We start from the raw sequence: 433,665 nt of genomic DNA on the forward strand, positions 1-433,665 counted from the left end.
TCCCCTCTTTCACCTTGTGTCTCCAATTGCAGGAGCTGGGGCTGAAACCCCAGGGTTTGCAACAGTCATGCTGGTGTTGGGTGTAAACCAGGCAGCCACACGCAAACCGGGCCTGCTCTCGCTGTGGTTTCCCGTGCTCGTCTACTGGTGTCCCAACCTGCCTCCACTTGGGGCTGGGCTCTCAGGTGCCACGCTCGGCCCTGGCACAACTGGGGACCTGGGCAAGTGGAGCTGAATGAGAAAGGCAGGCATCCTGGTGCAGTGGGAAGAACACTGGATTCAAAAGTAGGCCATGAGTTTACTAGCTGTATGGCATGCAATAGGTGAATGACCTCTCTGGGGTTCAGCTCCTCATATGCAAAGTGGGCACCAGGACTTTGCAGAGAAAATTCAATGAGATATTTCTAGGCTGGTGCCTGGCTCATCCAAGAACGGATGTTTCCTAAAAGGAGATTAATTGATTCATCTGGTTTGCTGTAAAAGGTTTCCCAGGCCCATCAGCTCCAATGAACAGCTTAGAGCAAGCAAAGAAGCACACTGTCTAGTGACTAAATAATGAACCAATAACGGGCAGGAAAAAAAGTAAAGCTAGCACTTGGCTAAGGAAAAAAAACAGACATGATGACATCTATTTACCTTTTTAGATAAGCATTCCCCACTTCCCAAATCAGCCCTGAAGCCTTTTATTTGTTAATGGCTCAACTCCAAAGCATGTGCCCTGGGAAATCACAATGCACCCGATCATTTTAGCAATAATCCCTGAAAAATTGGCCGTTACTGGAAGTGACCAACAATTTGGTTGTAACGGCCTGAAGCAAGATTATTAACAGCAAATGTGAAGATGATTATTTTAGCAAATTGCCACTGATTGGTAACTTCAGAACACAAAGACCTCATGCCTGGCTGGAGTCTCCGGGAAATCATTTCATGCCCATAATAAGTGTCTGCTGCTTGAGATATAAAATGCCATTTGAGTCAGTTCTCTCACTGTTTGGGGCAGGGAAGGTGCCCAGTTATAGGCAGGGACGGATAGGATTGGTGGGTGGGGTGAAGCAAAGGATGCTAAGAAAGTTACCACCTCCACGCACTGATTTTGGAAGCCCATTTTTCCTAATTGCTGAGCCAAAGAGAAGTTCAATGCATCATAAGGCTCAATGTGTGTATAACATGGTAGCCACTTCCAGTGAAATTATTATATCCATAAATTAGTGAGATATTTTCGGTTTGCAAGAAGATAGAAAGCCCAAGCCAAACTTGTTTAAACAAAAATGGAACATTTGGGCTCATTTAAATGAAAATTCCTGGAATATGTCCAGCTTCAGGCCTGGCTTAACCAAGGGGACCACACGGTGGCTCCCAGATTCGGTACTTCTGCATCAGTTTCCTTCCTTTCCTTCCTTTGTGTCAGCCACACAGAGGGGAAGGTGGGGCAGCAGGGCCAGGCTTGCTCCTCCACAGATTAACATCTCTTTCCCGGGCGACCCAGCAACGGCCCCGCTGTCTGTCTGTAATGTGGATCCTGTCCTCGTCACCAAACCAGTCACAGTGACTGGAGAATGTCACGAGCTAATTGGCCAGAACCACAGGCCCGAGCCATTCCTGGAACTAAAGATGTGCGCTGAGGACAGGGGAGAGGTCAGATCCTCTGAGAGACACTGAGGTGCTCTAACCAAGAGAAAGGGGCCAGAAGGAGGACAGATGTTCCCCACGTTCTCCAACCCAGGACAGAGCACTGATTTATAGTAATTAGCATCCAGTGACTCCCTCACTCCAAACAAACACAAATGGATGAGGCGCTCCTGGCCAAAGCTGATGCAATGTGCTTTATTTATTTAATTGGATTTAATCTTCATTCTGTTTAGTGAATACTGGAAGGAAACAATTAAGCAAAAGGGTGGAACCATCTATCAGACTGAAAGAAGAAGCAAGCTCCTCAGAGCTGAAGCAGATTCTAGAGGAGAGGTGAAGGGCAAAGGGAGCGTGCGAAGGAGGAGAATCACGTGTGTTGCCCCTGGTCACTGAGAACTTTCAGCCTCAGGGTGCAGCCTCTCCATCATCTGTTGAAACTCAGACTTTTGCATCTGCATAGATTCCCTGCCTTCTTAACTTTGCACAAGTCTTCCCTCTGCCTAGGATTCCTTCGTCTACTTTCCTAGGTGCAAAACTTCACCTGATTCTTCAAGACTCTGACTTCTCCTCCTGCAGCGACCTTCCAAGTCCTCTAGGCTTCCAGAACCACAGCACCCTCTGCATATCATCGGAAAAGAGAAGTTAACAGACAACTTTGGTCCCCTCCCTCACATCTGCCGTTAAGAGAAACAGGGACTTGCGGGGTGGCACTGGTGAGTGAATAAAAAGCACTGACTGAGGGCCACCCATAGGATAGGCTCTGGGGGCTGGGGAAGGGGGGCTGAGATCTCTGTGAGTTCATGTTGCAGGGGGCGTTTCTGGAAGAAGATGGAATTGGGTGGAGGACTTGAGAGATGCCCAGGATGTAGACAGACTGACGATAGAAGGGGGAGTGACCTGAGAGCCAGAGGTGGGAGCTGACAGATGTGTGCAGGTAGCACTTCCAAAGGCGGTGAGGGGTGCAGTGGGAAAGTAATGGGGAAGATGGGACACAGCCAGCCAACGGATGAACATTCAAGCTTTGTCCCTATAGGCAATGGGCAGCTGCCGAAGTTAGCAAGTGACCTGGAAAATGGGATTTTAGGCCATTCGCCTGGCTAGGTTGTGCCAGGGTGACAGCACGAAGACAGATGAGTTCAGGTACCATTGTAGTGAACCACAGGTAAGCTGTGAAAGTCACCCTCTATAGTAGAAGCACCTGGGCATTAAGTCATCAGAGTGGCTACTGTGAATTAGGGACATTCCGCCTGCCGGGCACAATTCTATGCTCTTTTCATGTAATAACTCAGTTAATTCTGAAACAGCCTTGTAAGTACGATGATCATTCCCAGTTTTTCTACTGATGTGGAAACTCAAGTCCTGAGTGGTGAAGCCCCTTGTTCAAGGTCACCCAGTTACTATGTGGCAGACTCGGGATTCAAAAGCAGTCTGGCCTTTTGCCTTCACCACAACACTAGCCAGAAGACCCAGATTCAAACCCCAGAGCTTCATCAAACCATTTTTGTGAGTTTGGATCTCAGTCTCCTTATCTGTCCAATGGGGACAACGGAACCCGCCTCATGCCTGAGGCATCTAAGCAACAGAAATGCTGAGCTCAGAGCTAGGGCTCTATGAAGGCTCTGATCAGTGCCGATTCCCCTTCTGTTTCAGTTGGTCACATCATCTTGTAATTAAAATGTATCATTAAGAAAGCAGAGCTCACCTCGCAACCCCCGCGCCCACGAAGTGGGTAGGGAGGAGGGGGTCATGCTGGGGCCCAGCGGTCTTCTCTGCGCTTCCTGTTCACCCCGCAGCCCCCAACTCCAAGCCCAGCCACTTCCCAGATAGGACTGATTTCTCCCTGAACTCAGTTCATTTAAGGTCTCCGCCCCATGGAAGGAACACAGGAATCTGTGGCAGTGAACTCAGCAACATTTGTTACCCAGCCCAAGAATAAACAGAGAAAGCAAGCTCTCCACATCTTCAGAAGTGCATTTACTATACTCGAAACAGATGAATTCTCTCTGTTTGCATTAATCGCATGACTATTTGGTCCAATTATTCTTCCCACTTCAGCAATCATGGTGTGCTTGTTCAAGAAGAAAGAAATAACAACAGCTTATCTTGTTGAGAGCAAAGAACAAACAGTGAAAAATCAGGGTCCGCTCCTAAATGCTACACTTGCTGTCATTGTGCTAAAGAGATGATTCATGGTCTCATAGTAACTCGGGTAAAAAAAAAAAAAATAAAGGAGGGTTCTGAAAAGGATTCAGTTGCAATGGTTAAAAACCTTTTCAAAATCAGTCCCAACGGAGAGAAAACTCTCTATTTTTATCACCCAGCTCAACTCTGCTGGCCCTCACCCCAGCACCACAACTTCTCACATTGACCAATTTACATAGACTTAAATAATTCTTTCAAAGAACACATTTCATTAGAATAGGGTAATGGACAAAGTACTAAATGCTATTTAACTCCCTTTCTAAAGCACCCTTAAGGATGGCTAATGTTTTCAAGGAACAGACAGGTTAGTGCTGAAAGAACCATAGAAAAGAAACTACCAGGCAGCTTAGAGGGGAAGGTGAACAATGGTGGAAATGCTGCCCTTCCCATGTCACCAGGCAATAAGAGACGCCTGTTCCATGGGATGGCGTCACCCCAGTCCTCTGCCTTTTCCCTCTATGAACTTTCTCACAATAAGATTCAGCAACTAATAAGAACCTAAGGGAAAATACTATTTTTTTTTGTTTGTAGACTTGGTCTTGAATCAACATGTACTCCATTTCCTGACCTGTTACTGGAATCCTTAGCCTTGACTTCCTGCATCACCTCTTAGTGAACCCCTGGATAGACAATGGGTATTTGTTTTGGTACCAACTCTTGATCCTCTCCTCAGTTGCGTCTACTACCATCATCTTAAGTAACGTAAAGCTTGGTCCAGTCTGGTTGCTAAGACGGTACCCTGGCATCAGCCAGCAGAGTTTGGCTGTGGCACCATAAACAGGAAACTAAGTTGAGGGCTTCAGTCTCAAGGGATCACCCTTGTCTGATGGGACCATGGCTGGGGAACAATGGCACCGACACATCTGTATCAGGGCAGGAGGGTCTCATCTCTCGCCCTCTTCCAATCAGTCAACCCCAGTCGGTGTGGAATAGCCTTGGCCAGATGTTTCATTTGTCAGCAATAACAGAGTGAGAAATTTGGGCTCCCAATGCATTTGAACCCAGAGAAAATAAGAGGAAGCAGGAGACAGTTGATAAGCTGTTTGGGCAAATCTAGAAGAATCACTAGGCATCTGTAAAGAGAACTGTTTTATCATTAGCAAATGAGCCTCTCTTGCAAGTTCAGAATTTTAATAGATAAAACTATTCTTTATGGCAATGTAGCACTTTACAGATGCAAGAGGTCTCTGTTCAGCAAACACTTCAGTTCAACAAAATAATACACATTTGGGGGGGACTTCCCTGGCAGTCCAGTGGTTAGGACTGTGCGTTTCCACTACAGGGGGCACCCATTTGATCCCTGGTTGGGGAACTAAGAGCCTGCTTGCTGCGTGGCATGGCAGGAAGGAAGAAAGGAAGGAAGGAAGGAAGGAAGGAAGGAAGGAAGAAAGAAAGAAAGAAAGAAAGAAAGAAAAAGAAAGGATTTTTAAATGGCCAAAAAATAATACACATTTTTTTATGTAGCCCAAACTAAATGTTGTAGCTAGAAGCATGATGAATAAACGTTTCTTCCCCCTATTGACATGTAGATTAAAAGTGAATACAGAGGATAAATAGTAAACTTTAAAATAATAAGAAACCCAGCAATAGACATAGATACAAACTATAGATATGCATTTGTTAGAATTAATAATCCAACACTGGCAGATTATTATTAAATAAAGTACATGTTTTACCCAGGTTTCCTTAGTTTTTACCTAATGTCCCTTTCGTGTTCCAGGATCCTATCAGGACACCTCGTTATATTTAATCATGTCTCCTGAGGCTCCTCTTGACTGTGGCAGTTTCGTACACCTTTCTTTTTTTAATGACCTTGACAGTTTTGAGGACTTCTGGTCATGCACTTTATAGAATGTCCCTCAGTTGCGATTTCTCTCTTTTTTTTCATGATTATACTGGGATTATGGGTTTGGGGGAAGACGACCACAGGGAAAGTTCCATTTTCATCATGTGACATCAAAAGTATAAGCTATCAACATGACATCACTGTTGATATTGCCCTGGGTCACCTGCTTCTCTGTTACCCCTCTGTCCACACTGAACTCTGTGGAAGTCACTACAGACAGCCCACGCCAAAGGTCCCCAACTCCCTTTTGTGCCTCTCTCATGACACTCCTTAAGTTTCCTCATCTGTAAGATGGGGATAATAACTAACAGTAGCTTCTTAACAGTATTGGGTAAGTGTGTGCTGCGTGACAGGCGGTGTAGAAGTACCAGCTGCATAGTGTTAAATTAGATATTGAATATAAAGTGTGTAGCTCGGTACTTGACTCAGAGCAGGTCCACGAGAAACAGCTATTTTTCCTGCCTTTTTTGGAGATAATTTTGACATAATTGAACCATGGTAACTTCCCTTTTTTGCCTCGTGAGGGACATTTAATGTGACTGGAATATATAAAAGTATAAGATGGTTCTTCACCTGCACGGGGCTCTCTGATATAGGGTTATTATTATTATTATCATTATTCTAACCCTTGGAGGGGCACCATTCACCCCAAGCAGTAGAACAATGCAGAGCTGAGCCAAAGTCTCTTTTCTGCAGCCCAGATTCAAGCCGTCATTCAGCTCTTCTTCGTGTTTAGCTTGTGCCTCTGAGTGTTACTTGTTCCCATGGCTCCTACACTGGAGAAATTCCCTCAGTGCACCAGACCAGACTGTGAGCTCGAGGGAGGTGACTACAGTGACGCTTGTCACTGTGCCCTGTGTTCAGCAAACAAGTGATGGAAAAATTGAGGTATAACTTGGCTCTAAACCCTAAGGCAGACCACCACTGTCCTAAATGTTTTTAGTTCTCCATGAGTGACATCCAAACAATGCCTTCCTAGACCTTAAATACCAGCAGTGGCTTCATTCAGTCAAGAAAAGATCCCCCCAGACGTCCGCAGTTTGCTCCCATCCACTCCTCTCCCAGCCTTCAGTCTCACTTACACTCAATCTATCCATCAAAGCTGCCAGAGGTATCTCTCTATAACCAAAACCTTAGAGTATTTCTCCCCCGGTATAAATCAGTTGTAGGACAGGTCACCAAATAGCTGCTTCTTTCTGGACTCTGTACCATCATGGCAGGAGTGGGGGGATAGGGGGAGTCTCAGTCTCTGGCAGTTAACTGTTGATTTCTCTAACTCTTCCCCTGGACTGCAAGGGCTCTGAGAAAAGATCTCAAATTTTCAAGGAAAAAAGAGGGAAGGAAGGGTGGGGAGAAGGAGACACACAGAGAGAAATGAGCTGAGACATAGAGATGGAGAGAGAAAGAGAGACATCGAAAGGAGACAGAAGGGTGGAGGGGAAGGACACCTGGACACAGAGAGATGCAGATGGAATGAAAGAGAGATGCAGAAACAGAAAGAGAGGAAAATAATTTTTAAAGAGAAAGAAAAAAAAGGAAGATGAGAAAGAGACAAAGATCGAGATAGAAAGTCACAAAGAAGGGCTTCCCTGGTGGCGCAGTGGTTGAGATTCCGCCTGCCAATGCAGGCGACACGGGTTCGTGTCGCGGTCCGGGAAGATCCCACATGCCGCGGAGCGGCTGGGCCCGTGAGCCATGGCCGCTGAACCTGCGCGTCCAGAGCCTGTGCTCCGCAGCGGGAGAGGCCACAGCAGTGAGAGGCCCGCGTACCGCAAAAAAAAAAAGAAAGTTACAAAGAAACGAGAAGAAAAGAAGAAGTAAAGATGGAGAGAAAAGCGAAGAAAGAGAGGAAGAAGGGGGAGAACAGAGCAGGTCGCTGAGGACTCGAGGGTAAGGAGAGAACAGCAGTGGGGGGAGTAGAAACCCTAGCCCGCTCTAAGTTCTTCCTGCCTCTGCTTCTCCCGCTGCCTCCCGCCAGCGTCCCTCACCCATCCTCCCACCCAGCCATTCAGGCTGAGAGAACACAGTCTTAGGGAGAGCTTCCCCTTCCTTCTTGAGCCTTGGCATGGAGCCTCCGTGAACACGCTGTGGATGGAGGCCAGATCACCCGCTCACAGACGACTTGCATGTGGCAAGCTGGGGCCCACCAAGAGGCTCACAGCTTCCTTGGTGTCAAAGGAGTCCTTCCTGGGACTTCCTGTAGCATGTGCTGTTTTATGTCCCCAGCACACACCCACGGGCTCTAAATCCAGGCGCTGCCTTATTGCCAGCTCGCCCCGCTCAGGACATGCCCCAGGGTTGGTGTGTACACTAGCATTGGGCACAGCCGGGCGGGCGGAGGACTGGAGAAGGCCATGGGAGTTGCTTACTCCACCTTCAAAATATTTACAGAGCTGGTCGAGTGCCAGAGGCTCTAGGAGTGCCTGCATTTGTTTATTTATTTATTTTAATTGTTAGTGGACTTAAGTTGATTTATGGTGTTGTGTTAGTTTCAGGTGTACAATGATTCAGTTACACACACACACACACACACACACACACACACATATATTCTTTTCTAGAGTGTTTCCCATTATAGGTTATCACAGGATATTGAGTATAGTTCCCTGTGCTATATAGTAGGATCTTGCTGTGTATTTTATATATAGTAATGCATATATTTTAATCCCAAACTGCTAATTCATCCTTCTCCTTTCCCCTTTAGTAACCGTAAGTTTGTTTTCTAAGTCTGTGAGCCGACTTCTGTTTTGTAAATAGGTTCACTTGTCTCAGTTTTTTGGATTCCACATATAAGTGATATCATATGGTCTCTGTCTCTCTCTGTCTGACTGACTTAGTACAATAATCTCTAGGTCCATCCATGTTGCTGCAAATGGGAGTGTCTGCATTTAAATGCTCACTGTGGCATTTGTTAGCCGAGCACAGCCTTGCACAACCTAGTTAATCTGCCTGTGCCTTAGTTTCCTCATCTGACAAATGGGGGGTACTTATGGTACAAACTTAACTGAGGTTCCTTAGAGGATGAAATGGAACTGGCCCTTCTTTAACAAGAATTTATTAAGTATCTACTATGGCCTCAGAATACTTCTTTTGGAGCTTTCTCAGGGGAAGATTATAACAAAAATAATAATAAAAACTACACACAATGAATTGTTGAGCACAGTGCCTGGCACATAATGATCCAGGAGAAATGTTAGCTGTGATTAACTGGGGATCTACCATATAGCAGTCACTGACATAGAACTTGAATTCTATTCACCATCACTTTGGATCTTCAGAATATTATAAAGCAGTTAACGTTCCTGCTCTTTTACAAATGAGGAAACTGAACTCAGGAGGTGGAAGTGGGCTCCACGTCACATACTTAGCAAATGGGGGACCCAAGTTCAGACACAGAGCCACTGAACTAAAACCCATGCTTTCGACAATATGTCGCTGTGTCTACACAGCTATACAAGGACCGTTCTGGCTTAGGTGGAGCAAGGGGCAATCTAGTATGCAGCTTTGTTCCACATGCTCAAGCTTCTGCTAGAATCACTGGCTAGAATTTTAGTTCTCTCTTCCCTACGACTCCCAACGCATCCTGTGCAGAGTTGAAAAAAACCTTTCTCTCTCTCTTGTGATCTGGAAAAATCTGGAGCCAAAACCTACCAGAGGGAAAGCAAAGGAGGAAGGAAAACCTGGACCCTAACAACCAGAATTCCCATGCTACGTATTCAACATTCCCTTCATAGACAAGTGAAGAAACTCGGTCTGGTGGATAGTGAGAGAGACTGGGCATCAAGGCGCAGCGACGTATGCCAGGTCCCACCACGGGGATTACCCTGAGCTATGCCGGGGTCAAGCCAATGCGAAGCAGGCAAGCAGCAGGTCAGAAATGGGGGAGGAGGAAGCAGTGGGGAGGGGAAGCAGGAGATGTCGAGTGAACGCACCAGCTGGTTTCTAAGTCAATGGCTAAAATCCCAAATCAGCTAATGTCAGACCTTGGCATAAACAACTCTCTGTAAAGTTGTTATCACTAAATTAGCATTTATTAAAAGCCTGTAATTATTATCCTTACTTGTGGGGTGTGAGAGTGTGTGTGTGTGTGTGTGTGTGTGTGTGTGTGTGTGTGTATGTGTGTCCCTCCCCCTCAGCCCTGTTTACAAGCATCCTCCTAATTTATTTTTGATCAGACTGAACAGGGGACAAACCTCTTTAGCTGATAATGACACTGGCTGGGTGTCAGATGTTCAGGATTTGGAGAAACTGGAAGGATTTGCTTTTGTTTCCCTTTTTGTTTTTTAACTTAACTATTTTGAATCACCGCTACAGTTCAAACCTGACTTTTAAGCTCCACCCCACCCCCCGATTTCTCCTTTCTCTCTACTCTGATTACGTCGTCCCATTGGAAGTTGCTTATCTTCTCAACTGATTCCACTGACACCAAATGTGTTCCTAGACCAGCCTGGAAGTTATTCTCAACAGAAACCAAACTTCCGCCCTCCCTCGTTTTCCTTCTTGGTGGACAGGAGATGGTTTCTAAAAAATGGATAAAACACAAAATAAAATAAATAAAGGAATAGGGTAAAATGAGAAAATAAGGGTAGAGGAATAGTAAGATCGGGGTGATATTAACTTCTAAACAGTTCACTCTATGATCCTGCATGATTTCCAAAAGGGAGATGCAAGTGTGACCAGAGTTATCTAGCTCTCAAGGGAAACCCATATCTTCAGTGACAAAGTTTGCACTGCTCTGAAGATACACCAAACTAGGAAAAGTACAGCAGTTCCTGGTATGGAGACCAGAGAGACATCTCTGCTGTGGGTCTACCCAAAAAGAAACTATGATAGACTCAAAATCTTCTTCAACAGTATCATTTCAGTCAATACAAATTTTCCCATGTGATCATTTCACATCAGCCTCCAAGCTGGGCCTCGGGTGTGATCCCAGGACAATGCTCTAAGAACAGGCCATTTTCTGATGGTTTGGGTAAGGACTGAGCCCCTTCAACCTGGGTCAGGCACTTGCTGGTGCTCAAGAGCATCGCTACCTGCCCCCTACAAATCCACCTGGAACACTTATTTCTTTTTTTTTTCTAATTAATTTTTATTGGAGTACAGTCATTTTACAATGTTAGTTTCTGCTGTACAGCAAAGTGAATCAGCCATACGTATACATATATCCCCTCTTTTTTAGCTTTCGGGCCTCTCACCGCTGCGGCCTCTCCCGCTGTGGAGCACAGGCTCCGGACGCGCAGGCTCAGCAGCCATGGCCCACGGGCTCAGCCGCTCCACAGCACGTGGGATCTTGCCGGACCGGGGCATGAACCCGTGTACCCTGCATCGGCAGGCGGACCCTCAACCACTGCGCCACCAGGGAAACCCCTCATTGCACATTTTCTTCCCTATTTATCGCTACACTAGAAGGTCCAGGAGGGTGGGGACATGGCCCTCTTGCTCATTCACTATCTCCAGGGTCTCCCATGGCCCCCAACACCTACTACAGCAATTACTCAACAATTAGCATATTGAATGAGTGCACGAAGAAACAAACAGAAGAGAGAAACCAATGCAAGGGAACTACGTTGGAGGGGAATCAACCTGTCTTCGCTAATGACTAACTTTCATTCAGCAAACATTTGTATAGTGAAGGATTATGTGTCAAGCACAGGTCTGGGCACTGTTACTGCTTCTGATTTATCCCTCCCATCCCATCCCAATAGAGCCTGACCAGCTCAGCTTCTTTTCCATCCACTGCTCAAACTCCATTCAGCTTCTCCTTTTATCTATGTTTTCCCATGAACTAGAAACATGGGTAAATTTTCACCACCGTGGCCCCAGCCTAGTTTATCAAGAGGTACTTGCCATCACAGAGAAAGTATTTTTTTTTCTTATACATTGGATGTGAAAATATTACATTTAATCCTTTACGTAGGCGATCTCTGGCCAAAAATTGTTGGAAATAACTATCAGCTGGCAATGTAGCTTCCCTCAAAAGCTTTGAGGGTTCCAGAAGGGACTCAGTGCCGAACAGAACTTGGAAGAAGGAACTCAGCCTGCATTTTTACCCTCGCTTCCAAGTTGCCAACATTTTCAATGAGAAATGAGGCCAGTGTCAAACTAGGAAGAGGAGAAGGGGACATTCTGAAACTGAGAAGAGACATATATAAACCAGTAGGCTGAGCACATTATCTAAACATGTTTTATAGCCATATTATGTACTCGATTAAAAAAAAAAAGTTGAATGTAAAACAATTTATAAAGATAAGCCCTTGGTAAGGGGTGTAACTCTGGAGAGGTTTTTCTTTCCCCCTATTAGATACTTTCCTTGATTCTAAGACTAAAAATGCTACAGTCAGCACCAACTAGATTCCACGTTGCAATTAGGGTTATGCATTAAACCAGGCCTCTGAACACGACTACCCAAAAGGAACTCAGAGACTAAATGAAAACCAGACGTGTGGCCGGAGCAGTTCGCACAGCCAGGATCCCAATATATGGTCATGGTATAGATTTAAAATGAAAATTAAAAGCAGTCATTACAGTTAAATTGATGTCATATTCGCCAGCTGTTTATTCAAAAGGAAAAGAAAGGGAGTGATCTGGGAATTGTGCAGGCTGCTTTGAGGACTGTGCCTGTACTTTAAAGAAGATATGTGAGCTATTTGTTTAGCCGTGAGAAGGCTTGACAACGTACCTTCTATTTTTGGCTAATGTCAGCGCTCTTCAAAGCCTAGATTGGGGCTTCTCATCAGAGTCATCCCAGTTGCTTTTAACATCTACATGCAGACGTTCATACCCCACCCTGCAGATTCTGATGAACCAGGATGGAGGTGGGACCCAGGGATCCAGATTTTTACAATCCTCTGCCAGTGTTTCTAAAAGCTGCCCTGGGTTAAAAACAGCTGATGTCCCAATGTTGGTCTCCTGGTAGCCAGCACAGCCTGTGCGCTCGGGTTCCCCTCCCACTAGAATCCCCTTCCCCTGCTTTTCCTGGGCCCGGTCCCTGTTCTCCCAGCTCCCCTCAGCATCTTCCTTGGCCACACCATGGACATCAACTGCTGCTGATGGTAGCATTTCAGCCTTAGAATCAAGGAAAGCATCTAATAGGACAGGGAAAAGAAAAGTCTCTCCAGAGTGCTGCCCCCTTGCCAAAGGGCCTTATCTTCATACACTTTTTACAGTCAACATTTTGGTGAATTGAGTTCACCCCAAAGAAATCCTCACCATCAAGCTCTATCAGTGTCTCTCTACCCCATCCTATTTCTTTCATGGCACTTATCACTACCTGAAATGGCTGTGTCACTCTTCTTGGTCACACTTACATTAGCAATTTAACCCACTCGAATATAAGCGCTGAGAAGGCAAGGACCTTGCCTGCTGCGTCCACTCTGCATCCACAGCGAGACTCCTGCTTTGCTGGCTGCTGGCTCTCAATAGATGAATGCAAGAATGAAGGACCAGGTGGTGTAGCACACCTTGCTTTAGGTGGCCAAAGGGTAAAAGCCCTCTGAGCCAGTGCTCGGATTTGGGGTACTCGGGCAATTCCCAGGTGGGCAAAAAATATCTAAGCTACAAGATCCCATTGTTCACAAATGTAGTCTTCTAATGTTAGGACACGCGGGGAAAGGCGAAGATCACTAAACTTAGAGCCCCGCTCCCAGGAACTGTTTAATTTAATTGATCTAGAGTGGGTCTTGGGCATGGGTTTTGCTGAAAAGCCCCCAAGGAGGTTTTCATTTATAGCCAAGGTGGAGAATCCGTCCTTACTCCTTGTATAAAACACTATGGTGAGGCAGTTTGGGGGAAAAGCAGAAGACAGAGTTTGCTACTCAACCTTCAGACCAACAGAAGGGGCATCATCTGGGAGCTTGGGAGAAATGCTCAGCCCCCGCCCCAGGCCTCTGAATGAAATCTGCACTGCGACAAGGTCCTAGATGATGGGTGTGTGCGTTAACGTTGCAGGAGAGCTGATCTCAGAGGTAAGCAAGCTAATATGCTCTAGTATCAGTCATCCCTTGAGGCCCAGGCATAGGCTGTCTTGAGCTGGGTGTGCCTCAGTTAGTAAAATAATGGAACGCATGTGTATAAACAGCGATTTCTTCTCTCCGGCTAAAGCAAAGTTTGTCTTTGGAGCGATCAGCCTCCCAGCTGCACGTGTGTCCCCTTTCTTGGCAGGGGCCCTGACGCTCCCTGCCCTCTCCCTCGCATCAGTCACTCCTCTGAGCTTTCTTTCATGCTGGAGTGTACATGACTGCTAAAAGCAGAAGGAGTTTCCTTTTGGGGCAGTGAGGACGTTGGCCTCACCACTTAACTGGCTACCAAAACTTGAACAAGTCCCTGAAGTCCTACCTGATCCTCAGGTTCCTGATCCATAAAGAAAGGAACAATAGTCCCTGCACAGCCCATCCTGCAGGGCTGCTGTGAGGATCAAATCAGATCATTTACATAAATGAAGGGAGGTGTAATTATCATCATTGCGTTGGGATGACTCATTCTAAGTCCACAAAAGCCTTGTTTAGGGAGGAGAGCTGCAGGTGTATCTGCAAATTTCAGGACTGCACCGGGAAATGGTCCTTGGAGAATTCCCTGCTGGGAGAAAGCCTTTCTTTTCCAATGAACTTAAGTGAATCCTCGACCTTTTAAAAAGACCCATACAGCCACTATGGAGAACAGTATGGAGGTTCCTTAAAAACCTAAAAATAGAACTACCATATGACCCAGCAATCCCACTACCGGGCATATACCCTGAGAAAACCATAATTCAAAAAGAGTCATGTACCACAATATTCATTGCAGCGCTATTTACAATAGCCAGGACATGGAAGCAACCTAAGTGCCCAGCGACAGATAAATGGATAAAGAAGATGTGGCACATATATACAATGGAATATTACTCAGCCATTAAAAGAAACGAAATTGAGTTATTTGTAGCTAGGTGGATGGACCTAGAGTCTGTCATACAGAGTGAAGTAAGTCAGAAAGAGAAAAACAAATACTGTATGCTAACACATATATAGGGAATCTAAAAGAAAAAGAAAAAATGGTTCTGATGAACCTAGGGGCAGGACAGGAACAAAGACACAGACGTAGAGAATGGACTTGAGGACACGGGGAGGGGGAAGGGTAAGCTGGGACGAAGTGAGAAAGTAGAATTGACATATATACACTACAAAATGTAAAATACATAGCTAGTGGGAAGCAGCTGCATCACATGGGGAGATCCGTTCAGCGTTTTGTGACCACCTAGAGGGGTGGGATAGGGAGGGTAGGAGGGAGATGAAAGAGGGGGGGGATATGGGGATATATGTATACATATAGCTGATTCACTTTGTTATACAGCAGAAACTAACACAACATTGTAAAGCAATTATACTCCAATAAAGATGTTAAAAAAATAAAAACACCCATATGATCCAAATATGTGCTTTTTTTTTTTTTTTGGCCTTAGCTACCAGGGAGCTTAGAGTTAAATTGCGTGGCTCACTGCAATCACTAACTCTTCTCCATTTTTCTCTAGCAAACCATCTAAAATACCTTTTCCAAAGTAGGCTAAGTATAAATCAATGAGAACAGTAATATTAATACCAGTAACCATGAGTTGCAACTCAAAACACATACATAACATTTTCGTCAGCATTCATCTGTTTAGACCAGTGCTGTCCAATAAAACTATAATGTGAGACTCTTGAATAGTTTTAAATGTTCTAGTCACAATAAAAAGGTAAAAAAATAACAAAACCAAAAAGAGGTGGAACTTATGTTAATGTATTTAAGCCAATATAGCCGAAATATTATCACTTCAAATGTAATCAATATAAACCATTATTGATGTATTTTACATTCTTTTTCATAATTAGTCTTCAAAAACTGGTGTATACTTTGTATTTCTGGCTGGGCATGTCTCAAGAGCTCTATAGCCACATGTGGCCAGTGACTGCCATACTGGACAGCAAAGACTCAGGCAGTTATCTTTAGGAGAGAGTTGTAATAACGTCTGACTTTAACGCGCAGGTAGTTTGTGCTTTATAAACATTGTTAATTGCCTTAAGAACACCTTGAGTTAAGGACTCACAACTTTCCTTTACAGATGAGAAAACAATTGTTCAGAGAAGTAGTAAGATAATTTGTCCAAACTTGAAAAGCAGAGCTAGAATCCAAACCCAGTTCCAAACACCAGGACCCATAATTACCATTCCAGAGTGTCTTCTGATATACTGACTTGTGAGTATAATTGAGATCAGGGGAGACCAGTGTGTAGCCCCAGTGGGGTCTAGCTGTCTCTCTGGACTCAGAGCTGTCTCTGGCCATACAATCCAGGGGCTCTCGGTGAACAGGGGAGTAGGCATGACGGTAGGCATCTCTCCACCAAACCACCAACTTCAACCTGTACAGCTCAGATGAGAAGTTTGGAAGAAGCAATTACGATTTTATTGTGCCCACTGTGCTGACGATTAATGCTGAGTGCGGGTGGAAAAGGCACCCTCTCATTTGCTAACACGCACTGTAATTCTACGTGCCTCTCCAGGTACTATAATTTAGGACTTAAAAAAGCCCCATTTCGAGCAAGTAGTGCTGCACTTGTAAAACATTACAGATGTGTTACCATATAAATGAGCTAGCTGTCACATGATAGCGCAATAATAAATCCTCAGATTTGGAGACAAGATATGTCAAAAACAAATCCACGCTGCCACTTAATCTTCTACATAAATTGTTTATTTTTTCTGAGTCCTACAATAATACACGTCAGATGGCTTTGATAGTTTCCAGATTAATGTGTTTTTCCCCTTCAGGTCATCACAAGACTACTCATTTCATTAAATTAACTCTGCTAGTTGCAAGGTGGAAACAGGCTGCAAAACATAACTGTCTGCACCCAATTGGGAGCCGGCAAGATGGAATTAATAAATAAAACTGATTTCCCCCCCTTTCCAGGGGAGGTGGGAAATGCCATCTTGAATCTCATCTTAATTTCCTGAGCTCCCATTGGGAGCCACGAGTCCCACGGTTATGTATGTGCAGGCCAGCGGTGAGATGCTCTCACCCAAAGCCATTTGTTTGATGTCTGATGGATTCCACCCCCTTCCCGTGATGCCTCTGGGGTGGAGCTGGGCCTCACCAGTCCACACCCTAATTAAAAAGAACGGCACCTGCGAAAGCAAAGCCTTCATCATTAAAGCTTCCCGCTGGTCTCCTCCCTCAGGTGAAAGCCACTACCAACCAGGCAAATTCTTTCACACCTGTGTGATTCCCCAGGCACTTCAGGCAAAACGTCCGCCTGACTCCACGCCCTGCCTGAAGCCCAATTTTCAAATCGGAAAACCCTCAAAACCACCCTATCCCTCTGAACCATTGTAAACGGAGCCACACCATTCCTGCGTCCGTCCAGGAAATCCATGTGACAGCATGGAAAAGTGTTACTAAAAGCCTCCAGTTCCCCACCTGGACTGACCGGGATTGGCTAACTTTTTCTGGAGAAGGCCAGATGGCAAACATTTTAGACTTTGCGGGTCATACAAGCCTCCGTCTCAGACCAGTCAGCCCTGCCACTGCGGTGCAAAAGCAACCACAGACAGTGTGTAAACAAGTGAGCATGGCTGAGTCCCAGTAAAGCTTATTTATGGACAACGAAATTTGAATTTCAGGTAATTTTTCACTATGTGTCACTAAATATTTTCATGTGTCACTAAATTTCCTTCTTTTGATTTTCTTCCTATCATTTCAAAATATAAAGCCCATTCTTAGCTTGTGAGCTGCACAAAGACAGCTGTTGGGCCAGATCTGGCCCACAGGCTATCTAGTTTGCTGACTCCTGGTATAGAGGGCGTTGGGTTGAGTGGCCTCAGATGCCTCCTGCAGCACCCAAATCCAAGGATGCTCTGTTGAACCCAGAACTGCTCTTTGTGGCGTAGAGTAGGTGGTTGGTGTCACTTCTCTCTATGTACCTTCTTGCTGAGACACTAACCCTCTGGGAGGCCGATGGGGAATTCCCACAGGAGACAGGGCTCCTGGGTGGAATCCTGAAGGAGCCTCAGAGAGGATTCCAGGACCCCTGAGTGCAATTTCATTCTGCAGGCAGAGAAGAAAGTGTGTGGGGTCAGAGGAGGAGGCTGGCAGATACTGCAAGCAGGGCATTAACCAGAATCGGACTGGCAATAGGTAGCAATGCAACGCAATGAACAGGCTGATTAACTGACTAGCGCCGTCTCCCACTGTTACAACAAAACCTCAGAATCTTTCACAACCCAGTGATCTGGGCAGACACTCTTGACAGCATGATGCAAGCGCACAAAGTGAAGTCCGCCATCAAATACCTTTCCTTTTTTTTTTTTTTTTCCTTTTTCTAGGTAGAGGACCACAGGATCCTCGGCTGAAGGCACCTGGCTAGCTGCGATGCTGGTGTTTCGTCTTCAGGGCAGCTGTGGTTAAGGAAGTCAGGGGTGGTGAATGGGAAACAAGAATGTGAGAAGAGAGATGTTTTTTTTTCCTGTTTTTTTTTCCTCCAGGTCTTCCTCCCAGTGAAGAACCTCTGTGGTCACTTCTCAATCTGAAGAATGTCAGACCCGAACAAGGAAGAAATTGGTCTTTGAAAGTATTTCATCAGTAATCAAGATGGCGACTGACCAGCTGTGCTGGCCCTGGTCCCTCCCCCGCCCAGCCCCCCTCCATAGGAGGGCGAGGACGTTATCCTAGCCCTGTTCTCTGGTGGCAATCTGGAAGCTGCAAACCCGGCCATTGGTTATAAAAACACTCTTCTCCCAGAGGTGGGGTTGCAAATGTCTGCTAGGAGAGGCACTGAGTGGAAACCTGGATCCTCATTCAAATTAACTGTGTGCTGGTCACTGAAGACAAGGCTAAGTGCTGTAACACACAGTAATGATCTCAGCCACTTCACCAGATGTGTTTCTTTATTCCCTTGCATAAAATCCAATGCAGGTGATCCTGTTCAGCTGGCTCTCCTGAGTGGCCCTCCTCCAAATGGCGACTAGGGATCCAAATTCCGCACATCTGGAAACCTGGATGGAATCTTGGACATCAGCCCTTCTCAAGTTTTAGCGTACAAAATCATCTCTCAGAGGGTGACCGACCAGCAGAGGTTCTGATTCAGCAGGTGTGAGGTGGGACCATGAATCTGCACTTTGGACAAGGTCCCAGGTGATGCTGATGCTGCTGGTCCGTGGACCATACTCTGAGCAGAACCTTTCTACACGGACATCTGTATCCAGCTGGAAGGCTACAGAAAAAAGCTCTTTGGGGCTGCATAAGATGTGTCCAGGACAACTTCATCTTCAGCCTCCATATTTACTGAGTCATCAAGCCCTGTTGATTTTACCTTTGAAATAGGTCCTGCGTCTCTCCATTTATTCTTCCATTAGCTTGTGTTCAGTCCTTCTTCTGACTGGAAGGGGGCCAAAAGCATCCTGTTGAAATTCAAACGTCACCTCAAACCTTCAGGACCTTTCTTAGGTCCTGCTACATATGTCTTCATTGACAACGTGATGAAAGGCAGGTTGCTCAGTGCCGTCTGGAACCCTGCACCTCTGGTTCTAATACGCTCACCAGCCTCATCCACATGCCTCTCTCGGCGCCTAATATTTCGTCCACAACACGTTCCCCAAACCTGCAGACCTCTGACGATGCTTGCTACCTTTGCCCTGACTGCTTTCTCTTCCATGGTAAACATACTTGCCCGGTAGAGCCTTAATCATCTTCTAAATCCAAACCCAAAGGAATATAAATGGCTGGTGTACTTTTAAAATAATGCTCAGGGGAAGATCAATTAAAATGTGATACCCATACATCCTGCTGGAAAATGATTAATGTTTTCAGCTGTAAGGTAAGGGGGGGGGGAAGGTTGCTAATATCACATAGACGGCAGGGGTGTGGAAAACTGATATTTCTATCCCCCAGCTGGTGGGAAGATACTTGCATGTGTTCAGCTACTTGGGCTGCGGGCAGAGGGGGACAATTACTGCATAGTTAATGACTCAACGAACGCATATTTCTATATCTCTCCCATCGAACGTTCACGCTTACTAACAAGAAGACCAGAATAGGATGTTCAGTGTAATACTGGTTATAACATGAAAAATCAAAAATTACATAAATACCCATCAACAGGAGAATAGCTCTACCAATTATGAACATACTGTCAATGTTAGTAGATCAGCTGGTTCTCTGAGCACTCACTGGAGAGCCCTCTGGGCATATTGGCGAGAAATAAAATGCAAGTTGAAAGTTGATATGTATAATCTGATACAGTTTATGTAAACATCCACGGACACACACAAACATACAGATACACCGTTACTATGTTTCCCAGAGCAACTGGACTCAAAGATTCACATCTAACTAATAACCGTGGTTACCTGTGGTCTTGAGATGGAGATGGGGGGATCCTAGGGGTCTTTAGCCTTATCTCCAAACTTTCAATTTTTTACAGGTGATATTTAATAATGTATGTTATCTGGAATAACTAAAATTTCATAATTTTTCAAAAAGCTCAAATGTCTCCAAAACTTTCTCTAAGTCTCCCTGGCAGAATCCACTCCCCTGGCATCTGTACGCTTTTGAATTATTTGAATGTTCTGTCTTGTGATTATCTGTTTACATACGTGTCTCCCTCGTGTGTACACGTGCTCACTGAGGGCTGAGGCACTTCCTGCCCACCTCTGTCACTTGGTGTTTAACCACGTACTTCATACGCAGAAGGTGCTCGGCACACGGGAATCAGCCAGAGGGTCTCGCCAGGAACCTCTGGGTGGGTCTGACTGCACCATGAGCCCCTGTGGTTACAGCGCCCTCCACGGAGTCCTCTTGCCCAGCCCGCACAGAGGGCTGGCACGAAGCAGGCCACTCCATTAGTACCTGTAGTGCCAAGGTTGCTATTCAGCCTGTTTGGACTAATGCACTTGTTCAGTTGTTAAAACATTGAAATACTTCTGTGCAAGCTGTCTCCCACCATCCCCATGTGGCTCTCCTATTTTTCTCTACAATTCAGCAAGGAAAGGGTTAAGGCCCGACCCAGCAGGGGCCTCCAGAACCTGGCTCCAGAGCTCTGTGCCAGTGGTGACAGGTCTTACTGGTTGTTACATATTGAGGGTCACACCTCCGCAGTGATAAGAGGCACTTGCCAAGGGCGTATTCTCACGGAATCCCCATTACTTTGTTCCTCTCTACCGAAGGCTGAGGCCCAGATACTTGTCTGGACCGAGGTGCCTGAGGACAGAGCTGGGACTCAATCCCATTTCTGTCCAACCTAGAGCCCCTGTCTTTTTCCCCACGAGCTCTGCTGCCATTGGTAAGAGCCATGTGCTCTGGGGTCCAGCTGGACTGGAACCACAGATGTATTGTGTAAGCATGGAAACTGCAGTCGTGCAAGAAAACACCTGCCAATGGGTCACCTTCGCGTCTCCTGCCCCCCTTGGCCACGTGCCCCCTTCCCCACACCTTTGAGCCCAGCCTGCCCGCCTTGGCTCCAAGAGGCCCTGCACTTTTTGCAGAGTTGGCTCCTTCTTCTTCCAAGAATTCACCACATCCCTGTGTGCGTGGAAGGCTGTTGGTTGAAAGGTTCAGTGTATCAAGTTAAACAAAAACCTCCCTAAGATTGTGCAAGAGCCTTGGAGTACAGACTGAGATGTGCCCACTCCGGACCTGAAAATTCAGGTGTTTCTTCATTCCTGCTGTTCGCTGACACAACATGGGAATGAAAGGAAAATAGGGAAATGTTATTTATCCACAAGACACTTTGATCAAATTCTCCAAAAAGGAAAAAAAAAGTTTATTAATGTAGTTGGCATCCCAGACACGACGAGTGACGTGTGTAATTGAAGCTAAATGTTTCAGGCTCCCGGGTGTGCAGGAAGAGGCGGCTGGGAGGTGACAGGCATTGGTTATGACAATGCATCGCGCTGGGCCTGGAGAAGAGATTTCCACTTTTTGTAGCCGTCCAGACGGGAGGAGACTCCCGTTCCCCTTAATCACAAATCAAGCTGAGTGACATGTGAAATGGTAATAATTTCCCCAAGAATTGCAGCTGCCCCTCTGCTTTGGTGTTCATTCCCAATCAGAGCGCCTTTACCCACGGGAAGCAGCAGCTGAACTTAACGCAAAAACCATCAGCAACAGGGCTGCAATTAATCCAGGAGGGAAATGAATATTTCTCTGTTGAAGAATGTGTTTGGAAAGCATAGCACGTGGGAGACGTGTTTTATTATTTTTTTAATGAAGATATCAGTTCTGAATCCCTATAGAAATGTACTCTTACATTTCTATGCCAAATAACCCTGGATTGGGGGTTGGGGCAGAGTATGTCCCTCTCAGCCTACACCCCCGGCCCCACAATTCGCCTTGGGGCACTATTCTCGATTATAGTGGCTTTTAAAAATAAAATCAATACTTGAGTCTCACCTCAGATTCTTTGACTGGGATGGGGAGAGGAGGTGGGAGTGGATTTTGATATCTATCTTCCTCTGTCCTCCCTCCCTCTTCCTTCCTCCCTCCTTCCCTTCCTTCCTTTCACTGTCTCTCTCTCTGTCTCTCTCTCTCTCACTGCCTCTAAGGCCAACACACCAGAAGTCAGATTCTCATTCCCAGCCTTCCAGCGCAAGAGTTCCACTTGGTAGCAGTGAAGGTAAGAGTCTCCACAGGTGTGTGCAGCATCTTGACCGCCTCTCCCCAGACTTCCTAGCAGGGCCAAGTATCTTAAGTTTTCAATCAGGACCTCAGAAATGTGAGGTTTTCTGGAAGGACAACCTCTCTCCTTTAACTAGTGTTTGACCTCTTACCCTCCTCAGTGATAACTTTGTTCTGTAGCTTTGCAGTCCTGTTTGTTTTGTTTTGCTTTGTTGCCCTCTCCTCCTTTAGATATCAAACTAGAAGCTGTTTGTGGCCATGTAGGCTCTAAACAAGACAGAGAATGACAGGAATACCAGAGAAGGACAAGGGGATGTCACAGCGTCAAAGGGCTGAGAAGAAGGAAGGATATAAATCACATGGAGGCAGAAGGGGGGTTGATAGATGGAGCAGGAAAAAACATGTCTCTGTGCCCACGCAGTGAGGTGTGCAGGATGCCTAGCACCTGTCACTCCAAGTGTGGTCTCAGGACCAGCACCAGCAGGAAGGGGGAACATCTCAGAAATGGAGTCTTGGGCCCCACCCCAAGATTGGAAATCTTCATTTTCAATCCATAATCTGCATTTTAATACAACCCCGGTTATGCACAGGCATGGCAAGTCTGAGAAACACCTCTTTGGTATTCTGTGAGAGGCCAGCAGAACCGCCCTGTGATTGGAGTTAATGGCTGTCCCCCGCTTTCTCTTCCTCTCCATGACAGCTCTTCACGGACACACAACTGGACCGGACTCTGTGAGCCACTCAGCAGCTTCTGACTAGCTATAAATATAAATGGCCAGAGAGGCTGCTTGATTCGTTCAAGCCCGGGATCATCTGGAGACATGTCATTTATGAAAACAGCCACTTCAGAGGAAAACAGAATCTTTGTTCTTCCTCTTAACTGTTTCCTAACATCCAGCATAGCTTTGTCCGTTGGGTTTCTTTTTCTTTTCATCAGGTATTGGTTGAGCTCATGAAGAGACACAGCTATCGTGGTGGACAGGGTGGTTTTTTTCTCAGGAGCCAAAAGCAAGCATCTTAAAGGGGGAACTTGGTTATGCATCACTCATTGATGGCCCTAATTAAAATTCCATGGAAACTCATTGCATGGGGTGGAAGAACTGTAAAAAGGGCCAATATATATTAACGCTTTCTGTAACCCAAGTTGTAAGTTTTCTCGAACCTTCACAGTAACAATGGATGTAGATTCAAATGTCCCCGTTTTACAGATGAGGAAGTGGAGGCTCAGAGAGGCTAAGTGGCCTCACCAAGGTCACACAGAGAGTAAGTGGCAGGCTGGGGTCTGAACCAGGTGAACTACTGTCTTTCTACCAGTGCCCTTTCCGCCACGTCCATCAACCCTCTGTCACTGAAAAAAAAAAAACCCCAAAAACCAGCCTTCTGAATACACAAAAAGACAAGTGTTATTTCAGTGGCAAGAAAAGCACGTAAATGTTAATAAGACCTTTCTCCTCTTTGTTAATAGATTATTAAAGAAGGTTAATATTACTGTGATGGAGGGGGGAAAAAAGCACCCATCAAAATGCCCCCAGAGGCCATGTGTACACAATGCCAAAACATCGGGATGAAAAGAGAGAAGGTTGTTTGGCATCCTCCTGTTTTGCTTAGCTGGTGCCAAGCATGTGGATGGAGTGATGGGTCTGTGGGTGCTGGCTGAGCAGGAAACCATACCCAAGACTGAGTATGTGAAGGGTTTCCTAGCAAAATGGGGTACTGCTGAGTCACTGAAGCAGAACTTTGGGGTCCCATTTACTGGTGGTGTACTGGACACTATAACTTGTGACGATAGCTGAATTGTCTTTTGTGTAGTCCTGCTTATCACAGGAAGGTTATAAAGCTGAGCAGCTGACTGGGGATTTAACGGAAGAAAAACAGAGCAAAGGATTGAAGAGTTCTGCCATGTAGCTGCTGACCGAGCCAAGGGCCGGTGGAGGGGTGTTAGGAGGTGAAGCCGGCTACTGTCTTATGTAAAGAGCATGGAACTTGGGTCAGGAGGCCCCAGTTCACATCCCACCAACCACTTACTTGCTCTAAGTTTTAATATATTACTTTGTAAGTCTGGAGTCAAGAGGTTTTGGTTTATGTTTCCATTTGTTTTGTTTTGCTTTGTTTGGTAGCAGGAGTGACTGACGAAATTACTTCTCTAGGCCTCAGCTTCTACATCTATAAAATGGGAATAACATTACTTACCCCGTTATGCTCTTTCTTGTGAGTACTGAAGAAAAGAAAAGTGACTGGCACTAAATGAGGTGTAAAATACGTGATACAAAATAGATAGCTGTCAGTATTACTGCACCATTTTTAAGTAAAAAACACCAACAATAACAACCCTACTTAACACTAAATTTGAAGAATTTATAACTTAAGGAACATCAACAGTTACATGGAAGGCATTGATACTAACTCTTTAATAAGAGATGCAGAAATGGAAGATCCTGGTCCTTTTTTGCTGTTGTTAACTGATACCCCCTCCCTACTATTTTGTATGTTTCCGTGAAGGCATTTCAAACAGAAGCTAAGCTAACATGCTCCCAATACGTCGCTTTGCTTGAATCTGCCCAAATAAGGAAGCAGTGCCCAGAGTATTTAGGTGGATGGGATCTGTGAACCACAGAGATCGGAACAACTGGAGTGCCTGGGGAGAATGCAGGCTTCCACGTCCTAATGAGTCACCCTCTGAAAGGAGCCTGGAAACCTACATTTTTAAGAAGCCATCCAGATGGTTCCTCAGCATGCTAAAGTTTGGCAAATACTAATCTACATCAGGGTCTCTGAAAAGAGAGTGACCCTATAGGGTATACAAAGAAAATCTTAAAGTTTCTGTCTTCAAAGTTATTTTTATTTCTTCTGTTTTTAAAATCAATTTTTCACATATTTTATACTGGCTATAATACATTAGTACAATACTCTAAATGTATCACTTACTTTAAAAAAATTAGTGTGTACGTATACCATGTCTATGTGTTTACACACACACATATTCAAAACAGTCCGGAGACTCCCAGTCTGGAATACTGAATCCTTGGGGAGGACACGCCTTGGTCTACCTCTCTGGATTTTGTCTTTCTGCACTTTTGGCAGGAGGGCAATAGCAAAGCTCTCAAGAAAAGAGCTCCCGCAAGCACCTGAAATCCAGGTTTTCTGTGTCATCGCTCAAAGGGGAGCCCCATGCTGGAGGTGCCAGGAGTAGGTGGCCCAGTGGAAGGCTGCTATCGATTTCAGTTTTAAAGGCTGATGCACGTTCTGGTCCATATAGAGAACCACATGCCCTCTGTCTCAAGATGGGCTATGTCACATGAGGGCTAGACTTCTCCAACACCTCCTGTTCCGTGTAGATGCATATGTTCAAGCAAGCTAATAAATTCATCAATTCCTTTATTCAATGAATATTTACTGAGTGTCTAATAGATGTGTTATTGTTCCTGGCACTGGGACTCAGCAGTGAGCAAAGCAGAAGAACTCTCACCACTCATGACCTTACTTTCTTACAGGCTTGCCCAAAACGAATGTAAGCTAGTGAGTAAGAATGAGGGTCACCAGTTTAAAGACTACGCAGAGGACTAAAATAAGGTGATCTTCTAGAGAGAAACAGGAGGAGATTACTTCAGTCGTTCTGGTAGAGAAGTCTTCTCTAACAGGGCAAGTTCCCCAAGGTTTAATTCCCATGCATTCCATCTTTGGAAGTTACTAGAAGATACGCTCTACAAAATATGGGGCGAAATCAACAGGCACGCACAGGACTCAGGAAACAGGGACACAGTGTGAGAGGCAGGGAGGGACACCTAGGACAGTGGTGAAAGGAGATCCCAAGACCACAGCTGGGAACCACCAAGCAAGCCACCAGTCCAGGCTGGAGCAGGTCGGAAGGCTCAGAGAGCTTTTTCCAGGAGAGGGTATTGACAGAATATCCTAGTTTGAGAGGATTTACACCAAAGGTGGGCAGGCTTAGGAGAAGAATAATTATGTCAAGAACTATGCAAATAGTAATAATATCAGCACCAACAAGGATGACAAACATTGTCAGCTTCCAAAGAAACAAATCCCTGAATGAAAAAGGCATCATACTAAATATCATACACAACCATTACTATATAAACATCAAACACCTGGCTTAGTAAAGTTACACATAAGCATATTGGGAGGATGCGGTCTGGGAAATACGAATATATGGAGTGGTTCCTGGAAGTTGGGCAGGGTTGTGTGGTTGCAAAGAACGAAAGTTCAATTCTCATCTTACATAGCTGGAAGAAAACAGAAAATAGACAACTCTTAAAACCCAACACGTGAGACCCAGAACTGAACTCCCAAAATGACATGGCCATGGAACCAAGACTCCTCTGTTCTGAACATAGTCATTAAAGCAGTCGTTAGTGGATGAAGGTTGAGGCTTGGTTTTATTTCAGTACCTCTATTTCCCATGCTTGGACTGATGGCTGCTTCTTGACTGAGCTGTGCTAAGAAAAATACAGAAGACCATGGTAGGTCCAACAAGAAGCTTGGAGACACGGTGACGGCCGTATTTTGGCAAAGAAAATGGAATTCCCCATTTCACTTCCCACTATCCACCCTCACCACTCCATAAAAGAGAGAGCAATTCACAGAAGAACACATCGTGACTTAAAAAAAATAAATAAGTGCTCAGATAACACATGTCTTCATGTAGTGCAAACAATAACATTAGCCGGGCCCATCTTTTAATTACATGGTTTGGCCACGCAAATATTTGCAGACATTTTTAGTAAGGCAATGGACTTTCACTGAAATGCGTGATATAAAGAGCTCTCCTACCATTGCTGATCGGAGCTTCTTTCTTATTTATTGCCTTCCCTTCTCTCATGCTCCGGCCTTGCCCCAACAATAAAATCCCACTTAGCACTTGCTTTTTCCAGAAAAAAACATCATTTTTCACCATCTTAGGAGTGAAGAAAAGAGGACATGGAAGGAGACTTCTTCCTTTCTTTTTCTTTTTTAAGAGACTAACATTCTTCTCTTCTCCCAAATATTTAATCATAATTATATTAAGAAACATTTATAAAAAGTTAAGTAATAAAATTAAATAGGTTGGAGAAAAACAGAGAAGCAGACAGCAAGGATTAAGTGTAGTAATATAAAGAATAGATTATATTTAATGAAAATTTCCTCACTGTTCAACATTTTTATTATACTTAATAGTGCTGGGCTTCATTTTCGTCTCCAGTAATTGTGTGTCCATAATGAATGGCCATTCTTATTCCCCCACTGAGCCCTGACAGAAATTAATAAACCTAATTCTGTAGGTTTAAGTTTAATTTTGTTGAAATATATAAAGTAGTTACATATTCACTTGGTAGCCAACAGAAACGCAGCGGCCTTAAGCTTCTCAGCAACTTTATAATGAGTCAATTGTTTTCTGGATCTTTCTCCCCATCTTCTTGTTCCTTCCCATTCTGATTTTAGCCAAGAGACTTGTTTGGGATGCTTCCAGCTCCAGAGGACATGCGTGGCCACGGAGGTGGAACAGTGGTCAGGGTGAACGTTGTAAAAGGTACAATTATGTGATCTAGTCCTTTTCCAAGAACAGCTGTTAATGATTGCTAAGCATTCTCTTGTTGGTTTACAGTTTGATCAAGAAAGTATGTAATAAAAGAATGGGGATGGGCATTAAGCAAGCCACCAGTCCTTAGTAATAAATAATGTGCACAGTCTGCTGGCCAGAGCTCAGAAAGTATGGAATCTTCTTTCAGGACTTCAAGTACCAGAGTGGGGCTTCCATGAGGATTCAGCCTTGGGGAATCAGAAGGAATTCAAAGGAGCCGTATTGCCTTGGCATCACATTTGACAGGTCCACCAATTAGTAATCGACCATAAATGTCTTTTTGGAGAAGTCAGCTACATCTGGGGATCACCCTCCCTCCATCCGTTCCTTCACTCATTCATGCAAATGTTTGCCTTTATATTCTCAGTGTAGGAATAAAATGATCAGCATGACCCAACATGATCCCAAACCTCATGGAGTTTATCATTCAGTTTTTTTTTAAAGGTAATTCACAAATAAACATTAAAGTGTGATTGTAAGAGTTATGTGGGAAAGAAGATACACAACACAAGGGGACATGCATGTGAGGATCAATAAATGCTTTCCTGAGGAAATGACAACAGGGACGAGATCAGAGGGAGAGGAGAGGAACTGGATGGGAAAAGGTGGTGGGGGTGGCATCCCAGTACAGTGGCCCCGCAGAGGAGGCAGCATGACAATCTGAGGACCTGAGGATGGGACGGGGAGGGAGGAAGATGAGATTTCCCAGAAGAGGCCCCACAGGCCACTCTAAAGAACTGGGCCTGGGCTTCCCCGGTGGCACAGTGGTTGGGAGTCCGCCTGCCGATGCAGGGGACACGGGTTCGTGCCCCGGTCCGGGAAGATCCCACATGCCGCGGAGCGGCTGGGCCCGTGAGCCATGGCCGCTGAGCCTGCACGTCCGGAGCCTGTGCTCTGCAACGGGAGAGGCCACAAACAACAGTGAGAGGCCCACGTACCTGGGCTTTATCGCCAGGATGATGAGGACCACTGAAAGGCCCTAAAGGGGCAAGAGACTTGCTCAGAGCCGCTGTTCATAAGCACTGGGTGAAATAAGGCTACAGGAAAGCTTGTTTATATCATCATTTGTTTTAAAAAATGAGGAAATTGACACCAGGAAGCTTAGCCAAAGCCTGAGCACAAGCTAAGCATTCTGACTCCAGGTGTCTTTTCCCTCCACCGTAAGGACCTCCTTTCCTGGAATCCCTATCAGCTGTATTGACCAACCTCAATAATGAGAGTTCAAAGTACCACGCCCGTGAACTTGCTTCTGGAGTCATAGGTCACTGCATAAAGTTCATATCTACAGAATGCTTTCTAGTAATGTCTTCAAAATACTCCACTAATAGACTGAAAGGATGAGGTCGTGAGGACTGTTCTGAACACACCAGCCCATAGCAATCCCATTTCACAGATTAGCTATGTGAAGGTAGATGCCAGAGATTTATAGCCCCATATGCTCCATCTCGTCCTCCTATGCTATTTCCCCCTTGAACTGTGACTTTAGATACAATAATGGAATTGACTGCACAGGGGTCTTGAAGTAGACCCAAAACAGCCACACTGAGAGTCAAGAGACTAAAGATCTAGTCCCAGCTCCTGCCTCCAACTACTGTGGATCCCCAGACAAGACCTTTCCTCTCACTGGGCCTCAGTCTCCAGGCAGTGGGTTCTAAGATCTGACAATTCCAGCTCCTGAGTTGGAGAAGGAGGAATTGGCCCAGGAAGGAGGCCCTAGTCACCGCTTAAGAGTGAGGTGCTGTCCCGCTGACCATACGAACCCCACTGGGCCCTGCTCGACCCACCGAATCATAGCAAGAGGGAGAGACAGAAGGCAGCCTGCAAGAGTCAGATTTCCAGGCTTCAGTTCCAGTTGCTGTGTGACCTTGTGCACCATTAGTTAACTTTGCTGGGCCTAGGTTTCCTCATCTATTAACTGTAAGTCAACAAATCTGCCTGGCCAGGTTGCTGTGGATATTAGCAAAGACGTGCATGTGGCTTAGTCCCTGACTGAAGCGGATGCTCCATAAACATTCTGCACCATTCCCTCTCTTTTCTTACCACCCATCCTTTCAAATGCCCCTTCTTTCCTTCCTCCTGGGCTGCCCTTCCCTTCCTTCCATCCTTTTATCCTGTTTCTCCCTCCTATAGGAAGAACGGCAGTAGCTCTTGACAGGTCACATCCATACCTTCCTTTATTGGGGAATCTGTTATCCTAAGACGTGAACTTCATTTCTTTGGCTAAATGCAAACGGGAGCTTCAGATTATACCGGCTGGAACTGGTATAATTCCAATCACCGGTGCAGCTGAGAGCTTTCTCAGTCCTTAAAACCTCCATGGATCTACCTTGATCTGATTCTATCAATACTTTGAGAACTTGTTCAGGAGCGGGTGTGGGGTGGGCATGAAGAGAACCCCCAATGACATTTCCAAGGAAGAAGGGGCTCTCCAGTCAAGCCTTCTCAAGAACCAGAACCAGAATCTGCTTCCTTCGGGGCCCAACAGGCTGGAGCTGCTATTTGGCTTCCCGGGGTTATAAGTTCAAGTACATTGAGCGTGTGTGTTGGGGAAACGAGCCGTTGATAAGAACGGGAGATGATCCTGAGAGCGTTCCACTGACCCTGCCCTCCCTCGCTTCTCTCTGAACCCTGATCTCTCCACTGGAACCCTGTCACTGCCAAGCTACAGACCCCAGCACCGCTCCCCCTTCTGAACCACACGCTCCCCACATACGCACTGCAATGAAAGACCATCTTCTGATAAGTGGTGCAATTAGCAACCTGGTTATCAGTGGTTATCAGTCCCCCTCCTTCCTATCAACACCAAAAAAGGGGGGGAGCTTAAGAGTCCAGAAATCAGAAGGCAGCCCCTTTTCCTGAGTGGAGGACAGGGTGTGGTAATGAGTGATAGAGTGTGGCATCTACTCTCGCCAAACAGAATTAAAAAAAAAATTTCCAGAAGCTTGTGAAGAAGGAGAAGCCTTAGGAAATGCTTTTGTTTGTTTGTGAGTGTTCAGCTGGACAGTAGCCCTTAACTACTTGCGCAGGGCCAGCCTTAGTTATTGCTTCTATCTATCTCAGGATGGTAAAAGCCAAAAATTTAATAGTAAGCAGGACAGTGTTCCTAAAAATACCAGTGCATATACATGAGATAAAATGTTATAACTGAAGGTACTTAAGCTGATTATCTGTATACAAATGATTCATCCAATTCATCCATCAGTCCATCCACCCTCACATCTAACCTTCCATCCATCCATCCACCCATCCACCCATCCATCCCTCTACCCATCAGTCCATCTTTCCACCAGTCCATCCACCCATCCATCATCCATCCCTCCACCCACCCGTTAGTCCTTCCATCCATTCATCCACCCATCCATCCATGCATCAATACATCCATACATCAACAGGTATCTACTGAGCACTCTAACATTTTAGGCTCTTGGACGGTACCTTGATTTTCCACAGTGAACCAGGTAGACACATTTCCTGCCACCTCAAGTCCTCAGCTGAGGAGAGATAGGTGGGTAATTAAACAATCTACAGAACAACGTGCTAAGTACTGAGACAGGAGGAGTTCAAGGTGCAGGGAGAGAACATCCAGCTGACATGTAACTTGGGTTTGGAGTCACCAGTCACAGCCTCTCTGAGGAAACGCTGCCTGGGTAGAAGGACTGACCCTGTAAGAGAACCACGTGTAGCTGGGCAGACAAAGGAAGCAGCAGGAAGTAAAAAAGGGCTGTACCATTTACTGAGCACCAATTCTTGCCAGACACCAGGTTTGGCACATCACAGATTTTCCCTTGGGTCGTTTTCACAGCAACTGGAGAAAACGGAGGCTCTAAGCAGTTAAGCTGTCCGCCCAAGTGCCTCGAGTGAATGGCAGACTTCATAAATGGCCTGGCTTTCTCCTGCTCCCCTGCCCTTACTCTGTGGTTCCTTCATGAGTTCCCCTCCCCCATGCCTCTCTCTGGGATTGTCAGGGACTTGGAGAACCAGAGGCTTCTGACACATTCTCCCACCAAGATGGCTTGAGGAGGACTCTGGATTCAAACAAACCTGCATGTAAATTCTTCTCCTGTATCTACTAGTAATGTTGACTTCCGGCAATTTCCTAACCTCTCTAAGCCTCAATGTCCTAGTCTGTAAAATGGGGATGATAATAGCATCTACCTCAGAGCTTGATGAGAAATTAAACATGCAAAGTGCTAAGTTCAATGCATGTTGCTGTGTTACTATTTCATACAGAAATAACACAGAAGAGTCTACACAGAAGTAGCCTTGAGTTGCACCAGGGGAGACACATAAGATGCAGAGGAAAGACGTCTTAAAGCATTTGGTGAAGGCCAAACAAAGGGGCCTCTGTGTGTTCCTGTCCTTTAGCCAGAGGGACGCCTGGGGGAAGACCTGGGAGACATCCAGCCTGGTGGTGGTCCAGAGGTGTCACAGGACCCCATGCTGGATCCCACCCACCCTCACTGTGACAAGCAGGTCTCACCATCTGTCCGGGCTTGACGTCCCCTGCCTCAGGCACCTGAGACTCTAGGGCAGCTTCTTGGGGCAACTCTGGGTTCCAAGCCTCTTCCAGCTCCTTGGGCCTCTCAGACCAGGGAAGCGGTGCCTGAGAGCCCCATGCTCCAGAAGGACCCAGACTCAAGAGCCAAAGTCCCTGCGGTGCCGGAAGGGCTCTGCCCTACCCCATCTTGCCACTTCTGAGACCCCCTTTGGAATGTCTTTGGAAGGGGGGTACCGGTGTGGAGGAGGCCACTTCAGGCAGACCAGGAGGGGCCTGAAGAACTGGGACCTCTGCTCAGAGACCCCCCCCCCCGGGGCTTTCCCCACTCTGGGCTTCTTTTTCCACTATTTCACCCATGTTAATGTGCTTCTCAGGTTCCTGCCAACACACTCAGTTTTGTAATGTTGTTTGGTAGCTGAACCACCTTAATGAAATATCCACAGTCCTTTCTCTGTTGGAGCAGTCACCCCGGTTCCCAGAAATTCTCTCTCTTGTTTTCAAATCCCACTCCAAATGGAGGCCTAGGACCCCCAGCTGAGGCCGGCAGAGGGGCTGTGGGAGCACTCCTCCACAGAGGAGGGGACTGGGGGTGGCGCAGGCAGAGGAAGTTTCAGCCTCTTCCTAGGAATACTGGGAGCCCTAGGAGAGTAGGCAGGCACAGAATATCTGAGTGGGGAGCCCCGGCATGAGACCCCCACGCCAGGGAAGGGAGAGAACTCCCCTGGATATCAGCATCCTAGCTAACGCTGCTGGGTAAACGCAGCCCTCACTGGCATCCCGAGCCTGCCGAAGCTGAGGGAAGACTGCCACCTGTTGAGTGCTGGCGATAGCGTGCTCCTTCCAAGGGCTCCGGGCTTAGGGCGGGATGCTTCAGGGGAAATCCAGCCAGTGCCACCCGCCAGCGCCTTCTGCGTTACCCGTTGATAAAGGGACGCTGTAGTCCCCAGCGACCTCCTACTGCTCAGAGGAGGACAGGGACTTGCCAGAGTCATAAAGCCAGTCCAGAGCCCCTGTCCTCTCCCTGCCACCCGTCAGGGACACTTCCCACCCTACCACTCTCTTCTGATGCTGTTTGCATTTTTTTTAAGTTTTTTGGTTTTTTTTTAACTGTAAAGAGCCCAGATTCCTAAGTGTACAGGTTGACAGAACATCACAAAGCGAGCACACCTGTGGAATCAGCGTTTGATCCACGTCCAGAGCAGAGACAGCCCTCCTGGAAGCAGCCCCTTCTCTCCCATTCCCCATTCCTTCCAAGGGCGACCAGTGTCCTGACTTCTAACTCCACAGGTGAGTTTCATCTGTTTTGACCTGCATACAAAGTAAGCCATACATGTGGCAATGCTTCCTCACTCTGTGTTCATTTGCATGATTCATCCCGCCTCTGTGTTAGGAGGAACTGTATTTTTCTAAGGTGGGACAGAGGGTCATATCAGAGAATTGGAGAGACTTTGGAAATCGATGAATTCAGTTTTGTCAATTTTTTAGTGAGAGAAGGAGGCACAGAGATGGGCAGAGGGTTGCCCAAAAGTCACACAACTTGCTCCGAGGTCTCTCCCCTCGAAGATAAGGCTCCCACACTGATAGCTACAGTGAACGCAGGGCTTCAGGACTAAAGCATCGGTCTCCCCTCACAGCCCCCAGAGCCTCGGGGCTCTTTAATCAGGTCCATTCTAACAGCTCCCTGTGTACTGCCATCACCCCACCTAGCTCACCATTATTCACACTGTACTTATTCAACCAACACTCAGATACTTGTTGACTGAATGAACGGATCCAGTACCTCACTGCTCTCATCCAGAAAACGCATCCTGGATATCGCGGAGCCTGATTCTCTCACCAGGTGTGATGAGGACAGATGAGATAGTAATTGAATAAAGGCAAGGAAGATAGTTACAAAAGGAAAACTCACGCAATGGAAAGCCTCCATTGCTTCCCCTCACGTACTCTGGAGCTCAGCTGGCCTGGATGGCCTTTTACCTCTAGCACTTATGCATTGTCCTGGGGAATCTTTCAAACTGTACAAAGAGCAATTTATAACAGGGCTCCTGTGAGTATTAATGAGGCCAGGCAGGGAAAGAGCATGGCGAGCTCTCGGCAATTGGTAGCCATCATCACCACTTCTATGATTATAAACATGGATCCAACCAGCCACCGGCTCAGGGCAGCACACTTCCCACTAAGAACCATCGACCGGTAGATATGGCTCCAGTGGGCGACAGACCTTCAAGAACGGGGGGTTAAACTCCTCATTAAAGAGCTAGAAAAGACAAGAGGCTTCAGGTTAAGTTTCCTTCCTTCTACCCATCTAAACCTCCATACCCTCCAAGACACGTTCCCTTTCCCCACGGCCACCCTGACCTCTCCCCTGAGAACTCCCGTAGCCTTTGGTGGAGACAAAGGCTCAGCTTTACTGTTACCACCTGCGGTTGTGGGGTTTCGTTCTGCTCACTAGCTCACCAAGCCTTATCTTTCAGCTCCACCGTCAGCCCGGAGGAACGGCTCAGTGTCCCGGGAGCTCGGGAAGGCAAGTCACAAACTAGGCAGCTTTGGAGAGGCTGTAACCTGCAGGGTGATTACCTGGGTTCTCCACTGGAATACAAGACGCCACCCCCATGTTTTTCCCTTGATTGGAATAACTACCAAAAAAAAAAAAGAAAAGAAAAAAAATTCCCATGACCCCTCCATCCACAGATAATGACTTTAACCTTTCAGAATATTGCCTTCTAATCTAGCTAAGCACATTCGGTAATAGAGTTGAGATTCTTTCTTGTGGTCAGTTTTACTTCTAGACTTTTTCTCTTGATGCTACACTGTTTGCATTATCCCCAGCTATTTCATATTGTTCTTTAATAACAATATTAATAATCATGGAATCATGGAGACATATTCAAGTGTATTCCTTGTGGAATTCAAGTGTATTCCACAATTCCTCCTCATTCAGATTCTTTCTAATGTTTTGACATAAACAATTCTGCTTTATGAGGATAGACTCCCTGAATCAGGGTCAATTGGTCAAAGAGTTTTTAATTATTTTAATTTACATTTCTTAAAGAAAAAAAAAAAAAACAGCCATGTTCCTATTGCAAACAGGCTTAATCCCAAACTTGACAACAGGAAAAGCGAGCACCTTCTCAAGCTGACTTTTATCCATTCACCTTCCCATTTTTGTCTCTGGCCACACACACACACACACACACACACACACACACACACACGCGCTCCTTCTGCCTCAGCCATGCTGAGATACTTGCAGTTATCTTGACATGCCTGGATATTCATATATTCGCGTCAAGGCTTTTGCACACATCTCTTTGACCAGAGGGATGTGCCTTCCCTTTCCTGAACTTGGCCACATTCTCATCTTTTCAAGGCTCAAATGTCACCTTCTCTCAGTGAAGCTTCCTCTGAGCTTCCAGGCAAAATGAGCCACCCCCATCCCCCTGCCTCCCACTCCTTGATGTTCCCACTGCAACCTGCCTGCTTAATAATAATAATTATATTGATCATAATAGTAATCAAGATGTATTGAGCCCTTATCATGTGCTCAGACAGTATTCTAAGCACTTTTCCTGGATTCTCCCAGCATTCACTGCTTTGTGGCTTAATGATCAGTTGGTATGTACATCTGTTCCCCTCCCCAGCCCACGAGTGATTTCAGGGAGGGGGCTGCTCTGTTTCCATCTTAGTGCTCCCAGCAGCTAGCACAGGGCCTGGCACAGCGAATATTCCAGAAATGAATATCAGAACCCACCCTCTACTGTGACTCAGCCAATGCAGGGCTGTGTTCAAAAAGACTGGAGAGCTGGGAAGAGACTCCCTGGATGCAAATCCCACGGTGCACCCCACCCCACTCCGGGGTAGGGGGATGGATCCGCACCCCTGGAGAAACACCAAGAAAACCATCCAAGAAGTCTTGAAGATCGTCACACTGCAAACAGCCCCTCCCTTTCTCCAGAGCCCTGCTGGTTTTGCAAACATTGTTTCATTTAATCCTCTCATACTGGATCTTGGGAGCCTCCAGAAGACACACCTCTTTCCTTACAGATTTCTGGAAAGGGAAGAAAACAGATGCTCAAGGACAGATACTGTCACTAACAAAAGCAGGAGGCTGACCCTGTGTTCATGTTCATTATCTGCCCCATACTTGATTTTTGGGGCCCCTAATCTCCTGTCACTGACAGAAGTTAGTTCTTCTGGAGGAAAACGAGGCTCAAAATGGTGAAACGATCAACTCAGGTTTGTGCCCAAGAAAAGAGGAGAGTCAGAAGTCAATGTCAGATTTTTAGACTCTGTAGACTTCTTTGGACCTACTCACGCCCTCGCTCCAGACAGGTAACCTTGCAGACAGCAAGTAGCCCACCTGGTTCCCCCTGTAAGGTCAGCCCTTCTTTCAGAATCACACCTGCCTCCCCGCTGGGAGGATTCAGGCCACAGTGTATTGAGGGTCTGTTAGATGCCTGGTGCTACGCCAGTCTCTTGACAGACCTTGTCTCCAGACTTTGGGTCTGGGAGTGTTTGACCAAAGTCCACGCCCTTTCTGCCAACCCACATGTCAAACTGATTTTCTGCAGGATGTGGTTCTGCAGAATGTGTACGTTGTGATGCCAAAAATGTATTCTATGCTCAAAGGAGTTGGTTAAGCAAACCTAAATGCCTTTATTAACTACAAAACCTGTCAAAGCTTTAAACAGACCAGCGCCCATCGTGCATTTCTTTGGGGGGCGGGGGTAGAGTATACAGCCATTAGGTTGCAAAATTATTTGACTGCACATCCTTGTTTTTTGGAAATCATCACGTGGAATGAGAGTATGGAAGAAAACCCTAGGGAAAAGGTTTTCTCACACTCGGACCGTCATTCCTCAGAAGTTAACTCCAGTCGTATTACCTATTTATTCCATTTTCTAGCTCCTCTGGACTGTGGTTTCCATCCTGACAGGAAGTTATTAATTCTCCCTTAAAAGAGCAGTGAAGTGTGGGTCCTTCGTCTTCTAGCTTGGTCCACTTCTGATCACACTGCATGATCCCTTTCCTCCTCCAGCTCCCTGCAGGCCCCCACGTACTTGGAGGGTGAATTCAGACCATCCTACAGATGCCAACTGATACCACTTCCACTCTTAAACCACCTGTCTGAATGTGACACCCGGTGCGATTGTCTTAGATTAAGAGCCACCATCACCAGAACCCCCTTCCTGCTTCCAGTGAAAAGTTTTTTCCTCGTTTGTATGTTGTTTCCTCGTTTCCTCGTTGTATGTTGTTTTTCCATAAAATACACCCTAATGGAAACACCTCAACATCCTAATAGAAACAACACCTCAAATCCTGGTCTAAAACTTTCACTTGATTTACAATCATCAATAATGTCCCAACTGCAAAATGAAGACCAGATCCATTAATACGCTCGGAGGAGTTTGGGTTAAACAAGGAAAGAGAGAGAGAGCAAATTTAATCTAAGCTACTGCTTATTTAAAAATTGATAGAAATGAATTAAATGAATAAAATTTTATTGAACTTTAAAACAAAAATCAATTTTAAAAAATCTCCCTTTCATTGAACCCAAAAAGCAGTGAAATTCCTTTTTTTAAATTAAATTGGAGGGTGGTCATTCCACTCCGTTGGAACTCAACATATAAGCTCTAAATTGAGATTTTTCTCTAGCTTCAAGTACATATTCGCCTATTTAAAGCAAAACCAAAATTTTAATATGCAATATAAATAGTTTCTTTAATAAAAGGAATACAAATTGGAAAAGAAGAAGTAAAACTGTCACTGTTTGCATATGACATGATACTATACATAGAGAATACTAAAGATGCCACCAGAAAACTACTAGAGCTAATCAATGAATTTGGTAAACTTGCAGGATACAAAATTAATGCACAGAAATCTCTTGCATTCCTATACACTAATGATGAAAAATCTGAAAGAGAAATTAAGGAAACACTCCCATTTACCATTGCAACAAAAAGAATAAAATACCTAGGAATAAACCTACCTAGGGAGACAAAAGCCCTGAATGCAGAAAACTATAAGACACTGATTAAAGAAATTAAAGATGATACCAACAGATGGAGAGATATACCATGTTCTTGGATTGGAAGAATCAATATTGTGAAAATGACTGTACTACCCAAAGCAATCTACAGATTCAATGCAATCCCTATCAAATTACCAATGGCATTTTTTACTGAACTAGAACAAAAAATCTTAAAATTTGTATGGAGACACAGAAGACCCCGAATAGCCAAAGCAGTCTTGAGGGAAAAAAACGGAGCTGGAAGAATCAGACTCCCTGACTTCAGACTATACTACAAAGCTACAGTAATCAAGACAATATGGTACTGGCACAAAAACAGAAACAGAGCTCAATGGAACAAGATAGAAAGCCCAGAGGTAAACCCACGTACCTATGGTCAACTAATCTATGACAAAGGAAGCAAAGATATACAATGGAGAAAAGACAGTCTCTTCAATAAGTGGTGCTGGGAAAACTGGACAGCTACATGTAAAAGAAAATTTAGAACACTCCTTAACACCATACACAAAAATAAACTCAAAATGGATTGGAGACCTAAATGTAAGACCGGACACTATAAAACTCTTAGAGGAAAACATAGGCACAACATTCTTTGACATAAATCACAGCAAGATCTTTTTTGATCCACCTCCTAGAGTAATGGAAATAAAAACAAAAATAAACAAATGGGACCTAATGAAACTTAAAAGCTTTTGCACAGCAAAGGAAACCATAAACAAGCCGAAAAGACAACCCTCAGAATGGGAGAAAATATTTGCAAACGAATCAACGGACAAAGGATTAATATCCAAAATATATAAACAGCTCATGCAGCTCAATATTAAAAAACCAAACAACCCAATCCAAAGATGGGCAGAAGACCTAAACAGACATTTCTCCAAAGAAGACATACAGATGGCCAAGAAGCACATGAAAAGCTGCTCAACATCACTCATTATTAGAGAAATGCAAATCAAAACTACAATGAGGGGCTTCCCTGGTGGCACAGTGGTTGGGAGTCCGCCTGCCGATGCAGGGGACACGGGTTCATGCCCCAGTCAGGGAGGATCCCACATGCCGTGGAGCAGCTGGGCCTGTGAGCCATGGCCGCTGAGCCTGTGCATCCGGAGCCTGTGCTCCGCAACGGGAGAGGCCACAACAGTGAGAGGCCCGCGTACTGCAAAACAAAACAAAACAAAACAAAACAAAAAAAAGCTACAATGAGGTATCACCTCACACCAGTTAGAATGGGCTTCATCAGAAAATCTACATACAACAAATGCTGGAGAGGGTGTGGAGAAAAGGGAACCCTCTTGCACTGTTGGTGGGAATGTAAACTGATACAGCTGCTATGGAGAACAGCATGGAGGTTCCTTAAAAAACTAAAAACAGAATTACCATATGATCCAGCAATCCCATTACTGGGCATATACCCAGAGAAAACCACAATTCAAAAAGACACATGCACCCCAATGTTCATTGCAGCACTATTTACAATAGCCAGGTCATGGAAGCAACCTAAATGCCCATCGACAGATGAATGGATAAAGAAGATGTGGTACATATATACAATGGAATATTACTCAGCCATAAAAAGGAACGAAATTGGGCCATCTGTAGAGACGTGGATGGATCTAGAGAGTGTCATACAGAGTGAAGTAAGTCAGAAAGAGAAAAACAAATATCGTATATTAACACATATATGTGGAACCTAGAAAAATGGTACAGATGAACCAGTTTGCAGGGCAGAAATTGAGACACAAATGTAGAGAACAAACATATAGACACCAAGGGGGGAAAGCGGCAGGGGGGTGGGGGGGGTGGGATGAATTGGGCGATTGGGATTGACATGTGTACACTGATATGTATAAAATTGATGACTAATGAAAACCTTCTGTATAAAAAAACAGAAAAAACCTATTTATTAAAAAAATAATAATAAAATTTAAAAAATAAATAAATAGCTTCTTTGCCTTTAATGAAGCTATCAGAATGTTTCATTTCATTATCTGTCTGTCTGGCCAGTGGTGTGTTAGTAAATGTTTAGTGACCAGCCTTGGCTGGGGAGGGGGTAAGTACTGACTTGTAGCTTCTCCCAATTTCCATGATGTAAACACTCCCAGCATGGTTCACAATTTCAAGCTACTAAAGTGATTGATGACAATGAACCTGGAGTTAAAAAGAAACGTGATCAATCCGCTCTGATGAGCTGGTACAAGCTGACTCTGGCATATCACTGAGTCTTACTTTATAAGTCTGAATCTGCAATTATTGTCCATCTAGAATGTGACCAATGAGCAGGCAACAACATGCACCCCGTTCTCAGCTGTGCTTCATCTTCATGGAGATACATGACAGGTGCTTCTTGACAATGGCAGTATGATCACTACGTGACCTAGACAATATACTTAGGTATTGAACATCGTTAGGTTAAAACACAATCTCTGCTTTCTGGTTTATCAGGGATACATTAAAATACGTATTTATTTGGTTTTATGTGGAGTCAATCCATTCACGTTCCCTTTATGTTTTTCTTTGCTTTTTAAGATCAAAAGAGCACTTACAATTGCTACAAGTCAAAGAAAATGTTAAGTTCATTTTCCTTCATTCTACTACCCTCCTCACTTCATAAGTACTAAGTAACTCAAAATACCTCCCAACCTTGTTTTATTCCACAAAAAGTTATTAGAACTTCAGTGAGTCTTCTTCTGTGGATTTTATGCCCCATTTCTAGAAAAAACTCCCCAGAAGTACTGGCAGAACATATAAGATTTTAGCTACGCCAGACCAGGGAATGGAAAAGAAAGGACGAATGTAGGCATTTTAGAGAGAGGAAGGTACTTACAGAATGTTTATAACAGTCACTGTTCTAGGGGCTTGCATATATGATCTCATTTAATCCTCAAAATGCTCTTGGTAGCTGTTATTATTTTTTATTTTTTAATGGACAGATTGAGATGCAATTTCATTACATATCTATAGCCACACAACTAATGAGTGATGGAAGTAGGAATCAAATCCAGTGTTTTTGGACTGCCAAAACCATAATTTTTTATGATGCCATATTGTCCTTTAAAAGTAGTCTAAAGAGTATTTCATCCAAGTTGGTGAGTCTTCCCCTAGAAATTCCATCTCTAGGGCTTCTCTTTTCTCTCATCTGGTGATCTACTTCTCTCCCTTGCCTTCTCTCTAAAGCCAGGAGGAGAGAAAACAGGTGCGCTGTCTCCCTTTATTCATCTCATCCAAAGACTTTTCTGCCTCCGTGTAAGAATTAGGAAACCAAGAGGGGAAGAACTTCCTTTCCCGTCGAGTCAAGACACATTCCAACAGATCTTGCCTCTATGTTGTCTCTCTGGGAAGTTTGGTCTTTACCTAGGGAGCCAGGAACCAAGCCTGAGAAACCTGGTCTCTTCTACCCCTTTCCCTGACACAAGCAAACATCTGTGTGTACAAAACTGCTTTGGCTCAGAGACAAATTTGCCCACAGCTCCTAGGTTTGCCCAGCAGATGGGTATGGCCACACAAAAATCTGAAGGGACCTAGCCTTTGATGATCTTCTACACTATGCTGGGCACTTGACTTCCATAGGGTCACAGTCAGACATTAGAAATTACCCATGTGTTTTAGTCCTAGGATGAAATCATATCTGTGATACCAAATCTCATATAAAACTATAAGGTAAAATAATGAGGCAAAATATGTCCTAGGTCAGGTCATGTCACTCCTCTGCTCAAACCCTATAATGGAAGAGAAAAACCAAAGACCTTACCACGGCCTACAGGGCAGATTTTATTTTCTAAGGTGGCCACAATAATACCTCCTGTCCCATGCGTTCTTCCAGAACCTTCATACCCCCCTGTAAAGAGGTAGAGTCTACGGCCCTCCTCTTGAAGCTGAACAGCATTCACTGACAGCCTGGATCAACAGAGTACGGTGAAAGTGACACTATGTGACTTCTGAGGCTAGGTCATAAAAATGCCATGCACTTCTATCTTGTTCTCTTGGGACACTCACCCTTGGAACCCAGCCACCACTCTATGAGAAAGCCCAAGGCACCCAAGAAGAGGCACACAGCTTTCACCAACACCCAGCACCAACTTATCAGCCATGGCTAGGAATCCTCTTGAAATTCTCCAGCCCCCCCAGTCCACCTGCTCCAGCATAAAGCAGTGATAAACCATCCCGGCTGAGCCCTGCCCAAACAACAGATTTGCAAGCAATTATATACTGTTTTTGGCCACAAAGTTTCGTATAGTTTGTTACAAAGCAATATGTAACTAGAACAGCATGCAAGGCTTCCTGTTAACTCTGAGGTATCCTCTCCAGCCATGCTGTGTTCCCTTGTACACTCTGTACTTTGGCAAACATGAAAAGCACATGACCACAGACTTTAATTTCTTTCAGTGATGTTTTATAGTTTTCTGGATAGAAGTCTTGCACATCTTTCATTAGATTTTTTCCTAAGTATTTAATGTGTGTGATACCATTGCTAATGCATCCTAGTTATCCTCATTTTATTTTCTAATTATTTGTTGCAAGTATGTAGAGATAAAACTGATTTTTGCATAATGACTTTAGATTAAGCAACCTTGCTAAATTCACTTATTAGTTCCTATAGTTTATTTACAAACTCTTTAAGATTTCTATTTTCCAATGATGTTATCTCCTAGTGATAGCTATACATCTTCCTGTCTTATCCTACTATTTAAAATTTCTTTTCCTTCCCTTACTGAACTGGCTGGGGCATGCAGTGTGACATTAAAAAGAAGTGATGATAGTGGGCATGCTTGTTTGGGCCCCAGTCGCAAGAGAAAGCTTTAAATATTTCACCATTAATTATAATACTCAGTATAGGTTTTTTGATAGCTATTCGTTATCAGAAAAACGAAGGCTCCCCCTCAGGTCAACTCAACAAGCTTTTTCTGATCACCCATTATATCCTAGTCACTATCCCAGGAAAGAGAGAATTTAAAAATAAATGAGACTATCCTTGCTCTGAGAAATTCATCATGTAGGGTAGCAGAGGGGAATTGGAAAAGCAACTCACTCTATGCAGAGGAGTTAGTGAAGTTTCTCAAAGCACAAAGTATTATAGGAAGGGCTCAACGTATGAGATAAATGATGTTCTGGTTAATAAGAATGATATACAAGGGCTACTCCCTTAAAAACTCTCTTTTGGTGTTTATCTATACATGTGGATTTCATTTCATAGAGTCAAAGGAGTATCCTGAATCACATCACATTTTGATAAGTCTAATATTCTCAAGTATTCTTAAAGGAGGCTGTAATTGACAGAATAAAGAATTCCATGGTAAATAACTGTAGTGACGATTCTGGAGTTCTATGTACTCGGGTTTTCAAAGAATGTTACATGAGCCAAAATGCTGAGAAAGAAATTATGTTTTCCATCCCACAAACCCATTGTTAGCTCTCTTTCCATTTCTTTACTGGCTGTATTTGCAAATAATACCACAGGAAAAGAAGAAAAGTTGATTTAGAGCAAGTAACACAGTATGTGGTTTAGAAGTATTTACCTTAGGAAATCATAATACATATTAACTGTTCAACAAATACTTGTTGATTTGGCTCACCCTGGCTATGTTTGCAGCGTACCAAAGAAAACAGTCTGGGCAGAATTGTACTACCTTGGGGCAAAGGCTGTTGAAAGGTATACAATTCAAACACAGGTACAGTGCGGTCTTTCAGTTTCAAAGTTTAAAGTTTTTTTTTTTTTTTTTAAAGGGTATCCGAGAGTAAAAACAGGTAACATTTCAGATTTCAAATAGGCTGAAAAGTTATGTACGACGCCAGTGACTTACTGTCTTTAGGAGAAGAACGAGGTGATCACTGTCACGTTCATGTCCAAACATCTAGATTTGTTCTGAAAGCAGAGAATGGAAGTAAGGTGGATCCAGATCTGGAACGACAGAAATTGAGGTCTTTTGGCTTGAGGAAGTCTGGAAGTATAGCTGGTGCCCCATCAACGTCCCTTTGGGATTCATCTTGGCAGTGCCTGCCAGTCAGACCTCCCAGGCCAGCATTTGCTTTCTTTTTAGGGCTTTCCTTGTAAGATGGAGCCCATTCTGTCCCAAGTGCTAAAGAATTAACACCCCCAGGGTAGACCCTCAACAATGACCCCTGGCAGTTAGTATATCCCCCTCAGGTGGGAACTCTAAGCAGCGTTCTACATTGGTTTACAGATCTCCCCTGTAGGAGCGAGTTCATTATTTGCTTACTCTTACTCTGTTGTCTTACTTTCCCATACCTCTACCAATGTTTCCTGGAATCACTTCCAGAATAAACCATTTTATTTGGATTCTTATCTAAGGGTCAGCTTCTGGGGGAAGCCGAACTAACACGGGTGGTATTCTTTCTTTAATAGAAATTTTTTTTTAAAGATTGCTTTCATGTGGACCATTTTTAAAGTCTTTATTGAATTTGTTACAATATTGCTTCTGTTTTATGCTTGGGTCTTTGGCCGAGGGCCATGTGGGAGCCCAGCTCCCTGACCAGGGATTGAACCCAGACCCCCACATTTGGAAGGTGAATTCCCAATCACTGGAGCACCAGAGAAGTCTCATATGGGTCGTATTTGACTTGAACAAAGGACATCAGTATTCATCCCCTGTCTTTTTCTAAGAAGATGGTGGCACTGTCCCCCCCCACACACACAAATTACACCTTCTCTTAAGGAACTCGCATATTCTGTAGGAGGGTCATGGAGGACTTGAAGCAATTATCTGGACAAGTCAAGTCAAAGCCACTGCCAACTGAAATTGTGGCTCATTGGAGCACAAGCATCGTTTTTTGCTTGACTTAATTGCATAATTGCCTTGGTTCTCAGCTGAGTGTGTGTAGACCTCTGTGTGTGTGTGTGTGTGTGTGTGTGTGTGTATGAACAAATTAATGATCTAACATGAGCGGGACCCTTTGGCTTCTGGCCAAGAGGGAGACGTATCAATGTCAAAAGCAGCTATCGAGGGAGACTCTCTCAGGGGGAGAATTTCCGCTTTCAGTTATGACCACCTAAAAACCATGATGAAATTGCTTTTTATGAAATCAAGCCATGGAAACTAAACTTCGAGGAAAAGAGTTAAATTTCAGCCTTGGAGCCCTCTGTCTGCTCTACTGGAGAATTTTCCAGGGCATGTCAAACATAGCTACAAGATTTCATGAAAGTCTTGCTTTTGACGTTTCAGTAAATTCAGTGAACATTTCTGTGTGTGAGCAAGCAGCATGGCTTTTAGAAGAGAACGGTATTTAAATTCCATGTTCATCCCTGCTTTAAAGGAATCATTGTAATAAACGAGACTCTAGTCTTAAGTTTTTGTTCATATGAGAATATTATGCAGAAAGGTTCCCAAACAATTAGCCAGTACAAGTTTTAGGACACTGCCTTAATCCAGGAGCAGAGTGGTTCACCCCTAAGAATGAGATTAGACATATTACCTGAGAGCAAGAGATAAACAAACAGCACCAAAGAGGAAGCCGCCACTCAGTTTTTTGTTTAAATTAATTGCTAGATCTCTTTGACAACTTGAGTAAATTTAATACCTTTATTTTCTGTACTTTCAAGCTTATCTAACTGGACTTAATAGAAAAAATAAATAACACCTTCCCCTTTTCATCGTCATTATTCTGTTTAAATATAACTCAGATCAATCAATATAACATTGATGAATGTGGTTTGACTATAATGATTCCGATATCATTTCTAGTATATCCTCTTCATTGAAAAGCATAGGCAAAGATAGTCTCCCTCATAAGCAGAACCCAATTTCAGCAGATGGTTCACACCAGGAATTTGTTTTGTTTTATTTTGTTTTGACCCAGAACAATGAATGAGCAGCCTCTTCCTATAGGTGGAAAGTTTTTGCTCAAAAAAATGCTTACGGTGCAAAAGCCCCAGCTAAGGGTTTGGCTTGGGGATGACCATGCAGGTGGTCTTACCCCAGAGTGAGGTCAGGTTCAGAAAATGTTCAAGTTGGACGATTCACGTTGAGTTCCTTAAAGTTTCTTAATCACTTCACGTGCTCTCCTGCCCTGGGATTTTGCATCTGCTGCTTCCTGCCTGTAGCACTCTGGAGCCCACCCACGGCCCCCTCTACCCACACACTGCTCTCATTCTCATCCTACTAGGGTTTATATTTCAGGTCTTTGCTTAAATGGAGTTTTCTGGAGGGACACACCGTTTGTGTGCCTTTTGCACTGTTGCTTGCACTCTTGTTGCATCTAAAACCTCACCACCTGGACCCCTTGGTTTGTTGTCTGCCTCTCAGCTCACGGTTTAGCCTCCCTCCTGCCCAGGTGTGTTTGACTAACCACTCCCTCTCCAGGTGGGCCTTGGAAGACTCCTCCCTAATCTACCCCAAGGCCAACTTCTAAGTCCACGGACTGTTGTCCGGGGACCCTGCTCCCCCCCCCCCCCCCCGGCCCCTCAGCTGGACTTGTCTCTCCATTGTTCCTGTCCAAGATGTTCCCAGGGCCCCTTTAAACTCTGAGATTCAGGAAATTCCTATGCTTGCTCTGTATTTATATGCTATGTGGTCATGGATGATTAACTTTCCCTGGCTGGATCTCATTTCATTCATTTACAAACAAACAAACAATAAAAACAAAACAAAAAACAAAGACGCTAAAAGGACGAGCAAACTTTTTCTTAAAGGGCCAAAGTAAGTATTTTAGACTTTGTGGAGCCACGTGGTCTCTGTCACAACTATTCAGCTTCACTATTGAAGCACAGAAGCTGCCATAAATACATACATGGATAGGTGTGTTCGTGTTCCAATAAAACTTTATTTACAAAAACAAGTGGCAAGCTGGAATTGGCCCATGGGCTCTAATTTGCTGAGCCCTGGTCTACATGATTTGTATGATTCCTCCTCTAAAATTTCCTAAAATCGTCCTGCTTCTATTGATGGAATTAAGTAGTCCCTTCTTAGCCCCCTGTGCTTTTCCTCCTCGTCACTACTGCAAGCAAATACAAAAGTAAACATAGGTCTCTCCCAGCAGACTATAAATTCCATGCAGTCAGTGACGAGGTCTGGTTTTCACCGGAATATACCAAAGTTGTCACAAAGTGTATAGCCCAGATAAGCTCTCAATGAAACAAAAAGTGAATGAATATGTTTGAGTCAACCAACTTTCCCTGAGAGAGGAGGACTAGAGATACCGCACACCTAAATGTATGCTCCCCCATTCCTCTCGCCGGTAAATCATGTTTTCCATCATTTTCCCGGCAGTGGGAAGGGATGTGTACTGAAGTAGGCACAGCTGTGTTCCCTACTACCCTAGGCAGGAAGGACTTCAAGGCAGTGTTTCTCAAATTGTCACGAGCACACAGATCACCCGCGACCTCGTTCAGATGCAGGTTCTTACTCAGGGTAAGTCAGGGTGAGACCTGAGATTCTGCATTTCTAACAGGCTTCCCGGTGATGCAGATCCTGCTGGCCTATGGAGCACACTTTGAGTTTTAGGGGTTTAGGGGACTTCTGCCCTGAGCACTTTTCCTCCCTGTTAGCACCTAATGAGAATTTGGGACATACTGCAGATATCCTGCCCTGGCTGGTTTATTTTGATTTTCTTTATAAAACCTGAAAATGTCTATTTAAATTTTTTCTGCCTATGGCACAGAGATTAAAGACACTATGAGCCTAGGAGTAGGAGTTACTTTCTGTGAAGGAAGGATATCAGCCCCTCTCCAGGTATATCTTGTTATTACAGGCAGCGAAGAAGTAAAAGGGAAGGGGAAGGTGGTCAGAGCATGCTCAGGTTTCATCTCTATTCCAGAAGGATCCCTGGACACTGCTGGGGACCAAGGAGGGATGGATGGGCAGGTGGCACAGCACAGCACAGAGGCACGATGCCCTTCTCATGGCCGATGAGCCAGGAAAATGTGCAAAGCCTTGTGCAAGGATTATATTGCGGAGAAATTCTTCTTCTTAACTCCTGCTATTTCCTTCCACGCGGAATGAATCTGGTTAGTGCGTCACTTTCTCCTCTTTCTGCTCTTTACTCACAGTGCCCGAAGAGAGAGGAAGTGACTTACTGGATCGCTAAAGTTGGGAAGAAAACTGTGCCATTTGGCTTAGCTCCTCCCTCTTTCCTCTTGGAGTAAGATTCCTGCTGGAAGTAGGCTGCTCTGCACCCTTATCCTGTAAATCTTCCCTAGTGGGTCCCACAAAAGTCTGTCTCACTCAGAACCACCTATAACCGAGTGAATGTCTGTGAAATTCTTGGTGCAGTCTTTGGACCCATTTGGCTCTCAAACCAGACACTAGTCATCAAGGTGAATTTTTCGTTCATCATCTGCTACTCCTCTGCTTCTTTTTCAATTTGTTCAGAACTCAGGCTCAGGAAAGAAAAATCAAACCTTTATTAAACTTCCTCAAGATACTCAACTGTTATCAGGAGGCGAGAGTAAAACTTTGCCTTGGTCCAGTTTTTCAGTGGCCCATGCTCATAGGCTGGTTCTGCAGCATCAACAGCCTCGTGATGGGACGGCCCTGGTGTGGGTGCCTCTAGGCCAACGCAACCAGCTCGTCCTACACATCCCCAAATATGAGCATGTGGAACAGAGACGTCCCAGTACACGCAGAAGAATCACACTCGCCGAACAGTCTGAATGAGGGCAGGGAGCACAGCAGGAACGGTAGTGCCATGGGGTTGGGCTCTCCTGGTTCTCATCTCGGCTCTGCTACTTACCAGTTCTTGGGAAAGTCACTTCCCCTCTCTGAACCTCAGTTACTTCTTCCATGAAATGTGGATAACGACGCTCACAGGGTAGTTAGAGAAAGCAAAGAGTCTCATACCCATGAAAGCTCTTTGGGTACCATGAACATCTGAATGATTATTATTAGTATTAATCAATGTCAAAGATTCCAAATCCCTGTTTGACGTTCACATAAAGAATTGGGCATCAATGAGAGAATCTGACAGTAGGTGTGCATTCAGGGAATCCCACGGTGTTAGGTGGGCTTCAAGGACTCTGCCAGTTCTAATCCAGACCCTAACTTTATAAATGAAAGACGAGAAGCAATTTGCCCAAGATCACGTGTGCGTTAGTGGCAGATGCTGGAGTACATCCTGACTGGCAGATGAGGGGTCTGTTTGGGGGATTCAACCATTATGTAAGCTCAGTGCTATCTCAAACAATGGCATGGACTTCACACCTCCTCCACTTTACCATGAGTACTAGCTGGAGCTCCTTTTAGTTTCACGTTATAGAAACCCAATTTAAAGTAGCTAAAGTGAAATAAAAGGGAAGGGATTCGTATAACTGAAAATTCCAAGGTATTCATGGCTACAGGTATGGCTAGATCAGGGCTCTGTTTCTCTACCCATCTGTCAGTTCTGTTTTCCTCTGTGTTTGCTTCCTTCCCAGGCAAACTTTCTTGAGCTACCAGGAAAGAGGCTCACATACTCTTTATGGCTCAAGAGCTCAAAGAGACTGTCTTTCCAATAATTCACATTTGCCCTCCTTGTGTTATGGACTCACTGCTGATCCTGTCAGTGTGGCCAAGAGGAGGGAATCCCGTCATTAGCAAGGCCTGAGTCTGGCGTCAACTCCTGGGGTTAAGTAGGGGCATGAAGTAAATTTTAAAGGAACCATATAGACTAGCCAAGATTATTATGGAAGGGGCAGTGTTAGTTCACCAAAGGGAGGGGTGCTGCATAAACACTATCATATGTGCCCATAACACTCCTCATTAAATCCTTAGCCATCTTGATACTTTGCTCATTATATTAGTTTCCTATTGCTGTGTAACAAGTGACCACAAAGTTACACACTTCAACAAAATACACTGAGTAGCTCACAGTTCTGAAGATCAGAGGTCCAGCATGGCATGGCTAGTTCTCTACCCAATATCTGATCTCACAGGCTGGAATCAAAGCATTAGCCAGGCTGAAGTCTCGTTTGAAGGCTCTGGGGAAGAACATGCTTCCAGGCTCATTCAAGTTGTGGGCAAAATTCAGTTCCCTGCAGGCCTCTCCTTGTAGGTCTGACATCTACCTACTGACTACATGCCCCCTGACCTGTTGAAGACGTATCCACCCCACACCCCACCTGTGGTACCCGACATTCTGCTCTCTTCTTCAGGCCTTATTTATGAAAAGGAAAGAACTAGCAGAACTTCCAGGTAACACAGAAACCCGTTTCTACCTTCAGGGCACTGTCCAAACGCCAAGGTGTAATCTGAGTCTTTTCTTCCAAAAACCACCTCCCTGTCTCCAAGGACAAGGAAGGATGTCTCCCCTAACGCAGCATTTCCAGGTCTTCTCTGGGCCTTAGGGGAACTTTTACCTGCTGGGATTTCTCAACACCACCATGACCCTTCCTTCAGTTCTGGCTGATCTTCAGGCCATCCCAGTCTAATCCAACCGTCAACAATGCCTCAGGAAAATGAACCATAAATCAGAAGGAGTTTTCTTTGAGATGCGTCAGATGAGGCAAGAGTGGAAACCCCCTGGATAGGAAACCAGTCTAACCTGTCTGGCCATTAGTGGTGACTTGGGTTTTACACCTCATTGCTCCTGGAAAGAGAAAAACAGTATCTCACTGGAGCCAAGGAGAATCCCCACCCTCACGCCTGCGAGGAGGACACTTTCACAGAGGCTGAGAGAGGAGCTGGATTTGGACAGTCCAGGAGACAGTGCCGCCAGAAGTCAGCAGACGAGGGTGCCCACCAAACTGAAATCAGGCAGAGAAAGACAACCTACAGGGCTGGCGATTTCATCCGGGGGAAATGTCTACAAACCAATTCATAAAGAGGTGGTGGTTTGGAAGACGGTTCTGTGATCAAATATGTTTGGGGGGAAATGGGTCGAAGAAAATTGATATGTTTTCTGACTACAGAATTTTTCAGACTTTTAAATATATAATGGGCATTCAGACTCTCCAGTGATGGGGTAGAGCAGGGGTCAGCAAACTTTTTCTATAAAGGTCCAGATAGGCTTTGTGGGTCAAATGGTCTCTAAAACAACAACTCAACTCTGCTGTTGTAGCAGTAAAGCTGCCGCAAAGCCATGGACAATAGGCAAGTGAATATTGTGGCTGTTCCAATAAAACTTTATTTACAAAAACAAGCAGGGGGGCAGGATTTGCCCTCCAGGCCATAGTGTGACAACCCCTGGGGTAGGATTAATAAAATTTATTGGACCACAGAACCCTTCATTCATTCGTCCTTTCATGTGTTATTTTTATGGGACAAAACTAAAAGTCTTACAGACAGGACACTCTCTGGTTCACGATTATTTCCCTGATATCTACAAGGGAACTTAGGACACAGAAAACTCTCAACCAAAAGTCACTGAATAGGAAACACTGAATTAAATAGCAAAATAAAACAACTGTTCCAGGAGAAAGAGGGCCCCTAAGGGAACACACTGATGACAGCTTAACTATATGAAACAATGTTTCAGAGCAACAAGAAGTGACTGCGTTTTTGGAATAAAAGAAAAGAAAAAGGAGAAGAAGGGGAGACATAGAATGGAAAAAACGATTGTAGTAAAAAGGCAAAGGATAAGAAAAGAAAGAGGTGGAGGATCAAAAGATGCGTTTCCACCCGGAAGAAAATGACTTTCTCTGCCCTGGCTGTGCACAAGAGTGTTGCTGTCCTGAAAGGGAAAACCTTTAATGAGGTGCTGAAAAACCTTCTTTGGCATTAATTAACAAGATCACTAGGGGCCTCCCTGGTGGCGCAGTGGTTAAGAACCTGCCTGCCAATGCAGGGGACACGGGTTCAAGCCCTGGTCCCGGAAGATCCCACATGCCGCGGAGCAACTAAGCCCGTGAGCCACAACTACTGAGCCTGCGCTCTGGAGCCTGTGAGCCACAACTACTGAAGCCCATGCACCTAGAGCCCATGCTCCACAACAGGCGAAGACACTGCGATGAGAAGCCCGCGCACTGCAACTAAGAGTAGTCCCCGCTCGCCGCAACTAGAGAAAGCCTGCGTTCAGCAACAAAGACCCAACGCAGCCAAAAATAAATAAATTAAAAAATAAATAAATTTAAAAAAAAAGATCACTAGGCTGTTGTAATTGCAGGGAAAAAAAAATCATCAAGAGATATTTCCTAACAGAAATGCAGGTCATTACAAAATATTATTTAAAGTCACATTTACATATAAAAAGGATCAAATGGATGTTGTCCCACTTGGCACCCGACTCCCACCCCTCTCTCTTGTGCACAGGAATCAGTACACGGCTCCCCTGTAAGCCAGGGGCTTTGGAATCTTTGCAGAGCATCCTCCCAAAGGGGCTTAATGGATATGGAGCTGTGAGAACTGAAGGAAAGCTTTGCAGGTGAAATCTCAGGGCTGCAACCCCCCATTCCCCACCTGATTAACTACCACTTATGGTACTAAGTGCCCGAATCCCTCACTTAACTGGGGTCTCCATGAAACCAGTGACCTTTTCTGGGTTTTTCCCCCTGCATTGTGTTCTCAACACCCAGCCTACATTAGGATGCTCAGTAGGTACCCATTGAAAGCATTCATCAATTCTTCAGGACTCAGCTAAAGACTTACCGCCGCTGAGAAGCTTTCCTGCATGTCCCAAACTAGAGGAAGGTGCTTTCCTCTAGAGACACTGTGGCATTTCATGCTCCCTTGTGGTGGCACTTAGAGAAATAAACCGACAATGCAAAATGGAAACAAGGGCCAAGCCCCCCGTCCCCATGCCCAATTAGAAACGGAGCTACTAGGGATAGGGCTCTGCTATATTAATATCCATGTCCTTATCTTTAGCCATCTTTACAGACCTAGGTACGGAGTACGTGCTCTCAGCAAGCGCTCCTTGAATGGATACTGATAGCTCCACTATGGCTCAGAAAGTCAGTGGCAGCTGTTATGAATCTGGGGCAAACTTTGGGATGGCTGCCAGTGGGAGCTGAACAAGGATCTGGAAGGATAGGCCACAAAAAGGAGAGGTGGCCCAGGGAACTCACTGTGTCTCTAGGGTAGTAACCAGAGAAAGGGGTTCTTTCAAGCCAGAGTGTCCCAAAGTGTGTCGCAGTTAACAGACATTGCTTTGGTTGTAAATGGACACTACATAAAAAGGGGACCCCAGGTTAACTGTGAAGCCACTATACATGTATAGTGAGGCTAAACAAACAAATGGGTGACAGATGATGAAAGCCAGGCTTCTCACTGTTGGTGTGGGTGGTTATAGAGAAACAACAGAAGGAGGCTAGAATGACCAAGGTGGTAATGGATTAGAGCTAGAGACATTAGCATGAATTCATGTTTAGCTTAATATAGATATGAATAGATATATAAATAGATGCTAGAAACAGATAGATGCTACATAGGTATAGATATAGAGATATCATGTGTATATACAGAGATATGTTAATACACACACATTTATTTCCTAGTTCTATCCCAGTTCTGGGAAGGCCTAGAAGCAATAATATCCCAGTAATAATAAGCACATGCAACGTCCCGATTTTGGTTTCTAAATACTGTTCTCCAATAAAGGAAATCAAGTCTCCTTGAAGAAACGGCTGATTCTAGGATTGGGTCAGGGAATGTGTAAGATGAGCCTGGAGCATCTTCGTGTGTGAGGAATTAAAGAAGTGCTCAAAAGACAAAACTGTGTGAGTATGTCAGAGGAACACAGGAACCAAATGGAAGAGCTCCCAACGACTTCAGCTGGAACAATTTGAACAAGAAAAATTAATAACAAAACACTGTGTTAAAATCCAAAGTCTAACATAAATATCTGTTAAGTTCATACTGACTTAACAAATGATTGGATAAGTAAATAAAGGAGAATATACAAATCTCCCATAGAAAAGAGTTCCAAATAATTTACTGTGTGCTCAAGGAGGTAGAGCATGATCCCTTAAGTTTGGGCTGCACGTAGTGACTTCCTTCTGAAGAGTTCCATATGCGAAGAGAGAGGAAAAGTAACTCTACAGTGGGGAAGCCCGACAAACATACTCAGCCAGGTGACCAAGGTCAACATCAACAGTGATAAGTCACATTGATCCCATACACTTTTGATGTGATGAAAATTGCACTTTACCTCCGGGCTCTTCCTCCCCCAAAATCCATAACGCCAGTCTAATCAGGAGAAAATACATCAGCCAAATGCCAGCTGAAGGTCCTGCTACAAAATATTTACCTGAACAGCACACCTCAAAACTCTCAAGGTCATCAGAAACAAGGAGGGTCTGGGAAACTGTCACAGGCAGGAGGAGCCTAAGGAGACGTGACAACTAAATGTAACGTGAGATCGCAGATGGGAAAAGGATATGAAGCTTAAAATTATGGAAATTAGTTTAAATGGAGAGGAATGAATAATAATGCATCAATATTCATCCACGAATGGTGACAAACGTTCCACACTCTCGTAAGATGTTAATGATAGGGGAAAGTGGGTGGGAGGTACATGGATACTCTGCGTACTATCCCTGTGACTTTTCCATATGTTAAAACTACTCTAAAATTTAAAAAGTTTCATAAGGTAAACAAAGCTACAAAGAAAATAAAAAACAAAACAAAACTAAAGGTCCCCATGAACACCATGGGTAGGACTGCCATTGTTTAAGATAACAAAGGTGCCCTTGGAGTCGTGCAAACAAGCCTCCTCACGCTGCACCTTCCCCAATTCTTTGGCGCAATGCTGGACCCTGGGTATGTCCCCAGCACTATTTCCTGGGTTACTTATCCGCGTATTGATGCTGGTATCTCTTTTATGGCCATCCACTGTTGCCTGATGCTTTCAGGTGTAAGTCTCAAAGCCAACACTTTCTTTTTTTTTTTTTTTTTTTGCGGTTCTCGGGCCTCTCACTGCTGTGGCCTCTCCCGTTGCGGAGCACAGGCTCCGGACGCGCAGGCTCAGCGGCCACGGCCCACGGGCCCAGCCGCTCCGCGGCATGTGGGATCTTCCTGGACCAGGGCACGAACCTGTGTCCCCTGCATCGGCAGGCGGACTCTCAACCACTGCGCCACCAGGGAAGCCCGTAATACGCATTTTTAATAAACCTCTGAGGTTTTCCTGAGTCACACATTCTGCTCAACCCTGAACTAAAGGGCAGGGACTAAGCCTCATTTTCGACTAAGTGTCATTCTTTTGCTTCTCATTCCACATCTAGCACCATGATGCTTCCCAGGTACCATGAGCTTGGCAGACAGTTGACACTCGATAAATATTTGATAAAAGAATGAACGCATGCATGCATGAACTGTCAAGATCAACATTTAATTTTTTTTTTTTTTCTGTTTAAGAACTTTGACAATGGGTGTCATGCCCAGGGATCCATCACTATTAGGGGACCCAAGCTATGGGAAATTAGTTTTAAAAAAAACACATCTACTGACACCCAAGGCCATTCATTCTGCAGAACCTGACTGAGGTCCAACGTGGTGGGAAGGATTTTCTTTCTCAAATGTGAGAGACATTCTTGCTGTTTGTCCTTCTGAAGCTAATACCATTTTTAGTTTTTTTTCTTTCTTTCTGCTTTACAGGCTCAGTTAGATGGGCCTGCCTTCGGAATCAGCAGCTCAATAATTAGTTTGGTTGCATTTGCAGGTAGAAAACTGGAGGCACTCTTTTCCCCCACAGGCAGAAAGGTACATGTGCAATTAACTAATTGCAGGCTGATGCTTATCTGGTATAAATGCTAGAAACACACACAGACACACACACCTTGACACCCAAAACTCCATCTCTGACCTGGGGGGTGTGAGAGAGACACACAGAGAATGATACTCTGAACAGGTGAGGTGTTTGGAGGGAAAGAACCCTCCCCTTTCCACACGGGCCCCTGCAGAGGTCACTCCTTTGGTGCCCCGGGGTGCGGAGGGACACGTGGGGAGGTGGAATGCACCCGTTCCCAGAATTCTTTTAGAAAGGCTGTCAGTGTTTAAGTTAGAATATTGCTGGTTAATTGTTGTCTCTGAAAGAAAAATTCTGAACGGGGGACGGCTCTGCATGGAGTTAGTGTATTTGAATAATTTAGACGCTCACCGTTAATTTGACAGGATTGTTTTTCTCTCGCAGCAGCCTGCTGTTACAAGAATTAAAACTGTCGGGAGTACCCTGGGCTGTGCTGGAGCTTAGTAATGAGGTTTATCAGTCAGTAAATGATTTTATACAGCAAATTAAACTGTAAATTTCATTTGGGTGGTAAATATTTAGAGAATAAAGATATGTGGTTAATGAGAAGGCTGGATGTTTAAAAAAAAAGGGAGAAAGAAGGAAAAAAGGAAATGTCAACCTTTTAAATCTTGAATGTGGAATGTGGTTGGGACTGGATGACAATTTTCTCACTTACAGTTCTCTCCCTCTCCCTCTTTCTCTCTCTCTCTCTGTAAATAACAGAGGATGGTTTCATTGTGTACCTAAGGATGCAACAGAAAATCCTCTTTGACGTGCGCCTACCACTAGAATGATGTAATACATCCCTCACAGGGTCCTTAGGAATACATAAGGAAAAAAAATATGTAAATTGCTCATACAGTATCTGGCACAAGGTTCATCCCTTCTGCTATGATTTATTTTTAAACGCAGATACCCCAGAGCTCTGCTGTCCAGTATGGCAGCCACTCACCACACGTGCTCTTCAAATTTAAACTTAACATTTATTAAAATTAAATAAACTAAACATTTGGTTTCACAGTTGCATTTGCCACATTTTAGGTGCTTAATAGCTACACGTGGCTAATGGCTGTGTATGGGATAGGGCAGACACAGACACACTTCACTCATTGCATGGAGTTCTGAGGGACAGTGCTATTCCAGAATGTGTCTGACAATTTCACGTTTCTTGTGCTGGGGGAACCGCAGATCAGGTGGTACCTGGGATGGCTTAATTGGCATGTGAGTTTTTGTATTACCATCACTATGTATCTGTGTGCATGTATAAAAAAATATCGTAACTCAGTTACCGAATCTGTGGTTTCACACATGTCAATACTTAGGACAAGGTAGTTAAAGTAATGTGAAGTTTAAAAGAAAAAAAAAACCAAGTGTGTCAAGTCGGTTTAGGGAATTTTAAATAAATCAATATTGGTTATAATAATTTGGCAAAAATCTTGAAATAGTATACAAACAAATGACTGATGTTTGAAAAATGCTGACCCCAAGGCTCAGGAAACTTAAGAAGAGGTGAAAGAAGGAAGAAAAATAGCAGAGTCGAGAGGGAGAGAGGTAAGAATGTCCAAGTCAGATTTCTCTAACCTTCCAGTTTTGCTCTAGGTGGAACCAGACCATATTAGTGGGCCACCCACCCACGTCATAAAGAGTCAATACATGCTCCTTAACTCCATAAGCTCAATCTTTGTGGCATTTCTAGGTGTGTCATTCAGTATGAACTCCCCAAACATGTGGGATCTTTGGTACAGGGTTCTGGAAACATTATGCCGCACCATAAAGATCCCGAACATGAGGGTGATTTGCAGGTTTGTAGGTCACAACTCAAGAGTGAAAAACAGGACATTCTGACCTGTACTCCCTGGCTTTCCATGTTGACTGTCCAAAAGCAAGTCACCATCACCTGGGAGGGTCCATCTCCCTCACCCCCACATATGGCTCATTCCTTGAGCCAACTCCCTTCACCTTCCTGTCCTAACCCACCAGCACCATCTCCATTCTCTGATCATAGGACATCCTCCATATTGAAATATGCCCCTCTGTGACCTTGGTAATCTTGTCCCATAATCTGGTCTAAGGAAAACCACAGGAAAGTTGGAAGCACCATTGTATCAGTGTCACTAAAGGAAAAGATACGACAGTCAACTTGGATCTCTGGAAGAGAGTTTAACAAAAAGGTACGGGCAGGGTATAGGCAAACCACAAGGTTTAGGGTCTTGGGGCTATTAGCAGGATGGCACCATGATTATTGACAGACTTGATTGGACAAGGGAGAGGGGGAGGGATATGGTACCTGGAAGACGAGGACTGCCTGACAGGAGCTGAGATCTTAAGTTGAGGGACGCCACCAGCTCATGTTAACCTTCAGGGAAGGAGTCAGAAGAACAAATACCCCAATCACACTCTCCTCCCTCTCTCTCCTCTCTTCCTGGTGCTCCCCATTGGCTAAACCCAACTAAGAGGCAGACAGCAAGGATTCTGTTGATAAATCCTGCTTTCCAGGGCAGGGGGCAGGGTGTAGAAGGGTGGAGAGTGCCTTGGAGGTGCAGAGGGCAGCTCCCAGCACAGTCACCCTGCCTGCTCAGGTTGAGTGAGCCTCATCTTCTCCTGCAGCAATTGTTGGGGAGGTGCCCATCATTAGTGTTGTTGGAAGGCCAGAAGGCCCAGGCTCTGTATTTTCCCTATAGTCTCCTTTCAGGACCTTATCCTCACAGGTAGGTTCCCAGTTCCAAAGCATCACTGATAGTTCAACCTTCTGGAAACACTTTATCAGAACTTTGAGAGGCTGAACCCATGCTTCCTGCCCAGTTCCTTCAGACCTTGGTCACAAGACTTGGGAGATCGCAGGCTTTGGCCATGTATGGTTTAAATTCTTTCCACAGCAAGTAAGAGTAAGCCCTATCTCAGACTCGCTTGAACCGTGTGGTTACCCATTGGGTCACATAACTGGAAGTGCAGAGGTTCTTTGAACACCATGCTCTGGCTCTGGTTCCTCACTCTGCCCCTCTCCCCGTGTGGCTGCAGCATTACTGACCTCTAGTTTCATACAACCATGCCCCAAAGATGAGAGGGGGTCACTTTCAAACAGCTCCGTCCAGAAGAATGCAAGACACACGCTAATGTTTAATTGCCGAGTGTTCACATTTTTGAAAGTGAAAAGAAGCAGATTAAATTTACTAAAATAGATTTTCTTTAACCCAATATATGCAAAAGACTGGCATTTCAACATGAAATCAACAGTAAAAAGTATTAATAAGAGATTCTGCATTATTTTTTCACGATAAGTCTTTGAGATCTGAGGTCAATTTGGACTCACCCCAGGTGGACAGACCATCTTACTATACAGCACGGCTCTAGAAAATTCCCCCAGAAGACTGAGGAAGCCCCCAGAAAACTGCTTCATGTACCCCATTGGCCCAGTGGTGTACTTTGCTCTTCATGGAATGATCACTGGTAGGAGAGGCAATTTCCTTGGATGAACCCAGTTTACCTTTGATATTGCAGACGGAGTAATTTCCCCCTGAGGTGCATGGACTACTTAAAGATGATGGAGGGCTTCCCTGGTGGCGCAGCGGTTGAGAGTCCGCCTGCCAATGCAGGGGACGCGGGTTCGTGCCCCGGTCCGGGAAGATCCCACATGCCGCGGAGCAGCTGGGCCCGTGAGCCATGGCCGCTGAGCCTGCGCGTCCGGAGCCTGTGCTCCGCAACGGGAGAGGCCACAGCGGTGAGAGGCCCGTGAACCCAAAAAAAAAAAAAAAAAAAAAAAGATGGAAACATGAAAATAAATAAAAAATTGAATGCAATGAGCTTGCTGTTGGGAGAGGGTTTACTGGACACGAATCCACAGACAACATCCACAACACCCTGACTCCTCTGTTGGGGAACTTCACTGACCCCTGGCTTGAGAGCCCATTCTAGCCTGGATTTAAACTCCTTTCCTTTGAAAGGAGAGATCTCAAAGAGTTGGGGGGAGGATCTCCCCTCTGTGGATCCAAGAAAGCTGACAATGATGTAACAGACCCTGCCATCCAACTCCACAGAGACTGATTTAACAGGCTTTTGCCTCATGGGGCTGATCGGGCCTTCTGGGGTAGAAAACTGCTTTGTCAAATAAACCTCACCCACTGCTTAAGCAAATTCTGTGCCCTTAGTATCCAAAGGAACAAGAATGCAAACTCAGGTGCTTTCTTTTGGGGATGAGAGAGGCTAAAAAGTGTCAAGGGTCTGAGCATGAGGTCATAATAATGACGGCTACTAGTAACGAAATACAGATCTTGTAGTACTGTATGCATTTATTGAAAAAAGTCTATGTACAATATAAGAGGACGTGCACAGTTCACACCCACGTTATTCAACTGTACACTTAAGGTGTACAACTTGATGAACCTATATATGTACACATTCCGAAATGGTTACCACAATCAAGCTAATATCTATCACCTGACCTCCCAAAGTTACCATTTCCTTTTTGTGACGAGAACACTTGAGACTTATTCTATTAGCAAATTCCAAATATACAACACATGATTATTAAGTACAGTCACCATGCTGTACATGAGGTCCCCAGAACTTATTCATCTTATAACTCAAACTTTGTGCCCTTCGACCAAAACTTCCCAGTTTCCTCTCATCCCCCAGCCCATGGCAACTACCATTCTGCTCTCTGATTGTATGAACTTAACTTTATTCCACATATACGTGAGCTCATACACTATTTGTCTTTCTGTATCTGGCTTATTTCACTTATTTCACTTAGAGGTCCCCCAGTTTCATCCATGTTATTACAAACTGAAGAATTTCCTTCTTTTTTTAAAGGCGGAATAATAGTTCACGTATATAAATTTATTTACAAAAACAGGTGGCAGGGCAGATGTGGCTCGTGGGCCTTTCTTTGCCGACCTCTCTCCTAAACAGACCCCAGATCAGGCCTTCCTCTCTATGAAGCTTTCCTGATAGCTGTGCCATCATTAGTGTCCTTCTGGGCAATTCCACAGCCTTCGCTCATGCATCTACTGGAGAGATTACTTGCTTAACTGTTCTCTGGTGCCACCTGTTGCATTTATCTTTTAGATCAGAAATCAGGAATGTAGGAACTTCGGGTCGGGCAAAGATCTGGCCCTTTAGATGTTCAGTCTCCTCTGAGGTGACTTAATGACTAAAGCTAAAAGGAGACCACTTCTCGTGCTGAACAAACGCTCACCGATGGTTCAGGAAGAAAGGCACACTTCCCCTGGAGGGAACCACATTGGCCACCCACAAACTTAAGCCAGGTTTGGGACAAATGACTCTTAGGGCCCTGGTGCCCAGGCCAGCACCAACCCTTTCTTTAGAAGCAGCATGTGCACCATGAACCATTACTTTGTGGAATGTGACATCTGTCAAACAGCTTTGAATATTTTTTTAAAAAATCTTATTTTGTCTGAGAACATCTGTGTCCATCTGGACACTCTCCTCCCTAGCATCTCACTTTTAAGTTTGATGTAACTATCAGATGTTCTTGCACAGATTCTGGGACAGATCTGGGTATTATTGAACAGACATCAATTATACTGATGGCATGAGGCATGTCAGTCTCAGCAGGGAAAGTGACAGCTTCCTCATCATCAAACCAGTGAGCTTCCTGATTCATTTGCTGGTACTGTCAATAACACTCCATGGCAGAGCTGGATGTGAGCCCATTTCCCCCTCCTCATTCTTCCCTGCTGCTTCTCTTCTCCCCAGAAAGGACTGAATCTCCACTGGCTCTGGTAATTCCCCACATCCTATTACTAAGAGCCTCTAATAGACAAATTCATCCTTAAAGCACGATTCTAGTGCTAGGTAGAACGTTGCCTCTTTTCGTGAGCTTGTGCCAGTTTTTTAAAAATCTGTTTTACTCAGGAAACACCTAACTCAAAATGTCTCCCCTTCTTCGCAGGTCCTGAGGAACTGACTTAGGGATGATGTGGAATTACATAAATATTCCGACCAGGCCTCCTATAGGTAGTTGACTAGAGATCACCTATATTAACTTGCTTTCTAGAAGCCTGTTACGTGTATTTTTCTGTTCCTTCTAAATAGCTTGGGTATAGCTTTCGAAAAAGTTCTGTCTTCTCTGTGTTTGGGTGAGTCCCCTTATATATTTCTTTGGAAAATGGGTTAGATCCACATGATAAATCCCTACAAATCCTACTCTGTGATTTGACAACATTGGAATATCGGTTTGGTTTTGGTTTTGGTTTTCTTTTCTTTTTTTTTTTAAAAAAACAGAGACTATTTAAGTTTCTCAGTGAAGCCTGAAAAGGTATTTGATAGATGGAGGTGAACTAGAACGGGCTCTGTCAGACTTTTCTAAATGGAGTATAACTTTGAAAACCGCCCTGTGACACATTATTGCTTAAGCTTAAGAATGAGTCCTTTGGCTCTTGATAACCCTCCTTGGCCAGTAATTTCTGGTCTATTAATCACCTGTTTGGAAAAAAAAATCATTTTTTTCTAATGACTTCTATTCTTATGAATTTCTGGTTACAAAACCAGAGGTTAGTGATGTCCCCTCCAGGAGTTTTAGGAAGTGTCTTTTCTTTTATGCTCTATACTGGTCATGCCATTGATCTGTCAACCCTAAATTAAATGGTCTGTGTCATAATGATGGTCCCCTCTGTGATTAAACAAAAAGAGAAAAAACAAAAGGCTGGTTTCTGGAAATAATGTCTAGATCATGAGATGTTGGGCTGACACAGATACTGAGTTGTGGCCTATCAGGACCGCCTCTGTGTTAAATGTACAGTCTGACGAAGAGTCTGTTTCTCCAAAAATAAAGTCTCTGAAATTCCATTTTCTTGTCGATAAAATGACAAGGCTCAGTAAGCATCTTCAGACCTCTGCCCAGCCATCCCATAACCCTTCATCTGAAAATATGCCCCCACAATACATTATACATGAAGGAGTCTCTAAAACCACACAGTGGCAGTTGAAGTCCCCAGTCCCGGTTACAGTGGTCATGTCCCTTTGAACCAAACATGGCCACTTGTCCCAGGGAAAATATTGGGTGGCCAGCTGGACCAATCAGATTCTCCCCCTTGGGAATATGGAATCAAGACATAACTATTTTGTAACAACCTATGAGGGAAAAGAATCTGAAAAGAAATAGATATGTTTGTATGTGTAACTGAGTTGCCTTGCTGTACACCTGAAACTAACACAACACTGTAAATCAACTATATTTCAATTTTTAAAAAGCTATGTATATGCACTAATGTACATCCATTCATTAAACATCTGTATATGTATTATGAAAACAAACAAACAAACATAGAAACCCTGAGTCTTAAGTTGTGGCCATGGAGAATATAAATTTTTCCATGTTATGGCCACGTTTGGATCACAGGCAGTGAGGTGAAGAAACCTGGTTTGCAACAAATGAAATGCATGGAGAGAGAGAGAAGGAGGGGAGACACCTGTATAGAATTAGGCACAAAAGCTGATACAACTCCGGGAGGGGGTACTTGCTTCCACGGACAATATTCTGGTCCCAGTTCCCATGCCCAGTGAGGTTTGCTTACACTTCCTCTCCTCGGCTTCTATAAGACCTCTCTGTACCTTTCTTCTAACCCCCTTTTACTTTTGCTTAAGCTGTTCTTTGCCACTGAAGACTGTAAGATGTAAAGATAAAGGGAGACAGACATTGAACTTGCCTGGTACAGTGAATGACTTAGATTTAACCAATACTTTAGTTTCCCTTTCCATGTACAAGGTGACACGTGACATGCATTTGACAGACAGCGTTTGTATTCTGGAAAATGTTATAGTGGCATAAGTTTAAACAGGGTGATATTATCAATAGGTTTCCAGATCAGTGTAGTTTAGACATGGGAAAAAAATCTTCCTTCAAGAATAAGGTCTGATTCAGCTTCTGTCCTTTGAACTTCAGTGTCTCTGTGTGTGTGTACACATTGAAAAAAAAGTTTTCAATCTTTAAGTCTATGTTCATCTAATCATTGGTTCAAACTATAGGGCCTTCCCTCTTGTCAACAATTCATGCAAATAACTTCCTCCATCCCCCTTTTCTCCTTCTCTTCCCTTCCATGGTCCTATAAGAGCCCAGGGGAGGGAATAAGTCATTCTGGCTCTGCTAGGGGCAGATGGTAAGAGTCATTAGAACTGGGTCTTCCAGAATAACTAGGTGATCACATGGGGTGGGTGAAGATGAGGAACTTGAAGAAAATAAGTGCTTCAAAGACATAATTTCATATGTTGAAAGAACACAGCTTGACACTGGGAGAATGTAGGCTAAACTGTGAGATGCCTTGATAGTTACACTAAAGAGTTTGGGTTTTAACACAAAAGCAAAAAGGTCACTTTTGAACTGATCTAATAGGAAATCCTTCTACATGAGTCAAGTGTCTTAACCCAGACTGGTGAGTGGTCTTGTAATAGCCGGATTCTAAAGACAGCCTCCAGTGAACCTCACCTCCAAGTGCGTGTGCCCCGGATGTAGTCGCCTTCCATGCAGAATCTGGGCCTCTCCTGTGCCTCCCTTCCACAGACAGACGTGGAAGTGACTCTATGCTTGGCAGCTTTCACTTTGGGGCTTTTAAAAACTCCAAGCTGCCATGTATGATCAGGATATGAAAGGACTTTGTGAATGGAAATATGGTTAAAACGTGATTTAGTTGGGGCTGTGAAGTGCAACATTTAAATGGCAGTGTTGGGACTTCCCTGGTGGCACAGTGGTTAAGACTCCATGCTCCCAATGCAGGGGGCCCAGGTTTGATACCTGATCAGGGAACTACATCCCACAGGTATGCTGCAACGAAGAGTTCACATACCACAACTAAGGAGCTGGCAAGCCACAACGAAGGAGCCCACCTGCTGCAACTAAGGAGCCCATGAGCCACAACTAAGGAGCCTGCCGGCCACAACTAAGGAGCACATGTGCTGCAACTAAGGAACCGGAGAGCTGCAACTAAGGAGCCCGTGAGCCACATCTAAGGAGCACACCTGCCGCAACTAAGGAGCACGCCTGCCACAAATAAGATCTGGCACAACCAACTAAATAAAATAAATTAATTAATTAAAATAAAAATGGCACCGTTGCTTGAGTCCTGAGATGGGACACATGTGCCGGGACTGGTGCCCTGGGCCCTGCAGAGGGAACTGATGAGGCAAAAATAATTCACTGCCTAGGGAGCTAGGTTGCAAGGGAATCTGAGGATGCAGCTGGTTGAGTGTTAAAGTGCTGAGATTGATTACTGATGTCTGCCATGGGCAAAGAGTGAAAAATTTCTGCTCCTCTGTGATTTGTCATCTCAGAGATGAGACTACGTTCCTTGGGCCTAGTTGACTTGAAAAAGGTCAAACTCCATAGACTGGGGGAGGGGAGAAGAGTTCTGATCAACCAGTTGACTCTCCCTCAGCAGAGCAAAGCGCTAAGTGGGAAGAAGAGGGTGCAGCCATTCTGAAAGAGGAAGTTGCCTTCTGAAAGCAAGGATGTCCCCTCCATTTTAACGTGAGCAGGCCCAGAACCCCCAGCCATAGTCAGGCTCAGGTGCAACAGGTGTGAGAGTCGTTCACGTGCACATTTCCCCCAAACAGCTCTGTCAAGTGCAATATTGAAGGGTTGACACTGAGCCAGCCCGGAAACTCAGAAACTCATCAGCTCCCATGGCTCAGAAAGCTCCCCGGGCTGCCTTGGCCCCTTTGGAGACTCTGAGCTGCAGCAGCTAACAAGCCCTGACACAAAGCAGCCAGCGCGGCCGTTCACAGCAAATGCTCCTTCCTGGGGCTCGCTGGCCTTGCCTGTTCGCTGTTGGTTTCCCAACACCTGAGATAAAAAGGTGTACACACGACTCCAGGTGAAGAACCCAAAGCTTTCTCCATCACATGCGCTAAACACATTGGTCTGAGCGCGTCTGTTATTTGGTATGGGGGTGTTGTTTTGCATTTCCTTCACCAAACCTTCAACAAGGTGTAAAACAAGATGTTTGAAAACAACCAAACCTGAGTGGTGTGGCTGTCTGCCTTCGTTATTTCAGCCCTGAGATTGACAGTGAAAGACAAAATATTTCAATAAAATTAAAGTATTGTCAGCAAAAAAAAAGGTACGATGATGACACACTGAGAACGCAGCACTATGATAAACTAGTAAAAAAAAAAATTGACGAGAAGCAGAACACAGAAGACTGCAATTTAATCTTCTTATTTGAAATATAAATATTGTTACTATCAAGCTTGACAGTATAGAAAATGTGTGCCCTGCAGCCTTGTGACAAAACAAAATTTATATTTAAAACTTCCTGAAATAATACCTTTCATCCAGAGGGTTTTGTCACATCGCGATGGCTCTGAGCCTGCTGCATGGCCCTGCACCTTTAATTATTTTATGCCTAGAAGACACATTTTAAATAGAAGAGGCGGGTTACAAGAGTTTTGACAGCTGAAACTGATTAAAATACTGACAACATGCACTCTGTAGAATTCCCTGAGGTTTTTGTCAAAGACCCATAGGAAAGTTAAAGATAAGAATCCCCCCTCAAAAAAGTATTTTTACCCACCAGCATGAAACATTCAGGGCAAGCTAGTGTCATTTGTTGCCTGGCCCTTGCCAGAGAAACTTTTAATAAAAATTCCCTTTTTCAAATGTTGCAAGGCCATGGACTGAACAACTGGTCAGCCTGATTGAGTTTGCTAATCTGTTTCCAGTTAACAAAGCACAGGGCCTCTTTCCAAGGCCAGCTGTTCCATCTCATTTGCTGAGGAGAAGAAAAGCTAGATGGCTTGCTTATTTATTTATCAGTCTCTTTTACAAGGGTGTTACCAACTGGGCTGGTTTCCTGGATCTAGTCCCTACATTGTTTCTCATTAGGGAGTGTGGCTTTTACAACCCCCAGTGAAAATCTAGTGTCTACCAATCCAGTCACTCCTGTTGCCTGTTGCCTGGGGGAGTGCGCCAGAAGCCACTGCATTAAAGGAGCCATTAGTCTGGAAATGATCTCTGAGAGCAGGAAGTCTCTTGATATCAGAGGCCTGAATTTTAGGGCTGGACCTTCACCAGTTGGTTGAGTCCCATGTGCATTCGTTTCTCTACTGCACTGTTGTAGATGGAGGATCTATTCTGGGCAAGACTCCCAGGTCCTTGCCCTTGAAGAGGGCACCTAACTAAAAACCATGGTCAAGTAATACTATACCTGGCAAAACTGTCCTTCAGAAATGATGGAGGGATAAAAGACATTCCCAGCCAAACAAAAACTAATGGGGTTCATCACCACCAGACCTACCTTACAAGAAATGCTTAAGGGAGTTCTTCAAGTTGGAACAAAAGGACACTAAGTAACAACATGAAAACATATAAAAGTATAAAACTCACTGGTAAAGTTAAATATATAGTCAAATTCAGAATACCCAAATATGGTACTGGTGAAGTGTAACTCACTTTTATTTCCAGTATGAAAGTTAGAAAAGCAATGATACTAAAAATAACTAGAGCTATAATTTGTCAATGGATATACAACATAAAAAGATGTAAACTGTGACATCAATAGAGTAAAATGTGAGAAGTAAAAGTGTAGAGTCTTTGAATGCAATTGAAGTTAACTTGTTATCAGCTTAAAATAGACTGTTACATCAATAAGATATTTTATGTAAGCCTCATAGTAACCACAAAGCGAAAACCTACAGTAGATACCAAACTATAAAGAAACAGGAATTAAAATATACCACTACAGAAAAATAAATCACAGAGGAAGAAAGGAAGTGGGGAAAAAAATCATGAAACAATGAACTAAATGGCCTTACCTATCAATAAGTACTTTAAACATAAATGGACGAAATTCTCTAAACTAAAGTGGCTGAATGCATTACAGAAAGCCAAGATTCAGCAGCACCAAAATACACATTCTTCTCAAGTATGCATGGAACATTCCCCAGGATAGAGAATATGTTGGACCACAAAGCAAGCCTTAACAAATTTAAGAAGACTGAAATCATATCAAGTATCTTTTCTGACTATAATGTATGAAACTAAAAACCAAAAACAAGGAAAATGGAAAAATCCACAAACACATTAAGCAACACTCCCCTGAAAATCATTGGGTCAAAGAAGATATCAAAAGATGATTCAGAAAGTACCTTGAGACAAATGAAAATGAAAACACACGATATAGAAACTTATAGGATGCAGCAAGAACAGTTCTAAGAAAAAAGTTTACAGTAATAAATACTTACATTAAGAGAAAAGGAAGATCTCAAATAAGTAACCTAATGTTACACCTCAAGGAATTGGAAAAATAAGAACAAGCTAAGGCCAAACAGAACAAAAATAATAAAGATTAGAGCAGAAATAAATGAAATAGAGACTAAAAAGGCAGTACAAAAAAATCAATGAAACAAAGAGTTGGGTTTTTGAAAAGATAAACAAAATGGACAAATGTCTAGCTAAACTAACCAAGAAAAAAAGAGCACTCAAATAAACAAAATTCTAAATGAAAGAGGAAACATAACTGACACCACAGAAAAACAAAGGATCATAAGAGACTACTATGAATAATTAATTATACACCAACAAATTGGATAATCTAGAAGTGATATATTTATAGAAAAGATTAACCAACCAAGACTGAATCATGGAGAAGTACAAAATCTAAACAGACCAACAATGACTAAGGAGACTAAAGCAGTAATCAAACCTCCCAACAAAGACAAGCCAGGAACAGATGGCTTCACTGGTGAATTCTATCACACATTTAAAGAATTAATGCCAATCCTTCCCAAATCCTTCCAGAGGGAACACTCCCAAACTCATTTTATGAGGCCAGCATTACCTGATAGCAAACCATCTATAGGTTCAAGGCAATCCACATCAAAATTCCAATGGCATTTTTTACAGAAATAGAAAAAACAATCCTAAAAATTTGTATGGAACCACAAAGACACATTATAGCCAAAGCACTCCTGAGAAAGAACAAAGCTGAAAGCACCACACTTACTTATTTCAAATGATTTTACAAAGCTATAGTAACTAAAACAGCATGGTACTGGCATAAAAACAGACACATAGACCAGTGGAACAGAATCAAGAGCCTAGAAACAAACCCATGCACATATGGTCAATTAACATTTGACAAGGGAGCCAAAACTATATGGCGGGGAAAGAACAGTCTTTTCAATAACTGGTCTTGGGAAAACTGGATATTCACATAAGAAAGAAGGAAACTGTACCCCTATCTTACACCATGCACAAAAAATGACTTGAAATGGATTAAAGGCTAAAATGTAAGAGCCGAAGAAAACACAGGGGAAAACCTCCTTGACACTGGTCTTGACAATGACTTTTTTTATATGACACTAAAAGCACAAGCAATGAAAGCAAAAATAAACTATTGGGACTCCAACAAACTTAGAAGCTTCTGCACAGGAAAAGAAATAATCAACAAAATGAAGAGGCAACCTACGAAATGGGAGAAAACATGCAAGCCATGTATCAGATAAGGAATTAATAGCCAAAATACATAAGGAATTCATATAACTCAATAGCAATAAAACAAATAATCTGATTTTTAAATGGTGAGAAAACCTGAATAGGAATTTTTCCAAAGAAGACATACAAATGGCCAACATTTACACGAAAAGATGCTCAACATTACTAATCTTCAGGGAAATTTAAATCAAAACCACAATGAAATATCACCTCACACCTGTTAGAATGGCTATTATCAAAATGGCAAGAGACAACAAGTGTTGACGAGGATGTGGACAAAAGGAAACTGTTGTGCACTGTTGGTAGGGATGTAAATTAGTACAGCCACTATGGAAAACAATATGCAGATTTCTCGAAAAGTTTAAAATACGACTAGAATATTATTTAGCAATCTCACTTCTGGGAATACATCCAAAGGAAATGAAATCAGTATTTCAACATCTACACCTGTTCATGGCAGCATTATTGACAACAGCCAAGGTATACACGAAAACAACGTAAGCGTCCACTGATGCATGAAAGAATAAAGAAAATGTGATACACACACACACACACACACACACACACACACACACCCCATGGAATATTATTCAGACATAAAAAAGAAGAAAATCCTGCCACTTGTAACAACATAAACAGAACTCGTGGGCATTATGCTAAGTGAAATAAGTCGTATAGGTAAAGACAAATTCTGTATGATGTCACTTATATATGGAATCTAAAAAAGCTGAACTTACAGAAAAAGAAAGTACAATGGTGGTTGCCAGGAGGTGGTGGTGGAGGAAATGAGAAGATGTTGATAAAAGGGTACAAATTTTCAGTTATAAGATGAGTAAGTTGGGGGATCTGACATAAGACATAGTGACTATAGTTAACAACATTGCATTATATACTTGAAAGTTGCTAAGAGAGTAGATCTTAGCTGTTATCACCACACACCAAAAAAAAAAAAAAAAAAACTAGTCATGTAGTTATGTGAGGTGATGGATATGTTAACCAACCTTATTGTGTTTATCATTTTGCAATATACACAGGTAGCAAATCATCATAAGTACAGCTTAAAATTACACAATGTCATATGTCAATTACATCTGAATAAGGCTGGGGAAAAAAAAAAGAATGAATAAGTTTTTGAAAGAAAGGCACAGTGGAAAGGTAACTCTGGGTTGAATGAACCATGTGAGGGAAAAGCTGGAGGCAGGAAAGAAATCACTGATCCAGGAGGAAACCCTCTTTGAGATGAGACCTAGAGGGAAGATGAGGCTAGAAAGGGGTCAGCAAATATTTTCCATAAAGGACCAAAGACTCGAGGGTTTGTGGACCATACAGTCTCTGTCACAACTATGCCATTGCTCTTAAAGTACAAAAGCAGCCACAAACAATATGTAAGCAAAGGGACACTGCTGGGTTCCAATAAAACTTTATTTACAAGATCAGATGGTGGGCCAGATTTGACACACAGGCCATAGTTTGCAATGTCTGATTTGGGGATGGTTGCATTTGAAATGACTTATTAAGTTACTTATTCTATAAGTGTTAGGGAGCCATTGAAGATACGAAGGGAATGGATTTTTTCTTGAACTTTTGAGGGAATATCAAGAAGTGGGATGTTTTCATTATATGCTATTCCTCTCTTTTAGAAGCTGATAAAAATAATTAACAGTGTGCATCAAGTGGATACTTGGTTCCTAGGGCTTTCTTGGCATCATTTCATTTAATACAGCAGCCCCAGAGCAGTATATACTGTTTCCCCTTCGTTTTACTCCCCAAGGACTTGGAGTGGAAAGATCAGTCTCTGATACTTCATCGACAACTAGAGTTGGCTTCTGCATCTCACCCAGTTGCCCAAGGGCTCAGAGGCAACATGCCCCTGTGAACAGTGTACCGCCGTCTTTCAGGGAACACACGCATGCATTCTATTGGGTGTGTATTCTTTAGATTTGTTTTATACCAGAAAGTCTGCATGCCTATGCCAGACGTTTGCCCACTTTCTAATAAAATAGGTGTATTGTGTCTCGTCTGGCTACACACCCCCTTAAACGGAACTACTGAAGGCAAAAATAGTGAATCATGGACCCAAATCTCAACGAGGCAGAAGAGGGGAAGTTCAGAGGGGCACGGCGTTATCAATTAAGAAGGAGGTGGGCAAGATTCGGGGAAAATTTACCTCCAACCTGGGTCAGAAAATCCAGCTCATTGTTACTTTATTGTGCTTTGATTAACACTTAATATCATTCTGAATCACTCCCATTAAGCTAGTCTGTTTCCCCTACATAATGCCTTAAATAGAAATAAATTGCAACATTAGTTAACAGCATTATATCATGTGACTTTTAAAAACCACAGCTTGGGAGAAATAAAGCTTTATTAGGAGTCGAGTTACAAATCTGCATTAGACAAAGCTGCAGATATTTTTGGAAAGTGTTGGCTACTTGAGCTACTAAAAGAAAATTCGTTCCTTTGAATTCTCTTAATGCTGTTGTGGCTTTCACTGATGCCACTGCCAATATTTCACAGCCCTGTCTATGACATAAAGCAAGGGTATTGTTGAACTTGGCCCCTGGGGTTGGGAGGTGGGGAGGTGATGGCGGGGATGGTTTTGGAGCTTGACTGAGTAGAATTTAAAATCGACCACAACATGCAAAGATAAAGACGTTCTCAATCAGAGGCGATCTGAGCTGAATTTGGGGAAATCAGCTATATGTGTTTTGTTACATCCGATCTTTGAAAGTTTCAGTTTTAGAGTCTGGATCACTGAACATTCTCAGTGTAAGGATAGCATGAATCTTATTCATCTACCAGTAAGCAGTTTGTGAAAACAGGAAGAACATGAACTTCAGAGCTGGTTAAACCTTGATTTCTAATTTGTGACCCCGGGTAATTTTCTTGACTTTTCTGAGCAGGGCCACCATATACAGTACTGCAAAATGTGTCCCAACTTAGGGGGCAAGTAAAGACTGAAATCCTATGTGTGTTCCACTAGCCAAGTCATGGGACTGTGTCTTCCAGGGGATTCATTTGCACAAAGTCACTATATAAATTTGTGGAGGCCCTGACTCTCGGCCTGTTTCCCTACCTATAAAATAGAAATAGAATCATGAACTTCACAGGATCACTGTGGGAATTTTCTATATATCACACAAGTAAAGGGTGCAGCAGACTGCAGGACATCCTATACATATTTTGGGCCACATTTGTTGCCTTCTCCAGGATGAGTACCTGCTATATGCAGTTCTTGTCCTGGGTGCTAAGAAAAAGAGTAGGAGAGCGAGGAAGGCATCTCCTTTTGTGGGTTTAAATATGTAGGAAGCTTCTCCCTTTACAGGTCTGCTCATAAAGGTGGTCTTTCTTTGGGTTGTTGTTTTGTTATACAATCAATATAATGAATATCACAGGAATTTGAGGAAACAGGAAAATATCACTTATAATCACATAGCTCATTATCATCATATCTGTCGATATGGCTGTTATATGACAGTGTTTATCAAAGAAAATTCATGTAAATCAGGACACAAGTCACGACATGTGATTATGGAAAGTGTCCTTGTGATCCTACTGCGAAAGACAGTGCTTAAAACTAAGAACAGAGTCTGGCTCTAACTGAAAGGCCAAATTGACTGTTTTAGGTCAATTTCTATTCAATGCATTGGATGATAAACATTCAATCTGATCCCATTATAATCGTTGAACTATTACAACCACCGATGATGAAATAACCATATCAGCTCAACTATTCAAGCTACTAATCTATTTTTTGCCACTTGACAATTGGACTAACTAACGTGATTAAAATATGGTTGAGTTACTGGCAGCACAGAGATACCATCCATGATTGAGCAAAGAGGAAAAACAATCCAGAATGTGGACGGGCAAGACAGGAAGAAAGGTGGACTGTGCCTGAGGCCTGAGCTTAGGCCATGATTTGCTTTATGTTAGCAGAGCCCGTCCATGGGGGCTGACCAATAAAGGAGTCCCCAGGGGTATACCATACAGGTGCCATGGCCAGCTCAGCCTGGAATAACCCCACACCAAAACAAGAGAGATGGTCAGAAATTGGAAAATGGGGCCCAGATTTAAAACCGGAAATGTGGGAAATCAGTGCATTTCATCAGAGATACGAGGTGAAAGATGGTGTGGGGAATATCCAACACATGAGCACTGGGGCCAGCAGATCAAAAAGGAGTGATTTGTTTTGGCTGTGATTCTGCATCTGTGGAGTGTCTGTTCATAATATCTACCCTAAGATTGATTTAGTGATAGTCCATGATTGATGGGGGAGATTTTAGATGGGAAGGTTTAAAAGGCATGAAGTAACTCACGGAAAATGAATAGCATGACGTAAGACGAAAAGAGTTGAAGTGTGAGTGAGTGTGGTGGATGGTAACAGAAGACTATTTTTAAAATAATCTCAGTGAACTTAGATACACGTCTGTGTGTCCTACAACGTCATAACAACAGCACCATCACCTACTTTGTGTCAATCTTTTCCCACATATTTAAATGCTTGAGGTATCTTTGCTTGTTTGATCTCACTTATTTCATCATTAAAGAGTTGAGCTTTTGAAATGATTCCAAACATTAGAAATGATTACTCCTTTAGAAAAAAAGAGATGGACTGATAAGAGAGGTTACCGCTGGGGAGGAGAGTGAGACTGACAGGTTTAGTCAAGGTGGTGTAGGAACTTCACCCGCGTCTTTATTACTATTGTTTTTGCAGTGAGAACGTATTTAGGGAATATGTTTGTAAGTAAAAATAAATACAACGAAAATAATTGCTACACTTATTATTTTTTAGCTTAAGATACAGTAAAATTGGCTTTTATTTTACACCTGTAGTTCTATAAATTCTATATAACACATGCATAGATTCATACAACTACGACCACAATCAAAATACAGAAGAGGCCCATCTCCTCTGCCCCAAATTCCCTCCTGCCTTTGTAGCCACCCCTTCCCACATCCCTAACACCTGGCAACAACTCATCTGTTCTTTGTCACTCACAACAGTTTTGTCTTTTCGAGAATATCATAGGAATGGAATATAATGTAACTTTTTGAGAGTGGCTTTTTTTATTCAGTATAGTGTGTTGAGGTTCATCTAAGTCGTATGTATCAAGAGTCCGTTCCTTTTTATTGCTGAGAGTATCCTATCGGACGGATGCACCACATTCTGCTTACTCATCATTCATTGAAGGAAATTTGGGTTGTTTCCCAATTTTAGCAGTTGTGAGTAGAGCTCCTATAAATATTCATGTGCAAGTTTTTCTCTGAACACAAGTTTTCATTTCTCTAGAGTAAACACCCAGGAGTGGGACTGCTGTATCACAGGACAGGCGTGTATTTAACTTTGGGGAATCTACCAAATTGTTGTCCAGAGAGACTGTACCATTTTATAATCCCACCAACAACCTATGAGAGTTCCTGTTGCTCCACATCCTTGCCATAGATGGTTTGCAGCTGTGGCAGTTTTCCCAGATGAAATCTCAAACTGGCTCCTGTACACAGAGGGGCAAGTAAAGATGGAAGAAACAGGCAGACCACTCCAAATTGGTAGGAGAAATTACTTCCAAGGCTTGTCTTGGATGGCCACAAGACGAGTAGGTCTCCGTGCTCAACAGTCAGAATCTTAGAAGTTTATATAGAGGCCTTAAAGGGGTTCCATCACTATAGTGTCCAGATGGCCTCAACCACAGCTTATTCTCTCAAGGCTATGCCCTTGGAACAGTTTCCACTGTGGGAACAGTGGGCAGAACATATATTCCAAGGACAGGGGAGGAGGTGAGGAGCCTTCATCTCCCTGGATCCAGCTCATGGGTCAGCCCACGTCTTCTCAATGGGCCTGTGGCGACCACCTCCTACAGCCACCACTTGGTATTGTCAGTATTTTTTTCTTGCTATTCTAGTAAACTGTAGTGGTATCTCATTCTGGCATCACTCCTTTTTAATTTGCATTCAATTAATTTCTTTTGATTGGATATCTTTTCATGTGCTAATTTGCCTTCCCTTTGGTGAAATATCTATTCAAGTCTTTTGCCCTTTTTAAAAAAATCAGGTTATTTGCTTTCTTACTATTGAATTTTGAGAGTTCTTTATATGTTCCACATAGAAGTCCTTTGCTGATATGCAATTTGCAAATATTTTTTCCTAGTCTGTAGTTTATGTTTTCATTCTTTTAGCAGTGTCATTCACAGAGCAAACATCTTTAAGTCCAATTTTTTTTTCCTTAATAAATTATGATTTGGGGTTATGTCTAAGAACTCTTTCCCTAACCCCAGGTGACAAATATCTTCTCCTATGTTTTCTTCTAAAAGTATTATAGTTCTGCATTTTATTATTAGATCTATTGTATGCTTTGAGTTAATTTTTGAATAGGATGTGAAGTTTAGGTTGAGGTTTTATATATATATATTATATATATACACACACATACATATATATATATGTATATATACATATACATATATATACACATATATCTCTAACTTTCCAGCACCATTTATTATAAAAAATATTTGGTGCTCCAAATTTCCAGCACCTTTCTTCATTGAACTACCTTTTTTATTTTTTTCAAAAATCAATTTGCCATGTTTGTGTGGGTCTATTTCTGAACGCTCTATTTTTCTCCATTTGGTCTATATGGATCTCCCTTAACTAATACCTCATGTCTAAATTGCTATAGATTTATAGTAAGTCTTAAAATTGGGTAGAGTGATTTCTCCAACTTCACTTTTCTTTTACAAATTTCTTTTGATTATTTCAGCTCCTCTGCCTTTCCATATAGATTTTGGAATAAGTTTGTCTACAAAAAACAAGCAAACAAACAAACAAAACACTGGGATGTTGACTGGAAAGTACATTGAATCTATGGATTAACTGGGGGCAAACTGACATTTTACAGTGTTGAGTCTCCCAATCCGTAATCGAGGGATGTCTCCCCATTGATTTAGGTCTCCTTTTATTTCTTTTATCAGCATTTTGTAGTTTTCAGCATATAGATCCTAAATATGACTTTCAGGTTTATATCTAAGTATTTCACCTGTGGAGCTATTGTAGATGGTAATATTTTTTTGATTTGTTTTTCAAATTTTGGTTTCAGGTCTTCGTTGCTAGTATGTAGAAATACAATTGATTTTAGTGTGTAATTGGGATCCTGTAATTCTCCTAAATTAACATATTAGTGCTAAGAGTTTATATTGTAGTTGCTGTTGGTTGTAAACTAATTGGGAGTTTCTACAAATCCAATCACATCCTCTAAGGAATGGAGTGGGTTTTATTTCTTCCTTTCTAATCTGTATGAATTTTATTTCCTCTGATTGCCTTGTTATACTTGCTAGAACTTCCACCAAAATGTTGAATGGGAGTGCTAAGAGTAGATCTCCGTTCCTTATTCCAATCTTGGGGTGGGGGGGGGGAACGTCAGTCTTTCACCATTGAGTATGATGCTAGATAGCATGCATACATTGAAAACTTCATCAGACTATGTTATATTTTTGCTTTCAACCATCAAGCACATTTAAAAAACTCAAAGGGAGAAGAATCATTTCCTTTTTTCTTTCTTCATTCCTGATGGTTCAAGTATTCCACCTGTTTTCGCCTCCCTCTGTCTAAAGCACTTCCTTTAGCAATTCTTTTAAAGCAGGACTAATGGCAACAAATTCTCTTCGTTTTCTTTCATCTGAGAATGTTAGGGTGACCAACTGTTCTTGTTTGCCTAGTTTTAGGATTAGAAGTGCTGCATCCAGAGAAACCCCTCAGTCCTGGGGAACCAAATTGGGACAGTTGGTTCCCCTAAGTCTCTTTATTTTACCTTTATTCATTGATTGAATATTACCTCTATTTTCATTGATTGTAGAATTCTGGGATAGCAATTCTTTTCTTTCAACCCTTTAAAAGTGTCATTCTATTTCCTCTGTCCTCCATGATTTCTGAGAAGAAAACCATAGTCATTCAAATCGTTAGTCCCTATAAGTAAACAGCTGTTTTCCTCCGGCTGTTTTCAAGATTTTTTTTTTCTGTATCTGTAGGTTTAAATAGTTTGATGATAATGTATCAAGAGGGTATTTCATTTGGTTTATTTTATTTGGGATTCATTAAGATTGATGAATCTGTAAATTTATGTCTTCTCCCAAATTTGGGAAGTTTTCAGCTATTACTTCTTCAAATATTTTTTTCTCTTCACCACACTATTTCTCCTCTCCTCTGGGACTCCTGTAACACAAATGTTGAACCTTTGGTAGTGTCCCAAGGTCCCTGAGGCTCTTTTCACTCTTCTTCTATCCATTGTTCAGGTTGGATAATTTCTATCGATCAGGTTCACCTAGTGACTCTCCTCTTTTAATCTCTATTCTGTTATAAAGTACATTCAGTGAGGTGGGTTTTTTATAATTTAGGTTATTCTATTTATATTTCTAAAATTTCCATTTTTGTATATCTTCCATTTATTTTGTGTTCTATCATTCCTTTCTTTTCAAAAGTGTAGGCACTTACTTCTTGGATCATTTTAATAATAGCTGTTTTAAAGTCTTTATCAGGGTTTCCCTGGTGGTGCAGTAGATAAGAATCTGCCTGCCAATGCAGAGGACATGGGTTCGATCTCTGGTCCGGGAAGATCCCACATGCCATGGAGCAACTGGGCCTGTGCGCCACAACTACTGAGCCTGCGCTCTAGGGCCTATGAGCCACAACTACTGAGGCCACGTGCCACAACTACTGAGGCCTGCGCGCCTGGAGCCCATGCTCTGCAATAAGCGGCACGCGTGCAGCAATGAAGAGTAGCCCCTGCTCGCCACAACTAGAGAAAGCCCGCATGCAGCAACGGAGACCCAACGCAGCCAAAAATAAATAAATAAATAAAAATTAAAAGAAAAAAAAGTCTTTATCAGATAATCCTAATGTCCGTGCATTTTGGCATTGGTATTCTATTGATTATCTTTTCCCAGACAAGTTGATATTTTCCTGGTTCTTTATATGACAGCTAACGTTGGATTGTATACTGGATATTTTGAATATTAGGTTAGGAGATACTGGATCTTATTTAAATCCCATGGAGAATGTTGACACTTAGGGTTTACCAGGCCATCAACCCTGATGGGTGAAGCTGCAAGTTCTCCCCAGACTTTTGCAGGTTGTGGTTTCCATTTCAGTCCCTTTTTCAAAGCCTCTGCAGTGCTGTTTGAATTTATCCTGCATGTGTCCCACCCAGTGGGCTGTCTGGGACACCACCCCAGTGAGTGGGGTCTCTCTCTCTTAGTTCCCATCTCAAACTCTTTGGTATGTTCTTTGGGATCATAAACGCACGTGCTCAGTGTGGGAGTGATTCCAGGAGTTTAAACACAACTCACTGGGTTGATTTTTGCCAAGCTCCTCTCTCTCCATCATCTCCCTGCTACGTTCCACCTTCCCGAGGCTTCCTGTTTTGGTGCCCCTACCAGAAAGCTAGGGCTTTTGTTCCCCTGCTCTTTCCCACAATGGTACCTTCATCCACAGCCAAGTGGTGGGAAGACAGGAGAGGAAAAGAGCAGTGGGGTACTCCTCACCCTTTCAGGACCAAGTAGAGAGGCAGGCTCATCTCCCTCTGCGTTTTAGTAGTTTGAAGAGCCCCAGTTCCATCACTAACACCGCACTGTCACCACCGTGCAATGATTACCTGGGCACTGGGGCTCAAGAGAGTAAAGGTATTTTTCAAAAGAGATGATTTTCCTGCTCTCGCTGAGCTTTGGGTGTCCCTTTTCCTGCTTCTCAAGCCAGGGCTAGAGGGCTCCTTTGGGAGTTCTGTCTGTATGCATGGATGACCACTTTGTGTTTTGTGCTGCCTCGAGTCCAGGCTGTGGGGCAGAGGAGGTAAAAAGCTGGTAAACTCACCAAACTTTCAGTGACTCTTCTTCCCCAATTTGCCTGCTACTGCTACTTTCAGAGACTTCAAATTGTTTCTCCAGGCATAGCTTCCCCATACATTCTACTGAGCTTTTATAGCTTCATTCAGTGGAAGAGACAGGATGGAAGAAGGTGTGTACATCATTTTACCTGGAATTAAAACCCACGGCACCTATGTTTTCAGATTTATCCTTGGAGGTGCATATTACCATGGACGGAACTTGGGTAGTGACGTCAGATTTGAGACAGAATTTTTCTCTGACACTTACTAGCTGTGTAAACCTAAACGTGCTAGTTGGCTTCTCCAAGCCTCACTTCCCGTCCTTGTTAAGTGGAAAGTGAATACATGTCACTGATGTTGTCTAGTTCCAGAAAGTAATGTGCAAAGTGACTGACACAGAGCAGGTACTTAATTTCTATCCATTTATTGCCTCCCCTCCCGCTTCTTCCTCTCCGAAGCTGCTCTCCTGGAGTCATGGTGAGAGAGAACTTCAGAGTGTGAGAAACCTGTTCAATCTGATTTTGCAACTTCTTGTGACCAGAAGTGGTGAGAAGGGGATGGAAAAGAGTTCGTGGCTGCATAAGCTTTAGGCAACTTTAAACGTGAGAACCTATGGTTCTATGCAGACAAGATATGAAGAGTTTTGAAAACAGCATAAAAGCCTCAAGGGAGCAAGGCTGAGACGCTTCTGCTCTGTTTAATACGTCATTAGGAAGATTTATATTCACATACCACCACGGCGATTGACACTTCATTATAAACGCTTTAGGTATGACATCAAGAAATTACAATATACATATTTAAAAGCCCAGCCTTACATTTGCAACACTGGAGATAAAGTGGGATATAGTAGGAACTGATCAATCATTTAGTTGACTTAAAAAAAAAAAAAAGAGGTGGGCTTCCCTGGTGCCGATGCAGGGGACACAGGTTCGTGCCCCGGTCCGGGAAGATCCCACTTGCCACGGAGCGGCTGGGCCCGTGAGCCATGGCCGCTGAGCCTGCGCGTCCGGAGCCTGTGCTCCGCAACGGGAGAGGCCACAGCAGTGAGAGGCCCGCGTACCGCAAAAAAAGAGGCAACCGTTACTTTTCGGAGGTGGTAGAGGAGTGATTTATTTTAGTAAACAAAAATGCTATGAAAAATCTTAAGTTGGAGTGTCCAAATCCTAAACATAGATCCTGCAGGGTTAAGACGGAGCGTTACCCACTGGCAAGACCGCCTGCCTTCGTTAAGGACCATTCACAAAGCAGCACTACGGACTCCTTGCTGTTTTCACTGTTGAGAGCAACATGCAGCGTTTTGCATGGGGTCCTCACTTTGAGATCCACAGGGAGGATGTGCTCTCTAGTTTCAGTAACAGCAAGGGCTGGGCATCTCCTGAGTGACCATCCTATGTACCTTCTATAACCTCTGTGAATCACGTTGGCTGCCAGAACGCTCAGATCCAAACTGGCGGCCCTCCTACACTCAGGAGTCGAGAACGCATCGCATGTATTTATGCACTTTGTGTGCTGCCCTCGGTGCTGGTTTTTGTTTGTTTGCTTGTTTGTCGGAAGATGCATGTCACTCACCCCGTATGAGAAGAAAAGACTTTGGAAAGAACTGCTCCCCTGATCGCTACTTTTGCCGCTCTGCCATTGTTCCTCCTCACGGCTGCCAACGTGATTGTTCTACAAAATCTGTCTGAGGCTGTCATGCTTCTGCTGAGAAAGTCTTCATTATCCCCCTGCTGTTCAAGACACTGGGAGCCAGGAGGTTGGGAGCCAGGAGGGTGTAGCAGCTTGGAGTGTGCAAGCTTCAAATTCCAGATCCACCTCGCATGCCATGGAAAACTGACCCAGCTCTCGGAGTTAATACTGTGAACCCTCTAGCACCTTCTTCCACCCGTCCTTTTAGCTTAGGTCTGCCTGGGATATTTCCTCCATCCCAACATGAGTATTCTTTTGTCCTTGTACAGACGTATGATATTTCCTCCTCCCCAAATTCACACAAACCATTTCTCCCAGCAGAAGTGCCCTCCTCCGCTCCACTTCAAAACGTTCAGGCCAGCCTTCAAGTGATGATTCCCATACTCTCCAACAGTACGAAATTCTCTCCTTCCTCACCTTTTCTGTAATATTTTGTCTGTGTGATTCTTCCATTAACACATTTATCTTATTACTTTGATAAACAGTTGTTCACTACTACTATATATACAAGGTATTGCATAAATCTTTGGGGGCATATTAAAAAATTAAAACGAAACACATTATCTTGCTCCTGATAGAGGTTTACAGTCAAGAAGGAGAAAGACAAAAATGTTTAACATCTGGAGCCCAGGAGAGAATCTGAATGTCATAATGAAAGAGTAAGCGTCACAGGAGCTCAGAATGACTCTTTCCATTCTTCTTACACAGAAGTTGACATTCTTAATTTTCTCCTTAATTGCGTGTTTCTCATTTCCTTTGGGGAAGATGAAAAGAATGGTAAGGATGACGGGGTGTTCGTTGCCCATCACTTTGTGCCAGGCACTGTGCTAAACAGTTTATAGCAGGTTATTCTCAACCTCGGCTGCACATCAGGAATTCCTGGAGAGGCTTTAAACACCCCAGTAGGCACCCACGCCTATGAAAGCAGAATCTCTCAAGTTGGACCCACGCATCTGGATTTTTAAAGTTCTGAGCAATATGCAATGAAAATCGAGAACCACTGCTCTTCACGTGTTTCATCAATGTTTCCCAGATTATCCTGATGACAACTACGACCTGGAATATTTGTTTAAAATAAAAAAAAAAAAAAAACCAACCCAAACAAACAAACACACACCCAAGGTTTTGAACCCCAAAGCCACTGCCTCAGAATTTGCATGAGAGGGTCCTGAGAAGCTGTATTTTTTTTTTTTTTTTTTTTTTTTTGCGGTACTCGGGCCTCTCACTGTTGTGGCCTCTCCCGTTGCGGGGCAACAGGCTCCGGATGCGCAGGCTTAGCGGCCATAGCTCACGGGCGCAGCCGCTCCGCGGCATGTGGGATCCTCCCAGACCGGGGCACGAACCCGTGTCCCCCGCACCGGCAGGCGGACTCTCAACCACTGCGCCACCAGGGAAGCCCAAGAGAAGCTGTATTTTTAACAAGCATCCCATTAGGGAACTTGAAAACAAAAGCTGTATTGTATCACTTTATTTACACAACAGTTCTTTTATTTATGTACTATTAATCTTACAGCTCTATAGGTGAGGACACAGAGGGGCAGAAAAGTTAAGGCACTAGCCCTAGTTACACAGAGCCAGGATTTGAACCCAGGTAGTTTTGCATCAGTGCCTGCATCCCTAACCACCACTGGATTGGGTTGGGACATGCTGAGGTAGAATGAGGACAGATGTCCACGTGGAAACAGCTGACATCTTTTCAAGGGCAGGGCAAGTCTCATTCACACCTGCAGTCCCCTCACCTAGCAGAGTACCTGAGACCTCCGAGGCATTTAATGTTTGATGGACAAACTAAAGAAGTAATTGATGGGAATTCCCTGGTGGCACAGCGGTTAAAAATCCGCCTGCCAGTGCAGGGGACACAGGTTCCAGCCCTGGTCTGGGAAAATCCCACATACCGCGGAGCAACCAAGCCTGTGCACCACAGCTACTGAGCCTGTGTTCTAGAGCCCGTGAGCCACAACTACTGAGCTCGCATGCCACAACTAGTGAAGTCCACGTGCCTAGAGCCTGTGCTCCACAACAAGAGAAGCCACAGCAATGAGAAGCCCGCGCCACAACGGAGAGCAGCCCCCACTCGCCACAACTAGAGGAAGCCTGCGCGCAGCAACGAAGACCCAGTGCAGTCAAAAATAAATAAATAAATTTATAAAAAAACAAAGAAGTAATGGATGTGCTATGACCCAGCCAACCTCTCCTGGATATAATGACCTCAGGTGAAGGTCAAATCACGTAACCTTTAGATGGAAGGACGTGGAATATGGCTTCTCCGTTTGGGCTTCAGAAGCTTCCATCCTTCTGCCGTGTGACTCAAGGCCGGGGTTCAGCTTGCCACAGCCCCAAATCTATAAAATCTAAGAAATGCCATTGATCCACTTCCTTGGGGAACAGTTTGGAAATCTCAAGTTGTGTTCAGACACCAAAGAGCGACACAAGTGCACCAAAGGCGAGCTGTGCTGAGACTCCCCCACGCATGTGCGCTCGTCGCTGAATGGCTCATTAGGAGCGCTGCTGCGAAACCAGCTCACACACCCTATGATTTCCACAAGTTCTAGAGAATATCTTGTAACTGATCACTGAGTTTCAGTCCCCATCTATCTGCACCGTCTGGGGAGGCTTCATGGGAGGAGGTGCAGATGAGCAGCACTTTGAAATGTGCTGGAAAGAGAAGGTCCAGAGCTTTGGACTCAAGTCCTGAGCGGGTTAACCTCGGGGCAGGCACTTCACCTCGCAGATCTCAGCGTGTTCATCTGTAAAACCCAGATACCGATGGCAGCGAACTCTTGGTGTGTGTGAGACTCAAACACGATGTCTGTGAAGCACTTAGCAGTGCCCAGCACATCGTCAAAGTGAAATCACTGGCCACCGTCGTCAGGCACCACCATCATTTCATCCTTGGTACAAAAAGAACCTGGACCATCTGCATTTGCTCGGGGAACTCAATACATTTCCAGTGCTGTCTGAAGAGGACCCTCTCCACCAACCCTAAACTACCACCACCATTACCTACTCCTATACGCACATACCTCAGAACAGGATTTCCCCAGTTCTGTGTATACAGGGTCAGGGCTGTGTTGGGTGGCTATCAGCAATAAAATAACCCAAGAATGAAATACAAGGAAGGGAAGCTATTTCCCCCTCCATGTTTAAGACCCTTTGATGGTACTCCACTGCACTGAATCAGAAGTGCTGCCTCATTTAACCCATCTACCTTTTCTCCCCTTGGCCTGTCAAGGTCCAGGCATATGGGGCTTCCTCATATTTTTAAATTCCATGCTTATTTCCACAACAAGTCTCTGTTTCTACTCCTCTCTCTTCCTGGAAGACTCTATCCACGCATCTCCAAATGACTGACTTTTTCTCCTTGAGGTCTCTCCTGAAATTCTAACTTTTTGGAAAAGTTGGGAGTTCCACCAACCCGAAGTTTTATCACCAGCCCAAAGCTGCATCTCATCCTATGCCTATTCCTGGTTCAACCAAACACTCTATCCTACAGCTATATTCTTCAAAACACTTACTATTATCTTGAGTTTATTTATTTTCTCCTCTCATTAGAATATAACTACCACGAGGGCAGAAGCTACACATGGCTTATGCACCGTGGTACCTCTAGGACATAATGGACTCCCAGCTTATACTTGGTGCTCAATAATATCTGATGAATGAATGAATAAGTGAACACACATGACACACACATGGCACACATGACATATGCTACCCCAATCCATACTTTTTTGAAAATAAATATTTGCCTTCAGATGGACACTGTTAAAGAAAAGGGTAGCCTCAGTTCATTATTCATTTATTACATATTCACTGAGCACCCACCATATTAAAATCTTTACCGGATCCCAAAGCACAGAGGTGACAACACCAGCCCTGCCCTGAGAAACTCCTAGAAGAGGAGGAGGCAGCTGTGAATCAATATTACTGAACCCCTGTCAAGCATCAGGTACTGTCCTAAATGGTTTAGGTGGATTAACTCTGTAAAATACTTCAAATAGCCTATGAGGAGGGCGTTGCTATTACCTTCATTTTACTGAGAACACTGAAGCCCAAACACATTCAATAACTTGATGAAGATCTGACAGTGAGCCAGCAGGACAGCCACACTTAGAATCCAGTAATCCAACTTTAAATTCCTTGCTCTGAAGCTCTCCACACCGTGCTGCTGCCCCATCTGAGGGATGTGCAGCTTCCTGGGAGAGCAAGGATTCCTCGAGGGAACCGATAAAGTCTTCGGAGAGAGTTGATCCCGGATGTGCGGGCTGCCTGCAAAGATGGTTGCCAAGGATCCCTCCCACCCCCTGAGCACATGCGACTGTTGGCATCAAGGGTTGAACTGTGTTTCCCCTTCCCTAGAATCTGGGCTGGCTGGTGCCTTGCTATGGCCAATGCAACGTGTCCAAGAGATGTGTAAGTTCTTGAATCTAGCGCTCAAGAGGCCTGGAATTTTCCACCTTCATTTTCTTGGGATCCAGCTGCCATGTAAAAAAGCTCTGAAGAGGCTCCTGTGTGACTCCCGGATGAATGAGTCACATGACAGCAACGTCAGCTGGCAGGCAGATAAGCCACCAGTTCCAACACTTGCTGAAACTGCAGTACTGTGAGCCAATGCATGGGTGCTGCTTTAAGTCCCTCTATTTTAGGACGGTTTATTGCACAGTAACAGATCACTGAAACTTTGAGAAAGTTTCTGCCTCAGCCAAACCCTGTTCAACAGACACCCTGTGCTTTGAACTAAGTGCAGGGGATGCAAGTGTGGGATGTAACATTTGGTTCCCACATCTCACTGAGGATTGTCTTAGAGGCAGGTGTCGCCTTGGAGGCGAGTGGAGTCTGTGGCGTGTTTTGTTTGTTCAGCCCCTTTCTCTCCTTCCCTCCCACACGCGTGGTGTGTGGAAGGGTTCATGCTGTGGAAAAGGCCACACTGAATCATGGGAACTGAAAAGCATGCATACCAAATTGGTTGTACCCATAGTCGAGGTAACGGCTGGCTTGATCAACAAAGATGACGAAGAGGATTCTAAAGAGAAAGCATATTCTTTCTTTCTCTTGGATTTTGAAACTCTCAGCTCAACTTCTGATCATTCTCCAGAGGAGGAAAAACGGCTGGTGCCCTAGTTACACAATCACTGGGATACTGGTTAACCAATCCAGAATGCACATTAGAGTTTTCAGTGGGAAGCAGAGAACCTACTGCTTACACAGCTTTAAAAATCAGCCTTAATGGCTGCCTCACCTAGCCTTCCCATAAAAGCCAAATGCTTCAGAAATTACGCTAAATTATCCTCATTGGGTAAGCTAATTCAGAATCATAAACCAGAACTTAAAAATCTTCAGTGTGTGGGTCTGTCCAATCCATCTCAAGTTCAGTGTAAACGCCATTATATAGAAGTGCCAATTGGGCAAACCCAGATCTACATTTAATAACTGATACATAATATTATACCCACAGCCCACTCTCTCTGGCCAGTTCCCAGTTAGGGGTGGCCAAGTAAAAGTTCTGATCAGGGAAATGAAAGTGGGAAAGTCTGCAGAATGGGGCTGCTGGGGAAGCACTGATTTTGGTGATAAAAAAGGACCCAGTCTGGGGGTGTGGCCCTTCACCTTTTTTCATTCTGGAAAGTCTAGTGGATGATGGTGAGGAAAGAAGAAAACATCTAGGAATCTGTTGGCACATTCTACTCTGAAAGGCTTACCACCAGACTTCCTATTATGTCGGACAAATGAACCCTTCATCACTTTAAGTCAAGGTGTCTATTTCTTTACCTGAAGGAATTTTTTTAATGATGCATGAGCTTCCTTGAGTACCTAACCCATAAAATGGTGATAGAGATGCCTCTTCTGTAGAGATTTCTGTGAGAAGTGAATGAGGTGACAGCAAGGAAAAAATTAATAGCCAATACGAATGCAAGCTATTGGCATTATCCTCCTAAATAAGATATTGAGAACAATTATCATCTTTATGTTTTATCTCGGTACCCTATTATTCTGATTACCTTTCCAAATACTTAGCACTTGTTTCATCTTAGTTGGAGGAAGGAATGTGGAGGATGGGTTTTGATGAGAGGGAAGAAAAGATGTTATCAATTTATTAGACTCTAATATGACTTCTGATTTTTCCAATCGTTTTGTTAATACTTATATTTCCTTGTTGATATATATATATATAATTTGTGCATATATATAACATGTGTCTAAAACGCATATACATGTTTATATACATATGTACATATTTGTATATTTACATTTACACACACACACACACACACACACACACACAGTGAGGACACAGTGAGCACAGTGTAGCTGAAGTCACCAATAACAACTCCAAAATGTGTGCTTTTTAAGCTTCTTTGGGAGTGTGTTGAAGCCTGTTGTCAAATTCTCATTGTCTGCTTACTTCACTGAAGGTTGGAAAGAATCTGTACTTCTAAATCCTCATAACTGGCCCATTTAAATCGTATGATTTTGCTATCTGAAGCACAGTTTGATGGTATATGGATTGAGTGATGAGCTGACCAAAGAAGACATTTGTTTTATTTTTAACAGCAAATGGGAAAATAAACTTGACTTTAGGGAGACTATTTCATTAGATTTCAGGGTAATGTTATTAGCAGGCAGAAAAGTCCTTTTGGCTTCTAAACACTCTTAATCCAACTCTGGGACTATATTACATTCCTAAGGTATTTTTCATTGTTCTCAATACACTGAAATCATTGACTCCAACTTGTAAAGCCATAAAATATTTGCAGTTATTTTCAAGTAACAATACCAGAAAGACTGCATCATGCTGGGTTAATTCTTGTTTTATTTTATTTGGTTTCATTTTATTTTTCCCAGAAAGTGGAGCCCGAGATAAACCCAAGCTCCAGCTCCAGGAGACGATACATAACGTGCCCTCATATTCATTTAGCATGGTGCGTGGAAGATCTGTGGGAGGCCTTCTGAGAAAATGAGCCGCACGTCCTTCAAGGACCCAGTGAAACGTCCAACAGTGCGGTCGAGAAACCAGCTTCCTCCCTGGGGATCGTCGGCCTCAACCATTTCCAAGGGAAACCAAGAGCCCACTGTCACTTGGACAAGTTCCCTGCCCTTGAATTCAGTTATTTCCCTGGCCAACCAGGAAGTCAATTATTGGTCACATTTTGTATTCCCAGAGCTTAAGGCATTTTGATAATTCTCAAAGGAAAAGTCAAAACAGCTTTGTTTTTTTTCAAAATGCAAAATATTCTTGGTGGAATTGCTGAGACCAAGGGTATTTCAAGTCACAATGTCATAATGCCCTTTGGACCCACTGCTATCATTTTCTTTTCGTTTCCTGTTCCTGGAAGCCTGCTCTCTAGATTGTTTTGATTAAGTCCACTTTGGGGAGTCAGATTCTCAGTGTATCCTCCGCCATATTTTATGATAAATCTCATTCAATTTCCCATGTAGGGTGGCAAGCTTTATTGCTTAACAAACATTGCATCTACTCGGCCATAATTTATATCTGAATGGGTTTATTATAGGTGTTGCATTTCATTCATTGTGCAGCTAATTCCATAACATGCTGCCTGCTTTCTCTATGGCAGTTTGGCCATTATCAGCTTCCAGGACAATTGAATCTTCCCCTTGCAGTTTCACAAAATGGTTTATGAATATGTAATACAAACTGTGTTAACAAGGCAAATATACTTCATTTCCTTTATGGCTATTTCCCGGCTGTGGCTGGGAAGAAGAGGCATAACAATGTATCTCACTTAGAGTATGTTGTGCCCTTAATAGCGAAATGCACACCCCTTAGCGGTTCCCTTTGAAGGCCTGTATTGTCTTTGCGCGAGCTATGCGCTGTTGTGTGGTTCCGTGTGAAATGAGCCCCAGTCGACCTCCCATGGATTCAATTACCTTCTCTACACGATGGCACGCTCTCCTCCTTGCCTCCCTCAAGCTCGCTCTCCTGGTATGGTCCTACGTGGTATTCTGACTGCAAAATAGCTCCATTTGGGCGCCCTGCCGTCATGGTGGGAACAGAATTGCTCATTTTCCACATATGGCTCTTTCCCTCTGTACCTTTCCCGGTGACCTTCACACCCAAGGGCTGTTCTAGACTTAGGGCTTGTCCAGCTGAGCGGGAGATTCTCTGATCAGGCTCCACTCTCAAGACAGCTCACCTGATCAGCAGGTGTTTGTAACTCCAAAGTGACTCCATCTGGATCTAAATATTCGAAAGACCGTTTCAAGTTGGAGACATAAAGGGTGTGAGATGTACACTTTATTGAACACCCATTATGCCAGGGGTTTTCCCCTACAATATCCCCTTTGAAGCAGGTTTTACTCCCACTCACAGATGAGGAAATTGAGGTCCCATGAACTTAAGTGATGGTTTTAATGAAGAGTCAAAGTAAGGCAGAAACTTCCCCAAATCCCTGGGTACCTCCTACATAGATTTCAAATCCAGCCACTTATGTCCACCTCTACTGCCGCCATCTTAGGTTGTCCTGCCATCAAATCCCACCTGGAATATCGGGAAGCTTCTTCCTACCTGCCCTCCCACATCTATTCTTACCTCCCTTCCTAGTCCATGCTCCCCTCTGCAGTTGGGGTGTTTCTTCTACAGCAGCACAGGCCAACAGAACTTTCTGCAATGTTGGAAATGTTCTCTATCTGTTCCGTCTGATGTGGTAGCTACTAGCCACACGCGGCTACTGAGCACTTAAAATGTGGCTAATGTCACCAGGAAGCTGAATTTCTTTAACTATTTAATTTTTATTAATTTAAATTTACATTGCTACACATAGCTAGCGGCTACTGCATTTGACAACACAGATCTAAAGTATACATCTAACCTGATTTCCCTGTGACTTAACACTCTTCAAAATATTTCCATTTCAAATGAACTTATTTACAAAACAGAAATAGAGTCACAGATGTAGAAAACAAATGTACGGTTACCAGGAGGGAAAGCGGTGTGGTCGAGGGAGGGATAAACTGGGAGACTGCGATTGACATATACACACTACTATATATGTAATAGATAACTAATAAGGACCTCCTGCGTAGCACAGGGAACTCTACTCAAGACTCTGTAATGACCTCTATGGGAAAACAATCTAAAAGAGAGTGGATCCATGCATATGTGTAACTGATACACTTTGCTGTACAGCAGGAACTGATGCAACACTGTAAACCAACTCTACTCCAATAAAAATTTTTTTAAAATACTCGCATTTCTCGTAGGTTAAGAACCCAAACCCCTCACCCAGTTTACAGAGGCTGCCTGATCCAGCAGACCATTTCCAGGCTGAGTTTGCATCATTTCCTCCTCATGCTTGGCGAGCTAGGCCCTCTAGCCTCCCTGCACTCCCTAATCTGTGCCATGTCCCCTCCCTGCGTGGGGCCCTCACATAGAGAACACACTCTGCCTGGAATTCCCTCCCAACTTGCACCTTCCCCAAGGCGCCAACATCCTTCTCCTTCAGGAAGGCCCAGGGGAGCCTTCCCCAACCAATAGCTTTTGGGACCTCGACTGGACCTTCTTACATCTCCCTGTTTTCTTCCTTCCTATCACTCCCCACTTTGTACATTGATATATTTAGTCTTCTGATTTCCTGATTAAGTGTTAGTTTTCTCTGGCTGCTTAACAAGGTACCACAAACTTAGCTGCTTAAAACCACACACGTTTATTCACTTATAGTTCTGGAGGTCAGAAATCCAAAATAACTCTCACTGGGATAAAGTCAAGGTGTCAGCAGAGCTGCATTCCTTCTGGAGGCTCCAGGACAGAATCCATTTCTTTGCCTTTTCCAGCTTCTGGAGGCCATCGGCACTCCTTGGCTCATGGCCCCTTCCTGCATCTTCAAAACCACCTGACTCTCCTTCCCACCTCCTCCATATCCAGGACCCTCGTGATTGCATCGGGCCCACCTGGGTAATTCAGGATAATCTCCTCATCTCAGATAGATATGAAGATCCTTCGTATCTATCAACTCCCTTTTGCCACGTAATCCCAGCTTCCAGGGATTCCGACATGGACATCTTTGGGGGCCACTATTCTGCCTGTCACACTCCCCGACTATTTCATAAGCTCTGTGACAGCAAGGACCGCTCATCACTGCCAACGTGCCAAGTATCTGGCACATTGCTGGAGTGTGTGTGTGTGTGTGTGTGTGTGTGTGTGTGTGTATGAATGAATGAATGAACAAATGATGGAATTCCTCCATCAGAAAGAAACCACCCTGCAGGAAAATCCATGAACAGCTTATTAAGCATCCATTTAGCCTAAATATTTTTGGAAACTACAATTGCCCCTCGCGTTACACCAAGTATAAACTACTGATGCCAATGAGCCTTCCTTCTCATCAGGTATTGCCAACATGTCTGTCTTGATTCAGGCCTGCTTTCGTTTCCCATTGCACCAGGCTTCTTCAGCATCCCCCCCGCCCCTCATGACCCACAGTTTTTCATGTTGAACTGATAGTCTCCTTGAATTAGAGAAGAGGTGCCACTTGAACAGAAATCCAGGTAAATCAAGACAAACACGTTGACAACACCCACAGCATGTGGTCTGATTCCAGATCAGCGCTATCAACAACGTGTTTGTTTTTTCCCTAAGGGTTGTGAGTGGGAACAGTACTCTTTAGAAGGGATCCGTGAGCCACACTTGCCACTGTTCAGTTCATGGGTTCATATGCATGTGAACGTACACACACACACACACACACACACACACACACTTCTGTATAATCTATTTTTAAAAGATAGAACAAAAATCTCATGCTGACAGCTGTTGCCTCAATCACTGAATTTCAAAGTATACATTTTTTTCATAAATTGCGCATACTTCCAGAATATTTTTGGAGCTGGACGGGCATTGCTTGAAATCACCTAATCCAATGCCCAAATGTCTCATTTCAGGTGAGGAAACCAAGGCCCAGAGCCAGGAACTGATCTGTCCCAGGCTTGTCAAGGTGCAGATGGCAGAATGGATGCTTGACTCCTAGTTAAGTGCTCTGAGCAATCACACTCTCTAGAAATATTTCTTAGTATTTTGTTCCTTAGGATTCTTATATCCTGACCTTGCTGTGAATTTGGATTTAGAGTCAAACAAATCTACATGAAAATCCTGGCTCTGCCTACATACTGTTTATGTGACACTGGCCAAGTAAATTTCTCTGAGTGCTTTTTCTACATGTGTAAAAGAGAGGGAAAGAGGGAGAGAATAATAGCTTTCTCCCACGGTTGCTGTAGGGATCAACGGAGTCAGTACTTGTGAAACCACTTTTCATGGCTTTTGCCATCACACTGGCTGAGCAGTCCCTGTCCCTCCTCCCTTCTTCCCCCTGTTTTGTGTCTACTTTTATGAAGATGTGTTCTTGTCTCAGCACTTTGTCAATCTATTCAACCAACACTTATCAACGTGACCATGAGTCAGACACTCTCCAGGCCCTAGGGGAGAAGGCACTGCCCAGGACCTCATGGTTCTTGGGGTACAGAGACATGTCCACGGAGGTGATGGGGTGGCTGGCTGGTCAGGGTGACTCGGAGGTACAGGTGACCAGAGAAGGAGTGCCATGCCAGGTTTGGCACAATAAAGACATCTTGGAGAAGGTATGGAGAAAAGGGAACCTTCCTACAGTGTTGATGGAAATGCAAACTGGTGCAGCCACTATGGAGAACAGTGTGGAGGTTCCTTAGAAAACTAAAAACAGAGCTACCATATGATCCAGCAATCCCTCTCCTGGGCATATATCCAGAAAAGATGAAAACCCTAATTCGGAAAAGACATACGCACCCCAATGTTCATAGCAGCACTATTTATAATAGCCAAGACATGGAAGCAACCTCAGTGACCATCGACAGATGAATGGATAAAGAAGATGTGGCAAATATATATATATATATATATATATATATATATATATATATATATACACACAATGGAATATTATTCAGCCATAAAAAAGATGAAATGCTGCCATCTGCAGCAACATGGATGGACCTAGAGATTATCATACTAAGTGAAGTAAGTCAGACAGAGAAAGACAAATATTATACAACATCACTTACATGTGGAATCCAAAAAATAATACAAATAAACTTATTTATAAGATAGAAACAGACTCACAAACATAGAAAGCAAACTTACAGTTACCAAAGGAGAAAGGAGAGGGAAGGCATAAATTAGGAGGTTGGGATTAACAGATACATACAACTATATATAAAAGAGATGTACAGCACAGGGAATTATATTCAATATCTTGTAATAAACTATAATGGAAAAGAATATATATCTATATCTATCTATATCTATATCTGTATCTATATCTATCTACCTATTATCTATATCTGAATCACTTTGCTGTATTACCTGAAACTAATTCCATACTATAAGTTAACTATAGTTCAATTTTTAAAACAAGAAGAAAGGAAGACATCTCAGGGAAAAAGATGTTGAAACCGACACCCATATAATGTTCAGAAGTTAGTGATGAATAACTGACCAGAGTCCCCAGCAGAGGGAAAAGCATGACCGAAAGCCAGGAGGTGAACAGCATGGCACATGGAGGGGCCCACAGAGGTTAGCTGTGGCTGGGTCTCGGGTTATGGGGACGACTGAAAGGTGAGGCTCGAGAGCAAAGCAGGGGTGAGTGAAGCAGGACGGTGAGAGGGCCAGGCACAGGGAAGGAAGGGGTGTCCTCTGAGGCTGATTCATTCAAGGGCTGGGCCTTCAGGATACAGCAGGCAACAGGACAGAGCAGTTCCCTGCTTCCACGGCCTCCCATTCTAGCGGGACAGCAAAGCACGAGGCATGGGCTGGGACCGTGGGTGTGCGGTTCTCCAAGCAGACAGGGGCTCCCAGACAATAAAGGGTGAGGAGGCTCTGTGCCTCAGGACACCCGGAGACATCAGGGATTTTCAGCTGAGTCCAGCCCACTAGGCCACCTTGGGGCTTTACTAGGGTCCTCGAGATTCAGCCTCGCTGGGCCCTGACATCAGTGCTCACGGAGTCAGGAATGTGGGGTTTTCAATAAAAGTGCAGGCAATGGGCCCAGAGGGAGTCCTGGCTCAAATGAGCTTTTATATTTTTATGTGGAATGTAATCACGCTTGGTCATGATCGAGGCTGCCCCGTTACTGCTATTAGAGCGTTTATGGTTCTAAGGGGGATATGCGTCTTTGGCAATACGTGCTTGTAACTGAAAGCAACAGGGTGTGCTGATTCCAGGAGCCACTGCAAAATCCCTCAGAGCGCGGGCTGATGGGCATTGCCTTTGGGAGCGTGGTTGAGAGGACTGGTTACGGCCACAGGAGTGGTCAGAACCGGCAGGGTCCTCTCAAGAGGGACAATTTGTCTTGGTAGTTTTCCCAAGCAGCTGCCCTAGTGTCACGTCATAGAAGGAATACCCATCCGATATGTGTAGGTTCTTTACATGACTGATCTATAACCTTCAGAACTGCATAAGGTGGTTCCCACTCTATACACCCATTTTCCATGTGTGCAAACCAAGTCTCAGAGGTTAGTGGTCTCCCCGGGAGGACACAGTCTAAAAGTGCATGAGTTTCCCAGTGTTCCATAACAAATTACAACAAACTATAGCCTAAAGCAACAGAAACTTAGGCTCTCACAGCTTTGGAGGCCAGAAGTCCCAAATCAAGGTGCTGGCCGGGCTGGTTACTTCGGACGCTCTGAAGGAGAACCGGCCTCATGCATCTCTTCTCGCTGCTGGTGGCCGCTGGCAATGCTCCGCGTTCCGCGGCTTGAACCTGCATCACCCTGATCTCTGCCTCCATCTTCATGTGGCCTCTTCTCTCTGGTTTCCGGGTCCTGTCCTCTACTTACAAGGACACCTGTCCTTGGATAGAGAGCCCACCCTAAATCCAGGGTGATTTCATCTCAAGATCCTTAACTATTTACATCTACAAGGATGCTCTTTCCACATAAGGTCACATTCTGAGGTTCTGGTGGCCATACACTGGGGAGGACACTATTTAACCCAGTGCTGTAAGTAAGGGGAACAGGAGCTGAACCGGGTCTCTTTGAGGGCAAAGCCACTCATACAGAGACGCCTGGCTGTGTGATGCTACATTTGCCCACAGTGCCTCTGGCTTCCCAGCTTTCCACTGGGTTCCCTTGAATGTCCTTTATTTCCTTATTGCAGGCTGGCTCCAAACCACTTCTCACAAGTGTAGACCACACCTCTGCAAAACTCTCCGTAGCCAGGAACACAGAGAACCCCAGAAGGATCACAGAGGACCAAAGACTCGGTAGGGAAACACTATGATGCAGGAAATAAGAGAAACATTCTGCTCTGGAAATGAGACCCCAAACTGAGTCTTGTCTCTGCTGCTCATAAGCTGGTTGACCTTGGGTAAGTTACTTGACCTCTCTGAGCCTCACTTTCCCTACTGTAAGTTGGGCACAAAATCCTTCAGGTTTACTTGATGAAAATGATGAAGTTAATGGGAACAGAGGTTCTAAAAGTTCCTGGCAGAGAGTAGGTGATCAACAACTGCTTGTTGAATCTGAATCTGCTCTCGTCTCCTCAATCACGGTGGAGGAGTGCCAGACCCCTAGAAGGAGAAAGGTTAGTCAAGCCCCGTCAAGTGGAAGGTGGTAAGTGGGGGAACATGCAGATATAACTGCACATGTATGAGGCACAGACATAGACATATACATACATGCGTGTGCCTCAAATTGTAATTAACCGTTGTCTCTGGGAATACCTATACCCTTCTCTATTTATCCATCTGTCTGTCCATCCATCTTTTTTGCTGAGTGCCTATGCTCTGTGCCAGACCCTGCTCCAGTGCTGTACTTACATGTTACTTAATCTTCACACCATACCTGGGAGCTCTCCGTTATTATCACCCTCCTTGTACCCGTGAGTAGACACAACTTACTTCAAGCCCATGTGACCTGAGTGGCAGAGCTGACACTCAAACCAGGTCTGTCTAACCACGGAGCCTCCCTTTCACCCGCAGTAACACTATCCATGACGGTGGCCACAGGGACACCTAGAAGGTGCCTGGGAAACAGAGGGCAGCACGATTAACTCCTCCAAGCTGGGTCTGGAAAGGGTTGATGGAGAGGTAGTATTGGCAACACAGCTCACCATGTGATGAGAACACAGACAGTGGAGCCAGACAAATCCAAGTTCGTGCCCTGGCTCTGCCACTCACTGGCTCTGTGACCTCGAGGAACTGACAGAGCCTTTCTGAGCCCTTGTTTTCCCATCTGTCCAAAGGGGATAACATACCTGCATCTAAAGGCTGACGTGAGAACTCAAAGAATAAATGTACGTAAAAGGTGTAAAGACAGAAAACTGGCAGGACCTAATGAAGCAGAATATGACTCTGTGGGTAGATACCCAACAGAAATGGCATGCACACGTATATGAAGAGACATCTACGAGGACGTCCGCTGCAGCACCCTTCAAGACAACTCCAAATAACCAAAATGTCCACTGACAGTAAAAATGAGAGACTGTGCTACATTTCATAATAGAATAATTTAGAGTAATGACAATGAAGGAGGTACAGCTGCAAGCAACAACATAAATGCACCTCACAAAATATAACGTGGAGCCAAAGAAGCCAGTGCACACTGTATGGTTCCATTGACATAAAGTTCAAAAACAGGCGGGTTAGAATCTGGGTTAGTGGCTACCCTTGGCAGGGGCAGGGGAGGGTGTGTGGAAGTGGGTACAAAGAGGTACCTCGCATGTTGCACACCTTCTCCTTCCTGATCTGGGTGCTGGTCACAATGAGTTCAGTCTGTGAAATCCATCAACCTGTACACTGATGTTCTGTGAACTTCAATACAAGTTTATACTTCAATACAAAGCTGTTTCTGGTTTTGTGTTTTTTTTTTTTAATTATATGGAAGAGCTTCTGGCGTGTAAACATTTTCAGTAAGGGCGAGTTTTCTTTCCTCAGATGATTCAATCATAACCTTTGCAAGAAAAGAAACCTCTACCTACAAATGATGTCTTTAATGGCATCAACTCACTGGGGGACCAATAATTTGGAAAAACGGCCCAGAGGGAAGGTCAGAAATTTGGATGGAGGGGGTGACATGGACGTATTTGTTTCAGTTTCTGTGGGTCCCCTGAGCAGAGGCTCTGATCCATGTCAGTGTGGGCGTCCATTAACGGTTCCATCTATATTTTCCAAGAGCTTTGAGAAATCAAGCTGGGCTCTCTGTCAGATCTTCCAGTGCCCTGTTGGTCTAGCCCCTGCCTACCTCACTAGCTTCCTCCGCACACCGCGTTCTCCCACCCTCTGGTATCCAGCCACGCTGACCTTTGCCTGGCTTCTTCTCCAGCTCTAATTCTCCGCTTAGATGGCAACTCCTCAGCCCACAGGAGCTGCCATCTAAATCGTTCTTTTCCATAAAATTCTGTTGCTCTATGACATTGGGATTCTCTCAGATGTTAATTTCATTAACATTTATTTGGCCATTTCTTTGTTTATTTTCTGCCTTCTCTTCAAATTTATATTCATCCTAATATCTCCAGTATATGCCAGCAGACACTTCTCGCACAGCAGGCTTTCAAAATAGAGAGATTGAATAAACTGAAGCAAAGGCACCTTAGATTTGTTAGTAGAATTAGAATAGATTTTTCTCACGAAAATATTTACCCAGCAAGAGTATTTTCAATCAGATAATTCTACATCACACTGAGCCTCAAAATCCTAAATGCCAGAAGAATTTTTGCAATATGGGGATTTCAAGCTATAGTTCAGGAACCAGAAGATAGATGAATGAATAACAGAGGCCAGATGTCATACTAGAGAGTGGGGGGGACAGTGGCAAACGGAAAAGCCAGCATATAATCAAGCAAAATGCAGCACCCAACAGTCAGCAGCATCCAACTGCTACCATCTTGGAATGCAGATTGTTACCCAATCTCCCAGTTTTCTAAGAGGAGTCCCAAATCCCCATTTTTGAGCGTGAACTCTGCCAACTTTTTAGTATTGGTAATAGATTTAATGTTTCTTAAGAGTGTGTAGCAAACTATTTCTGTGGGCTGCTGCCTGCAGCTGGCATCCTCCGTTCTGACCCCAATCAGCTGTTTTATAAAAGGCGAACAGGGCTGTAGAGAAAGGAGAGGGCTCGTTACAGATCTCATGGTTAGTGCATGGCAAGATATGGCCTGAGCTCAGCGCTCTCAATGTCATTTCCACTCGACCCACGAGGAGAAAGAGCTCAATGCACACATCTGGCTTAATTGAGACAAACCAGCCATCATAAAATTAAATTATGTCTTGGATTAAGCACACTAGATTGGGAAGAGCCTATGTGCCTCTCTTTATTAGCATTAAATGAAAGCCGGTAGCCCAGTCGTGAGGGCCCATCACCACAATCGTAGGAGAGGGGAGTGAGGCCGTTTTAACATTTGATATTAATTTACAGCCAACCTGGAGTCAGAGCTCCACGCCAGGGGCCCCGTCTGAAAATGCTTCTTTGTGAAGCCCTGTGCCCCCTCTGCTTGCAGCAGCTCCTTTTTAATTCTGTCTCAGCAGCTTGGGCCTCACCCTGTTATAGAAAGAGTAATCGTAAATCTGCATGAAGTTTCTGATGATTAGTTTTGCTTGGAATTGGGCCAAAGAGCCAGACTTTTGCCAATTCCATATGTACATGTAAGTTCTCTCAAGAAAGAATGCATTAATCCTTCCCACCGGGCCGGGGATGAGGGGGTTCGGGGCCTCACGGAGGAGGGCGCCTCCCCGGCCTTAGTTATGTGTTTAAAGGGTGGGCCAGGACCACTTAACGGAGACTTTAGTAAGTGGAATCGCTTGATTCTCACTACAGCACCAAGGGGCACAGAAAGTGATTTTTTTTAGACAGATGAGAAAACTGAGACTCACATTTTAAGTAACTTGCCCAAGTGTGTGCAAGTAATAAGATGTCCGCTGGGGTCTGGGCCTGTCCCATCTGATTGCAAAGCGCTTGGTGGAGGGACGTGCAGCTGACATGGCCAGCTCCTTCAGTACCAAATGATGCCGAGAACTGAGCCAATGATCCATGCTGCGGATTATCCAGCTACCTGGCTTACTCTTTCCTTCTTCTTAAAAGTCTGATAGATGCACAACATGACAGCAGTTGACTCAGAGAGGAGAAGGGAAAAAATGAGATGAAAAAGAAAAACCAGCCAATGGTAAAACTGCTTATGACACTATTTAAAACAAAGAAAAATATGACAAGGCAAGAGTTCAAAACTCTGGGTATAAAGAAGATTTTTAAACGCATTTAATTACTCAGGCTCAGTCCTGGCCATGAAGAGTTAGATTTTGACGGGTTGTAATGACTGCAGTAATTCAAAGGTAATACGAGAGCAGTGTGCTGAGGTCTGAGCCGACAGACTGGGCTCCAGGCACTTGGGGTTATACCTCTTTTCCCTTCTCACTAGATGTGTGTCAATCAGCAAGTCACCTCGTGTACATTTCCGTCTTGTATACCCTAAACAAGGATAGCACCGCCTAGTAACAGACCGAATCCACAGTCCAGCCTTAGGCGGGAAAATAGAAGCCGTGCTTAAGTCTACCATCCCCGCTGTGTCTGCACCAAGCACTCCCCTCACTCCCGTTAGCTTGGCTCGCAACCACTTATGTCCAACTTTGGAGACCCCCCAGAGTATGGGGATGGGAGCTGGAATATGAGACTGTGTTGGCAGTATGGATTTTGTTGTCACAAAAGAAAGAGAACTTGGTATTCCCGTGCTGATGCGACAGCCTGGATTTCAGTGCATCTGAATTCCTTCCTGACAGCTGGGGGACCTCCGGAGCAGGCATCTCTTAGGCGTAGTTTTGGGGGAACGTGTGTGCGTGCGTGTATACTTTGGAATCTCGAGCAGGGAAGAGGCAACACCTGTGCCCTTGTCCGAAAGCATCCCATGCACAAGTCCACTGGAGTGACAGTGAAGAGTTTAGAAGCAGGCGGACCTGATTCCGAGTTACACGCGCAGGAGGGAGGCAGAGCCTGTGGAGGCGAACGTAGGTAAAAAGGTAGGTGAAAAAAGCATGTGGAAATTCTCCTCTGATGGCTTCTGTTTCACCACTCAAGGCTGAAATGGGAAATTAATTTGTGACCAGGGAAAGGGTGTGGGTGAAGAGAGGAGAGTGGCTTTAGAGTGTGCAGTGGTTCATCTTGCCAAGCGATGATGTGCCCACTGGAGGAAGGACACAGAAGAAGCTACTGTCAAGCAGGTTTATATTCCACGACAATCAGTATCTGGAGGGTTGTAAGAATCCTTCAGAGGGCACCTTCTTTCAGTTTAGAGCCAGAAAAAGAAGTCCGAAAGAGTTGAAGTGACTCCTCACTTCTATAAGAGAATTAAGGCAGTGGTCTCAACTAGGGGCTATCTTGCAAACCCCCTCACCTCCAGAGGGCATTTGGCAATATCTGGAAACATTTTTGGTTGTCACAGCTGTTGGGGAGGAGCAGGTATGGTTACTGGTATCTGGTGAGTAGGACCAGCGATGCTGCTTAATATCTTACAGGACAGCCCACAACAAAGAATGATCCAGCCCCAAATGTCAAGAGTTAACGAGTAGGAAAATCCTGGATCAAAGCAAGATTCGACTTTTACAAAGCCATGTTACATACGTAGTCATGTTACATACCATATCCTCTCAAAACAGCCTGGGCGTGTGGTCAACAGGAGATCCTTGGATGCCCCCTCTCTCCAGCTGTATGCCCCACACTCCTTAGGTAACTGACTTGTCTGGACCTCAAAGTGTGAACGTACATGTCATATGATTAAAGTTAGCCTCTTGGTTCCCAACTCGTAGAGTCAAACAACCAATCTTTGGAAAATTTGGGTGTCATAATAGCTGGATAGAGGTTTGTGGTTGAATCAGGAAACAACAAAAGTCAGTTTCCAACCAACTTAACCCCTGAAAAAAGGAGCTAATGGAAAAACTGGATATTCAAGGGTGTGTTATGAGGTTAAATGTGTTATGAGGTTAAATGAACTGAGGGCTAAAATAAACTAGCCTGATCACCCAACACAAATGGCAATCGTGGGTTGAATTTGGTTTAGGTATACTGCAGCTGTAGGTAAATATACTGAATGCTAATGGTTTTATAATAGTCATATTAATTTACCCTTCGTAGTGCATGTTTAAGATAAACTCTGTCTTTAGAGTAATTTATGCATTCCATTTTTAGAGAATTCCAGTTGAATGAATATGAACGTAATCATTTTACACAAATGTTCTCTGAGGAGGGAGCAGGAAGTATGAACGGGGCAGAGACTCCCCACTGCTTTATTCATAATGGATCAGCCCATTCAGTCCTTATTAATTTAATGGAGTACAAGTAAGCAGCGTAACAGCTTGAGTTTAGGAGTGTTTCACAAATGGGGCTTTTTGTCTGTAATCGCTTAATCCTGCTGGCTAGGCCTCATAAATTGAATAAAAGAGGGAACTGGGTTTTAATTAAGTCCAAGGAATGAGGCTGTGTCAAAGACACAACCACCACTGACAAACACAGGGGTGAAGTGTGTTTGGTTAATATCCCATGCTAACAGCATCCTGGCCCAGGGAGCTCCTGACCGGAACCTTTTGATGTCAGGCTGGAGGGGAAATCCTTTCCCCTTCATCGGCTTGCTTCTCGAAGGGCAGTGAGAACAGAGCAGATGACTCTGAGCTCTTGCCCGCCCAGACCTCCCCACCAAGCTGGTGTTCAAGAAAAAACGTATGACTGCCCCCTTGTTTCGCATCTGTCCGCATCTGGCTGGGAAAAGAGACTGCTGGCCAGTAGCCCCAGTCCATGGAAAAAGTGAATTCTTTTCCAGAAATCCGTGTGACCTATGGGAAAAAATTGGGCTTTCAAGCTGGACAGATTTGGGTTCAAATATAAAAGCGACAGGCCCTCCTTGAATAGGATGAAGATAATGCTTTGCTGGATTATTATAAAGACTAAGTAAGTATATGTGGTCAGGAACTTTGCAGAATGTACAGTTAGCATCATGATCATCACCTCCTACCTAAAATAAAAACGTCCTTTCATGGAAAGCATGATAATAAACTTAAAAGGATACATTTCCCCCGTGTTTCCCTATAAATAAGCCCCACTTGTCAAAGCTTTTGGGGCATCACTCTGTGCGTCAGCAAAGCTCCACTCGAGGCCCCTTGTGGGGTCTGGGGAATCGGTGGCAGACAGAAGAATGGCCCGCACAGATGTCCATGTGAAGAACCCCAGAGTCAGGGAATGCATGACCTTACGCGGTGGAAAGGACTTTGCCAACATGATCTCAAGGATCTTGAGATGGGAAGATTACCTTGGATGATTCAAACGGCATCACACCGGTCCCCAGAAATGAAAGAAGGAGACAGAGAGTCAGAGCCAGACTGACACAGCATGAGAGAGCTGCCCTTGCTGGCTTTGAAGATGGAGGACAGGCCAGGAGCCAAGGAATGCAGGCGGCCTCTAGAAGCTGGGAACAGCAAGGAAACCGATTCTCCCCTGGAGCCTCCAGAAGGAACACAGCCCAGCTGACATCTTGATTTTAGTGCAGAGACCCGTATCAGACTTCTGACCTCCAGAATTGTCACATAATAAATCTGTGTAGCTTTTAAGCCACCAGGTTTGTGGTGATTTGTTACAGCAGCAAGAAGAAATAGAGTGCCCAAGCCTGACCACGCACATCCCCGGGGAGCATCCATCTTCCGTTTCCTTGAAACGAAGACTCTGTCTGACGAGTTCAGCCTGGCACTCTAGCCAACATACCCTGTATGCTTTCTAGTTCCTGAATTTAGGATTATGAACTCCTCTACGCAAGCACAGAAACGAGTGTCAAGTTCTGCTCAGGGCAGGGTCCAGAACATGTTTAAAAATGTTTGCTGATTGGAGAGATGGGCTAAACTACTAATTTGCTAGAACTCTGTGTTCCTTGAAGAACGCAATCAGTTGAGATAGAAAGAGCTCTGCTCTTAATGAAAACCACAGAAATCACAGCAGCAAAGACGCCTACCACAATGGAGGACGATGAGGACACATCACTGTAACATATCAGACAGCTTACACGGGGCACGCCATTGCCGTAATTTATTTCTAATTCTCACAGTAGCCTCACGTGGTAGGTAATAGGAATGCCTGTCTTACTACTGAGTACAATGAAGTTAGTAATTCGCTGAACCAAGGTTCAAACCCAGTGTCTTTTTTTTTGCGGTACGTGGGCCTCTCACTGTGTGGCCTCTCCCATTGCAGAGCACAGGCTCCGGACGCGCAGGCCCAGAGGCCATGGCTCACGGGCCCAGCCGCTCCACAGCATGTGGGATCCTCCCGGACCGGGGCATGAACCCGTGTCCCCTGCATCAGCAGGCGGACTCTCAACCACTGCGCCACCAGGGAAGCCCGCCCAGTGTCTTTTGATTACAAAGCTCCTGCTCTTTCCATTGCCCACAGAACCTGAGAATAAATCCTGGTTTTGCATACAGTTATTAACTACTTTTTATATGACTGTGACAGTCCCGTTAAAGTTTTAGGGAAAAAAAGAAAAGCAACATTACTTTACTGTCAACTGAAGAGAACGCTCTCACTTTTTTTCAATTCTTCTCTCTTTGCTTCTTTCCTCCAACTAATATTTATTACATGCTCAGCGGTAAAGCCGTCAAAGAGTGAATGGTGAACAGGGCTGGTCTCTGAAAGCAAGGCGCTTATAGAGCAGCAGGGAGCAGAGCTGCAATAAGGGTCCAGGACAGAGTTGCCTGGTAAGAGCCCCTCACCCAGCCTGGGGCTGGGGAGAGGGATGGGCAGGCTCCTGGAAGGAACAACAGACTAAGGCTTAGGGAGGATGCAGCGGAAGATGGCGAGGAGGTGGTGTCGCCCAGGCACTGGAAAATGCCTGAACACAGAGCTGGAGTGAAATAGGAGGGGAGAGTCGGGAGGAGCGGAGGTGGCTCATTCATAAGAGGCCTTGGAGGGTTAACGTGGCTATATGCTTGTTTTACCCAAATCTGCCCCTTTCTCAGTGTGTGACCTGGGGGGAAATACCTCGTTTCTTTCTCTTTAAAATGATGATCCTTATTCTTACCACTCCCACTTGGTAGTTCTGAGTATCAACTAACAGTACTTGTTTTCATTGTTCTGTTTTTTTGTTTTTTTAACATCTTTACTGGAGTATAATTGCTTTACAATGGTGTGTTAGTTTCTGCTTTATAACAAAGTGAATCAGTTACACACATACATATGTTCCCATATCTCTTCCCTCTTGCGTCTCCCTCCCTCCCACCCTCCCTATCCCACCCCTCCAGGTGGCCACAAAGCACAAAGCCTATCTCCCTGAGCTATGGGCTGCCTCCCACCAGCCGTCCATTTGAATGCTCTAGTGCGAAGCTCTAGTCCAGCCCTTCACTTACATTAGCTCATTCCATCTTCACCCTGACCCTATGAAGAAGGCTGTATTATTATTTTACAGATGATGAAAATGAGGCACCCAGGGTGCCGGAGACAGAGGGGGCAGCACTGAGTTTCAAACTCAAGATGTGTCTGGCTCCAGAGTCCAAATACCAATCCCTAAGCTATGTGCCTATCAAGTGAGGCAGCACATACGAAGGGTGTTGGGGGGAGTGATGATAAGGCATTCTCTCCTGAGCACATTGCATTCTGGCCTCTCGAATACCTGATGAGTCTGCTTTTTTTTTTTTTTTTTGCACACCGCCCCCTCCTCCCCTGAGTCCACTTTTAGCGATTAAAAATAGCTAGCTTTTATTAACAATGTGTTAGTTGCCAGCCACAGTATTAGATCTTTTGCATGAATTGCCAAACTTAATCTTCAGATCCTCAGTATGATGATTCTCATTTAATTCATAAGAGAACAAAGGTTCAGAGAGGCCAAGTTATTTTCCTGAGGCCACACAGCTGCGAGGTGCTAGACTTTTGAGAGGAAGCAGGTAGGGGCTTCATGTCACTTGCTGACCCAGGTCATTACATGTTGCATCAGACACAAATGTGCTGAGGAGGTAAGACTTTGGGTGGGCAGGTGTGACGGCTGAGGGAGTTAGAGAACCACCCTTGCCCAGCACAGACCCAGCTGTGCCATACCCAGATGGAATGAAAAAGCCTTCGCTCCCCGTCGTGGCAGCCTGCAAGCAAGGGTAAATGGTGCCTGGGACAAGGCATCATGGGTATACCCCCTCTAGCTGCAGGCCACTGAAGGATGTGCAGTGATGCTGGCTTTCTGGTGTCCCCCTAGACTGGTGCCTGGAAACCGCATGGCCCCCTCAGGCTTTCTCGTGCTGCACCTGCTCTGGCAGCTGGGTGCCTATGCCTTGGCTCAACCCCGGGCACCGGACTGAACAACCTCTTCTACTTTTGTTGGTGTCAGACACCTACTGCGTGTTCCCCACTAGCCCCTGCCAGTCCTTTCAGGGCTGAGGGCTTCACGTGGTTCTCTGGGACTGGGAGAGTGGGGAGTGATTTAGTATATAGGATCAGAATCACTGTGCAACCTAATTCCAGGAGCTGTGCTTGGTGGGTAATTAAATGTGCTCTGTTTACTCTATGCCCTTGGTTGTCTAATTGGAGCTCTTTTATTAAAGTTTGTGTAATGCTTCCTAGTGATTAAAGCAGCATTTGGTAAATGGCTTTACTTTGGGAGGCTGAGACACCCAGAGGCGTTGAGGCACCTGTCTGGGGTGGAGACACCTGAAGCATTATTTACAGATTTATGTATTAAGCAAACAAACCTGACACTCCTTTCGCATTCAACAGTGCAACCTTTTTATCCGTCAACCTGGGAGAGGGACCTCTTTTGTGCCTGAAAGACCAGGATGGGAGGAAGGGATGGTGGGGAGGAAGGAGGTTTTATTGAATGCCTTCTGTGTGCCCCTTGCACTGCTGAGCTTTAAGTTCCTCAAATATAAATAGGGGAGAATAATCCTTGATAGCATTCTTAATAATGAAGATTAATGGTACTAGTACCAGTAACAACTAACACTGAACAATTATCAAACATTCTGCGTGCCGGACACTGTGCTAATTGCTTCATGTGCATCCTCTCATCTAATCCTTACAACGTCCCTGAGGGGTGGGTACCATTTTACAGATAAGGAGGCTGAGGAAGAAAGAGTTTAGGGGAACTGCCCAAGATTGCAGAGCTACTAGGGTCACAGAACCTATTGGGTGGTTTGTCTTCCAGAACCTGTGTGTTACCTGCTTTCCATTACGCAGGCAGGGTTACTTGGGTTAACCCAGTAAAATGCATAGTGTACTCTCTTCCCACGCCAAAGCTGCAGTGTCAACGGAGACTACAAGTTCATTTAATTGGGGAGGGCTGGGAAGCCTTCCTGGAGGAGGTGACCCCTGCAGTGTCATGCTTTTCCTGCCAGCATCTCTATAGGCCCAGCTCTAGGTGGCCATGTAGGTGCCAGATAGAAAAGGTGCATCTGTTTCCTTCAGTGAAGAGAGCAGAAAGAGATCCAGGGAGAAACAGAAAAGTTCCTCCCCAGCTTTGAGGATCTGCAGGCTGATTTCAAAGCACTGGGGCAATCCAAGAGCATACCATTTGAGCCTGTAGCTAGAGGAGAAGAACGGTGGGCCTTGTACCATCTCTTTTAGAGTCAGCTTGAGGTGATAATGGTTTACTCAAAATGGTTTCAGACCGTGATATCCCTGAGTCAGGCCCCCGCACCTGTAAAGGTATTTGGGTTTCCCAGGATAGCTCCTAAGTAGCTACCCTAGAAACCATGGGGAGATAGGTGTGCGTCAAAAATACCAGCAGGGAACCTCTCTCTCTCTCTTTCTGATAACTGTTGAAAAGCAGCTTTCATTGATAACAAATCCCTTTGTCCCTGCCCCCTACAAACAAAAGGAAGGAAGGAAAGAAGGAAGGGAAAAAGAAAGAAAGGAACAAGAAAGGGACAAGAAAACCTGTTGGCTTTTATTCAAAAGCAATCAAAAAAGAAAAAACAAAACAAAAAAACTCGGGCCACCTTCCTTATGTGACTACAGACCTTTAGACAGATTATTGGATCTTGTACCAAATTTAGCAAAAGATTAGAAGAATGAGGACGCCCTGTGAAAACATGCACTGCCTCTTTAATATCTCAGGTTTTCCTTAAACATAAAATTATAGCACCATGCACGGAAGGACGACAGCATTATCCTTTATCACAATACCCAGCCAACTATAACTCGTCTCAAGTGTTATTATAAGAAACAGAATTTACTGCTATGGACTTCTCTTCAATAGCCCTCCTTCCCTGTTTAATGAAATGTCATTATTCCAATACAAACCCTTTCTTTTTGCAGCCTGTTCCCCCCAGCCCGGCCACTATATTTCATTTCCTGCAGTTATGTGATATTATTGCCTTTTTTCCACAGCTATTGATTTAGGTGTGTATGGTTATTACAATGCAAAATAAAACAGCTCCCCCATTCATTCTACCTTGTATCATTGAACATTAACTTAATTTGTTTCAAATCTGCATTTGATTTGGCAAGGAAACCATTTATCTTTATGAAGAAAGCCCTCATAAAATAGAGAGTTTAGGAGATCACTGCTTTAAAAATTTAATAGCCTTGTGTCTTATACACTAGAAAAATGAATTAAACCTTCAAATAGTATATGTCTCAATGTAATCTTTTTGCATTTCATACTATGTTTAATTTATTATATTCTGGAGAAGGAAAAATAGAGGACAGATCGCAGGATGTGGTTTGCTTCTGCAGTGCGTGAATAAAGGTGAGGTCTACCGCGTGACAGCATTGTGATTTGCTGCAAATCCTTGTTCAGCTGGTGCTTAAGTTGATGTTGTTATTTCTGGTGGTGCAAGTATAGGCTTTGTCCAGGATTCCTTGCACTCAGAAGGAACAGGGCACCTCTAAGAGGGTAAGAAACCACACCTGAGCTTAGGCAGGACCAAAAGGTACCCATATCAATGGTCTTTATAAAAAGAGGGCTGAAGCTCCAGTTTTTACTATCCCTCCCTTCACTGTGAATTTCCTTATTTTCTTTGTTGCCACCTCAATCTATGCTCTATGTGGGCAACACATAGCACCAGGTCAACAGAAGATAAAGCTTGGAGGGTAGTAAGCTTGAAGAAATAAACTTCTCAATTTTCAGTTGAGTGAAAATGTGGTTCAATTTATATTTTGGAATGCAGGGTCAGTACACATATTGCTGTATAAGTTTCATTGTTTCCTCCACCTTTACAACCACCATCATCACCAATGTCACCACCACCTCCATCCCCTCCATCACCACCACTGTCACTAGCACTGCAAGTGACATAAAATACTTTCGTATGCCCAATATGCTAAACACTTTACATCCATTCTCTCCTTCAACAATACAACAGTGCCAAAAGGTACTATATTCATCCTTTTTGCCAGAGAACACAGAAAGTTGCAGAATGTGAACTGAATTGCCCACCGTCACAAATGCAGAGAAGCCAAGACTTGAATCTAGGTATTTCTCAATCCAAAACCATGTTGCATTTTTGATTTGCTTTCACCAAATAGTTTCAGCTCACAATAACCTCTCAGTTATTTAGGACTTTTTCTTTTCCAAAGACTCAGTTGCTGAACTATAATCATCTGATATTTGAGCCACAGTCTGTAGAATTAGCCATGCTCACAGAACTGGTGAAGGGGCTCAGAAGCTTGGCTAGAGGATGGGTTTAGGAGAATGCCTGTCTGTCTCTATCAATCATTGAGAACTTCTAAGGCTGTTCTGGAAGCTTGCAGTGCCTCCTCGATTTGTATTGACTTACCTACTCTTACCTTGCCTTCAAGGCTATTTTTTAATTATGAACTACTGTATTGAGTTATAATTTACATACAGTGAAATTCACAGATCTTAAATGTAGAGTTCAGTGAGTTTGTATAAACGTACACACCTGTGTAACCACCACCCTTAACAAGATACAGAACATTCCCATCACCAGGGCTCCTTTTCAGGGTGGTAAAAAGTACTTGCAGAACAGTACTCCTTATTACACCATCGCCAGCGTATCTCTTTCTTCTTTGAAAAAAATATTTACAATAAATGGTCAGCATTTATCTTATGCTTGCTATGCGGCAGGTCTTGTGCTAGGTTCTTTCCCTGGACTCTCATTGAATTTACACATTTCTGTAGGTGGATATGTCATTATGCTCATTTTGAAGATGATAAAACAGGATTAAAGAGGTTAAAAGCAACCTGCCTGAGGTCACACATGAGGGTCAGGAACTGAACCCTAAGTAGTACGTCCCCCTCTGTATATTCCTGTCCCTGAGTACTCTGAGTACCCTGTTCTTCAGAGTTTGTCACCAAATTGTTTCATGTGTCTCTTTCATGATAGGACCCACCTAACCATGAAGGGCCCCCAGCAGCACAGAGCAGAATATTGGTTTTGTAGGGGCTGCGATATGCATTTGTGTTTCTCGATTGACAATGCCTGTCAGCCAAAGACACCCAGGACACAGCTGTAACGCAGTTTACAAGTCTGGTTTATTGGCTTGTTGGAACCAGGGAGAACCCATACCACAGGAAGCTATATGTTACTGCAGTAGAAGGTGCTAGAACGACTTATAAGATTTGGGTTTGTGTTAGGTGATTATGAAGTAGATTCAAGAAAACGGGAATTTGCTCTAGGTTGGGTACTGTGAGGAAGCTGTGGTCGTTCTCTGACTGTGTATCAATAAATCTTACCTGTAGGGAAGGCAGACAAGAGCAAGGCTAGAGCTGTGATTGCTAAGGAAGCTGCAGTCACTCATACTGGCTGGGAAACAAGATGGTTGGTATTCTGTGGTTGGACGGTGTTCACGTTTTGTCTGTGTTCAGGCATGATTTGCAGGGTGATGTTGTTTTTGCCTTACTCCATCATGGGCGCAGAGTGGCATTGTCTGATGCTGGAGTTCCGTAAGATTGTTAACGGGCAATGGAAGAATACTATGGCCTGCTTGTGAGTCCCAGGCCACGTCTCAGAATTACAAAGGTCTGGGCTCTTAATGTCGGGTCAGCTCCCAGCTATTAGCAACTATTTTCCTTTTCTCAACTGATCGTTGTCTCTCAGGAAAATTTCCCTGGAGCTCAAAACCAGTAAGGATGGCTTCAAAGCAAACCTAAGACACAGGCAGAGAGCTAGGCTCACCAATGGGTCATGGACCACCCTGTCTGAACTGACACTGAGACCTCTCCCAGACAACTGTGTCATGGGTGTTGGAGGCAGAAAAGCACGATGGTCAAGAACAGAGGCTCATACACAGGTGGCTGGGAATCATATTTTGTCTTTACCTTGTATTAGCTCTAGGATCTTAGATACGTCTCTTAACTGCTGAGCTACCAATTTCTCATCAGGCGGAAGGAACTGAATAATAACACTCTTCTCATAGGATTATCGTGAGAATCTATGAAATAATATATAGAAAGTGCCCGCCAAGTGACAGACACATAGCAATTCCTCAATAAATAGTAACGAGCATGACCTTTCTCTTCTGCCACTCCCCTCCTCACTCAGAAGGCCATGAGCCACTGGTCTCCTCTCTTTCCTTTAAACGTGCCAAGCATTTCCCGCCTGGCAGTCCTTCTTCTTCCCGGTGTCACTGCCTAGCAGGCCCTGCCCCATATACTCACAGAACTGTGTGGTACGTGTTTACTTCCTCATCCCTGGAACCTGTAAATACATTACTTTACATGACCAAGGGGACTTTGCATGTGTGAATAAGTTAAAGACCTTAAGAAGGAGATTATCCTGGATTATTCAAGAGGGTCCAGTGTAATCACAAGAGTCCTTCAAAGTGGGAAGAAGAGGCAGAAGAGGCAGAGAGATAGGATTGAGATGGACTAGACCCACCATTGCTGGCTTTGAAGATGAAGAAGGGGCCACAAGCCAAGGAATGTAGGCAGCCTCTAGAAGCCAGAAAAGGCAAGGAAATATATTCTCCCCTAGAGATTCCAGAAAGGAATGGCAGTCCTGCGGACACCCTGACTTGGGCTCAGTGAGACCTGTGTAGATCTGTTTCCTACAGAACTGTAAGAGAAATCGATCTGTGTTATTGTAAGCCATCAAGTTTGCAGGAACTTGTTTCAGCACCAACAGGAAACTGGATCCTTTCCACTCAAATCTCAACTCAAATGTCACCACTTGAGAAATCCCTCCTAACTGTGCAATTTAAATTACACACTCCTCCAGTGTATAGGGGGAAGGGGAAGCTGGGACGAAGTGAGAGAGTGGCATGGACATACATACACTACCCAATGTAGAATACCTAGCTAGTGGGAAGCAGCTGCATAGCACAGGGAGATCAGCTCGGTGCTTTGTGACCTAGAGGGGTGGGATAGGGAGGGTGGGAGGGAGGGAGACGCAAGAGGGAGGAGATATGGGGATATATGTATATGTATAGCTGATTCACTTTGTTATACAGCAGAAACTAACACACCATTGTAAAGCAATTATGCGCCAATAAAGATGTTAAAAAATAATAATAAATTACACACTCCTCTCCTGTCCCCCAGTCACTATCAAAATAGCTAGTTTTGATTTTCACTCAGTACCTATCCCTATTTGAAATCACCTTCAAATTTATTTCTTTAGTTGGTTCTCTCTTGCCTCGTGAGAATGTAAACACCACTAACAAGCGAAATATGTTCACTTCTATATAAACAATACCTAAAAGAGTGCCTGGCACTTGGCAGGAGTTCAGCTGGTACTTTTTACCTTTCATATTTTTCAAACTGACCTTCGGGGAACTCGACTTGACATATGGTCTGACATATGCAATAAAATAAGGAATTTAGACTCAATTTACCTAGGATTGTAAAGAGATGCAATATCAGCATATTTAGGGCATGAGCATTACCATTTCTCCATTGTAGGAAAACACAAGTAGTTTGTTTTCATATTCTTTCCTATTGAGCCCACACAGGGCATCAGAATCCTTCTTAACATAAAGTTCAAGGCAGTCATTATGAACCAATTGCAGTTGGAAGACTAGAGGGAATTTATGTGCCATCCTCAGAGAATAATGCCTGGGGGGAAAAAGGGTTCATATTGTAGAAGGAACTAGGGACTTTAAGGCTGGGGGAAACAATGATAATCATGCAATAATAATTGATTGATTAATTGATTGCTACATGCCAGGTACTATTCGAAGCTTTGATAAGCAATATCTTACCCAATCCTCACATCAACCTTATGAAATGGGTTCTATCTTTACCCTGTTTTCAGAGATGGGGAAACTGAGGCATAGAGAAGTACCTTTCCCAAGGTCACACAGCTAATAAGCAGCAGAGCAGATATCTGAAACCCAGAACTTTAATTCTGGACATCTCCCAGTTAGTTATTATATACACTGTCGGCTTGGGATATGGAGTGTGAGATCTCTTCCTTTGAATATTTGAAGGGCTGCCAAGTAGAAGAGGATGAGACCTGTTCTATGCGGCTTCAAGGTCACTGAGACAACCTGTCACATTTGCATAATACACTCCCATAATTCACACACTTTTATCCTCAAAACAACCCCACGTGGTTGCCATGAAGACACAGGAATCTGTGCCTTGGAGAGGAGAATTGCCTTGCCCGACCCACACAGTTCAAAAGCAGCCTAGGCAGACTTCAGCCCCGATTCTCTTTCCTGGGTGTCCTGGGCTTGGTCCATTATGCTCAATTACCTGTAGCATTAATTCAACAAAACTTGACTCTCCTGATGCTATAAATCTTGCACTCTGCTAAGCTCTGAGATTCAGAGATACAACAAACCTGCTTTTAATAAACGTAGAGTCTGGTAGAAGAGATGCAGAACAGCCCCTTGCAATCTGGCATTTGGAAGCCACAGGAATCACAAGGAATGGACAGGAGGACAGAGAAACGGAGGCAGACATTTGTCTAGGGTGAGAAACCTATGGAAGGCAACGCATGACACAGAGGACACATGGGTGGGCAGCCGCCTCAGAGAGATCATTTTCGTTCAGTGTAAGAAAGAACTTCCCACCAAATGCGCCAAAGGTAGAGAACTCATTTAATCTGACATCGTCATAGAAGGATTTCACTGGCTTATTTTTAGGCCACATGGTCGGAAGAACTCTACATATTGGATAAAAGGTTGAATTTGAGGACCCTTTAACCCTCTCCCAGCCCAAAACACGTATGAGATCTTGGCTTCTCCATGAATTATCTGATTATTCACACAATTCAATTCTGTGTCACAGTTTTTGGCAGGTACCCCCCCAACAAGCTTCAGGCCTTGAGGGCTCTATCCCTGGGTTTGAAAATTTCTCAGCCCAAGGGAAGAGAGGCACCTGAACCACCACCACAGTTTCTTGATAAGTGAGTCCTGGGAGATATATGCTCAGTGCTAAGTGTTGCTCTTCTGCTGCTTCCAAAGAATTTTCTGTAAGGCATCCCTCATCTTCAGAAATGATCCTAGAAGGTAGGCTGTTACCGTTTCAACACTGATTTACTCATTCATTCCACGATCATTTATTAAGTGCCAAACCCTCTGCTAGTTGCTGAGAGAAACTTATTCGACCCAACAACATGCCCTCTTAACTCCAAATGTGAGTGAGATAAATCACCATCAACTGAGCCTAAGGGGACATGATTGGTGTCTGCAATCCTTGGACCATTATCAAGGAGGTAAAAAGAACCTGGAACTGTGACTGTTACTTGTTAGGAAAGTCACAGGAACAGGAACTTTCAAACAGGTAATAAAAAGAAGTGGTAATAATAAATAGGGAGGGTTTTATTCCATAAGAAAGATTGTGGTAGACAGAATCATGACACCCCCAAAGATGTCCACATCCTCATTCCAGAATCTGTGAGCATGTTACCTTACGTGGCAAAAGGGGACTTTGCTAATGTGATTAGGTTAAGGATCTGGAGATGGGAGATTATCCTGGATTATCCAGTGGACCCAATGTCATCACGGGATACTTATAAGAGAGACGTAGGAAGTCAGAGCCAGAGAGAGACTGGATGACATTGTACAGCTGGCTTTGAAGATGGAGGAAGAGGCCATGGGCCAGGGAATGCAGGCAACTTCCAGAAGCTGGAAAAGGCAAGGAGTGGATTCTCCCCTAGAATCTCTAGAAGGACCACAACCCTCTGACACCTTGATTTTAGGACTTCTGACCTCCAGGACTGTGAGGTAATAAATTTGTGTTGTTTTAAGCCACAGTGTTTGTGGTAACTTATTCCAGCAGCAAATACAATACTATTTGTTGAGTTGTGCCTGTATCAGATAATTTACATTCATGTATTCAAAAAAAATTACTGAATAAGTATGATGCTCCAGCAATTCTGCCAGCTTCTGAGGGTACAGCAGTAGCCCAAATAATGAGGAACTAATTTATAGTCCAGTGAGGAAAAAATGAGAAAACAGCCCAGTAAGCTTGGTTGGTATTGCTACACCCATTCTAGTGATAAGCAAATGAAGACAAAGAGGCATAAACCAACTTCTCCAAAGTCTTTCGAGTGACAGATGGCCCAGCCGAACTCATCTGTCTCACAAAAAACCAATGCCATTTCTACCACTTTCTCCTTTCCTTAGGGACAGCTCAACGACGCAGACCTAAAACTCTTTCCCACGCATACCCGTCTTATTTCCCTCTGAATCCCCTGAGAAGCTGCACGCGCCCTTTACTCTGGTGGGACAGGGGCCGCTTCTACAGCTGCTCTGAACCACGGCACTTCTCAACTTGCTTTTCTTTTGGGCCACAGACATGTATCTTGTTATAGGCAGCCCCTAATATTTTGATCATTTTGATGCAAATCCATCACCCGTAATAAATTCCCCTGCTTTCCAAATGCAACCGATTTTAGAAGCATGAAAGCAAAAACTAAGTAAGCCCTGACAGTCTTTGCAAGTGTCCGTGACAGGAGAGACCTAAGTGGCTGAAAGCTATTTTCCTCACCGTCAATCTGCCAGATGATTTTCCTTGCACAAACACATACCCGTACGGTCTGGCTAATGCTTGCCTTTTTGGACATATGTGAGCAAATAAATGTAATTACGAGAAAGATGTAATCACAATTGCTTTGCTATTAAAGCTGCTGTACACTCTTGTGGCTTGGTTAACAATATATGCAGAAGGGTTGAATTACTTGCTACTCTCCCAGGAAGAAAAACATGCCAGAAGTATGGCCTCCTTTATATTATAACTGCAAAATACAACATTTAAATGCATAATTTGACTTTCCAAGAATCGCACCAGAAAACCTTTTAACAGAAACAGCAGGGAGAGAAAGCTTTTTAAATCATGATACTCCATGAAGGATTATGAGAATGGAGGTCATCGCATGAGACAGAATTGCAAATACAATGAGGAAAATCTTTCTCCTCTGTGTAAATACATGGGAACAATTTATTCTTCTCTGTTGAGCTATCAGGGGATATTTTCAGCTCCCGGAAAAAGAAAAGGAAAGAAGCCACCATGTCCAAATGGATCACCATGTCCAAATGGATCCAAATGGGGTGACGTGCTTGCTGGTACCTGGTAGGAATGGTCAGCTTCTCACATGCTGAACCAGGCTGCCTGAGAAGATCCCCCTGAAGACTTGCTTCCTCATAGCCTGTTAAGCTACTGGGCACACAGAGGCTGACAAGATTCTCACCTGTATTCAGTCCTTAAAGGAAGAAAAAGAAAGGGCAAGTCTATCTGTCACGATGCCTGAAAGCCAGCATACCAGGCTAGTGGTCCGTTTGACATGAGCAGGCATTGACCGTCTTCATGTTCAGTTCAGCTCCCAGAAACACCCAACTCTACCAGTTGGGTTCTTTGGCCATCACTGGGTGCTGGCCTCTTTGGTGAGACTGTCAGAGGGCAAGAGGTTACTCAACAATACATCCGATTTCTAAGTCAAAACGAAACATCTATAAAACTAACACCTTCATTTGGCATCTCTGTGTGTAGAAGTACACCGCAACATGGGTATGCCTTCTTTAGGACTCACTATGGACAGATAGATAGACAGTCTTTTTTTTTCACTTGACATTTCTTGATCACTTACAATAAGCTGGACAACTATTTCAACACGGAGAATGTAAAGGGTAGTAAGACACACAGAGTTCTGCCCTCAAGCATAACATTATCGCGTTGAGACAGACAAATGAAGGAATAAACAGACTGTATCAATAAAAAGCAGCCAGTGCTATGTGAGAGTAGGTGAAAGAGGGCTACTTCTTTGGTTCTTTGCCTACACAGGGTCTCAGAATCTTGACTCCGATTATAAATTGGGCTCGCCAAGTTCAAATACTTTAATTAACTCCAAAAACTTTTTTGTGTCGTTTTGTTTTTAACAGGACTTTGTAATAAGAGCCAAGCATTTTATGTGAATGACTGATACATAAAATAAAATAAACTATATAGTGTTTCCTTTATGATGAACTTCAGTAATGTATTTCTTCAATGCTATAGTTCAGGGTTTTTCACAGTTTAGCATCGCTGAAAATAAGATGATGCTTCCTCTAGCAGCGGAATTTCAAAGTTGCAATGATAGTATTTTACCTGTCTTAGATATACATAAAATCATGTTGTGTCTTACTCTTAGATGCAAGGAATTATAATTTATATGAATATATTCATATATCAATAGCAGCTATATACAGAGCACTGATTACATAGTGGTGTTGCTGATAAATGCCAATTAGATAGTAGTGTGCTGATAAACGTTTAACAACCAGCTCTCTGATTTGTATCATTTGCCAAATGTTCCTAGTGTAAATCCTCCTACCATGGTCAATTTCAAGCTAACAAGGTCACATCACCGAATGTAAGCTGGGATGAGATGAGCACAATGGGCCTGGAGAGCCTGGACAAGCCGGCCCCAGCACAGCGCTGCACGAATGCAAATCAGCCTCCTTCCCCACCAGCGTGGCTCGGGCGATAACAACCTGTAAAGCCCTATCAGGGTTTTTACTTAATATCACCCTGTCAATATCAAGTTAGATATAATCTAAAGTGTGAATCTGATATTAATTTGCAGTCCCTTCCTATTAGAATCCTAGCCTCTGTTTTTGAGGGGAATATTTCTGTCCTTATCCTGCTTAAATCCTGTTTCTTGTTATCTGGTCTGGTGTCAGCTGCTGACTCTAGTTTTTGTATAATGATATTCCACATTGCATAGTAATCTTCATTAGAAATGGACAAACGTATACAGGCTTTATATGAATTGCAGAGCACAGTTGGTGTTTGTCTGAAAAATGTTTGGAGTTTGAACTTGAAGACTGAATATTTTCCCTCCATGAGCAGAAAAAACAAAAATAATGTCCACTCTCACCACTTGTATTCACTGCTGCACTGGGTGTTCTAGCGAGTGCAATAAGGCAAGTAAAAGAAATAAAAGTGATCCCAGTTGGAAAGAAATAATTAAAACTGTTCTTAATCATATATGACGTGATCTTCTATGTAGAAAATCTGGTCGAATCACCCAAAATGATACTGAAACTAATAAGTGAGTTTAACAAGGTTGCAGTATACAAAATCAATACACAAAAGTCAGTTCTATTTCTATAAATAAATAACTGGAAATATAAAAATTTAAATATCATTTACAATATCATCAAAAACTATGACACTTGAAATACTTAGGCATAAATCTAACGAAAGATGTGAAAGTCCTGTACTCTGAGATCTATAAAACTTTGCTGGAAAAATTAAAGACCTAAATAAATGGAAAGATATACTGTGTTCGTTGGTCAGAAGCTTGAATACGGTTAAGATGTCAATTCTCCTTAATCTCCCAGCAGGCTTTTATGATAGAAATTGATTATATTCTAAAAGTCATATGGAAATGCAAAAGCTAATATAGCCAAAATAACTTTTAAAAAGAATAAAGTTGTACAGCTTAGACTCCCAGATTTCAAGATTTATAATAAAGCTGCAGTGATAAATGTACAGGCAACTGATTTTCTACATGGTGCAAAGGCAATTCAGTAGATGAAGGGTACTCTTTCCAACAGATGGTGCTGGAACCATTGACTATCCATGGAAAAATGGATAACTTTGATCCATACCTTGAGCAATACATAATATCAATTCAAAATGGATCACAGATCTAAAAATAAAACCTAAAACTATGAAACTTCGAGAAGAAAACATAGGAGAAAGCCTTTCTCACATTGGATTAGGCAATGATTTCTCAGATGTGACATCAAAAGCACAATCCATAAAGGAACAAATTGATAAACTGGACTTCATAAAAATTTTACGTCTCTACTCTTCAAAAGACACTGTTAAGAGAGGGAAAGGACAAGCCACACACTGAGAGGAAACTCTTTGGAAGTCATATACGTGGTAAAGAATTTGTATTCAAAATATAGAAAGACCTCCTGAAAGTCAGTAATAGGAAACAAACAACCCAACAAATAAAAAGATTACATAGGTAGCAAGTAAGCACAGGAAAAGTTGTCCAATATCATTAGTCCTTAGGGAAATGAAAATTAAAACTACAGCAAGATACCATTACATACCTATTAGAATGACTAAGACTAAAATGACCCATCATACCAAGTCTCGGAAAGGATGTGAAAGAACTAGAACTCTCATACACTGCTGGTGGCAATGCAAAATGGTACAACTACTTTGGAAAATGATTTGGTAATTTCTTAAAAAGTGAAACATCCACCTATCACAGGATCCAACCATTCCATCCCTAGGTATTTGCCTAAGAGAAATGAAAATATTTGTGCATACAAAGACTTTTACACGAATGTTCATAGAAGCCTCATTTGTAATAGCCCCAAACTGGAAACGCCCCAAATATCCCATGATAGCTGAATGGTTAAACAGAGGTATAGTCATACAATGGGATATTTCTCAGCAAAAGAAGAATGAACTCTTGTTACACACTGCAACCTGGATTAGTCTCAGAATAACTGTGGTGAGTGAAGGAAGCCAAACAAAAAATGAGAACATACTGCATAATTCCATTTATATAAAATTCTAGAAAATACACGCTAATGTATAGTGACAGAAAGCAGATCCATGGTTGCCTAGTGAACGGGAAGGAGTGATTACAAAGCAACACAAGGAAACTTTTAGGGGTAAATGGATATATCCGTTATCTTGTGTAATGGTTTCCCTAGTGTCTACATAAAACAAAACTTATCAAATTATACATTTTTTAAATGTGCAGTTTACTGTATGTCAATTATAGCTCAATAGAGCTTTTTTTTAAAAAAAAAGTATAGATACTGGAATGGTTTTAGTGCCAGAATTCTTAAAATATGCATACCAAGTAGATTAATGATGCGGAATAAAGAAGTAGATGGACTAATTTAACAACCATTTTTAGCACAATATATTTGTTCTGGGCAGTGGATTTTCAGGGCTAAGGTATTAGGTAACCAGTCTGATCACCTTCTTCCCTTTAAAGTTGTTTTGTTTTGTTTTGTTTTTTGGTTAATCTGTATTCATTCACTCACTCACTCATTCAGTAAATAATTATCAAGTACTGACTAGCAGCCAGCACTCTTCTAATACAGCATTTTTTAAAAAATGAAGTCTCCATTTCAAGGAACTTGCAATCGGGTGAAGCAGACAGGCAATTAAAATGCAACACTAACAGATCTCTACCCTTCACTGGAAATTATTTTGTGTACCTACTACGTGCCAGACAATGTACAGTAGAAGTGAGCAAGCAACTAGGTTTCTATGCCCTGGGAATGTGAAGCCCAAGCTAAGAGATGAACATCAAAGGAGAGACTATAATAAACTGTGTGCCAGGTGGCGACACGCTGGGGAAGCAACATACAGAGCGGTCATCCCAGACTCCCAGAGAAAAAGATGCTGAAACTGTGGTTCTCTAGTCATTCCACGCCATCTCAAGTAGCTGATTTATACCTTTATTCCCTAATGTTGTGTTCTAGGATGGGAATCTGGATGGTCCTATGTGATGAACACCACAGTCAGTCCTCCCTGATGCACCCAAAGATAAAATATGTATAATACAGAAAACATCAGGCCCAGGTCCCAACAATATAGGAGATACCCCACCGTGGCCAAGAGATACTTCAACTGTGATTGGGGCATATTCAAGTCATTCCTAAGTAGATGAGATACGTGTTCCCCAAAACTTTCTATTATCGTATCTTTGGAACAGTTCCCCATGTGGCTATTTTTAGCTACATCACTATAGTAAAGTCCAATCAGCTGAGTCATTAAATACTGAGTAATGCCACTGTCTCCCTAATAAGAAAGAATACATTTTTAAAAATATGGCTAGGAAAGAACGCATATACGTCAAAGGTGCTGTAGAGAGGGGGTCATTCCCAGAGGTGTTTAAATTCCAAATCAAATCACCTTTCAGAAGCCAGCAAGAACAGTTATTCAATATCAGATATCAGATTTTCTGTGTCAGAATCACCTCTCTTTGAGGCCTTCCTCGAGAAGAAACATGAAGGTTTTTTTTTTTTTTTTTTTTTGCATGAACAGTGCATCAACAGTGTTCCATGAGATAACATAAAAGGATAGTGCAGCTTTTTTTCTACAGTGCAAAGTGGTCTCACATGAAATTTGCTATCAGTTACATCCTCTGAGACCAAGTGTACACTAGAGTAGTCAAGTAAAGTCAGTGACAGCAGCAAATAAGCATTCTTCTCATCACCTGGCTTTTGAGAGGGGAGCAGTTTTAGTCGGGCCAGAGTAATCACTAGGGTTTCTTCTCTCAGAAATCTTTTATTCCTTTTATTTGTCCTTTCGCTTTATCAGATACCAAACCCATTTTTCCTATATTTAGCACATTGGTCAGTACAAGCCTGCAAAGTAGGCAAGTGTCAAGGAATTATAGATTATTTGAGCTAGAAAGAGTTCAAAAGCCTCTAACCCAACCTTCTCATTTTACAGACAAGGAGACTACAGCCTGGAGAGTTCGGGGCTTCTCCAATACTATCTCATTTCCATTCATCCAATACATATCTGCAATATGGTATGCATTTGTCAGAAAGTCCCCCCAACATGCTGGGTTGTAAGAGTTACACTAATTTTTTAGATGGAAAAAATAATGGGACTACTAAGACTTATAAGTCATCTGAGCTATTAAGTGACATAACTGAACTTCAACTTGGATCTTAAGACTCCGAGTCCAGTGTTCTCTCCAACACATGCTGATTTACAGCTCATAAGCCAGGATTTTAACACTTTCTACCAGCGAAGAAGAAGGACCTGCCAATACAGCCATTTAAATAACTTTGCCATGGCGAACCCTAACACTTCCTCTGCTTACCAGGGGCCTCTGGCTAGGGTCTTGGGCTGTGGGTGTTAACGTTCTTGTTATGCCTTCAACTCTTGGCTGTGAACCTATTTAGATGGGTTCTTACTGAAACTCTTTTCCATTACACACAGAAATGAAATAAATGGAGCACAGAGGACATTCTTGGGGGAAAAGATCAAAGAATTCAGCTGGTTAGAGGTTGTGTCTGGGGAAAAGGATATCGTGTATGAGGTCTCATCAGGTTTGCAAATCCATCAGATCCCCATTGAACCAGTCATCTACTGTACGTACAAGGTCCACAGTGATGTTTCCACAACACATGTCTATTCACAACTCTCCTCTCTTCTCCTTTGCCCTGACAACAAAGCACACGCTCATGAACAGGCTTACGAAACTCCTTGTGACATGAGCCCTGTCTTTCTCCATCTGCATCCTTCCTTAACAACCTGACCCGCTGCTCTGCCTGCTTTGTACATGCACACCTGCTTTCCATTCTTACCCTCTCTGAACTTCTCTCTCATGTATAGATCCTGGCAAGAGCTGTTCCTTTAGCCAGTGAAACTCTTTTCAACCTTCACAACCCAGCTCAGATGGAAATCTCTCTGAGTAGCCTTGCCTGTGCCCTCAACCCTGTAATAAATGCACCTAGGTTGGGCCTCCTATTCTCTCCATCTCACAGCCCTTAACACACTTTAATGCAAGAGCCTGTTTAATTGGGTCCATTTACCACTATGCTGTAAGCTCCCAGCTCACCAGCGTACCCAATGCCAGGCTCAATGTCTTACACAAAATGGATGCACAGTGATTATGTCTAACAAATGAATGAATGAATGAGTATATGAATGGATGAATAATCCTCTGACTTTGTCAATAAGCAGTTATACTAAAGCGGCTTCAATGGAAGGCAACCAAGAATGACTAGAGGTTTAGACCTGTCTTTCCAAGTGATGTTTTTTTTTGGAGAGTTCATGGGGTCAGCCCAAGGCAGCAATCTCTGTCAAAAAGACCACCCAGATGACACAGAGAATGCATGTTTGCCACATATACACGACAGGCTCCAGGAGAATCCAGCTTGCTGTAAAGAATCATCAGCCAACAAAGGAGGCGACTCTAAAAGCAAACATATAACGTCCTCTGTGCTACAGAATTTATTCCTCGTTGATACCTAAATGGAACCTGAGATAGACAGAGGCTTAATGAACAAAGACTCTAAAAGAGGCAGCCTGTCCATGGGTAAAATGAAATCACTCCTGAGTATCTCCAATGGACAGCAGTTATGAGCTCCTGTACACAATTTAAAGGTAATCTTGTAATTTAAAAAGGAAAAAAAAATGCCAATCGAACCTAATGGCAAGTGACATTTTGCCTCAGCTGCGATTAGAATCAAGCAACTTTCTTCTGGTGCTTTAGCAGCAGTGGCTTCCCTGGGTTCACAGAGGGTTAATTCTGTGATCCTCGGGGATGTCTTAATGGCCCTGGTTATCCAAACCTTGATTCAGAGCAGAGGCTGCAGATTATGTTTTCTCTGCACACCCACAGACATATTAGGACCTGAAGTGGAAATGACAGGAGGAGAATATCTCCTTTCTCTTCGGAAATGCCCCAGGAGAGTTTCCCACCACGACCTCCTCAGACCCTGGCTTTACATTAGAGTTATTGTCCTGAGAGGAGATTCAGTTAGAGCCTCCGATTCATTTCTTATAGTGCTCTCTTGTTTATTCTTGGCAGCAACTAACTTGTAAAATTTTATTATGATTTTTTTTCTTGGTTTGTGTCATGGAGGGGATAAAAAAAAGCAATGATTCTATCATCAGTCCTAAATGCAGTTGGATAAATCCACACCAAGGCTGTGTGTCTGCAGGGGAAACAGGGTAACAGGTTGTTCTGTTCCCAGTGGTCATTCTCTGGGTTTAGAGCTGTGTTTCTAACAGCCCAGAAGACTGAAGGAGAGAGGAAAGCGTAAGCTTGCGGGTACCACTGGGATGGTGCTCGAGCTAATGTGGATTTCCGATTTCATCCTCTCACCAGACTGGTATTAGGGTGATCCTTATCAAGCACCATGTGATCAAACCACCCCCACCACCAGCTGGTGATTCACCAAAATTACCACAACTCACCATAATTGCCACATTGAACACTTCCCAGATTCGACTGCCCCTAGCTTCAAGCTATACTCCAGTGACACTAAAATGTACACGTACCCATTGATGGTCCACTGTTTCATGACTGTTAATGCTTGCTTATGCTGTTCTCTCTCTTAGAACATCCTGTATTTTCTCCCTCCATGCTTTTTCCCCTAACTGCTGCTACTTGCTGGTCCAGAATCAACTCCTCAGACATCATCTCCACCAAGCTGGCCCCAAACACCCTACTGAACTTTCATCAACCTATTGAAATAGTCCATTTGATTTTCTTTACCCCCTGTCAGACTACACTCTATCTCACTATTCAGACCAGGCTCTACCCACCTTTATATTTCCAGAGCCTAGCACAGCAACTGGTACGTGGGCGTATCCAGTACAGCTTCACTGGACCCTTCATGTTTTAGACTGGAAGTCGTTACCAGAATGAGAAGTGATCTCATCTTGCAAGTCTTGGTAGCCATTTCTCCAATTTGCCTGCCTAGCACATTATTTAACTCCACTCACAGTATTCCTTGGTATTTCTTTAAAATTTCTCACTTACGTGTCTATTCTCTTTCTGGATCACAAGCTTCTCAAGGGCAGAAAGTACATCTTCTTTGTTAATGGGCCATGCATAGCACCTAAAACAAAATAGGGGCAGAATAAATAAATGAACGAACGAAGTATGCAGAGAAAGAGTGCCACTGATTAAGCATTTAACACATCTTAAGGGTGGCCTCTGGCAACTCCCACCAGAGGGAGTTTTCTTTGGAAGCCATGATCCCACAAGCATTTCTTCCAAAACAGGAACAGATGGGAGAGAAGCCCTTCCCAGTAGGAGTATTATACCCCTGCCCTGCACCTTCTGTAAAGCCCAGAACACCATACTGCCATAACGTGATGACAGATGAAAACTGTAAAATTAAATTCAAGCTCATCTTGCAATTTTGTGTTTAGCCTTCTGTTACCAACCTAGGAGGTGCTTATAAAACAGCTTGAGGATTTACCACTAATACCTTCCTGAAGACAGCATTGTCTTTTGGCAGTCAGGGCTCCACCAAATTGTTGTTTGGGTGTTGGGTGTGTTCAGGGGATAGGGAAGGGGCAGAGAAAAACAATGGGATCACTCTTTCAGCTGTGAGTTCATTTCAGCTGGGTACAATGGTTTTTGAATTTTTATAATGGCCCAAATAAAATGGATGGGAACATCCGCAGCCCCAATCTACATGATTGTATTTTCTTCGTCTGGGGTTTGTTGCAATACACATTTCACTCTCTCCTCTACACTGGACCATGTCCATACCTCTAGCCTGAGGAGCAAGCAGATTCCATTGCCTGTCCCTCCAGCCTCTGGAGATCCCAGGCTTACATTTGATTTCAAGGAAGAAAACCATATTACCAAAGTCAGTATTAGAGCGAACTGTAGTTGACTTAGACAACTCTCTCAAATTTGCTGGAAGTTTCCAGCTAAACCACGATTCTAAGGAACCATTTTAATGGATGGGCTGTGTGACTCAGGTAGGTATCAAATTGGACTCTTGAAGGGTGGGGATGAGCTTCGCTTTACTGTGGCTGGGGAAGAAATGGATGCAACATGATCAGAGACAGGACTCTGGCATCAGTTTCATTTGAACCTATAATTTATACTTTTGCAAGTTGTTTTCTTCAAGTAGACTTTTTATTAAAGTATAACATATAGAGAGCAATATGCAAAAGTATAACTACACAGAGAGATGAATTTACACAAACTGAACACCCCCCATATAACCAGCATCCAGATAAATGAACATTACAAGAAAAACAGAAGCTCTGTCCTTGTTACCCTCTCCGTCACTACCAAACTCCAAGGTAATCATTATCCTGACTTCTATGAATTTTGCTTGCTTTCGAATCATACAGTATGGAACCACACAGTATGATCTCTTTTGTACCTGACTTCTTTTATTCAAGGTAATATCTGTGAGATATATCCATGTTTGTATGTAGCTACCATTCATTCTCAGTACTATAGATTATCCCATTGTGTTAATATACCACAGTCGATTTGTCTATTCCATTGTTCGTGGATGTTGGGCTGCTTCCAGTTTGGGGCTATTAAAAAAGCGTGCCTCTATGAACATGTCTTTTGGTGAACATAGGTGTGCATTTCTGAAAAAGTACATGGGAGTTGACCTGCTGGGTCACAGAGTATCTCATATGCCGCTTTAGATTGATCTAAACTTAAATTCACTTTTCTAATTTCTGGTTGAGGGACCTCAAGCAAGCCATTTAAGATTTCTGAGCCTGTTTCTCTGGCAGTGAATGGGGGATTTTTACGTTGCAAAGTTGTTTTAACGATAAGATCAAGCAGTATAAAGTATCTGGCATAGTTCGGACATTTAAGTGATATTCTTCCTAAAGATATTTAGTATTCAATAAATATTTTATGTGCTCCGCTATCTTTTCAGCCTTTGTTGCAGGTTGGTTGGAATCCCATGATTTTAGCGCTGCCCAGTGGGTATGAGTGGAAATGGGGTGTGCTTCTCACAGGCCCTCAAGCCACCTTCCAGCTCTCTCTTCTGCTGCTGCAGCAGGAAGTGTTTGAGTGGTGGCATCACATGAGGATAGAGTTCCCTAGGGTCCCTGAGCGACAGCATGGAGCAGAAACTCCACCGACCAGCACTGGACATGTAGCACGAGCATGAAACTTTTGCAGTGTTAAGTCACTGCCTCTTCTAGGGTACACTTATCGTCGCATGCCGTGGACAGACAAATCCAGTACTCAACTGATGGGACGTGGCTTCACCCCAATGAAGCCATTAGAATTTCCCTTTGAAGAGTTAGTTATGTGACTCAGACTCAACACAGACAGTACATATGACTTCATTTTTGAGTGGCAAGGAAATCTTTTCTTGCTGGGACTAAAGAGAAAACACTGAAAGTGATCTTTTGCTGGAACATGTTAATTGAAGATTCTCTCTTCTCTGTTGAGAAACCAGATTGCAATTCCAAAACTGTGTCTGATGTACCCCAAACATAGCATCGCCTTCACAAAGAGAAGGCCCTTGGTGATTATTAGCTTAAAAAAATAAAATCCTCTCCCACCAGGTTCAAAGCCAGCCTCATTCTTTTGTTCCTATAAAGACTTTCTTTCTTCGTGTTCCCTGGTGTCTACATGGCCTATGAGCTTTCTCCTAATGATTAAACTCTTAAAAATACTACAAAGAATGCTTAATAAGGCTTTTGTGTTTTCCTGGTTGCTATAGAGACTGTTTAGTGTAGGATTTTAAGTACGTGTAAATATGTATTTTGCACAGTGTTTAAAAACACGTATAATTTACCCAGCCATAACAGCTACTTCAGAGTGTTGCAGTTCAGGGCGATAAGGCATATGTAAAGCATTTTACAGTGTGTTATTTATAGTTATTTACTTAATAGCCTACAACAGTTTCTTCCATTGTGCAAAGGAAATAGGCATTTACCCCATTTTAACAATGAATATCATTTACTCCATTGTAGCAATTGATAGTTTTGAGTCCCAGGCAGGCTAGCGAATATGCAATTGGTATACAATGTTGATGCAGGAACGGAAACCATGTTGACAGAGAGTTACTAGGAAAACAAAGAGTCTCCCTGATGGAGTCTTGAGCTCATTAGGGAAGTTGTTGACTGAGCTACTCTGGCAAGATCGGGGCCCCCTGTAAAGAGGCCACTCTCTGCTTTGAAGTTACCCCCAGGGATGCACCCAAGGGTGAAATAACACCAATAATAACAGCAGCAACAATTAATAGTTACTGAGCAAACCTGACTTGGCCACAGGCACGGTGCTGTTTTGCATTCATGATCTCATTTAATCTTCACAACACGGTGACTCCACGAGATGGGTACTGTTATTACCTTTGTTTGTCAGATAGGGAAACTGAGGCTGGAATGTTACACAATTTGACCAAAATTAGCACAAAACCGGTAGATGGTGGAGCCAGGAGTGGGATCCAGGTGCGTCTCACTCCAAAGCTTGTTCTCTTAAGCGTTGCTCTGCACCGCTCATTTTCTGCCAGGGAGTTCGTGAGCCACAGAGGGGTTAGTTCTTTCTCAGCAATACAGCCCTGACCTGTAGCTCATGTGTGTGTGCACACACACACACACACACACACACACACACACTTTCCAAGCACACAGAGTTTTGGCAATGGTCAACTCTATTAGCCAAAAAATAAGATGTGACACAGCCATTGAGCCACACTGTCCAGGTCCTTTACACATACATGTCAGCCTTTAAACCTCACCACAATGTCAGGTGAGGGACTAATTACCCCTTTGTTCAGATGCGGAAGCTGACTCAGGTCAGGCCTGTCCAACATCACATAGCTTGTTTGCAGCAGCTTCTTTGCAGCACCATGCAGCTTGCTTTTAAGTTACTCAATACCAGACCAGGCATCACTCAAAACACCGTGTCGTTATTTGAAAACGCAGATACATGTAATGCGGTGTTTCTCAACAATGGGACCATTTGTCTCCTAGCGGACATTTGGTAAGTCCTGGAGACGTTCTTGGTTGTCACAGTTGGGGGGAATGCTATTGGCATCTAGTAGGTAGAAGCCAGGGATGGTGCTAGACATCCTACAATGTACACGACAGCCTCTCAAAACAAAGAATCATCTGGCCCCAAATGTCAATGGTGCCAAGGCTGAGAAACCCTGATTTAATGTAAATAAATATAGTCTGAGATGGACTGGGTGATATTATGTTAGTTAAAGTTAAATTGATTAATCAAGTACTATTGGTTGCTCATTTATTAGCTTAGTTGAAAAATGAATTTTAAGATTCAGGATTTTAAAACTTTGAATAGTCAACTTTTCATTCTAAAACAACAACAATGTTGTTTTAGAAAGGTACCTAAAATGGTCTTATACACCAAAATATGTTCAATAAAACCTGTGATCAGGATGGACCTTCCAGCATCTGAGATGATATATAAGGTAAGAGGCTCTGACCTCATCAAGACACAGGGAGAACCAAGAAAGAATGTTTAGTTGCACAGTAAGCGTGATGAAGGAGGAATTATCTGTCTCATTTACTGCAATATTCGTCCTGCTAATTAAAATAGCTAGCACATGGTCAAAGCTCAGTCTCATTCTTCCATTGACTATGGAATACATGTTCCTGGTTTTTCCATAACTGAGTGAGTGACTGGCTCCCAGGAAGAACTGGAAATGGCTCCTGGTGGATCCCCCCACCCCATCTCTCTTTTCTTCCATCTTCTCTTTTTATCCCTAACAATTACATGTTCCTAGATTCAGTCAGTCAGCAAACAAGTATCTACTGTGTGCACCCTCCTACTGGGACCTCCACTGGAGTCTCTGCTGGGCTGGCACTCATTCTAGTCACCATCTTGATTCCTGACTCAGAGAAAAATGTACATCACTTTTGCAAAATACCTTTAAGCTTCATAAGGTCAGGACTTTTCTCTGCCTCAGTCAGCTCAGTGTCCATGGAGGTGTCCTGTCCTAGGATAGTGGCTGGTATATAGGAAATGTTCACTAAATATTTGTTGACTAACTGAATACATTCTATGACACTTAATAGAATACTCATATTCTATGACGATGAAAAAAACTTAGGAAACAGGAATAAAATTCAAGGTGAGCCAGACTGCTTAGAAAATGTAAACATTAGGATGAAACCAATTCTCGACAAGTGTTGGGTGGTATGCACAGGTATGAGCCATACCCACAGCAAGGAGGCTGGAAAGGCATCAGAGAAGTGGGAAGAGTCTAGGGGAGCCCTTGGAGTAGAGACACCCAAGGGCTACTGTGTCGGCTGAATGCCTGGTCCGCTTACTGGCATCACAGGGGCTCTTTTGGGATCCCAACCTTGAGTGTTTTCACTATTTTAGCTACTTATACTTTGTCCCCTACTAGACCCAACCTTCTCTCTTCCATAATGAGCTGTCAAAGGTATGAGCCTGGATTCCCCAGAGTCCTTCCCTTAGGGGATCCTGGACTTTAGGATTCACGCTTGAGATGTAAAGGTAAAAAGAACTCTCCTTTATGGAGCCCTGTGCATGTGCCAGATATTGAGCTAAGTAGTTTATATCTATTATATCACAACCTTAATCTTAATTAAACTCTCACAAGGAGGGTGCAGCTATTCCCATCTTTTAGTTGAGGAAACTGAGAAGTAGATAGTTCACATACTGGCTAATTGCTTTCGGCTTTTAAAAAATGCAGTCTAAAGAAGATGCCAAGTTTCTGGGTGGGAACTCAAAACAAGAGACTGGTGATGATGTTAAATTTCAATGCCAGTCCTTCATGTCATCACTGGCTTGGCTCCAGCTCCAACCATGCAGCTTTGCTGGGATTTTCAAGTCAGGAAGCAGGAAGGTGCTAAAAGATTTGGGGAAAATTAACCAAGCCAGAAGAGCTGTAATAGGAGGAAGTTAACAGTGTCAATCACTGAGTCCAAGAGGATTTAAGGAATTATAGTGTAACATTCAGCTAGAATTAAGATCTAGCCAGTCTGGTCCATGGGCACAATATGGGGACCAGTAGAGTCATCAGTGGAAGTAATGCCTCAAATCAGACAGGTGCTCAAGCATCAGGATTACATTTATCCAAATCTAGGAGAGAGCTGCAGGTCACATGGTCCACCCTGGACATTCAGGCTGTCTCGAATTAGATGAGCGGTCAAGACTGCAGCCCATGGGATGGGTGCAGGTCCAGGCTCCATTCACAGCATCAAACTAGAAAAATATCAGGTAAATCTCCATATACATGCATCTATGGAAAAGGGAGGAACAGGAGGCATTTATCTGACAAATATTCATTGAGATTTTTCTATGTTCCTGGCACTGGAGATGGAGCTGCGGGCAAGAAAGAGGCACTACCTTCACCGGGTTTACAGTCCAGCAAGAGAGACAAGATACAGGTCAGCCTCTGTTCAGCCCTGCTGCAATATTCACCAGTGGAGAAAGTGCTGCTGACCCTCTACAGGCTTCTTACTCAAAATGTGGTCCACAGACAGCAGCCGCAGCATCACCTGGGAGCTTATTAGGAAAACAGAATCTCAAGCCTCACCCTAGACCTCCTCCTGAATCAGAATCTGCATTTGGTAAGATCCCAGGGGACCCATGTGGTCATTAAAGTTTGAGAAGCGGTGGTCTACAAGCCCCGCTTCCAGAGTGGGGTCTTTGGTGAGTCCTCTGGGCACGCAGGGTGTGTCACCTCCTGCCACGACATCCTCAGAGATATGAAGGTTACACCAGAATCAGCAGAGATGAGACAAAGGGGAAGCAAAGTGTATTCTCAAGAGCTCCTGGCAATAATTACTGTTCTCTTAATAATAAATGAATAGGCTGTGGTCCCAGAACACACTGAGAACAAAGCAAAACATGTCAATATAAAATCCAGCAAATAAAACAATCAATTTAAAATAGATTTCTCTAAATGGCTGCCTGCTTGCGCTAAGTGCCCCGCCTCTGGACTCCCATAGCGTCCTGGGCTTATTTCTCCCTCAGCCCTTATTTTTGATCTTGAAATTTTCTGTTTCTGTGTCTGTCTCCCATTCTAGACTGTAAGTTCTTTGAGGGCCCTCTTTCCTGAAAAGATTTTAATAAAGGGTCCTGGCATAAAAAATAAAAGTGTTAGAGGCAGTGGTAAAAGACTGACAAAACAGTTTTCTATGTGAAATACTTTCAACAGAAGAGTAACTCAGACAGTTCTAAATTCCTTCCCAAGTATGAGCTGAAAGGTCCACCCCCACCCCCACGCTTTCGCTGCCCATCCACCCCCATGTAAAGTTCTAGATTCTCAGGGCCTCATGTCAGCAATTAGCATTTGCCAGCCCAGTGGCTGGAGTCTGTTCTCTTCTAAGACTTTCTGAAGTTCACGAAAGACAACAGATGATACCCAGGTATCTCTGCCTTTCCACACTGACTCTGGGCTTACTTCAGCAGATAGGACAGAAGCAGAAACTTCTCGATATAAACTCAATATAAGCAGAAACTTAAAGGGCCATTTCCATTTACTCTCTCTCATCACTGTGTCTTTGGCTTAAGATCAAGCCTGGACTCGCCTGTTGGAAGATGCAGAGTCCAGAACATGGGGAACCCAGTCAAGATCAGCAAAGCTGCCTAACCAACCTGCACCCAACCTCAGAGAAATAGCTAAGCTCTACCAAGCCCAGCTCGATCCACGAGAACCACCTAACCATCTGCAAATTCAGAGCTAGGTAGATGTGCATCATCTTGAATCACTGAGTTTTCCGACGTTTGTTACACGGCAAGAACTAACTGCTGTAAGACAGCAAGTAGAAGCAGCTTCCATTCAGAGAGCATTTAATTCCTTCCACACATAAATCCTCTTTGCATTTGAAATCCTTGCTCATGCTGAGCGGCCTTTAGGTATGGTTCAGGAAAAAAACAAAACAACAACAGCAACAAAAAAAAACTATGGAAGCAGACCCTACCTTCAAGCATAATCACATTTTGGTGACACCTGGAAAGTCATTTAGAAGCTATATCGAGTCAAGAAATGACCCCCAGAGGCTACTAACAGCAGGAACATTTTTAGAGTCAGTCTTGTTTCTTATTGTCAATGGAGGATAACTGTGTAAATTAACGCTTGTGTGGATATGAGGAGCAGAGAACAAATCATTTAAATAATTAAACAATTAAAAGGGGGAGTTAATTAAAGATGTATTTATCAGGACTCTTCTAGTTGTAAAGGATGGAAGCCAAACTCAAAACAAGCCAGAAATAAGGCCCACATTGGCCCACCTGACTGAGAAGTCATTCTCAGAAGGCTGCTGAGATACATCGTTCCCAGGGCTCCAGTGTTGTCTGTTTCCATTTTTGCAATCAGCACACATCTCCTTCAAGCGTCTAGGGGAGACACTACAAGCAGCAGGGCCTCACCTCATCCTTATAGCTTGGAGGCCCTGAGAAAGAGTAGTTTTTCCTAACAGGTCTGGCTCACGATGCCAAAGGAGGCCTCTGACTGGCCTGACTTGGCCCAACCATGGCTGAACCAATCATGATGGGCAGAGAGGTGGTGTGCTCTGATGGGCCAGGCCTGGGCATCGGGCCAGTCAGCAAGGTCAGCCCTTCCTGAACAACATGTACAGGGAGAGGACTGGTTTCCCAAATAGCAGTTCTGGGTGAATTATACAGCTCTGTTCCTGACCAGCTGGGTGACTTTCTAAAAGTGATATGACTTCTCAGAGCATCCGTTTTCTCAGCTATTCAATTCTCAGCAGAGGTTACAGAGTCTACCTTGGATAGTTGCTGGAAGGAATCTGTAAAGCTCTATATGGAAGCAAGTTCTAATTCTACCTCGACTGCTACTACCATCAGCACTGTTGCTGCTACTAGAGTTATTACAATTAATAATAGCACACCATGTGGGGCTCACTTTGGTCAATAATCAAAGAAACTGTGAAAGCCAAGTGTCTCTTTCAATGCCTTTGAACCCAGCTGAGTGGCCTTAAGTCAGAGAAGCTGGCTGTACCCTCCCAAATTCACTTCGAGTCTCTCTTTGTGTGCATGTGTGTAGGTCTGATTTCTGACTTCCTTTACTTCTGCCCCTTTCTCTTTGTCCCTAACTGCCTCTCCCCAGCCCCTGTATTAAGTTGTCTGTCTTTTATCTGTCGTCTCTTGGTTTCCCATGATGCCCCATTTTCCCAGGTCCCCTGCCTAGGTCCCACTCCCCTCCCTCTCTCACCCACACTTCCTAGTGGCCTTGACACTCTCATCATAGACCCTCCCTTGCTTCTACCATGCCAGCAGGACTGTCCTGTGCTTCCTTTTCCCTGTCAGAAACAGCTGTGTCCTGTCTTGACAGCTTAAACAAACATATTTTAAAAGGCAGCTCATGCCAACCTCTGGATGCTCGAGCCAGCACTGCCGGCTGATCCCCTACAAGAGTGAGGGTTCACCCAGCTTGCCAAACCTGAGGCCTCCATGTAGGCACAAAGGCCCCGAAGGGGTCCCCTGGCGGCTGTCATCCAGCCAAAGGTCCCCTCCCCCACCCAGACACCTGAGGAGCAGCAATGCTAAGGTGAGCACCCTGCTATTTGTTAGCAGTGGGCCATCAGGGAGTTTCCAAGCTTGGCTTTGATGAAACTGAAAAGGTTGAATCATTAAATGTTCGGAGAATGCGAAGCTGGCACCCGGCCCTGTGTTTTCTGTAATATCCATTATTCCCGGAGAACACTGCTGCTTGCTGGGCTGGGAGGTACTCAGAAAGAGGGAAGGATCACCTGCTCACCTCTCAGCTGTAGGAGTGCCACCACCAGGGTGAGGGACCACGTGGGTGGTCTGGAGAAAGACTTCAGGGGCAGGGGAAGGGCCACCCAGCCTGGAGGGGGTGCAGTGGGAAGAACAGAGATGAAGAGGGGGCAGGTAACCTGATAATTGCCGTCGACAGCTCCTCCGTAACTGATCAGACAGACATCAAGAAGCACCTGTTATATGGATGGTGCTTGCGCGCGTAAATGACTGGCCCCCGCTCACACCTCTGGGACGAAGGCCTAAATACTAGTTTTGTCGCAGAAAATTTCGTCCCTGTGCACACCCTCAGTTTCTGTGTGCACACCTCCCGACTGTGGTCAGACTTCTCTGAATTCCAGAATTCCACCTCCGACCACGTTTGTGCCATCTCCTCTGTGATGTATCAAAGGGGCTTGGGCTCAACATGCCTAAGATTACACTCAAGTTCCCCCTACCCTGCCACGTACCTGGTTCTGCCCTCTCTCAAGAAATGGTCCCACCCATGTGGTGCACCAACGAGTCCCTGGACAAAGTCCTTACCAGCTCTGTTTCCCTTGCCTCTGCATCTAATCCCTCCCAGGGTCCATCAGTTCACCTCCCAACCGAATCTCCAGCACATCCTGTCACTTCTTCGTAGTGGCCACACCTCTACTCTGACACCACAGCCTCTTGGCTGGGCTCTCACCCAGACAAAGGCAACAGCTGCTCACTGACGTCTCCATGTAGTCAGACGATCCTTTCGAGACGCACATCTGATCAAGGCACCCACTGCTTGCTCAGAACCCTTCAACTACTCTGGGGACAAGGACCCAGAAATTTTCACAAAGTCCTAGTAGGCGTGCTCTGGCCTCCCCTCTCCCCTCTGCTCCGGACACTGACTCTCCCTCCATTCCCCCAAAATACCAGGCTCCTGTTTGCCCATGTTAGCCCTTCCATCTAGAACTTTCCTCCACACTCTCTGCCATTCCATCCTCCTGCTGCAATTTATGTCATGGAGGTAACTGCATAGTTTTGATTCGTCAGTCAAAAGCCTAAAACTGTATACAGAAGAAATTCTCCACCCACCTCTGTCCTCCGTTCACCCAGTTCCCTCCTCATACTCAATCCCCAGCTCCAGATACTTTAAGGGGTTTTTTTTAAGCATACTTGAACACATCCACACATATATCACCTTCTTCCAGGTTTTACACAAAGGGTAGCACAATATATACACAGATCTGTGCCTTGCTTCCTCTTTTCACTAAACAATATACCTTAAAGATCATTCCATTTTGGGCCACAAACTGATGTCTCCTTTTTTATAGCTGCATAGTATTCCATGCTATAGTTGTTCCATAATTTATGTAAATCATTCCCCATTCACAAAGCCATATGCTTTTCTTTTCTTTCTCTTTCTCTTTCTTTCCTTCCTTCCTTCCTTTCTTTCTTTCTTTCCTTCCTTTCCTTCCTTCCTTCCTTCTTTCTCTTTCTTTCTTTCCTTCCTTCCTTCTTTCTTTCCTTCCTTCCTTTCTTTCCTTCCTTCCTTCTTTCTTTCTTTCATTTTTTACTATTTTGAACAAGATTGTAGCAAGTAATAATGTACATACAGCTTTGGGAGCAAGTTTAGCTAAAGGATATAACCCTAGCAAAGGAATAGCTGGGTCTAAATGATTGCATACTTGCAATTTGGATAAATGTTGCTAAATTGCCTTCCATGGGGGTTTTAAATGATACTCTCACTCACAAGAGCCTGTTCTCCACAAGTTAAAACATTGCTTTTTTTTGTTACTCTGGGAGGTGAAATATGGATTCTACTAGATGTTTTTAAATGAAAGACTTAATAATTACCCAGTGCGATGCTTTCACTAATGATATCTAAGCAGCATACTGGGGACATAAGTGAAGTTGCTTGTGTCCAGAGACAACTGGACCCAGGTCACCCAGACCCAGATATCTGGTGGCCTTGGGCATCAGTATCTCAGCAACCTGGACATGGTACTACTTAGGAAACTATGATTTCAAGGATAAAAGAATGTTACTGGTCCACTTTTGTCATTTAAAAATGGGTCATACATCCAACTAACACAAAGACATATTTGGGTGCATGTGAATTAGCTGGAGTAACAAGGGAACATTGGCGGAAAAAAAAGAGGAGACTGGAAAGGACACTTCGGTCTGGATTATAAAGAAAAATGCCTTCCCCAAACTGTGTGCTTATCAGACCGGGTAGCTGATGAGATGGGCTCAGAGGGTCGGAGTGAACGAGACCACAGACTTGGCATTCAACAGTCCTGGCGCAAACCCCACCTCTAGCACTAGATGTGGAGCCTCCCAGAAGTTACTTGAGCTCTCTCCGTGACTCAGTTTCTTCATTTGTCATATAGGGGATAATAATGTCATTGGGTCGTTAGGAGGATTAAGTTAGATAAGCTATGAAGATTGCAGAGTGTTGCGCCTGGCGCCCTAAATGGTATTTATTATTCCCTAATAATGAGGGTCATCATTATTTTATGCCACTAGTGTGTGAGCTACAACTCACTCAACAGTGTCAGGTACACGGGCCATGGGTCAGGCAGAGCTGGGTGTCTTCCTGGGGTCTGGCTTCACTAGCTGCCTATCACGGGTAACCGTCTCAGTTTCCTCACCTATCGACTGGGGATAACACGTAACTCAGATGACCTTTATAAGGACGGGAGCAGATCACGTAAATACTAGAGTGCTTAGCACAGAAGAAACTCCTCAATAAGTAGTAGCATCATTTCCAATCTCAGCATCCAGCAGAGAGAAAGGCCTAAGGGAAATGCTTGCTGGGTTTTGTCTGGTAGGTTTTTTTTTTTGCTGTGAGAAGTTGAGCAGGTTTCTCCTGCAGCTTGGACACAGATGCACCCCACCCCACCCCCACAAGAAGATCTGCAGCGTCTTCCTTTCCATCAGGTCGATGCTGTGGGCCAAATGGAATCTGCAGCTGTGGGCCCCAAGCCCTTCCCATCCAGCTCCAGAAGTCGAAGCTCTAATTCACTCTGAAAGGGCTTCAGCACCACCCCTGTGAGGTCCTTAAATGTTTTATGAGCTCCCTGAAATGCTCAGATAATTAAAAACACTTTCTTAATTTAATAGCTTGGCTTAATGAAACCGGGACTTTATGTTTTATTTGGAAAGGGGTGAACATCCCAGTCACACTTATTAATATTTTTAAGACTATGCCCAATTGTGTCCAGGGATGGAGGGAAATCATTGCTTCCAGGGGGGAAATGGGCTTTTCTGAGCCTGTGACAAGTCTTGGGCTTATTAGAGCTCATTACATCCAGGAAGCCTGAAAACCTAAATTAGCAATCATCGCATATGACGTGGCAGGCTATTATTAAGGAGGCCACTTATTATAGAAACGTGGAATTCTCAATTAAAAAATAGTCCACCCAGGCCCCAAAGGTCCGGTAAGATTACCTGTGCCATCCAGACAGTCATTTCAAAGGCTAAAGCAGAGAGAAGTCTCCTCTGAGAGAAACTTTTTCTGTCAAGTCAAATAAGCATGATCCTCTTAGGAGAAAAATGCCGTAATTCAAACAGGTTGAATGCAAACCCAGATGGTCTGGAGTGACAGGGGGTGGAGGTATCAGTAAGAGCCAGGAGTGCCAAAGGGCAGCGGTCACTTGGTGTCCAGGAAGCGGGGGTTCTTCAGAGGGCTCTGCTTACTTCTTTCCAGGGTGGCCACATGCTACAACGGGATGAGCTTGGACTTCAAGGTCAGATGCAGTGGTGCTCTGGAACTTGCACAGCTCAGGGAAGCACATTGTACACATCTCTTCCCAACTCCACGGTCAATGGCATCATGTTGGTAGCGTGAAATCAGCCGTGGTGGGAGTATTTATACCATGGAGACAGGCAAACACTGCAAAGCGGTGCTTTAACTTTTCTTCAGAGAGCTGGTTGTTAAACATTAACCAGCACCACACAGCCGGCCCAGTGTGACGATGATCATGGGAAATTTATTTAACTTTCCTGAGCCTTAGCTTCCCTATTAAAAGTGGAGATGAAACAACTTTCCGTGTGTGCGACTTCATATTTTTTTCTCTAAGGCACTCATCCTTACCTGACATTACAATAAATCTGTATCTGTTTACGTTGTTGTTATTGCGCTGTTACTATGTCTTTCTCCATAAAGCTCCTTTGTTTATCCAAAAATGTTTATCAAGCACCTACTATGTCCCAGGCACTGTGATGCAGCAGTGAACAAAACAGAAGTCTCTACCCTCATGGAATATACACAGTGGAAACAAACGTGTAAAGGGTGTGTACCCCAGATGGTGTTAAGCGCTAAAGGGAAAGATGAAGTAAGGTGGGGAAGAGGACGTGGTAAGATAAGAAGCAGGCGTTGAAGTTTTCACTAGGGTACCATGAGAGCATCACTGAGAAGGTGACATATGAGAAAAGAATTATAAGAGGCAAGAAGATGAGCCAGGTGGCCACGGGGAGACGAGCGTGCCAGGTGGAAGAAGGGGCAAACAGGTAGGACTGTGCCCGCAGTGTGTGAGAACCACATGGGGGCACTGTGCTTGGAGCAGAGGGATTGAGGGCAAGGACAGCAGAAGATGAGATGAGAAGGGCAACAGAGACCAGATGTCACAGGGCATCATACAACTGACAGAACTTTCTGCAAGGACGGAAATGGTCTATATCAACGTTGCCCATGATGGTAGCCACTAGCCGCGCATGCCTATGGAGCATTTGAAGTGTGCCTAGTCCAACTAAGGGACCTGCACTATCAATTTTTAATTTTATTTAATTGCAAATAATTTTCATTTAAAAAGCCCACATGTGGCAAGTCGCTGGAATCTGCGACAGCTCGGTTACGGGCCACTGTAAGTGATCTTGGCTTTTGCTCTGCGTGAGATGAAGAGCCGTCACGGGAACTGAATGAAGCAGCTCTGCCTGAGCTTGCAGAGGCTCACTCTGGCCACTGGGCTCTGCAGGGAAGGCCAGGGAGGAAGCGACTGCAATCATCCCGCAGGACTGACACGTGGCCCCAGGATGGAAGGGACTGTATCTTGCTCTATTTCCAGCTCCTAGAATGTTTACTAGAACATATTAGGTATTTAATAATTTTGAGGGGGATTGAATTTTAAAAATAAGTTCATGATTGGCTTACTCAAGGAAGTTATTTCTGCTTTGTCTCAATTTTATGGCTTAGCAATGACGTGGGGTCCAGCTTCTCTGTGGGTTTATGTAGATAAGAATTTTGCTGAGAATAAATATCATTCAATACAATCAATGTATCTCAAAGCTTATCCCACAGACCTGAGTTTCATGGAACGTTAATGAGTGCCAAATATTAAAAGATAGACAGATAAAAAGTTCTACGAAGAAAAAAATCAGGGAAATGCTGGTGGATGCAAAATAAAAATGCCTTTACCGCAGTATCAATGCCTTTAATGCACTAATATAAATTGTGTGGCTCCAACAGGGGATAAACACGTGGGATGTATTTTCCAACTGTTTTTGACAATAGATCCCCTCGTCTTGCCTTAGTCGAGCATCTGGCTCAGTGGCTGTTCAACAGAGCACTCCTTAGGAAATATTGTGTTCGATTGCTGAGTAATGGAAAGAGAAGGCTGAATGTAGGCTGCCACCCCCAGTCCTTCCCTAACACTTCACCCTGTTGTATTTTCTCTGTAGGATTTAACACTGTCTCCAACTATTGCCTTCATTTATGTGCTGACTTGCTTACGTGACCGTAACTTATGCTAGGATGAAACCCATGGGAGTTGAGGGGTCTGGCCTGTCCTGTTTCCAGATGGACTTCAGTGCCTAGCACAGTGGAAGGTGCCAATAAAGAGCATTCACTGAGAGACTGAGCTGGAATCTGTGATGACTGAATCCCTAGGATTGTGTGGAACAATCCTTAACCAGGCTCTGTGAATACAAAGGAGAATCTGGCACAGCCCCTGCCTTCGAGTTTCTCACTATGAGTCCAGGATTAAATATACATGCTTGAGAAGCAAACTGGTGAGAAAGGACAGAATCTGACAATTAGTGATCCCGGATAAATGCTATGGGAATTCAGTCCTTGGAGTCACTGGGGCTGGGTGTGTCAGGGGAGTCTTTGGAAGACGTGCAACTTGGGTCAGCCTTCGCAGTGAGGGTCAGAATGCCACAGAGAGGCTGGGGAAGGCATGCCAAGCACAACAAATGGTGTTTGCCAGGCACAGAGCAGGACATGCGAGTGGACAGAGGCCAGTCTCCTTGGGTGGTGAACTGCAAGCTCCAAGTCTCTCCCACCTGTGCTCAGCTCTCTGCACAGGGTAGGTGGTCAAAAGGGGCGACCAAAAGGCCAGCAGTACAAACAGCTAATGTTAGCTGAGGGCATGTGCTAAGCATTTTGCCAGGATCACCTATCTCATTTAACCTTCCCAGCAACCTAAGGGAGGGACGTTATGCCACTTCTATTGATGAGGAAGCTGAGGCTGGATTAGGAGTGAGAGAGTCTTAACCTCTATGCAGTACTGCCTCCTCAAATAACTAGACGTCCTGAGATCCATGGTGCAATAAAGATTACAGTACAGGACATAGATGCTGAAAGCATCCCAAAGTTGGGATCTCAGAGGTAGAAAGACCTATATTTGCTGGACAGGGGCATGGGTGGGCTCAGGGAACTTTTCACAAAGAAGGTAACATTTTAGCAACATTTTGAAGAAAGGATGTCTCCACTTGGCAAAAGAAAGATGGAAGGGTGAGCTTCACAGGCAGGAGGCCCAGCATGGGTAAAGGCGGGGAAGGATGAGACGGCATATGTGTTCGGCATCACAGGCAAAGGCCAATCTCTCCCAAACCACGTTTGAGTGAGTGTTTGAATATTCAAATCAATGTGTAAGAAAAGCAATGACTGCCAGACCTCGCAGGAGTCATAAAAAATTATTTCTTTAGAATGTTCTGGCAACAAAAAGCCAATTAAAGCCCCATTAGTCGGTGACTGAGCATACAAAAACCAAATCCTTCTGAGGCCGTATCTCCTCTCCTCTGGTTCTTTTTCCTCATTGATCGTATTTAATTGGAAAAAGTGGCCATGGGTAAACCGACTGTGGGAGCATGGATCTCACTTAAAATGGGCCCCATAATAATTATTGACTGTACCTTCTATAATAAGCCATATAATTTATCGCTCCAGCATCGCTTCCTGGGCCTCATATCAATACCACTCACGTGCAGTGGTAGTGGGGGAATAAGTGTCAAGCAGTGAGCACAGACTTATTTAACACTTTATCCCTTAAATTCACTCTCTTTGTGGTATATTAGCCACAATCACGGGCCCGTATAGCCCCTAGTCGGGAGAAAAATGGCATAGGATAGAGGAGGGAGGCAAAGCCTTGGTGGCAGGCTGACCTGTCTTTGATTACTGTTTTTGCCATGTATTAACAGTCTATGACTGTTTTCCCACCCCGAAAATATGAGTACTATCTTTTAGTGTTGCTGAATAAATCAAAATCAATAATGTATGTAAAGAGTATGACTCAAGACTTAGTATAGTAAGTGTCTGATATATGCTTGTTTCCTAACTACATTTTCTGTCACTCATGGGACAGGATCACCATTGGTCCCTGTTGAGGGCTTACTCCATGTTCTGCTCTGAGTTGGGGATGGTGGAGGATACACAGGATGGAAAAGATGTGTCTTTGGCTATAGGGGGCTTGGGGTCTGCCTGACGGTACACGTTTTACAGACATGATAGAACTAGAGAGAGAGGACAGTTTTCAATGAAATCTGGCTTCTGAGTGCTGAAGGAATTCAAAGGATGCATGGTGGAAGGCTTGCATAAGGAGGTGAGACTTACAGAATCACTAGGATTTAAGGTGGTGGACAGTTAGGGAAGGAGAACATGATGAGCGAAGATCCCAGTTGAGACGGTCTTCAGACGATTAAGAAAACTTAACTATGAAACCTGTTAATATTCAAGCTTTAGTCCTCAAACTGGTAACAGAGTGGGATCCAGAAAATTCTACGAAGGCACAGGATTTGAAAACAGAAACTTATGATTCCTCAGATATCAAAGTGGGGTTTTGTTGGTGGTTGAAACTCTCCTGATTGTAGATCTATATGCGTGGCTCTCTAAGATGGTACAATTCACCTTTGCATCTTCAAATAAACATTAGTCATTTTAATGAAGCAAAACCTAAGGATGCTCCCTGTCATCATTTCAAAGTGATGCTCCAGGGCTTCCCTGGTGGCGCAGTGGTTGAGAGTCTGCCTGCCGATGCAAGGGACACGGGTTCGTGCCCCGGTCTGGGAAGATCCCACATGCCGCGGAGCGGCTGGGCCTGTGAGCCATGGCCGCTGAGCCTGCGCGTCCGGAGCCTGTGCTCCGCAACGGGAGAAGCCACAACAGTGAGAGGCCCGCGTACCGCAAAAAAAAAAAAAAAAAAAAAAAAAAAAAGTGATGTTCCAGCCCATACTGGGGAAAGGAACGCTGCCCCCAGGTTACTAATCACTTCAATGTTTCTTAATGTCCCCAAAGACCAGTTCATATTTAGAAAAACTATGCCTGAGATTTCATGACAGAGTATACATGAAAACTGCTCAGATCAATCGTTTATCTTCTTTCATGGCTTTGCACGACTTCAAGAAGAATGCATGTTGGGAGAGAGAAGCCATCAAGAGCTCCTGTGGTTTGGGTTTTGCTGAATGTGATGCTTAGTGAGAAACTGCTCTGGGAAGATGAGATGAAAAGACTAATAGATATGGGACACAGGCAGTAAGATACCATTAAGTCACAATCAGTTTATGCAGAATGGCTGCCAAGTCCAAACAAGAACCATGACCTGTTGCTCTACCCTCTGGGGTCTTCGCATAGACCCATGCCAGCTACATCTACGTCCACATTTTTTTTTTTTTTTTTTTAGTTTACTGAGCAGCTGCTATATACAAGTCCGTCTCCTGGGGAAGCAAAGATACAAAGGCAAGGTTCCTGACAAAGGCAAGGTTCCTGATTTAATAAACTAAGAATCTTAGTTTATTAAATCACAACATATATCCTCCATCGATTCACTTGGATAATAGGTTTCAGTATTAAATGATGTGAAAACAGAGTTGAATCCACTGACCCTCCATATCCACTGTGATATCTCAGTACGAGGACAGCTTCTCCCTTTTTTTACTTTCCCACCTGGCCAACTCCCAGTTAGTCAGTCACCCTTCAAGGAGGAGCTCAAGGTTTTTCTTGGCTTGGGTAGATGAGAAAAGTCTTATTTATTCCCTCTTTTATGTCACTGCCTTGCTGAGTACGTATTATACTTCTCTTGTAGCCTAAATCACTCCATAGTAATAAACTGTAAATTGCTTCAGTGATGCTTCTGCCTTCTTTTAAAACTAGACTTGAGCTCCTTGAGTACTAGTCTTTGGATTTTTCATTTCTACACCCGGCATCTAGTTCAGTGCCTGACTTGACACACACTTGTTACCTGAGTATGCTGAATAATGTGGTTGCTATTATATTTATGCTCCTCTGCATGGAAACATGTATTCAGTCCATTCTTCCAACTCAATTCCTACTCTTTATTCAGGTCCAGCTTAAGACTCATTGTTTAGATAATACCCTGACCTAACCCACCCATTCTGGCATTTTCCCAGAATTCCTGGGGAGATATAAGGAAAGACAGCATGTGGACCAAATCATTCCATGTAGGTCTAGGTGTCTGCATGTGTCTGCGGAATCTGTCCTTTGCTGTTGCACGTATATCTATTCTGTCTCTTCAAGGCAATGATCTCATTACTACAAGACCTAATATTGTTGTTATTGTTATTCTTTTACCCAACAAACCCATGTTCTAAACTATAGTTTGTTTGTTTGGGTGGGTTTTTTTGCTTGTTTGTATGTCACACCATATTTGATAAGACTTCCTTTTTCTGCCTAGCACTGATCAGCATGGATAACCAAGATTACTACTCTGGGTTAGTAAAGTCCCAACCCAAACAAAGAAAATTAACATTTCTTTTAGACTGTGACACTATTTCATTAGTAAATGCATGAATTATTTCTGTAGTTGAAATACCAAAAAAAGGATTTAGAAACCCCAATTTTACAGGACTCTAGAAGTATGTAGTTAGAGACGCAAGCACAGCCTAGAAAAAAGATTAGTAATCCTGAGTAACAGCGATTGTTTGCGTAATCATGAGAAACAATAATCATGAGTAGCACAACTGCCTGTCAACAACGTGTCAGGAACTTTCCTTGTCTCAGCTCTGCCACTTACTACGTGACCTTAGGAAAGTCACAGGATCGCTCCATGTCTCAGTTTCCCATATATATAAAATAGGGACAGTATCCCCTTCTTTCAAGGGGGGATTACACAGACTTATAGGATACAATGAGATAATGAAGATCTTTACTAAAGTGCCTGCTGCATTTTTTTGGAACATGGTCCTGCCCAGAAACTGGCAGGTAGCTATTACTATGTTACAGACTCCCTTCAGTCCACTGTCTTTTCAACTTTCTTAGTGCAAAACAGCCCATGGCATTTCAGAGTATGGAGCACCAGATTTTAAGGAAGAAATTTAATAGGACTGCACGGCCAGGAGAGGGAAGAATCAAGGCAGGTGAACTGGTTTACATAAATCTTGTAGAATTTAATTGGAAGCAGTGGTGTTTTCTATGGCTGGGAGGCAAAAGAACAGAGGCAGTTCATTACATTGATGTGTCAGTCGTGATCAGGTGAGATTGAGAACCGGAGAAAGGGCCAACAGACTGATCATCCATTACTTAGACTTAAGTAAATCAGTTAGTTGTTGATGAAGGCTCCTGAGAAATCTACACTGTGCTGTGTTCATAAGCAGGGTTACTGGAGCTGCTAAGGTGAGTTTGGAGTGTTTCTCCCAGTGAAATGTGATATTCCAGATCTCTCTTGGGCTCACACTGAGAGAGAAAAGAGGAAATAAAAAAGCCAACAAATTAATTCTCCACCAACCCAGGTTTGTGGGAGCCTTTGGGGGAAGAAGCCAGAGTCTCCTTGGTTGGTTTATTCCAAGTCTCCTGGCTCCATCGTAAATGGAATTTACAGTTGGTTCTAAGAAGTGATGAAACTCCCCCCGCCATTCCATTGTGATTTTCACCTTCACGATATTGTAGCTTCTCACTGGGCTCCTCCAGCCTTCCCGCCCCCACCCCCCGACCCCATTCATTTTTCTCTCCGGAGGCGATCGGCAGGCACCACGTCACTGTTTTAACATTTGATGTTGGATTGCTTTCAATCATCTCATGGCCTATGAATTGCCTGGGTTAGAAGCTGTGGGCAACATTGGTGAACAGCTTATATTAGGAGCAAAGACATGAGAAAAACCCTTTCTTACGCGCTGTGTGTTGGAACACAAGGCCATGACTTTGTGCAATTCTAAAAGGAGAATATGATATAGTGACATGTCGATATGCACATACCCTTGTTATCCTGACTCTGAATCTCCTGGGGTGACCCATCCCATGGGGAATGAAGATTTCTGCCCCCAGCTTGGCTTGCTATTCAATTTCCAGGCTGTGTCACTTCAAAATTTTAAGAGTTCCTTTAATTTCATTTTGTGGGAACATGCCTCTAGTACATTAAATATCTTTAGAGTCTTATTAAAATCTATTAAAATCTTTAGACATATATACCAATTTTAAAATGTAGCTAACTTCACCCACATCTGTGTCTTTAGCAATCATCAGTTACAAGTTATCCAACAGGTCTGAGAACACAGAAGCCTTTTCTTAAACCATACATCTTCAGAGCAGACGCGTATTATATTTATATAATGAAGCAGTTGTCTGACTAGCTATATAACAACTCAGGTGTTTTTAAATAAGTAGAAAAAATGTAGCACGGAAACTTAATTCTGCTCCTGGAGCAGGTTGATAAATCTAGCCAAACATCTTTATTTTTTTACAGTACATTAAGGGAACATTTTTATTTAGTGGAGTCATAGATCTTCACATTACTGGGAAGTGTGTTCTTACATTGCGTTTTTGTCTTCAGAATTGCCTTAGGAAGACATCCATTCACTGGGAGTCCTATTGATGTTATTCAGGGGGAAGGAAACTGCTCAAACTTGATGTGAATTAATTGGACACTACAGGATGGTATCTTTATGCCCCTCACCACCAAAGGCTTTGTCTGCAGAGGAGTTTTGCTTTTAAAAGGATGGGCAAGAATTTTAAAATTGGATGATGAATACACGGTTTGCCAAACTATTCTCTCAACTTTTGTGTACTTTGAAATTTTCCTTAATAACTAGTTCTTTAAAAGGAACTGGCAACACAAGGGAGAAAGGATATCCATGGGGAAGCTATTAAAATTCATTTCCCATAGGATACATTAGCACTCCCTGTGTCCTAGACTCTGAGCTAAGGACTATAGGGTGGAAATAAGAAACTGTCCTCAAAGAAACTCATCCCCTGGTTAAAGTGATTGATGCCTGCTATGGACTGAATGTTTGCGACCACCCCCCAACCCCCCCAAAAGTTCATATGTTGAAATCTAAATCCCCAATATGACAGTATTTGGAAGTAGAGCCTTTGGGAGGTAATTAGGTCACGAGGGTGGAACCTTCATGATTGGCATTAGTGTCCACATAAGAAAAGTCACAAGAAAGATGCTCTCTCTCTCTCCCCACATCATGTGAAGATACAATGAAAAAACAGCTGTCTGCAACCCAGGAAGAGAGCTCTCAACAGACATCAAATCTGCTGGTACCTTGATCTTGGACTTCCCAGCCTCCAGAACTGTGAGAAATAAATGTCTGTTGTTTAAGCCACCCTGTCTATGGTATTCTGTGATAGCAGCCTGAACTAAGACACTACTTTAACTATAGTTCTGGAGCTGTGATGGGCTAGATGGTGCAACAGTGTAATTGCTCTGGGAGCAAAGTTGAAGGGGCAATTTATTTCAACTATGGGACTCTGGGAAAATTTCCTAGAGAAGGTAATAACTGAATGGATATTAAAAGATGATCATGAATTTAAAATTCCAAGGAAGGTATACACAAAATAGTACAGATATGGATTAAGAAGGATGGAGCTATAGGGAGTATTCCATGTTCCCAGCCTCTCAAAAAGGGGTCTGGAGCAATTTCAGGGCTAGTTATTAGTAGGATTCAGAGGGAAATGAGGCTAGAAAGCTGAGTTAAAGGCACATTATGTCCAGAGCATTAAATCTCAGAATGAGGCATATGTAATTTAACTTGGAGAATTAGAAACTCATTCAAGGGATAGGGTAAAGGGAGTATAATGCTCCCAATTTGGTTTTAAAAGAATAATGTTGTTAGCAATGTGAAGGATTTCAGAGTTTAAACTGAATTTTAGCCAGAAGTTAGCTCATTAGCCAGAGCGCCTTCAGCGATTTCAGAGCAAGGAAGTGAGCCTGCGTGAAGTTGGGTGACGGTGGTTCAGAGATGGTGCGCGGCATACAGGACACAGAGAAAGATTTAGACAAAACTCAGCACACTAATTGGACGGGATGATGTAGAGACCGTTGCTATATCACTAGCTACCAGACTCCCAAATTCTTCCCCCTCTGCCTTTGATGTAAAAGGATTTTCTTGCTCTACCCAATCCCACCTAAAAATTACTGCCTAGCTCAATTAGAGGGTGAAAGAAGGGACAGAAAAGGTCAGAGAGAAAGAGAGAAATAGAAAGAATGAATGTCATGTGGGATGAAGTGAGGGGGATTCCAAAAAGAAGGAACCACTGATGGTCAGAACAGGGACAGCCCATTCAAGGCCACCACTGAGGAACACATACAGAGTTGAAGGGACCAGGGACAGATCTTGTTGCCATAGCAACATAGCCTCTTCTTTCCAGCCGACTCTCGATTTAGGTGCCATAGCTCGTGCAGTCTGAGGGTCACCCAGGTCCAGAAGTTCTTCCTGAACCTCACCTTATGGGCGCATTTCACTGCATATTGGCTACAGTTCAAGGAAGTGGTCAGTCAGGGCTAGGATCTGAGTCAAAGACAGTTGCTAACACCAAAATGTCACTTCAAAGTGAAGCGGGTGCTTTCAGAGTCATTGGTTCTTTATCCTTATTGATATCCCTGAGATTTTCCCAGCATTTCACAGATGATGAAACTGAGATATCTAGCTGGAATTTGAACCAGGCCTGACTCAGGTGCATGGTCATGTGCAGTACTGTGACATTCGTCCGCATGCATAGGCCTTGAATCCCAAGCCTTCATGTCTTTCAATCGTTTATTTATCCCTTTGGTAAACATATGTTGAATGCCAACTAAACGTCAGGCACTGTGCTGGACACTGGTGGGAAGAGTGTATAAATACAGACACAACTTCTGCTCTCATGGAAATTATAGTCTGGTGAGAGAGAGAGATTTCTCAAATAATAAATAATACCAAGAAAGAATGAGACCAGCACTCAGTGGAGAGAAACACTGACCCGTTAGACTTTATAATGACCTAGAGAGATTTACTAAGCACCCACTCTGTGCCAAACCCTCTACCAAACCCTGAAGATACAGAGAGATTACAACGTGTGCCCTCCAAGAACTTGCTGTCTAGCACAAGAAGGAGTCTTGTAAACACAGCCATGGAGCGTGACGGATGCCAACATCGTGAGGCCCCGGCAGAGCAAGTAGCTGTTTGGAGACAGAGATCTAGGATCAGAGAAAGTTTTCAGAAGCTGTACCTCTGAAATCACTTGCAAAGAAAGAGTACAGATTCCTCTGGTGCATGTAGAAATATGCCATCAATACGGTACATAGAGTCAGGGTATAGGATGACGAATCTTGAAAATAAAGTCTCTGAGCTTACAGCTCTATTGCAGCATGTTGGTGGAAGCTTACAGTTATTTATTTTTTTATTGTGGCTTAGGGTTAATTCCCACTGCCACAGACCAGCTGTGTGTTTCTAAACCAGCGTGTATCAATAAATTCTCGAATCAAAAAAAAAAAAAATGTTGTGATTATAAGAAAAAGAATCTCTATTCAGACCAGAAAGGAATATTCAAATTTGAAAACTGAATTTTCATCTTAATGCATGAAGGGGAGAAATTCAGCACCGTGTCTCTCACTGTCTCCTGGTGGCTCACAGGAAGCACTAAGTCTGACTGTATATGACCGAGTTCCTCAGATTTGCAGCCGGGACACCCAGTCACGCTGGGCGGTGAGAGGCAAGTTCAAGAACTCCTCCATGGTTGGAAAGATTTCATTTTAACCAAAGAAGCTAGGGGTCGACGGCCTCTCAAATGAAACAGATAAGGCGAACAGAGGGTTCTTGTCAGAAACAAATGTTATGTCTTTCCCTCCTGAAAAGCTTACAGATATTATCAGTAGGAGTCTAGTTGGGCCTAAAACAAGTCCCTGAGAAGTAATATTAACCAGACGCTTGGCTAGATAGTTTATTTATCTCCCCCTAAATTCAATAAAGAGAGCCATATGTACATAAGGGAAAATAATGCAACTGTTAGTCATTTATCACTAGATAGAAAGCCATTGTTGCCCTTATCTCTTCAATGATGTTCTATTTCCACTCGTAATGAATTACAGGGTTGCCACATCCCTGTGGCAGTGGAGCCAAGCTAGGTGCTACAGCCCAGACCCTGTGTCCTGGAGACCCAGTGGCAGATTCCTGTGGGCAGCCCAAGGCCAAGGACTGGTATTCCGCTTGGGATAAAAGGACATTATTTCTAAGAAACATTTATTCCTACCTTTTAGGTGCTTCTGAGGGAGGTGTGGTTAAGGGCTTATTAGTGAGGCAGCATTTTATTCATTATTTCCAGAGTTCCCATCTTCCTTTTGGCCGTTTACTAAAGGAACATGTTCAGCTTGGCTTCAGAGAAATGGGTAGTTAGCAAAATGTAGAATTTACGAGAGTAGGAGGTTTAGGAACCAAAACGGTGGCTCATTTGTTTGACCATGGTGTTCACTTTATTGGTGATGCTGCTGCTGACAGGAGACAGTGTTTATTGCATGCTTACCACATTCCAGGCATCATTTAAAGCACATTACATAGGCTATTTTATTTAGTTCTTCCCATAGACTTATGTGCGGGTCCTATTTTTAATTTTTATTTTACAAAGGAGGAAACTAAAAGCCTGAGAGAATGAGTACCTTGCCCATTGTCACAGAGCCAGTCAACAGTGAGAGGAGACTTGAATCTAGGGCCTGAATCCATTGCCTTTCCTGCGAGTTGAGTTGGACGAACCTAGGACATACCTTCTGGTTGGCCTACATGATGAGGAAGTGAGGCCAAAACCACTGGCTGGCATCTTGAAGAGCAGAGCAAAGCACATGGACTTCTTAGGGCTACTGGAACCAGTAACAATTTCAAGAGTGAAGGTGACATGACCAGGTGTGAATTTTAGGAATCCCAATCTCTGACAGCACTGCAGGAAATGGACAGGAGTGAAAATACGGAGTCCATGAGGTAGGGAGGCCACTGAGTAGTAGGTAGTAGCTAAAGAAGGCGATGGCCATGAAGACGGTCAGGAGGCATATCCCAAGGGACTAATTAATGGGATGTTCTGATACCGTGCATGAAGTGTCCATGTCACAAGGCCAAGCTCTGGATCCCCTATCTTAGTCACATCTTTCATTAGCCTATTAAGGAAGTGTATCCTGAATGCTGTGTTGAGATATTTGGGTCCTATCTCAATCCATTCTCATGTTTCCAGGAAAGAGGTGCACCACCTTGAAGCATCAGTATCACTGATGGAATAGACACAAATTGGGCTATGTGCTTGGTATCTCTGCTGGGAGCTGTCCTGCCCCATACCCTGGGTCCATCTGGCAACAGGGTGGGCCCCTGGTGGAGAAGAATTAAACCACAGGTGGTGTCAGACCCAAAGAGGGCTAAAGTCTCTTTCCTAGGAATATAGAATAGCTAATAAGAGACCCCAGCTTCAGTCTGCCTGGTCTCCAGAATAAGTAAGCATTTTTAGTCATGTGAACTGGAAAAAAAGACTTCAGCAACAAAGAGGGATGGACTAGATACAGAGGCACAAAGAAATGCAGAGAGTCCTGATGACATGTTTAGATTCAAATCTAATCCCAATGTTGGATCCTTCCCTGCCCTTGAAAATCATGATATAACCCATAGACTTATAATACAAACTTCCCTCTCCCCAGTTCTTCTAGTTGAAGCTGATTTGGGTTGCTTGGAACCAGAAACCCCTAACTAAGAGGACCCCAGTGTCTAACTTTTTCTGTTGGGCCAGTGAGATCTTCATGATCTTCTTTTCCCCAGTTCCTTCCCCAGGGCCTCACCAACTAATCATCTCCCAGAAAATGAAATGGGAGAAATACTAGAAAGCATGTCCTCTGGGGCATATTATGTTCTATAGACAAAGTTAAAGGGACTGCTCAATTATTGAGAAACTACTATACTCAGGTATAGTACTAAATACAAATACGAGGTCTCAATTATATGTTTGACGAGCTTTATGAGGGATAACTAGAAAGCATAAGTGGGTTACTTGTGCTTTGTGGACTAACCTATGAATGCTCAGTCCCTCTCAATAAAAGCTATGACTGTGTTAAGTTCGGACCATCAAAGAAAAAGTGCCCCCCCCCCCACCTCAGGGCCGTGCCATTTTAGCTGTGCCTACTGGACACTGCTGGCTGAACTGACGACCCTCCCCAGACCAGACAAGTAGAATCTAGCACTTCGTGGAGACCCTGAGACTGCCAGGATGCAACACATCTCACCACCACTGGCAGCTTCTTTATTCCCCTGTCTGGAGTGCTGGGAATGTAACTCCTACTCACTGATGAACTAGGAACCCTCTTCCTTATAGCCCTCTGCATGGTGGGAGGTGTTATTAAATTTTGCTTTGATTTTTGGCTAGCCATTGAGTCAGCCAGCAAAATCATCATATGTAGTTACAAACAAGGGATACTCTACAAATGGTTCTTACCACCAACACGGCCAAGGAAGCAGACTGAGAAGGCGCAACTCCTTGTATGATACTAAGCTTTCATCACAGATGTTACTTGTCTTAATGTTTCAACACATAATTTCAAAGAGACCATGTCGCAGACCCCATGAAAATAATAAGGGAAAACAGAGTGTACTTTATCCTGACGCAGAGATGAGGACCTGAGAAATGTTCCTAATTTGGCTGTCACTTGGGCTAAGTAGAGTGATCTCTGTGTTGTTCTGGGTTCCGTGCAGTATGTGTTCCAGCATCTAACTGACACTGGGAACACAGAGAGCGTGGCCTTGAAGAGCTGAGGCATTTCCGTGACTTAGACAGCCCTCTGGGGTCCTAAGCACTTATTTCCTCTACCCCACAATCGGAGCGGGTGCTATTTAACGTCAGAAGAAGGTCACTCCATAGTAACTGTAGCTAACGTCTCTCGAGCACTTACTATATGCTCCACACTGTGCTAGGCACTTTATACAGATCATCTAGTGAGTCACAATGACCTTATGGCTTAATTCAGTATTTTACATAAGAAGAAACTGAAGCGCAGAGAGATTAAATGAAACATGTTCCAAGTTTCTCAGGGGGTGTGCGTGTGACTTCAATCCGAATGGTCTAATTCCAGAACTTATGTGCTAACCACTGCTTCCCACTGTTTGACACCCAGCCTGGAGATGGCAACATCCATGCCTGGATAAAGGAGATGAGGAAAGGGAACAAATACTCGAGTATATATTATGTGCCAGACACAATACTGTGTCTTAGCTACTGTATGGACATTATTTTGCTTAATTATCAAAACAATCCCATTGGGATTGACATATACACACTACTATATACAAAATAGATAACTAATAAGAACCTACTGTATGTATTGCCCAGGGAACTCTACTCAATACTCTGTAATGACCTGTATGGGAATAGAGTCTAAAAAAGAGTGGATATATGTACATGTATAATTGAATCACTTTGCTGTACAGCAGAAACTAACACAACATTGTAAATCAACTATACGCCAATAAAAATTAATTTAAAAAAGCCAATCCTATGAAGCTCTGAAATAACATGGCACAGATATATTTACCTCCATGGTACGCCTCCTAACTCCCCTCTCTGCCCATCTCAAATCAATTTTTGTCTTTGGAGTGAGGTAGGGGTCAAGACATTTTTTCCTCTGTGCTTATCCAGATGTTCCACAAAACCCAACTCAGTGAATATACGTGAATTTATTTTTGCACATTATTTTGTTTCATTGATCCAGCTGTCTGTCCTTGCACCAAAAAGTCTAGAGGAAAATAAAGAGATCCAGCAGCTCATAGGAATAGGACTTTCCACTCTTCAGAGCTAATACTGGCAACATTTTGGTCTATTTTCCTTTGGATATACACACACATTTTAACATAATTCTTATGATACTGTATATATAAATGTTTATCTTGCTCTCTTTTTTTTAACTTAACGTTAAAAAAGAGGCACATTTTCCATGTCATTAAATATCTTTTGAAAACATTATTTTTTTATGGCTGCATATGTTCCATCATTTCTGTTTAACATAATTTATTCAACCATTCTGGCATGCATTTCATTTCCACATTTTTGCTATTTATAAATAATGTTGCAATGAACATATTTGTGCATAAATATTCATACGCATTTCTGACTTTCCCCCAAGAAGAAAAATGACTGTGTCATAGGGCATGAACTTTGCTTAGGCGGTCCATATATTCTGCCAAATTACTTTCCATATCAATTGTATAACTTAAACTCCCTCCGGCACTTTATATAAATGCTTATTTTTCTGCATTCTTGCCAAACCTGAATATTACCGTTTTAAAATCTCTGTTAATTTTATAGCTAAAACGGTTCTTTACTCATATCCTAATTTGCTTTAACTTACTTTCCAGTGAAACTGAATATTTTTACATATTTATTTGAATTTCTTCTTCTGTGTCTTGTCTGGCTTGTATCTTTAGCCAAAGATACTGCTATTAAGAATTTAGTGGGGTTTTATTCCTTAATGTTCCCTATGTACAAGACCTCTTATAAAGTAATTTTTAAAAATTCTTTGTCAGATAAGGAGTTCTGATATTTCTTTGGTAAGTTTTCTACATACATAATTAATGTTCCTCTTGTCAGGGAGCTCATGGTAAACAGGACAGCAGATACTGCTTGCAAATGACTGCAGTGCCCACAAAGAATAATAAAATACTCTAAGGGAATTCAAAGGAACTGCTATGGGTATTCAGATAAGGAAGAGAACATTTCCAGCTAAGAGAAGCAGGGAAAACTGCAAAAGGGATGTTGCTTTGTAGCTATGCCTTAATGTATGAATTATAACCGAAGATCTCAAACTTTAAGTTTCATCAGAATCACCTGAAAGGTTTGTCAAACTCGACACTGCTGGTCTGAGGTGGGGCCTGAAAATTTGCATTTCTAACATGCTCCCAGCTAATTACATGCTTCTGGCCCACACTTGGAGAACCAATGAACTAAGAAAACTTGGGAAGAAAGCATAAAGAGTGAAAGAGAAAAAGAAATTCCAAATGAGAACACAAAAATTTCACAACTCAGCAGTTACAGCCTCACTGGGTCCTAAGATAACAACCCACCCACTCACCCCCAAAAAAAGGCAATCTGGGATTTTCCCCCTTCTTAAGGTATAAGAATCCACAGAGAGAACTGTGGATTCTCATAACTTACCTCAAACTTCTCTTTAAGTATTGTATTTTACCCCAGGTTTATATGCAAGATATATCTAGTGAAAGCACATGGAAAGTAGCCTGTCTCATCCTCAGTAACTTTGGTCCACATTCAAGTTCACTCTATACTAACATTTTTTTGATCCATCCATTTTTCAGTTTTTACTTAAATTTATTTTAAAATTAACTTTATTTTAAAAAGAATTACTGTAAAATATAACTGGTGTTATTTGCCCTAAGTTAAAAGTGACATGTAAAAATAAGATGTGAAAACAAAATCTTGCTATTAAATTTAACTAGATGTCATTGCCAGCTGTAGATTCTGAGCCTGAAGTCTGCTTAGTCTTTGTTAAAAGGGGCTATTAGTAGAAACCAGAAAGGGGTGGAGTTACCTGATGAAATACAGGAATCCCAGTTAAATTTGAATTTCAGATAAACAACAGGTACTTTTTAGTATAAGTATGCCCCATGTACTATTTGAGACATACTTATTCTAAAAATGTCTTTGTTGTTTATCTAAAACTCAAAGTTAACTAGATGTCCTATGTTTTTATTTGCTAAATTTGGCAACCCCACAAAGAGACTGACGATTTATACCCGCATCACATTGACCTTTTCTCCTAGCCACCTGCAGAAATATTGAAAGAAAACTGAAAACTCTCTTATGATGCCTCCTGGTATTATTGAATGTAACAAGTTACCAAAGGTACCAAAAGGGAAAGAGTCTCTCTAGGGATAAGAGTTCCTCACTTTGTAAAACGCTGCCTTGAAAAATGGATGGAAAACAGAATGAGAAGAGATTTTCACACCATCTTCGGCTCTCTGTAGCCAAGACTGGCATCTGTGCTTTTGAAGATATCAATTGATCTAACTTTTGCATACCAGAGGAAAATCTAAATCCCTGTGGGGACCATAAAGGGGGCTTCAGGCAAGAAGAAAATGGGAGATCTGTAGGCAAGTCCTCAAGCAATTAGTTCAACTAATGGGGAAAGTTTACATACAAATGGCTGGGGTTTCAAACCAGCTTTCTTTAAGAAAACTATAAAATCCCTAGATGTCAACTGAGGTTACTAAAAAATTCTAAAGTGTTTCTGCTTGCCTGCAAAATGTACTCCTTTCTGGGTTAAAATTAATTCCTTATAATCTTACTGCCTGCTAATAAATACTTTCTCATAAATGAAATGCAATCTGAGAAATTCATAAGATTAGGTTCTGTTTTGTAACACATATTGTTAGGTCTGAGTGGGGGTCCCTCTCCAATCAAGTACTAAGATTTTCTCTTGGATTTGTATGTGTTTTCCCCCAACAAAATGGGACTGAAGGAAAGCATGGTGCCTACTAAACTGGATGGCAGGAGTGAAGATTACAAGATATATCTAATCTCTAGGTCCTCAGAATGTTGACTCTTCCTAGAGACAATGATCTAAGTTTGGATCTCTTTATCTCCTCTCCTGGATTATCCCACCATTCAACCTCACCTGTAGATCTGGGAAGCCTGGGTGGGTCTTATGAGCAGGAACTGAAAGAGGGAGTCAGATTATCACAGATTATCAGCAACTGTTATAGTTGAAGGCCGAGGGTCATTTAATGGCACAGAATGGCTCCTGATCTAAGCAAGAATTCAGAGTAACCTAATAGTTACATTACTATATAAAACAAACCAAAACATGTAGGAAATGGTTCTTGGTAACAGCAATGTAGTGTGCCAGGTGGTTTACATAAATCGCATAGGTAGATACTACATCATTCCCAATTTACAGATGATAAAACTGAGGTAAGGACAACTTAACTGACTTGCCAGGTCCACTGTCTCCAAATCCTGCACCACTGTAAACAGAAAAGACAGGATAGAAAATGTCTAACCCCAGGCTGTCTCCAAGTCAGACTTCCTGGCCACCCTCTCCTCCTGGTGGAGATGGGATGCTAAGCCTGAAGGCACGGGCTGCTTCCATCAACCACTGGCTCTGTTCTTGTGGCACATTCGCTAAGCAATCTTCTGATTGCAATTTGGCTTCTCCTGCAACCATTCAGGGGCTAGAAACTGGGCCAGCTGAGCCAACAGGACCTTTCCGTCTGCAAGGCAGGATCATTTCATTCTGGGCTTGCAAAGGTGAGGACCAGACCTTTAATCATGATGAGTTTAACAAGATGTTGCCAACAGGGGGCTGGTGGGGCAGGTTCTCCTGCCCCTTGCCAGCCTTGGGAACATGAGGGAGCTCTCGCTTTCCTGTTCTTTTTCCTCCTCTCTCTATGCAGACCAGAAAGCCCAGGGAAGAGATGTGTGAGTAGGAAAGGGCCTTCTTCTGTGCCCGGCACACCAAAGTCCACCTTTGTCCTCACTGTTAATTTCCAGGAAGGCACTCAGTCTGGAACAGGCTTCTAAATGCTCCTCATGCCTTCCTCTCAGACTCTAGAACATGACATCCCTGTGGGTACCAGAGTGGGGCAAAGGCCATGAATATTCTATATCTTCCTGAAATGTTCAACCAGAAGAGGTCAGGAATGGCTCTTTCTTTTTCAAAATTCAAGGCAAAGGTCCAAAATTTTTATCGGTGTGAATTTTTGAAGCAACAGAATCGAGACTGTTTAAACCACTTAGCACTTCATATTTATTATTTATTCCATTACTTTATAAGGAGTTATTCCATTACTTTATAAGAGAATCGGAGATGGATTAAGAATATTGAGCTATACCTTATGTTTATGAAAGGTAGGATTCGCGGTTTAAAATTTTTTTTCGTACTTTCCCTTATATTAAATATTTTCTAAATTGTCTTCAATCACCAAGTACTGCACTTATAATAGTCTAAAGTATTTTAAAACATAAATAAGAATGAAAAGAAGCCCCAGGCAGCTTCTTGCATTACATCTGGGCCACTGCTGACATTCTAGGATCAAACATTGAAACCAATATGTCTACTTAGTCCGGTGGGAGACAAGGCAGCCTTCATTCCAACGGACAGACAGGAAAGGGGAGTTTACTCTTGGTCTGAGAGGACCACGGTGAGATCAGATTGATCCCCAGCAGGCTCCACACTGAGATTACCACTGTGTGGAGGGCAAGGGGGTCAACCCCAAGGTCAGACCAGATGGTGACAAATGAGTGAGTTCCTCTGGGGAGAGAAAGCAATGCAACATGTCCCTTCCCCCAGCCCAGCATCTCAGGAGGGCCAGGACATCCCGACCTTGCATCAATCACCCCCTTTCCCTCTCAGGTTCATGTTTGTGGGAAGCCAGTCAGGAAGAAATCCCTGATTGGGTTTAGGGCTTAATTGTGGGACTAACCTTAGTGACAGGCAGGCTCCAGGCTTTGAGAGATTTTCCTGTAAATAACCATGATAACAAACTCACAGGAACATCCAGCTTTGGGTGGAAACAGTAACAATAGCAACACTTTTTTTTTTCCTGCTTTGTCAGGAATTTTGCTAAGAGGGTTGTCCATGCTAGTTTATTAAATGTTCACGATGCTCTCTTGAGTTAGTAGTTTTTGAGTCGTTCTTTTTTCACTTTTTACAGTATAGCTGATTTACTACTGTTAGCTTCAGGAGTACAGCACACTGAGACCATTTGACAAGAGGGGCAACAAAGTCCTAGGCTGAGCGACTCACCTGGGCCACGGAGCTAGAACTTGACAGAAAAGGAAGCTCATTTAGCCGGGACCCCAAGCTCTCGCTCCTGGTCTCAAGTTTTGTGACCTTGCATATGGTGTCACCACCCTGTGTAGCTGTGAGAACAATGGCTCCGCATTCAAATTGGTCGCACCTTTCTGTTTTAGCTCTTTAATCCCTACCGCTCTTTCCTCCACCCAGTGTGCGATCTTGGGCTGTGGTCTCTTCACTCCTTTCAGTTTTACTGTCCGTGGCAGCACAATCACAACCCTATCCACTGCACAGGATTTTCAAGAGAGAATGAGGAGGCCCAGCGTGAGAGGCAGCTTCACCTTGTGTGGACGAGAGTTTCGGCCACCATGGGGGAGACGGGCCCCACGGGGATCCCAGCTCGGTGGCTTTGGGCAAGTGGCTTAATTCTGCTCCTCAGTGGAGAAGAATATGGACCGCATAGAGCTGTTGTACATTTTTAATGAGTTAATGTACAAAAGGGGGCTTAAAACAGTATCTTGTACGTCCTTCCTGTGCTGTCACGATGACTTTGCTCTAAATAAAATCACCTTAGCGCAATAAATGCCACATATGAGACGCTCAGGAATGGGCAGAGACGTCCCTAAGCCTTTTAACTGGAAGGACATCAGCCCACCATTTCACAGGCTGTGTGCTGATCTGAATTCCAGGACTCGGGAAGCCAGCTGACACGGCCGCTGTTCCAGACCGACATCTCAGGGTCTGGTGGTAATCCCTCCCAGCCTTCAGAGCCTCCCGGGAAGCTCAGCGGCCCTGCAGGCAGAGGCAGCATGACCCAAAGCAGTAGGAAATGCCTGTGTAACTCAGGGGAGGTACAGCCAGGGATTCAACCTGTCAGCCTGAGCTTCTCAAGGTTTTCCCCCACCCCACCCCCAGGACCGGGGGCAGACTCCAAGAATCCTGACACAGAAAAAGCAATTTACTTAGCCAGTCACTTTCTAGATTCACTCAGCAATTATTTCAGCTATTTGTATTTAAATGAGAGCTTTCTCTGCCCTGCCCAGTGTCTTTCTGCTTCATCAGATAGGGAAGCCTTGGCAGCATGTTCCCTCCTGAGAGCTGGACCTTCCTGGGCATGGAGGCTGGGGGAATTGGGGGCAGAGCAGGGAGAGTAGCTTAGAGAAAGCAAAAGCTGCAGGTCCAGAGAATTTCTGAGGCTCTAGGGCGGTGGTTACACAATGTAGCCAGAGTAGCAGAATCACCTGGGTGGCCACTTAGTAAGCACGAGGGTTTGGGGCCCTTCTCCTAGAGTTCCTGATTCAGCAGGTTTGGAGTAGGGGCACTTTGTATGCTGTTAAGTTTGCAACCAGCACTCACTCACCCCCTCCCCCTCCCCCTCCCCTCCCCTCCCCCTCCCCCTCTCCCTCTCCCCCTCTCCCCCTGTCCCTCTCCCTCTCCCTCTCTCCCTCTCACCCTCTTCTCTCTCTCTCTCTCCCTCTCTCTCTCTCTCTCTCTCTCCCCCTCTCTCCCTCTTTCCCTCTCTCCCTCTCTCCCTCTCTCCCTCTCTCCCTCTCTCTGGAAGAAAGCCCTGATTTGTAGCATTTGCTGATTTCCTGGTATAAATATTCACACCACGGCCAATTTCAGCTGCCAATGTGATATCACTTAACACAGAGTTCGAAAAGATGTGCCCCATCAGCTCTTGTGAGCTGGTAAGAACTGGTTCCAAGATACCACTGGGTCAGGGCCAGGAATCTGCACGTTTATTAGGTCCTCCTGGGTGGCTCTGACACTAGGGACACCATAGTAGGCTTTTTAGGAGGATCATAAATAGATAGAAAGGCACTACAGTTCTGAGCCTAGAGCCAAGATTAATTTTTGTGGAGGCAACACTCCAGTGTACAGATATCCTTGTACCACCGTCACCATTTATGTCATATCCATGTACATTCTTTACTATTTGTTACTTATCTTTAATCTACTATTTTCTCATTCCCCTTAATCATATTGTATGAGAAACTTTAATTGCCACATGAAGTGTACAACTACTACTATTTGCTATAAATAAAATGGAACTGTGAAGAAATTATAATAAAAGCCATACTGTTAAGTTCTAGTTAGGTAACATTTCCTATCTAGAGTTCCGATCCCAAGGCCTGCTTTCTCTTTGTTAACAAGTGTTAGAGAAGCATTAAAGTCCTATCCGCACCAAATGGTGACACTCTTCTTCAGATAATTAGACTGAAAAGTAGCTGAAAAGGGAGTAACTTCCTCCTCAGGAGACACAGTTCTATAAAGCAGGGTATTAGCACAACTTAAAAACACTTCCCAAACCAAGGAGCGCTGAGCCTTCTAGAAAATGGGGATAATCAAGGCTTGTGGTGACAACGATAATAGCAGTGATGGTGGGGATGTCGGTAAAGTTCAGCTATCCGTTACTGACCTCGTAACGTACAGCAGATTTTAGGCCAAGCACTCCACTTGCATCATCACCTCGAACTGCAAGTGAGGAAACTGAGGCTTAGAGAACTTAGTTTACTTGGCCTCAGTAACATGCTGATCATGGAGCCATGATTTGATCCTAAGTCAGGCTAACTCCAGAGCCCATATTAAAAATATATGTATCTCTCTATCTATATAGATGTGTATCTCCAGTTTTGCAGTTGGTTTCCTTTTCTTTCCTCGCAGCTTTATGGAAGGATTAAGTCATTATGTATGCAAAGCACCTGACCTGTGCCCAGCCCACAGGAGGCTCACACAGGATGGCGGCATCCACATTGCATTTGACAAGCTTGTGACGTGTTCAAACTCTTCACATTCCCTACACGGAGCCCGGTAACTGATTCTTCCCTTGAAATTATTCCCAGAGCAGAGGCCTCTAGCCCCCAAACAAAGTCAAGGCTCCTCTGTGATATGTCATGTGCTGTATGCTAGGTCTTATGACTCATGCAGTCCTTAATCCCTCTGATACCCCATCTAAGGGCTAAAATAAATGGAGAAACATTAACTCGGCTCCCAGCTGATAAGATGTTGTTTTCCTTCTCACTGACCTCCTCAAGATAACAGTGTTGAACTTTGATAGGCATTTCTTCACAGCCAGCCAGGGGTAGTTCTACAATAGGGGCTAATGATACGCCATTGCCATCAAATTCTGAATCTAGAGAGGAGAGCAGAGCACACTTGAAGACACTTTGTGTTTTCTGCACAACTCGTTCTACAACGGGAAAGCAAGATGGAAAGAGCAGGCCAAGCCCCATAGACCCTCGCCTTCAACTACAAGTCCTGGCTAACAATCTGTCTCTCTCATGTCTCTGATCATAACCCCCTGTGCAGACTTCCCAGAGCCACTGCTGAGGTTGAATGGTGAGACGATCCTGTACCAGGGCCTGAAGTCGTGAAAACTGTTACCAGTGGTGAGACATTCAGCCTCCATGGGTCTGTTTGCATCTCTAAAATGCAAGAGAAAAACATATTTTCCCACTTGTCAAATTAGTGTCATGATGGCACTAATAACAATTGTATTAATAAAAATAATCACACAATTTTTGAAATTAAGTGATCGGCAAACTATCTTTATAATCTCTAAATAATTCTATAAGTGTGGTTACTAATGTTACCAAGGGAGCTGTCATCAAGAGGTTGAAATGAGTCGTAGTTATTCATCCACAGCCGAGACGTTCAAAGCACAGCTTGTGTGCACAGCAATTTCATGACATCTCATTCCCCCCACACAGGTAAGAAATCCAGATGGGTTGAGCTGGCTGGGTCATCTGTTTTCTGGAGTGATACCTGCCAGGCAACCGGAGCTGGAGGGTCACTTTCAAGGTGGTACCTTCACTCACAAGCCTGGAGCCTGGGCTGGGAAGGCTGGCGGTGATACTGGCTGCTGGCTTGGAGTTCATCTGGGGCTGGTCAACACGCCACCTGCACGTGGTCTCTCCTTGGGGCTTACACCTGGGTTCCCAGAGGGAGCATCCCCAGGGCGAGCGTTCTAAGAGGTCTGGGCTGAAGCTGCAAGACTTTACGTCCTGGCCCTGGATGTCCCTGAACATCACTTCTGTCACCTTCTACTGGTTAAGCACGTCACCAAGACCACTCAGATTCAAAGGGAGGGAAGAAGACCCTGCCTCCTCAATGGGAGGAATAGCAAAATTTACAGTCGTCTTTAATCGACCCCACCAAACACACCCAAGTGTGCTTAGGAAAAAGGTCACCAAATCAAAGGAGCAAAGAACATGACCCTGAAGTCCTGTGAACCAGACCCCACGTAAGTTCCAAGCTTCTAGTCAGCCTATAAACACTTAGCTGCTTTAGCAATGGCACGAAAACATAACTGGAAGGTTTATTCAGAAAGTTTCCAGAGGATTAAACCCAAGAGATAGGAAGGCCCCAAGCATCCTGGGTTATTTGGAGGCAGAATTTCACCCCAAACAACCATAGTATTTTCTCTCTTTTGCCCCAAATCACTGGTTGGAGGAAAAACGGATGATTGTGATGCTAACCTGCCCAGCATCTACCCACCCAGCAAGGCACAGAGACGGGCTTTGCAGGAGCCATTAACAGGCAGCTAAACTAGAAGATTCCAACCATGATGTAGGCCATGAATGCAGAACACACTGACATCCTGCTCTGGAATCCTTAAGAGGAACTTAGAACTAAGAATCCACAGGAAAACATCAGAAGACGTTGCCGTGTGGCCAAGCATTACAAAGCTCCCAGACACGTCCTTAAAATGCAGCCTGAGGAAATAAGGACACGTTCAAATCCCCTACCAGGGCTGACCCTGGCAAATCGAAACACCTGGGGTCTCCAGGCCCCTGCAGCATCGCCGGTTAAGAGGCCCACTCGGCAACTTCTGGTTCATGGTCCTCAAATCCTAGAAGCATTTACTCCGAGGGAACAAACACCACTAAAAATACACCAGGCCCAGGGCCTTGCCTCCTCTGAGCAGTGCAGGAGGGTGGAGCACCCTGGGAGCGTCAAGAAGCCCCCGTGTGCCGACTCGGCCCTCAATGATGGGCCGAGGCCTTGGAGCCCAGGAGGTCTGCTCTCACCCACCACCCCGGCAGTGAAAGAAGGGATGCTGGGTCAGCGTATAAGCAGGAGAGAGGGGGAGGGGGCTGAAAAGCCATGCCCTGGAAACATAAAGTCAGATTCGAGGTGACATGTGGGCCACAGGGAAGGCTCCAGTCTTGGCCGAAGCACTGGCACCAAGCTGACAGGTTGAAAGACTGAACGATGTTGACACTTGGCGAGTCTCCTCCTCCCCGCGCCCCCTCCTCCCCGCGACCACACCCCTCTCCAGGCCCGTTCCTCAGACTTGCAGGGCTTTGAAGTGAAACTAACAACATCCACAAAACGCAGACAGCAGTTTGCAGCCCCATCTCGGGATCCAATGGTATCAAACAACAGGACGAGGAAGTCATTTTCTTTCCCTCTTTGCTCATTAGCCTGGATCCGTATGATCCCCAGTGTTTTCTACCACTAATCACTGGAGGAAAAGATGAATCCAATGATTCAATGATCAACCCAGGAAGGTTTCCTCTTACCATCTTATTCTCTCTCCCCCTCCCTCCCCTTCCTTCCTTCAAAAGGCCTCACTATGATCTTGTGACTCGCGCACGTTGATTTATCAAGAGCCCTTCTCAGCATGAACTCAGCTCTGTACCTCAAGTCAGGCCCTTCCAGGCAGCAGCAGTACCTGGGTGCTGGAACAGAAACCATGGTTCTGCCCTGCATCCCCCCCCGGGGCCAAGGCTCTCCCCAGGTATGGGGAGAAGAGAGACTTTCCCAGGAAAGGCAAGAACCTAACAACAGACACAGGAGGGAAAAAAGAAAAAAAACCACAAAAAACCACCTTGAAAAGCCCATGATTTCAAAAAGGAAGTTTATCTCTATGTCAGTTTAGGGCAGTTTTGCTTTACTTAACAAATAGGACAGAAAAGTGCAGGTTCTAAAGTCATGTGGGACTGTGTTTAAATCCTATATTTGCCACTTACAAGAGTGAACCTAAGCCAGTTACTTAACCTGTAAGATGGAGATCACAGTAATTACATTCTGAGGCTGATGAGGGATTAAATGAACTAGCATGTGGACAAGCCCCTAACACAGTGATTGATATACAGGTGGGGCTCCATAAACTTTGGTTTCCATGACTAGTAATTTACACCCAAAGAGGTACCATCATATAATCTATGCCACTCTATCTCTCCAAAAAGATCACGGCCAGGCAGCAAGTTCCCACTTTCTGCTACCCCTGCAACCTCGTTTATTCAATCACTTAACCGTCCCTTCATTTCTTCATCCCCGCCTTCATGTGTCAGTATTTACTGAATGCCTACTCCATGCCAAGTCTCACTAAGAGAGGGCAACAGAGATATCGATAAGAACAAATGCTTGTTTTGTTCTTCTCGGGGAATCTGGATCTTCCGACAACGGGGAGCTGAAACGTGAGTGGGTTTTCCTATGACCTCATTCTTCCTTTATTATCATTGGCAGCATTTGCTACGTTCTAATCATTACCTAACGCAGTTCTATAGTGTTTCACAGCCCATAATCTACTTTCACATTTCAAAAAAGCACAGCAAGCCAGAGATTAAAGGACCAACAAAGGGTGTATCACAAGCTCATCTTGCTTTGTTTCTGACCAGTGACCTGAACTGGGGGCAGGACAATGGGGGCACCGGGGGAGTGTGGAGAGGCATTCTCTCTGCTGAGAGTAGAGCGGAGCTTGGCGTGTTTTCTGAAAAGTGCATCTGGGACTATTTTGAACAGCAGGTTTCATACTCTGCTGCCTTTCTCAGCCAGGCCCATTGATTCAGCCATGCGGGCTGTGCACTGCACAACTCCAGGGGGCTCCATTACATGGATGATGGTGTAACCGACAGCCCTTGACGTTGTACAGTGCACGGCCTGTACAGCTGTACAGAGCAGCCGTGCCACCCCTAATCCCTAGTGGATATGAACACAGTTTGACTGTAAACTGCTGGGCCATATTGCATCTTGCTGAACAGAATTTATGTCAGACGCTGCTTAGTCTGATTTTCTTCCATCAGTTAACCTCTCCATGTTTCAGATTCTTCATCTGTAAAGAGCTAGATAAGTTCAGAGGGCTTCTGGGGGAATTACTGAGACAACGGCTGCCAGCTGCTTCCCCCGGGCCCGGACACGTGCAATGCCCGCTCCCTGAAAGTCTCCGCTAAGCCAAGGCAAGCTGAGAGAAAGAAAAAACCCGCTCTTTGCACTGAAACCTGGCTCCACTCCTTCCGAGCTGCGTAACGCGTGCGTCCTTGGTGTTCCTCTCTGTAAAATGTCCCTAATTAGGCTTCCTCAGGGATTTCTGTGAGGCCTCAATATACGTGTCTTTGGGACACAGGACACTGTGTTAAATCCTAGTTTCTTCTGACTCTTGCCCTCCCTGACAGCAGAAGTCAGGGGTTAGCACAGCTATTTGAGTCATGTTCAAAGCTCAAGGCAGGTTAACCAACATTTATTAAGGCTCTGCTGTCTCTTTTTTTTTTTTGCGGTACACGGACCTCTCACTGTTGTGGCCTCTCCCGTTTCAGAGCACAGGCTCCGGACACGCAGGCTCAGCGTCCATGGCTCACGGGCCCAGCCGCTCCGCAGCATGTGGGATCCTCCTGGACCGGGGCACGAACCCGTGTCCCCTGCATCAGCAGGCGGACTCTCAACCACTGCGCCACCAGGGAAGCCCTCTGCTGTCTTTTAATTTTTGTAATGGGCTCTGTGGATGGGAAGACTTTTATCTGTTAAGACCTGTACTCCCTCAAATCATTCAGTGAAAAACTCAATTTTCTTTTTATTTTTTTCCAATGCATTGTATTTCCAATTAATAAAAATTCATTGCCAGCAAATGATAGAAGTAAAACAATGAAACACAAACTATAAGGTCAAGTTTTTTTTTTTTTTTTTTTACTATTGGATTCCATAAACATAACATGACAGTGTTAAATTGCTATAAAAGTTTCTAAAGGCGAACTCGATTTCTGTGCTTTTCTCACCACGGATGGTAACCAGCACTGGACCACGGACCACACGCTTCATAAATATGATCAAAAGCAGCGGCTGGCAAGTGTGTGTCTGTTGTGTACATCTGTGTGGAAGAGTGGACCTTAGTATTTTTACCTGGGCCTGTGACACACTTTAATTTTTACATCACTTCTCGCTTTCTCTCCCAGGTTCTAAGACCCATGGCAGAGACTATATAGCCATCATCAGCCTGGGGTAAATTTTTATTAAGTAGCCACCAGTAAACACACTGAATGTCTGGGTGTCACGTGGGCATTTGAAAAAATAACTCATCCCCAAATATTGCCCCTCCCACCCCACTTTCTCCTATCAGGGCTTTATCCCTGTAGTTGATCGGTATCAAATCCTGCAAAATGATCAAAGGCCCACTCCCACTTCTATACACTACCAAGCCCCTACACACATTCAAAGCCACGTGTGACTCTGCTATTCCTAGAAGTTCAGGTTGGCCACAAGAAAAGAGCTAGAAGTTAGCGGAGTTCAGAGCAAAGGTTGTCTCATAAAAATGAGACCCTCCACCCCAGTCAGGAGTGTTTCTTTCAAAAAGAAATAACTGTAATCTTCTTCTAAGATGATAAAAAAAAAAAATCTACCTCTTTCTGAAAGGAAGCCAGTCACTGCTTTTAATAAACTCTTTGGCTACAAAGATGAAACAGGCAGACAACAACAACAAAGAAGATAACATTAACATAATTTTATGTAATTGGATAGAGGCGTAATATTTATTTTAATATTACAGAGGAAATATCCCACAATGCAGACCCTGGATTAATTCTTTATATCTTTGGACTGCACTTATCAAATAAAATCGTACTTATGGAAAAAGCAAACACATAAATCTTGCCCCATTGTCAGCTGGCAACTCCCAGCGAGGGCTAATTGTATTATATATCTTCTGCAGCCATGCCTAGTGGTTGCCAGGTCCAAATGCATTATTATTTATAACATGAACAAATGCAATTTTCTTCTTGGAATGTGAGTTTGGAATTCCATGAAGGCCTAAAACGCGCCCCTCTTCTACCCTGGCGGGAAAAGTAAGACCCCAATGAGTATAATCTGTTGTAGAATTCTCTCACGAAGATAAAAATCTGTTTCCCCTGGGAGACATCAAATCAAATCTACAAGGAGAGGCCTCTGAAGGGCCATTATGATGGAGGTGAAGCTCTTCTAATTCTCCTCTTTGAAATGCCCCTTTACCACAAGAGGAAGCTTTGCTATGGATTTGCCAGAATCTGAGCCAGTATTTAGCTCTGCTTTTTATGTGGTCAGGGTCTCTGCATGCTCGGTGCCCCATTATACGCAAGGCCCCGTCTCATCCTTCCTCTGGCTGTCCTCTTCCTCTCTCCTTCTGTCCTTTCTGTAGGGCCAGGCTAACTCCCATCTGGAGGCTGACTGGTGGCCAGCTTGCCCTTCCCTGTCCACTTGTCGACCAGACCTAGGACTTCTGCTCAGCTGCAGGCTGGAGCAAGTGGATTTCTTTCTTGCTCTGTTGACATCCTCCCAGGACTGGTGGATGTGTTACATTGGTCCGGAACATGTTAAAGCCTAACCATGTCAGTAAAGTGGATTTCTGCCTGCTCCCCCCTCACACTTCCCTACACTGAGGTCTGGGAACAAATGTCAGTTACTGTGATTTGGGGTTTCTTTGTCATAATTTTATATAAATATATATATCTCCGTTAGAAAATTCACAGGGAGTCTAGGTAGACAAACAAAGCAGAATGTGGTCAACCCTGACTTCCTGCCAAAAGGACACTTAATAACAATGAAAACAACACAGAGTAACTCCTCTGCTCTGGTTCAACTGAATACACTTTGAAAAGCTCGTATGCACTAAATGCTAGGTTAGGGAGTTTTCACAGACTGTATCCTGTAACCATGACAGCCACTCTGTGATGCATAAACTTCACCCCATCCCTTCCTGAGCATAAGGAAGACAAGACTCAGAAAGTTTGACAGCTACTCACACAACTGGGACTTGCAACCCGGCTTCCCTATTCCATTCCCAAAACACTTTCCCTGATACCACAGTTCCATTTCCTGGGAAGAGAGGACCTGGGTAGGATAGACAGTGAGTCCAGAGCAGGGATTTGTTCCTCCACCATCAAGAACTGGGTGAAAAGAAATCAACACAATCCTGCCCCGAGTTCTATCCACGAAGTAGGAATTCTCCAATGGAGCATTCTGCTGGAGGAGAATCATTTCCAGTCTTTCCTGCATGAACTCAATTAAAATCTCATCACACACAAAAGGAAATCAAAGGCAGAGAAAGAGATGTGTGCCATGCTCCCAGAAGAAAGCCAGCTGGTTGGTTCTCTCCACCAACATGTCTGCCCACACTTCTCTGAGAATGTGTCATTTGTCTTCTCTGATCCCACCAAAATGTCCTTCCTGGCCCCTGAAATTAGGGACTTCTCTAGAAAAATACATTTATAAACATATTGAAAGTTAATAAATATATTGAAATAAACATATTGAAAAGTCTTGAATGCCTGACCAAGGAGGGGTTTGTTGTTTGTTTCCAGCAGGCAATGGAGTTCCAGCCAAAGGTTTGGGAGAAAGTTAAACATGTTTCTGTTGGCTTACAACAGTCTACTTCCTGGACGTGGCCTGGCCCATGAAGCAATGGTACATTCTTTGGGTGAAATTCACAGGCCATGTCTGCAAAGTTGTGGAGGACTCTGGCAGAAAGAACCAAAGGATAACTATTGCTGGCATAAGTATAGTAGGATATAGGACTCCATATCAACTTTAAAGTGATGAAACCTTCAAGGATTACAGGGCTGCAAAATTCAGAGAGCTTCCCAGATAAGCCAGACTGATATCCACAGAACTGAAAAGTACCTTGGACCTTGCTCCCTTCCATTCACAAAAATGCAGCTATCAGTGAATGAGCTCACCACCCAGTGTAACTGTAAACTCCTTGCCACATTAAGCTAAGTCATCACTGAACTCAGCTCTCTCCTTTGAACCCTGGGGAATATTAACGTATTCTCCTGGCCCAAGGAGGCACATACAGAGGTGTCCCTGACCCTGTGAGGAGGATGGGAACTCCCATTCACTGGCCAATGACATTGGCTGGGCTGGTGATATGCAAAGAGAAATGGTCAGAATCCTGTAGAGAGAATCACGATTTGTGGGTTCCAGTGCAAAATCAAAATGGAGGACCTCTTGTTCAAAGATTATCAGGAACTTTTAAGGCATTAAACCAAGTGCAGGGACCTTCTAAGCATGGGGATCTGCACAACTGCCCAGGTCACGGGCCCATGTAGCCGGCCCTGCCAAGAGTCATCAACGATCCATTGTCATGGATTTCTGAAAGTGATCTAAACTGAGGACATACCACAAAAATATATGTTCTTTATGCTCGGCTGGCTTCTGGTGATCCTGCCTGGTTTGGAAGAGCCACTAGGATGACTTTTGTCCCTCTGACCTAAGGAGCAAACTGCAGCAGGTCTCCATAGACCCCACATCTTGGCCCCAGAGGTCTTCCTTTCTGAGATTATAAGGAAAAAAGGAGTGATGAGTATAAGGTAATTAGTACAACAAAAGGAAGGGAGACTATATCGTTGAGGCTTAGAAGGAATTGGCCTAAACTCCTGCATCTAGCAGGGTGAGTGGGCAGTGAGTGAGGCAGACAGAATTTCATCACTGCACTATACCATAGAGATACAGAGAGATGAGCAGGGCAAAGAAAATGATTTTTAAAAAGAGGACAAGACAAGGAATTGAAAACAACTAGGACACCCACAAGCCACACCTAAATTCCACCCACACATGTCTGCAGCACAATTTAACCAGCACAGAGCTATAGCAAGGATCCAATTCTTAGGGAAAAAGAAGTATGAGAGAAGTTCTAAGACTGAGACCCTTAAGCCTATTTTTTCCCTGTGAACTTGGAAAAGACGACCATTTTCCTACTTTAGTGGCAGATACGTGCCAGGACTGAAGAATCAAGTGCTTTAGCCTATCTATATTTTTACTGTGTGTATTTTACATAAGTGCATGGTAGACTTTAGTTAATAAAAATGGTCATTATAATGAGGATCCAGTAACTGTCTCTGAACCTTTAGCACCGAACAGAACCAGAATATATAGATATGGACACATTCAAGATTAATAAAAAATACCCAGAGCACACAAGACACAAACAGAAGTGGATAATATTAAAATATTAGGGGAACAAAAAGATGAGGGATTCAAGCAAGTGGGCCAAAAATTAAGCCAAAGCCCTTCTTTCTTCTTGGGAGGCCAGGTGGCAAAGGCAGTATTTTTCCAGTGGGTTTTCTCAACTATCCCCTGAATTTCGCTTCTAAACTCAGATGTGCTGACATATTACTATCTCATGTCCCAAGAGGGACATTTACCTAAGCTATCACCCATTCAATTTCAAGCAGGTGCTGAATATGATCGCTTCTGCATTTGTTTGAGAATAACATCTCACCCCTTGATTCTTAAAGGGTTTGGGGGTGGAGGCTGTATTGCAGGAACTTTCCCACCCCCCAAAAAAGTATACTTTGACATCTAACCAAATTAACAAACATTAATTGCACATAAAATCCACTTCACCGAACTGCTATGATCCATTTAACCCTATGGACAAATCCACCCGAGAGTTACGGGAGGAGAAGCAGAGTTGGCAATTCTCAAACATTCAGACACTCAGCTCCCTACACCCTAGCTCCTTCGAGGTCAGAGAAAGCTATGTTGCAGAAAAAGAACGTGAGTCCAAATTAGCAATTTGGCAGGATTCTTCAAAAAGAAAAATGTAACCTTAGGACTTTCCCAGTGCTCTCAATTCAGTCTGCCAGGACCTGTGGATGGACTGTAGACTTATTTGTACCCAGGGCAAAGGAGGTCGCTCCCCACAGCGTCCCCTTTCCTTAGCATATATATAAAAGCTGAGGAATTTTTTTTCCATCTTCAATTTTTTTTTTGCGGGGGGAGGGGCACATGCCTCTCTCTGGCTAATTGCTGATTTTCTCTTAGCCCAAGGCTATGACACTTTCTGTCACATCACTTTTCTTGCCAGCAATCCCTCATCACATAAATCATCTCTCCCTACCATCTTCTCCAAGATGTGAGGGAACTGTCGGGATCCATCTCTAATTTGTCTCCCCTTCTAGACTGTCATTCTTGGAAACAGGTGACCTACAACCACAGCTTTGTTTTATCTTCCAGAGGGACAGGCTTTCCATCCCATGAGGGAGTGTATGATCCGTGTCTATTCTATTCACCTTGCTCTTTTCAGGGCTGGACTCCTCATATAGCCATATTAGCTGCTCAACAAAAGCTTAATGCATGAATAATGAGTGGTTAGCTGGCAGGACTTATTATTTATTTCCTCCAAAGATGTCTTCCAAAGCATAGTGGAGTCCAAAGAAATTCTCGATGGCCACCAGACTCATCTTGCACACAGATGTTACCAAAGCATTATGTGCTTGTCTGGATAGTAACGTTCGTTTGTTTTCGTTGTGCACACCCCAAAGTGCTCAAGCAGAATGCAGGTCCACAGAACCCAGGACCTAAGGACCCAGCTTTCAGAAGAGTAGTTGTTGGAGTTCCCTGTCTCACTAACAGCTGCTTCAGAAAAAGCATAGCAGGAAGTGAACAGTTCATCTTGTAAAACATGGAAACAACTGTTAAGTTTTGTCTTACTCCCATTTTTTTCTCCTTTAGAAAGCTTCAAACACTGGGCATGAGGGTTCACATCTCCCACATTTTTTTTTTGTCAATTTATACTTGTATTTCTAATTATTTTGATTTTATATATTTTGAGCGTATTGTTTTGCCCACTGAGTTGTACAACTATTATATTAAATTCAGATAATTCCTTTGTCTATTCAAAATGAGACTGTGGCTATTACTCATTAATGCATTTTATCTTAAATTCTACTTTATCTACCTGACATTAATTTTCACCATTTTCCACTCATTTGTGATGCCTGCTATATACCTGTATAACACACACACACACAAACACATACACACACAGATTGTGGGGAAATGTTAGTGGAAGATGCCTCTCATCTACCTCCAGGATGGGATGTAGGTACACAGCAGACTATCACAAGAGAGTGAAAATTAATTTCAGGTAGACAAGGTAGAATTAAGAATAAAATGTAGTAAAGAGTAACAGCCACAGTCTTGTTTTCTGTAGACGAAGGAATTATCTAAATTTAATATAATAGGCATGCAGTTCTATGGGCAAATAAAAAGAACTCAAAGTATAAAATCAAAATAATTAGAAACGCAAGTAGATATTGACAAAAAACATAGGGGATATGAACCTACCACCAATGGCATTGTCTACAGCCATAAATCCTACTCGGAAACAGACCAAGGACACTAACCAACTTCATATCTAACTAATCCCTCAGCAAATAGCTAACTAACTGAAACAGCATAAACTAACACTCTTGGAAAGATCAGGAAGATGAAAATTTAAATATTCTAAATCCTACTTAAATTAACATGTAAGATTAATGTTAAAGGTATATAATAATTTTGTACCTTATAGAGAAGACTGTTTTAAATGTCTTTAACATATCTACACAAATTGATCAGCTAAATAAAGTTCCAAAAACACAAGTCCTCCAAACACCATGATTTAATCAGAAGTAATAAGATTACAAATGTAGAGCAAGAGATTAAAGCAAAACTTGCCATTATTTTGAGTAAGTACACCTTTAAATAACTCATGGGTCAGAGAAGATCAAAATTAAAATTTGCACCTATACTTGTAGGTAAATAGGGATTGTGTAATATATAAAATACCAATACATGACAAATAAATCCACATGAGATGGGTTAAATGCTATAGTCAGAAGCAGATTCATAGATTAAATGTTTTATACATTTGCACATATATGAGATACGTTTAAATATTAGGTACATGAAAAAAATTTTAACTTTAAATGTTTAAATACATGTATATTATGTTACATATGCCATATGTGTGTGTATATATACATATATATGTTACCTCTTTTCATTTAAACTGAAAAATAAAAGGGAAAATATAAGCAGTGTTTCCACAGTAAATTAAGAAACAGAAAAAGCACACAACTAATCAAAATGCCTAAGAGTTGGTACTTTGGTATGGCAGGGCAGAAAATAAAATGACCTCTGAGAAGTCAAGTAATGGGGAAAAAAAGAAGAAACACGAAAGCACAATGTATGTACAAGAGGCAGGGCAGAGTTTTTGAAAGAGAACACCATATGACATTCAACTAATTAATCTGAAAAATCACGGTGAAATGTTAAAACAGTTTCTAGGAGGCTACCAAAATTGATCCAGTTGCCTAGATCAATAACTATTTATCTGAATAAAATTCTGTTTTAAAGTTTCATACCATCACTTATGTAAAATGGCCTTGGGTCCGGAAGATTTAGTAGGCAAGTAATTTCAAAGATTAACTAATTTTCACAATATGTAATCTTATCCAGAATGTTTAAAAGACAATTCCCAATTTGTTTTAAGTCAGAATGATTCTGTAACTCAGTTGAAATGCTTCAAACCACAAACTGCAATTCTCCCTTATACTGGAATATAAATGTAAAAAGTCTGAACAATATATTATCAAATTGAATCCAGAAATGTATTTCAATAATACCACAAAGAAGAGCTCGATACCATCATAAAAGTATCATTTAATAATACAGTCTATTAATGGATTGACCCTCTTCAATCTGTCAAAGAAGATTTTTTTTTATGTCAAAGAAAGCCAAAAAGATATGTAATAAAATTAAGCATCAAATGCTGTTAGCATTTTATCTAAATACTTTCTAAATACCATAAACAATATCCACCTGCCGTGGGTTGAATAGTGTCCCCCAAAAAGTTCATGTCCACCCAGAACATCAGAATGTGACCTTATCTGCAAAAAGGGTATTTGCAGATGTAACTAAGGTAAGGATGGAGATGAGATCGTACTGGATTAAGGTGGGCCCTATATCGAATGAGAGTGTCCTTATAAGAGACAAAAGTGCACACACGAACACAGAGAAGAAGGTGATGTGAAGACAGAGGCAGAGATTGGAGTGATAATGTCTACAGGATGAGGAACCCCAAGGAATGCTTGCAACCAGCAAAAGCTGGAAAGAGGCATGGGGCACTTTCACTCTCAGAGTCCCCAGAAGGAATCAACCCTGCCAACACTTTGATTTGGAACTTCCAGCCTCTGAAACTGTGACAGAATAAATTTCTGTTGTTTTATGCCACCCAACATGTGGCACTTCGTTAGGGCAGCCCTACGAAACAAATACACCATCTTAACCCACAAGCCAACATCACCCTTACACCGAAAGCATCCTCATTAAATTCAGCAACAAGACAATAATTCCTGAAGGATAATAATAACTGAGTGAAGCCTACTGAAGAGAAGGCCCCTCTCGTGTATACAGCAACCTCTGAATCCATTTAAACAGCTTGTGCAATGCCTGAGCTGATGCTTTGCAAACAGGATAGAGAAGGACAATTACCATTGAGGTGTTTGATGACTGTCCCTGCATTTATTCCTGACTATGTGTCTGCAGATGACAGACATCTGCTTGAATTCTTGAATCCTGCTTTTCCCACTTCTTGTGTAATCCTGCACAAGGCACTTAGCTTTCCTGAGCTGCCTTTCTCTAATCTATAAGGTAGAGATAATATACATACATATTTTGCTACAGCAAAGATGAAGATAAAATAAGAATGGATCAAAAAGATACTTAGCTCAAAACCGGGCACATAGTAGGTGCTCAATAAATGTTGGTTTCTTTCCTTTCTGAAATATTGACGTATCAGGGGTGAGCCTTAGAGATGAGAATTATATTTGGTCAATTATGTTATTCATATTCTCCCAACTGTGGTAAAATTATAGATTTAAAAATCTCCTCATAGATCAATTTCTTTAAGTCAATTGTACTACAGACAGGCAAATCACATACTGAAGCAAGAGGGAAGAAAGAATGTTGTAGGTGGGAGTGTATTTTTTTTTTAATTGGCCCATAAGGAAGAATCACTGAAATGTAATGTTTCGTCCCCACTTTCTATTTATAAAGACTGTGGTGGCCAAATGGTCTAAACCCATACACACCAATGGGGGAAATTGAGCTTTATGTACCAAGAGCAGTTGATTTCACAGGATGTTTAATGCACAGACAGCTTTTAATTTAATATTTTCCCAGAGGCCTTTAAAAGTATTGGGTGCATTTTGAAAAGTCCAATAAATATTTGTCATTTTATATAGGGCCATCATCTTTTGTTTGTTTGTGAGTTATCCCCCCCTCTCAAACACAAATCAAGTGAAATATTTAAGGTCTGAGCCAAGCGCCCAGGAGCTTATTAAAAATGAGTCCAAATGAATTTGCTGGCAAATGCTGGGAGTATGGAAATGAGGCAAAATTTAAGAATCCCCAAGTGGGCTGGAGAAGGAATGCTATGCAGGATGCCCTCTGGGGTATGCTAGGACTAGAAACCTGAGTAGATGAGAATTAGCCCAGAGCGATGTGCAGGGGCAGGGAGGGGCCAGAGAGAAGTGCCTTGAAGGTCAAAGGGCAGGGGGCATGGAAGATCTGGTGTATGAAAACCAGGAGAGAGGGGCTGCTACCCGCCCCAAGCCCACCTCCAACTCACGTACAGCACGTACACTCCAAGTCAGTCATCTGAGAGCCAAAGGACGGCCAGTTAAGACCAACCTCCTAGCACGCTCCCGCCCTATGCTCTCCAACCAAGTCTAACATATTCATTTGTACTTCCCCAATCACCCAGTTCCATCAATTCTATTTATTTATTTATTTATTTATTTTGCAGTACACGGGCCTCTCACTGTTGCGGCCTCTCCCGTTGCGGAGCACAGGCTCCGGACACGCAGGCTCAGCGGCCATGGCTCACGGGTCCAGCCGCTCCGCGGCATGTGGGATCTTCCCGGACCGGGGCACGAACCCTTGTCCCCTGCATCGGCAGGCGGACTCTCAACCACTGCACCACCAGGGAAGCCCAATCCTATTTTTTCTTTTAACATCACTAGAATTACTTCTGTTGCTTATTCCGCAAATACCTATTCATTGAGTATCCGCTGAAACTCTGTAGGGCCTGGGAGAAACCATGAGCTAAAGGTGTCATTGTCACTGCCTCATTTAACTTGGTGCTTAGCCAGGAGGTCTGCTCCCTGTCCCGTCCCTCACGGCCCTGACTCAGAACACGCATGTTCCTCCTGTGAACCATTCCAATCTCCCTGCCTTTAGTCTGCCTTCTTCTCCCTCACCCTCCGCACTCCAGCCTCAGGAGATGTCAATCCCATAGCATTACTCAACTTAGAAATCCATGCTGGCGCCCTATTACCTACAGAGCAAAGGCCCAACTCCTCTGGAAGACGTAGAAGAGGCTGGCAAGGATTTTCATTTCTTCCCTCCAGCTTCATCTGTAGGCTCTGCTCCTACTTGAATTTTATGTTTCAGCAACTCCAAGAGATTGTTACTTTCCCAAGACACTATGTTGGATCACATTCCCTTGCCTTGGTGCTTCCACCCAACATTTTAAATTAGGCTGGACTGCGATATCTCCCCAAATTTCTACCTGCTTTATGGACCCTCTGTCTAGCTGCTCTTACATACTGGACACGCTACAAATGGTGTTCTAATGGACTGCCCCCATCAAAATGGAACCTACATATCACAAAGTCTATGTTTCAGTTCAGCTGAGCATTTACTGAAACCTAAACTGAGGCAGACTCTGTTCACTTTGGGGGCTACAGAGATGCATAAAACCCCAAGGATCTCACCATCTAGTTCAAGGGACATAAGGAAGAAAATAAGGGCAGTTCTGGGTGATTTATTAAATAATACAATATTATATCATAAAATTAAAATTATGTGTTTCACAGGAATGAGTAGTGCTTTTACTTGCTTTTGATTTAGGAGTAAGAGAAGGCTTCACAGAATACCTGCTTCCTGAAAAAGGCATCAATAGATTATGGTAGACAGAATAATGGCCCCCAAAGATGTTCACCCCTTAATCCCTGGAACTTGTGAATATGTTTACCCTGCTTGGCAAAAAGGACTTTGCAGATGCGATTAAGGATACTGAGATGGGGAGATTATTCTGGATTACCCAGGTGGGCCGAATATAATCAAAAGGGTCCTTATAACAAAAAGGCAGAAAGGTCAGAGTCAGACAGAGAAATCTGAAGATGCTACCCTGCTGGCTTTGAAGATGGAGGAAAGGGCCATGAGCCAGGGAATGCAGGTGGCTTCTAGAAACGGAAATAGATTCTCCCCTTGAGCCTCCAGAAGGAATGCAGCCTGAAACACCTTGCTTTTAGCCCAGTGAAACCCATTTGGGGCTCCTGACCTCCAGAAGTGTACGAGAATACATTTGTGTCCTTTTAAGCCACTAAATTTGTGGCAATTTTTTATAGCAACAATAGGAAACTAATATAAAGGCATAGAGGAGCTTAGTGGGAATTCATCAGAGGAGCAACATGTGCAAAGCAAGGATCCTAGGATCCAAGGATCCCACTTTGCAGTGTGAGAAAAGTTCGGCAGAGTCACTAGTGAGCCCTCAAGCCAAAGTGACCAGTCACAGAAATACTGTGCCTGTGGACTGTGCCTGCCACGCTCAGTCACTGGCTGGGAGACGCCCGTGGGAAGAGCGGCCTCGGCACAAACACATGGAGAGGTTCAGAGCACAGCAGGTGCGTTTTGGTCCATCCCTCTCCCTGGAGTTGGGGGGCTGCAGGGCAGATCCTTGGGACCGCCACAGTGACGGTCTGTGCTGCTGCCATTGCACCTCGTGGAGTCCTCTACCACCCCCAGCCCCTCAAGGTGAACCAGCCCGCTCTGGGGGCTCTCAGGCTGCTGTACCTTCCTTCTCTGTCAACACAGCTGGGATGGTGAGGATGGCCACTCCCATTCTATTCAGGGGTAGAAACCCTCTTTTCCATCTCCATCTTGCTTTAGCTTTATTCATACCTGGCAGGTAACTCTGTGTGCTCTCTATATAAGTGAACCATTCAGTTTGAGGAAAAGAATCACCTTTTAGTGCTTAAGAACTAGGAAATTAATCTTTAATTAGATGACAACGTCCTGCTTCGTGGTTCATCTCAGTCTTCCCCAGAACTGTGAAGCTGGAGCTCCAGATGCCTCCTCCCCCGAGAGACCCATCCTGCCTGTGGTGCACAGATAAACCTCCCACGGACGATATCAGGAGGGCTTGGGGTTCAGTCGCTGAACTGGGCACATGTTGCTTTTCGCTGCTTCACATCCATTCCCTCTGCATGCAGTAACTGCACGCTTCCTTCCTGTGGGGAACATGTTCTATGGGGTTTGGGTGAATGGGATTGAGCTGTGACTCCCGTAAGAGAAAGGACTGAGCAAGTACTCCAGCCTGACCATCATTTCACTCCATTCTCCTAGCTGAAGTGATGGGCTCAGGATGGTCCAGAAAGAGAACCCACATCTATCTAATGCTACAGCTCCACATCAAACTAAAATAAGATATGTAAAGAGCATGGCACAAAATAAATGCTTTCCAGTTGTGATTTCTCTCCCTTCTCTTTATTTGTTCTCTTTTTGATACAGTTAGATCTCCTGATGTAAATACCCATCCAACCTGCCTTGGGAATTCACCTATTGCCCTCCAGCTTCGTGTTCCTGGGCCAGAATCACCCTAGATTTGCCCCATTACTTGAACAGAGCAAAATCTGGTCTGCTTGGCTGACACTTCTCAGGCCAATGGTGAGGACATTCAGTCCTTTTCTGGGCCAGACGCTGTCCTGGCCTCCTTCTCCTCTTCCCCAGGGCCCCCAGGAGATCCTAGCAAGCCACTGCCCTTACCTACAATGAAACTGTTTCTACCATAGGATGCTAAATGCAGAATCCACTCAGCACCACGAGCTTCATTAATCCAGGACAAACAGCAAAGGCAGCCTTGGGGCAGAATCTGTCATTCAAACTGTGTTCAGGAAATTCCACCTTTGTGGCCTCTGTGCTACACGGGGAGTAGGTGACCAGCCCCCTCCTACATGGTGATGGAAACCAGAAGGCCTTTGGAGACAACGCTATTACATGTGGAAAAGTAAAAGTTGCTAAAATTAGTCATTAAAGATCCAACTGTCTTCTGCTCTTGAATCTGAGGCATGTATATGTACGGTGGAAATAAAGTTATTAAAAACATTTTTTTTTTTTTTTTTCCGGTACGCGGGCCTCTCACTGCTGTGGCCTCTCCCGTTGCGGAGCACAGGCTCTGGACGCGCAGGCTCAGCAGCCATGGCTCACTGGCCCAGCCGCTCCGCGGCATGTGGGACCTTCCCAGACCGGGTCACGAACCCGTGTCCCGTGCATCGGCAGGCGGACTCTCAACCACTGCGCCACCAGGGAAGCCCTAACGAAAATATTTTTTTCACTGTTTATAAATGTCTTACCACCTGGCTTGGCTCTCCAAGGAGAAATGGGAGGAGGAGGCAATTATGTCCTTATGGGAGGAAAGGGGCCAAGGAAAGTGGCCCTGGGTTATAGACCACAACTGCTATTGACTCCAGTGAGGCCTGGGCTAGAGGCCTTGAGGCATATCCGATGGGCCCACGGCTCTGTCCGTCTGTGATATCAAGAGGATAGCCGACAAGTTTCCTTGGGAACACTCAGTGACAGGAAGGAAATACAGCCTCTAAGTGATCTGTTTTCCAACAGTTATTTTTTTGTAAATGAAATTTCATCATTCCATCAATTTCTGTTAGATGGGATATTGGGCTTGTAAACAGACCTGGATTTGAGTCTTGCTTCTGCCACTTACTAGCTTTGTGATCTTAGGCAATTTTCCTAACCTCTGAGTCCTAGAATCTTCGACTCAGAGCAGGAACCATAAATGAGTAGGGTCGCTGTGAGGATGAGAGGGGATTCTGCGGGTAAAATGCTCAGCGTGACACCTGATCCACTGTGCGAGCTCTGAGAATGTTAGCAGTGCTGGTGGTAAAGGTGGAAACGATGATGACCATACTTAACTCTGCCTGCATAGGAGGAGTTCAACAAAATGTCCCTGGGTAGGCCTTCTGGACAAAGGCCACCTAGACCCGAGAGGAGGCACCAGAAAGCAAATGAGGGTATTGATGGTGGTGTCAGAGCAGGTCATGAGAAAAAAGTCGATTTCCTGGGCAGTGGTGACAAACGGTAATAGGTGACCCTCTGAAGAGTCAGTGGCTCTCTTTAGTTCGATCAGTGGTGAAAGTTCAGCCACTGACACCAAGTCCCGCAAACGCTCCTCTCTCTCGTGACTACAGATGCAGGTGGGAGATCTCTGGAGACGAGGCTCTCAGGAGACCTCGGGTTCTTCCTATTTTGGGTGAGGCCAGAAATAGCCCCGGCAGAGCTGACTCCTAGCAGGATGTCCCCAGCGCTGGCCATGAGTGGCGATTAGGAAGGGAAGGCAGAGGCAAGTAAGACCAATAGGGCAGAAGTTAGGTGAGCTCCTTTAAAGTTCAAATGTTTAATTTTGTCCTGATTTTGTTTGAGGCTAAGGGGTCAAGCCATTTCTTATTTTATCCAAATCAGCTCAGTGGCCTCCAGGTAGAAGACAACGGCACTGCTGTAATATTTCCAAAGCCCTCGACTAAATGTCTTTAGTCTGCCCTGAGACACCTAAAATGCCACTGGAAGTTGGACCCTTACACAGCTTAAAACGACAGCATTACCCAGGGTTCAACAATAAACACGTGGAGCGGGAGATTTCAGTATTGTGTGATGCATATGTCAGCTGGTCTAACCCTTTTCAGTTGTTTTATGGGAAAATTGGGTTTGATTTTTTGTGAAAGTTTCCTTGGGACCCAGGACTCACCCCAAGAGCCATTTTGACAGAAAGGTTCCATCTCAAAAGATTGCTTCAAGGTAGTGTTCACATCGCAGTGGTCTCTGTATCCTGCTCAGGGGTTCTCATGGGTAGTCACAGCCAAACTTTCTCTCTGTAAGTGCTTTCTCATGTTTCACAAAACGAGGGCAAAGACTAGAAAGGCCTCTCAGACTCTCAGAAGGCTTTCCATCTGGGACAAGGGTCCAGTTGAAACTTCTGCGGAGGTGACAATTGCATGGAGATCCGAAGGATGAGAGAGCATTAACTAGGCAAAGGAGGGGTGTGTGTTCCGGTAAAGAGGATATTTAAGAACCCAGGGGGAAGGGTGGAGCCAGACTGTACCGGTTCGCCAGAGCCAGCACGCGCGTCTCTTCCCAACTCCATGTTCAGTAACATCACATATGAAGCTTGAAATTAGCCTTGGTGGGAGTATGTACACCCCAGAAATTGGCAGATGCTACAAATCAGGGCTTTTAAAAAATTTTTTTAAGGATAAGGACCTCATCTTTCTGGTACTCTTGTTGCTAGCAGTCTACCTGGCAGATTACGGAAGCTCACTAAATATGAATTTTCTGGGAAGCACGTTGGAGGTAGTTACAGAACTCAGTCATCTACTTTCCCAACCCACTGTCTAACCTACAGAATGGTTGAGAATCAGCGTGAAGGAACAGAGCAAAAACTGGGGTGAGAGCCCAAACGTCTCCTGATTGGTTCTCAGAGAGGCAGGTTCCCATCAGCCTTGAGCAGCAACTCTTCCACTCACTGAGAACATGGGCAATCAGACATCTGAATCTCACTTTCTTCACACCTTTGACACTCTCAGTTATAACTTTCAGTAGAAAGCATTGCTATGGCTCGTACTGGGTTTTTCTTGTCCCGATGCCATCTAGGGACTCACAAGGACTCAGTAAGTCACTGGTTTGTCTACCTGCATTAGAGGAAGAGGAGGGAATTGACATCCAGCTTCTTCTACAAAAGTGATCATGTATGTGGATATATATTATTAGCTTGGGCTTAATTTTAAAAGTGGGAGTTCTGGAGTCAGTAGTACTTAGATTCAGATCTTGACTCTATCACTGGTTTTAGTTACAGGGACAGATTATTTACCTTCTCCTTACCTACAAGGATTCTGATACCACCTACCTCCTAAACTTGTGATGAAGATTTAATGAGATAATGCAAGTATAACCCTTGACATATAGCCTACTGTGTAAGAAGTTTCCTGTAAACAGTGGTCAAAGGTCTTCAAACAGTAAAATGAGAGACATGCAGGAGAGCTACCACTTATGCGAGTCTGTGGGCCAGCCTGCTTTCTAGATGCTTTGTTATTTATTACCTGCAGTTCTTAAAGAGGCTTACTAGCTACATATCATTATCTTCATTTTCCTAATGATGAACCTGAGGGCAAGTGAGGTTAAGGGGCTTGCTTAAGGCCACAGTTAAGATATAACTGAACCAGAATTTTAATCTAGTTTTCCTGTTTTCAAAACCTATGATGTTCTCTACATTAACGCTGCCTCTACAGGTAAGAAAGTCCAGGGAAAAGCCTCTTTTAAAATTTTTGATTTGTCCAAGACAAAATACTAGTAATGATAATATCCCAACTACAGTTCAAGGCTTTGAATCCTTCTCTGGTGTAGTGTGCAACGACTCTCAATGTCTCACCCAGCGCCACACAAATAGATTTACATCAGCTCCATTCAGGACACTAGTAGGTCAAAATAAACTACGGGTTATATGTTGGCCAATAATGGAATTTGAACACTCCTGTTCATAAGTGAAAACAGAGGACATTAAATACCTTTTAATTACCCAAGGGTATGAATTACAACTTTGGTTTTTTCCCCATTAATCCCACATTTCTAAGCTTCCCAGCACTACTTCTAGCCCACTTACCCCTTGGATCTGTGACTCAGTTTCCATATTTGGAAAGAGTAATCATAATCATAATACTTCAGAATGCCATTGTGAGAATTAAGCAATCTGAAATCACTGGGCATAATTCTGTATACAAAATGAGTGCCCATCCACATTTAGTTTCCTTCCTTCCCCCAGAAGTACAACTTTGTCATACAGCTGCATCCTAATCTTGGCATTGGGGAGGACATGGTATTCTATAGGGTATGCCCTGAACCATGAGTCACCCCAGCCCTTGTTCACACCGAAAGACACTCTCCTAACAGGACTCTCCCTCAGTAATGGGTGGCGGTGACGAGGAAGCAAAGTGCAGTCTGGGACATTTAGCACACATTAGCCACCTTATTGGTGACTGTTTCACATCAGGCTCTACTGTATGCCAATCATTCTCTCACACGTGACTGAGAGTGAGCGCCACACTCATCCATCTTTCGGAAATGAGTCTAGCGGACGAGGCAGGAGGACTAGGTCAGGCATCCCCATTCTGTGACGAGTCTGTGATTTACATCATTGCTTTCAAAAAAAAAAAAAGGATTTGGAGCATGAGGACCGTATTCCAGCCCAGCTCTGCTGGTAACCAGCTGTGGGCCCTGGAGTGAGTCACTACGCAGGCCATATTTATGAACAAAGGAGGGTGACATGATTGGAAAGACCTGGACTTGGATTCCAGGAGCTGCACTCCCCAGCTGTGTGGCCTTGACCTCACTGGCTGGCTTTACAATCCACTGCCACTCTGAATGTTACAGCCCACAGTAGAGCTATGTGTACTTGACTGTTTATGATGGTGTTTTGTTTGGTTGGTTTGCCAAGAACAATCATTTGGTCTGACCCTCTGTGTTACCTTCCTATTGCTGCTTCAACAGATTACTACAAACTTAACACAACTCAAGCTTAGTGGCTTAAAACCCAATGCCTTATAGCTCTTGATGTCCGAAGTCCAAACTGGGTCTGTCTTATTGGACTAAAACTGCAGAATTCTTCCGGGAGGTTCTAAGGGAGAATCCGTGTCCTTGCCTTTTCCAGCGTCTACAGGCTGCCTGCATGCCTTGGCTCTGGCCTCTGGCTCCATCTTCGAAATTCATCACTCCGGCCTTTGCTCTGTCCTCATATCTCTGTCTCTGGCTTTTGTATTACACTGGACCCTTTTAATGACATTCGGCCTATCCACATAACCTAAAATAATCTCCCCATCTCAAGATCCTTACCTTAATCATATCTGCAAAGTCCCTTTTGCCATGTAAGGTAACACATTCACAGCTCCTAAAATTATAATGGGGACATCTAAAATTTGGGGCGGGGGGCGTATGGGGGGAGATTTACTCTGCCTACCACATCGCTTTACAGTCAGATTAAAGTTACATGACAGTCATCTAGGAGAAACAGTTAAACCTCCATTGGTAAACTACTTTGATAATAACAAGGAAATGGAAGGGAAAAGAAGTTGGGATCAAAGAAAATTATTGTTTAGCTGAACTAACTTAAGTAAATTGAACCAATCTGTGCTCAGTTTCCATCTGCGAAGTGAGGATTGTAATACTACTACCAATCACATAGATTTATTTAAATGAGGTAATATGCATAAAGTTTTTAGTACAGTGTCCAGCACACTGTGGAGATACTGGGAATTCTAACCCTGACGTCCTACCTCCTTCACAATTACTACGCCATTTACGCAAGAATTAAAGAGCTGGCTGTTGAGTGCGCAAGGCTAAGTGTCATGGTGGCTTCCTGACACAGTACGACACCTCCAATTACCTCTCAGAGCAGACCTTACAGACTTCTCCTGCCACACTTCGTCATACTCGTTTAGATGTTAAAAGTAGTAAGTAATGTGGAAGGCAATTTAGAGTCCACAGGCATTTTCTCCCTTCATCTTCACCACAGCTCTCTACCCAGAGGTGTTAATTCTCTGTACCCAGAGGAGAAGACTAAGGGTCAGAGTGGTTAAGAGCAAAGTCACAGAGCTGAGAAGTGGAAAGCCAGGCTCTAGTCCCACTTTTCCAACTCCAACCTCATGCCTTTCTGCCATGCCATGCTGTCTACTTTCTCGTGTTTTGCTACTTTCATGTATTATGGCTGGGAAAACAAGGCTAAAAGAATCCAACAAAGATTAACAGGTGACTCAACTTCAAAACAGCTGGGAATCACATAAATGAAATGACTGACCATTATTTTCATCGCTGACATTTTCTTCTGAGTATGTTCCTTGGGCTCAAAATACTGGAATTAGAGTAACCTGGGTTTGAATCCTGGTTCTGACATGTAGAACTCACTGATATTCTGCAAGTCATCTAACTTCTGAGTCTCAGTGCCAGCTCCTCCTCCAGGAGAGCCTGCATTACTGTCATTTGGGCATAAATGTAAAAGTGAAAGCAACTGTTGCATGACAGATTAGTGGGGTCAGATTATACTAATGGAAATGTTCCAAGGAAGGTTTGATTGGATTAATCCTAGAACCCTTGCAGTTAAGTGGAAACGATGATACAGGCTGATAGGTGAGCCGGCTTGCCTTCCATCCGTCTCACCCATATATTTTCTAGAGGCACTTATTTGGGGAGATAAATATTAAGGTTTCAAGAAATCAAGCTCAGTTTCTCTGTGGCCGTCTCACTTAAGCTGAATACGAAAAGAGTTACAATTTGGAAGGTACATCATAAATCCAGTGACAGCTATTCTGGAACTGACTGGAGACACTTTCAAACCTAATTAAAGTGGTTTCCCTTTTTGAATTTGCTCCAGGTATGCATTTATTGCCTGGGCTAGAAACTAATTTGTAGCAAGATTTGGGATCCAGGCCCTTACACTGGGAGGTTTGTTATATGTGATTAAGCTAAACCATTTAGCTTAATACCAGAGAAGTAATTTGAAATAAAAGAAATTGCACTCCATATTCAAGAAGTAAAATACTCTTCAAGTATAAACAGAACTACATTGCATAAAAATACATTTTCTGAAACCAAGTACCTATTTCAGGTGCTCTCTGAACACAGACTTGGAAATATTTGCCTCAGAGTCATTTCTTCAACTGTAAGTCCAATTCCTTCATACATAAACTCAGGGCCTTTTTCCCCACTGCCTTTTTCCCTTTCTCCTTCATTCTAGTCTCATGCTGACCTCCTTCTATTGCAGTGTCATTATAAGAGATGAATAAGATGTTTTAAATTACTTAGCACAGTACTTGGTGCATAGAAGGCAGCCATCAAATCACAGCCTACCTCAACATCATCACCACCACCACCATCAACACCACCACCACCATCATCACCACCACCATCAGGATCACTGCCATCATCACCACCACCACCATCAACACCACCACCACCATCATCACCACCACCATCAACACCACCATCAGGATCACTGCCATCATCACCACCACCACCATCACCACCACCACCACCACTATCACCACCACCATCAATACCATCATTTGTCTAGAGATCCTTTCTTCTGGAGAGTGAGGGAGTGCAGAAGATTACAACTGGAAACCAGACTCACTAATTGAGGGATCTAATCTTTCCCTAACAATAGCTTTCACTAAGTTCCCCAAACCACAGTGTTATGTGGATCTGGCAAACTCCGTATTACGAAGGAATAACAGAGGCAGAGATCCATGAACACTATTGTTTATAATCAAACATCTACTTAGCTCTCGTTCAGCTTGTACATCTCAGTTCAATCATTGCCTCCTAAGGGAAACCTTCCCCGAGCCCCTGCACAAAGTCAGAGCTCCAGGAAAGCCTGCATTATAGTCACATAGCATCATGCACAACTACCCCTCTGTAATTCCCCCCATAACTGCATTTTTACTTTTATTTGCATTAACATTTGATTACTGTTGGTCTCTGCCAAAATATCATAAGCTTCTTATGTGATTTTCTAACTTTTATACCCTAGGCTCTAGCACACATAGGTACTCAGTAATTAATTGTTGAATGCATAAGTAAAAGAATAGATGAATGAATCAGAAAGACCAACAATAACAAGTCTTGGTGAGGATATGAAAGAACTGGAATCCTTATACACTGTTGGTGGAATTATAAAATGGTGCAGCCACTGTGAAAAACACTCTGGCAGTTCTTTGAAATGTTAAACATATAGTCACCATAAGACCCGCCAATTCCACTCCTAGACATACATCCAAGAGAATTGAGAATTTATGTCCACACAAAAAACCTTTACGTGACTGCACATAGTATCATTATAGCCACAAACTGGAAAACAACCCAAATGTCTGTCAACTCACGAATGAATAAATAAAATGTGTTACGTTACCATGGAATATTATTTGACAATGGACACAAATGAGGAACTGGTGTATGCTGCAACACGATCAATCTTGAAAACCTTATACAAAGTGAAATAAGCCAGTCACAAAAAGCCATATGTCATGAATCCACTGGTTCAAAATATCCAGAACAGAAAAATCCATAAAGACAGAGGGGGCCGTATATTGGCAGGTTCTGGCGACGTTTGTGATGGTTATGACTCAGGGCGGGGGGTGAAGGTTCTATTAGTGTCTGGTGGGTAAAGGTCAGGTAAAGGTAATGCTCCTAAACATCCTGCAACGTACAGGACAGCCCCACCACAACAAAGAATTATCCAGGCCCAAATGTCCGTGGTGCTGAGATTGAGAATCACTGTCCAAGAAGGACCCATCCTTAGTTTTTCCTCCAGTCCAGTCTAAGCCAAGCACTATTCCCCATGTGGGAGGAGAATAAGCCTTCCCATCTCCTTTCTACCATCTCCCTTCTGCATTTATTAGCCAAGTAACTTGGACCATCAAGGATTGGGCTGCCCACGCCAGCTCCTTCCTAGTGTCTGAGAACGTCGTATCTAGCTATCCTCTTTATCTGGTGTGGCTGATCGGGCTTTTTCTGGAATTATAGTTATAATATCCCACCCTCTGGCTCAGAAACAAGACTAGAGATTCAGGAAGGAGAAGCAAGGAGCTTTCCTGGCGCCCCCTGGCCTGATCTCGGCTAATTGTGGGAATCCTGCATTTCATGGGGCATGGATTTCCATCTAAGCCCTTCCCCATTTTCCATTTAGTCTCTGCCCTTGTTCATACAGCAACCTTGACTCAGGAGACGAGAGAACAAGAGGGTGAATGGCAGGATTTAGGCGCCATCCTGACTCAGAAATCCAAAATGCTAGCGTCGCACTGAAGTGTGTCTTCCCAGCAAACCAAACACTGTGAAAGTGGGGACTGGGTGTCCGAGAAAATGGGGCAGAGATATTTCATTTGCAGTGAAAATTCCAGCTCATTCCAAACCCACTGGCTGTGATATATTTTCAAGAGGAACAGATGGGTGCCTGTGAGCATGGGAGTTTCAGACGTTCAGGAGATGTTTTAGCCAAGTTTCCTTGGGGAGTCCATCTGGTCCAGGCTAAGACAACTTACCCCATGAGGAGGCTAGATGAGGTCTGAAAAATGCCCGCAGCTCTGAGGAGGTGGGCTTGTGGAAGGGGCAGCGTTCTCACTGGAAACGTCTATTCAGGTCTTGATAGTGACTTCTGGGCCACCTCTGAGAAAGAAGAAAAAAGCAGCAGCTCAGTCTGAGGAGGCAACACCATGAATCCAACCCATCCTTTATGAAAGCCCTTTATAGGAGGGCTGTGGAACAATCTACATGTGGCTCAGCCCGGCTCCTGCCGAATGGGAAGGTTGATAGTTATAGGTTCTATGAGTTCAGGGTGAAAGACCAATGCGTCCAAGAGCAATTCTCAGTGGGCATTCAATTCCCACCATCTGTTTGGTATTCTTTTTCACAGCATGGCTTTCCACATTGCAAGCCATTAAGCCTCCAAAACTCCCAAATTCCTTAGCCCTGAAAAACTTCAGCTGATCATGTAATGTGATCACTCTCTGAAATGCAAGGCCCTCTAGGGTGGTAAACATTTACAGGTTAAAAACAATAGTAGACCATCATTCCGAGCACAGAGAAGATCAAAGAGGTGACATGACAGCAGTGAGGTCTAAAATGGCAGACCTCAAACCTATGGTCTTAAGGACCCATTCACACACTTACAATCTATTGAAGTCTCCAAACAGCTTTTGTTTATGTGAGTTATATCTATCGATATTTACATTTTAGAAATTCAAACTGATGAATTTTTTAGATATTTATCTATTCATTTAAAATAATAATACTAAATCCATTACATGTCAACAGAAATAACAGTTTTGTTTAAAAATAACCACAGTTTTCAAGACAAAAAAATTTAGTCAGAAGAGTGGCATCGTTTAACACTTTTTTGCAAATCCCTTTAAAGTCTGGCTTAATAGAAGACACCTAGATTCTCACATCTCCTTCTGCATTCAATCCATTGTCATTTAATTTTTGGTTAAAGTATATGAAGCAAACCCGGACTCACACAGACATGTAATTAGAATAGAGAAAAGTATTTTAATAGTCTTTTCAGATAATTGTGGATAGTCTTGTTTGATACTACACCAAAACTCAACAAGGGGTATTTCTTAAATGTTAGCTGCAATGTAGAATATGAAACTTCATCAATAATTCATTTTGTAGTCTGTCCAATTAAAATCCATTGGTCCATCTTGCACTTTGGTCCCTGAACTCATTCATGATGATTCATTTGAAATATATGGATTCTCTGAGTTATGCAGATTTTAAATATTTTCACATTTCGTTTGTATCACATTAAAAAAACACATTTATTAATACCATCAATCTCATCACAAAAGTATCCAAGTATTGGGACGCTGTCAAGCTCACAGTTACAGATACAAGCTGTCCAAAATTCTAATTTTCACTTGAAAGCTTGCATTTTAGCGGTGGCAACAAATACTGTCAGTTGTTTTCCTTGAAGTGACAGGCCCACCTTTTTTGTTTTCAAGAAAACGTCTGCCAAATACCCCAGTCTGAATAATTATCTGAGTATCAGCTGCTCTTCCAAGTGAAAACGGTGTTTCAGGAAGAGAAGTGGCTAGTTGAGCTCACAACTCAAGCACTCACTCAAGTGCTTTTCCTGGAGGCCGCCGTTGTGCTTTGCCGGGCAGCAGAAGTGCTTTCTGTGCGCTTCGCGCTGCATCCCACAAAATATTAAAAGATGTGTATTCAGGGGTTGAGATTTAATTAAATTAATCATTTGTATTCCTTTACCAAGGATGTTCTTAAGGAAAAAATGCTGTGTTTACTTATTTGCTTGTTTTCTGTGTTCCGAGAGCATGGTAGTAAAGAGTACGATGACAACTTGTACAGTTGGATGCTTCTGCTTTGACTCCTGCTAAGGCACCAGCACTGTCATCCCCCATGGCTTTTGTGCCATCAGGGCAACTGTCAACACAGTGATAAAGGCAAATAATGGCTTAATATTAGGAAAATGGTTTTGACCTTGAAGACCCCCTGAAAGACTCTTGGGGACCCACTAGGGTCCACAGATCACGCTTAGAGGACCATGGATCTAGGAGATAGTGGAGCCCTAGGAAACTTAACTGACCACAGCCTGAAGTACCATTAAACAGTTTCCCCTGGGCAGGGGTGATCAGATGCTCTTTCGAAACATCTCCCATCAGCCACAATGTGGAGATACTTTGAAGGGAAGGCTGACGGAGTAAATGCAGGAAAACCAATTGGGAGACCACTGTGCTCATCCGGATGAGAAATGATGAGGGTCTCAAGAAGGGCAGGGGGAGTGGGGTGGAGGGAAAGCTTTGGAGAGCTGTGCGAGGGTGGCTGTGTGAGAGGAATCCTGCAGCTAGATCTCAACTCCATCACCAGGCACGTCATTAGAGCCATAAATTACAAATTAATCTTAACAGAAAAGTAAAGGAGGAAAGTGTTGTGCATGAATTCTTCCTCTGCACTCTGTGTGTGTATTTGATGACTCTGGGTTTCCTCTGCAAAAGTCAATGAAACAATTAAGTCTCAGCCCATTTTTCCTCATCCTGATCTCGAACAGTGTTAAAAAGGCTTGCACCACACTTTCACACCCGGGCCTGTTAATAATTCATGCGCTTGCCTCCTTTAGTTCTTTTGTCTTTGCTGCTTAAACCCGGTGGAAATGTGGAAGTTTGCCTTTGATTTCTCAATGCTACATCCTTACAAACACTCAAACAGCCGCTTCTCTAACACCAAAGTTTTGGGGCCAGTGAAATCCTCTCTGCCTTTCACCAAAACCCCAACCAAAGACAAAATTTGATCTCTGCTCATTGTGTCAGCTCGCTTTGTGATGAATCCTCAGTCTCACCTGGACAGCTCAGCCCAGAGTCGCTGTGGCTAAACTGGAGAAGGGGATTCTGTTGCTCCTCAGAGCATGGTCTGTGGTACTAGCAGCATCAGCTTCACCCTGGAAAAGGGTTTCTCAGTCCTCGGCAATATTGACATTCGGGGCCAGAAATTTCTTAGTTGTGGGAGCTGCCCTGTGCATTGTGGGATGTTTACCAATATTCCTGACTTGCACCCGCTGGCTGCTAACGGCACCTCCCTCCATCCCAAGTTCTGACAACCAAAAATGTCTCCAGACATTGCCAAAGGTCCCCTGGAGGCATAATCACCCCAGCTGAGAACCACTGCCCAGGGCCCTGTTAGAAATGTAAACATTCCAGGGCTTCCCTGGTGGTGCAGTGGTTGAGAGTCCGCCTGCCGATGCAGGGGACACGGGTTTGTGCCCCGGTCCAGGAAGATCCCACATGCCGCGGATTGGCTGGGCCTGTGAGCTATGGCCGCTGAGCCTGCGCGTCTGGAGCCTATGCTCCACAACGGGAGGGGCCACAACAGTAAGAGGCCCACGTACCGCAAAAAAAAAAAAAAAAGAAATGTAAACATTCCAGTCCCATCCCAGAGCTAATAAATCAGAAGCTACATTTTCCAAGACTCTAGGTGATTCACAGGCATGTGAAAGTGTGAGAAGTGCTGGGCTAGAGCACTGGTTCCCAAACTTGGCTGCACGTTTCTATCACCTAGGAATTTCTAAGAAAATTTAAGTGTCTGGGGCCCACCCCCAGGGATCCTGATTGAGCTGGTGTGGGTACAATCTGGGCACTGGGATTTTTAAGGTCTAGCCAAGCGAGTCTGATGTAGCACAGTTTAAAACAACCGTTTCTTACATGGTTTAGCCCCACTCCTCACATTTTGCAGATGAGGAAACTGAGGCACAGAAGGGTCCAGGAACCTCCCCATCAGATAATCAGTAGAGCCAATATTCAAACCATAAACCTCCAAACAGTTAAGGAGCCCTGGTAATGCTCTACTCGTCCTTTCTAGCTCCTCTGACAATTGTGATTATTTTTGTACTTCTCTGTTTAATTTCTCTCTTCCTGACCAGATGGTAAGGTCTCTGAGGGCGGCAAGGGTCATGCCTGTCTGGCTCACCGTGCCTGGCGTCTCCCTGGTGCTGAGAAGTTATGTTCGAGTGAGTGCCTGGATGAGCAAAATGAGCAGATAACAGAATAAAGAGCCAAGTCTGCGTCTATTTGGTGCCCAAGCCCTCTCCTCCAAGTCAGGAAAACATGACAGGCGCCCTGTCTGTGGCTGCGTGAGCGAGACGTTCCTCCCGCCTGCCCGCTGGCTGGCCTTTCAGGCTCCATGTCTGCCGGCTGAGGCCAGAGGGGGCTGCGGGCCAGGTCTGGGCAGCTACCAAAGCATCAGCATCTCCAGGGGAGACTTGACCACATGGTAACTGAACGCGGCACTTGATCTCCAATCCTCCCACCTCTGTATGGGGCCAGGCCCACTGTGTCCTTTTGTAGGTAAAGATGCCAGGGTTCTGAGTAGCAGTGACTTGCTCTTAAGTGTGGGGGAACTAGAACTCAGAGGGGCCCTGGGATTCCCTCCTACCAAGAACCCCATGCAGAAGGGACTCTCTCTGGGTGCCGTAGGACCAGGGAGGCACCTTGGACGTCAGGCCCAGCTACTTTTTCCAGCCTCGTTTCTCACTTTTCTCCTCCTTCCTCACCCCCTGTAACCCTCTACAACTCTCCACACACTCCAGCCACACTGACCCCCGTCACTCCCTCGAACGTGCCAAGCTGTCTCGCACTCTCAGCCTCTCCATGTGCTAGTCTAGTGGCCCGCAGTGCTCCCCTGTGGCTCATTCTTCTCCATTCTTCAGGTTGCCGTGCACATGTTAACTCCTACAGGAAGCATTCCCAGACCGCTTCTCACCAGGGAGACGCCTCTGTGTACTGTTCCTCTAACATACTCTGGTTTCTACCGTTGGGCTCAACACTGCCTGATTGTAATTCCTTCTTTAAGTGTCATCCCTTCTACGTGATAAACTTCGGGAGGGCTGTGACCATGTTCACACGCTTCACCTCACTTTCCAACACCTAGCATAATTCCTGACACAGAGTATGTGCTGAATAAACATGTATTCAAGAATAAATAAACCAAACACTGTTCATAACATCTCAGCCAAGACTTGGGGTCTCCATGCTCCCTCTCAGCCAGCCCCAAACTAGAATTAAAATAAAGGGGTCGATGGAAGGAGGGAAGAAATTTGGTTTTGTCTGCGTATCTGGAAAGTCACATTGCTTGTCAAGTGATCATAAAAAGAATCAACTGTCCGTTTCCTGCCTCCTATAGACCTCCTACCTCATCAGGCCTCCCGGATACAACCTGAACTGTCAAAGACAAAGGAGATGCTACACGGCCGCAGGCAAGCTTCTGGACCACGTGAGAGAAGCAGGTCCATCCCGGGGCAGGGAGTCAACGGCCTGGATCAGCCACACTAAAGATGGGCACACGGCCACCGTCAAAGATTCATGGGTGTTTAGAAGAAACGCCTCACCCAAGACTGGCACTTTAACCAAAGATTAAGGTCTTTGCAGAACATGTGAATGAAAACAGTTGTATGATTAAAATTTGGCAAACCGGGATGTGCACTCTCGTGAGACAACTCTCGTGGGACAACTCCGGGATACACAACTCTGGCATACACAGCATGTGTGGCTGTGAACTTCTTCTGGAAGCTCAGCACCCAGGACAAGGAGATCTGCGGATCTCTGCCTCTCTCAACTCGCCATGGCTACCTCAGCTTTCGGAAATGCAGCTTGAGTCTGAGAAATCTTTGGGAAAATAGCCTCAGTCCTCTCAGACCTTCCTGGAGGAAAACTGTGCTACTTAGAGATACTGCCAGTAGCCTAACTGGGAGCTGTGAGCAAAGGATGGGAGCTCCCGGCAGAGGGACAGTCCAGACAGTGGTGTGAGGCCCCCACGCATAGACAGGTATGGGTGGGAAAACTGATCTACCACGCACAGAATAAAAGCAAAGAGTCAAAGCATTAGACCACATTGAAGGGGACTTTAAAAAGTAATGATGATGGTGATGATGATGATAATGGGTCAAATATACATAGAGCCTTAGGTTGAATGCAGTCTTCTATTATTTGAGAAAATACAAACGATGTCATTAGTCCAGGGTCTGCCTGGGCAAGTGCTCAGTAACTGTCGGCCACGTGTAATCTCACCTGATTCTCACCAAGCCCAGTGATAGACTGTCGTTACCACCGTGCAACAAAAGAGAGGAAAAAACAGAGCCCGTGTTAGTAAATACACTCATGAGTCGGCCACAGCGCCACGCCAGACAGGGTCGGAATCGGGGCGCCCTGGAGGGTCCAAATCCAAGCCCAAGGTCCTCTTCCGTTTACCAGACCAGGCTCGTGAGCTCTCTACCACGAGGGAGGGAGAAAAGACACGGGGCACGGCAGCATGACACGGTGCGAGAAGCACATTAGAAAGATTTCTCTGGCCGGAGGGCAGAGTGGAGATAAGGAAACTGAGGCAGGATGAAAGGGCATTTCCCAGTTGGGGGAGATGAAGGTCCTAGAGAAAGGTGGTGACAGTGAGACAGGAAAGGAACAGGTCGATTTGAGAACTTTGGGGGTCATTCGATGGCATGTGGTGGCAGGATACAGAGAGAAAGCAAAAACGGGAGGACTAACATGGCCATCGACACGGAGACAGTTCCGCATGCTGTTGGGATGAAGATGGCTTCTTGGAATCCCACGAGAAGAAGTGTAGACCACCAAGGGCCATGTCCTTCTCCTCCTCCCCCTCCGCCTCTTCCGTTTTGAAATAAGTTATTGAAGTGAAATTCACATAACATAAAGTTAGCCATTGTAAAGCGCACAGTTCCGTGGCACTGAGTATACGCGTGATGCTGTCCAACCACCACCTCTATCTAGTTCCAAAATGTCTCCATCACTCCAAAGTAAAACCCCGAGCCAATTAAGCACTCCCTCCCCACTCCCCACTCCCTCCAGCTGCTGGGGACCACTCTTCTGCTTTCTGTCTCTATGGGTTTGCCTGTTCTGGACATTTCACAGAATACATGCAATCAAACGATCTGTGGTCTCTTGTGACTGGTTTCTTTCACGTACCATAATGTTTCTGAGGTCCACCCACACTGCAGCACGATTCGTGCAATTTCCCCTCACGGTTCTTTCCCCCTCTTATCATCCCTGAGAACATTCTTGGACCCCAAAACTGCCCGGCACTAGCTGAGCCGTTCCTTTACAGCACTGCTTACGGCAATAATAGCCAAGTTCTTCCAAGTGGAGGGAAAAAATGAGGGTTAATGTAGAGATGAGCACTCACATCCAGTATCTCAACGCCAAATGTGGCCCCTGAACTCTGACACTGTGAACGGGAAGAGGGGGTTCCCTGCGGGGAGCAGATCTGAGGGTACATGTTGCTATCCTCTCTTTGATTCTTGTCACCTCCCAGCATCATGGACAATGAAAGGGTGAGCAGCTAGATCTCATCGCACCCTGAATTTGTCCTGACGCAGAACTGTTAAGACCACGCGTTTCAAAGGCAGAGGTTGTTTTGAAAAAGCCAACAATAAGCTCTTGCTCTTTGACTTGCTCTGTGAACCCCACGGGGTTTTAGATTTTTTTTTTTTTTTTCAATTTTTGGGTTTAGATCTTTTTAAAGCCAGCACTGCACAAAGCAGAAGCGGATGAGTGAATTCCCTGATTGGAGCTCTGTGCATTGCCAGCAATGAGCCTTAGAGGGGCTGATTTGACAATATCCGTGTGGAGCCCATCAGCTTGTGGTCAAGTGTGGACTAGAACTGCTGGGGCTGTTTCCATCCGGGGCAGAGTTGAGTGTGTGGGGAAGCAGAGCAGAGGTGGAAAGTCAGGCAGCTGAAAATCTGTGCTCTCCACTCCATGACCCTGCCCTCGTTCAATCTTCATCACCTCTCCTCTGGGCTATTGCTTCAAAGGTTTCTGCACTCCCAGTGTCCTGCTTTCCACACCATCCATTCCACCCAAAGGGGGACTAACCACTTTGCTGTCATCTTTAAAATCCTTCAGTAGCTCTCTAACTTCTACAGCAAGGGTTTAACCTGGGTCTAGGCATCGCCAGGCTCTCAACTGCTCTCTAAAGCAGGGACTGGCAAAACTTTTTCTGTAAAGGGCCAAAAGGTATATTTGAGGCTTTGCAAGTTCATCACATTGCGTATGAGAAGCACGCATCTCTGAGCTTTGGCAAGAAAGCAGCCATAGGCGATATGTAGATGAATGGTTGTGTCTATGTTCCAATAAAACTTTATTTACAAAAAACATGCCACTGGCCAGATTTGACCTATGGGCTGTAGTTCTGCCACTCTTGCTCAAAACCCTGAATCTATATGCAAAATGATGTGCAACTGTGCATTTCTGTGGAGAGCGGGTCCATCGCTTTCAGCAGACAGTGAAAGGGTTCGATGGCCCCCCAAATGCTAATGCTCCAGCATGGCCTTGCTCCAGCCTTCAGAACCTTCACTGGCCACACTGGAAGGCTTTCAGCTACTGACACACCAGGCTCTCCCCTCCCCCCCACCTCCATCTTCACACACGCTCAGCTCAGACTGCCTGTGCCTGGCCAGCGCATCTCCTCATTCAATAAATCCCCCAATATCCACACCTGCAAGTCACTGGGATGGTTTCTGCCCTCGTGAAATGTACTGCCTAGAAGATAGATACAAGGAAACTGGAGAGAGAAGGAAATTACACATCTGTAACAACTGCGCTCAATTGTTACAACTGTAACATGTGCTACAACAGTTTGAAGTAGGGGAGAGGTGCTGTGACAGGCAGATGACCAACCTTCCCCCAGTGGGTTCCCAGGGTCTGGAACTTTCAGTGCTAAAACCAGGAGGTCCTGGGTAAAAAGGATGAGTTTATAGGGTCATCCTATATGAGGGGGGACCAGGGGGCTCTAAATTAGAGGGCTCAGGAGGGCCTCCCCAAGGATGTGGCATTTCAGGGAGAGATCTACACTGGGCCACCCCAGCCCTCCTTTTCTTCTAGTGGCCTCGCAGCTCACAGGCACTCTGCTCCGTCCTCTTCATGCTCCTTCTTTCTCCCAGCTCGCTATACCTTTTGATCTGCTCAGCTCCTCTCTCATCAGATCAACGTCTTTCTTCTCCAAAGGACAGAATAGGACTTCATTTCACATTAATATTTTTGTCCTGCCATATTTAAATTCTACTTTTGAAGAGTTTTCTTTCATTTTTGAGGGTTTTACTTGATTTTCTTCTCATATGGACTAATATACGACAGGAAAACTAGAAAGAATGTGAAAATATAAAGCAGCAGGGAGAAAATAAAACAAAACTCAGCTCCATTCCACAATCACTAGTATAACCCTACTAGATTCTCCAGTCATGTTTTTCTGTATTGCTTGAGATCACATACATATTGTGAATCTTGTTGCAGTAAACTTCTTTGGGCATAAATCTTCTTATTCTTTGTAATTAAAGCATTGTAGCGGTAAATTTTTAAAAAATGCAACTCTGTAAATTACATAAAAATATCCACCACTTAGGAAGTACTATTCTAATCCCTGGTGAGATAGTAGATCTGGGGGATGTGGTGCAGAAAGGAAAAGAGATGATGGATACTTAGACAGGAGTAATGACCAAGCCTTTTCATAATGCCATTGCTTACTGGGTTTAGGTGAGGACTAGAATTACACATTCTAGAAGTCCTTCAGTAATTTTATTTGCCAAGCTCCAAACTGAGTAAAATGATTTGGCAAGGGACTACTTTATCTACTGATTGAACCCCATGGGACTGACATTTTTGTAGCACAAACGCCATCAAGTACCGGCAATTTCATACGGTTCAACCTATTTATGCCCAGTGCTGCTAAGTTTTAAAAATTAGTTTATTTTGAATATCCATGTAATGAATTGGCTTTCCTGAAAGAAAGCCCATATGTTGGTATCATATGTCTGAGTTCCAATCTGGGTTCTACTACTTCTGAGATAGTGAGAGTGAGCTATTGGTCTCTCTCAGCCTCAGTTTCCCCTACTGTAAAACACGGATGACAGCAACCATGTCGTCAAGCTACTGAGAGCACTGTGTGAGAACATGCAGGCAAAGCACCCCCTCCTGTGCAGGATATAAGAAGGGATGTTTCATCAGAGGAGCTCACTTGACAGAACCCTGCTGAGAACTCCAGTCATGGGACTACACACTTAGGATAACTGATCACAGCTCTCGCCACCTCCTCGCCCTGTCCAGGAGCATGGGAAATCCCAAAAGGTCTAAACCAACCACCTCCTTTGACAGGTGAGGCAACCTGAGACCCAAAACTTGACGTGGCTACCCCAGTGTCAAGCTAACTGGTGCCTCTGTTAGCAGGTGAGCCACGCTTTGCCCTTATGTTGACATATGGCTCCCAAGTCGTACAGGCACTAATGCCAGGCTTAAGGCTTGGGTTTCAAGTCACGTAATACAGTGGCTATGAATTTATCAGAGGAGGAAAGAGGATGGTTCTTCTAGAGCAAGAGGAGTTACCACTATTGGACTTCATAAAGCCAAATGTTCAGGCCGGTGAAAGAGATCTGAGATCCAGGTATTCATTGTTATTTTTTTTTAATATTTATTTATTTGGTTGCATCAGGTCTTAGTTGCAGCATGCAAGATCTTCACTGCGGCATACAGAATCTTTTGTTGTGGCGCACAGGCTCTTTGTTGCAACACGCGGGCTTCTCTCTAATTGTGGTGCGTGGGCTTCTCTCTAGTTGTGGCGTGCGGGCTCCAGAGCGTGTGGGCTCAGTAGTTGTGGTGCATGGTCTTAGTTGCCCCTTGGCACGTGGGATCTTAGTTCCCCGACCAGGGATCGAATCCACGTCCCTTGCATTGGAAGGTGGATTCTTAACCACTGGACCACCAGGGAAGTCCCTATTTTTTTTTTAAAGTGAAGTTTTGCTTTATAGCAGAAAAGTCATTAAGGATGCTCTCTGGGCATCTCAGTACACGTGCAAAGATATGTTCCACCAAGTTGCATTAAAAATGGATACTGAAAGTTAAAATGCTCTATACCAGCATTTACCAGTTACCTCTAAATGGGTGAATCCTTCTCCCCTGATATAATAGATGGGTTTCTGCTGCCTTAGCCTTTCAGGAAAATAAGCACCCAAGAAACCCCTGTGCAGATTTTATTGTGAATCAGGTGTGTAAAAATCAGATGGTGCTCTCCTGCCGCATCCTAAAAACCTGCTGATTTATGGAAGCTGGGAGTGATTGCGTTGCAAGGTTGAAATCAGTACTTTCCCTTTCTTCTGTTCCCCATAACACTTTGCAGAACTCAGAGAATGGTCCTGGTGCTAAAAATGGGGAAATAAATAGCTCTGAGAGGGTGTTTGAGAAAAACTAGCCATTTTCTCAACTGTGAAGATAATAGAAGAGCTGAGTATAGGAAAGGCAGAAAATAAGAGAACAAATAATAGTAAAATTTAGGTCTCAGCCCTGCCTATCTGTTTTAAGTTATGTGGTCTTAGGCAAGTAAAGTAAGCATGCTAGGACTAAGGCAAGACTGCTATATACTTGCTAATATCCACTGTCTGTTTCTCTCCCTCAGCAAATGTCACTCTACCAAAAGCCTATTTTCCCAGCCTCCCTTGAAGCTAGGTGTAGACAGATGCCGATGAATTATAAGCAGATGTGTGGTACCATATTTCCAAAACTGACCTTTAAGAAGAAAAGGTATGGCCTTCTACTTCTATGGATACTTTCTTGTGGACTGGAATGCATCTATAATGGCTGGAGCTTCTGTAGCTATTTTGGACCATGAGGCAGCAGGCTAAAATTAGCAGAGCAGCAAGGCAGAAGGAGCCTGTGTCCCTTGGTAATTTCAAGAAGCTGCCATACCAGCCTTGCATTGCCTAGCTCTGATTATTCTTTTACTTGTGAGAATAAACTTTTTGTGTTTAAACCACTGTGGAGAGATTTTTTGTGATGTGAAGCCAAATTGAATCATAATGATACAAGTACCAATATCAGAGGTTTGCTGTGAGACTTACAAAACCAATGCGAATGCAAAGTGCCTGGAAAGAATGAAAGATTATCCCTCTCTCTCATTTTCTTTTTCACACACACACACACACACACACACACACACACACACACCCCTACTTCAAGGTGAAAGTGTTCATCAAAAGTTCATTGGAAGCATATGAGTAAAATACAGAATTTTGTCTTACTCTGAACAAAGACTCAAGGAATGAAGATTATTATTACACAAGGGAGGATTTGGACCTTGTCAAGCTAAATATTCATTTTTAATCAGGTTGAGTCCTAAATTTTGATCTTTAAACTACTAGAAGAGCAACCAGTCCACTAGAATAATGTACAGAACTCCTCATATGACTTCTACACCTACTTGAATGTCTAAAAACCAGGCTAAAACAAAACTCGTGATTTATTTTTTGAGCCAGTTTCTCTCATGGTGATCTTCACCCCTGGAAATGGCACCCCCCTCTGTCAGTCTGACCCACCACCCGGGAGCTATCCTTATTCCCTCTATCTCCCTCCTGTGATCTGATTCGTCACCAAGTCCTGCTGAATTACCTCCAAAGCTTTTCCCAAACCCACTCGCTGCTCCCTCCATACCCTCCCCTGCCTGATGCCAGACACCAGTGTTTCTTCCCCAACAGGCACCGCACCTCCTTGGCTGGGGCTCTTGGCTGTGGTCTTGCCCTCTAAAAGAAGCCAGAATGATCTTTCTAAAGAAGAATATCAGGTCATGTTATGAGTCTCATAAAAACCATCTAATGCTTTCCCAACACAGTCTTCACTCTGTCTACCGGCCAACGTCTCCTTCCGCCTCTCTTCCCCTTGGTTCCTCAGCTCATGCCATGTGGCTTTATTTCTGATCTTTAAATGCACTGAGGTCACTCCTGCCCTGGAACTTTTGTATCTGCACTCTCCCTTCTCTGAAAAGCTCTTTTCCCACATCTTTGCATGGTGACATCCCGGACACTCAGATTTCAGCTGATTGTGACCTCTGAGGATGCCTTTCTTGACCACCCTCTCTGAAAACCCCCTTCCCCCAGCCTCTTTATGTTTTAGCATCATAACGCATGTTCATACCTGATGCTCAAGGGTTTATTTGTTTGAAACCCCCGCTGCACCAAAGCTCCACAGTACTAGGTACCTTGTATGTTGTGTTCACGGCTGTATTGTCTGTGCTCAACACATAGTAGGTGCTCATAAGTGAGTTAATAGGTCCTGTCAATCGAAATATTAAAATCCATTGGGTTGATCTGACTCAGCTACTGAAGTCAATATTGTTAATATAAAATTTAAAGTGAATCCAAACAGAATTGCTCACATGAATCCAACAAGTATTCTAGACATTAATGGACTCCCTGACACCTCCACGACTCCATACTACATCCCATCACCCCAGCCAAAGGCCTTCCCTGGGGCTCAACAGCCATTTCTTTAGCTAAACCAGCTAAGAAGGGACTAAATTGCTTATAATCGTAGGTGGGGGGGTTTAGAGAGTAATAAACATCCCTCTGTTTACATTCACACCTCTTCCTTCTCTTTCTATGGGCAAATGATAAGGACTGCTATGAGATTACGGAACCACTTTCACCGTCTACAGTTGATGGGAAAAGCTTTTCTCTAATTAAGCAAATCCTAGAGATGCAAGTCAGCTGAGGGAAGAGTTTCATTCCTAACTATAGGCAGCCAGAAGGGAGATAAGCATTTTCTTCCCATTTTTTTGATCTCTGCCCATGAACGTGCCAAGGGCAGTCAACCACCACATCTGCAGGGTATCCCACCCACACGCACACACCCCAGGTATCGGGCCTTTTAAGCGTAGCAAATAGAACAAGAGCGGAGAAAAAGCTTGACGCAAAGCTTGGCAAGATAGAATGATCAAAATGTGTTAATACTTTCATTGAACAGGAAACATGTGAGTTAAATAGCAATTAAGTTCATAAACTGATTCTGATTTTCTTCACTTTATTCAAAGATCTCAGACTCATTTTCTTATTGGTAACTTACTGCTTATTAATGATTTTAAAGTGTTTTTGATAAAGCAAAGAGAGCAGTGTGGTTTAATAATAGCATTGGAATAGCATTCATGCAGGAGCCAGAGAGATCTGGGTTCAAAACTCAACTTAATCCTTGCAACCTACTCACAGCTGTAGGTAAACTCCAAACTCCCTTATCTTCTATTTTCTCATCAAGGGATGAGAAACAACCCCAACTTAACAGGTCGCTCAAAGTATTAAAATTAGATGTTAGAAGGTATACAGCACTTTGTCCGATGGGTGGCCTTAAGTTCACAGCAAATATTACTTCCTTGCCTTTTATCCTCATCCTTATTATTGTTAAGCTCCGTACCAGTCTTTATCAGCAATGGTGATCGGCTAGTCTCCCATCCTTATTATTGTTAAGCCCCGTACCAGTCTTTATCAGCAATGGTGATCGGCTAGTCTAACAATTTTTTCAGCAACTTGAGTTGTCCTCCTTAAAATATAACGTCTTAACACAGCCCATGAGAGCCTGGAGGGTCTGATCAAGCCCACCTTTCCTCCCTTGATTCTCCCGTCAAATCCCTGTCTCTCCCTTGTGCTCAACACTCCAAACTCAACACCTTCCTTGTGCTCCTTGAACACTTCAGTGTTGCCCTGGTCTTTGCATGTCGGTTCCTTCTCATCCTCCAGGCCTCAGGTCACCAGCTCATAAACGGACACTTCATGACCGCTCTATATAAATCTTCTCCCATCAATCACTCTCTCCCATGACCCTGCTTATTTCCAGCGGGACACTTAGGTACAACCCGAAGCAACTATCCTTTCCATGTCTGTCTGCTTGTTTAACATGTGTCTGCTCACCAGGGTCTATGCTCCTCCAGGCAGGGTTCTTACCTGGTTCTCAGCCGCTTGCTCTGAACAGGCTTCCGACCAGGGTTTAACAAACAAGCAAGTGAATGCACTTGCTGGCATAATGATTGTTTTGAATTGGTTTCCCCCCAAAGGACAACAAGACGAGGATTTGGGTGCAGGTGGTTTGCTTCGAAGGTAATTTCAGGAAAAACCAGCAAGGAAGTGGGACACTGGGATAGGGAAGGGACAGAAACTGGCGAAGTGTGGATTTTCGCACTCCTTACCACAGAGGGCAACTGGGGCTCTCTCTGGGGAGCGCTGGGAGCAGAGCAGAAAAGCCACGTGGCTGTCCGTACTTCCCACCCCCATCCCGGGAGAGCTATGCTCTCTCTCTCCACCAACTCACATAAGTTATTGACTGAGGACTAACAATCCTAAACCTTTCCAGCTTGCTTCAAAACAGACAGAGTGGGCTCCAGAGGCCAGAGAAAGCACTCAAAAAATTGCAGGGGTTGGCAGTTGGAAATCAGGCAGGGTATGCCTCAAAGTGCTAAGTTCCAAGGACGTATGTGACATTGACCTTAATATTTGAAACAAAACTCAGGGCACACAGGCCAGCATGGAAGATCAAGGCTGCTCCCTCAAATCTATGAACCATGCCCCAGACACTCACATGCCCCTCAGATGATACACAGAGGGGGGGCGGTATACACACGGTACACCTACAGCAGCTAACTTTTCTACTCTCTTCCCAAGTGACATTTTGAACAAAGCATGACCATGGAAAATAAAGCCGACTGAGAAGCAAGGCAATGCACTGTTAGATACCACTCCTCGAATATCTATGCCAACGTACTGGGACACGCCAGCAGTAGACTGGGGAATGGCTCTGATTCACCAGCGTGATTCTGAAATAACCAATATCACATTAACAAGGTTTAGGCTGCAACTTACTCTGTACAAAGTGCTATTAAAAGTCAGTGATGAGTGAAAATAGCCTTCACAATTTCATGTCAACATTCAAACCCTAGATTGAGTTTCTCCTCTCCAGTTTCATTCAACTAATTATCTTCCCTGGATTAAATGATATTTTTTAATTCAATCACGTCCCATAGCCATATGTTTATTTTATTTGGATGAAGGAGAAAGGTATCTTAATTTCTCATAATAAGAGCTTTCGTGAAAGCTGGAAATTCAGTGACATGCCAGTAATCAAAACTGAATTCTATACAAGAGGAAAATTATATTGCCTTCCAAATTAATTTGCAAATGGTCACAATACTAATAAAACGCAGGCAAGATTCTGAGTTCCCTTTTGCAAAAGCCCAGCTCCTCAATAAAAGGAAGAAAACTCACCAAGGAACTCGGTACCACGTATAGGTCAGGCACCAGAAAGCCTGAGTTTAGCCTCACAAGTGTCGTGCAAGTTGTAGAGACTGAAGCACGACAAATTTGGGGGAAAGCTGCCTCTGATTCTTGTGTTTGGTTTCATTGTGCTCTGTGGCTGATCCTGGAAGACGCCAGATCCAGCCCCAGAAACTGGAATAAAGAAAGGACCTCCTTGAAGACACAGCTCTGTAGTGTTGCAAGCCCTCTAATCCCTACTTAGGAAGCCTTGAGCCTGATCCCACCCCCAGTAAGTTAAACTTTTTTAATACCTGCAGCGCAGATTTTCCTTTGAAATCTACTTCTGTGGATGGCTGGGTCTCGTACCACACAGAGAAGCTTGAAGGCGAGGACTTGGTGGGGTGGGGCGGTGTGTGTATATTAGCTTCCTATGGCTGCTGTAACAAATGACCACAAACGGGGTATCTTAAAGCCACTCAAGTTTATCCTCTCGCAGTTCAGGAGGTCAGAGGAGAATACACTTCCCTGTTCTTTTTCAGCTTCTAGAGATCACCTGCATTCCTTGGCTCGAGGTCCTGCATCACTCCAACCTCTGCTTCCGTCCTCCTGTCCCTTTCATTTTCTTTGATCTTCTTGCCTCCCTCTGGTCCCTAAACCCATCTGGATAATCCAGAACCATCTTCTCATTTCAAGATTCCTAATAATGTCTGCAAAGTCCCTTGTGCCCTGGAAGGTATTCACAGTTCTCGGAATTAGGATGAGGACGTCTTTGGGGGCCATTACTCTGTCCACCCCAGTGATAATCACCATTGCGTCTCAAGCGCCTAGCCTAGAAAAGCCACATCCGGGCAACGTGGAATTACAGTGAAATGGCAATAAAATAAGGGAACTGAGTACATGTGCTTTGAGTGTGAATCCTGGCTCTACTGAGTTAGCCTGACCAGCTTCTTGAACCTTTCTTCACCTGTTTCTTCACCTGTATAACACTTCACAGTACCCACCTTGAGTAGTTAAATTAGATAATACCTATTGAGAGTTTTGCCAGTGCTTGCTACACCCAGAGTTCAATAAGATCTCGCTGAGACACCCAAGAAACCAGGGGTCTGCAAATGTGTTCTGTAAGGGGCCACGCAGTAAGTATTTTCAGCTTTGAAGGCCATATGGTATCTGTTGCAACTATGCAACTGTGCAGTTATAGCACAAAAGCAGTCGTAGACAATACATAAATGAACGAGTGAGGCTATGTTCAAATAAAACTTTATTTATGGACATTCAAATTTTAATTTCATGTAGTTTTCATGTCATGAAATATTACTTTGACTTTTTTCCCAACCATTTAAAAATGTAAAAAAGCATTCTTAGCTTGTAGCCATTCAAAAACAGGTAGCAGGCTGGATTTGGCCCCTGGGTCATGGGTTGCTGAACTCTGAACTCTATGATCTTCAAAATTCCTTCTCTCTAAGAGTCTACGATTCTGTTAACCAGAAAATCGTGTTGGGGGAAGAGCAGAAACGGCCAAACCCATGTTCAAATCCAAATTTCACTTCTTTGATAGCTGGGTTACCTACAGCAGCTGATATAACCTTTCTGAGTAGTATCTATTTTCTCATCATCAATGATAAAGATATCTACTATGGAAATTACAAAGGTTAAAATAAGCAAATAACACAATATAGTGTCCAGCTTGGCCTCTGTCACAGAGTAGGTGCTCAGCAAATGTTAGTTCTCATCCATCTTCATTCACTTGGAGGAAGGATGTCTCTTCATTGGAAGACTTTGGCTCTGAACTGGTCTTTTAAAGAGGCAACTTCCAATAATAAGGTGGAAATGCCGCAAAGGTGTTCTCCACTTTTAATAGCGTGTCAGGCCCAGTGATCTACCCAAACTCATGATGAATAAGAAAGAGCAGTGATTCTAGGTGACTTTGCTCACTGCACTTGCTTGGCCAAGACTGGGTTTGACAGAGGAACAATGTGCCTGCTGCCAAATCCTTTGGAATGCTTCCCTTCCTACTGGAGGTTGAGGCTTGGAGAGGAGTCCTTGGGTTAAGTCCGAGGTTAATCGTGGTCGAATTGAAGGTTAGGAATTTCTCAACTCACTGAGAGTAAAAGAAGGTCAATCTGTTGTACTTTGTGCATCCTATTCAATCTCCCCACCCCCAAACCCCTGGCCCCCACTCACCCCAAACCACCAAACCCTCTCCCTGAACATCCACAGCAGCGAACGGAAGCTCGCGGTGATAAAACACCAGCTAAGCGCTTACATCATTTTACAATCAAACATCTCCAAATCTGTTTATCTGATCAGCCCCAAATTCTGTCAGAGCGTTGACATGTGCATTTCTAAATAATTTCAGGATGTCAACCTGAATAGACCCGCAGAATCGGAAAGTTAATTATCTTTGACAACTTTGCCAGCTAATTTCCTATTTATATGTACCAAACTGGGGGCCTGTTTCATCCCCTCTTGTCACAAAGGATTTATCAATCAAATCAAGGCCTAAAATTGTCTGCCAAGGCATTCGGGCTTCCCAAAGGGGTGTTTATCTGTTTGAAATCTCGCCGACTATCCAATGACAGCAAAGTTGACATGAAACAGAAGCAGAGCTGCTTCCTTTCTGGGGGAGGCCCCGGCAGCAGAGGACCCTGCTGGTCGGTTCCCCCCAGCTCAGCACCCCACCCTCTCTCCTTCCTCTTGTCTTCATCTGGCTGCGCTTGTCAGGCCCCAATTTCCAAAGCGGCACCAGCTTCACCTCTGGATTTCAGCTGACAGGCCCCGCCAAACGCCGGGGCCCTGCCTGTCCGAGCCGATCGGCTAACCCTCACTCAGGAAGGTGGGCCCCAGGAAACCCAACGGGCCGGCGCTGACAGGCGGCTTGATGGTGGCGATAGGGCTCCTACGGTTGCTACTCCCCTCTGACAGGCAGGCATGTTTAACTTTAATGGCCATTTCCGCTGCCGAGTTCCCTGGACCCAGGCTGCTGCTCTGCCAAGATCGCAGCAGGCTGTCACCTAGCTGGCCGTGGGGCGAGCCCCGGTTGGGGAGGCCTGCCTGCAATTCTGTTATTGGTTCCTCATGTGCAACTTGGCCTACCGAGGAAGCAGCTGCAATACGACGGGATAACAAGGCTCGCCCGGACATACCCAGCTCCTGCCTACCCACCAGAGGAAGTGTCAGAGGAAGGTGCTCCAGTCACTCGTTCATCTATTCAACACATATTCGTGTTGATCACCGTGTACATGGGGCCCTGTCTTTCAGAAACTTCCAGTTTAACGGATGACATTCTTTTATTTCTATTGTTTAACAAAGCTATGTCAAGTACCTTCTATGTGCAAGGTGCTGTTCTAAGCATTAAGGAGATAACAGTAAAAATAATAAAATAGGAAGATTAAAAAAAAGGCCTAATCTCATGGAGCTTACATTCTGTTGCAACAAACTATGGGTGATAGGCAGAACACAGCCCCACACCTGTTTTCTAAATAAAGTTTTATTGGCACTCAGCCACACCCATTTACTTGCATATTATCTCTGGCTGCTTTTGTGCTACAACAGTGGAGCTGAGTGGTTTTACCAGAGACCATAGGTCCCACAAAATCTACTTACTGTCTGGCACTTTACAGAAAACATTTGCTGACAAATAGAGATAATTTCAACACAAGATAAGCGGAAACAGATACAGAGAGTCCAGAGGGACCCTATATGACTGTTGGCCCATAGGGTCTGTTTTATTCACTGTTGCTGCTACAGTGTCTGAAACAGGGCTTGGTAGAGAGTAGTAGGTACTTACTAAAAAGTTCTCACTGGCTGGATGAAGGAAAGAATGGATGTTCTGATGGGAAGGGAACTGGGCAGAAGGGAAGGTTCTAGAAGGTTTGATGAAGGAGGTAATAAGTAAGCTGGATCTTGAAGAATAAAAAGTACTCACCAGAAGAAGAAGAAGGAAAAAGGTTTTCTTGGAGATGGAAATTCACTTGTAATAGCTGCTATACAGAGGCATGGGACAGGAAATTGCATTGAAGGAACAAAGAGCTGGTGGAACACAGGACCCGAATGGGGGTCAAAGGAAAGTGCATCAGGAAATCAGGGAGGAGTGACACCATGTGAAGACTTGTATTTTGTAATCTCATTGTAGACAGGCAGTGTGTCCTCCAGCCCCAGGCTAGTGGGACCCCTGTCCCAGCCCCACACTTTGGAGTTCCTTCCTTGAAACTGACCTTGGTCTTCATTTCTCCCTTTTGGAGCACTCTTGGGCCCTTCACTCCATATGTGGAGTCAATGCCCCCAAAAGCTCCAGGATTCGTAACTGTGAGGTTCAGAGGTCCCAGTTCTAGAAACATGACCTGGCAGGTCATGCTAGATGAGAAAGGGATGCTCCCTGCACAAACGGACTGCTCTCCTTTCTCCGCCCATGGACCCCTTGCCTGGCTTCTCCTGTGCTCTGTGGGCAGCAGGGTGCCACCAACATCGAAAGAGACCACATGCTAGGCATGCAGTGATTATGTCTTCAGGAGTTCGAAAGGAGTCACCATTGGAGGATGGGTTGGTTGTTCTAGGTCGATACAGAAGAAATCCAAACGGTAGATTTAGCATGTCCAGAAAATGAATCATCACGCCCGTTTTCCTGCACACTCTTGGTAGGGCTGTATTGTGGTCACCATCAATGAAGCACACCCTTTGAATCACTGGAAAGCAGTATTCACAGGCAGAGTGAAGGATGACGCTGTGTCATGAGCAATGTTGGAACCAGAGCTAAATCAATGGTATTGGGAGCTGCAGAGGCAAGAATATCTGTGCTGTTTCGATGTAAACTAGCTCCGAAAAGCCACGGCATTATGAATAATAACAGTGTTGCTACTTTTTGTAGCACGTGATGGAAGATGTGAAGCTAGCTAGGAATGGCTCACTGACAATAAAAAGCACAAAGAAGTGGTCCCCAGACATGAAGTAATGGCGCTTGGACTCTCTGCATGTGCAGAGTGGACAACAAAAAAATTCATGTTCTCTGCCCACTGTCCTACAACTTCATCAGTAAACCAGCATACCTCATATGGTGAATAAATTTTATAATCAAATTATTTATAGACAAGGGCCCCACAAAAAATTGTCCCACATACCCCCCAAGGAGTCCTGAAGACACAATATGTGCATTTCCATATCAGAGAAGTATCAGGTTAAAAAAAAAAAGCCAACAATTAAAGAGCCAATAAATGACTTGAATGAATCCTTCTCTTTACTGGTTTCCCCCAGAGAACATCTTGCTCAGACCAGAAACTTGTCTTGAATCCCCTTCTCTTTCCTCCTAATTCTCACCTCCCAGTTTCTCCAGGGCTTTTCAAGTAATAAACCTGCTCCCAACCTTCCCTCGCCTCCCGAGCCTGCTCAGTTCTTACTTTCTCTCCTTCGAGCCACTTATTATGGTTCTGAGTAGGTGTTTGACTTTCTCACTAAGTTCCTCACAATCCAGACTCTGTCGTCTTCTGCATTCGACTCACTACCTGATTCTGCCTCTCGAACATCTAGAAACGGCCCTGGCGGAGACCGACTCACTGCTTATGACCACCTCCTCTTTGATGAACTTTGGAGGAGGGGCGCCTCTGAACACTCTCATGTCACTAATGTTATGTTTGTCATAACGTGCTTGTCAGACGAAGCTTCTGGATTTTCCCCAAAAGGCAGAAGGATGGAATAGGAATCAAAATACATATCAGGGTGCCGGCCAGAACACTGCCTTGCCGCTGACATAAAGTTCTGAGTAGCTGGATAAAAATTGTGTGAGAGGCAGTGTCAAGGAGATCTTGAAATTATACAAGAGGTGGAGTTTCCACCATCAGGGAGTATATGTGGCAGAAATGATGATACAAGATTCGGAGCATTAATTCTGTAATTTGTTATCAATTTCATTTTGATCCTTTTCTGAGCTTCTGTTTGTAAAAATTACTCTATGGAGTTAATATGGGTAAAGGCTCTTGCCACAGGGGCTTCAAATGCTGTATGGAGTGAAGCAGGCAAAGCCATTCCTCATGTCCCCTCTCTATAGCCAGCTTCATATCAACTCTTAACTGTGTGTGTGTGTGTGTGCGTGTGCGTGTGCGTGTGTGTGTGGTCTTGATAGTAATCCTGCAAAGCACGTGCAAGTCTTCAAAAAATAAGGAAATGAGATTTCTTGTGTGTTTAGATTTTTTAATTAATAGACCTTATTTTTTAGAGCACGTTTAGGTTTGTAGAAAAATTAGGCAGAAAGTACAGTGGGTTCCCGCACACTCTCCCTTCTTCCTCTCCTCCACCTGGTTTGTTCTATTATTAGTACCTTGCATCAGTGCGGTATATTTGTTACAACTGATAAGCAAATATTAATACACTTTTATTAATTCGTGTCCACAGTTTATATTAGGGTTCGTGCTTTGTGTTGTAAAGTTCTATGGGTTGTGAGATGCTTTGATTTAGATTGGTTTCTTCCTACATCTTTTAGCACCTGAGGACTCAAAATTTTCTTTAAAGTACTAAAGCAACCACACGTATAAACAATAACTGAACTCCTGTTTTAATTACCTAAGGATATATGATTGCATGTGAACACTTCCAATCAATTCAGTCCAATCACACGCACATTATGAGGCGCTTACAGTGTATCGGGTACTGGTGGCATGCTGAGGAAAGAGCAGTGCAAAAGAGAGAGACAGTCCTTTCCCTCGTAAAACTTAAGAGTTTAGTATAAGAGATGAATATTCGGTAAGTAAATATAAGTAGGTGCCCCTTCCAGAGAGCACATACAAAAGCTGCAAGAATCTACCCAAAGGAAGAAGAATGATGGCTCTGACGTCATACACATCACAGAAGCAAAGAACCCCGATGCTCTGGTTCACTTTGGGGCCAGCTCGCAAGTCAGTGCATGATCTCAGACAGCTTCGTCTAAGCCGGAGGCTGGCTCAGGTCCTCACTTCTACTTTCCTGGGTTCCAGGTATCCCCAGCACCCCCAGGCCGCGAGGACCCATGCAGGTCCTACAGGGCTCAGGCCTGGAGCTCCCAGAGCCACCTCCTGTCACATCCCCCTCCCCGTGGGAGAGAGGAATTCGCTTCCTCGCCACACTGACATCCTTTGTCTGGCAATGCTGAGCTGGCCGTTTCGTGCTCAGGGTTTATTTGCAACACAAATTTCCTGGGCTGCAAGGGCTGAAGGAACCCGCACACTCGGAGACTGTTAGTCTTGCATGTGGGTTTCCGGGGGCTGCTATAACAAATCCCCACAAACTGGGGGCTTAAAACAACAAAACTGTATTCTCTGAGCCTACAGAGAATGCTAGAAGTCTGATATCAAGGTATCAGCAGGGCCACGTTCCCTGCGAGGCCTCTAGGGGAGAATCTGCCCCAGGCCTCTCTCCCCAGCATCTGGTGGCTGCCAGCCATCCCTGACATTCCTTGGCCTGTAGACACATCACTCCAATCTCTGCCGCTGTCATCACATGGTCCTCCCCCTGGATGACTTCATGTCTTTATGTCCCAGTGTCCTCTTCTCATAAGGACACCAGTCATTGGATTTAGGGCCTCAACTTGATTACATCTACAAAGACCCTATTTCCAAATAAGGCCACATCCACGGGTACTGGGGCTTAGGACTTGCACGTATCTTTGGGAGGGATAGGATCCAACCCACAACACCTTGAATTCCCAAAGTTGGTTGATTCACAACTGATCTCCACCAGAGTGAAACTAAGTGGAAGCAAAGCTGAGGCCAGAAGGAGAAACAGACGCTGTTTCCTGATAGTCTTGGCCTATGCCATTGATTGGGCCTAAGAGCATGGGCAATGCCAAGTGTGACATACATGTGTAGGTGATTTAAAAAAGGAAAAGACAGAAAGTGGGGCTGTTCTGGGAGCTGAAAAATCCAAGCATAACTTCCAGTGGTCCTAGAAATATCGCTTTCCTCATCCCAGGTGAGACCCAGATGTCAGATGAGGCTTCCTGCCTTCAGAGATTTAGTTAAACGTCACCCATCATGTGTTCACTCCTACCCTGTTCTAGGCACTGGATGTAGAGCACTGGCGGAAAGCACCCTAGCACAGGAGCTCATATTCTAGTAAAAGGAGACCAGCAGTAAATAAGCAAATAAGAGGAAAGTAGAGGAGGACATCACTGCAGTGGGTGTGAAGGGGAGGGAGTCAGTGGGGACAGAGGGTGAGGCCACTCTTGGAAGTTCAGCTCCAGACGGAGACATGGGAAACAGTGAGTGCAGGAGGGGGAGGGCAAAGCAAGAGAAGGTCTCCTGACTTGGCCTGTTTCTCATTTGTCCCTTTGGGGGCTAGAATTGACTCACACGTGGCTGGGTACGGAGATAAAGATTTGGTGAGAGAGGTTAAAAATGCAGGAAAGAGAGGGCATTCCTGATGGCTGAAGGCCCGGGGGCTGCGGATGGCTAGTGAGAAGAAAGGCCGCAACTGGAGGCAAATCCCTTGCTGTTGCCAGGTCTGCTCCCAGTGGGAGCCACACACGGGAACTGAAAGTTTAGACCTGATCTCACCTGGGGACTTGAGTTCCAGCTTGTTTCTGCTGACTTCCTCTGTGACTCGGCTTCCTCATTGACAAAACACCCTGGGAGGGTCCCAATCACCCACACTCCTCTCCACAAACACCCACAAAGTGTCCAGGTGGTTTCTGAGTGAGAGCCTCTGTAGCAATTCCAAACAGTCTCGTGACACTAGGGTTTCCCACTTCAGCACAGTAACATCTGGGCCCTAATTCTTTGTGGTGGAGGCCGTCCTGGGCATTGTAGGGTGGTCAGCAGCACCCCTGGCCTCCACCCACCAAGTGCCAGAAGCGCACTCCTCTCCAGATGTGACGACCAACAACGTGTCCAGGCATTGCCAAATGTCACCTAGGGGACAGAGTCGCCCCTGGATAAGAGCTGCCACTAGATCACAGGTCAGAGCAGAGGATAAACGGCTCTTCCAAGCAAGGTCACCTTCTCCTGAGCCCACTCTGCCTGGCCGTCCCTCCTCAGGACAGGAGCCCAGACCTAAGGTCTGACCATAACTCCACATTGGTCCAGCCCAGTTCATGTCCTTTAAACCTCCCACCCCCATTGCCTTCCAGGGTTGACCTGACTGCCTTCAAACAAAAAAATAAACAAACAAACAAGCCTGAATGGTGCTCTAAAAAATAAGTGACTATTTGCTTTTCTTTACAAAATCATCATTCCTGTCTGTAATATACACAGTGAATTTCTTTCTTCTTCTGAGTCACCAAAAACAAGTTAATCGAGTACAGAATATTTGCAGTTATTTTCTCTGAATAATTTTCACGTTATTATTCTATTTTTTAAACATTCTTTATTTTAAAAAAAGATTATTTTTAAGACAGGGGTGTGGAAGATGGGGGAAGGAGACCAAATAATATTAAACAATTAATTTATTAGAAATTTTACTAATTATTATTGTCATCACCGTCATCACCATTTTTATTTTCTGGCCTCATCCAGAAAGTCACAATTCTCAAAAGCACAACTGCATCTAATGAGACATAACCAGATACGAATGTCTTCCTAGTATTTCATTTTTTGCTGTCAATCCAGTTCAAACTCCAAGATACCACTGAATGAAGGATTCTCAACACTGAAGAGCGAATCAAGATTTCCATTAAAAAAAGAAAAGCTGCATGTTCCCAGGCTTTTATCCATTTGTATACCTCTAAGAAGCAGCTGCAACTTTGCATACAAGTGATTTCTTTTTACATAAATAAAATGTTTTTGCCATTTTTAATCACTGAAGCATTAAAAAAAAAATAAAGTGGAAGCAGTTGAAAGAATGATCTTTAAAAAATAACTTTGTTGGCTTACTGAATGATTAGTTCTTGGTTTTTTGAAAAGTTTGTCGTATATCCTATTCCCAATTCAATTTACACTCACCCCCAGAGACCTTTATGCCTTTTAATTGCTACTCTGATTTTTTTTTCCAGTTTTATTGAGAAATACTGCTATTCTGATTTTTGGATGCAAAGATTTCTTTCTCCCAAAGATGTACCGCTGCCTGAGATAAGTGATTTGGAGGGATTTTGAAAGTATGTTTAAACATGGCATTAAGAAATCTAAACATGAAGACTATGCACATTAAAGGCAAACGTGTCAGCAGGAGCCTGCCTTGTAAAGACACTTGTCAGTCTACAGATGAGCCAGATGTTGTAAAACACGGGAAGAAGCATCGTCCTATGACTCACAGCCAAGTTGGGCTCAGTAACCCATAGGGACTGTTGAGTTGGTTTAAGACTGTCCAGCAAAGAAATCCTGTAGGTGGGTGTCCTCATGCTCCCCAGGCTAGCATAATTTCTTCCCCCACCCACTTCGCTTCACTCTCTCCTCTTTAGTCAAAAGTGGGGTTGGTCAGGACTCCGCTTACCAAGTTAAAAAGCCTTGGTTGGATAAGCTTAGAACATTTAACTATTGACAAAATCCAATCTATACACTCACAAAAATTTTACCCTTCATAGTTGTTCCAGGTGTTCACATTTTTAATTGGCAAGAAGACACAAGGAACAGGCATCCCAAACTCAGTAGGTTAAAGCAATTTGTTCCACACATTTAATGTGTTTCTCGTGGTTCTGTAGGCTGACCGGTAGGTCTTCTGATCTGGGCCCGCTCGCCTGGGCTGGATGACCTAGAGTGGCCTCACTCCCACGTCTAGCAGCTCAATGCCACTTGGGGAGACAGCACAGGGATGGCCTGGCCACGTCTCATCATCCCGCAGACTAGCCTGGGCTCTCTTGCCTGGTGGTAGCTGCAGGGTTCCAGAGAAGCTCAAAAGAGCAAGCCACCTTGCACAAGCATTTCCCGGGCCTCTGCTCGCTTTATATTTACTATTGTCCCATTGACCAAAGCAGGTCTCAAGTCCAGGCCAGAGACAATATAGGAGGTCATTACTAAAGGGTGTGCTAGAAGGAGGGGAATCATGTATGGTCATTTTTAATTTATCACATTTGTTCATTAAATTAAAATATCATTGATCCTCATTATTCATAGATTCCATACTTGTGAATTCACCTCATGCTCACTAAACGTATTTATAATGCCCAAATCAACACTTAACAGTACTCTTGTGGCCATTTCACAGACATGCACAGAACAGCGAAAAACGGAGTCTCCTGACACGCTCGTTCCCCATGGAGGTTGACCCTGGGAAGCCAGACTCTGCCCTTTTGTTTCAGAACAAGTGTTCTTCTTGCAGTCCACTTACTGCCACTTTTCCACGTTTGTGATTTTTGGTGTGTTGGTGATTTCTCTGCCCAAAATGGCCCCAAAGTGTAGTGCTGTCTAGTTTCCTGAGCACAAGAAGGTTGTAATGTGCCTTATGCAGAAAACACTTGTGTTAGATAAGCTTCATTCAGGCAAGAGTCATACTGCTGTTATCCGTGAGGTCTATGTTAACGAATCAACAATATATATTAAATGAGGTGTCTTTAAACAGAAACACACATAAAACAAGGTTACATATCAGGTGATGAAAATGTTGTGACCAAACGCTCACAGGAACCTAACCCTGTACCTACCCTGGGAGCTAATTCAGTGATCTCCGTAATGTTCTAGAACAAAACTGCCATGAGTAGTGAGAACCAACTGTGTTGAATGAGCACCTTCTTCGAGCCAAGCACTATGCCTAGAGCTGGGGATTTGGGGAGCTCCCTGCTTTCCAGGAGCTCAAAGTCTAGTCATGCATTAATGAATGACACTAATAAATACACAGGTTGAGGTGAATCGGGGAAGATGCCGTGTGGACATGAAGTGTGGGCCAAGACCTAAAGGATGAATAGGAGGACTATTTCTGGCCCCCAGGAAAGAGATTCTGACATGTAGATCTGAGTGCAGAGGGTCTACGGGGGGTGCTCTCAGGAACAACGCCTGTAAGGGAGTGAGGGAGGCTGCGTGAGACAGAGGGAAAAGCAGCAACAGAGGGCTTGGCCAAGCCCACAGAGAGCTCTGGAGCCTGGAAGTCTTATCAGAAATGTCCCCAGTTGAGGCCAGAGGTGTAGACTTTGTGCCCCCACATCAACCAGTCAGAACTCTGGGCAAGGCTGCTTGCTTTAGTTGAGGACAATACCTGGGGGAAGACTCAGCTGTTGGCCAACAACAGTCCTGGCAGTTGAGGGAATGAATGCCTAAATGGAAATGGTGAGCAGTGCCGCTGCCCAATCCCAGCATCCCTAAAAGGAGCTAGAGACAAAGGAGAAAGGGAGCTATACCAAACAGTGGGAACAGCATGTGCAAAAGCCCTGTGGTAGGAGAGAGCACAGAACGTGTGAACAACATAGAGAAGGCCCATGCAGGGCTGGGGTGTGGAGAGCAGGTGTGAGTGTGGAACGAGATGAAGCTGGAGAGTGGGTAGGATGAGGTCACATGCAGCCATGTGGGCCACGGTAGAGTTTCAGTCCTCATTCTAAGAGTAATGTGAAGCCACAGAGATTTTTAAGCAAAGAAAGCAATCTGCTTCAGTGACGAGAACAGAATTGAGCAGAGTGGGGAAAGGCAAGGTTGAGTAGATGTGGGAAGACCAGCTCGTATATATGAAGGTGGTGGCCCAGGAGATGATAAGAATTGAATGGAGTCAACAGACATTTTGGAGGCGAAGTCAGCAAGACCCAACACTGGTGTAGATGAGGGTAACAAGGGGTAAACGGCACCAGGGATACTGCTCTGTACCCGGTTTGCCTGAATAAATGAATGGAAGTGCCTGGACCAGGATGGAGGACTCCAAAGGAGTTAGAACAGACCACAGTGTACTCAAAACAGTCAGTGTGGTACTTAGCTGATGCTCACATCTCCATGTCTGGAACTCCAGGTGGAGATGAAGATGGCAAAGAGATGGTAATGGAGGCCTCTGTGGGGATGAGATTATCCAGGGAGCATAGAAGAGGAGAAGGTCTAAAACCAAGTCCCATTCAAAGGCCAGGTGGGAGGAAACAGAGGCAATAAAGGACCCCAAAGAGCAGCTAGAAAAGTGAAAGGAAATAGGAGAAAACAAGGTCACAGATGCAGCAAGAGGACATTATTTCAAGGAGAGAGTGGTCCAAGGTCAAGCGCTGCGGAGGGTCCAGTAGGATGAAGACTAAAAATTTTCCACTGGATTAATGACAGATAACAGAGCTGAGGTCTCCAATGTGAGAAACAAATAATTAAGCAAAACGTTTTTTTTCTTCTGTTTGGGGAAAGATAACCCCGGGTTACCACTTTGCTAAATAACTCATTCCCTCTCTTTTGTGTTTGGCTCATAGAAGGAGAAGCTACAGGAATTCTCGGCACTTAGAGAAATGATTGTGTATGCTTTAAAGCCAAGTAAACACTGCCTTTGATTAGCTTGGGAACAGCCAGGTCTCTCTTGCTAGAAAGAAGATCAAAAGCTTGGAGAGAAATCAAATAGATAAAAATTAAGCAAAAGTGACATACTCTCTCAAACCTAAATTGTATAAATCGTAACATCAAATCCTGGTGAGTTTTCAGTAAGCCCTATACTCATTCATTCCATGTAAACTGGCACAGCCGTGTTGTAAAGTGTGATAACATGGAAAAAGATGCATGAAAACAGTCCTTAAGGTAACTGTTCTGCTTCTATGAATTCTACCCAAGGATACAATTCAAGGGAAACATAAGAAAATAAAATAATATGCATGCAGATATATAATGCAGATTTTCTCTAAAAGTTAATCTTTGAAAACAACATAAATGCTCAATTTTGGGGGACAATTTTGATAAATATTTGTTAAATAACAGGATGGGATACTAAAGAATCATTAAAATGACTTTGCAGCACCCCAGAGGAAAATGTTGAGGTGCAAATAAAACACAGAAGAGTACGGTTAGTACTATCTTATCTGTGTAAATTACATAGGAATACAGAGATAAACAAAAATGAAATCATGATGAGTTAAAGAGTGGGGTCATAGATTTCCCATTTTTAAAGGCATTAATATTTTTGTGTTGCCCATTCATATAAAATATGCAGGAGTAATACTTGGGAAGAAGCACCAAAAGAAGAAAAACACCTTCTGAAAGGGGTTTCGATGTAAGATGGACCAGAAACAAGACAACTGTGCTCAGAATAAGACTGCCTTGACTCCACACAAGTATTCAAGATGAATTAAAAGGAAAAGTCTTACTTGATTGGTAACTTCAGCACTCAGTAAAAGAAGGTAAAACAAACTCTCCAATTCGCCTAAGTGTTTGGCATCTTTGAAATATTGTTCCATCTTTCCCATCACCTCTGCAAAAGGAACCATTTAGGGTTCGTAGAGAATCCTACATAATTAAGCAGACAGAGCCTACTTCTCAGGTTATTATCCCTGGAAGGATCTGAAGGTCCAGCTCATGAGATCAATAAGGAAGGTTACAACTTGTGTGTTGAGACCAAGTACTAGATCTGGAAGAATTTAACAGCATCCTGAGCACTTTGCCAAGAGACACATGGGCCCAGACCAGTACCTAAGGGGTTTCTCTGTCCTCTGCCTCCTTGGTCCCTGCTGCAGAAGTAAGAGCTGGTTCACAGGTGCCTCCCTGGCAAGGAGAGTCTGGCTCTCATATCCCTGAAGTGGTGAAAAGAGCTGGCATTCACAGGAGTGGAGACTGAGTGCTTCGATTCCCAGAAGCCACACGGCACTCGTCCACTAAAATTAAAACGTCTCCTTTCCTTCTTAACTCACTGAATCACAGGGCTCATTCTAGCTGCTGGAGCTGTCTTCTTGAGAACAGGTGATCATTATGTCCTGGCATGGACACTCCATCTTAGCTCTGGGTGTCTCGGAAAGGATTTCGGCTTTTCTAGCTCAGGGAAGTTCAGGGGAGGAAAGATCCTGCTGTTGGTCTTGAAATAGGAGGAGGAAAGACATACCACGGAGTTATAACCAGGGGCCACATCTTTCGATTGCTGATCACTGCTCCCAGGCACAGCAAATATTCATTATATTTAAGCTGATGCTCGCAATGGACAAATCCATAGGGGGAAAGAAAGAAAACTTGCACCAGATAACATTCATTCCCTGTCTCTTGCAGAGAGATGAACTGGAGTTGCTCGTGCTGATGCAAAAGCCAAGTCCTCTCAGAGAATTATGACTTTTGAAGACCAAGCATGTAGTTCAAAGAGCCAGAGTCCTCTGGGGGGACTGGAGTATAAACCAATATCATTTTCAGAGCTTCTTTAAATTGTCTTCTTCCCAAACCTTTAAGCCACACCCCTTCCCCAACCAAGAACCTATTTCCCAACAGTGGGCAGCAACGTCAGCATCTTAAATCATGGCCACAGACTAGCCAAGAGAAGTAGAATCCATGTGCCAAAGTGTAGGTCTTGTTAAATAAATTCTTCCTTGACAGCAGAGAAAGGCCTGGCTCAGAAAATGGCTCCTTAAACACTTTAATTTAATTCAACAAGGATTTATTGTGCACCTGATATCAAGAGCCAAACTCCAGGAGCTGAAACGTAGAGAGAAAGAGAGAGAGAGAGAAGTGTATTCTCCTACATTTGGCTGGGGAAGGGGTGGCAGATTCTGAACCCTCCAAAAGCAAGTTAGCATCATCCAGGGATTCCTCTAGGTAGCCTGACTCTCCACCTATTCCTGAAACTTGTCCCTTTCCTCACTGGGGCACAGATGTCTGTCTTCCATCACTGGCACCTCTTTCAGATGAGTTTGTCCTTCCTTATTATGTCTCCAGTATCATCCTGCCCAGAACCCTGCCCACTCTTTCTTCCAATGCCCTTGCCTCATTCCCTCTAAGGTTTGGCATTTGTCTTCCCTGCAGAGTCTCCTGATTCTCTAACACTCCACTCCTTTTCCATTTCGAATATCTGCCCTACACCAGACAGTTCACATCAGCCCTGCCTCTCAACACCCTCAAGATGAGGCACACACTATAGGCCGTGCAGGGCTGTGGGCCTGTGGAGGTTGCTCCAGGCAGGAAAGGCCTGGCTCGTACACTCTGGGAGCTTACAGTCTATCCAGACAGAGACACACCACAAATGAGAACACTAGGCAAGAAGAGTTAAGTGAAGGCCAAGCATAATGCTGGTCAAGGGAGTAAGTTCTACCACCACACGGCTTGGACTTGATTGTTGGCTCCATTATCAGGTGCATGACCTTGAGGACATCACTCATCCCTCTGACCTCCAGGTGCCTCATCTGTCAACTAGGACATTAACTGTAACCGTGTCAGAGGATTTCTGTAAAAATGCAATGAGATAATCCACCTAAAGGGTTTACCATAGTGCCTGGTATCCAGTCATATCACAAAAACAGTGTTAGCTATTTTTATGAAACTCAGAATAGAATTTCCTTGCCCAAGCCATGTTCAAATATTCATACAATATCAGAAGACATGTAGTATTTAGCGCAGCTCCCTGCTTCTACAGCCCCCTCTGCAATCTGATACACAAAATCCCTTGGTATCACTCCTTCTTAAGGCCTGTGATAGGGGATGCTAGTAACACAAAAGTCACCCTACATGAGTTTGCTAGAAGTTCTGCTTCCAGTCCTAGCTGAGTAAAGTAACTCCTATGAAAACAGAGTCTTCCTGTAGATAACTGCAAACTCTGGACAAAATATTTAAAACTACAGGCAGGCTTTGGAGAGTGACCCAGTACAGACAGCTTCTGGAGGGGCATCAACACTTGGAAGAAGGCGTTGCACAGAGTCTGCATCACAAGACACAGGCTGAAAGGAAATAATACCAGATGCTCATGAAGAAATGAAGATAGGCATATACTTATAGCCATCTTGTTCACTGTTTTCTGCTTGCTTTTGTAGCTATTCTCTGTTCCTTTCTTCTTTTAGTCTCTTCCCATGTGGTTTGATGATTTTCTTTAGTGTTGAGTTCCTTTCTCTTTATTCACTGTGTATCTATTGTAGGGTTTTGGTTTGTGATCATCATGAGGTTTATATATATCAACCTATATAGACAGCAGATTGTTTCAAGCTCACAGTCACTTAAGTTCAAGCGCATTCTAAAAGCGCTACATTTTTACTACACCCCATTTTCCATCTTTTTACTTTGTGTATCCCTTAACTACTTATATAGCTGCAGTTGATTTTACATCATTTGTCTTTTAATTCTCATACTAGCTTTTTAAGCGGCTGATGCACACTGCCTTTACTATATATTTGCGTTTACCTGTGAGAGTTCTTCTTTAATGTATTTTCTTATTTCTAGTTATGGCCTTTTCTTCTGTGCTTAAAGAAAAGCCTTTAATATTTCTTGTAAGGCCAGTTTAGTGGTGATAAACTCAGTTTTTGCTTGTCTGGGAAATGCTTTCTCACTCCTTCACTCTGAATGATAACCTTGCCAAATACAGTATTCTTGGTTGTAATTTTTTTCCTTTCAGCACTTTAGATATATCATGCCACTCCCCTCTGGCCTGCAAAGTTTCTGCTGAAAAATCAGCTGATTGCCTTATAGGGGTTCTCTTGCATATGACTAGTTGCTTTTTTCTTGCTGCCTTCAAAATCCTCTCTTTAAGTTTTGCCATTTTAATTATGCTATGTCTTGGTGTGGATATCTTTGAGATCATCTTGTTTGGGACTCTCTGTGCTTCCTGGAGCTGGATATCCATCTTCTTCCCCAAGTTATGGAAGTTTTCAGCCATTATTTCTTGAAGTAAGTTTTCTACCACTTACATTTAAGTCTTTAATCTGTTTGAGTTTATTTTTGCATATGGTGTAAAAAAGTAAGACCTGAAACTATAAAAGTCCTAGAAGAAAACATAAGCAGTATGCTCTTTGACATTGGTCTTAGCAATTTTTTTTATCTGTCTCATCAGGCAAGGACAGCAAAACCAAAAATAAACAAATTGGGAATACATCAAAATAAAAAGCTTTTGCACAGTGAAGGAAACCATCAACAAAATGAAAAGGCAACCCACTGAATGGGAAAAGATATTTGCAAACAACATATCTGATAAGACGTTAATATCCAAAATATAAAAAGAACTCACACATCTCAATATCAAAAAACAAAACAAAACAACCCAACTAAAAACTGGGCAGAGGACTTGAATAGACATTTTCCTAAAGAAGATATACAGATGGCCAACAGGCACATGAAAAGATGCTTAACATCACTAATTATCAGGGAAATGCAAATCAAAACCGCAACAAGACACCACCTCACATTTGTCAGAATGGCCATTATCAAAAAAGATAAGAAATAACAAGTGTTGCCCAGGATGTGGAGAAAAGGAAACCCTCAGGCACTGTTAGTAGGAATCTAAATTGGTGCAGCCACTATACAAAACAGTACAGAGATTCTTCAAAAAAATAAAAAATAGAACTACCATACAATCCAGCAATTTCACTTCTGGGTATATATCTGAAGAAAATGAAAACACTTATTCAAAAAGACATAGGCATCTCTATATTCACTGTAGCATTATTTACAATAGCCAAGATATGGAAGCAACCTAAGCGTCCATCGACAGATGAAAGGATAAAGAAGATGTGGTACATGTATATGATGGACTACTACTCAGTCATAGAAAAGAATGAGATCGTGCCATTTGCAACAATATAGATGGGCCTAGAGGGTATTACACTAAGTGAAATAAGTCAGATGGCAAAAGACAAATACTGTATGATTTCACTTATATGAAAAACAAAACAAATGAACAAGAACAACAAAAACAGAAACAGACCCATAGATACAGAGAACAAACTGGTGATCACCAGAGGAAAGGTGGGGTGAGGAGTGTGTGAAATGAGTGAAGGAGATTATGCAGTACAAACTTCCAGTCATACAATAAGTCCCAGGGATGTAATGCACAGCTTAGGGAATATAGTCACTAATAGTGGAATTACTTGGTATGGTGACAGATGGTAACTAGACTTACCATGGTGATCAGTTTATAAATTTATATAAAGTTTGAATCACCAGGTTATACACCTAAAACAAATATATATTCAACTACATTTCAATTAAAGAAAAAAAGAAGGGCTTCATATGTGGTGAATACCTGGCAATCTATAAAAGGCATTTCCCCCCTTAGTTTCTTTATAAGACACATGGATTGGCTAAAGCAGGGGTCAGCAAATTTTCCTGTAAAGGGCCAGAAGATAGTAAATATTTTAGGCTTTGCAGGCATATGGTCTCTGTCACAACTACTCGTAATCACAGACAATATGTAAATATGTGAGCATGGCTGTGTTTCAATAAAACTTTATGTACAAAAGCAGGTGATGGGTCAATTTTTGACCTGCAGGCCAGAGTTTGCTGACCTCTGCTTTAAAGCAAATATTATAAAATTGTATTCTGAGGTGAAGTTCACAACATACATAGATATAATACTTATGTATAACTGTAACATAGAGGATCAGGTGGGAGTAAATGGACCCATACAGTTGGGGGTTTTCCACATTCTACTAGAAGTGATGCAATATTGACCCAGGGGGCTTCCCTGGTGGCGCAGTGGTTGAGAATCCACCTGCCAATGCAGGGGAGATGGGTTCAAGCTGTGGTCCGGGAAGATCCCACATGCCATGGAGCAACTAAGCCCGTGCACCACGACTACTGAAGCCCGTGTGCCTAGAGCCCATGCTCCGCAACAAGAGAAGCCACCGCAAGGAGAGGCCCACACACCGCAACAAAGAGTAGCCCCTGCTCACCACAACTAGAGAAAGCCTGCATGCAACAACAAAGACCCAATGCAGCCAAAAATAAATAAATACATTTATTTAAAAAAAATATTGACCCTAGGTAGACTGTGCATAGTTCAGGATATATATTCAAGTAACTATAAAAACCAGTAGGTTCACTTAAAAAGGCAACCGATAAATTAATATGGAATTTTAATATGTATTCTAATTTAATATATATTCAAACACCAAAAAGAAAGTAGGAAAGGCAGGAACAGAAGAACAAAAGTAAAATACAGGAGGGGACAAATGGAAAACAAATAGTAAACCAGACCTAAATCCAATCACATCAATAATGACATTCAATAGTAACAGAATAAACACTCAATTCAAAAGGCAGAAATTGTCAGAATGGGTAAAAAAAAGCAAGACCCAACTATGTGTTGTCTATAAGAGATGTGTCTTAAATATGAAGACACAGATAGGCTGAAAGTAAATAGATGCAAAAAAGTACCCCAGACAATCAGAAAGTTCTCACAGCTACGGTGATATCAGACAAAGTTGACCTGGAAACAAACAATATTTCCAGAGATAGAGAGAGGAGAAGACAGCCAGTCCCTGTGGGTGGGAGGAGAGTCGCTGCTGTGTGTGAAATGCCTGGATTGTACCCGCCACAGGAAGCGGTTCTTTGCTTCCTAGCTTCAGCCTCTTCAAGTGGGAAGAGAGTGAAATAAACAGGGATGACTTGAGAGTCACGGAATATAAAGGCTCCTAAATTCCCAGATTCTACAAAGCCTGAAGGACAGCCTCGCTGGGTGCGTCTGTTGATGACTGCAGTTGATGGGGTGATGTGTGAAAGGGTGATCCCCTGGGTGGTACCTCTAAAACTTCCTGAAGGGCTGCCTGAGCACCCCAAAGATCTTGCTCTTCATTATCATCAACACACATCTGTCGGATGCTTTCAGAGGTCAGGCACTGTGCTAAATAAATGCCCCATGTGTAGGATCCCATTTGTGCCTCCCTTTAACCTTATATGAGGTCCAAACTGCTGATGGGAAACTGAGTCAGAGAGAGCTTAGACAGCCTGTCCAAGATCATAGACTTGACGTGCAAAGCCTGCACTGGCAAAGACACTGGTCAGGCTCTAGAGCCCATGCGCTGAACACCACTACATATTCTCTCCCCTCCCACGGGGGCTGGATTTCAGAGCCCTGACCAGCTCATCCTGCAACCTCTCACCCTGCATGGCTGGGAGTGTCCATTTTCAGGAAGAGCGAGAGAGAAACACAGGGACCATGGAAAGGACTGCCCCCTTATCAGAGAGCATGAAGTTCCTTCTCCTTACCACAGTATTTGTAATTTGTGTGTGTGTGTGTGTGTGATTTTAGCCTTTGAACAAAGGTAAATGAGAGAAAGTTGGAATCCGAAACAACACCCTTCAGAAGTGGGCCACCGTAAGGTACGCAGCCAAGCCAGCTCCTTGGCAACACGCCGTCATCACCTTGCACAGATCAGTACAGAGCCGACACGTGTTCCTCCAATCTGTTCCCATCTCTGTGTTTTTAAATAAACGCTTGAAGTCAGGCCTTTTGCGCCCTTCCTGGCCCCAACGCTTCCCATTCATGGGCTCACAGGTGTTCGGCGGCATGTATTCACTTTCATTCGTCTGGCCTTTGCTGGCAGCTGTGCTGGTAAATATCGCTACACCAGTTCCCATCAGGACTGTTTACCAGGTACAAGGCACGGAGTAGAGGGCTCTACGTGGACTGCCTCATTTATTTTTCCCACCACTGCATAAGTTAAGGGGTATTCCTCTCATTTTACAGATTTGGAAACTGTAGCTCAGAGCAGCTAAATAACTTGCCCAAAACCACAGAGTTACTGAAAAGGCAGAGTTGGAACTTAGAAACTTTATCTGTCCAAATTCAAAGCCCACAATCCCAACCCTCTGCAAACAGAGGAAGACCTCAGAATATGTGACTGTCCCCTCTCCTTTGGTAATACCAGGACCTCAGAGACACACCTAATCCCCTCAGCACAGGAATCCAACTGGTTAAACACCTCTGATTTTTCTCTGGAAAGAGATAATCCTGATACCAAGGCTCTTCAATTACTCTGTGCAATTAAGTCCTGAGTGCTTGTTTGAACAATTAACCGAAATAATTATAAATGTATCTCTGTTACTACAATTGCATATTAACAAAGGCTCAGAGCCAATTAATCATTACTCCATCAATATCTAATTTGCATAAACCTATTCTCTTTAAAGACTCCATGTTTGGGGTGACAGGGCTCCCTCATCGATTATGGAAATATCCCCATCAAACTTCCCTGAGGCCGTCAAAAGGAATAAAAGGGGTTGTCTGCTGTGGGCTGCTCAGCACCCCTGCCCAGCCTTTCCAGGGACAGGCAAGGAGGGAGAACAAAAGGGAAGAGACACAATGACCGCATGGGTTTCCACTGGGAACAGGGACTGACAGGCTCAGGTTCCAGGGTGATGGGCAGAGAGAGGCATCTGGTGGAGGTCGGGGGGGAAACCAGCATCTCAACCTCCTTTGGAGTCATCCAAACTCATTCATTCATTCATTCATTCATTCATTCATTCATCCATCCATCCATCCATCCATTCAATAAATACGTCAACAAATATTTACTCCCTGCTGTGTAATAGGTATCGGGGATTCAGTAGAGACTGAGACTCTCTGGCCCTCACTGAGGCAGCTAGACAATTAATCAGATGTCATAGGGTGGGTTTTCTAGAAACAAAGGGATAGAGTTCGATGTAAGATGTTTACTAGGGCTCAACACCTGTAAAAGAAGAGGCAGCTGGGCTGTGATGCAGGGTCACAGGCCTCAGCTCACTTGGCCTGTCACTCTGCGGCAGGAATCACCTGTCGGAGTTGCCCTGAACCAGGGTGAAATGTCAGGGTCTTTACATCCCTGCTCAGTCACTAGACAGGGGCGGCCCTGGCGACACGGCTCTCCGCAGCTGAGGCAACCCTGAAGGAGCCTCATGTGCAGTCTACCTGCCACTGGGCATCTACACATCCTTCCTTGAAGGGAATGGGCCGTGCATCTCCATGCCCACCGCACTGGAAAATTGCTACAAAGGATAATACGACACTGAGGAAGGGGAAGAAAGGGAGCCATGGTAACGCAGAGAAGGTGCCCCTAATGCTGAAAACTTAGCCAGACCTTAATCATGCTAAGAGGATAGGGAAATTGTGTTTCAAGCAGAAGAAAGTACTGAAGCTTAGGGGGCAAAGGGTTCTTTAGGGGAAAAAAAACAAAAACAAGATTGGGCTGCAGACACACATATAGGTGATTATTCAGTATGGCTCTGAGGATCATTTCCAGTCCCTCTCCTCCATTGTGATTAGGTTTCTGCTCAAACTGGCTCCTCCATTTCTCTGGAAGAAGGTGAGGTGGCATCACCATGGAGACAGACATGTGGCAGGGCCCTGATGTGTTCAGCAACCTCTCTTCTCGACATGCTGCAAGTCATGCTGCTTGGGGTGTTTACATCTAATTGTAAATGGGCAACACGTAAAAAATCCCATTTAAAAACATATAGGCACATATGCCTATATACTTATATATTTGTCTGTTTATATAAGGATAGAAAAAGCTACAGAATCCACACATCAAAGTGTTCACATCAGTGCCCTCACGTGTAGAGACTGGAGAAAGCTGGGGAGCAATTATTTACGTTTTAATATTTTTTTACTTGTTAAAACAAACAATTTTGTAAATGCTTTTATAAACTAAGAACTTACATGTTGCACATTTTCAAAAATAAAAATGTGTTTATGATCATTTAATTTGTTTATGATCATTTTAATTTGCTATGCATCAATGACCATGTCTTCAGAAATCTGGGGCCTAACATTTCATTCAACAAGTAGTCTCTTAGTTCTCCCGGGTGCCCTGGGTGTTACGAAGAGATGGGTGAGACAAATTCCCAATCTCAAAGGGTGAAGCAGTCTTACTGCAGGGACAGACTATTACAGGATAAAAAGCAAATTATTGTTACTAGTTAGAAAATAGAGTTAAAAAAGGAACTATGGATAAGAGAAGTGACTAATGAATAAAAAGCAGGTGACTTCAGAAATTTACAAATCAACATTTTTCCCTCTTATCAGCTGGACAAATAAATGGCAGTGTGTGCTGGCGTTGTTAGCGGTGGGGAGTGAAGGGGAGGAGGAAAAGGGAAGGAAGTCACCCAGTGTGTCCAGGTAAATGCTACAAGGTGGCCGCATGGGGACAGCAGCCTCCAAACCTTGGAAGAGAGCTGCGCCCATAGCAAAGGCCTCATCTTAAACAGTCTGGACACCTCAAACACAAGGATAAAAATAGAAGCTCCAGAAGGATTTAGCGAAAATAAAATGAAAGGTGAGAGCCCCAGAGGCAACCCTGAATTTGCTTGAGAGGCAAAGTGAAGGGCAATCTGATGGGCCCCAAGGTCAAGGGCAGGAAGCTTTATTGGAGGTGAGAGCTTAGGAAAGGGGCAGCTTGGCCTGGCCCCAGGGTGGACAGGAGGATATGAGAACCAGATGACAATAGAGATTATAATAAGGTGCAGGTTGCACTCAGTGCTCACAGATGCTTCAAGAAACTCTGAGTCTTGCAAAACAACAAACCTCCTTGAGTCAGGAAAGGGAGAGGGAATGTTTTGCACAAAATACCCTCCCAGATCTGTCACCAACAAAGACCCTCACATGATTCCTCATACTCGTGGTCCTACAGCAGGTACCCAAGGACAGTCTGCAAAAAGCCTAGCCGCACACAAAAAATTCTAGATAAGCATTAAGGCAGTCCTGCTGTATGCACGGCCTCAGTACTATTCCACTCAGTTATTACACTACGCCATTCCAGGCATCTGGGCAGAAAGACACACAAGAATTCCTGTTGTTGAAAAACTCATGATCTAGCTGGCAGACGCCATAACTGAAACCAGTGATCCTTAAACCTGCTTGTTCATGTGAAATAGCTGGGGATTGATTCCAGGACCCCACCCCCAGATCCCCAGACCTAGTGAATCTGAATCTCTGCGGGGAGGAGCCTGTGAATCATGTGAAAGAGAAAATTCTCCAGGTAGTGCTATTGACTGGCTGGGATTAGGGGAAAAGGCAGTTTTTTTCCCCAAAGATAACATCTCCCCAAAGATAACATCTCCCCAGTTAACATTTTTCTAGCAGCAGAACATCTTTGTTTTTTAATACTTGAACTTCATGGAAGACAACTATTTTCTCAATATCATGTGCTTCTGCCAATGTTTATCAAGGGAAACACATTTACACCCCCAGTACTCAGTGCAATATATATATATTTTAAAACAATGTACAAAAAAAGAATTGAGTGACCTTGCAAATAAAATCCAGTAGAGCGTCAGAATGACATGTAGATATTTTAAAGAGCTAGCAAAAGGGAAACCTGCGTCAGATGAGGCTGATGCTAAGAAGTGTACTGCAGCCTCACTGCAGACAAGGCAGCTGATTGATAACATCCAGATTATTTGGTGGTTGGTGTTCAGAACCAAAGTTTTAAACGCTTTACATTCTAACTGATAGTTTGTTACATATACAGGTGTTTTACTGAGTCTTAGTTATGATTTAAGAAACTTAAAGTTTTGAGGTTGATGTGTAATGCCATGTAACTTTTCTTTTTTAAAATAATAGGATACAGGCCCCTGGTTAACGTTTTCGAGCAGTGTCCAAGGTTTGGGTGTGGATTATTGATGTTACGTGGGGTATGATTATAATTCAAATCCAGTGTGAGGCTTGCAGCCGTTAGGAGACACACTTGGTCCAGGAAGTGGGCACGTGGGAAGCCATCACAAAGCATGGGACAGTGGCAATAGGCCTCTGCAGACATGGACGTGTTGTGAGGCTGAAAGGAATACGAAATTTCAGGAGTGGTTTTGGTAAAGCCAGTGAGTTGAGAGACAAATTCACCCAACACACCGGAGTCGACTGAGAATTAAGCCGAGCCGCTCAAAGCCTCGTTTTCAGCCAGCAGCATTGAATTCATATTATAGAACCATTAAGGAGAATTAGATGATACACACACATGAGGAAAGATGCTTCTGATGTGTTTTTTTGACTGTCATCTTTCTTATACTTTTTGAGTAAGTAAAAAAGCAAAGCGCTGGGTAAAGAGTATAATATCCTATTAAAAATATGCAGACATATATGCTTATAATTTATATATGTTTATATAAGAGTATGAAAAGCTACCAAAGACCATACATTGAATATTACCACCTGTTTCCTAGTGAGGAGAGACTGGAGGAGTGTTGGAAGTCATTATTAACATTTTCTTTTTTTTTTTTCTTTAACTTGTTCAAATAAGCATTTTTATAAACGCTTTTATAACTTAGAAAATAAAGTTTTACAATTACACAAGTATACAAAAACTCTCCCTCAGAATTCCAGTGCAACCCGTACATCATCAGTGTGCACAGCGAGCTGAGGAACCCCCAGCACAGAGCACACTGGCCTTGGAACCAAGAGCTCTGCCTTCCAAAATCTGGTTCTGCCCGATTCCTAGCTGCTTCCCCTTCTGGGAGCTGAGGCCGCTGCGCTGAACCTGCATCTCAAACTCGTCCCTTATCACCATTTAGGACTTCATTTTTTAGTTGTTTTTTGTCTTTATTATTCCTGGGTCTGGAGTGATGGTCATCAAACTAAGCTCATGTATTCACTTAGGGCCTCTGTTCTCATTAAAAGTAGAATTTCTATTAGGTCTTTTAGGATATCAAAATTGACCCCGAGTCCCCCTTCTTGGGGTCCGCAAAACAGGAGGATATCTAGGGTCCTTTTCAGCTGACTGTACACCCGCTCTCGAGGTTGTGATTTTTCTTAGAACTTTCCATGAGAAGTGTGACCACTGGCAACAGGGCAGACAGACCACTGCCAGGCTGCATGCTCTGTGTTCATTGGGCATGACCAATATGACAAAGGCCCATAGAGGTGCTTAGCTGTCCCCGAAGCGTCAGTGTCGGGGGGCGGGGGCTGGGAGAAGCTTTGAGAGCAAGCAGCATTCTCGGCTCAAAAGAGCGAACTATGCTGATTCAAAAAAAAAAAAAAAATTTTTTTCAGAAACGCCTGTGGGTAAATTTGAGCTGCCCACAGCTCCCCAGGGGCATCCTGAACTTGCTGTCGAGCCATTTCTGTGGATTTCAGTCAAATTCTAATTTTAGTGTTCATTAAACACGGGTAATTCCCCAGCCAGTCCGTGCCTCACCTGGTACAGAGTGTGTTGGCAATATAGGTCACCGAGGCTTTGAAAACACTCCCACATCAAAGAGAAACCCTTGCATTATGAGTATTAACTTTATAAATAATGATGAACTTGAAAAGTCTTCCAGAGCCCAGTGGCGGGTGTGAAGAAAGCTGGTGTCCTCCTTGCGAACATTTGCATGAGCGTGGCTTGTTAGTAGGGGTGACTTCACAAGGTTTTCTGTTCTGGGAAGGGGTATGGGATGGAGATGTGTCTGCATCTATCACTCCATTTAGACTGATATTTATCAGTCTAAAAAATAAAGCAGGGACACAACTGATAAAGCAGAGGCACAACTGGAGTGTGCCATGTGGGAAAACATACACACATCCATCATGGGTATGGCATGTCTGAAAAACAGACTGCTTAACATTTTATGTCTTCCCTTTGACATAAGGTAAAGGCCAAATTCCTTATCATAGCTATATCAGTTAATATCTTTAAGCTGAAAGTAACAACAACAAAGAGTTGCTTAGATCCTAAGGGTATTTAATACTTTACAAAACATCCCAAAGGAGTTGGCTCTAATCCTCAGGCTCATAGCCCCATGATCACAAGGTGGCTGCTGCAGTGCCAAACATCACTTGCTCACACAAGAGCATCTATTTGATTGACAAGTCTTATCCCTATGATCAACTGTCACATTAGGCATCACTCAGAAATGTTTTCTCCCTGTTCGTACCTTTGCATATGCTGTTCCCTACGCCTGGCCAGTCTCACCCTTTTTCCTCTGTGCAAGTAACCACCATCCATCCCAGAACCCAGTACAGGCGTCAGCCTCGAGTAGGCTACCTGTCTCTCCCACTTTGTCTGCTACTATCAAAGCATATCTCCATCCTGACGCAATTGCTCATTTATCTGTTATCCCCCAGGAGACTGTGAGCTCAATGAGGCAGGAACTGAGGCTGGTTTGTTTCTGGTTTCTGTGTGCTGTGCACAGGGCCTGGCTTGTCTACATCTGTTGACTGAATGAACAAGCAGCAGAAGGGAATTGCTCAAGTGCCATCCTGAACTCAGAAAATCAAATCGCTCTCTGTTACAGGGCACAGAGTCAATGCAAGGGATGTGCCTTTACCAAGAGAGTCTGATCCTGCAGACCTTGTTCCAGTTACCTTGTCGAGAGGGTTAGAGAATGACCCCAAGGGACTAATACGTCCCTTAAGCTCTACGGGAAAATGATGGGACTTCAAAGGAGCTGATAAAAGATCATGGATATTTTTGCCCCAAACTCTGGGACTATAGTGGGTATAGGTGGCAGTCAGGGCGGATACAGCAGGAAGTTTAAGCTTTTTCTCCATTGGCATCCCCTTGTCAGTTTCCAAGAAAGGGCCTGGTTGTGCTGCTGGGAAAGGACATGCCCGTGGGTGACGGCAGGCCCAGGGGTGGCTGGCTCAGGGCCCGGTGGCTCCTGGCAAGTGAGGAGAAGCGGGGGGCACTTCCCTGGCCGCTCCTCACTCCTGGCCTCATGATGCTGCCAAGGCCAAGACCAGGCAAGCAGACGGAATCCAGCTCTCCTAGGTGCATGGGGCTAGTATAGGAGGGGCCAGAAGACCCGGTGTATGAGAATGTGGCTTCTGACCCAGAGCAGAGGTGGGCAAGCTGGAAGACACCAAGGAATGACCGAATCTCTCATTCCCAAGGGGGCAGCATTACAACTAAACCAAACTGTCCAGGTTTGAATCCTAGCTCCACCACTTACTAGCCATGGGACCTTGAGAAATTCATCAACCTCTCTGTGCCTCAGTTTTTTCACCTCTCAAACTGAGATAACAGTAGTCCCTGCCATGTAGGATTATTATGAAGATCAAATGAATTAACACCTTTGAGTGCTTAAAAGAATGCCTAGCACATAGTACATGCTATATAAATAAAATATAAATAATGAAATAACATTGGGGGGAGATTAAGCACAGGTCACCTGGTTCATCTAGCCTTGGGGTGTTAGGCTCTGTCCATACAGCACAAGCTCAAGGAGAGAGTTGGAAGCCACTACAAGTTAACTTGATTACTTAAACCAGGTAAGGGATGCTGAAAGAAATACCAAGCATGCCGAGTTAGTATCTAATCTCTGTTACCTTTTCTCAATATTGAAAACAGTCTGTTCCATAATACAGTTCAAAACAAACTAGTCCAGATTTTTTATGGGAGCTGGATATCCACGTGTTTGCTATGTGAATTTTATGGCCATAGGCAGGGTAGAAGGAGATCTGAAGTCTGGTGTAGAAGAGTCATAGGATGAAGTCTAAGAGCTCAACCAAACCTGAGACCCCGCACTGGGGAGGCTGCAGGTATGGCGTCCAGAGCTCACCTGGGAAACCTGCAAACACTCAGGGTTGAACTCTGGAGAAAAGACGCATCTCCGAGATAAGATGTGTGGAAAAGGGGAAAGAACGTGGACTTCCCGCAACATAGAAAATTAAACCATTGCTGTCTTGGTCTTTTGATCAGTGTCTGCTACTGATACAGAAACCACATTGTACCATGGAGCTTCTTCCAAGTATTCAAGGGCATATCACTCCAATATTCTCAAGCCCCTTGCATCCTACCAGTCCTGGAGTTAATATTCTTTATGGGCTGCTGGTTTCCTTTGATTGTTTTTTATTGATGCTCGGCACTTAGGAATCAGCAGTCTGAGGGCACCTCTGGAGCCAAAAGGACTGCTGGTGGATGCTGACCTGCCATCCCTGCTGGGAGGACCCAGATCCCAACCCAGAGCACTGAGGCAAGCCCACAGGTGCCTTGTTGGAAGGCACGAGGCCAGCCCATATTGCACATGGGGAGCGTTGGCGGGGGAGAGGCATCCACCCAGCCCCATGTTATCATCCCCACACGTATGTATGTATGTAATGCGGCTCCAGCTGCCACCTGTGCTCCCTTTGAGCCACCATGCACTCCCCGTAATTCCCGTGGCTTTGCCCATGCTGTTCCAGCTTCCCGGGGTAGTCTTTTTCTATCCACCCCTGGGTAGCACTAGAGTCATTCCTCTGACTGCTCCAGCTGCACCCTGACCTCTCTGAACCCCCGCTCTCCACTCCCGGAGCGCCCTAAGCCTGCCTCTAGTTTAAGCCAGGGTCAAAGGCTTCTAGCCGGCCATGCTGCTGCTCCAACTCCGAGATCTTTGCTGGCAGGAGCCTGCCCGCATCTCTGCCCCGTCCTTCCTCGCACCGGTCCTTCCTCGCACCGGTCCTTCCTCGCACCGGTCCTTGCATGAAAAATGAATAAACAATTTCTAAATGCCTACGGCACACACAGAGGTGTGAAAGCCTGTTACCATTACAAAGTATCAGTTTCCTGTGGCCGATGTAAAAAATTACTACAAACAATGACTTAAAACAGCATAAATGTAGCATCTTACGATTCTGGAGGTGAAAGTCCGCAAAGGCTCTGACGGCGCTGAAACCAAGGTGGCAGCTGAGCTGGGCTCCTTTTGGAGATTCCGGGGCGCGGGGAGTGTTTTCTCAACTTTTCAGGTTCTAGAGGCCGCCTGAATTCCTTGGCTCAGGCCCTTCCAACCATTTCACAGGCAGCAGCACAGCTTCTTTCCCTTTCTCTCTTTCTCACGCTCGCTCTCCCCACTCTCTGTCCCCTCCCCCTCACTCAATGCCCCACACCTGCCGCCTCCTCACACCTCCTTCTCTGGCTCAGCCTCGCCATCATGGCGCCATACTCATAGGATTCCGCTCAGCCCACGCACGGAATCCAGCACAATCTCTGCATGTAAGATACCTTTTCAATCTGCAAAGTCCCTTTTGCCATATAAAATAACAACCAAACATTCAGGGGATTAGGATGTGTACATCTTTGGGGGCCATTATCTGTCTACCACACTAAGGGAGCATTAGGCTATGGAAAAGCACTGGAACAGAAGCCAGAGGGACCCGGCTGCCAGTTCTGACTCTGTTACTTCCTCCTTGTGACCTTGGATAAATCGCCTAACCTCTTTGAGCATAATTCTTCATCTGTGGAACCTCACAGGACTACTCTGGGACAGAAGAGGACTTACATTTAAGAAGAAAGCACTTTAAACAACAAAACACAAAGCAAGTGCAAAATCTGGTTGTTTCAGTTTTTTGTTGGTATGTTTTGGCAACTGGGCAGCTCTTTAAAATGGCCTCAAGGAGCACGTGCGCACACGCACACATACACACACACACACAACACGCATTATTTAGAACATCACTCACAAAAAATACTACATCACAAAATTAAGAGATATGGTCAAAGCTGCACTCAAAGGGAAAGTCCCAGCTGAATTATTTTTTAATAAAAAATTACATGTTTAAGCACTTATTAGAAACCAGGCACTACCATATTTGACCCTCAAAGCTACTATGAGTAGGATAACACGTACTTTACACATGAGGAGGTGGAAGTCTTAGAGATGTGAGACACAGCCAAGAAGTAGCCATAGTGAATTTAATTTAAATACAGCCTTCAAAGTGCAAACCTCTGTATTTACTATCACATCCTGGTCCTCAGAGTTTTTTCAGGGCAGCATCTAGTTTTGTTGACTTTCTTTTCTTCTGATGTAGCCAAAAGTACCACTCTTCCCCTAGTCCCCCAAAGGCCTTATGAACTGGCCTCATTTACAGGGGCCAACACCTGAATCTTTTTGAGTAATCTCCTCAGGCTGCAGGAACCCAATCTGCCCAGGGCGTGGTGAGCTGGTGGTCCCTGGGAAATTAACAAGCCCCTACAGATAGCAGCTAAGCACTGACAGGTGTGGAGTATAAATACCCAGATTCCTCACACTTTAGATGGGCTAATTTGGAGCACATGTTTTATGCCATTTCCAAGCGCTTCTGTTTGGGATTCAGTTTTAGTTACTCACTACGTCGGCTATTTAATATCTCGTTGCTTACTAGTGTCTTCTCTTCGCTGTACAGTCATTGGATCGTTGCTCAGGATCTGCTTCCGGAGTGGGGAACTCAAATAAGACATGTAGATAAGACAATATAGAGAGATATAATGATTTCTGACATTTGTAAAGAAAAACAAAACAACCCCACGATGGAATTAAAAAGAAAATAACATTAAAAGCCATGAAGACTAAAATTTGCATTGGAAAAAAAATGTGGAGAACAAGCTTGGTGTGCTTTTCACAGAACAGCAAGTAAAAGACCGAATAGAAGTTGAGAGGGAAGGTAATAGGTAAGAAAAACAAATGGCAAAGCTCCAAGAGATGGAGAATTCATGTCGCAGGAAACCAAAACAAAGGAAACAAAAGTAAAATGCAAAGCTACAATAAGTGAAAAGACAGCTAAAATCAACATAGAAGAACCAACACCAAGACAAAACCTGTTGTACTTTTGTTTGTTTTGTCTTTTAAATTTAAGGATAGAAGACTATCAGGATTTGGGGAGAAAAACCATGTGGCTTTCAAACAGTATATGCCAGAAGAAACCTGAATAATGTCAATCCTAAGAGTGTTTTGAAGGAGGAAAAAATGGGCGACCTGAGAATATTATACCCAGCCAAATAGGGGCATCTGAAGATAATTAAATAATATCCTTAGATAAGTGATGATCCATAAATCATTTGGGGGAGAAAGTTACTAAAATATTAGGCAAATGTAAAATGACAAATTCCACATTTTTCATTCAGCCTTGATTAAAATCAAATTTAAACTAGGTCACAGAGAACCTTGAGAGATGATAAAATTTTGATTATTGATAAAAAAACTGTGAGAATATGATGTACTGTTTTAGAGTACATTATACCCTAAAATATAGATAAAGGTAAAGCTGGAGAGAAATCAGATGCCTTAAATGGTACCAAGAATGTAAATATTAGCCAGTGTGGGGTAAAAGTCCTTTTTTGTTAGAAGTATGTTTTTACCATAAAAAAAGTGAACTCTGGTGAGTTGATCTGAAGCTCTGATGTACAATTCTACTTTAACTTTAGTTGTTTGTTGCTATATAGTGTTAAACTTGAGACAGTGAATGTTTTACGATGGGGAATTTTTATTTACTCTTTGTGTGTTTGTTGTAGGGCACAGAATTTTAGTTTACTCATCAAACAGAACAATCATGACTGTTCTGTTATAACCGAAGTTATTATAATTATCTTCTTAAAAATAAATTTATTTTATTTTATTTATTTTTGGCTGCGTTGGGTCTTCGTTGCTGCACGCGGGCTTTCTCTAGTTGCAGCGAGCGGGGGCTACTCTTGGTTACAGTGTGCGGGCTTCTCACTGCGGTGGCTTTTCTTGTTGGGAGCTCGGGCTCTAGGCGCATAGGCTTCAGTAGTTGTGGCTCACGGGCTTAGTTGCTTCGTGGCATGTGGGATCTTCCCGGACCAGGGCTCGAACCCATGTCCCCTGCATTGGCAGGCGGATTCTTAACCACTGCGCCACCAGGGAAGGCCCTGTTATAATTATCTTAACCAATATAAAAGCAGTCCATATTATCATGTAGTTATGAAACAAACCAACAGAAAATAACTTTTTCCTACCTTGTACAAATTATGGTACAAGTAAGAATAAATGGTGACTGTAATAGAAACATTTTAAGACAGCACTGCATCTTGACTCATCAGTATGCAGAACAACAGAACAAGAGATAAATCAAAATGAAGAACTCAAATGTTAGCATGTTGTATACAACGATTGGTGGTGAACATTGAAAACCTCCATATTGTTATAAGATACAAATAAAACAAAATTAAATAACCGAGCGCTTCCCTGGTGGCGCAGTGGTTGAGAGTCCGCCTGCCGATGCAGGGGACACAGGTTCGTGCCCCGGTCCGGGAGGATCCCACATGCTGCGGAGCAGCTGGGCCCGTGAGCCATGGCCGCTGAGCCTGTGCGTCCGGAGCCTGTGCTCCTCCACAACGGGAGAGGCCACAACAGTGAGAGGCCCGCGTACAGCCAAAAAAAAAAAAAAAAAATTAAATAACCATTGAAAAACTTAATACATATAAAATAATCATGTGCAGAATAAAAGAAATTCCAGATTCTGCACCACCTCACTTTCTTAAAAAGAAATATATCTGTTACTACATAACAACTACCCAACATGTAGTGGTTCAAAATGACCACTGTGTATTATGACTGACAACTCCAGGGGATGGCTGGATGGTTCTTTGGATCTGTGTTGTCTGAGCCGATCTTGACCTGACTTGCTCATGCATCTGTGATTAGCTAGCAGGGTCTGGTGGTCGAGGAAAATCTCATTTACCAGTCCGAGAGTTGGTCTGTTGTCTGCTAACGCAATAGGGTGATACAGCCACATGTCTTCCATCACCCAGCAGGCTAGCCCAGGCTTGTTCACGTGACAGTGTCAGAATTCCAAGACAGATAGCAGGAGCATGCAAAAACTCACATCGTGAGGTTTTGTCACTTCCATCCCATTCTGTTGGCCAAAGCCAGCCTTTGAGGTAGCATGGACTCAAAATTCCATCTCTGGAGGAGTTGTAAAGTCAGACTGCAAAGGGCACAGACACCAGGAAGGGTGGAGAATTGGGGACTTTTTGACTGATTTGTGCAACCAATCTACCATAGTTGGGGAGAGAATAATGGGAGAAGGTAAAATGGTACCATCTTCGTGATATTAATATAAAAATTATATTATTGATATGGAATTATAATAACTACATAGTCTAAATTAAGAAAGGTACACTATAAAATACTGCAATTTCATATGGTAAAATGACATTACATAAAGACCATAAGTAAATAAGAAAAAGATCAATACTCATTTAAAACCTGGACAAGTGACATGATGAGGACATTCATAAAAGAAGAAATGTAATTGCTTAAACTGAAAAATGTCTAACCTTATTAGTAACTGAATAATTGCAATTAAAAATATATATGCACATAAATACATATATAAGTATAAAAATATACACATATACATGTATCTGCACACTTTACTTTTTACAAAATTGTCTAAATTTATGAGTGTATTCTAAACACATTGAAAGGATACAATTTTACCTTCCAAATTTGCAGAGAGACTCTTAAAATGAGAATTCCTGTTCTAGGAGTAAAGTTACCCTTATATACCACCAGTGGGGATGTAAATTGGAGTAACTTTTCTAGAGACCAATTTGTCCATGGGTATCAGAAACTTCAGAAATTGGTATGCTGTCTGACATAGCCTACTACAAAATAAATAGGACATCCACAACAATGTGGCTAGTTTTGTTCCTCGGAGTGTATGTAAGAGTAAATCGTTGCAAAGAACCTGAAAGACCAACCAAAGGAAATGAATTAAATAAATTTTGGTATATCCGTATAATAGAATACTTTTCAATCATTAAAATTATGCTGAGGATGAAGTGACCATGAGAAAGATTCATGATATAAAAATTGAAAGAATACTATATGCCATGTGACCTTTTTTGGGTAAATATGTGGTTATACATACACCAACCAAGAAAGCGTAAATACCATAGGGTATAAATGAAACCATGTTTATTTTCTCATTTTTCTAAAATGATTTTGTATTGATGTTATGAAAAATTAAGTTATTTAATTAATAGTCAAACAGCATATTGGTGAAACATTTGCAGCAATATGGTAAATGAGGGCTCAACATCTTCTGTGTATAAAAACTTCGAAAGAAATATTTGGAAAATAACATGAACTCATAAAACAGGATAAACAACTAATTAAGAAACAATCAACTTTAATGGTGAGAGAATATATACGAATTTCATCAATAGCTAAGATACGATTTTTTAAAATTCTGATCTTTTTCTGGTGGAATTATAAATGGGTACAATTCTTACAGAAAGCAATTTCCTATGAATCAAGAACCTTTAAAAGTAAGTCACAGAGCTGTAAAAATATTAGAGGAAAGTATCAGGGAATTTGTTAATGATCTCAGAATGGAAAAAGTCTCCCTAAACATTTAAGCCAAAAAACACAGATGCCAAAACAGAAATACTGACATGCGTGTCTACACAAAAGTTGAAATCATTATATGACAAGAGACCTCATAGCTCAGTTAAAAGATAATCAAGAGATTGGGAAACAGGGTGAGGCTTCCAGCTATGGCTGAATAAGGAGACTGGCAAATCAGTTCCCCAAAATCAACTCTAAAGCTGGAAAAAATGGACAAAAACTACCATTTCAATATCCTGGAAATCACCAAAGTCAAACAACAATCTGAGAAGTGTTTATGCTTGTGAAACTGCTGGACTTTAAGTAAGAACAGTGGGACTCTGCCGCATTCTGGCCTGGGATTCCAACCACCACTCAACACCACCATCACCACCGTCATCACCACCATCACCAGCTAGGTTGGCAGAGGTTCTACCAGGGTGGATAATTGTGAGGAGTGGCAGCTTCACACACCTACCAGGGCAACATCCAAGCCCAGAGTATTATCCTCAGAGGTGATGATCTAGGAGGCAGGGAGGGCCAACGGCTCTGGTTGTCTGAGGTTGTGGTCTTGGTGTGAGGCACCATAGTTCTGGCTGATGCTGCACTTGCGCATGCACACACACACACAGCAAGGACTGGAAAGGACACAAATGTGATATATCCCTCCAATGGAATACTATTCAACAATATAAGAAATGAATTCCTGACACATGCTACAGTATAGATGAACCTAAAAACCATGGTGCCAAGTAAAAGAAGTCAGATGGAAAAAGCTACATGTTGCATGATTCCATTGCTATGAAACATCTAGAAAAGGGAAATTTATTGACACAGAAAGCAGATTGGTGGTCGCCTACGGCTGGAGGATGGGAGCATGGATTAACTGAAAATGGGCACAGGGAAATTTCTGGGCTGGTGGAAAAGGTCTTAAAGTAGATTGTGGTAATGGTTGCACAACTCTATAAATTTACACAAAATCCTTGAATCGTACCCTTACAATGACTGAATTTGTAGCATGTAAATTACATCTCAACACAGCTGTTTAAAAAAAGAGATGGGGGCTTCCCTTGTGGCGCAGTGGTTGAGAGTCCGCCTGCCGATGCAGGGGACACGGGTTCGTGCCCCAGTCCAGGAAGATCCCACATGCCGCGGAGCGGCTGGGCCCGTGAGCCACGGCCGCTGAGCCTGTGCGTCCGGAGCCTGTGTTCTGCAACGGGAAAGGCCACAACAGTGAGAGGCCCGTGTACCGAAAAAAAAAAAAGAGATGGGGAAGTAATATTTGCAACATATCTGACAAAAAGATTAATATCTAAACGTACAGGTCAACAACTCAAAAGAAGACTGAACTAAGCAGATAAACAGGCAGTTCACAAAAGAACTTCGGAAAGCCACACAGGAAAATGTGTTCAATTCACTGAGAAATCAGGGAGATGCAAGTTAAAACAATGAGATTTTGTGACCTCTTTTCATCCTCTCAACAGCCCTATAAGAGAGCATGGTTGTTCCCATTTTACAGATAGAAACAGAAGCTCAGAGAGTTGCTATAACTTGTCCAAATTCGTCCCTTCAGTTAGAGAGTGAAGATGGGCTATTGTTGACTTTTACAGCCCTGACTCCCTAATCTCAGTTACTGTTATTCTCAATCCAACATATACATGGACAGTTAAAATACTGAGACGATACAGATTGCGATGGGCTAGGCGAGGCTTACTCAGTTCAGTAATGTACTCTGTTGGGCATTTGTATTATTCCTATTAACACCTAATGGTCCATCAGGGCCCGTTATGGATTTTTTGTTTTTCTCTTCGCGGGCAGATATTGAGATTTCGTTACTGCCAGTTTATCACCAGAGCCCCAAGTCTAGCTAGTGTCACCGTGGTTTGTGGTAGAAGCTGAAGTTAGTGAATGCCTTGTTAGGAGAAGTTTTTGCAGATTTCCCCCAACCCACAGCTTCAGCTCCAGACATCAAGGACCACTGACGTCATGGGAGCCAGTGTGAAGGGACCGGCACAGGCTATTCAAGCACCACTTGGGAGCCACCAGTCCTCCGTTATTGCCCCAGCCACGTAATTCACTCACCCGGAGCCACTGAGCAGGTCACTTCATCTCTCTTGTGCTTCAGTCTCCCCTTTTGTAAAGTCATCCCTCCAATCTTATTGAACTTGGGGAGAATCGAAGGAGAGGCTGCGTGTGAACCGGCTTAGGAAAATGCAACACAGAACAGGCCTCACTAGAGACAGAGCTTACCTTAATCTTAACCCACGTGGAAAAAACAAAAACCCTAGGCTTGGGCTTTACAAGTTTTAGTAAACCACATTAATCTGAGCTTCAAAAAACAGACCTGACCCCAAAGGCCACCTAGAGCAAAAACACTGTATTCAAAATAAAAGGCAGGGCGCTCCTTCTCAGGGTTTTGCTCCCAGGATGTTAGGCAGCCCCAGAACTCCCCACAGCAGGCTGAAGGGCGCGGCAGGGAAGGGAGAGCTGGAATATTGAGGACGCAGGAGAAGCAATCAACTTACTGCCTTCCCAGACCGCAGGCAGCTGCAGGTGAGAATGAAGCCCGAGATGTGATCCTGCATCAGATGATCATATGAGCACCAGCTACCTCGGCATTAAAAAGCTCCCCCAGGCAATTCTGATGTGTCCTAAAGTGTGAGGACCCCTGCCTTCGTACAGAGGAACTCAAATGTGTGTTATCAGAGTCCCCTGGAAAGCTACTAAAGAACAGAGGCCAGGGTTCTTGAAATACGACAGCACCTGGGTCTTTGTATGTTTGCCAGGGTCTCCAAGTGGCTTTGATATAACCAACGTTTGCATATCAGTGAATTAGGTGGGTCGAGCATCCAACCAAGGTGCCCCTATGAGCTAAGTGGTGGCAGGTATGTTACCTGTGTGGTGCCTGGCACGCAGGGGTATTAAGTGAATGATGACTGTACCTTATTTACCTCAGACAAGATGCAAGAGAAGAGGGTTCTGGGCACTTTGGGATTTCAAGAGAGGCCCACAGAGACTCCCTCTATGCATCAGGTTTGGTAAACCAAGATTAGTTCCCCCTATCTTGCCCCAGCCACGTGGAACAACCATAAGTATCAACAGCAAATACCTACAATTTAACAGTGTGCCTTATGAGACCAGTTATGTTGGGGCTGGAGGAAAGAGAAAGAGAGAGGCTATCTACTAGGAAATTCTCCCTGCGAAACTTTCTTCCAGTGCCTGTCTCAAGGAATTTGTAATGATATCTTCAAAAGCCAGGAATAAACCAAAACAGGGTTTAGATTAGCAGAGAACAAAGTTTCCTATCACTCTACGGGTGTCCCCAACACAGTATGCACTAATTATTCAAGAATAAAATGGGGTGGGGGTGACACAAAAATCATTCATTCATTCACTGGTTCATTCATTCGTTTACTGAGGGCATTATGATCAAGGGTCTGGATTCTGGGATCAGGCCGCCTGGTTCTGCCATTTCTAGCGACGTGTTTGCATTGCTTAAGCTCTTTGTGTCTCATTTTTCTCTTCCCTAGAGAGATAATAACAGTATCCACCTCCTGGGGAATTTGGAAGGATTCGGGGAATTTGGAAGGATTCAGCGAATTATGTAAGTATCAGGAAACTTCTGGGCTCATAGTAAGGACACACCTAAGGCTGGTTATCATTATAATTCATTTAATCTCTCATGAGGAATGGCCCTGTGCTGCAGGCTGGGAATATAGCCATGAAAATCCAAGCCCTGCCCCGAGGGGGCTTCCAGACAGGTAAAGGAGATGCGCAGGTCAATCAATTATGTGGCCCAGTATGCTTGGGCTCCAGAACAATGATGGTGAAAAATGAGGAAGGGAAAGCAGAGGCTGGCATTTAAGCCAAATTGTTCCAAGGAGTTATTTGGTGGGAGAAGTGGGGGAGCCTCAGAAGCTCTCCTGGATGGTTAAACAGAGTTCCCAAACCTGAGCTAGCCAAAGAATATGCAGGTATGTTTTCAAAATGCAGATTCCCTGGACCCATCCCTGGAGATTCAGAGTCCCTTCATTTGTGAAGGGTCCCAGGGTTGTACATTTGTAATCTCCTTAGGAGACTGCAATAATCAGCTTAATAACCACTGGCCTTGGAGTAAAAAATGAGTAAGAGAAGGGCAGGAAGGACTCCTGGGTGAAGAGAGGAGAGGGCAGAGATTGGGGGTCACAAGGTGGCCTGGTCGGACCTTCAGCTTGCATCCTAGATGCCCTCACCCCCAATCTAAGTCAGAGCCCCTGACCCCTGCTATTAGTCTCTGCCACTTCTCTCTATACATTTCCTTCAAAGATCTTCCCCCAGTTTGCAACTGAATTATCATTTGGGTGTGTTGGCTTGTATGTCACCTCATGGGCTAGATGTTAAGCTCCATGATCATAGGGGTCTCATCTGTTTCTTCATCACTGGGTGGCCATCACTTAGAACACTGCTTGGCACATAGGAGGAGAGCTCGATAAATTCGTTGCATAAAGAATTAATTGGGTCACTGCACCTACTTGGGTGTGGACTGTTCAGACACATCTAAATTGGTTTCGAGTCACAGACCTCTGCTCCCAAATCATTGTCGAGCTCAGGCCTCAAATTTTTTGCCTCCCTAAAGGTTTTTTCCACCATCTTTCATTTCTCTGATGCTGGTGTCCATTAGGCTAAATCCTCTGTGTGTCTGGACATGCCTTACATGCTTGATCTCAGACAAGCCCACTGGGCTACTTCTAATATGGCACTTGGGGTATAGTTGAAATCTAAATTCCATTGGTGAATTCTCCAGTTACATTTGAGGCAAGCCCCAAAAAAGAGCACAGAGCCCTCTTGTCAACAAATTCCATTCTCCAGATCATGAAAAATGTGGACTGTATATGAGAAACTCAGAAAAAAAAGTAAAAAAACATAAATTGATATAGGGCCTCAAAATATTCAATTCAAACCCCAATGAGATCCATATTTCCTCTGGACTATAAATGATCCCAAGAGTGTACTGAATATTGCCATGAATTCAGAGCCTTGGCAGATAACTGAAGCATCAGAATATGGAATTTTAAAGGAATTCTGGACCAGGAATTGTGGGCCCAGATGTTAGTGTCACTTGCCTTAAATAGAAAGTGTGGGTAAAAATAATTTCAGTGCAAACAGCAGTGTTACTAAACTCTAACTAAGTAACACCACTCACCAATGTCAAAAATCAGTTCTCGCATTCATCCATTCAACAAAAATTCTAACGAGCATCTTCCACTTGCCAGGCACTGTTCTAAGTCTTGGGCACATGGCAGTGAACCAAACTGACAAAAATTCCTGCAAGTATGAAGCTTATCTTCTCCTGAGGGAGAAAAACAATAAACAAATAAGTAACCCTACAATACAATAGGTTATGAAAAGAAAATAAAGCAGAGCGGGAAGAGAGAGAACACCAGAGATGGGGAGCCATTTGAAATAGGGTGGACAGAGCTAGCCTCAGGAAAAGGCGGCGCTTGATTAAAGATCAGAGAACGTGAGGGATTCGGTCACATGGATTAAACGGGGGAAGAGACTCCAGAACAGAAGGAACAAAGTGTGCTAAGTTTCTGAGGTGGGAATGTGTTTGGTGTGTTAACACACAGCAAAGAGGTCAACCCCACGGAGGAAGCAGAGCGAGTGAGACAGGGCGAGAAAAGCAGAGCTGAGCAAGAGAATGACGGGGAGCGCGGAAGCAGAGGCTAGCAGAATGCACAGAGCCTCAGAGTCTTGGGTCAAGACTGGCTAATGATCTCTGTGAAACAGAAAAGTTAACAAGATTTCGAGACGCTAAAGACAAAGCCCAAACTGAAACTTTCACCTCATCATCAGAGAGATCGTTTGGCGATGGTCAGTGAATGAGCAGGGTACCAAACGCCTTTGGATATAACTTAATGCCACCTGAAGTTATCTGGTGCATCAGCAAAGGTTAGTCCTGCACACTTTGGAAATACGGCACAACGCTATTCCTGCTTCCCACTTCTTCCCCTGAATTCAAAAACGGGCACTGGTTCACTTGAGAATATACTTCTTTCACCAGAGATGAGAGAAATTGACATTTCCAGATATTAAATGGGTTCCCTGTTATTTTTAGGACTTGGACAGCTGAAGCCACTGAACTCAAAAGTGCTCCTTTGATCAAAGAGTCCTAAAAGGATTCCCCAGCCCTGAGAGCTGTGTCTCTAATAGGATTATGCCTGAATTAAAAGACAGAACCATTTATAACTTAGGGCACTCTCCGGCTTTGAAGTTTGCCTCAACAGATGATCCATTTTTATATAAACCAGAGCTGGAGAATGACAAGGAAACCTGCAACTATTCCCAAATGGAGAGCTTTGTACAAGATAATCAGGAGAGAAGAAACATTTGAATGAACACTCTGGATCTGCCTTTGAGCAAGTGATGGCATGAAAGAGAAAATGTTTTTTCTCTCCTGAAGCATTTGACAAGACTGAGGTCATTTTTTTATTCATAAGCAAAGATAGTCCAACATCTTCAAGCCGTGTGATTGTGTGTGTGAGTGTGCACACAGGCACGCGTGTGTCCGTGCATGAGCATACACGTTTCTATGAGCTCAGTACAAACTGCCTTATGGTTTATGTTAAGTCAACATGAGTCAGGTACCTCCAAGGTGTCAGGTAGAGAGAGGTTAATACAACTTGGCTTCCCCACCCCCCCACCCCAATTGCCTGGAAAGAGAAGAAGAGGAAGCAGAAAGAGCAGGAGGAGGGGGGCAGGGGGGGAGGAGGGGGGAAAAGGAGGGACCAGAGAAGGAGGAGAAAGAGAAGAGGAAGAGGGATGGAAGGAGGAGGGAGGAGGAGGGGGGCAGAGGAGGAAGGGGGACATAATCCTCTAGCCCTCGACTTTGTGCTTGGCCATGTAACTTGCTTTGGCCAATGAAACGGTAGCAGGTGTGACGAGAGGCCTGACAAGGGCTCGAAAGATTGGGCTCACACTCCCAGCCCCTGCCATGACCGTGATAAGCACAGCCTGCTGTTCCCAGAAGGATGGGGGCCACATGGAGCAGAGCTGCCCCAGCTGACTCCCTGCAACCCACAGTCACGTGGGCGAGTCCAGCCTAGAGGAGCAGAGCTACCCAACCAAGTGCAGATGAGTTCATGTGACACACAGATGCTTGAGAAATAAAAAACGATTGTTGCTGGTAGGCTTTTATACAGCCATGGTTAGACAACGCAAGCATCGTGTCCATTTTACAGATGTGGAAAAGGCTTGAAGAGGCAAACGATTTGTTCAAGGTCATATAGCTGTTAAGTGGTAAGATCAACCACCAAATCTGTCTGGACTTTAAACCCATTCTCTTAACTATTTTGAAATGTATTAGGTGTTGAATCAATTCTTAAATGTTAAGTCATTCTCCCTAGAGCTTCAGCCACTTCGTTTATATTAGAGAACAACATTCTGGTGACAAACTACAAAATTGCAGGGAAAAAAAGCAGACATTTTGGACCAAGAAAAAATAAATAAAACACTGTCACATAGCTCAAGTCCCTTCTGACACAGTCCTATGAGTCTGACAGAGGAACTGCAGAAAAGGTTTAAACTTTAATTTAAATGGAAGGGTTTCTTTGGCCGAGGAACAGCTCATCTCTCTTTAATTTATCAGGAGCCCCAGTAATAAAATAAGAGCAAAAATCTTCCAAAGTGTAAAATGCACCAACTCTCAGAAGGTTTCCAAATTGTATATTAGTTTGCATTGAATTTCTTTTCCTGATTAGATTGCCTTCCAGCTGCACCAGAGCTGGGGGGATGTGATGCCAGAACTGCCGCACGAGTGTGAAGAAATCAATCAGTCCAAAGGGAAAGCCCTCCGCTCCCTCCCTCCAGAGCTGCCAGAGCTCTCTGTGAAGAGATGCTGGGGCAGAACTCCAGCAATGAAGTAAAGTGGATGCTTTTATAAAGTGGTTGAGCTTAAACTTCCTCAAGGAGGTCAGAAAAGCAAGAAACTCAGCTGACTGGTACACCTGCTATATGTTATGTGTGTTTACCTGCTTGAATTATCTTATTTAATTCTCAGAATAATTCTGTGAAGATATACACTGTCCCATTTTTACAAATTAGAAAACAGAGGCTTGGAGCACTTTAAGAAAACCTAAGCATAAGTCGCTCAACTAGTAAGTAGAAGAATCAATATTTGAGAACTTTTGCAACCTTATATCTCATGTGGTGTTTCAATAAAACATATTAATTCCCTAGTGGAGAAAAAAACATAATTTATGAGTCAAAAAAAGTTTCTGTTGAAGTTTTGGGTTTGGTGAATAGGAGACTGTATCATATGGGATGCTTTTAGCGATGTGTAAGAAAAATTGATTAAAAGTGGCCTAAATAATGAGAAGTGTTTTTCTCACCTAACAGACTCCAAAGGTGTGGCAGCTCTGGGATTGGTTAATTCAGGGACAGGGACTGAACATAGCATAGGTACCACTGCTTTTGTACCCCCCCCAGACTTTACCTCCATCAACCACGATATTCTTTACATGATGCCAACTGATCCTCAGAATCTTTCTTAACTCAGGACTCCAAGGAGCTATTAACAATCAACTGGAGTTGTAAGTCACGTGAAAAATGAAACCTATTCTTTTCTGATTCCAATTCTTTCTTGCCCAGTGAATAAATAATTGTGAAGCACCTGACACATCCCCAACTCTCCTGACAACCAAGTAGTGGGAAATATCAGGGAAACAGAGAAAATGGTCCTTGCCTTCAATAGCCTGAAATCTTGCTAGAGAGACAAAAAATATAGATCTATGAAACAATGAAGGAAGTTATTTTAAAGCTGCCTTAGTGCAGATAATAAAGAACACACTGTCTTCATCAGTGGTAAAGGGATAAACTGTAAAGAGATAATTTGGAGAATTCCTTGGTTTTTTTTATTTCTGACCTGCGTCTTGCAACATTTTTATTAGCTTCCAATCAGAATGTGTCTTGCGTTTATTTCATGTTATTGCTTTATTTATGAAATATCATCCCAAAGCTAGAGAACTTCTGATAAGACACAAGATTGTTTTTTTAGTAGAAAAAAAATAAGATTTGTGGAATAAATACTATTTTTGTTCAATCATTAATAAAATGAGATTTATGCTTATGATGCTGTGGAATTTTTTAAGGAATTCTCCACGGACCATGCTTCTAAAGCCACTTTTAAACGTATGTTTGTAGCTGTTGTTTATATTAAGCCCCAGAGATAACTTTTTAAATGTCTAATTTTATTTAATTTGCTCGAAAAAATTCCTGCTCTCTCCTTCCAGCCCCTTCATAACAGCTAAAACCTGGATTCACGATATTGATTTCAGATTTCAGGTTTTGCACTTTGCATCAAATTTCATTAAAGAAATCACTTCTTGCATTGGAATTCAAAAACACCACTGGCTGAAATTCCAACTGTGCTGCAGTATTTTAAAATAAAGTTTGCCTGCAATGATGTTTAACAAGAAAAAGACCTCATTTAAGGAGACATGAGAATGACAATTGTTTCCTTGGCTATGTGCACAGCCACTTCTCAGCTAGGGGGCCAAGCAGACACCCAACGTTTAGAGACAGGACAGAATATTACCAGGAAAAGGCATGGCTGAATCTGGAGTTATGCACAAATTGAAGAAAAGTCTAAATTTAAAGGCAGAGTGAAAATTTCAGTCATTTCACAAATTCCCAGGCTTGTTTGCCCAAAAATCACTTCTGTGGTCACAACAGACCCTTATACATCATCTACAACCGCCCCCCCAAACAATAGAAATATTGTTTCTATTTGCCTGTTGCTACCCAACTCCCCACCTGTATCTTTGCCTCAAGTTAGCATTGCCTGCGTCCCCCATCCCTCACTCCCAGCCAAGTCTACTTTCTCTGATGCCGCCCAGCTGATATTTGGTTTCCATTTATAATATAACCCATAAAATAGGCAAACCATTTATTTTTCAACTTTTACAACTTAATCTTTCAAATTCTTTGGAGATGTTATTTTTTTAATTTAAAAAAATTTTTCTAATGGTATTGTGTCTTAATTTGGCCAATAAGGGCAAGTAATGTAAAAAGCTTTACAAAATCCTGATAAAATATTTATAAATATTTATATTTATATAAATATTTATTTATATAAGTAATCAATTTATAAATAAATTGATTTATAAATTGGGCCACTATAAATTAGGCCACTTTTAATCAATTTATTTATTAAATAAAATATAGCAGCTTTCAATATATGTTAAAAAATGCTACTTTTCTTATAAAATCAAGACATGCTTGTCACAATAAATTCAGACACTATCTGAAAGCATAAGGAGGGAATTCAAAGTCACCTTCAATCTCCCAGAATAAGTACTGTAACATGTTGGGAGGTATCAGGAAAGACCATTGCTTTCACATTCCCACATACCCACGTGTGTGCACATTTTCTGTTAAAACAGTATCGGGCATAGTTGGTTGCCTGCTTTTTCTACTCAGTAATAGGCCATGGGTATTTTTCCCATGTCAGGAAGCATAGATTTTAATAATCATATTAAATGTTGCATAGGATTCCAGCTTATTGGAATACCAAAGTGTATTTTGCTAAGCCTATGTTGATCATACAGGGCAATTCCAATACTTCAGTATCATAAACCACCTGGCTATGAGCACACACCGACATCCTTACCCAAACCTGATCTAGCTGATCTTTGTAGAATAGATGAACGGTCCTGCTATTCTGCTTCAGAAAACTTTTATGGTCGCCATTCCTCCTGGATATTAGGGGATTAGGGGGTAGGATCTGATGCAGGCCCAATGCCTGTGAGAATGCAGAGCCAGTGACTAAGGGGAGATGCCCCCAGGTACCATCTGCCCAGAGCAAGAGGACAGAGGTCTCTAAGAACCTCTTCAAGAGTTTACACAGGGCTTCCCTGGTGGCGCAGTGGTTGAGAGTCCACCTGCCGATGCAGGGGACGCGGGTCCGTGCCCCGGTCCGGGAAGATCCCACATGCCGCGGAGTGGCTGGGCCCGTGAGCCGTGGCCGCTGAGCCTGCGCGTCCGGAGCCTGTGCTCCGCAACTGGAGAGGCCACAACAGGGAGAGGCCCGCGTACCGCAAAAAAAAAAAATAAAAAAGAGTTTACACAGACATTCTCTGGGGCCCTAGAAATAGCTGGGAGACTTGAATGCAGAAAACTGAAAGTCTTAGCTGTGTTGCCAGGGACAGCTCAGAGAAAGACTGTGAATGTTCCTATTAATGTGACTGGCTTCTGACTGCCAGGCGGGGAACTTGCATTATGAAAAGAACAAATGAATGATCATGTTTTGGATGCACTACCAACAAAGGGGTCAGCTTATCTTAAGTTCTCCCCAGAAACAACACAGATGCAGAAGAAGTCTCAGCATCGTCACTCTCAGAAGCCAGCCCAGAGGCCACCGGGAAAACCTGCACTGCTCCTTCATAGTTCTGGGACCGCAGTCCAGAGGCCACCGGCTCAGCAAAGGCCACAGCCCGGGAGCAGCTTTATCAATTATCCGATGCTGCCTCCTTCAGCCGGCCCATTGCAGGTGTACCTTTTTGATTCCCAAGGAGCACAGTTACTAGCTTTCTGCAGTTTTTGCAGCCAAAGCCGGGCCTTTAAGAGCGTGGTGGTTTGCAGGGAGCTCGGCAGTGCGTGACCACTCCCATTAGAAGGCAACTTCAAAGTCAGGTTGCAGACTTTTTCCTCATGAGGAATGGGCAGCATGGCCGTGTGCTTTGTTATGCCTCTGCCATCATAAACGGCTCATAATTGCCGCGATCTCTCTGAAATCAGTTGTTTCTACAATTAATGACTGATTTCACAGGGCATTAACCATCCCCGACAACAGTTCATTAACTGCTGGCAGGTGGGAACGCGCCGCTGTTGGAAGGTGCTTATGCTGCCTTCAGAAGACTTGTGCCCTTGGGGAAACAACAAGGAAGATGGCCTTTCTGGGCACCTGGAGCCACAGCGCAGTGAGGTGGATCTCGGAAAGATGATTTTGTTGTCTGAAGCTGTGGCTAGGCAGCCAAGCCACAAGAGGATGGAGCTGGGGCTGAACTGGGAACGAGCCCGGGTCCATGTAAGGAGAGTTAGTGCAGTCCACGGCAAACGATCTAGAGTCTGGCCCATCTCCAAGCCCCTGTCATAAGGACAGGTGGCTGGTGGGCAATCCATTGAGGGTGACAGGGGGAAGCTTGGACAATGGGCAAATGGGAAACTGATGTCTGTTTGTGGAGGGTCCAAGCTATTCCCCTTCCCCTCACATGAGACTTGAAACTTCTCTAGAGTAGGGAACAGGCCTTCTTTCCCTCAGCTCTGCATCCCAGGGCCTAGCCCCATGCCTGGCACCTTACAAATACCCAATATTTGTTGAGTGAATGAACAAACTACAGAGAGCAGGATTGAAGAAGCAACACTTGCTGAGTTCAGCGTAGAGACCTAGACCTGCAGGGAAATGGAGGCAAAACCCCTTATGCAAGAACTAGGACAGGAGGAGACCCAAAACAAGCTTGGAAGGTACGCTCTCCGGGCTCTGAGGTCCAGGCTCCGGGGAGCTACAGAGCGCCTGCTTTTGAGGTTCTTGCCAATGGCGCTGGCTCTGCCGAGATCAGCGTAGAGCTGGACAGGCCTGGGCGGCCCACAGTGAAGGCCCACACTGATGCATGTCTAGGGGAGTGGGACCAAGGTGAATCTCTCTCCCCCAAATACTGTAGCCCCCCAGCACGGCCAACAAGACCTCCACTTCGGCCCCTCCTACGCCTGCAGCCTCACCCCAAACTCTTCTCCTTCCTCTGCTTTCCACCACGCCGGCTTCCACCTGGTTCCTCCTCCATGTCATGTTTTTTTCCCACTTTGGGGCCTCTGCACACATCGTTCTCTCCGCATCTAGTGTGTTCCCCTTCCTTCTGGTGCAGCTGATCCCTGGACGTCTCCTGAATTGAACTCAGGATCTCTGTGCTGGGAGAAATCTCCGTTGGAGACCCTCTTAGCACTAGGTGCCCCTATTGTACCACTGCTGCAGTTTATCAATGTCATGTCACTGTTTGGCTAACGTCATCCCCACTCAACTCCAGATAACCCACGTGCACTGTGGTCAGCAGCATTTCCCCAGTGCCTAGCACCCTGCCTAGAACATTGTGGGTTTCATTATATATTTGTTAAAGATGAATGCATGTGAATGGGGTCCTTTCTTTTCCAGTAGGTGAGCAGATTTGAATCAGTGAAATGGAGGAATCTGCCAAGTCTTTCAACAAAGGGCTGCCTTTACAACACACACCTTTGACCATCTTAGGAAGTGTGAAGATTTTACTGGAAGTACCAGTAAAAGACAAAGCAAGGCATGGGCAGAAATGGCTTGTTTTCATCCTGTGTGCTGTCCTTTGCCTACTCAGGCTAAAACAGCACATTTCCTGGGAGGCTGGGTATCTTTACAGATGAATTCACCGCTTTCAAGCATTTGACAAAGGTTGACTTGTTCCCATCTAAGTTGACACCCGATGCTGGGTCTCATGGGTCTCTGGCCTGAAAAACAGACTGAAAACATCTCAAACCTCAGCGAAGTGGAATTGGAATCCATTGACCTCATCTCTTTGGTGGGCATTGCAAATCATTTTTAAGATTAGTGTATTTTGGGTTTTGTTTTTATTTTTGTTTGTGCCTCTTAAAAATGGAAACGGGAAGAAATATGCCCCAGGGGTGGCTCACGGCCGGCTGGGACTTTTGGAGCTTTGTCATCTGAAGCTCCACTCGGGGCCGAAGGGGCCGGGATTAGGGGGAAAACCAGCAAATGAGCTCAGAAAGGCAGGAACAAAAGCTGAAAGAGATGACCTCACCTCACAGAACCAAAGGGACAAAGCTCTCCGCCGCCCTCTGCCACGTTGCTTCAGTTTGGTCCCGGGCTTTGTAACCACAGCTTAACAATTTACGTGGGTGACGTGCAAAGCAGTTTCACGTTCATTAACTCATTTGATCCATAACTCGGGGGAGGACTTGGTGGCCTCCTTTTGCCAAAGGAGAAAAACAGAAGCTTGGCTTGCAAGGGACAGTGACCCAGCCAGGACCTGACACCCCCCAACCCCGTTTTTGATCCCCTCAACCAGTTCTCCTTACCCTCTGCAAATCTTCCTCCCAGCTTCAAAATAAAACAATAATCAAAGCTCATACTTATTGAGGGTTTACTATGTCACAGCAGGACTAGGCCAAATGTTTCACATGCATCACCTTATTCAGCCCTCTCGATGACAGCATGAAGGTGTGTATTAGTTTCATGTGGCTGCTGTAACACATCACCACTAATCTCTTCAAGCAGCAGAAACGTACTCTCTGACAGCTCTGGAAGCCGTAAGTCCAAAATCGGTCTCACTGACTAAAATCAAGGTGTCAGCAGCGCTGGTTCCTTCTGGAGGCTCCAGGGGCTTCTTTCAGCCCCTGGTGGCTACTGTGGCCACATCACTCCAATTTCCAAGGCCAGTATATTCAAGTCCCTCTCTATTTCATTTCTATCTTCACATTCCCTTCTCCTCTGTGGGTCTGTGAAATTTCCCTCTGCCTCACTCTTATAAGGACCTTTGTAACGGCATTAAGGGCCCACCCAGATTATCCAGGATAATCTTCCCATCTCAAGATCCTTCACTTAATCACATCTGCAAAGTCTCTTTTTCCACATAAACCAACATTTGCAGGTTCCGGGGATTAGGAGATGGATATCTTTGGGGGACCATTTTTCAGCCTATCCCAAGGAGGTGATGTTGCTATTCCCACTTTGCAGGAAGAGGAAACTGAGGCATGACAGATTAAATCACATGTCCAAGGTCATGCAACTAGTACAGGCAAAACCAGGATTTAAACCCGGTTACTCTCACACCAGAGTTCGCTAAGCTGTACTGTCTTCCTAATTCGCCCATGACTCAGGCAATCTTTTTTAAAGAAACAAAATAAAAGACAACTCTAAAGAAAGTCTACTTATTTTCCCCAGGCACTAAGTTTGTGGTTAGCAGTGACCATGGCCCAGTGAAGCATGGTGTCTAGTAACTGGGCCTCAGTCCCAGAATATGACTCCACCCACATGCTCTGGTGCAGAATCGCTCATTTTACTCTGTAAATAAGTTAGTCACTTTTGAGGGGCTCTCATCTCGGGAACCACATCTTGTTTTTCATAAAACTGTTCTAAAGGCATGGACTCCTCAGCCCACCTCGTCCTCCCACACCCAGGTGCCTTTGCCTCGCAGAGGGTCAGGGAGAAATTTCCATTCTGGTGGAACACACCCAGGAGAGGCTGGGGGTTTGTGATTCCTGCATAGAGGGAAACGATTTTCCTTTGGAGCTACCTTCCTACAGAAATGTACCACCGAGTGGGTAGAGGTCTCCTCATTACCTACTAAAACCATTCCCATGTAGGTCCGAACTGGTAATGGGAATCCGTGGGTGACCCAACTCTGCAACAGCTTCCGGAAGGTTGTATCATACTAGCAACTATTATATATCTGCGTGGATAGAGGTGAGAGGGGGCAGAGAGAGAGATTTACTCCGGATTAATGGAGGCCTCATAGACAGTGACTTTCAACACTGTCTCAGAAGAGAGGGAATGCCCAGCTCCACTTGCCCCTCCTCCACTATGAACACAGGCACAAAAGTGACAGGCCTTGTGGAAAATGGAATGAACGAGCGTAGGGACTCATCTCTGGGTGTCACAAATCCTGCAAGACCGACTGCAACTGCCGATACCTCAGGCTTCTTAGGATTCCAAATACAGCTGAGCCATCCTCAGCCCAGAGCGTGCACTAGAGCATGGCGTTTCTGAATGGTAAGCGGGGAAGAGAGAAACATTGGGTGAGGGCAAAAAAATAAGGCAACATATAGGGAAGCCTCCAAAAAAAGTCACAGGTAAATGTGATTAAGAAGAGAAAGAACTGTTTCATAGCACTTCGCCCTGCGTGGGTGGAGGAAGGTACTGATGTTTGAGATGAATCAGAAAAGCCAACTTCCAAAGTCTTAAGGAGCCTCTTTCAGGCCATACAGTCACTACAGGTGACTTCAAAGAGAAAACTAAATCACAGCGATGAACTCAGCTCTGATCACCTTAGAAGGGCAGGGTCCCCAGTTGGTTACTTTATAGAGTCCGAGCATGTGTGAGTCCCTCACTGCTATGGGACCATTGTTGAGCAGGGCACTGACACCCCCCCCACCAAAGCCATGCTGTCGTGGACTGCAGGACAGAAGACAGCAGGGTGTCATATGGAAGGAACAATTACAGGGCCGTCTCAGAGCTTCTGGGCCCCGAGTTACACACTTCCTCTACAAACAAACGTGCCCCTTGAAGCCACAGCTCCTCAGCAGCAGAACGAAGCCCTTTTGACCCCAAAACCTTTGGGCAGGGCGTCCAATCAACCCTGTCATTAGGATGTGATATCAGGGCTCCAATCCCTAGAGGGCCTCTTACAGATCCTGTGAGCCACCTGAAATAACACAGACACAAAATCAGTCCCGGGATCTCTCTGATCTTGTCTTCTCCCCCATGTAATGGGCTAAAGAATCTCTGCCCCAACTGTCAGGAAGTTCTTATGAAGAGTCAATATGTGAGAACGCTTTATAAACTATATGTGCTTAGACCAAGTGAAGAATTAGAGATTTTTCACCACGGGAAGAAAACAAAAACAAAATTTATTTTCAAATGCAACTTCACACGTCATTCATAAAAACACGCTTCATGATATTCAACTAAAGTTTCGCCGCAGTTGATTAAAAGGGTCTTTTAAAATTAAGGCTTGGGAGCTTCCCTGGTGGCGCAGTGGTTGAGAGTCCGCCTGCCGATGCAGGGGACGCAGGTTCGTGCCCCGGTCCGGGAAGATCCCACATGCCGCGGAGCGGCTGGGCCCGTGAGCCATGGCCGCTGAGCCTGCGCGTCCTGAGCCTGTGCTCTGCAACGGGAGAGGCCACAGCAGTGAGAGGCCCACGTACCGCAAAAAAAAAAAAAAAATTAAGGCTTGGGATTGTTGTCCCATTAGCAAGACAGTTCCATTCACAGACATGAGCCACCCACCTCAGCTAGAAACTGACCTCGGGGCTGGGGTTTACACTCTGACTATAAAATTTGCCCCAAACCGATATTATCCAACAAGAGGACACCTACAACTCACTAACTTGCAACTGCATCCAGAGCAGGACCTAGTGACCCTCATTCCTGGGCCTCGCTCCTGCAAGCTGCAGGCAGCATCCACTCTGCCACAAGGATCCTCGCACTGCTTGTCTAGACAGTCAGCTGAGTACAGTCAGCTCCTGAGCAAAGGCGAGACAGGAGGCACTTCCTTCTCTCCCACACAACAAGGAGTTCTGCCTTCTTGGTTAGGGATGGAGCAGAGCTTAACATTTTCACAACATAGGGGATGATGTACAGGGTATTTGTGAGAATTAGAAAAAGGGATTGCCTCTGGGAGGAACAGTTTTAAAAAACATACCTCACTCTCTGAGTGACACAGCCCTGGACCAGAGCCTCCAGCTGGAATAAGACCCAAAGTGTAAACCTTGATTTACAAGGTTCTTGCCTATGACGTACCCATGTACCTGGGAAACCCCCAAGGGATTTCTGCCCATTCCTTAGTCATGCACTTGCACGCCTTTGCCCTTGACTTCTCTCTGCCAGGAACGTCCTCTCTCCAATCCTTCTCCACTATTTTACCTGGAAAACTCCTATTCACCCCTCAAGATCCAACAAAGGTAGCCCCATAAGTGAAGCCTTATGATCTCCTAAGTTTTCCACACCCTACTTTCATCCCTGCTTCATTCTTGACCCTTTAGAGGTAGGCCACTGCCTAGCACAGAGTAGGGGCTTATAGCTGTTGGCTGAATGAATGAGTCAGTCTTTGTATTACTCTTGATAAACCTCCCGGTGGCCCGTGTTGTACATAAACACCTTGTACTATTAACGTGAATTCTTGGAGAGGAGGCTTTGCACCTTTTAAGTTCTGCATTTCCCAAATCCAGCACCGAGCTTGGCAGAGGCTGAGTGCCCCTAATGGGCTTCTTGTGCTAAAGGTATCCGGAGCAAGGGTCTGAAATAGTGAGCTGCTTCAGGATCTTTATTTCCAGCAAACTGTTCCACATCAGACACTCAGCAGAGTGAGAATCATAAGATGAAAGGTCTGTGCCATTCACTGGGGCTGACGGCTTTCCTGAGGATGAGCACCTGTTCCTTCTGAGCCACGCACCCTTGACCTTACCCCGAAGGACAGAAGAGCCAGGCCATAGGACACAGAAGGCCTTGCAGACAGGATTGGGTTTCCTCACTTCCCCGTTTAAACTTTGTTGACTGTAGCTTTAAATATTTATAACCGGTGCAGGAAGTTTGGCTGGAATGGAGAAGAGCCGGGGAGGGAGGAGGATCTGTTTCCCTTTGACTCGGTGATGCTGGCAGAGTGCGTTTTCAGCACTGTTCTTCTTCCAAAGACCGGCGCTCCCAAATGTCAGCCCCATCCGCAGCGGGTGGGGGCAACTGTGTGGGGATTTTAAATGATGGTTTTGTTTTCACCCATAAGCTATTTTTCCTATTCTAAGGGATGTACTATTGACCCAGTCATGGAACGCAGACACAATGCAGAAAATTGTCACTCAACCCATCCCTCCACAGAGGGGCCCAGCCGTTATGTAAAAAGGCACAAAAGCTTTGATTGGGGCCAAAAATTCCAAGTCAGTGCTGAGTGGGCTGGGAAGTTAGAAGTGGGATGCCTGGGAGAGATGATGAGTTTTGTGCCCCACCACCCATTTTTTTTTTTTTAAGGAGAGAGACAGAATTTTCCAGATATGGCCTGCCTAACAGTTCTCAGCAGAAATACTGCAAGGAAGATAAGTCCCAACAATCACCACTGTTTATGCAGAATCTCTGGCAAACGGCTTCCAACTCAGCGAGTTTTCAAATATGCATCACCCCACTGCAATATTCTTTCCCCACACTATTTCCAACTAGTGGATTTTGTTTAGAATCATTTTCATGATTTGCACTCATTTTGTAAGCAATGTGAGGACCAACTCCAAAAGAAAAGCTAATCAGGGCTCTACCCAGAGACCCTGCAATCGAAATCAGATGTGCTAAAGGAGAAATTAATGGAAACACAGAGAGGGTAGGGCTCGTTGTTGATTTCACAGTGGAGAGGAGGAGCTGACAGGAGGGAATCTTCCGCGGAGCAGAGGGTCTGGGGGAATTCCAGCTGTGCAATCCCCCTTTGTATTTATCATGCATGAGGCAACATCTGTACAAAGCAGTGAACATTCCTGGGCCCCAAACATTATGGTAAAGAAAGGGTGTTTGGGGAAGGGAGCGAAGAAGCAGAATGGTTTGTGCTGCCTACAAATCACGGTGAATAACTACTCATACAGGGGGAGAGGAGACACTGACATCCAGCTTTGTGTCTTTCAAGCAGTTCTGTCCAGCGTGGTAGGTTTAAGGAGAACTAGCTAAGTCACGTGGTGGTTAAAAACAAAACTGCACAAACAAAACAAGGATGTCAGAAAAAGGGTGACCCCGGAAGGTCACCCTTACTTCTGGCTCAGTTCGTGGGGTACCATGTAGGTGAAAGTGTGACTCAGAATGTAAATTAAGGAGGGTCTCGTGAGTTATGAAATCACAAAAGAAATAAGATCTCACACCACCGTTGAGGTGCGTGCCAACAGCACGAGTAGAGAGAGACAAACTGTTTTTAAACTCACAGATGGTACCTCACTAGTCCACTTACTCTAAGTGTTAGAAGGGAGCTTTTCAATCCCCCAAAATGGAAGAAACTCATTCAGCTTGCCATAAATTATGGAACTGTAGCTAATCAGTGGTGTCAAGTTAAAACATTCTTTTATTAAAGATAAAAATGCCTTCAAAAAGGCAGCGAAGCCTAAACCATCCTCTGATAAAACACAGCTCTGATAGAAGTGATCTTTTCCCTTATTTTTCAGCAATCTCTCTCCCTCCATTTCAGGACAGGTTAAAATGGCACACTTTGCAATGAAAAAGTCTCGTGAGGTTCACGCACACTTCTCGGGCCTTCCCCCTGGCTTTTTCATGTATTTCTACCTGGACTCTTTTGATGTGTAAAGACACACATATGTGTATGGACACTTTGTGGCTCACAAACAGACACTAACTGTATCCATTCATCCAAATCAGATTGGAGAGAATTAGCTCATTTAGCAGTTTTTGTCCAAAGGAACAAGGCCCATCATAAAAGTGGCCTAATAATTTATTTAAAAAGAATCTCCCAAAACAGGCACATGGTGTCACCAGCTAAAGGTCACGTGCTTTATTCCATATATCTGCCTCCTGCCTTTAAAAATAGAAATGGAAAGTTGTTCAATTTAAAAATTCAATTTATAAATTGCTCTGCTGTGTTCTGTAACCGCCATTAATAAATGATAATTGTCTTTACCATTCTGCAGCCACCTTTGTTTCGCTAGGGATACGCGGTCAATTATCTAGCAATAATGACGGCTGCCTGCTATGTTACTGCTTAATTTCACAGGCCTGGGGACGTTTCCAGATAAAGAGAGAACGCAGGCAAAAATGGCAAGTTTCTCCCTGTATTTAACATAGTTCAATTTCCAACTTGCCATCAGAGAGGGTGGGAGGTGGTCAGAGAAAGGAGTTGCTGCCCCGTGCATTTTCTGGCAGGTGGGCGCAATCTGCCTGAACTACATTCACAGAAAGCAGCAAAGAGCATCTTTAGTGATCGCGCAGCATCCCTTATCCAGTGCTTGTAAACCGGCCTCCCCGACCTCTGACAACAAGGGAAATCAGACGTTGGCACTGCAGAGGGAGGACTTATGTGACTCTGTTTTATGTAGAATTCCAATCCCACCCCCAGGAGCTGCTTTTTCATTTCACTGCTGCCCTTTTCTCATCACCCTGACCTGCCTCTGCATTCCCCAGCCGATCGACTTTTATCTTCACGTACGGAGGGCAGAGCCTGCCTCTTCCGGTTCTGCTCTAAAGGAGGATTTCTCCTGAAGGCTCTTATGAAATGTGGCTGCTTCCTCACTGAGAGGGGGCTTTGCAGCACATATTTAAATGCTCCTGCTTGAATCCAAAGCAAGATGTCATGCACACCTGAGAGATTCCAGAGGTCATTGATTCTTGGTTTTTCCTCCCAGTTTGAGTTATCATCAGCCATTTCAAAGGTGCTATGGACGGAGCTAGGTCTCCCCAAAGTTCGTTTGTTGAAGCCACAATCCCCAATGGGGTGGTACTTGGCAATGAAGCCTTTGGAAGATGATTGGGTTGAGAGGAGGTCCAGGAGGTTGGGGCCCTCGCAATGGGATTACTGCCCTTATAAGAACAGACTCTAGAGAACTTGCTCTCTCCCCCCAACCATGTGAGCACATAGTGGGAAGGAAGCCATTTGCAAGCCAGGAAGAGAGCTCTCACCAGAACCCAACCACACTGGCACCCTGATCTCGAACTTGCAGCCTCCAGAACTGTGCGAAATAAGTGTCCATTGTTTAAGCCACCCAGTCTATGGTCATTTGTTAGAGCAGCCTAAGCAGACTAAGACAGAAGGTTAAACAAAACAAAACAAAACAACTCGAAATAAAAATGTAGTTAGGAATAACAGACATCTGTGTATTCTGCCCAAGTCTGAATGCCCACTCCATCCTTTACTCACTGTTACCTGGGCAGTTATCTTCACTTCTCTGGACCTCAGTTGCCTCATCTGTTAGACACAAATGGGTTCCCTCACTGCTATTCCCCCACCCCAGAGGATTGCAATCAGACATCATAAATCACAGAAACAGGACTCATAAACATTTAATACAGTCTTGAGCATTGAGTAAATCCTCGATAAACACAATCGAGATTCCCAGTGAGCTTGGAAATAAGCCTGTCCTGAGAAAGAATACAATAAGAAGCAGCACCTTGAGAAAAAATAAATAAATAAAATCCCTAGTGACCATCAGGGTACTGGTACCAACCACCTGGAAATGGCAAGGACATTGCCCTTCATCTGCAATTCATCTCTCCTCCCAAAGTCAGCATCGGCTCCCCACCACACCATGATCTGAGACAAATGGCAAAACCCAAACCCGTTGATGAAGTTGATGATTCACCTCCTTGACGTCCAAATATGAGCTCATCCCCCTTCCTCACCCCACACCCCCAAACCCCACTATCCACCAGTGACTCTGTTTTCATTTTAGTATCAACATCTGGTGCCTCTAATTCTATCAACACCCAAACATATGTAAGGAACAACAAGACCCAGCAACATAAACCATTATTTTTAAAAGACAAACCGGGTCCTAAATACCAATTGATTGCTAAAAGGGCACTTACTGAGGTTTATTAAGTACGTAGAACATAAATCTGTTTGGCATGTAATGAATTCAAAATTACAGGTACACTAAGTGTGTAATTAAATCTACACGGAATGTTTAGGCCTTTAGCTGGCATTTACGAAGGAGGCTCTGGGAAATTCATTAGCTGGTAATTTATTGCTCAAAATACTGACAACTCATGAGTATGTTGACTGAAACCTAGCTTGCTGTCACTCTGCTGTTACGGGCCAATTAAAGGTTTGACATCTTGCAAACCAGTGGCTGGACAAGAGTATATTGCTCAGAACGGGGTTCAACAGTTACAGCAAAGTTTGCCCTGTGCATTCAGTATCAACAAGTGTTTTTGTTCCCCTGGATGATAAGCACACCATACGGCATTCTGTCAGCGTCATTAAATACTTAATTGACACAGTGAAATGGGATGCAGGGAAGATCTGGTTGAGATCAAAGCAACGTTATATTTGAAATTCTCACTCACTGACAAACTTCTCTGAATTTAGCCAGAATAAAGTACTTTCTCTGGCCTGCTTTAAATCAAAAGTATGATAGAAGAAATGTACAAAAGGAAGGACTCCAAAGTCATTCCAGAACCTTCTCTACTCACCTCTATGCTCTGCAGCAAGTTGGGACTAGAGAGGACTGCCTAGTGTCCAGAGCTGGCCTGGCCCTCATTTGATGATGTGTTTCCCAGGTCCCATCGGTCAGCATGGGTACAGGTGCTCGGATGTGCCCTTCAGGTAACAGCCCCAGTGATGCCATCCCTGAAAGCACCTGGAAGGCTTTGAGAGTGGAGCAACCAGGTGGAGCACCACACTGGTCAAACCTGGGGAGGATCGTGTCCCAGGGCCTCCAGGGAGCCCAGTCTCCAGTTCTTCATTTGACAATCTGGTCAGAAATGTTACCTTCAGCTGCTGTGTTCCCCATGGCTGGAGGTTCTAAGCACTAAGCTTTGATGAAGAATCCTGCTTACCTTTAATTAGGAGGGATTGGGATTTCTATTCATTCCATCTGTGTTAGTTAGAATTGCATTTGACTGCAAGTAATTAATACAAAACTCAACCATTATATCTTCAAAAACAGATATCTACTTTTTCCTCACACAAATAAGAAACCTGGAGAAATGTGGTCCAGGGCTTGTGCAGAGACTCCACAATGTTATGCCCCACTTTCTCTATCATTTGCTCTGTCATTTCAGTATGTTCATTCATCACCTCATGGCCACAAAATGGCTGCTGTGACCCCACCTGTCATATCTGCACTTCAGTAGGGATGAAGGGGGTAACAACTTATCAACTAGCATAAAAGATCACTGTGACAACACCAGTATTAGGAAAGCAAAAGAACTCCCTGGAAATCCATAGCAGCCTTATACCTACATTTCCCAATGGCCACTGTGTCTTGTTGCCACCTCTGGCTGGAAGGTGACACTCAAGACAGGTGTTGTAAACAGAGATTGAGCCAGTCAATTAACACTGACTGCCACATTAGCCCTTTTTCATTCAGTTAGTCCCAGTGACCAGACATTCAGTCTCTGACATAGAATGGGAACTCAGTATATGTCAGATAAGTCTCTAAGACCCTCCAGAAACTACTTTGCTAGTTTATTTGTTCAACCAGACACTATGTCAGACCCAGGCAATACAGAGGTCAACAGGCCAAATACTTGCTGCATTAGACTAGAAAATTTTGCTTTTTGGACTTTATCCAAAAGGACAGGACCCCAGATTTGAAAGACCTAACACTCTAGAGTAATGCTGTCCAGTAGAACTTTCTATGAGGATGGAGAGGTTCTCTGCCCACAACATCCAATACAGTAGCCACCAGCTACGTGTGACTAGTAAGCCCTTGAAAATGGCTCGTGTGATTGGGTAACTGAACTTATTATTTTATTTAATTTTTCTAAGTCTTTATTGAATTTGTTACAATATTGCTTCTGTTCTATGTTTTGGTTTTTTGGCCGTGAGGCATGTGGGATCTTAGCTCCCCAACCAGGGATCAAACCCACACCCCCTGCATTGGAAGGTGAAGTCTTAACCACTGGACCGCCAGGGAAGTCCCTATTTTATTTCATTTTAATTAACTTAAATTTACATTTCAATAGCCACATGTGGCTACCATGTTGGACACCTCAAGTCTGGACAACATGCACACACACATTAAAAACTCATAGGCTCTCATTTTAATAGAGGAATGTCCAAATGTCATGGGAGCCTAGAGGTAAAAGACAATTTCTGGGGAGAGCAAGGGGAAAAATAAAAGAGGATGGGTTATTTAATCAGGGTTTTGTAAGATGGATAGCAGTCTGCCTCTCGATGAAGGAAGGCCGAGGGTCAGCACTGCAAGCGGAGAGAAAACTGTGTGCAAATAAGAAGAGAGGAAAACGAGGGTCAAGAGAGACCCTGAGCCAGACCACCTGGTTAAGTCACTCCCAAATTCCTGACTTACAGAAACTGAGATAATCAATGTTTGTTATTTTAAGTCACTATATCCTAGGGTAATTTGTTACAAAGCAATAAGTAATGAATAGAGGATAAAACACCATTTTGTGTGTGTGCTGCTAAATTCATTCTGTGAGTAACGACGGGGATGCAGAAGATACAGAGGTGTTGCTGCGGTTCAGAAGAAAGAGTCAAATGTCTGTGAAACACGCACATAAGCCGAGCTGACCACTCCACCATATCCAATGTCAGCCTCCCAGGAAAGGCCCAGAGGTTCTAGACAGTCAGTGCTTCCAAGCTCTCCCGGCACTGACTAGCCCAAGGAAGGCCATTTAAGTTCAAAAGCAACATTTCAAACAACATTAAGTTCACTTTCCTAATTGTGATCCCTGTAAACAATCACCTTTTCTGCCATATAATAAGACAAGAAGAATTTTACAGGCAAAACTCATATTTTTAACTTCCATATGCAAAGCTCAGAAAGAGGCTTTATGCAAATACAGCAAAAAAAAAAAACATATACCCCCAAAAGTCATCATCATTAGGCTTATTTCAAAATCAGATCTAATATTAATTCCCAGGCATTAACACCCTCTGGAGTGAAAAGACTTGATTACTCTATAGGAATTCTAGTGAAGAGTACCTGCCACTCCCCCACCCACCCCCAGCCCCGACTTCATGAAGCATTTTAAATACTTTCTTCCCCCTTCCTTCCTTCCTTCCTTCCTTCCTTCCTTCCATCTTTCCTTCCTTCCTTCCTTCCTCCCTCCCTCCCTCCCTTCCTTTGTTTTTTTCTTCCTTTCTTGCCTTCTCACTCTTTTAAAGTAACATTACATATAGTTAGGAAACAGGAGCTAAAAAACATTTTGGCTTTGGAACTGGAAGATCCTAACCCTTGGGAGGCCTGGTGAAGGGGCCAGAGAGCATTATAGGAAAAGCGGAATGAGGTCATGGATCCCAAAGGAGGTTAAAGCTTGTCTCCGGGACTTGGGGCCAGTATCAGATCCGACATGGGCAGGGGACTAGGGGCAGGGTCTCTAGAGCAAGTATATCCACGTGGGTCATAAACACTGGAGGCTGGAGGCAGGGAGTAGTTTCAAAAACAGTGAGGAGGCAGAAAACCTAAAGTAGCTGTTTGAACTCTGTGTCATTGTTGTTTTTTAAATTATGCTAACACTGAAGGCAAAAATGGTTTAGGCAGATACAGCCAGCAAATGTCAGCAGTACCATCTTGGTATCCACAGGGTGGAAGAATTTTCTCCTGCATCTTTTTTCTGTTCTTTCATTAAGTTTCATAAAACCAAGGGCTATCAGAACTGAAGGGTCCCAGCAGGGATGAGGAACTATCCCTTTCACAATTGAGGAAATTGAGGCTGGAGAGGGAAGGTAACGCACCCCAAACTGCGCGCCCGGTGACTCAGCTGGGCCCGAAGCCCAGGGCTCCTGATTTTAGTTCAGTCTTCTTCCAGCAATTCAGAAGAGCGAATCCAGTGTTCCCATCTCACAAGAGCGGCAGCACAACAAAGGGTTATTATTTACACAACCACACTGTGAATTGCTAATTTCTTCTGATGAGGGAATCTTAAGAAGAGATGCTTCTTGGTTCCAGCTGATATGGCCCTTTTAGGAAATCCACTTTCTTCTACCCCAAACCACTTCAGTTCCAGGAGCAAGACAGACAGGTACAAGTTTCATTCAAATGAAGTCCTGTCAACATTCCCCGTGGGGCAAAATGATATCGGGAAATTAGCAATGAAGTGATTCTACCAGCTGCAGGATTTGACAAGCTACAGAATCTTCGAGAAGGGATTAGGAAGGACTCTTTCAGGCTGGAGGACTGTAAAAGGATCCCCTAGCCCCAGCCCCCGGCCTGCACCCTGCTCTCCTGAACAGCCTTCTCTGTGTCTCACTGCAGGAGGAGGTTTTCTTTTTCTGCTCTGTTTTCTTCAACTGACAAATTAACGTACTCATATGACAAAAAACGAAAACATAACAATAACATATACAAAGAAATTAAGTCTCCATCAAACTCCCGGATCCAGGCCCTGTCTTCAGATGCAAGCACTGTTCACCATATTTCATTCCTTGCCTGTGTGTATATCTCTATTTTCTTTCCACCAAGGGGAACATTCCAAACTCATTATATCGCCTTCAGTATTTTTCACTCAACAAAAGAGCTTTGAGATCTTTCCATGTCACCGTATAGAGATCCACTTTATTCTTTTTTTCACAAGTTCATAATATCCCATTGTTTAAACAGACAATCATTTATTTACCATTCTCTTATTAATGAACATCCTGGTTGTTTCCAGTCTTTTGTTTCTCAAATCTATGCTGGATGAACAGTCTCACATACAGGTCTGGAGGATAAACCCCTAGTAGTGGACGTGCTAGCTTGTACATGATGGACGTTTTAAAATCAGACACAGGGTTTTAAGGCAGCCTCTGTGCCATGCCAGCAGAAGCCTTCCCTCTGTCTCCCCTGCAGCCTGGCCTCTTTTTCCAGCTCCCTCCAGTCCCCCCGACTCTCCTGCCTCCCCCCATAGCACTCATGTACTGACTGTCTCCTCCCCTGGGTCAAAAGCTCCACAGAGAACCAAATCCCCATTCCCTGCAGAGTCCCACCAGATGAACCTTCTCCCCACTTTTGCAGGGAGAAGCAATTCATTAAAGGTCTGCTAAAAGAATCCATGGGTCCCTGAACGGATGATGCAGTGAATAGCAAGCACTTAATAAGGGGCTCATAGTTTTTTCAATAGGTTTTACTCTCAACCCTTTTAACAAGAAGATACAAGGTCTCTCCCTTCTTGAGTGTGGAGGGAGATGTCCTCCTTTAGGTCGTGCCTGTGTTCTTCAGGGTGACCCTGTGGATACAAAGGAGCACAGAGCAGACCTGGACCCACACAGGCCAGTGACCATGGTGTGTGTCTGTGTGTGCATGCGCATACCTGAGCACAAGGCAGGTTGTTCCAACAGCAACAAAAAACAACAGAAGCAGGCTACCCATGACCTTCGGAAGAACCCTACATCCCCCAGCAAAGGCTGTCGGCAGGACTGCCTGGCGCTCTTTTGTTCCGAGCTGACTGGAGCTGTCACGGACACAGTGCATCTCCCAGTGGCAGCTCGCTGTACGCCAGGCAAGCTCTGCAGATGCCCTGCCTGGGAATTCACTCTGGCAAGAAACCGGGACCTGACTCCTCCGACAACAGGCGGGTTTGCAGGTGATAAGGAATCACAGCAGCTGAAAACCACAACATCTTATGCTGATGACTAATAAAGTGCTAGGCTCATCTGACTGCCCCCCAATGGTGCCAGTGCTACCATGATCCGCATTTACAGAGGAGGAAGCTGAGGCACGGAGGCTGAGTAACTTGTTTAGTCGCAAAGTCGGTATGTGGCAGAGGTGGAAAAGGAATCTCGGCCCATAACTATTTCCCATTGGGCTGGGGGTTTGGGGCAGGGGAGTCTGTCTGTAGTGCAGGCACAGTTCTGAGCAATCCACACATAACTTCGGTGGTCCTCCCAGCAGCCCGGGGAAGCAGGGACCATGTATAACTCCATTTGCCAAGAAGGACACAGGAGATCACCTCAGAGAGTCTGTGGATGATCCTGCTGTTAGTAACTGGGGGGCCTGGGAACCCACACCCCTTAAGCTCCAAAGCCCGTGCTCGGAACCATTGCTCCACACCACCGCTGACCCCACCAGCACCACTTGCAACAGCTACCCTCCTGTTTTACATTTAAACTCCAAGTGGCATCTTACACCTCATCTTGGGACCTTAGCAAACAGTTTCCAGGAGACAACATTAATCGTTATCACTCCATGAGTGCTTACTGCCAAATATTATGCTATGTGCTTGATCTTTTGAAAATCTTTTAATCCTCTCAACAATTTTCCAAAGTCAGTAGCACCGTCTTTATTTTACAGGGGAGACAAGGCACAGAGAGGTTCAGTAAGCGGCTCAGAGTCACACAGCTTGTAAGGGCAGGGCCAAGATTCAAGGCCAGGCAGTCTGGTTCAGGAGTAGGATTTCCAGACTTAGCAACTTACAAAACCACAGAAACGACAAGTAACTGTTTTAGCATAAGAATGTCATAGGCAATCTCCCTGTTCCACAGCCTGCATGTCCCACACAGAGTATGTTTCCCCAGACATGTGGCCAGCACAATGTCTGACACACTCACCTTCGTGTGGACCCAGAGCGGGGGAGACGCCCATAGCCTGACCCATCCTCTCAGACCACACCATGGCCTTGAGCCTCTCTTTCCAGCACCCCCATTTCCCATCTGTGGATACAAGGTATAAACATGCATCACTGGCCCCACATAGAGCCCCCTCTCAGCCCCCATGTAGCTTGCGATGCTAAAGTGAGGGGTCTTTCTTCACCTCTGGACCATGGGGCTTGTCTACGTGCCTGCTGGTTTGTTTCTACTCCCCCGGAACTGAGGTTTGAAATAAAGTGGTAACCATTTTGTCTTGCGGTTGTACGAAGTGGACAAGGCTGACACTCCCCTTGAGCTTGGATGGGTGAAGGGTATTGAAGGACCCTCCTGCCCCTCTGCGGCATCAACCCTGGGCTTCGGTCCAGGGTGTGGGTGCGGGAATAGATGAGGCTCCTCTGAAAAGAACAGAGTAGAAAGAGCCCACGTGGGTGCGCATCCAGGGAGAGGGCCGGTGGAGGTGGAGCATGGATGGATAAACCCTCAAAGCAATCAAAAGCCCAAGTTAAAAGTAAAAGGCAGCTCGGAGACGAGACAGACGCCGGATATTTGCAGAGCCTGCTGTAACATGTGTGCGTGGATCCAGATGTGAACTTCAAGATTGCCATTTGGGGTGCTTCTTGGGGCTAAGAACCATGAAAACACAGGTCCCCCCTGCGGTTTTACGGCCATGTTTAGCAATGAGTGATGCTGCACAGAACGGAGCCATTCTGCAGCAAACGCCTGGGCCTCGCAGCCGCTGCCTCCCTCCTCCCCAAAGCAGGCCGGTTCAGGCACAGGCCTCCATTTTGGCCCCAAAGCCTTCTGTTTCCACAGAGGGGATTCTCAGCAAAACAGCATCCTGGCCGCAGGTAATCGCGGGCCTCTTTCTCTTTAAATAGCTTCTTTGTAACCACAAACATGTATGTTTTTCATAAAGCTCTGAAAATTGTACTAGGCCCTGGGGAGGTACCAAGTGGAAACGCGGGTGCTGGGAGATTAGAACTCCGCTACTCCAGAGGTACAATGTGCTGTTTGTAACAATTATAATAATACACCTGTACCACCATTGTCAGTGTGGACCAGCCACACGGGGGCTCATTAGTATTGTATTAGGGCTGCAAGGGGAAACAGATAATGGCCCATAATGAAAAATGCCAAATTTTCTATATAATAAAAATGAACTTGATTAATGAAAATCACTTTCAGGGAAAGAGTTACAGCGTTGTTAGAAATAAAAAATGATGTATTAATACGACATTCTTACAGATGGTCCCAACCTCCTGACAACTGCTATTCATTTGAGATGCTATTAGCATGCATAATTATGCTAATTAAGTTGTAATTAAGCACCAATTCTTCAGAGGGCTTTTTTTGTCTATCATTTAATACAACTCAGTTGCAAAGAATGCTTAAAGCTTTGTACAGTGTTTCATTCAAAAGGGGTTCCCAAATTTCTTAGCAAAGATTTAGCAGCTGAGCCATGGATAGGAGCTATAATCCTTGTTTTGGTTAAAGAAAAGTCAGTAAATACCAGCGGGGTCTGCCAGTTGTTGATAAAATAATGAACGCTTTCTGCTAAAATAAGCACAGTTCAAACCAGGGCAATTACAATGAGAACAAAATGTATAATTATCAGTAGTGATAGAACCATTGTCCTATTACATGGTCGGTTTTATTCTTTTTATTTGAAAAAAGGGGACTTAAGGAGTACATTCAATAAGAAATAATTAGAGAAAATGGCATTCAATATTTTATTAAAAGTAAAATAAATCAGAAAGCTGAAGCTATTTCCTGGGGGAGGGGGTGTAGATAGAGAAGGAAGCAGTGATTTTGTTTCCAGTTCCAAAGCCTATTGAGATAAACATTTTTAAAAGAACATCATAAAATGATACAGTGCTCTTAAAATGGTTTCTTCAATATGACAGTCTGTGGAGGCGAAAGCAGATTTCCTAGTGGAGAAGTTAGTTAACTGGCAATGTCAAGGATACATGCTTACCAGCCAGTCTGACTGAAATCTACCACTTTTGTTCCCAAATATTTATTGTGTAGGAGCTTGTTGGATGCAGATTTCAGTTTTGTTTTGTTTTCTCTGTAGTTCGGCTGTAATGAAGCCAGCCAGAAACAGCCAGGAGGAGAAAGGGTTTGAGAACAGTGGTTTAAGGAAAGGCCAGCAGGGGTCCACGTTCCCAGGACACCAGCACCCTGCTCACCTTCCTTTAAAAAGCCTAGAAATGTTTCCCACGAGCTGCCTTGTTATCTCTATTCCACCCTGAGCTGAAGGGGAAGAAGCAATAAACAGACCTTGAAAAGCCCTGATTCTCCCTAAATTTAACTGACCAAGCAAACCAAGAGCCGGCACCATTGCAACCCCATCTCCCAGCTGCCACATAAAAAACGACCCCAAAGAAATAGCTCCAGAAGGGAGCTTGTGAAATACAGTTATGCCAAATCTTGGCAACCCATCTTCCTCCTTCTTCTAACTGTGGCTTTTTAAAAAATAAATATATATTACTCTTTCTTTGAAATGGGCTTTTGCTTACTTTTCTGTTCCAATCTCAATTTGGGCATTTATTTTAAGTCTCTGGAAAACTCACTCCCTGGGTCGAGTGGTATGCTCTGCAGGAATGACTCATTTCGTTTCATCTTCACTTTCTCTGCCTGCAGTCCCCGAGCAGGAAGAAAGGACCTTACAGAAAAACATTGCCCTGGAACAGCAGCTCCTGGCCTGCCTCAGCCACAGTGTAACATTTAGCAAACAGTCTAGCAAAGTGTCCTCATCTGTAAAATGCAACCCCACGAGCTGCCCTGATGGTCCACAGGTGAGATCAGTTAAGGCAATAAGCATAAAGGCTAGGTGAACAGAATACACCATGACGCCAGTGTGTGGGATTTCCATTCAGCAAAATGTCTCATGTTACTGGGCCTCCTCAGTTGCTGACTGTCCAGATGTGTCCACGCCACGGGCACAAGTACACTTTTCATTAGTTCATTCATTCAGCAAATGTTTACTATGTAGCTACAATATACTCTGCAGAGTTCTAGGTACCGGGGATACAGCCGTGAATCAGCTGCCACATTTAAATAAGGTGCCAGATATAAGTGCTATGAAGAAAACAAAACTGAGCCATCTGGTAGAGTGACTGGAGTCAGGGAGTTGCTTTTGATAGAAGCGTCGGGAAAGTCCTCTCTGAGATGCTGACACTGAAGCAAAATCGGGAATAAGACGTTGTTAGTGACAAGAGCATGCTCCGTGAAGAACATCCCAGGCAGAGCGAGCTGCCTGTGCAAAGGCCGTAAAGCAGGAAGGAACTTGGCTGGTTTGACGGATGGGGACACTAAACAAGTTGGCAGTCAGAGAAGTAGATCAGACCATACAAAGCCTTGTAGGTGGGACAGGGAGCTGGATTTCTCTCTAAGTACAATGAGAAGACACTGGGTTGTTTCCAACCAGGTAGTGATGTATTCATGTCAGCTTCTGCAGGGGACTGGGTTGCAACTGAGTAAGAGGTGAATACAGGGACTTCCCTGGTGACGCAGCGATTAAGAATCCGGGTTCGAGCCCTGGTCCCAGAAGATCCCACATGCGCAGAGCAACTAAGCCCGTGCACCACAACTACTGAGCCTGCGCTCTAGAGCCCGCGAGCCACAACTACTGAGCCTGCATGCCACAACCACTGAAGCCCATGCACCTAGAGCCCGTGCTCCGCAACAAGAGAAGCCACCACAATGAGAAGCCCGCGCACCACGATGAAGAGCAGCCCCTGCTCGCCACAACTAGAGAAAGCCCGCAAACAGCAACGAAGACCCAATGCAGCCAAGGATAAATAAATAAATTTATTTTTTTTAAAAAAAGAGGTGAATACAGCTAGGAAACATTTGCAGTAATACAGGCAGGAGACATTGGCGGCTTGGACAAAGAAGGCAGCAGTGGCAACGGGGAGAACTGGTTGGATGGAGGAGATGTTTTGGATGTAGAACAGGAACAACCAAATATACACAACACAGGTGGACTCGGCCACATGTTGTAAAATATCCCCAAGAATATTTGCTTTCTCTTTTACAATTTGTACTATTTTCATGTCCTATATTAAAACTGAGGGCAAAAAAATGGGCAATGATACAATTTCAGGCACAATATCTAACGTTTGGAGGAAAATATTAGATGATGAGACCATCGGATCCCCCAGCAACTGTCTGAGAGGAGGGCATGCAGGCATTCGCGACCTACCTAAGGTACTTGTAACTCAGTTATGAAATATCAAGGCCTGGCAGCTGGTGGGAGGTATTCCATGGGAGGTCTGTGAACTAATGGGAAGTAAAGGGCTTCAAAAAAGGAAAATAGAAACTTGCTTGCTTGCTGGAAAGAACCACAGACATAGGGGATGGAGAAAGTAACCAGTTGCCCTTGATGAGTAGGACAAATGACCAGGAAAGGAATGAGTTAAAATTTCTCCACCCATATTGTGGGAAAGGGGCACCTTTTCACCTTTAACTAGCAAACAGACAGGGCTAACTCAATGCAAAGTGCCGTTACATCTCTGAGCACTCATTGACAACGTCACCTTGTGAGGGAGGTGACATGAGTCTCAATGATGGTAAGTTGGCTTGACCCAAGTCACACAGCCAATAGATCAGAAAACTGGAGTCAAACCCCGACTTCTGGCATCAGGCCACAGTTCTTTCCACAGCTCAGATAATTCCAGCAACTTGGATTCTCCAGAGCTCCCTCCCAAATATTCATGGCAAAGTAGATTTCCTTCTGCAACTGCAGTTCTTGCTCACAAAGAGCCTCTCTCCTGGAGGCAATCATAGCTCCCTGGAAGAAAGGGCTCATCTCTGCCTTTTCTAGAAGCATTTTAAAGCATTTTAAGCATTTTAAATATATCTCTTTGCCAGTGAATATTGAGGTCAGAAGGGTGGAATGGGGTAATGATGAGGGGAACAATTTAAAGAATAAACAGCAAAATTGTTTTAATATGTGGGGGTTAAAGCAAAGTAAAAAGCAAATGACAAACGGAGAAATATTTGCAACCTCTATCACAATAAAGTTAAATCTCAAGTATATTAAAAGTTTCTATAAATAGAGAAAGAAAACCCAACAATCCTGTAGAAAAAAGGACAAAAGATACAGGAGTTCACAGAAAAAGAAACACAATGACTTTTAAGTGTATGAAAAAAGTGCTCACTCTTGCTAATAAAAGAAACGTGAGAAGTAAAACTACAGCTAAATAGAATTTCACACCTATTACATTCACAGCTAAATAGAGTTTCACACCTATGAACTTTGACTACACATGAATATATACACACATATATGTATACACACACACACACATACATATGTACATACATTCACTGAAGCTTTATTTGTAATAGCAAAAAACTAGAAGCAACCCAAATGTCCATCTGTATGTGGTTATAAAAAGGAATAAAATATATATAGCTATGGAATGATCATCAGAAAATACTGTTAATTTTTTAAATGCAAGGAGCAGAAAAGCATGTACAGTATGTTACCTTTTAGTTAAGGAAGGAATATGTGTGTAAGTGAGTTTGCTTATTATTAAAGGTGCCATGTAGGGACAGGAAAAGGACAGCGCAGAGGGTCAGGGCAAAAGCTGGACTTCTCTGAACATATCTTGTTTTTTAGACACGCCTCTGGAACTATGTAAGTGTTTTACCAAATTGTATTAAAAATTTAAATCAAAATAAGAAAACCTACTTCAAAATTGAAAACTAAGTGAAAAAAGAACCTAACTGTAAAAAAACACCATCAAGAGACATCATCAAGTGATTTTAAAATGCAATAATTTGACCATGAGTCTTGAATGGATATATCCTAAAGTCAAAAAGAACTGCAAAGAAATATTTCTTTTGAGCATTTATATTGTCACTACCTACTCAGACTATATTTGTTCTTTAAAATAAGTTTTTCCTAGAGCTGTCTGCAGAAGGGGCCTGTGCAAAATGACCGAGCCAATACAAAAAGCACCCCCCGCGTTCAGACTCTAGTCTCAAAATATCTTCTCTCGGGCTTCCCTGGTGGCGCAGTGGTTGGGAGTCCGCCTGCTGATGCAGGGGACACGGGTTCGTGCCCCGGTCTGGGAGGATCCCACATGCCGCGGAGCGGCTTGGCCTGTGGGCCATGGCCACTGGGCCTGCGTGTCCGGAGCCTGTGCTCCACAGCGGGAGAGGCCACAGCAGTAAGAGGCCCGTGTACCGCAAAAAAAAAAAAAAAAAAAAATCTATATCTATATCTGTGTATATATATATATATCTCTTCTCTCACTGATAGGAAGCATTTGCTCCTTGGAGAAATGGCTGATTGCAGATAGCACAAGAAATGTATGAGATGAGCCCAGAGAGGAGCAGGAAAGAGTGAGTCACCAAGACTTCTGGGATCACATCAAAAGGACTCAGAAGCCAGCTTAAAGGAACTTCTACTGGCCAAAGATGGAGCAATTTGAACATAAAAAGAATATCTGTCATTGATTGAAACACATCAATCATGTTAAAATGCATGTGTTTATAGGATATTCTTTTTTTAAATTTCTCATTGCTATGGTTTGGATGTCTGTGTCGCCCCCAAATTCATATATTGAAATCCTAATGCCCAAGGTGACGGTATTAGAAGGTGGGATCTTTGGGAGGTGCTTAAGTCATGAGGACCAGAGCCCTCATGAATGGGATTAGTGTTCTCATAAAAGAGACTCCACAGAGCTCCCTAGTCCCTTCCACCATGTGAGGACACAACAAGAAGTCTGAGACCCAAAAGACGGCCTTCCACTGACCACACTGGCACCCTGATCTCAGACTTCCAGCCTCTAGAACTGTGAGAAATAAATTTATGTTGTTTGTAAATCTCCCAGTCTGTCATATTTTGTTATAGCAGACTAAAAGGACTAAGACAGTCACCTCTGGAAGATGCTAGGAAGTTTACTCATTACTGAAAACTGGAAAATAAAGAGGAGAAAAATCAAATATTTTCCCCTCCCTTTCCTTTATGAATTCTACCTTGGGGAAAATTTTAAAGAAGAGAGAGGAATAAAAGTTCTTTTCTAAAGAATTCCAGGTAAAAAATGAAGAAGAACAGATAGAATATTGCTACTTTGCAACCTTTAATTAAATGATGGATCCTGGCAATAATTATCAATGACCAATTAAGCTACTGGGTGATAAGCTGGTGGGAAATTTTATAAAAGGATGGAGTTGACCATACCTGAACACACTGATACATTTTAACATCACAAAAAGAGATACAAGCAGATGTTATATACCTCCTGATAGAAGTACTCAACACTGCCTATGAGATTGAGATATAAAGGGAAATCAAAAAGAATCATCAAGCCATTGGAGACTGGCTCATGAAATGTTATCTATATCCCAGATAACCCAGATATTATAAACTTCTAGTCCCCTGATAGCTTTCATGACCCTATATAGCAGAAAAAGATGATCAAGCAGATTTTTATCTTAGAAATGCAAGGATGGTTCAATAGTGGAAAACAATCATTTCAACTGATACAAGTAAAAACTTTTATAAAATTGAATACTCATTCATGACAAAATCTTAGAAAGCTAAAAATAGAAGGAAAATTTTTTAACCTGATACAAATTGATTTCTAAAAACCTACTATAAAATTCATACTTAATTGTAAAATATTAGAAACATTGTTTTTAAAGTCAGGAAAAAGGCAAATATGTCCTGTATAATCACTTTTGTCCCATTGTTCTGGAGGTCTTAGTTCATGACATAGGCCAAGAAATGGAAATAAGAGTTAAAGATTAGAAATAGAAAGAAAATATTGCTTTTATATACAAATTACATATCATCCTAAGAATTACATATGAAAACAAAACTACTAGAACTAAAAGGATAATTTAGCAAGATAGCTGGATAAAAATAAAAATAAATAAATAACACTGTTACAAACCAGCATTAACCAATTAGAAAATATTATAGAAAAATCTCAAGGTGCTTAATTAAGGAATGAAACTATCAAAATATACATGACTTGTGGAGGAAATATAATAAAAATCATTGAAAGATATAAAATTTATAAATGGTGAAATACACTACATTTATAAGGAGGAAAAATAGCACCATTAAAATTTAAGTCTCTCCAAATTAACCTATAAATTCAATAGTTACAATTAAAATCCTATAGAGTTGACAAACAGATCCTAAAATTCATATTGAAGAAGAAAGCCAAGAAGTGCAAAGACAACTGTAAAGAATAATGAGAGGAAACTGTTCCAATATACAGTGCTATGTAATAAACTACCTCAAATCTAAGTTGTTTAAAACAATTTATTTTGTCCACAGATCTACAATTTGGGCAGATCTTGGTGGAAACCTCTCATCTCTGTACCAAAAAGCATCAGCAGGGGGCGCTGGAAATACTGCTTAGGGCTGGAGTCATCTGAAGGCTCATTCAGTCACCTGTATGGCAGGTGACTCTGACTGGGGGCAGGGACCTAGTTTGGGCTGTTGTCTGCAACACCTATACTTGGCCCCTCCACATGGTGGCTTGGCTTCCTCACAGCATGGCAGCTGGGTTCCAAAATAAAATGTCCCAAGAGAGCCAGATAGAAGTTGTATCACATTTTATGATCTAGCCTTAGAAGTCACACAACATCACTACCACCACATCCTATTAGTTAGAAATAAGCCTTTCCAGAATCAAGGGGTGGGGAATTAGACCTGTTGGTGGGAGAATAGTTAAAGAATTTACAGATAAGTTTTAAAACCACCATGGGCATATCCCCACAAGATATGATATTTAAACTACAGCAATTAAGAATGACTCAGGGATAGATAGACAAAACATGAGATGGGATGGGATGGAGAACCAAGAAACAGTCACATATATGTATGGATACTTGATATAACAAGAGTTGACATTACCAATTGGTGAGGAAAGTCTGGATGATTTTTTTTTCTTTTCCATTATGGTTTATTACAGGATATTGAATATAGTTCCCTTTGCTGTACAATAAGACCTTGCTGTTTATCTATTTTATATATAGCAGTTTGTATCTGCTAATCCTAAACTCCTAATTCATCTCTCTCCCACACCCTTTCCCCTTTGCTTTCTATGTTGGACTATTTATTAAAATATTCTGTTACAAATTATATTTATATAGGAAGAAAAAAAAGCCTTACTTATATAACAGAAAAATAAATTCTAGGTGAAATAAATGTATAAAGCCTAAAAACAAAAATCAAAATTTTAACAGGAAGGAAATATAAAATATATATTTATAACAGTGGAAATTATTTCTTAAGACATCAAAAAGCACCAATCATAAAGAAACAGAATGAGAATTCTGACTAAAAGTAAAATTTCAGTTTCTATATAACTGAAGATAACATAAAAATATGGAAGTCAGGCCCTAAGCTGGGATAAGGCCTCTAACTCATGATTGGTGAGCATCAGGATGTATAAAGAATGTTTAATATTCATAAGGAAAAGACAATTAACTCAATAGAAAAATCAGCAAAAGCTACAAGCATTCAATTCATTAAAAAGGAATTACGAGTGATCAAAAAGTACATGAAAAGTTCCTCAACTTTTCCATTTATCAAGGAGATGTAGTTGAAACAACTATAAAATCCCATTTTTCATCCAAAAGATTGGCACATTTTTTAAAATAATAATATCGAATGTTGGAGGGACCACGCATATGCTACTGGTAAGTATATATTTTGGTAATTTGACAGCATCTAGTGTTAAAATGTTAAGTGTAATGTTAAAAACACCTGAACCTTGCCAACCAGTAACCCCACGTCTCTTAGGTACATATTTCAGAGAAATGCTCACACACATACACAAGAAGAAATTAGTAAACATGTTAATGGTTTGTGAGAGGAAAATTAGTAAATATATAAATAAATAAGAAGAAAACACCTAAGTGTTCATCAGGAAAGAAATCAATTATGTTATATTCAAAGAATTAAAAATTCAACACCTAAAATGAAAGAACTTGATTTATAAGTATGTTGAATTTTAAAAGCAAATTGCAGAAGGATAAGCACTGCATAATGTACCACTAATGCATTTTAATACCAGGTATTATCTACTGATACATGCTCATGTAATAAATGTATAAAACTATGGAAGTGAAGGATATGCACCAAGATAGTTTTCTCTGGGGAGCGGGGCAGGGAAGTGAGGCTGGTGAGGGGTACAAAGGAGGCTTCAACAATATCTGTCACATTTTAGGTAATAATGGTAATTATAAAACTAAAAATCTGAAGCAAAAAGTCAAAATATTAAACTTTATTTCTAATTAATGGACAGGAGTATTTGTTACATTACTTTTATAATTAACGCATTTATATTAAACATGTTAAGTACCAATAAATTTAGTTGTTACACTCTTGTTGGCAAGTGTAAGAAACTCTAGTCAATCAGATTAGATAAAAATGGAGTATTTTGATTCACAGAATCTCAGGACAGTTTGAAAGACCAAGCCCTGGGAAGAACAAATTTGCAGCAGATCTTAGAAACAAACTTGAACCAAGAAACAGGAATGCCACCAGGATTCTCTTACCCACTTGGGTGTCTGCATCTTTCTGCACATAATACTACCATGATTACAACTGCTACGCTGCTGCTGCCACTACCAACAACAATGAACATTTATATAGTGCTTACTGTGTGCATATCAATGATCCAAGCACTCTACATTTATTAACAGATTTAATCCTCAGCACAATACCATTTTACGGATGAAGAAACTGAGGCACAGAAAGGTGAAATGACTTGCCCATGTGACACAGGTGGTAAAGAGTAAAATAAGGAATTAAACCTAGGCAGGCATACTTATGCCTGATCACTAGAAACTGATTCTCACCACTTGTAGAAATATGAGTATTGAGTATTTAAAGTAATTTTTTTTTCACCTCATACCTTCCACTAGTGGAGAAAGACAGATGCTCTTTCTGATCCCACATTTAAAAATCCAAGGGAAGGGCTGAGACTAGCCCATCTTGGGTCAGGTGCTCCTCCCAGATCAGTCATCTGTGGCCTCTAGAGGACAGTGGGAGGAGCATAAGAATCATGGAACAAAATGGAAGTTTCTAGGAAACCATAAAGTTGAAGCAGGAAAAGAAATTACCAGAAAAAATAAAGACTAAGTTTCCAAAGGCAAAGGGGAAAAGCAAGGATGAGGGGCTGAGCAGACAAATAATTGATGCCCACCGTATTTTAGCATGGTATTAAATACGGTGTTTGTTGTTTCTTTTATACTTTTCTGTTTTATCTAAAATGTGTACAATGAGCATGTATTGTTTTATAACTTTAAAAAGTTAAGTTCTCTCAGTGGCTGCCCCTCCTCTGAATTCTTCTTCCCTTGTTCTCTTTTCTCCCCGCGGAAACAGATTCAAGCACATTGTGTTGGTGGATGAATGGAGTCAATGTCTCCTACTCAGTCTCTGAATTCCTCCTGAAAAGTTTAAAATGCTCTTTGTAAATATTCCCATAGTGAAGAAATTAGGAAAGTTATTTAAAGGTCATGATTAAAAGTTGTTTTTAATGATTAATTAAATGTTTTATTTTCTTTATTTTGGAATCAGAACAGAAAGAAACTGTGTGTTGTAGGCAAACAGACCTTGGTTCAAATCTTGGCTCTGACACTAACGGGGAAATAATTTTGAACATTTCTTAATCTTTGTTATTTCAGGTTCATCACTTTTGAAATGGGGTAAATAGTAAAAACCTCAAAGGATTGGGGGTGGGATGGTATCTGTAAGGGAGAACATCAAAATGATAAGCATTTGGTCCAGGTGTTAAGGTAATCATAGATTTGTATGAGAATTTGTCAGTTGCCCAGAAGAGCATCAATGGTCTTCCAGAAAGTTGTCATGTAATTGGAGCTGTGTCTGTCGGTTATTTGTTTCTCTTTATTCTAGGGGAGGGGTTAGTCCCCCTGAGATGTGCGCTCGGGGAATATTGCCCCTGGAAAGGAAACTTTCCATGGTATCTTCACCTAGCATTTTTGCTAGAAAATAAATATGTTTAATGGCATGTTTCTGCTAAAGAACATTCTCTTACTTGTCTGAAACTGGGGCCCGAGGAAGAGTCTCCTATTACCTTTCTAAGCTAGAATTCACCCCAAGGGCATTAATAATGAGCTGTCTCTGTCTTGAACGCTAATTTCTTTCTGCCACATCAGAGACGCAGTCCAGATAGAAAGATGCCTCTCAGGAGAGTATTCAGGAAGAGCATATTAGGTGCCTGGGCCCAGCATGAATTATTCATACTTATGGTGGCCAAGGAGGAAAGACAGAAGAGCGTCCCTGGGAGGGAAACAGATCCCAAGTTAGAAGGATCCTTTAACAGTGAGAATGGCAAGATGAGAACCTGAGTTGAACGTCTGATTCATCTGCAGGGCACATTCATCTTTCAGACTGAGGGAGCAACAATTCATTTCAAACACTTTACAGAAGTTCAGGATTGGACTTAATCCCAAAACTGAGTTTCAGAGCAACCCCTCTGATGTGGTGTGGACAGCCAGTGAAAGTGAAGGAAAATGAGATTTAGAAGGCAGTGTGGTCGGGAAGGTGATGGGAGTCTGCGCTTGGAGACTGAAGGTAAGAATGGAGGGAAGTGAACCAACTCAAGAGACATCTAGGAGGCTGAATCTGTAGGGCTTGGTGGTCATTTGGATGTATGGAGAGAGAAAGAGGAATGTGTCAGCAATTAGTCCCCAGTCACAGGCTGGAACAGTTGAAAAGGGGCATCTGGACATAGTGGCAAGTTCCAGGGAGTGAGGAGTCCCAGAGATAGCTCTAAACACCTAAAACAAGTATTCCTACCCCTGTAGCAATGAAATTTCCCACAGTAAATCAATATACTGACTCTTGTTTATGTAATAGTCTCTTATGAATTTGGTCAGCTTAAGACATGCCCACAAATTCCAGGTAAATTCATAAAACTGAAGTGGGGGTGATAGAATAGCTGGAATTACAGGAACCTCACCCTTGCGCTGCCCCTTTTCTAGATTTGACAGAGCTGCCAGCGCATCTTCTTCTCCATCTCTCTATTTAATGTCAACAGGGAGCTGAGAGTTTAACTCCCATAAAATTACCACAAGGGGGGTGAAAACAAGATGCTAAGAGAATTCAAAGAAAGGAGAAGTGGTCCACATGGGGAGAACAGAGGATCTGACCTGGGGGTCAAAATTAGGATTTGGAGTTGAAGAGAAGTGGCACCTACTTGATTTTAGAAGAAGATGGTAGAGGGTAACAGAGGGTAAAAATCTGAAATAAAAATGAGAATGTCTAAGTGCACAGCATCTGGCATACAGCAGGCACTCATTAAAAGAGTCTTTGATCTGGGTGTAAATCTTAGCATCTTTCAAGTCTCAAGTATCACTTTCATCCTTTGCTTACTTATGTACCTGAACTCCCAGATCATACTCTTAGAGCTAACAAGGTCATATTTTCTCAGCACTGGCTTTTTGTCTCATATTGGGATCCATTTTTCTTTCTAATCCAGTAGCTCTTCTTTGGAGAAGAAGGAATTAAGAGACCACTCCTCATTGGGAGGAAATTTTAAAGTAGCTCTTGAGCCAGGTAGATTTGCCCCAGAATGGGGGAAAGAAGAGCAACAAAAAAAGGAATTAAGGCTATCACGTCTGGCGGATGCTCAGTTCTCGCTGAAAGAAAATCCTCCTGGCAGTGTCCAGCACATAATAAATAAATACTGTGTAAATCATTGTTGAATGAGTAAGTGAATGAACAAAATATCCAATCATTTTAATAATAATAACAGCTAATATTTATAAAGGACTTACCCTATGGTAGTTACTGCACACGGTGCTTACATTCATCACTTCCTTTTGATTTTTCTCTTTATAAATGAGAATTAAGGTAACTTTCCTAACATCACACAGCTAATGAGAAATGAAACCAGGATACAAACCCAACATTGCATTTATTTTAGTCCCACACTAATCCTATTGCTATACCATATTTTGTCCCAAATATTTATTCAACAGATATTTATTGAGCACTTATTATGTACCAGGTACATACTAGATATTGGAGACAGACTGGTGAACTAGACTGACCCGAACCCCTTCATGAATCTTAAAGTGGAGGAAACAAAATAAATAGGCAAGGAAATGCTAAACACATCCATAAACAGTTATTTCAGCAGTTGATAATCTCTTAGAGCAACAGCAAACAGTGGAGGGCTACTTTTAACAGGATGGTCAGGAAAGGCATCTCTGAAGGGGTGACATTTAAGCTAAGACCTGAAAGTTAAGAAGTTTGTGAGGCAAAGCACCAGGAGGAAAAGTCATTTTTTAAATCCTGTATGAAAAACAACAAAATGGCGAGCATTTCTATGGTAAGTTTTAATTTCCCAGGCATATCTGCATGCATTCTTTTACTCCACTAAGACAAACCTTTGGAAAGTGTTCCACTTTAGGGTCCTTTCCACAAAATGCATCCTGTTATTTGTTCACAGTCCCCATCACCATTCTGTTACATTGGTTAATAATTACAGGTCATCAGCAGGGCTGACGTAAAGGTCAACCACCTCTGAGAAAACAAAAATCCTCCAATTAGCTAAGAATCAGTGAAGAGCGATGCCTGGAGGAGTAGCAAACAAATCAAAGGAAAAGGTTGCCAACAATCATCCAAAAAGCAACTGGCTGCTCTTTAGGGAAAGCCCAACTTGGCCAGCTTAATGAGCCTTGAAGCTCTGAGCAAACAAATCCAGAGTCCGCAGTAGAGGCAAACACAGGGCAACAAAGAGGGGACCATTAAACACACAGATTGGATGTGACCCTCTCTCCACTGTGAAGGAGCTTGGCAACCCTGGTGAACAATCCTGGGGAGATACAGTCAGGATGGTCTGGGATACAGCATCTCCCAGAGGAGAGCTGCCCAAACCTCCCTTCTTATTCTTTCCCCATTCAATGCCCAAATCTCTCATCCTTCACCTCACACTGGACCACCAGCACAGTTTCACGAATAAGACTCAGAGATTACCAGTGTATGAGATGTGAACTGCCACTATTACCAGGGCAGGGACTGCTAATCCATCCATCATGGCATCCTTTTCTCTGAACCTGCAGGCAACCTCAGAATCCCTCTTGATACAAATCTAGAGGCAGCTACTATCACGTACTAAGAATTCAGACACAATAAGAAGTCTATGTGGCATTCCTGAATTCTAAACCATTTTAAATATCACCATCTCGAAGGTCGAATAAGCGCTCTATATGGGCTGATGCATCTGAGATTATCCGGTATAGTAGGAACTGCCATTCAGTGAGCTGACTTCACACCAGAGTGCTCTGTGAATTCTCTATGGACTCTGTACTAACTCACCCCCATGCAACTCCAGGAGGTAGGAGATAATATTAGTCCCCTTTTACAGATGAGGGAAGCAAGGCTCAAAGAAGTTAAAGTAACTGACAAAGACACGAAGCTGGTAAGTGACTGACCTAGAACACAAACCTGGATTTTGACTTAGGGCACTTTTGAGTATACCACATCACAGTTAATTTTTTTAAGTGAACGACATGGTGCATGTCAGAATGAAAATTTCTTCAGGTTCTACCAAACATGGACCAAATACCAGTAACTAGTCCTCCAGGAGACACATTCGCATTTCCAAACTCACAGCAGTAACGAGATCCCCAAAAAACTATTGAGGTGGCTATCGGGGCTCCTGAGAAGGAAAGGCGCTTTAAAAAAACCTCCAAGCTAATGAGCTGGGATTTGATCTCAGGCCTTCTAAGACCAAATTAGGTCTTAACACTGAGGTACCGCCGAGTATATCCTTTCATGCCTTTATGCAAACTACAAATGGTTCCTGTGCTGGACAAGGGGGCGACAATGACAAACAGCATTCCACATGTCCATGGAGCTTACAAACTAATAGGGGATATAGACATAAACAAGCACATAGAAAATCACTTATTTACGGTTGTCAGCTCTCAGGAGCCCGAGAGAAGGAAACGATGGACAGCTCTATTTTGAATGCGGGTTCGGGGAGGTCAGCCTGAAAGGACAGGTGAGTTAAGCATCTCAGGGGACTCCTTGGCTGCCAAGGTTCCTGGGAGTTAATGAGGCACAATGTTGCTGCAGGAGGTTGTTGAAAAGAAAGGATGAATCAGGAAGGAGATAGAGACATTCTTGGTTCCCAGTTTGGCCAGGAACTTGCACTGGAACCTGGGACACTGGAGGTGGTGGCTGCTGAACCATCCATTCCGTGTGTCCCACTCAGTTGCTTCTTGGACAAGAGAAAGAACCCCCTCCAAGATAACTATGGCAGAGCACAGATCTGGGCACCCCAGCCTTGGCTTTTATTCTGTCCCCTGTGCATTAGGTAAATACATTCACTGCCAGATTTTCCCAGTACGTCAGACAGAAGCTGTCATCTGAGGCAACAGGTAAACTGAAAACAGGTAGAGACCCATAGAACTTAAAAATCGACCCAAACAATAGCATTTTTACTGGAGTCCATGGATTACTGAAGCCCTAAGAAACACTCTCCTAGAAAAAAACTAATTTTAGAAATACTTTGTTCTCTATCCCAAGATGGGAGGCTTACAACAGGAGGCCTCTGCAGGTTTCCCTTCTTCAGAGCTGGTTGGGCCACATAACCAGATTTCAGCATTTTCTATTTCACAACTAGAAAGCAAGTATTTGAGAAGAGAGGTGGTCATAGACCCAAGTAAATTTGACTGATAATCATTGAAGAGTAAGAAACCCCAAATGTCAACCTTTTCCGGTTTCCTCAATGGATATGCCCTAGATTTATTTGAACAGTCTCGCTTTCTTACAATATAAATTAATATACAAAATGTATAGGTATATATAATTTTTAATTGAATTAATGAGGGAAATTTGCCCTTTTGTCCATGCTGACGTAAGCAGTACTGGACTTTCTATACAGCCATGCACAACTAGAAAATGAGAGAGGATATATGAAATGGCTGGTTTCAGACGCTGAACAACAATCATCACAGGACTTTAAACCTTGTGAGAGACAAGAAATAAATGAGGTAAAGCACTACGATTACCCTAGGCTTTCTGCCTGGAGGCACCTTCTGGACTACGGCACAGGACAAGGAAACTGTAACGAAGTGTGGCGGTATCACTGAGTTGAGGAAACAGAGACAGAGTTCAGTAAGGTGGGGAATTTTCAAGGCGAAGCACAGGAGGGTACTCATGACCAGGACATCTTGCCTTTTTAAGCTTCCGGTGCTTCATCTCTAGAATGTGAATATTTATGTTTAATCCACATTGAAAGAGTTGAAAAACATCGGTGACAGCGATCATTTACTGAAAATTTATGATGTACCAGGTATTGTCCAAAACCTTTATGTTTAATTTGCACAAATCCCCCTAAGGTAGGTGTTATCACTGCCTCCTGTGACAGCTGAAGACCCAGAGAGGAGTGATGTGCTAGGCAGCCTCTAAGATGGCACCCATGACCCTGCTTCCTGGTAGTCACTCTTGTGGATCTTTCCCCTTGACTGTGGGCTGAACCTACTAGCACTTCTGAGATTAATTTATAAAACACAATGGCTTCCGTCTTGGATGTCCATCTCATCTCACTCCCCTGGGCTGCCCCACAGACTCCCATGTGGCAGCCAATAGCCAAGGGGGAACTGAGACGCACATGCCCACAGCCCATGAGAAAAATGAATCCTTCCAACAACCACACGAGTGAACTTGGACGTGGATCTTCCCCCAGTTGAGCCTTCAGATGAGATCACAGGCCTGGCTGACAGCTGAAACAGGGGACTCAGCTAAGCTGTGATCAGATTCCTGACACACAGAAACTGTGAGATAACTCATGTTTGTCCTGTTAGTCACTAAGTTTGGGGGTATTTTGTTATGCAGCAATAGAGAGCTACGACTTCAAACGTTACTTAATGTTAAGTAACTTTCCCGAAGCCACAGTAGTATAAGTAAACTAATATAAAATAGCAACCAATACAAATTAGGCCCTCAGTAAAGGGTAATGATTGTGAGGAGGAGAAGGAGGATGACAATTGGTGATCTAAGTAAATAAGACAAAAAATACTGTGTCAAAACTATGGCCAAAAGGGCTTTCTGGACGAACTTTCCAAAATGCATCCTTCTTCTTAAGAAAAAGGAAGAAAGTCAAAGTCTGCTTTCTCCACCTTCCTCTGGATGCAGAGAAGTTCAGCACAAAGAAGCACATGCCTACTCCTCCTACCAGACAGGCTGGAACTGCCTAACGGTGTCCACATCTCACCAGAGAGGGTCCTGGTGCTCGGATGAAGTAAATATGCACACCAGAGGGAATCTAAACTCCAATCGCTGGGCTTTTTAAAAGCTCGTATTTGTATATTTGATGTGCAACCTAATTAGACCAGAGCATCTTTAATTAAGTGTGTCAGCCCCAGTGGAAGCCGCAGAGTTCAATGCTAATAAAGCTGATAAAGGTTTTTGTTTCCCAGACTTCTTTTATTTAATGCCTCAACCATGTTAAGCCAATCTGTAACATATGGGCAGTTCTCCCACTATGGATTTATCATTTGGGTGTTTCTTTCTGTGAATTAACGCAATCAAACTCCTGCCAGTGTTAATTATTTTTCTCCAAGAAGCAAATCCCAGAATTTAGCAATAACCAGCTGCGATTTACTGCTGGCAGTGCGGCGGAAATGATGGACTCGCGCTGTCTGCCACCGCCACAGGCAGAGATAGGCTTCTGTGCTCCAGGGCTGACCTTGGCTTTCAGTGCTTCCAGACACAGGCAACATTCTTGGCACTTGCCAGCCTCACCACCCCTCTAGGAGCATAAATCTTGTGGTTTGCAATAAGCTGCCCTTGTAGAAGTTTTGCTGGTCACTAGAAGACTACCTGCCTAGCAGACTCTCGCAGGCAGTGGACTGCATGTACCGTCTGCCAGGACTCCTCTGTCAGGTCTCGCTAACAGAACAAAACTCCCCAAGACAAAAGCCCTGACCTGTGCACCTTTCTAGTGCTCTTCCCTGTAGCTGGAATGCTTTTCCCCACATTGGCCCATAACTAGTAATCATTCATCCTCCAGGTGTTGGCTTAAATGCCACTTCTCTCTGTCCACTCCATTTAACAGAGTTCTCAGCCACAATGAAATCCTCTCTCAGCTTCCTACTGCATTCAAAGCCCTAAGCATAGGATCACAATTACCTACTTTACTTATTCATTTGTTTACTTATTTATCATGTGCCCCCCTCCCATAGAATATTAGCTCCTCAAGATGAGGTCATGCAGCCTTATTCAGGGCTATATCCCCAGCTCCCAGCACATCATGGGAGATAGAGTAGGTGCTTAGCCAATAGCCAAGTCATGAAAAGATAATGAAATCTCAGAGGGATGGCTGGGTGTCTTTTCTACCCAAGTCCTGATCTGTATCAGAAATACTACAGATTCCAAATAACTTCCAAGAGGATTTTTTTGATGATTGATTGGGAGAGTCACCTGCTGCCCATAATGAGACAAAAGAAAGGTCAATAATAAGACAGAATAGGTAGCCATACTTGGCTAAATGGTGAAGTGGATCAGAATTTAGAATGAGCAAATTGGGATTTGATTCTGGCTGTGTGGCCTCAAGTAAGTCATTTACCCTCTCTGAATTTCTGTTTCCTTATTTAAAGAATGAACCCAACCATCACCAAAGAGGTGTGAAAGAGTAATTGGAACATGTAACCGTTCAACAAATGTTCTTTGAATCTGAATTAGAGGAATATCAATCACAGGAGAGGAAAGGGTGTTGTCCTTGAAGATATCCAGATTTAATAGTAAATAAACACCCAATTGAATTATTAAATTTGTGGTGTAGGCCCATGTGATTTTATGAAACGTGGAGAGTCCACAGACCTATCCTCAACCTGCTGAAGTTACTTCACCATAGCTTCAGGTGATGTTGCATAAAGAAAGTTCCTAGTTCCTGAATATCTACTTAGAAAAGGAAATGAAAACTAGACTTCCTTCAGATTTCCCTTAACTCTTTTACTCATTCCAGCATTGCTAAACTTCTCCCCTCAAGGCCATCATTTCCATATCTGTAAGGCTTACCATATCTGATTAAAGCAAACCCCAGGCCCCCTTAAAACAGACACCTAGAAATGTGGAGAAGAACTAGAGGAAATGCACAAAGGCGATTCTAGGGACCGTGGGTATCTGATCAGGGTTTGCTATCCTTGTTAATGATGAAAATCTTTATTTCATGGGCAGGGGGACAACATGGAAAGCTTTTTAAATCAGTAAGTGGCATGATCAGATTGACATTATAAAAAATATTTTCTGAGCTCATCAGAACCAGGAAACATCCATCTCAGTTTTCTGTCTTAGGAACAGAAGTTCCAAATGTTAGGGATCATAATGTTTTTCACCATGAACTTTCCTATGCTGAGAAAAGAGGGACGATGAGATGCATGCTGGGCAGGGTTTAATCTCTGTCTGATGAAGTTAAAGTGTTACTCAGGAACTTGCCCTCCCTGAACAAAATCGTTAATAAGAACACTCATGCGTTCATCTGAACACATGATAGATAAACCTTTTTATAATGGGCTCAGACACCAGCTCTGAAGATCTTACAAGCGTTATCATGATCCTTCCAGAGGCTGCCAATTTCCAAATTAAGCCTGATTAACAGCCAGCAGACAGCATTTAATATCCAGCCCAAACCCATAATAAGGTTGACCTCATTACACTTACCCCAAACTGGGAAGAGGAACCAAATGCTCTCTGAGAGCAGACAAACTTAGAGTGAATAAGAAAGAGTGAATATATTCTCATTTCTGTATTAGATTCCAGATGTAAGGAAAGTTGATCTTATGACCTTTCACTCTCCAAGGAGCTTCCTCACATTGTTTTTACTTTACCCCCAGCTTTGAAATCTCTAAACTCAAGAGAAGTGACATTTACTAAGCACTATGTACATGTCAAAACCTCAGCAGAGCTTCATGGTGGCAGTGAATCCTTGAAGAATTTTAGAAATATATACATATATAATCCATATAATAAATATGTTGTGTACAGTGTACACATACAATGGCTTCTGCTCTCAAAGCACACATTCTATTGCAGGAGCCAGTCTGATGAACACAACTAGTGGAAGATTCTTAGAACAAGAAATAAACTGCTCCATGGAAACATCAGATACATCTAGAAAGGACATGTGATCAGGGCATTGGGAAAGGGGTCCTTTGAAAACCTAAAAGGCCTCTTTGGACTGAAATTGATCAGTCCCATGAGGCTGGTCATAGGTCCAAGGACTTGTGTAACGCCTAGAAAAGGTGTCATGTGGGGTGGAATTCACCCTGAAGTCATAAATGTACTCTGAGAACAAAGTTGAGGAAAGGAAGCTGAGAGAGCTGCTGCTTGTGGCAACCTTCAGTTACTTGAGGTCCCATTCTGAGATCCTAGGGAGAGAGACGGTGGGTACATAAAGGGACCTAGTTAAACCAAAGAGCTAAGGTTGCTGTAAGAACTCAGAAAGCCAACCAGCCCGGCTTTGGGGCTTAGTAACTGAGGGCACCTGAGGAGTGTGATTCCCAGTGAAAGCAAAACAGGCAAGAGGCTACCGACACAGTGACTGGAAGGGCAGCTACCCCACCGTGAGCCGGGAGAAGGGATGTCACCCGGGGCTGTGGATGGAAATGTTCTCAGAAACCACTTGATCCAGCTGAGAGTGGTTTGGGAATGACTTTCTGGAGCCTTTATCAGTGGATTCAGAAAATCACATTTCTCCAACTATGTCCTGTAAAACCAACAAAAATGGACACCAAGGGAATCGGGAGACCCTATCCTCATGCTTCCTCCCTGCCATGAATGAGCTGTGTGACCATGCGTGATTCAAGTCTCCTCTCTGAGCCTTTGCTTACCCATGTATTAGATGAAGGATGTGGAATGACAGAAATGATAGTTTTATTACAACAGCACCTAATAAGCACCTAATAAGTTCCAAGCCCTGTACAGGGTAATAATATATATATATATTTTTAACTATTTTCATATAATATATACTTCATAAATAACCCCATGAGGTATGAATGTGTCCTTATTATCAGAAGGGTTAATTATCTTTCTCTAGGTTGCAAACCTGTAAGTGGTATTGGTGGGACTCAAAGCAAGGGCATCCCACCAAAGGCAATACCCTACAAACTTCAAACCATACAAGATTACCATGAAGACCAGTAAATATATAAAAATTTAAAATCATGTGTACAAAACCCTGATGTACTCTAAAAATTCAGGAATATTATTACTTTTTTAAATAATGGAAAAGTAAACAGAGCTATTGTATCGCAATTTTATATAACATTGGGCTGTTTTTCTTCCTTCTCCTAGCATCTTCCATTCTGCATTCTGGCAATATTTATCCAATGTTCAAAGTTCAAATAGAAAGATCCATCCACTTCTCAAATGCACTTGTGATTATTTTTCTATTATTCCATATGCTGTGCTCGCATAAAGACATCTTCAATACATCTTTTCCTGGCATCTGTGTCCTGGTTCAGCTTCTCCCCACAACCTGTCTGCTCTGAACCTTATAATGAAACCAAAGGTTAAATGTTTGTAGACTCACTCAATACCCACAATGTTAAAACAATTGGATGGGAAATAATCTCATCTCAACATTGCTGGGGGAGATGTGCTAGACGCCCATTTGAGTTAATGGGAGTTATAGCCAAAATCAAGGTGAAGGCTCTGCTCCCAAGGGCACAAAGGCAAAGAGAAGAACAGGGAAAGTTTAAATTGGAAAAACTCTGCAGCTGCATAAAGGACTCTAGGAATCGAGTTCTAGACTTTGTGAAAATCACGTATCTTTGAGATCTGGCCTCTAGTCCTGCACTGAGACAGAAGTGGGACTAGCTCTTCCATTTAGTAGCTGTATAACCTTGAGAAAGTGATGAACCTCAATTAGACCTCAGTTTACTCATCTTTTAGAAAGAGTATAACAGAGGTTTATAGCTCATCTAGTTGCGGTGGATTATATGGGAGGCTAAGTGATATTATGCATACAGAATGCATTATACAAAATAAATAAAAGTGACCTAGGGCTATCAGTATTATTATTTGCATTATCATCGTCATCACAATTAACAACAACTTCATCACTTTTGCAGAATGGAGAATGTATTAGATACTTTTTTCTCAAGTCAAATGGTTTCCAAGAGCAAACTGCTAGGACCACGATGACCCCACCTACATCAGACCCCACAGGCTGTCACAGAGTGAGTACTCTATCCTCTTACACACAGTCTCAGTTCCTCCTCCCAAATGCTCTGAAACACAGACATCATTTCCATTTCACAGCTGGTAGAAACAGAGGCTCAGAGAAGGTAAGCTGTGTTAAAGAGGACATTTGTCTTGGCTGATAAACAAGGGTCAAGGTCAAGATTTTTACAAACTTTTACCCAGGCTAAATCCATGATCACGTATCCACGTCTTCCCTGCACTTTTCCATTTGTCCCTGCACCATCACTATAATCCACACGCTTGATCACAGTGTCGATCATAAATATGGAGGCATGACCCTACAAATGTGGATTTTACACCCAGTCGGTTCAGAAGTCATGTGTGCCTTGGGCTTTCATATGGGATACTGAGGGCCCTTGATAGGTATGAGCCAACCATCATTTGAGACCCCCAGCTTAATCAACACCTCCTGAGTAGCACCAAAGACATTCCTCTGAACCACAAATTCAGCATCAACACTTAAGATCCAAAGAAAAACCATAGGGAAGGAAAAAAGTTCCATCTCTTTTAAAAGACACCCCAATCACAACAGGAAAATATAAGATAAATTCTAAGATGACCAAGGACACCCAGATATATCTGAAAATGGGAAGGTAGCTATGAAAGCAAGGTACTGGGGAAACCTGTGCACTGAAATGCACACTGACCTCAGACCCTACTTGTTAGGCAGGATTCCTAGGAAGTTTCGCTCTAATTCTGTTTAAATATCCCCTTTCTATGCTTCCTTGGGACAAAACACTCAAGACTTGAGGGCAAACCCTCCCTGACCTCGTAGAGGGCCGTGGACAGTTGTTCTCTTGGTCCCTTTGTGGGTCTCCCATGGGCATTCCTCATTAGGGGAGAATTCCTCATCTCTGGGGCATCAGATGTAAGCGGGAAGCAGATAGTAAGCCCTGGAGTTTAAAATAAAAATAATAAAAATGTCCAAGCAACCATAAGAACACAACCTAGCAGGCTCAGGGCCTGTGGATAATCAAATGACAGACATCATTTGGACAGGAGGGACTAGACACCCACAGTCCAGGACGGCTTCCCTCCCTCCTCTGTCACCTGCCTCCCTCTCTCACCACCATTGTTCATGGATGGGTTGTCTCTGGTTTGAAGCATCACCCAAAATACACAGCATTTCACTGGAGTTGAATTTGGGTAAATAGAAACCTCAGTTACAAATGAAGAGCCAAATTACATCAAAAATGGGATGTTGGACCCTTGGGGTTAGAGACATTCTCTTCCCATGTCAGTTTGAGTCTTAGATTTCAAATCTGTGTTCTGAGTAAAGTACCATTCATACATTAACTCATTTCATCCTTACTACAACACTTTGGGGCGGGTATTACCATTTCCAGCACACAGGTGCGGAACCTGAGACAAGGGGAGTTAAATGAAAGAACTCAAGGCCAGACATTGCTTAAATAGCAGAGTTGGGATTCAAATCCAGGTCTCCTAATTTCAAATCCAAGGCTCTTTGCGCTACCCATTACATTTCCGCCGTATTTTACCGCCAAGATATGTCCTGTCCCAAATACTAGGACAAGCTCTCATTTTCATATGTCATGATGGGCTTCACTTTGCTTTATCTCAGTTTCTCTTGCTTCCCCTCTTTTATTCCCAGAAACATTAAACCTAAAAATGAAGGTGACCTCCCCTTAAATTCTCTAGTGGAAGAAAAAGAAACAGTTTTCTGTTCCTTTCTTGGATTCACTGATAAGAGTGGAGACACAGCACAGCCTCGGATCTCAGCAGCTATTGTCCTCTCTGTATGTTTTATTCTTTCACATACACCTTAATTTGCCTGGGAGAGAAACATATATCTGATATGACAAGTGTATGTTTTGTTTTTTTTTTCCTGGAGATCTGACTGTTCATTTTTTCCCTTGGAAGGGCCAGAGTGTCTTTCAAAAGTTTCAGCCCTGGGTTTTTGAGAAACTTATCCGTGTGGCATGTCTGTCACTTTTCACAGTCCTCAAGCGAGTCCTGGCAATTTTCACATAATGGCATTTGTTGACAGGTTGTTAGGGCTGACAGTGAATATGTTTGAAAAACTGTCAAGCTGGTGAAAAAAAAAATTAAAGAGGGAGCCTCCTTACATTTGAAACAGCATGTTAAACTATAAGTACGTCCTCAAAATGCAGAGACCTCCACTTCTCATCAAGTTACATGCTCAACAGTGACAGCCTGAGAAGGTAGAATCCCTAAAAATTAATGTCATCTTGTCACTTCAAAGGTCATACGGCAGATTACCACTAAACTCTATTTATCTGCATAAAATTGAGTTTGCCTTTAATGCTGAATAACAGGTGAAGGGAGAGAGGATGATCTGCGGACGCAGTCAGGGTGAAGCAAGGTGTTTAATTGGGCAGGCACAACTGCCCAGGGAAGTTGGCAGGGAGCCCTGAGAAGCAGCCTTGCAATGCTAGTCACTTGGGCCACCCCTGTGGTTGATCTTGAATCAACATATTCTGAAGGAATGAGTTAACTGATGAGCAGTGACTGAGGCAATGAATGGACAGAGTGGCAGTGGCAGTTACCCACCAGGTTGACAAGAGAAAACCCACCATGCCCTGAAGGGTTCCATTTACTGGGCACATCAGAAGTCCAGAAAAAGACCAAGAGCCAAGTACTTGGCATTTTTCCATGGCCATTAAGATGTGGTAATGACCAAATATGACTGTCAGATGCCCACTGGGGGTCATTATGTGCACAGCCCTCATCTAGACACCTTGTAAGAATGGGAGACATGTTAAGAGTGTGTGCTCACCCTGGAAGCCTGCAACCTGGCCAGGAACCCAAGGCAAGCACCTGAACCATGAAATCGCAACATGACAGGATAATGAAACTTGTACAAATTGAGAGAAGTGATGTTGTAGATGTCAAGGCTGCCTTCTCTTGGCTTGTTCAACTCCTGCTTGCTGAGCTCCACTTACCTACAGATTTATCCCTGAACTTCTGCGGAGAAAATCCTGGCATCAATCTCATCAGTTCTCCGGGTATGAAATTCCCGAAGAACTGATGAGATTGTATTTAGCCGGATGACTGTCAGCTGTGGCCGTCACCAGGTACACCTAAAAATCAGCTATTCCTTACTTATTTAATAGTCTATGTCGATGGGTGACTTACAGCCCTCTGAAATTCAACTGCCTCATATGAAAGATGAACTAAGGTTATCTTTATTGTTGAGCTGCCTTGAATATCAAATTTGACATAACATTTGTATAAGCGTCATGCCAAGTCCAGTAGATACCAGATGCCCAAGTGTTTTTGTTTGGAAGACACAGGTCTTCATATGGGAAGGAAACGGATGAAATCGAGGTGATAGAAGTTTCCACCAACTTTGCTTAGGGCTTCAAATTACTGTCTTTCCTTTAAAGCTCACCAATCTCCTTTTTAAGAACAAGATCTCTCTCTCTTTCTCTCTTAGGCACTAGTGTAGTTTATAGCAGGATCCACAAATAAACTTGTGCCCAAGCACACAGTTAAAACTGCTTTAATTCTCTGATTCAGAATGTGAGCATTTCCACCGGGGCCTCCCTCCCTCCAGAGGCTTAGATCTAAACAGTATCCTGGACTTTGCAAGCTCGGCAAGATGCAGAGTTCAATCAACCAAGAGCTCTGAGGGGCCGGCAGGGCATGACGCCTGAGGGGCAGGGCTGTTGTCTTCGCCACACTCAGGGAAGAGCTTGTTGTACAGGAGACTCAAGTCTGACTTTACAGTGCTGTCTGTGAGAGTACCCAGGAGGGTGGCAGAAAGCTGACAATGAAGGAGTCTAGAGCTGGGACTTGCCTTCACAGCAAGAGGCCCTGGCTGGAGCAGGGGTTGCAAAGGGAGGAGAATGAAAGCAAACCCCTCTGGAGACAGCTAACAACAATACAGAGAAATAACAGCTTCCGTTTTAAACAATTTTATTAACTATAAAAAATGCACAGAAAAGTGCACAAATTATAAATTATCTCAAGGAATTTTTACAAAGTGCCCATATTTTTTTGTGACCAGATCAAGAAATGGTTAAGAACATGCAGAATGTGACCAGCCCCCGGACCCTCTTTTTAGCTCTAGTCACCAGCTATTTTCTCCTCAAAGGTAATCACTCTCCTGACTTCTACCACAGAGATTAGGTTTGCTTGCCTTGAATTTTACATAAATTGAATCATACCGTAGGTACTCTTTTATGTCTGGCTTCTTTCACTTAATGTCACTCTTGTGAGATTCATCCAAATTGTTGTTTGCAGCAATAGTTCATTTTTCTCACTGCTGGATCTAGTATCAACAGTCATTTGAGTTATTTGGGGGTTTTGACTAATGTGAATTGTGCTTCTATGATCATTCCTTATACATGGCTTTTGGGTCACACATGAATGCGCTTCTGTTGGGTATATACCTGGGGCAGAACTACTGGTTATAGGTTCTGCTTTGTTCAGTTGCAGCGGATACTGCGGAAAAGTCTTCCAAAGTGGTTGCACCGATTTACACTCTCACCAGCCACGTATGAGCCTTCCAGTTGCTCCACTTTGTCCCCAACAGTTGGTGTTGTCAGGCAACATGTTAATCATTATTGTGGGTATGAATAATTGCTACTTCTTACTGAGGTTTTATTATATACCAAGCCTAGTGTTAATCAGTTTACATGTTTTATATGTCCAAATCTTTCAGAAACAGTATCTCCATCTTTCTGTTTAAACTGATGATATTCAAGGAAATTAAGCCATTTGTCAAAAGTCATCTAATGACTGTGTGAGAACTGGAATAAAATCCCAACTCTGTATGACTTCATAATATGTACTATTTACATATTATGTTATTCTTAATTGATTCTTAATTGATTTGAAAGGGTTTTTTTTCCCCCAAGGATTTCAAAACTTTCAGTTACAACAATGTGTATCAGTCTATTTGGGCTGTTATAACAAGTTACCATTGACTGGGTGCTCACATAACAGATATTTATTTCTCACAGTTCTGAGGCTAGGAAGTACAAGATCAAGGTGACAGACTATTTGTTTCCTGGTGAGAATCCTCCTTCTAGTTTGCAGATTGCTGTCTTCTTGTCGTATCCTCACATGACAGAGAGAGAGCAAGCTGTTGAAGCAAGCTCTCATGTCTCTTCTTATTATAGCACTAATCCCATCATGAGAGCAGCACCCTCATGACCTGATTACCTCCCAAACGCCCCACCTCCAAATATTATCATTTTAGGGGTTAGGGACCCACATATGAATTTTGAGAAAACACAGACATTCAGTCCATAGCACAAAGTAATTGACTTAGTCACAAATTATTCCTTGTAAGAAGGCAATGTGAAAACAAAGCCACTAAAAAGGAGAAAATTACCAGGAAAAATGGTCCACAATGAGAAAACAGAACCTACCCACAATGGTACATTGTTGGTAGGAATGTAAATTGGTGCAACCACTATGGAAAACAGTATGGAGGTTCCTTAAAAAACTAAAATATAGCTACCATATGATCCAGCAGTCCCACTCCTGGGCACATATCTGGAAAATATGAAAACTCTAATTCGAAAAGATACATGCACCCCAATGTTCATAGCAGCACTATTTACAACAGCCAAGAGATGGAAGCAACCTAAATGTCCATTAATAGAGGAATGGATAAAGAAGATGTGGTATATATACACAATGGAGTATTACTCATCCATAAAAAAGAATGAAATAATGCCATTTGCAGCAACATAGATGGACCCAGAGATCATCACACTAAGTGAAGTAAGTCAGACAGAGAAAGACAAATATCATATGATATCGTGTCAAGCCTCAGTCACTAGTGACTGTGTCTCTGATCTCTGGCTTCCAAACCATTACACCTAGACTTCACCCACATTCATGGAAGCCAGGTTCTTAACAGTAAACTTCTTTTTCCCATAATATATGTTATGGCTCTGATTTCCTGACTAATCCCAGGCTGATACAATAGCTTTTTTTTTTTCTTTCATTTTGTGGAAAACTAAACATGGCAGTATTTGCTATTCCTCCCATTGAGAGGGAAAGTCTAATTTTCCTCTTTTTAAATTTGGGTTGGCCTTTGTGGCAGGCAGGTTCAGCTGTATCCAGCAGAAACAGCAGTAAGATTCAAAAAGACAAATTAGTTAGTACATGTGAGTCACATGTACTCAAAAGCTGAATATGCTTGAATATGGAGGTTATTACTATGTGTGGGTTATTATGGTGAATGAACTCTTATTTACACCCATATGCTGAAGAAGCCCAGGTAAACTAGGCATACATTTTAGAGACTTGTTTGTCATCATTATAAATCCCAGCACAGTATACGTCTGCACCATTGACAAATTATTAGCCCTAGAATAAGAGTGAGTTGATATGTTTACTATGAATGTAATGACTCTATTAGAGACAGATTGGAACTTGGGGAAGGATATGGGTTCTCAGAGATCTGGGGATTCCTCTAAGCTGTGAACAAGCTGAAACTAAAGAAACCCTATGGCCTGATTTCAGGACCCTGGGTGGGTTTAGTGTTCTAAGCAAGATGTTCAGAAACAAAGGAAATGTTATACACTCTGTGAGCCTTTTGTGAGCCTCTTGATTGCTCAAAAATCCTAGGTAGACACCAAGAAATCAGGTGTGCCAAGAAAGTGATCTTTAAGGCCCCTCTATGGGGATGTGAAATTTTTAGAAGATGGAAATTCTTTCTTTTAAAAAAAAAGTGGGAGAGATGCTAGGATATGGCCAGAATTTTTGAGTGGCAATTACTCCTACAGCCCTAAAGTTTGAAAATAAAAGTATATTTTGGAGACAGGAAATGGGAGAGGCTGTTTACCTCTTGTGGAATCTAGAAGGTTTATAAAACTTAGGTTGTTTCTCAAAGTAGCCATACTATATAGCTTCAGGAGGCACTGGGGGCTTCCATGCAGACAGGAATCTCTGCAGGAAAACTCCAGGGAAATAGAAATCCTGGTCACAGAGATGGGACAAGAGTGGCATGAAAGAAAACTTGGGGATTACCACACGCACCACAGCTTTTCCCAATCACCTTTCCCCATGCTTCCAATGCTCCCTATGCCTCAGACGGCCCTGCTGCATTACTCTTTATCCCATAAATACCCCAGCCCTTGTCTTCCGGAAGTCAGATTTGAGATTTGTTCTCCAGTCTTTGTTCTCCTGACTGCCTTGTGAATAAGCCCTGACTTCACTGCAAACCTCAGATGTCTCAGCGTTTTGACTTGCTGTGTTTCTGACAAAGGGAACCTGGCTCGGATAAATCACCCAGCAAAGAGAAATCCAAGATATCAGTCAGATTTTTATCACAGTTGTCTACACCGTATGGCGGACAGGGTCTTGGTGCTTCAGCCGGGTGTCAGGCCTGACCCTCTGAGGTGGGAGAGCCGAGTTCAGGACACTGGACCACCGCAGACCTCCTGGCTCCATGTAATATCAAATGGCAAAAGCTCTCCCAAAGATGTCCGTCTCAACGCTAAGACCCAGCTCCACTCAACGACCAGCAAGCTCCAGTGCTGGACACCCCATGCCAAACAACTAGCAAGACCGGAACACAACCACACCCATTAGCAGAGAGGCTGCCTAAAATCATACTAAGTTCACAGACACCACAAAACACACCACCGGACGTGGTCCTGCCCACCAAAAAGACAAGATCCAGCCTCATCCACCAGAACACAGGAACCAGTCCCCTCCACCAGGAAGCCTACACAACCCACTGAACCAACCTTACGCACTGGGGCAGACACCAAAAACAATGGGAACTATGAACTTGTAGCCGGAGAAAAGGAGACCCCAAACACAGTAGTTTAAGCAAAATGGAAAGACAGAGAAATATGCAGCAGATGAAGGAGCAAGGTAAAAACCCACCAGACCAAACAAATGGAGAGGAAACAGGCAGTCTACCTGAAAGAGAATTCAGAGTAATGATAGTAAAGATGATCCAAAATCTTGGGAATAGAATGGAGAAAACACAAGAAACGTTTAACAAGGACCTAGAAGAACTAAAGAACAAACAAACAATGACTAACAGCACAAAACATGAAATTAAAAATTCTCTAGAAGGAATCAACAGCAGAATAACTGAAGCAGAAGAATGGATAAGTAACCTGGAAGATAAAATAGTGGAAATAACTGCTGCAGAGCAGAATAAAGAATGAAAAGAATTGAGGACAGTCTCAGAGACCTCTGGGACAACATTAAACACACCAACATTTGAATTATAGGGGTCCCAGAAGGAGAAGAGAAAAAGAAAGGGACTGAGAAAATATTTGAAGAGATTATAGTTGAAAACTTCCTTAATATGGGAAAGGAAATAGTCAATCAAGGCCAGGAAGTGCAGAGAGTCCCATACAGGATAAATCCAAGGAGAAACACACCAAGACACATATTAATCAAACTATCAAAAATTAAATTCAGGAGATTGGCTCAAGATGGCAGAGTAGAAGAACGTGCTCTCACTCCCTCTTGCAAGAGCGTCTGAATCACAACTAACTGCTGAACAACCATCGACAGGAAGACGCTGGAACTCACCAAAAAAAAAACCCCACATCCAAAGACAAAGGAGAAGCCACAATGAGACAGTAGGAGGGGCACAATCACAATCAAATCAAATCCCATAACTGTTGGGTGGGTGACTCACAGACTAGAGAACACTTATACCTCAGAAGTCCACCCACTGGAGTGAAGGTTCTGAGCCCCACGTCAGGCCTCCCAACCTGGGGGTCCAGCAATGGGAGGAGGAATTCCTAGAGAATCAGACTGTGAAGGCTAGCAGGATTTGATTAGAGGACTTCGACAGGACTGGGGGAAACAGAGACTCCACTCTTGGAGGGCACACACAAAGTAGTGTGCGCATCAGGACCCAGGGGAAGGAACAGTGATCCCATAGGAGACTGAACAAGACCTGCCTGCTAGTGTTGGAAAGATTCCTGCAGAGGCAGGGGGTGGCTGTGTCTCACTGTGAGGACAAGGACACTGGCAGCAGAAATTCTGGGAATTACTCCTTGGCATGAGCCCTCCAAGAGTCTGTCATTAGCCCCACCAAAGAGCCCAGGTAGGTTCCAGTGTTGGGTTGCCTCAGGCCAAACAACCAACAGGGAGGGAACCCAGCCCCACCCATCAGCAGACAAGTGGATTAAAGTTTTACTGAGCTCTGCCCACCAGAGCAACAGCCAGCTCTACCCACCACCAGTCCCTCCCATCAGGAAACTTGCTCAAGCCTCTTAGATAGCCTCATCCACCAGAGGGCAGACAGCAGAAGCAAGAAGAACTACAATCCTGCAGCCTGTGGAACAAAAACCACATTCACAGAACGATAGACAAGATGAAAAGGCAGAGGGCTATGTACCAGATGAAGGAACAAGATAAAACCCCAGAAAAAAAACTAAATGAAGTGGAGATAGGCAACCTTCCAGAAAAAGAATTCAGAATAATGATAGTGAAGATGATCCAGGACCTCGGAAAAATAATGGAGGCAAAGATCAAGACGCTGCAAGAAACGTTTAACAAAGACCTAGAAGAATTAAAGAACAAACAAACAGAGATGAACAATACAATAACTGAAATGAAAACTACACTAGAAGGAATCAATAGCAGAATAACTGAGGCAGAAGAATGGATAAGTGACCTGGAAGACAGGATGGTGGAATTCACTGCTGTGGAACAGAATAAAGAAAAAAGAATGAAAAGAAATGAAGACAGCCTAAGAGACCTCTGGGACAACATTAAAACTAACAACATTCACATGATAGGGGAACCAGAAGGAGAAGAGAGAGAGAAACGACCCGAGAAAATATTCAAAGAGTTTATAGTAGAAAACTTCCCTAGCATGGGAAAGGAAATACCACCCAAGTCCAGGAAGTGCAGAGAGTCCCATACAGGATACACCCAAGGAGAAACACGCCGAGACACATAGTAATCAAATTGGCAAAAATTAAAGACAATGAAAAATTCTTGAAAGCAGCAAGGGAAAAATGACAAATAACATACAAGGGAACTCCCATAAGGTTAACAGCTGATTTCTCAGCAGAAGCTCTACAAGCCAGAAGGGAGTGGCATGACATATTTAAAGTGATGAAAGGGAAGAACCTACAACCAAGACTACTCTACCTGGCAAGGATCTCATTCAGGTTTGATGGAGAAATCAGAAGCTTTATAGACAAGCAAAAGCTAAAAGAATTCAGCACCACCAAACCAGCTCTACAACAAATACTAAAGGAACTTCTCTAAATGGAAAAACAAGAGAAGAAAAGGACTTACAAAAATTAACCCAAAACAATTAAGAAAATGGTAATAGGAACATACTTATCAATAATTATTACCTTAAACATAAATGGATTAAATGCTCCAACCAAAAGACACAGGCTCACTGAATGGATACAAAAACAAGACCCATATATATGCTGTCTACAAGAGACCCACTTCAGACCTAGGGACACATATAGACTGAAAGTGAGGGGATGGAAAAAGATATTCCATGCAAATGGAAATCAAAAGAAAGCTGGAGTAGCAATACTCATATCAGATAAAATAGACTTTAAAATAAAGAATGTTACAAGAGACAACCAAGGATACTACCTAATGATCAAGGGATCAATCCAAGAAGAAGATATAACAATTATAAACACATACGCTCCCAACATAGGAGCACCTCAATACATAAGGCAACTGCTAACAGCTATAAAAGAGGAAATCGACAGTAACACAGTAACAGTGGGGGACTTTAACACCTCCCTTACACCAATGGACAGATCATCCAAACAGAAAATTACTAAGGAAACACAAACTTTAAATGACACAACAGACCAGATAGATTTAATTGATATTTATAGGACATTCCATCCAAAAACAGCAGATTACACTTTCTTCTCAAGTGCGCACAGAACATTCTCCAGGATAGATCACACCCTGGGTCACAAATCAAGCTTCATTAAATTTAAGAAAATTGAAATCATATCAAGCATCTTTTCAGACCACAACACAATTTCAGACCACACACAATTACAGGGAAAAAACGTAAAAAACAATAGTATATGGAGGCTAATTAAATTTAAGAAAATTGAAATCATATCAAGCATCTTTTCAGACCACAACACAATTTCAGACCACACACAATTACAGGGAAAAAAGGTAAAAAACACTAGTATATGGAGGCTAACAATATGATACTAAATAACCAAGAGATCACTGAAGAAATCAATGAGGAAATCAAAAAATACCTAGAGAAAAATGACAATGAAAACATTACGATCCAAAACCTATGGGAGGCAGCAAAGGCAGTCTTAAGAGGGAAGTTTATAGCAATACAAGCCTACCTCAAGAAACAAGAAAAATCTCAAATAAACAATCTAGCCTTACACCTAAAGGAACTAGAGAAAGAAGAAGAAACAAAACCCAAAGTTAGTAGAAGGAAAGAAATCATAAAGGTCAGAGCAGAAATAAATGCAATAGAAACAAAGAAAACAATAGCAAAGATCAATAAAACTAAATGCTGGTTCTTTGAGAAGATAAACAAAATTGAAAAACCATTAGCCAGACTCATCAAAAAAAAGAGGGAGAGGACTTAAATTAATAAAATTAGAAATGAAAAAGGAGAAGTTACAACAGACACCGCAGATATACAAAGCATCTTAAGAGACTGCTACAAGCAACTCTATGCCAATAAAATGGACAACCTGGAAGAAATGGACAAATTCTTAGAAAGGTATAACCTTCCAAGACTGAACCAGGAAGAAATAGAAAATATGAACAGACCAATCACAAGTAATGAAATTGAAACTGTGATTAAAAATCTTCCAACAAACAAAAGTCCAGGACCAGATGGCTTCACAGGTGAATTCTATCAAACATTTAGAGAAGAGCTAACACCCATTCTTCTCAAACGCTTCCAAAAAATTGCAGAGGAAGGAACACTCCCAAACTCATTCTATGAGGCCACCATCACCCTGATACCAAAACCAGACAAAGATACTACAAAAAAAGAAAATTGCAGACCAATATCACTGATGAATATAGTTGCAAAAATCCTCAACAAAATACTAGCAAACAGAATCCAACAGCACATTAAAAGCATCATACACCATGATCAAGTGAGATTTATCCCAGGGATGCAAGGATTCTTCAATATATGCAAATCAATCAATGTGATACACCATATTAACAAATTGAAGAATAAAAACCATATGATCGGGAAGACATATGGGAACATATGTATATGTATAACTGATTCACTTTGTTATAAAGCAGAAACTAACACACCATTGTAAAGCAATTATACCCCAATAAAGATGTTAAAAAAAAAAAGCACTAAAAAAAAAAAAACCATATGATCATCTCAATAGATGCAGAAAAAGCTTTTGACAAAATTCTACACCCATTTATGATAAAAACTCTCCAGAAAGTGGGCATAGAGGGAAACTACCTCAACATAATAAAGGCCATATACAACAAACCCACAGCAAACACCATTCTCAATGGTGAAAAACTGAAAGCATATCCTCTAAGATCAGGAACAAGACAATGATGTCCACTCTCACCACTATTATTCAACATAGTTTTGGAAGTCTTAGCCACGGCAATCTGAGAAGAAAAAGAAATAAAAAGAATCCAAATTGGAAAAGAAGAAGTAAAACTGTCACTGTTTGCAGATGACATGATACTATACATAGAGAATCCTAAAGTTGCCACCAGAAAACTACTAGAGCTAATCAATGAATTTGGTAAAGTAGTAGGATACAAAATTAACGCACAGAAATCTCTTGCATTCTTATACACTAATGATGAAGAATCTGAAAGACAAATTAAGGAAACATTCCCATTTACCATTGCAACAAAAAGAATAAAATACCTAGGAATAAACCTACCTAGCGAGAGGAAACCATAGGCACAACACTCTATGACATAAATGACAGCAAGGTTCTTTTTTGACCCACCTCGTAGAGACGTGGAAATAAAAACAAAAATAAACAAATGGGATTTAATGAAACTTAAAAGCTTTTGCACAGCAAAGGAAACCATAAACAAGGTGAAAAGACAACACTGAGAATGGGAGAAAATATTTGCAAACAAAGCAACTGACAAAGGATTAATCTCCAAAATATACAAGCAGCTCATGCAGCTCAATATCAAAAAAACAAACAACCCAATCCAAAAATGGGCAGAAGACCTAAATAGACATTTCTCCAAAGAAGATATACAGATTGCCAACAAACACACGAAAGGATGCTCAACATCACTAACCATTAGAGAAATGTAAATCAAAACTACAATGAGGTATGACCTCATACCAGTCAGAATGGCCATCATCAAACAATCTACAAACAGTAAATGCTGGAGAGGGTGTGGCAAAAAGGGAACCCTCTTGCACTGTTGGTGGGAATGTAAATTGATACAGCCACTATGGAGAACAGTATGGAGGTTCCTTAAAAAACAAAAAATAGAACTATCATATGACCCAGCAATCCCACTACTGGGCATACACCCTGAGAAAACCATAATTCAAAAAGAGTCATGTACCACAATGTTCATTTCAGCTCTATTTACAATAGCCAGGACATGGAAGCAACCTAAGTGTCCATTGACAGATGAATGGATAAAGAAGCTGTGGCACATATATACAGTGGACTATTACTCAGCCATAAAAAGAAATGAAATTGAGTTATTTGTAGTGAGGTGGATGGACCTAGAGTCATATAGAGTGAAGTAAGTCAGAAAGAGAAAAACAAATACCGTATGCTAACACATATATATGGAATCTAAAAAAAAAAAAAAAAAAGGTTCTGAAGAACCTAGAGCCAGGACAGGAATAAAGTCGCAGACCTAGAGAATGGACTTGAGGACACGGGGAGGGGGAAGGGTAAACTGAGATGAAGTAAGAGAGTGGCATGGACATAGATACACTACCAAATGTAAAATAGAGAGCTAGTGGGAAGCAGCTGCATAGCACAGGGAGATCAGCTTGGTGCTTTGTGACCACCTAGAGTAGTGAGATAGGGAGGGTAGGAGGGAGACACAAGAGAGAGGGGATATGGTGATATATGTATACGTATAGCTGATACACTTTGTTATACAGCAGCAACTAACACAAAAATGTAAAGCAATTATACCTCCATAAAGATGTTAAAAAAAAGAAAACTTGGCAAAAATTTTAAGAAGAAAAGACTATTTTAAAAATTGCAAACACTTTGTCTGTAATTTCACTCCTGATAATGTCTTAAGCAAACAGTGAAGACAAGAATACACACATACACACATAAAGATATTTACTGCAGCATTATTTACTATATCAACCCATTGTAAGGATGTAAATGACTAAGAGTATTAAGACATTATGAGAAAAACACTTATAGAAGTCAATGTGAAACAATGGGATTAAATAAGAAATCGAGAAGAAAATATGTGTATAAAATACCCAAATATTTTTTATACAGCAGGTTCTTATTAGTTATCTAATTTATACATATTAGTGTATATAATATACAATATCCCTCTAAATAATCTGTGGTTCAAAGAAAAAAATACTAGAGAAATGAGAAAATAGTTTTACCTGAATGATAACGAAAACAACAATGTATCAAAATTTGGGTACTGCACTTAAAGCAGTGCTTAGAGGAAAATGCATAGCTTCAAAAATGTATATGGGGATATGTATATGTATATATGTATACATATAAAGCTGATTCACCTTTTTATACAGCAGAAACTAACACACCATTGTAAAGCAATTATATTCCAATAAAGATGTTAAAAAAAAAAAGAGAATCATATGGTCTAAAATCAATGATCCAATACTAGGAAGAAGCTAGAAAAAGGAGAGCAAGTTTAAATCAAGTAACTAAAAGGAAAAGATAATAAAGAGGGGAAATCAGTGAAATAAAAATCAAGCAATAGTGAAAAATCAACAAAACCAAAAGTAGGCTCTTTAAAAATTTTAAAAATTGAGCCCTATTAGCAAATCTGATCAAGAAAAAAAGAAAAATGTAAATTATCAATAAAAAAAAAAGCTTGTGACAAAGTTCAAAATTCAACTCCCATTCATAATTAAAAAAAAAAAAAACCTCTCAGTAAACTAGGAACAAAGAGAACTCTCTTAATCTGATAAAAAGCATTAATTTTTTTTAAAACTACAATTAACATCATACTTAATAGAAAATGACATTTTCCCTTAAGATGAAGAATAAGGCAGGATTTCTGCTTTCACTACTTTTACTTCACATTTAACAGAAAGTCTTAGCCAGAGCAATAACGCAGAAACCAGAAATAAAAGGTATACAGATTTAAAAGAAAGAAATAAGAATATCTTTACTTTCAGAGACATAATTGTGTATAATAGAAAATTTTCGAGAATCTGTAAAACAAATTCTAGAATGAGTAGGTGAATTAGCAAGATCACAGGACACAAGGTAAATACACAGAAATCCATTTCAATGCACCAGTAATGAACAATTACAAAATAAAATTTTAAAATTATACCATTTACAATAGCACCAAAAATACTCAAGGGTAAATTTAACATATATGCAAGATTCAGACTCTAAAACTACAAAACGTTGCTGAGAGAAGCTAACGAAGTTCCTAATAAATGAGGAGATATATTATGTTCATGGCTTTGAAAATTCATTATTATTAAGATATCAATTCTCCTTCAAATTAACCTATATATCTAACATAATACCAACCAAAATCCCAGCAGGTGTTATATTTAGAAACTGACTAATTCTGAAGTATATATGGAAATGCAAAGGACATATATCTGTGCAGTATCGGCATGGGATGGACACATAGATCAATGGAACAGAATAAAGTCCAGAGGTAGACTTATACATATATGGTGAGTTGATTTTTTACAAAGTTACCAAAGCGATTCAATGGGGAAGTGAGCCTTTTCAACAAATCATGCTGGAACATCTTTATGTCCACATGGCAAAAAATGAACCTCAACCTCTATTTCAATCCACATATGAAAATCAATTCAAGATGAGTCATAGAATTAACGTAAAAACCAAACTACAAAACTACTAGAAAAAGGCACAGGAAAATTATCTTTGCAAACCTTGGGACAGATAGGACAATGAAAATAATAATTATAAAAGAAAAAAGGATAAGTTAGACGAGTAAAATGAAAAGTCATTTTAAAATATCTACAGCAGTTTATATATCAATCATACCTCAATCACGTGGTTTTAAAAAAAGGAAATGTACAGACAAACCACAGACTAGAAGGAAACATTCACAAAGTATGTATCTGACCACAGGCTTATATCCAGAATATCTAAAGAACTCTTACGAATCAACAGTATTTATATGATCAATCCACTTTTTTAAAAATTGAAAACTGGCAAAAAAATTGAGTAGACACTTCTAAAAGGAAGATATTCAAATGCCCAAAAAGCACATAGAAGTGCCCAACATCACTAATCATTAGGGCAAAACAAGTTAGAACGAAAATGAGGTACCAACACAACCACTAGAATGACTCAAATTTTACAACTTCACACTGCAAAGTTTGGCAAATACGGAGCAACCAGAACTCTCTCACACACTCCTGGTGAGAGCATAAAATGGTACAGCCATTTTGGTAAACAGTTTGGCCACTTTTTATAACATTACATATACCACTACCTTATGACCAAGTGATCCCAACCCTAGCTATTTACCCAAGAGAACTGAAAACACACATCTGCACAAGGACCGGTGAAAGAATGTTCATAGCAACTTTATTCATAATCTCCCCAAACTGGAAAGAACCCAAATATCCATTAACAGGTAAATTAATAAATAAATGATAGCATTTCCATGTAATGTAATACTATCAGCAATAAAATGAGAATGAACTGTTGATACATACAACATGGATGAGTCTTTAAAAGAAAAACAATGTGCTGAATAAAAGAAGCCAAAAATGAAATAGTACACCATATAATTCCATGTATATGAAGTCCTAGAACAAAGAAAAACGAATCTACGGTGAGGTGGATGCCTGTGGGTGATAGGCATTGGCTAGAAGCGGGCATGAGGGAACTTTCTGCAGTGAAGTTAACATTTTACATCTTGATGGAGGTGCCAGTTATGCGGCACGTGTTGAACCACACACTTAAGATACATGTGGATATATATAAGTTATCCATCAAATTTTTTTACAAACGTCAGGCAGTGAATGTGCCAAGATCAGAGGCTTTGTGGGAATACACACCAACTACTGCACTTGATTTAATAGCTTTGGGTTGTAAAGTGGGAAGATTTTGAGCCTCGGTTCCCTCATTTATAAAGTGGGAAAATAATAGAGCATATCTCAAAAGATCAAATGCTATAACGCATGGAAAATGCCTAGTATAATGGCTAACACCAAGCTATGTATTCAGTAAATATCCATTTCTCTCTCTTCCCTCATGGGACTTTAAGACCACCTTGTAAATGTGGAGTGTCCGTCTTTAGAACAAAATTAGTTTTGGTGTCATTGGACCCCAGGGATAAAAATTTACCAGCACACTGAAGTGAAAACAACACAATCCTTCTATTTTAATGTTTAGCCATAAATAGGATGCAAATAAAATATACATCAAAATAAAGACAACAACCAGTTATGATTGTAAACAAGCTAACAACCTTCCGAAAGAAATCGGTCTGCCTTAAATTTTCAGCACTGTTCTTTAGCCTGTTCACTTAGGAAACAAGCCACACAAAAATCAAAGGAGTACGAACCTGGGAAACATAACTTTATAGATATCCTGACAAACTAAAATTAACTTTAGCAGCAGTGAGCTCCTCAGAGCCACAGACCTTTAACTTCTTCACTGGGTGGTCAAAATCCCCATGGTTAGGGGCTTCCCTGGTGGTGCAGTGGTTGAGAGTCCGCCTGCCGATGCAGAGGATGCGGGTTCGTGCCCCGGTCCGGGAAGATCCCACGTGCTGCGGAGCGGCTGGGCCCGTGAGCCATGGCCGCTGAGCCTGCGCGTCCGGAGCCTGTACTCCACAACGGGAGAGGCCACAATAGTGAGAGGCCCCCGTACCACAAAAAAAAAAAAAAAAAAAAAAAAAAAATCCCCATGGATAGAAGACACTTTTGGGGGGACAGAGTGGGATACTGATAAGATCACAGGTTTTGAAGTCACACAAACAAAGGGTTCATATGCCAGCACTGTCATTTCCAGGCTGTGGCACCATGTGCAAGTTACTAAACAACTGTGCTTGTTTTCTCATCCATAAACTCTGCCCTAAAATAACTAACCCTGATAATGTATGTGGACTGAATGAATAAATAAACAGATGGAGATATGAAAGTACGTTCCTCATGGCAGTAGTATGAGCATTAAATGAAATAATATATGTTTAGACACCCTGTAAGTCCCCAGCCTTTGGATTATTTTATTGCACGTCACTCTTTTTCACTTATCTCCCGGTCTGAATGGGTGCTTCAGTAGGGATGCCTCGTATATGGACCAAAATTGTAATAAACATCCCTGTTTCTAGAAACTATGTTTATTCTGCTTTGGAAGTAACCTACACACACACACACACACACACACACACACACACACAATTATCTCAGAAGGTCAAACTATATCCTAAAAAGAGCTGGGGGAAAAAAGCAAGTCTGAATTCACCAGTCAGTTCTGACTCTCCTCAGTTAAGCAGACACTTTCCCCTACAGAAAGTGTGTCTCACTAAAAATAAGCACGAGCTTCCAAAAATATGCCCAATGCATTGTTAGCACCACTCACTTTGAAAGCATAACAGAATAACCATTGAGGAACGTTCCAAGATTTGCTCATAAAATCAGTAATTTTTTTGTCATTCATTGCCATTAACAAGTAACTTGTGACCTAATAAATGTCACTATCCATTTTCTTTAATTAAAATAATAAATATTATGCAGTGACACAGATTGGCATTTATGCCTTCACTTCTGTGACGTGGGATTTATAACCAAGGCTTTCTTTGAGGGATTCCACAAATAAAGGTTATTAAGCTGCCACAAGATGAACACAAGCTCAGGTTAATGAAATTGGACAAGGAAGGGCAGTGATGGATGAAGCCCTCATGCACGAAGGAAAAGGAAATTCCCACCCAAAGCAAGCAGCATTCTTGGGCTGGCAAAACGCGTGTTCCACTTTTCTAAGCAGTTCAACTTTAAATATATGCAGGGTGAACTCGGCAACATCGGCTCCACTGCCATCCCCTTGGTGGGGAGGGGGCCCCAAGCATGGCTTCCCCACCCCCTTGGGAACCGCTGCTCGCCATCATAGGTGCATTCTAAGGGAGGAGGGGTTTGCAGGGAAAGAAAAAACCACTCAGGCACGTGAATCTGCTGTTGGAGAAACAGAATCAATTACTGTAAAGTCCCAACCACCTACTTTGAAGACATGGTTCTAGGTTCTAAAAAAGAAGAGGTTGCCCTTCACATAACAAAAAACAAAACAGACTAAAAAAAAAAACAAAAAACAAAAAACACCACAGGAATATATGCCTGATAGCATCTCCTAAAAGAATCTCTTCTTACCTCTGGAATTCTGCTCTTGGTCAAAGTCAAGACATGAACCCAGAGCTCCCAACCTCAGCTCCACCCTGGCTCAGCCGCATTTCCAGCTGGTCTCCCCCAGAAATCCAGCTTAGCCAGATGGACTCAAACTGCTCTCCTGGGCAAATGCTCTGACTGCTGCTGCACAAAGCCTCTGAGAAGCACTGAGTGAAGTAGAATCGCACCTCCACAGCTGACACTGATCTCCGTGGATTTATTTATACCTCAGGACTGCAGACACCTCGGCCCACGTCACTCCGTATCCAGCTCAAAGCCATGAGAGGAGGGCCATGATGGCTGCTCTTCAATTACTGGACCATGAGAAAGGCCCCAGACACAGGACAGGGCTCCTGGCCCCCTACGCCTCTAGTCCCAGCTGCTTTTCTGGGTTGTGGGTAAATTAAAGACAGCGTTTGTCTACTTGAGGCTCAGATAGAGATCAGATTGCTCAACTGCTGGGTATATAAAAGAAAGGGAAGGAAATACAGCTGCTCTCACCTGGAGGAGCCCCAACTTTGAAAGTGGCCGGAGTTGAGTCCAAATGTTGGCTCTACCATATAGTGGAGGAAACTGATGCAAAACAGGGACTCAACAAATACTAGTTCCCAGAACGGAGAGAAAGCTTTGCCCTCCCACCCTCTCCAGTGCCTCAGGTAATCTAAAACTGTGTGTATGTACAAAATACAAAGAAGATATAGATATAAAATATAATCTACACAAATTATATATTATTAGGTCTATGTCATATATAATCACCTATATGTATATGATATACAAGGCATATCATACAAACACATGATATTTGTACCAACATGTACCACATGTACCACATGTATTTGTACAAACACACGCACACATGTATTCATGATCTCACTTATGCACACATTACAGACTGTGTTTTATTAAGCAGTTTTGGTTAAGATACAAATAAGATGGATTTCCAGTCCCAAACTGATGCCCACTGAAGCAACAGCAAAGAGTTCCTGAAGTAGACAACCCCCCCGGGGAAAGGGTCAGCATGACCAGCATGTCATAGAGCTTGAGGACACTTAGGTCAGAATCCTTCTCCCCTGAATAAATCCTTCTCCCCTGAATAAAGCTGGGCAGGCCTTGCCCTCCGAGACTCTGCTTCTGCGTCTCTCCTTTTCCACGCTCTCAGAGCTGACTAGCTCCAGCTCTAGAAACTCATTTTATCTTTGGACTCTGAATATTCTCAATCAGGTTACAGATCAAACCTGTGGACTTGAGAACCACTCCCTATCTGTAAAACTGACATTGTAATGCCAACCTCACAGGGGATTTAAAAAGATGAGGACTCTTAGCGCAAAACATAGGCAGAACACTCTATGACATAAATCACAGCAAGACCTTTTTTGACCCACCTCCTAGAGAAATGGAAATAAAAACAAAAATAAACAAATGGGACCTAATGAAACGTAAAAGCTTTTGCACAGCAAAGGAAACCACCATAAACAAGATGAAAAGACAACCCTCTGAATGGGAGAAAATATTTGCAAATGAAGCAGTGGACAAAGGATTAATCTCCAAAATATACAAGCAGCTCATGCAGTGCAATATCAAAAAACAAACAACCCAACCCCAAAACGGGCAGAAGACCTAAATAGACATTTCTCCAGAGAGGACATATGGATTGCCAACAAACACATGAAAGGATGCTCAACATCACTAATCATTAGAGAAATGGAAATCAAAACGACAGTGGGTTATCATTTCACACAGTCAGAATGGCCATCATCAAAAAATCTACAAACAATAAATGCTGGAGAGGGTGTGGAGAAAAGGGAACCCTCTTGTACTGTTGGTGGGAATGTAAATTGATACAGACACTCTGGAGAACAGTATGTAAGTTCCTTAAAAAACTAAAAATAGAACTACCATATGACCCAGCAATCCCACTACTGGGCATATACCCTGAGAAAACCATAATTCAAAAAGAGTCATGTACCACAACGTTCATTGCAGCACTATTTACAATAGCCAGGACATGGAAACGACTTAAGTGTCCATCAACAGATGAATAAAGAAGCTGTGGCACATATATACAATGGAATATTACTCAACCATAAAAGGGAACAAAATTGAGTTATTTGTAATGAGGTGGATGGACATAGAGTGTGTCATACAGAGTGAAGTAAGTCAGAAAGAGAAAAACAAATACCATATGCTAACGTACATACATGGAATCTAAAAAAAACGGTACTGGGCTTCCCTGGTGGCGCAGTGGTTGAGAGTCCGCCTGCCGATGCAGGGGACACGGGTTCGTGCCCCGGTCCGGGAAGATCCCACATGCTGCGGAGCGGCTGGGCCCGTGAGCCATGGCCGCTAAGCCTGCGCATCCGGAGCCTGTGCTCCGCAACGGGAGAGGCCACAACAGCGAGAGGCCCGCGTACCGCCAAAAAAAAAAAAACGGTACTCATGAACCTAGTGGCAGGGCAGGAATAAAGATGCAGATGTAGAGGACGGACTTGAGGACACGGTGGGAAGGGGAAGCTGGGACAAAGTGAGAGAGTAGCATTGACATATATACACCACCAAATGTAAAATGGATGGCTAGTGGGAAGCAGCCGCATAGCACAGGGAGATCAGCTCGATGCTTTGTGACCACCTAGAGGGATGGGATAGGGAGGGTGGGAGGGAGGGAGGCTCAAGAGGGAAGAGATATGGGGATACTTGTATACGTATAGCTGATTCACTTTGTTATACAGCAGAAACTAACACACCATTGTAAAACAATTATACTCCAATAAAGATATAAAATAAATAAATAACCAAAATATAAATAAAATAAAAAGATGAGGAGTAGATGATAGACGATGAATAGATGCATGGCTGGATGGCTGGATGAGTGGCTCAGCAAAGCGCCCGGCACATAGCAAGTACTCAATAATTTTAGCTATTAATTGTTATTGTGATTAAGGCAACAATGACTTTACAGTCATTTCTCTTCTGGTCCATTACACACTGACTTTATAGTTAACTCTCTCAAAGGGTTTACCCTTATATCTCAATGCTATTGGAAGTGTCTGGGGCTTCTCACCTACAGGTGTAGCATCAGGAACACTGGATATGGAGATGTAAATCAGCACAGATCTCTTGCAGCTCTAAAAACACTAAAACTTCATGATTCACGTGACAGAAAGCCCACTCCTTTATGAGGCAGCTCTTACTGTTCCAATGAACTTCCAAAGCCAAAATGTTTTCTTCCGTTGTTTCAAGCCTGTATCCTGGGATAAAGCCAATGCCACAATCTATCAGCTCTCTGAAACAGCGATCACACTGAAAGTGGAGTCTGGTTCATGGAAGGTCCACTCAGGCCCAAGAAGAAGAGGCACTAACTGGTAAACACGCCCCTGCATCTTGACCCACAGCTTCCAGCCAACATGTGCACAGTGTCGACTGAAGTTCCCATTGACACAGACATCCCTCTCTCCATGTTCTCCCGAATTTCTGCTTTCTGGCTCTGAGCCATGCCTTTCTTAGACATCTCCAGTTTCATTTTCCTGCTGTTACCTCAATGAGAACTTGGTTTTCTTTTCAGTGTCAGTATTTACAAGCAAACAACACAGCAGAGCGCATACATGAAAACAAACAGCCTGACCAAGCAGGGCTGAGGAGGGCAGGCTGCGGAGTGGGCAGTGCTCACTTCCCGGTCTCAGTGGCAAGCCAGGGCCTCAAATACAGCCTCAAGGAAAACTGAAAATTACTGCAAATCATGAAAGCCAAGGATTGCTGACAGAGGGCCAGAACTGTGGATGTTAAATACCCAAAAGACTAAGGAATCTGTGTTTGGAGTTCAGAGTGGTACAATTCAGAGAGATGTTAACCAGAAACGTTACATTTTTTCTCCAGTCACTGCCTTGGACTATAGTCTGTTGATTTTCTAACCCTGTTCTCTTGGTAAACTTCTGGGAAGATTCCAAAATACCTTGGTCACTTTCACTTACTAAAAGTTATGAGAAGTCCAGCCCACCTTGAAATGCCAAACTCACACCCACTTTGAAAGCCCTCTCCTTCCTCATCACTAGCTGGGCTTGTAGCTCAGGGACCTTGGAGGGGGGCTGTTTTCTTTTCACTCCTCCCTTCCTAGCACTCTGAAGGGACGAAACCCCGAAGCTGGTGCTAACATATCTCCTCCCCGGAACTGAGGACTAAGGGGGAAATGGTCACTCGCCTGATGGTAGGGAAGCAACACGGTCACTCTGACGGTGTCTGAGGATTCTGTCCGCTACCAACTGCCCAGTGCTGTGGGGCAGTGGAAAACTCCATCCTGACCCCACCCGTCATCAAGGACCCTACAACAGACAGGAAGCTTTTGTTCCTGTTCAGCCACACTAAGGATCCCTGCCCCAACTCACCCCAGCCCAGAAGGGCAGCAGCACAAAGGCTGCTCCTCCTCTAACCCCACCCATGCCCTTTCCCGTGGAGCCAAGGAACCACTGAGGTCCCCTCCTGTGTGCCATGACGGTCACAAGGGCCTGGGATGGGCAGCTTCCTCAGCTCTGTTCTCGGGCCCCTCCTGACTTCAGAAATCTCCACAAGAAGCATCAGCCTCTACTCCCTATATCTAGACACACTCCCAAATTCAGCAGACACATGTTAATCTCCCCCAGGAATGCCCTCACCATGGGCTCCACTCTGGCAAAATGACAGGCCAGGCTGGCCTGAAGGTTGCCAACTCTGTCACCATCCAGTGGATATGATAAGCCTATTTCTGCCTCTTGAAAGCATTCCCAGCTTTCGAGAGTGATATCCCTGAAGGTAACCCCTTACTTGGCTTTGGGGGAAGCAAAAGGAAAAAATTTTAAATGTGCTGTACTCTCAGCCAAACGCTCCTGACTGATAATGACCCCTGGGCTCTCTCACGGATGGGCTTCCTATAGCACCTGTGTTTCCAGCTCCAAGGCAACAGGGACAGCCCTCCTCGCCATGTCCTGTAACAGGAGTGTGGCCAGTGCTTCTCATCTTAATGTACATACGAATCACCCGGGGATCAAAGGGCAGATGTTCATTCAGCGGGTCCAGGGTGGAGCCTGAGAGTCTGCATTTCTCACAAGCTCCCCGTGGTGATCTGCTATCACAGGCCTGCAAACCATACTTTAGAACCTGGATTTCATTTTCTTCTCTCTCTTTTGGAGACCCAGGAAATCTCTTTATTCTCAAACTCACTAGCACCTAACAGTCACTGAGTGATTCATGTAAGGCAAACATTGTGCTCAGTGCGTCACATGCATCACACCATTTAATTCTCTCAACAGCTTTTTGAAACAGCTAGAAATCATTGTGTCCACTTTAAAGTAGGGGAAACTGGCCCTCAAAGGGGCTGAGCGTCTAGACTCAGGCTTCCAGATTAGCAGTCGACAGAGCTGGGACTTGCGTGCAGGGTGTGCACTCCTGAGCACTGCAGCCTGAAGGCGGCAGACCAAACAACGATGATTACAGCACAGAAACTGAGACAAACAATCGGAGGGATGAGGAAACTTCATTAAGTGGTGCTTATATCAGACTCAAATGTCCCCGAGATGGCTGTCCCTCATAGGAGAACTGCAATATTGAGCTCCCCAAATAGTTCCAGAAGCGGCTGAGCACAGGTTACATCATGAATTCCATTATTTCCCTCCTTGTTCATTTACAGCCGCCAAGTTCAAGCAACCTCTTCTCTGTCAGGGGGGACCCCATGAATAATAGACATGTCATTTTTAACTGTCAACAACACACCTTGTAAATGGTGTATGCAGGCTTTTAAACCCAGAGAACCATTCTTCTGACATCATTTTTATACCACACTTTGCAATGAAACAAGAAAGGATCTGAAAAAAGCACATGGATTAAACTACAGATTCACACTCACCCACATGCCTCGTCTGCATTTAATATTTCCTTGCGTTCTGCCTCCCCATCCCCCACTCTGATAACAAACGTCTGCTATGGAGATAAGACAATTAAAATATTGATATTTTGGTGTTTTCAGTGGTTAAATAGACTAATCTTTCCCTGTGACAGTTTATGGAGTCGGGATCGCTGTCCTTCATTCCTACTTGTAAGCGACACTGGGATGATTAAGGAAAACAAACTGTTTCCTTGCAGCAGGACGCTGGCTACTCGTAGGTTTTGACTCTGGGTTTGGACAAGGTGAAATGAATTTCCCATTCACCTGTGATGAAAGGGCATTTATCCTAAGACATAATCTTGTCACGAATGTGCATGCCTCCACACAAAGTAAATCTTTAGGTCTATTTGTCAGGTGATACAAGAGTATTATATCACTGGAAAAACAAACAAATCTGTAACTACTCCACAGTCCATCAGTAAGGGACTCAGCAAACACCAGGCACGCTGTGAGGACTTAACCAAAACCGAAATTTAATTAATAAGTAATTAACATAAGGAAATGGAGTATTCTTGATTATCTTCTTTTGAAATGTTTTTATTTTGGAAACTTTCAAATATATACAAGAGTAAAGAGGATAGTATAATGGCCTCCATATACCCACCAGTTTCAATAATTTACTGACTCAGGGAAATTTTATTTAATTTATAACCCACTCTCTTCCTTTCCACTTTTGGATTTTTGTGAAGTAAATTTGAACATTGTATTGTTCTATGCATTAGTCTCAATTATCTTCTAAATATTGTTCAAGTAGACTTTCTCACCTCCATCCCCACTACCCTATCTTTGTTCAGACTCTTAATACCTGTCTTGGTAGATTGACTAGTGGCCCCAAAAAACATGTCCAAGTCCTAAACCCTGGCACCTATGAATGTGACCTTATCTGGAAAAAGAGTCATTGCAGATGTGATTAAACTAAGGATATCAAGATGGGATCATCTTGGACTTAGGCTGGGCCCCAAATCCAGCACCAGTTGTGCGTATAAGAGAAGTGCAGAGGAAGATTTGAGACGCACAGACACACAGGGGAGAAGGCCACGTGAAGCCAGAGGCAGAGACTGCACGGGTGTGGCCCCAGCGTCAAGGGACACCTGATGACACCACAAGCTGGAAGAGGCAAAGGACTCTCCCTTAGAGCCTTGAGAGAGTGTGGCCCTGCCAACACCTTGATTTTGGACTTCCGAAGTCCAGAACTGTGAGACCATAAATTCCTGCTGTTTTAAGCAACCAAGTTTGTGTCTCATCTCGTCTCTAGAATGAGGACATGAGTACTGCCGACCCTACAGATCATTGTGAGGATAAATGACCTCCTGGACATACAGTGCCTAGAACAGAGCAGGCACTCAAAAATGGTAGCTATTTGTATCAATCAGGAATCTTTCTGTCGAGAAACAAATTTAAATGTACTAAGGGGAAAAACAAGAATTCACTGTTTGTATAATGGAAAACTCTAGGATACAGGGGCCATCAGACACAGCTGAATTAGGGGCTCAAATAATTTCACTATTCTGGAATGTCTCTTTTTCTCCATTTCTCAGCTCTTTTATTCTCTAAGTTGGTTTATTCTCTAGCTAACTTGTTCTACATCATGATTGCTAGAAATTCCAAGCTTGGTGACATATGTAGCTTGGTGGCTACAGGGAGGAAGAACACCTCCTTCCCAACGATTCTGGCAAAAGGCACAGAACTGAGTCTCATTGGATTGTCTTAGGTCACCAACCCCTCCCTGAACCAACCACTGTGATGAAGGGATTGGGTCTGTTGATTGCTAATCCCTGGAAGCTGGGTTGGCTCCAACCAAATGAGAACAGAGATGGGGTGGCTTATACAGGAAAAATGAGGTTCTGCTGCCAGGAGGAGGAGTGGATTCTGGGCAGAACAACAGACGTCCACTCACCATGAATCTTTTGTGTTCTCGCGTTCTAAGCAGACAGGGTTCCCTGGCCGGCCGCCCCCCAACCATGGCTTCCTCCAGCCCACACCCACTGCCATTTTGTTTTACAGATTTCTCTGAGCCTAAGAGGGCACGGGCCACACACCTCCTCCCAGCTACTGCACAGCTCAAATTAGTCAGTCCATGGGCCCCTTCTGAGGCATATCAGAGACCAGCTGTGCAAGGACCTGTCACCTTCTTGTCAGCGAAAGTTTTCTGTCCAAAGAACTTTCGTCATCACTCCTTTCTCAAGTAGCTGGATGTCACTTGAAGAGACAGCTGAAGTCACTCACAATGGCTGGTCTCAAATCAGCGCTCACTGGCCTTGTCAGAGAAAGCCTCACCCCGCAGCGAAAACTGTCACTGATCATGTTTAGATATGTAAGCAGAGGTATTAGATTAGAAGAGAGAATGCACGAGATAGGAGTTTAAAAGAGGCCAAGTTGCAAGGGAAATCTTAATAGGAAGAAGTGAAGGCTTACAGCTGGAGGTAGTGGGGGGCATCTTATTCCAAAACCCAATTTATACTTCCCATCAAAACCAGCAAGTGCGTATACACACATACACACACACACACACACACACACACACACACCCCAACAGCCAATATGTATTCGCAACCTACCTCACACAGAGGATACACATTACACTGACCAACACGCTTTATAAATACCTGAACCTTGACACGATATCAGTGGGTAGTTGCTTTAACCAGATTATTATAAATGGATAGTTTTCACCTTCATATCAAAATGCTGCTAAATAATGTCAGAAAGTAAATATTCACTCAGAAAACTCAATTATCTTTTAGAGTAAAAAAAGGAGAAAGAAGCCACATACTAATCAAATTGTATTTGTTGCCTTTCTCTGCATATGCTCCTTATTTAGGGCAGGGCTTCTCAGCCTCAGCATGGCTGATATTCTGGGCTGGATAATTCTTTGCTCAGGTCGGGGTGGGGACTATCTTGTGCTTTGTAGGATGTTTAACAGCATCCCTGGTCTCTACCCACTACATGCCAAGAGCACACCCCACTTATTGCCAAATGTCCCTTTGGGGCAACACTGCCCCTGGTTGAGAACCACTAACTTAAGGCCTCTGATAAACGCTACTTTTAATATTACTATGGTAGAATAATTGGCTAATTATTAGTTAATATGCACTGGCTGGAGATGAATGTTGTGCTTCAATTTGGGGTAGCTTCATTTTGGACTTCTATTGCTGTTCATCAATGTATTTAGAGTTAAAACACTGATTGTATCCATAGCCTTTAGGTGGCTCACAGTCATTTCTGCAACTGGTCTGTGAGAAAGCAGTATAGGTAGAAGACAGCTTAGACTTCCAAAGCAAGCAGATCAGGTTTGAATCCAAATGTGGCGGCACATTTTGGGGCTAGTGTCTTATAGTCTCTATATTTGAGTTTTTGCCAATGTAAGATGGAGATTGTAGTAGTTATCCTACAAGGAACTTTTGAGTATTTTATAAAAATAAAGGTATTTAAAAAACACCTTCAAGAAGGTACAAACACACGATGGATGCTCAGTAAATGTTGGTCTACCCTAAGAATGTACTTTGCTCTAAACGGGTCTTACCCTTTGGTTAAAAACAAGTCCAGGTTTCCTCTGTGAGAGGATTAATCAAGCTAAGTAAAGTGCAATGACAACGCTGCTCTGCTTGTATAGCTCTTCATTTTTCATGGTGTTTTAAGTTGCCTTTCTATTCTCCAACTATTTGTCTTTATCAAATCCTTATGTATTTCTAGTGTCTCAAGAAAGTACCAAAGACTTTCTCCCCCCCAAAAATATCTCTTTTCTGGAGACTTACATCCTTCTGTTTCAATCTAAATAAATGGAGCAGTAGGAACATAGCCTAATACACGCCAGGACTTTCATTACTCTTCTAAGTTGGATCCACTGTTTCCTGGGTCCCTTAGATTCCCCCCTATTTTGCTCCTGTGTATCCTGTGTGAGAGGCTAAAATTTAATACATATGCAACTGTGAAAATTGTGAAGATAAATCAAATTGTATGAAATATAAGTATAAAGACCTAAAACTATATTTTTAACAAATAGATCCAAAAATCACACAACCAAGGAAGGCCAAATACAAAATCATTACCATAGGAGGCCACGTATTTATTATAAAGGTGCTGCCACGGCCCAAAGCACATTTATCCTTTCCTTGGAATATTCTTTCAGATTCTATGTTGCATGCTTTAGAAACCTTCACAAGGGGAGAAAGATCTGATTTGAGAAACAATCAAAAGTTCGAAAGCCAAGTGAGATGAAGAATGAAGGTGTTAACTCGGGACTTTCTTCTGTGATGGGGAATTCATAAGGTTACTTCCATACCACACTTCCATTTTCTACCATAGTATACCTAACCTGGGGACCACAGACATTGGGCTTTGACCAAATTAGAGAGATGAGACGAATCATAGGAAAGCATGAGTGTTCTTTAAAACGTAGTGGTTTCTTTTTTTTTTTTTTAATTCACTTGCATGCTACTCCATAAAACATAATTGTAACATAAACATTTTTTCTGAGTTTTTTGAATCATATTTGAGGTCAAGAAAGATACAGAGCATATGATACCATATAACCTTTCATGTAACTCCTGGCAGGAGTCATCACTCAGACTGAAAAGCACACAGTAAGTCAAGGAAAGAGAACTAAGAACTAGCAGTCTGCACACAGAGTCCAGCTGATATCAGAGCACAGTAATTTGTAGAAGAGCTGGTCATCCTCTAGCTGCACTAACTCCCTTGGGATATTATGCATGCTTCTGGCTTTAAATACCATCTATATCCTGGCAACTCCCAACTTGATATTTCTAGCTCAGACCTCTCTCCTGTAACCTGCTCTACTCTACCTACTCAACATCCCCACCTGAAATCCTAATTAGACATCTCATATGCCACGTGTCCAAAAGCAATCCCCAATCTTCAACCCCAGGTCTGCTCCCATAACCCTCCACCTCTCAAATGATGGCAGCCCATCCTAGCAACTGCTCGTGCCAAAGCCTTGGAGTTATCCTTTTTTTCTCTCCTTCTCAAAGACCTCACATCCAGTCCGGCAGTCAATCCAGTTGGCTGTAACTTCACAGTATGTCTAGAATTTGATTACCCCTCCCCACCTCCACTGCTGCCACCAAGAACCAAGCTGCAATCCTCTCTATAGCAGTACTGCACAGCGCATGACTTCTGCCTTTGGCCTTCTGCAGAGACTTCTCGTTACAGCAGCCTGAGAGGCCTTTCAAAACCTGTGTGAGATCAAGTCACTCTGGTCAAGATGCTGTAACTGTGCCCTGCTCGCCCACCTCACTCAGAGTAAAATCCACGCTCCCTGGAACGTCCTGACATGGTCTGCACTCTTTCCTAACCTCTCTGGCCTTCCTTCCTACCGTCTTCCCCCATCAGTGCTCCACTCCAGCCACTGTCCTCCTCGCTGTTCTTTGAACATGCCAGGTACACTCTCTCCTTAGGGCCACTTGAGGACTGTTCCCTTCACTTTAATCACTTGTCAAAAGTGCTGCTGAAGTAACTACACATGGGGTCATGGTTGAATAATCACAACATTAACATTTATATACTCTTTGCAGTTTGCAGAGGAAGTTGGTAGCCCAGGAAAACAGGGGTGAGATGAGGAAATGCAGATTGTGAGGATGACAAATATCACACTCAGAGGGGAGGGAAGGAACAGAGTAGGGCAGGGATGGGGGTTATGGTCAGGAAGGGCTATTTCCAACCAATTAAAAACACTAACAGGGGCTTCCCTGGTAGCACAGTGGTTGAGAGTCCGCCTGCCGATTCAGGGGACACGGGTTCGTGCCCCAGTCTGGGAAGATCCCACATGCCACGGAGCGGCTAGGCCCGTGAGCCATGGCCGCTAAGCCTGCGCGTCCGGAGCCTGTGCTCCGCAACGGGAGAGGCCACAACAGTGAAAGGCCCGCGTACCGGAAAACAAACAAACAAACAAACAAACAAAAACACTAACAAATGAAAATAGTAGAACTAATCAATAAAACTGATTAATAAATAGATCAAGGAAAGTTCTGAAAGTATTTTGAGTTCTTAGTAAAAAGGCATAAAATGAGAATTAAGTATTTTCAGAACATAAAACATAAATAGCTAGTATCGTATGAAAAAAAAATTCACCTTGAATGGTGATCAAAACATGCTGATTGAAACAAAAATAAAATACTACATTTACATATTATCATAGGAAAGATAAAAATAACAATACACTATGACTCAGGGAGTGTAGTAAGACAAACACCCTCATGCTCAAGGTACAATATAAACTGGAAGATACTTTCAAAAAGAAATTTATAAAATGAATCAAGACCATTAAAACATTCATACGCTTTGGCCAGGAATTCTAGGAATCTGTGCCAAGAAAAAATCAGAAATGTGGGCAGAGATTTATGTAAAAAGACGCAGTATGATGGAAAACTTTTTTAAAAAACAAAAATATTATAGTGATTATATATGGCATGTCTATAGAGCAGAATGTTATGCAACCATCAGTAATTGCATTCACGTAAAATGTTAATGACATGGGAAATGCTCATGATATAAGGTCACATGAACAAAGATAGGGACAATGCCATCTATGACATCTGGTATAAACTAACATAAGAATTAATTTCAAACCAATTCAAGAGTGGATTTTTTTCTCTCATTTAATCGCTATTTGATTAGGGTTATCAAAAACCAGTTTATTAGTTTATTTTAAGAAAAGCAAAAATATAGCCATTTTTTTCATGCAGAGAGAAATGAATGGTATGTTGGAATTATATAATTTTAGAATGGTTATGCACGTAGACCCTGAAGATTATTTTCTTATGCCTAATGGCTTGTTAGGCACAGCTTTGCGTGAAAATAATTTTCCATTTTAGTGCATATTCCGCTGCTCTGGTCTCAGTTTCCTAAATTTTCAAATGAAGCATAGTCTGCCTAGATTTTAAAGGTCAGCAGACCTTTTCTGAAAAGTCAGATAGCAAGTACTTTACGCATTGTGGGCCAAACGGTCTCTGTAACTACTATTCAACTGCGTTGTTGGAGTGAGAAAACAGCACATAGCCATGGCCATATTCCAATAAAGCTTTATTTACAAATGCAGGCAACAGGTCAGATATGGCCACAGGCCATAGTTTGCCAACCCCTGGACCAATGGCTGGTAGTCTTTGATTAGCTGACAGCTCAGACTCTGATTCAGAGGTCGAAATGCCAGCAGACTCCTGTGAAGAAAAGAGACAAGTGTACCCACAGTGTGGGAATCTCATGAGCTCCTGAGTTGAAAAAAATCTGGGTTCGAAAACAAACTCACTTCCTAGTTGTGTCTCTAGTTACAACATACTTTCATCACTATGAGTCTTGGTGTCCCCTTTTGCAAATTGGGATGGTAGCCCAGAACCCCCAGGTGCTGAATGAATCAGGAGCCCCTGGTGTAGACAGGAGGGATTGTTGGGTCCGCAGCAGGGAACAGCCAGGATAAGCTAAGTTACGCCGCAACATGGATCTCCCCAGAGTCTGGGGGCTTAAAACAATGTGGTTTATTTCTTGCTCATGCTTCTTGTCCACGGCTGGTCAGCTGGGAGCTCTGTTCTACACTGTTGTCCCTCCAGGACCCAGACTAATGGAGCAGCCACTATCCAGAGCTTTGCTGGTTAGAGTGGCAGAAGGAAAATGAGGGTGGCTGAATCAGGCACTGGATCTTAAAGTGATTCCCATCACTTCCATTCCCATTTCATTGGCCAGAGCAAGTTATACAACCACATGTAACTCGGGGGTCCTAGAAATGCTAGGAATGGGGCAGGGGGATCTGCAAATATTTCGTTCATTGCACTAGTAATTACCATAGCAAGATAGGAGAATAATAATAGTTAACATTTACACATATTTGGCATAGCCTAACACAGTGGTAACTACTTTCCTTACAAATTGGGGAAACCAAGTCAGGAGGATAAAAACAGAGCTAGAAGTGAACGGGGCAAGATATGTGGCCTGGGATTCCATATACACACAAAATCAGGGGACAGTGCTTCAGACAAGACTTGCTTTTCCTAAACGCTTTCTCCCTTTTCATACCTGGGCCTTATTACTCTTACGAAGACTGTGATCAGAATCCATAATTTAAAATCATGTCTAACTCTGTGAATCCCTGACATAAAGGCTGTTATGGATTGAATATTTGTGTCTCTCAAATTCACGTGTGAAGCTCTAACCCCTCTTGTAACTATATTGGAGATGAGGCCTTTAAGGAGGTGACTAATGTTAAATGAGCTCACAAGGATGGGACCCTAATCTTATAGAACTGGTGCCCTTAGAAGAGAAGATGATGCTTGAACCCTCTCTCCTCCATGTGAGCACACAGCGAGAGTCTGCAAGCCAGGAAGAGAGCTCTCACCAGAAACCAAACCCTGCCAGAACCTTGGACTTTCCAGCCTGCAGAATTGTGAGAACGTAAATGTCCATTGTTTTAGTCACCCAGTCTAAGATATTTTGTTATGGCAGCCTGAGCTGATAAATACAAACATCTAAAGCACACAGGCCTTCTCTCTCTGGACTTGATTTTCCAATATGAACTCAGTTTGTTCAGAATTACATTGTGACATTCAAACACAGGTCTGTGGAAACCCAAAGCTAAGATTGGGTCAAAAGAGAAATAAAGCCTTAGAAATCAGAAAGACCTATGTTCAAAACCCAACTCCACTCACCACGTGGCCTTGCGCAAGTCGTATAAGCGCTCTGAGCCTCACTTTCTCTATCTGTGAAGTGGGTAATCGTCTCTCTCGTGGGAGGTAAGGCACGTGGGGAATCCAAACTGTGTCCCCACTCAGGCAGAGGGATGAGATGAGGCCCCAATGAGCAACCACTCTTGCCTCTCCACCACCTTGGATTTGGTTGGAGTTAGGATAAATGACGTGCACAAAACTCAAGGCCTGCTTTAACATTCTCATGGATTCCATGTGTGAACATGAGTGGCCAAACATGAGAGCTTTCAGAGAAAGATGTTACTTCCCCTGTGAAGAACATCCCAGGATTAATTACAAGATGGTTCTAGAAGCATATGGTCTGGCACACAACAGATGCTCAACAAATATTCCCTTTGCCCTCTTTTCCTGCCTTACTACACCCCTAAACATTTAGGGATCTCAAAAGTGAACATAATTTGGCGACATTATGCAGCTATGGAAGAGAGGGAGGAGGAGAGGAGGCACCAACGTGTAGTGAGCCCACTGGGATGCCAGCATTTCCACATTCTGTCATGTACACCTTACGACCAGGTGAGCAGCTGATGAGGAAGGTGCCATCAGACTCAACACACTGACAAGGAAATCATGAAAGGAAAGGAAATCGATTTGGCACCGGCCCCGCAGTCCTCGGTGGCTGGGCTGAAGCTTACACCCAAGTCAGCCCTGGCTCCAAAGACCACCCCCCTCACCCAACATCTCATGAATGTACAAGAGTCTGACGTGGTTTGTTGCATTCCCTGTCACAAAAATTAGCCAGAAAAGGACAAAACCCCAGAATATTTGTACCCTGCAGTCCCACTCACTGGGTTTACACATGAAAGGAAAATATTTGCTGGAATGACACCGGGACACACGGAGAAGGGATGGGGTGGGAATGGATTTGGAGACAGAGGCAGGGATTCTAACACAGCGTCTGCCAGCCAGCCGTGTCCTGTGAGATCTGACCAACTGCCTGTCCCTCTCCAGGCCTCAGTGTCCCCTTCCGTAACATGAGAGGGACACGCAAGCCCCCACCTCGAACATTTTATCACTGGCTCAGTTTTCTAGACACACGGAGCTGAAATCTTGGGAGCCTGCTTCTTCCAGATGACTGGCTCAGTTCACAGCTCTGTTTGCCCAGCCACACGGCCAAAATAACAGCAGCAACGCGCTGTCTTAAGAAAGTTGAATGGAGACCAGATCAAATACCAATCTCCAATAAAGAGAACCACTCTCTCCAAAAGCACAGATTTGAAAACGGAAAATCACATTCCGCAAGCTCCTGGATGGGAGGGGAGGGGAGGGGAGAGGAGGGGAGGAAGCCGCTGCTTCCAATGAGGACTTCATTCCAGAATCCCACACAGTGGCCTCATGAGCGCCGGGGGTGATAAAGAGAAGACTATTTCGGTGGAGAGGCCCGAGTCCTGGGGGAGGGATGGGTGGAGGATGAGGCAAGGGCTCTTTCCAAGAGAGGTTGAGTCCAACTATTTCAATGGGAATATTGACTCTTCCGTTTCCAGTGTGATGACTTGAACCTGGTGAAGACGGGCCCTGCCAAAAACCTGTCGGTATTAAGTGTGCTTTCAATTGGAAAATGGCAGGAAAGCAGGGGAGCAGATCTTTATTAGACCCTGGGGTTCACAGCAGGATGTGGGTCTGTCAGCGTTCCCGCCGCCCACACAAGGGAACAGCAGCCCTGCCTCGGAAACTCGGAACGCAGAGTTGGACGGCGCCAAGGCTACTTTTTTCCTCAGTAAATTTCCAGATTAAAAAAAAAACAAAAAAAAAAAAACTATTTTTTCATTTGCAATTAAAAAAATAAAGTATAAGCAGTTCCTCTGTGTTTGCATTACTCCCCTGTCCAAGGTGCCCATCTCTGCACCTCCACCCACGTGCCCTGCAGGCAGCTGAACGCTGCTCCTGTGACCACACTGCATTGCCACGTCTTCATGGGTCTGTTTCCCCCTCCTTTATCAGCCCCTCCAGCTTTCCTTGTTCTCTCCCTCTCTCCGTTGAACACCAGGCAAAAGACGACACAATTGGAAAACTGCGAACTTCGAAGGGAGCCGGAGCTGGGTCCTGCCTCAGCCCACCATTGACAGCTCTGGGCCAAATGCTTTCACGTCTCTGCGACTCTCCCAATCTGTCAAACAGAGCGAGAAGGACCTCAGCACAGGCTCCTTCTGTTGACGACGTCAGGCAGTGTATGTGAAGATGCTCACACAGGTCCAGTGTGACCTGCTCTCCTTTTCTTCCCCATCCGGGCGCAGAACCAGACACAGTCCCTCCCTCAAAGAATCACGCTTCTGCAGACGGTCCTGTTCTAGGGTGAGGCACACAGAGGAAGCAACAAGAGCTCATCATGGGGGGAGAGCACCTACCCCCATCCAGGTGGCTTTAGGGCAGATTCCAGGAAGAGGGGAAAACCTAGAACTTGGTTTTGAACGATAATTAGAAATGCATCTGGAGAAGAAGGGGATGGCGGCCCCAAGGGGAGGAAAAGAGACAAGGTGACAAAACATAAGAGAACAGGATAAACCTGGGGGGGGGGGGCAGGAGGGGAGTTTAGGATGTGGTCAGTGATAAAGGTCTCTCCTACCCCAATAGCTGGCAGAAAGCAGGTGCTCAGAAATGTTGAATGCGTTAGAAAATGAACTAATCAACCTAAAAAGGCATCATTTTGCTTTGCTTAATACCTTCTATATCTGTTACTCTGACCAAAATAATAATAATAATGATGACGATAATGATAATATACAAAGAGAAAATAGAGAAAGTGCACAGAAAAGGGGAATAGAGAAAAATAATTTATATGCGTATGTGTATATATACATATATATGTATATATAATGTGTATATATATTACGTATATATGTGCATATATATATATATGTGTGTGTGTGTGTGTGTGTGTGTATACACTTATTTTATTGTGTTCTTTTGCTTTAATGCCAAATTGATAACCTCAACTGCTCATTCTCCAGGTGTCAGGAGAGCTGCAACCATGTGCTCACGTGTCACACAGGCCTCCTTGAGTCCCCAGCCACAAGGGGCACTTCTGCTGCTTGACTCCCTTACAGAGACATGAATTCACCATCACAAACTGTGCGGGGAAAGTTAGGCAGCAAGAGAAGGAAGGATTTTGTCATTGTTGTTGTTGTATAACTAGCATACAGTAGTGGCAGAAAGATTAAAAAATATACACACAATGAGAAAAAGAACATAAGACTTGGCCTCCCAGATGCCCTGGTGTACAACCCGCAGGACTCTCCCTCCACCCAGGTGCACACCTATGCAACACACACACGTACACGTTAAGTGTGTACATACACACTCACGGGGGCATATGTACGGTCATCCCTGGCAGATCAGCTTTCAGAATTGTAGCAAGGTTAGGGGATCCCTGAGGCAGGGACTGGGCACCACAACCCACCGACATCCATCAGATACCTAGAACAGAGGCCAGCAAACTTTTTCTGTGAAAGGTCGGAAAGTAAATGTTTTAGGCTTTGTGCTGCCTGTCACAACGACTCACCTCTGTTGTAGCATGCAAAGCAGTCCTAGAAGACAGTAAAACAAACCAGTAAAACAAACAGGCGTGGTCCTGTGCCAATAAAGCGTTTTTGACAAATCGGAGTGTGGGGGGAGCGGCAGCCAGACTTGGCCAGAGGGTTGTAACTTGCCCGCTCCTGGGTTAGAACCTACCAGAAACCAGAAAGACTCAGGAGGGTGAGAGATTAACATGCACGCCCCCTTTGAAAGGTAAGCTTCTTTTTCAGTGGTCTGCTGTTCTAACAAATGTTTCTGCTTTCATGTGCACCCTCTGATTAAAATGACTGCAGATAATTAGATTCAGTAAAGTTCCCCTTTCTCCCCAAACAAGCATTCTGAGACAGCTGATTTTGCCCCAGTTTTCCAGCTCCCATTTCAGAGACAGGGAGCCAGAACAGAAGTTACTCAGACATGTCAAAGAAATGTAGTTAAGTGGGGTTAGGGTGGTGTTCCAGTCATGTAAAATACCCTGGATCACATGCCAACAACGAATGATTTATTAAAAGCTACGAGATAAATACCAATAAAGTCTTCAAATAGAGAGACCCATGACATGTGCACAGGAGGAGAGAATCAGAATGATTAATAGGGAAGAAGACAGGCTGCAAATACAGAAAACCTTCTCCACCTGTGGGGAGGATCCCGGGGAAGGCTTCCCCCATCTGCAAACAGCCTTCGCAGCTACGGTAATAAAATACACTTCTAATAACAAAAGCCGTTTCACACCCCTTTTTCCCACAGGTTTTGAGACATAATTCATGAGTCCGTCTACCATCCAGATCTGAGCTCGTACAGTCTATTCTCAATTGGCTTCTTCAAGACAGAGAGACTCTGCTTCTCCTGCTGAATCTTAATGACCTGGCTGGTTTTGCCATCCGGACGCACATCCTGCACCCCAGGTCCCGCACTCTCCCTGGCTGAGCTGGGCCTTTCAGGGATCAGCGCCTGCACTTAACTCAATGTTCTGCTCAGCTGCTCGCTCCAACCTTGCCCTTTCTCGTGGCTTCTGTAAAGATCTGAGATGTCTTCTGGGAATTTTAGCCTATGTGGGGAGGTTACACTCCAATTAAACCTTCCTCTCTGCCTCTTGTGATTTTCCCCTGCACACCTGCCTGCTCCGTCTCGCCACCTCACGCCCGTGAGCACACACTCCCCCGCACTCCCTACAGAAACACAGTTTTTGTGTGCCTGGCTCAGGGCTGGGTCCTGGAGAGAGAAATATTAATAAGACACAGTCAGTGTAGTGGCTTGTAGCCTATTGGGTGAGACAGATATGGAAGCAAAACATTCAACATAATGCAATAAATGTTGTTTTGGGGAAATGTAAAGAGTACTAAAGAGAAGCAAACACGTGCACAAACGGGATACATTCCAAACAGGTAACAGGAGATGCCCCCACCACCTCATTCCAAAAACAGATGTAGGGATCAAGGTCAGGTGAGGAAGGCTGTCAAAGACAATCTGAGCCTTATATTCAACGTTTGATTTTTTTACAAAAATATATTTAGTGACATTATTTCTATTACCACATAATTTAATTTAATTTTCAAGTGCTCTAAGTGCAATAGGGCCAGGACTAGGGTGAAATGAATGAGGCGCCTAGGGCACAAAATTCAGGAGGCATTCACGCTTACAGTTATAGAGGTGTAGGGTGGACTAGAGGGGAGGGCAGCAGACGAGGAGGTGAGGGGAGCGGTGCTTAGGAAAGACTACAGGACTGTGTGACATTTGAGTTGGGCCTTGAAGAGCAAGTGGGGCTTTCCCTGAGAGAGGAGAGGGTGGCAGGGGGGAAAGCCTGGGAAGTGTGATGGAGAATAATGAGAAATTACGAATGTCCAGAACAGAGAATGAAGAATGGGAAGGAGAACACACACACACACACACACACAAACCCCTAACAGTTAGTAAAGACTTTCCATTATAGAGTCAACTTCTATGGCTCATCAGTAGTACTAAGATTAGACTGAGGGACTGGCATCTCCAGCCTCATGAAGCTCACCGTCATTGCTCTACTCCACCACTCTAAATGGTGTCTATTTCCGATATCCTGGGTGCCACTCAGACCTCTTGTCTCTTCTTCCTCCATCCCTTCCCTGAGTTCCTTCCTTCTGTGTATCTTCTGACAGGGCTAAGTCATGTAATAAAGTCTTCTACAAATATGCCAGACATTGTTCCGAGTCTCACAAATATGACCTCATTTACATTTCATAGCAACCTGACATGTATGTATGTATTGTTACTATCCCCATTTTACAGATGAGGTCTCTTCGGATCAGAGCTTGAATAACATATCCAGAACACAAAGGAAATAAATAATTATGTCAGGACTCAAACCCACAAGGCTGATACTTGATGTTACGTTAATTACTATGCTGCCTGCTGGTGTGAATTACCTGGGGACACCTGCAGGGAAACACGAGGAGATCAATACAGCAGAGATGAGGTAAAAGGCCCAGTTTGGGACATCTATACAGACAGTCAGGTCTACACATTACCAGCAAAGGTGGACGTGAACAGCTCAGAGAAATGAGTGGTTATGGAGGGGCACTGCAACCCCAATGGCAACATCGGGTAAGTTGCAGGAAAATTACTCTGAGATGGCTAAGGCCGAATGCTTAGCTAACATCCTTTCTTGGTATCAAATCAGAGGGATTTGCCTGCAGTCTGTTTCTGTTCTCAGGCAATTCATGGTAATTGGGGGCTCTGCTCTGCAAATAGTGTGGGAAATCGTTTTGCATTCATGTCATGGAGGCTAATTATTGGGGTTCCATTTATCAGAAAGCCACTAATGGGGGCATTCAGTGAAGGAAGAGAGGAATAAAAGTCAACTGAAGCCTGAGAATCAATTGTTTGACCCCTGTGAGCCTCTGGGCACAGTTCTCCAAAAACAGACCAAAGCTGTCAGCAAACAATGGCGTGGCCATCTAGAAATGAGGAAAGTCGCTTTCCTTGGGCCAACTCTGAATACGTCCTATGCCTACAGAGGCACGAGATTTCCACCGAGAGAACTGGGGGTTGTCCTAACCCACATCCCAAAGATGGACCCTGGGGATCCCATGGCAGTCAGCAGGGAGACCTGGCACCTGGAGCAGGAGACTGGGGCACTAAAACCAGAGGAGAGATGAGGCGCCCTGGCAATGACAAGGGGAACATCGCCATCTGGTGGCTCTAAGGGAGATGAGACGCCCATTGTCTCCGGCTGGCCAAACTTATGCAGGAAGAAACTCGTTGAAGGAGTTTGGAAAACAAAGGTCAACCATGCTTTCACCAACAGCATGGGAGGCAAAACCTGGCTTGGTGCCAGTCTGTCTGAGCCGTGGCTGAGAGAAGAGCAATGGTGGGTATGGTTAAAGGTGTCCATGGCACAAGTCCCCCCAAATGTGGGCGCTCCTGTGGCATTCCTCACTCAGCATTATGAGGGCCTGCTCATGATCTAGGCTCCTCAGGTCCCTTCAGACACCTAAAAGGGACAAGCCAGACGTAACAATATCACGTGGAGGGCAGAGAAAAATAACCTGAGGATGTTGGTTGCATAGCTAAAAGCATTTAAGCTCCACCAGACACTCTGCATGCATTAACGAATAATTAATAATAAAGAAACTAATACTTAATAGTAATGAATAATTAGACAATAATTTTAAACTAACCCCCACAGAAAGCCCATAGGAAGCAAGGGGCTGTTACTATCTCCATTTTGCAGATGAACTAACTGTATCCCTCAGAGACAGAGATGGAGAAAACTCTAAGCCAGGTCACCCAGGTAGCAAGGAATAGAGAATTTTAAAAGTTTCATGCTCTTAACAATTACCCCTGATGTTTCTCACATAGTGGTACAGGGACCACTTGCTTTGGACATACCTGGGGTGCATAATAAATCAAAGAATCTTTGACCACACCCCAGACATACCGAATGTCTTCAGAGGGAGTGAGAATTGGCATATTAACAAGTTTCCCAGGTGATGGGATAACCAGACACTAAGTGCTATGGACTGAATTGTATCCCCCTTAAAATTCATATGTTGTAGCCCTAGACCCCGAAGTAATGGTATTTAGAGCTGGGGCCTTTGGGAGACAGTTAGGTTTAGATGAGGCCGTAAGGATGGGGCCCCCATGAGAGGAGTAGCGCTCTTATAAGAAGAGGAAGAGACACCAGAGCTTCCTTTCTCTGCCATGAAAGGACAGAGCAAGAAGGCAGCCGTCTGCAAGCCAAGAAGAGAACCCTCACCAAGAACTGAGAACCTCACCCTTCCAGCACCTTGATCTTGGACTTCCATCTTCCAGAACAGTAAGAAAATAAATTTCTGTTTTTTAAGCCACTCGTTCTATGGTATTTTGTTATGGCAGCCTAAGCTAAGACGCTGGGCTATACACCCCTGTATCAGCTCATGCAAGACACTCGGTAGGTGCCCGTTAAGTTAACGAATGACAAGGGTACTCCACTGCTCTGTACCTCAGAAGAGATGCACTGAGGGCTCATGGGTACAATTTCCATGGTTTAGCCTCTTTGCTAACCTCCAGGTGATCCTTACTGGAGTCTGTGCTTTGTTTGAAATCTAAAAAGAACAGGCCTCCTTCCTCCCTTGCTAAGGATTCATGGGGGAGGCTTGTGAAAGCAGATGTGATAATATGGTGTGAATGTGGGCAAATGAGAATAGTAATAGCAGCTTCACTTTGTGTAGTACTTCATCATTCACAAAGCTCACTGGCATACATGACTTCTTTAGATGGCTGGGATCGCCCTGTGAGGTCCAGAGGCCAAATAATTAAGATCTCAGTCTAGCAGATCATAAAGCCAAGGTTGTTGGCATCGCAGAGCCCTGCCCATGGTCACCTCACTAATTATGTGAAGAACTCAGTCCAACTGGAAGATGGAAGTAAGACGAACCAGTAGAACAACTTGAGGTCACAAGGAATGAAGTCAGAGGAGTTGACAGGGGTTTATCAGGGTACTAGCAGCAGTGACATCCAGAACTAACCCAGATAGTTCAGATGACAATGAAAAGGCCTTAGTGAAGAGATGACTTACAAGGTGTGGGCAGAGACAAGGGAACAAGCAGAGTGAGGGTTCCCCTCGGGATCAGCAATAGAGCAAAACCGTTACCACTTCTAAGACCAGCATAGCAAGGGGAGAGGAGGAGATAGTGTTACAGACTAAGCAGAGGGGCAGAAAGTAAAACGAACAAACAACAAACAAGGAGTACAAAGCCAGACCCTGTCTCTGGTGAAACACTTCTGGCTCCAAACAGCCCACACTCTTCCCCAAGTGGGGACCATGTTTCCCAAGAAACAAGTCAACCAGTGGCCTTGGAGGGGACCACCTGAAGGGGCCTGTTTCTCAACCTCAGTCACCCCGGGAATGGGCACTGTCCGGGGACCAAGGACAGATGCAGAAACTGCTCAGCTAGACCACTCGTCTACCTGGCCTTCTTTTAGCCCAGCCCACTCTGTGTGAAGTAGAGAACGCAGTGGCTGAGAAGTTGAGACAACACAATACTTCTTTTCAGACTAATCAGACTCTTCCTTCAACAGAGGAAAAAAAAAAAGCATATCCCTATACTGAGGTTGTTTACTACCCTGCCAAACTCTCCTTGATATATTCTTTCTAGTTATGCAGAACTTTTAAAGACAAGGACACAATATTTTTTAAGGACCTCTAAGACAGGGTTGATCACTCGGCACCATTGACATATGGGACCAGATAATTATTTCGTGGGGCCGCCCTGTGCATTTTCGGATGTTTACAATCCTGACCTCCACCCACTAGACGCCAGCAGCTTACCCCAGCATACCCAAAAATGTCTCCTAACGCCAACTATCACCCGGGGGGTAATGTCATTCCCCCTCCCCTGAGAACTCCTGTTCTAAGTGTTACAATCTGCAGGGCTAAATTCTCCCATTAGTAATAGGAGGACCAGGGTTGGGGTTAGGTGAGTAACGATCTTCAGTAAAGATCTCTCCTTATTTAAATTTTGACTTTTTTGTTCATTTTGGATTTTTTGCATTAATTTTGATTTTTTTTAACATTGGATTAAAATATTACCTTCCTTCCTGACTGTTTTTGGCACCCGCTTATACTTTGCACCTGAGGTGGATGCCTCATTTGTCTTCCCCTAATCCCAGCCCTGGGAAGGTGCCACTGGCACCATCAACATAAGGAAGGAGAAACTTGTTCCCTTTTTCCACCATCACTCATGTATTCATTCATTCACTGATTCATTCATTCCATATTCTTAAGTCCCCTGGTACATAACTAGCTCATCGTTAGCAACGGCTGCATAATATCTCAAAGTGTAGGTCATTGAGATTTACATAATATTTCCTACATAATAGGAAACAGACATGAACAGCCTTGCATCGGGGGCTCTGTGCAAAGCATAAGAGAAGGGAACTACTAAGAACCAAGGGACGAGTTACAAGCACAAAGCAATAGTCCTGGGTAGAGAAGATGATTCTGGTTTTAGTTTGCAGTATTGGCTGTGGACATGGAGACGACTGGAAAGATTAAAGAGACAGAATCAAAGGTATTGGTGATTAGTCAAACGCAGGAGATGAGGATGAAAAGGTTATCAAGGGCAACTCCTAGCTTTCTAACAGGAGTAACTGGGTACAGGTCATGACGGTGACAAGGTAGGGAAGCCTGGAGGAGGAGCCAGCTGGGAGGTACCAGGCATCAGGGATGAGGCTGGAGGATGGTTAGGTGAGATGCTTGTGATGCATCCACGCAGAGCCCTCAAAAGAGAAAGCTGGGCTGGAGATGTAGCCACGGGAGTCGGCAGCATTTAGGAGGTAAGTGAAGCTGTGGCGGGCATAAGATTTCCTAGGAAAGACTGGAGGGTGATGAGAGGGCCTAGGAGCAAGTCCTAAGGAATTCCCCAATTTAAAAGGCAGGTGGCAGGCCAACAACAGACACTGAAATTAGCTGGCTGATAGTATAATGCAGAAACAGGATAACTGCATCATCTCAAAGAATCTCCCCTCAAGATAATCATTAATTACAAAGGGGAAAAGAGTAATTGTAAAGTGGAGAGACCTGGCAGACGCTACTTTAACCAAGTAATCAAGACTAACCTTACAGCAGTGGGATCTACCTGCGTCACACGCCTGCTGGTGTGACACACAGAAGCGCCCCACATCACTTCTGTGACTTCCTGCCAAGAACGCATAACCTCAGTGTAATCGTGAGCAAACATCAGAGAAACCCAGACCGAAGGGCACTCTGCAAAGTAAATGGTCGGTGCTCTTCAAATGCACTAAGATCATGAAAGGCCATGGAAAGTTTTGGTCCTGGAAGAAGGGAGGCTTGGGCCTTGGTCCCCAGAGAACAAATCAGATTTGCCTTCTCATAATGTGAAACGAGCATCTTTCCAGAGCTGGATCCCCTGATTCCAGAAAAGGCGAAGAACCCTGAGCAGCCAAGGAGAGAAATCTGTGGTTAACGGATCCGTTTGTTACTTCCAGCTTACTTAGCAAAGGTCACCAGGCCATCTTTGGAAGATACACAAAACACTGTTAGATCTTGCCAGGTGACTTTATCAGACAGCCAGTTGAGGGCTATAAAATGCTGCTAGCCATTTCTTTCATGTCGAGGAGAGACATAAAGGCAGCTACATATAAAAACTACCTGCTGCATTTCTGTTTCTCTCCCAATATGACATAAAGGAGTCCTCTGCTTGTACGGAGAGACATCTGCAGTCAGAGTACAGCAGTGAATTATTGCCAGGTCCCAATTACCCATTCATTCCTTCATTCCAGATGTTCAAAGGGTGGCCCAGCAGTGGGGTGACTAAGGATGTCGTCCTTCACAAAGGGCAGGCCCAAATGTGTGGGCGTGTTTCAAAGCTCTGCTCATGTCACATATACTAGCAACTCTTTAGCCAAAACAAATGGCCAGGCAAAACCCAAACTGAAGGACAGGAGGGTACATTTCACCGCCATGAGGCTGTGGCCAGGATGCGGCTATCAAATACTACTGCAGAGTACTGAAGAACTGGCCCAGTCACATAATACAACCACAGTGAGGTAGAAGAGTGGATGTCTCTGTGAAAACATGGGGGGAAAAGACTATTGATCAATAGTAGTTAACACAGAAACACACAGAAAAGGGAGAAGGGGATGTCAGGTAAATACACCTTCTGATTCCACTCTGATACAAAATAAGAGGTCTAAACTAGAAAGTTCTCTGGAGTCCCTTCCAACCCCACCTTGGCACGGTTCCCAGCATGTGCTGGACCTGGAGGAAGACAGCGGGCTGCCCCTCGACTGTAATGGTCACAATATGCTGACGGCTGCACCGCCCCATAGCTGGTGCCCTGAGCAGCCGGCGCGGCACGGTGGAAAGAGCCAAGGCCTTGGAACTGGGCGAGCTGGGGTCACATTTCAGCCAGACTCATGACCACTGACTGGGTGAGTCTTTTTCCTCTCTGGCCTCAGCTTTACCATCTCTGAAATGAGACAGAGGGACCAGATGATGTTCACGTCCCTCAGATTCTGAAAGCGTATGGTTTTATGACAACTTGTCTGCGTGGAAGGATCTGTGATGCTCGCAGGGAAGAGTGGCCTAGGTAAGAAGCCCAGTCGTCAGGAAGCAGGGAAAACATGATGCGCAAAGGCCAAGACTGAGTTGAGAGCAACACGTGGCTACACTACAGGGCTCCACGTGCCTCCAGATGATCCCTTATCACCACCCAGAGGCCTAAGTCCTCCTCCAGATTCCATCTCTGGGGTTAAGACATGGTCTGCAGAGCAAGACAGGTCCTGGTAGAGCTTGCAACTGTCAACCCCACTCTTTCCTGAGCGTCACCATGCCCCGAAGTTCCGGGTTTCCACAACTCTCTCTCCGCACAAATGAGACCACAAGGGCTACTTCCTCTAGCAGCCCAGAAGGGAAAAAATAATAATACATGCAATAAAAGGAATTTTTATACAAAAATGTATTTTAAGGCTACGATGTAAAGTCCCTTTAGCAGGAGCCACAATTTTCTTAAATAATCGTTCCCATAATTGGCTACTTGTGGGAACAACTAATTGTGCATGTAATCATTTCCCTGTACAACTAAGCATCAACCAGTAATTAAAGACAGAGCCGTCCTTGCTAAATTTGGCTCCAGAAATAATAGTAATATTTCCAAGTATCTAATGTATTCATGCCAAAGAATTCTAAGCCCCATTCAAACGAGTTTATTTTTTAAAACATTTTGTAAAGGGGAGACCTGCATCTTTGCCCAAAGCCGACATACACTCAGAGAAGGATGCTTCTAGAATAATCCTCTGCTTGCATGTATTCCACCCCCATATGTTGAGTGTTTGAGCATCTTCCTTGTGCTAGGTCAGACCCTTCACTGAACTAGTGTCTCCTTGATCTTCTGAGCCCTTCTCTTTGCACACCCACTCAGAGAAGGGTAGGAAAAAAAATCACCTGACATTGCAAAAGACCCCCCCCAGGCCACAGATAGCTTCCCAGAGAAGCAACTCCCACCCCTGGCACCTCCCCGCCCCCCGCCCACCCCTCCGTCACCACATTTGGGAGTCTTAGTCCTCTCCCATCTGAAAGCTCACAGCAGCCTCTGAGCTGTCCCCCTAGTCCATGCTGTGCCACCTCAATCCAATCTCCTGCCTCAAGAAAGCAGGCAGTGTGGTCTTAAATTCAAAAGCAGATTTATCGTGTTATCCCCTGGATGGTGGATTGAATTGTGTCCCCCAAAAGGATATGTCCATTTCCGAACCCCTGGTACCTATGAATGGGACCTTATTTGGAAATAAGGGTCTTTGCAGATGTAATTAAGGATCTTGAAAGGAGGTCTTCCTGGATTTAGGATGGGCCCTCAAGCCAATGACTGGTGTTCTTATGAGAGAAAGGAGAGGGAAATTTGATACCCAGACACAAAGGAGGGACACCGCGTGAGACAGGGGCAGAGACTGGAGTGATGCAGCCACAAACCAAGGAACACCTGGTGCCACCAGAAGCTGGAAGAGGTAAGGAAGCCTCCTCCCCTAGAGCCTTTGTTGCAGCAAAAATAGAAATGAGACTTTTCTGATAAACAAGGAAAATAAGGAAACAATGAACAGGCTGGGGAAACAACATAAACAGGCCTGAAAGAGTTAAACAGTCTTGGTTATTCTTTAGCTGTTACTACTAACAAACACTTGTAGCTAGACTTGTCCTTCACAAAGCTGAGTACTCTCTGACTCCATACAAATTACCCTTTGCACCTGGCATTTCTTCTCCCCCTACACTCCCTTGTAGCACTCTTCAATTCAGAAAGGAGGTCACCGGCCAATAACCTCAGGGACAGCAGACCCAGTTGCTGAGCCACCTGATGTCAGCTTGGGCCATGAATTTGCAGAAGAAAAGAAATGCAAGACCTTCACCACTTTTGATCCCTATCATATACCCCAGACTGCGAGCCCCACGTATAAAATCTTCTCCGATTCCCCAAGGAGGGGGGCACGGTTCTTGAGGCGTTAGCCTACTGTGTCTTCCCTTTGCCTGGCAAAGAAAATAAAAAGCCTCTCTATTTCTTATCTTCCAGTTCGCTGTCTCCGTATTTTTATTTGGTATCGATGCACAGGGAGCCAGATTTGGCAACACCTTCACGGGGAACAGGGCCCTGCTGACACCTTAATTTAGGACTTCTGGCCTCCAGAACTCTGAGGAAATAAATTCCTGTTGTTTGAAGCCAAGAAGTTTGTGGTATTTTGTGTAGCCCCCTAGGAAGCAAGTGTACCCTACTTAGAACCCTTCCATGGCTTCCATTCACACTCTGAATAATTTCCAACCATTTTATCTGGCCCCTGATGTAGCAGCTCAGCCTCCACTTCTGCCTCACCGCCCCGACCTACTGCTACACCACTCATGACCCTGGTGCTTTTCCTGTTTCTGGAACACACCAAGCTCCTGCTTCTGCATGGCCGTCCTTCCACCGCCACCCGCAGCAACTACACTCTTCCCTTAGCTGCTCTGCCTCCCTTGCTTTTTTCCGAGACTGATGCCAGGAACCTGGTTTGGAGGCTACTAAAGCCAAAGAACCTCATATTTGAAATATTTAATTTACATTCTTACAATAAACACCATCTATGTAGTGCTGTGTTGAGTTTAAATTTTACTAAAACTTCCAAGATTTGGTAAAAGAACACAATGTTTTAGAAAACACACTTATGGTTACCAGGGGGGAAAGCGGGGGGGTGGGGAGGAATAAATCGGGAGATTGGGATTGACATGTACACACTACTATATATACAATAGGTAACTAATAAGGACCTACTGTATAGCACACAGAACTCTTCTCAATACTCTGTAATGACCTATATAGGAAAAGAATCTAAAAAAGAGTGGATATATGTATAACTGAAGAGCAGAAACTAACTTTGCTGTACAGCAGAAACTAACTCGACATTGTAAATCAACTGTACTCAAATAAAAATTTTTTTAAAAAGAACACAGTGTTTTCAAACAGAGGCTCACAAACTTTTTTCTGCAAAATGAATAGTCAGATAGTACATATTTTCAGCTTTGAGGTCAGATAGTCCCTGGAGTAACTATTCAACTCTGCCTTTGTACTGTGAAATGGTCATGGACAATACAGAAACAAATGGGCATGGCTGTGTTCCAATAAAACTTTATTTACAAAAATAGGCAGAGGGCCAGATTTGTCAAGTGGGCCAGAGTTTGCTGACTCCTGTTTTAGAAGAAGAACCTTTAAACAGCTAACGGTAGTCAACCTTGGTTTTGGTTTCTCTAATTCAAGCTACCTATCAAGCCCACGAATTGGAAAACAGCCCCAGGACAAGGGTGCAAACGTACATCAGCAATGATGGTCTGAGTTGAGAGGCCTAAGAAGAAAGTTTGAAAGCACAAACTTGCAAGAAGAAAGTGTTCCCTCCCATTGAAAGTTAATATTTTAAATGATTTTCCCTTAAATAAATAGGTAATCTTTTGAGCCAGCTAATCCTTAATAAATTAGAATCTTTACACCAAACTGAACTGAGTGAGCATCTGCGTTCCCACAGCCGTGTTCCCTCACCCTGAACCTCTTTAAAGATCCATTGATTACTGCCAAGCCTCCATTGGTGGGATTAATTAATTTATGAACTTGTCATTACAACTCATCGATTAAAACGTCCTTTCTTAAAGATTTAATTATGCCCAAAGATAAAATATCTGCTAATTATTGTCCTTTATCTAATTGAAGTTTTGTATTACAAATAAAGTTCAAAGGTTTAAGACAGTTGCCCTTTCAAACAGTTGGGCATAGATGAGAATTTAATTAGAGGCGAGACACCATTTTCTCTGATTTATTCCAATGGGAGAAAGACATCAGGCTGGACAAGATGTCTGGTCAGGGTGGAAAGACCTGGAAAATCCATCAACCTCCTTGGTCACATAATGGTTTTTAGCAAACAGATCCAGTCACGTGAGTTGTCGAAACAGTTTGGGTCGCCAGCACCAAAAGAGTTATCCAGTGTGTCAAGAACAGGAATTCTGCCAACCAAAACCCTACTGTTGTATTTAATTTTTCTTAAAAATACTGATGCGTGAAAAAGTCTCCACAGAAGAATTTTTTTTTTTCTCCTAAGATATTCTGAATAGGAAATCAAAGTTGTTCACTCATCAAACCACTGAGAGGCAGAGAAGCCTGTTGAAAGGTACGAGCAACCCCGAAGCTTTAGGGTTTTGTCTGGGGTAGTGTGGGGGTGGGTGGGAAGAGAATGAAGAGAAGTGGGTAGATATGGACATATTCAGGAGAGAGACAGAGCTGGATGGGATGAAGGGACATGAATTGCTACCCCATGAAATCTCTCCCGAAAAAAAAGAAGAGAAGACTGGGATAGGGAATACGACACACGCATCACTTTAAATTGACACAGGTCTGTCAGGTGGCAGGGACCGAGCACATTCTGTGTTACTATAATGTGTAGACATTATTGTATTGCAGCTAACTTATTGAGCTCTTACTATGCATTCCACATGCCTCATCTCACTTAATATTCCTAACAACCATCTGAGGCACCTCCTATTTTATCATACCTGTTTTACACATGAGGAAACTGAGGGTCAAAGAGGTTTGCCCAAGGCCACAGAGCTGGTGGGTAGAGGAGCCAGCACAGTGCCTTCAGTCTGTCTGGCTCCAGATTCCTATGTTCTAAAGCAGATTCTGGATCATCTCATGGAAAAAAATATTTTCTGATGGGTATTTAATAAGCTCATTGCTGGCTTTCTGACATAGCGAATTCCCAGTCACTGTCAAATACAGGCTGGACTACCCAAGAGGTGAGGCGGCTATAAATGGCACCAAAAAAAACAAAAAAAAGAGGTTGGAGTTTTCCAAAACTGCAGCCAAGTTCTCTTCCCACCCTGAGAGTCCATGATTCTAGAAGCAATCCTCATCTCTTCCCAGCAAACTTTAGGGGTTCGCTATTAGAGGTGAAGCTCAGGAAACATAACCCCCAAAAGAAAATAGTAGAAAGACCATCATGTCAATTGTTAGGCAGTGAGGGTGAATACACTAATACTGCGAAATGCTATTCAGCCATCAACAGTAACGTTTTAGATACAGGAAAATGTGTCTTCAATATTAAGGAGGAAAAGTACGATGCAAGGTAGAATACTCTCTCTATATATGTATATATGTATGTGGTATGTATTTATATACTCACACGTGTATATGAGGGGAGATTAAGAAAGAGGGAAGAAAGAAAGGAGGAGGAAGAATCCATCAAGTTTATGATAGTGATTTATCTCTACATACATAATAGAACATCTGGGAGGTTTTGTGCTTGTCTTTATTTTCACTATTTAAATTTTCTGATTTTCTGAAATCACCATGAATTTATTTACTACAAAGTAAGAAGACACAGATTTCAAGCTAGGCGATCTCTTACTCCAAGAACACAGAGCAAGCTGGATCTGGAGCCTGTTTCACATAGTTTAGTCACTTAGCCACCACGTCTTACGCCACTTCCGGTTTGTCTCACTCTTTGCACTTCACCCACCAGGCTAGAGACACATTTGCTTCACTGGCGCCCAGCGCCCAGGACCCGCACAGGCTGCGGACCTGACAGCTGTGCCTTCTCCTGCCCCTCGCCTTGTTCTGCCAGAGTCAGCCCCGTGCTGCCCGTGTCATGCGTTCAACTGCCACCTCACTGAGGACGGTTACTCAGACACACTACTCTGGGGCCTTCTGTCCCAGAAGCTTCCCCATCCAAGGGTGGGGGGGACTGGTCCAATCCCCACCGTCCAAAGATGGTAGGAGTCTGGGCTCGCGCGGCCCCCCTCCTCAGGTCCAGTCCTTCCGCACGTCAGATCTTTTTCCTCAGATCTTCAAGAGCCCTGCCATCTCGGAGCCCACAGCCCGAGCAGCCGGAGAACACCTGCAGCCTTTCTGCTCTATCCAACCCAAACTTTTTGCAGTTACCATCCTTACAGCCAACCCAAAGCCCCGCCTCCTCTTTGTTTCAGTTGTTGACTTGGTTTTGTTTGCTTCTTTTTGCCTGTTTGCTTTGGTTATGTGTCTGAACTCTGAACACAATCCCACTCCACCTGAAAGAGACAGGAAGGATTTCCTTGTTTACCTCTCACGGGATGTTTGAGAGGAAAAAAGTAACTCAGCCATGGATGGAGCGAGGCCAAGGACTGCACAACACTGAGGATTAGGACAGCATTGTGGGAACAAGCAGGGGAGGAGGCCCCCTCTCCAGGCAGCACAGAGCCTCCATGCAGGCTGACTCTGCGCTTGCTCAAGATGCCTGGGCTGAGGGTCAGGGTGGGGACGTGGTTCCTGCTATCCCCCAACTGTACAGTGACTCCCTGGGCTGCTCCGCTGGAGCACCAAACCTTGGAGGTTTCCATAATGTTCTGACCAGAGAGGACCCCTGGACCCAGTTCTGAAAGACTGTGGAGCATAAGAGGAGGCCAGTCTGCTGGCACCTGCTCACAAAGCTCTCCTTCCCTCATCCCAACATGGCGCTGCCTTGGCTGCATCTCCACGCCAGCCAGGCAGAAGCCTCGAGAGCGGGGACAGGACCCTTCCCTCACCACCAGTCAACAGCTAAAGACAACCTGGGAGAACGGTGGCTGTAAGGTCCTTCACCCTACCCTGCAGGATGTCCTTCTAGAACCTTTTTGACCTCAAACAAAGATCACTGCCCACACGATCTTCTCCACCATCAGCCCACGACTTCTGGAAGCACGGCAGATGTGCCCAGCTGCCTCACCTCTCAAAACTGCCACGGGTGTTGATTCTGTTTTTCTAACCTACTGAGAAAACAACTTGATATTTGTTATGAGTTTAAGAAACAACCTTATTAATGACATCAAGCTATTGAGCAGCATTCACTGACTGTCGATTTACATTATGTAACGGAACGTGAAGCTCGATTTCCTTGTGTCACGTGTATAACAATTAAATTATCAGCAGATGGAAAGTCGTTCTGCGCTATAACAAGGTCCTATCAGGTGCTAATTAACTTGGCACCTTTCTAAGAAAAGAACTTCTGTCACATTTTGATAAGAAAGGTTGCTGCCTGAGGATACTGATTGGTCCTCAGTAGCACATTTAGGACTTATTTTGGAGATTTGTTTCCTTTTTCCTCGTCACTTTCTGAGAGGAATGATGATATCATCAACATACTGACTCTCCCATTTGGGTCCAAAATCCATACTGCAGCAAACGCCATCAATTCCAAACCAGAAGGAATCACCTCCTGTCAATGATGCAGTGATTACTGACGTTGGTGAGAGCGTCAAAAATTGTAACCCATCATGTGTGTCTACAAGTCTCCAGAAACTTCTGGCTCCCTGTAGTATTTGCTGGGTGGGAGCTCAGGAATACTGGATGGTCACTCCATAAACTTCCCTTCTTTCCTTTTCGTGATTTTAGAATTTGCCAGATTCTTCTGATCTGCAGACAGGGATGAAGGCCAAGGTCACAGAGTGATCAGGTTTTGCAAGGCATTGTTTTCTCAATCTGCATGGCTCCGTAGTGAACCTCAACTTCTATGCATTTGTCCCCCTACTCCAATCAAAATGATTGACATAACATTTTAAACTATTTTTTAGTTTTTTAGTGTGATAATTGCGTTGCAGTTTTATAAGCTGCCTTTATCATTTCAAAATATACACATTGATATATTCACAGATGAAATGACAAGGTATCCTGGATTTGTCCCAAAATAATCCAAAGGTGAGGAGGAAGTAGAAGATACAGATGAAACAAAGTTTTCCATAAATTGGTAATTGTTAAAAGCTGGGTGCTGGGTACATGAGACTGCATTATACTATTCTCTCTTATTATCTCTGTTCTGTATGTTTGAAATCTTTCATAGTGAAAGTTAAAATAAATTCCTCAATATAAAAAAAAAAGAATCAGAAACTGTGATGCTTTGGATTAAGATTAAGGGAATAAAGTTAGGTTGATTTCTTTTATACTTAAGTTTGTTCCAAGCTATCTTCCAAGGTATCTCAGGAAAGAACATTACACATGTAAGACTCAAGACTGGGCAATCTTATTTGAACAAAATAATCCAAGAGTTTATCTCAAGACATGATTGACCAAAGAGATTCTGAAATATTCACACATAATACCTACTGATCGTGGATGTCATGTATGCAGAAAAACTGGCAATAAGACAGCCAGGAAAGGTCAGAGTGCTGAATAGAAGTGGACAGTGAGTGCAGGCTGGTGTGGGAAAAAAAGTGTCACTACAGAGGGAAGCACAGTTTCAAACAAGGCTAACAATAGATGGACTCAGGGGAATAATCTGGCTTTGGATCATCCCGCATTTCAGTTTGCAAAGACAAGGGAGGGAGAGAGAGGAACATCACAATTTTCCAATGAGGTAAGTGGATATTAACGTTCTAGTTTTGTAGATGGAGAAACTTTGGTTCAGAAAGGCGAAATCCTTTCCCAAATCCATGAAGTTAGTAAGAAATAGAGAGCAGGTATCCAAATTCAAGCTGGGTTTGCTCCACAGACCACACTCTTTCTACATCCCGACTCCCAGAGCTGCCAATTACAAAGATAAGAGGGAGAAATAGTCTTTCCAGGCATTTCCAAATACAGGCACAGAAATCACTGTTCATAAAATCCGCTTAAAGTAAGTACAACTCTTACATTATCATAAATAAAAGTGAAGCTAGGTGTGAATTGCTGTGTTTAACACTGTTCTTGGGCTTCCCTGGTGGCGCAGTGGTTGAGAGTCTGCCTGCCGATGCAGGGGACGCGGGTTCGTGCCCCGGTCCGGGAGGATCCCACGTGCCGCGGAGCAGCTGGGCCCGTGAGCCATGGCCGCTGAGCCTGTGCGTCCGGAGCCTGTGCTCCACAATGGAAGAGACCACAACAGTGAGAGGCCTGCGTACCGCAAAAAAAAAAAAAAAAAAAAGTGTTCTTACGTTCAAATACGATTGAAGGAATTCAGCAGGAAAAAACAGTTGGCCACTTTATGCACTAAGGTTTCACAGGGGGAAGAATCCCTCTGCTGGACGATGGAGGTTATAAAATTCAGCAGTCAGTGAAATAAACTCCTTCGATGTCCATTGCTGGTTTATCCTAAAGAAGGAGTAAGAACTGGAAGACCAGCAAACACTGCATGGTCTCTTGGGTCAAGAGTGTTCCTTTTTGTAAATGACAAGCCTGCAATATTCTGCCTCCCAAGTGAAACAGGTATCTGAGATGTTTCTAGAAGCCATTGATTGAGCAACAGAAGTGTAACACATCTTCCTCTAGAAAACCAAGGAGTCCAGTATTGAATAAAGTATATGGGAAACAGGTCAACCAAGAGAATATATGAAGATATATACCACTGACCCTTGAACAATGTGGGGTTAGGGGCGCCGACCCTCTGTGCTTTTGAAAATACGCGTATAACTTACAGATGGCCCTCCACATACACGGTTCCTCCGTACGCGCAGTTCTGCATCTGCAGATTAAACCGGCCAGGATCATGTGGTGTGGTAGCACGAATCTACTGAAAAATATCTGTGTATAATTGCACCCACACAGTTCAAACTCATGTTGTTCAAGGATCAACTGTACTATATCCTCCTTTTGAAGAGAAGCACATTGAAGGTTCTGATAAATCTTTCACTTTAGAGACCTATTGAATTTACAGTATTTAATAATATCAAAGTACCTAATAACATGAAATATCCAAACATGTTTCATTAGAGATCCATTTTTTCTAAATACTTATCAGCATCCCATGAAACTACAATTCCTAGAGACATCTTTCATAAAGGGGAGAGGTATATTGGTGCAACTCCTGGAGAGTTATATACCGAATCTATTCTACAGCCAAAAGATCAGGTATTAAAGCCCCAGAGCCTCAGATGCTACATCCAAGGAGGCCTCTAACCCAAAGTTAAGTTGTAATTCAAGTTAATTACATAGAGAGACATTAAGTAGCGTCTAGGCCAGGAGGTAAACTTAGGCATGTATTCAGAAGAGGCCTTGGTTCTGCTGTAGCATTCAGAAGCAACTATTTGGAGAAATAAAATTTGAAGTGGGCATTAAAGGATTGGTAAATCTAGACAGTAGAGAAGAGGAAATAGGACTCGTTTCAAGCAAGGAGAATGATGTGCTCAAAACGCTTTTGGCTTTAATATCACTGTGCAAGCCACGTAGAGGATTCATTTTCATCAACAGCTGTATTAAATTTAGTATGTGGTTTTTGTAAATTGCCAGAGCTCAGGTGAAAAACAATTCCTTTACTCATAGCAATTATAGAAAAACATCTTATTTTTCAGCCATTCTAAATAAACAAGAGCATCAAATGAATGTGACTGATTTCCCCTAATGTTTCTGGGTGTGTCCTAATATATTAAATGGAATTTCTTATTAACGGTAATATTTCTGTCACTTCTTCTGTATCTACCACAATTATAACTTCATCCCAGAAGCCTGTTAAGTGAGTCTTATGAGCTAGTATTTTCCCAACTCATTATTGCTTTGTGGACTTTACTCAGAAGGCCATGCTCTTGTGGTTACTGTTTCCAAAGTAATTTTGGCCACTCTGTAGCGGTATTTTTTCCAAGTGAAGAGCCTGGACAAAGGACAATGCCCACTGTATTATTTTGTATAGATACTTTCCTTAGAAATTTTCTCCCCAAGCCTTTGTTTATATGATCTACCTGCCTGGAAAATCTTATCCACCTCAGCCACCATCCTCATTTCACCTGACAAATTCCTATTCATCCATTACGACTCAGCTAAGGCATTATATACTCCAGAAGACCTTTGTACTTGCAGACAATAGAAATCTACCTTGAATTAACTTAGGGGAAAAAAAGTTGGGGGAGCAACTCATTGGATCATGTAACAAGAAGTACAGGACTAATGTCTAGCTTCAGGCATGGTTGGATCTAGGAGCTTGAATGCTATTATTAGAGCTTTATCTTTCCCTCCTTCTCTTGGGTCTGCTTTCCTCTGTTCTTTGGTTTCATTCCTAGGCAGATGCTCCAGCAGTTCAAGACAGTGGCATCACTGTAATAGGAGAGCAGCAGCCTAAAATTTAAAGGTGTATTTTCTGATTTTCATATAAATCTTTGCAGCCAAATTTCAATTACTTTCGATTGATTAGGGAAGTGTCTCTGCAGCTGTTTTAATGTACGTTCCATTCACGGTCGAACCTTCTCCAAAAGATTGGAAAGATGACCAGTGGCTACCCCAAATTTATACCCCTTCAGATTAGCAACCCTAACAAAATGAGTCTCTGCCAATGGCTGTGTCATAAAGTTCCTGGGGAGACATTTATTTGTCTGGGTCACACACCAGGGGCTGCTGAGTCAGTCCCACTCAGAAAACATAGGATTTATTCTTCCCTAGAAAGAGGTCTGTTGCCTGCAGAGAGGGAGAAGGGGTGCTGGAGAGAAAAAAACAACAGTTGTCTTTGACTCCTGTCCTGAGCTTCCTAGCCTGGGCAGAGAGCCTCCTTCCCCAGCTCTCACGGAATCCTGGGCAAACCTCTATTGGCGCAATTAACGCAAAACATTCCAGTCACCTGTGTACATCCAGCACCAAAGGACTGCACCGCACACAGTCATAGAACAAACGCATGAATAAATGAAAAGACCAGCTCCTGAGGCTCCAAGCAGAGGGATCAGTAACTTCAGTAAATCAGGGTGATTGCCCTGCTGTAAAAGGCACGTGAATTTGAGAAAGAGAGAGAGGGTGCTGTGTGCTCAGTGTTTGAGCGTGAGAATGAAGGAGACTCTTGCTGGCGCAAATATTCTCTTCATGGCCACCTACATGCAAATAACTCCACAGCATGGCAGCCATGTGCCTTACCTTTTCCAAATCACGTTTTAAATATGCTTTCCTATTGTCCCTGAAACTGCACTTAGACATATCAGACCACGTGTACAAATGCGAAGTTTAGAAAACACCATCCCCATGGCTCTAATCCCCTCACCTTTGCCAAGAGAGAAAGTGCTCTCACCTCACTCTCCACACACCTTCCTTGGTGACCTCTTGTCACTTCCTTTTATGGACACACAAATCATCAGAGGTAGGGGAGAAGACCTTAAATTTCCTTCGATATAACTGGTCCATTCTACAGGTAATGAATCTGACTCAGAGAGTTCAGTTTGGCGATAGTTACACAGTTGCTTTCCTTTCCAAGGCTCTTCTTGACCATCCCTGTAACTCACCGTAGCTACTATGATAGTGACTTAACCATCACCATATCAAAGATTATCCACATGAAAAAGTGGAGCTGTGCAGAAATGTGCCAAGGGAGCACACATTTAACTGATACATCCTGAGTCTAAGAAAGCCCTTGATGCCATGTGTTCTGGCTTTTGTTTATCTGTTCATTTTAAATCTATACGGCATAGTAATAATATTTAACTAGAAGGTAAATGTCATAAAAAGGCAGGACTTTTTGCCTATTGTTTTCACTGATATGCCCCGAGCCTAGAACAGTACTTGCCACGTAGTAGGTGCTCAACATACTGTTGAATAAGTACTTATTGAGCAGTGCTTTAAGTACCTTACGTGAATTAATGTATTTAAAGACAAATACCATATGGTATCACTTTTATGTGGAATCTAAAATAGGACACACATGAACTTTTATGAAACAGAAACAGACTCACAGACATAAGGAACAGACTTGTGGATGCCAAGGGGCAGGGGTTGGAGGAGGGATGAAGTGGGAGTTTGGGGTTAGCAGTTGCAAGCTATTTTTTATAGAATGGATAAACAGCAAGGTCCTACTGTATAACACAGGGAATTATATTCAATGTTCTATGATAAACCGTAATGGAAAAGAATATTTTTTAAAAAGTTGATGACTTCCACAACCATTTTATTTGCTCACAGTTTTGTTGGCCAGGAATTCAGAGAAAGCTCAGCCAGGTAGCTTGTCTCTGATCCATTTGGCTTCAGGAGTGGCAACTGGGGCTGGTGGGATCTACATCCAAGACGGCTTCTTTATCCCATGTCGGGTGCCTTAGCAGGAGTGACTAGAAAGCTGAGCACGACTGCAGCCCTCTCTCTCCACAGGGTTTGCCTGTCCACCTGAAGGTTAAGGATTCCAGAACGAGTATTTTAAGAGACAAGAAAGGGAAACTACCTTAGCCTGGGCCTGGAAGCTAGCACTGGAAACTGTCCCTTCCACCATGTTCTTTCGGTCTATTGGTCTAAGCAGCCGCAGAGCCCATTCTCTCAAGAGAACGCCACTTCTCACTGCGAAGTGTGTTAAAGAATCTGTGGCCATTTTTCACCCACTAATATGGAAGGCCAACCCAGTTTGGAGATAGTGCCCACTAACTTCACACAATATTATTGACACGTAATGTTCAGACTCATAGCGCTGGAAGAACGCTCTTCAACGATGAAATGCCAAGATCGTCCACACATTAGAAGACTGCTGTGCTGTTGTGACAAGACTTCACTGTGACAGAACCTAAATAAGCATTTCCTAATCTTAACACAAATCTTTGCAACCAAATTTTAACTATTTTGATTGGGAGGAGGGGGTCTCTCCAGTCATTTTAATATGCATTCTATGTTTCCAGATGCTCTATCCTAGTTTTAGGAGGAAGTGTTTCTCATTATCATGAAATTTACATGCTCATACATTCCACTGAAAGACTTATTCTTTCTAGGTGATAATAAACAATCCGGTAATTTGGAGGAAGAATGTCACAGAAATAATTATGAAAAGATACTACGGAAATCTCCAGGAGAAGACAGGCAGGGTGGTTAAGTAGAAAGAATAAAAAATTCAGCTCTACTCCTAAGATTCATCCTGCATCTTGAGAAGATTGCTCAACCTCTGGGAACCTAAGTTTAACTGTATGTAAAATAAAAGACTTTTGTGGATAGAGTCCTCAACTGTGGTTCAAAACGCCTTATCTTGCTTCAAGCCCTAATTCTACCAATAACTGGTTCTGTAAACAAAACAAAAGGTACTTCATCTCTTTAGATTTGATGATAATGCTGATGATTGAACCTGCCAAAGAGAGCTCACCAAATAGTCTGTGTGGTCTCATATTTCCCAAACTCTCCTGCAGTTAGGAGCGGGCCATGTGATTAGTTCTGACAGTAGTAGAATATGAAAAGCAACAGTATCACCTTTAAGCCAAGGCAGATGAGAACCCAGCCCCACCTAAGTTCAAAGCCCAATATTTAATTTCTTCCCAATATGGCTTCCTTCATTTTTTATCTATACAATAAGGCCCTATCAAGGTCTAAAATATTTTGTTGACTATAATAGCTCTTGTGAACAAACTCTGGGATTCTGAAATTGGTGTTCAATGCTCCAGAGGTTACACTGACAAAAGGAATACAAGTAATTGAATTTATATTGATTAAAAAGAAATCACACCTAATTTTTTCCTGTTGCATCCACGTTCATTGAGTTCGGGATTTTTCTTTGCTGTTTTTTTGATTGTTTGATTGATTGCCATTAAGTAGACTCAGGTCCTATAGATTCCAAGTCAATGAGTTTGGGGTAAAGGAATCAGATGCAAATGATTCAGATTTGTTTCATCTTTGATCAAAGTTCACTGTTCTTTATAGACACAATTCCTACAGATTCCAACGTAAAATTCATCTGAATAATGTGGGAGTGCCCCAAGTCTTGGTCCCTACTAAAACACGCAGGTTTGTTTACCAGTACTGGTTTGTTAACAGTCAACTTGTTCAAATTTTAGACGGTTTAGCAAGCATATGGGTCACCCTCCTGAAAAATTCTGAGTTTTGCCTACGCTACCTTAAAAGGAGAGAGCTCCAGTGGGGTTTGGAACTCATAAACATCAGGACATAAATGAGAATAGGAAGGAAGAAAGTGGAATTAATTAAAGTTCTACACATGGAATATTCAGAATGTCCTAAAGGCAGGTGTTTACCTGCAATAAAAACAACCACAGGAAAAAACAACAGCAATAACAACAGCAAGAACTCTTCCTCTAAAAAAACTGAATAAATAGAGACAAAGAGGGCAGCTAGGGTGAGTGTGGATGTAGATAGCACTCCACGTGTTAGGAGTTCCAAAGCAGATAGTCCAGGTTCTTGCCTGTTGTACCAAAAGAGAAACCTGACAGTCAGGCAGCCCCTCCACACCCAGAGTTCCCTATTGCTTCATTCTTACATAGGGATAAATGGGAACCACCATGCCTGCTGCTTGCCAGAAAAAGATCAAGATAAACAACGAGAAATGTGGTAACAGAGAAAACTGAGATAGTATCCCCAAAAAACAAAAAAACTAAACGTTATCTTCAGAAACCTTGGGAAAGTATTTATAACCATTAAACAAGAATAGGATGGTACATAAAAGGAATAACTGAAGAATGTAAAAAGACAAAGTAGAGGAAATTCCTCAGAACAGAGAAGAAAGTGGTATGTAGGAAAAATCTGGTAGGGAAGCATCTACTTATATCTATGCTTATGAATAAAGAGGCAAATATGTCTCTAGAAGAAACATACCAGATAGTGAGCTGTTTGCTCCTGGGGAGAGGGACTGAATGAACTAAGGGTAATTCATATCTTATGTTATACGTTTCTGAATTATTTTATAAGCATTTACTAATTTTTAATTAAAAATATAATCCTTGATTTAATTTCACTCTTATCAAACAATTTTTAAGAGACCATTGCCACACAGACTTCCCAACAGAGTATATAATACGGTGATCCTCTGAGGAGATACTCCTACGTCTGTTTATAAGTTGTCTTTTTGAGGATTTCATTAGGCTGAATTAATGCTTTAGAGCAGACTTTCTCAACATGAGGTTTTCCCCATGCATTTACTAAATGAGAATTTCCACAGATGAGGCCCTGAGACTGCATTACAACAAGGCTCTCAAGTGATTCTGCGCACACCCAAGTTATGAGAACCGCCATTTTAGAGTCCAGTTTTGTCTGGGACAACGGATGATATTGAGCCGCCCAGGCACGGTCCTCCTCAGGAAGCCAGCAGCCTCCCTCACTGACGTTTCCTGGAGCCGCCACACAGCTCTTGAGATTTCCAGATGAAATTAATGGTTGCTTGACGGCGTCTCCAAATCCAGATTCATGGGCCTTTAATTCTAGAAGAACTGGGGGACTGAGCAATATTCAAACACACACATAATTTGGATTTTCCAGATAAAAAAAATACAGTAAAAACTTAATTACAACATTTTGGGACAGTTCTGGCCTGAGGTAGCCCATGGTCTTAAGCTCGTGGCTGGATGGCTAAAGCCCAGGCCTCCCTTTCCAAGATCAGCATCATCACCTGACATTCTAACCGAAACAAAACAGGCTCCCAAAGCCAACCTAGCCAGGATCCACGCTCTTCAGATGCTGAGCTTTTGTTTACTCTTGAATAAATTCAATAAAGTACAGTAACCATTATAATAAATGTAGATGTCACTAATTACAACACTAGATTTTAAGTGCAACGCTAGTGTCTCAAGTGGCCTTTAAAACTGAGTAAAATCACAGCCAATTCAAATTTAATTAAAACTATCAGTTTAATTTAGTTTGCTTTTACAATAAAAACTACACTAACCCATTAACTGCATTCCAAATCTCCCATTACGCACAGCAACCAGCAGCTTGTGGGCCTCCGCGGCAGTGAATGGTGCAATGCATTCATTTACCTTGTAATCCAGTAAAATTTCAGTTGTTCTAGATCCAATAAACGAGCAGTTTTTGTCTTTGAAAATGAGGCTCTTGGACTTGTTCGGGTAATCCGCCATGTACTTAGAATAGGCTTTTGTCCAGCTTCTTGTGCTTTTGAAAATACATCCCCTAGGAGCCATTATAGATCATGGTCTTCGTTCTTCAGCTGAACTCACAGTTGCCAAGGAGGAGTCTTTGGAAACTGAATGAAAGAACACTGGGAATCTGGGCATGATCTAACCCTACTTCTGCTTCTATTGAGCTGAGTGGCCTTCGATAAACCTCATCTTTTTTCAAAGCCTCAGTTTACTCTTGTGTAGCCCTGCGGAGGTTGGAGCCGATCAGTGCTTCCAAAAATTCTACTTTCATGATCTTAGTCATATCTAGGTATTACCTGTCAGCACCTACAGTTCATATACACTCAGGACAATAGGTTTCTAAAGTACCAACTGTCTCAGCCTAGACAGTAATATCTATGAACTCATGTAGTTTAATGTACCAGTTATATATTTTTTTCTAATAGAATTAAAGCAAATATTCAACAACTAAAATTACATTAAATGTTTAGCCAACATCACCCTGCACACCCACCCTGGGTTATGCATCCCATTCGGAAAATATTAACCTCCCTGACCTCTGAGACCCCTTCCTGCTCCAGGGATTTGCAAGTCTATGAAAAAGGATGCTGTCATTTGACTCAGGTGAGCAAATGCACACACACAAAAAGAAACTGCCTACAGGGCTTGTCTGCTTCAGAGCAGAGAGGGTAGCGTCTGTTGAGAGAGAAGTGCTGATCAGAAACGAAATTCAGATGGTTATACATTTTATTTTAGAGGGAAAGAAAGGCATCCAGTAGTTTAGAGAGAGGTAAACCTTGTAGGAAGGAAGAACTAAGGCATGAAGAGAAAATACACAGACCTGTGAAAGGGTGGGCAATCTTTTACCCACACTACACACGACAGAGAAACCTGGACACAGAAGGAACCTGACCACAGCTGTTTGGGCCTGAATGGAGATTTTACTAGGTACACTCCACACTGGGTCATCCTGGCTCAAGGATGCTTCTTGGGGTAATAAAATTAGGAGCAAACTCTATGCAAATGAGGCAAGGGATAACTAGAGAAGAATATGCACATGAGACATTGATAGTTGGTTCCATCTCATGGAGAGATCAGAAAAGGAATTAGGAGGCCATTATGCTGCTGAGGATGAGGTCATTACGGGAAGAACTTGAGATTTTTATTAAAGGATTGACTTAAGACTGAGTTTTAGAGACGAATTCAGAGAATTAGGCCATAGCTTCTCCTGGTAACACTGATTATGGCAGTGTGGTGATAATCGGGTAGCTAGAGATCTATTTTGAGTCACCTGCATCCATTATGAGTCACAGGGAGGGAACCACTCATGGCCATGGCGGCCAGTATGAGTGGGTACAGAGCAGAGCAGCTGGTTGCTGAGATGCTCTTCCTGTCTTAACGACATCCTGGAGGTGACAGAGCCAGGACGGAGAGTCAACAGTAACCTGTATAACGTGACAGACTGAATATATAAACGGCCAATGGCCAGACCATCTATGACAATAGAACTCTGACCCACAATTTCTGCAGCAGCCAGCCTGGGAAGCCAAACCACAGACCCGGTAGCAATCAATCCAGAACAGGCAGGACTTGGTCAGTAATGCCAGCTTCTCTCATTTTTGCCTTCTCTTCCATCTCGGGACCAACTGGAGAAAGCCAGATATGCTCCCAAGACAAGCAGCTTCTAGCTGGCCTGCCTTCAGCTGCCCCGGGCCGACAGCCTCCGGTCAGAACACACTGAAGCCTTCCCTCTTCTCACTAGGAAACTTGCCCTCTCCCCTGCCTGCCCCTCCATCTCTGCCAAACACCAGTGATGGTGGCTGACTCTCCTGCGATAACAAAGCCCTTCATAAAAGGCTTCTGTGTGTTCTCATTGAGGCAGCCATTGTTTATTTCCACTCCCATCTGAAATTGCCTAAGATTTTGACTGGGGCTCACATCCACCCCAAAGTGTGCCAGCTTAACTAGGAGGCAGATTATGTGCCTTTGAGCTGTGCCGATTGATCCACATGTGAGTCTCACGTTGCTCTTTCACTCGTGACATAGAACACATCACACACCTGTGCCTGTGCACACACTACTGGAATGGCCTTGAATCATTTATGTATTCGACTGAACTATTTATGTCCTCATTTCAAGTGCACTAAAGGCTTCCATCGGAGTCTACTCTGGTGTGCATTAAGCCTGTGTGGGGCAATTGCTTCAACCTATATGACACCCAAGGCAGAAACCAAGTGGAGACAGGCACTTACCAAAAAAGATTTAATGGGGACGTTGCTGCTGTTGTCTGATGCTACCCAGAAACTGAATGACTGTGCTTATGCTGGACTCAATATATAAACCATTTTCTGATAAGTTTGAGGCTAAGACCAAAGGCCAGCAAACTATAACTGGAGATTTGGCCCACTGGCTGTTTTGTAAATAAAGTTTTATTGACACACAGCCACACCCATTCATCTCCTTATTATCTATGTCTGCTTTTACCCTACAATGGCACAGTGAGTAGCTGTGACAAAGATGATATGGCCCACACCCAGATCCATCCTTTTCTGTCCTCTTCTGTACCTGGGAACCCTGGCAGACTGTGTTTCCCAGGCTTCCTCACCTGCTAGCCACCAGTTAGGTTTGACCAATGGGAAATACCTGCAGAGAACCAGAGAGTGAGAGGAGAGAGGCCAGAGCCTCTTCTCTGCTTCCCCACATCTGTGATGGTATCTGTGTCTCTCCAGGATCACAGATCCTGCCAGATGGCACCTCCTCCATACTGCCAGTCCTCCCTGGGTTCCCCTAATGCTATGAACACCCAAGGGGTTGACGCAGCTTCTTCTTATCGCTAGTCTCTAGGGACCTCATTCACAATCCCTTGTCCATTTTTGTAACCCTGCCCATATTTCAGTCCTTTTGACTCCTCTGGGAGCAGTCCTGCTTATATCTTGGTCAATAAAGGCCCTCCATTTGAAACTCCATTCGAACCATCTGTTTCTTACTGGGACCTGGACCAATACAGCACTTGTCTCTCTTTCAATAACCCACTTAGTTAATCAACGGGCCTAACCCACTCACTCAGGACATAAGGTCGAAACATATTCACCCAATGCATGCATGAACACATGGCATTGTATCAGAGGACAGGCATTTCAAAGCTGACGTTTACCTTCATAAAAATGTCTTTTAATCAGCCTTGCCCAGTCCCATTCTCATAGCATAGCTTAAGGATAAGAAACTCTTTCCATGAGCAGTCAGAGTTTACGTAAGGCTGTCCATCCACACGAGCAGATGAACATCATTATAAGCCTGCTCGTGAGACTGCAATGTTCCCAAACATTATTGCTATACAGTCAACAGTTCTAATGAGTCAGGAGCTCACTGCTCACCAATAAGCAGGACTGGCCTTTTTGTTCTCTTCTGAGTCAATGTCTTTATTGTTTCACTCCTTTGGTAGAGATTGTTTTAATAAGTCCCATTTCTGAGCAAATTCTCTCAGCTCATCTTCAAAATTCTGAAATTCCACTTGGGTTCCCACTGGGCTGTGTTTGTTTATAAGGTCACAAAAGGTTTCTTTAAGCTAAATCAAGCCGCATAGCATTTCTGTGCCTGCAGTTTTCTATAAGCAATATCTGTAGCAAGACAGAGGGGGCTTTAAATCATTTGTAAGAGATTGAGCTCCTTGTCCAGGCCGACCCTAAGGACATTTCTTGCCTGTTTTATTTTAATTTTTTTTATATTGAATGACATAATGGATGTGAAAGTTCTTTGTGAACCATAAAGACCTTTCTAATGTAGGGGATTAGAACAATGATCTCAGAGTTTGGGAACATCCTGTCTCCTTGGGTTTATTTTATTCCTCATTTTTCAGGGGTCATCAGATTCTAAAGGAGACCAGAACGTTTTTCCAAGATCTCCTTTTACATTTGGGGTAGAATAGAACCTAATTTATAATACATTCATTCACTCATTTATTTACAAAATACTTATTGGAGACCTTCTATGTGTCAAGCATAAGGCTGGGGTGCTTAGTTAGTGTAAATAACACAATTCCTGTCCTCTAGCAGTTTAACATTTATTTGGTTCTCACTCTGCCAGGCACAGCACTAAATACTTCATACACGTTATCTCAATTAGTCTTTACAACTATACTAAGTTAATTACATTATCCACATTGTACAGATAAGATGTAATAACAAAAACAATGGTGTCAATGACCAACATTCATTGACTGCTTACTATGTGTCAGGTAGTGACCTAAATGCTTTACAAGCATCTCAGTTTATCCTCAAAAACATCCCTAAGAGCATTATACTGACACTATTTCTCAACTAACATTTATTGACCATTTAATATTGGTAATACGACCCTAAGCACTTTAGATGCATTATCTCATTTAATTTTTTCAAGAACATCCTGAAGGAGACACTACTATTATCCAAGTGCTTAAGGAATACTCCCTAGTTCATATGGCTGGAATTAGGAGAACTGACATTGTAACTCAGGTCTTTATAAAGCCCACGACCTTAATGATGACACTAGACTACCTCTTGAGAAGACATTTTATTTCCAGAATAACTGACTCTCCAAGAAAAAACAACCAAAAGGATGTCAAAGTCCACATTGCAGCCAACATTGAAGAAGGATGGTTGGGAAATAAATCTGAAAGCATATACCTTCTCTATTCACCTTAGTCTTTTTTGTTACTTGGTGTCTTCCACTTTTCAAACTTTCAAATACAGACTGCAATTTATCTTAAGTTACCATAGGATTTGCACTGTTAGTAAACATGGTCTCTAACAGATCACTGGAAAAGAAACACAAAGGTTTAAAACCTTGAATTCTCCTTAACTCACTGCTAGTACCAATGCTCTCTAGGTAAGTCTTTATTTTGTAATATTTCAAAGTCACTCAAGACTTCCTCCTGAATATTCCTAGAGAGAGGTGCGAGAAATATGGAATTTTTGTCTATTATAATGATATCCTGAAAACTACTCTTCAAAACACACGTGTGTGCATACACTCACATACACACACACACACACACACACACACACACACACGAGCTTTCTTTGTAACATCTAGCAAAATCCCTTGAACTAGGCAAGAACTTGTTCTACACAGAATTGGAATGGAATGGAATCAGATGGGATGGGATGGGATGGGACAGGATAGAATGAACCAGAATAACATAGAATAAAAAGTCCCAAGTTCAAATGGAATGGGACCACATAGACTAAAATGTCTAGTAATTAAATATAACAGCATAGAATGGAGTGGAAGAGTATGGATGAGAGGAGAATGGAATAGAACAGATGCCTGACATCTGACAACTGACTCTTTCAGTATTATCCTTTCTTTATTCTTGTGGCCTTCAAGAGGAAGGGCTTGTGTGAATAGCTGGTTCCTGAGAGCCATAGCAGCTCATGCTGGGCTTTGTAGATCAAAATAGGGCCACTCAACAGAGGAGAGTCTGCTCCATCCTGGAGACCCTCAGTTCAGAGCATCCAACATGAGGAATCTTCTTTTACTTCCAGGTAGGAGAGGAGCTGGGAAATCCTAAACTGCACATGGTCCCCTTTTAAGCTCTGCCTTCCTTGGAGCTGGAGAGCTCCATGCTCAGGGCTATTGCTGAGGCTGGACATGAAATACATCCAGGACAAAGTGCTTCTGAGGTAAAATCACAGACAGAATTCTGACTTTGGGTAGTCTGCCTACAGCCTTCAGAAACACTATGTTGAAGGACTCGGATATTGCTAAGAGATTATGCAAATTTATCTGACTCTTAGCTGTCTAATATCTTCAGAGAAGGCACAGGAACTTCCAGAGAGCACTATTCTAACAGCTCCCCTGGGTCAGCCTTGGAACCAGGACTGTTATCCTCCTGAGAGCAACTCTACCCCGTATCATCACAACATCCTTGGGGACTGTATCCTTAAGCAGTAGGCTGTGAGCCTGGAAATCAAGAAGGAAGACTGAGCTCAAGAAAGCTGATCTATTTAAAGGTGCTGGTGGGAATGGGGAAGTCTCTGGCGAATTAAGAAAGTCAAAGAGTCTCCATGACAGGACCGTGTTCATCTCACCAGCCTCCCTCATACATATATGTACATACTGGTTCTGTTTCTCTGGAGAAGCCTGACTAATATACCATTGCTTTGCCCTTTCCCCTGTTAATTAATTATATAATGTATGAATGTTTGCCGTATTAATTCATGTCTATGTAAAGATATGGATATAGATACATAGATGGGGGGATTATAAGGAATTGGCTCATGCAGTTATGAAGGACAAGTCCCAAGATCTGCAGTCAGCAAGCTGGAGGCCCAACAGAGCTGATGGTGTGGCTCCAGCCCAAAGGCCAGCAGGCTCAAGACCCAGGAAAAATGTTTGAGTTTGAGTTCAGAGGCAGGAAAAACAATTGATGTCTCATCTTGAAGGCAGTCAGGCAGGAGGAAATTCTCCCCTCCTCAGGAGACAGTCAACCTTTTGTTCTATTCAGGCCTTCAACAGACTGGATGAGGCCCACCCACATGAGGGAGGGCAATCTGCTTTACTCGGTCTATCTATTTAAATGTTAAACTCAGGCAAAAACACCCTCACAGAAACATCCAAAATAATGTTTGACCAAATATCTAAGCACTCCGTGGCCCAGTCAAGTTGACACATAAAATAAACTGCCACAAGTGGGCTCATTCATGCAGAAGAATGCCATGTAGCCACTTTTTGATGCAATAGATGTAAATATTCTAACACAGGAGAGTGTCCACGGTATGGTATTAAATTTTAAAACAGCAAATTGCAGAAGAGCATGTACACTATGGTCCCACATGCATAAAAGAGAAAGAAAGTAAGCTATACAAAGGTGCATATACATAGGCATTTTTTTTAAAGTTTGTACAAACACAGAAAAAGTTTTGGAAAGATGCACAGCAGATACAATGGTTTCCTCCCTGGCCCCTTCCCATCCCTCCCCAGGAAGTAGGGGGAGCATGTCAGTTTGGCGGAGAAATTTGCTTTGTTTTGGTTTTTATAATGATCACTGAACTATGCTAAGTGCCTGCTAAATGTTCAGAACCATGCTAGTGTGTTACACATACACAATGTCAATTAATATTCATAACAACCCTGTAAATATGCTCCCTCTAGTTTATGGGAGCTGGAACTAAGGCCTAGGGAGGGTAAATAACTATCCTGAGTTCACAGGACTTGAATGCTGCTGGGCCACAATTCAACCACAGGTCTGACTGACCCAAGACTGACTTCTGCCCATGATGTACTTTCTCCACAAAGAGATGACTTTCACATTATATATCTAGATAGATAGATGATAGATAGAGATAGAGATATATAGATATAGATATGGATGAATAAAAACTTAAAAATATACACATACATTTACACATATATTAAAATACATATATATATAGAGAGATTTTTAATGTATCTATATAACTCCTACATTTTTTAAAAGAATAGACTCTATTACTCCAAAACAAAAGAAATGGATAAGAACAGGGAGAGGAGAAAAGTGAAACAAATTCAGTGGGAAAAAACTTTTTTTTTACAAAAATGTTTTATTTTGTGTTTCTCCAAAAGGAGAGCCTGAGACAAGGATTTGGATGCATGTGCCTACGTGGGAGGTGATCCAGGGAAATAGGAAAAGCCAACATAAGGAAGTACATTGGGGTTACTGCTGCAGACAACATGTTTGATTCTGCCAGGATGTCTGAGAAGCAGATAAAATGCCTCTCAGATCTGCCAACCTGCAGGAGGAGAAGCTGGGTCATTTTACACTGGCTTCTGACCCCTTTATAGGAGGGGTCATTATCCTCTGGGGTGTTAACTCCCCCCAGGAAGAGAGAGCAGGAGGTGGGATTCGGCCATTTGAGGTGTGTCTTACTTCAGCCTGAAATAGAGGTAGGCCAGGGGGTGTGACACAGGACACCAAAGGAATCTGTTACAAGTACCATATGAAAATTATCTGGAAGGGGGTTCTTTAGATCATTTTTGTCTTTCAAGCAGCCTTTTTCTTAATAAATTTATTTATTTATTTTTGGCTGCATTGGTTCTTCATTGCTGCGCGCGGGCTTTCTCTAGTTGTGGTGAGTGGGGTCTATTCTTCATTGTGGTGCACAGGCTTCTCATTGCGGTGGCTTCTCTTGTTGCGGAGCATGGGCTCTGGGCGAGCGGGCTTCAGTAGTTGTGGCGTGCGGGCTCTAGAGCGCAGGCTCCGTAGTTGTGGCACCCAGGCTTAGTTACTCCACGGCATGTAGAATCTTCCCGGACCAGGGCTCGAACCCACGTCCCCTGCATTGGCAGGTGGATTCTTTTTTTTTTTTTTTTTTTTATGGTATGTGGGCCTCTCACTGTTGTGGCCTCTCCCGTTGGGGAGCACAGGCTCCGGATGTGCAGGCTCAGCAGCCATGGCTCACGGGCCCAGCCGCTCCGCAGCATGTGGGATCCTCCCGGACCGGGGCACGAACCCGTGTCCCCTGCATCGGCAGGCGGACTCTCAACCACTGCGCCACCAGGGAAGCCCCAAGCAGTCTTTCTCTAAGAAAAAATATGGAAAGTAGCAGAGACTATTCATTTCAGCCAATCCTAACCAGTAATCGGCTGGCATAGAGTTTTGAATGGACATGGCTAAGAAAGATGGGGCATCCAGCTAGCAGACAAAAGCGCAGGGGAAAGGCAATCCACAAGAGTATGGCTTCCTTGTGAGAGGCCTTTCAGACACTTGTGATGAACCCCACAGGCTCCACTGCTCTGAAGTGATGCTCAGAGAAAGGAATAAACGGCACGGAGAGTTTAACATCAAATTGCATCTGAACTTTCAACTACGTTCCTCCTAACAGCTGCTTTGGGTAAGGATCCTGGCAAGTGCTTTTAGATTTTTATTCATGTGCAGACAGGAGAGGAGGTGAGGAAACAATTCTGAGATGAAGAACTCCAAATTATGAGAAGAATGCCAACTGTCAATAATCAAAATAATTCTTCTCTGCATAATCAACACCAAGTTGGCACAGCTGCTGACGAAGAAACAATAAACACCAAGTAAAAATAAAAATTTCTCTTTTTTTTTCATGCTACCTTACAAGGAAAATCTGTACTGGAGCAAGGCTTTGTGAAATAGTTCCTGAAGCATGCAATCAACATTTTCTTGAAATTACAGCTGGCATCTTGCATCTAGCAAATTTCTTTCTTTCCATGTTGTTATTTATTTATACCTTGTAGAGATGGTTTAACACTCAATTGCTAGGGCCATCTGCTTGACAATTGACTGTGTACTGCCTGATGGCACACCTCACATTGGAATGTTGAGATTATATATCGATAGGTATATCTATGTTGTATGTGATGAGGATCACGTGACACTTGGGCAGTGCTACAGAGCAGTTAGGCAGGACTCAGCCTTGTTATGCGTTTCACTGTATGGCATCAATTGTTTTGTGGAAGGGGACAATCTCAGCTTTCTTGAATTAAACATCAGGGAATCCAGAGTCATTAGGGTGTAAACTGTTGGCTCTGGAGACAGACAGCTTGGGATTGAATTAGACACCACCATTTACTATCAAGTGACCTTGAGAATGTCAGTTGACCTCTTGAGGCCACAATGTTCTCATCTGCCAAATGGGAATAAGAATACTCTAGACGTTTGTGGCAGGAGTGACGTATAATAGTTCATGAACATGCTCTGTACAATGCATGGCCAATGTTTGCTGTTAGAACTGCTCTGGAGTTGAGGAATATTTCAGCCCTCTATCCTGAACTTTATTCCAGAAAATGGCAATGGCCTACACTCCCTTTGTCCTAGAAGGATTTCTAATTTCCCCCTAGTTTTTATATAATTTGGGTATTCATTTGGTCATCAATGGTCCAAATAGCTGTTAGAGCCTGGGTCCTTCAGGGCTTATGGGCAGAGACACAAGAGGTCAGGAGTACCCCAGGGAAATGCACTGGCTGGTTGATTTATGCCCTCTTATCTGAGCACGTTCCCTCCATCTCCCTGACATTTGATGTAGGTGACTAAAGTGTGTTGTGGAGCAGGGCTGAAGCTTGGAGTTGATGGAGAAATATTCCCTGGGAAAGAGGGGCTCTTGAACTCTATCGGCCTCTCCCCCATCTCCCCAAAAGAGGTCAGAGCAATCCTTAAAAACTATAAAGCTGATCTCAGTGCTCCCCTTCTCAAAAATGTGTTAATGGCATCCCACTGCCCTCAGATAAAGTGTGATGTCCTAAATATGGACCAGCCTCCACGATATGCACGACTCTGTGGAGGGGCACACAGTCCTCCAAGAGGCGGAGTCAGGCAAGAGCGGAGAAAGGTGTGAGCAACAAAATGAACTGAAAATCTCCTTCCTGGCAGAAGAATTCTACACAATCCTGAGAGGGGCAGGCCACCCCGAAAGTATTAAACAAAAAAAAAGCCACATCAGGTCAAAATCATGACCCCTCTGTCTCTGCGTGTGTCCCACTGGCATCAGTAGGGAAATGGGAAGACTCCTTGCTCTTCCTATCAATAATATCTTGTATGTCAAGGACAGAGCATTCCCCAAACACCCCTTGGGGGATATTTAAAATCATGGGCTCTGACACTGGACAGTTCTGGTACGGATCCCAGCTCTGTGACTTACTGGGTCTATGACTTTAGGCAAGTTTATTTCTCTCCCTGAGCCTCAGTTTCCTCACCTGTATAATAGAGATACAAACAGTATCTGCCTACCTCATAGGGTTTGGGAGAATTTAAGAAGATAATGCAGATAAAGTAGTACTTACCTCAGAGCATCAATAAAGATTAATTAGTATTATTTACTAGTGATCATTCATAAATTTATTAGCACATGCATAAAATGATAAAATCATATTACCTAGCCAGAACTCAGATCAAGGCCTCAAGCATATCAAAAAAGAATGAGATGAGAGAGGTGGTTGAGGGACAACCAAGTTCACGGACTGATGCTTAAATTGATGCTTTATTCTTAGGCAAGCACCTCAGCCTCTCAATCACAGCCTATTTGTTCTCATAGTACATGTTATTCTAACAGGCTTAATTATCTGGCTTGCAGTTCCAGAACAAATTAGAGGCAGCTAAATTGATGGGAGCACAGAACTGTTACAAATAGACCTACCGTCATCCCTAAGACATGTTAAGATGCTGTATTCCCGCCCACCAGCTCTCTATTTCTCATGGGTTTACACCTCCATTCCCTTCAAAATTCCTCATAAAATATGATTTCAATTCTCTTTGTCACCTTAGCTGTCTCCTTTAAACCTACTCCATTTTTTAATATCCTCTTAAATCAAAATTATACGCAATGTTGCATGTATGGCTTGGCCCAAAATTATTGGATCCCAGGTTTTATGAAGAGGTCACAAACTCAACCACTTCCAGAGACACCGAGGTACAGTAAATGAGCAAAGAAATCAAGGAAAGACAATAAGAAATGGTGTCTCTTATGGTGAGTAAAATGAAGAGGAAATACCCAAAGGCATCCTTGCATCTGATAAAAGAATATCCAATAGTCTGACCCAGATGATTTGTGTAAGCCAGTTGGGACATGGCATTTGGGCCCAATAAGACTGAAGGAAAGAATGAATATTTCAAGTCTGAGGGAGAAGTGTCTTCATCCCTCCTCTTGGACACAAACAAGGAAGTGTGAACCGCCATCTTGCTCCTGGATGGCATTTTACAACCGTGAGAGGAGTGCCAGCCCAAGAAAGTTGGAACTGGAAGACAGAAAGAACCCACATCCTGGATGACGTCATGAACTACTGAATCAACCAATCCTAGGCGCACCCCAACTCTTAAGTAAGAGAATAAATATTCTCATTGTTTAAGGTAGTTTGTGTTGGGGATTTTCAACTTGCCCTCAATAGCATCCTAGAAAATACAGAAATCAAGTTTTAACATTTAAGCATTGTGACAACCAAATAAGACTTAGCTGGTAGTGGTACAGACCCTTCGAACACTTGGAATGTGAGATGTGCTCTAAGTGTAAAATACAGTATTAAAGACTTAGTATTAAAAATATATAAAATATCTCATTAATATACTTTCTATATCGATTGATTACACCTTGAAAAATATTTTGGAGGGTATGTTGGGTTAAATAAAATATATTCATAAAGTTAATTTCATCTGTTTCTTACCTTTTTTTTAAATGTGGCTACTAGAAAATTTGACATTACGTACGTATTCATGTTGTGTTTCTACTGAACAGCACTGGTCTAGTTATTGTGCCTAAATATATTAGGTCACATGAAACTATTTACTCATATTTCACTTACTGTCAACAAACATCTCTGCACTTTTCTTATCCCTTCTTGGGCTAAGTCATTTTTCTCCATTCTGTTTTCTGTACAGTTATTTTCTCAGCCTAACTGAAGAATTTACATTGATCCTAATTATAGCTTATCCTAAGTCCACTGCAATAGCCCAGTGGTTCACCAGAGGGCATGTTGGAAATTTGCGGGGACAGTTTGGGTTGTCACATGATGGGGAGGGGCACTACAGTTATTTACTGGGCGGGGGCTTGTACGTCTCATAGAGGATAAGAGAACCGTCTCACTTCTCCCATGCCATTCCTACAGATGAAAAAATACGCTTATACAAATCTGGACAGAATCAAATTCCGTTTCAGTTATAAATACAGTGGGGTTTTTTGCATGGGTTTCATGTAAGTTAATTTTCCAGGAAAGTAACTACTGTGTAAATCAAGGGAGAGATATGCTTTGTTTTGTTCGGAACTTTATAATTTACTCACTATTTTAGAAAATCACGTCTTTTATAACAATGCCACTACTGGTATCTGAGTCACCAGCATAGTTCGACTGCACCTGAGCTGCTACAGTAAGGCAATTCTATGCATGTGTGCTAATATACTTATTTCACCCTGATTTCAAAATGTCCAATAGAAAAAAAAAGTATCAACACTATTCAGTTGAAGAGTGTCTCACATCTGTTAAATCCAAACTAATTCATTATATCAGAGGCAAGCATCTGAGTCCAGTCAGTTCTGACACAACACAATATATGCATTCCTAAAAAGTCACCTCACTACACAAATTTGCATGATAAAAACCACAGGGCCTACGGGGTGGGGGGTAATGAGGACCACAACGGTCAGATACTTCAATAGCAACACATTAAATAAAAGAACCTAATAAATATGGCGGCAGTTTTACACGTGTTAAATGGTCAAGGGATACATAAGTACTACCATAGAAGTGGCATGTCACCTTGGAAGAGACCTGAGCTTTGCTTGTATGAGTCTGGGCAGTGGAAGAGCTGCAGCTTGTGTCACTGTGGAGGAGGGAGGGTTGTCTGGATGGGAAGGTGAGCTGTTAACACCAGATTTGGGTCGATGTGGCTTCCAACTCGAGGTGAACTGAGGTGCTGGTTGATGTCTGGGTCGTGTGCATCCTCGAGTTTTGTGTATGCTATGGGATGAACTCACTAGGGTGCGGTTTTCTGTGTTCCCCTTGTGTTTCTCATGGATGAAACCGCGCATAAGCAAACAGAAGTGTTCAAATCGCCCCCTCATATCGCAGTCACACTGGAACACATTCACGTTTTCAAAACAAGTGTGATGGCAGAGCTGATTGTAGTACATTTTGTCTCCTAGTATTGTTTTATTCTAAAATTACTGCTCTTTTATCTCTCTTGATATTACGCTCATGGCATCACAGTGATGTTTGGGAATTACATATGTAGGTAGCTTATGTCATCTATGACATTCCTTTCACAGTAACAAAAGTGGCATTACAAAATCTTTTCTCTAAAGAGGGCATTGGGCCTGAGAGGATTGAGAACCTTGGTTCTAACCTACTGGGAGGTTGTTAAAGATCCGTTGGTCTATGCATTTGTTATTCCTCTTTAGTGGGTGTCATCCATGGATCTGATAAGTGTGTCTCCCATTGTGTCATTCAAATTATTGATTTTTTTTTTTCCAGGAAACATTCTTTCCCAGGACAGGAGTAGAGAAAGAGTTCAGGTCATGCCACTAAAAATCACCAGCACTTCCATCAACCAGCACTCTGGACATTCATCCAGTGCCCAAACCATTTAACTTTTCATATCTGTCCATGTTGTTCAGAGGCTACCAAAAGAAACCCTGCCCGGGGCTCCCCTGGTGTTGAGCCAGCCCACAGTGTCTGCCACATTCACAGAATCCTGCAGTCTAAAAGCTCACCCACATCTATTCTGGTTTTTCTTTTTATAAATGGAGACCTTTGCGAAAGAAAAGGAAAGTGATTCTTGGGCTGGAGCGATAGTTTGCAAATTCAATCACTGGAGTAGCATTTTAAAATACATATTCCCAAGTCCTACTCCAGAGCCACCAGGTCCTACTCTAGATCTGGAGGTAGGTCCTAGATATTGGCATTAAGAATGATTTTTACAGGAGTTTCTGGTGTGGAGCAGCCATGTTTAGAAGCAAGCATCTCAACCATCATCTATTTCTTCAGGTAAATAAATAGTGAATGCCAATAAATGCAAGGACTATGCTAGAGGCTGGGTTTCAGAGCCAGGGTTTTCTAACTCGTAAGAGATACACAGTACAATACAAACTAATGACTGTCTCAGAAGAAGCAAGTGTTATGAGAAAGCAGTTTCTCAACCTTTTTCCATGATCTCCACTCTAAGGTCAAGATTTTTCTTTCGTTTGTTTTTTGGGCTGCGACTTGCAGCATGCAGGATCTTAGTTCCCCAACCAGGGATGGAACCCGAGCCCCCTACAGTGGAGGCGTGGAGTCCTAACCACTGGGCCGCCAGCAAAGTCCCAAGTCAGGTATTTTTAGATAGCTTTTTCCTAATCTTCTCCCACCATGAAATTTTATATACAGTACATTTTTTATGTATTGTATGCATATCTATGCTTTATACATTAAAAGAATAAAGAATGAATTTTTGCCCCCTTGGGGACAATATCGGCCCCACTGAGAAGGCATGTGATCGAGGTATATAAAAAGGATGGTGGGAGAGCAGAGAAAGGGGTGACTCACTGCCTGGAACCATCAGGGAGGGCAGAGGAGGAAGTGGCATTTGAACCAGGTTTTGTAGGATGAGTAAGAATTGCCATCTGGGAAAAGGGAGGGAAGTGGTTCCAGAAGGAACAGCTCCCAGGCATGGTTGCTAAGTGTTCGCATAGCACTGTCTGCTCTGAGGTCTACACATGTACAGAAAGACTGGGGAATTTAAAACACAAATCTTAGTACAGCTTTAGATACAAACTGACTCTTAAGAGGCATCAAATCCTGGAACCCTTTTGGGGGTGAAGGGTGCATAGGGAGCACTATTAAAGGCAGGTATTTGGTTCCTTTAATTTCAGCCTATGTCTCAGATGGAAAGACTCCTGAGTAATAAATAATAGAGCACACTTTGGGCATATTTCACTCGCCATACTCCCAGACACATTTCGAATACCATTCAAAGCGAGTTGTGAAAGCTCTGATTAACATACAACACAGAGCTCTCTCTGTACACTCTCAAGGGTAAAAATACTGCTGAAAAGCCACTTCTTTTAAAAGCTGAGCATCTAACACCACCTTGTGAATGATAATAAATGGCAGGCTAAGCCAGAAGGAAGACCGGCCCCCTGTCTAGGGTCTGCAAGTATTATATACACAGAAATACATACCCGCTCTTTGGCGAGAGGACAGGATCGTCTTCCGGTGAGATAAGATTTCCTATGAGACTCCTGGTATTTCCCAATTCCAGCTTCATCAGAAATAGCAACCCCAACTCTCATGGGTTGTTTTCCCTTTCTTTTTGTTTTCCTTCCTATTTCCCATTCAGGCTGCACTAGGAATGTGTATCTATTTGCTATTAAAATTATGTGGTAGTTATTTTCCCTAAGGTCAGAAGTTTAGGATTTTTCAACATCCCCTGGCTTCACGGAGTTTGTCATCCCCTGAGAGACAGCCATTGAGCACAAAACTACAGGACTAATTTCAAATGTCATCATGACAAGGAAGAATTAAATAGTATTAGACAAATGCAACAAACATAACGTAGAAACCACAATTGCATCTGCAAATCAGGATGCTTCATGCTGTGCAGGACACCAGAGCAGAGACAAATTTATTGATATATTATGGGTAAGGAAAGAGAAGAGAAAGCCAATCCTCATGAAAGAAATATGACTATGTTTGCCCTCTCTAATTATTATAATTAGAACTCCATCCATTTGAATGAATACTGCCCAGCATTAGATTTATTTCTTAATGGTCATCATGGGCCCAAAAAGAATTATGCAAGGATATTACAGTATTGTTTGCAGAAGAAAAAGTAATGATCCAAGTGCCCATAGAAAGGGGATTAGTTACGTGCATAGAGTCCTTCTATGCAGTATTCAAAAGACTGCTCTAGGGCTATACATACTAATATGAAACTACATCCAAAACACATTGTTGGGTTTATAAATAAAATGTAGCATTCTACATTTACATGTAGAGTGTGCTTCCATCTGTGTGACATCTAAGGAGAGGAATACAGGTTCAAGTAAACTTGCATGGATGCAGGATACCTCTGGAAGAACACAGAAAACATGATGACAGTGACTGCCTCTGTCATCAGTGGAAGAGAGAACTGGGTACATGAAGTCAGGAGTGGTAACAAGACATATTTTTCGTTACATTTACTTTACTATTATTGGAAACTTGCCACTTCCGGTTAGAGAAAAATTATCTCAAACGTCATATATGGAGAAAAGAAGTGTTAACCAACAATGGGAACCATTCATTTTGTAATCTGCCTCCCATCCCGAGTCTGTTCACTTGACAGGATTCTCTAAATGTTTAGAGATAAGGTAAGTGGAATTAGATGGGTGGGGAGCAAGGTTCAAATACTACTGGGAGGAAGACGGGAAGTAAAGAAAGGGGGGCAAAGGCTCACGTGAGCAGCAGACAAAGCTTCATGGGCTGTTGATCACAAAGGTTGGAGGACGCACCTCTGGTGGGAAACTTGATTTTAGGTGTTACATAGACACTTTGTTGTTTAAAATTGATTCGCATAATGAAAAAATCATTCCCTTTTCAAATCTTTTCTTATTCCTCAGATATAATAAAAGAGGAAGTCTCAATTTGGTACAAGTATGTCTTTATGACCTCTGGATACTCCCCGGGAGTTAAAATTTGATAAGTGTTTTGACTTAACTGTATTTCTTTTCACTCTTATCCTTCTTAGAAAATGTAACACTGGTTTCCCACTCACGGTCGTGACACAAAGCTTCCTTCTAAAATAAGTGTATTTGATTTCAGTTTTTAAAAACAAACTATTTTCACTGAAAATATTAAGTAACACGAGAGGTACAGGGAGATGTCAAAAACTGTGCATGTGATACATGAAGACCGTCATTTGGGAAGCGTGACTTGAAAGAAAAACTATCCTCAGCCTAGAGCAGGGAAGTCGTAACAGTTGTGTGGTTGTGACTATTGTTGATTTTTAATTTCCATCCCATCGAACAAGCACTGAATAAAAATGAGGGAGGTTTTTCAGGAAGCTGCAGTTTCGTTCTCTTTGCCGATGGTATTTAACAAGACTATCTTTAGTTTCCTCGAGCCGATTCTTTGGACGACTAAGAACACTTAGAGCCAAGAGTGCAGGCACAAACTCTGAAGGCCTAATTAAAAGTATGATTCTCGCCCCAGTGCGTGACACTAGCCCTTTTGTTGGCCTCCCATAAGAGAAGAAGCACCTCCACTGAAATCCCATTTTCCAACTTTGCCTCTGCAGTGCCACCACTTTTTCATTAGCTAATCCCAATTAGAACACATTTTTACTAAAGCCGTAAATCTCTGCCACTCTCAATAAGCATAAATTATATAGTAAATAACCATATTCTGTGTCTGTCCAGAAAAAGAAAAACCTTTTTTCTTTCCTCCAGTCCATGGGACTCAGAGCTACTAAATCAACGCTGAGACCTTCTGATTCGGCTTTTTGCCCCCCACTTCTCTTCTATCACTAGCCTTAAAAGCAACACTTCTTCTAGGAAGAAAATGACCACCACTGACCTTCTCTAAAATTAACCACAGTCAAATTATATTTTTTCTTCCTCCTTGTGAGCAGTTTAGGGGAGTGGGAAAAGCTGGACCACTGTGTTAAAATCCACCTCTGTCATTTTACCGGCTGAATGACCTGGGACACGCACGCTGGCTCAACTGAGGAGATAGACCTCGTAGGATTTTGTTCCAAAATAAATTAAGAAACTTAATACACAAGGTTTAGCACAGTGCCTGGCACAGAGTATCTGCTCATTCATATTAGTTGTCCATATTGTATAAATAAAAGCGGAGATTTTTGTTGTTGTTCCTTTTGTCGTCACAGCGATTGCGTAACCCAACATTTCATAAGTTAAACTAAGTAAAAGAAACATACCTTATCCCATGATTGATTTTCAAGCCCATTTATCACTCATTTCTCTATGGTTTAGTTTAATTAAGTTGAGCAGCATATCAAATATTGATTTTAGTAAAATCTTGATTAAGATTCGAGCAATTATCAAACACAATTTTTCATACCATTCCTGCATTTCAATGGAACCAACCTGAAAATGAATTTACTTTTAAAATGAAGAAGTGATTTCTTTTATATATATATATATCTATATATATATATATATATATATATATCTATATCTCCACCTCAGGCCATTTTCAGAAATAAAGGAAAAATGGCTTCCCAGTCTTTTTATTAGCAAAGATGAGCAGCAATGTCTGGCCAGGGCTGCACAAAACTTAATTCAGGTAGTCACCTCATCTCCAATTTGTAGCGAAAGGGGAAAAACAAAATAGAATCAATTCCTCTGATAAATGTTAATTTAGCATCTACTGTGTACAAGGCACAGTCCTACACTGTCCAACACAAGTAGAGGTAACAAGAGCTAATCCTGCAGCCGGTTTTAACGTGTGTGGAAGAATTCAGCCACACGCGAAAGTCCATAATTTTATGAAATAATAACCAGAGAAGTACATGTATTCCAACCCTTGAAATTACTCGGTTGTGGAATTTATGTGTATAGGCTCACTCTTAGGAGACTATTATGTAAATGTGATGGTATAAATTATCAGCAGGATCATATTAGCAATTAACCATGAATATAAGACATTCAATAAGTTAAGTTTTGGTTTGCTACTTATGTGCTTAAAAATTTTCTGGCCAATAGCTATTGCAGCAGCGCCACCTAGAGGATTCTGAAAAGCACCACAGGGTCACTTCCCCCGACTCAGCCGTTCTTCCTATTTAGGCAGAAAGAAAAGTAACTACTGCGTTCCAGCTCTTATGTCATTTAAAGCAATTCTATCCACACCACTGGGCACCTTCTTAAATCTTGAGGTTTCTGTAGAATAACTAAATAAAATTTAATATGCTCAAAATCACAACACGTTTGGGTAGAGTGGGATCCCAATTTTCCCCCTGTAGGGGGAAGGGGAATTGGGTGTGTCCTGGGACATTATGACATGAACCACAGCTGTCCCCTCCCCCAGACACACACCTCTTTTTATTCTGTCTTGATCCCAGACAGGTAAGCACCTAAACAGACTGGCTATTTGGTAACACGTCAAAGTCTTATTCCAACGTTTAGAAGAGTTGAGAAGAAATTAACTTTCTATTCTTAAAATTGTTTACACCAGTAGATCCACTTACTAATTCCCTTCCACCATCCAAAGCTAAATCAGTGTTCTGGGGGCGGGGGGGGGGTTGAAAGGGAAATGACAGAACATTTCCCATTTTTTATAGTCCTCATTCTCTCCTCCATTATTTTTTGGTAATTTTTCTCAACCAGGAGACTGCTTTGGAGGTATATTAAAAGGATTAACACTTAGATAATAAGTCAGCTCTCCATAAGAACTAGCACTCTCTTTGTCTTATTTGGTTTCAGAATTTCAGCAGACTCTACTGACTCTCAACTGACTGTGACCTCCGGGGGGAATGGGCAAAAATGCACCGTCCTTATAGCAGATAGAGCTCTCACCTTCACTGCCACTGGAGGGCGCTGTCTGCCTCAGTGAGGGGACAGATTTCACAACTTGCCAGGTAAGGCAAAACGTACTCATAGAAATCTTGAGTTAACCTGCACCATCTTGCCTGCATATATGAAGTCAGTGTTCCTACATAAACACACTAGTAGACAGTGGGGAGCCAGTGGCTCATTCATGGCGATTCTCTACATTTCAAGTTAAGCACTTCGACCCAGTTTTTCAAAGTAATACTAGGTTTTGCCTAGAGACCTCTTTTCCCCATTCTGTATGCTAAAGCCACAGCTAAAGTCATACCAAACTGCAATAATCTTAGTTCTTTGAAACATCTTCGTTTCCTTGCCCACTCTTTTCCCTCTACTCTACCTCCACATGTGTTCACCTAACAAGTGTCTGATCTTCCTTTATGACTCGGCTTAGATACCCCTAATTCCAAGAATCCTTCCAGGACCCCCCGACACCAGGTCAAGATGACCTCTTATGTGCCCCAATTGCAACCTGTTCTTCTCCTACAAAGAACCCTGATGTACAGTTGTGTAATTACTTGTTTATGAAGTACATCCCCGCTAGGCAGTAGGTGCTATGAAAGCAGGGGATATTCCTATTTTATTTACTGCATTCCCATGCATTCCCTGCAATTCCCATGGTTCTGGTTCAACTACTCCAGCGATATTTTTGAAGGAACAATTGCCCCACGTGAGTATGATTTATCTCAAGAAGGACTCTGAAGCTTCATACATTGTCTCCATCGTTTTGCCCTCCAAACATGTGCCTCAGTCCCCACCATTGTGCTTCCTCGCTTACCTTGTCCTCTTAGTCCCTACAGTGGTCAGAAGAAAGGCCCGAGATTCCACAAGGTAAGCTGCTTCTTGCTAGTCAAGGCTTACGGCAATTCCACTTGGCAATCTCATCACCATCTCCAGACTGATTCTAGGATCCGCAGACTACCCATCTCAATTCCTGAGTCAGCTGCAAGAGAAGTGGTCGACCAAAATATTTACAGGAGGGCTTTCTGAGATGGCTGGTGGGCTGTTAGGAAGCATCAGTCAACTGGGAGGGAGATGAGAACGCTCCCTCTTTCCAAGCAGATAACAAAGTCTTCTCTCTTGTATGCAGTTGGCGTAACAGCATAAAAGGAAGACAAGGAAGACAACTTTGTTTCTGGCTGGACCACTTATTGTGTCCATGGAAGGACTATGATATTTTGGAGCTAGGTAACCTGATGAGTATAAAACAGGCACTCAAATACAGACTCAGAGCCATCCTGGGAAGCTCCAGACCACTCTGAAATGAGATTTACCACTCTGGACCCTTATCTGTCAATAGGCTTCTTTGCCTCAGAGACTATCTCTGCAAGCTTGCCAAGCTCAAGGAGTCGTTGTGAGGGCAACTGAGAAAGGGAATATCAAAGTGCTTGGAAAACTATGCCCAGCTAATAAAAAATGAGAGGTGAGAAATTATTAAGTGTTAATAGAAGGGCCACAGACTTCTCCATCACCCAATACCCATTATCCTTAGTTTTTAAAGGTCTGGAGAGAATATTTCACTGCTTACATCCTCACACAGGTTTAATTAAAAAATAAAACTTACAGCAAAATTAGCCTAACATATCCTATATGACAATCAGTTGATTCTGAGAGTAAGAACAAAGTAGATATCACTTAGGGCGCAACAATGGGGAAACACCATATATAGTTGTGCTGTTTTGTTTCCATGTTTATAATTGTCTAGATGGAAATACACATGGAGAGCATGAGGAGGAAACATTTTTCAGTCAATTACCTTAGACAAAGCTCATAGTCTTTATTCGTTCATTAAAAAAACGTTTTTTTAATTACTGGAAACTGTTAAAACATAGGATAAGAATTTCCCAAAATGGACAAAAGATATGGATAAATACAAGGAAAACCACACAAAATCAAACCACGATGGATGAGTGATCCAGTTTCTCTACATCCTCACCAGCATTTGGTGTCGTCACTATTTTTTATTTCAGTCATTCCAATAGGTGTGTGATACTATCTCATTGTGGCTTTAATTTGCACTTCCCTAATGGCTGATGATGTTGCATATCTTTTTATGTGCTTAGTTGCTATCTGTATATCCTTTTTAGTGGAATGTCTTTTGCCCTTTTTCTAACTGGATCATTTGGGTTTTTTTACTGCTCATTTTTGAGAATTAATTATTTTAGATATTAGTCCTTCATCAGATACATGCTGGGCAAATATTTGCTCCCAGTCTGTAGCTTGTCTTTCATTCTCTTAACAGTGTCTTCAAAGAGCCAAGTTTTTCACTTTGATGAAGTCTAATGTATCAATTTTTCCTTTTATGGATTCTTTGTCTATCCCTAGAGTATAAAGATATTCTGTTATGTTTTTTTCTTAAAGTTTGTTAGTTTTACATTACATTTAAGTCTGTGATCCATTTTGAGTGCATCTGTATATAAGGTGTGAGACTTAAGTCAAGGATTTTTTTGTTTTGTTTTGGTTCCTTTGTTTATAGATGTTCAATTTCTCCAGCAGAGATTATTGAAAAATCTATCCTTCCTCCACTGACTGCTTCTGCACCTTTGTCAAAACTCAGTTGGATATATTTGTATGGGATTATTTCAGGGTTCTCTATTCTGTTGCATTGATCTGTGTTTATCCCTCCACCAACACCACACAATCTTGATTACTGGAGCTACCTAATGTATTTGAAATTGAGTATAGTGATTCCTCCAACTTTATTCTTTTTCAAAATTGCTGTGGCTATTATATTTTATTTGCTTTTCAATACAAATATTAGAATAATCTTCTGTATATCTACAAAAAACATCTTGCTGGGATTTTGGCAGGAATTGTGTTAATCCTATACATCAATTTGGAGAGAACTGACATCTCCCCATTTATTTTGATATTCATTTTCTTCAATTGGCAGTTTATAGTTTTCAGTATACAAGTCCTATGCAAGTTTTGCTAGATTTACACCTTAAAATTTCATTTCTAGAAGTTGTTTTCATAGATTCCTTGGCATTTTCTACACATTCAATCATGTTATCTTCAAATAGGGACAGTTTTATTTCTTCATTTCCAATCTGTTTGCCTTTTATTTCCTTTTCTTGCTTTATTGCCTGGCTAACGGGCCCAGCACTGTGTTAAAGAAGAGTAGTGAGAGAGGACATCCTTTCCTTACACCCAATTTTAGGAGAAAAGCATTTGTCTTTCAACATTAAGAACATTATCTGTAGCTTTTTTGTAGATGATCTTTATAACGTTATAGAAGTTCCCCTTTATTCCTAGTTTGCTGAGTGGTTCATGAATGGGTACTGAATTCTGTCAAATTCTTTTTTTGCATCAACTGATTAATCATGTGATTATTTTTTTCTTCTTTAGCCTGTTAATACAGTGGATTACATTGACGGATTTTTGAACCAACTTTGCATCCCTGGAATAAACTCCAGTTGGTAATGGTATATAATCTTTTTAATTGCTAATTCTATTAGCTAATACCTTGTTAAGGGTTTTGCATATACATTCATGAAAGATATTGGTCCATAGTTTTCTTTCCTTCCTTTTTTTTTTTTTTTTTTTTTGTACTGTCTTTATTTGGCTTTGGTATCAGGGTAATGCTAACTTCATAAAATGAATTAGGAAGGTTTCCCCCTTCTATTTCCTGAAAGAGACTGTGTATAAACCATATTAATTAGTCTTCAAACATTTGGCAGATTTATTTGGTGAATCTCCAGTGGAAATTTCTTTTGGGGAATTTTCAAATTATAACTTCAATGTCTTAAATTGGTACAGGGGTATTCAAATTATCTATTTCAAACTGGGTGAGATTTTTTGGTGGGTGATTTTAAGGAATTGGTCCATTTCATCTAAGTTGTCAACTGTATGTATGCAAAGTTGTTAATACTGTTCCCTAACTTTTTTATCTCTGAAAAGTATGTAGCTTCATTCTTGATGCTGCTAATTTGTGTTTTCTCCCATTTTATCTTTGTCCATCTTGCTAGATGTTTGTCAATTTTATTCATCTTTTCAAAGAACCAACTCTGATTTTTCTCTATTTTTTTTCCTGTCTAAAATTTTTTTTTTATTTCTGTTCTTATTTTTATGATTTACACTCTTCTGCCTCCTTTGGGATTATTTTCCTCTTCTTTTTCTAGGTTCTTGATATGAGAGCTCACATGATTAATTTAAGATGTTTTGTCTTTTCTAATGTAATAATTTAGTGCTATAAATTTCTCTCTCATCACTGCTTCAGTTGTGTCCCACAGTTTTGATATGTTGTATTTTCATTTTCATTCAGTTCACTGTATTTATTTACTTACCTTAAGATCTCCTCCATGACTCGTGCATTATTTAGAAAAGTGTTATTTTCCAAGTGTTTGGAGATTTTACTATTATCTTTCTGTTACTGATTTCTAGACTGACTCCACTGCCATTGGAGAACATACTCTGCTTGATTTTAGTTCTTTTAAATTTGTTGGGGTTTGTCTTAAGGCCCAGGATGTGCTCTATGTTGGTATATGCTCTGTGGGCACATGAAAAGAATATATATTCTGCTGACGTTGGTTAGAGTGTTCTATAAACGTCAACTAGATTCTGTTGGTTGGTGACGTCAAGTTCTTTATCCCTGGTGAGCTTTCTGTGATTCTTCTATCAATTGTTGAGAAAGGGGTGTTGAAGTCTTCAACTATCATTGAAGATATGTCTACTTATCCTTTTAATTCTGTCACTTTCTGCTTTACATAGTTTGCAGGTCTGTTGTTTGATGCATACCTTTTTAGATTTGCTATAACTTCTTTGTGGATTGACCATTTTATCGTTATATAATTTTCCTTTCTATATCTGGTAATTTTCTGTGCTGTGAAGTCTACTTAATCTGAGATTAATATAACCACTCTTGCTTTACTTGGATTAATGTTTACATGATATATCTTTTTCCATCCTTTTATTTCCTACATACCTATGTTATACTTGAGGTCAGTTACACATAGCATATAGTTAGGTCATGATTTTAATCCATGCTCATGATCTCTGCCTTTTATTGGTTTCTTTTAACTGTTTATATTTAATGGAATTATTCATATGCTATCACGGGGTAGCAGTCCAGGGTCTCCACATGAACTTCACTGAAACTGCAGGGGGCAGTTATCCAGACGGATGAAAAGTACCAACTACCTACTCAGCCTTGTCTGACAATACCCTAGTGGTGACTGGGGGGATTACAGCAAGGTGAGAGTGGAAGTCTATACTCTCCACTTGGCCTTTACTAGTGTTTGGCTGGAATAGAGTGGTTATTTTCTAAGTGTTTCTATCTTGTTGGCTGGCCCTTTCCTGGTCCTTTGGCTCCAGAGTTGGCTTGTCTCGGTGCTTTTTAAAATTTCTGTGCCTATTGGCATTTCTGGGTGACCAGCTTCTTCAGTTCCTGGTCTAGAACAGATGAGGCAAAAAAGAAACCCAGGTAATTTACAATTATGTCATTCCTTGGGTCACAAGGTCCCTAGGCAATATGACTGATTTACTCCATCTGTCAAAGTCTTCTTGTGTTTGTACATATAATTTCCAGGATTTTCAGTTATATCCCATGGGAAGAAAAGGGAAAGGTACATCTATTCCATCTTTCCAAAAGTAGAAATCACTGGTCATTTTTTGAAGAATTCTGACAATCTCTCCATTAACTGGTATGTAATCGTTGATATATCAGAATTTAGTTCTACAATGATAACATTTGTTTTCTGACTGCTCCATTTGTTTTCCATTCCACTGTTTGCCCTTTTCTCTTTTAGATTATTTGAACAATTTTTAGTAATTCATCTATTATGCTATTTTACTATATCTGTTTGTATACTTTTTTTATTGGTTGCTCTAGGGATTATACACCTCACTTCAGAGTCTACTTAGAATCAATACTTGAACGCTTCAAGTAGAATGTAAGAATACATCCCTTTAGCCTCCCCACTTTATGTTGTGGTTATTTTACACATTACATTTACGTACTTTGAACAATGTTTTGTTTTCAACCATTAAACATATTTTGAAGACTCAAGAGAGGAAAAACAGTCTATTACAGAGATCAGAAAGTTTTTTCAGTAAAGGTCCAGATAGTAAATATTTTAGGCTTTTCAGGCCATACAACGTGGGGGTAATGATTGGGAATGGCCATGTGGAAGCTTCTGGAAGTGTTCTATTTACTGGCCTGGTTGGGGGTTACACGGGAGTTCACTTTGTGGTAACTCACTGACTGTATGTTTTCTTTTATGCACCTGGCCTTTGTTAGTAACTCACCAACTAACTTTTGTTTTTGTGCACCTGTTTTCTGTGTTATGCTTACCAATGAAAGTAATTCTGAAACTAAGTAGATCAGAGAGCTTGAAAAATATATACATGAGTATATCAAAGACCTTGGGACTGAATTATCAGGAATAAAGAGCATGGCTTCCTTATTGCTCCCTTCAGTCCTTTCTTCTTTGAACAAAACTAATAGACCTGGAAATAAAACAGTGTTCCCTCAGCCCCAGGACACTGAGAATATCTACTGAGTGCAATGCACAGAGATGGGAACTGATTGCTGGAGCTAGAAGTTTAAAACTGGGAATTGTGAAAAAATGAGATGACAGGTAGATGGATTACATTAGATGAACGTTCTAATTGAAGAACTTGGGAAGGGGAATAAGAAAACAAAGGGAAAGACGTTCTTCAGGGGGAAAGTCAATAATACAAATTCAGGATTTTTTCGTAGGGAGTGCATGAAGGAAACGGAGGTTGAAGAGAAGGTAGTCAAGAAAGAAGAGAGGAAAGAAATGGGAAGGAAGTAAGGAGGAAAAGAGAAGGACATACAATAGAAAGAAATGACACAAGAAAGAAATGTGGTTAAATGATCCATATTGGGCACCTGACACAGACCAAGCATTTTGACACCTCACATCAACTCTGTAAGGTAGATACTGTCTTTCCTATTTTATAAACGAGGAAAGAGAAGCCCTGAGAACTTATTTTACTCACACAGACACACCTAGAAACATCAACCCTACCTGCATGTAAATCCAAATTCTGTGCTCAACAAAGATTCCCTTATGGGAAGTAAATGCTTACGTTACACTTCAGTCCTGGAAACAATTACCCTAGAGGATGCCTTTGTCCTAATAAGAAGTAGAAAATGGTTGATCTTCTGAAACCCTAAATCTGCAGTTCTGTAACTCTATGGTACTGGGTCAGTTGTGTGTAATACTGACATCACTGACATGTTCTGATTCTGCCTCAGTATTAAGAGATATTTTCAAAGAATCTAGTGTACACTTTTTTAAGCAAAACCAGTAGAACACTAGAAGTTCTGTTTAAGTTGACAAATGATGCCTTATCTTATGAGAAAATGGGCACAAAATATATTCCATGGCTCAGTATTAGTATTTGCCAACTAGCAGGAATGCCACTTTCTATATGGAGTGGTACAGAAAACCCCAAGAGAAAACTCTAGCTCATGAAGTCACCTGGATTTCTTCAGATTAAGCAGAGAACAGAAACAAATTATCAAAGAGATAGACCCCAGAAGACAATCATCTCTCTTTGACAAAATTATATGTGAAGAATAGTAGACTATCTTCACATGGACCACAAGTTTGGGGGTCACTTCAGAGTACTTGCAAAAAGTATTATTCACTAATTCTTTCTCTTTATTTCAAAGTTACTTAGCACTTACTGTGGGTCAAAAGAAGTGGTGAGGGGATGGATGGGAGAAGAGAAAAGGGAAAGAGGGGTTCCCATGTACTGAGGATGGGGTAGGAAACATGACAGACGCTGCTGCCAAGATACTTTATACAGCACAGCTCCGGATATTCACTATAGTCCCCCAAAATGTATAAAAGCTAAACCAAGCTACCTCCAAGGAATAATTAGAAGTGAAAATTGATAAAGAGAAAATGGCTCATATTCTCCTCATTGATTTCCTGTGCACAGTGAGTCAAACTTGACTGTTGATTGGAAATCATTTGGGGTACTCCTTATTACTCTTTCTGCAGTTGGCTACTCCTGTCAGTGCCTTTCATGCTGGAGTCTTTCTTTGCTCTAATCACAGCTGTCAGCTATTGAATGAGTTTGACATCCTGACACCAGAAACGAGGGGATTCACACCCCATGCATATGCAGTCAGTTCCTTCATTAGAGCTGACTGACATCAGAGATAACACGGTGCACTGCCACTAATTTTTAGAAGCAAAACAAATGGCTGCACAATCAAGTAGCAATCTCCTGGATCTGATACACCCAGAGAGCCCAAGAATCTGTATTTATACAATTCAGCCAGTATTGCTGTAAATGCCTACACTTTTATCACTGAAAAGCGGTATAAGCAATCAGTGCAGAGCTGGATCACACACACACACACACACACACACACACACACACCACAGACTCCTCCCCCAGAATCTTAGTTGCCCATTCCTAATCATCTCGGTTGGAGTTCCAAGTGTTGAGTGACAATGGGCATGAGTTAGCTATTGTGACTTGTCTTTTTGAGAAGCATAAGTTTCTGAAAGAAAAAAGAGGGGGGGAAATGACAGTGACCAGGATCACCTCCTCCACCAAAAAAAAAAAAAAAATTCAGCAGAACTAGAGCTTCTGAGAGTGTTTCTGCACATAACATCATAAAATGATAAAACTCCAAGTTGAAATGGATCATCTAGTCCCGAACGACCAAGTCTGAAATTCTTCTAGAGCATCCCTGACAAGGACCTATTCAGATTCTAGCTGACGTTCCTAGCAATAAGCATGCCTTGTTTGCTGTGAGGCTGCTTACTGGAAATAGAAGCACAAACTGAATCAGTATTATAGGGAGTCGCTATAGCATCGCCCCTACGGAGATGCATCCCCCCCGTCACCACTTGCATTTAGTACTTAGAGTTTAGTCATCAAAGCCCTCTTCAAACCCCTGGTCTTCAGGACGACCCCAACCACAAAATTTTCCTACTGTCCCTCACACGCAGTTGGTTTCTTCTTCCCAGGCTACAAAGATATATCCAATGCCCTTCAAAAGATCAAGGGACTTCTAACCATCCCTAATTGATCTTTAACTTGTCTCCTCCATCAGTTCCTTAAACACCCGGTGGACCGCTCTTCTACGGCGATTTGTAGAACCTCCAGCACTACCGCCTGCAATTTTTCAGCAACTCAGAAGGGTGGGCAAATAACTTTATAAAAAATAAATAAATAAAGCTCCTGATGGATTAAACAAAATCGCTAGGAAGCAGCAACCCTCCAACTGAGAGAAGAGCGGCTTGGGGGTGCTACAACACATGAGAACCTAAGACGTAAGATGGCGCTGCACCTACGGTTTGGGAGGTGGGGACATGTGAACTGATGGATATATACATGATTGTACTATTCCATACTGCGGTATAGTTCTTCTTTAATTAAAAAAAACAACTGCCCCTGGTGGGCGGGGGGAACAAACCCCTGCACAAGGCAGCGCCACAGGAAATACTCCGAGGGTCACTGGGCAGCTAAGGCTATACCCAGTATCACCCCGGAGTCACAAGGACCCACCCCGGTTTATCTGCTCCACAGCACGTATCACACTTGGACAGTATTGCTTCGTTTGTCGCATTTCGTCTGTCTCCCCCGCCAGAATGTACCACAGGCCCAGGGGACGGGACGGGGTAGGTGGTCAATATATCGTTCTTGAACGGGGAAGTGGCGGTTACACGAACGCGTACCTCAAGGAATGAATGAGTGAAAGGACGAACGAATGACCCGGAGCCTGGCCTAAGCCCCTCAGCTCTCCTCATGCCCAGCGGCCCACGGGCCGGGCTCGCGCCAGGTGAGCGCTCGGAGCCACGGTCCCCAGCCTCCGCCTACGGCGGCCGGGAAGCGTCAAGCCACTTCGGGGCGGAAGAGCCTGCCCGGAGGGGCCCGACTCGCGCGCACGCAGGCGCGGGCACCCACGCTTCCGGGAGGTCACTTCCTCCCCTGTCTCGTAGCAACGGCTGGCAGCGTTGCTGACATTCCGGGCAGCGGTGACACCGAACTGAGCTCAGAGTCTCGCCGCCCGCGCGATGGTAAATCGGGGGCTCTGTCCGCGACCCGCCGCTCCAAGGGCAGCGACCGGCAGGGGACCTTCGCTGTCCCGCTCCCGGGGCCGGGGCGAAGGCTGGGGTCTCCAGAAGCTTCTTGGAGGAGTGACACGGAGACCCTGGAGGGACCAGAGGGCGACCGTGGAGGGAGGGAAGAAGATGTCTAGATGGGGGAAGCTATCTTGGGGCATAGATATCTGGGGTGGGGGGTAATTTCTGAGGGGTGATACTTGTGGAGGGAGGGTATCGAGAAAGAGAAGAGAGATACGGAGGGGGTGAAAGATCCTGAGGGGAAGGAGAAATCTCCTTGACGACGAGGCAAGTTTGAAAAGGGGAGCGGCGCGAGGGAGAGGAGAAAAATCACCCTGAGAGGGAAGAAAGAGAGGGGACAAGGAACGCAAGGAAATGGAGAGAGGGGAGAAGGAGTTATTGAGAGAGAAGAAAGGAAAATAAAGAGGCAGCAGGAATGGGAGGGGGAGAAGAAAAGGAAAATGGAGACAGGAAGGTTTGAAAAAGAACAAAGTGAAAGCAGAGTTTCTTTTTAAGAAAGGAATGAAAAGCGAATTGGCGATGGGAATTAAGAGACTGTATTGGGGGGCTCAAAATTCACCAAAGGAGAAAACACCTGGGAAAAGAGAGGGAAAGGCCGGGAAGATCAGCGAGAGGCGTTTGGGAGAGAAGTAAAACAGAAAAAGATAAAACGAGGGCAGCGGTTGTAATGACCTGTGGACGTTGTCTTACAGATGGCAGAAAACTGTAGTAAGTCATTGATCCCTGTACAGCTATTACGCTTTAAGTTCAGTGTTTCCCAACGTGAGATGCAGACGTTAGTTGCTACTTTAAGATGGCTCAGAAAACCAAAAACCACAGAGTGAATCACATCAGAGAAAGTTATTCCTCTTTTTTTTTTTTTTTTTTTTTTCAGCCTTTAGACTATATCCAGGAGAGAGTTTCTGGCACTGTTAGGTCGTTAATACCACTATCCTTTGGTAGTTTTGATTTTTCACCTGAAGGGCAGACCTCAGGCTCAGAGCTTTCATTGGGGTAAAATTTAACAATATGTTCTCTCTTTGTTTTGTTTGTTTTTATGGTTATTTCTGCCTATGACAAATGATACCAGATTTACATTTGTGGTAGTGATGTATAACTTCCTTTTAAAATGCATTTAAGCTTTTAGCAGTGAAATAATTTTAAGAATGTGCTGGGTAAATAATATAGATGGTATTCATAATGGCAAAAATTATAAATCTAGTACATGAATGCCTGAAATTTAGAAAACACCTGCTGTAGTGGTGGAAAGAGGAAATAAGTGCTCCCACCCATATTAGGGACAAAAGAAAACTGTCTTTTGACTAAAGCAACATAACGTTCACCTGTACAATGCTGGAAAGAAAAATATATCATAAATCCTCATCAAGAGACTCTGCAGAATACTGTTTGAATTCAGAATATCCAGTGATTACTCAGTTCTGGAAAATATGCAGGCTGGGAAAAATTATTCTTGATTTTAGCATATGGAGAAGGCAAGAAACTGGTACAATATATATAGTCTATGCATGTGATTCAGAAAGCTGAGTTTAAAACCCGGTAGTGGGGTTCCAACATAATCATTCATGGTTGAACGTTCATCTTGCACTGAGATCCAGGCTGTGGTTACCAGTAGAATCCTGGAATACACTGTTTTTACAGAATATTTTGAATTTAACCATCTGAACTCCCAATTAGGTGGCATTTAGGACTGAGAATATGATTTCTCATTAAGTGATGCTTTTAGACAGAAGAAGGCAGTGATACAGCTCTATAAATATTTTTTAAATCTATAATGTAGAAAAGAGATTTTTCACTTGAATACAGAAAGATCAATGAATGAAAGATGACCAGGAGCAGATTTCTGTTCAACAACATAGGATACTTTTCCAGTAAATAGAGACAGATAAAAATGGAGTGAGCTCTTGTGAGGCAAGAAGCTTTCTGTCTCAACAAGAGTTCAAGCCAAGATATTTGTCAGGGTTGTACGCAGAGGGTCTTACATAGGCTTGCATATGGGACCTGACAATTTCAGAGCTCTCTTCCAAAAATCTGAGCTTCTAAATCTTAGTTTAAGGAGATTGGAGAATAGGGGTCTTTCAGAACATTACTCTAATTAAGACTGGGGTCACCACAAAGACTCTTTGGTTAATTTTCTTCCTGATCTCTTCCAGGCAGAGGTGGAGGAAACCCTCAAGAGGATCCAGAGCCACAAAGGGGTTATAGGAACGATGGTTGTAAATGCAGAAGGTAAACACCTCACAGGCTGCCTTCTTGACAGGCAGAAGCCGACCAAGAGCCTGTTTGTTGTGTGAAGCCTTAGGCAAACATCTTGGAATTTTAAATCAAAAGTATATCTTGTATATTTTAGCCAGAGCATTTACTCATCATACATCTATTGAGTATCTATTAATTACATGTCAAGAACTCTGCTAAGAGGTAGGGAGATAAACATTAATAAGACATGCCTAAAAACGCCTATATATTCCTAAGAAATGCTGCACGTTGTCTAATTTTTAAAGCTTTGGTAACTCTCTTCTAACATTTCAGGAGTATCAATAAAACTATTATATTGAAGATAGGAAGAATACCATTGTTGGCAGTTTGCTTTCGTTTTAACATTGTAAAGCGTACAGAGTTTCAGTCTTCATTTTTAAAAGACATTGTTCCTTTACCGTAGTTAATGAAATCTTTGAGAATTAATTTTAATGTAATTTATAGTACAGTCTTTGTGGTTATAGTTTAAGAAGGGCCAATACGTTTCCACCTATGAAATCTGTACACTTATACCAGAGACTTGCCTATTAACAATCCCCAAAGCCTTTTCTGTGGCACACTGTTCCATGCTCAGCCATGGTGGCAGCCTCTTAAAGGCTTCTGCTGGCTTCATTGCTGATTGAGGCGTTTGCAAGGGCAAGAGGTGCCACAAACCCCAGAGCACTAGTTGAAATAAGAGTAGCTACTTCACACAGTCCATGGTACAACCATGGATCTGGTACATCGCCAGCTCAGTGCTTGGCAACAGACTCTCATAGCTAATCATTATTCTGGAGCAAATCCATCAATAAATATTTAGTGAGCAACTACCCACTGAAAGTCTGTTTAATCTCTAAACTTCAATCCCTTATCATTAAAAATGCAAAATAACCTACTTTACTGGTGACTGTGACAATTAAGTGAAATAATAATTGTCAGGTGCCTGGCACAATACCTAACACTTAACAGAATTGTAATTAAATAGTTCTGTGAATGTGGGAATTTTTAATTTATTTGTACAGATAAAACATTTGATGTGTTTTACAAAATAATAAAATAAAATTTTAATAAACTCAGTGTCAAATGAATATAATAAATTCACCCAGCTTGAGTGATCAGGAGGGAGAGGACTTAACATCAGCCTACAGGAAAGTCAAGAGCTATGCCTCATATTTCCAGGAAGCGGTCCAGCCCAAGTCCACGGTTCTGGTTGAACTGATTTTAGTTTCAGGCATTTGCATAAACTCTGCCACACCCCCTAAGATACGTTACTTGCGTGACTTCACAGAGATGCTTTATTTGTTTTCTTTGGCTGCCATAACAAAGCACCACACACTTAGTGGCTTAAAAAAGATTAGACATTTATTTTCTCTCAGTTCTGGAAGGCTAGAAATTGAAATCAAAGTGTCAGTGGGTCCAGGCTCTCTTCAGAGGCTCCACAGGAGGATCCTTCCTTGCCTCCGCCCAGCTTCTGGTGATTTCCAGAGATCCTTGCTGTTGACTGGCCTGTAGGTGCATCACTCCAGTCTCTGCCTCCATCATCGTGTACGTTCTCCTCTCTGTGCTCTGTTTTCTCTTCTTATAAGGACCCGTCGTTGGATTATGTCCCACACTGATCCAGTATGACCTCATTTTAACTAATTCATCTTCAAAGCCTCTATTTCCAAATAATGTCACATTCTGAGGTTTAGGGTGGGCTTGAATTTTGGAGGGGACACTCTTCAACCCAGTCCAGATGCATTCACCTGTGACACCCTGGACAATGTATCTAATGTGTTACTTTGGAAGACTTAGTCTAAAGTACATAATCCTGGCAATAGGCATCAAATGTCTGAAGAATATCCATACCTTATGATCTGTAATTCCACCCCTAGAAATCTGGTTAAGAGGTGATGAAGAAAAGATGTAGGTGCAAAGGATATTACGGAGGCACCATATATAATAGCAATAAATAAACAGACAAGTACATAAAGCCCAACAGTAGGGAAATTTTTAAACTTATTATATAATATTTACTCAGTGAACCATTACTCTATTTAAAATGTTGAAGAATATTTAGAGTCATGAAAAACTACTCACAATATTAGATGAAAAAAAGCAGGAGACGAAGCAGTAGCCAGCATCTTCTAATCCTAAATACGGCCAGGCAGACATACACTCTGAAATATGGAAGAAAAGGCAGGGCTGTGTTACGGTGATGATCTCTGAGTGGTAGAATTAAAAATGACTTTTGTTTTCCTGAGGTCTCTCAATTAACACTCTTCTCATCCAAAGGCAACAAAATACTACTTTTAATACCCATTAACTTCTAATTAACCTCTACTAGGATAAGGTTGTGTTAGGATTCAGGGCACTTTTCTGAAAGCCAAATTAACCTTCTTCCCAAAAATATAAATGAGGGGCTTATTTTTATGGTCGGATTATTAACAACCAGAGGATATGACAAGGATGTTTACTAACAGCATATGGTATAAGTTGTGTGACCAGAATGAAATGAAATACTCCATCTCAACAGCCCAGTCAATTTTAGATGAAAGTACCATTTATTACGGTGCAGCTTTGCAGCTCTCAGAAGTCCCATGAAATGTAACACTGACAATATTTAACTAAGCTAGTGTTCATGTGTTCTTGTTCTGTACCCATGGCTTTAGTCCACTAGTTCTAGGCAAATCATTTTAACAAATTTTTAGGTTTTAATTGTGGCTAGGTAGGCCTTCTACCCCATGTTTATCCATTTAGATCTCATCCTCTGCCATGTTAAATAGTGTCCTTTGGTTTCACTATTATTGAAACATAGACTTCTTATTCATGACAATAAAGTGGACTTATCAATTTAGCCCAATGCTGAGGAGTATAGGTCTTTGTTAGATTCTTTGTTAACACTGGTTTCCCATTTACAAAATAATTCATTGTTTACAGTATTGCAGTTCTGATCACAGAACTAGATACTGGTGAACATGTATATTTGTTTCCCAGACAGTCATATCTGTCATATATTCTTATGTATATAAGCCTGATTTCTGCAGACTCTTAATTTTAAATATTCTTGACATTTCTAACAATCCGTCATTTGAGTTTCATTAGCTTTTATCAGCCATCCAGCCAATTTCTTTTATTTTTGAAATATAATCTATCAACCAAATGTACAGTTGAAGAATACCAGCTTACTGGGATCATGATGAGTCATATTGTAAAGCAGTGTCATAAGTTCAGGAAGATAGAATATATACTCTTTGTTCTAGAAGGTACATTTTAGGAATTTATCCTACACATGTATACAAATGTGAAATGGCATGCACACAGACATATTCTGTAGCCTTGTTTATAAAAGTCAAAAATTGGGAACAGCCCAAATGCCTGTCGGGAAGATATATTAGTTACATGTATTACGAAGCATCCATTCAACAGTCACATTACACAGACATTAACACGAATGACCTAGCCTTATGCGGACTGAATGGAACAACTTCCCGAGTGTATTAAATGAAAAAAGTTAAGGTACAGAATAGAAAATGATACAGTTAAAGAACACAAACACAAACATACTGGAAGAGACTTAGAATATCTCTGCAAGGACACCAAAGAAACTGAGAACAGTGGTTACCTCTCAGAAGGGGAGGTGGGTGAATTTTATACTATGTGCTAAAATTACTTCCTAATAAATTATTTTTTAATTACCTCACATAGTCTCAAGCAAGAACTCAATAAATATTTGTTGATTGATTTTTTTTTTCCAAGGGTCTACAGTGGATATGAAAAACTCCAAGAGTTTCCACGGTGTGCACTTATCATTCAGAAAGGCTAGCCCTTTTATTTATTGACTTGGATCACGAATAGACTGACTAAGTAGGCCTGAGTACCTGATTCATAATCCTGTCATCTACAGTTTGAATAATTTATTCTGGTTGTATTTCTTTTTTGACACTGAGCAATGCAGACTTTGTAGGTAGTTGCTCTTCATGATGCAAAATAAAACTGTTTGGTCAACAAGTGCCCTTGAAAGGTTGAGTGCTTGCTATACTTCAGTTTCCTGCTTGTTAAAGACACATGCCTTGTGATGGTTCATCAGTTGTGAAAGACAGAACTGACTTCTGGAGAAAAAGTGGCCAAGAAACAATAATACAGAAATTAACAAGTTTTCTGTAAAACCTTACTTAATTAGGTTTTCCCGTAAATACTGTCGTTGCCTTCTTTGGCAAGACCTACTCTGGAGAGAATGGCTTTCTTAAAAAGAAATTAGTCTGTTTCAAAGTCAGACTTGAGGCTCTCAAAAAGTTTCATGAAAAACAGGTAAAGTCCCAAGTTAGGAGCACTCATCTTGTTTACCAGTTTCTGGAGCTACATTCTCTGAGGGAAAACCCAAGAGAGCCACGTCAGCCTTTTTTATTGATTGGCCTTAATTCAGGTTCTTGAGGAACTTGACAGTGATCCCAAATTCACCTTCATATGTCTCCCTAAATGCAAGGCACATCTGCAAATCAGATCCCTGGAATTCCCTGGTTGATCTGGTAGTTTTCAAAATAATATGAAGGCCAGTTCTGATTAGACATAGTATATGTAAAATACCTAGCACAGCACCTGTTCCAATAATAAGCGCTGAGTGACCTGAATGGAGCTGGACTGATATGAACTGAATTGAATTATACTTGCATATTCCTCTGGCTAGATTTTTCCAGTTAAATTAATAGCTTCTGTTTTAAACTCATATAATGAAACAATAGCGCACACAAGTAGCCAAATTTAATCATGCTTAAACCAAGAGTGAGTGCAAACCAGGGAATGCCCAGCCGAACTGCACTTTGTTGCTGTATTTTCTAGCATAAAAATTAAGGTTTGCAAAATACCATATGAGGAAGTTACAAAGAAATTCTGAAAATCCCTTTTGATACACCCTCTAGCATGTGCAGTGATATCCCCTTTCTATTTCTGGCCTCAGGGGAGAAACTAGCACCATGTCACAGACCAAGCATTTCACAGTGGACTCACCGTAGACAGGATGCTTAGGGGAATGCATTTTGTGTAGTAATATGTTAACTTAGTACTGAAATAATCAATTAACAACTTCCAGAAGACTTGTGTACAAAAATGTTCATCACCATTAGCTACAAAAACAAAAACACACTACCTAACAATCCAACAGTGGGGGGTTGATTATATTATGATATATCCCAAAAAATACTAAGTCTACAGCCATTAAAAATAATGTTAATGGCATCGTCAACAAGGACAGCTTGTATGCTATAATTTAAATGAAGAAAAAAGCAACAGTCAAATATGTAATTATAGTTTGATGCAACTAAATTTTAAAATCCACGTAGTGGCAAAACGATTGGAAGGAAATAAAATTGTTACCTTTGAGTGATACGAGCCATCACTTTTTCTTCCTTTTTACAATTACAGTATTTTCCAGTATTTCTACGATGCACATATTACTTTTATAATCAAAATAAAAAATGTTTAACCCGAAATTAAATCTCGTACCAGGCATTCCCATCCGAACGACCTTGGACAACTCGACAACAGTTCAATATGCAGGTCTTCTTCATCAGCTGACCATGAAAGCCAAGAGCACAGTCCGTGACATTGATCCTCAGAACGACCTAACTTTTCTTAGAATCAGATCAAAGAAACATGAAATCATGGTAGCTCCAGGTAATTTGGCATTTCTTTTCATTATTTAAGGCATCTTTCTACTTTACTGGATAAAAGCTTTGTCTCAAAGACGGGGAGTGTGGATTTTAACATGCAATATGACACATAATGCTCTTCAATTACAAAATGAAGAAGTTTGAATGTGAAAATTCCGTGAAATTAGTAAAGACGTTGAATTTTGCCCATTTGTTTTTGTTGTTAGTAATCAAACCATTTAGGAGGTGTAGGTTTCCTGTTATGTGAACTTACCACACAGACTTTCTGAAGAGTGGGAGAAATGTCTCCTGTCCAGGGGATAATGTCGAGGGCAGATCAAAGGTCTGTAGGGTCTTAAACCTTCCCTGGAGTAGAGCACATTCACTGGGGCTATCAAAAGACAGCAGCCACAGAAATACTTCTTTCCTTGAAGGAGGTACATTCACAGTTTTAGTGGACGTCAGTGTAAAACAGGACTCACGTTCCTAAATCTAGTCTAGAACAAACTTCGCTGTAGTACAACTGTAAAATCAGAGTTACCCCCAAACTAAATAAAGCTTTCCCTACACCTGTGTTCTCACCCAAGCTGCACATTGGAATCACTTGGAGAGCTTAAAAAAAAAAGACTGATACCTGGGACTCCACCCCAGACCAATAAAGACAGAACCTCTGGGGCTTGGCCCCAGGTAATGGTATTTTCTGAAAGCTCAACAGGTGATTCTGGTGTGCAGCCAGGCTGGGAGCCCACTGGTCTACACAAGGTCCAAGTGATGTGTTGAAGAGAAAAGCAGATTAGCTGAAGTATTCATTTATTAAATTTAACTTTTAGGGTGGATTAACTTTGTCCATATCTCTCCACAGATAAGGAATATCTTCTGATTGCCATTCAGAATCCATGTGAATAGACCTGCAATGGCCAAGTTCTGTCCTGGGACTCCAGGCTGAAACACTTCACTCTTTAAAGATTCCTAAAATTATAATCCAATCTAAATGATCTTTTGGATATTCCTTTCTATTTTTACATTTAAACTCTTCTACATGTCTCATTTAGTCCGTTTCGAATGTATTGTAAATTTGTGATTTAGCTAGATAATAAATAAATTCTGGTATGTATGCCTCATTTTTTTACGATACACAAAACCAAAGAATTCTAGTGAGAAGACAGCCTTCCTTGAGACAGTTCTTTTCGTCTAGAAGTAATGGCCACCAAGAATTAGAATAAGTGTGATTCTGCCCATTTCACTGACATGCCAGGGAGTTTCAGTGGAGCAGAGTGGGGCTAGGAGGGAAGCAGGGCGTCCCAGCCCTCAAGGAGTTATAGGTGCTTTCCCAGCTTAAACGAGGGCGGTAAGAAGTCAAGAGGGCAGTTCTCAGTTGGGTCAGCGCTGCCCCCTGCGAAACTCCTCAGGCCTGTCCTTCCATCACACCAGCCTGAGGGGACCAGGAGTGGGTCCTGAGGAAGGATGCACACGTCAAAAGCTACCTAGAGAACTCCAGAGGGTTTATTTATTTTACTAGATATTTCAAACATTCTGAAAATAATGAAAATAATAGAACAAATATAACAGATTTCCACAACCCATATAGAATAGATGTTAATCTTTTGCCATGTTTGCCTTATAACCTCTTTTTTTCTCTAATTAAGCATTTTATTTTGAGATAACTGAGGATTCGCGTGAAACTGTGAGAAATAACATAGATCCTGTGTACCCTCTACCCAGTTTCCCCCACGGCAGCATCTTTCAAAACTATATTACAATATCACAACCAGGAAATGGACATTGATTCAGCCTAGACACACAGCATTTCCATCACCACCCGAGCTCCTCGTGGTACCCTTTTGTAGCAAACCCCCAACCGCTGGCACCCACTAATCTGTCCTCCACTTCTGTAATTCTGTCATATCAAAACAGTTGTTATATAAATGGGATCCTACAGTACGTAGCCTTTGGAGATTGACTTTTTTTACTCAGCATAATGCTGTTGAAATTCGTCCAAAAAATAAACATTATGGATACAGCTGCAGCCCCTCTCCTCCTTTGTGCCTTGGTCCCCTCCTTCTCCGGAGGATCCTTGTCAGGATACACAAGTCACCCTGCATGGGGGTCCACAGACGCTTCCTCCTAAGTGCCCACAACTCCACAACAAGCCAAGAGTGAGGAATGGTGCAGGACAAGTTTAGTTCTGCCACTGCCAGGGCACCAGCTTGCATCCTGGCAGGCTACAATAGCCCAACCCAAGCAGACAGTGGTCCGAGCAGAAAAGAAGGGCCAAGGCAAATCCCTCAGGTGAAAGGGGTTCACTCTCCACGTGGTGATGGTAGAGGAGACGGGCCAAGGCTGAAAGGGACCACGGTGGCTGAAGCCGAACAGTCAAGCCTATCCACGCAACAGACGTCAGCACCCCACTGCGAACCTCAGTGCCCCTGGAAAGTGGGACCCACATGAATATACTGGAAATGCTCTCCAGGTAATCGCAGTGCGGCTTCAGGCTGAGATCCACTGCGGTTCCTCAACAGTGGGTCTTACTGGGGTAGTGAGGAGAGTAGCCCAAGACACACATAAATACAAGTTCCATCCGGGAACAGCCCTGGGGTTCTCCCACATCATCAAGCCAGCTGAGCCCTAGATTTACAAGGAGGATGCTGTCTCTATCTCCGGAGAGAACAGAACAAATGAGGAAATGAGCTTAAATTACAGCAGAAGTGAGTGCTTCTAAAAAAGTGGGAAGAATAAACATCGAAGAGATTGCAGGATGGAGAACCTATACTATAGTACGTATTAGACTTTCGAGCATTTTCCCCACACTTTTTGTTTTAAAAAACTTCAGTTGGGCTTCCCTGGTGGCGCAGTGGTTGAGAGTCCGCCTGCCGATGCAGGGGACACGGGTTCGTGCCCCGGTCCGGGAAGATCCCACATGCCACGGAGCGGCTGGGCCCGTGAGCCATGGCCGCTGAGCCTGCGCGTCCAGAGCCTGTGCTCCGCAACGGGAGAGGCCGCAACAGTGAGAGGCGCGCGTACCACAAAAAAAAAAAAAAAAAAAACTTCAAAGTTGCAGAAGAGGAGAGAATGAACACCCACATAAGCTTCACCCACATTCACCAACTCAATATTTTATAACATTTGGTTCATGTCTCTCCCTCCCTCCCCATATATATATATATATATAACACCCATAACCCCAATTTCCTACTTAAGAAATTTATTATTGATACAATAATATCATCTAATATAGTCATGTTCGAATTTCCTCAATGGTCCCAATAATGTCCTTTATAGATATTTTTTTTAATCCAGGAGTCTATCAAGGGTAACATATTGCATTTGGTTGTCACGTCTCGAGCTGTTCAGCTGTTTTTAGAACCCCTGTGTTCTATTCTCCCCCTCTAGGTGGTATCGAATTTGTATTTGTTCTCCCTGGAGTCCCCAGGACCATCTGCTCCACAGCCTCCTTGAGCCCCTCCTGATTGGACCCAGATGCAGCCTGTAATTATAATTCAGCCCAAGAGCAGGTCTTGGTCACAGGTGAGTGCTTCCCCTTCCTTCTGTCATGACTCAGAGACCAGACGAACCACCATGGACCCAACCTCATCCTTCAGCCAGTGAGGTCTGGGTACCAGAATACCCACTCGCCCAGGCACAGCTTCTATGTGTGCTGACAATTTCCAACATAAACAACATCTTGTTAGAATCCAAGCAGCAAGGAAATGCGCTATTGAGGGAGAGGATCACCGATATCATCTATCTGACGCCTTGGTTTTACAGGTGAGGATTTCACCTGAGCCTGGCGTCCAGTGTTTTTCAGGAATCAAGTATGTCAGTTTGTACGGAACTGGTCAAGCCTCTGGAATTGGTCCTCATGATCTTATCAGGGGGCTCATGCTCTTGTGAGACCCCTCCCATACCCTCCAGAAAAAAACTATTTTGAGGAGGGAGAGATTAGTTCATTGTTTTAAAATGTACCAGAAGTAACATCTGATTCCAATCCCTAAATCTGTCATCTCCCCACTGTTCCCCAGCCTACCCAGAGCTCATCAGCAGACACATGGCTGAGTGGTAAAGCCACTTCCTTCCTCCTGGCCCAGCCAGAAATTTCAAGCCCCATTTGAGACGTAGCAGTGGGAAACCTCTGGCAGGTGCAGATGCCGCTGCTTTAAGTGCCAGGGCTCTGTGTGGGCTCTTTTGTGCAAGGAGACCCTTCCATCCCACTTGGCAGGGAACTCTGCTGTGGTCCTGCCTGCACTTTTGCATCCAGAGGAAACAGTAACCCTTTGCTAGAGGCCGAGACTGTGGTATAGAACTTGCCAAAGCCAATGACAATGGAGGAGGATATAATCTTGGGGAATCTGTATCACCCCTCTCTGCCTTCCAGCACAGAGGCATTCACATTCCGCTTGGATTCCTAACAGCACAGTAAATTAACTCTTATTTAAAAAAAACCTAAGAGATGCCTGGATCTATAGACTAAAGATCCACACTCATACAAAACCATTGATAAAGTTTTCATTTCCTATGAGAAGTACAAGCCTGGACTCACTGGTGCCTCCCCTTAGTCCGAATGGCTATAAATTTTACCTGAACAATAGGAGAGCTCTTTGCAGACTCTCTGGAGGAACATATCTCAACCATCAATATTAATGAGAATGAACCTGGAAAGACCAGCTTAATAAGATAACTGAAATGCATTTACACATCATTAGCATTACGAGCTCCCAAATCTTCATCACCGAACAGCAGGACCATCTGAGAAGGGGATGAGCGGCAGCCTGCCCAAAGCTCCAGCAGGTGCCTGCCTCTCAAAGCCACTTTCACTGGTTGCATTCTGGCTTTGGGGCTAGATGGCCTCTTCCAAAGCAAAAATCATCATAGACTAAGATTTGGATTCTCCACCCCCCCCCCACCCTCTCTTGGTCTTTGAAAAATTACAATTATCCCCAATATGTCTTCTGAATTTAGAAAATACGTAATATATGCCCTTGAATAGGAAAAGATAACCAGAGAGAGTCATTCAATCAAGCAATATTTAGTCTTACATTCCCCATTTGAAGAAAAAGTAGATCATGTTTGGGGCCATAACAGAGCTTTCAGAGTGGTGAAAACATCTCCAATGAGGAGTCTTAACAAAAAATAAAGTGGTATTTCAAATCCTAGGAAATCCTAGGTCTAGACTCCCCCCCTTAGTATGAAACCATCTCTAGTAATGGAAGCTCAGGCATCCCCAGGGATGTTCTGGATATTTTTAGGATCTGGAATATTTCAGGTCAGTAACACTTTTCTGTATATTTCTTAGGCAAGATTTGACATAGAGGGTTGGGTTGGCCTTGTGCTCAGCCACACCCTGAACACAGAGAAAAAAAGACTCAACCTTCTTACTTCCTCCTGGGTTCTGACTCTGGGAAACCTCCTCTCCTTCTTCCCTTCACCATACATGACCTCAGGACTCCCTCTCTTGATGCCCTCAACCTTGAACATTCCTGCTGCGTGCAGAAATGATTTTCGAATTCTCTTTCTTTGGTCAACTTTACACCATGAGATGTAAAGATGGTGCAGTTGAAAGATCACGAGACCTACAGTCTGACTCGACTTATTTGTTAGCAGGATCCCCAACTTCTCTGAACCTCAGTTTACTCACCTACAAACCTGAAGAACGCCCGCCCACAGTGGCCTTGCCTCCTGAGCTATACTGTACAGCATAGGTGCCAATTATTATGATTAACTATCGCAATAACGGCCAAATAAACCAAGTTTACCAGAATATAAGTCACTGAACACATCTCACTGTGGCCTCTTCTACTCTTTAACCATACGTAAAAATGGATTTAAAGAGTTATAATCCTGCTGGGTTCACACTTCTGTCTAATTCCTTTAGTTATCATTTAATAAGCATTGCCACGGGGCAGCGGGGAGGGATAAATTGGGAGACTGGGATTGACATATACACACTACTATATATAAAATAAATAACTAATAAGGACCTACTATATAGCACAGGGAACCCTTCTCAGTACTCTGTAATGACCTATATGGGAAAAGAATCTAAAAAAGAGTGGGTATATGTATAACTGATTCACTTTTCTGTACAGCAGAAATTAATGCAACATTGTAAATCAACTATACCCTAGAATTTTTTTTAAGTAGAGTGAAGGGACAAAGGCCCATTTAAAAAAGAGCATTGCCACATTCCTATATTGATTTTCCTTAATATCTGCATGCAACTCAATCAAGCTTGTCGGTGGTGACCTGACCAGACGAGGCCAATAAGAGATGCTTCCTTGGTATTTAGATTTGAAAGAGAGTCAGAGAGGAAGTTTCCATGTGGCTGGACCTGTGCACAAAGACAGGGGCATTGGGGAGGCCATATTTTTCCCAGAGGGGTAGCAGAGAGAGAGAGCCTCTTGGAAGGAAGGAATGTAGCAGCTGTGCATCATAAGCAGAGTGAGAGTACAGCGTTCCTGCCATGGGTTCCCGGCAACCTTCGAGGTCCTCAAATATATTTTTACCCTTGGGTTTATGAAACTCCTCTAATGCCTTCAACACAGTGTTCCTCTTTGTGTACACTACCAGAGTGAGTTTTATCTGTTGCCTGAAACCAAAAAGTCCTTAGCTAACATTTTGGGGCTATATTTGGGTCGCCCCCGGCTGCTTTAATCAGACATGGTCAAAGAGCCCAGTAACCCCCCAAAAGTGTGTATTAATCAGAGGCCCTGAACAGATGTTTTGTGGTCTCTCACTCCCCTGCTTCAAAACATGCCCCATGGCTTTAGCAATACAGGGGGGGAGGCCAGTGCTGGACACTCCAGGAGGCAGAGCTCTGGGTGGGAGTGTGGCACTGAGATGCCCCTCTAACTGGGCAGCAGGCACTCTAGTTCATTCCCACCTGGAAAGTGGCCTCTGCCTCTGTCATTGGCTGGAAAGAGAACAGGCCACCTGGACTCTAGGCAGATACATTCCCAAAGCACCTCTCCAGGTGGCCTGGGGTATCTGAAGTGGCAGAGAGTCATAAGAGAGACAAAAGGAATAAAGAAGTAAGGTACAGATTCACCTGACAACCTACCACCCCCTTGCCCCCAGAAGGCAGCGTGGTGCTGAAAGAAGGATGCTGCTTTGTAGCCAGACTGTCTGGTAGCCAGCCCTGCCATCAATAAGTAATAGTAATAATAAAACTATTATTTATGTTATTACTTTTTTTGTGTGTGGTACGTGGGCCTCTCTCAAATTTAAAATTTAAAAGTTAAAAAATTTTTTAAAAATGTTATTTAGAAGAAGAGAAAGAAAAAGAAGAAGAGGAAGAAAAGAAACGAAAAGAACACCAGCAGCTGCTGACATTTGTTGATTACTTACCATGTGACAGGCACTTTGGATTTTCACAACATCCGCAATTTACAGACAGGAACACCAGGCCTCAGAGGAGTTTCACAGCTTGCCTAAGTTCAAGCAAGTGTTAAGTGTCAGAGGAGGCACCAAAACCCCAATACTTGTCTTGGGCACACATGTTGCTGACTCAGCAGATACATGACAAGGAAATTAACATCTCTGAACCTTAGAATCCTTACCATAACTTCTACATGGCGGGTTGTTGGGAGACAAAAAGAAATTATATAAAGCCCCTGACGCTTAGTAGATGTTCAACAAAGGGGAGTTGCTACTATCATCATCACCATCATCAGTATTACCTAGAGAACCAGTAAACGCTGGGAGATGACCATCACAGCAATTATGTTATTGTTATAAATATGATCAGTGTCACAGTGTTGACATTTAACAATATTCCACGGGGTTCATCAGAGCAATTACTCCTAATTCTTTCACCAAACCCCTCAAATCCCCAACAACCAACCATCCATCTGGTCTATAGGATGTCAGACTACCATTCCATTCATGCAATGTCATCATATCAGGAATTGCTCGTAGGACCAATCCCCCCATCAAGAATGCAACTACTGTTTTCTATGTTCCTCAAGCCTATGTTTCATCCCCCTCCCACTGTGTCTAAACAGAAACCTGGTTTGTACTACGCTTAATCCCCTTCCCATTCCGTCCACATTCGTAACCTGTTTGAACCATTCCTTCCTTCCCCCTCCCCACCCTGCCTACACATATAACCAGCTTTTCTATTTAGTCTGGATTGATGGATCAATTCAATCCATCAGACTGATTTTCTGGTCTGTAGTAACTGTCTGCATTGACTCAACAATCCAGTGAAGAGAAGTTATGCATTTGGTAGTCTGTTAGGCTTAAAGACACAAACCACCTTATTCTTACCCCTACCCAAGTGCCTGGCAGAAAATGTGGCACAGGGTGGGTACTCAGTCTGTGGGGTAGTCAACATCTCTATTCCCACCCAGGCCCTATATATTTTTTTTTTTTTAATGCGGTACGCTGGCCTCTCACCGTTGTGGCCTCTCCTGCTGTGGAGCACAGGCTCCGGACGTGCAGGCTCAGCGGCCATGGCTCACGGGCCCAGCCACTCCGCGGCACGTGGGATCTTCCCGGACCGGTACACGAACCCGCGTCCCCTGCATTGGCAGGCGGACTCTCAACCACTGCGCCGCCAGGGAAGCTCCCGGGCCCTATTTTAGAAACACTGTTCCCTGGATCATGGGACTGGTCCATCAAGTTAATGAGCGCCTTTTAAGTGGACATAGTTAGCTACATCCTCCAAGAACACTCAAGACGGGATTCTGACCAGTTAGAAGCTTTAAAACTTCTCAATTCAGATTGCAGGATGAATTAAAGAAGCTCATTGACTGTCACGGGCCTCCTTCTGCATCTGTACTTTCTGCTTCCTGAACAGCTCCAAGGAAATACCTGCCCCCGCCGACCCCCGTCAATGCCAGGAGAGCAGAAGGCCCAGCTTCTGAGAATAGGTCCCAGTATTCACAGCTGCACCCTTTGTGGAGCATGGATAGGAGGCCTGTGTCAGCAGGTCCCAGACCTTTGGGGACTGGGCTGGCGCTAGCCTCATCAGATTACAAAGCCCCAAATGGTGCTGTCAGCCAGATCCTTTATCCAACACGAACTTTAAGTTGTTCACAAACTCTGAACCTTCCGGTTGGGTATTTGATCATATCTCAGGGACGCAGGGGGAAAGTGAATGTCTAGTGTCTCCAAGAAAGAAAGAAAAAAAAAAATGCACAACACCGTCAGTAATGTCAGGAGGAGAGGAAAGAGGATGTTATCTGAACATGTTTACCTGCTCTTGCCAAGCCCAGCAATTTCTGGGAGATGCAAGGAGAGATGAATAACCATTTATGAAATTTCAAATTAATAAAAATACTGGCTCCATCTGAGAATTGAAAGAAGGTGTGCTTCTTAATCAGGGAACCATTAACCAGGTCGTGCTCGTTCTGCAAGCATGTAACCAGTAATGACTCCGCCCAGGAGCAGACATAGGTGACATAATCCCTGCCCCCAAGGACCTCCTAGCATAGAACGGAGACAGGTGTGCAAAGAATACATTTTCAACACAGTGAGATAATGGCGACCAAAGAAGTATGCGTGAGGGCCGGTGCCAGTGTCATGCAGAAAAAGGACTGATAAAGGCTTGGTGTTTAAGAAAGGAGGCATTCAAGCAAACACATCTGAGCTGGATATTAAAGGCGGAATAGGGGTTTACAAAGTTAAGGAGAAGGAAAGAGCAATCTGGACGGGACGAAGTGTAAAGCGAGGCATAGCCTAGGCCAGTGGTCTTTAAACCTTGCTTTAGGAATAGACCTTTGTTCATGCACAGCGGCAAGTAAAGCTGCTCTCCACGAGGCAGGGTGGGCCCTTCTTCCGTTCTGTCCTCCCCTGCTCTTTGCCCCCGACACCTACACACAACGGTCATTCAGGGGCCCCACCCCAGACCTGCTGAATCAGCACCTGCATTTAGGAAGATTCCCAGGGACCCTCTTTCCCATTCAAGTTGGAGAAATGCTCCTCCAGGACGAGGAAATCTATGTTTCCCCCAACAAGTGCCCCCTGGAGAGGGGTTAGGGCTAGGAGTTTAGGAACACTGTCAGTCTACCCTTTTTCTCTTCCTGAAATCTTCCTCCACGGCCAAGCCCAGGCCACCCAAAGCCACAGTTCAGAGGAAGAGCTAGGGAGAGAAGTAAAAGGATGTCATACGGCAGTCAACTTATGCCCCAATCCCGACTAAAAAACAAAACGAGGAAGGAGACAACCTGGAAAATCCAGCCAAAGCTGATTCTCCAGCCAGGTTTCACATCCCAAGCATTGGGGGATCCCTGGGGGCACCTCAGCCACCGATGAGTCAGCCAGTTTCCACGTGGCATCTCCACGACCCTCACCTTCGCTGGCTCCAAACCTCCTTGGCGCTCCTACCAGAGCTCTGGGCTCCGAACATCACAGATAACCTCCAGGTACCATCCCCTGACCCACCACCACCGTCTCCTCCTGTGTCAGGCACAACTGCCACCCGTGAGGAAGGAAATGCCTCACCTCCCTTTCTGCTTGGGCTCCTTGTGAAGCCCACCTTTCAGTTTTTACACACAGGGACGTTTCCTGAGTCCATACCCCAATCTACAATCAGATGATTCTTCCACTCAGAGAAGTGAGGACTGCAAAGCCCCCGTGCAAACAGGTTTCTGATGGTGCCAGCCTACAACGTGCCTGGATCCCAGGGTGGGCGCCAGCAGGCTCCTGCACTATTTTTTCAACACCACATACAGTCATGGAGCCCAGGCTGTGTCCAGGTTCTTTATGATGTTACCCCATTGACCTCAAAATAACCTCACCTGGTAGACTTTATGCATCCCCATTTTCCTGACAGGGAAAATGAGGATCCCATGAGGGCAGTATCTTGCCCAGAGTCACACTGCTTGACCCAAAGCCCCTTGAAGTCTGAAACTGTCTTATTTATCATTGGCCCCCAAACTCGTGCATTGTTGAGTCTGCATTTAGGCTACACTCCGTGTAGAAAGCTTGGATGCAGAATAAATGAATCGTGCGTGTGGTATAATCCACATCACCGGTTTGGCGGGGGGCACATAAGGGCACACACTTTAAAGAAAAAGGGCAACTTTACCACTGGAGCCTCCACCTCCCAGGTCCATAGGACATCTGAGGTCTCTCTCAGACCTATTCCTTCCCAGAACTTCCCAGAATATTGATTCCCGATTTGGGGTTGCCATTACTATTTCTACTGCCGTCAGCACTGAGAAATAGGCTGTTCTGCTCTCCAGATTAGGATATTCAGCTCCCACAGAGCCATGAACACTATGTTTATGTGTCTGAAAACACACACATGTGGAAAGATTTTGAAAAATACACACCAGGATATTAACAACAGTGATTTCTGAGTGAGTGGGATTGTGCCTGATTTTATTTTCTCCTTTTTACCCTTCTTTATTTTTCACCTTTCTACAATTTCAACTTTTATTGAAGTGGGATATGCAAACAAAAAGCACATAAAACATAAGGATGTAGCTCGATGAATCTTCACAAACTAAACACTTAGCATACAAATCGAGAAACTAAACACGTCTGCCTCCCAAGAGGTGCCCTTTGAGCTTCCCTCTGGTCTCTAATGCCCGCCCCGAGGGTCACTAAGAGCCTGGCTTTTGTCACCAGAGATTATTACTTTTTTCTCTTTGTGTACTTTGGATAAGTGGAATTTTTTTTTAAATTTTTTTTGATGATGAGAAACAATGCCATATTTTATTTTATTTTTTTTTGCGGTACACAGGCTTCTCACTGTTGTGGCCTCTCCTGTTGCGGAGCACAGGCTCCGGACGCGCAGGCTCAGCGGCCATGGCTCACGGGCCCAGCTGCTCCGCGGCATGTGGGATCTTCCCGGACTGGGGCACGAACCTGTGTCCCCAGCATCGGCAGGCGGACTCTCAACCACTGCGCCACCAGGGAAGCCCAAGTGGAATTTTTTGTGTCTAGCTTCTTTCAACTGTCAGTACACTGGGGAGTCATCCATATTGTGAGTGGAGGGGTAGGCGTCGCTCATTCTCATCTCCATTTCTTGCTTTCTTAAGTGTAGAAAATGTGACTTATGCATTTTTTCCTTGGGGGCAGGAGGGAGTCTATATAGAAGGAAGTATGGAGCCAGGTCTCTCCTTGCAGAAAGCAGGTCCACGAAAACAGGGCTGATTTCATTCAGAGAGATGGCAGAAAGAAATGAGAAAGACTGATGCTGCCAGCCCCTGGTTCCCAGACGCCCACAGGTCCCCCATCCTGGTGCAGCGGAAAGAACATACACCTTGAAAGCTTAGGTTCAAATCCTGATTTGGCCACTCACCTCTCCAGGGGATGATGTTTGACACTAAGCCTCAGTAAAATGGGGATGTCAGTAAAATTGTGTCCTGGAGCAGACACGCTTGCTCTCACCCACATCCCCTGCGTTCATTCTACCATTTCTGTGTGCTCTTCTGCCGGCCTCCGGTGGGTGGGCGGGGGTGTTGCATCCACCTGCCCTTGGGTGGAGCCACTTTGTGAGCACACGGAGAGAAGCATCAGAGCCTGGCGTTTGCAAACCCTGACCCTTGGGGCCCTCAGCCCGTGGGTGCTGGGGGCAGGGTGTGGAATCCAGCTCCTCTGCACCCAGGAGAGGCACAAGGTACCGCCCAAAGGCCCCGGCAGGAGCAGACTGCAGCTCCCCTCCATAGGTCTTGGTCTGAAGTTGCACCTTTGCTGGGCTCCTTCCTCTCCCCTGCCCTGCTCCCCATGTCCCTTGCTGGTTTCCCCAGGGGGCTCTTCCTGAACTAGTCACATGCACAGGAATCCTCGGGCAGGGCCCACTTCTAAGGAACCCACCCTAAGACAAGGGTCGTGGATAATTGTGGTAAAATCAAGCACCCGGCAGGTACTTGAACCTGTTAAATCTCTTTCCCATGTCCAAGGCAGGACAGCCCTCCTGTGTGGCCACACGCCTCGAATCATAAAATCCCCAGGGTTAGAAGGAACCGTAAACGTCCGGGCCTCCTGGAGTCCTGAATCATCGTGAATCACTCCCATCTCTCCCTGAAGAGTATTACAGTAGCTTCTGAATGAAATAAGCAGGGACAGCAGAGCCATCCCGGCCATCACTCCTGCTTTATTGCGCTATAATCAGCACGGCCATCTCGTGTGGAGATGAAGCTGTGAAGGGCGGATATTAAAGCCACGGGCCGCGCTCAGCTTCCCCAGATCAGAGGCCAGATTCCCCACCAGCTGCTCCGAGCCACATCTGCACCCCTCGACCACTGGCTGGCGGTGAGGAGAGCTCTGCCCTGGGGCGATGGGGGCCCCCCTGCGTGTTAGCACTCACCCTTCCTGAGAAGAGGGTCTTCCTGCAACATAAGCTAAAAGAGCAAAAAGATATTAAAGAGATGGAGGTGGGGGGAGGGAACATAGCATGCATGGAATTATCCTCTCTTTTGAAAAGAAAATTCATTGTTTTTGAATAATCCGTGGCATTGATCTATATTGTAAGAGCAGGCTTTGACCTCGTCCCCTCAGCAGAAAGGGATCATGGGGGCCTCATATCAACAAGGAGGACTTAGTAATATTAATAGTTGCCATTTCTGTGCCAGGCACTACTTTCAATGTTTAACAGTCTTTGAAGGGGGTCTGTCCATCTTTGATTTACAGGTGAGGAAATGAAGACTCCGAGAAGGTAAATGACTGATCCCGACCCATGTGGTGATGAGCTGAGACCCACGCCCAGCTCCGTCTGCCTCTAAGCTGGATTCTCAAGCAGAGCTATTGCCAGGGATTTGGGTTCACAATATGGGTTAATATGGTTTAGTTTCCTAGAGCTGCCGTAACAAAGTATCATAAACTGGGTGACGAAGACAACAGAAAGTATTCTCTCCCAGCTCTGGAGGCTAAAATTCTTCCTGGCCTCTTCCCAGCTTCCGCTGGTGGCCGGCAATCTTTGGAGGGCTTCAGTTTGCAGCTGCATCACTCCAATCTCTGCCTCGGTCATCACATGGCCTTCCTCCTTGTGTGTGTCTCTGTTCCTGTTTGTCTTCTCATTTTCTTAAAAGGGCACCAGTCATACTAGAGGAGAGGCCCACACTACGCCAGTATGACCTCGTCCTAACTAATTACATCTGCAATGACCCTATTAACCAGTAAGGTCACATTGTTAGGTTCTGTGGAGGGTTAGTACTTAAGTGTATCTTTTGGGGGGACACAATTCAATCTGTAACAGAGGACAAGTACCCAGAAACTCAGTTTTGAAACAAGATTCAGAGAGAATGAGGAGAGACCTGGCCTCCTCCCCAACAGAGGGACCCCCAGAGGGACACTTAATCCCTTTGGTCTTGAGTCTCTCTTTCCATCTTTGTCTACTGCTATGAAGGAGATGGGCCCAGAGGAAGAAGCCAGCTCACCACTGCACTGTAGTAGGAATAAGAAAGAACCTGGTGGGAGGGAAGGTCAATCTTTTAAATGTGGCACCCTCCAAACTGCAGTGTTCTGGGGAAAAACCTCTACAAACCCGTTCTGGTTAAGACTTTACTCTTATGAAACACATCTCATTAAACTGAGACAGGGTTCTCAGTTGCAAGCATGGAAACAAACTCGAGATGATTTTAGCTGAAAGGGAATCTATTTTAAAGAGAGGGTCTAGCTCACACAGTAGCTGGGAAGAATGCAGGACCTGGCTGTAACAACAGCCAGGAACAAGAGAATCTGAGAGCCAAAACCACAGTCAGTGTAAGAACCAGCACAGTGAGGACGCTGGTGTCACTGACCATGGCCTCACTGCCATGGACCCATTGCCATAGCTGCCCATAGGCCTTGGATATTACTGCTGAGGCCACCACAACTACCAGCAAAGATTCTCCGCTGTCCCTGATTTTGGGGGCCACTAGCTCCAGATTTAAAATCATTGGTTGCCACAATGAGGTATCACCTCACACCAGTCAGAATGGCCATCATCAAAAAATCTACAAACAATAAATGCTGGAGAGGATGTGGAGAAAAGGGAACCCTCCTGCACTGTTGGTGGGAATGTAAATTGATACAGCCACTATGTAGAACAGTATGAAGGTTCCTTAAAAAACTAAAAATAGAACAACCATATGACTCAGCAATCCCACTACTGGATATATACCCTGAGAAAACCATAATTCAGAAAAATACATGTACTGCAACATTCTTTGCAGCACTATTTACAATAGCCAGGACAGCAACCGAAATGTCCGTTGACAGATGAATGGGTAAAGAAGATGTGGCACATATATACAATGGAATATTACTCAGCTATAAAAAGGAATGAAATAGAGTTATCTGTAATGAAGTGGAGGGACCTAGAGTCTGTCATACAGAGTGAAGTAAGTCAGAAAGAGAAAAGCAAATACCGTATGCTAATGCACATATATAGAATCTAAAAAAAAGGGTACAGGTGAACCTAGTGGAAGGGCAGGAATAAAGGCGCAGACGTAGACAACAGACTTGAGGACACAGGCGAGGAAGGGGAAGCTGGGACAAAGTGAGAGAGTAGCACTGACATAGATACACTACCAAATGTAAAATAGCTAGTGGGAAGCAGCTGCATAACACAGGGAGATCAGCTTGGTGCTTTGTGACCACCTAGAGGGGTGGGATAGGGAGGGTGGGAGTGAGATGCAACAGGGAGGGGATATGGGGATAGATGTATGCATATAGCTGATTCACTTTGCTGTACAGCAGAAACTAACACAACACTGTAAAGCAATTATACTCCAATAAAGATGTTAAAAATAAATAAAATAAAATCATTGGTTGAGTCTCACACATCAGGGATCTAGCTGCAAGGGAGTCTGGGAAATCATGTATTTAGCTTTTTTTAGCTTTAATAGAGAGAGGTGGCCTCCTACAATAAGCCATACACTAAGAAATTTCTCAAATGTGGGAAGGAGGTTCGAATGTTGGGCAAATAGTGAAAAACAGCTCTCAGGGAAGATTAAACCTGCTTATCCAAGAGCAAAGGTAAGACGGGGATGTCAGAAAGTAAATTAGGGATTGCCACGGGTTACAGATGGGGGAGTAAGAAGAGGGCCCACATGGGTGCAGGGTTTCTTTTCTGAAGTGAAGAAAATGCTCTGAAATTAGTGATGATAGTCGTACAACCAAACTGTATGCTTTAAGAGGGTGACTTTTATGTTATGTGAACTATATCTTAATGAAAAAAAGAAGTCTCAGAGAGGGATCCAGCCTCCTCATATTTGCAGGAGAAAGAGGACTCCGGGTCACAGCAATGTAATAGGCTGGACATTGGGGCACGTATATACGGGGCGGAGGAGCATCCCCTCAACTTTCCCATGATGAGAACACAACTTGATAGACACGCGCTGGTCTGGGGGAATGGAGCAGAGTGAGCCAAATAGGTCAGGGGTCCCAAACATCCCATTTCCTCTTGGAAAATATTCCACTTCACTGCTAATTGGGTCACAATGAACATACACATTCCTGCTATTCCTGCTCAGAAAGTCCACTGGTGATGGTCTTCTACTTGAGATGAAAACTTTAAAAAAATAAACTCACTGGGGGGAATGCGATAGAGAACTAGGATATGGATTATATCATACATGCCCTAGACCCTGCACCAGGCACTGCCTACTGAATCCCATCCCCAATTCTGTGAAGGGAAACTATTATCTCCTTTTGCAGATGAGAAAAGTGAGCCACAGGGAAACCAGATGACTGGCCTCTAGGTTGTCTGACTTCAGAAAAGCCCTGCTACCTTCACCACCACAGCTTCCTTGAGTGTATTTAGACAGGATGTAACGTTCCATGAGAATAACTGAGGTTGGGGGGTGGGGAAAGCAAGAAGAGAAGGAACAGAGGAGTAGCTACAGGAGGTAATAAATGACTTTTAAGAACAGGGATGTTTAAATTTTTAACTTTTGGGGATGTGCCTCTGCAAAGCCTTAGGCAAGTCTGTGGGAGAAGCACAGGTCTTAACTAAATGAGGACTAAATGAGGACCTTTATTGCCAAGGGCTGGTTGATTGGTTGATTAAAGAAAATGTTTCTCATTTGGATAAGATTTAGAGATGGAACTTTCTAACAGAAGCCAGAAGTCTGATCTAAAGTTGAACTTGAGGTTGTAAAACCACCTTGGAGTTCACAGGCATTGCAACTGATCATAGCTCAATCTTAGGGGGCAGGGAGACCCCCTTTATTGTGAGGATCCCACATTTCTTACCCCCAACATTAGACTTGGAGCCCTTTCTGGGCAAGATCAAGATCTGGTTCACTTTAGAACAAATAATCCTAAAATGTATATGGAACCATAAAAGACCCAGAATTGCCAAAGCAATCCTGAGGAAAAAGAACAAAGCAGGAGGCATAACTCTCCCAGACTTCAGACAATACTACAAAGCTGCAGTAATCAAAACAGCATGGTATCAGCACAAAAACAGACATATGGATCAATGGAACAGAACAGAGAGCCCAGAAATAAACCCACACACCTATGGTCAATTAATCTTCCACAAAGGAGGCAAAATATAAAATGAGAAAAAGACAGTCTCTTCAGCAAATGGTGTTGGGACAGCTGGACAGCTGCATGTAAATCAGTGACGTTAGCGCACACCCTCACACCATACACAAAAATAAACTCAAAATGGCTTAAAGACTTAAATATAAGACATGACACCATAAAACTCCTAGGAGAAAATACAGGCAAAACATTCTCTGACATCGATTGTACCAATGTTTTCTTAGGTCAATCTCCCTAGGTAATAGAAATAAAATAAAAAATAAACAAAAGGGACCTAATGGAGCTAACAAGCTTTTTTACAGCAAAGGAAACCATAAACAAAATGAAATGACAATCTACGGACTGCGAGAAAATATTTGCAAATGATGCAACCAACAAGGGCTTAATTTCCAAAATACACAAATGGCTCATACAACAAAAAACTAAACAACCCAATCAAAAAATGGGTAGAAGACCTAAATAGATATTTCTCCAAAGAAGACATATAGATGGCCAACAGGCACTTGAAACGGTGCTCAACATCACTAATTATTAGAGAAATGCAAATCAAAACTACAACGAGGTAGCACCTCACACCAGTCAGAATGGCCATCATTTAAAAATCTACAAATAACAAATACTGGAGAGAGTGTGGAGAAAAGGGAACCCTCCTACATTGTTGATGGGAATGTAAACTGATGCAGCCACAATAGAAAACAATATGAAGATTCCACAAAAAAACTAAAAATAAAGTTGCCATATATGATCCAGCAATCCCACTCCTGGGCATATATCCAGACAAAACTAGAATTCAAAAAGATACATGTACCCCTATGTTCACAGCAGCACTATTTACAATAGGCAAGACATGGGAAGCAACCTAAATGTCCATCAACAGAGGAATGGATAAAGAAGATGTGGTACATATATACAATGGAGTATTACTCAGCCATAAAAAAAGAATGAAATAATGCCATTTGCAGCAACATGGATGGACCTAGAGATTATCATACTAAGTGAAGTTAAGGCAGAAAGAGAAAGATAAATACCATATGATATCAGTTATATGTGGAATCTAAAATATGACACAGATGAACTTATTTACAAAACAGAAACAGACTCGCAGACATAGAGAACAGACTTGTGGTTGTCAAGGGGGAAGGGGAATGGGGGAGGGATGGATTGGGAGTTGGGGATTAGCAGATGCAAACTATTCTATAGAGAATGGATAAAAAATAAGGTCTTGTTGTATAGCACAGGGAACTATATTCAATATCCTGTGATAAACTGTAATGGAAAAGAATATGAAACAATTTATATATATGCATGTATGTGTATATATATATATGGATAACTGAATCACTTTGCTGAAAAGCAGAAATTAACACAACATTGTAAATCAACTACACTTCAATAAAATAAATTAAAAAAAAAAAAGACCTGGTTCACCTTTGTGGTACCATTGACTAGCACATGGCAGGGACTCAGTAAATGTTTGTTCAATGAATAAATTCAGGAATAAGTCCTCATATCACTAGATCACTAAATAAGTCAGAAATTGTATTTGCCTAAATAAGTCAGAAATTGTATTTGCCTACAAGTAAGAACCTAATTGCGTATTAAAATGGATAAGAAGTCTGAAGGTGAGCAGTTGAAGTCTATCTCACAATGTTACAAATGTGCTTCTACCGTTCTGTTCTTTCATCTTTATCACCCGTCTTCATGATGTCAAGATGGCTGCTGTATCTCTAGTTATCATATCCACATCTAGAGGAAGAAGAGGGAAGAGACCAGTGGTTTTCTCTGAGCCAGGTTCTAGTTGAGAAGGGAAGCCTTCCCCAGGAACTTCTGCCTAGATTTGACTCATCAGAACTGTCTACAAGAGGTGCTGGGAATTTAAGTAGAGCAGAAGAGAGTTAAATAAATAGATGATTAAAGCAAGATACAGTAACTGAGGGAGGGAGGACCTCCCTCGTCATTCTTTGCAACCGAACTGGGGATCTATTTGGAATTCAAGCATTGCTCGTATGATTCTGAGAGTGATGACTGCTGTGAGAGAGCATGGTAGAGGGAGCCCTGCCAGTGAGAAAACTGAGGCTTGGGGAGATTAAGCTGTCTGAAGTTACACAGCTGGAGCTCAAAACCAACCTGAGGGGACTTCAAAGCTCAGTGTCCTTCTATTCCCTCCCTGGGCCAGGCCGGTGGGATTCTCCAGCCCCAAGGAGAGGGTGGCCTGGAAGGGAGGTGTGAATGGCCCCTCATCCTCTTGTCCTCCAGGACTGGTCCTGGAGATGTGTGTGGGAGCTTTCTCAGAGGCCAGGCCAAGCCAGGCCTCACTGGCAAAGCACACTGTCTGCCGGCAAAGTCTTACATCAAACATATTAAAGGCCTCTCAGCTCTGCAGCCCTGTTCCTACCTCACAGCCAGGGATGGAGGGATGATGCTGGGGCCACGGGGACTCTGACTCACCACCGGGAGCTGACAGCACTGAATGCTGCAGCATATTAGATGGGGAAGGAGGGGTGTGGGTGGGGTGCAGCCTCGCGCTCTCGGGGAGCAGGGGTCTGGATTGGGCTGGACCCTGACTTGTGGGGGACCCACACGGCCTTCCCCTCACCCTGGGACATCCCTGCCATGGTGGCTCAGGTCATACACCAGGCCCCTCTACCAGCCTTGCCCAAAGTGCATGAAACCGCCTTAGGAGAAACCACAAAGTGCTCAGAGGGTAGGGGATGGTCTCTCCTGTGACTCAATTACCAGGATCCAGACTCAGCAGGAGAGAGGGGGCAGACGGAGAACCCAAAAGCGTCCCAGAGAAGTGCTGTCCAACCTTGCCTTGGCCATGAGCAGACACATCACACCCTGGCAGATCCAAATACAGAATGGAACAAACCTGCACAAAGCAATCCTTACCTTTACTACCTGCAATACCCTGTCTGTGCTGCACTTTATTCTATCCTGTTTTCTTTTCCTTTTTAGTTTTTTGCAAATGCTGGTTGTGACCCACAAAAATGACGGCACAAATACATGAGGGAGAAGCCTACAATTAGAATTTCAGTGACTTACTACGCGGGCACTGTGCAATTGAACTGGGTTTGAACCGGCTGGCCTCAGAATCCAGCCAAGTGACTTAGCGTCTGACATCCGGCCACTTTTCTTAATGGCTAATACCATGATCCCAGTTCCTGGCCTCCATTCTGGACCAGGGCATGGCCTCCTGACTGGTCTCCCTAAAATGCACCCTGGAACCCACTCCTTGCACATTCCGTGCACAGCCTGCGGTGTATTTGTAAGCACGAGCATGCCAGCCCTTGCTCAAGGCCTTCACGCTTTCCCTTTGATCTCTGGACGAAGACAAAGCTTCTGCCTTGGCTGACAAGCCAGTGACGTCTGAATGGTCTGACCCACCTGTCCCACCCCTCCCCACCTAGAGCACAGCCCGCACCTCAAGCCCCCTTCCCCTCCAACCCCTTCTCACAGCTCCAGACACACCCATTCTCCTGAGTGTCCTGTCAGCATCCTCACCATGCTCCCTCTCACCACAGGCACTTTGCACGTCCTTTTTCCTCATTTCTTCACCTCTTTACCTGCTTCACTCCTATCATCTGTCCTTCAGTTCTCAATTCAAAGTCACTTCCTCTGAGAAGCCTTCCCTGACTTCCTGAGCGAAGTCAAACCCCCCAGATGACCCCTCTGGACTGCACTCCTCACCTGTCATGGTTGCAGTTCTACATTATTTAGAGAGTTACTGAGTTAATCCATTAGACTCCCAGACCAGGACTTCTCAGTCCCCCTGGGCATTAGAATCAACTAGAGACATTTCTAAAACTGCAGAAGACTGACTCCCTGCAACTGGACTATCACCCCTACCCCCCCAACCCTTCCAATTCAGTTACTCGGGGTGGGGGGGTGTGGCTTCCCAGCAGGGAAGAGAACCACTAGGCTGGTCTCTCAGCCTCATGATGACAGGAATGAAGTCAGCTTTCCACCCCACCATGCGCCCTAGTGCATAGCTCTGCTTTAGAGTGTGTGGAAGGGAGGGAGGGAGGGGAGATGGAGAAAGAGGAGGGAAGAGGGAAAGAAGGAAGGAGGAAGGGGGAGGTGAGGGAGGGAAGGAAGTAAGAGAAGGGAGAACAAGCAGCCTCCTGAAGGAGGATGCAACTTCCAACACAAAGAAGCCACGGCTTTGCTTCTCTCAGTTCCAGCCCCTGGAAGATGCTGAGGGCCTGGAGGAACCCAGCAGGCTGGCAGCGTGAGAACCTTCGCTCTCCTCGGGGTCCCAGCTTACTGGGGTGCGTCTGCTGGCCCTGCAGCCTCCCCCAAAGCAGAGAAGGTGCCCTCACAGCCGGGGTGGGGTAGGGAATAGTTCTGAACAGCTGTAGGACAGGACAGGATTTCACCTCCATTCCCCCTCCGACCTCACACAAAGGGGCGCAGCTGCACTGACTCTTGTCCAAGCTCCTTCCTGTCTGTGTGACAGCACCCCAAGCCCATGGGTCTGTAAGGGCAGGAGGACCGCCAGTTAGGGACAGAGCCTGTCCCTCAGCTAGGGGGTCCTGGGAATAGAGCACTCAACAAAATGACAGCCCTTGGCCTCCCACAGCTTGCAGCATAGCAGGGAAGAAATATGTCAAAGACGTAAATTACAATAACCAATGAACTAAAGCATCACGGCTGTGCAAAATGCTGCTGGCGGGGGAGCGGGGAGGGTGGCGATGGGGAGGAATAAGGAGCAATGGCCTTGGAGCCACTCAGACCTGGGTCTGGGATGCACCTTCCACCTGTGGAACCTTGGACAGGTGGTCCCACTTCTTAGCCTCAGTTTTCCTAACTGTAAAATGGAGATAATAAGATGCCCTCATCAGGCTGTTTGTGGGGCAGAAATGGGATAACCTGTCTAAAGCGCTTAGCACTGTCTGTCCTGGAGTGAGTACCCGTCAGAGATGAGTGTTATCTCTGTTGCCAAGCGCAGACGTCAAAATTAAGGCTCAGAGGACAGGAGAAGTCGGGCACTGGGGAGACCTGGTCAGCTCTGTGTTTGAGGAACATTATTCTTTTGCTGGCTCCTCTCCACTCCAGCTTTGAAAGCTCATCACCTTCTGCTCTTCCTGACACTTTTTTCCCAGGTAGTCTTATCCTGTCCCGTGGTTAGAATTCTACCTACAAGCTGATGACTCCCACATTTATATCACCACCCCTGGCCTCTGCCCTCAATGCTAGACTCATCCATCCAACTGCCTACTTAGTCCACTCGACTGTCTAGTGGGCATCTCAAAATAAACATGGCCAAGGAAACCTCTTGATCGGCACTCTCACCCCCATCTCAAAAAGGGACCTCGATTCCTCCCTTCCCCTCGAAGCCCACAGCCCATCCATCAGCAAGTCCTATTGTTCCTGCCTCTAAAATAAATCCCCAATCCACTCACTTCTCTTCACTACCACCGGCATCATCAAGGGCTTCATGATGGCTGACTCCTGGGGTCAGCAGGATAATGGCCCCCAAAGATGCCCACGTCCTAGTCCCTGGGATCTGTGGATGTGTGACCTGACACAGCAAAAGGGACTCTGCATATGTGATAAAGTTAAGGATCTTGGAATGGGGAGAGGATCTGGGGTCATTCAGGTGGGTCCGATGTAATCAGGAGGCTCAGAGGCAGAGAAGGAGATATGACAGGAACAGAGTTCAGAGAGAGAGAGAGAGAGAGAGATTGCAAAATGTCATGGTGGCAGCTTTCAAGGTGCAGAAGGAGCCACAAGCCAACCAAGGCAGGTGCCTCTAGAAGCTAGAAAAGAAAGGCAAGGACCAGATTCTCCCGTAAAGGCTCCAGAGGAGCCAGCCCTGCCCACACCTTGATTTAACCCAGGGAGACTCATTTCAGACTTCTGACCTCCAGACAGTAGGACAATAAATTTGTGCTGTTTCAAGCCACCAATTTTGGGTTAAGTTTGTTACAGCAGCAAGAAGAACCTAATCCACCTCTGCACTGCCCTCACCTAACTGGTCCCTCTCTTCCTTCTGTTCCCTCCAGTCCATTCTTGCCACGGCAGACAACATGGGCTCTTAAAAAACATATATCAGATCACAACATCTGGTACATAATACCCTCTGATGGCTTCCATTGTATTATATATATATATTTATTTGTTTGTTTATTTATTTTAAATTTTTGGCTGCGTTGGGTCTTCGTTGCTGCGCGGCAAGCAGGGGCTACTCTTCGTTGCAGTGCGCGGGCTTCTCATTGCGGTGGCTTCTCTTGTTGCGGAGCATGGGCTCTAGGCGCACGGGCTTCAGTAGTTGTGGCGCATGGGCTCATTAGTTGTGGCGCGCAGGCTCAGTAGTTGTGGCTCGCGGGCTTAGTTGCTCCGCGGCATGTGGGATCTTCCCAGACCAGGGATCACACCGTGTCCCATGCATTGGCAGGTGGATTCTTCACCGCCGCGCCACCAGGGAAGTCTGCTTCCATTGTATTTAGAATAGAATTTCATCTCTTTATTGTGGCCGAAGAAGTCCTTCAATTCCTGGCCCCTGCCAGTCTCTCTGACCCCCTCCTCCCTCCAGGGATCCCCACAGCCTCCCACTTTTTCTCCAGGCTCTAGTTGCCCAGGACACCTTTCTGCTCCATGAGTAAGTCTAGCTTGTTGCCACCTCAAGGCATCTGCTCTGCTGTTTCTCTTCCAAGGACACTTCCATCACTTGTCATCAAGGGTCTAGCCTGAGGTCTCTGATGACACCCTCCTGTTGAAGAAGCCCTTCTTGCCTTAACAAACGTTGGCCGTGTTCCCCCATTTTACTTCCTTCCTGGCGTTTATCAGTAGCTAAAACGATCTTGTTCATTTATTTATTTTTTTGCCTACAACTGTGCGTTTGCGGGGAGGAGGGGTTTTTTGTCTCCCCTCTACATCCCCCAAATTATCAGCTCCGTGGGAGCTATTTGTTTGTCTAATTGTTTCTTGCTGCTCTGGCACTATAATTATTCCTGGGGTTAGCAGTACTCAAAACTTGTCTGTTTTAATGTCTAAGTGAATGACTGACTGAACGAGTGAATGAATGAACGAATGAATGAATAGTGCAGCAGCTGGTACAGAATCAGTGCTCAGTAAAGGTTGTTTATTTAATATTATCCTCATCATGACGATCACCATGAGAAAGCTTGTTGTTAAGAACAGAGCCCTGCACACGTGTGGCACCCTCATGACTTCATTAGCTCCCCTCTAGGGGGATAACCAGCTGGGATGGCTTTGGGGCTCAGCACCCACCCCAAGAGTCAAACTGGAAGACACAGGGGCCCGTGATGGGTGCAGGAAGTCTGGGCTGGCAGAGACCCAGTCTGGTGGCCAGATGGGAGGGCAGAAACTTCCTTGGGGGAGATATTTGTGTTATTACAAGTGCTAAACTCAGAGAGGCAACAAACGCCCGCTCTCAGTGCGCAGACACACACACACACCACCTCAGCCCCAACAGGGCCCTGCCAGGAAGAGCCAGCAAATGAGGAACCTCTGGAGAACGGATCTGCAGGCGCCTCCCTGCGCACCGTCTGGAGCGGCCCTCACGTCATTAATACCCCCTGCAGCTGAGCACATGCTTTTTATTGGGATGAGTATAAATAAACAGCAACAGGAGGCTTGAAAGAAATGACCCCCAGAGGAAACCTGATCCTCAGGCAATTAGAACACTTCTGTTCGGCTAATTGCCGGCTGAAACAGTGATCTGGGTGCCAGTTCTCGAAAGGCGTCAGCGCTGGCCACCCCAGGCTGATGGCAGTCTCCCATACGGCCTGGCGCTGGGAGATGGCGCTCCAGCAGGTGTCCCGGAGGGTGTGGAGAGGAAATTTTACCCCTCCAGGGACAGTTAGCAAAGCCTGGAGACATTTTTTTGTTATTCCAACTGGCATTTAGTGGGTAGAGGCCAAGGATGCTGCTAAACATTCTGCAATGCACAGAACGGCCTCCACACCAGAGAACCGTCAGCTCAGAAGGTCGAGAGCGCTGAGGCTAAGAAACTCTCGTCCAGGGCGGGGAGAAACCCACAATGAGTTCCAAACACCCACTGCAGGCCAAACACTTTGTCAAACACAGATCGCAGTCACTGAATCCTCAAAACATTATTGTGAGGTTTAATCGCCATCCTCATTTTACAGCTCGGGAAACTGAAACTTAAAGTGGTTTTTAAAAGGGGCAGCTTGCCCAAGATCACCATGCCGGTCAACACAGAGCCGGATCTCAAAGCTGAACTGACGCCACAAAGCCTGAGCTTTCTCCTCCAAGCTGGACCACCACTCACCGTTATAAAGCCCCAACCCTATGCTGGCCACTCTGACATAAGCATCTTCTGGACCCTATGGGAAATGGGAAATGGTGGGAAAAGTGGGGCCTTTGGCTTCCTGTGGACCTGAATTCAATGCCCTGCTCTGCCATTTTTACCTGCCACACAACAGGTTATGGGCATGCTAGTGAAACTCTCTAGGCCTCAGCTGCCTCATCTGTAAAATGGGCTGATAATGTGATCCATCAGAGGGTTTTCATGATATTTCACTTTGAACAGTGCCCAGAGCATTGAGGATCTCAACAAACAGTAGCTCTAAGTGTGACTGTTACTAATGAGTTTGAAATTCAGAGCCACAGAGGTGCTGACTTTCATTAGGGAAGTGGGGCCATGTGGGGCGAGTAGGAGGAACTGAAGGTAGAGGGTGAGAAGGGGAGGGGTTTTGAAGGGTGGTGGGGAGTTGTTCCTACGGCTGCCAGAACTCTTGCCTCTAACTCCCCTCTGCGCTCCTTCCTTTGGGGAAAGCCTTGTATTTTGTTTACTGGTGAAAGTAACAAAAAGTAATGATTCTCTGTCTCACCAAATATCCAAACCTATAAAGTTCCAAACAACACAAACCCAGTCTAGAGAAGCAGGCTGATGTGAGGATGGGGGAACTTCCCTGCAGCTTGCTAGGCTTCGAACCTCTCCCACCCTGGCCTTCTCTCCAATGGAAGGGAAGAGAACTAACACTTCACAACCTGTTCTGTGCAAGTGCTTTTGACACGGCTCTTCCAATTTTCCCAGAAGCGCCTATGAAGTCCTGGCATTCCCATTTCACCGTTGGGGAAACTGAGGCCCAGGGAGGTTTATTAATTTTCCCAAATTGCATAGCTGGGAAATGGAGATCTGAGCCCTGACTCCAATGCTGGTGTCTTTAAACACTTCACCTCAAGCCCAGGGTGCTTATGCAAGATGGTGGTGGCAAGACTGATGAGTCCACTAGGAGCTTCTCTCTAGCTCCTATCCCACTGGTATATGTTGGCCACAGTCAGCATATTCCCCAAGCCCCAGACCAGCCCCCTGGTCTGAAGAGATTAGGGGACTGAGAATCAAGACCCTCTAGAACAGCACCAAGAGAACTTTTTTGCAACGATGCAAATGTTCTCTATCTATGTATCCGATATGGTCACCACCAGCCACAGGTGATGGTACATGTGAAATGTGGCTAGCGGAACTCTATTTTCCATTTTATTTTATTTTAAATAATTGAAAGTTAAAGTTTAAATAGTCACAAATGGTCAGTGGCTTCCATACTGGACAGTGCAGAGAAAATGTAGGACTCAGTCTCTGAGCTTTGTGCCAACCATGTGCTTCTGAGAGTTCCCTTCCACAGGAGTTTCAGGTTTAAGATCCATTAGCCCTCAACTGCTCTGGGCACCTGGATGAGAAAGCCTCTTGGATGAGCTGACCTCATAAAGGATTGTCTCATTCATGTTTCCAGTCTATAGACACGTGCTGAGACCCTACTGCTTGTCAAGCCCAAACTGGGTATGGGTACCATCCCAACCCAGGAGGAGCTCTAGGGCTACTAGGAATAGTTAAAGAATAACAATAATCATGACATAATGATAATGATGATGATGAGGGTAGTGATGATGACGATGGTGATGATGACAATGGTGATGATTGTGATGGCGATGATTGTGATGATGGTGATGGTGAATGATGATGCTATTGATGACAAAGGCAATATATGTGTGGTAAGAAAACAGACTTGGAGTCACTCGCTGGATTCAAATGCACATTCCACCATTTACTAGCTATGAGACCATGGGCAAGTCATTTGGCCTCTTTAACCCTCAGATCTCTTTTGAAAAATAACGTTAATAAAAGCATGTCTCCCTAAGGTGGTTGAGAGCATTAAATAAGATATATAATGTGCATAGCATAGCCTGACACATACAGAGGACCAATTAAATGTTAGCTATTATTATTATGTGTTATTATTATTATACAGTACCACTGATTCAGGGCACACTATTTCCCAAATTGTTTTACACAATCTCAATTAGTCTTCACACTGACTCTACTCTCCTTCCCATTTGACAGGTAAGAAAACTGAGGCTCAGATAAATTTAAAGGATTTGCCCAGGTTCTTAGAGCAAGTGGCAGTGCTGTGATTTGAGCCCCGGTCTACATGTCTTCAAAACTTTTTAAGTTGCTTAACTGCCCAGGATGCTACAAATCAGAAACGTTAGGGGCTCTCAACATGGCACCTGCAGAAAGAGAGAAAGAGCTGTGTGACGTGGATAAGTCCCTTCACTTCTCAGATCCTCAGGTGCCTTGGCCGTGAAACACTGTACAGATGTTACAGAATCACATGGGTGAGTAAATAAGACAACCCCTGTAAAAAGCGTTTCATGGGGTTTCCCTGGTGGCGCAGTGGTTGAGAGTCCGCCTGCCGATGCAGGGGACACGGGTTCGTGCCCCGGTCCGGGAAGATCCCACATGCCGCGGAGCGGCTGGGCCCGTGAGCCGTGGCGGCTGAGGCTGCGCGTCCGGAGCCTGTGCTCCGCAACGGGAGAGGCCACAGCAGTGAGAGGCCCGCGTACCGCAAAAAAAAAAAGAAAAGCGTTTCATGGAGCTTTCGCACATGGAACACTCATTATCAGCTCACTTTATCAACTAGCATTAAATCACTGAGCGTAAGCCTGGCACACAGGCTACCCCCTGACCTTTTCTCCATGCCCCCAGCCCCTTTAACGACACAACACTAATCTCCAAACTGTTTTATCTCAGTGGGACAAAGGCAAGTGTTATTTCCCCACATGGCTTTTGACTGCCTGGCAAGGCACAGTGCGGAGGGAAGCAGTTCCAGGAAGCAGTTCTCTGCAGGGCCGCGCCTCTGCCGCAGACCCTCCCCGGGGCTGGGGGTGACCCGCCGCCCCTGATTGTCACCCTGGGGAATCGAAGTGCAGAGGCTCTGTGAGAAACCCTGAAATTACTAACAATCAGCTGGGGTCAGAACCGCCGGGGGAAGGGAGAAGGTATTTATAAACCGGGCGTCAGTGACTGCGCCCTCGGGAACCCGAGAGGGGAGCAGGCTCCCCACCCCGCAGGGAAACCAAAGAGGAAAAACACCAACACGCTCCGAGCTTGGGCCCCGGTCAAAAGCCGCAGAGGGTGCATCCAAGTCCCCTTCTAAATTTAGAACATTCAGCCAAACCAGTTCTCCGGCTCACCCAGCATCTCTCCCCTTGGCCGGACCGGGACGTTCTTCCAAGAGCCAACCGCACAGATGGGAGCCCAGATCCCAACCCACTTTGTCTCCATTTCTGTTCCCATCGCCCCGACAGCCAGGACCCCTGGGGCCTTTCTCACACCTGAGACACCGAGTTCAGATGTTCTTGCTGGCTGCTGACGCCAACCAGCTGCAGATCCTCAGACAAGCATCTGAAGCTTCCTACGTCTCAGATGTTCGTCTATAGCATGAGTGAACCTAACCCAGTGGCATATGGTGGGCACCCAACCCCTGTGGCTGCACCGAGATGGAAACTGGAACCTGAAAGTCCCTGTTCTGAGTCTCTCTTTCCTTCTCTTTGACAAAGTTCAATACGTTTACTTAAATATTACCTGTGTGTTCCAGGCTCTATTTTTAGGACAGGGATAAAAACAGGGGTCATGGTAACTGTAATCAAAATGTATTTCTCTATCCTTGACCCTCCTCTACCATTGAGTGGCATCTAGCCCATCTTTAAAGGCCTCCTGTTATTCTAGTACCACTACCTCCGCTGATACCTGCAATAATAATAATAATAACAGCAATAACCATAGCAACTAGCAGCTACTGAGGACTTACTGTGTACAGACATTGGGTAATTTCATATAATTTAATTCAATGATTTATAGCACATATATCTATCTATCTCAGAAACAAGGTTCATTTGACCCAACAATTTAAATTATACAACAGCAATACCGGGGACTTCCCCAGCGGTCCAGTGGTTAGGACTCCATGCTTTCACTGCCAAGGGCCCGGGTTCGATCCCTGGTGGGGGAACTAAGATCCCACAGCCACGAGACGTGGCGAAAAAAAATAAAAATAAATTTAAAAACCAGCAATATCAATAACAATGCTCTTTGTATGCTCTCATGTAATCCTCACGTTGGCCCTATGACACGCGACCTCACCTCCCTGATTGAGTCCACAGGGGCGTCGTACATAAACTCAAGAACACGCCCCTCTTGGGTATCCCATGGAATCTGACTGCCATGTATCCCTCCTGGCCAGCTCGGGCTCCACCTCTCTATGGGAGGATCACTGTTGTCCCCAAAGCGCCATCGCCCTGCACTATGCCCTCTAGCATGACGTCATGCTGCGCTCCAACAGCCACCCCCAACTGGGAAAGTACCTGTCCCCATTTGTGCTACATCCTGTTTCCCTGGTTACGAAACCCCGCAGCCGTGGGCGCTCAATGCCTCACCACGTTTTGATGGGTAGCAGGCCTCTGATTTTGTGCTCAGGATTTATGGTAGCTGCCTTGCCCTCGGGAGTTCAGCAGGGAAGTGCGTCCCTCACACAGCCCTGTTCTTGGTCTGGAGTCCACCTTCCCTCAGAATGTTTCTTTCCAGAGGCCTTGGGCAAATAACCCCATGAGGCCACTCCACCATCCTCTAGACTGGCCCGGATATCACCGCCTCCCAGGTGAACAAAAGAGTTTGTGCTGCCCAGCTGGGACTTCCACTCAGAAGATGGAGCTGCTGAACGGCCATGTCTTTGGGTTATCTTCTTAGTCCCGGGCTGGTTTCACAATGACTCATCCGTGGTCTCCCTCTGCTGTTGTAAGAAGCCCTGTGCATTGCTGAGACAACTGGTTAGCAGTACGAGTGCTTCTCTGCTCATGGTAAGTGCTCTGTGATGCAGGCTAAATCCCCTTCCTGCGTCCATGCACTCATCTCATCAGGAAGGTAAAGGGTTCTTGTGAGGTCAAACTCACGACTTCACCCCTTCATTTCCACATCCCCACCCCATGGGCTAACTGTAAGGAAGAGGAGGTTCTGAGTTGTCGACCAGAAATTCCAAAGCAAGATGTGCTTGAACTCTGCGTGTGTTTGGAATGAAGAAGCACCCCCCGATGTGCAATGACCGTTGTCAACTGTAAGAACAGCCTGGCCCACACGGCACTGTCAAGATGGCAGCTGGCTTATGAAACGTTCTTGAAAGCAGCAGCCCCGGCCACTTGGCTCCCGGCTGCTACTTGCTACTCACCACGAAACTGCACGTGTTTGAAAAGTTGATGACATCTGGAGTTTCGGTCTCAATCAGGCTGCTTTTGGCACTATCTTTCCTGGCATGGAGCTCATTCTGGGTATTTTTCAAACTTGTATTTAGAGAATTCCATAGAAAAACCCCTACGCTGAATCTTGCTAAAGCCACAGCTTGAAATTCCTTGACTTGCACATTTGTCTCGTGGTTTGATGTGTATCAACACCGAGAAAGTTAGACCAGAGACCGTAAAGGTACAGCAGCGAGCTATAACTAGATAGACTTCCCTCCATCTCCAGCCTCAGGCCCAGCTCTGCCACGTCCCAGGTGTGAAGCTGGCAAATCACTTCTCTGGGTTTCTCTAACTTTGCCTAAAAAATTGGGGGAAATGACGTATGTAAAGCACTCAGAAATTACATATTTTTAAAACAGAAGAACACTTTTAAAAAGCGTAACTATCGTGTCATTATCCCACCAAAAAATTTACCAATAACTCCTCAGTATTATTCACACACACACACACACACACACACACACACACACACACAGTTTTTTTGTTCAAATCAGGATCTGACATAATCTTCACATGGCATTTGGTATGTATGTCTCTCCTAAATTCCCTCCTTCCATTGATATTTTCTCCTTTGAAATTCATCCGGTAAAGGAACCAAATGCTGAAATACTTTGTTCTGTACTTTTCCACATTCTGGATTTGATTAATTGTATTGATGGAGTTTTAACATACTTCTCTCCCATATATTACCTGGACATTGCAAGTTCTATTTGGAGGCAGGTGGTATTGTGTTTAGCCATGAGGAGGAAAATAATGTCCAGTGTCTCACTTTTGGTGAAATTAACAGGAATGGTGATCATTACCAAAATTTAATAACTCACGAGGGGTTGCAACTCCATCACTTTTTTTTTTTTAATTTTATCTTTGGCTGCATTGGGTCTTTGTTGCTGCGCACAGGCTTTCTCTAGTTGCGGGGAGCAGGGGCTACTCTTTGTTGCAGTGCACGGGCTTCTCATTGCAGTGGCTTCTCTTGTTGCACAGCATGGGCCCTAGAACACGTGGGCTTCAGTAGTTGTGGCATGCGGGCTCAGTAGTTGTGGCTCGTGGGCTCTGAGCGCAGGCTCAGTAGTTGTGGCACATGGGCTTAGTGGCTCCATGGCATGTGGGATCTTCCTGGACCAGGGCTCGAACCCATGTCCCCTGCATTGGCAGGTGGATTCTTAACCACTGTGCCACCAGGGAAGTCCCTCAGTCACTTTTAAGAGCACAAAAGGGGCCTAAGACCAAGAAGAATGAGGACCATCAGTACAGAGTAAAGGTCACAGAGCTTAAAACAAGACCACCCCACATTACAAACCCAGCAGCTGCCATTTACTAGCTTGGACTAGTTATGGACTTGGAAAAGTTACTTAACCTCTTTGAGACTCAATTTCATTATCTGTAACAAGAAGATCATAATATTACCCAACCAACTGGCTTGCTGTAAGGATTAAACAATGGATATAAAAGGCAGTGTATGAGAGCTGGAGGAACCATACTCCCCTATTTCAGACTATACTACAAAGCTACAGTAATCAAAACAGTGTGGTACTGGCATAAAAACAGACACACAGATCAATGGAACAGGATAGAGAGCCCAGAAATAAACCCATGCACTTATGATCAATTAATCTATAACACAGGAGGCAAGAATATACAATGGAGAATAGACAGTCTCTTCAATAAGTGGTGCAGGGAAAACTAGACAGCTACATGTAAAAGAATGAAATCGGAACATTCTCTAATACCATATGCAAAAATAAACTCAAAATGGATTAAAAACCTAAATGTAAGACCACATACCATAAAGCTTCTGGAGAAAAACATAGGCAGAACACTCTTTGACATAAATCACAGTGATATTTTTTTGCATCTATCTCCTAAAGTAAAGTAAATAAAAGCAAAAATAAACAAATGGGACCTAATTAAACTTAAAAGCCTTTGCACAGCAAAGGAAACCATCAACAAAACAAAAAGACAACCTCCTGAATGGGAGAAACTATTGGCAAAAGATGTGACTGATAAGAGATTAATATCCAACATACATATAAACAGCTCAACATCAAACAAACAACCCAATTAAAAATGGGCAGAAAGGGCTTCCCTGGTGGTGCAGTGGTTGAAGGTCCGCCTGCCGATGCAGGGGACACGGGTTCGTGCCCCGGTCCGGGAGGATCCCACGTGCTGTGGAATGGCTGGGCCCGTGAGCCATGGCCGCTGAGCCTGCGCGTCCGGAGCCTGTGCTCCACAACACTGTTGTGGAGCTCCACAACAGTGTTGTGGGAGAGGCCACAACACTGAGAGGTCCATGTACCACACACAAAAAAAAAAATGGGCAGAGGAACTAAATAGACATTTTTCCAAAGAGGAAATGCAGATGGCTCTTGTTGGTGGTGGCATGGATGGATATCATTGAAGATGTGGGGAAGCCTAATCTCTCTCGGTTTCTTAATTGGGAACACTAAAGGTAGAAAGTGGGATATCAGGATGGATTGATTAATGGGAGTACAACTATCCAAGTTGAGCTCCCTGGTAAAACATGAGTAGAAAACACCACAGGACCGCCTACCTACCTTCTACCCCCAAGTGAATCTATTCCTTCTCCTCCCCTCATTTGAGACAGAGAAGCCAACGAATGGCAGCCCTCTTCCCAAGGGGGAACACCCAACCCCAGGGGAGAGATGTATATTTGTGTCTCCAGGACTTAGTCTCTCATTGAAAGACAAGGTCCAGTAGACGTTGGGTTCTCACTGATCAGGGGAGCACCCTCCTCGCCCATAGAGATATCTGAACAAGGGGTGGAAGGAGGTGGGAGCTGTCACCCCAGCACCTTGGAGACACTGATGGGATTTCCTAAAGGACAAGCAAAAGTGGGACTATGGGGAGGGAGAGAGGGCTTACCCCTGCAGTAATGAAAATTAGCAAGTGCCCTCTGTGGCTAAAATCTCCCCAAAATGATAATACCAGATGCTGACAAGCATATAGAGCCACAGGAACTCTCGCTCACTACTGGTGGGAATGCAGAATGGTACAGCCACTCTGGAAGACAGCTTGAGAGTTTCTTACAAAGCTAGACATAGTCTTTGCATACTATTCAGCGATTGCACTCCTACGTCTACTCAAATAAGTTGAAAACTTATATTCAGACAAAAAACTGCACGTGAATATTTACAGCAGCTTTACTCATAACTGCCCAAACTTGGAAGCAACCAAGATGTCCTCCAATAGGTGAATGGATACACACACTATGGGACATCCAGACAGTAGAAATATAATCCAGTGATAAAAAGAAATCAGATGTCAAGTCACAAAGAAAACATGGAGGAAACTTAACTGAAATAAGCCCATTTGAAAAAGCCACATACTGTATGAGTCCAACTATATGACAGTCAGGAAAAGGCCAAATGATTGCTGCGTAACAACATACCACAAACTTAGCAGCTTAGAACAACATGAATTTATCATCTCACAGTTTCCATGGGTTGGGAGTTGCGGCACAGTGTAGCTGAGTTCTTGGCTCAAGGTCTTGAGGCTGAAATCAAGGTGTCCCTTGGGGCTTGGCTCTCATCTGAGGCTCGGGTCCCCTTCCAATCTCACTCAGGGTTTTGGAAGAATTCACTGCCTTATGTTTGTAGACTGAGGTCCCTGTATTCTTGCTACAAGCCACGGACTGGTGGTTGATCTCAGCTCCTAGAAACCTCCTGCCATTCCCTACCATGTGACTCTCTCCCTTTGGTCTCTCAAGTCTGAATCTCTGAATACTCCATCACTGACCTCTAGTCTCATAATGGTTCAGCTGATTAGGGCAGGCCCACCTGCACTCAAGAACAGGGGATTATGTGGGGGTTTGCAATCTTGAAGCCATCTCAGCCTTCTGCCTACCATAGCCCCAAATCATTAAGCAGCTTTCTTAAACTAGACAGACTTGGTCTCCATCTGCAAAAGACACCAAGAAAGACCAAAGATAAGAAAATTATTTTATTTTTACACCCCCAGGATCAAAGCAGAAACACTTCTGTTTAGAAAAGAGAAAGGGCTGCAAAAAAAAATTGTTTTCTTTTTTAAAAAATAAAACAGCCATTTTCCCCTTCCTCCTGTAAGTCAGGAAATATCCACCAGGAAGAGTTAAGTTTCTTTCACTCAAAGTTAATTGAGTACCCAATGTTTGTAGGCACTATAGAAAGTAAAGGTAAATTTTCCTGCCCTCAAGGAGCAAACTGAACCGAGAATCCCATTCACTCATGTGTTCATTATTTTATTTCTTTATTTTCATTCAGGAAACATCATGTGGGCTCTCCCTCTGTGCAAGGCACAAAGCGCTGGAGATTTAAAACTGGTTTTTGCCTGCAAGCAAACTCACAGGGTAAAAGCAACATCTTGAGTTGCAATATCATTTAATATTATTTTCAACTGCTTTAACGACAGTAACAGTTCTGACAGTTTGAATACAGTATACAGAAATCAGATTGTGGGTAGCATGGTGCAGTTGAAAGAAAAGAAGCCTTGGAATCTAAACCCAAATGATCAAGTTGACATCACCAGTGACGGAACAAATGGGCATGATGGGATGCACTCTGAAAGATAGAACATCGCTTCTGTAATCATCCTGCCAAAAATGCAGAGCCTGAATTTAACAATGGGGAAGGATGAGACAAACCCAAATAGAGGGGCATCCTACAAAATATAACTAGCCTGTTATATTCTCTTCCAGCTGTCAAGGTCTAGAAAATCTTAGTTCCAGATTAAAGGAGAGTAAATAAATGTGATGCGTGATCTTGGATTGGATTCTGGACCAGAAAAAGGACACTCATGGGACAATAGGTAAAGTCTAAATAATGAGATCATAATATCGTTATCAATGTTAATTTCCTGATTTTTATAATTGTGCCAGGTTTATGCAAGATGTTATCATTTGGGGGATCTGGGTGAAGGATATGTGCAATTTGGGGGGTACAATTTTTGCAACTTTTTTATAAGTCAAATTATTTCAGAATGAAAAGACAAACAAAAGACACATTGGAATTCCTACTCACTGCTTACTACTGTGTGTCCTTGAGCAAGTCACTTCACCTCTCTGAGCCCCAGTTTTCTCTCCTATTAGATCAAGGCATGCAAAGAGACTGGGGATAAAAATACTTAATAAGTAAGGAACTAATCTGAAATGAGTGTACATTATTCAGTTGTATGTCTGCATACGTTATTTCTCAATTCTTAAAACAAACAAACAAAACCTGGAAGAGGTATCTGAAGCCAAGAGGAGCCGAGTCATCACATTACGTCACACCATGATGGCGGAAGAATTTGAACCCAGCTCTATTTGATTCCACACGTCAGGCTCTTCCTATTCCCCCAGGGCTGTTGCTATGATGATAATACTACAAGCAAGGCAAGACACCAGGAGGAGAAGAAGGGGGAGAAAAAGACTCCGCAATCAAACAGGAAATGTGGCCCAGAGGAGATAGAATCTTAAAGACACAACCACAAGACTTCTAAAAAAAATTGTCAACCACAGCTCTGTTCTGCCAGAAATTGGCCCACAACATCTGAATTTTCTCCTCTTTGTCAGTAACTGCTTGTCACCATCCAAATGTCTGTGAGAGCAGCCCGTAAGCCCCTCTTTGGAAGTGAAAGTGTAAGCAAGTGTGGCTGCACAGGTGGCATCTTGGGACACTGAGTGTGGCATGAAGCTAGAACCCATCGGGTCCCCTGTCACCTCGAGACAGCTCATTTGCCATCTGTCCTGGCAAAGCCCAGGGCTCTGTGTTTGACCACAGCTGGAAAATCACAAGGACAAGCTTTCCCCACCCTCGCCCACCGGGCACATCCCCGAGTGCTCTATTAGCGTGTGTGAGTGTGTTCCGTACACGATGGCTACACCTGCGGACCCCAACCGTCCTACAGCCACAAATCATTTTGAAGGCCCCTAATCCAGGAGGTTATTAAGTTACTTCCCACAGGTCACCATCTGGCTGGGGGGTTTCCCATGTGGGTGGGGTCTCCTGGCACTTCTCGAATTTCCACAGGTTGGACGTCAGTCCCTGATGACAGACTTGCAGAGACTCTCCCCGCCTCCCAGTTCATGTCCTCCCCTCCTCCCCTGCACTCCAGCCACGTTTCCACTGCTTTAAAGGGAAAGGGGAGGAGGTGGGTATCGGGCAATCAGCATGTATAGGACACCTACTACACGCCAGACCCCGCTACGGGAACTTTCTGCATTTGGTTCACATGAGCGTCGTAATAACCGGTAATAGGAGTGATTGTGCCCATTGTACAGATTAGGAAATCAAGAGTGTGCCATTCATTAAAGTCAAATCAGAGATTTGAATGCAAGGTTGTCTGACCTTATAAAAATCATATATGTCAAAAAAAAATCATACATGTCATGCTGTTTCCACTAACATCCTTGCCTTTGATCTCTCCAGTTGCTTCTTGGCAAAATCTCCCCACATTTCTTACAAACTGACCGTCCTGGAAGAGGAGTTCTCATTGATCTATGCAGACACCGGTGCTTACTGCCTGCGCGGTGCCCTGGACAGTCTATCAAGTGCACAGGTTTCCCCTCCCACCCTCCGTCCTGAACCCCCATGGTGGCTCTTGCCCCTGCTGTCCATTCTGGCGCTGGGCGCTGGTGCTCAGCCAGCCACTCCAGATTGGTGCCCTGATCAGGCTCGTTGGCTCCTGGACGCTGACTTCTCGACTTGGCTCAGTGCCCAAAGGGCTCTCGCCCTCACCCCAGCTTAGGAAGGCTCCCGGCCCATCCCTGGTCCAACGCCACCGCATCTGCATTTCCAGGAAGGGGTTTGGAGGATGGAGGAGTACAGACCTCACTGGAAACCTCAGAAGCCAAGAGTTTCTGATGCGGCTGCATTAGGGAATCCCCAAGGAAAAGGGCCCCAGGCCTCACACACGCTCGCATTTAATCCTCATGACCATCTTGAGAGAGGCAGTGTGAGCTCCACACGCAGGAGGACACAGAGGCCAGAGAGGAAAAGGGTGTGCCAGGGTGTCAGAGCCCGGGGACTTCTCTGGGGAAAAGGCTCCGTTTGGCTATCAGCAGAGACAGGGTCTCGGCTGGGAGCGCAGAGGGACATTACCTGCACTGAGTCCCTGACTTTCGCCCCTGGCCTTCACCAGCATAAGTACTGATACGGCTACTCTTGATTCCATAACAATGCTGTGCCAACAACGGTCCTAAAGGGGTGTGTGTGTGTGTGTGTGTGTGTGTGTGTGTGTGTGTGTGTGTGTGTGTGTGTGTGTGTGTGTGTGTGTGTGTGTGTGTGTGTGTAGGTAGGTAGGTATCCATCTACGTACCTAATCTCATATTTTACATAAATCATATATATGTATCTAATCTCATGCATATATGTAAAGGTCATTTCATCACTAAAGAGTGACTATGCACATAGTGAAGACATGGAAACAACCTAAATGTCCATCGACAGAGGAATGGATAAAAAGATGTGGCACATATATACAATGGAACATTACTCAGCCATAAAAACGAATGAAATAATGCCATTTGCAGCAACATGGATGCAACGAGAGATTATCAAACTAAGTGAAGTAAGTCAGACAGAGAAAGACAAATACCATATGATATCACTTATATGGGGAATCTAAAATATGACACAAATGAACGTATCTATGAAACAGAAACAGAATCATGGACATAGAGAAGAGACTGGTAGTTGCCAAGGGGGAAAGGGTTGGGGGAGGGATAGAGTGGGAAGCTGGGTGAGCAGATGTAAGCTTTTATTCAATATATAGAATGGATAAACAACAAGGTCCTACCGTATAGCACAGAGAACTATATTCAATATTCTAGGATAAACCATATGGAAAAGAATATTAAATAAAAAGAATGTATATACGTGTATAACTGAATCACTTTGCTGTACAGCAGAAATTAACACAACATTGTAAATCAACTATACTTCAATTTAAAAAAAAGAGTGACGAGTGCCAACAGCTGTTCTAAACATTTTATATATAGATAAAATCTCATTTACATATGTACATAATCTCATTTATATATCTTTCCTATATGTGTATAAATCTTATATAAAACCTCACATATATATACACATATGTAAATAACATTAAACCATTAAATAGTAACTATCTGTCAACTGTTCCAAAAATTACATATAATGATACTTATATATAATCTCGTTTGTGTAAATCTTGCATATATAAAATCTTACATATATATGAAAATCTCATTTAATCATTAAAAAGGCTGTATGCCAACTCTTTTAAGTATTATATATAATCTAATTTTATATATTACTGTCCTTTACATATTTAAGTAAATCTCATATATATAAAATCTCATATATACATCAGTCACGTGTGTGTGTGTGTGCACGCACGCACGTGTAAATCTCATTTAATCATTTAAAAACTCCTTAGGAGGCAGGCACAGTTGTAATCCCCAAAGGCTGAGCGAGCTCAAACACCCCATGCATGTGATACCAGGACTCAGCTGAGCTCCTGGTACCTCCACTCAGACCTGCTCCCCCAAGCCCTGGAGCGGTCCCTGCCTCAATTTGGGGGCAATTCCACCTTTCCAGCTGCTCAGGCCCCAAATCCCAGGATCACCCTTGACTCAGTTCTCTCTCTCTTAGTCTGCCTTCAAAATACACTCAGGACTTCACTCCTTCTCATTACCTCAACTGCCCCATCCCTGAGTCAAGCCGTCGTCAAAGGCAGATGGTCAATTACAAGAGTCTCCTCTGGGTTCCCTTTGCCCTCAGTCCCCTTTTGCCCATAGTCACAGAGCGAAATCTTAAAGCGCAAGTCAGTCCCAGCCATGCCTTCCCACACCCTCCCACCTCCCTTTCGTCTGAAGTCAAAGGAGAATGAGGCTTTAGCAATTTATATGTACCCCCTAAAACTCAGGGGACACAGTAGATCGGCATCTGACTCATGCCTGAGAAATTCAGCGAATACGAGGCCAACTAGTTGACTAGTTATAGTACACCAGTGAGGCAGTAGCTCCTGTTTGGAAGTTAGCTTGCACGCCCTGATCTGTGTGGACAGAGGTTGCATGAATGCTCCCCTGAGCCACATGGGGTCCAGGAGTGGCAAAGGGCTGGCATGGGGATCATCTTACCCTAAAGGGACAAACAGACCTCAACTGACGAAGCTGGCAGTGGACCACCGGACTCCTAGGGACTGAAAAGGGAGTGGTGGGCTGATGATATAGAGTTTACTTGGCAGTTATAAGAGACTGGCCAGCATCAACTGAAGAGGTCACCGAGAAACCCATACGAGTTCCCTGAGAGTCTATGAGGCCCAGAGGAGGAAAGCACCCATGTGACAACAGCACCATTTGGTCCTTATAAAATCTTTCCAGTTCTCCCTAATCCAACCAGAAAAAGAAATGAGAGTCAGCAAGAATGAGTGAAGTCTTGAATGAAGTTGGAAGCACTGATGCTTAAATGGAACATGGCCATCTTCGACTACTGAATTGATACTGTGTTTGCGACTTTATATTATTTATTGGAAGGGTCCTACAGCCTACCTGTGCTGTCATCTAGGGTGGGGTCAGGACTATTCCGTTAAGTCGACTTAAAGGGACAGTGAGAGACAAAACAAAGTTGCTTCTGGGATTATACTCCATTACTGCTTATTCAATATATTGGTGAGTCATTTAATTGTTGATGTGTCTAACCAGATGGGAGCCTCAGCCCACTTCCTCTCACGATTGGGCAAGGGCTTCTTTCAGTATCATATCACATCAGTGTTAGCCTGTGACAGACAGTTAAAGGAAGAAGGGTTTGCCTTATAGATGCTACACTCTGAAACATCTGAAGGGCCTCGTCCAGTCTCCTAGAAGGACCAGAAGCAGTCAGGAGCAAAGGACTTCCCAGGTTTGACCTTGACTACTTGGGATGGAGTCAGGACCTCAGAGAAAGGGTAAACAGGCACACAAGACGACAATGATGACACCAAGAACAAGAGAAAGGGAAAGGAAAGGAAAGGGGACCAGCACAGGGAAGATCCTGGGCTCCAGCCAAGGCTGGCGGGCCCACAACGACAGAAAGGGGACCCGAAAGAAGATTAACAATTAACGCCGCACAGTCTTCTAGACTTTGCAGGTGTTCACGATTGTGTAAAGTGTTCTCTCCGGTACTGCGCCGTGAACACTCTGAGAATCACAGCAGGATTACGTGCCTTTCTCACATTCTTGGACCCCAAGCTTCTGTACGACGGGGGCTGTCTTGAGTCATC

At 43.5% G+C, this 433,665-nt stretch overlaps 1 protein-coding gene and 1 long non-coding RNA gene across 2 annotated transcripts; one reads left to right on the forward strand and one right to left on the reverse strand.

Annotated features, from left to right (window-relative positions):
• Positions 1-44,201: 44,201 nt before the first annotated feature.
• On the reverse strand, positions 44,202-384,337 carry LOC137215312 (uncharacterized). The gene is made up of 5 exons (XR_010939249.1): positions 384,200-384,337; positions 375,310-375,474; positions 187,840-187,963; positions 123,813-123,891; positions 44,202-44,300 (listed from the first exon to the last, which is right to left on the reverse strand). It is a non-coding gene; the product is annotated as an uncharacterized lncRNA (long non-coding RNA).
• Positions 384,338-384,415: 78 nt separating this feature from the next.
• Positions 384,416-393,576, forward strand: DYNLRB2 (dynein light chain roadblock-type 2). The gene is made up of 4 exons (XM_067718365.1): positions 384,416-384,541; positions 386,758-386,833; positions 392,324-392,491; positions 393,329-393,576. Exons 1-4 carry the CDS (start codon positions 384,539-384,541, stop codon positions 393,370-393,372), a joined length of 291 nt encoding a protein of 96 aa, XP_067574466.1. The 5' UTR covers positions 384,416-384,538; the 3' UTR covers positions 393,373-393,576.
• The last annotated feature ends 40,089 nt before the right edge of the window (positions 393,577-433,665 follow it).

Source organism: Pseudorca crassidens, chromosome 20 (assembly GCF_039906515.1).
Source record: "Pseudorca crassidens isolate mPseCra1 chromosome 20, mPseCra1.hap1, whole genome shotgun sequence".
Classification (NCBI taxonomy): domain Eukaryota; kingdom Metazoa; phylum Chordata; class Mammalia; order Artiodactyla; family Delphinidae; genus Pseudorca; species Pseudorca crassidens.

What these genes read in the sequence shown, in the direction of transcription:
- DYNLRB2 (XM_067718365.1), top strand. An exon ending in GATGGTTGTAAATGCAGAAG is followed by an intron (nt 386,834 to 392,323) that starts GTAAACACCTCA and finishes ATCTCGTACCAG; the next exon opens with GCATTCCCATCCGAACGACC. An exon ending in TGAAATCATGGTAGCTCCAG is followed by an intron (nt 392,492 to 393,328) that starts GTAATTTGGCAT and finishes ATCTCTCCACAG; the next exon opens with ATAAGGAATATCTTCTGATT.